General features: G+C 42.8%; 7 protein-coding genes and 3 long non-coding RNA genes across 17 annotated transcripts; 4 read left to right on the top strand and 6 right to left on the bottom strand.

The window, feature by feature from the left end:
- The first annotated feature begins 18,009 nt into the window (after positions 1-18,009).
- LOC106482731 (carbohydrate sulfotransferase 9-like) lies at positions 18,010-20,178 on the top strand. Its single transcript, XM_067294525.1, has 2 exons — positions 18,010-18,097; positions 19,367-20,178. The coding sequence occupies exons 1-2, from the start codon at positions 18,010-18,012 to the stop codon at positions 20,176-20,178; spliced, it is 900 nt and encodes a 299-aa protein (XP_067150626.1).
- Positions 20,179-21,732: 1,554 nt separating this feature from the next.
- XDH (xanthine dehydrogenase) lies at positions 21,733-77,054 on the bottom strand. The gene is made up of 37 exons (XM_067292956.1): positions 77,001-77,054; positions 69,834-69,891; positions 67,412-67,508; positions 66,081-66,189; positions 64,850-64,976; positions 63,980-64,041; positions 61,649-61,717; positions 60,749-60,817; positions 60,236-60,322; positions 58,746-58,887; positions 57,856-57,948; positions 56,856-57,007; positions 55,234-55,327; positions 54,259-54,368; positions 50,275-50,459; positions 49,575-49,749; positions 48,846-48,935; positions 48,007-48,176; positions 45,376-45,499; positions 44,729-44,848; positions 43,111-43,207; positions 41,234-41,358; positions 40,253-40,386; positions 38,652-38,739; positions 37,928-38,014; positions 36,271-36,462; positions 35,626-35,771; positions 34,938-35,019; positions 34,165-34,260; positions 33,266-33,394; positions 32,418-32,492; positions 31,509-31,561; positions 30,193-30,307; positions 29,459-29,524; positions 27,459-27,647; positions 26,108-26,275; positions 21,733-25,107 (listed from the first exon to the last, which is right to left on the bottom strand). The coding sequence occupies exons 1-37, from the start codon at positions 77,052-77,054 to the stop codon at positions 25,057-25,059; spliced, it is 4,080 nt and encodes a 1,359-aa protein (XP_067149057.1). The 3' UTR covers positions 21,733-25,056.
- A 51,472-nt stretch (positions 77,055-128,526) lies between these two features.
- Positions 128,527-141,148, bottom strand: LOC106482736 (uncharacterized). The gene is made up of 3 exons (XR_001292221.2): positions 141,068-141,148; positions 133,038-133,151; positions 128,527-128,598 (listed from the first exon to the last, which is right to left on the bottom strand). It is a non-coding gene; the product is annotated as an uncharacterized lncRNA (long non-coding RNA).
- Positions 141,149-142,865: 1,717 nt separating this feature from the next.
- On the top strand, positions 142,866-335,697 carry CDC42BPA (CDC42 binding protein kinase alpha). 2 transcript variants are annotated; one of them, XM_067292955.1, is made up of 38 exons: positions 142,866-144,176; positions 205,094-205,185; positions 211,229-211,312; positions 216,360-216,455; positions 218,720-218,868; positions 249,907-250,000; positions 250,780-250,980; positions 251,577-251,825; positions 256,787-256,866; positions 258,045-258,211; positions 259,017-259,139; positions 263,186-263,319; positions 265,002-265,244; positions 265,510-265,620; positions 271,567-271,814; positions 276,772-276,877; positions 278,613-278,737; positions 285,662-285,767; positions 286,361-286,509; positions 288,483-288,574; positions 291,181-291,257; positions 292,494-292,541; positions 299,388-299,507; positions 300,217-300,297; positions 302,176-302,281; positions 303,053-303,189; positions 303,835-303,974; positions 304,828-304,909; positions 306,107-306,323; positions 307,117-307,179; positions 308,090-308,683; positions 310,416-310,513; positions 312,260-312,344; positions 315,340-315,463; positions 316,766-316,883; positions 328,295-328,412; positions 329,369-329,526; positions 330,789-335,697. In XM_067292955.1, exons 1-38 carry the CDS (start codon positions 143,981-143,983, stop codon positions 330,918-330,920), a joined length of 5,343 nt encoding a protein of 1,780 aa, XP_067149056.1. In that variant the 5' UTR covers positions 142,866-143,980; the 3' UTR covers positions 330,921-335,697. The 2 variants fall into 2 exon arrangements, with proteins under 2 accessions (XP_067149056.1, XP_013795800.1); XM_013940346.2 differs by lacking the exon at positions 292,494-292,541.
- Positions 335,698-339,021: 3,324 nt separating this feature from the next.
- On the bottom strand, positions 339,022-387,871 carry COQ8A (coenzyme Q8A). Of its 3 annotated transcripts, XM_067292953.1 has the most exons (15): positions 387,799-387,871; positions 373,700-373,894; positions 370,915-371,325; positions 369,551-369,617; positions 360,144-360,218; positions 354,211-354,333; positions 349,869-349,954; positions 348,613-348,753; positions 347,299-347,380; positions 345,651-345,744; positions 344,633-344,774; positions 342,548-342,655; positions 341,871-341,936; positions 340,979-341,065; positions 339,022-340,479 (listed from the first exon to the last, which is right to left on the bottom strand). In XM_067292953.1, the coding sequence occupies exons 2-15, from the start codon at positions 373,874-373,876 to the stop codon at positions 340,186-340,188; spliced, it is 1,953 nt and encodes a 650-aa protein (XP_067149054.1). In that variant the 5' UTR covers positions 373,877-373,894; positions 387,799-387,871; the 3' UTR covers positions 339,022-340,185. The 3 variants fall into 3 exon arrangements, with proteins under 3 accessions (XP_067149054.1, XP_067149055.1, XP_013795798.1); XM_067292954.1 differs by lacking the exon at positions 341,871-341,936; XM_013940344.2 differs by lacking the exons at positions 373,700-373,894; positions 387,799-387,871 and adding an exon at positions 372,538-373,494.
- A 128-nt stretch (positions 387,872-387,999) lies between these two features.
- Positions 388,000-398,036, top strand: LOC136991658 (uncharacterized). 2 transcript variants are annotated; one of them, XR_010883863.1, is made up of 3 exons: positions 388,000-388,062; positions 388,427-388,509; positions 397,882-398,036. It is a non-coding gene; the product is annotated as an uncharacterized lncRNA (long non-coding RNA). The 2 variants fall into 2 exon arrangements; XR_010883864.1 differs by lacking the exon at positions 397,882-398,036 and adding an exon at positions 391,159-391,393.
- Positions 398,037-401,498: 3,462 nt separating this feature from the next.
- On the bottom strand, positions 401,499-420,139 carry PSEN2 (presenilin 2). 2 transcript variants are annotated; one of them, XM_067292951.1, is made up of 12 exons: positions 420,090-420,139; positions 419,357-419,479; positions 413,954-414,150; positions 412,986-413,215; positions 411,850-411,991; positions 410,906-410,973; positions 409,828-410,048; positions 408,851-408,949; positions 406,953-407,030; positions 405,074-405,193; positions 404,396-404,514; positions 401,499-402,581 (listed from the first exon to the last, which is right to left on the bottom strand). In XM_067292951.1, exons 3-12 carry the CDS (start codon positions 414,098-414,100, stop codon positions 402,426-402,428), a joined length of 1,380 nt encoding a protein of 459 aa, XP_067149052.1. In that variant the 5' UTR covers positions 414,101-414,150; positions 419,357-419,479; positions 420,090-420,139; the 3' UTR covers positions 401,499-402,425. The 2 variants fall into 2 exon arrangements, with proteins under 2 accessions (XP_067149052.1, XP_067149053.1); XM_067292952.1 differs by lacking the exon at positions 419,357-419,479 and having other exon boundaries at positions 420,090-420,131.
- A 24,676-nt stretch (positions 420,140-444,815) lies between these two features.
- Positions 444,816-535,492, top strand: ITPKB (inositol-trisphosphate 3-kinase B). 2 transcript variants are annotated; one of them, XM_067292947.1, is made up of 8 exons: positions 444,816-445,036; positions 446,516-447,617; positions 496,082-496,181; positions 497,002-497,215; positions 500,159-500,363; positions 505,093-505,194; positions 506,358-506,429; positions 534,580-535,492. In XM_067292947.1, the coding sequence occupies exons 2-8, from the start codon at positions 446,682-446,684 to the stop codon at positions 534,610-534,612; spliced, it is 1,662 nt and encodes a 553-aa protein (XP_067149048.1). In that variant the 5' UTR covers positions 444,816-445,036; positions 446,516-446,681; the 3' UTR covers positions 534,613-535,492. The 2 variants fall into 2 exon arrangements, with proteins under 2 accessions (XP_067149048.1, XP_067149047.1); XM_067292946.1 differs by lacking the exon at positions 534,580-535,492 and adding an exon at positions 508,765-511,022 and having other exon boundaries at positions 444,825-445,036.
- Positions 522,049-529,398, bottom strand: LOC106482718 (uncharacterized). Its single transcript, XR_001292219.2, has 2 exons — positions 528,528-529,398; positions 522,049-524,093 (listed from the first exon to the last, which is right to left on the bottom strand). It is a non-coding gene; the product is annotated as an uncharacterized lncRNA (long non-coding RNA).
- On the bottom strand, positions 529,418-572,095 carry STUM (stum, mechanosensory transduction mediator homolog). 2 transcript variants are annotated; one of them, XM_067292948.1, is made up of 3 exons: positions 571,856-572,095; positions 538,098-538,277; positions 529,418-529,548 (listed from the first exon to the last, which is right to left on the bottom strand). In XM_067292948.1, exons 1-3 carry the CDS (start codon positions 572,046-572,048, stop codon positions 529,514-529,516), a joined length of 408 nt encoding a protein of 135 aa, XP_067149049.1. In that variant the 5' UTR covers positions 572,049-572,095; the 3' UTR covers positions 529,418-529,513. The 2 variants fall into 2 exon arrangements, with proteins under 2 accessions (XP_067149049.1, XP_067149050.1); XM_067292949.1 differs by lacking the exon at positions 529,418-529,548 and adding an exon at positions 532,471-532,700.
- Between the last annotated feature and the right edge of the window lie 4,621 nt (positions 572,096-576,716).

Here is a 576,716-nt window from a genome sequence, read left to right as displayed (position 1 = left end):
GCTGCTAGCAATGATAGATTAGCTTCTGCACACACCTTTTGAACCTACCCTGTTCTCTGTCATCCCACTTTTTTTTTTTTTTACACTGTCTCTAGCAACACTCATTAACTGATTCTAGTGTACGTAAAGAGTTGAAAGCTCTAGAGACACCAATCTCCATTCATCCGTATTTATAGGGGGCAGCATGATCCCTGCTACATCTGGGAACATGCATAGGCTTGAGGAGAGCCACCTGGCCTACATTCAGACGAGTGACCTCAGACATGGGTTTCTGTCTGAAACTCCAGAGCGACCAGGGACTTCTGCTGCACAGATCGTCTTGGGTTTCTCCACAGCCCGGGGATCTCAGCAGTCTGTATTGGGAGCCCTTTCCTTTACAATACCACATGAACCATCTGGACCAGCCAGTCTTAATGACCAGGGACAGACAGCAGATCCTGTACCAAGCCCAAGGCAATTGGACTGCATCTGAGAGATGATTATGCCTCAATTTCCACCGCCCCTGTGAGTGCCTTCATCTCAGCAGCCTTCTCCTCTCCCAGCCAGTGCTGCTGCTACAGCTAGTCTCAACTGCTCTACGCAAACATCTCACAGTCCTCACAGGTGGCCTGGGACAGAAGTACAGCTAGGTGCATGGGGACAGAGGGACAGCAGCAGTTTGGACAACCTTGGAAGCACTTTCAAACAGACAAAACGAGGGAATATAGAGAAAACAAGAGCTGTCAGTACATTCCACTCTTATGCACGAACAGAATAATTTCAAAGTACAAAGTGGATTGCACCCCAAGGAGGGGGGACATTCTTGCAATAACACTTTTTCAAAATCCACGTGGACAATGTTTTGCACCACTTCCCCTTTAAACAGAGTTTCACCCCTTCATCTTACAGCAAGTAACAAAGGCAAGAAGTATTTACATCATGTAGCAGGGAACTCAGACTTTCATTTTGTGGCCTTTCAAAGGTTCGTTTTTCCACTACATATGAGTCACAAGCAGTTACTCATATATGGGCTTGCCCCAAACAGTTTAATTTCTTGCCCATATTAGCAAAAAAGGCTGACAGCGAGTTCTTCAACTGCACGCCTACTTCAGCGTGCATGAAGACAGGTGAAGTGAACAGTACTACAACATTAAATTGCAGAACATGCAGCTGAAAGGGCCAGGCACAAATAGGAACAACTACAGAGAGTACAACCATGCCATCTTCCAATAAAGAAGCACCACCTAAAAATGACCACATGACGAACATACCTGCTACAGCCAAGGACCAAACCAACAACTCAGGCTGCCTCCTTCAGCCCAATGCTTTCAAGTGTATCCAAAAGCAACGCTGAATGCTTTCTCATCATTCAGTACCAGCCCCACCTCCCCCTTGCCAGCCTCCCTACTTGTTCCTCCAAAAGCCTCACTGCTACTGCAACTTGTGTCCCCTAGGTGCTCCCAGGTCCTGACAGCAGCCCCTCTACAGCAAAGGAAAAAAAACCCCACATTACTGCTTTTCTCCCCAGCTTTTCAAACCCGTTTATAATTGCATTAACAAAGGGGAGACTAGCTCAAGTAAAAGAGGTGCTGCTCTCCAACAATGATTCACCTTGCAGTGACGAATGCTGAACACCTGCAGAGTGTTAACTGCATGTTAACAATGGCAGATGCTGAACACCTGCAGAGGCTTGGCCAACTCACACCACCCCGCTCCCTTTTCCCCTTGATTTGCGCTTCCCCTTCCCGGTTTGGGCTGCAGATGCTCACAGGTGATCCTCCCAAGGGAGCAGGCTTTCAGGGCGCATTTCACAGCCAAAGCTTTAAAAACAAAGTTTTGATGAGGTAAAACAGAAAGCCTCAGCACACTCAACCCAGCTTTTTTATTCTCCCTCTTAAAATTAGCAAATAAAGGAGCTATTTTGTTAAGTGTTTGTAAGGTCAGCTGGGGCAGAGCTGGCGACAGCACTCCGGGGCCCTCCCAGGCCAGGGAAGGCTGAGCCCTCCCTGGGCTCGGCACGTTCACTCCGTCACTCCTGCCAAGCTTCAAAACGCTTGGGCGCTCGCAGTTTATCTTCTCTGAATTCCTTGCAAATTCCTCTCTCCGCCTGTCGGAGACTCGGGACTCTTCTGGACTGTGTCTAAGTAACACGCTGCGTTCCTGCGCTGCTCGTACCCCAAGCCCGAAAACGCGCGTCCCTGGTTGCGTCCGGGTAAAGCGAGCAGCGTGCGTTAGCGCCTTCATGACATGGCCCTTTCCCCCCCACCACACCGTGCCCCAGCAGCTGGGAACACCCAGCCGTGGGATTAACGCATCCCTGACACAGCTGAAAAGCCTCTCTTATTACAACTCCAAAAAGCCAGCCTGCTTTCCGCATTCATTGGAAAGGGACTTTTCCTGGGAGGGAGGTAGAGTATAAATATGAATGTAGACACGTACACCCACAAAAAAATAGCTATGTAGTCATTCAGTAGATGTGTACCTTGCACATTAGCTCTACTGGGTGACTCTGCTGGGCATGTTTTAATTGCTTTTTGCTTGCCCAAGTCTTGTGGGGCCCGTAAAGATAGTCCTGAAACGAGCTGTCTTCCGTCTTCCTGTCTGGTCGGCAGGCTCGCTGACGGCGTGCCATCGGTGCCCCCTCCGCAGGCAGCGGTGGCTGTGGGACTCGCCCAAGCGTTGCCGCCGCGCCGGCAGAGCTGGCGAGCCGGGTCAGCCAAGCCGCGGGGGCGAGCCCAGGGCCCGGCTCCAGGCGCAGAGCCGCTAGCCGCTAAGGAGCAAGAGCGCGGCCATCAAGGGGTTGCGTCTGGCGCACGCGTCACGGCGGCGACAAACGCACGCAGCCGCAATGCTGCCTTGGCAGCCGCTTTTCAGTGCGGGACTGCGGAAAAGGAGCAGACTGAGGGGTTGTGGCCCTCGAACTAGAGCCAGCCAGGAGGTTCCCCTGCAGCTCCTGCCCGTTCTGACCCCGAGCAGAAATCTGGATTATTACCAGCGTCTGATACTAAGGTTGATGGCCACTTGGGCGAGACAGACCCTAAGGAGATGTCATTTCTGACTGAACATCCTTGACAAGGAAATGTCAGACTGCCTGAACACTGGCCCACTTGGGTGCTTGGTCACAGGCAGGCTTGGGCTGGGGACAGGACAGGGCTGCCCAGGGCACACTCAGAAACTGCCTCACTCATGAAGCACCCTGTGAGAAGATACCAAGGAGAAAAGCGCTGGAGCAGGGCAAAACCCACCAAGAGCAGCTGGTGACAGCAGGATCCCTCTTGGAGCGCATCACAGCTTTCTCAACCAGGAGGGCACCAGGAGCCAACCATCGGGGGAGAAGCTAAAGGTTTAATTTTAGCCCAGAACTCCTGCGCGTATCTTTCCCTTTTATTTTTAATCTGAACTTCATGTAAAAATAGAATTTCCTGTCACCCGATAAGGGATTCCTGTTTTTGCCACAGGTCTGCCTCCTTGGGAAGCTGATGGCTACAGGGTTGTTGATGGGCTCTTCAAAGAACGGCAGCACAGAGGAGGGGATGGGATGAGTAGTGCTCTGTGTTTACATTGTTCCTGCTTGCCTTAGGGGAAAAAAATAAAGCAGTTGTGCTCCCCCAAATAAACCACTACCAAATTTAGAATTTCCGGAATTCTGTTTTGGAAAATCTCTCTGTTTGGCTGAATATTTTTAGTAGTGGAGTTTGGGTTTGCATCCTTCCCAGGTAGGTGTTTGTGTAAAACGGAGACCTTCTCGGGCTCCAAGGAGGTGTATCCTGCCTTTTGAGTTCAGTCATTAATAAGGAGACAAACATAAGCGCACAAGAACAGTCGTTCTCCCCACCCTTTCCGCTCCCCCGCGGCACTGCTCCCTCACTCCTTAAAGAACTCGTACGTCATTAGCACAGTTGCAGCGTGAGGGCTGCTCCCTCGCTGCCCGCCAGCACTTGCCCTGCCTCTGCTTGACCCAGGCCGCCTTCAGCACCCCGATTTCGGGGCAGGAACGGTCCCCACCAGACAACTCCCAAGGTGGCTGTTGGAGCTGGAGGCCAGGTTTGCAGCCTTTAACTTGCGTGCAAATCCTGAGTTTGGATTATTAACATTATTAACGTGTCCCATAAAAGCACTGGAGCTGCTGACAAAACGCAAGTCCCCCCACGAACTGCAGTCCCTCCAGCCAAAGCGTTTGCAAGACCAGCGTTCTCCGCGTCAGGGGCCTGAGCTTGCATTTGGAGCCAACACTGCAACTTGGACCCAAGGATGAACCCCACAAACAGGCATTTGACTTCTAAGCCATATTTGAAATGTGATCTAATGTTCAGCCCCTGAGAGGGGCTGATGAAATTGAACCCCACCACACTTACAGTCTGCCCAGACTTTTGGCTGGAGGGAACTTCCCGTCCACTGTATTTTAAAATCCCTTCAGTAATTCTGTTCTGTTTAGCATCTAGTGATTTATACAGCTGATCTCATAACTATTGCCTGCCTTTAGTATTGAGCATGGGGCTTTATCTCCCATTTTCTGCATTCTCTCCTTGAGCAAGTTATTGGCATGTAGCCTCCCCCCACACTTGCATCCATCTCCTGTACGGCCCTGCTAGTTGTGAGCCCCATCCAGCACGGTTTGTACATCTGTTTATTTTAGCTTGCTGTTAGTGCTGGTGAGTCTTAGAGCCCTACACAAATCCGAGGGACCTATAAGCCAGTGTGAATTATAAACTGGAGAAGTGAGTGCCTTCCCCCGCCAGGGCTGCGGCAGCCTTCACAGCTCAGCTGGCCTGAGAAACATTTGCATTTTAAGCTCTGCCAGAGTTATACATTCTCAGATACGGCCAGGGATATTTGCCTTTGTTCCCTGCAATGCCAATAAAGAACAACTGGTGGTAGATGGCTAATTACCCAAACAAAACCCAGAGAAGGCTGCTGCAGGACAGATCACTTACTACTGCTCTGAGAGACACCCTGGAAAAAATCCAAGCCTTGGCTAAGTATGCAGAAAACCTCAGCTTGCAGTCTGACACAATGTCATATTTTAAGATGTTCCTAGAGGTACCTGGAAGCACAGTAAAAATGGGACTGTCCTGGGGTTTTGGTACCCCCCCACAAATTAACACAAAAACAGATCACACCCTGCTAACCCACACCCTGCTACCACTATTTCCAGAAGAAACCATGAAAAAAAATTAGTTTTGTTTTCATATTTTCCTTTACCTTAAAGAGCACCTTCTGGAGGGAAAATATTTGGCTTCCCTTCGTAAGAAGATGCATACAAGAAATCCTGGGGCCAAAGACAAGAACAAAATTTGAGCATGGCTATGGTCCCTGCAAGTAAGGTTTTAACACAATATGCAGGAAACAGAAGAATTGCAATTGCAAGATGAGCTGCACAATGCCTGTTTCAAGTCTGAAAGCCGATACTTTTTTCAGAGCCTCCCAGAGAATGAAAGGGCTGCTCTTTTCTTAGCTGTATGCACACTGGACAAGTGCTCACATACCTGAACCTAGCTCAAGATCATTTATAAAAGAAAAATGTTGGTAAAAGCTCTGTCACTCAGCAGCTTCTACTCTCTCCTGACCAATTCTTCTTGCCTATATTTTTCTGCAATCGGGGAATAAATCTCAAGGAGAATCAAAGTGCTAAAAGGAGATATGCCAAAACGACCATAAAGAGAAATTCACACATTTCCCAGTCTTGAACAGAAACTTCTCTCAAGCCTTAGAAAGCCATTCCTTGTGATAAGCATGTAAAATGGACTGATAGTTTTCCCCGAGAAAAGGAAAAGTACATATTTTTTTCTTTTAAAAATAGAACTTGATTCTCTCATGTGAAACCACTAGAACTGTGAATATAAAAGACATTCAGCATTTGCGACTGAGAGCAGCTCCTGCTGTAGTCAATGCCTGCTACATCCTGTAATACTGCACAGAGCTGCCGCAGATGCACGCCGAGGTAGGGTTTCCTCCGCTCCTCCTTGCGCTGGGTTAAATCAGAGCGGCGCATTCGCGGTGACTCAGCCTCTCCCAGTGAAAAGGCTCAGAAAGGAAATATGTGTTGGAAGGAACACAGTGTCCCTTCTGTATAAATACATTGTAAAAAAAAAATGTCACTTTATGTCAACCTAGGAAAGACTGTTGCTGCTATTCCAAAAGTTAGGGAGAACGTAGAGGGGACGCAGACATGAGAGCTGTCTTTAGTCTGCTATCGCTGGGAAAATACGAGGCTTCAAAATAGCCTGTGGCAAAACAGGAAGTATCCTGCAATCTTGTGAAGTTTCATGATGATGGAAACTAGCCACTTCTCTAGGAAATGGCCAAACAAGAATGAACTCCTAAGACCTGAAGGTTTGACTACTATATATCGACGTCTCACTCCAGCTCCCAGGCTCACTGCCACTGAATCTGCAGTACTTTTAAGTGCATGCATGAGCACCCCTGCCTTCTAAAAACCATTTGTTCTGATACAAAACCTAAAATGTTTGACTTAAGTCAAAGCCCAAGTGAACAGAAATGCTGAAGTACCAAAGAGCTGCTATTGCATTATTTTTATTAATCAATTGGAAATTGAAATGCAAGTCTTATAAAAACATGTTAATAACTTTCTCTTAGGGTAGTAACTGCATCCAGCTCAGTGTCTATGAGTTTATAGCCAGGCACCCTGCTGTTCCTCCAGCACAGCGACACAAGGCAGAGCTACGCCTGCCAGTGAGTAAGTTCGTTCTTCAAATTTATAGCATGAGTATTTATAGATGCAGCTGGCATTGACAAATCCCCTGGGACGCCAAAATGGTCTTCCGCAAAGGGAAGGAGTAAAGGGAGTGGAAATGTGCTGGAGCAACACAAGACAAACAGCCGAGGGGCTAGAAAAGCCTGAGTGGGACCTGGAAGCCTGCAGACAGGTCTGCAGGGGCATTTCAGGGCTTGACTCCCAGTTAAACGCAAAGGCCCAGCAGGCTCGCGGCAGCAGGGACTTTTCCTCCTGACCTTTCTTTCAGGCGTGTTAATCCAGAATTTCTCTGCCCTCCATTTTTATGCCTTTCTTGCCCTGTTAGGTAAGAATTTAATTGCCTGCTTTCAAATTCACTACACAGTGTAGGTGGATCATCAGACCATTACTTTTAACAGCCACAGTATTTTATGCCCTGCACTAGAATGCATGGCTGTAATCCTTTGGTTTTTTTCAGACTGAAATTGCCTTGAAAAATCTGCTACTTCTTTAATCATGAACACTTATGAAAGAATGATGATTTGCTTGTTCCCATCATTTTTCTTCTCAAGTGATTTCAGGGTTTCCAGGCTCTTCCACTCATAACATTGCATTTTTGTTTGACGGACATATAATTCTACAGGTGATAAGAAGCAGCTATCCTTGCCTGCAGCTTGTTTGCAGAGATTTAATACCAAGTGCACCTCCAAACCTGCAGGAAAGCAAATATGCTCTCAGCAAATAACACTCTCACAGCTATTTGAGAACTAAAGACTGTTTCTGTTTACACCAGAAAAAAAAAAATCATTTTTAAATCAATATAATATAACACAAACCAGCCATCCCAGACCAGGTGAAAGGCCCCAGGTGCCATCTTTGACAGTCATCAAAGCAGAAACCCAGGAAAGAGCCCTGGACTAGAACAAGCACACCCTGACACCTCCCAGGGATGGGGAGCCCCTAGGAAGCTGTGGCCTGAGGACTACCTCAGGCAGAGGTGGCATCTTGGCATTTAAAAGTCCTCGCTGGTTTTTCTTCCACAAATTTATCTGGTCACTTTCTGAATCAATGTAAACCTTTTCCTTTGAACAGGCCCAGGTCTGGGAGCAACCGCTTGCTGCTTCACTCCGGTGCTACATGCCAGCCTCTGCCACTTCCCTGGCATCCGAGGGCTGCCGTGCCTTGAGGGGCCGCTAACAGTACCGTGTCCCTGGAGCGAGTGTGGTCTGGGCACCAGACAGCCCTTATGTCCCAAATAGTGGGGCACCTGGAAGGCAGCAGCCACAATATACTGCACTAGCACGCAGTGGGAAGGGAAAAGTGAGGTGCCACCGAACACCTCCTGGGTGGCTCGGTCTTCAGCGTACCCAGAAGAGGGCACAAAAGATGAGTGCTCTTGCTTTGTTTCAAGCAGTCCGTATCTACACACATCCTGAAGGGCCTGTGGAGACAAGGGCTCTGCCTTTAAGAGTTATCTTGTCTCAGGCAAGCAGAGCGCAGGGGCCTGCAGTGACACCCCGGGAAATACGAGCGCCTGCCGAACAGGAAGCCTTGCACAAGAGGGCAAAGTGGGGCATCCAAAAGGGGGGACGAAAGCAAAAGTAGATGGATACGTGGAAATGATTGGTCAATGGAAGAGGAACAGAAAAGGGCCTGTCAAGAATGAGAGGACGAAGGGAGGAGGTTATGTGCCATTTTCAGCAGCAAGGCTGATTACCAAAAGCGATGTCCTTCGCAGAGCAACGGAGGTGGCTAGGAGCGCAGTAGATGATAGCATAGCGGTGAAAGATTTTGCAGTGAGGCAACCCTGCCTGTGAACGAAGATATATAGATGAGACATGTAGATAAACAGCAGTGGCTGACATCAGCGTAGCCCTCTTGGGTTCCCACCTCCCCAGATACTCCCAGACGGATTAATCGAAGTACAGAGCAAGGGGAGAGAGATTCCCTTGACCCATAACTGACGTGGAGACTCTCACTGTGGAGAAGCAGAGGAGGATTTTTTTCGCTGAGTGAAACTATCCACAGACATACCCAATTTACAGGCAATTGGGCAGGTTTTACTATAAAACTAAAAAAAATGGAGGAGGCAGCAATTTTCTGCTGCATTTACCAGCTTTAAATGAGAGAGGAAAGTCATTTCCCCTCTTCCTCCTTCCCCAATCCAAAAATGCTGAAAAAGAACAATAGGAAGAGAAGTTTCTCTTTTCTTCACTTTTTGATTAAAAATATCCCTGAAGAAATTAAAAAATAAATAAAAATAAATAATATTTCTGACCTATGCTAGGCGTCAAGAGAAAGGATGTTGAATCCAGCTGAAACTATAGACTGCTGCGGACCCACCAGTTCCTGGCGCGTTATCAAAGTGTTTGCCCCACGGTGACCCCTGGCAGACCTGCCCCTGGGAGCTGGTGAGGTTCCTCAGGCTCCCGCAGATAAAACAGGCATTCGGCTCCTCCTTGCCAAGCAAATTCCTTTCCCCTGCTGCGCCTCAGCTCTGGTGGTGCTCAAAGGCCTTCGGGTCGCACATTTTTCCCCTGCCTAACCTTTCCCTGTCAGGCAAACATCTAATGTTCTCCACAAACAAATAATTTAAAATTAAAAAAAAAAAAGCATGGTTTGGGATTGTTTTAACCTTGCTGTTTGTCCCTAGCAACGACGGGCTGCCCAGCTACCGGGAAAACATTTCAGGTATGCGCTTTGTTCGCATGAGCGTGCCAGCGTGTAGGGCAGAGGGAGAGCAGAGTTTGGTTGTTTCGGCTTGCGGCCCGCCAGCACCGAAAGCCGTTTATCGGTGCCTGCGTGGAAGGGAGGGCGCAGGCGGCGCTGGCACTGCGGGGACCGGTGGCGGCACCTCTGCTTCGTCCCGCGGCGCCTCCTGCCCGGGGCCTCCCGGTTTCCTCTGCCCCAGCAGGCCGGTCCACGTCCGCGCGCAGGAAAGAGGCAGCGGCGGCATGGGGCTGCCACTGGGGACGGGTCCGGTCGGAGGCCGAACTCTGCCCTTCCTGTGCATCTGCCCCCGCGACCCGGGTGCTGCCAAAGGGAAAAAACAAGCGCGAGCGCCGCTTCGCCTGCCGTGCCCTCTCGGCCGGACGGGGAGCCCAGCGGCCAGGCCCAAAGCGCACATTCGCCTTACCCACCCCATATATTGCTCTGCTGAGATCAATAACTTATCACGGCCAAGCTTCCCTTCGGTCAGGTCTATTTGTCTTGCACCATCCCATCCAAGAAGTAGATGTGTCATTTTCCTTTCACAGGACGCCGTGCATCCTCATCCAAATATAAACAACCTGGGAGTATTCAGCAGGTTATTGTCTGGCAAAAAAGTAAAACAAACAGACCTCAAGCCCTTTTTCCCCTGCTGTTTCTGGTACAGTAAAATGGTTGGGCTCAGGGTCTCCAGGATTCCCGCAAGCGTTACGCACCCCGCAGGGCTCGGCGCAGCCGTAGCCCAAGCGTAGCCTGCTGCCCCCCTTCTCTAACAAATCACTCAGAAGTCAAAAGAGCTCTGAACATTTCAACAGTCACACAGCAAGTCATGAAAAAAGACAACAAACAGGAAAATTCCCTGGCCGGCCGCGGAGCTGGACACCGCTCCCTCGGGACGAGCCCGGCGCACAGCGCGCCTCTGGGCAAACTCGGCTCGCATCGGTCCCACGGCCAAGCGCTGCCTGCGGAGAAGCCGCCGCCGTGCCCAGCAAGGCACGCTGGCGAGGCGGCCCGGCAAGGCAGCGATAGCGAAAATCAGGCCGAGAAGGGCAAAATGCTGCTGTCACTGCCACAATTCCCACCCAGCGTGTGGGGGGACACAGCTCGGGGAGAGGCCACTGCGCAGCCGCATGCCGAGGCTGCACTGAGCTTTCCGGGCCCCCATCCCGGGCCCCAGCACCCAAAGTGGCACCCCCCCTTGGCACCCACCGCCGCCAGTTCCCAGCTGTCCGACAGAAAAACAGCAAATTTACTAGGGCAAACCCACAAGCACATTTCCTCAAAAAAATGCACCAACCACTCCCAATAGAACTAATATCCCCCGAAAAACGGGCCGATGCAGAATAATCCCTGTGGATAAACTGCCCATGAGCTGTATGCAAGGCTGGCGGTGGGAACGGCGCGGCGACACATGGGCCAAGGCGGTGCGGGGCGGCCACTCTCCGCCGGCACCGGCAGCCCTCGCCTTTCCCGCCCAACACTGGGGCAGGGCCTTTCCTCGGGCTACCGCAACCGCAGCCCGGCTGGAGCTGAGAAAGGGGAATTCGGTGGATGCCGGGGCTGAGTCAGCCCCTGCTGGCTTCGCCCTGCCAGGAAAGGGCCGGACGCTGATGCCGGAGTCCCCGGCACTGCGAACACTGCTCTGCCATGGATTTAAACCCCAGCATTAACCCTACCGCAAGGGCAAGGGGCATTGGCAAGAGGGGAGAAGCACTGGTGGGGAAGGGCTGCCAGGGCTGGCAGATCCGGCACTGGGAAAGCGCAAACAGAGATGCCACAAAGGGAAAAAAAAAAAAGTCCCTGGTGCAGAGCAGGGTGCCCTCAGTGGGGGCAGCGGCATGGCCAGACCTGCATTGCTGCCTGCCAAAGCTCGCTGGCCCACCAGAGGCTTGTCCTCCCCACTGCACTGGGGGTCCCCAATCTGCAGAGAGGGAGCCGAAGCTCAGAAAGAAAAGATAATTCATCGGAAACGTGACCCCACACATCCCCTGTCCTGCAGGAGTCTCCACCTTGCTTTGCCCATCTTCCCACAGCATCTCTCCTTCCCTTTGGGTATCACAGGAGGAAGACCAAAGTCTGGCTCCAGTGATGGATGTTTTACCTTTGAGGGTTTTTTCCCCTATCATCTCACCACCACCAGCCCTTTTCCAGGAAGTTCGGAAACATTTTGGACTCAAATTCGCTCGGCGAGGCCCTGGGCAGCACCAGTACTGCCACTGAAGAAAAGTGACACTCTTGTTGCTGAAGTGTCCTTGAAGCTGGGGCCGAGCGCAGGCTGGGCGGCTGGTCTCGTCCCAGCATCGGTGGAGGTGGCAGAGCGGCTCCTGAGGGCAATCTGCCCCAGGCTGAGGGACAGACCTGGCGGAGCAGTGGCGCCCGGGAAGGTGCCCCTCTCCGGGACCGAGGCCGCACTGGAGTTACGCGGTCCAGACTGGCCATCAGAGCCCCCTCATCCAGCCCCCAGTGGCACTGCATCTTGTTACTCAAGTCCCAAAACGAGCAGCAGTCCAGTGAGTGTCTGGATAAAATAAATAAGTAGACACCCACACTAATTACTTAGAGTCAGGGCCCTAAAACGGGAAGGGCAGCTGTCAGTTATACCCTAAAGCACACATGTTATTAAGGAACATAGTAGCCAGGACAGGAAGAGAACTTGCTTCATATTAGAAACAAATGAGGAAGAAAACCTGAAGATCTGGATTTCCCCGATTACCACACACACGTAAGCACTGCCTGATTTGCTTGTCTGCAACTGCGTTTGATTTCTTCCAGGCCCACACAGTGCTACTACATTTTAAAAGTCACCCAGGGTGAAGCAATGCAAGGACAAAATTAATAGCCATGAGTACCCCACGAGCTCGGTTACCGCGTTGCCTCAGAAAAGCAGGTGAGCTCTCCCCTGGGTGGGAGATGGCAGCGTTATAACACGGCACAGCTGCGCTCTGCCAGAGGGCAGACCGAGGAACGCCGGGAGAAGCTGGAAGGCACTCAGGACATAAAGCAAGACTGGAATTTGTTTAGATAAATGCTTGGCAGTAAAAAAATCCTGCACTATTCGCGCTGTAGAGCGCAGCTCGGTGAGGAACTGCCAGGACGGAGGTCATCTCTGCGCGTCCCGATGTGCACCCTTCCCGGCACGCACGGACTGTGATGCAACCTTCAGTTACATGCCCATACACTGCTTGCTTTCTCTGCTGCTGCGGAGAGAGGACAGCTCTCTGTAATTGCCTCCGTTTTTAAAAAGGCGAAGTGGAAAGGAGCACATGCCATTGCGGGTACGACAGGGGTCATCGGCAGGAGCAGAGCTTTACACCCAGGACGCAGTCCTCTGCTGCGCTTGAGCTGGGGGAGGAACTGGTGGCAACATGACACTTTTATCCTATAAACAGACCAGCAAAATACCCGCCAAAGGGGATCGGTGCAGAGCAGGAAGGAAGGGCGAAACGTGGGTATGCAGGGCCACCTCCCCGGGTGTCACGGGAGCTGCCTCCTGCCGCAGGCGCTGCTGAACGTGCCAGCTCTCTCACCCATTTCCCTGGTTTTAAAACACACTCTGCCCCGGCGAGAACCAGTCTCCGCTGCCACTGAGCCCCCGCAGCCCACGCTGGTCCCTAACGCGGGGTGCGGGGGAGCCTCCGCACGGACCTGCACAGGTAGCTACCAACATTAATGCAGGCCCGTCGGGTGGCTGCTTTAACAGCTCACAGAGTAATTAGGCAAAGCCTCTCAATCTAGCATCACTAATTATACGAATCCTCCCTCAATTACCCATAGTTTGTGGCACCTTGTAAAACCCCAGTACAGCAGCCTTAGACACGCGCCGCGCCACGCCACCCTGGCAGGAAGCCATGCGGTGCGCGTGGCGATGGCGAAGCGCTGGGGACGTTTACAGCCCTTCTTTGAAAACCTAAAATGTACATTTCCCCCAATGACTCTGCTCCGGGGAGTATTAAAAGCAGTACCTTAACTCAGCCTACCACATAAACATCCTGCTGCCCCAGCACAGCCCGATACTGTCTTCCTCCCAGGATGAGGAGCTGAATAATAAGTGACAATCACGGCTCCTGCCGGGAGGAAAACAGGAAGCGCCTGAGCCGTGCAACCACTCCAAACATCGCCCTACCTGCTCTGCTCCGTGGATGCAACGTGAACTTTCTTTCCTTTCCTCCTTACATAACTTTAGCTGATGCCAAACGCACCATGGTGAGTTGCGGTTGCAGGGGTTCCCAATGCCGTGGGGGCTCTCCGGGCCATGGGGCGCCGGGAAGGCGCGCCAAAATGGGGCGCAGCTCGGAAACAGGCACCGCGTTCGCTCCAGGGTCTCTGGGCCCCGGCAATCAGCGCGCCACCAGCCGGGCGTTCTCTGTCCAAAGCAGAAGTGGGCAAAATCTCTTCATTTCCAACCCGCCGCTGACACTGGCAGGTGGGTAGCACCCCGGATGGGGATGCTGGAGGAGCAGGGTGAGCGGCCCCGCGCATCCCGGGCTCCCAGCAGGCACACGCCTCTTCCAGCCACCTGCAGCTGGCAGGAGCGAGGCACAAGAAAGTCCCAAATCCTCCCCAGGGGAAACTCCGATGCCCAAAGTAGCCAAGAACGGACGTTTTTGGCCAAAGTTCTTGACCACAAAAGCTGATATTTACAGAAGCACCCCAGTTCACACAGCCCGGGAGAGCTAAATCTCTGTCGAGTCCCCACACTGTGATATCTCCTGTTGGGGAAGCTCCCGGTGGTCCCTGCTGTGGAGCAGGGAGCCTCGTCCCCAGCAGCCCTGTGCGATGAGGGTGACCCTGTAAGCACACCACCAGGCCTGGAGCAAGTCTGTGTCAAAGAAAACTGCGTGACCAGGCTCCTCACACTGCCTCGAGAGCTGCTGATGAGCGCAGAGAAACAAGCTCCAAGAACTGGCAGCTGAGGCCGAGAAAAGACCCTTTTCTCAGCTTGCAACATACCCGGTTTATTCACAAATACCCACACTCCCCTAAACTTTTTTGTTTTATTTTGAGGAATCCACCTCCATGTGATGCAATTTGCTGCCAGTCAGCCAACAGCCCCATCGCTCTGGTTTCTGGCCCAGCCTCTCTAGGTGTAAGAGATGCTTTGCACTTTAGATGAGGATCTTGGAGTAGGAGAACATGCTAAACCTCTGCCTACTCCCACATTGCTGCAGAATGACTGCTCAACCTTCTCAGTGTTTACTACTTTAAAGCATTCAAAATTTAGATTTCATATCTGAGTTTCCAAATGCTAGCCTTCCAAACAAGAAATGGGAGAAAAAGTAGGCTTCCTATCTGCTCTTCCTTTATGAAGAATGTAAAAATATCCCTCGCTGAATTAGGCAGTATTTGCCATCACTTAACAAAGTTCACATTCCCACAAGGAGACAACATGCTCGGCCTTCCTCCACACACACGTGCATTCGGCAGCGGCCAGCGCAAGGAGGAACAATGGATGGGGATCGGCATACCATTTTCTTCAGGTCATGGTCACACAAAACAATACTTTGCAAAATTTTGAAGTGTGGGAGGAACTCTAGAAGCCTCAAGATGAGGATGTTTATCAACATGTAAGAATATCTCCAAAGGGTTTGTGTCCTATGAGAAAAAGCTGAGTCCAAGGCAATCCAGCTCAAGCCATTGCTGGGGCTAAATCTGGAAATCCTCCTTCAGGTGATCATATTACTAATTTAAAGAAAAAGGGAATAGCTTTTTCACAGTCATGGTGGTAAGAGTTTTCATGAGTAAGGATGAAAGTCCCCGATGAAGCTTCCAGTGAAATTTCAAATCCAGCACCCACAGTGCTACCCTTACACAACTGCATTAAATAGCAGGATATAAGTGCATTTATATGCCTGGTTCAGCCTGGGTGCCTGCAAAGAGCGCTACCGCTGCGGACATGGAGCAGGAAGCCTTTCATTGCAACAGTTGCAATCACAGGCTTGTTGCTCACTTCTCAGAGGTCCAAGAAAGACGACCACAGAAAATTTATCAGCAAGTTTAAATTGTCTACAAACACTTGGGAAAGCTTTTCAGGGGAGAAAGGCAGAAGCTGCCACACAGATTTCACACAGGCCTCCAAGTGGGATTTGGACACCAGCACCCAGAGACGGGCATTTCTCCACCCCTGGCAAGCAGGAGGACCTTGGGGACAGACTGCTTGTGCCCAGCAGCTCCACGGCGGCTTGTCCTTCCTGCTCCAGCACCCCCAGGGCCTGCCATCCCTGTCCCTCCAGCACCGTGCTGTGGCCAGGGCTCAGCCCGCTCTCCTGGCTCACAGACATTTCTCCCTTTTGCAGCACATCTGGTCACGAAGGCCCAGCAGACACTGGTTGTCTCTCCTGTTCCCCTGAACAGATCCATCCTGATAAAGCCTCACAGACACTCTTTGCTTGCAATGCATTCAGAAAGGTAGGACTTTTTTTTTTTCAGCCAGAGAACATCTCTTTTCTTTTGCCTTATGACTGTATCCTTGACAAGCCTGCTTAAAAATAAATTGCCCTTCTCCCTCGCAGGTTCAGCTGTGCTTCACTCGGCAGGGCTGCAGCTGGGACAGTCCCCACCGTAGGGCTGTATTTCAATACAGGAAGGCAAGTGCTGCTGCTACTTGGCTAACAACGAGGACTTCTGTCGTTCCTTCTGCCCCTCTGCTCGTTAAACTCACGGGAGATTAATAAAAAGGACGTCCTTGGGCTGGAGCCGGCCCTGCTGGCCCTGGTTTGGCATCCAGAGCGACTCCTGTTCACAGCCTTTCCCGCGGGGCAACCCCGGGGCAGCTCCACAGGGCTCTGCGTCACAGGTGCCCTGTGCACATGACGGGCGATGCTGGCCCAACAGCAGCTTTGGGAGCAGCAAGTGGAAAGCGCTAGACGGAGAGAGTTTGGCTACTTGGAGCAGCGACGGCGCACAGCGCTGCTCTGCACACCAGCTACCTGCACTGACCAAAACCCCAGGGCACGTTGGCTTGGATGGAGGTTGCAACTGTTGCATCCTGCGGTTATGCAGGACTTAGCCTTGCGGGGCTGTCAGCACTACTGTAACTTTACTGTAATACTGTAAAACAAGTCACAATTATTATATTCAGTTAATATTTATCCTTCATTCAGGCACCCTCCTGCCATAAGACCCAGCACACTGTAAGGAATAACCGTGGCACTGCAGCACAAAGTAAAATTCATGTCTTCCATGTCTTTCCACCCTGTAAGATTTAAACCCCGGAGCGAGAAATGTGGAAATCTCACTGACCAAAACAAATACGTTGTACCAACAGAGAGATGAGAAATGTTTCACAGCCCGTCTCGGGTCATGTCAGCCCTCCAAGGCTCGAGGGAGACCCAGCAAACTTTAAAACGCACATCCGCGGCTACAAAAGCCTTGAAGTTAGTTCTTTAAATCGCAGCTGGGAGGTGTTATGCACAACCAGGCTCCATCCACCGCTCCCCAGAGCCCCGCGGGGCGACGAGCTGGCGATTCCTCATGTGTGGAGCACCCTCTGGTGGAAAAATCACAGCTTCGCCGGCAAACGAGAGCAAGCCCACGCGGGTGAGGGGGCGCCCAAGGCGGCCCCTGCCCTCCGGAGACCTCCCGGAGGTGGGTTGCGGACACCCATGGCCGCCTCGCTACCAGGCTCAACCGTGTCAGCGTGCTTGCACCCTCGCCTGCTGCACGCTGCCGATGCGTGTATCCTGCCCGTGTTCGTGTACCGACTGTGCACGCTCGCACGCTGGTGCTCTTCTGGCTCTTCAGTAGCAATCCCTTTTCCTTCCGCTACCCCAGACCCTTGCGGCTGCCGGGTCTTCCAGCCAGACTGCATCCCTCCCGCTGGAGGCAAAGCCTGGTTTTGCCTCACCACGCTTGTGGCGTTGCCCGGCCGTGTGCAGTCCCCGATGGGGCTCCCTGGGGAACGGCAGAAACTGCGTGGGCGCCCGTGCATGGCACCCGCACCCCTTTTGCAGCATGATGGGGGCGGATGTCTGCTCGGTCTGGGGCCTCTGGGTGCTTTCACCATGCAAGTGACAGTCTGCCTCTGCCACGATTTTTAAGCAGCCCTATTGGGAAGGGCAGTAGCTCAGTGCCTTCGGTCCCTGCTGTCAGGGACCAGCCATGTCCCTCAGGATGTGCTGCCTCACTGCACCTCTCCTGCCCCCACTTGTGCCCCAAAACGCCCTCCGGCATTGCAGAGGCCAGGCCCCAAACCCACTGCAGTAGCCCCCCAAGCAGGCTGCCCCACAGCTGGCCCCAGCCACCCCCCTTGCTCCGTGGGACGCTGCACGTGGGGCCGTGGGCGCATGGCTTGTTTCTGGTGGGGACTAAAATAAGCTGCAGGGCCCCAGCATGGGCAGGGTGACAGAGCGCCAGGGACTGCACAAACATTGGAAAGGAGGCAAAAAGCCTCCAAAAGCTGGCGCTGCAGCTGTAGGGTGGCAGGCAGTCCTTCATTAGCTACATGCACCTTTTGCACCTCGGGCCCCTGAGCCAAGCTGTTGCCCAAACAGTACTTTAACCCAGGTCCTGGGTGTGTTTTCCCTTAAACAAACACAGGAGGTTCCCTAATCCTTCCCTTGGGCCTGCCCCCGCTCACCAGCACGGTGCTCCGCGTCCCAGTGCCGCGGGACCAGGCCACCAGGCACAACATGCGCTTCCTCCCCCGCCTGCTCCTGGCGGCTGCGCTGGCCACCACCACCCTGCTGGGCTGCTGGCTGCTCCTCGGGGGCCACAGAGGTAACGCCGAGCCCGCGCGACAGCGAAGCGGCAGCAGAAATGCCTGTTTGCACAGCACGGGGCAGAGCAGCCCACAGGGGCAGCTCCCATCGTCGGGGTGGCCCGTTATCACAGCTGGGGTGCGGAAAGCATGCCTCAAAAGCTAGGAGGTGGCTCTCGAGACCGTCACTGCAGCACTGCAAGGAGCAAAACGCTGCTGGAGGGCTGGGGGGGATCGGCCCTGCAGCATGGGGAGGAGTCGGGGGCCAGGCAAGCAAAACGGGCATTTAATACACCTCTTACCCCAAAAATGCATTTGCCTCAGTCCCGTCAATCCAGGGCCAAGCCAGCGTGGGAATTAGCTAATATTATCAGTCAGAGCTTGGGGTGCCTGAAGCTTCAAATAGCTTCAGGCACCACAGTTTTTCCTGCATCCCCTGGTTTTGTTTGTTTGCTTGTTTTTTTCCTAATTATAAAACGTGTTTCTCTTCCCTGTGTGAAAGCCTGCCCAAATCAGTGAAAAATATTTAACTTCCCAAGAACCTGGGAGAACCCATGAAACTAACTATGCCCCCCAGGGCTGCCAAATGCTTGCATTAAGCAGATGTGGCAAACAAGTGGTACTAGTAAAAAAATACAGCAAGGAAAACATTCGTCCTCTGCATTCATGGGAGCTTTAATCTCACTATGGCCTCTTCACATCAAAAATAAGAAGATTAAAAAGTAAGGCACAAAGCTGAAATTTGACAGATTAAAAGCAACTGTCATAGATTCTTTTTATTTGCTTTAGCCTTTTATATTTGCTTTTTTGTCTTCTAGCTTTTATTTGTTTTTTTTCTTTTTATTTGCTTTTTATCTTCATAAGAAAAAATTTACATATGTAAGTGATGCAAGAACTTATGTCATTTGGGTTCCTCAAACACCAGTAGCCTTTAATAATAATCTCCTGGTTTAGCATAGCTTTGATAGCGGCTGATCATATGACGTGTTCTGATGTTAAACAAACAATTACCATTTCCAAAAGTGTTCAGAGGGATCGTATATTTGCATCTACAAAGCAATTTACCCCTCATACGCCTCTCAGAATATTTGCTGCTTGGCAAACTCGCCTCAGTTAAGCTCAGCTGAAAGAGTCACAGGGAGGGGAAAGAGAGGAGTTAAGAACAAAAATTATAGTTTAGTGGAGAACTGGATCCATAGTACAAGGCATCCTGGGCGGCACTGCAGGCTCAAGGGCAGAGGTCTGTTCTGGGCTTTCCTCAACTCCCATGTTCAAATGGTGTTTTCCAGATGACCCGACTTCCAGGGCAGAGGAGGCTGCCCCTCTGACACTGGACACCTTCCTTCATGTCCAGCAGCTCCGGAAGAAGAGGCTGAGAGCTTTCTGCAGCCACTCAGCAAAAGTGGCCACACTGCCGGAGAGCCATGAGGAGCAAGCCCACATGCTCTCCAGTGTGAGGGTCAGCACCAAGCTGGACTTCCTCTATTGCCAAGTGCCAGCGACAGGTATGGAGGGATGGCAGAGGCTTTTGGAGAAGCTAGAAGAGAAAGAAAATGTGACAGTCCCGATGCCACTTCCCTACCCTCGGCAGCACGCTCTGCAGACGCAACTGAGCAAGTTCAACCAGACCATGATAGAGGCCATGATGGGCTCCTACACCAAAGTACTGTTTGTCAGGGACCCTTTCCAGAGGCTGATCTCGGCTTACATGCAAGGCATGGGCAGCAGGCCTTCCTTCAGCAGTTTTGTTCAGGATATTTTAGACAGGGGACAGCACAATGCCAGCCTGGAATCAAAGCCGCTAGTCAGCCTGTGCCGACCTTGTCTCATCCAGTATGACTACGTGATGATGTTTGGCTTCCTCAGGCAGGAGCTGAGTCACCTGCTGCATCGAGCCGGGTTGCCGAAGGACATCCACCTTCCTGAATTCACAGACACCCAGGTGCAGTGGACCTATAAGTGGTTATCAGAGCAGCTATTCAGTGAATTGTCCCTCAAACAGAAGAAACAACTGTCTCGTTTCTATCGCTGGGACCTTTCTGCTTTCCAGTTTTCTAACAGTTTGCTATCAGACCTCCTCAGCACACCAGAGACCTGGTAGAAATACGCTGGCTGGCAGGATAGTTTCAGAGAGCATCAGTTCAAATGCAAATGCTTCAGAAGATCAGCCAGGTTGGGGACAGTCCCTGACTCTGTGACCAGGTGCTGGGAAATTCCCCCTGTCACAGCTCCTAAAGACAAGGCAGGGAACTGAGATAGACCACTGACAGAGAGAGGGTATCAAGGCTCTTTACATTGCTGATTTATGTTTAAATACTGCAGGAACAGGTGCTAGAGAAACACATGGCATGGCGGTGGCACTGGGGCCTAGAAAACCACATGAGAGGAACTGTGATGGGCTGAACAGCTTTCAGAATGCTTTTTGCACCATTTGGGGGTAGGTTGGCCTGGACTCGCAGCAGATCACAGCATCATCCTCACATGCTCTGAAGGCAGTCCCATTTCATTTTCTGGACCTCCTCTTCCTTTTAGCCCAAGAGGTTTGGCAGTAGCTTCAGTTGCATGACAAACCTGCAAGAACACATAGAAGTGCTCCCAAAGGAGCCTATCACCTATTGTCTGTCTACTCTGTGCAAGTAGATGAGAAATGACACAGGATGGGAGACCCTCGTGGGGAAATGCTGGTGCTGTTCCCAGTCCGTTCATGCTCCATGAAGACCAGGCCTGGCCCATTATCTGGTTATACAAGTTCTGTGCAGACCGTTTCCTATTTTAGGACGCCACATCTCCTGCACCCTCAAGAGAGCAGAGTTCCCCCCACTCCAGGGAGGTGCAACAATGCTTGCTCTATTCACAGGTTTTGAGTAACGCCAGGTTCCCCTATACAGGTCTGTCTTAAATTGGCCAAGCCTAGCTTTCACCAGTACTCACTACCAGCGGGTTAGCAATGTGCATGAGCAACTGCCATTTTGGTTCACTTGCTAAAGGTGATGGAGTAGTACTACACCTGTGCTGTGAGCAATGCTGCCATGTGGGCACATTGGCCTGAAGTAGCTGGCTCAAGGTCTAATAGCAGGGAAGGCCTCCAAACCACAGCACCTCATAGTCCCACCCCCTGGGGAAATCCTTGGGAATGCCAAGAGGCTGGGAAAGCCCTCATGGAAACCTCTGGGGCTGCTGCTGGGCTGCTGCTAATACCTGAGCTCAGCACCACCTACCTAGGTCAGATATGCCCACCCACACCACAGAGACAGCCTGCCTAGGGGCTGATGATCTCCCCTTTGCCAATGTCCTGCTGTACCTTCCACCTTGTCTCAGCAGCTGACCAGCTCAGTGGAGGTGGCCAAGTAAGTATTACTGTGTTGCTGTGGAAAACATGGGATGGCTACTGTGAGCTTCTCTTGAAAGAGAAGTCCCAAGGACTCTGCTTTCTTTTGGACTTGATTGCCTACATGACCCAGACAGATGCCTGTACTCTCTGGAAGACTCGCCTGCTGCGTCCTGCTGGGTAGCCTGGAGAAACTACTCCCCCCATCTCCCAGCCTCGGCCATGGAGATGACCTGTGTGCGCCTGGTCTGTCCTTGCCAAGTGCCAAGGATGAGCTGAAGTTCTACAGCTTTTAAATTGTAACAGATTTTAACAGTAGCATACTAGTTTCCAGAATATTTTTTAGCTTTATTTTGCAATGATGTGACATTGACAGATAATTCCATACACATTTGTCTGACAAAGACAGTGATTTGACAACAATGCTCATTAAAGAATGATAGTGAAAACTGTCAAATAAAACTGACCTAAACAATTACTAAAAATTGGCCTCCCTCTCTCACAGAGGGGCCTGCAATTAACAGTGTTAAGACATCAGATCAGATGACCTCCTTTCACCTTCCCACAAACTATCAAGCTACAGCAATTATTGCTTAAGTGCCATTATTGTGCGTAATACTTCACAGTCTAGTAAGACAGCATAGTTCCCCTTCCGAGAACACAGTTTTGGAAGGAGAGAAGCGGGGCAAATTTCCAGATTATACATAACAGTCAAGTCATGCATTCATATTATATTTCACTGAAAAGTACTAGGAAAAGAACAGCTTATCTTCATATGTAGCTTTTCCTTCAGCAATGGCAAGCTGAAATCTGGTGCAGCAGCACATGCAAGAACAGATCTGACACAACATCTAGCAGAAGACAGTACTGTGCATTCACAACAGCAGAGATGTTCTCAGACAGTTCTGTAGTGCAGACCACATTTTAAACAGATATCCCATGGCAGTGCCACTTCTTTCTCCCAGTCCTTTACAACTGGTTCCTTCCTTCTCTAGAGTATCTGGCACTTAGTTTCACTGGAAAGCAATGTATGAAATGTTAAGACAGTGTTAGAGAAGCAAAATAAAATCTCAGCTTCATGTTCCTTAGGGTCTCATACCACCTACACCCTGGCTGGGCATTACATTGCATGTCTCTATATGTCCCCAAACTTCCCTTTTCCTATACCCCCAAAAGCAGTTTCTCCAGATTACTTTGCAATCTTGAATTTATACCCTCCCCCCACCTCACCTCATGTGTTTGCTATCATCTATATTCAAATCCAATACCCCCAAAAGGATGTTTTGTCTTTCTGACAGCCAGTGGTTGTGGAAGGGTAATAAGAGAGCCCTGAACCAGGGTGGACTTTAGAGCAAGGGCTGATAGCTGTGAAACGGTGGATCACAAATACTACAGCAGGAGTGGCTTCACAAGCTAAGATCTGCAAACCATCAAACAAGCCAGCTCTGACCATTGCAAATACACATCAAATTGACCCCCAAAGTGAATAACAAAAAAGAGCCTTGATGAATCTAGTTTAAAAAAATTCAACTGCCAGGCAGTAGCCATGGCTACATGAGATACCAAACCCATTTTGAAACGATGAAAGAAGGTGCTTCCAGAACCACAGGAGATAAACAGCAATTATCCATCCTGCTAGTGATATCCTGTAACATCCCAAGACCTTCTCTGGGAGCAGGACTCTTGCGAGCGCTGCAGCTTTTCTGTAAGAAGATGTTGGAACCTCATCGATATCACACACATTGCCTGTAACTCACCAGGTTCTGCATTATCACATATTACATTTCCTTTGTATTTCTTTTCTGCCTGGTTTGAATGAGATTGTCCAGAAATCACATGAGGTGGAGTGCCATAGAGACAATACAGTTACCAAGCTATGTTACAGACCTTGTATTTTGCATCCCTTCTTGGACATCAAAGAACATGAATACACAGACTCCAGTGGCTGCGCTTGCACACAAATGTTTGCATTTTCTTCTCTGAGAGGTTCTTTACATATTGCCAGCTTTCAGGAAAAGAAAGAAAATGTTCTTGCCCAGTACCTCAGAGTTTAAAAAACACCAATATCATATTTCAATTAATAAAATAATTACATAGCAAGCACAGCAGGCACAAAATACTTTCTGCAACTCATATATACAAATGCCCTTTTTCCAGATGGTAAAACTATAATATTATAAGCTGAGACATAAATCTACACTTTTCATAATTTTATGCCTTGGAGTGCTTCAAAAATGTTTCAGACTGTGCATGCATTGTTAAGTCCTAAAATGGAGACCAATTTCAAGCAGGATGTAAGTGAGCAAAATTTTATTTAAGGCAATGGAGTCACATCCTCTTGCACCATATTTTTGATGGCCCTAGGAGTGCAAAAATAGAAAAAGGACATTTTCATAAAGCTGTGGGCCAGAGAAATGGATAAAAGTTTGCACATGAGCAGGTACAGTACATGGCTGACATCATCTAGAGATAACATGATGCTGCAGTGTTAAATTTGACAGTGACAAGAACTGTGAAAAGGAATGCCCAGCATTAAATCCAGCATGAGAAATGCATTCAACCCAAAAGGAATGAGGTCATCACACAATAAGCACATTTTTCAGACAAGCTATCCCTTTAGCAAAATGTATCCATTCCCTTATATTCAACAAAACTAAGACTCGTCTTGAAAGGAAAGCCAAACCCTGACATAGCAGGCAAGTGACTGACCCTAGAGGGCACTCAGACCCAGCTAATCCCCACCTGTCCCCAGGGCCGGTCTAAATTGCCTTGGGGGCAGTGATCAGTAACTTTCTCTGCTACTCCAAGGTCCTTTCTTTGATATCCTCTCCTATTTAAGAGATGAGTAAAAGATGTGGCAGAGGGAAGGGGAAGGTTGAATGTGTCAAACGAATCAGCATCTTGCTGGAAATCCTCTTGGTATCTCTAGTTGCTGTCTTTAATCAGAGACAGCAAGGTAGCATGTGAACTGAAAATTCATTAAAGCCCTGGTGTAGATGAAGCAGTCCTCATTTAACTTAGGATAAATCAGCTGTTGATCACATTTTAGGGTTTCCGTCTGAACAACTGTCCTTACTTACATACAGATAAGACTTTCACCATAGTTAGCTAACATCAAAACTCCTCCTCATCTTCCTCTAGTGTATATCTGGCTTTGTGTACAGAGGGGACACAATGGGGTCCAGCCCTCAGTACATCTCATGCCCTCCCCCATCTCCATTAGAGGACTGTTTATCTGGGTTCAATGCATTTAAGTCCTTCTTGGCATAACATCAGAAGGTGACTTTTCCCCACAGTAAACAAAAGAAAACCAAACAAAAAACACCTTTTCAAGCTGGTTGATAATAAGCTTGTCTCCTATCCTCGCAGCAATTTTAAATGAAATCTGTAAGATTTTCAATTACACCTGGATAACATCATCATCCACTTACTCTTCATTTAAATTTACATCACAGCTATAATCTGGCAGCAATCCCCCCTCCTAGAGGAAACAATGATTGGACAATGAAATGAGAAAGCTCTATGAATCAGTGGATGAGCCTCATGAAGACTTTTTTTTTTTTTTTTTTTTCCATTATCGTCCTACTGCCTTGTGGTCCCTCTGGTGTAAGCCCAGTTTCATGAGGAAAGTTTGCTCCTCAGACTTTGCTTTTACACATGCACAGACCATGGCTTAAAGGTTCCTGGCTCAGCAGAAGGGCACTGTAAAGAAGAGGAGAAAAAAAATTATAGTGAGCAACAGCAGCAACACATGGAGGTCCCAGCCTGTGTTCAGTGAGCCCTACTGTGCTCCCATTAAGGTAGGTGACTTTGTACCATTGAAGCTCTGAGCGCACATCCCAGCCTTTCTAAATACAAAGGTGTTTGTCTCATGGCACTTCTGCAAGCAGCCTGTGCCTGGCTCTAGTTCAAGGCCAGATGATCAACAGTTCAGGGAAATTCTCAAATCCTTTTATGAGTCCTTCTCACCAGACAGTGATCCAGGTGTTAGGTGAGAAAGACTAAGATATCCAGGTTTTGCAGTTAACTACAGGGGGGTTTAAGCTGACCAAAGCCTGACAGATGCACATGTGGACAGACAGCTATGTCTTCTGAGTCACACTGTAATCAACAGGACTCTGTGCAGGGACCCACACCTGCACAGCCCTGTCACAGCACCCCAACAGAGGAGGAAGTCACAAAGAGACAGTGGCAGGGTTAAATCCAACACTCCTTCATATCAAGGCCGTAGTCTGTAAGGTGACTCCCAGGGTCATAACATTCAGCAGAAGTGAGCACTGTCATTAACACTTTCCTCTCTCTCCCTCCATGAGGAGACCAATAAATCACGCGGTGGACCTGCAAGATGTGATATGAGTTGTGATCTCCTAAGAGATGACAGTCAGGAGCATCAGGGCAACAAGTCAATGCTTTTGCTCTACAGACAGCACTTGGGGGATGAAGGGATGAACTGTGACTTCAGTGATACTGTACGGCAGCCCTTTTTGGAATGTGAGCTCTAACAATGTTGGTCTGTGGATTTGTCTCTCATGTGCTGGCATGTTAAGTAAAGGACAATACACATGAACTAAAACCCAACCGCTTAAGGTCAGAGCCTCCCCATCCTGCCCTAATCCCAGAGCTGAGCAACAGTGACCATCACAACACACTCAGTGTGCAGTGGGCTGGCCAGGGAGCAGACTATGAAACTGGAAGCAACTACCATTTTGGTGAAGATGTCCACACAAGCATTGCGGATCCTCTCTGGGGTGGCAGGGCTGTCCAGCCTGAATGGTTCAGTCACACCAGAGTCCTTCCTCGCTGAGTAGATGGCATCTTTAATGGCATAAAACACTGAGGCAGACAGGAACAGAGGAGGCTCTCCTACAGCCTAGACAGAGCACAGGCAAGAGTAAGGTTACAGCTCAAAACGGTCCTGGCTGAGGAAAGGCTAAGGGGACTAACAGAAAGAAGAGTAAGTCTGAAGTGACAATTGGCCATTACTCTCATTCCTCATTCCTTCTTTGTGACCTCTCAGTCTCCCAGATGTGATCAGCAAGGAAAGACTAAGCTAAAAGAGGCCCCAGTCCATTTAAAGAAGGGAAGACAGTAGGAAAAAATAGCTTTCTAACATATTAAGGCTGTTATAAAGAAAAAAGGGACTAACCCTTTCCCACAGCCCTTTGGATGGGGCTGAAACTGCAGCAAAGGGAATTCATATTAGGCACTTGGGGGGGTTGTCTGGCCAGAGCCCTGTGCTCCATCAGTGGAGGCTGTTGAAAACCAGCAGGAATGCCTCTCACAGGGGTTACACAAGTATTGTGTAGTACAGGACACTGAGGTCCCTGCCAGGCCTTCTTTACTTAATTCTGTGATCAGCATTAATCAACCAAACGGTTCTCCTCATTGATGAAGATGTTTCTGTGGATGGAGGGAAAAGGGAACAGGTGTGGAAGCAGGCAGGCATATACAGATAATGATGTAGGAGGGCCTCTCTAAATGCTCCTTTGAACCATGAATAAAGCAAACTCCTTGATGCTATATATCCAGCTCCATTCTGTGTGGCCCTGACTAGCTGCAGGGAACAGCACTGATTGCAGGGAAAACAGCTGAAGGACACGTGGATTAATAATGAAACTGTAAGTGTGAAGTGAGCACTGGCAAACAGCTAGGGAAGCAAAACAAGGAAACTCAGAAACAACACTGCTGGAAATGTTGAGCCGCATGATGGCTCTGATGCCAGGGAATGGCAACCAGAGCTTTTGGGGAAGACAGCAAGGGAACTGAGGTGCAGAGGGAGGCTGGCAGCCTCTGTTAGAGCAGAGCCTCTGGCACAGCAAAGCCATTTCAGTTCTCTCTTATGGACAGTCAGGGTACTGTGCAGGCTACTTTGGTGCCTCCTTACTATAAGGGATAGTATTCATGTTTCTGGTAAGGAATGCAAAAGCATCCTGACCCCAAAATAAAGCCAGCATAAAAAGGTTAATTATTCAGACACATGCATCATTACTTTATCACACGCAGCTTCACAGAAGTATGTATCAGTAAGAGGCCTGCAGATCTTGCAGATATACCTTGGATGAATAAATCGCCTTGCTATTTGGACAGTCACGGAGAAGAGACACATAGAATTCTGCTGGAATGTCTCCAAACGCTGGGATTTTGTACATCCCAGGCCCTCGAGTATACAAGTTCCCTTCTGGAGAATAGCGCAACTCCTCCATGGTGAAGAGCCCAAGGCCTTGGACAAACGCTCCTTCTATCTACAAACACATCCAAACAAGGTTACATTCTCTCTTTTTTTTTTTTTTTTTCTTTCTTGTTCATTCCTGCTCAAGAACAAACAGTGATGATTTAAAGTGGAGCTTTCAACCCTCCCTTCCTGGCTAAATTCCCACTTTTCATTTCTAAACCTTGCCCCTTCTGCTGAGTACAGCTTGCCACCTTTACGCAATTCCCGTGTCCCCACATAGATGTGGTTGCATTTCCCTGGTAGATGGAGCAATTCACACACATATACAAACAGATATTCTGTAAATGCAAGACAGGAATTTTGTTGATGAAGCAACAAAAAAAAAAAAATCAATGCCAAAATATTGATTTCTCTGTGGGCAAAATAACACTGAATGAGTTGTACTTGCTGATATTTCAAAGGACAAGAAGACAGAGAGAACTGAAGAAGACATATCTGAAAACAAATTATTTTACTTTTTCTATTTCAATATAAAACCACCTCATACTGTCCTGAACACTACATATTCTCAGGTCACCAACACAGACGCCTGCAAAAACACTCCTGTATCTATTCAAATACCAAAGGCTTTCTTGTGTAACTTATTCTACTGAAAGTTTTAGGAGAAAAAAAAAGAAAGGGAGCAGATGTGAGAGGGGGATGGAGGGGGATGTGCTCAAACTATCCTACAAGAGGGAGTTCTGCTGTCTGTGCCCACAGAGAGATCTAACAGACCAGAGCAGCCTAAAGATTCAACACAAACATTCACAAATGTTCATTATCCCGGCAATATGTACTTGCGATCCTGCAGTCATATAACGTCCTTTCCTTCTTTTGCCCCCAGATCCTCTGTAGCAATACATGGAGGGACACAGGAAATCAAGATCTGTTGCATGGGCTCCATATAGCTCATGTCTTTTCTCCCAGCCCAAATCTGACAAACTGGGAAGGCAAAAAGACCCTCTCTTCCCTTGAACACTTCAAAAATGTACTTTTCAGAAAAAAACATTTTGCTTTCAGAGGACTTTCATTTTAACTGTAACAGAGATCTGCACCTCGTGTCCTCCTGTAAAGCCCAAATCCTACACCAGTGTCAGTGGAGTTAAACTATGTCAACATCCAGAATTAGCAGGGAAAATTACATCGTATTGAGCAGGGGAGCATGTGCAAATGTCTAATGATTCAGCCCTCAGTATATCAAGCAACCTTGTGTCTATTACCTTGATTTGCTGAGAGGTGTCATTGTGATTATGACTGAACAGAATATGGAAGAAAGTTTGTCTCTGTCCAGGGAATTTGCAAGCTAAGCGACTGGTTCCAACTTCTGATCAAGTTCCCAGCACAGCAGTACCTGCAGGACTGAATTTACCGCCCTAACTCTTTATTCACACAAGAATTTTCACTGAATTATATGCAACTTGATATGGATGGATAGCAGTATAAAAATCAGGTGTGAGATCTAGTCTACACGTGCCACATTGTAGAAACAGGCCCTGAGGTGAGGTTATTCCATTATATTAGTGTTCTCTGGATGCATTTCTTAGTGGAGGTAGACTGAAAAGCATCAGTGTGGTGGTAACTGAAGAATACCTTGGAGTCTTTCTCAGTACTCAAGCCAAAAAAACCAGGATACTTCCTCACCTAATTCTGTGTCTATTGCATGGTTAACTGGGGGTCAAACTGGTTTTACTAGCAAGCCTAAAATGTCTCACTGGATGATCCATTTAAGTGTAAAATGCTGTTTGCAAAGGCACATGCTGGAGATGAAGAATGGTTCATTTAGAAAACCTGAAATTAGTATAATCACTTTAACATGGTGAAATTAGTGACACATTTCTTTACCTGTCCTATATCTATGGCTGGGTTCAAACTGGTACCAACATCCATAACAATGTCTGTACGAATGTTCTAAAAGGCAGAAAAAGAGAATAAATCAGCACAAAGCATTGAAACTGGGACATTGTGATCTTATACAAGGAAGAGTAATGTATCCAGCGCTACCCACATTTGGCCTTTATTCCTGCAATCTATCTCAACTCAGTTCTTCATCCTGACTTTTAAACTGAGTTCATCCATAAAGTAAAACAAAGGAAGTCAGTTCAGTTTTCCCCAGAGACCCATTGGACCTGTTTTGTGTTAATATTAGTTCCAAACTATCCCTGTCAGTGCTCTGTACCATACATATCCAACTAGGTCAGATTCTAATTAATTGTCTTTTTTTTTTCTTTTTCCTTTCTAAAAGTCTCCCAGTGCTATTTTTAATGATTAACTCAATTCTGAAATGTTGCTGTTCCTTTGTGCTAACACAGTGCTGTTATCTTTTACTTAAGCAAATCCAATAACTTTTGCAAGCATTCATTAAGCCTCATAATATCCCTGCAGGACAGATAATTATCATTTTATTATACTTTACAGATTGCTGCACTGTCGAACAGAGGAGTTAAGAAATTTACTGAAGGTCACACGGAACCAATGACAGAGCTAGGAACAAGCTGACGCCCAGTATTTGTTCTAACTCCCTGTGAATGTTTCCTTCACCTAAACACAGAGGGCTATTTCACTGCTGACCCCCTCACCTTGTGGTCACCTGTCAGGCAATCTATCTCAACCTCAGAGCAAGCAACACCATAACTAAAGTAGCAGAATGGTCTCCCTTCGTTCTTTTCGAAGCTGTAGCCAAGATCAGGAATTCTTGATACAAGGAGAAAAAAAAACACATTTAATGTCATGTCATCAGCAGTCAAAATGAATACAACCACATGGCCACTTATCAAAGTCCTTATGTACTTGTGTTTTATCCCTCCCATCAAGCTCATGCAGAAATGAAAAGTATAAACAACTGTAAATAGGAATCTACTAAAACTTCCCTGTACTCCATAACCCTACTGAAATGAACTATTTTAGCCATCTTTATTTTCCCATGAATCTCAGGGTTTGTGACAACTGCTATGGATTCATTCCCATGAATGCAATAGCAAAGCCTTTGCTTTTAGAGTGCGGGTCAACATGTCTTAGAGATAGTTAAATTCTGGAGAATAATCAAGTTAAATTGACTAAGTCGAGGACTGTTTTTAAGCACAGTTCATGGCAAACTTTGTGTCTGGTTACTTATATTTTATTTGAAAGCTGTTTTATTAAAATACTGGCAGACACTTGGTTAAGAAAGTGACACATTTCAGAGATGCAACAGAAATGAGCTCATAGTGCATTTTAGTCCTACAGAGTCTCTTCTCAATACTGTGTTTAGTTTTTTATGTCAGCCCTTTGCCTCAGAGATGATGGATCTCTGTTTGCCCCCAGGAGTAAAGCTGACTAAGAAGAGAAGTATCTCATTTCAGAACTGCACAGGAACCAGCAAGAGTTTAAAGTGGGAGAGTGAAACTGGAAACACTGGGATCTGTTCATGCCACAACAGATAGGGTGCAGCTTCAGTCAGTTGCTGTAGGTAGCTCTGTCCTCAAGGACACCTCCTGCCCCCTTTTTCCCTGGAGCCCTCAATAGGCAGTAAGACCACCATGGTCATGAGTCTGACACAGGGCAGACCCCCAGGCAAAGCTCCGATTTCACTTATGCCTCCTCAAGTCTAGGTTGGCTGCAGGGAAGTTAGATACACTTCTGATTTACACAAGATCTGAATCTGGCCCCAAGAGATATGCTCCATCAGGAACCTATCCTCCACTGCCAGGAGACTGTTTGGAGTAGATGCACAGTGTTAACCTCAGTTTAACATTTCTAGGCAGGAAAGGGCATGCAGCTGGTGAGAAAAGTGCTGCAGGCCTTAGGTTACAGCAGTGACAGGGGGTGGGGGCCATAAATTCTCCCAGAAACTCCCTGGATGCATACCATGCAACTGAATAAGAACTGTGCCTCTGCAGCATGAATATTCACTCACCTATAAAATCCTGTGGCTGACAGGCTCACACAGTTCATGTAGGCTGCTTTAATCTGGCAAAAAAACCAGAGTTTTAAAACAGTTATTGTCCAACCAGTCCCTGCAAAATAGCTGCCCCAAACACATTTCCAGGAGAGCGTGTACAGAAGGTGCACAGTGACAGACAGACAGCACAGTACTGGGCACCAGCAGCGCCAAGGAAAACATCATCATGCAGCTGCTTCCCCATACAGCCTCAGCAGCAGCTACCAAGGGCAGAGCTCACCCACAGGCAGAGCGATGAGACTTACACCTTGTTGATTTTCAGAGACAGGGTGGAATTTCCCCCTCAGAGGAACAGGTTAAAATGCCAGCCACCTTGACTTCAGTGTGGCCAGGGGAAATCCTGTCCTGACTTTCAGATCACAAAGGCAAAGCTCCTCCCAGGAAGAGAAGAGCTTGGATCTGAAAACTGCCTGGGAGGCTGACAGTGCACCAATCTCTTAATATTCAGGGTGGAGAGATACTGCTGCCATGAAGCGCCACAGGAAAAGGTGGATGACAGCTCAGCAAAGGGTCATCTTTGTCACAGAATCCTTCATTACAAATCAGGTTTCTTCCTGTCCGGGACTATAGTCTGACTACAGGGATATATATAACCACTCAAGTTTTTTATTTGGTTTAGTTTGTCATAGGCAGGCCCCAGAATTTGGAGGAATCTCAGTATTAAATTCATAACTGATATTTCAGGGATCAGCCCTTTCAAGCTTTGGTTTCTTCCCTTGCCAGGTTTCTGCTTCACTGCCTTTCCTCAGGCCTTTCCTGGAGGAGGTGGAGGAGGCCTGGAGGATATGCCTGCACACTGGGTTGGCCAATGAAAACAATCTCTGACAAAGCCCATTTGTCCTGTGACAGATAAAGACAGCTTACCCAGTCTTCCCAGGACCCCTTGGGATTAGACTGTTTGATTGGCTCAAGCCTTTTTAGGATAGTCTGACATGCATTCTAAAAAAAAAAAAAGGAGAGAGAGGAGCAACATTTTAAGATCTGAAAAGTCAGCCTATAGTATTAGGAGCAGTATAAGTCTCCAAGAATCTTCTGTTTAAATCAACACTGCCTTTAGGACTTTGACATATCATAAAATGGAACAAAGTTCAGTAACTTGCTGCATAGATAGAAATGCTGACTGAAAAGGTTGTTAAAACACATTGGCTATGCTGATAGCAGAAGGGAATCCCAAATACAGCACAGAGCCTTCCAGACCATGATGCAACGTATTAGAAGTCCACTCATTTATACACTAGCTTTGTCTACACCAAGTCATAGGAGCACACCTTAGCATATCCAGCAAGATGAACTCATAATACTGATATGAAATTTTATTCTTGCCAAAATTCAGCCCACTCAATCAAACTGCACAGAGAGTAAAAACAGCCTCAAGTACTTTGGGAGCTGTAACTTTACAGGTTACCCATCCTCCTTTCTTCAAACCTGAGAATGACCAGTACTAAATTCTTCTGTTCAACAGAAGTCATATGCTATGCAAATAGATGCATTCATACCTCCACTTTCCAAAATATTGGAAAAAAATATGGTCATTCATTATCTATCATCTCCTGATAGTTACAGCAGGTACAGGAAGTTATAAGGTGTCCTTAGCCTGGAATTCCCTTTTGAAGGCTCTACCTTTCTTAAGCAACAGATAAATATACATCAATTTTTCATGTTCTGGAGTCCCAACTTGTGACCCAATAGTTCAAATTACTCAGTTTCCATACGTGGACAGCCATTCCGTTGATGTCTGCACTGACAGAGGCAGCTGTTGGGGAGGTGTTTGGAACTGTGTTTGTGCTTGTCTCACTGATGTAAATTTTGGAGGTGGGGATTCCCAGTGTCCTGCTAGCAACCTGGAGAGCAAAGGTAAAAAACTGATAAGTGGTTGTTCTTATACATGAGCATGATCATTCATTGCCTATGCTGCTAGGGTCTGGAGTGCAAAATGCCCTCTCCACTCCTAAACTTCATCTTTCTTGGGGAGTCAGCTAGTTTGGTGATTGAGAGCTAGCCGGAAAATTATGTTTGCCCTTGACAAACTGAGAATGCATACGCACGCATGTATGTACGCTTTTGCCACAATGACAGACATTCACTGAGACTAAATTCTTATCTCAACAATTAAAGGAATCAGAAGATAAAGATCCCTATTAGATTTTCCTTTCATTTCTCTGCCAGAACAACATTGTTCCCCTATGCCCTTTTAAAGAAAAAAACAAATGCAATTAATAAATTCTTAACAAATGCAGTTAAATATGTTTGCAGTGTGACAAATATTACTATAAAATATATGTATACTCTACTTTCAGGGGATGAAAAGAAATTGCCATAAGAAGCTAGATTTTAAGCATAACCTGCACTATCTACATTTTCAGTTTCATGTCACAGATTTAAACTACACATTAAAACCAAAGAACTAAGATGCAGATGATTCTAATTCTTGCACTCAATTGTAATATTAGGCTGTAAATCTGGCACTGCCGCTGAAACAGTAAGCAGAATTAGTCAGGATTTGTTACCCTGCACATAGAGGAGATTTCAAGCTATCTGAGGCAATTTTATACAGTGAGTGTAATTTCCCTGAAAAGATGTCTCCTACAGATGAGTCCAAACATGTTATTACCTGGATCATTTTGGTGTGAAGTCCTTGACCCATCTCAGTCCCACCATGTGTAAGTAACACAGAGCCATCTGTATACACATGGACCAGAGCTCCAGCCTATAAAAGAGAATATTAATCCAAGAGTCATCATAAGTGAGCTAGTGAAATACTTGGCAGACTTGAGTTACAAACTACAGAGAGAAAGAGAGAGAGAGAAAGAATTTGGAACTAGACCAAAGCAAAACTGGATTACAAAATGGAGGAACACGTTGCTCCTTGGTGTAACTAAAGCCACTAGCGTACACTTGGGGTGGATTTGCTCTAGTGTCGCTGACTCAATAGAGGTTCCAGTGACATGGCAAACCTCAGCCAGCATTTTCAGCTCAGAAAGCAGACGGACCAACCAGAACCTGCCCCTGTGCAACAGAGAGGTATCCTTCATCTGAACTTGCCAACACTGCTGACAGCCCATCAAGTCCAAGAACGCAGGCCATGCATACGGACAAAAATGACCGTATTGCAGAGTCACAGTGCTGCTAATATTGAGGAAGAGGGAACAGGCAGGGAAGTAACATAACAAAGTACCATGAAAACAAAGCAGTATTGTGGTACCTTCTGGACCATATAAACCGATAACTGTTGTTTTTCCCATTTTGTTTTTGAAAATTTGTGCTCTTTCCTAATTAATTTACTCCTTCCCTGAAAAGCTCTAGTTTGGTACAGAGGGAGGAAGACCTGGGGGAAGCAGCACAAATTTAGCTCATCTACTGAAAAGACAAATGACACTTACGGACCTGGTTCAGAAACGGGACAGTGAAGCTGATGCCAAATTTGGTAGGAATAATGCACATCCCTCTTTTCTTCCAGCGATTCTGCCTGTAATGACAGAACTTTATTTTTTACTCACCAGGCTTTCATTGCAACTCCATGTCATGCTTCTCTCTGACTGCTTGGGTATCAAAGCTGAAATGAATTACTTGACTGCAATACAGATTGAGTTGACCAGTAACTTTTTATGAAACATTGGCTTTGTTTACAGGTCCCAACAAGAAGAAATCTGAATTGAAGATACTTCCCCGGATATTAGAAAAGTAATTGTCTGGACTATTAGCTATCCAATTACAAATACAAGTCAACTAAAAAAAAGAGGAAAAGGCAGTGGAAAGCCTATACATATTGCCTTGATAGCCATCTGAAAAGTCAGGCAAAGACTAGACTCAACAGACCCTTCTCCTCTGCTTCATCTCCATTAAAAAAAAGAACATGTCATGCCAAGCCTGATTTGAGCCTTATCTAAGCTGCCAGGTCACAGACAGAGGTTTACTCCCACAGTGAGTCTGAAGGAATTTCAAAAAGAAAAATTTTTTAAAGTCACTCTCTAAATATATGGTCTGATTTCCCACCATTTCAGTGGCTAAGATAAGTTCAGAAGTTAGTGGGCAACAGGTACACCCAATGTCACTGTGGCTGCAGAACACCTACCTGTTGAATTCTTCAATTTGCTTCTTCCTGGCATGATAGCTGGAGCTTGACAAACATTCATCCCAGCATCTTCGCAGAGTAAATCCCTCCAGCTTTTGGTTAAAATGGGTTAGGTCTCCTTCACTGTAAAGATTGAGCTTCCGGACCTTCCCAAAGAAAGCAACATGTAAAGGACATGCCAAGTTTAATGCTTCAAACTAAGTCTTTTTAATGAGTAACATCAAAAGGAAGTTGCTCCCTAGTTTTTACTCCTTTGGTCACTCTACAGAACAATAGAATTAACAGATAAATCTCCGTTCATGGGAAAATAAGGAAACAAAACATTAAAGCTGGGAGTTTTCAAGAAGGATTAGGATTTAAGCACATGGTAGTAAGATTAGGGTACCTGTTCTCCTTGGACTTTTCTGAATCTATCTATCATTAAAACTGGTGTTACACAACTGAGGCTATGAGGGGAATTTAATGAAGCAGAAGATAACCCATGCTATAATGTGGCTGTCCCGAGGAAATTTTGAGATCCTGCTAAATACTTAGCAAAAATGAAGCAAAAGTTCTTAAGCTTCATAATTTGCTGTAGTTGTGTGTCCAGTTGCCAGAGCTTGTTCAAAGGCAGCGCTGCCCTGAAATGCATCAGTGGATTTGTACCTCCTCAGGTGGCAGGTCACACTTCCGAGCAAGGTCACTCATCCAACACTCAGCAATCATCATTCCTTGAGGCCCTCCAAAGCCACGGAAGGCTGTGTTGGAAGCCAGGTTGGTCTTGCAAATGATGCCCAAGCTGCTGACGTTGGGGATGTTGTAGGAGTTATCCAAGTGTAACAGGGCTCTGTCCATAACCTGATGTAGAAAAGATATGGGGGTGGGGGTGAAACAGGCGACATTTGATATGAATCACATCAGGCTTCCCACTGCCTGCTAGAGACAGACAAGAAAGGTCTGAAGCTAATTTATAACAACAATCACTTTCTCTTGCATCTTGTAGGCCTGTAGTCAGCACAGTTGGATGAGCAATGACGTGCAGTCTTCACTCCCTTCCATTTGCAACTGAGCATCAAGTGAGCTGTTTGCTACATCCTCCTGAAGGACAGGACAATAAGCACACTTCTCCATGATGCTTAGGACCCTGGGACAAAATGAGCTTCAAATTCTTCCTTGGCCCTGGGCTCATGCTGGGCCCAAACCGCCACTAAATGCTATTACTCATCTGGAAGCACAAGAATCTTCCTTTAATTATGCTGAGTAACCTGTTCCTAGAAAAGAAGTCTTGCTGATGTCAAGTGGCTCAGCACCCGGCCTATGGGAGTAATAGCAACTATGTGAAGTAAAGGTTTTCAATAGCTACATCTAAACTGCAGAATTTGGGACTTTCGTCCACTAATTATCCAGACTGGGAGTAAGCCAGTGCTTCTTTCAGGCTTGAGCACCCAGCTTTCCCTCCCAGCAGCAGCACAGAGAGGAGATTATGCACGTCCCAGACCCCAATTTCAGTCACACTCAGAAAGACAATTCACACTGATGCACTCCCAACCAGGCCCTTAGTTTACACAAAGACATTGTCCTGCCTTTCTGCTCTGTACAGCACCAAACACACTGCTTGCACCAAATGTGTCTCTGCTACTTGCATTCTTCTTCCACTGCAATGTGTTCATTTTGCAAAAAATCATCCAAGACGCAGTAGACCAGGGAAGGGGAGCTAGATTAAAACTGAATGACAGTAGGCTACTCTGTAGGTCACTCATGCGACAGAAGAGGAGAGTTTTCTACTCAACAGTGTAAAATTCTTGGAGACTGGAACACAGAATTACAGCCCATCTTTGTCCTTAGTGCTTCTAAACTCCAGTATTAAGCTTGTGTTAGGTTTAGGCATGGCTTAACCTGCTTGTTGATTTAGGCACTCTGCTCTGCTCAGTATGCTGACTTGGATATTTCCTATTCCAAGGAACTAACTTTCCCCATACCTGCCCCACTGTACTGACTATCAGCCATCTTGGATTGTGCAACAAGTCTCCCGTTACAGCCCTCTGCATGCATTTGTAATGCAAAATAAACTTTCCTGACCCTTTTGCCTAATCCATGTTATTACAGCATCAATAAGAATTATGTGGCACATGCCAAGGCAGGCCAGTTGGCTCAGAGAGCAGAGGCAGAAGTCCCCAAAATCACCAAGGTCTGTTTTCGGTCATGTCAAAGAGCAGAATGTGCAAGCATTGCTGTAGACAGCAGTTCTCCAAAGAGCAAAAGGTTGCCCAGGAAAACACGCATCTTCCACCTAGTTATCTGTCAGAATATTTCTTCTACTTACGCCATGAGAGAGGTCTACAGAGTTGCCCCCATTGCAGTAGTATGACACCTCCAAACTCTTGACCTTCCCATTCTTCATGAAGCCAACCTGTCAAGAGAGCCTCTTCAGTAATGTTTCTTCTACAAAATTTTCTGTTTCCTGCTTCCCACCCAAAACTCCGTGGACCTCACACAAACAAAAAGTGTGAGGTTGTCTGTCCTCTGCTGTAGCATGGACACCACAAGCCGTGGCAGTTAAAACTGCTTGGCAGAAGTTTCCCTGTAAGAGCCTAGGTAAGCACCTCAATCTTGCCTCAGAGAACACTTCTGAAATTAGCGCTGGCCACTTGCAGCAGCCACACCCTCCTTAATGGGATTTTGTTTTTCAAGCAGTTGGATGAGGATGAGAGAGGAAAGCAAGTTAACAGAACAATTAGTAATGCAATACTGTAAACAAATTGGGGGCCATCTAAAAGCAATGTGATTGTCGACAGGGGCACAATCTTGGCTTCAAGGAAGAGGGAAGTGTTCACTCTAAGGTTAGAAGGAAGGATCACTGTAGCCCACAGAACTTCTACAGGACTCTAACAGGCAAAACTCTATAACCCAGCTGACCAGACCCATCTGCAGCAGGAGAGATCAGCAGTGAAACCAGAGCAACAAGTTTATCACAGTATCTTACTGCTCTCTGATGCTTCAGATAGCAACACCAAGAGGACATGCATTCATTTTATATGCATGCATACCTTGTACCTTCCCAGGAAAGGATGCCTTCCACCACTTATCAGCATGTCCTCATCTCTATCCAACATGCACCGTACTGGGCAGCCAGTTCTGTTAAAGGAAAAGATACATTTATCAGGCAAAGCCTGAAATGCGCTATAAAGTTCCTACAGAGGAAGGCTCTTCTCTTTTCTGTGGGCATTGTCTTTCCAGAGTGGCAACGGCTACATGAGTTAGGAGTAAATTGCCTGGATTATATATCTTCCTCTTAAGAAAATGGCAAGATTGAGTAAAAAAGAAAAATATCTTAGAGATTGGGACCTGTTCTTGAAAACTCTTGTGGAGATTCCTATTTCAAAAAAGGATAGTTTCTTATAGGCACAGATAATAATAACTGAGCAATCACTTTTCTGGACTATTTGTCAAGGCGCTCTTTTGGCTCTGCTAGAGAAAATACCATACGAATTATGAAATAATGCTAAGTAAGGTACTAACTAGACTTTAATGTGACCTTGTCTTTAGCTGCTTATTTATTACCCATGGAGGATAACATGGAGGAGAAAAGGAGCTCCTCTTCATTTTCTAACAAGCCTGACTTCCCAGTGCCTCTCTTTAGGTTGCAAAAATATCTAGGGAAGGTCATAGACATAATTTCATTACCTCTGGAATATGAAATCAGCAGTTTGGCTGACAGAGATAAAAAGAATAAAAAATGAATATGTATTACTGATTAAGTAGAGAAAGCAGAAGGTTTGCTCAGAATGGAGAAAATAAAGCCGGTTTAAGTACAGGAGCTTCATTTTGGCTATTCTCCTCCAAAGATACTCTATCAAATTACTGCTATGTCCCAACATACAGCTAACATTAATAGCAGGGAGCATCCTAGCACACTAGAGCAACATTGGGAAGGGAAGTGTTACATGCAGTGCACAAGTGCCATCTTAGAGGCCATGTTCACTCACAACCATAAAAATTTGCACAGTTAAAGATGAACCCACATCAAACCTCCAGAAACCAAAAGCACATTTACAATCTACACTTCACAAATGGTTACAATGTGGACTGATTCCATGAGCTTTTAGGGGTTTGAAAAGTGGGGTTCTCTATACTTTGGCCTGCTCCCCTTCCTAGGGAAAATCCAAAGACAGCAGGGTTTGCAGAAGAGCAGAGAAATGGTAGTGCAAGGCCCATGTCTGTAGCAGATTTTTGGGTACAGAAGAGGCTGCCATATCTCTACTTTACAAAACGCAATCCAAGCAAGGCCAGTGCTGGATTTTGCAAGGTTTTGGGGTGAAGTGAACTGGAGGAGCAGAGAGTTTGACACACAAGAGTTTTAGGAGAACATCAATGGAAAAGCAGAGTAAGGTTTTTCCCTTTCTTATTTACATAGCAAAAGCTGACATTCCTACATAAGCACAGTCCCTTCCAGCAGCTTCAGTTCTCCTTCCAGCTAAGAGACCATTAGATACCTCCTGTAGGAACTCCCAAGCTTGCTACAAGCTGTACAGTAAGAAGACATAAAGAGTCTTTGAAGTGCCCCAGCACAAGTGGTGCTCCAAAATGGGCAGCCTGGGACAGGTGAAGTCTGAAAGGAAGAAGCACAATTCCCCGTACCCAAACTTACTTGAAAGCAGCCACAGCCACCACAGTTGACAAAATAGTATTTCTAGTCTCTTTTCCTCCAAATCCTCCTCCCATTCTTTTCACTCGAACAACAATACGATTTGAAGGGACTCCTAATGCATTAGCAACAAACTCCTGAAGAAAAACAGAAAAGCAGAGCACGCAAGGAGCTGAGCTGGTGGTAAGAAATAGATACCAAAATATGACCTGTCTTAGTTTTCTCCATTCTGCAAACTTTGCAAAGGTGCAAATATTCTGTTACTACTGCAGGTCCTATTGGTCCTGCAAGTGGATTTTTTTGCAGTTTGAACCAGCAAGCCCAGTATATCATCTCTGAAATGAGAGGGTGTACAGTGCTTTAGGAGACAGCATGAGATTCAGGAAGAGACTGACATGAGGTAAGCTTACCAAGGCATGGATCTCATTTAGCACAAAGTTTGAGATGCCTTCCACACTCTTCATTCTCCTCACTCAATTATGAGACTTCTGGATAGTCTTGGCGTCCACAACAACTGCACCACGTTTGAAAGTGAACGTAAATCACAAAGGAGGATTTATAGGGAATAATGCTTTTCTTGTTGGAAGTCAGTAAGTAAACAGGGCAAAGATATCTCATAGTGCCAGTGGCCTGTCCCACAAGGTGGCAGGGTTAGTCTATATTGTCAGTGTTTGCAGCACCTCCCTTTCTGACATGTCATTCAGTGGCCATGCCTATTCACCAGCTAGCCCCATCTCCAGAAAATGGTTAAAGATGTAATCCAGGCACAGAGAGAGGTGCTGCCAACAGAAACTTCTCCGTCACCTGGAAGTGAATTCAGAACACCACGGAGATGGATATGGACTTTAGATCCCACACCCAGTTCTGAGCCAGTGTGGCATTTTTATACAAGACAAGCTAGGACAAACTGCAAAACAACAGTTACCTAGTCTAAGCACTGAGAATCAAATTCCTTTTAGGCAGCAGGCTAATGAGAGACAGTACCTGTGTCTTCATTAGGTTTTGGGTTGATACAAAGAGTTCCATCTCACCATCTTCCCCCTTTGGCACAGCCACAGTACAGTGAGTTTCCAGATAAAAATGCTCCTGTCCACCAAGGTACATCTCTCCTAGAAAACAAAGAGAAAGAAATGCCTCATAGATAGGCTATCCCTGGAGTCATAAGAGATCTCCCACCACCTGTTGTCCGTAAACCCTTTTGACAGGCTTTAAAAGAAGCTCCTTTGCCCTGTCCAGCACTGGATATCCCTAACCTTCCAATTGACAATTTCAGTTTGTTGATTTAAAAAAAAAAGAAAAGAAAAGAAAAGAAAAAGCACCCCACTTTCTATAAATCTTCAGTCCAAATCACAAGTGGGTGGCACTTCAAAAGCAAGTCTACCCACCAGTCCATTGACCCAGTAACCCTTAAGAGGCAATGTTTGGTGCCTTTCAGACTGGCCTGATAACACCACTGAGATGAAGGATAAAAATAAATCAAACGTACTCTAGCTGAGCAGACAAAATGCAAGATTACAGACTTGGAAACAAGGCTGCAAAAATAGAAACCCAAAATGCATTAATAAGATCTAAATGGGAGTCAACTCTCAGCGACTGCACACGGCTCTTTCCCAGGGCATCTCACCTGGCAGTGCTGACAGTGCAATTTTCAGCTGTGCTACACATTGTTAAATCTCAGAAACAACCTCCTTTCCCAGTCATGGCCCTGGTCTATTTAGCTGCCATGAAAGTTAGTCTTCAGAGCAATTCCCAAAATGCTGTTCCTCTCTTCCTTCTATTCAACTCAGTGACAACAAAATAGCTGTCTTCATTAGACACATCAGGGAGAAATGCACACTTGGGTGAGACAATGCCTGCTGTGGTACCTAGCAGTGGCATTCACCCTGTGTCCCTAAGGGCCTTGGCCTGGCATTCACACAGTATTGCGGGCTTTTAAATAAGCTATTCTTATAGCTCAGAACAGCTTCTGCCTTGCCTGGCACAGTTCTTTTCAGTTTATATAGTGCTCCATAAAAAACAGTTAACAACAGCTTATGAACCCCTTGAAGTGCCAGCTCAAATGGTTGACTACAGAGAAAAAGTCTCAGCAATGTATAGCAAAATACAGCAGATGACAGAACTGGAAATGGTTGTTTCAATTAAATAATACCCTCCTTCCCCCATAGGAAGGGGAGCAGACATGTTACTCCATGGTCTCTGAGTATAAACCCTCCATACCAGGCCTTCTGTCTGTAACTAATTTAATTCTCTTCCTTCTCAGATCTTGCCAAGGGAGGCAACGTTCTGTCATTGATAAACACATAATTCCCTGAAGGTCTACAGTCTTTGACTCTTCCCTTCAGGAGCTACTGACCAATGATATATACTGAGCAAGCTACCCTTGTCTATTCCTGGTCAAATGAAGTGGTTCTGACAGAGTATTCTAGTTCACAGCTCTGGTACTGTCCCTAACTCTTAATGTTATTAATCAGTTGATGATAATTGCTATGTTTAGCCACCCTTCTAAACCCTGACTGGCAGATCCCAACTGAATTAAACCAAGAAACATACCAAAACACCCATCCCCAAAGACAGTCCAAAAACAACATTCAGAAAGTGTCATAGAACAGTTCCATGTTCTTCATGATACATACAGGCACAAATATTGGTAGATAGGCTTTCAGAAGCATGTATGTCCCATTTTCATAAATTAAAGCCACATAACAGGTTAAAGGAAATTGACTTTCTATAAGATTCAGACCACTCTGTGTCCGGATAGGGAAAAGCTCCTATATGGATACATTTTAGGAAAAAAATCACTATGTAGAACATTATCCTATCAACTATCCTGTTTGAAAACAGCTATTAATACTTATTCTCACCTTCCAAAATGTGATCAGATTCCTCAAATCCTTTCTTTACATCTCCCTTATTAAGCTTTCTTATAAGCTTAAAAAAGGATTGTTTCTCAATAGCTTCCTAGAAAACAAAATAACACGGTGCGGTTTTTATGGAAACAGAGTGACAACAACATTTTCTCTTACTGAAGAAAAAATATCCAAGATAAAAAGCACAAGAACTTATCGGTTACTAATTACGGTAATAGCCAAATGATTTGACTTAAAACAGTACAAAACAATTTTTCACAACACAGCAATTTTACAGAAGGCACCATAACTGGAGAATCCTAGATTGTTCCTTGTGATCCGTTTTACCTTATGGACCCAGAACCCCAAAGTTCGTAGCCACCAGAGCTACGACTTACAACTTACATGAACTCATGGCTTGGGGCAGGAGGGGCAGGGGAGAAACACAGAGAAGAGAGGCAAGGAACAAACTAAATCTCCCAGAAGGAATGAGGACTTCTGCAAAAATAGTTCCCTTTGGAGCCAAAATACTACAATCTTTCTTGCTGAAATTTTACAAACACATTTCACTTTTGCCAAAGCTGAAGCTTCCATAATAAAAAAGCAACTCAGGGCTCTCAGAAGATTAAAAAACCAGCATATTTTTGGCCTCACTATCATTTTGCTGGTTGAATAAGTAGCTAAAAGCCTCAGAAAGGGAAAAGTTCTCAAATGTTGTTTGCGAACTCCCAAATCATAAAAGCAAATCAAAACCTTTGTGCATAGATGACAGCATCAATATCTGTACTAGACAATGCACAGACTCTTTGTATTTGCATGAATACAATTCACATTACAAAACATATGGATATGAAATATTGACCATTATAAAAAATTAGAAATCCATGGTTCTAATTTCTCTCCAGTGAGAATGGCTTCATACATTTTTTTCTGCCTGTGAATGCTTTCTTAGATTTTGCCATTTGCTTTTACTCTCACATAAGGAAAGTCTTCTGATTAAAAAAAGGCATAAAATAATCACAAATTGGTGACATTCATTTCTTCAGCTTTGAGAAGATCTGCTAATGGACTGTATCCATACAGTCCAGAAATGTCCACTGGGGAGACATAACTCCTGAAAATTAATTTCATCAGCTTTAGAAACTGGACAAATATTCTGCAGAATCGCAAAGAAATAGTGCAGCTACAGAATGAGAAGGGACTTTTTCACACCCTCTTATTAAGTGTTGTAAATTAGTGAATGGAGAATGAACGAATACCAATGAAGCCAGCAGGGTTATACCAGAGAAGAATATTGAAAGTAAGCATCGTGGGTAAGAATGTAACTGAAAGTAATCTTGTTAATTTAAACAAATTTGTGTTGAGTGCAATGTATCGCCCAGAGTCTGTCTTATTTGTTTCAATGTCAAATAATGTAGAAAAAGTTAATGCACTCCCAATTAGTATACCACACCAAAGGTGTATCCTCTTTATACTTAAATATATAAACCATTCTTTTTATCTGTATCCTGTTGCATTCACATCACAAAGGCAACAAAACACATGGTTAAATAACCTCATGTGTGAGAACAGAGAGTAACTAGCCATCAAGGGGCCACAGATTAACTGTGGAAGTAGATCTGAGACATCTTACCTGAATCGTGACAATAGGTTTGAGCTCTTCATACCTAATCTTCACAGCTTTAGCCGCTCTTCTGGAATGCTCTTGTGTGTCTGCAAGAACTGCACCAATGATATGACCAACACAAGTGACCTAGAGGTAAGAATAGGACCCATCATCACTTGCTGTATGTATATGAAGGCACTGAAAGGCTCACGATGATTTCTCATCTCTTCCTTTCGTACAATTCTTTCTTTGTTTGTTTGAACCAGGCTTTTTAAAAATAGCTTTGAATAGGATGAAGAATAGTCTAATATTAGCTGAGTGGCTAGAGTTGTGGTATCTTGCTTCTCTCTGTATAAGAGCTATCTGAACGATACATAGCCAAATTACTCATACCTTGTCATGGAAAAACCTGATTGCAAATAACTTTGGAAAGTAACTGAATGAGTGAGCCTGTTCCAGTTGCCTGCAGCTTAGAGGAGAATGGTGCGGATAGATGGAGGTGAGGGGCACAGAGCAAGGAAATTCAGGCCCTATTGAATTTGGCAGCAAGATTTCTATCGACTCTAGTGCAGTCAGGATTTCACTTTGTGTATGGTGGAGGACTTCACTGGATAAGATAAGAAACCCCATCTCCTATGTAGTGTGATTGAAAGATGCTATTTTTAACCACCTACCATGTCATCAGCAAAAACAGTCTCATCGTTAGCAATGCCAGTGATGTTACTCCCAGGAACATCCTTCACAGAGACAAAACACACAAACCCAGGGACAGTCTGGGCTTCAGATGCATCTATAGAACTAAATAAAGAGAGCAGGAGAAGCAGAGTTATTATTTTTCATTGAACTAATTCTGTAAGTGCTTATAAACATGAAATACCAATGAGTCTACAGACCTGATTCCCTGTGGCCTGGCTATGCAAAACAGGAGTTTGTCATATGAATATCATGTGAGACCAAGGCAGAAAGGCAACATACTGGACTTTAATCATTGGGGATCTATATTTCAATTTGGATCTTGACAGTCAGTCTGATACTCAGTCTGCTTCTTTAAACTATATTGTTTCACACATCTTTTGGCTGAGACGCATCTGAAATTGACCTCCTGATCATGGCTACTAAAGATCTCTTGGCACTTTTATCCAAAGACAGATTGGTGTTAGTGATGGCCTGGCCTTCCTCCACTGTCCTTTTAGCTGTCATGATTCTGTAAAGGCAGGATTCCTCTCTGTGCATTGATAAACATGAGATTTTACTGCCTACACATAGCATCAACAGTGTGTTCACCTCTACAGAAAAATGCGGCTGTGAGTCTGGAAGAAGTTGGTAGAGTACCAATTACAAAGAAGCTGTAGAGTATTTAAACAGACATTAAAGAAATGAAGCTCTAAGAGACAAAAAGTGTCATGAGCGGTCTTCTTTGGTAGTCAGCAAAAGAGGTATCTAACTAAAACACTTGCCTGCTTAAGTCATATACAGATTTAAAACTAAGTGACAAGCAAAACAGAATGTAACTATAAATATATTACATAAGACTTTCAAGCTCCCTTTGCAAGATTTTGTATGCTGGCCTTGCAACTGGCTGGCTTGACAATGGAGCTGTTGCAAACAGAAGAGCTGTGGGTTTGTTTCTCCTAACTGAATGATTTATTGTCTTCTGTAAATTGCTGTAATTTTTCCAGCATGCTTGTATAGATTACTGAAACTCTGATTCAAAATGTGCCTGAAAATAGTTGTTTATGCATCCCAGTGAGTTATGAACTTAAAAAAAAAAGAAAGAAAGAAATTAAATGTATAAATGAACTTTCACACATGAACTCTTAGACAGCAGGAGCTGAAAACAATGTTATTTTTCTTTGAAAAGTTCACTTTCCTGCTCTTCTGCAATAAGGCCTCAGAAAGAATCCCCTGACTGATTTCCTTAGTCAATACAGAGGCAGATGATTTCTAACTTACACTTAGTGGTCAAAACCTGACTCAGATGAAGTGGAAGTTTTCTCCTTACTTTCAACAGAGCCAATATTTTGACCAGCAAAATCATAGGCGGAAATACTTCTGCCACCTGATGAAATATTCTGCTACATCCTCTGCAGAATGACACAGACGTATGGCTTGAAATGTGAATACACAGTGCAAGTACAAGAGTATGTGCACACCAACCTCTAGAAAATACTGCATATTGTGGTCACAAGCATAGATCTGATGCTTTCTCTATTGCCCCATGTGCACGGGTAATAGTAACAATGCTTATGTGTTTGTGGCACCATCAGTGATCAAATTGCAACACCTAAGATTTAACTATGATGACAGAGCAGTTTCTTTCATAACTGGGAGTCAACTACATCTGTGCATCCATGACCACCATGCTGCCTGTCCTGTATTAGAGCACTGTGGAAAAGCTCTGAGCAGAAAGCCTAAATAGGCAGGAAGTATTGCTTAAGGAACAAACAGCACATTGCAAGGCTACTGAAGATGACATGAGGCAATGTAATGTAGAGTGTCCCACACCAAAGTAGTTGAGAGCAGATGAGAGCCTGCAGAGCCACCACAATGTAAGCACAATTAGGGATTGTGTGGGGCAGTCAGTATTGCAATATAACAGCATTAAGACTCATATGAGAATGCATAAGACATTATCTGCCAGAGTAGGCTATTGAGAGGTGGTTAGCATGGTTATAAATCATTCATCAGCCATGCTCTGTATGGACAAGACATGTTTCAAGCCAGCTGCACTTCCAGCTACTGACCTATCCACCTTACTACAATCAAGCACAAACAGCTCTATATCTATTAGCTGAGGCTAATTCATATAGGTTGATATGCTGAAGGCCAGAGCAAGTAAGCACTCGGCAAGGTAAAACAGAAGATGTTGCACACACAGCTGACTACACACCAGTGGGAGTGCTGTAGTGGAACTGCATGTTGCAAGCTGAACTTTTAGGCAGGCAAAAATGGGCATGTTCAAGCTGCATGCTCAGGTCAGGGGATAAGATGACATCTCAGACATTGTGGTGCTCTCCTATCCTGCTCCTTTGCATTCCTGCACATTTGCATGTAAGAGATGGGGCATGCAAGAACACTGCCTAGGGGCTAGGACTTTGTGCTCCAACAAAGCTGGGAGTTCAGTGTTAATTCCCTCATACTCCCACTGAACATACACAGCTCACCTCTATGTAAAGATGTGCAATGAACTGGAATTCCCACTAACGCAAGAACCTTCCCCTCACCCCCTCCTTGACAGGTCAGTGTTTTCTAAGCCACCAGACACCGGATGCTTGCAACATCTGAAACTCAGGAGCAGCACTTACAGGATCTTAGCGTGGGCTTTGGTGCTGGTGACCAGTGTTAGATACAGTTCATTCTCATAGTGAGGGATGTCGTCGCAGTAGACAGCCTCTCCACATGCTTGTTTGGCTGCTGAAAGGTGCATCAAAGGCCGGCCCACCATATCTTCAACTGCCTGCCCTGTGGGCACTTCCTGGAGTAAAACACATGGCTAACTGCTGTTGCTCCTATTGCAGGGGACACAAGCATTGACCAGAGAGCAAAAGGCAGGAGATACATTCTAGTGAGACTGGGAGGGGGAGTGCTAAGTCCTGTGGGATAGGAAGATAAACACGATGGAGTGGCTACACAGAGGGGACTGTAGAGAATGAGGTGAAAGGGATTCAATTTTTTGAAACTGCTATAGAAGAGATGGATTTGATGTGACAGCTGGCATGAAAGATTCAAGTTCTACAGCCAGTTTCTCCTCTCAAAGCTAAAGAGAACAGGTCATGAGCAGAGAAACAAGGAAGGAGATATATCCTGAATCCAAGGCCTGAGAGATGCAAAGAGGCAGGCTATAACTGTGCAGAGTAGAACAGTTTCAGTTTGAATACGGAGTTCTGGCTGCAGAAGAAAAGTGCTATCCACAGCAATTTTTGTGAAGCTACACACTTCAGGAACAAAGTCTTGGGCAATGACATAAAAGAATATTGTATTCTAAAGCAAAGAAGAGACAGAGACCCAAATACAAGTTTCATGAATGGCACGACTGCAGTAAATTCATGTATGGTCCGTATTCAGGGAGGCAACAAGACAATAAGCAGCATAGTTTGGGCTACAGAAAAGCCTGAGCCTGGATCATGTAGATACTGCTACTTACTTGGAAGAGCTGGACATTTGCAATGGGATCTTTGTGAAACAGCTCTGTGGCACTGATGTAGTTTGAGGGGATGGGCTCACACAGCTTATTCTGCCAGAGACACATTAAAGAACAATCATCTCCCCTGCCAGTCCCTTTCTCACATTCCCCAGTAGCTCAGGATATTCTCCTCTTTCCCTCAGGCTGGAGTTTCCCTTCTAATGCACCAGAGTAACCTGCAGAGCCATGAGGGGCAGACGCACCAGTTGAAGGCTGGTCAACAGAGTAGAGTACAGCTGTTGATACTCTGTGGCAGAAGCCCATAGTCACCACATAGATGGGCCTAGCACTCATCTTGCTGTGAAGATAACCCATCTTTTACAGGGTAAAAGGCAAATGGGAAGAATAACCACAACCCCACAAGAGCAGGTGCAGCGCACTAAACAGGAGAACTCCAGGAATCCTCCCATGTGCCCTCAGAGCAGTGTCTTTCCACAGCAATGTGGGAATGCCAAGGGGAAGCAAGTGGGCAGAAACATTGATCACTGTCACACAGAGAAGGAGCAGGGCAGCTCTGGCAGCTAGTGCAACAGGGAGTTTTCTGTCAGAAAATATTGCCTTCATGGCACCTGCAGGCATGCTAAGTCTGCCGCTCCATCTGCTTGTATCTGAACCCTCCTCATGCCTTCCCCATACAGAGAGCACACACAGGCCCATCTTTCCCAGCCCTCCTTCCCCAGCACCACTCACAGGGCCATTGTGCTGCTTGCTCAGTTTCTGAAGAACCGTCAAGTAGAACTTGAAGAAGAAGCTGAGCGTGAGTGTGCGTCGGAAATTCACCATCCCACCAGGCGCAGAAGGAGACAGGTCCATCTCACCCGCCAGCAAGTGGCAGGCATCCTGCAGCAGCTTCTCATTCCAGTCTCTGCAAAGGAACACAGTGATATCCAGTCCTTGCTTAGCCCTAAATATCACCAGGGCAGATTAATTCATCTGACATGGCAACTCCACTGGCTCTCAAGTGACAGCCACCTGCTCTATCTCTATCTACAGTATGTGTGTCACCTTTGCTCTCATATTGAGCACGTCTTCTGTTCTAAAGATATGGCAATGTCATTAAATGATGAGTGCAGGTTTCTCAGTTCAGTTTGGATGAAATTCAGTTTTTCAGGCTATCCCTGTGTCTAGCTTCTGCCCACCTCTAGGGATGAGTGCACTTAGCAGGAAAATGGCTCTCTGAATGAGAGACTGACATGGATGTTTGAGGGAAAGGAGTACTGGAAGAAGCAAGGCTTCACACAGAACACAGACTGCTGCAGAACTGTAACTATGCTTCTTCCCCTTTCTCCTTCTGGGTGCTATCAGAGAGGATTCAGGATATTTAAATTGTTCATGTAAAAGTCAACATTGTTCCTACTAGGCAGCCTTTCTATCACAGAAAAATTCCTACCTCCCAATGAGCTTTTGGCAAGTTTTTATTGCTAGGACAGTTGTAGGAGCCATTCCTCCATAGCTCAATTTAATCTCTTCCACTTGGCTAGTGCCTTCGTGAAACTGGACTCTCATGCCACAAGTCACAATAGCAATGTCATCCTCCCGGCGTGAAGCCTGCTTGAAAGCTGAGAAGTACTCACCCTAGGAGAGAGGAAATGATTTCTTTATTCTCTACCTTGGCATGCTTTGGAATATAGACATAGTCAAACTGTTGGCCTGTCCCTACATGGATGAGCTATTCCACAGAACTGTATCTGGTTGATTTGCCTTGCAGTGCCAAGCAGGACATGTTTGTTCAGGCAGCACCATATATTTTCTTAAGATTCAAAGATTAAACTTATCCAAGCTAGGATTGTGTGTAAGATGAGCTTTGATAGAGATCTGCTGGTACCTGTCACATTTTTTCCATGTCTTGGGAAGAGGAACCAAGACAGAATTTTTGTACATAAACAAGTTTACTCTTCCTCAGTAACTTTTTATTTCTCCCAGTCTGCTAAGCTGTTGAGTTGGAGGCCTAACCAGTAACACTGAGATCCTCCTAAACCAGTAACACTGAGATCCTCCTAAACCACTTCTCTTCTTGCTCTTTGGAAAGTCATTGAACTCTGGAAGAACTGAAATCAGTAATCACAAATGGATCCCAGGTCTAGAATGGACCAGGCTAATGGATATAAAACTTAATTTCAGGCTGTTCCTACAAACACACTTCTCAGCAACTACCCTGACTCCACACAGCAAGGAACTTCTTTTCAAGGCACCAGCAACTACCACTCACAAAGCTCAGCAGCTTTTTCATAAAGAGTGATGTGCAACTTGAGATTAACACTCTGCCAGTTTACACCAAATGATGGTGTCACCCTGGAGCCATAGCAAACTCAGTTTTTCCCCTTCCCTGTCCTGCAGAGTATGACAAATTCCCACTCAGGCATCCTGCAGATTAAGAGAAGAATCAAATCTGATGACTTTACATGGCCCTTGCGGAGAGTTTGCTGCCAAGTTTTTTCTATAATGGCTTAGCCAAGTGACTCCGCACAGCACAACACCCTGTTCCATTAATTATCTCTAATCAGAAGTGAGCAACACTTCTTCCATTACCGTAAAGAACAATTCCTCTATTGTTGGCAATGGGTGTAGTTTCACAAGAGGCCCATTTTGTGCATCGAGATCTCATTACTAGAGGTATAACTGAAGTGCGTGTTTCATTTCCTGAATTCAACTAATTAGTGGGCAACCTGCAGATAACAGCCAAGGAGCAGGATATGCCACTCCGCTTGTTAAAGCAATTAGCCTTCAAAGAGGAGAAAAGCAATCTCTCCCCTTATTGCACACTTCAGAGAAGCTTTCCAATAATGGGATTACAATGAGAAGACAACACTTGCTCTCATTCCTCGCAAGAGACCACAGTTATCTTGGTGCAAAGTCCTGTGGGAGACAAGGCACCTGCTGTTCTTCCTCATTGCTAGCTAGGAAGCTAGGTAAGGTCAACCATTACAGCAGCTGCCCATGGTTGCCCTTGTCTGCCCTACCTCTCAGCAACACAACAGAGCATGTCCCCTTTGGACTTTTACAGTGAAAGCTTCTAGGTGTTAGTTATCTCACAGGAAAAACACACTTTCATAGCAGAGGGAAAAAAGGCAACCCACACTGCTAAGGGTTGCACATGAATCTAAATCAGTCTCCCACCTTTCCTCCTGGAGAGGAGGCAATACCAACTAGGAGCACACTAAGAACTCCACAGGCTTCAAAAGATTTGTAGGCAATATTCACAATTGCAGAAACATTGTTTCTATGTCAATTTATTCAGTCCACCACCATGGAAGAGAGAAGTCAATAATGACATGAAGGTTGGAGGATACTAATTTGAGGGATGAAGTAAGACTTGATCACCTTTTCCTGTCTCCCCAGCAGGACAAAAATCATGATACCGTGAACCTGTGACAACAACACTGAGCAGACAGTAGTTTAAGCTTAAGGTAGGACAGAAATATACAGCCATTGTGTTGACAGGCTTTTTCTTTTGAAAAACCAGTAAAGATTTACATGATAAAGAATAATGATATCATAAAAGATTAAATAACAATGACGAACATGAATAGGAAGATGTACACAATGAAAAGGATATGAAGGTCTGATGGTCATTAAGTGAGTAATAATGCAGGTGGTGGACAACATTTATTAACTTCATCTGGAACACAGGGAATGTTTTTATAGTCCAGAAGAGAAAGAGGGCTGTTAAGCAGAGGATATGTCCTTTTCTAGGAATGCCATTTTATACACTAAAAGATAAGCATTGTTTTCTCTTCTGGAATCTGCTTATATGTATCTTTAATCCAGCGAGCTGTTTCCTCTTCTAAACGCTGTCCTTGCTCAGCTGCAACCTCAAGAGCTGACACACAAACTAGCAGGGGAAAGAGGTTGTTACCTCCTCTCCCTTAACAATCTCTCTATGTGATAAAGCCTACCATGAATTAAATCCCCCTACAGTAACAATATATAGTGAAAACTGCTAAACTTCTTTGGTCTGAGTCTTTGTGTTGTTTGGCCAGTCTTGCACTTGCGTAACAAGTCATACCAATGCAGAAGGTAACATCAGTTTTAAACAAACATAAACCAAAAAATCAGATTCTGCTGTGCGATGACACAACCCTGCTTCCAGCTGTGAGGAAATCACAGTTCCAGAAGACTTTGCCTGCCTCATCCCAGTACCTCCAGACATCTCTTGAAGAACTTTAGTCATCCTGGCTTCATGTTTGTGAGCAAAGATCAGCCAAGAATCCATGAAGTAGAAAGTTCAAAAGTTATTTTAGTTTTTCAGATCAATGAGCTGCATATAACCTACAGATCATGCCATTGCCCTGGTGGTAAAAGTTTATTTGTTTTGTGAAATTTGCCTAAAGTATGAGATTTTTCTCACAGTCATATGGATGGAGGAACATGGTGTTGTCCATTGACTCCCTCAAGTATGTTTCTCATTTTGGCAACGACTGATGCTTCTTGCAATTACCACAAGTTCAAAGTAGAATCACCCAGAAACAGACAGAAAAATAATCTCTTAATACTTAGACACAGAAAACAGAGAGGACAGACATAGGATTTTTTGGTTCTATACCATAATATGATGGCATTTCTGGAAAATCAATGTTTTCCATTTATAAAGAAGATATGTCACTACACTGTGAATCCTTTCATACTATAACTAATGGCCTCAAGCTCTAAAAAGGTTCTTAATACCTTCATTGGCATAAAATTACAGTCTGATGTTCTCAGCCCTTAAGGGAAAAAGAGTGTTCTACCTCTTAGGCACCAAATCAGTTGTGGCTCAGGCTGCTACAGAAAATAATTGTTCATTGATCTATGGGAAGGACGTTTTGCAGGCTCAGTTGAAGCTGCAAGTCCACATTGCCAAAATGCCAAAATAATCAATCCTTGAGGTTTCAGTCTTACAAGACAAGGACATGAAAACTGAACTTCCCTCTTATCCAAACTAACTTTTTCCCAGTCATTTTCACATTTCTTTTCCCATTCCGGTTCATAGAAATTAAACAGGAACTTCAGCAACCTTACTTCACTTACTTCAGGAATTACTAGCATCTTTGCTGCACTATGTTGAAAACTGAGAACTTAGACCTTTGGGAACATTATATTGTCACCTTTCCTTATTACTGAATGTATTCAAAAAACTACAGAATGAGGTGAGGTTTCTATTTATTGCACTAAAAAACTTCTTGGGCTTGTAGCACTTTACTGTAGAGCCTATCTCCCCTTGCTTATCAAAAAGAGAGATTTTCACCAAATAATCTATGTGCTTGCTGATCCACTTAGGATTACATAAGCATTTGGAGGTCATTCTTCAAGGAAAAGTGCCTAACACATTTAAGCTAACACCCAGGTAACACCATTTTAGCTCCACTGACACTGAATTCTATTCCCACTAGCTTACCTTCCTGCTGTAGGGTATCTCAACAGAGAGAAGTATTTCTTCAGGTTTCAGTATTGTCTTTCTGTATCCAGTGAAGAACTTCTCATCCATTGTGATAGTCCTTTTGCCCTCTGTAGAGCAAGGAAAGACCAGTGGTGGATGAATAAATAACTCAGATGAAGAATGGCAAAAATGCATGTGAAAGAGCCTTCAACCTACAGAAATTATTCTTGATGTGGTATCAATTTTCATTTTTCAACCCTGTTTCACCAAATCAGGAAGGATTTTCTCAAGTTTAATTTGGTCTTTAGGGAATTATGATGGCTTCTGTCTACATATGATGTTTCATCTGCCCAGGAATTGATCATCAAAGAGACCTCTCAAAGTCCTTCCTCCTTCTTAAGCTAATTAAAGCTGAGCTTCCGGGTGAATCAGTTGCCAGCATCCCAAAGTAGTTCCCTCTTTCCTCTTCCCTTAGCCTACACACAAACTCATTACAAGAGAAAGTCACTGATCAGAGTTCCCTTAGTTCTCAAAAGGATCATATTTCAGAAAAAAATTCTTCTTAAGAGTAAATACAAATTGAGACATCTTTCTTTCTTCATAGGCAAAAGCAGGTATCAATCTTTATCTGAAAAATCCACAAGAATCCAAGTATGATAGTAACAGAAACAACCTCATGCCTATAATATGCTTGTTTTTCATGAACTGACATCTTCAACCAGCTCTTCACAAGGATGTGTCTGTGAGTGCATGCACAGTACCAGAGATTCACTTTATTAAAGAAGTTAAAAATTCTTTAGGGAACCAACCTTAGGTATAACCTTAAGTCTTCAGCCTTAGAAAGGGCAAACCCCAGAAGACTCAGATTAAGCCTATGTTCTTTAACGTTAGCATGCACTTTCCTCAAGTTCTGACCTGACCTAATAATCTACAGGAAAGGACTGACGACTATCCCACCTCCCTTAGTGCCACAAGGAAATGTAAGTAACTTACCATTTGATATCAGAGTCAGTTTGCTTCCACTTGCCATTAACACAGGATTTAAGTCAGAGATTGGGCTTGCTGTCATTATGTTCCCACCAAGAGCCTAGCATGATAATACATGCATTAGATAAATATTAAATAACAACATAAAGATACAGCAAGGGCACCTTGTAATCCTACATTACTTCATACACAGTGCACTGAAGTATAGCTACACTTGAGTTTATTTTGATAAACTCTTTTCTCACTGAGCAATTTTAGGCCTTTAATGCAGTAGGAAAAAAATACAAAACCCATTGAATCAATTGCAGTCCCAGCCAATAGCAACATTAGACTGAAACAGTTTTAGGAATAATCTTTGGGTAATGCATCAAAACAATGTTCAAAGTATGTTCAAAGTACGTATGCCCTATGATGCCAAAATTCAAATATGGTAGCTGCAATTAAGGGAAGATCCATTGAAGTATAGAGCACCTTTTCAATGACATTCAGGAACCCAAGCTTGTTGGTTGCAGTACAAATGTATAGCACAATAACTTGTAGAGCAAAATCTTGTGTTTGGCAGGTTGGCTCACCTGCCTGCTAGACATTTTTTTAATTTAACATATGGAGTTTGAACTGGCTGAACCCATCTCCTCTGACACCTAATTTTAGATAGCATGGAAAATACAAAGAAGAGGCCTCAGATCTTATATTCTTTGCACACCCTGCTGAAATTCTGGTTTTGCATCTTCCAGGAAAGGTGCAGCATCCCCATATTAAAAAGCTGTACAGATCAATTTTTACTGCCTCTGCAGTGATACTTCTCTCAGATGTTGCACTGAAGTACTACTGTTCTGACTGCTTCACACAGACCTTCAAATTTCAAGGCAATGTGACCTACATAGTCTAAGGACATAATAAAGACACCGTAACTCTGCTTTCAGCACCCAAAGCACACTTGAGTCCAAGCAGTGCCTGTGTATTTCAGGCAGCTCCTAACATCACTAAAGCCCCTTTCACAACTTTCTTCTCCCCAGCAGTAGAAAATAAAAACCTCTATCTACAGGAGAAACAGGAATAAAACCAGAACCAAAATGCTTTGAAGCAGTGTCATAAGTCCCATCTCCACCAGGAGCACTGGCAGGGATATCATCAATGGAATATGCATTCTGTGACATGCTCCTATAAAGAGACTGTTTTTTTCCAGGAGAGTTTCACTTTTAGACAATGAAATTTATCCCTTGCAGAAAACCAGCAAGCCTCTGAAAATTTGCTAGAACTGATGCATTAACCTTCTGACTACTATAGCTGTGCTGGCAAAAGCCTACATATCTCTGCTTCTTTGAAGTTTTGTCCATCACTCTAAATGCATTTTCCTTAAATTGTAGCCAAACCTCTCTACAGTTTGCCCCATTTATCCTGATAATAGCAATGGAAGACATGGACAATGGCTGGATTTGTGGTAACAATGTATCACAGACAGCAGCTGAGACTCATGTTGCTACTCAGTTCCAGAGGTTGTTTTATATGTACCAAATTCTTTGCCTAGGTTGCATGAGGAACACATGGCACACCAATATTGGATGAGGCAAGCCACCTCCTCAGACTGAACTTTCAATTCCAGTTCCTGCTGCTCCTGAGTCACTTACTGCAACATTTCTGATCTGTGGCCCTGCAAACCACCGCAGCTGTTCAAGGACGGCCTGAAACACCTCTGTTTTGTAAGGAGGAAGCTCTGCCACTGCTTTTCTCAGCACCTCCTCTATTGAGCTCAGGCTACAGGCAGCCCCGAAGCTGACTCCTAAAAACGAACAAACAAATGAAAAGAGTTGCTCTTCTTCTCCCAAAAGTCAAAGTACAGGAGGACATAGCTATAACTGTGTCTACAAACAAAGCTGAGATGCCACTGAGTTTAACTGGACAGTAGGGTTTGGAGAAAACATTCAGTCATACTGTTTTATTCTGCAGAAACAAAGTATGCGCTGCATGCAAACACCACATCCCCAGAACAAAATTCACTTTTAAATCACAGCTCATGGTGGTACTGTCTCTCACATGACAATGATCTGCCCACCCAACCTTGTACCTCAGTGTATATAAAGGATATTCCCTTCCTATAGGTGTTAGCTGGTCTTTTGAGAACTGAAATCCAAACCCCTCTCCACTTTCCACATCTTAAACCTGCCAGTAGGCTGTACATGAAGGTCCCAGCCAAGAACTGCATTGGGCCACATACTACATTGTTCCTGTTACTTCTAATTATTTCTAAGTTTGACCTGCTCCCATCATGAAGATAAATGCAATACTTCACTTAGACTGTTGAATACAGTGCCTTCTCCTAAAATTATACTAGTTTAAAAACTTTTCTAAATAAAAAGTTTGCCCATTTACACCCATTATTAACTCAGTTATTATACATAAAACACTACACAAAGTGAGATAAAATGTCTAACATATCTTCAAGTAAAAACCCTCTCTGATTCTCAAGTTATTTGTACATATCACTAGCTTGATTCCCTCCTTGATGGCAGTGTCACTAATGGATATAGAAAGTGGTTTCTATTCTTGGGCTTTTCCTGTATATCCTCTTTATTATTTTCTTGGAGTCCTCAACTTGTTTCACAGGCATTTAGTCTCCTTTTTGCTCACCTGTTTCAGTGTGCTGAACAGCATTCATTTCAGAGATCCATGCTGGTGCTATTATCACTGGATACAACATGTTCTTCAACCTCATCTCAATACCTTACGGAAAAGTAAGACTCCTTCAGTTACACACAGGTGACAGACAGCCTAAGTTAACTGTTTCTCAAAGAAATGGCAGCAGGTCTATTAAAGAGTCAGTGTATCAACTATATGTTACACAAAATGTATAAGGTAATAGAGACACCAAACTAACAGCTGTTTCTACCAATACTGTAATTCTCACAAGGAAGTTTTATGGACTTTTATCTAGACTTGTGCTCATGTAACACAGCTATAGCTGTACATAATGCTTCAGGAAAGAAGAATGAATACTATGAACCAAACAAAACTGGGGGTTGTGCCCTGAATTAATTGTTCAGGATAACAGAATTACTAAATATATATTAACTCTCTTCATCACTCCATTTGCTTGCAGAAATATATATTTTGGGAGAAATTCAGTAAGATTTTGAGTCCTGAGAATTTACTCAGCTCCCTGAAAATCTTTCAACATGCAAGTTTCACAGCTGAATTCACTTGAATACAAGGACGTTTTACAGTGTGCCACTCCCCTCCCTGACAAAGAAGTGTTTTTGCTGTGCCTCTTCTCAACAATCCACTAGCACAAAAGCTCAGAGGTCTGGATTAGTATAATTTTGTTTGACTTAGCAAAGAATGGAGAAAAATATTTGCTATGAGATTAATCCACCTGAGAAGAAAATTTATCCCTTCACATGCCAGGTAGACAGGCATTTAACACCAATGGCATGAAGGAAGTTTAAACTTGCATGGTTCCCATGAAATACTACATGGAAAGTTTCCAACTACTGAAAAAGAGCATTTGTCCTTCCTCTTACCCACTTCTGTGTTTCCTACAACAAGTTTGGCATTGGGGTGCTGGGATTTGAGGGCCACTAATTCCTTGAGAGTTGTAGGCTGGATCCACATCACACGCTCGCCTTTGAAACACAGCTGCTTCTGCTGCTTGTTACTCTGAGTCTGCAAAAGTGAGATCAGATGGAGTTCAGACCCTACAACAAGCCAAGAATCCCTGCATACATGCTGCCCGTGCCTGCTCCAGGCCAGGCTCCTACTCAGCTGAGTTACCAGCAGGCACCTGTGAGCACCCACACTGTTGCTGGCAGTCAGCCATTCTCCATTGTTCATCTGGCATTGACAAGACTCCCCCTCATGCTGATAAAAGGCTTTTCCCTCCTGACACTGTCAGGTGCAGCCTGCTACCACATCTCCTTAGCAAGATCTCCTTTAGCAAGGTCCATCTGCCATGAGTTTTGGCAGGTGCTGGTGGCTTCACCCATCTCAAAAGTAATGGGTTTTCCAATCTCATCTCACTGAAACAATGTACAGTAAGTCTTTAGCACTGCTGTATTTGAATTAACAGCTGTAAGGCCAGATTCTGGTTCCCCTTCTAATTCCCTTTGCCCAATTGAAGACAAAAGACTAACATGGCTGCCTCCCAGCAACAGCAGATCAACCCGTAGGCTGGAGGACTTCTTAGAAAAGAAGCAGAGTGGCCCTATATACATATTGTGTTATGTTCTCTAAGATCCCAATAGAGCTGTAGCTCGTGACAGGTTTGGGCTGGGCTAAACTGGGTGCAACAGCAGAACTAACAATTGGATTTTGATTGTTTGTTAAATGTGAAGGAAATTGTAAACATGCCATGTGCTCGACTAGACTCCTGGCTGGGATGCTTCCATTGCCATGCAGCTCTTCTGCTGAGAGGAAAGGAGGAAAACTAGCTCCAAAAAGACAGGAATGAAACAAGGAGAGAAACTAATCTCATATAACTTTTGATGTCACTGTGATCTGGTTACCTTCTACTCCTTTCACATTGAGTGGAGAGAAGTTGGTCCTTCTAGGGAGTGGTCTATTTCAAACTTATTCTCAACTACATCCCATAATTTCTACTTTTCTCCCTTGACTCTAAAGGGAGCGCAGGGTGAATAGCTCAGATATGGTTGTGTTTATTGTAGAGGTTCACATCTGACCTAGTAAATTGAAATCCAGGTGTCAGCAACTGTTCCATCCCCAGATAGGCAGTAACCAGAAAGGAAAGCAAACCTAGAGCAGGCATGTGTGGTGACAAATAGAGAGGGCAGCCAGCCAGGTGGGGAAGGCACTTATCCTGAACATCCTCTAAGTCACCCCAGCTGGCAAGGGCCTCTTATAAAACATGGAAGCATTCATGCTCATGTGTCTTGTTTTATCAGCATCCATCTTCTGCACTGCCATTTCCTCAGGGCAGAGGCAGTGGGGATACTCAAACTCTGTGTGGAATGATGAAGCCAATGAATCATATACTGTTTCCTTTAAATGAACTTACCATTAATTCTGGTGGGAAGATTGGCTCCTGTGTAGGATCCAAGGGCTGGAACTCCGAAGGATTGAACAAGCTGGAGGACATCATTGTCTATGAAAAAGAAAATGCATGGTTTTGGGAGGCAGAGAAGTAAGCTTCCCACATATACCCCTAACTCTTTCCTCTTTTCCAGTCGAATGTCTCTTACTATCTTGTGGAGCAAAGAATGGCAAATACAGTGAAAAGATGTCACCTGGCCAGCATTTCAAGTTCTCCAGTCAGATTTTTCTGAAAAAAAATGCAAGTCTACCCGAACACGCTCACAGGTTTTTGCCAATCAAAAGTGACATCACTTTCACATTGGTGTATTAAATGACACCAAAAATATCTTCTCTGAAGTAAGATCACCATAAAAGCTAGTCCAAACTGCTTTGCATATATACAACTAAATTAAGTGCACAATTAGGCTTTGGCACAGAGCAAACAGCTCCAAAACAGCTGAAATAGAGAAAAGGTAACAGTCCAGCGGAGCCTTACCACATTGTCTTCTCTTTCATTGATGCAGCAGCCTGGACCGTTGGCTTTTCCTCCACAGCAACCCCCATTCTGAAGAAGAAACAAATACACTTCAGCTATTCAGCACAAAGTCAGACAATTCCAACTTTTACACGATATATTCCTCTCCTTTTAGCAAACTCTGGATCACGGAAACTTTCAGTAACTGTTTCATTAATAAACTATTTTGATGAAAGAACTCTAAGCAACTGTAATTGCTGGAGTATTCCACACAACATTGGATGTTTCCTAACAAAGAATTCACAACAATTCACTGGAATTTCCTAAAAAGGAATTCCATTATATTCTCTCTTTCTTAATTTCATTTTACACTCATACTACCTTATGCCCTAATTCTCTCTTTTCATCTCTGTATTTTTTGTATGTCAACTGGTACATAAAACATAATTAACTTTTTTCCTCTGGATTCTCCCAGAGGTTCAGATTGTACAATTTATTGGAATTGTGATTAAATTACTTCATTCATCATTGGACTGCAAAGTTTTGGAAAGAGCATATTGGAGAATTGAATGGTTCTGAGATCTGTTATCCTTGTTTCACAGAAAAATGACTAGCTTCAATATCTCAGAAGCTGGTAACACATTGCTTACAGTTGTCCCCATGCAATTTCACAGAAGTGTTGCACCTCGCAGTTTCAGAAGGATTGTATTTAGTTCATTATTCTAAAAGCTGCATCACAATCGCTAGTCATGCTAATCAGGATATATCTAATGGCAGTGTATTCTAAGGCACAGACATTCAAACCAGCTCAGATGTCTCTGAATATCTGCACTACAGCAGAGACAGAGAGATGACTCACATGTCAAAACTTTATTAATATTATATTGAAAACTGTGATTATGGCTTTTTTATTCAGCTTACCATGCTATTTTCCTTCTCACTACGACAGCATCCAGTGCCATTGGCTACTGTCCCACAGCGACCCCAGTCCTATGGGGACAAACACAGTTCAGAGAAAAATGTGCACATTCCAAGGAAATGAAACGTATTTGATGTCCCTTGTCAGAGAAAGTGATCCCACATTTATTATTTCCAAAGCAGAAATGGGAGATGGAAGGTGCCAAGTAAGTAGGCATTTCCGTTTGCTAATGTAAGGCAGTCTCCTGCAGCCTGTTGGATAGGACATGTCCAGTTTACAGATGGACCTTTTGTTTTGGTTTAGAACTACCCAGACCTTTGAGTCAGTGCTGCTGCAGCTCTAAAGAGATACCCTGGGAACACTAAGAGGGGCAAGCATATATAATACAATACACAGTACTCTATCAGCTTCCAGCTGTGTTCAGATCAGAGGAATACCTTAGCCAAATGTGGTTTATGTCTGTCTAATAACCCTCAGTAGCTCTCCTTCCAAGTACTTGCACAGTTTCTCCTGGACCCTGTGTAAGTTTTTGGTGCCCAAAGCATCCTTTGGTGAGTTCTGCAGGTCAGCTACCTGATGCATGGAAGACCATTTCCCTTTGTTTGTTTTGCACCTGACTAGTTTAATTTCATGACACCTTGTTCTTGCATTGGATGAGGCAGAAAATAGCTGGTATCTGTTCACCTTTCCCCTGCCAATCATGATTTTGTAGGCTTCTGTCAGAGGTCTCTGTAAACTACTATATGGGCTATGTAGAACACCCTCCACCTCCCTCATCTCTTTTCCAGGCTGAAGAGTTCCAGCCTACTCAGTGTTTCTTGTATGGAAGCCAGCTTTCCATAGCTGTGATCCTTACTGCACTTCTCTGAACCTTTTTCATTTCCACTACACCCTGTTAGAGATAAGAGGACCAGAACTGCATGGAATACCCAAGGTGCAGGAGAGGCATGATTTAGACAGAAGCATAACAGTGTTTTCTGTTTTGTTCTCTACCCTTTGAAATGTTGTTTTGACTGCTAGTGAGAAGCTGATGCCTCCAAGGAACTGCCTACCACACCCCCAAGATCCTGTTCCTGCATACTAACAGTCTGCTCAAAGCCCATCATTTTACATGTGAAATGAGGATCACCTTTCCCTCTGGGGATCTCTTTGCACTTATTTGCCCTGAACTTTGTTTTTGATTCTATTCTCCAGTCTCTCAGGTCTCTCATGTCTCTCATAAAAAGAGTCTCTCAGGTCTCTCATAGTCCTTCTGAAATTTCCCTTAATCTGTTTGTGTCTTCACTACTCAGAATAACTTGGTATCATCAGTGAACTTACTTTCTCACCTCACTGCTCACTCTCTTTTCCAACTCATATAGGGAGATCTCAAATAGCTCTGCTCCCAGCACAGGTCTCAGCAGATCTCCACCAGTGACCTCCCTCCATTGCAAGAACACGCCATTTACTCCTACCTGCCATTTCCTGCCTTTCAACCAATCTTTCATCCATACAGAGGTCTTCCCTCTTACCCCATGGCTGCCTATTTTCTTTAAAAGCCTTTGGTGAGACACTGTGTTGAAAGCCTGTTGGAAATCCAAGTAGACTATATTGACTGGGTTTATCAACCAATTGTAATGGATCTCACTCCTTCTTGTATTCTCTCTTGTTCATAATTCAGGATAATGAAATAAAATTAATGGATAGCATTCTAAAATTCTCTCTTTATTTTTGAAGCTTAATGCTAACGTAGTCTGATGGGTGGCTAGTAATCACCGAAGTATCTGGCGATCTACTTTCCTTCACAGCCTCCAGCAGTCTTTCAGAAACAGAAGGGCTAGAGAAAACCTATACCAAAGCTCCACACTCTGCCCAAACTAGCAGCTGAGTGCTGAGCAAGAGCTATGCAGCAGTGACTTCAACTACATTCCAGTGCTATTTCAGCTCATCTTTCAAGAAAGCAACTGTCTGATCAGATTCCCCACAGTATGCCCCTATTCATGCACTGCACCTTTAACACTCTTTCCACATTAGAGGTCATCTCCAAGCTGTATCATGCAGAGATGCTGAGTTTTTCAGAGACTTACAGAAAAGAATTACAAAGAGTCTGGTTATTTGTGAGCCAAAAGGTGGATCTTATTAAAGCACTCCACTTCCAGCAATTACAGTGAGTAAATGAGTTGGTCTTCTTTCATTATCAATGCATGAAGCACATATGAATGGATCAAGAGTTGGAGCTGGGTAGTAGCATATATATTTCCTTCCTCCCCGCTGCAGTTCATGCTGTATTTAAGTAACAGAGAAAAAGCCATCCAGTCTTCCAGAGTTTTTAAACATTATCTGAGGCCACTTACTTTGGCAAATGTCCTGTATCCCTCCAGAATGGGTCTGTATCCTGTACACCGACACAAGTTCCCTACATTGCCAGAGCAAAAGAATAAATATTTAATGTCATTTGGCTGAGAATGTCTCCTCTTTTAGAACATTTTATCATTTCTCACAATAACTAGTCAAAACTGGATAAAACTAATGAAAAAAAAAGGAAGGAAAATTTCATGAATAATTTTGCAACAATCCTACCATGCTTTTTTGCAATTTATCTAAATTAATTTCAATTTAAAATTTCAACAATCTGCCCTATTCATTTACCTCAATTGTGTGAGTCTAATCAGCATACCAATTATCCAGTCTCCTGAATTACAAACAGATTGCTTTCTTCCTGCATCTGATTTCCTCTCAGGTCACTGCCAGAAGCCTAGTAACAGCTGTAACCTCAGTAGTAACAGCAGCCTCTCAGCCACTTTACACAGTCAGATTCTGCCCCACTTCATCATTTACTGCTGTCTCACTCCTCTGCCTGAGGTTGGCTGGCCCAGATGTTCTGTCACCTCTGCAAGTTCTTGTATCAGTGGTGAACTGCCCTCCACAAGGAGATGTGGAGTCTATAAGCCCCCCAGGGACAGGCGATCCTTTTGTTCTGTGTTAAGCCTAGTGGGTCTTAATCCAAAACTGAGGACACTTGACACTGCTACAGTGCAAACAAAGAGCAAACACTTCATACCAGCTGGGCAGTCTTCTAGTGGTAAAGCTAGTTCTTAAGCTCCTAACAATTGGCTGTCTTTAACAAAATACATTAAACACAAAGGTGCACCTCCATCCCATTTGGTGAAGCAGATGTAATGAAAGCAGCACAGGTTGCATCTCTGCAAGGCTGTGGGCATTACCTTGGAAAGCATCTTCTATCTCCTCCATTTTAGGCTCAGGTTTGTTCCGAAGCAATGTATACATGGACATGACAATACCTGGAGTGCAAAAGCCACATTGGGACCCATGACTTTTTGCTATTCTCTCCTGGGAAGAAAATTAACAACAACCATCAGCTCACAATATCAAGGTGAGTTCATGGTTCTACTTGTTTGTGTTCCTGCAGCATCTCCGTTAAAATGACAGTCTCACTGAAGGATGAGATTAGATATTCTTTGATGAGATGGTCACTTAGTCTTTGAAACATACTTCAAAGAAGAGAACACACTGAGAAATTTACATCTAGACTTCAAACTCCCAAAGTAACTGAAGACGCCTAGAAGCCTCCGGTGAGACCGAGATTTCTCCAAAGAAGGATTTGCCATGCTAGAAGTTTGGAGCTATCTGTATAGACCTGAGTTTCAATTTCAAAGCTTAGCTGTTAGAGTCTTCAGAGGAGGTAGAGAAAAGAAGACAAGCAAACAAAGGTCAAACTAGCTGCAATCCATTCATGCATATCTAACTTATTTTTTTCTTTGGTGTTTCCTTTCTCAGACAGAAATTGGCAGAACTCCTACCCACTATACAAGCTGGGATGAATCAGTTTCCCTTAAAGGAGCAGTATCTCTGAACAACACTGAAATAATTTGTCCTCCAGAAGAAGTGCACTCTAACACCTTGTTGGAAAAGCAAGTCTTCGCATTCCTGTCACTCCTTCCCACCAAGAATGTTTGGGGTCTCTGCAAACACAGCTGAACCAAACCTTATTGCACCACTGCAGGGAAGGACCCTAACTATGCAGGAGGAGAAACCAAGGTCATTCATGGTAGGCCATAGCAGAGTCAAAACCTAACTCAGATTTCCTGGCTCGCAGTCATTATGCAGGGTTTCACAACAACATCAGTCTTTCTAGTTCCTGATACAGGTCCTAGATCAAACACAGCTGTGGTGCCTGAGAACACAAGCATTAGGAGTTCAGCTGGGATAGCACCCATTAAATTGCTAGATCATAACAGAGATGCTGCACTGAAGTGGGAGTTTGATTTCATTGACGAGCCATTCCTACAAGTACAGTCTGCTCATGTGGAAAGTCAAATTCTCAGCTTTAACATTATGATGGAGGTCCCAATGCCTCAGAGCAGAGTTAATTAACATAAAAAGATAGAATGGATTTTTAAAATGTTTTTTAAATTACCAGTATTAATAGCTTACCTGGGCTGGGTGCAACCTGGACTTTGTATTTCCTATGCCTTCAACAGTAGTTACAGCTACATGATGCAGGGCACAGATGGGGAAGAGGCAAGCATTGGCAGTATAGTGGCTAGAATAATAAATTAAGGTCATTCTATTTGACAGTGCTGCTCAGCAAAGGAAAGAGGGATCCAGGAGAGCTGGAGGGTATTCAGAGACTCTAGCAGTGGGCACAATAGAAGAACTTAAGTAGATTTGATGCATGCATTGCTCACAAGCCAAATCCTACAGCATCTACTCAGCCAAAGCTCCCATCAACTTCACTTGAAGTTTAAACTGAGTATGCACCACAGGATTTGACCTAGAAATAGCTTTAAACATCCTCACTGCATGTTAAGCTACAGAACCCACGTAAGCAGTTTAAAAGAGTAGACAGCAAATACCAAGATGTTAGACAACTAGCCTGACCCCCTCACAAAGAATGCTTGTGTAAGAGCAAGAAACTCTTGGCCTTTTACCTAGGAAATCATTTCTGGATGGTACACATGGAGAAAAAGTCCAAGCTAATGGTGAAATGGAATAATGTTGCCAGTATTTTTACAGGAACTATTTATTTCTTTTCTATCAAGATAGAAAGAATTTCCTTAAAAATATCCTATTTGAGGCCACGTTGCTAAGTAGAACAAAGAAGTCAGACGATCCCAAGTTAAAGTATCTCCAAGTGTTATTCCAAGTATATCTCAAGATCTGACTGTTTTTCTATTCCCCAAAGAAAAAATAAACTCAGTCTTATAGCTCTGTCCCATCCTTCTCTCCATTCCCCTCTTTGATTCCATTGCTCCACTGCTCAATTAATTAAACAGAGAAGAGGAAAAACCTTATGCCTCAGGAAAGAAGAGTCATTTTGAAGGTTACAATGAAAGTAGAGAAATGGTGAATATCTGCTGGCATACAGAAGTCAGATTATTCTAGTGATGCAACAGCAATAAAGATTTTATCACACTAATCATTATTTGGGTCATCACAGCAAAAAGTTATATTACATTGAAAGAAAGGAAAATAAAGGTTTTCTGGACTGGGAAAAGGCAGACAGATTGTGTGCTGGGGTCACTGCAGATATTTCAGGGCAAGATGAAATAGTCCCTATCAGCATAGTGCAATGCTGTTGGAAAAAATACCTTCTTGTTTCAGCCTTCTGAGTTTATGTTCTGAAAATGATAAATGATGTTTTGGCATAAACATACATTATATAACTTTTTTTTTAAACAGCACTGTGCCTGGAATGCCAAGAACCTGGATCTGTCCCCATTTCATTTCACTCTCTGTAGAAGAATTTGAATTGCAAAGGATACAGGATTTTCTTTCGAAAGGGATCATACTTGGATATCATAACAGTGCAAGCACCACATCCACCTTCTCCACAGCCTAGTTTGGTTCCACATAGGCCCACTGAGCAAACACGAATTAAGGAAAACATGAAGAATGTGGCAGAAGCCTGCTCAGCAAACAGTTGTCAGTCAGGGTTTAGCAACAAGTCTGGAAAGCAGAGCAATCTGTTCCCCAAATGTTCTCATTGGAAACCAAGGACTTATATTCTTCTTGCTTAACAACTTAATTTGACATAAGCAAAGTCTCAAATGCTGGCATGTGAGCTATACGATCAACACCCCAAAGTCTAATAATGAGTAAGCCCAGGATCCAATAGACTCTTTAGAATAAGCTATATTTTTCTGAACTTTAACACTTCTCATTTTCTGGACTTGGACTCAGAAAATGAAACGACGCAAGGGAGACAAAGCCCCCAGTAACTTCTGAGCAGGGCTTGCTTGGCCATGCAGCTACATCCCTGAGACACGTGGTGATATCTGCTTCAGCTTCCTTCAACAGGTGGTTGACTTCTTCCTATAGCTGGTGATTCCTATCACCTGGAAGGCACCTAGGCAGGACAGTCGCACAGTGCTGCAGATCACACCATCCAGCACTGACATGGCAGCTGCACTTGAACTGCTCACAAACTACTTGCATCTCAGGAGTCACAGTCTGGCCACTCCAGCTTATCTCTTGGCCCTGTTATGCCCCAGGAGCAATGGCTCCTGGGGACAAAAATAGCCAAGAGGACTACCTAGTCGCCTGATTCCCATAAAACCATAGGAGGGAGACACTGAGACCCAGAAGTAGCAGAGGCACAGAACCACTGCACAGACCCCTGGGAATCCAGGAAGTGTACAGGCTGGCCCAAGCAGATTCCTCCATGGGTTATAGAGCACTTCTCTGTATTTCACAATCAGATAATACATGAAATGTTCTGCAAAGGGATTTCAGGAGACAATTCCTCAGGTCACTTCTGCTTTAGGTTCCTTCTCTCATTAGAGGGTAATTAGACCACTGTTATTTATCATGAAGTGGGTTGTCCAATGCAGTGAGATTTTTAGCAGGGAAAGAACAGCTGCTTTCAGTGGCAGTGGACACATGCCTGTGCTGAGATTATCAATTTAGGCCTGTGGAGAAGCAACAGGAGTCATGATACAGATGACTCAAATCATCTTTGCCTCCACTGCAATCATTCTGAAACGGATTGTTTCCATATGGCCATGTACCTACTACAGCTTGCTTGTGCCATCCAAGGTTTCTCTTGAAAATAGTGCTAATCTGTCTCAATAAAGCATGTTTCTCATAGTATTTGTCTGACGCTAGCCATCACAAATGTTCATGCAGAAGATCAGAAGGCTTTAAAGAGATTGTCTTCTTATGAAACCATTTTCCTTTGACATTAACAAGCTTAGATATATAAGGCCAACTGGTGGGAAGTGCATGAAGGCAGAAGAGACATACCACCATATTTTCCCTCTTGAACCTTGTGCACTCAAGTATAGTCAGACAACATATGGCTGCTGATAGTTCTTTTGGAAACCCCAAAGAGGAGCATGATTTATATCCTTCTACATCTTTCAGATCCCAGACAATAGCTGGAACACAGCAGCAAAGGTGAAATAAGTAGGCATGACTCTTTTTAAGGGATACACTAACACAGATGTGAACAGTCTGGACCATTCACAGCTGGTCAGACAAAAACTTGGAAAACAGGGAATGACACTGCCTACTGAACCAGATCTAGAACAGCCATCCTGGTCATCATGGTAATAATTACCCAGTTCCTGGAGCAAAGCTGGCTCATGTGTGACGACCTTCAAACAGGAGTGAAATGAACATGCAAGTGCTTGGACCCATTCATGTAAATATACCCATAGTATGTGGTGGGAACTCCTGCCTCACATTTTGCATTCCTGGATCATCCAACCTTGCCTGTGATAAGTAGGGCATAAGATAATCAAATTATTGGATATTATCCAGTAATAGCCAAATTACTGGATGACACAACAAGCTGCTCAAGTGGCTGTAATGTTTTGTTCAGAAAATTCTTTACAATCTGTGTGGAACAAACCTAAACTTCCTTCAATTTTTTGGTTGAGTCTATATAATTTTCTATTCATCATATGCTAATTTCTAGCAGCTCTGACAGATCTCTCTCTAAAGTAGAAGTAAATTATTTAAAGTTTTTTTAAAGCACATTATTTAAAATTTACTATTGTTTTAGCTTGGAATACCTCCTGTAATTTTTGCCAGCCAGAAATAATACCAGCCCATGTACAGCATTCCTTCCTATGCTCTGCGCATAAGTTATGCCTAGCACTCAAATGACAGGCAGAACAGTAAACAATTATGAAATGCTGCAGGCATTTAAAGCCTTCTGCAGTTTCTTCTGGCATTGGATACATTTTCTTCGTAGATAGGTCAGTAGAGTTGTTTCTGGGTCCACATTTTGTTCCACCACCTGCAAGAAGGTAAAGCAACTGTTATACATAGAAAGCTTTACAACATGCACTTCAGCTTGGAAGAGGAAGTTCAGTCCTTCTACAACTTCTTTTACAAAGCAGGGAGCAGAACCACTGATTATGTCCCCTTACCAGATTCAGTAATATTGGTCATATGCATCCAGACACAATTTTGCCTTGCATTTATTGTGACAGGGAAAAGGATGTACAGCATGTAGGTGAGAGTTTTTCAGCCATTGCAAACTGAGGCACATCCTTAAAAGACACTTCACCACAGACACTAAACAGAATTAGTAGTGACTAGAGAGAGAAGGAATCATGTTTTGGACTTGAGTTTTGAATTCTTGACATTACCACAACTTGCACTTCATCTTTATTGATTAGACATAACTGACCTCTGTCCCTTCTTACTATTATAAGAGACAGAGAAAGTAAAAGAAGAAAAGAAGATAAACAGAAAGATATAAACAGCATCAATTACACACTTTGCCAAATAAGTAGTGGAAACCCTAACATGACCAATATAGGTGCTGCAGGACAGAGAGCAAGTAGCAGCCTGACTTAAATTTCTCTTTCTTCCCTGGTAATGTTATACTGATCAATGTTACGTTAGTAGCTATTCTAAATCTGGGAATGTGAAATTCTGGCCAAGAAGAAATTTTCTTTGCATGTTTTGAGTCAGTCTCATCCCATTAATGAACAATGCTATTAACTATTAACAATTATCTATTACATATAAAATTAGATTTTATTTCAACCTCTGCCCCATGGTCAGAAATCGAAGTTCTGTCTTGTGCCTCTAAGTGGTTGCAGAGTTTGTTTTCCTCTTTTGCTGTTATTAATAGAGTGTCAAGAAACATTTCCAAATTTACTGTGTGCAGGAATGTAATCATGTGTTCTTGGCTTTTACAATATGCGTGTCCTAAGTACAATAGTTACAGTTTACTTAAATTAACCTCTTCCAGTTTTGAAGGGCAAATTGAAACAGAGGTCATTTGGGTAAGCCTTTTTTCTTGTTGATAAGACACCTTCACACCCTCTGTGCTTTCTGCTTCAGTTTTATGCCTTTGACATGTGACAAGGCTATTCTAAAGAGACAAGGTTCATGCTTCCTAGTTGAGTCCACATTTCTAAAACCACCTGATAAAGTTGCTGTGACAAAACACAACTGACTGGTTTTTGGACATTTCATTCCTGCATTGGGGGCAGTCTACAAGGCAACAGAATCCCTCCTAGCTTTGGTATGTCTTCCTGTAAACCATGCAGCTTTCATGTTGCAGCTTTCTCACTGCTGCTCCCCATTCCCTTGCCTCCCGGATGCACAGAAATTAGTAAGAGCCCTCTCCTGACCAGCCAGTTCTAAATAAGCACATAGATCCCTCTGCAGTAGTTTGGTAAATAAACACACTTGAACAGACAATTCCAAAAATGCCTGTGACTACTAGCATCCCATGGACAAAGGGAGGCATTTTCCTTTCACAGACATTTCTCAGGCAAAGAGCCTTCCCCAGCATCTCACCCTCTCTATAAAGCTGAGTTTCTTCCTCAGGACTGTGCCAGTGGCCATTGCAGACCATTTCACAGCGGTTTCCAAAATAGCCAGGCACAGAGAAAAAGTTTTCTGGATGGTTAAAGAATATTGAGATTATTCTATGCTTAGATCAATGAAAATGTCTAAGAAGGTTTCTTGAAAGTATCCAAGAGGCACTCCATTATGTACGCAAACATATGAAAAGTTTAATCACTGAATGGGTCTTTTCCAGGAAGTTATAAGTAAATAAGAAAACACAGGCCTAAGTCTTCATTCAGCAAAGCATTTAGACACTCAGCTCCACACACTTTTAGTGAAGTACTTAAGCATATGCTAAGTCCCATCAAAGTCAAACTTTTGCTTAACTTTATTGAGAAAGTGGCTTCCACTATGCAGCAGAATGTGTCATGAACAGCGCACACTACTGTCCCATGCAAACCAATGGCCTGGATTCCTACGTCAGCCACTCAAATTACTGCATTGTAGCTAAAGACATATAATGCTGGCAGACATCTGGAATCAGACAGAGATAAGGGTTAAGAGTTTGGAGGACATTCTGGATTAAATCAAATTTCACACAGGAGAGAGCAAGGAGTCATTTCTTTGCAGCCAGACTCCTGGTGGGGCAATGCTTGTTTATGAGTTGCTTTTGTTGACCCCAGACTAAGAGTTTTTTACTGCTCCTGCCTTTTGTTCCTTGCTGTTGATGCTGGTTTTGTCCTCCAATATATCATTCCCCCGTGGTTTGTTACACTCACCTACTGTGATTTGTTCTTAAAATATTTTAAAACCCTGTGGGTGGGGACAACATCTTCTCTTGTCTGATGCCCAGAACAATTTGATTCACAGCTCAGTATCTAACCCATCAAAACAATTCCTGCACACTTCCCCCAGTGTCCCTGTACAGATGGAAATTGAATTATACCCATTGGCTTCAGTGGGAGTAGAATCAGTGGACTTCGATATTACAATTAAAGAAACATTTCCTTTTTGCAAAATTACTTTTTTTTTTAACCAAATGTCATATTGGCAAGTATATCTTATTGACAGCTGCATTTCTTCAGCTTCAAAACTGTGGACTTTACTGCACCTGGTAGCTTAAATATTAATCAAATGCATAAAGAAACTGTTGGAAATGTTAAGAGGGCACTGATAGCCAAATGACTACAAAAAATGTGCTCTGTACTGCTGTGTTTGTACTATACATGTATTTGTCTCCTGTTTCTAGGAATCTTGAATACTCAGATCACCTCAGCAGGGAGTCCAGCCTAACCATACAGTTCTTCAAGCACTAAGCACTACATGGAAAAAGTTCCTAACTAGTGTTCTACACTTACAGCCTGTGGGCTGATCCAGAAAGGTGTTGAACTCACTTCCCCATGATTTCAGAATCAGATTTTATTGGTTTGAGTTGGCCTGACCACCTAAAGAAGCACAACATACAAAAATTGGATCTCTGTAAATATTTTTAGTTTGCTATCTTCTCTGCCCGCCTTTCATTAATTCAAATGACTTTGCATTTGCAACATAAAGTGTCATATCTAAATTAGAATTCCCAGAAAGTTAAATAAAGAAATTTCCAATGTAAAATAAAAGTAGTTGAGCAAGGTCTGTAAAGAAAGAAAGAAAAGAAAAAACTCAGAAGCTTTCCTAGTTTATTGAACAATTTGCTAAGCTTTCCATCAGCAGGGTCTTTAAATGAGAAACAGATGCTTTTCTGAATGACAAGCTCCCATTCAGTCACAAGTCACTAGTCACTGAATTAGATGCAAGATTAGAAGGTGGAAGGTTTTAACTGGATTGTTGTGCAGCAGCAAGTTGGACTAGACAACTGTAAAAGTCCCCTAGGATCTTAAAATCTGTGACCATGTATACCTGAAGTCAATGGGAGATTTAAAATTCATTTAAGAGGCAAAAAGTTTAGAACATAGATGAACAAACTAAATATAGCCATGCAATGTAAATCTACTATGAGTAATGAGAAGGTTTTGTTCTGCTATAAACCAACACACTGAAAAATTATAATTCACTGTCTACGTAGGACCCAGGGCATCCCAAAGCTCAAAAAAACCCCCTATATTTTGGCTGAGCCCATCTGTAATCAAACACCCACAGGCTTTGGAAGAAGTCTAATATGGCTTCCAGCAGAAATTCCCTCTAATATTCAGGATAGATATGGAAATATTGGCTCTAGATGTTTGAATTAAAATTATATGCTACATATGGATGAGATAGACTTGCCAGCTGAGGAAAACAAAAATTGCCACTATTAGCTGTAAATTGCGTGTGTTGCTTTCTATCGTAATCTAGGCAGGGCTATCAAGATAATTTTGTGCTACTTGTGTGCCAAGCTTCATGTCCAGTGAAGTAAACAGGTGCTTAAAATAAACAATTCTGAATGTGAAGTATGCCCAGCTGTTCTGAAGAGACTTTTTCTTGACAATATTACAGACTGGGCTAATGCAAGGGAGTAGGATTCATTGCCATGAAAGTCCCTATCTTATCAGCCACCTCTTATCATGCAGTTTTGTACCATGCAAGAGTATCAGCAGCCCATTGGCAATGTCAAGCTGTCACAGATTCATACAGCAGTAACCTTTCCCATTGACTGTGGTATCACAGTCCTTCCAGCAAATTTACTGGAATCTTAAGTTGGGACTCCAGATGGATGAAGCCGTAGCCTTTCTACCTGCTGTTTCAACAGCATTACCCAGGCACTTCCCACCACCCCTTCCATCATGGAATCTCTTATGTGCAGAAATGTCCCAGCAACTCCACATTTGTTGCCACAGATTGGATTGCCCCATGAGTCCAACCCTCTCTCTTGAACCTGCATTTGGTGGGGGTATAACACTTTAGCAACACACCCCAAAAGGGAATTAAAATTTTTCAAGGAAGCTCTAGTCAACACACAATCCAGGAACCCTCTAAAAATTGGGGTATACAGGGAGGGACCTGAAGTCACTGTCTGGTCAGATGGAGTCTGCTTCTTTGCTAGCACTGCTGGTTTCACAAACCAGCAGAGAAAGATGCTGATACAGCCTTGACATGTAGAATGGGCTGGTACTGCTGGTAGCATTAATGGTTCCCGGGCGGCTTTTTAAGCGGCTTTTAACTGCCAAGAGCATATTGTGATAAGCCCTTTTATGCATGCAAAAGGTCAGCTCCAAGGTGGGGCTGTTGTAAACAAGGAACTGTAGTTCCATAAAAAGTGCTGAAATGCAACAAGAGAGATGCCATTCCCAGCATGTGCTTTAACTCCAGGACACAGTAAGAACAGACGGCAGATGCTCCTGCTGAGTATGGTATGATAAAAGAAAGTAGTCACCTTCTGCTCCCAGCCTTCATGGGTCCACATGGTGCTTTCTCCCCTTCACTACCTCACCCCACCCCCCTAAAAAAAAGAACAGCCCCACAGAACAAGTTCTGTGCAACTCAGTCCCTCTTCTTTTGCTGTATTGACTAATATACATATTCATATGTTAGGCCAAGAGTTTCCTCCAGGAATAAGGGTTTTTCTACTGATTTACACAGAGCAACACTCCTGTAATACTTGACCACCAAGTGATGCCAAAGCACCAGCTGTAAATACATTTAGGATTTTTTTTATAAACTCTTCACACCTGCCATGAGCAGTATATTGGTTTTGAACCTAAGCTAGTCTGGCACCAGAATTACAACTCTCTTGCATTAGAGTATACCAGAAAGACAAAACAAGACAGAAGACTTGGCCTGTATGGAGACCTGGACTGCCCAACATGTTTGTGGCACCCCCCCACTGCAACCTCAAAAAGCTCCCAACTTATCCTCTAAAAATTGGGGTACACAGGGAGGGACCTGAAGTCACTAAAAATCCCACAGAAAGAGAGCAAGACAGGTTAAAGATATCACCTGTGCCCCTGTCATAGCAAGAAATTCATCAGATGAAATTCACAGATCACCCTGTGCCACTGCTTCATGATCTCAATGATCAAACTTGATTAGCTAGGCATGATTAACTTGGATCTTCAGGTTTTCACCTCTTTAGAAACAATGGACAGCTGATACATCAGTTAATGTTGACATGCAAACCATTAATCATATACGTAAGCAAAGCTTCAGGAGTTGTCCTTTATGAAACCTTAGAACCAGGGCTGGCTCCTACATGAGCATTACACTCGAGAGCCCTTCGGGGATAACTTATAAGCCATTCTAGGTAAACTGCATTCTCCAGCTATCTACTGATACTTAAATAAAACAAAGCTTTGATGTCAAATGCCCTAGTACCTTGAAAAGTTCAGATTCCAACCCTATTTGAGATCCAAATTCATAACTGAAATACCTTGTATTTAATGTAGAAACAATCTTATCCACATTTACACATGGTTAAATTTAGCACCAAAGACGCACAAAAGCAAAAACGATAAGAATCCTGTACCAGGCTGCAGAGCAGTGTACAGAGCTTTTGAGCCAAATAAGAATATTTTGTGATTCTTCAAGGGACTGAAGTACTAATTGTCTAGCCCAAACTTAATTCTGCACATGATTTGCCCCTGAGCAGTGCACAGGGAAGGTCCACAAACTCTTGGCTCCACAGTACACAGTGGATATGCAACCCTCCCCCCTCCCAAGTTTCCCAGCTGGCAGCTGCTATGGCCCAAATTTCCTTGCCCTGGTACCTAGAGAAGGGGAGAGAGGCAGGGCAAGATTTACATTGAGCTGAGCTCAGAAACAGAACTAGCTTGTAGTCATAGTTCGAAAAAGAAGCAACCTTGACTTATTTCAAGTTGTTGCAGAACAGAGGCTGAAAGGCTGCTCAGTTCAAAAAAGAGGCAACCTTGACTTGTTACAAATTGTTGCAGAATAGAGGCTGAAAGGCTAGTTAGGGAAAACCATAAGAGAGAAGGGGGGTTCTGGGAGAAACTGTGCAAAGATGTCCAGCATATGCAAGAATCACCCCCTTCTCTTCTGACACATAGTCACTTCTTACACAGAAGTGACTTCTTGTACACAGACTTGTGACTTCTTAGTCACAACTATCAGCAGTTGATCTATGTGATGCTTTTGTTTTTAATGTATGCAAAACTACCAGTTAACAGGTTTTTGATTTCATAGAGTTTTATAGCTTCTTAAATGGAAATGGAATGAATGTTTTACTTAAATTCCTTTTAAAAATCAAGTCAGAATTACTTACTGAATGTATGGGTTATATATATGGATACTTACATTTGAGTTACATTTTTTCAGATCTGCTCTAATTATTTAAATTACTTCTAGTAGAAATGTCTGTATTAAGTCAGTGCACCTTTATTTAAAATAAGTTACTTGAGAATTGCAGTGAATTATTACAAACAAATCTAAAATGTGAAAGTAAAGTTATATAGTTATGTTACTCTTTGAATATTTCACAAATGCTCAAAGAAGGAAAAAAAATCACTTAGCACAGCAATAAATAGTTTTCATAATCTAATATTTAAAAGTGGTCATGGCAATTGTGCTGATATTAGAAAACTTCAGAGGAAGAAAAATGACTAAACAAATAAATAACCAACCCACAATCCAGGAGCAAACATAACAGGATACTGGAATCTTCCTTACCTTTTTACCATTCACAAAGAAGACAAGTTCATCCCCTGTCCTTTCTGGAGCCATCCTGCACACTTTCCAAAATTCGCTCAAACAGGGTCACAGATCACCCCTCTGAGAGCAGCCTTATGCCCCACAGGAAGGTGAGCACTGGCGACGCAATGCCAAGTAATGTGAGCCTGTCTTAATGTTTGACTTTATTTCTACATCGGTGCCCTGTGAAACCCCATATTATATAAGAGCCAACACAGAGGCGTGCCAGCTGCCTTTGGTTGGTGCTTCTGCCTGCAGCAGTAATGACAGAAAAGGAGTTGGACCGACCAAAGTGACCCGCCTCCTGTTATATAGCAATAGATCAACTTGAATCACAATTCAGTTGCGTTCCCTTTAGATTATCCTGCCAAGCTTGGGGCACTCAGAATGTGCCACTGCAACAGCTGCCAGGAATTCACGATATTTTGCAACACAATGCAAACGCCAGGGGAGGGGGGTGATTCTCCTAGCTATCCATCCCTGAATATTAACAAGAAGTTCTCTTTCCCTTTTCTCTGTGCATAGCCATCCACCTGGCATTCGCTGCATAGAGGTCTTTCTCATGGGAGCACCTCCTTATTTAAAAGCTCTTTCATCTATGCGGATTAGCTACTAGAGTGCCTGCAAGTCTGTTTCACCATTTTTCCTTAGAGTTTTAAAGCTACAACGCTTTCCACCTGCAAGGAAATAATTTAAACATATATATATATTTTTCCAGATACAAGGAATTCTGCAGAACTGATACTCTGATCCAGCACCTCAGAAGAGGTGCTGGGCTTAGACCATGATGTTTTCGCTGGGCTTTTAAAGCCTTTGGGCTTACCTTTTTTGGCTGAATCCTCACATCCTGGATCTTAGGTTCATGTTGCTAGTGAAACACAGAGAAAAAAACAGTTCTTTGAAGAATTTTTGTCTTCTCTTTCTTTGTTGGTGGTTCCTTCTGGCTTCTCCATTACACAGCCATACATTTCACATTGTTTAAATCTTCCTGTTTTTTAGTCCAAAACTGCTGCAGAATTGTCCACAGACCCATAGTCCTGACTTGCATTATTTTCATGAATGAGACATCTGAGCTCCTAGTTCCAGGTTAAAATTCCTCCACAAAATTCCATGATTCCAAAATGTCACAGAAGTTTCCTAGGGCTGTAGTTAATCCTGTCAGCACCATTCTGATTTTTGTGACTTTGACTTCTTTCTTCAGCATACCAGGCTTACTAGTTTTAATTAGTTTTATGGTTTCCTTAAAATGCCTAGAAAGGCACTACATCTAAGTCTTTCTCCTACTACCATCTCTGAACAATTCACAAAGCAACAAAACCTAATTAAATTACCATTTCCAGGAACAGTCTTTCCTTCAGTAGTTTGTCAATCTGTCAGAGTGAATACAATAAATAAATTATTTTTACCAGCTTTTATCTTCAGTCTCTATGTACTCTACTGTCTGATCTGTATCTGGATAAACTATTTTATAAGAAACTGTCAGTCATTGTCTCAGCACTGATTTATGGGCACTCAGTTTGCTGGAAGTATAGCCCAAAGCAAACCTGTGCCTAACACCATTTCCAAGAACTGCAGTTAAAATCTGCTCCAGCAGGTTTTTTAAAATAACAATGAGCCCAGGCTGTCTTGGTCTACATTTGCAGTCAAGTTGTGCATAGCTGGACCAGTGCTGACACCTATTGTCTGGCACCTCCCACTTCGTAGCATAAGAGCACTAGAAAAATGGTATTTTTCTCCAAAAAATACTCAATTCAGTTGCTTTATATCTGTGTGCAAATTTACACGTCCACTACCCTCACATACCAAGCATCAATCTCAGAATCAGTGTACACAAGCTTAATACTTGTAAATAGTTTTGTAACATTTTAAATAACAATTATTAGTCATAACCACAGGTAACGTTACAGCAATCTTAAAGTAACTAGCCATTACGGTATTAACATCAAAATCAAACCTGCTTTGTTTCCTAATCCATATTTTCCAAAATACAAGATGTTCTTCACAGGTTTAAAGAACACTTGTAATCATATATGGTATCTTGTTTAAGTAATTCCTCTACTGCTAAACTAATGACCAACCTCTTATGATGTTCCACAGTAAGGTTTGCTTTCAATCCATCAATCTACTATATGTGTAATATAAATATGGAGAGAAATATATGTGCGATAGTGATCAATATATAGAGATCGTAGTATAATATAAAGCTTCAGACCTCATCTCAAGCGTCACTGATCACACAAGCACAAACTTATTCATTCTTCACCACCTTGGTGGGATAGTCTAGTGCTGTCATACCCATTTCACAGGCAGAGAAACAAGACACCCCAAAATACCCAAAACAACCCCAAACTTTCTAAATCCTCTAGATAATTCTGCAGTGCATGAAGCTTGTGCTGTTGAAGTCTCTTACCCATTTTTTTTGAAAATCCCACTCCAAATATCTCAGGTAGTTCCCAGAAATAACACTGCAAAAAGTGGGGAAAAAAACTGAATAAAATTCTACGTCACAAGAACATCTCCATTAGCACAGAAATCCTTGAAGTCATCTAAAAATAAAAAACCTTTGTTCCTCAAGCACAAATTGGTTACAAGCCAAGGTATTCTGGACTTAGCGGTTAGTGAAAGTCTAACAGGCTTCAGATTTTAGAAGTTATCCCTTTGACCATTCATAATGCAGAGATGGGTTTGTTTTAGAAGTTCAGATTTCCCTGCAGTCTCACTCACTTATTAAAGACCTCAGAAAGCAGTTAATGTATTAGTCAAGAATAAAAACGAAGTTGGCTTTTCTCATGCTGACTGGTTAATCCTGCAGATCAACCTGTTGCAGTCATAATGATAATCTGTTCTGCAGATGATTGCTCTGACTGATTATATGCGTAGCTCAATAAATACACTGAAATTTACGGAAACACTGTTCCTGCCCTAAGGAGTTCACCACCTGAATAAGGCAAACGCATTAAACGCATTAAAGTACAACAATGAACAGAGGCCGGAGGTAATGAAGGAAAAGGATTAAAATAAACAAAGGTGAGATGATTTCACATTCCTCTTGTGAAAAATAGGGAAAGGAAGGAAGTACAGGCAGCTCTGAAGAGGATTCTGAGGAGCGATTCACGAGAAGCAGTTTGGAGAAGATAATAAAGAAAAGAACAAAGTCCCAAGACAGTGCTTTAACAGAATACTCCAGGTATCCAGCTTCCAGTATTTTCACATTAACTCTCTGTGCCTCCTGCCCCTTTCTAGTAGCTGGTCTACTTCCAGAAGTTTATTAGTTATCCACTGCTGCTAAAACATGGGAACGGCATCTTTCAGCTGAAGTGGAAAAGGGTTGTTGCATTAGATCTGGAGATCTCTCTTCAGTTGGTGTAGATACCCTTTCTGGGAGTGGGATTCCATTGGCAGTCAGTTTTCAGGGATCTCAGGAGGTCTCAAGTCCAACTTCCTGCTCAACGCAGGGTCAGCTTTGAAAGCAGACCAGGCTACTCAGGGCTTTATGTACTGTATCTCTTTTACTTTATAAAGACTCCTTTTCAGAGCATAAACTATTAGCGGTTCTGTTGCTTTGTCATGAATGTTCTTTGTATGAGTAAAAAAATCACAATGTATTGTTTACGGACTGTGAATATGAAGGCAGAGAATGTTGTCTGAGGAAGTCTGTTCTTTTCCCTTGGCATCTCTGCTGTTGGAGACAGTTGGACAACTGTTGGAGACAGGCTCCTAAATTAAATGGACCTTTGATCTGACCCAACAGTGCTATTCTTACTTTATTAGTAAAGCCTCCCAAAATATCTCAAAGAAGTGTAACCTTTTCAGGACTCTAATACAGGCACTAGACTATTGTTCCTTTGGAATAACCAAAAAAAAAAAAATCCATAAAATTGCCATATTAGTATGAAAGTAATATATTGCTTATTTTTTAAAAGGCATTTCCCAGGGTAAAAAGTTAATATACTTCATGTGCTCTGCAATGGGGTGTCAAAATTCCTTTCTGGTTACAAATTCAGGTTTGAAAAAAGATCAGAGTCACAAAACAAACATAAACTGGAGCTCCTCATTGAGGATTGTGAGTGGACATTAGCTCATTATTAATGAATCAGTAATAGTTCTGTGCCCAGGTTGTAATTGTATGGATATTAACGTTTCATGAATTACGATCTCTTCACCTGCATTTGAAGATGGGTGGAGTTTAATTATAGTTCTTTTACTAGTCCCAGCACATTGCTTCCTCTGACAGGAATAAGAAGAGGAGAACAAAGTTAGTTAATTCTGCCTTTTGTTGAGAAGTATTGGTTGTCACTAGTCTTCAGAACAATTAGCAGCAAAGCAAACATTTTTGTTTCAATTGATTTCCAGTTTTTCTTTCATAACCTAGTTCCAGTGCATCAGACAAAGGATATTTCAGATACCTAGCCTGAAAAACAACTTTTTCTCATGCAGACTTTTTAATTTGTATTCCACGCCCTCATTAGCAGGCTCTTCACCAGCAACTAATTTGACACCTATCAGTTGTCTTGTACTTGCTTCCAGGGTATCACAAGGGAGAAATTTCAGACACCTGTCCTGAAAATCTAACTCAGTGAAGTCAGATATTTTAATCTTTCTTCTTTGCCTTTCTTTCTCTTCATCTGCAGATATCCTGGGAGTATCTGTTGTCTTTACTCATTATAATCCTGTCCCAAGGTGAACCAGAAGAGAGCAGAGCCACAATCTGGCAAAATAAATAAGTAAAAATGTAAAAGCTAGTTCCCATGGCTAGTTTCCATAATACATGGTTAATTTTCACTGGTTTTCTTCTTCACACGAAACAGTCCCCACACAGAGGTCTTTACTTAAAGTTTGTATGTTTTTAAAGCCTTTTCTGTCTGTCCACAGTGCACATCCAGGCAGAGATCTTCTCTCCTTCAGCTTTCCAAATGGTAAACTCCACTTCCCTGAAAGTCCTTACTGACTACACCTTCCCCTGGCCTCCCCTGCAGCAGCCCTTGTTGGGCCTGTGTAGACAAGTCCACAGATCACAGCTGCACACCTCATAAGGCCCCCCGCTGCACAGCACCCCACTCCAGTTCTGCCTCACTTGTTTACTCTGCCCTTGTGAAGGTGTGGATGAACTTTGCTCATGAGAACATTAAATCCAGCTTTCTCTCATCTAAACACTGAACCCACAGTTCAAAGTATGGCCCCTTATCAAGAAACTGATACTATCCATATGATGAAAATTTACATTTAATGTACTGCCCTAAACCTGCCTGGGTATCTCTATAAGTCCTCTGGCTGCTCTGGGTATCTCACTACAGATCACTTGAGCATTTATTTTAGAATGTAGTGTTCTGGTACACAGTTTGTTCAAAAGCCAGAAAAACCTCTACAGCTTCTTCTGCTGGCAAACAAGGCTTCTGGAATCAAACTAACATACCCTTTAGATTTGTTATAAATCAGTGGGGTATGATACATTTAACTGTTCTGCTGAGGAAGGACTGGCATGCCAAAAGCTTGCATGCATTCTCCACCTATATAAATCTGCCTAAAAAAAAGACTGCCTCAGACATCTTAGTACATGGTACTGTTGATTTCCTTCTAGCTCCCAACTACCCTCTACCATTAAGATGTCTGAAAGTTGCCAAAAGCAGATGTATCTAGAGTAGATAAGTCTGGCAAGTCAGCCCCCAATAGAATTTCAGAAGATCTTTGTTATCAGTATAATGCAGGACGGCAGATGTGCTCAGATCGCTAGAACAGGCTAGTTCTCTGAAATTGCAGTTACCATGGTCAGCTTGTATCCCCCAAGCTGTCTTGACTTCTTTTCAAAACAAACCTTTGCTAAATAATTTTCTACTAACTAATAATAACAGATAACAAACACCAGTCAGAAAAGAAAAACCCTACTGAAAAATCATGGATCATGTTGGTTCAAGAACAAATGCTATAAACCGAGCATGAATGAGGGTAGAAAGTAGAAAGACCATAAATATTATAGCAGTGAGGTTCAAAAATATCCTTCTAACCGAAGCAGTGAATGAAAGAAAGATTAACTGTATTCAAGATGAACTTTGACCAGTTTACAAACTGCATAATACAATGTCATACCTACATTACAAGAGTTGAAATTTAAATTACTTCAAGTCCTGTGTTTCCCCTCCAATCCTACCCCATGTCCAAAAGCCATATTTTCTTTAGTCATGTTCCTGGTATCCTGCAGTCTCATTTAGAAATAAGAAAACTCATTTGTATTCCCAAAATTACTTTATTAAGATTTTGAAAGGGAAGAGAGCTGACTGCACTTAAAAAATCTGGAATGATGTGTATCTTAAACATGCCTATGAATCCCCAAGTCCTCAGAAAAGAAATTCTTAATTTCCCGCATCATTTTCAACATAAGAACAAGTACCCCATTTTAAGACTTGCTGCTTTCAGTGATAAACTTTATGCCCAAGTACAGACATACAAAAGGCACTGAGCAGAAGTCTTATACCTTCATTCATACAACTGAAGCTTTCTTAATTCATGAAGGACACATTTTCTCCCATTTTTGAGAATTCATTTGGAAGCCAGTTAAAAACAGATTCACGTATATTTCCTCCATTACATTTCTTTCTATGTCCTGTCAGTGTTGAATGTACAGATCCCAAATATTTCTAATCATTTTCTGTGATTGCCCTTAGCACCACCTGATGATAAATCTGACAAACAAAGAGTTTTCATTTCTCTTTTGTACTGGAGTGGTTTCCATCTTTACAAAGAATTTAGTTCTCCTCACTGGTTTTTGGCATCTTCCTTTGTTTTATATCTGAATACAAAAGATATAGCTTTCATGGACTGGGGGGTGGTCACTCTGCAAGGAAACTTCAAGCAGAGAAAATGAGGTTCTAAGAGATTTACTAACATCAAACGAATACAAGGCTGTTGCAATAAAATGTCCAGTGTGACTATGCAGACACCTAACATAAGTACAGATGTGCCTGTACCTGATGTATCTTTTATGTAAACATGATTAACAATTTGGTTAATTGAGAAGATAAGATGGGCTTAACCAAACACAACTTAGAAAATACTTGAGAAAATGACAAAGTAAAGTAAGACATTGTATAAAGATGCATATAAGAATTCTCAAAGCTACTTCCCCCAGGATAAGGGGAACATGTGCCCTGATGGTTAACAAGGGATCATAGAAATTGATAACAGATTGTAGATGTTTTTTGCTGTCCGCCACCTGTTATTAGCAATACAGGAATGTCTAATTACGCCTCTGTCTGGTTTCTGCTGGGTAACTTGTGGTTTCTTTGCAATGATTTTTAATGATTCTTCCAGAAGATAAATCAGATCTGGACAAAGCATCTAAAGTGTAAGAAGTGGTCAGAGCAGCCAACGTTACTCACTTTGTCTTATTAAAGAAGACACAAAAAGCTTTTATTATAACGGGAAACACCACTGAGTTGGATTCAGAATTTCGAATCCATCTCCCTTGAAGATTATGATAGTTCCATTTCTAAGTTGGATTCCATACATAAAGGTTCTTACATTTCTGTCCCAGGAGAGTTGCAGCATTGACTCTGTATTGCTATTGGTTTTATTACTACAATAAAATACTCCCTGCTATAGAAGAGGAAGAGTTTTCAGTTTCTGTGCCACAAAGTCTGCAATTTAAAATAAAATCCTCCAAAGAGAAAATAGGCTAAAAAAGCCCAGAGGAAAGACCTAGCTTTTCTTCTCTTTAATTATTTTTATGATGATGTTTACCACAACGGCAATAGCTTTTAGGAGGGACTAGTGTGAAGAAAAGTTTTCTATAACATGCAAGCTGCTGCATATTCCACATCTTACAGAACATTAGGCACAAAAGTACAAACAGTAACCTGCACTGAGAGCTGAAATAACACAAGAAGAACTGGCAGGATTCTAGCATCATCAGCACCAAATCATTAGCATCAAATAAATTAACTTCTTGATCATCATCTCATTGTCCCATATCACATCTGTGTGATATGTTTATCAGTTCTCTTTATTCTGGTGAATTTATCTATTGCACTGATCAGCTAATATTTGCATGTGTTCATGGATTTCATTTTTTAACACTTAATCTACCTAGTCTTAAATCCACCTATTATCAGCCACTTTTACTATGACAGTGAAAGAGATCAACCATGAATGAGACCCGAACCTGTTAGTCTATTTGCCACTTCAGAGCACAGAGTCAGTCTCTGCTCCACCATTTCCACTTCAGACAAAGCAGCTACAGACAAGGGGAAGAACCACAGTTCAGCAGAACACCCAGAAGGTCAAGGAGTGGCAGCCACTTAGATACAGGATGATTATTTTAGAATCAGCAAAAAGGGAAGGTAGACAGGCTTTCACTAGAATCTGTCCTGGCAGTTACATTTTATTCTTCAAAGGCAGGATCCATTCCCCATATTTGTCCTCCTTTTAGGAAAAGCAGGCCTTAATCAAGCTGGCTTCAAACCCCCAGTTTGACCCACCTACTGTAGTCATGCATTGAACAGTCTCCACTTTTCCATGAGTGGATCCAATACTTGTACTAAAGGGGCATTTTCAATTATTTTAGTTGTTTATTTAAAACTACCATTTAGAATATTTAAAATTTATTAAAATGTCATTTCAAAGGAAAATTCTTGGAAAACCAGCCTTATTACACATAGCACTTTTCATTTCCATGCAGATAAAAAAATGCTAGGTTTTGAGTTTTTCTCAACTTAGAGAAGAAATGATCGCAGTATTGAAAAGTTAAATGACTTGGCCAAACAGCAGGACTAACGGTGATGACACTGAGGGTGAAATTTTAAAAATTATTCAGTATGTTGAGCTCTTTTCCCACTACACTTGGTGGGAGAGAAGTTAGATAAACACTGAATATGTCCAAAAGATTCCATCTAGTGGAAGACCACCCACTGGTTTCACTGAGGCCAGAATCTGAACCCCGAACTTATACGCCATTGACTGAAACATTACATGTATATATCTTTACTTTGTTTACAGTTCACAGCATTGATACCCTAGCAAAAGGATGCAAAGTCAAACTAAGATCAATTAAAACATAAGTAAACACAGTAGACTGTTTTCCCACGCTGACCTGAATGGCATGAAAGTAACAAACATGAAAGACAATATAAATACAAGGAGTTTTCCCAGAAAAGTTTTGGTTTTTTTTCTGGAATAGAAAACAGCTAGAGAGTAACTGAATTTCCAAGAGCAGGAGAGTTCAAATTATACCCTTAACAGAATTCCTAGATGTCCTATTACTATATCTTACTCGGATAAAAATTTGCAGAGAATACAGCCACTCAGATAAAGTAACGTTGCTATCTCCTCAGATATAAACAGAATGGTTTGAATTATAGTTCTTTATGTCTCTCTGTTGGATTCCATGAAAATGTATTTAGTGTAAAAGATGCTTTTTACATTAAAAGTACCAATAAAAAAAATTATACACACAAACAGAGCAAGAGCGAGAGAGAGGGGGAGAGAATTGAGTCCTCTCCAATTTTTGGTCATGAATGATAACACTACTAACATCCCCTTTGAATTTATCAGAGATTCCTTCAATTTCTCAGGTGCCCCAAACCTGACCAGTGTTCACATCAGCATTTCTGCAATATGAAAAATTGGACTGCTTTGTTAAGAAGCAGCAGAATCACAGAATTGTCCCTGATCCTTAGCCACGCTGACGTCAGAGGAAGTTTGCATGCAAAAAGACGACACAATGTTCAGAGTAAACTGAAGTGGGGGTGGGAGGAATAAAAAAAAAAAAGTGTTCAGGGCCTGGTGATCAGCGAGAGCCTGACTCAGCAGAGACTTAGCAAAAAGCCAGACTCTATTGGGTGAGGAGAGGGAGCGGACCCTGGAGCTGGTCAGCTGGAGAGGTCAGCAGCGGGACAGCGGGCACGGTCAAGGCCCGGGCAGACAGTGCCTGGGCCCAGGGCCCAAGGCCCAGCGCGCTGCAAGGGTGGGTAGAGCTGGCCAGCGGAGCACCCAGGAGGGTTCTCCTCTCACCCACCCTGCTCCAGCCACCCCACAGCCCTCAGCGGGACCCCAGCCATCGGAGGGGCGTTACCCCAATGACAGCAGCTCCTCCACGCCAAAGCTATGTGGAGACAAGCTTACATGCACTGAAATTTCTAATAAGCATACACAAAAAAAGAAAAAGGACCAGGAGAAATCAGATATCCCAGCGCTTATGTAAATGTTAATGGCCAGCAAGTGTATACACTACACTGAGCATAAATGTGATCTCCCTGCCCTGATCTCAGTCTGCGTCATGCCATCTAGTGGCTGTGCACGATAACTTACTGCGATGGTCTCTAGACTGGACAGACTGGGAGCACCAGCTTTTTAAAGGGCTGTGAGAAACGTGGAGGTACGATATTTGCCAAAAGCTAAGAATACCAATAGCTAGAGAAAGAAAGAATAGAGACACACTTTCAAAGAAAGATTAAAAAGCCTTGAGCATGGGAAAATTGTCTGAAGGGACAAATAGGAAAGTGATACACTTGTTTCTCTGGAAAAAAAAATACATTTCTAAATTATTCCATCTCTGTCAGTTGAAAAGCTTCCTTGGCCCTAGCATTCCTGGCAAGATACAGTAGGATGGCTGCCTGTCAGATCTGGCTTCTCCTGCATTGCATAGGACACTTCAACAGCTGCCCTGACAAGCTATAAATAATTAACTTAATCTACATTGCACAAACAACAGGGCAAAAGATTACAAAATCTGTTTATGCAATTGAGAAGTGTTACATTGGGACACTCAGAATATACCTTAGCAACCTCATAATCCTTTTTTTCAGTTTTTACACTTAAAGTGCACAACATGGAGAAATACAGATGTAGCTAGCATAAGCTAAATTTGTTTTAAAATATGGAACTCCTCAGATGGAATAAAGAAAAAAAAATTTTTTTAATACTCACTGACATTCTGTTATGCAGGATTACTAATGCTGAACTTCAACAAAAAAGAAAAAGGAGTTCTTTGTTCTAATTATTCCCCTGTAAAAGCTGAACAGGATCTGAAATCTGGCAAGTAGAGATAAACCATAATAAATATTTCATGTAAATTGTTTCCTTTTTCTTCTTTCAATTTATGATCTGACAAGATGACAATCTTCCTGTATGTTTTTTATTTTAAAAATCTTTGCAGATCATTTCTTGCAGATCCTTCTTGATGTATTGATAACTTATGCAAACCACTCCAAATGTTCTCCACAATGCAGAAAGTTTCCAAACAACTGTGACAGATGAATCACAACTATTTATACTATTCTATTATTTAAATATAAGTATGCAACCAATAGCATTCATTTCCTTGACTGGAGAAGTCAAACTTCTGTCACTGTTACTTGATGAGACTTCACAACCTTCTTCGCTGGCTCCCAACGAAAAATCAGAGAAAAACCAAATTCAGCATTCTTGTTCTAGTCTTTCCATACAAGAATCTCTCATGATCTTTGCACACTACCAAACTGCAGAACTGCTGATCTGTTTATCCCATACCTCAGCACACTATTTTAAATAAGCATCTTTGAGTTAGAAGAATAAAGGTCATCAGAAAAAGAGGTGACTCTTGGTTGCTGAGTTATAGTGATGCTTGGAACTCCCTTTCCTAAAGGGAAACAAGAAATGGCTGCAGATGTCACCATCTTTAACGTTTAATAGGGCAAAGGTCATGCTTGGAAAGGCACAATCAGGCAACATTCATCACAGAGCACTGATGTTTTCTGAGAAGAGGTATCAAGTCAGTGATGTTGTGAAAGAGGTCTAGAGCTTTCTTCCATTGAAACATCAGTGGAAACTTTTCCTTGATGTCATATTTTGTATTTCAAGAGTCTTCTGCTAATTCTCAGGCAGTATGCCATTCAGCCTGGGCTGATCACCTCCACAAGAGGAATAATGATCTTGCATGGCTCTTGGGCCCAGACAGCCTTGCACTCTGCTGTGTTGGATGCACCCAAGCACAACAGGGGACTGTCTGTACTTGGCCATGCAAGTATGTCTAGTGATTAAGTCCAGCAGGGGTCACAGCGTTCATGCAGTCAGACATCTCATCTAGAAAGACTGCAAATCCATGTGAGCCAAGCACATTGCTCCCATATCCACTGATCCTTAAAGACAGAATATTGCACCTTATTTCAGACTGAACTTGTCCAAATGCCAGCAGCGGGATCTTCTTAGACATTCACCGTGAGACTGATTTCTATTTTTCCAATAGAAATCTCTTTTCTTTGTGTAACTCTATAGATAAATGGAGATCAACTCACCTCCCATATATACCCTGATAAAAATCAAACTGTTCTTAAGGTTCACAACATAAGGCTTGCTTTCCAGCTGTTGAGGATCATTTTTATTACTCTCCTTTGAATTTTCTCCATCATTTCTATGCCGTTCTTGGAGTCTGGACATCAGAATCTGACACAGAATCTGACACAGAATCCTGTGGAGAAAGGAAATCCTTTCTCTAAGCCTTAGAGAAATCCAAACATAATAGTTGACTGGATCTCTAATTCTGTCTACATCAACAACAGAAAGTTTGCAAAAGTTCACAAAAGGGTGTTTACTGGCATAATTTATATTTCACTTTCCACATTCACACTGAAGTCCTGAATGACTATTCCATTCATTTGCTCAAGCTCAACAGCAGACTAACTGTCCTATGGTTTCCCAGGTTTTCCCTCTTGCCCTTTTTAAATATGATTTTCTGGCAGTCCTTCAATATTTTTAAAAAGTTTCAGGAAAAATCAAAGGTTATGCTAGGCATTTGGAGTTTTCCATCCAGTTCCTTAGAATCTCTGGGTGCAAGAAAGGAAAGTCCCAAACAGCTGGATCCTAATGCTTCCTCCTTGTCACTCCTCATTTCCTTTAGTTTTTGGTCTTACGCCTCCATAATTATTGTCCTAAAGCCATGAGTCTTACTACTCTCAGCTGAGAGTTTTACTCTGAGAATCCACTTTCTCCTATTCCTGATTCATTCAGAACAGTGACTTCAAAAGTTCCATCCATACAAAGTTTCCAGAAAGACATCACAGATAGTGATTTGCCTGAAGAAGTTTCTTGAATGGATCCCACTACAACATGCTATCCCTAAATCTTGTGGATCTCCATTGATTATCATGAATTTCTGAAAAATCAGGTTGATTCAGGACACATGCCATTTGGTTCTGCCTCTCCAAAGCATCTCTGCTACTCACCAGCCTGCAGAATCACACTTTCAGAGCTCAGCAGGTCACTGTTGCCTGAAATGCTGAGTGTGCTGTTGGAAGAAGGTTAATTACCTTTTCCATCCAGGTTGTTTGTCTGGAAAGGTGATGACATGTTTCCCTTCCTCACACCTGTGTCCCACTCAGTTGTCTACTTCTGTTCTGCATCTTCCTCACTAAAGGCTATCTTACTTCTCCTTTCAGATAGCCTTCCTGACATACTGTTGATTTTTTTCCCCTTTGCTTCATTCCCTTATCCTTGGCTGTGTTTCATAAAGACCATGCTAAAAATAGGAACGTCTTTCATCTGAATTTTTCAAAACTTGTGCTCATTAAGATATTTTTTGCCTATGCATCTCATTGTCCATGCTTCTTGATCAACGGAAAGCTCCTTTTCCTGAGGATGCTTAAGAAAATTTAAAGGAAGCTAAAGTCTGTCCAGAGAGGCTAAAAACACATCATGAACAAGCATACTTCAGTCCATTCAGGTCTGTTGTGGAGAGACAAGAAGTGTATATTGTTCAAAAAATGACTACAGAAGCAGCTATTCAATCAAGCACATTTGAAAACCAAGTCCTTAGAAACCTGAATACCAATACCTGAGTAATCAGATATATACATTTAATAAGTTATTCAGACATCTGATTCTGCTGTTTTCCCTCCCTCCTGTTCCTATAATACAAAACTCTGTTCACTGCATGTTTCATGATTACATTCACTAAAATTACCTTCCATTTTTTTATTGTCAGGTGGTTCCTCCTCCATGGACCTAATTAAATCTAAATAGATGCTCTAAAACAGCTTCACCTCCTTTTGAAACAAAAAAGTGATCCTAACGTACATCCAAGATTTTGACAGACTATATGCACTGCATGTTTTTTTTTCCAGCTGGTAAAGTCCCAATGACTTTGTCTGACTCTGATAGTGCCAAGAAAACATAACCAGCTTCTTTCACCTCGGGTAAAGTGGACCCATACAATGTTTTCACTTTACCACTTTCCCCATTTTCCATTTTCTAATTAATTCATTGTTTTTCCCTTGTGGTCCTTTGCCTTCAGCCTCCAGCGAAGCTGGTTTAAAGCCCTCCTAATTTGTGTCTATTTGCTTTTCTCCTCAAACAGTTCAAGTCTCTCCATTGCCACTTATTTCCATAATCTGACAAGTCAGAGCCCCCAGTAAGCTTCTCTAATATAGCTAAGCATTCTCCATGTAGGCCTCTATGCTCGTCTTGGAAGATTTACCTGATCATCTCTACTTGCATTTTCAGAGCCCTGTGGTATTTTCTAAGGTGCTTAGGCACATAGGAAGCAGGCTGATAACACAATGGTCAGGATAAAGAACCCATAGGTATGTCCATCTGGCAGAAGAACACCCTTGTTCCCGTTATGACAAAGTCTTGAATCATTACCATCCTTGGCTTCTTCAAGGGTGAAGGAAGTGGACCTCCATCCTTGGCCATGTAGGGCTCCTCTGCCCTAGCCTCTGCAGCTCCCTTCTTGTTTGTGACCTCAGCTGAGAAGAGATTTGGGTGCAGAAAGGATCATCATCTGCCAAGTGACATAGTCGGTGTCTGGTTCCTTTGTGTGGAGCAATGAGTTCTTCTCCTCATGGCAGTGCTGCTGCATTCCAGGATCAAGCCAGCTAGCTTCCTCCAGCCTGAGTGTCCTGGGCTGCATCCTGCAGATGAAAACCATATATTCCCACTTTTGCAATTGAGTCACCATCTACAGCAGCTGTTGTATCTCACCTGGCAACTGGCATGTGTCAGCTTGGGTGGTACCTCTTATCTGGCATCCTTTAACAAAGCTATTGAAATTACATTCCCAACAAGTCAGGACCAGGACCAGGACCTAGGTGGAGACCTCCAGGTACAAAGACAGAAATAGAGACAATAATAAGGTTGGCAGTGTGCCTTTTTGTCCTTGTGAAGTAGAAAATAGGCCCCTGCTATCCTCTCTCACCTTTCTGCAAACTCAGGTGGTTTCTGCCAAACAACAGATAGTTAACTTTGCTTTGCTCACCACCCTAGACCCTCTGAGAAGCCTAAAGAAAACAGAGAAAAAAAATGTCCACAGCATATTTTAATACTTCTCTATTTGTTGGAGATGAACAGCTTGAATACAGCAAGGTTTTCAGACATAAAACTACAGCAGAACCTAAATGTGCTTTTTTCTTTTTGCATAATTTGGCCTCAGGAACTGCATGTCTGAGGTCCCTGCTCTGCTAGACAAGAAACCCAAGATGAAGTATCCATACCTGCTTTCCCCAACTTCTGTAACTTTTCCAGTATGTCTGCAATTCTTGGAGCAGGAAAGGAGCAGTTTAGAACTCTGCCACCTCTAGCCTCAGCCAAATTCCTCCAGTAAAGAAATCCTTAGCCAGTTACAACTCCCCTTTCTTTTCCATGCCATGTATAATGTGATGTACTAGTTATACAAGTGGGGTGGGAGTCCAAAAGGCATAGCAATCTCTTCTTGCTAGAACTCTAAGGCCAAGATATCTCTCTTTTGTGTCTCTCTGCTTTGGCATCTTTAAGTCCATCTTATCTATTTCAGCTCCTTCAGACAAGGCCCCTGCATCACTGTGGAGGTAGGCAGCACCTGACAGGAAGGCATGGATCCCAGTTAAAATTCTATGTGATACCAGAAGAATAGGATCATGCAGGGGGCCATGATCTGCCCCATGGCTTGACTAATAATACTTCCATAAGGTTAGGTCATCCACTTTACAAAATGTTAATGCACAACTTAAAGAATACCCCGCTAACTATTTGCTAGTGTAGCAAATACTAGCATTAACTGAATCCTGAAGTGCAAGGTATGCTTGTCTCATGGCAAACTCTTCCCAACTAACTACACTTAGCTGTAATGAATATGCGTGTGAAGTACCAACATGGCTAGGATGGTCTGAGTCCAGTATTGATGGAGAGACAAAATCTAAATGAACCAAGCTAGCTACACTGGTGCTGAAGAGCAGAGTACCAAAGCATCACATCACCATCCACTGGAACAGAGTGAAAAATGCTTCAGAGCCCAACTGGAGATGTGAGGACAAATTAACATTTGAAAATATTACAATCCTCTTCCAAAGTATGTTACACAACCCCACAGTGAGGAAAGCCACCTAGGCAGCAGACATGGCAGTGGAACTGTGAAATCAGACATGGCATACTACACATGCAACAGACTGATCCTTCAAAGAATATCTCAGAAACAAAACAAATGTGATTTCTGCTCTGACTCATTCATATTAAAGGATGCCTCAAATGCCTCAATGATACATTGTCAATGACGTCATTCTGGAAGTTTATACAACTGTTTACAATTATCCTGGAACTGTTTATAAATTGGCAAACCAAAGGAGATGTCCCTTTCATAACATATAGTCTTATTGTATCCTCCTTGTGTGACTCTGAAATTAACAGGATAGGAAAAGTAAGCTTTTAAAACCATCTGATTGGAATCTGATCTGCTGATCAGGTGCTGACTAAAAAATTGCACCTTACAGATAAATTAAAGCACATCATACAAAACTATTGACATTTTGCCAAAGTAAGCATTGTGAGAAAAAATAATAGTGCACAGAGTTTGCCAGATACATAACAGAGAATTATTAAATACACAGAAACAAGAATAACCTAATCTTATTTTTACAGTGCTACTCTCTTGAGATGTCATGTTGCTGATGCATATAAGCCAGCTAAAGCAGTGACTCAAACTTCAACTTCAAAGTTCAACTTCTTCATCAATGACCTGGATGAAGGAACAGAGTGCACCCTCAGCAAGTTTGCTGATGATACAAAACTGGGAGGAGTGGCCGATACACCAGAAGGCTGTGCTGCCGTTCAGAGAGACCTGGACAGGCTGGAGAGGTGGGCAGAGAGGAACCTCATGAAGTTCAACAAAGGCAAGTGCAGGGTCCTGCACCTGGGGAGGAATAACCCCAGTCACCAGTACAGGTTGGGGGTTGACCTGCTGGAAAGCAGCTCTGTGGAGAAGGACCTGGGAGTGCTGGTGGACACCAAGTTAAGCATGAGGCAGCAATGTGCCCTTGTGGCCAAGAAGGCCAATGGTATCCTGGGGTGCATCAGGAAGAGTGTTGCCAGCAGGTCGAGGGAGGTGATCCTCCCCCTCTACTCAGCCCTGGTGAGGCCACATCTGGAGTACTGTGTCCAGTTCTGGGCTCCCCAGCACAAGAGGGATGTGGCACTACTGGAGCAAGTCCAGTGAAGGGCTACAAAGATGATTAGGGGACTGGAGCATCTCTCTTATGAGGAAAGGCTGAGAGAGCTGGGCCTGTTTAGCCTGGAGAAGAGATGGCTGAGAGGAGATCTTATGAACGTGTACAAGTATCTGAAGGGAGGGTGTCAAGAGGATGGAGCCAGACTCTTTTCAGTGGTGCCCAGTGACAGGAGGAGAGGCAACGGGCACAAACTGAAACACAGACAGTTCCGTCTCAATATGAGGAAAAACTTCTTCACTGTGAGGGTGACAGAGCACTGGAACAGGTTGCCCAGAGAGGTTGTGGAGTCTCTTTCTCTGGAGATATTCAAAACCCTCCTGGATGCGATCCTGTGCAACATGCTCTAGGTGACCCTGCTTGAGCAGGGGGGTTGGACTAGATGATCTCCAGAGGTCCCTTCCAACCTCAACCATTCTGTGATTCTGTGAAAAGACATTCACGTACAATGTTGTAGAATGGTATCATCACAGAAGAAGCAACTTACCAGAGTGCTCAAAAGAGCAGTTTGGGCCTACTGAACAAACAAACAAAAATCCTAAAACCCCATACACAGAAAATGTCTTTTTTTAAGCAGACCATCAACTGTTATTTCCATTTGTGTACTGCTTTTTAGGGTATACCGCCCCAGGAGAATTATAAACCTTGTATTATATATTGCATATCTTTCCAATTAAGCTCCCACCATAAGGCAAATACTATAGGCTTGGAATTAAAGTTATGATTCAAATCTGAAAGTTTCCATATTCAGTGAATATATTAAAAAGGCACACTGTAACTAGTGATTTGAGGAGAGCCTGTAGGAAATGCCAGAACTCCTTTAACTCTACTTTACCCAATGTTTTAATGTCGATTTGATTGAAACTATGTTTTAAGAACTTTAACAGATACATTCATTCATTTTCGCACATTGCTAGTACTGGGCCAAGTGCTGTTACTATTTTTCCATGTAACAGCTTTGCACTGTTATCCTACCAAGAGCTAAAAACACTTAATAAACATTAACTAACACTTGCATGACACCCCGTAAGGTGGTTTTCTGCAATTTTACAGATGGAAAAAGCTGAGACATTAAAAGAGACTCTTAGATTGTATAGTGAAGCAGTAGTAGCAATGAAATAGAGCCAAGAAATCCTCATTCCCATTACTGCAATATCTAGTCTAGGCCCTTTCTTGGTCTGTTTTTTAGTGGTTAAACCATCCACCAATTCCCCTATTTTGAAATACTGTTTCAAATTAGATTTGTCTGAATTGATATTGCAGCTATTCACCCAAAACTGATGGGTCTGAACTTCATTTATTCTAAGTTCTTATACGAAGAAAAATCAAGGTTCCTTCTTGAATTATTAGAAAGCAGCTACTGCAATACCACGGAGCTAAACACAGTTCTAAGAAGGTTCTCATAATTTCACTTGCAACTCCCAGCTGCTTTTGTGGCAGAGTGGGCAGGGAACAAGAGTTTTCCAGTGTTCAGGCATCCACAGCTCTATACACAGAAATTTCTACCAGAATCTCCCAGCTAATCCAGCAAGAGACCATAGGAAAGATCACTAATTATACCTAGAGCTCTTCACTTTTCTTTTGGCTGCGAAGTCCTCTCCTCCACTAACTACGTTGTCCAGATATTACTTGAGATCATCTAGTACTTTTGTTTGCAGCTCTACCTTCCCACATACCAGTAAGTCAGTTTGGTCTAGCCTTTTTAGAGGACAACATCAGATGTCAGCTTTGGAGCATCTAGCATGCACAGGCTCAGAGGAAAGTGAGTTCCTAGTCCCACTCTATCCCACTTCCTTTCTAGACATAGGGATCACTCCCCTGAGATAAATGTAGCAGTACAGGAGGAATTGTCTTGCAGAGCAAATCCAGTCTACACATCATCAGTTCAAAAACTCCCATCCTGAGTCAGAATCACTCCAGATGTGTTTACACCTGTTTTGGAGGCTTGATTTAGACTGTTAAAAGAACATCCAATCAAAGAAATTGCAAAAACTTGGTGTCCTTCACAAAGGGACATGAAACTGAGCAGTTATGCAGATTGCTCCAGAGACTGGCAATTGTGCAAGCTTTGCAGAACCTTATTTGTGATTTTTACCTTGCCAATTTGTTTGCATAATAGTTGGAAGGTGGTGCTGATGAAATTTCTCCTGCAGTTTTATGGGTAGGTGCTAACTTGCCCTGGTTCAAAGACAAAACATAGAATAAAATGAAAACTAAAGCCTTTGTAAAGTCAGTATTTTGCACTATTTTGTGCTGAACTAATCTGCAATGTTTCTCTTTAATTTAGTAACTATTACCAGCTGGTATTTGACAAATTCCTCTAAGATAACCAGAGCCTTTAGCAACAGTTACACTGGCTCTATTACAGTTAAATATTATCTTTTATTTCCCCAATCTTTAGCAATTCTGTCTCTTGAAGTTTGTTCCTTTTAAACAGAGAATACATCTAAACCAAGTGATCTCGATTGACTCTGAAGTCCTGTTTACATGAATGATTTATGCCAGTTAAGAATCTGGTAACATTTGCTGTTGCTTGAAAGATTGTGTGCGCTTATTCTTACCACTCTTTTTCTAGCTTAATATTCATAGTTACCAGTGATGGAGTTTTCATGTGTATTTAGTTCAGTGCTGATATAATCAGCAAGATTATGCAATCAGCGAGATACATTCCAACATATTTTGATTAAATTTTAAAATTCATAAATTCTACATAAAGCTTTATGCTGCTGTAGTTGGACAATTAATATAACTTTGGTCATAGCAGTCAAGCTCAAAATTCATTCTCTGTATGACTGCAGCAGGTTAGACTCCCTGCAGGTCTCTAATCCTGGTAAGGGTATAATCAACAAGGCACTCGTGTTTATTCTAGAAATAGCACCATGAGATTTTGTGCCTGGAAGTGCAGTCTACAGATGACACTTGTTTCCCTGGTTATAATGAGAACAATTACAAGTAGCATCAAGTCAGTAACAATGATCTTTACAGGTAGCCGTGTCCAGTCTTCTCTTCCATTTCCAGCTCGATACTGAAACAGCCTACAAAGGTGTGTTTACAAACACTTGGTGAGACCATAGTAAGCTGAAGCAATTCAAACTAGTTCTACTTTTTTCCCTTCCATTAATAAACAATGTCATGAGATGTCCATTTACAGTACTGTATTTATACATTACTATATTATGAGATCTTTTTAGATTACAAATTCATCATTTGCAATAATTACTGATGCTAACACTTTAATAAGTCGTATGAAAGCATTCATTACTACCTGACTAGCTTCCGCTTGTGCTTAACCACATTAGAAGGACATTACTCCCACGATCTCCATTTGACTGACACACCTCAGAAAGGCCAGCGTCACTGTTACAAGGTCATTTTTACAGATGTGTGTATGTTTTCCCATTGCAATCACAAAAGAGCAAACATTGACAGGTTCAAGTAACCTGTTGTTTTGAGATGAGTATGTGAAGAATAATCATGACCTTGATCCATCCTTGTGTAGCAGATGTCTGGGTGACCTATCAGTTGTAGCTTGCAACACCTTTTCCAGCCTCTTCCCTGCTTAGGGTGAATGGCACAACCCTGAGCAGAGCCAATGCACCTCAGTACAATCACCAAGTATTCTACTGTTCCCAGTTCCCACAGCACATGACCAGTTTAAGGATTATTCTGGACAGGACTATCCGTGTCATTAATCCTCTTGGCAAATGGTGGAAACAGAAAATGCCAAAACTCAAGCTTTTCAAGAGTGCTCCTAAAGGTCAAGATGTTGTCCGAAGACAGTGAGAGCCTACAGAGTACGTTCTGATGAAATACAGAAAACTTACCTACAGTTAAAGCAGAATCAACACAGCTGCCCTAGCTTATATCTTCAGAGAAGAGTTTTTGTTAGGAACAGTGCTATAGTTTAGTCCCTCCCTAGTGTAGTATTCCTCACAGAAGTATTAATTTAACCACATCAGAGGAAATATGCATATGCTCTCTTTTTCTGGAAAACATTATACATGTTGTTATGTTATGTCTGTGGTGAGCAGGGGCAGCAGGGAGGATGACAGATGGGGGAGAAAAAGCCATGCAATGCCTTTCTAAAGAACGCAAAGCTGGTATCATATACTTCCTTAGTCCAGGTTGCCTTTGATTCTTTCATGAAGGAAGTGTACTCACATATGCAGAAGCTTTTAAAATCTTCTAGGTCACACCTTCTTGCAAAGGAAGAGTTCCAGTGTGAGACCTAGAGTTTCCTGGGCACACTGTAATCTCTATTGTTAAAACACAGGCACTCCCTGAAAAATAATTCTACAGTATGACAGGCACTCCCTTCAGAAGGATATGACAAAGAAGTTGTGGGAAGCAGTATGCATGAGTATATACCCTGGCTGATACTGCATGCACTAACTCTCGAGCCATTTAATCTCTTGTCTCCAAAGGCAACTGTACTATATTTCAAAAGGCATTTATCCCTTATTTCTATCCCACTCTTCTGCTTTTATTATTTTTGCAACATCAAACATGTGCAGGCATATGTTTATCATTAACACACTCCAGAGTTTCTTCTCTAGACCCCTCAGCCTTCCTGGCCATAACATACCAGGAAAGCACTTCCTGCAGGCTGTAACCCACCCATCTTGACTATGCAGGTTGCCTTCTCTGCAAAAAAGACTACATGCAACTCCTTTCTGATTCCCTTTCAAGCCCAAGTTCTCCTGAATTCCAAGGTACTTTTTCCCTTAAGCTAAAGCTTCAGCTAAATCCAATGCAAGGACATCTCTCAATAGTATTTATCTATATGGTTCAAAAAGCTTTCCTGCCCTGTATTCATAGCAGTGGCAGTGCTACTGCTTTTCAGCTGGTGAGAATCTCAACAAAGTCTGAGGAAGACTTGTGTGTATGCATGCATTTAATGCAATGAAAGTTTAAGAGAACACTATAATAAAAAACAAGAACAGTATAGAGAACTCATTATCAAGCTAATAACAAGCGGAGAACATTTAGTTGCCGTAGGCTGAAAAACAGGAAAAAAAACATTATCTCAAAAAGTACCTTATAACTTTCACCCATGCACTCCTATCTGATTTTAGTCTGAGTTGCCTTATGAGCATCTCTGCAAGCTGGGGGGTAGCCAGCAAAATGCCCACTGAGGACAACTACAAAAGCACAGAAATATATGAGTATTCTGTAATACATTTAAGCCTAAATTAAAAAAAAAAAAAAAGAAAGAAAACTTGGTCTTGTTACCTGTTACCTCCACTGCATCATGCTGTCACTGTAGAACAAAGAAAGAAGTTCTGCTGTGGTAGACCCAACTATTCCCAAGGTAAGAGCTGCCTGCTTTCAGGCACAGCTTCTTATCTTCTGAAGAAGGAAGGGAGGAAGAAATAACTTCATCTAGGGATAAAAAAATCCTGGTTGGTTTCACCTGGCCTAGATCAAAAGTGAAGGGTGAAACACTCTGTGGGCTCTGCCTAACTTTGACCCATGCTGAGTCTCCTATTCCCAACAGCCAGTGGTGAAAGCCCTGTTCTTTCTACTGTGTCCTGTCTCAAAGTCTCTAGGACAGGCCAGGACTTGCCAGGTGTAGACGCTGTCCAAGCACAGACCAAAAACAGTGAAAATCAAATGATCCAACTCAAGTCAACATCTCAAATAGTCAGTAAGAGAAAGAAGAGCCATGCTGCTCCCAACTAAGGTATTGCTGAAAGGCCTGCTTGGAGGTGCAGTTACATTGATGACACTGGGGAATTACTGGCCACACTGGCTTCAGTTCAGGATTGTGGCTAGGACTAGTGAGTCTGGTTGAACTGCGGCTTTCCAAGAGGTGCCTCCTGCCTCAGCATCTCCATGGATTTTGTCTCTCATTTCCATTTAGCTCTGCCTCCAGTCCTTCTGGGATATCCACCGATCCCACAGGAAGAAAAAGAGAACTGGTAACACCTAGCATATTCAGCCACTGATGCAGCAAGTGGGAGTGGGAAATAAATTGGATTAGAAACAAAAACAGGTCTTGGTGTTGGGGGAAGGCCCTCCTCTGAGTGGCTTGACACTCTGGGAAACACTGCCCCACTGGTTGAAGGAAGATATCTCTTATCTAGCTTTCACCTGAGATATAAAAGCATGGTCTTATCCATCTGTCCCACAAAGAGAGCTTTATCCAGCAGGACTAACCAATGGGTTTAACATTATATTAGTTTGGTAGGACCTGATGTAGATCACATCAGAGGAACACTTCCTTGACAAAAACTGCTGTGTACAGCTAGCACAGGAGGCCTAGTTTTCCACCCCAGGGGTTGCTTCATCAGGAGTCAAGGGAAAGGGAGCCAATGAGCCCTATTTGGCCAGGGGGACTTGCTGTCTAAGAGCTCTCCTGCTGCTGGAAAGGAGATCCTCAAAAAAGACACAGGTCTACCTAGTTCTGCTTCATTCTGGCATCTCTGCAAAACTGAGATTAAAACAGTAGCCCATGCACCAAACCTATCCAGCACAACAGGCCTTTCATCATGCGAGCCTGTTCACCAAGGCTAGTGACAGATTCTGGTCTAAATTCAGAGCCCAGCACCGAGCATATACTCAAAAGATGGATTTCTGACTATATCCCCAAAACAACATCATACTTTGGATTTACACCAATTATACCTCTTTTGACTGCCCATGCTGGCTGCCCCAAAGACTGTATATGTAGAGCATACAGACCACACTCTCTATTCTCCCTAAAAAGACAATCTCTTGACTTGTTAAGGCAGCATTTTTGCATGATAAATCTATTTAAGATCAGAGATCCTGGCTCAAGGAATGTCTGAAGCTCCAGGATACTTTGCTGTTGCAGACACCTCCTCCACCTTCAGTTTAAGAGGCTCAGGTGAGTCAGACAACAGAATTCCTAATTGAATGTTGTGGGCTTGTTGTTGCTTTTTCTAAGTAAGCCAGTCAAGAAAGATTGTTTCTCATTATTTCCCAACACTAGTTCCCAACATTAGTTCAACTCCCTTGCTATTTCCCCAGGCAGGTCAGTCCAACTGCATCTCCAACAGCAAAATCTGCTCAGGTAATTTATAAAAAAATACCTGCAGTGAGGGTGTAAAACCAGCACTCATGATGTGCAACTCCTTGGACAAGCCAGTCCTTTTAGAAGACTCTTAATAGTAACAGTACCTGGATAGTTTGATATAAAAGGATATAGAAAAAGAATTAAACTGAGCAGACTGCCAAAATAGCTGCTAATTAATTTTAACTTCCTCCAATATCAGTCTATAAGTGGGATATACTTTGAAATAATTTGGCATGGCAGACATCTAAAACTCCATTAACTATTTCATTTTCTAACTGCTTTGCTCTAGCTGAACACTTTTTGAACCTTGGGGAATCTGTTTGTACTTTGTTACTAACACTAGCCTATCATAAGAAGATATTCTGTAGCTGCATTTCCGTCTGACATTAATATTAAGTCACTAGCTCTGATTTTGATAAGCTATACTAAGCCTTGCAAAGCACCCACAGAATTTATGTTTATTGGTTATACCAAGACATCACGAAGATTACTCAAAGATGCAGGCAGGTTTCCCTCAACCCAGGGAAAATAGGCTGAAATTTGCAAGCAAAGGTTAAAAAAGACTTTTCATCTAGAATTATAAAAGGAGCATAGCCAGCAAGGCTCCTTCTCCTCTTTACTCACTGAACAATCTGCCTCTTTACAGTTCTGCTAATTCCCCTAGACACTGTCTTCTATTCCTACAGAAACCAAGGAGAACTTTATGAATGATCTTTATAGTTTACATGCTAGGGTTTTATTTTTGCTGGGAATTTTGTGATTCAGAACAGCTGTATAAGACCATAAAACTGCAGTGGTTCCCTCTCTTTTAAAGAAACTAATAACCTATTTTATTCGCAGCTCCTGGAAAAGACACTTACCTTCTAGCTGTCCTTTGATAGCAGTGAAAAGCATATGCTGAATAAAAGAGGAAAAAATACAGTGCAGACAGATTAATTCAAGAAAAACAGAGATGTCTTGGCTAAGCGGACAGCAAAGTCTACTAGCATTAGCAGATCTGTGCTGATATGCTAGCCTAGTTCAGTCTCTCTCACTTCATGCTTCAGCATATCTATTCTTTTGAGCTTATTTCTATTCACTCATGATTTGCGTTTGTATTGCCTTCAGCAGCTCAGCAATTTCCTGCATGTTCTATGCACACTATAATTTTCTTCTGTAACTAAACTGCCAATTCTTTGAAAAAGACTGAAACTATCCAGCCTCCTTGTGCACTAAACACCTTATATGCCTTTTAACATTTGTATGGTCACTCTATTCAACATTTCAAAGAAACTTGGAATACTACTGTACAAGTCTAGAAATAACATATTGTTTTACTGTTTATTTTTCTGCTGTTATTTTTTTGCAATAATAGGCTTCTGAATCTATTAACCACTCACCATCAAAGAAAATCCATGTTTAAACAATCCCCAAATGCAGCAAAGCATCAGCATGTTTTTTCTAACTGACTCAGGATTACATTTGTGATTTTGAAGCAAACTCCCAAATATACTCATTGCACTAATTCTTTTACAGCATCCTGGTTCCAGAAGCAACCTTTGTGTGCCTCTTTCCCTGCTTCCAGATTCAAGTCCCCACCTTTTCTGCCAGATGAATATAATTTTGGTTAAACAGCCAAAAAAGCCTTCGTTTGATTTCTTCTTTAGGCAAAAACAGGAGAGTGATTTTCTGAACTTGAAGGATTTATTATATAAAGTAAATATTGCTAAAGAATTACATAAAAACACTTTTCAAAGTAATGAAAAGGTAGAGTTTATTTCATTTTCACTCAAAGCTGACAGTTCTGTTGCATTTCTTCTTGTTTAACTAAAAGTCCAGATTCTTTTTGAATGTTATTTAATTATATTAAAGTAATGTCATAAGTGATCTTATCTGATTATTACAATGCCCTCTCTTAAAATACACATTGTTTTTTTCCCAAGTTCAACATAAAGAGCACTTTTACCCAAACCTACCCAGAAGAGAGGAAAATTCACTCTGTGTCTAGACGTTACAGCTCAAGACCACAATTTCTATAATTCTTGTGCATTCTCCTGAATGTTTTGAAGTTCAAGTTTACAGTGGTCCACTAAGGTACTGGGGAACACTTCAGTTAAGCATGGCCCTCCCCAGCCCAGTTAGGCAAAAGAAGAGGGGATGGAGTAGTGAGCTAGGTCTGGATTCTCAGCACTTTCAAAATAATATTACCTCACATTAACTTTCCACACCAATCCCATTGCACTGCATAGGTAACCTCAACTTTGCCCTCTAAACAACACTACACCTAACAGTCTTTTATAGAAGAGTCCAAGTCTCATCATGTCACTAGTGTTCTTCATTCCACACTGCATCTCAGAGATAAAGCTTCACAAAATAAATCACTCTTCCTACAATACTACTCTACCATCAACAAATTCCTGCATAGAAACTTTCACATTATCGGAGATTTCACACAAAACTAGCTAGAAACAAAGACACTCTATCCCCACCACAGCCCAAACACTCCAATGGTTGAGACAAAGATAAAATTGAATGCACAGTGCAATTTTCTTGGCATGAGTTAAAGCAAAGTTGGGTTTGAAAGTTAAGCATATGCCTTACAATTTGACATAATATTTTATTGAGTAATCAGTATCCTCAGTGGGAGAAATGTAAGGACACACAGAAACTATCACTTAACACACTGAAGTTGAAGGTAATCTGTGGTATCTGTATTGGTGGGAAACATCTTCCGATCCACTTGCTTACTATCCATTCAGATACTGAAAGGGAAAAGTTTAGGACTGTGTTAACCACCTCAAAATCCCTGCCACCAAGTATGGTTATCCCAAACCTACAAACAGCCTGGAAATCTACTTAGATTTTGGCCAGCCTCTCACCATTTACTAAAATGTACCATTCTCCAAAGAATGTGCAATAATATAATCAAGCAGCAAATATTTTCTGAGGGGCAATTGAGAAGTGTTATCTTCCAGTTATTGTACTCATACTGTGTAAATAAGAATGTAAACAAATTATCTCAACATAAACACAAGGGTGAGGATTAAAACCTTGGAAGTGCAGTAACAAGAGAGAGATTCTACTGCTCAGTCTATTCCATCTTATCAGAATCTCAGGTCTTCCACAGCAAAACGGAAGGAAGGAAACTTGAGTCTTCACTGTAGGAAGCCATGGGGTGTGAAACAGGGAGAAAAAAGGTGAAACTGAACATAGTACAGGATACTGGAGATGCCTTCCCAAACCCACAAACCCTCCCTGGGGAAACTCTCCCTGGACTCACTGGCAGCTGCCACAGAGATGCCTGCCTCGGGGCACAAGGGAGCTTAATTATGTGAATATGAGAGATTTTTCCATCCTCAAGACTTCAGCTGAGTAATTGCTTGCTGGTAATAAGTCGCTGCAGCTGAATGAATTGAAATGAATGAATTCTGAGCCTTATAATATTATCACCATAACTACAATTGTACCAATGGTAGTCTTCAATAAAGGACCTTCAGTAAAGGACCTCAGGCCCCAGCAACTATTCCCAACGAGTCATGACTTAAATTAGAAGTGTTTGGTGTAACAGAGCCTGCTGGAAGGCAGTGAAGAAGTGGTTTTAGCCTTCAGTCCTTTGACTCTCTACAGGCACAACCACCCTTTGCCTGGCACTGTAAATTCTCTGGTGGGTTTTAAAGGCCTGATCCAAAGCATGCCGAAGGGAATAGCAGCCTTTTCATTCTGCCTGTTCTCTTGTATCAGAGTGGCACTCCCTGACTCCAGCAGAAGAAGGTTTTTCTTGCTGTTTTCAAGGTCCTAAGCAAACAGGGGCTGAGACAGTCATGTTAACATGGGCTCCACATTATGCATGGCAGGCTCAGATTTGTAAGGCTCCGACTTCCCTTGTCCTCCTGGGTCACAGAGCAGCACTGTGTCAAAGTTACTTAGCAAACGGCAGGCTCTCATCCATTCTTACCTTCTCTTTGGATTGAAAGAAATAAATGCTTATAGTAAGAACTTTGAAAAAAATCATCATGAATGCTGGATTGGGAGGCAGAAAGATTTCTCTCTTCAGGAAAAATCTGAATTTTTAAAAATGCATGGTGCCTAAATGATGTTCCAGAAATGAAGGGCAGAAGGAGGAAAACTGGAAAATAGAAGAGAAAAAAATAAGGGAGGGTTTCCATATTCTAACTTTTTCACTCCTTCTCACTTGGTATATCCTGCAATACATAGAAAGGAGTGTGATTCATATATAGGCAGTGTGCTGCTGGGAAAGGACAGACATTAAATCCTAGATTTTCAGATAAACTACCAAGACATATTGAATTCTGATATGAATCTTAGTAAAAGAAGAAACTTCGACTACAGCAGAAATTTATCAGTTCTCTACTTTTCTATATAAAGAATTACATTGCTATGCCTTGCATTTAAGCACACAAGCTTCTAATGAGTTATTTATGCCTCTTCATGCGACATCTTAGCTAATCTGCCCTGGGAGCCACTCATTTGACCCTGCAAGCTTCTGGCTATACCACAGTCCCCACATAAACTGAGTGAGCAGCTTTATGTGAAATAGCAATTGAAAAGTACCACCACTGCCACAGAGAATATTGACCCTTCCCTACAGAAAGAAGGGAACCTAAGTAAACTGTTATTAGGACAATGCATCATTGCAATGTATTATTTATATCACAGTAGCATCAATAAGTTCCAATAAAGTCATAGGCTTCTCTGTTCTATAAATACATAATCCCCACCCTAAATGCTCAAATTTTAAATAGGTGAGACAGACGAAGGGTGTGGAAATGAGGCACAAGAAATTATATTTTCCCAAGGTCACAAAAGAGGTCTGTAGCAGAGTGAAGGACAAAACCAAGCTCTTCTGAGTCTTTGTCTAGTCATTAACCACAGAGTCCTCTTTCCCTCTTCTCCTAGTCAGCGCATCTGAAATGCTTTTTGCTTCCTGCCTACCTCCTCCTTAATGTTTACAAGTTACTTCATTTCTGTGGTTTAGTTTCTGGCCATTGCCCATGCCACATTTGGCATACACTGCTTATATCTCACAGCCCTAGGAGCTGTTGTATTATTATAGTTCTTCATTTTAATAACACTGTGCTTTTCTGTGTTCCATATTCTGCCTTGTCATGCTCTCCACCTGGTGTTTCTGCCTTGTTTTTGCAGGTTGCAGCCCCTTTCAGACACAGAGCCTTATATACAGGTACTGGGAGCTGGATGAAGTCATGAACAGGTGCCCTCAACTGCCTCCACAAAAAAATGGTCTCCTTAAAGAGCCTGTAAAGACCAGAGTAATTAATGAGAGTTTCCCAAACCTACTGTTTTGAAACCAAAAAGGTTCACCGGACCAGAAGAGCCATATCAGAGTTATAAGACGGGAAATGACTGTGTCCTGTCCAGCCTTTAAACACTCTTTATGGATCACAGATACAGCCAGGGACAGTTTTTATTGGTGTACTATCCTCAAGTGCTAAAATACTACCAAGAAATTACTGTCCGGTTGTTCAGACTAGATAGTGCCCAATGAAACCTTTGTTACTTGGTTCAGTGTGGCCGCAATGAACAATGATGCTACCAAGATCACACATCAGAAATATTCTAACTTAACAAAATCATCATATCTATTTTTTTTCCCTAGCTAGCAAATAATGTCATTGCATGGGCCTTTCTGAATAATAGGCCAGTTTCTATACATCAGCCATGACAAACTTCCAGAGGAATGCTGGAAAAAATACTTACAAAAGATAGAGTTGAAGAAATGAAAGAAAAAGAATGTATAATGTATTTGCACCAAGACTAAATTCTCAAAACATCGTTCCCTCAACACATCTGAACTATTGTCAATATTTTCCTTACGTACACACAGAGTATTTGATTACTACGGGAGACCTCTAAGGGATCTTGACAGATTAAATATCCTTCCTTCACTTTCCTGCCTTTCTCACAAGATTACATATTTCATATTCATTTAGGAGATAGTCTTGATATTTTCTACCTAACCAAGGAAGTGATACAGCACTTATTTTAATCAAGAACAGTCAAAATCAGGAGGGGAAAAATTACTCTTTGCTCTTCCTTAGTGCATCCATCTTAGTTTGAAGCCTATCCATCACTGGACTATGTACGTGATATCAAATTGTCCATAAAAGCATATATGTTACAAGCATGCGAGCAAAATTAAGTCATTAAGCTCATAACTGGTTCTTGTTCAAGACCAGATACAAAAATAACTAACCATTTGGAGGTGACTTCCCCTTTAGTATCCATACTCTAAAGATACAATTCCATCAACATACTCACAGGTTTTCATTATTTTAGCCATGATTTCAGACTCAAATTTCTTCTGCTTGCATTTCTGCAAAGCTAAAAAACCTTAATATGACACACTGACAGCTTCTCTTTAAAGAGCAAAAAAGACAAGCCACTGCTTACCATCAGGTGACTGGGAAGAATTCTGCATATATCTAGCCCCATGGAATCCATTAATTATCTTGATCTGGTAATAATACTGTAATTTTTTTCCTGTAATGCATTTCAGTTTCTCAGCACAGAGCAAACTGAGAGATATAAGTCTTAATAGAATTCAGGGAATTCATGCATCTTTGGGATTCGATTCCCTTTTACTTTAATCCTGTTCTATGCTGCACTCAAAGACATCATCATCATAACTTTTAGGACTATTTTCAGTATTACTTATTACTTATGTCACCTTGGTCTCCACCAATATACATGAGACTCCCATGTGCAGAGGAGAGGTAGTCATTAGGGTAATGCATGCTACCAAAATCTTGATTCCAGAGAATCAGGCTTGTACTGTCCAAAGCTACAAAGCAATGGCAGAGTCAAGTAACGTACAATGTCAGAAAAGTGAGGGTTACGTTTACATTAGGTTCAGAGAGAGACAGCCTATGCACCACCCAAATCCATAAGTATTTCTAGTTTCTGTCAGCTTCTGTGAATGAAAACATGGCAACGTATGCCACAAGGCACTGCAGTGAAGGTTATTCCAATAAGGAATAGACATCTTTGGTTACTACAGCACAGTTCCTCGAAGTATTCTCACTAAACTTCTTAGTAGTATCTTAATCTAATACAGACTAATTGTAAATCAATTAGTCTGAACCCAGATCCTCATATCTGGCAAGTACTGGGTAATAGGTGACAATTTCATCTAGATGAAAAGGAGTTACAGCGTTATCTCATCAGGATAATAAATGTGTGCTCTGAGAGAGTTAGAAAAACTTTTGAATAGGCAGGGTTAGTAGAACTTGCTATTTTTAAAGATGCCTGATGCCTCCCCTTGCAGAGCTCAGATCTCAGTCACTCATGCATTTGTCAGATAGATCTACTGGGCTGCAATTTTCCACAGTAGGTGAGAAACTATTAGCCTTAATCTCCAATTCTTTGGAAAAGTTCAGTCAAAACCATCCAAACATTTCTAAGAACAAGGCTAAGGGAAAATGTTGTTTTTGTTGTTAAAAAATCACAGTGTTTATGGTTGTTTTCTTGGTATTTTATTAATTTTTATTTTCATTAAAGGAAAACTAGAGAAGCACTCTCTAAGAAAGAGAGAGTTGAAATTTGGCCTAGACCTGGTGTTCCCTAGAAAATCTGCCCATGTTTGCGCAAAATACAAAGTCTTTGAAAGACTACAGCCTGTTCATCTTCAGCAAAGATTTGTTTCATAGCTTCATGTAATGGCTCAAATTACACCCCACTGAGCATGAATTCATTCAACTCCTCTGCATGTCAAGGTTGTGCATGCATCACCCCTACAGAGCAACTGCTCATGCTTGAGTAGCACAAGATCTTCTGCATCACTGTACTGTATGTATATATGCCATCCTCATAAAAACACAACCAGGCCTATACGTGACAGAACTAGGCTTTCCCGGTGCTCACTACCTATCTGCAGCTTTTCTGGACCAGAGTGACGCAAGGGCAAGGGAAAGCGAGGCAGCAGTTTGTCCATCCTGCCTGCGCAGGTGCTGACACACAGGCAGTATGGAGAAGGAAAGTGTCTTACTCCGAGGAGGGACCCAGACCTGGAACACGGCAGAGAAAATCTGGGAAGTAAATTGGGATAAAGTGTCTGGGAAACAGAGCCTGGGATGGAGATGGCAAAGAAAAGATACTAGGAATCTTTGAAGTCAAACAAAGGACTATGGGGAGAGAGGAATGCAGATTAAGAACACAGAGTCAGATAGGAACTAAGTAAGGATATTAGGTCTGGCAACAACAGGCAGTGAAGGTAGTAGATGGGGGAATGAGTGGATAAATCTATAATGTCCACCAGAATATTTCCCTCTAGAGCCTGGAAGGGCATCCAAGACCTCAAGGCTTCCCTGCTGTCAGAGCACCAATGAAACCGACTTTAAGACCCTACTGCCTTCTAGTACTGATCTGCTAAAGCCATGAAAACCTCCACCTGCTGTCTGTTATTACACACTGCTGAAGAAAGCTCTCGCTTTTGAGGCTGACTGTATCCTTAAACAGAGGAAAAAAAAAGAAAAAAAAAAGTTGAAAATATGAAAGGAGCATTTTTCACTTGCAAAATCAATCGCCCAGAAGTTTGGAAATGCATGAAAGCCTGATCTGTGGAAGAGCTCAACCCAAAGCAGTCTGAAGCAAACAATGGCTTACACTAATTTCAGCTGGCTATACCTAGCAAGACCAAAAAATAAGCCATCAAGCTGATGGTGTGCAGGGGTGCGAAAACATATTTGTCATATCCAAGATATTGTTGCCACTTACTCAGAAATCACACCAAACTGCAGTGACTTTTTCAGTTGCCCACTGTTAACAACAACTTGGGAGCATTCACCTGGGCCTCTGGTAGTCAAATCATGCCGTGCTTTAATTATTGCACAACCAGCAGCTCTGCAGGACAGGATGGTTAATGTACTGGCAGTTGCTCTTGATTTATCTACACAGAGCAAATCTGTTACTAGCTGCAGTGGGAAGTTTTAAGAGAGGACAAACACGGGATTATCACTGAGAGAGAGGCTTCTGTCTCTGTGCTCGGAGCCTTGTCCAAGGCCACCCACACAGCACAATGGGGTTAGCTGAGGTTGCTCGCAGGAGCCCTCGGTTTCCAACTCCATGCTCAATTGTTCAGCCTCTCTGGCAGCTCCCCTGGATACGGAAGCAATAGTTCTGCAGGCTGTGCCTCAGCTGGGGCCATGGGAATCCCCCAACATGACCGACAGCAAGAGAAGTCCCTGCATCTTTCAATGCCTTCCTCTAAAAACATACAGCTGGCCAACCTGCCCACAGATGCAGTGGCGCAGTGCCACTGAGGGTGGTGGGTTTTCCCAGTACATTCCTGCAAAAAGGGATGCACCTCTAGGCTCCGTGTTTCTTTCCCTGACTAGTCAGGTGGTGTCGGAAGGAAAGCTTTTACTTCTCAGATACTGATAAGCAAAGTGAAAGTTCTCCTCAATTCCACAAGATGGCAGGAGCTGCTCAAAAATATGCCCTTCGCCAGCTGGAAGGGTTTGCAGGCTTTTGTAGGTCTCCTCCGACAAGCCATTGCTCTCTGAGGAGTTAAATGAAACCATATTTTTTAATAAGACAGGAGAAGCCTGGTGAAGGCATATCAGCAAGCGCTCGTGGAGCTCTTAGGAACAGTGGGATGTTGTGTCAGTGACTCGTCAGCACCGACAGACTGATGTGGGGAAACGCTTCATGTGGGAACAATCTCCAGAATCTGCTTTCTGGCAAGGAGAAAAAAAAAAAAGGAATGAGCAAACTAAAAGCGGACAGACGAAGCCGCAACTGGCTTGCATAAAGATTTTCTTTTAAATATCAGAGCTTGCGGACACACTGCCTGCAGCATTCCTTACATTACTTGCAGCATGAAGACATGAGAAAGCCATGAAAATTCAGACAGTTTGTCAAGAAAGGTCAATTTTTATTCCCTTTAGTTTACAGCTGACATCTCCCCCTATTAAGCAACTTTTTTCCAAGGACCTAATTAAAAGTAAGCTTCTCCACCAGATCATATTCCACCCTTAGGACAATAATAATCCAAAATGAATGAAATACAAATTAATAACCTTATGAATGGGCCTGATACTTTGTGAAACACATACAAAGAAAAGATCAGAGAGAAGTGAATGAAATGCCTATACCAATATTTCTGATGCAGGAAGCACTGAAGACAGTCTTCGTGTGATCAGCTTCAGAAGGAAAAGACAAGAAACACCTAAATGACTTTAATCACACTGAAGAGTGTCCACTCAGTTGCCTCGTAGGTGAGTTTCCCTGTCACTGTACAGAGCAACCATTCGCAGGTCAAAACTTCCCCCTCTTTGACTGCCAAAGGAGATTCAGCCCTGACCTGACATGACCACTTGCATTTCAGGCTGGACGCAGCTCTTTGCCGGCAGCTGACAGAGCCAGCAGCAGTGCCAGCCAGTCAGCGTGACAGGGACGTCAGTCACGGGCACCGTGACGGAGGCCCACGGTTTCTCGCTCTGCAGTGCTGCAAGCAACATATCTACAAAAAATGATATTAAAAAGGAAAATGTTTACACACATAGGGCCTGACTGCTATTGGGTCTGCAGGGATCTGAATCTATGAACATGAAATGAGAGGTCCTAAAGCACATTATTTATCCCTGATGTATCAAGTCTTCCCTTAGTGCCTTTTTCTCCAAGTATTTTTATGGGGCTGAAGCCCCTGATGGGAACCATATATCGCTTCATATTGTGCTTAAGTCTCCTGAAACTTGAAGTACATTTTTCAATTATAAACACTTTAACATTTATGGCACTTTTCCTAGGTTGCATCTGGTGTATATATATGCTTTATTTTCACTGATCTCCTCCGTGCTACTTCAGCTGATATATTTTCCTATTTGATTTGTACTGACTAGCATACATTTTTTTCTTAGACCTTCCAGAGCTAATTAATATTGTGGCACTGACTGTCTTCAATTAACTTATTTCACATAGGATACACTGTCTTCCTATCCGACTGTTACCGTGCGTTCCCTCGTGGCCAGAAACAAAACTGAATTCAGCCTACAAATTCGAAACAAATCATTCACCTTAAGGAAGAAGGAATTGCTTATTTTGCTGGAGAAGGAAGCTCTTGGATAGCATACTAGAGTCTAGAAAGCTCAGATCTAACTATTATGGAAACAATTTTCATCCCCAAAATTCAGATTGCCTTTTGAAGATTCTGAAATCTGGTCACATTTGAATCTGAACTTTTGGTTCTATTATCTGTTTGTAAGCAAAATCTGGATCCAGGCGTGAATTTCAAATACTTTTGGTGGTCAGTTCACTATAAAGGCACAAGCAAATTTGGAAATAAAGGCTCTATTTCACAGATTCTAACTCACAGAGAAACACACACAACATCTGGGGCTGCACGTGTACAGTGCTTTGAACAAACAACAGCAATTACCCTTCATGCAGAGAACACAAAATAACCTTAGGTTCTGTCCCAAAGACTTTAAGCCCCAAGCCAAAATGCATACCTGTTTTATTCAGACAAGTACGATTAAGCATTTTCTTCAAATAGTTAATGCTGTAAATCCAATTAACGTTTTCTAAATTTTAAGCTGAGCAGCAACAATAACAACAACAGGATAAGCATGAAGGTCTGGGGAGAATGAGGACCTCCTCAAAGAAGTGCAAAGCACAGAAGGATGTATGGGTGGGAAGTATCATGGACTGTAAAGAAGGAGCTGTGGGAGGAGACTTATACTGCTCTAGCAGAAAAGAAGTTAGGAAACTGCTCACAGCTGAGGAGTCAAAGTGAAAGCAGTTGCACATTAGAGCGCCAGGAACAGAAATAAAGGGTCCTGGATGCAAGATTATGGAGAGGGCACAGATTTACGGAGCTTTGATTTATAAGCTGGGGTCACTTGGCAAGCCTTTCTCTCTTTCTGTTTTACACCTTCTGTGCTTTTAATTACCTATGATTAAAAAGACAGTTTTCAGGAGTAAGCCCATCTCACGCTCTGGATGTTCCATACATACAAAGGCTTTCTCCCTCCTCATGCATTTCCCGAAAGCTGCTCCTGGCAGCCCTGACACTAATCCATTTCAGTGATAGGGTTTCATCAAGCACCAAGCATACTCTTGGCAGGCAAGCTGTTTGTGCATCTGGATGTAATAAGGAGCTAGACTCTAGCCGATGTGGTGGCTCAGCACACTAAACCACCAGGCACAGGATGGTCAGTGTTTTCCTGCTGCTCGAGCTCAAATCGCAGCTTGGAAGCTGGGTATGGAGGGAGTCTCTCAGTAAAAATGGCCAGGCCACAGAAAGGGGAGGGAAGGTTGTTGAAAGTTGATCGGACGGCTGGTTTCTCTGCAGAAAGCTCTGAAGGACATGAGAGATTTCCCACAAGTGGGAGTAACCAAGACTCCCCTCTTCAAGCTGGGAGGCACCCCAATCCCAAGGGGTGAGGAGGAAGAAAGGAACAACCCTCCCGGGGGGAGTGCGAGAAGAAATGTGGGCCCCGCTGGGATCGTTAACGAAACAAAGCTTGGAGCCGAGCCCGGGTGGCGTGCCAGCACGGCACTGTGCACTGCTCCCCCCACCAGCAGCAGCGCTTGGGGGACAGGCCAACTTCGGGTATAGCTGCTCTCCAGCAACTCTGAGCAGCAGCAGATGGCAGGTTTTTAGCCAGGAAGGAAGCACCTTTGGACTACTCCCCAACAAACCGGGCTCCAAACAGCCCACGCCAGCCTCCAGGATCCTAGGCGCAACTTTTGCCTTCCTCTCCAGTCCTGCACCTATGCAAGGCACATCCCGCTGACTCCACATCTTCACTGCACACACATGGAAATAGAGAGCAAAAACCATCCTTCAGTTAACAGACAAAAGAACAAGCTCCCTTTCCTACAGTTGAATTGGCTCCACAGGGCTCACAGAAGTTTTTTTCAAAAAACAATAAAACCTTCATTTAAATGTTATTTAAGCAGATCTGACTCTCAGGATTCATGCAAGAAACAGATGTACAGAATGGGGAAGTGCCATTTTTACAGAGTGGTTCTTCAGCATTTGAACCACACTAGTTTACATTTGGAGTGTAGGCTCCTTAGCTACACCATGTAATATTTATAATAGTTTACAAGGTACAGCCAAACCTTTCTGCCAGTGAAGACATGTGCTTCTTTATCAACCTCAGCACAAGATGGCAATAAACCAAAATAAATGGGATATTAATACCACATTGCCCTACACTTTCCAGCTATCCCACACTTCACTCTATATTAGATTTACTGTTACCTCTCTATTGCTCCTTAAGCAAGGGGTTACTTCTCCCTTAGTTCTATATCCTGGGATGTGAGTTCAGGGAGCAAAAGTCAGTGCAAGTTGTTTATTAGGCAGATGCAGAGCCCATACCATTGTCAAGTCCCTGAATCCCTCATGTTAGTGCTTTTCTCTGACACGCTGTCCCATATTTGGGCTTTGGGTAAGCTGACAAGAATGTAATTTCTATTTAAAGATACACAGTCAGTTACTTTTATACTTACTAATAAACGTGGGATTTCAAGAACAAGCACCAGGAAAAAAAGTTGGACAATTTATACATTGAGTCACCTCTAATAAAAAAATTACCATTTTACAAAAAGATGTTCTTAATGTATTTCCTCATAATTTTCCCCCAAAAATTCCTTTGGCCCAAAATTTCCCATGTTTGGTCTCTGCCCAAATGTGAGTATTTAGATTCCTGCCAATTGTTTTCAGTCAATTTTCAATTACTTGAGAATGAAAAATAGACATTCCTTCCTAATCCTAGGACTAGAGTTGTATTCTCCCATAGCTACGTTAAAACAATCCAAATACTGGAATTCTAGGTTCACTTACAAATAGCTATGAACAGAGTACAATGCCTTCCGTGATTCTGGGGAATCCTTTTTAATTTTTACAAATGCATTTTTGCCAAGGAAAAGACTGGTACACTAGCACCTTCTTCCACATGTGTGCTGCATGTGTATATTCAGTCATAACTAATTACTTATTGTTGAAAGTAAATGTATTCCTTCTTAACCCCATTACCTTTCTTGAACAAGCTCTTTGATAAAAGAGAAAACTGGATTGTTGTCTCATTTTCTGCAGATGGCTTTCAAAAGTACTTATGAGTAGATAATCATTTGATTCACAGTGATTTTCAACCATCACTCATTTATCTCTTTAATGTCCTCACCCTCACTCTAAATTCCAGTTGAAATTGATATTAATGTTGAGGAATAAGTCAGAACAGATCCAGTAGGATGTTTAGGTTGCAGACAGTGCTGAGGCAGTGAACTAAACTCAGCAGATTTGATCTAGAAAATTCTGCAAAATTATTTTGGAAGCCGAACATATCACTCCGACAATATCTTTCCAGAGAGAAAACCCCACCTGTGGCTGAACCACAGCAGCATCTCTACTAAATTGACAAGAAACTTGTCTGAATTAAGGCTAATGTTTTTTCTCTTTAAGCATCCATTTAAGACACAGATGCAAAAGACGGGGACCTCTCTTCATATTGACAAACTAACACAATCTTCTCTCCACTTTCCAGTTTCCCAGCTGGTGAAGCACAACTCTGCTCCTCAGAATTTATTAAATACTTAGCTCACCGAACAGGAATATTTGTGCAGCAAAATACTACTCAGTGCATCTAAGCATGACAGAATCAACCTCCTGTGTGTAAACAAGTTTCATCAAAATCTAAAGCCAAATGAAATATCTCTACGAACACATGAAAAAAATCCAGTGAAAAAAATTTTGCTTATAATCAATGAGCATTCCTTCACTGTGTTTACATTCCTGACACTGTAGTTGTGGGTGATGACATGAAGTGGATATCAGTTACTGGCAAAAGAGATTCACCTCTTCTTGTCATTCCAGAAAGGTAAATAAACTTAGGCAACCTTCAGAACTTTCAGATCTTTAGTCATGGCTTAAGGTCATTATTTAGGAACTAAGTAACACACTCTCTCATTCTGAATAACTCCTTTTTCTCCAAGTAGTCCCACTAATTTGATTAATACTACTCCTGCAGCAAAAGACACAGTCAGGTTAAAATTTCATTTATTTTCAGATAAGTTTCTCCTAACCATGTATAGAGCTTCAGGATCCAACCTAAGAAATAAGGAAGTGAGTTTTAGCAAGAATAGACTCCCGGAGAGAAAAGAAAAATTAGAGGGAGAGCGCAAGAGAAACGAACAAAAGAGATAAAGCCAGAAAAGGAGAATTTATCTGACACAAGCAGAATTTGTGTTGGCCCATCCGTCCATGACACAAGCACTAATGAGGCTGCGGATTCATGGAGCCCTCCGATAATCATGCAGATGGCCATTTAAACCATCACAATGGAGTATGTGTATTACGTGAGCCAGTGTTTTCACTTGGAGAGGGTAAAGAGGAAAAGACACAGGCCTGGAGATGATGAAGATAACAGGCCAGGATTATTAGTCTTTTCCTATGCCTCAGCCTTCATAAGTTCTTCTATGAAAATGCTCGTAAAGAGCTTGACTATAAAAATTCCAGACTTTACTGTTGGCATAATTGATTTCAGATATGTCACCACAGAAGGAGACAGAGGAGTATTCATGTAAGACATACAAATCTTGGAGAGGAACCAAGCGTAATATATAATCTTTCCTTCCCAGAAAACCTTTATAGTCTTTCTGGAATAGGCTTAGGCTTTTAAAACCTGTTCTCCAACCTGCAGCACGTTTCAGGCAAAAAGCTCTCAAGATCATAATAAAGAACACTTGAATGTGATAGTGTATTATTCATCTAGTTCCGAAATAATAATTTCTTGATGATACTTTCTCATTTCACAGCAAGCAGACTGAGGAACCTCCTCTTAAAAAGATTCTTCAAAAAATCTGAACAGATTACAAAAAACAAAGACCAAATTCACAGTTGACACAAGTGGGCACTGCCCCATTTAAGTATGTGATGTGGGGCTTATAGAAATATTTTTGCTCTACTTAGAGGTGTCTAACAACACGTTATATTATTACAGTTCAACTGCAAGTATTTTTAGAAGCCTCTCTTATTTATGCATTATGCTTTATGCCCTTTTATTATTATTATCATTATTATAGGCATTTTACACCTGGAGGGTGTATGGGAAAATCCGGTTTCAGTTTCCAGCCAATTTTCTCCTTTATGGCTTCCTCACATTCCTCTTTACTCCCCTTTGCAAACACCAACTTTCAGTCGTCCTGTCCCTTCTTCTTCAATGCCCTGTTGTTTCTCCATCTTCCCTCCCTACTGCCTTCTTCCCTTCTTCCCTTCAAAGCTGTTACCCCTTCAGCAGTGACTATATGATACACTGAGAGGCCACAGCTGAAATCAGAAGCCATCGTACTGCATCCCACACAGACTGTCAGACCCACTTTATGCCTGCTCTTCTACTGTTTTACACCATCAGCATCTACCTTGTAAGCCGTCAACGCATGGGGTCCAAACTGAGTGCCACAGGCCTGATCTGTAGTATATTGACTGAAGACCAAAGAAAGACCCAGTGGGTTCAGTGGTCTGCAAATTAGACCCTAACACACCAGGGGAAATCAGTGCATTAGAGGACCAGCTGAAGGAAAGCAAAACAAATCTTTTCTGAGGAAATTAAACTCTGTGCCTGTGCCCAAGCTGCTTACGAGCAAGCAGAGGATGGAACTGCTTGTCTAAATTCTCTGTGTGTGTGTGTGTGTGTGTGTGTGTGCGCGCGCGTGTGTGTGTGTGAATGAGCAACAGACATCTTGTGGGCCTTTTGGAGCTGGTTACATTTAGCTGCTTTGTGGCTGGTGCCAAATGTTTAGTAGCTGTGACTCATTGACCAACTAGCTGTCTTAACATCTTGCCTCATTGTCCTTTTTCTCTGTAAAGATTTCCCCCCACCACCATCTGAGATTTCAAGAACAGTGATTCCAGATGTAAGCAAAAAGTTTTCCATTGCAGAGCATTACAGGACCTCCAGGCATGTCTTGAGTGAAGATCCCAAGATGAAATGGATGCTGCTAGATTGCTGGACACCTTGAGAGCAAAGCTGATGGATGAAAGTGAATGCTCAAGGCAGTCTCTCTTGTTATATGGCCTTCAGGCAAATGAAAGATTAGTTGATGAGATTTTTGGAGATATGCCTGTGCATAGCTCAAGAAGAAAATCTGAGTTCCTTGTAAAGCAGGCAGAGGCATGTGGGATTTTGAGGATACAGTTAATAAAGCAGAAGAGGAAGGAAACAGGGATATTCTGAAGAAATTTTATCAAAACACGTACCAGTCCCTGTAAAGTTTTGAAGGAACAAAATCAAGTAGCTATTGGAGAAGAACAACAAAACATTAATGATTGTGTTCCGAAAAAGAGCTCCACAGGAGGCAACAGCCACACTCCACATTAGAAGCAGCATATGCTACAGGGGAATGACATGTACGTGTATACCAGGACACAAGAACTAGGGCTCCAGCTCTACAGTGCTTCCAAAAGGGGTAATATTCTCATTATCTTTCTTGGTGAGCTGAGACTCTACAGCTCTTTCGCTGAGATGTTCAACACTTCCTGGGACTAAGTTTCCAGTTTGGGAATATTAGGCGGCTGACTAGAGAACCAGTCTCTAGAAATGCTCAGTGCCAGAGAGGCAGTGACAAACGGATCTTGGACAGGGAATAAAACAGCAGTATTTCATGCTCTGGATATTTAAGGCTTTTGAGCTCATCATTCTTTCTTTGACTCTCCCTAGGCAGGAAATTACTAATTACCTTTACATGTCAGGAGCAGTGCAGCTCCTCCAGGGCAGAGGAGTGGGACTTGGCCGTGATTACAGCAGGAGCGTACAGAACACGCTCTCCCTCCCCACAGAGGTACTGAGCTGCAGCCAGCATTTTAAGGCTGATTAATATAACTGCTTGCAGTCAGTATTTACAGCCACTTCTCAATTGCTCTTATCCTGGGAAAAACGAGATGCTGTCAGCATAACACTTAAGAAAAAGAACAATAGAAATCAAATGATTTGTTTTCTTTTGATATTAAATCAATCATAATTTAAACAATTACATTAACAATAAGATTTTTTCTAGCCCTCCAGTGCTCCCTTTGAATTTTTTCCACAACCCGCGGTTTGGAAAATTTAGTTTCAGAAAGAGTGAAAGAAATACATGCATTTAATAACTATTTGAATGGGGGTGAGGGGTATTGTTCCTAAAAAGAGCTGTGTGAATATTTTAAGTTATTGAGTAGGAGGGGTGGTAACAAGAACAATAGGAGAACTAAATTATTGTTATTTTGTCTTTTCTAGACCTCTCTGCTGTCATACATTGCCCTTTCCCCCGAAGCAGGGTTTGTTTCCCTGATGGGATCTTCTAGGGAGCTGTCTGAGCTAACATAATTATTGTGTCAAACTCTTATCTCAGGGACTGAATAATGACTTTGAATGATTGTCTACTCCAGTTGTTAATGAACTGTTTATTGCAATCAGAACCCGTGTTCTTTTAGCTAGGTCTGTTGGAGAAGTGTGTTTAGAAAGCTCTCAGAGGAAAAATGAGAAAGAGATTAGTAAGATAAGCAGATGGATGAAAAAAAGAAAATAAACAGTAAACAAAGAATATAGTGGGGGGAGTGGGAAAAAGAGAGTGAGAAAGAGAGAGAAAGACTATTGATAGAGACAAAAATAAAAAACAGAAAAATAAAATATCAAGGAATAGAAACTTGCAAGGATAAGACGGCTACCACCAGGAAATTTCTATGGTGTACTGTTTATGCAGACATGAAAAGACTGACAAAAGTATGGGAAAACATGGACCCTTTCCTCTGGCTAGGGTTTAGGCATGAGATGTTCACAAACATGGTTACAAGTCAAACCTAAGTGACTAGTTTTGACTTGGTCCTGCAGTCTTTGCTTAGAAGCAGATCATTCAGGTCAAGAGTGAACAGAAGAGGGCAGCATAGCTTTAAACTTATGACAAGAGCTAATAATGAGTTGAAGAGTTTGGGAAATTATAAATGGACAAAAGAATCACTATGGGTCACCAGGCAATATATTGATGAAGGGAGTTTGGTAGCACGTACCTTACTGGAAGAAATGTCTGCATGGGAAGAGGAAAGAAGGAAAAGGTTTTAAAAAGTGAAGAATAGAAAGCAAGGTGAATAAGGTTTATCAGGTTTTTCAGCAGTGCTTTTCAGTTGGCTCAGCTAAGCAGCAGAGCAAGGGATCCAAAGCCCAGCGTTAGGCAGCACAAGTATACCTAATGACAGAGACTCATAGCAGTTTCCTTAGTTACAGTGTATCTCATTCAAAGGTCATTATACCCAGATAAGAAAACTTATTTCAGAGATGTGCAAGTGATACACAAAGGGTGGTAAGTATCCTGCCCACAGGCCCACATGGCATCAGGGACAGACCCTGGACTACCAGACTCCTGCACTCACCATTCAAGTGTGACAAGCATGTCCACTATTTTAATCACACGCGGGTTTCCATGGTGTAAGCATCAGACCACAACTGCTGAAGGATCAATGCTCTTCCATAGCGTATTACTTCCAATCAATTCTATCTGGTTGTATAAACATATGAGAACATCTTAAACCTGGCAAAGATACAATACCCTTGGTTACATTAGTGTAACCCCTAATGTAATGACTTCATGCAATGGAGGACAAAATTTGGTCCGTTATTTTCCTTTTCTGACAGCAGTTATTAGAGGCAGTTGTGGATTAAGGAGCTGCTCTAGGCAGGGATGCTCTCTGACATATGACTATTTTAAAGTTATGCAGTGTGTAAAGTCACATAGCAGAGAAATTGTCACACACATAAAAATAGCCATACCTATCAGTTGCAATCTTGGCTCTGCATCCTTTCTGCCACTGTTATGCCTACTTCAGTGAAGAGAGAGTAATTCTCTCCACAACTGATGGTTCTGTTAGCACATTACTAAATCTGCAGAGCCAGACTGAATTTTGCTGCACTGCACCCTTTTAAAATCAAGCTAATAATCCAGAAAGGAAAATGAGTGGCATTTTAAAAGAGGGTAACGGTACATTGATTCCAAAGTGAGTTATTTTGTTCAATCATTTTGCCCTATAGTTGAATCACAGAAATCATTTTTACATCATAGAAAATGTGTTAACAACTGTTCTTTTTCCAAACTAAAAGACGAGAAAACTAGAGTTTTACTTGATAAATTTTGATGATTAGTATTTCACTGTCTATGTAAATCAACCATTTGATCTCTCTATGGAAATTATCAACAAAATACCAATAATGAAAGAAGTTTTTGGAGATGAGCTGTCTCTGCAGGAGGAATGGGATTGAAAACACTAAACACATGTAAACCACCAAACATCTGCCACAATATTTGGGTACAGACAGAATTTTAGAAATTCAGAGGAAAAATACTGTATTTGTAAAACTTTTTTGATCCATTGTTAAATGCGAAGTCCTGTTGATTGCACTTAGTTCCAGGGAAATGTTGAAATGGAAGTGGTTTTTGTTTTAGCAGTTTTTAAAATTTGATCCTAAAATTAATTTTTTTCTTTACATTATTTAATTTTGATAGTAGTACTAGAGTAGATGAACCATTATTACTGACAAGTTATATGGCTGAAGGATTGCATATGATTGAGGATAATGGAAATTTACTGTTTTAATGAATTTTTAAAATAATACTGTCAGATGCTGTTTAGTACTGAATAAAACACCTTATCTTTTCTAGTCCAATAAGTAGGAGTCGCATTTGATGATTTAAAAGCAAGTTTTCCTCAGTAGTGTCATCATATAATGAAAACTAAAATAATTCTGAAAGGAACAGTAAGCCTTGGAATTTTCAAACAAAAAAGTCTGAAACAATCCTATCTTGGAATTTCTGCTTTATGGGAATATTTTTGTCTTAAATATTCTGAATCAGAATGAAAAGTAATGTTTCAGTGTCAAATTTCCCAGAAAAGAGAAATTCCAGGTCTTGACCAACTATAATTACCAAATGAATGAGTAATCCATTTTCTCCCAGGCCCTCAGTTTTGTCAGCACTAAATTTACACACAATCATTTTTTAAGGAGATATGGGAGGAAATGCATAAATGCCAAAAATGTTTGCTCAGGGAAAAGACACACCATCCTTTTCCAAACATCTGGTTATTCATGAAGGGCTGACAAATCTTCCTTTAGACTTATTAAGCATCTAGATATCTATTCTGAGAGGCTCAGTGATAAAAGTGATTTTCTACTGCAGGGAAGATTGGGCTGAAGGCTGGTACAGACAGAGAAAGACACTGGAAGAAGGATAGCTGCTGTTGTTGGTCTGTGGCTCAGAAGCATTAGCTGAGTTCCTCTCCAGACTTCTATTTTTAGATGACCTCCAGTGCATTAGATCAAATGTATAAATTGGAAGAAGTCAAATTGTCTCTCTGTCTGTGAATATGCTGCTCCCAGAGGTGTGGAGACGTCTATGGAATTCAGCTATCTGATGTTAACCTGAACCTAGTCAAAATCAGAGCCCAATGTCAATCTTTCTGTTAAACATGAGCCTAGTAATCTTTTGGCAATTTGAATTTAAATTTGCATTTAATTTACACCGATGTAGATGTATAGATATCAGTAGAATTACTTGCTTATACATCATCTTTCTTGCTGCATTAGCAACTCATTGCCGTCACCACAGGTGTCTGCAGAAAAAATATTATCCCTGAGAATTACACTATTTCTACTTTTACAGCAGTTTGATTTCATTCTATCCTGTGTCATCAGAGCAGATTTTAAATAATGGTGCATACCTCTGTGTTTGGGGGTATGTACAAACACAAATACACATACACATACACAATAGATAATATAACATTTACAATATTGATTCATTAGCCAGGAAAAAGAATAAGCAACTACAGTTTAACAGATCACCCACAGTAAATTTCATTTTACAAAGCATAAGTCTTACATACTTTGTAAAGCTTTAAAGTGACTTGCAGGTTGTGTCATTTATTTAGCCCTTGCAATCAGAAGTGAATTTCACCTCAAAACTTTGCAGAGTGAACTGGCAGCCCAGAGGTTTGCAAGATTTATGTGGGGCTGGTGGGTAATGTGGGACTGTGTCTGCAGAGGGAATACCATGCAGTGCGGAGGCGAGCTAGTGAATTAAATGTGATGGGATTTGCATTAGAGCTTCACCAGAGTTAATCAGCTTTGTCCCTGGTATCTGGCTGCAACTTGCTATATGGCTTCCTGCTCTGGTCAACAGAAACTCTAAGGCTCCAACACATAAAAATGCCCTAAAGAAATCCAAGAAGAAAGGAAGCAATTATTCCAGTTCAGCTAGATAAATGCCTAAGCGATCAACCCCTGTTTGAAAAGTGTATCAGCATTCTCAGCCTCATGACACGGATTTTGAAATGAAGCAAACCTACATATAGAATGAGGTAAAAAAAAAAGTTGCAAGAGTATTGTCTAGGCTTTAAATTTAACTTTGCCTTATGTCTAAACACAGACGACTGGAGCATTCTAGTAAGTCTTTGTTGTTTGTGATTACATATAGTTTAAAATATGTGGAAAAGCTCTGTGGCTCCCCCTCTTACAGTGGAACTCAGGATTCAGTTCAGCGAGTATACCGGCCTGACAGATACAAAGGTCACCGGTTCCTTTTTGTGGCAAATTAATTTTACTGAATATACCTCATTTTTTATCCTATTTGTATCAAAAAGAACACCCAGCTTAGACTGAAATGTATCTGGGCTCACATTCATAGAGAGGTGAGAACTGCCAGACTGGACTAGACCAGTGTCAGTCCACACAATCCAGTAATCTGCCTTTGATAATAACTAATACCAGACACTGAAAAGGAAAAAAGTCTCTATCAAGAAATAACTCCAGTCATTAAAGCATTTTACCCCAATCAGAGAGAAGTTGGTGCCCAAAGCGTGAGGTCTTTTCCAAACATTTGCTAATCTGGCTGGAACATTATCAATGTAAATGTCTGATTCATTCCAGATCTTGCTAGCCTCTTAAGAGAAACTGTGCGGAATAAAAGCACAGTTAGATGAAGGAGAAGAAAGAAATTTCCAAAATGTGGGATATAAACAAAGGAGGTTTTGGGCAGAATGAAAAATAAACAGAGAGAGTGTCTGGAGGAGAGGAGGGAATGAAAGAAAAATTCTGTCCTTTAAAAATAACCAGGCTTCCTTTATAGCTTGCAAAACAGCAAGGCTTACCTTACAGGGAATAGTTTATGACTCATACCACTGTTTTGGAAATCCAAAAGCATGCAGAGATCAGGAAGATGTCAGACTGAAATTTGGCTATCTTTGCAAACGTGCTAATCAAAGCTCGGCCCAAGATAAGAGGTCAGGGCTGGTAAGATTGGACCCCTAACGATCTGTGCTTCCAAAAAAAAAAAAAAAAGTCTTGACCTCTTGCCAATGAAAACTGATAGATAGAGCATTATGAAAATATTTTATAAATATTGTACCCAGATCAGTCCAATGCGAATGTCATGCTTTGGGAGATGTGAATAACAACTACACTCTCAGGGATTCAGTACACAAGGCAAGAAGGAAAATGACATGTAAAAATCAAAAGAGTTTGCAGAATAAGGGAAGATAGAACACCGTGAGAGCCACAGTCTCAAGTACAACAGAGAAACTCAGTTTCAAGAATTCTAATATCTAACATTTTTCTGCAAATGTGGACTCCGTACATGATCAGGAACTCTGTTTCCAGATCTCCTGAAAAAGTTTAAGGGCATAGCTAATGACATTTTTAAAGAAGATTTCTGTTCTGATAGATGGTAGCACTGACATTTTGCATTTATTATTTCAGATTGTTTTGCACTTGTAGAAACGATAAGCGAGTGCATTTTGAAACTCTGATGGTAATTTGACATTCACGAATTTCTTATCACCTGGAAAAGTCTTTTAAAATGTTACAAGCAATTATTTTAATCTTGTTGAAAATTAATCACACTTTATAACATTGGTTCTGGTAATAAATTCTAAATGTTAATACTGATAAATTACTGTTGCAAATGGATCATTATGTAGAGGAAACATTTAGTTTAATTGGAGTTGTTCCTGAGCCACTCTACAATCATTATATGCTGCAAGAAGCTGAAAGGAAGTTCTGTACTTTTGAAGAAAAAACAAGGGGAAGAGAACTACAGTTCTATACTGGTTTTAACCTACATTGGCAAGGGAGTAAGGGAAATCAGATCAGACTAGGTGGCTTGCTTGGATATCATTTTACAATCTATCAGACAACTCCAAACTTGATAGAGGGTTCACAGAGTTGAAGTTTTGGCAAAACAGGCCAAAATGCAAACTTTACCAGGGCTTTCCCATCATGAAAAGAGTCATACCAAGAGTTTACGCTTCATCAGATACCCCAGAATCTGATGGGGAGACTGAGATTCAATGTGTAAGAGACCAACCCTCCTTGTTCAGGGGACAGAACATTTAGGAATGTCTTTACGTAGCTGCTCTCTTAAAGGAGAAGCAGATCATCCAAGACTGCTAAAATGCACTGGTTGTAATGGTGTTTAAAAACCGTTTTAACCTTTCCTCCCCTTGCACTGCCTTTGTCTTGGTTCTGCCCAAAGGTACTGTAGACACAACGGGACAAAAACACTAGCATGCACTTTTTCTCCAAAAAACTCTACGGGGAAATCCTGTGCTACGTTGGCAACAAAGCTGGATGTGCAATAGGAAAACCTTGTGAAGCTGATATACCTGGAACATTCTCCCTTAGCCTAGGAAGATCTATTATTGACAGATAGTTCTTGCTGGAAACACAGTATAAAGTGAACCTAACACTCTGAAAGCCAGGCCTAAGAGCTGTTTAACATTGCTTTGGAGCCTGGTTTTGTGCGGTCTTGAGCATCCTCAGCACCTGTGTCATTTGGGCTGGAGGGTTCCTAGAACGCTTTGACAAGCCCAAAGCACTGTGCAGAGCTGGTTTTGCTCCTCTGCCCTGAGCTGTGACCCATCTGTGCCCAGGCATACGCCTGAATCTCTACATTTCTGCAAGCTAGACACAGAGACATTCTACAGAACTTTGCCCACAAGGTTACACATCTCCTGCACAGCATACACTAGTCTTATAAGAAGACAACAGCCTGTCAGGTTACAACTCTAACACAGTCCATGAAAGCCAGCTTCTTTAGAGTACTTGTATGTGAGAATTTTTCCATTCTTGCCCACCTCTCAGCTTAAATTAACGCTAGGATCCCTTCATTCTCTTTGGGCCCAATCTTTCCCTCAAAGGATTTCCAGAAAAGAAGATTCAGAGAGTTTCTTTGAAATTGTTTAAACAGAAGGGTTTTGTTTTTTTCTAGATATATTTTACATCAATGAAGAACAAATCCAGACCAGACCAAATCCAGATCCAGTTTTAAAGAGATCCCTCTTGCATATTCCACACAAAAGCAGCAAGGGAACTAGTTTTCAAATGCCAGTATCTCCTGGAGGTGGTGTTCATTTCTACAGAGCTCCTTATTCCTTCACTAACTCTAGAGTGCTGCAATGTTCCCATGTGTTCTGCACAGCATAGCTCGTGTGCCGGTAAAAAGATGGAACTGTCTCCTAACTCAGTCCATGGACTCTTCAGCATTCCCTACCACCAGGAAGGCCATCGTGATGGGGCAGAGCTCCTTGACCTGACTGTTTCTTTGACAGGGAATTTTGTTTGCTAGAATGTTGACTAACAGCATGGACTATTTCTACACAGACAACCACATCCCCCTAGAAAGTAAGAACTGTGTTGGATGATACTCAAGTCTATGCATGGAGTCCAAGGTTTTATGTTCCATTACCTGATAAAATGGACTAAGAACTTGAACTACTTCAGGCTACCAAATAACCCTCACATGCTAACAACTTGGGCTATTACTGAGCTGGATTAGATTCAAATCCATGCATGAAGGTAAAGGTTTTGTGTTCCATTACTGGAGCCAACATTCTGTTTTCTTACTTAGCTCCTTTCACTACCATGTTTTTCAAAGCTGTTAGAAAGCACCCATTAGCACGTCGTTCTGTATAGCTAATCTAATAAAGGGACAAGTGAGGTGGGAGGAGGGAAAAGGTGGGCAGGAGTTATTATCCAAATGAGGTGTTAAGCTTTGGCTTCTGCCCCCACCTTGGGTGAGTGTTACAAGGATTAGAGAGGAGAGAGGGAAAGGAACTTCTGTTTCTAAAGCATGACTATGAAAATAGACACACTGGTAACTATGAACAAAATGGAAAAAGTAAATATAGTCCATGAAGTAACATCATCAAGAAAACAAATGTTCTCAAAGAAAAATTTCAGAAACTGCATAATTCTCTGCAGCTTTAAGCACTGAGAGCCAAGTCTTGCTTTTTTGGAAAAGTTCCTTTACATCTGGATCCCCACCAGGCTTGGAAGAAGGAGAAGTCTAGGAGAGCTGTGGTTTGGAGTGTTCAGGTGCTCCCATCGCATATTGTTGCATTTTCTTTGTAATAATAGTGTAAGTCTCTTGTCTGACATATGCCTGATATAGCAAGTCTCTGCTAGTCTGTCTTACCTGAGATGTTTATCATCTCAGTCCAGAGACTGAGAAAATGTAATAAAGCAAAAGCAGAAGCTGCATATTGATCCCAAAGTGAGATTCAGATCACCCACCGCATACAGACACCATTTTTGAGGTACCTCAAGATTTGCCATAGCATCAGGCATAGCTTGCCTGAAGTCCTGCTTCTGCACTTTGCATGGGAGAAAGAGCTCAACACAGATAGGAGCAGAAACTGGAAAAAAGAATCAGTATATATAGTATCTCAGTTCACCCCTGATCAGACTATATTTGGTTTATTGTGATGACTTCAGCATGCTCCAAAGGTGGACACAACAGCTGTTAGTTATTTCAGACCATCGCACCATGTAGCATCCACCTGAGAATGGCAAATGCAGTGCAGTATATTTATATATAAACATTGAAGAGCATCCCTCCTTTTGTGAATTATCTTAAGTATTACAGGTGTCAGTAATGCTGCCTTAGAGCTAGGAACACCTGCAGATTTTCATTAGTTAAAAAGTCATTGATAAACTGCATTTATCTTACTTGACTAAAGGATTTAAGTATGTTTCTCTTGTCTCCTTTCCCTCCTTCTCTTCTGAGGAGTTTGCATGAACAGAAGTCACGAGGCCTTTCTTGACAATGTCAGGAACAATCCCTGTACATAGTAAAAGGGTATTACAAAGTAGAACAAATTGTTTTTCAGTTATAAATTCCTGAGAACACCACCATCCCACAGACTCCTGAACAATTTTTGGGTTTAGGGAGTGATACGTAATTTAAAAGTAATGCTCTTTGGAAATTGCAGGGAAAAAAAATCTGTAGAGTTTTTTGCCTTCCAGATTCTTAATTTTTTCTCAGTCTGGTGGTAAAACAAATATTTTCATGCATTTGTTGATGTGCCCAGAGCATTTGGCAACATACAAAATCCCTGCTATTTGGATCAGTCAAGTGTCTTCAGATATAAGGTAACCCAATAGACCCTCCAAGCTGGGTTGTGCCAGACACCATTTGCCCTGCTTCAGCAGAAGGGGCTGTTGGAGACAACCTCCCACAAGCCCTGCTCTGCACTGGCTCTGCTGCCTCTGTGGGGAGCAGAGGTGCCCATGCCCAGCGACTCACCCTCCTCATCCTCTGCCCGACTGCTCAAGGTCAGACCCAGGCACGAGCTCCCCTCTGCACAGGGCATGAGGAGAGGGCAGCAATCCTCACCAGCTCCCTATCGCTTCCTCTTGGCCTCAGCCCCAGAGCCAGCTGACACTCTTTTGGCAACACACTCTGATTTCATGCCTCACTTTTAGAAGACACAGTAGGGAGACAAAGGAACAAATGGGCTACATAAAAGCAAAGCCTGACTCTTCCCAGAACGTAACCCTGTACATAAGGAGAGCCTCTGGTATATTTGTAGAAGCTTACTGCATGAACTGATGGAATTAATAGCTCTTACCTCCTGCACACAAGCGATGCAGCTTCTACATACACCTCCTCTCACCTTTACATGCAGATTATCATACACAGAAAGCAGGATTTAGATCACTGGTCCCACCCCACCAAGCCCTACCCTCCTTCCCTGCTCCAATGACCCCCCTCCTTGGTTGTTTTGCTGTATCACTGGTAGCTGGATCATCATCAGTCTTGCGAACCAGACCTGGGAGGACAAGGCATATCAAACCCATACTACAGCTATACTCCACAGAGATGACAAGAGGACTTCAAGTTCCAGTGTTATTAATATGATTTTTTCCATTATTTCTACACAAATATCTATGTGAAAAAATAATGACATGTTGTTCCAGAACCTCATTCTGCTGAACCTGAAATTAGAAGTAAGCCATTGTCTCATTTGGCTGGCAATCATAACTCCTTTAAAGAGGAATAAAATATTACAAATATTCAAGAACTGAAAAAAAAGCTTATCCTGGTTAGCAAGTTTGTTACCTTCAACATTCTGACTCAAGCCAGTTGAAAGTGAACATGATGCACGTGTATGATGGAAACTCATACAGCAGAGAAGCTTGAAGGCTGCATTTATAAAGCACATCCCAGCTGCTACATGAATATACCCTCCCTTTAAAATATAGTGCATGGGATCCAAAGAGCAGATCCTTCTACACAGAGAAAAGAGATCAACTTTTGTTAGCATCTCAGAAGTGGAGGGATAATTCCCACAAACCGTTATTTGAATCAATTGTTTTGTCTATTCAGCATAATCTGACATCACGCATTCTCTTCACTCCCTTATACGAAAGCATTTCTATTGAGTGACATCCTTATGTATTCACTGAATAGCCATGAGATCCGTATTTTCCCTGCTTAAGCACACACATAACTACACTAGTCTGCCTGGATGAGCAATTTGCCTCATTTTGGGAGCGTACATCATAAGATCCAAAGTGTACTTTTGAAGCTATACTTAAAAAAAGTAACAGCATACTAATGAGATACGAGGTGCAACTTGGGAAAAAGCAGCTGTCAAACATCGTATCAGAAACAAACAAGCTTAGCCCATCTCTCTTGGTGTGCTGGAGATAGAGAGATACATGTTGAAATATATTCATATTTGCATCAAATATTTATCAAACACTAGAATACCTCAGTATGCAGAATACATAAACAGCACTCAGCACACACGATTTCTCTCACTACCACTTTCCTACTGGCAGCCAGGCAAACCCAGACATACAAACACTGTATTTCTTTCCCTTTCCAACACTCCACACCTGGCACATTTTTGCAATTTCCTAAAGGGTGTTTCTCATCCTATGGCACGTGCCCCTGATCCCTCTCCCCAGCATCCAGGAATAGCCATATCACCCCCTCAGAGATGCATACAATTTGGGGAACCCGAGGAGTTTGTGAAGCAACAGGAGAGCACAGTGGAAGCCTGGGAGCTTGGAGCACCATCCCCTGCTTTGCTCACTGCAGCACCTGGGGCACTTTCACCAAAGCCTGGCTCCAGGCAGCCCAGTTTCGCCTGCAAAGCACAGGAAGAAATGTTTTTTGTTATGGTGCAAATGCGGTCCACATGCCCAAGAGGAAGCACTGTGGGGAAGGGCTGATCATTCCATGCTGTATTGCTGAAAGGGACACACTGAAGCTAAAAAAGTGGATGGGATGAAATCTTGTCCTAAATATTTTAATGGGAGTATTGTCATTGTCTTCAGTGGAGCTAGGCTTTCTCCACAGGGAATCTGCCAGAAAATCCCAAGAGCCATTTGCATTTTCCTATTTCAGGACAAAAAATAGGTACAGCATGTATCTTACCCACTAGTGTACAGCTGTCACCATGGAAATGCTGTTCAACAGAGTGTGAAAACTTTTACAGTACTGGCTGGATTGGTAGCGTTGAGCACCTTATTTCCCATTAAGTTTATTAAGGGTCTTATCATTTAAAAATTAGACTACCCAAGCATGTACAAATAGCTGTAAGTATACGCGTAGCTACTACCTGTGTATGTCTTTATATTTATCTACAACAAATCCCTTACTGTATTCCTAAATTGAATTCCACTCTTCAAACATACCATGATGATATAACAAGAACTTCTATATTTTACAAGCACATACTAATTATATTTTCCATTGCAACATCCTGTGAGTAGATACTGCCCCATTTTGCAAATGGGGAAACCAAGGTACACAGAAGTTGCAGACCTTGTCAAAACCACGCAGCCAAGCCCTGGAAGATTTGGGAATGGAATCCATGAGTCCTGACTCTTTAGTTTCCCCGCTCTGATCACCAGACAACACTCCCTTCCTCTGAAATAGGCTATTTTGATTGAAAACAGATGGTGTACATTTTTGGCACAGTGCTTTAACTATATTAAAATGCTCTGAATGAATATGTGCTTATATCATACCTATATAAGTATACATGTATATGCATACATACATCTACGCATACAGAACTAGGTATGAGTTAAGGATGTATTAATTTACATATATCATATGCAAATGTAATGGATATGCTGAAAGATACTTAAGTACAGCTGCACAACTGACATACCTAAATACATAGGCAGTATTCTTCAGTGGTAATGTAATTCAACACTACGTACTCTTCCCTCTCTCTAAGCAACAGACTTTACGTTGTTGATGGAGCATATACTCTGATGTAACTCATGTGTTAATGTTCTTTATCTTTTCATGAGAATTTCTGGTGTAGTTTCAGTAAGAGATGAATCACACCCTTTTGCATTAGCTCCAGGACCTATCTCCATCCTAGCCTGAACAGTGCACTTAACAGACACCTCCTGCATTTGTAGCTTATTTTTTTCTGCAACTGAATTATGTCTTAAATATCATGCTTATCTTTTGAATTTGTTCTTTCTGTGATAAGATTTTTTCCTGCATTAAGACTTTTCTAAACAGTTTATCTCCAGCTAAGGACTGGTAAACTCTGGGTTGGACTTGCTGTCTGTCAGGATTAACATCTTCCCACGCATCATACCCTGGAGGAGATGACAAGGGCCAATTTATAATTCCCTGATTCTTTGCCTGGTTGCCTGCAGCCTTGGGTCAGGTAAAGACGATCTGTCATATCAGCTGGTAAACAGCTCTGAAGATCTTTCCTGTGGTTGGAAACTACCAGAATGGGCATATATCTCTTGCTATCTCCAACGCACCATGGCAAAGATGGGAGGATGGGCCTTGGAAGTTACTTACTCGGGGAGAGTAGTGTACTAGTAACATAAAGCCTAGTTACAATCCCTTTCGATGAAGGGGCAACACAGAGGAGCCAGAATAAACAACCATTGACTGTATTTCCATTTCTTTTATTGGTCGACTGGATTTTCCCCTTCACTTACCACAAAAGAGGTAAGGAAATAAGCCTTCAAATCCACAGTTATGCAGGGGGAGCTGAAAACAGCTCATTCCCCACGGGTGCTAATCCTTTGTCTGCACACTGGCCCCAGCTACCTCATGCTTTATATGCACATGAAGTGGGCTAGAGTCAGGGATGAGATTAGAATTCGGGAATTCTACTCCTCACAGAAAGGGGAGTCTGAGCAAAAACAGTTATTTTGGTCTGTGCTAATTCCTGCTGGATTGACCCATGAGTGCTCAACAGAAAAAGGAAATATTGCTGATACTCACTGCTCTTCAGGCTCTTTTGGTTTTAAATCTGCAGAACACAGAAATCAGGAAATGCCTGCGCAAAGGTTTTGGAGAGGTCACAAAAACCAGAAGTATGCTACAGTGCTGGTTTATCTATGGATAAACAAAATACGGCCACTTATTACAAAGAAGAAATAGGTTATTCTCTTACAAAACTGTAGCTCAAAATATACAAAAAGTAACATTTGTTTTTCTAGTTTTATAAACAATGCTGTAATGTAAAAAGAATATGAGGATCTCCACAACAATTGTACTTACAACATCAGCTATCAACTGTTAATTAGGAGAGTACCTTACCTCAGCTTCTATCTTACATAGGATGGATTATCACGTTTATATTTTCCTGACTCTTTCTTAAGCTACCCAACTAATATTCTAGGACAACCCCTTCTTATTAAAGATTTGTTATGCTAATTTCCTCTGTATAGAAAGACAGAGTAAACATATGTACTCCAGATAGTTCTTTTGCAATTTAGTACACAAAGTTATTTTGTTCTAACTTTGCAAAATATAATATAAATTTCAAAGCAGAAAATTTGTTAAAAGAAAGGCCTGTTCTTGCAGGCTTTTTCTATATTCCTATATGGAATCCAGGCCTCTCTCATATCAATAGAAAGGTCTCCAGGATGGCACTCTTGCCCTTTCTCTAGCCACTTTCTGCCAGGTAAGAGTCAGAGAAACGTAAAAGAGTCTTAAAAGCTCCATATCTGATCAGAGGAAATTTTCCCAGTGCAGGCTAGGCAGAGACTGCCAAAGGCTTTGTTCCAGTTCCCTTTTAACAAGCCATTGGAAAGGAGTCTGAGTTAATTTTTCAGACTGCTCTACAGCACGAAGGCAATAGCCTGGACAAAATCTGTTAGATTCATCTCCTACAGCAGCCTGATACTGGGAGGATGACAAGGTTGTTCAAAGGCAACACAGTCTGAGCCATTATGGGCTGCTGGTTTTGTGCCGCACAGGATCTTTGACCCGTTGCTTCCTGTAGGATTCAGACTACACTCTTACCACTCAAAATGCAAGCAAACTCTGCTAATAATCTACCTGATATTTTTCCATTACTACTTATTAGAGTTTAGAGACGAAAGAAAAATCATAAGGTGAACCTAACACACAATATGTATTGAATAAAAAAGCCTGGTTTTTTCTATTGCACTTTTCCCTTGAATGATGTCTTGAAGTGTTTTTTCATGTTCTCTCACTGTCTCTGTTATCTTTACCAGACAGCACATATATCCTATGATATACGTATGGGGGAAACTGAGCCACAGAAGAACTACATGATTAGCCTGAGACTACTTGGTGAACTGGCTGGAGATGGGAAGACTGCCCAGTTCTCTTAGTAATCTACCCTTGGCCCCAATTCAGCACAGCACTTAGGTACTTGTTTAACTTAAACAAAATACTTAGTGCTTTACTGTGAATCATAGACCTTTTTTTTATTATCACTTTTACTGTAGAGTAAGGGAATTAAATCTTAGGAAAGCCTTGAAGCAAACAGGCACAGTAAATTAAACATCCTGAGGCTCTGTGCTCTGGGTCTGTCAGAGTCCCTGACCAAAGGGAGGAGGAAGAGAAGGAGCTTCAGAGACTGTGGCCCAGCTCATTTCCTCCTCCTGCAGGAGACTGCAGTGAGATTAAGGTCTGTAGGGTTGTTACGGTGTGTAACTAGCCACAGGAACAATGGCTCATGGGTACATCCTGTGGAAGCTAATTTTATACCCACTAGCTACTTTCCTCATTATTCAGTTGAATAAGTAAATCTCGACTTTGTTGAAAAAGCAGAGAGCGCATCTAGTAACTGCTGCCGATGTCTTTTTTTTTTTTTGAGAATGCACAACTATGACTATCATTCTTCATTGTAAAAATACAAATCTTTTCCTTGCAACATCTTCAAAAAACTTTTCATTAACTTCACAGAAAGCAAATCTTTATAGCATATGAAATGAAACCCTCATCTTCAGAAATGACCAAGAACTCATCCATAGTGAACACTGGACTCCAGCTGGCGAATCTAGCTGGACCTTGCTTCCTCCTGATTCACCACATATGCAATTTGTGAAGTCTTTGGGCAAACTGTGAAACTGTGGTTGGTCTCCATGTTTGGAGAAGAAAGATTTGAGGTGTAGATATACTATGATTAATGTTTCTATGGCAGGTAAATGTAATACTCTACTAAGTTTTGCAAACCACCCACCTGATGTGATGATCCACTGTATGCTTTGGCATAGCGAGGGAACGTCAAGGGGAGGCAGTAACATCCCAGTGGTTAAGGCTGAATCTAGCACCCTATTTCCCACTTTTCATCATAACTTCAGTTTGGAAAGCTGGTTAAGTCTGAAGCTTGCCAAATGTACCTTAGTCACTTTTGCAAAAACTGAAGAAAATCAGCCAAATGACTTCCGAGTTGCAGGTTATTGAAATTTACTCTGATTGGAAATACTTACTTTTAATTAGTTTTTCTTAGTCTTTTTCTTCGTTTTGACTGATTTAGTTAAATTAATGCAGTCCAGAGTAACACTTATTTTTGGCTCAAGAAAATGTCGCTGCAGCTTAAACTTCTTCCCAGCTGAATTACTGTGACTATGGAGAATTGTCCTCTTCCTGACCTATGTGTGACCCCTTAGGAGAGGCTATTGCCCCCAGCCTGCTCTCTGATGATTCTCTCTGCCCATCTTCAGGAGACTGTCTCTCATTTTGATGCTTGGGGAGGACTAAGTGTGCCCCGACCTACTTCAGCCAAGATGAACTGGTATACTTTAAACCATTACATAGTGATTCATCGCTTAAACTCTTTCTTTTGAACTGAAGCAGGTAGGGAGCACTTGCGCTGGGGGATTTGCTCTCACATTTGTACGAACAGTTACCTTCACCAAGGCAGCAGTGTTAACAAAATGAAGCTGTACCACTGACTGGCAGCTCCTCCCGCAAGTTCAGTTATTTCCAGAGCACAGGCCTTTCTGTCCACACAGAAGGATCTGAGCCAGTGCTATGTTCACACTTTTGATTAAACCAGTGCAAATATTTGTCTTTCTCTACCTCAAAAATACTTTGAATTATGCTTATAACCTTTCCATATAATTAATTCTTCTTAATTTTTGCATTGACGGTATACAAAGAAAAATGGTTGACATCGTGCAAAGTTACAAACCATTCTTATTCTAAAGAAATCTGAGTCCAAACATTTCCTGTTTGCTTCAGAAGAAATTATGAGCTCAGTTATGTTCTTGCTGAGATTGAGGAGGCTGTTTTGCCATTGAGCAATGTGGGAACTTGACTAAACATTACATAACATTTTGAAATTGCCTTCTGTTGCCCATTTCTTTTCAAGATTTCCTTCTTTCTCTGGGAGGTAACCTAAAGTCACCTGCTGAGTGGCAAGAGGTCTTTATTTATAGAAAATTCTTTCCATGAATGTCTCAAGCTTTACAGAACACTTCATTTTTCTATTAGTTTTCACTGCAGAAAGAATCAATCCACAAAACGTATCAGTGGCAAATAAGAAAGGAGTTGGGTTTTAGTCACTGTTAGCTGCAGCACTGCCATAACCTGCTTAAAATGTGATGACTGATAGCAAATCTAATCCATGAAGAGAGAGGTGGCATTTGCTGCCTGTAATATTTAGTAAACAAACTAAAAATGCCAATTGTTGATAAACCACAGCATTTTGATTTCAATCTACAGACCATGATGAAGGTGTCTCTTTATATTAAGTGTCCTGTCACTGGCTAATACACTGACTTCTGCCTGAATTGTAACTGTCATCATTGTCTACCTCTATTTTCCCAATGAAATACATGTTTTAGAACCTTGTTGCTGTTTTGCATTTTTTCAGTTAAAAATAAATGATATTTTCAATATATCAATGTTCTTTGAAATAAAATTTAATTTAACCAAAATACTACTTTAAAACAAGAAAAAGAAAACTGAATTAGTCAGGGTTATAATCTGAAAACTCCAAAACCTTGGGGAAATTAAGATCTGTATGTGATCTCTAGCACTCGTGTTTACAATGAGCTGAGAACTCTGAGCCCTTCTCTGATGTAAGGCTCATCTACCTCAACCCATTCTGGGCTGTCATTCCCAATTATGCTTCTTGGTGGACTTGTTTTCATCTAAGTGCAGAATTTTCTACTGTTTACAAATTAGTTTTTTTCCCCTCTCCCTCTTCACAAGCTTTCCTCCCACTCTCTTGCCAAATTCCCTGCTCTTGGTTTCCCCTTTCTAAATCACTCTTCCTTCCCATCTCCAAATTAATCATCACTCTCCCTCCCTCTCTCATGTGTATCCATTTTCCCTCACTTCATCTTGTTTCCTTCCGTCTTAAAGATCTCTTAGTCACAAGTTTCCTCATTCCTTGTCTCTTTCATCATTGTTACTTATATGACAGTAGTAGCTAGCTGCATTTTTTTTTAAAGCGCCTTCAGAGTTAGGTCCTCATTGCATTCATCTCTAAATATACCCTGTTTTCTTTTAAATCTGTAGCATCACGTGTACACCAGAAGAAGTTTCAGAGAAACAGGTATTAAAAGCCTTGGTTGAGATTAGTAGCAACTACCAAACATTGCAAAGAAAATATGTTTACAAGCAGCTCTCGTACAGAGTTATTGTAATTGTAAGCTGAGCAACACTAGTTTTGCCCAGGCACCAGCTTGTGCAATGTAAATGTGTAATGTAAATTTATCCACTTTTCTTTTGAATCAATGGATTTTCTTGCAGTGTCTTGTGTTGCAGTGGCAGAAATTTGCATCCATCCAGTTTCACATATAAATACATGGTCTTCCTGAGAACTCTTCAGTCTGAAAAGCCACTTGACCTGAGGAAGAGTTCTACCTCATTAAATAGCCTCATTTAAGAGACTGAAGTATCTTGAAGAGTTCAACTTTCTAAGGTGGCATAACAGATTCAGAAGTTGGTGGAAGAAAAATTCTGCATAGACAGAGGAATCTGCAGGAGAGAATGGGACTATGAAAGGACAAAAGGCTTGAAAAACTACCAACATTAAAGGCTACAAAAAAACAGAAAGAAAAGAACATTCTTAGATTTATGTTACTGAAGAAAGGAGAGTAAGAACAACCTCAGACTGCTACACAGATGCTAATTAAGCTTCACAGCATCCCTGCGAGGTTTGTCAGATTCAGTTCCACTTTTACAGGAAAAATACACATTGAGAGATGAAACAGGATTGTCAGAGTGCAAACAGAATCCCATTTGGAGTCCAGCATGAAACATGATTTTGGTCAGTTTATAGTTTGTATCTTAAAAACACGATTCAAAATAATAGCAATTTCATGCAGTTACAAATGAAAGCGCTTCCTCTCATCTTCCGTAATCACAGAGACTCTTTAGTTCATATTCAGAACACAGCACCCCTGGACACTTCAACAGGTCCAAAAGCACTTCACGTCTTCACAGCAAATTGTACCCTGGTGGTGGTCATGTTTTCATTGTTTTAAATGAGGACTAAAACCAGAGGAGTGAGGCTGATATAAACTAGTGAAGTGAGATCAGTATGATGCAATTAGTCTCTGAGGCAAAATTAGTCAGCTCAGCCATTCACAGAAAATCGTTAAGATTATAAATAAGACTCCAAAAAGCAATAAAAGAAGCCTAAGGGAAGAAAAAGACAATTCCATATTTACAATGTGCACATATGGATACACATTTATGATCATTATTTTGGGATTATGGAAATAATAAGTAACAATTTTGCCATTTATTGTTTAGCCCTTGTACTTTGACTTGACTGTAGACATCATAGCAGAAACAGGTCTTGGTAAGGAATTTAGAGAGGAAAAGAATAATGGATTTACAGGTCTTTAAAAACATTAAGGCATGTTATTGAATGCATTATCACAGTACTGAGCCTAATTCAGTTCTGTGATAGAATCATTAGTTTCAGTGAAGAAAGCTCCTTGTCCACTGGGATTGAGTTTACCCCATTTATAAGATTTATATGAAACTACAATACTACATATATTGAAGCAAATTTTACCCACTTTACACATGCAAGTTTTCAATGTATTCCTAGTCTGCAACCAATATGTATTATGAGGTTACCTGTAAACTCTTGTAACCCAAGTTATTACTACAGTTCAGAAGACTGCAGTAGGACCCACCTTTTGAAATGGCACCGTCCTAATTTGTGTGCCTGTACTGTTTTTGCATAGAGTACAGCTCAGATTTTCATCTGGAGATGAACTGCTGTTTCAGTACAAACAAAGTGTGTCTACAAAGTCAAGTTTCGGAGAACACAAAAGCCTGGATGCAAAATTTAGCCAATATATAAGGGCCCCTTCTGAGTCGTTCTACCTGAGCATATAGCAGACCTACCAGTTACAAGCATTTTTTTGTCTGCAGAGGAAGTGTATGGGATCCCTCTTGGCTTTAGAATGGGTCTGCATGCCAAAAGCAGATATCTGCAGTATTTCCCCCCAAAACAGCATATTTCATGTCCTTGGATAGAAAAGGCAGTTTATTCTATCATACTAACATTAAGAATTGCAACACTCAAGATGCATGTTGTTAATACATAAAATATGTTGTTTCAACCATATCCTCCTCACACACCACTATTCCCTTTGCTGCTGTCAGCTTTCTTAATTTATTGTAAGATGTACATTCCTTATCATCTTTATTTTTTTTTAGGTATCATAAACATGTGCAAAGCTAAGTAATAAGAAGCAAATATTATTGTAATATTAATAAAATAGGAACGAAGTAAACACATGATAATTATTAAAGATAATGCAATACGTTAGCACTGTTCATGTGACGTGTATTTTTAGGACCCTGTATATTTCAGTGACAGAACACACAAGAGATAAAGAATCTCTGAGCCTTATGCTAAGTTCTTCTGTTGATTTTTCTAAATATTGACTGAAGTGTTTCTTGCATTCTTTCTTGTAAATCAGAGATACAATATTTTTCTATCCCATGGGGGTATTCTGGGAATAAATCATCTAGTACATAGAAAATTTTCAGCAAATAAAAATGTGCTAGTCATTGTTTTTATTAGTTATGTTCCTCGCAGCTTTTGTGACAGAACTGGTCACTAGAGCTTAATGGGTGTATCATGAGTTGTTGTGGAAAGCAGCCTATATATTTTTGGACAAAGTACAGGCTATCAAATGAATAGAGAACCAATAATTTCTGGGGTTTGTGTCCAACTGAGGCTTAAAGAGAATGGTTTTAATAGAAATGCATCCTGTGCCTCTTTAGTCTCACTTGAGCTGAAAGTATTTTGAAAAGAACTGACTTGATGTGTAACTTCTTTCAATGAGTGTTGACAGAAACAAGAGCTAGGCTTTAAAACTAGAAATATAGGAAAACTAAGTGCCTTTGCTAGGTATCCTTATGAGGCAATGCTTCCATGTTTGCAAACGCTTGGACTGTGATTAAAACAAGGAAAGACTTTATTATTGGCTGAGGAAAACATAGTAACATAAGTAAATAAGTGAAATATCCACACCCATCATATCTCTGGCAGTAGTTCTCCAGTTCACTTCCCTACCAATAGGTGCCAAAGTCCATAAAGCTAACATCCCCTTAACTCTTTGTTTTCTCCCTTTTCCCCCTACTACGCCATTAATGGTTAATGTATGTTCAGGATGAACTTGGCTGACACGTTTCCAGTCTCTATGGGATGTGCATTTTGATCTCACCCTCCTACCCTGGCAGTAGCAATTTATTTTTATTGTTGTCATCCATCTTCCCCCACCCCCAGCTTCAATACTGATTTCCCCAAGTTCAGTGAAGAGTCACCAGAAAATATTTTACTCTCACTGTACAACTGCCTGAGTGCCACAGCTTCAGGGTGGTCCCATACCATGGAGGCACTGTGGTGACTTGTTTAATGAAGATTACAGTAAACGAGGATCAGTAGCACAAAGATCGTTACAGCAGGCTCCTGACATATGAAGGCAGTACCCCAGCACAAGAAGGGAACCCTTTTCATATCCCAGTCTTCTCAATTTTACCCTAATACTTATACCAATCATAAATTTACTCACATTTTTAGTTGTTTTTAAAGATGTTTCTTGGAGAGTTTCTGAGTAAAAAGCTTCCAGAAGTAAATCCTCTGTACGCTTCTCCATTCACCAAGAGCTGGCAGGAAAAAGTTTCTTGCTTTCAAAGACTTTCGTCTATGCTCTTGGATCCCCTTCCCATGCTCACCAACAGAAAGTAGGCTCTTCTCACTTGCAGAGTCCATCTGTCCTTCCTTTCAACAGCGTAAGGTGGAAGGAGAGCCACTGTCCTCTCTAGCTTCAGGCCACTGAGCTTACACATAGCTGAGTGATTCTGAACAATACATATTTTTCTATAAATCTAAGAAAAACATATGGGATTTTCCTTTTTTTAACCTTGATGCTGTATTTCATCTTCATCTATATGGATATATAAGACTGCCAACATAAGCTGGCAAAAAGGCCAGTCTAAAAAATTTATTATATAGATGCTTCTTGTGGCAAGAATCAGCTGAGGGTCTTTTGCTGATTATCAAAATGAGGGCATATGTGCCTGAATTATTTCCTTCCTATGAGCTCCAAGAGATGCTGGCTTTAGTTGGCTTTCAGTGAATGCCGAACTTCACCAATTTCCACTGACCCTTGGTCAAATGGGTCAGAACCAGGCTATCTTTTTCCCAGTTCATCCCACCTCTGATGCAGGACAAGTTAACCTAAATTATGAGTTGAAGACGGTATTTGTTTAAGCCCCACTGGTACCACACCCTTTACATATCTTGAGGTGAAAAATGCTGCCACATGCTACTAAATGGCTGCCATTTTCCATGCCAGAGATGGCCTAATTTCAGCACCGAGCCAGCTCTGTATTTGCTTGCACTGCACCTAGATTCCTATGGCATGAAAGGCATTTCAGAAGGGGATATACTACCGTGATGAATCAGGATATTTTTAATCATCTAAATTCGAAGCTAATGGGGCCCATATTATCACCTAGAGCTTTTTTCAAAAGCTCGGCATGGATGACGTTAAAGGAAAAAAATAAACGGGCCGGAGCGTTCCTCCCACCGCCCTTCGGCCGGCCGGGTTGAACAGGGCAGTGTTTTTTCGATGAAAGGTGTAATTACCGGGGAGGCGACGCGCTGCCCCGCGCGGCCGCCAGCGGCTGAGGGGAACCGGCCGGCGCGCGGCGCCGCAACCGCCACAGGGGCGCGCGGGGGGAGGGGCGGCCGGGCGCGGCCGGCGGCAGAGGGGCGAGGCAGGGCGGCGGCTCCCCTCGGCGGGCGGGCGGCGGCCCCCGAGGGACCCCGGCGCCTGCCACCGCCGCCGCGGAGGGGGGACGAGCCCGGGGGGGCAGCCCAGGGGGGCGTCCCGCTCCTCCGCGGCGGCGTTGCGCGCCGGCCTCCCCTCCCCTCCCTCTGCTGCTGTCCTGGCCTCCCTTCCCCTCGGTCCGCCCGTATCCCTGCATTCCCTGCTGCTGCTGCTGCAGCATCTCTCTCTCTCTCTCTCCCTCCCTCCCCCCCCCCAATCCCATCAGTAGCGGCGGCTCCCGGGCTCGGCTCCCCGCGCTGCGGTGGTGCGCGGCGGCGGCTCCCCCCGCCGCGGCCGCCATGTTGGGCTGCTGCGAGCTCGGTGGCGGCTCCTGCGCGTGAGGGAGTGAGGGAGGGAGGGAGGGAGCGGCGGGGAAGAGGAGGGCACGGAAGCGGGGGAAACGGGGGAGGGAGAGCGCCGGCTGCTGCCGCTCCCTGCCCTCCCCCCGCCTCCCCACACACACACACACGCACGGAGGAAGATGCCCTTTGCCCGGTGGGGCGAAGCCGGGAGAGCATCTCGCCGCCGCCGGCAGTGAAGCCGCCGCCGCCGGGGCCTCCTCGCCCGGGCCGCCGCCCGCCCCGTCCGGCCGGAGCGGGGACCCCGGCGCTTTGCCCGGCCGCCCGCCGAGGACGCGCACCCGGCGGAGGAGGAGGAGGAGGAGGGCAGGACGCCGCCGCAGCCATGGGAAGAATTTGACAGGGTTATGAGCGCTTTCCACCCGCGCCGCGGCGGTGCCGCCGCGTAGGGGGGTGCTTAATCCCGCCGGCTGCCTCCCCCCGCGCCGCCGCCGCCCCTCGGCACAGCAGAGGAGAAGGGGGTGAAAAAATGAAGACTTTAGTTTTTTTGAATCCCTGAAAAGCCTTAAAAGGAGACTCGGTGAGGAGGAGGAGGACGGGAACGGCTCCCCGGGGCAGGACTTGGCTGCGCCCTGAGGAGGGGCTGCGCCTCGGGGACCTGCTCCCCGCCCCCACCCGCGGGCCGCGGCCGCGGATGCGCCCTCGGAGCGGCGCGGGCGCGGGCGGAGGCGGGGGGCGCTCGGCAGCCTCCCCTCCGGTGCGCGTTGTGTTTTCGCCTTCCTTTTTGTACGGCGTGGTTTTTTTTCCTCCTCCTGATCCTTTCTGGGAAGCGAAATGCTGATGCAAACTGAATGGGGCTTTTACACTTTAATGATGCAGTGGGATTCTTTTCAGGATTATGTTGCATGATTTGAATTTTGGATGAAGGAGAAGACGTTTTTGAATAGATAAATATATATGCGCACACACACACGATAAAACTGGTGTCGGTCAGTCTTGGTTGAATTTCATTTTAATTATTATTATTTATATGTCAGAAGTGACTATATATTTTTTCTTTCCTATTAAACACATTAAAAGATTTTTTTTTTAGGATAACTATTTTCTTTCCTTAAAGATTCTATGTACATATACAATATATACACACACTTACACACTATATACGTGTGTCTGAAACTTGCTAGGATTTATTTTCATGCTAGGAACACTGAGGTGGGTTGTAAGTTAAGCACCACCCCAGTTTGACACTCGTTTAAGAAATACTGTTGATTTTTCTTTTTAAACAACAATACCTTCAAAAGTTGGCTTTTTTTTTTTCAAAACAAAAATAATTATTAAAAAAGAAACCCCAATGCAAACTGAAACAACCATGTCTGGAGAAGTACGTTTGAAGCAGCTGGAGCAGTTTATTTTGGATGGGCCAACTCAGACTAACGGGCAATGCTTCAGTGTGGAAACCTTGCTGGATATACTCATCTGCCTTTATGATGAATGTAATAATTCCCCTCTGAGAAGAGAGAAGAATATCCTTGAGTATCTAGAATGGGGTAAGTTTGAGTATGTTTATTTTGTGTACATCCGCCCATGTTCTTGTCTGCTTTGTATAATGCCTCTGTTATTTATATGTAAGAGGGGATTGTTTATAACTCAGTGTTTTACTAGGAAATATTATCAGTTTTACTGTCTTTAAACATGCGGGTGGTGATAAAAAGAATTCCGTGTTGGTTATTTGTTGTTGAGATATGCATATAAAACAGAAAATCTTTTTTGACATGGATCAGATTCTGGTACGTGAGGTATATTTGCTTGCCTTTAGGCCCAGCTGTTGAGTTTTGTATCCTGAAGTTACTGGGAATTTAGAAGAATGAGGGACAAATGATACCTGGAAAATAGATGAGTATGCAATCCTGTGATTTGCACCTGCAGTCAAATCTATAGCACTTCAAAATAAAATATTTGACCAACAAGAAAATCTTTTGACTATCTTAAATGATATGTATTTGAAATGTCTGTGAAAATGGAAAAAATACATTCCCTTCGTAAGCATAAAGTCATTGTTGCCTTAATTAGATTGATTTTCCTGATAAGGAAAATAAAGTTGAAAAGTGGAATAAAATTGTCTTTCCCTCCATTTCCATCTTCTTAGTTTTAGCATGATTTTATAGTATTTATAGGTTTTTAAACAAGAACAGGTGAATGATAACGATCCAGCTCTCCTTAAGTTGCCACAGGACTGGTTGTCCTATTTTTTCTTTTAATTTATTTTCTTCCTCCTTTTAAATATAGATGCAAAACAGAAGATACAGTTTGACATTAGAACCTTGATGAGAACATTTACTGTATGTGACCTTCAAACTTCAAAGTCATGTTGTAATTCTACATTTACATTTAGAATCATTTATCACCTACAGTTTGTAATAAATACATCAGCAGGCTGCCTTTATTAAAAAGGCACATTTTCAAAATACAGAACAAGCATTTGATTAACTGGTAGAGTTCTTCATAATGAAGTCACTGAGGAAAGACATTGTTTTGATAACTGATCTAACAACTTGGGACTGATGTGTGCGTGTTTTTATTTTTCTGCTCCTCACTGTGGTCATACTGACATCTAAAGGACGTCTGACTCAGTAATTAAGTTTCTTATACTGTTCATATTGCACTGGTATTTTTCTTACTATCTGAAAGAACTATAATTAATGTATCTTAGCTAAGGGGGAAATAGTAATTAAAAATTACTTCTGAAGAACTTCCACTCTAAAACTGAGTTATGGCATACAGAAGCTGTGAAAGATTTGAAAAATCCAGTGGCTCAAAGGAAATTTTTGTGTGAGAATTTACTGTATGTAGCAATGCCTTTGGCAATATGGTATCCTGTAAATGAAAAGTTAAAGGTATCGATATGATCAGAATAATGAAGTCTTCAGAATCCATCATGATGAGTGCTGATATGTTTAATGATAGTTGTTGGACAAATGAATGCATCATTCTAGGGTTCCAACAGTACCTGAAGATTTCTGTATTGAATTTGACAGGTTGCTAACGGAAATAATACTCTATTTTGCAATGGCTAGAGTATGATTTCTTGCTGGCCTGTTTTCCTACTACTTCTTTGCTCTCCCACTCCAGCCATGCCCTAGCAGGATTCTTAACCTTTGCATCAGAGCAGCTCCTCCCCTTTTCAAGCCTGAGTTGCAAGAGTGCTCTGTCTGCTACCAGCACTGCTATCCAGATTTTTAACAGGAGATTTTCAAGAGGGCTTGTGAGGTGAAATGTAGGAGCAATGGCTCCTAATACCTACTGTGTTGGAAGTGTCCGTATGAATGATGTCTTTATCCTGCAAACGCTTATGTGTGAGTTGTCTCTTCTGAAGCTAGCGCTCCTAGCAAAACCAGCCGTCTTTGACGTTTCTGCTGTGATTAGGGAGTTGGCAGAATGAGATTCTTACACATACATTACGCACTCCAGCTCTTGGGTGCAATGCAGCTACAAAGCGCGCCCTATTCTTTGGTATAATCATAACCTCACATATTATCTTTTCCAAAAAAAGGGGGAAACAACGTAAGTGGTTGATTAGTAAGAGATTTTATGTGGTTCGAAGTCAGAGACATACTGAATAGTGGTAAAAGTGGAAGGCCATCAGCCAGGAATTGTGGGTTCAGTCCCTGCCTCTGTCAGTGACTCGGTGTTTAAGTGCCTTCAGCTCTTTTTTCAGCTTTCCTATTTGAACAGTAAGGAAAATAATACCAACTTGAGATCAGGGAGTTCTGAAAAGTGCTGTTTGTGAAGCTCGCTTAGTTTTGAATGCACAGTATAAAATAAAGTGTGTGTTAATTTGTGTTTTGCATCAGTGGAATAAATCTTGATGCCTGGTGTATCTACTACTGGAGTTGGTTGGTTGCTGTTTTGGAAAGACATTCTGTGGGATTATGCCAGAGGCCTCAAGCATTCACAAATTTACTTTGTTATTATGAGTAGTTCAATTTGAAATCACTGGGACTAGTCTTAGAATGAATGTGAACAGATGCATAAATACGAGAACTGGGATGTTTGTGCATTTACAAATTACAAAATACAAATTTACTCCTGAGAACTGTTCATCTTAAGGTTAAACTGCTTGTTTAAATTACTCTTTTTAGGAGTAAATAAGATTAAATTTTTTTAATTAAAAAAACCCTAATAAATAGATGGTAGACTCCTGTTGAAAAGGACAACAAATAATTTATTCTAGCTTTTCACTAGTGCAGTTTCAGGGTGGGGCTGTTTGGTTTTATGTGGCTTTATTTATTTTATATATTGGCATGTGGATTTGTATTTTTGTTTAAACTGTTCTAGGTCTGAGGTGTTACATGCCACATTTCATGTAAGGCTGAATATTAATAGCACAATTCAAAAATTTTTGGAAAAGGGTTAGGAGGTGTTCTAGCATGGAAAAGCTAATATGGTTTTAGCGATAGCCATGTGCCTACTGCTGTATTTAAAGGAACTAAGAAGCTTCCTGTTCTAGTGCTTGGATCTTTTAGGAGTATTTTATGTACCTGTTACCTAGTTCTGTACTTAATTAAAAAGTGAAGCAGGGTAAAACAGATGAGCATCTTAGCTTTTTTTATATCTTTTGTTTTTTATTGTTACCAGTTTAACTCAGCAAGTGGAGAAAGTAAGATCTCTGCAATGTGGCTAAATTGATTTTTAATTTTTTTTGTAGCTTTTCAGTCATCTTGAGATATTTGAAATGACATTAGTTTGAAGTGTCTGGTTGATTATTTTGTGATTTAGAATCTGAATACTTTTAAAATCCTTTTTTGATTTAAGGTAAAAACATTTCTTTGCCTATTTTTTTATGTTACCGCTTTTGCAACATGTGAATAAGACGATTTGGTTTTGTTGTTTGTTTTATATAGGGACTTTATACGCAAAGGCAACCATAAAAACAACCAATGTACTTGAGTTCTGACAGTTAATCAGGGCATGTTTTGAGATGACAAGAAAGAAATGAAACATTTAGACTTGGCTTCCACTACGTATTTGATGCTAGTTTTAATTTTAATCTATATTGATGGTTAGTTGTGTTTGTGGTTTAGAAAAAGGATTGTCTAATTTTAGCAACTGGAGCTTACCAGGAACAGCCATTGAGAATTCCAGGCACGTTGCTTTTTCTTTTCTACAAGTGCATGAGTTGCCACTGTTACTCAAGGCTGAGGGAGGTAATGCAGGCTGATATGCTGAACCTAGAAGATAGTGGTAGGAAAAAAAATCTTTTAAAAATGTTTTTGTTCCAGAAAAGCTTCTTTTATAATGGCACTGAGTTGAAATAGCTTTAAAGAGAAACTAGAGCCCTATTATTTAGGCTGCATTATAGGATAACTAGAGAAAACACTACAAAGCATGTGGAAATCTAAGGGAAGGAAGATGGGGGGGCACTACCAACAGCTGAAGATGAAGTCTTGATTGAATTTTTTTTCTCTTGTATGAAAATGTAAGCTCTCTTTTTTTTGGCTGATGAAGTTAATTGTTCTCATTTTATCTCTAATAAAACTGGAATGTGGTGTTTTTGCAGCGCTATTATGGTCATAGACTAGACTGTTGTCATTGGTCTCATACTGTTGTCATTCAGATGTGCAGCATCTCTTACGGCCCTTGAGAGAGGTTTCTATCATGGTGAAACTATTTTTGTCAAGATGAAGTTGTGGAGAGATTGTCCGTGTTTTTTTTTTGAAGAGGTTGTTCTTTTTCTCTCAGAAAAAATGGTACTTCTGTTTTCTAGTTAGGTTTGTTTTTAAATATTATTAACAAAAGAAAATAAAATCTTGCTGATGAACTTTTGCCCCTCTTCTGTGTTATTCATCTGTTTGTCAGCAATGGAAGAAATCACAAGAGTTATCAGATACAGTCTGTTTATGTCTGTTTTCAAAACAATCCTTCGTTTAGGCCCTATTTTGCTGCTATCTCTGCAGAGAACACATATCATTGGACCTTCTCTAAGATTTCCTTATTTTTTAAATAGCCTTTGATGCTTAGTACTATCTAACCTGTTAGAAATAGATTTTTCTCAAAAAATTACCTTTTAGGAATTATCACTGTTTTTTCTTATTATAGTCATAAAACTGGGAACACATCTTGGTCTGATTGACATATATGAAAACAATTATTCATTTCTTTCTTAGAAAAGAATGGGCATCCTGCTTGTAAAAGGCCACTTAACAAGTACTTAAGCATATGCCTACTTTTAATCGTGAGTGGGTTTTCTGCCTGCAGTTGGAGTATATGGAGATAGGGGAATCCATCTACATGGAAGTCACTGTAGTTTTAGAGGCTCACAAATAAATTTCTAGGTCCTTGTTTACAATATGACTTTAACTGCTTATTTACATAAACTTGTTTCTGTTATATAGTTGAAGTTAAGAAATGTATTTTAATGATTAGAGGAAGAAAGAGGTTCTTTAATGCTGTCAAATAGACACTGCCTTCAAATCTGTATGTTTCAGAATAGTGTGCAAGCAGCATTTATAGAGAAGCAGTTTTATACTGAATTACTAAAAAAAATAAAATTTAGGTACAGGAAGATAAGTCAAAAAACGTTTGCTTATGCACACCTTACTGTTAGGTAGCTCTGTGTGTGACCTTTGTGCCTTTTAATTGTGATCTCTTGTATATTCAGTTTTAATTTTTGTCTTGTGCAGAGGAAATGAATTACTGTAAGTTAATCAACAGTTATGACATGACCAAATGAACTGTGAGACCATTCAGTTTTGTTTTAGATTAGGGTTAAAGCCAGTTTCCAGACGAGCAAGGCATTTAACCCTTTGTAATACCTGTTCATTTCCTAAACATGTTTACAGTACCCCAAGTCTTCTTAATTTATTCTCACTTAAAATGAAATTTTTGAAGGCTGTTCTTCTGGGATGGGGAAGTTTGCAGGTAGTCAGAGGCTGTCTGATGGACTTCTGGAATACTTGTACTTGGATTGACTGACTTATGGCAGTGGTGTCCTTTTTATTGCTTAGATATAAAACTGGACACTAGCAACTAATACTTCATCTTTAGGAATTTTAGGAATGCCTTTATTCCATATGGAAATTCCTAGCATGCTTTGGTCCAACAGGGACAAATGCAGAAATATAATTATCTGAGTTAGTCTGCTAACTGTGCATTATATTCCTCATGGCACAAATAATTAATTCCCTGTTAATAAGACATTTCCCAATAAAGTGTTAATCCAATAGTTTGTTAGTAGGATAATCATAATTGTGAAATGCACTGCTGAAGTTGATCAAAGGTGTGTTTGAGTTCTTAATCTCTGCATAGCATATGATGCTGCACGTGTGTGTACCTGATAAAACTCTTTCCTCGTCTCTTGTTCCTCCCTTCTCTACTGAGTTTTACTGAAGTACTCTTTTATAAACTGATGTATATTATTAGTTCACAACTGACTGAAGAAAGGATGTTGCACACTAAGTTTAATTAGCTTATTTGGTACAGTATGGTTAAAACACTCTGGGATATATTTTTATAACGATTGAAAGAGACTACCTTTGTTTTTTAAGATCTATTTTACACACATAGATTAGTGCTTGAATTTTGAATTGCAGCAGCAAACAGTAATTTCACTTCTGAGTCATACCTGCAGCTGGATAGTCAAAAAGGCCAGTGCTTTGAATTTCTGTTGCAATTAAATTGCAAATACAAAATCTCCAGATACAAAATGGATGCAGGCTGCTATCCCAGAAAATGCTTTTTCCTTGTTATTTTCTGAAAATTGACACTGTAAATGATATCGGAGCTCTCTTTGCAAAGTATTAACCCATTCATAGCATCCCTAATTACTTTGACACAGTAAAAATCTATCACCTCCATCTGCATAGAAAACTTCCAGAAGCAATTAGAACCTGTTGCCAACCTGTAAAACCCCACTAAAAAGGTACCGTAGTGTGGACAGTTGGGACAGATTTAAAGGAAAAGACCAACTCCTTAGAATCTAAGCTTTATCTTTTGGCAAGGCAGGTTACTCTTGCATGAGTGTTTGTATTTGTTTAATTTGATTTTCTTTTTCTGCCTGAACAACTAGAATATTTTGTTCTGCTCTAGTCTAACTTACCTTAACGCGTTATTTTTCTGAAATCCTCATTAAGCTTGGGAATGCTACTAATGTGGACTAAAATCTTTAAAAAATGCAAGTGAATTAGGTCAGTCGTGCAATCTTTTGTTAACTACAAGATTTTTATTTCAAATAGTTTAAACATGACATTAGGCTTTATAATAACTGCAAAAGCTTTCTTTTCAGACAGGTCAGTTTGCTTTATTTCTAGTAATACAGCCTAATTAGGTTTGCTAGCGGTCACCATGGATAAAATCCACATGAGGTATATCCAGACTCCTAAGACTTTGTGTTTCATAATTCTTTCTTATCCGTATCCAGACTTCCAGTTTAATTTAAATTAGTTTTGTTACACAATGTTGCAGGGTTTTTTTATTCTTAGGAATCATCTTATTGGTGATACCTTATTGGAGGAGTACCATTTCTTAGCTCAGGAGCTTGGGAGTACTAATTCACTCACGGAGTGGAAGATACATGAGCATTTTTTCCATGTAAAGTGAATTTTTTTTTTAAGTATTCTCACTCACTGTTGCCCTTTTTTTCATCCTTTCCATCTTAAAATCCTGCTTATTTCAGGCTTTGGTGAATGACAGGTTGCACAGGGAGTGAAGGGCCCACAGGTCTCCATTTTTGAGTACTCCCTCCTTTCCTTTTTATTATTATTATTATTTTTTATGGGTAACTTTCTCCCTTAAAAAGCTTTCAGGTATTTGCTTTAAGCTGAGGGCTCTTCTTTCTCTTCTCCCCCACTTCCATTTTGTTGCTTTTTCTCCAAGCCAGATCTCAGTTTGTCTTTCTAATACCATGTGAACCATCCGTGTGTCAATGTGGTATTTCCGTGATCAAAATGATGTTTTTCTGATTTTGATTTTTGTTTAACCCGCTCCCCCCCCGCATTCCCCGTCATCTCCAAGCTTTCATCATTTTGTTGCTCAGGTTCGTAATACAGACATTGTGTGCAGAGTAACAAAAAAAATCCTGTCTATTTATTAAGAAATACAAATATGCACACACAGAGAATGTCTTCTGTAAACACCTTGTATATATCTTATTAGATCTAATAAGATATATCAATTGATCAAAATGATATATTGATATATCAATAAATCAATATCAATTGATTTACTGATATGAATCATTTGTACTTGTAAGCTCTTGTAGAGCTGGGGCCTTGCGCTCTTTGTTCTGGTTGTGATCTGTTTTACTCCTGTGGTCTAAATATTAAGCGACTAAAGTGAGAGAGCGAGAGTGTAGCTTTATAGTTTTAATACCTAAAACTAAAATAAAAAAGTAATAGGAAAAGTGGCAAAGACTTCTGTTACATGAGTACAAAGTGGTTTAAGAAAATGACATTCATACTGTTGGTTCACCATAGTCCCAGGATACTTCCTACCCTTTGCTCATTAACGCCTTTCACCTTTACCATGCTCCCTTTTGTAAATAAAGCATTCTGTTATTTGAATGTTTTGCAAGATACATAGTAACAAGAAGAGGAGGAAATAAAAGTTGGTATTTTAATTGTAGCTTCCTGGTGTTGTCTTGGGTGGGGGCTGGCTTCGTGGTGGCTTAAGGCTGGCTAAATTCTGTCTTTCACTGATGTCTGTTTTGCAGGTGCTTAGGTGGACAGAGGACTTAATCCGGTCAAAAACTAACCCCACAAAAAAGCTTTTAAGTCTGTTGATCCAGTTTTGTGAAGAGATCATACTAGTGCATGTACAAAAGAGGGGAGGGGTGGTAGGACTGTGACTGCGCAGACTTTTAGTGGCTTAACCTACTACAGACCTGCGCTGTAAGTTTAGAGGCTGCCTCTAACAGTGTAAGAATGTCATGTTTGCATGTCATGTTTGAAACAAAATTTTGGCATTAGCTGTTTATTCTGATATATACTTGGTGTAGAAGTTTAGTGATTTTTTTTGTTTCTGTAACAGGTTTTTCTTTTGTGAATGGGAAAATCTCTAATAGTGATTAGGAATCTTCAAAATGGTTATCTGATTTTGATGCTGGGGACTTCCTGGAAAAAATCTGTATGTCTGTTTGTGTGTTTTGTGGTATTTGGCATAATGTTAAATTTTTTTAAATGCTTTCCTTTTATATTCTTTAATTGAAATACAAGGGTTCTTATTTTAACAGACTTGGAACAGTTGTGTTATATTTCCCCCAACTCTGGAAGGCACTTGATGAGCACTGTGTTATTGTGTTTTGTTATAATTTAAAAAGGATCCTTTTATAGTTTTGGTAGAAGCTGATACAAAAGAGACTTGTTGTTTTTGCCATGATTTGATGTGTTAGAGTGAAATTATAGAAACGGCTTCCTACACAAATAGAAATTTGTGGAGAAAGTCATTACCATTTAGCTGTGCTCTTTCTGCCCTAAAAGGCCTGTTTTTTTAATAGTGCTATTTTTTCCTTCATACCTAGGAACTGCCTTTGGTTAATGAAAGATGCAATTCTAAACCTCTGTACCTTTGTAAAAGTCATTATTTAACCCTTGAAATAAATGTAGGCAAGTATGTTTTTTGTTTTTAAATATTTGGTAGGGTGGGGTTTTTTTGTTTTCTTAATACTCTAGTATCTCACCTTTTTCTCTGAGAAAAAAAGGAATGACTAAATATCTCTATTGATGATAATCCAGACTCTCAAAATTTTGTTAACCTAGTGGTTTCTTAGTTAACTTGATCCTCTAGTAACATTTTAACTTGAGGAAAAAGTGAAATGGGAACGAGTTGCTGCCAGTGGCATTGTTTCTTAACTCTTTCAGTGGATGTCTATACGAATATGCCACTGAGTACCTGCTGCCTGAGCTAATGCTAGCACCTGCAAAGTCTCTTTGTGGGTGCTTTGTCAGAGCTGTCAGCTGAGCTCATCAGTGGGAGCCTGGTGCTTTACTGTTCGGGAAAAGAGAGGGTGCAACAGAGGTAAGGAGGTACTGATTTGCTGTCTAGCTGCATACTTCTTCCATTTTTACATTCCTCTTCTCCAAAACTTAAGATTATTGAATGGAATTACTCAGTAATTTTTACTGACCATATTGCACTAACATTGATCCTTGAAATTATCAGTGGATGTGAGTCTCTCCCAAGAAATTCTTGTCATTAGTACTTTAAATTTTGCCTTAATTTCCTCATCAAGTTTGCTTTGTAAGGGAGCAATCCAGTCTCAATGTTTTTTTGCTTCATCTTGTCATGTAGGTTACACTGTCAAAAAAAACAAAAACAAAAACAAAATGTATGTGATCATAGTAATACTTACAAAAGCCTCTTAAACACCTAAAAAACTGCATGATATGTTGCTGAGCATTGACTGTTCTTAAAACTTCAATATATTGAGATACTCTGTTTATAAATGAACAGTAGTTTCTTGCCATATGTCTCTTACTTTAGAGATAGGTTACAATTTTTAGTGATATCTTTTGTGTGGGGTGTTTTTTTCCCCCCCACCCCCCCCTGTTTAAGAAAATCATTTTCTCTAATGGGTCACTTAAAGATCTGGTAAGAACAGATTAATTCACTTGTTTGGGGCAAGTATTTTCTTTGATAAAATGCAGTAGGTTTGATGTTATCTCAGTGTTTCTAAGGCAATGAAGAAGACTTTGATAAATCTTTGTAACACTTTTGCAGTGTTAGACTACCATTTGTCTTTGTTTTTAATTTAGATTTTCAGTCTCTTTCAAGCATGCCTTTTCCAGTTCTTTCTGTCTTTACCTCCTGTCAGCATATGAAATCATATTTTCTTAGAGTTACAGGGTGCGAAGGTCATTTTTTACCACTCTTCCAGTGTCAAGGGTACAAAATCATTTCCTGTGGGAAGGGGCAGAGGAAACGTGCAGCAGATGGAAGATGGTAAATGAAGTAATTTTGGCAAGGCTTCAAGGATTTCTTCTTGGTATGCGGATCATTGTTTTTGATAATCCTTCCTCCCCACCACTGAAGCTTGTGGCAGAATTTCCATTAGCTTCAATAGGAGCCAGGTCAAGCACATCAAACTGCATGCTTTGAGTTAGGCTTAAACACTCATTAGAGAGGTTTTGGGGTCCTCTCTCTGTGTGTGTGTGTGTGTGTGTGTGTGTGTGTGTGCGCGTGCTTATATAACAATGTAGGGTTGTGGGGTTTTTGTTTTTTGGGGTTTTTTTTGCATTGTGTAATACCAAATGTTCTTTCTCACTTTGAGTTTTAAAGTAAAAATGAAGTATCTAAAGTGTGTAAGTGTGCAATTTGCAGATATTTTGAACCTCTCCGTTTCAACCAAGGACTTGCTGAATAGGCCCTCAGTTTCTCCTTGACGCTCTCTGCCTTAGTGTCTGCATCTCATACCTTATTCTTCTATACCTGGCACGTGAGGACTTCAGTGCTATTTTTTTCTGCTGCTTTTTTCTCCTTTAGAGAGACTAAGTGCTGACAGGATCTGCACTGAAAGGCACATGCCCCAGTCATCACTGGTGTATCAGGACTTCAGAAAGTTAAGACATCTGAATGGAGATGGAGCTCTAGTGGATTTTTAAAAAGGAAGGCTATCTGTCCTACAACATGAGTGTATGTGAAACTATGAAATAGCAATTTGGGTGGTGTACGTAGAAGAATCAGTGTGTATACATATATAGATAGGTGTATATGAAAATAAAATTTTTTCACAATAAAATTATTTAGACTTTAAGTGATAGAAGTTAACTTACATCTGTGAGCCAAAACTGTGAAGTCTGTCTGGTAGGAAGAAGGAAGCATCTGTAAGCCAAATTCTGCTCTCATTTAGTGGATAGAAACATGAAGTTAATTCACTGATTCCCATACAGTATTAAAGCAGTTTGTTTGCTGCTGAGCTCTTAAAGAAAGGCAAGCCACTTGAGGGCATTAACTGGTTAGGCATTTAAAACTAGGGCTCAAGTACTATAGCTTTTTCTTCTTCATGTCCAGAGAGAATATTTCCTTTATTTTGCTTTCCCTTTTTTTAGAAGTTTACTTTTAAAGTGTATACTTCATTCTGAGTGGATTGTGATTGTTTTTTGTTCTTTAGATAGTCATTTACGGTAATACTGGGCACTTGAGTGTTTTGCCTTGAAAATCTGTTTGAGAAAAGTGGGTGGTTATTAGCATCTTAAACATCTCTGCAAAGAAATGGAGGCAGAGCTGTGACTTGCTAAAAGTCATTCAGAAATTCAGTGGAAAAGCAGTTTCTAGGATCCAGCTTTATATGTCTGTTCCTTCCAATTTTTTTCCCAAGTTTTTTGAAATGTTGTTTACTGTGGAAATTCCTGAAAGTGTAGGTGGTTTGTGTCTTTCGTGTGTTTTAAGTGCTTTATTTATTTGCTTAAATCTTCAGTGTGCTGTTTGTGTGCTCTTTTTTGTGGTGTAGTTATTTGAGAAAGCTGCTTCACGGACTTGGAAACTTAGTTTTGAGATCTTGTTGCTGTTAGGACCGCTTCCCTCCCTCTCCTGAAACTTTAGTACAGTGCAGTTCAGAACAGTGGCGATTGTTTTATTTCTCATAAGGGAAGTTCTCTTTTCTTCAGTGGTCAGGTGGATGTTTGCCAGAATTGTGTTTTGAGCAACTATTTGTGTACGTTGAACTTGGACCTCCACAAAAATTAAGCTTCTTTTAACTCATTCTCATATCTCACTTTTTTCAAAATCTGTTCCACAGCCCCAGTGCTTGCACTGCCACTGGTATTTCAGGAAAGTTGTTCCAGAATATCTAAACATCTTTATATAAAAATTAGTATGTATATTTAAACCTAATATCACACTTACTATGTGGCTATAGGACTTTTGTTGGCTTGAGTGGGTTTTAGGCAAGACTCTTGACAGTGCTGGAGCAAGTAACTGGTAGGTAGGCTACAAAATTAAGTTCAGAAAGAAGAACGTGAATTTGTATATAACATTGATACAGTAGAAACTTTTCCCTTAAAACTTTGTATGCTTTCAGGAAGTCAAGTCTGATGGCAAAAGTGGCAACCAGAAACTCTCGATTATAGTCTTCACCTAACACTGGGGATTACCTGCTGGAAAGCTGTATGTGCATAGGTATTTCTCAAAAGAGTTGCAACTGAAGGATGACGTGACTCCTCTGATAACCTTGTTGCTAGCTGTCAGTTGAGGTAGTAGGACAGCATAGGTAGGTAATTTTGCTGTATGATTACCTCTGTGGATCAGGAAACTCCCCCTCTCCCTCCCTGCCTTTTTTTTCTCCTGCCTGTTTCTCGTGAGTATCTGCTTCCTGCCTATTCCCACTTCCCTTTCAATCTTCCTGTGAGGAATTGGTTTTAAAGCAACTGTGCTAAGTAAAACTGTTTCCTGGTTCCAGTGGACTTTCCATTAAGGATAGATGCTCTACGTTTTTATTTAATTTTGATCTTGTATTTTGTCCTTACGGTCTTTTAAACATGTTCTGTATGGTGCTCTGAAGTTGGTTTGTTGGTTTGTTTTTACAACAATTAGTCAGAACATGCCAGTATAGAAATGCTAAATTTTTGTTCATGACATAGTACTTACATATAGCAACTACCCCCCAGGCACAGTGTAATTTATGTAACATATTATTTTTTGCATAGTAAATTATCATGATTTACTTATGGGGGTGTTTAATAAGGATATTTTTGAGTGAGGTTCTTTTGCCGTTTTATTATAAGTTGTATTTACCTAGTGGGGTGTTTTTTTTCTGCTGGAAAGTGTTTAGTACAAATCACTGTAATTTCTCTCTTTGTTCTGTCTCAAATGGCAAAAGTTGTTGAGCTGTCCCAAGGTAGTTATTTATGAAATACCGGACTAGAGGAATTGGAGACCGGGCATTGAGTGTCTCTGAGTTCTTCTTTGAAAGCATGGCAAGGGTTGGAATTTGCCTTTCATGGTCTACTGTCATAGCCAGCCCTTGTACACATTTCCTGAAGATGGAGAGGGACTAGCTATTCCTGTGCTCTACTGTTTCTCATTTAGTTCTTGTAAAATGATGGTGATTTAGGGTTCTCATCCTTGATTTGGTGTAGTAGGACCTTAAAAACTTTCCTTTTACTCCATCTTTTCTAGTCAGGTGTGGAAGGTGATGAATGAATCTGTGATTTGAAATGGTGAGCTTGACTGAAATGTGTTTGTTTTCTTGCTTGACCATGGAGTGGCATTTGGGGTTTTAGTCCAATCTTGGCTTCATTAGCAGATGGATAGAGAAAAGAATAACTTTTAATGAATGCTTTGACTTTTTTGTTGTTGTTGTTTTTAAGTGAGCTTTCTTGAAAATAGCATTAATAAAGTATTAGACTTCTGCCTGACCATGCAACATCTAAAGCAATGGATGGTCATTCACACCTGTGTAAAATTATAAGCTGTCATAACAGTAGTGTTTTGGGGGGAGGGGGTGTTCTTTTTTTTTTTTCTTTTATGGATCAGTAAAGTCCAAAGGATGCACAGGCTAGCACAAAAACAAATCCTACATTAGTAGTTGTTTTGGAGAGCTTCAATAGCTCATTTGTGGTTTGCTGCTTGTAAATAATACAGTTATACCATCTCCTGCTGAATGTTCTTATTCTTTTTGTTTTCTGCCGATGAATGTATCTGTGTCTGAACAGTATTAAGGAAGGGTGCAGATCCAGTTACTCATTGATTCCTGGAGCTAAATCATAACTTGCAGAGAAGAACTTATTGTTTTCCTGAACTTTCCTAGATCCTTTTACCCTTCTCACTCTTACGTAACAGAGGAAGCTTTCTCATATATAATATTAGTATAATATTCTTCTACTGCCCTCCATTTTGTGAGGTCAGCACTACAGTAGGTCCAGCTGTAAATTAAATGGAGAATAATTCCTTTACTCATCCCTTTGAATGCTTTTTCCCTCTTGCTTCTTGTGTCTGCTGTCAGTTAATACACTCTGAACTGCAGTACTCAAGAATCTCCTAGGCTTTATTAGTACAATCAAAATAAGCTTTGTTTTAAAGTGCTTTCCTACACCAAGTACTATAATACCTTTTTTCCCCCTCTGTGGGTTGATGAAGTTTCTCAAAATGCTACTGCAGACAGTAACATTGCATGAGAAGACACACGTTTCTTCCCTGTAATTTCGTTAACTGCACACTGTGTGTCATTTTTGGGGCTCATTATCTGAGAAGAGTAGTTAGGATTGAAAACTTAATATTTAAAGTAATCCATTAATAATTCTTTTTTCATATTGTTCACGATGTTAAGAGAAGTGACAAGGACGAGAAGTAAATTTGTTAATTTTTTCTTTTATTTTCCTTCCAAAGGAAGGAAGCCTTACCGTGGAAGAGAATTTTATCTGTTGCTGTTTCAGTAGTATTGCAGAGCATTGACCTTCTAGTCACCTTCAGGGCACTGCCCTCTGCTTAGATTCTACATAAGTGCAGAGCAAATAGATGGCGATTCAGAACTGTCTTTCTGTATTTGCTCTGACTCCTTCCGAATCCCTAGTGTTTTGATGTGAACTAAATACGAAGCCCAAAGCCTCTCTTCCCCCCCAAATATATATCTTGCTTTTTTATGGTTTCAAATAGAAAAAGTTGATGACAGAATGTGTAGGACCAAGTCTTTCTTTCTTAATTCTCAGAATTATTCCAAGTGTAGGAGTAAAGTGTTTTGTTTATCAAGCATGATTTGAATGTTATGCAAGGGTTGGCTTTGAGCCATTGGCCTGGGATGCTATTTCTCCTGAATTTGAGATGTTTGTATTATGTGTGAAAGAGTTTGAGATATTTCTCAGGCCGTAGGCAATCTCAAGCAGTCTGTAATCAGAGCAGAAACCAGTCCTGCTTCTCATTTGGAAAGCAAAGCCTAGTTCATGACTATGTTACTGCTTTTTTGCTTGGAATGTCATAGCTGATATCAGCTAATATTTTGAAGATGCTTGTAAAAGTAGAATCCTTCCACACTCACTGGATGTTGAGGAGATGAATCATTTTCTAGCTAGCCTCTTGGTTGCTGTTTCCATAATACAGAGTTACAGCTCGACTGCACAACAGTTTACCATTTGCGCACCTGAGGAAGGTAAACTGATCATGGGGTGAAATGTTGGGATGACAGCAGCACAGCTAGGTAGGAGGTTGAAAAAAATGTATTGTGTAACTGTATCTTGTTGAGTGGTCAGGAGGTTTTTAGTTATATATCCTTTTTTCCCCCCAAATAAGATGCCAAATCTTAAGGGAGGGAGAAGGGAGTAAGGAATGGCAATGTTGGTGTTATGAAGAAATTTCCATGATCTTCTTCGCGTATCTGTGAACTATTTTGGCTGCATAAAAGCTTGAGCTAATTCTGTTTTTACATTAAGGTTCAGAGAATTCCTTCCAGCCTTAAAAAAAGGAAATGTGAGCAATGATTTATAGCTTTAGCCGAAATCACCCATGTTGTACTTTATTTCCCAAATGGAAAGGTAAGTTAAATCCAAGGTTGCCATGAGGAGTCTTTCTGGGAATTGCTTTGCAGATTAGTGGTGTTCCTTTCTATGTTTGTCTCTACTTGTAGGGATTTGAGCATAGAATTTGAAGTATCAGAAGTCAGGAACAAGGAGCCGTAGGCAGACTGTCATCTTGGGGCCTCTTAACATGTGGGTGAATTATAAATGCTTATGAGAATTCATTTTGTTGTTTGATTTTTCTGTTGACTACTGTATTCTTTAGTATTTGGAGTATTTTCCTGGTGTGTATCTATGATGGAAATAATAAAATCATTAAAATTATATAATCACAAACTCGAAAGTCAGGAAATGACAGAATTAGCAATGCATTTATGTGTGTACTGTATTGGTCAGCGACTGCATTGCTTACCCTGCCCCCCAGCACCTGTTTTACTTATTGCGTAGGACAGGAGGGCTCTGGAAATCCGTTAAGAGTATGTTGTGGAGTAAGCCATCAGAAGTTGTGTAGTTTGCAGAAAAGGAAAAGGTGGTTTTGGGGGTGAAATTGAATGAAGCTGTGGAGAATTTGACTCTTTTGCTTACTGCTGCAGAGCTTTTATATGATGCCTGGTAGATTACTTAACCACATATTTTGTACGTAGCCACTAATTGTAAGTTTATCACCATATGGATCAGTTACTTGATTTCCTGTGGTTTGATATGAAGAGATACGAAAACTCTGAGCTGTCGCTGAAGTCATTTGGAACTTTGCTTTAAACTGTGAAGTGCTGTGTAATGCTAGGTAGTGTAAAAAGTTCATATCTAGGATTCTAAAACTATAGATTAACATTGGATGACCACTTTTAACTTTAACGTTAGTATGTCCCAATTCCCTATGTCATAAACATCATGATATCACCTGCTCTTAGAAGGGTGTTTTGAAATGTAATGTATTTAGGATACTGCCATAAAGACTGCTTTTAACAAAGTTTGTGAGAACTAAAATCTTGCTTCAGAGAAGAGTCTGCAGAATAAATAACATGTACAGTATTCAGAACTACTTGAATAGATCTAATATGAGCACTGAAAAGGTCATAGACTGTCATAACTCTTATGCCCAAGTCCTCTAACTTGTCACCATCCCAAATTTTTATCTTCCTCTGTATTGACTTCTTAGCCTAGTCTCATTTTTCTTGGCCCAGTCCTTGTCCAATCATATTTTTATTCCTATGAGTATTTTTTTTAACAGAGTATGTATTTTTTAATTTGCATGTTATAATGCATGCATGGGAATCATATATATTTAGTCTGCATACTTTATTGTCTTTGCTGCTGTTGATCAGAACAGCCAGTTTCTCTGAACATAGTTCACGCCTTTTTTGAAACTAACTTTTGTTTTGGAAGAGATGAGTAGAACTTTTCTGAATGAAAATGAGATGTGATGGAGCTTCTGATAGATGAGGAAAGGAAAAATCTTTTGAAAAGCAGCGACAAGTTTGGTTTGGCTTAATTTTGATGTCATTCTATTTTGTAGATAGCTAAGGAGAGGTGTTGTGTGTTTAAAATGTGAGAGTCTGTGTTTTAGAGAAATGAGCCCATTTTAGAGAGCACAAATTTCCTGTAGATCCAGTGAGAAAAGGTACATTTATTTAAAGGCATCCAGAGAGGGATCCTGTCTGCCTGAATTAGAGGTATTTTGTTATGTTCTTATTCCAACTTTTAGGAGAGCGTAGTCCAACTTTTACATAGCACAACTATCAGTTTACTTTACTGACACTTCATCATTGGTGCTGTACCTTTGAACAACTGTACGTAACTCTAAAGCCATAATATAAAATGTTTTTTTCTTGTTCATTTTGAGGGAGGGGTGATTCTTGGAAAGCTATAGCTGCAAGATGTTTTACTATTTAAAGTATCACACCTCAGCCAGTAGGGAAGGAAGCCAGTATTTTAATTCCAGCTCTAGTCACTGGTGGCTAGAAGATAGCATCCAGGTCCAGAGATAGAGGTCATTCTGTATCTCTTCTGCTTAACCATTTTTGTGAAAAGATCACCATGTTTTCCTTCTCAAGTGATAGGCTATGTAGTAGGAACATACTTTTCCAAGCCTTAAATTAAGAGGCGTAACACTGATTGTGTTACCAAAATCCAGAGTATTGCTTTTTGTACTTTTCTCTTTTCAAATCTCCCTGTTACAGAACAGAAATAAAACCCAAGAAATCTGCTTCTCAGTTCATCACAAGAATATTTAAAGCTGCAGTGCTGCCACTGTGCTGCTTATCTGGTAAAGGAAAAATCTCATTTTGGCAGAGATGTGGGCACCTTGAACCCCTCTTCTCTGGCTTAATATGTGCTGCAGTACTCTTGCTCGGATTCATGGAGTGCGGAAAGGAGAAAGAATGCTGAAAGAATACCTCCAATAATACCTAAATCCTTAATACTTACGTATGTACAGCTACTTCCATGGCGTTTGGAAAAAAGAACCTGGAACAGTATATGAGCAGTGCCTTAAACTGTGCTTCCGTATTACTATTCTTTGTCAGCCTCTCTTATTTAAAGTGTACCTTGCCTCCAGGGATTCACAGCTGTCATCTTTTTCAGATCCGACGTTTAGATGCTTGCCCTGCATGTACCTTGCACCAGATTTGAGATTTCTTTGGATAAAATGTTTGTTTCCTAGGCATCTCTAGACCTATGTCAAAAACATGGTGCATTAATACAGGTATTGGATACTCAATCCACAGAGTTCCTGGCAGCCTGTCTGTATTTAAAGTAGAGGCACTGATGTCCCTGAAGAAAAAATAACAGTGGGATTATATTGGGGGCGAAAAGATCCTGAACCTGGCTGGTTGGTAGAGAAGGATGCAAACCACTTAGCAGGTCTAGCTGGGAAAAGTCGAGGCAAATTTTATTGAAGAATGAATACAGTGGAGCCATAGAAGTAGCCTGGAACATGGAAAAGCTACTTTTCTGCAGTCTGCTAGTAGACTTGTAGGGTATAGGGGAAATTGTCTCCAGGCCCCTCTTAATGGGTTCTGAGAGAGTGAATTTTCATGGCATAGATTTGTCATAGCAGGCTTATTTAAAAGAGGAAAGAAGTGGCCCAGTTGTATGTTTTATTTTCTGCAGGGTTTGATGGCAGTACCTGTTCTCAAGTTTGAGTCTAATCCTATGCCTGATGCATACGTTCTCTTTTCTTCTTTGCAATATATAGACAGTGGTTGGTAAGTGCTTCTCAAGAGATTTAGGAGTTATAGTAGGTGATGTGCTTTGGAAAATTTATGTGAAATATAATGTTTTAGTACTGAAAGCCATAAATTAATAGTTTAATCTGGGACAGCATCATATCTTTCTCAGTTGACAGTCTCGGGAAGAGGAGGGCAACAGAGGGTGCACAGAACGAATTGATGTCAGTCTCTTAGAGCTTCCAGTGAATGCTATTCAGAGAGAACATCTGGGGAGGCACGGTCGTGGCCTGGGTACGCTGGGTTCCCGGGGGAAGCAAACACTAAGCACGTGGAAGGGCTAATCTGCTGTATTGCGCTACCAAGCTGTCCGGAGCCGTTTCCTTTATTTTTACCTACGCAATGCTCACCTTTTAATCAGAGGTTGATAACAAGTGTTGCACAGTTGCCGTCTGCTTAGTTCAGTGAGAAGGATGTAATCTACAAATACACCCATGTTTCCCACCTCCAGTGAAGGTACTTTGACTCTGTATTTTTTGGTTGTGGGTTTTGTTTCTTTCTGGCTGTGAGCCAGTTTCATGTGAGAAGTGGCACAGTTGCAGAATCTAGAAGTATGAAATGGTTCAAATGTCTTGGCATCTTTTCTGGAAAAAAGAGCATGTTTTAGAGGGTGGTCTGTATGATCATGTTTATGAAGATGTATTTGAATCTGTTTAATGTTTCTAACTATTGTCAACTTCCTACATGTTTTTTTTGGAGGGGGGGAGGGCGGGGAGAGAGGGGGAACACTAAAGCCTGTACTGAAAATAGTCCTTTAACTTGATAATTGCTGTTCTAAAAAACAAAAGCAAAAACCTTATTATCATATTTTGCCTGCACCGAAGTGTTACCTGAGTTATTCACCCATATTTTGACTGCTTCTGAAATAAGCACCAAAGAAGAAATGCTCTGCCTTGGTACCCGGTGTGCCGTATCTTCACTGATAATCTCATGCAATTGTAATCAAGTGATATAGTAATCTTTCTGGTGTTGATATTTTGTAAGCAAAATGTTGTTTTAAGGAGCGCTTAGGAAATCTGGTTGTTTCCAAGCCTTAAGGAATTAAGTTTTTATAAAATAATGGAAACTTACTTCAACTGGCCTACAATACAGTAGAGAAGGTGTGTGGTTTCTTAATGCCACTTACTCCACTTCCCTTCTCTCCATTCAAAAGATAGTTATTTTAATAGACTTGGACAAAACTTTTGAGTTTAGACAAACACTATGTCATTGCCTGATTCATAATATTTACAAAAAAGTCACTCTGTGTGCTCAGATATGACTGCGGTATCCTGCAAAAGCCTTTTAATTAAATAGTGTTTTAAAATTGTTTTCTGAGATAAATTTCTCTTTTCTAGTTGCTGTAACGAAAGACTAATGGCTGTTCTGCTATGTTTAGTCACTTTCTAATGAAAGTTTTGCTTACTCATTTCTTTACGCTTTTTGGAAATCTTTTGGGGATGGATAGTTGTGACAACGAAGCACAAATCAATATAAAAATAAAAGAATGTTAAAACATTGTCAGACTTTACTCTGTGAAAAATAAATGGGAATTTATTTAATAACTATTGCTAACTTAACATTCTTCTGCCTATTCAGATAAAATAGTAATTGCGCTTTTTTTTTTCTTTTTTTCTCTCTCTCCCTCTCTGTCTATGAGTATTCAGGAATTTTAATAGAAGTGTGTGAATGTTTTATAGCTATTTTGGGGTGTGACTTTTCTTTAGGACAAGCCATCAGTTGGGTTTTCTTGTGTGTTTGTTCTTTTCTTTTTTAGTATATCTGAAGTCCGATGACCAAAAATTTTGTAATGAAGACTGTGACTTAAAATCTGGATCATTTATAAATGTATTTTAGTTTTGGAAATTGTGCGTGAAGAGCCGAAGATGTGTACGTGCAATTATTAAAAATGTATTTTATTTTTAATTCAGAAACCATTCGGTAGTGATGAAACACAACTCCAAATGCTCCATGTTTCCTTTGAATGGTTTCCTTTTTTGGAAGGCATAGAGTAATATATTCAGTTAGACCACCATGCTTGTTTCTGAAATGATTCTTGCGTTGTGAATGGGATGCCATATGCATAGCTTTCCATAAATGGATTGCAGTTATGTTAAATGTGATTGCTGAGGTCAGGATAGGAAGTTAAGTATTAAATATTTGCGGTTTGGTTTACTTGGGTTCATTTCAAGTACCTTGATGGATGTCTTTGGTTTTGGAAACCTGGCCCAGGGCGTCGGTAGATGATATTAAATGAATTCCTGTTATCAAAGAGCAAAAACAGTCTTTTGGTGTGATTGGTATATTTGAAGAGCGTAATGTAAGGGAAACTGAAGTGCTTTCTTGCCGTCATTATTCTCTAAATCAAAGCTAATACTGATGTGTGACCCAGAAAAATGTCCGATAGCTGAGCTTTCTTTTAGACTTTGGAAATAGTGTTTGCATATAGTGATAGATGCATATTTTACATTGTAGGATGGTAGAGCCTTTTTTTACAGCTGTCCTGTATCTGTTGTATAGATCAGAAATGGCTCCTGTTTGTAATGCCAATGGTCTTTTTCCTTCCATATGATGTCAAACTTGCACAACTTTTACATTGATTTCTCTTTGCCTTAACAAGTGAAAATGGTAAGAGGTAGTCTGGAATCAGTGTTAAGGTTAGTTTTGTTATGTTGAGTTAATGATCCCTTCATAGGTTTGTAATTGGGGAAGTAGAACAGTGTAGGTCATGAAGACTGGAATTATTGTTGATAGATGATAAATTATAAACAGCCATATATTCTGTTCCATAATCTAATAGAATTATAGAAGCCTGTTTGTAACAAGGTGTACAAAAAGAGTTTTCTTATTAATTGAAATGAATGAAAGATGGGTTACTTTTTTTTTTTAATGATACTTTCCTATTCTAGTTAAAAATTATTTGTCTATTGTGGAATCAACTTTGAACCATCAGAATTTAAGTAATTGTAGGTATAGGTTAAGATTAAAATCTGTTAATATTCATCTGTTGCTTTCAACTTTGAAAAGTGAGAGTTTGAAAATTAACTTTATTATGGTAAAGAGGGTTCAGTTGCCCACACTGAACTTGAATGAATACTGTACAAATGTTAGTTTTTATGCTGGATCCAGACCATTGTGTAACTCCATCTACTCTACCATCCTTTTCTCGGAGGAGATTAAATTCCACCCGAAGAACTGTTATTAATCAGCAGTACTAGTCACCAGATGCTGCCCACTGTCCATCTGGATGTCCAAACACAGAGCAACCTGGAGCTGCCGTTGTTACCATCTCCATTTCTGCATCCACACGGCAGTCCCAGAAATGAGGTCTTCCAGCCCCTGTAGTTTAAATCAGCTCCTTATATCCCGTTATGCTCTCCAGTGCACCTGTGTAGTTTCTGTTGGTGACAGAACTGGTGTTTGCAGGACTAGTTTACTATATGCTAGTCCTGTATCAAACAATATAACCAGTAGTCTTAAGAGACTACTTTTTCTCTAGCCCAAGCAGCACCTGATTACTGTGAATCTTAGCAGTTATCAGAGAATGAAAATGACTCTATTTAATATGTCCCGTCTGCATTATGTGATAATCTGCTGGTAAACAGGATACAGCTGATGAAATGTTAAGCTACTGTACTAATTTTAAGACCATTTTCATGTTTCTCAGCTGCTTTTTCTGGCTCTATTACTAGATTTAAAAAATTTACATGTGGATATTAATGTGCATAAGTAACTTTTATAATTTAGAATAGTGCATGTGGATTTTTCATTAGCTTATCTTTCAGGTTTATGTCGGGGGGGGGGCTCTCATTTGACCAATTTGAGATGGAAGAATATCTCCTATAGGTGTTAAGTAACTACTAGATAATTTCCTGGTTTTCTGTGGAAGTGTGTGCTCTGTATTTAAATCCCTTTAGGGACGGTTCTTGGCATGTAAACTCTGTTACTGGTTTGCCTACAACTTAGGCAAAATTAGCTTGCAGTGGCTGTGGTAGAAGTCAGTCTCTTTTTGAGAGGGAGCAAAGTACATATAATATTAAAAAAAAATCTATTTCTACTCAATAATTAAATATTTACCTATCCTAAATAAGGAACTGTTGAAAATAAATGTGAAATGCTTGTGGTCTTGTATGCTAGTTAGTGATCAATCTTCACTTTACTGTGGATTTGAAACTTATATGCTAAGAAAGCTGGAATTACCTTTGCAGTGTTGGTCTTAGTAGATAAATACAGAATTCGAAAGTTGTGAATTAAAAAAAAAAAAAATTACTGTGTTTACTGGAATCGTTGTTTTGAAATACAAATTAGCACTTGCTCTGACAAGCTGTGTTCATGAACACCCTGCTGAGGAATAGCCTGCAGAACAACTTCTTCTCCTACAGTTGTTTTTAAGTAATCCCTGTCAACACAAGGCACTGAAAATGTGCTAGCTATTCCGTGGTCTACAACAGCTGTCAAATGTAGTTTCTGGCACGTAGCCATCTTTAAATATTGTTGTATGCTGTTAATATAGAAAATGAAAAGATCGTTCTCTTCCTGATTGCGGTCGGTCAGAAGAGGAAGAAAAGGTCCTGAGTTACATACAAAAATCAGTTATTTTCAAGAAGAGTGTAAATGAGACTTAATCAATGGCTGCCGTTATTCACAGCATTAAGTGCTTCCCTGAATAAGGATGTACTTAACCACGTGCTTTCCTGAATCTGGGTCAAAGCTCATAGTGCTGTGTGACTCTGGGCTAAGATAAACTATGCAATTCTAATTATAGCTGTTATTAGATATTATTCACAAAGTATAATGAAAAGATAAGTAATTTCCAGAGGCGTTCTGTTTATGTTGAACAAAAAAGACAATGCAAACAACAATAAATTTGAGGTTTGAGATAAATAAGAAAATAACTGCAGGAGAGAATTCAGCAAGAGCTCATGTAGGAGGGGGCCATAAAGAGAAATCATTTCAAAGCACTGCGATGTCTTTCTGCTACATACGGATTTCACTGCGGATAGGAGTGTACGTATTCCAGTTGGGAGAATTCAGTTTACAAAACTGTGAGTTTTTGCTAGTAGCTAGATGACATCCTACCAAATCCTGTGTTGATCAGAGAATTTAATAATTTGAGGAAGCATATGGGTTCTTCCCAGTTTAATATATTTCAACAGATGATAAAAGATCTTGCCTGTATTCTTTACATAAACTATGTAAAAGAATATATGCCAGCAGATAGTTTGTATTTGATTCTTCCTTCTTCTTGGTCACTATGGTGATTTTGCTCATTCCTGGCAAAGCCTTTTCATTTTCCTTGAATTGTGGAAATTAGAAATGGAAAAACCTTATTAGGATTATATCATCCGGCACATTGCCTTGCCATTGAGGGATTTTCACCAATTTCTTTCTAGCCTTTCTTTTATGAAGTTGCTCATTGTATCCGTCAAGCTTTTTGCCAGAGAAAAACTAGGCAAGGGCTTCTTTTGGAGCCCAATGGTGAATTTTGGTGTAGCAGAGTACTGGACACCTCATACTACATCAATGACACTTATTCTCAGTTTAGACAAAATATCTTGCATTGAAAGTTTCATGTTCTTTCAAAAGAAAGTTAAGGGTGATTCTGCAGGTTGTGTTTAAGTGTTGTCATTGCATAGTTAACATAATATAAATGCCTGTTCAGAAATCATGAGTACATGTCACCTTCACTTAGCCATTTTCCTTTAGTCTGTGAGTATCATCTGAAAATGACAGGCATCTGTGCTATCAAAGGGTAGTCTCCGTACTTAAAACAACAACAACAAAACCCCACTACCACCAAAAAGTGTACATAGATGCCATGTCTGTCATGCTGAAATTGAGTGGGGGGGTTTAAATACAGTTTGGTGAAGGGTTGTCTTGTAGAAAATCCATCTGGTACAGGCTTTAACTATCTATTCTGGGTAATGAGCTGTGAAATTGAGTGGAACTGTACCGGCTGACGATACTTCATGGCTTGTAGATGCATAACTCTTTCCAACTCTTCGTTTATGGCAGGCAAAATAGCTTGACATTTGTATGGCTTGTTTGCTGTTTATTTCAAGGTGCAAGACTCTAAATACTGCATGTCTAGTAGTAGTAATCACTGTTAGGATAATTGAGGTGCTGATATTTATTTGGGTGACTGGTACGGTGTGTTCTGTAGTAGCCTGTCCGAGGACATTTCTAATAGATGCTTATTTACTGTTTTTTTGTTAAATTTGTGTTTGAGTAATGCAACAGTTGTTGCATCCCAGTATGAAAATGCCACTCCTAAGCCATGTTTGAGATATTTACAGTGTTTTTTTGTTTTGTTTTAACTTTTGCCTTTTTGATACCTGTTTGCATCCCTGTGCAGGTTGTATACTAACATGTCATGTCAGGCTAACTGGAAAGCACTTCCATACCCCTTTGTTTCCTCCCCTTTTACCTCCTCTGTACTGCCTTACACCTTATAGTAATTGAGAAAGGGTAAAGATACCCATGATTTATGTGTCTTGATTTTTCATTAGTTCGGGATCTTAGATTTCATGATTATTTGTGAAACCCACAAAATGCATATTTTCATGGCTAATTTATATAACCTGCTAATCTGATACTGGCTAGTATTATGTTACTAATATTTGTATAGATTGAATCAGATTCTTCAGGTTACAAGTATACCGATTATGTAATTTCTGTTTATTGTAAGTATATTCACTGAAGCACTTAAACTGAAAGATGCCTTACATTACACCTCAGGGCTTGCAAATGTTATTCATGGTTTAAAAAAAAATAAAAATTCACGACTGTTCTGTTAATGTGCAGTCATTGTTCATCAGTAATTGTTCTGCTAATATATTTTGGTTCTCTGTTTTCATCAAATTGAAGCATTCGTTGCAAAAACTTGTGGATCATTTATGGTCTATGATGTCACTGGAACTTGTTGTACTCTCTTTATGTAATGCTGGTTGATGGATGAGAAAGTTCCTCCTTGTTTCCTCCTGGTTTGTCATAGGAAGTCACATTTAATTGATTACGTGACTGAAGAGTAATGTCACAACCACAGGAAATCCTGTGGCTGAAACTAGTTTTAATCTCTACTTACTTCTGTAAGTTCTGTATTTGCAAAATATTGTATTTGATTTAGGACTGCATTGTACTTTGACTTTAAATAGTTCTTTTTAAAATTACAAACAGAATGGAGAGCAGTTTCTGAAATGAGGAATCTTTTTTATTTTGTATTTATTTATTTTAAACCAAAGATCTAAAAGTAAATGGAAATACTGCTGGTGAGAATTTGTTGATGAAAACTTGGCAATATGGGGGTCTCTTCCATCAAAAGGAAAGCTAATACTACCAAATGCAAATACATCCAAAGAAGAAAGGCATGTACCATGCGCATGCTATATTTGAGAGCTTTTGAATGGGTAAGAGGTACATAGAGGCATGTATGACTTTTTGCTCATTATTAGAGGTGGAGCACGAAGCTCATTCAGCTACAAATACTAATGCTGGTAGAAAGAAGGGAATGTAGCATGTGAGCAGAGTGAGACCATTCATTTGACAACACATTTAAAATTACTTAAGTCATAAAACTGCACCTCTATCCTTGATCAAGAATAGTTTGTGTCTTGCCCTGAACCCTTACTTTCAGGATATAAGAACACGCAAGATTTTAGTCATTTTAATTTTTGGTTGGGGACCTGATTTTCTGTGACTTTGAGGCACAGTACTAGTATTGTTGGATGTCTGTTTCTTTTCAAATAAATCTTGTAAAGGAACTGGAAGGCGAGCTTTAGATACAGCTACAGATATTTCTTCTTTCCCTTTTAACTACCTGAGGACAAGTACTTTAAAGGAATTTATTATCAAGTTAAGTAAAACTAGGAAAAGACATAGAATTATTGGAATGCATCTCTCTCCCTCCATGTATGTGCTGTTACAACACATTAGGCGTTTTTATTTATAAATTAGTGAAATAAATATAACCCTAGGATAAGAGGGCGAAGGAAGGATGAAACTGTTTTAAGAACATAACTCTTGTTATTGTAATATGTGTGTGTGTGTTTTGTTAGCCTGAATTGATGGCTGTTATGAAAGGAGATTACTGTGGTGATGGGAAGCGGCTGAAGAAGGCAAGCCGCTTGTGCTTGCAAGCTGAGGCGTGCGTTCCTGGCCAGCAGGTGAGGTGGCGTGAAAACCAGTGGGGACAAGGAAGAAGGGACAGGAAAGGCTGAGATGCGTAGTCCCCCCAGGCGATTGGTGTCCTTGAAGTGCATAGTCCCTAACACATGGACTCATGGACATGGGCAAAACCATCTGATCTGGTTTGTGAGTGCGTGCTTACTGGCTGTTTACAAAGCTGTATGGTGCCAGCATTGCTAAACTTGACCAGGGACCCAAGCTTTTCGCTTGCTCCCGTATATCATGGACTAGTGCAGGGGTGTATATAGATCCCTAGCTGTTCAGGGAGATGTGAATAGCTGTGGCAGTGTTCGTCTGCTTGGGTTGTTGGAATATATCACTGAAGCTCCCTAAGGATGCGTTCCCTCTGGGAAGTTATATGGAGTCTGTGGAGGAGAGAGGAAGGAGGCAGTAGCCATGCAGATCAATTGGGATAGCAATATTAAGCACAGTAATTTGGGGAAAGTTGATTTAACGTGAATTTAAGGCTTCTCTTTTCTTTTAAATTCTGTTCCCATAATTCTCTCTCTCTTTCTGCTAGAGACCAGCAATATAAAGTTTTCAATAGATCCAACACAAGTATTATGAATGAAAGAGGGTTGACCCTCAAAACTTGGGTGATGGAAGTGCCGTACCAGCATGTACAACAAATTACCTGTTTATCCAAACTGTGATACTACCAATATTAGTGTGCACTTCCTCTGTTTAGCTAAATAGATGCATCTTAAATGCATTGCTTTTCAGATCCTGAAATGAAACTGAAAAGCTAAGAAATAATGGAAATAGAGGTTGATAAAATCTCAGTATTGTCTGGGATAACTTCTGGGAAGTGTCAGTGTTTTGGAAGTAGAAGCAGTAGGAATTAACTAAGTCGTAAGAAAATGAATGGAAGTGACTTTGAGAATGACTTGAGAATTCCGTTGATTTTTTCCTCCTCCCTTAAGCATCAGCAAAACTCTGGGAATTAATGATTATTTGTTGTCATCAGTACTAAGTTTGGGGAAGAAGTCTGCTGTTTGCTAGCAGATTTATGACGACTGATTAGTTCGGTTGTCTGGGCCAGAGTTGCTAGGTGGGAATGTGGGTGGCTATGCTAGTTATTAGAGAGTGTCCATGAGATTTATCTAGATGAGTAGTCTAGATTGTTTTTGGAAAAATCCTGGTTTGGGCTTGCTTCACAACAAAGATTAAGGATGTTTTTAACACTGTCTCATTAGAGCTAAGTTTTTATTCTGCGCAAAACCTGAAGACTGCAGGGAAAAAAACAGTGCAGAAATTAACACTCAGTTATGCAGCTCTAAGTGACAAAATAGCCAAAATAGCCTGGCATCCAGCATAGCTTAAAGCTTTGCAGAATCAGCCCTTCTTTTTGTGACTACTTCAGAGATAATTTAATCACAAAACATATTGTGTGGTCCTATGAAGACTTAAAAATAACCCAACAACAAGAAACCCGGCAACTTGACTATAGTGGCTTTTAAAGGCGATCACTGAGCATGAGCTGTGACTTGGAAATTGATGAAACTTTTGCTGGTTTATGTCAGCTGGATATCAGTCCCAATATTTAAACAGAAGCCACTTACTATTTGTTTTTTTCCCTCCTCTAATGAGTTATTAATGCACAGTACATAGACATTGATGTAATAATACTATATAAATACGGAGGGGAGGGGAATCCAAACCCATAAACATATTCCCTCGCCTCCCAATCTCTTCCCTCCCCATCTCTCTCAAGATCTGTTAAGTAGTTATAGAAGAAAAAGTTCTATGAAAAGACTTTCTTCCAATCCATACCATCCTCTTAAATGGAACTTTGGGCAGCTATAACTATTACCTTTGCTGTATTTCCTGTGCCGTTTAATTGTTCTGACTCAAACAAGTTATTACGACTTCAAAAACCCATGGCAGGGAATATAGATGAGAAATTTTGCTGTTTTTTTCCCCTCACTTTTATATTCAAAACAAAGAAATCTTCTAAAACTGGACTATGTTGAAACAACGTGTAGTCAAAAGGTGGAAACGCCTTTTTTCTCATGGCAGTGACAGGTTGAATGAAAGTCGATGAAAGGAGTACAGCTCTGGAAGAGGAAAGAGAGCTCGTTCCTTGGAAAGACTGAATTCCTATTCATAACAACATTGCAAAAAATGTGTATAAACTATAAACGTGGATGTGGAGAGGTTGAATATCTCCCTCCTTGGAGATATTCAAAAGCCGTCTGGACACAATCCTGGGCAAGGTGCTCTAGGTGACCCTGCTTGAGCAGGGGGGTTGGACTAGATGATCTCTAGAGGTCCCTTCCAGCCTCAACCCTTCTGTGATTCTGTGTGAGCAGACAGAGCAAATGGTGAAGAGTTCTTGACTATACATGGGATGAGACTTGTGATAAATTGCTGAAAACGGATTTACTGATCTGTTCCAATATAGTAAACTAGTGAGTGTTTTGAAGATTATATCCAAACAATCTGAAAATAAATGTTTATGCCCATCTATGTTCAAGAAACATAACTGAATTGAGAGGGGAAAAAACATAAACAAGAGAAACTTTTTACAGCACTTCTTAGGATAAAATGACTCAAAAATACTGAGTGCAGCAAAATATTTCTAATCAGGAGACTGAAGGCATGATGACTTTGCATGTTAACGTGCACCTCTGAAATATATTTTCAGTTCATAGTGTGACCTTATGCTGATATGAATGAGATGAAGATTTATAGTCTCTCTTCTTCCCAACTTTAGAGCAAATGTTTCATTTTTGATTTTATGCTAAATTATAAGCTCCATTTAATTGCTTGGCCCTTTAGTGAATGTTGCACTTGTGCAGTAGTGAAAGATTAAGAAAATTCTTTTTTGAAGTGAGGTTTGAGAAATAGACTTTGACTTCATTTATTCTTGCACGCGTTAAAGAACCTTAACTCTCCTGATCACGTTCAAGCAGTACGAGCACCTGACTGTAAAAATCATACTAGTTTAAAAATACCTCCATATAGCGTATACCCATGGAAGATGTGAAATTATAGCAGTGTAAGCACTTTCCCCCACATCAACATGTGCACTATAGCAATTTATAGAAGTGTATAAATAAAATAATAAAAGTAAGTAAATTCCTAACTGCCGTAAATGTTGTGTGTAGTCCAACATTATATTCAAAGAAGCTTATTTTTCTCTTGTGATTAGCTTAAAAAGTAGGTGGCCAAATAATGTTAAATAACTTTTTGAGTTAGTTTGTCTTAAAGAATTCAACATGAGATAGGTGTGGGGGTTTGGGGGTGGGTTTTTTTTGTTTTTTTTTTTTGTTTGTTTGTTTGTTTTTTCCAGAATGCAGCAGCATGACTACTGGAATTTAGGAAATTTAGTATATTTTTAAATGTTTAATGAGAAAGCCATTTGCTTTTCTTCAAGTAAATGGACATCACTCTATTGAAAGTATAGCTTCAGCTGATTTACCAGCTTTATCTCAGTCTTCAGGATCTTAATTTCGAAAAGAAAATATTTACTATGTATATTATGTGAAGAGCAGAGTATGTGAGATTACCTTGAATCAAGCATGTGTCCAATATTATACACTATTTAGTGGTGGTAATGTTTTAATATGTATTTTTTCTTTTTTCCTTTTAAATACCTGGGAAACTGGATATGAAAATTCAGATTCACAAATTAAGTGAAGGATGTGGTTGTATTGCAAACATTCTTTCTAATCGGTGAAGATCCGTAAGAAGTAAGTGCAGGAACTTTGTGCAGTAAAGCTGTACCTGATTGTGCAGTGCTTAACTGTTGATGAAATCATACAACTACTGCAGAATTTGTAGGCTGTATTTAATTTTAATTTATGTTGTTCAATAATTCATATAATTCTATAGATAGATATACGCACATGAGACTATATGTGCAAATATATATCTGCATGTTTTGGTACTTGGTCATGGCCAGAATTTTAAGCCACAGTTTTATAAATTTCTGATAGTCTCTAGAAATGTTGAAAACATGTTATTCTACAGGATATAAAGAATTTTGTTCTGTGCTTAGTAGCTGGCTGAATCAAATGATTATCTCCTCGTGATTTAATACTGGATTAGCCATCTGAGTATGTTATATATATTAGTATTTTTTAATACCTGATGTAAAGGCCACTGAAAAATGTGGAAACACTGACATTTTAGGAAGCTTTCAAAATCAGGCTCTTACTAAACTCAGAGTCAAAATTTGTGAACAAATGACATTATCAGATTGAGCTGTGATGTTCCAGGGGGTTGTTGGGTGTTTTGTCTTCTACCTTTCGACATATGTACACAAATAATAGAATATTTTAATTGTGAAGTCAGTTCCTTTTTGGCATAGACTATAGATATTGTGATGCACAGTAGCATCTGTCTTCCACACTTATTTTAATGCTTGAATTCTAAAAATGAATAAACAGTATTTCCATAGCATTTAGAAGGAAAATAGTTAAATACAAAAGCAGCTCTTATGCAGATGCACATGTTTGAGAGGGACTGTATCAAATTATTTCAAAGCCAGGATAAAATGGAACTTATATTCAAATAAAATGGGAAAAATATCAGTGAAGGGGGGGGCATTAGAGGGGAAGCATAATATAATACACAATTTTTTTTTGTTATTGAGAACTACTGAGAATTTTTTTGTAAAAAAGTGTCACAGCTTGAAATAAAATGTTATATTGATATAAATATCTGTACCAATCAGAATAGATTATAATCTCTTACTTTAAAATATTTTCAACTGAAGTTTTGACTATTTTTAAGTTAGTTATTTTGGGATTTTGTATAGCAGTTTTTTCTACTAGATTTAATGGATTCTAACTACTTCAAAGGTAAAGGGAGATAACAGCATTTTAAGGCTTCATATTTCACACACACACATGCATGCACACACACACATATTTGAACAGTTTTTATTACAAAAATAATTTATTTCCAAGTCCTTGTGTAGGGAGATATTCAAGAAGTCTTCTGTTTGCTCTTCATTTCCCTGAAAGGATTCAGTTCCCCCCCCCCCACTAGCTATTTGTGGGCAAAGGCAATGAAACCTCTTTCCTCCAGGAATAGTCTTTTATTTGTTTTTGTTTGCTTGTTTCAGTCTAGTCTGCAAATAAATGTTGCCACACAGACTTGATGCTTCATTTTACTGTAGTAAAACGTATCAGTTCTCCTTATCATAAATGTTCAGCTCCCAGTTGAGTTATGCTTGAGAGGGTTTTTTTGCTGTGGCAGGGGGTGCAGGGGGTAGAAAGAGAAGATTGTATTTTAAATTGTTTGTTGTCATCGGTTTAATACATTGATGTTTAAAATACAAGGTGGAAGTAGTTGGAAGTTGTGCAACTTTTTATCTCCTAGAAGAAGCTCTAAGCTGTTTCACAGAATAGTACTGTGAGGTATACACCAAAATACTGTAAATTTGGTGCAGAAATGTAATTCCTCCAAGTGCAACTACCTGCAAGTCTGTGGATTCCTATTAAATTGTTATGATCCAGTATTTAATGCCTACAGGAGGGCAAAGAATGGTGTAAGCCTTACTGCTGGCTCTTGTGAGAGGTAGGTTTTTGTCCCAGTGTCGTGGCCGAGACGCTGGTTGCGGATCCTGGGAAAAGTAGCACGGGACGGGCAGAAGACGCTCTCCAGACCGCTCCTACTGAGTGCTGCAGCTCAGGCACTTTCTGAGCCCTAGGGCTGGTTCCTTTGTGTTTAATAGCCTTGTGCCATTTTTTGATTAGTTTTTTTCTCATTCCTGTGCTTTGTGGGAAAGGTGCTGAATCAAGCTGAATTTTGGGAAGGAAATGGGGACTTAAACTGCTAACTCCTCATTCTTCAACCTTGGCTGGGTATTTGGCATTGGGACTGGTCTGTGTTGTATTAGTGTTAGGTTGAATCATCTTCTTTATGCCTGGTCTAACTTAGGAGAAATTCAGCTGTCTCCAGATATTGGAACAACTTAGTTGCCTAAAATACAGTAATTCCAAGAGGGCAAGCTTTCCAGTTAGAACATGGCTTTTTGGTACTAGCCAAAATTTTCTTTAAAGTTGTGAGGCCTTTCCTTCTGTAGAACTGCAACGATGAAGATTTTTAAGCACGTGAAATCTCACGACTTCCACTATTGCTATAAAATCCTGAGGGCCAAATTCTAGGTGATGTTCTGTAGTGCATTGAGTCATAGCTGGATTTCGTCATCGGGTACATGATTGGGACACAGACACCACTGACTATCTTAAAAACAGATGCACTGCTGAGGAAGTATAATCTAGTCAATAAACTTCAGCTTTTTCATTTTTTAAGATCTAAAATACGAAATACTAATGTTAGTTGAATTTCTAACGTGAACAATCTTTCAGGGTTTGTGGTGCCCTTACAGGAGGACTGAGGATCCAGTTGCGGACCTGTTCAATATGTTAACGTAACAGTAACTGAAATATGTGGATTACAAATTAATTTACAGGTCAAGGTCCTCACTGACATTAGAAGAAAGTCATGCCAGTCACAAAAACATTTGTTAAAAGCTCATTACAACATTTTAAAGATGCAGCAACCCAGCTGGAGTAATTTAACACGTGTTACAGGAAATTATATTGTTAAATATACAGCTGCGCTGTAACACTTCTGCCGTTACAGTAAACAAGTTGTCATCATGACGCTTTTTAAGTTTACAGATAAAAATGAAAGCTGGGAGACGATTAAAGAGAGCTGCTCAGCAGTGAACAGGAACAGCGTGTCGAGACCTGGAGGAGCTGCCACGGAAACCAGAGCTGGTTTGCTCCCCGCAGCCGCTGGCTGCAGCCTTTGGCGGGCAGTGCCCGTTCCGGGCTGTAGGAGCAGCGTCTGCCTCGGGTTTTTGCACCTGCTGACCATTGCTATAAGGCTGCAGCTGTTATTTACCCAGAGCAGCGCAACTAACTTGATTTCTGTCTGCTGCAGAACTAAGGAATCCTTTTTGCTTTTTACTGGGTACTATACACACATAAATTATTATTTCAAATGTTACATGATTCTGAGACTTTTTAAAGGCGTATGATATTGAAGTACTAAATGCGATGTGCTTCATAAGTTCTGATTATTTTTCTTAGTTTTTTTTAAAGTATTTTATGATTTGCAAGGCAGCCAAGTAGCATGGCAGCTATGCACAACTCGTGTCCCTGGGAGCTTATTTAGGCATCATGGTAACAGGAACTTTGGAGAGCTGTGTAATAGAGTAGATCCCAGGTGGGATGATGTGCAAATCGTGAGTTACGGGTGAAAGTGAGTTTCTGAGAAAGTGTGGAATAACTCTGCAGCAGAGGCAACTACTCTTTACGAGTCCTGGCAAATACTGGCAGAGCCATAAAAAGCTGAATTTTCTAAACTTAGTTCCATGTGTTGTGCAGCTTATGCGTTCACATCCCTTCCTTAGCATAAAAAGTAATGAAGGTAATCAGTGTTCAAAAAGGATATTATAAAGAAAGTAAAATTAATACTATACACAGGGAAAGCATGGAACATTTTATTACAGCTGATTTTTTAAAAACTTTAATGTCTGTGCACATGTGGAATGGACGTATTTCTGAACATAGTTATTTCAAGAGTTCTTGGTTTGTCTCTTTTTTTTTTTTTTTTTTTTTTTTTGACAAAGTATTGGATGTAGTAGTGTGTTACAGCATGATTATAGGATTTGTGTGGTATCAGTTATTACAAGTGGGCTGTAGGCAGTTTGAGGAAAACTGGCTGGAGGCTTTTTCCTGCTGTCATTATTTGAATTTCCTGGCCTGTTCTTTATGGTTTTGAGCACCAACAACTATCTTTCTGAAGTGAATTTCTGTTATGAACTTCCCTAGGAAAACCAGTTCTGACCCCATAAGACTGTGTACCAGAGATTTGCTATGCCATTCCTGGAAGTGGCTTTGTTTTTTGGCTATGCTGCAGTTATCACAAGTGTGCGTTAAGAAAATGTTATGAGGTTAAAGTGCCGAATATGTAAAAGGGAAAGCTGTAGTATTTTATGAAGATGCATCTTTTAACAAAGGCACAGTATTATGGTTATTAAGGTAGTGACATTAAATTTAATGTGCCTCATTAGAGCTTTTGAAAAAGTTATCAGTTACAAAGATAATACAAACAGTATTTGGAATCCCTTAACAAAGACTTTCTAGCTTTTTGACTTAAAGAAAATATCCATTGGAAATGTGGACTTCTGTACAGAAGAGCATTTAAGGCTGCTGGTATCTGTATGTTTCTCTCATTTCCTTCTTGCAATCCAGAGGTCAAAGGCTAATGAGCTGGAAGACTTCTCTGACCTGCTGATAGAAGGAAGAGGGGAAAGAGATATTGCATACCTGTCTGTTCTCTCACTCAGGAATTTTTGTTCATGGCCAATATAAAACTAAATTGAAGAATGTTTGTAGGAGGCATCTTAAACTCTGCCTACAGTCACTCAGAGCTGTCTGTAGATAGGGATAAAGTGATTGAATTTGTATTTGCCCTGTGTTTAGTCTCAAACCAACTAGAGTCATTCTGTAGTAGGGAAATTTTTTTTTCAAATATTGCTTGGGTTGTGGTTTTGGATTATATTCTCTTGTATGTTCACAGACAAACAGAGATGGCCTTCTGATGCCCTTTACTCTGGAGCATGTGTAGCTCTGGACCATTGTCAATATTCCTTTATCTTGAGAGAAAAGGCTAGCAAACATAAAACTGGTAATGTTTTTGAAGTTCAAACAGTTACTTCCCACTGACACCCCCAAATTTAACACAGTTGCTTTGTATATATTCTCTAATAACTGTTCATCTTGCACCTACAATCCCAAGCTTAGCATAATCTAGTTGAATGACAATGTGTTACGAATATCTTGCTTATAAATCTGACTTTCAGGCCTTAAACTGAGTGGCAGAAAGATCTTTCTATCCAAATTGCTGGACAGAATGACTACATCTTTATGATTACTTTGCTGTTAGTATTCCTTGTGTTAATTCATTTGCTGGTGCTTAATTACAGTTGCATTCTTCTGAGTTGTAACTACTTAAACACCTTCTTCAGAATACAGCCAGTGTGTGTAACAAACCTAATACTCTGCTGCGCCTGAATATACCTGATCAATCTGTATGTTTTGTTCACATGAACAAGCACCACAGAGGAAAGTTTTGCCAGGAAATAGTCATCCTTCCAGCTGTAATTCAATGGGCTCGAACAACAAGCCGAAACAGCTGGGTCCTGTTTTGGTCTTGATTTGTAGGGACCCAAGGGACTGGGAGAGTGGGAAAGGGATCCTGTGCCAGTTGAGTGAGTTCAAATGAGGAAGGGAGAGCCTTGCTTCCTCCACTGCTCTGCATTTCGACTGTTAATGCAGCAGTAAAGCCTATTCAGTGTACTGTGTTCTTTGTGGGTTTGAAGGAGGGCTTGTGTGCTTAGCTGTTGTGTCCTTTTGGAAATGTAGCGTCTTATCACATGAGGCAGAATTTTCCGGGTCGGCCACCCAACTTTAATCATGAGACCTTGTAGGGTACAGGAAGGAAGCTGGAAGTCCTCACAATGACCGAGGAATAACATCCTACTAGAAGAGTTCTTCTTTCATGGGGTCATTTACATTAGAATTAAAAAACCCAAGAAAGAAGTAGGTAAAAGCATTTGCACTGACATCCTGAGCAACTTTTTGAGTAGTTTAAATCCTTGCTGTATCCATATTTAAAATGAGAACTTTTTTCCTGTGGTCTTTAGGCATAACAGAAACTTTTTTCCAACCCTTTTAAATGAGGCTCCATTTTCAGTATATACTTTGGATCACTATAGGATGGTCAAATTACCAATTTCAAAGGGGAGCATATAGGAATTTTTGCAGGTTACATTGCAAACTAACTGTATAGTTTAACTCTCTGTTTGTCTCAGGCTGACTTTTTGTTGACAAAAGTAAATAGCTGTTTCTCCTAATTCAATCAGATTGTTTTAACAGAGTTGTTTATTCTGTTGTCCAAATTCAGCTAACATTTATTACCAAATGAAAATAATAAATGAAAATCATATGGTTACCAAATGAAATAATCAAAAATATGGTAGAAGTGAGGTGAAAGGAAGCTATGTTTATGCAGTGATCAATTGCTTATATTAAGTAAGAGTAAAAAAAATAAGCAAAGATTTGTGGAGGGGCTGCCTGGTTTGAAAAATCAGGGAAAAAGCTACGAAGGCAGATGAGATAACGTAAGAAGGAAATAGTATGTCTATGCTACAGTATAATATAATATAGAGAATCCTGTGCTACTAGATTAGTCATAGCAATACATCCTTACTAATGCTAGGGTTACAAAGTTGTTATTCTTATTTGCCTGAAATTAGCCTGAGTAAACTTTTTCTCTCCAAGGGGGACAGCTCTATGCTACAGTGGCTAGATAACTCTGTGGTACTCCATTTTCCTTGCGTATTACTACATCACTGTCTGCAGTATAGACAAACCCTTAATTCAGACGCATAGGCACAGAAAGCTAAATTCGTATTTATTTATATGCCAGCTTTTGAAAGAGAGCTGAATGCAGATTATCAAGTTGAGTTTCTAGTGACTCCTGGGTTTTCTTGTTCATGATGGTGTATCTCCATGACTAGGGCTTGTCTGATGCTGTAGTGCAGTGACGGGAAATAAATCCAAATATAGAAGACTCTAGTTTATACACAGATAAAAGGTTTTTGTGGCAGGTATCCTCTAATTTTACATGGAGCAGAAGTACTTCTATGCATTTGTTCTGGTTCATCAAAACAAATAACAGCCAGCTGATCTTGATACTTTTTATTACATATAGTTAGTAGTTTTGTTCATTTATCAAACCTTCTAAGGGTGTCTCCAGGTCTGTCAGTCAATTGGTTCTTTGGATGTGTAGAGTTCTGTATAATTTTCCTGTAAGTAGTTGTGTTCTTGCAGGCATGAGTTATAAGCTATATTAGACCAATAAGAAATTCTTGGTTTAAGAGTGGTTTTTAATTTTTGTCTCTTACATGATATTTCATGTATTCACAAATGAATACTTTGCATGAATATTGGAGCGATTATGCAATGTGGGTTTGTTGTTTGTATCTCATCAATTTCCTATGGGGCAAAAAAAAGATTATTCTAGAGAACTGCACAGTATCAACTTTTCTTCCAAGTAAAATTTCTTTTGATGGCAACTCATCTATTTAAAAAAAAAAAAGGTGTATCATGCACTTTAGTATGATCAAGCTGTGGATGAAACAGTGAATGAATTTAAAAATGAACCTGGATGTATAGTGATGGGCATGCAGTACTTCTGAAGCTGTGTTAAAGTACTGCCATCCTGAGTTAGAAGTGACACTGGACAGAAAAACCTGTTGTCTTTTTGCTCCAGATCAAGGAACAGAATAGCAGAATTTAAATATACAAGGCAAAGCCATTCTTCCACAGTTCTTCATTCACATAGAATATTTTACCTCCTCTTTGGAGACCTTCGTTTCTGGTCTGAAGGTACTACACGATATTGCTTACAAGTAGGACTGGGAAAGCTGGTTTAATTTCTGGCCAAGTGGTTTTTCTAGGGGTAATCTGTCTGTCATCAAAGTTGATTGGAAAAGTTGAGAGGGAAAAAATGTTAGTTCATTGTGCCAGGACTATGAAGGCTATTTTTTGCAAAATATTTCAACTTGGTGATGACACTAGCTTTATTTCAACCATGTAGGAGAGGGACTTCTTAGTTTCAAGGTCTTAGCCATATAGAGCACTATGGGAGAAAATTTTACTTATTTTTCTGGGGTAGAAGATCTATTGAATATGAATTTGGGTAATTTATGTGTAATCTTCTTCAAGGTTAGAGGAGGTAAAACAAAATAAAATTTATTTAAAAAAAGAAAATTTGAGAATGTAGTGTTTCACCTTTTTGTAACTTTTGCTTACAGCAAATACTAAGAGTATTTGTGGGTTTCTCTAGTTTACTAACAGGTGCACTAGCACTTACTAATAGGTGCTAGCACTTTGTTTTATATTTGTACCTAACTTTGCATATTATATCTCTTAGTGTCAACATATAATAAAAATAAATGATATCTATATCTCTTATTTAATGATTTTTTTCTCTCATTGCTCTTGTATGAACCCTGCAATGAATTACAGATTAGAACAATTTATGAAAGAGAAGATCAAATCAGGAAACTACTTAAATAGGCTTAATCTGTCAGATGAAAATTTTATCCAGAATGTTTGATAACATAGTTAAAGAGCTGCTAGAAGTCATTCTTACTAGTATAGGTTTCGTTTAGGCTAGTAGTTTTCTAAATACATTTCATCAGAACAAATGTTCATGTGACAAGTAGCAATCCCTTTTGTTATTACTTGTAGTAATAAGAAGATACTGCTGTTTAAGAAGTTGAGCTAAAGCAAGTGAGGAGAGGTGCTTTCACCTTTTACATAGCAGAATCTAAAAGCTGTGTTTTACCCTGCAGTTGGGCACACAATCACAAAAATAGCAGCAGCAGCAGCAGCGGCAGCCCTGCGCTTATATTGAGGGCAGCAGAATAGTGCAGTCACCTGACTTGCCACCTCAGCTGCTATTTAACCTAGTTATGCTAGCTCTCAGACACATTTTCATTTCTAAGTGAGAAGAGGTGACTTTGAAAAAGAGACTAGCAGCTGCCACTGACAGGAAGAAAAGAAGAAAAGAAGGAATGAAGAAATTGAATCTGCTTTTAGATGGCTTTCTTACTTCCTCTGGGAGGATATGAGGCCAATCATGTCAATAAATAATCCTCTAATATTATCGATTAAATAACAGTCGTCTTGTTTCTATGGAGTCTTAAACTATATAGTTTTCGAAAACAGAGAGGAATGTTTTTGTCTTATTAAGGACGAGAGACTTACGCTGTTTGTTCTTCCTGTTTGTGTAATCTTTGATATTTAGATCAATTGCATTTTCAAGAAGAGTCCTGAATCTTTCAGGAAAACTGCTGACTTATGGACACTCAGTATTTTGAACCTGTAGAAGGTGATGATAATAGTAGATACCAAAATTATTTCTTTCAGATATTGTAAGATATTGATTGCAGTTGTACAGTTATTCACACATAGGAATGTCTGTCATTAAAGCGAAAAGGGTTGAGTCTGAATTCATGTAATCTCTTCCTTATAATTATCTATTTTCATTTAAAAGTTAGATACAGCACAAGGGCCTAAACTGTTCTTTTGAGTTTTTTCTCTCTTTTGAACATTGTTACACATCTAATATATTGCAGAATTTTGTTTGACCCTTTTAAGAATAACAGCATTACAGTATTACTTTGTGTCCACCTCCCTCAAGTCTTCTGAAGTCACTGACACCTTATTTTCTGTCTCTTCATAGATTTTTTTTTTTTTTTTTTTTTTGTACACGACTTTGCAGCCTTTCAAGTGTACTGGTTCCTCTAATAACAGATGTAAGTCACTAGTGTTGGCATTGAAAAGTACTTCTGTCCATAAAAATTGCGGCTTGTTTAGTTAGAGGAAAAAACACTTTGTTGTGCTTCTATTTGCTGCTTCCTTCAGAATTAAGATGCAAACTTGGGAACTCAGTTGTAAGCTTGTGGGGTTGTTGTTTGTTTGTTTGTTTGTTTGTTTGTTTTTAAACATCCTGTCAACTTTGTTGATGAAATTTAATTTCATCCCTGCTATAGTTCTGCAGTGGGTGTGCTTCCTATCTTGTGTGCAAATATCCGCTGAAGAGGGCAAGTATCACTGCACACAAAAGGTTTTTTTGCTTGTTTTACCAGTACATCAGAGTTGTTGCTGTCTGCTGAGTTTGGGGCCAGAAGGAGTTGAAACGTTTGGTTTGGTTTCATTTGTTCTAATCATGTTTCCTGTGATCTCTGCACAGGGTCTGGGCCATAAGAGTTTGGCAGGTGCCTGGGATAAAAACCTTCTTCACTTTCCGCGCTGTGGTACGGGCTGAGGGAGGGATGGCTGCTTAAAGTACTTTAGAATTGCCTCTCTTATGCCTGGTTTCAAAAAAACAGCTGGAGCCTTAAAAAGCCATGAACTCTAGCTGTAGACCAGAACATCTCCTGGAAGGCTGTCCTCATCCTTACATCTGCTCAGACATCACTTTATTCTTTCAGAGGACTCTGAATATAAATATCTTCATCTACATGTTTGTACTAGGATGTGTTTGCATGGTAGGAAGGAGCCTTGAGAAGAGGTTATTAGTTTGTTTTGTGGAGAAGTTTAGAAATTGAAAGCCTTTTGTTGTCTTTTTGGTTGAGATTTGTTTGGAGGTGATGAGTTGATTTAAGCTTGGCATTATCTACAGACATGCCCTTCCTGTGGAAAGCTCCATTTAGTGGGTTTTATATATATATATATATATATATATATATATATATATAAAAACCTTTTTCAATAGCTTGGTTTACACAGGCTACTCCCTCTTATCCCATGACAACCTTGGAAAAGTGATACGTGAGCAGTAAGTTTGGTTGTTGTAACTCCTTCACTGATTTATATCAGGATTTCATTATCCCTGGTAGTTCCTTTTGAGTGCTGCAGTCTGTTTGCTTACTGGGACTGAGCCAACTATGAGCAAATTTATGCCCACCCACTATTCTTTACAGTTCATGATTGGAAATTAATAGATTGGCATTCAGCTGGAGAGCGTATGCTTTTAGTCCCCTAGTGATTCAGACTGCTAAATTCAGTAACTTGTTGATCTCCTGTGGTGCCACTCATATGTCAAGCTTGAATTCTGCCATTGTGCTTTCAGGCTGCACACGAACAGATTTTTCAGATGGTTGATGTGGATGTGGAATTTGATTCACCTTTTGAAAGGGATTTTACACATATAAAAGGCTTGCAGAATAAGCCATTTTCTTTACACTCGTACCAACTAACTTTCATGCCATCTTACACTGTGCTTCCCCTTTTGATCAGATGCTGTCAAACTAACACTAGTAATCGGTACTAATGAGACTATTTTATTTAATTTTTAATAACCTGGTGAGATGTTGTTTATGTGGTACGCTGGATGGTAACAGCAATGTTGGTCACAACATATTATCATAGAATTCTTAGGAATGTGAGTCTGTAAGAGAATGCAAGAGAGCTCTTCTGTTCTCTGTCTCTCAGGAGAGATGAAATGGGCTTAGGCCATGTCTTGTAGGTGTTTGTTTAAACAATTTTTAAAATCCTTAAAAGATCCGAATTGCACAATGTTTCGTACGTATCTGGCTCCATTTAATTATGCGTAAAGCTGGAAGGTTTTTTCCCATAATACATTTTTCTGAATCTTCCTGGCTCTAAGTTCACCCCATGAATGTAAACTTGTTCTTGTTCTGCATTTTGTGACTTCAGAAAAGAATTGCTTCCATCTTCATTTTTTGGCAATCTATTCCGTTTATGAAGACTGCTATCAAATCTCATGCTGATTCTTTTGTTTTCTGTTATGTAATCTAATGCTTCTGTCAGTGTTGTTGCTCTCTTCTTGACCCGCTAGGTTTCCTGTCTTTCTTGGGGCATGATGCTGAAGTTAGAGCCATTACTACAGCTAAGACCCCATCATAGTTGAGTAGTTATCTCCAGCACAGCAATTCTGAAACTACAGTCCAGAACGTTTACCGTTTTTGAAATAGCATCACATGGTTTACTCAGAGTTTGTGGTCCAGTATAATTATCTCTTTCTACAGTAATCTTGCCTAGTCAGTTCTCACATTTCTTTTTGCGTTTTATAGTTGTGCCTTTCATTTCTTCTTAAATTGTTTGTATGTTATTTTATAACATTGAATTTCATCATGCTGATTTTGGGCGACAATTTTCTTCTAATTTGTCTGATAATTCTGAATTCCTACAGTGTTCTCCAAAGTGTTTGCAATACCAGTATATCCCCTTAAAGCACGTTAAGTGTGTTCTCTATTCTGCTCTCCTCACTGTTAGTGAAAACATTAAATGATAGGATCTCCAAAACAGTCCTCCAAAAAAATCTTTGCTGTGTTGTCTGGACTATTAACAATGAGTCCTGTTAATCTTTTATGATGTAGATTTATTTTTTCTAGTTAGTTTAGTAAGCTGTCATGTGGGATTGTGTCAAGAGCATGACTGAAATCAAGAAAAACTATATCTGTTGCTTTCCCCTTTAATCCAGTAGGCTCTCAGATCCAGTTAGTGTTTATCAGCTTGAAATGTTTAAAAACTGATTGCTTATTAATTCATTACAGTACATTTTGGGAGTTTGAAGATGGATAGCTATAAAACAGATTTCAGATTTAAAAAAAAATCCAAAAATTACATTTTAGATTTAAAATTTTGATTAAAAAAAAATCAGAATTCCTTGTTTGTCCTTCTGGGGTCTTCTGGAACTGTGCTCCTTCTCTGTGTGTTCTCAAAGAGAATCTCTAACTTCCTTCTCTACTTCCTTCTGGGCTAAATTTCATTAGGCCCTGCTGATTGAAGTGTATCTAATGCATTTTCTTGTTTATTTAATCTCAGTAGTTGTATTAATATCAACGGAGAGATACATGTCTTGAATGAAATGTCTTCATCTGTAGAAAACTTACTCAGATAATGCACGTTTGTTGGTATACTGAAGGGAAACTTGACCTTCCCTTGCTTCAGACAGCCAGTACTGTTCACTAACTTTTACAAATACTAAATTCACACTTATTCTAAAATGTACTAAAAAGTGTAAGTGTAGATGGGGGAAATATTACAGCATAACTGATCCTCAGCTTCACAGATGGAGCCTAGGCAACTTACACTGCCAACTGGTAACAGTGAGGAAAAGCTAAAGTAAATGTCTATTTTAATGACTTTCAACTCAAGTTACTAACAGTCACTGCTTCTTGAGTTCAAGTTGAATTCTTTTTTTGCAATGTTCAGAAGGATTTTAAGATGAAGGCATGGTATTTATCCTTAGGTTTGTAAGGAAGTACTTTAACACAGTATAGGTGAAAAGTTCATCTGTGCAGCTTGTATACTATAGCCTGCTATAATTAATAGTGGTGCTACTATCTTTGAGCATGAATTAAAGTAAATAAAATACTACCTTTGGGCTGAAACAAATATGTATTCTTTCTAACAGCCGGTAGTGGCTGACTTAAATGAACAGTTGTGCTGAACTAGAGATTCTTTTGACACCTGAAATACTACTGAAAGGTTCATTATTAGAAAGTTGGAAGGAGCAAGCATTAAGATTCATCTCTGCAGTGAATATTGGTCCTTTGTAGGTTGGTACATTGGGGTGAGCCAGTGCGCTTTGGCTTAATGCAGGGACCACAGCCGAAAAAATAAAGAATTTCTAATTAGGGAAAACTATCTTAATAATGCAGTGGCTAGGAAAACATGCACTAACTGACTGCAGTAGAAACAATCATTTGCAAGGGTTGTGCAAGCCATCTGAGAAACCTTTATATTGCATCAATTTTGGAATTCAGCTTCTAAGCCCGTAATCTTTTGCCCAAAAAACTTCATTCTAAAAGTTAGGTGGATAAGCTGATGTTTGATGGAAAGATTATGTGAGAAGTACTTAGAAATACTTGAGGGGAAAATAAACTTATTTTAAGCTTCCCTCAGAGTAACTGTCTGGGAGTGAGCTATGAAAAAGTAGTAGTTGTTAACATAGGCCACTAATCAATTCATCAATCAGTGTGTATCTCTCTCTCTCTCTCTCTCTCTCTCTCTCTCTCTCATATGATTTTCATGTATTAAGTTAAAACTTCGTTATCCTTTGAAGGTGAGAATGCATATCTATCTTAAATCAGGGAAACAATCACAGTTAGATGCAATAAAACAATAAACGTTTGGAATATTTTTCATGGTAAAATCATATCAAGGTTCTCCCTATCATTTTAATTTGGTTTAGCCCTCTGCGTAAATAGATAAAAATTGCAATGAAATATAAACAAAATGGTGTGTGGGAGGGGGAGTGTGTTATGAATATTAATTTCTTCCTTTTTATGGACTTGGACATCTTCCTAATGCACAAGTGAATTCTTAGTTCTCACTTTCTAAAACATCTTTGGCTTTTTGGTTCTGCATGCTAATGTTAGCCTGGTAAGGTCTTCAGAGTTACCTACCTAATTCGTGAGTATCTTGCTTCTGCTTGAATAACTTAAAAAAAAAAAAAAAGGGAAAAAAAAAGTTATTTTTATGAAGCTTATGCTTTATCTTGGCTTCCTTTTTCATTTCATTTATAATGAAGCCTTGTGTATGCAAATAATTTTCACTTTTCTATAATTTTGTCTTCCCTGATGTTGGAAGCTTGTGTCAGGGTCGATAGAGTTATTTAGTGGCATGTGTCCTACTTATTACAATAGAAGTTAAATGTTTGCATTCTGCTGAGGATTTGGGCCCAAGAGATCTTGAAAGCCCACTGCAGTAGTTGCCCAAATTAATTAATGTGTATTAAATTACTTTCCTGGGAAAAATGTTTTGTGGTTGTCAGGCCTCTAGCAAAAGAATTCTTATCTTCAGTCAAGTGAAATCTCGCTTTGCTGCTCATCATCTTTTCCATGTTTGTGTCTTAAATGAAGCTGTAAGTAAGAGAAGCTGTTATTTCTTGGAGTTGCCCAAACTTTATACAAAATATTTATTTTTACTTTCTTTTAATCAGTTTGCTGAGAGAGCTGGAGGGAGCAATCAGTTCTGTAACAGTTGTAGCTGCTAGTTATTACACTGGAAATCTGGAGACAGGCACAATAAAAAAAAAAAAAATTCATGAGCAGAAGTGACCAATAAAGCTTGGCTTCATCTTGTTTGTGCCCTGTGCCTGGCTGGAGTCTGTGAGCTAAAGCTTTTGTAGGCGAGGGGTTCGCTGGCTCTCTGCGTCCCCGAGCGCGGCTCCTGCGGGGCCACCCGGGGCCTTCGGCACTGCGGCCTCCCCGGGAGGGCAGCCGGCTCAGGCTGCGCAGGCTTGCGCCTCTCCCCCGGCTGGCGGCGGCATCCTTTTGCACGACATGCAGACAGTGAATTCCTTAAAACGTCATCTGCTTGGTCGTGTTAGGTGATGGACTACAGCTTCTTAGGAGACCTGGATTCGGACACGCGCGGTGACTGCAGGAGCTGTGTTTCTTGTGTCTTTGTGTCACCCTCCGGACAGCGATTCCAGCGTTTGTGTGTGTAAAGGAGTTTGTTGTTGATGGGGATGCTTGGTCAGAATCATTAACTTAAAAATAAATCCCGGTCGGTCTGAGAGCAAGTGTAAATGTAGAGGATGGAAAACAAATGTCTCTGAATACCAACTCTGTTGCGTTTCTTTGTAGGGCTGACTTCTGCGCCCTCTACTTGCTTGTTTTGTGTGGACTAGCTGGAACAAAAGTGTACAAAACGGCTATTCCAAATAGTAACTTTTCTTTTTGCTTCTGTTTGTAATAATTTTGTGTGTGCCATGATTATCTGAAAAAACAACAAGATTAAGTAAGCACAAAATGTCGTATTGTGTAAGAGAGGCCTTTCCATTACAGCAGTTAGATAAGCAGCCCATTTCCTCTGAATGAATATTACTGAAATGGCTTACAGTGGTTACTATATCTGGACTGAATTATTTCTGTTTTCCAGGTGTATGCTTCTGATTGTAAAGATGTTTTTTAATGCACTTTGAGATAAATGAATTATATTTTGACAAGCAGTTGAATACTATCTGTTTATGACAAACAGAGAAAGATTAGGGTAGAAAGAAACATTAATATAGATGGCAGGAAAGCTGGTAAGGTGTGAATTGCATACTGATTGCATATTGATGAATTGAATCTGAGTCAAAAGTATTATATTGTTGCGGGAAATTTTTTTTTATGTTTTTTCATATGTGTAGCATATAAACATTAAATTTTCCCTTATGTTTGACATAATACAGGCCTCAGAATATTATATTTAGTTTCAATAATCAATTTTATTTTCTAAGATATAGCTAGAGAATTTGAAAAAGAGCAACAAATTAAGGTTTTTTTGAAAATCAATGCTGTGAAGCAAAGATAAAACTAATGGGAATATTGTCACAGGTTCTGAGGTAATACAGGGGAACAATCTAAAAATATGTGTTAGTAAGGGCCAGGAGTTGCTATACTTTCATAATGATTTGAGATTAGGAGAAAAAAAATTAAACTGTGCAAGGGAAAATGCCACAGTTCTAATGCTTTTCTTAATAGTTAGGCAGTGCGGTATGTTATTATAGAAGAACATTTTTCAAGAATGGTTTAAAATAACAAGCTCTATTTGGCAATTATATGGAGGGATAGATTCATGACCCATTCCTCAGATATAACTGATTTTCAAATATACACTTGATCAGTCTTTATGAAAAATCTTCATTTTTATTAATAGTGTGTTTGTACTGTTTTCATATTGATTTGTAGGATTCCAATTTCAGAAAGTTTTGATTGTCTTCCACATTGTTATTACGCTTGCGCTCATTTAATATCGCTGCTCAAGAACACGGTCAGGAGGAAGTCTGGAGGAAGAAGAGGTGTCATAACCAGATACTTGAACGGGGACCTCTTGCTGAACAGAGAAAGATGATGAAATAATTAGTAAACATGTATTTCATCATATATTGTGAGATGTCATGTATCCCTACTAAAAACACATTCATGTTTGTATTTTACTGTGAACTGCTTAACTTGCTCTGTTGTGGTCTGTGGAACGCGAAGACGTTTGGCAAAGTGAGCTATGAGTTCACCTCCCTCCAAGTACTTTTTCACTAGAACAAACCTTCTATAAGCTGCTTCCAGAGTAAAAAGCCTTAAATTCCTAGGATTCATTTTGCTTTAAAAATGACTTGATCATATTTTCAAATGTTTAATACCAGTAACTGGAATCCATTTTTAGTGGAGTGCAGTTTCCATTTAAATATTTGTATGAAATAACCAGATTGATGATATTTAAAAATAAGCACTAACTAAAATTTGTGTGGATTGCTAACTTAGGAAATGTGATTGCTTTACTAAAGTAACTAAATGGGTGCTCTCTCTTCTGACAACTGACTGCATCTATATTTAAAGCATTTATGTTCTATGCTCTTCTGAAAATCTGCCCTAACTTCCTTATTGTCCCTTTACTTATCTCCAACTTGTTTGTGTATGCTGTGTCTTGTCATGTTTTTTAAAACACATTTCCTTTCAAGTTTCTAATAAACAGTGTTTTTGAGATAAAACTTGGCTAAAAAGCATTCAAAGAATTTTCAGAGCTTGGGTGAATGTTTTATGCACTTAGAAACTTGCAGAACACTTTTCCAGTGCATCAAATGCATACAAGCTCACCTTTCCTGTCCATATTTGGCAGGAAAGCAGAGAAGATTTGGAAAAATAGCTAGGGTTTGAAAATGGAGAAGAGTGTGTGCTGATAATGAGAATGTCTTGTCTTTGATAAGTGAAAGTTTGAACAACTGAAGAGCGGACACACCTAATCTTTGGTTTAGAGGAAAAATGTTAGTGTCACTTGCCTCCTCCCCTTCTTATCTTAAGCCAATAAATAAAACTAATTAATTAATGTATCTCATCTTGTTATAAAATAATTATTATATTGTCATAAAAAATTACTGTTAGTTAATGTATTAATAAGCAAATCCTTTAATCTGAATGTAGTTTATTATAACAGGCACATAGCAATATAATCCTGCTTTATTGCAGGGAATAAGAATCAAAAAAGGCTCTTAATTTAAGCTCGACCCTGCAAATACACGCATGCAAAAGTTGGCAGGTTTGAGATCTCTCTTATTTCTGATTCTGCGATAGCTGGTGTGTTCAGTAGCATGGAAGACTGCTCAGATGCACAGCTTTGAGGGAGTCCCCTCCACTTGATGCAGTAGGAACTCTGAAGGTTTAATTTGAAATAATCTGTGCTTCAGGAATGGCTTGAAAACCTTTCTATATTTAGATAATACAAGCACTGTGAAGGTCTTCCTTAAAAACTGAAAGAGAAACTGAATAAAAAGTAAGTTAAAAATTCTCTTTGGTTTTATCAAGAATTTGATGCATCAGTATTCTCGATTCCAGAATAGTTCTTTGCTACATCCTTGGTGATACAAAGGAGGTGTGGGTTAAAGCAAAAAGTGGTGCAAGAATCTCTGCTCTGCTGCCCTTGCCCACCAGGTTTATGAGGGAACTTCTTACTTGCAGAAACTGAATGCTGTGAGATAGGCACAGGCATTTAGGTAATGTGTTTGTCTTATCTCCAAAATGAAGGTTCTCTTGAAAATCTGGTTTTATTAATGAGGATTTTTATTTTATTTTTATTTTTTTTAGTAGTAGTAGTTTAAGTGATTTAGCTGCACTGAAGATTGAGTGATTTAAAGTGCTATGAGATGAAATTTATTAGAAATGCAAATATCTTAATCAGTATTATTTTACAGTGTTCACTTATCTGATCAAACATGACTGTAGTCGAGAAATAGCATTGAATCTGGTGAGTGGTTGGGTACTTAAGGGTTATGATATGGTCTTTATTCTGAAGTGGAGCGAATCAAGATTATTATAGGCAATTTACATTCTGATGGCACTGAACTTTCAAATGCTTAATTATTTTTTAAATTTAGTAATGTTAGTTTTAAGGTAACTTAAACTGAAAGACTGCTGAAGTTCTAAGATTTTTAAAGATCTGTTAGGGATGCTGTTAATTTATTAAAGTATTACTGTTAAAGCCATAACTTCCTAGAATGTAGTGATGCTGAAAAGAGTTTGTAAAACATGACTTAGTATTGAGGTTTTTTTTTTTAATTATTGTCCTATTATTGTTGAGCCAGTGTATGAGAACCAGGTAATAACAGACACATTTGGTTTCATTGTCCAGCTTGAATACAAGGAGCAAGCAAAAGAAATAGTTGGCAGTTCTTACAGCTGAAATAGTAGGGGGTGATGGCAATAAGATGGGGGGGGTGTGTGGAGGAGGAGTTTGAGCTGGCAGCTTGAAAAATGTCTGTTCTTTCGTTAGGTAGGTAGGGTGTTTTCTTTAGTGACTGGGAACTTGAAATTAGAGTAGAATTTGAAAACAGCGCTGCAGGTTCCAGTAGCGTGCCCTTTTTCTTTTCATTGCACTGATAGCGGCTTAACAGTCAGAAGGAGGATTTTATTGTGATGTATTAATGAAGTGCAGTATGAACTGTTTTCTTATTTTTACTAATTTCAGAGTAGCTCATAGAACTCAAATGAGCCAATGTTAAACTAATGCAGACTAAACTAATCAATTTTTATTTATCTGGATCACAAATGCTGTATATTTTTTTTAATAGCTCTAATGACAGTGAAAGGTTACTTCTAAAGAAAATTAAAAATATAACTGGAAAATGTGAATTGTTTTAACCTAGACAAAGTTACTTCTCACAGTATTAACTTTCTACTCCTGTACAATGCAAGATCAGTGTGTATTTTAATGCTCCCTCATGACATATGTAGTATCAAATCCTCCTTTTTTTGAATTTTGAACATTTGAAATGTTTGAACTCCGAAGTCTAGTCAGGTATAGAACACGAATGCTTGACTTTATATCCCAATTTTCATTTCAAATGTGTTGTCAATAAGGGTGGAATTAGGATTATTTTTGTATGCATTTGTACAATATTTGCCAGCAAGAGAGCTCCAGTTCTGATTTGGGCTGCTGAGATCTGTTGCAAAGCAAATATAAATAATAGTGTCAGTGAGGCATGCTGAAGAGATTCCTTTAGAAAGGAATCAAGGTATCCTGTTATATGATATGTCAGTTCATATGACGGGTGCTCATCTGTGATGTCCTGCAGAAGAATTTGCCTACAGTTGTAGCTCAGCTGTATTACTAGCCTTCTGCTCCAAGCCCCTTGGAGCTTGTGGGAAAGAGTCTGCCCTGCTGTGCAGTGAGCATCTGGGGGTAAAAGCACCATGATGAAGGAGTGCAAGACTTGGTGAGTCTGCATTTTGACATGTTCTGTTTTTAAGTGCAAGTATATGCTGAGAATATATAGCTACCATACAAAACTCTTTCTGGAGGAGGAAAAACGATGTTTGAGGGGTTTCTCTTCCCTCCACTATGGTTTAGAGCATATCATTTAACTAATTAAAAGAAGAGAAAAGTGCTTACGCAGTTTTACAGAGCTTTTACAGATTTATTTTTTTCTTCTAAAAGAAAATGAGAAAGGTTGACTGCTCACCTAAGGTATAATGAAGCCCTCAGTATCAGCAGAAAATCAACTGGCTGACCTCAGGATATTTGCTTTATATGGATGACTGAAAAACGGTCTTAATTTAAAATTTTAATAATGAAAAGGCTGGCTGATGTTGTATAGCTCAAGTACTTGTTGTTAGTCACACGTAATTTAATGAAAAATAAACTGGAGCAAGATGCTCAAGGCTAGATGTTGTGATGAAAGGCAAAAGGGAATTTGGGCAAGGAGGCTGGCAGGGCTTCCTCACTGTCCCAGGGGCTTCAGGAGAGAGGGAGGAGAGGGACCCTAGCCGGACAGACAAGAATTTAAAAGGTAAAAAAGGAAATTGGAGAACCAGTGGTTAGGGCTGGAAAGAGAAAGAACTAGGTTCACATGGTGGCTTCTGTGGCAGCTGGACAAGGAGGTGGAAGCCTCGAGTTAAAAAGGGAGACTTGAGTAGCCACAGATCTAAGAAGTAGGCAAGGTATGAATGTGGAGAAAACTGAGGCTTGAGAAGAGACTGTGGGCAGAAACCATCAGGTAGGGTGGCAAAACTGTGACTGGGGACAAGGCAGGTGATAAATGCTGGACAGGGAGCCTTGTGAGAGAGATTAGGGTTGAATAGTTGGGATAAAAAACCAAAAATATTGGGATGAGAAGTCACAGCAGGGAAGAGCTGAAACTGGGTCGGGTATTTGTAAGAGGTGAGAAGGGAGTGTAACTCAGACTTGAGTATGTCTTAAAATCCTTCTTCCTCTAGCTTCTGAAATGGAACTGGAGTTTCCAAATTGCTCCATCGTGCTGTGAAATACCTGTGAAACTGAGCGGGAGGTGGGGGGGCTTCATTATCACCGAGGCACGCTGAGAGAGACAACCGACAGCACCCATCCTTTAGTCAGTGAGATCAAGGATTAAATGCCTGTTCTGTGGACCTAAGTTGTTAGCTTTGTGCTGGCAGAACACTTCTATGTTACTACAGTATGCAGCAGAATTTCTAGAGAGGGTTAATTTTCTTTTTTAATTTAGAGGATTACTTAAATTATAAATAAAATTTATACTGAGTATTTTATTAAGGATGCAAAACCATGCATGCAGAACAAAGGAAATTTCAGAATTGATGGTGCCTCTGCAGATCCCTTGAGTGTGTGTATTATGGGCTTCCTTTGTGGTCACAAAATATCTGTTCTTTAGAATGGTTGGCAGTTTTTTGACAGGCAATCATTCTATTTTTTTTTCTCCTTGAAATTTACTGTGTGGTTTCATGCTTTGTTCATTGAATAAGATTAAAAATTTTCTCTGATACTCATGTAATGAATATGTAATCTTTTACAAAAAGTAAGATTTTACTTTTCAAGAACCTAGTTAGGTTAGATGGTGATACCTTCATTTTACAGATAAAAAGTAATGCCTTGAGGGAGTAAGAATTCTACTTAAAATACTCATTTTGATGCCTGGTATTTTTTTGAGAATGTTTAGCAATTATAAGCCCAGATCCAGTTGATTTTAATCGCAGCTCAAATGTCCAAGATTTTTGGCAGTCAAGTACCAGCATATTGAGTTATATGTCAGATATTGAGGAATGCAAAGTTTTAAGCTCAACTGTCAGCGGTGCGATTTTCATTGACTTGTCTCCAGCTCCATGACAGCATGAGGGACAGAGTCTAAGGATTGTTCAGCCTTTTAAGGTTGAATATCAACTATCTCTAAATACCAGCTTTCTCCTTTTACTTCATTAGCCTTACAGGACTTCTAAATACCACAGAATTTTTCTGTATGTACTCTTGATTTGCTTCCAGAGCATTTCCACCCTCTACTAGCTGAAACAGAAGTCTTATAGTAAAAATTATCCTGACAGTGCTAACAGAATTGCATCAAAATTCCTGTGCACAGCAGGATGAATTAAAGTTTAATACTTCACTTTGCTGCTAATATAATAGTATTTAAACATAAGGTGGTTTATTGGAATTTTTGTGAAGAGAAAGAATGGTAATACAAAAATAATGGCTATATTTTAATGTGGAATAGAAATATTGCCCAGATCTGCAGTGGGTGTTTCGTGGATGTTGGGATTACTTTTTCATCTGAGTCTGGGGGGGGAAAAACAGAACTACTCTCATATATATGGGAAAGATATTTTATTTCTGATTTTAAAATTCTCGTTGAAGAATTTTTTGTGGTAGTTGTAGCCAAAGATGGCTGGATGGTCTCCAGCTGACTTAGATGAGAACAGATTACTTTTTCAAGATGAATAGGACCCAGAATATTGTGTCTGTCTATACCGTAGTAAAGGCATTTGTGGGCATATTTCTCATTCTTGGAAAACACCAGATTCTTAACTTGTACTTACAGATGTTGGCACTTACTGTTCGCTACAAAAAACATGTTAAAAAAAGTTCTGAGAGGGTGAAAACAATCTTAACTATTAAAACTGAAAAAGGTATTTGTGGCTTTTATTTTTACATTGCCTTAAATAATGTTCTGTGGTTCAGCTGCTATCACTGTTGACTAGAGGGTTTTGCCCCTCATTTGCTCTGCGGAGAGTTGGCAGAAGCTGCAACCAAGCTTCTTGCGCTGTTTTGGCAATCTTAGCAGGGGGAGAAGAGAGGAGATTTCCTTTCCTTCTCCCTTCAATTAAATTAGGCTTTAAGCAGCTCTGCCTTGCTGATTCAGTTATTTCTCCTTTGGTTTTAGTAGTAGTGTTTATTTTGGGAGGAGGATTCTCACACACCTCTTCTGCGGAGTTCTCTGAAACCTCCAGTTGCTTTCTGTCTTAACTCAGAAATACTGTTTACATATTTCATAATCACAGCTGATAGAAGCCAGTGGGGGGTGGGGGGGACCAACAACTTTGGGCCTGTAAAATAAGAACACTTATTAAATTCCTTCCAGGGTTTAAAGAATAATAATAATAAAAAAACCCTCTTGCAGAAATTTCAAAACTACAGAATGTTTCTTAAAACAAAGCTATCAATGTATTATTCGCCTGTTTTGATGAGAAAGCATAATGCCTTTCAGTAGTCTCTTACGTGATAGTCATATGACCTTTCTGCTTTGCACTAGAAAACTACATATATATTTTTATAATTATTTTTAAATAGTGGAAGAAAGGTGCTTATCCTGGGAAGTGGCAAGCAACTGGATTGCGCACGCACTCTCTCACTTACTTTTTTTTTTTTTTTTTTTGATTTAGTGAACTTTTACTGTTGCTGTTGATAATTCTAGTGGATGCAGTTTTTATCTTCTGAATCTTTGACGTGACATGGTATTTTACATTGAACAATGCAGTGGGCAGAAGGCTGGTTTTGCTATGTGGTAACTGGATCACTGTGGAAGCACATTTTGTAATTCCTTTGGGAAGTGACACTGGATATCTTCCTGAGACCTGCCAGCCTTAAGAGCATCTCCTACCCAAGCGGAGTTAGTTGGCCTGTTTATCCAAAAAGCGGCTATGGCATTAGTGAGGAACTGAGAAGAATCAGAATTCCTCAGCGTTGCTCTGTGTTGTTTTCTTTCTGAAGCAGCTGTGGGTGTGCATTTTCAATTGCTGCTCCAAGCCTGCAGATGATTAACATTTTCTTCAAACAGTCAACATGATCTTCATCTCACTTGGATTTAATTTCAACCTCTGTGCGCAACAGTTCTGGTTCATGGCAGTGCTTTGGTGGGGAGGCGGAAGGGAGCACAGCCTCTCGCTCCATCCCCCCAGCAAGCGCGGGGGCTTCAGAGCTAGCACAAGCCAGCTAGGGTCAGGGGCACAAGGCTACTTTTGCAAATGAGACACTAATACTCCTGTTCTATTATTTTGATGTTGCTTGGTGTCATGCATATTTAGAATCGCAATACTAAGCTGGGTATTTCTGAGAGTTGAGAAGGGAGTGTAACTCATACTGCAATATTGATGTTGGAATATCAATAGATGGTACTGGAATATCATCTGTCGCTGTCCTCCCTGTATCAGATCTTCAGGAAGTGATGGAATTTTATCTCCAACAGTTTAAAAAAATATCCCTGGGGTTAAATATGCTGTAAGTAATGCTAATAACGGCTTCTTTTCCTCTTTGCAAATATGCTAAGCAGAGTGTTGAAGCTCAGTGTCAGTGCTCCAGAATCCATTGCTTTGCCTCTCTTCTGCTGGACCATTTTTGTAACTGTAACATGTTACTGCCAATGAAGCTTCATTTAAGTTCCAACTGGAAAACTCTCAGACGCTTGTACAGTTCTCCTTTTACTGATGTTTATTGTTTGAATGCATTATAAACATAAGTGGAATGAATGGCTAGAGCATAAAACATGGGGAAAGACACACACAGACATAGAGAACTTGAAGATTACTGCTACTAGCAGCTTACTCCTAGTAGCTTGCTTACTTGGATAGATTGTTTTCTCCCTAGAGTGAGTTCTGAGATTGATTGTAGTTGATTGAATAAGTACGAGGAAGCTCTCCACGAGGGTGGTGGTGCAGTTCTCCCAGGCAGGCTGAGACCAGAAGGTGTTGGCCAGGTTGGGTGGCCAGTGTTTTTGTAGATGAGTTCTTATAGATAAAGGCATATCTAGTCTGCCTCCTCCACAGGTATTGACAGTGGCGTAGAGTAATTTCAGAGTAACCTCCTGTATAGGCTCTGCATTGCAGCTTGCCAGCTTGGGGCCGAAGAGCGTGCTGGTGAATTTGAAAGTTTTATATAGTGAACTCGCAGCTCCTGCTGAGCTCAGAATTTGAGGGGAGGCAGGGGATGTGCTGCCCACACTTACCCTCTGGTTGGGAAGAGGAGAATATGATTTGGCACAACAAGTTTTTGTTCTCTAGTCTGTATGACACTTGGTTAGCAACTTTGAAAAGGAGTATGTGTGTGTGAAAATCAGCTATCCCTCTGTGTTCCTCTGTAGACTGAATGAAGTACTGAGGAAAACTGCCTACTTCTCCCCTATCACCATTTGCTCTCAAAAAGCTGCAAAAACATTGTGTCATTCTGTAGTATTATTGATCAAGGAAACTGCAGCTCTTTATGAAAAAGGTGTTATTTTCTAGCTGTTAACTTCATTATTATTATTTTGTTTTTATGGAAGGCAGGGGAAGGAGAGTTGTGTACCTGTGTATTTTAAGAGCTCCGTTCCAGGCACCCCTGGGAGCACATTGCACGTAGAAACCCATTCCCTGACCTTGCAAATTGCTGTCTTTAAAGCAGCTCATATGACATTGCCAAGCCAGTTGCAAAAAAATCTGCCTATTAAACTCAGTCTGGAAAGCTGTAAGTATGAAACTGCTGTCTGCTGATATGCCTTCCAAGACCCTTGACCTGGCCAAATTTTCTGTGCTTAAGATGGCTGTTGCCACAAGAACAGCAGATGTTTGCACAGCAGACAAACAACATTGATAAAGTAAAGCAAATTGACCTTTTTTTTTTTTTTTTTTTTGAACAAGCCATTTAGATCACATTCCTAAGGCAATATTTTTTCTTTTTCTTTTTTTTTTCTTGGACTCTATCTTTCTTTATAAAACTGTTTGATTATCCATTGACATGTCTGTTGCTTGAGACGATAAAGAAATTACAGAGAAGGGTTTACAGATTTTTCCACTAACACTGATACTACAAATCATTAGCACTAATCCAAACCTATTTTTGTCTGCTATATTTTACTGAAGTAGTTTTAATGATGTTTATTTTTCCAATATCCCTATGGGAACCCTGGAAAATTCCAAAATATAATAATTAAAGAATGACAGGCCTTTCCTTACAATATAAAATGAGCAAGAGTTTTGTGGTTTAAACAGCCATGCTGTTGCTTGTTAACAAAATATTTTGCCTTGTACTCTAGCCAGGCCTATAATAGTCAAAAAATGTTGTAGTTGAGAACTACGCTTTTGTTTTCAATCAGTTGTTTTATAAGTTAAAAGACATTAATGGCTTGTTTTAATTTGTTCAAACTGTATTCATCAGTGATATTAATAGTTGTATTAAATCACTTGGTACCGGTACAGCTTATGCTCTCCCAGTAAGGCAGTACATTTCATTGTCACTTTGTCTATTGAAAGATTTTTAAGGTATAAAAGAGTAATTGAAAGCTTAGGGAGCTCTGTGAACCTGATAAAAGTAATTCTGTCAAATCACATTTTAAAAAAATCTATCTGTATTTTAATTGTGTAAATAAATACTTTGAATACATTGATTATAAATTTAAAGTAGAAGTATTGCTAAAATAAAGTCTCACCATCTTATGGCTGCATCTTTACTATTTGGACCTAAAAACTAAAATTTTTCAAGCACAAGCTGATCTTTCTAGAGTTAGAACAAATGTAAGTCCTGGTAGAGAATTGATTCCTCCCATCTTAGGAGCTTTAGGAAATTTGGCTTAGTTCAGCCTTTGCAATCTGTGTGTCACGAAAAGCTTGCAGAGTCTGTGCCTTTGGCGCCACAGTGCCAGGGATGTAATAGGAAGGAAAACTAGGACTGATATGAAAGTTTTTAAAAAAAACTGCTATCACTTTCCAATAGTTTGTACAGTCAAATTATCTGAGAATCAAGAAGCAGCATATTTCCAAATTACTTACCAGCTACGCAGAGGGTTTATTTCCAGGTAGTTGAGCCTACCGCTCCTCCCATAACCAGCCAGGTGAAACCTACCGCTTCTGTGCTGGGGGCTTCATCTTCCAGTTACCTTGCCAGAGTGCGTGCAGCTATTGCACTTCTTTTCTCCAAGTTTGGATTTCAGCTTGTATGTGGATACAAGCAGTGCTAACTGGAGGTTGGTTGGTTTGTTTGTTTGTTTGTTTGTTTTGGGTTTTTTGCTTGTAACATGGTCTCAATCTCTTATGTGCAAGAATACAAAGTTAATAAGTCAACTTCAGAAATACCCCTTTATTGCAGTGAAACTGTGAGAATAAGGAGGGAAGCACTAAGCCCTGAGCATTAGCAGCGGGCGAACAGAGTGCTGAGGAAGAGGGTGTTGTTGTTTATGCACAGAATAACTTTAAAGAACTTGGGGGGGGGGGATCTGAAATACAATAAATATTTAATATTTTTGGCTTGGGAGTGTATCAGTCCAGTCTGATAAGAAAATTCAACTTGCCATGTTACATACACAGTTGCATATGTTCTCCATATTATTTCTTAAAATCAGAACCAAATTTAATTCTTTCTCCCCAAATCCTGGAAATTTGAACTTGAAGTGAAATGGTTTGGATTTCTTAAAAGCTGCTGACGTTGTTCTTATAATGGGGCAGAAAAAATTTAATTTTGAAGCCTGTTCCCCACTTTATTTGTTATTTATGAATGCTTCTGTTAGTACTGTTGGATGTCACTGTAACTGATTAATGCAACAAAACCAGTTTCTTAGGAAATCTAAATCCTACTTATAGGACAATGTCTGGAGTAATTATGAAAGTAGTTGGTTTATTGTTTAACAGTACCATGAATTTGGTTACATTTGGGTCTGCCTTTCCTCCGAAGAGCTTCTAGCTAGCTAGTCTACCTAGGTATTCAAGTATGTTTAGTTTATTTTCTTTTTGCACAATTGTACTACTTTTTGAGGAAGGTTAATACTGTTTAATTTTGAGGAAGCTTAGTCTTCATTTTACAGCTGTTTCATTTAGCGGATACTTAGCTACCACATTTCTTTGGTTAATTCAGGAGTGTAGAAATGCATACCTTCCCAGAATTTGATCCATTATACCTTTGGCATGAATGGGAGTTGTGCTGTATTGCTTAACAGGAGAAAGATAAGACCTTATGTTTTTGCTTTGTTAATTTTTAGATGTGACTGATGTTAATTTATGGATTAAATAATCTGTAAAATATTTGGGGCAAAGAAGCTTTGTAGTTTTGTTAGGTTTTAAAAATTTACTGATTTTTTGGTAGTTTGTATATTGACTCAGTTTATAAAGTTGCTTTTCTGAATAGTAGGCAGCAGATTTGTGGAGAAGGATTTTATAGTGCTTTGAAGGGGTGTGCCTGTTAATATCAAAATTCTGAATTGAATGATGAGTTATATACACAAGTATTAGGTTTTTAGATAGATTAATTCATAACATTGATGTAATTGAAGTGCATTTCTTTTTTTTTTCCTTCTTCTTTTTCTTCCTCCTTTAAAAAGCCGAAACACTGAATTCTAGGAGAATCCAAGTTGGATTTCTTGCACATGTCTAGGTGCACTTTAGTTGTTGTGCAGTGTCATTTGCTTTTGGAGCTGTTGAAAACCAATTCCTGTTTCTGTTCAGAAGCACAATTCTTGACAACTAGCACTGCAAAATGGTGTCTGTTCCAGCTCTTCAATACACTTAGAGCTGTATGAATTCCTTCAGGCTCTGTGCAGATACAAGTGGATACAGATGAATCCCTATTTCATGAAAGCATAAGCTTAGAAGATTTTTGTGGGCCACATAAAACAGCTACCTTGCATTTTCTCATTTTGTTTTTATCTTGGTCTAAGTGTGCAGTGGTGCATGTCCTGTCTGTTAGAAGAATACTATCCCCCTTTGGTTGATATGAAGCTGTGGAGGAAGTAACTGGTGTGACTTGTTTAGGATCATTCAGAAAGATTGCCCCTGAGCCAGAAATTGAACCTGCGTCTTCTGAGGCCTGTTCCAGTGCTGCTGGCTTACCCTGGGTTATACAGTCGTCTCCTATGTGCAATTTTTATGAACCATTTTTGCTGAAGCTTCTATTTTAATAATAGATTTCATTTTGTGTAAAGTATTAGACAGGAATTAAAACAATTATTTGCAAAAAGAACTCCTCTTCCTACTTAGTTATTTAAGGGGCTTTTTTTTGTTATTCCCAAAGGTTGTGGTGTGGTGTTGGAGGTTTGGGGTCGGGGGGGGGGGGATTAGTTCATCATCTGCTTAAATGTTTTGTATGTATGCACTGAGTGTGTGATAATGACAGTGGATTGACTGGTTGTAGTGCTAGATGGGGCTGAAAGAGGGAAAGAGCAGTTCTCCTGGTACCAATTCACTGCGAAGAGTGCTGGGGTTACCTCGTTGGAGTGTGATACCTTCTCTTGCTTACTGCTTCAAAGATAATATAAAAGAGGAAAAAAAGGGAAGGGAAATGACAGTTAACTTTATATCTGTTTGGTTTTTGTCACTCAATATGTTAATAATGTCTGAAGTACAGCTGTTGTCACTTCTGCAAGCCAAGGGTTAACTACTAAGTGTCCTCTATCTTGGAGAAGTGGTCTGCAGAAATATTGCATGATACATAGCCTAGGGCAGTATTACTGTTCCAGTAATCTTTCATCAGCATTTTAATTTTCCATAGAATACAATATTGATTTGCTGTTTGACAGAGAAATTAATACAGTACCGTTTTTTTTTTTCCAGAATGAACCCTTCATTATGTTATACTTTGCTTTTGCCATCAGAGATGATAACATATAACACAGATTTAAAGGTCTATAGAAAATATAGACAGCTTGACTTTCTTTTTTTTTTTCTTACAAATAGCTTCATAAACTTTCTTTCACAGCATACTGCAAGTTTTGGCTTAGTTCTTATTATTCATTATTTCCTGCTTTAAACTTCAGCGTATTACATTGGGGAATATAGGTATAAAAGCAAAATAGTCTTGTTTTCAGGGCTATTGTCACCTAGTATTTTTTATTTTTAGTGACTGATATTTTCCTTTGTTTCAGCCAAACCTTTTACATCTAAAGTGAAACAGATGCGACTACATAAAGAAGATTTTGAAATCCTGAAGGTGATCGGCCGAGGAGCCTTTGGGGAGGTATGTACAGGAAGGAGAGGTTGGAGCGGGCCCTTGGAATCCTACCTCATTGAGGAGAGAGAGCTAAGAGCAATATTCCAGTCTATAACTTCTACATCATTTAGGCATAAAGGATATTGTAGGCCAGCCTAACATTTGATCTAAGTACATTTTGATTTATACATTCATGATCAGTTCTTTTTAAGTCTTAGGTTTTCAGAGAAGGCAAGTTTACACAGATTAAAAGACAATGTTTCTTTCATTTGTCTGATGATAAAACTTTTGCTTGACTGTATTTTTTTACAGTCAGCAGCTGGAGACCACTGAGTACTGATGATAGAAAGATCTAGTCATTTCTAATCATCCTAATAATTGATTAGTCTGAGAGCAGTTTTCAAGAACTTCAATGGCCAAATGTTGATATTGACATTCCAGGAACACATAGAAATCTCCCTATTCATGTCACTTTTTTTCCAGTTCTCAGTGAACACTTGAATATCTGTTCTTTACTACTTTTAAAAGTATTTACCAAATGTTAGTTTTTGCTTCAGTTGCCACCTGGTGCTGTTGAACTATAGTGATAAAATTTTCTGCTGCTTCTGATTAAACTATCTCTTACTTTAAGTCATCAAACAAGGCAGTTGATCACTGGGTTTTACAGATACCAGGGATATCAGATTATACAGGTGGAGGAAACTAGAATGAATAAACCTTAGCTTTCTGCCTTTTCTTCTTAAGATCTATTAGATGCATGTGCATCTTTCTCCAGGACAATATGTATATAGGAAGAGCAACCTAATACATAATTGCCTTGAATTTTTGATGACCAAATATACTAGAAATGAAGACAGTATATTAGGCATCTTCAGAAAGTATTCCTTACTACTTGGAAAAACAACAGCAACTGTGAGCTGAAATCTGGAGTATGAGAAAGACTCTGAGTAATGTTTTTGTTGCTCCTGGAACTGGAAACATTTTTCAGATTGTAATGTTCTCCTTGGTACGATAGTGTTTCTGGAGGCTACATGCCACATGACAGAGAAGAGTTGGTTTCAGGTTCACTTACATATTTACTTCATGTGGTAAAGTTAGACTTTACTAGTCTATGGTTACAGAAGAACAAATTTCTATAGATAGTACTGAAGGAACTGGACTTTTTACTGTAATGTATGTTACTACATATTCTGATGATGCCCCTATGTAGATGATTAAGCAGATGGAAACACGACTTTAAAAGAGTGGTATTTATTTAGCTAATTTATTATTTTCACTTGTTTTACTCTATCTGGAGTAATACTTCTTTACGAGACTGTTCTGAGAACTCATAAGTAATTAATTCTTAATCTTGATCTCTGCCACAAGGAGAATGTCGCATTCACCTTTGTGAGGAAAATAGTTCTGCATAAAACAGTGCCTTTTTCAGTGCTGCAATACTAATTGCAGCTCAGTTCATGTAGAAATTGTGTAAGATGTAAGAAAAATCACAGCTGCAGGTACTGTTTTGTCAGAAAATCATATTCAAGACCTGCATTGTACTGTGTTTTTAAGAGAAGTCATTTTTGTCTGCTGAATCGATGATAAACTCTACAGCAGCTAAACCACAAAAACTGTACTACTTTCTCTACTTTTTCTGGTACTTTTTACCAGAAACTACATTAACAATAAATTGCAAAATACGTGAATGATTCAATAGACTATAGTAGTTTACTGAGGCAGACCAAGAAATCTGGAAGAATGTATTTTCTTTCCAGCAAAGTAGAAATGAGACCAAGGTTGCTCTAGGTTTCTGGGAGGAGTAATTTTGTCTCTTGGATCAACTTAATTCTGAAATTCTATAGACTACAAAGTTCGTGCAAGTTTTCACTGGCACAGTGTCAGAATGGTTCTTGTATTCATTCTGTGCTATTCGATTTCTTTAATTTACACAGTCAAGAAATACTTCTCTTTTTGTTTTGACAAGGTTGATGGAGACAAAAAGCAGTTTAAACCAACTATTGCTTATAAACCATTGCTTATAACCAATTATTGCTTATGATAATGTGTGAACTGTAATAGTTCAGAGTTCTTGGTTTTATTTTTTCCCTTAGAATCCTTACCCTGCTTGATGTAGGTCTGAGAATGCTTTTGCTTTTTGTCAAATTAGTGATGTGCTCCTCCCCTCTCCATGAGTACATTTACTTACTTATTTAAGAGTTTGCGTATAAGAATGCTGCCTTCAGAAAACACAGGCATTTTCCTGGGAGGAGGAGGATTATTCAGGTAAAATTCGTGATGTGGGCATCAAGTGTTTCATTGCGCTGGCTTCAGGCAGCATGGTATGAAAAACTTAACACAAACCTCCAAAAACAAAAAGACTTTTAGCTTTGGGAGTTGAAGGGTGCTATTAAGAAAAGCGAAGGAGCGCTGTTGAATCCAATAGGTGCCAGCTCTTGTTGGTGTCTCTGAGCAGTGTGAAAGTGCAGCAGATTTAAGGTTCTAAATAATACTGAAGTTCTCTCTTTCAGTTCACTCTGTTGCTGCTTAAAAACATATATGAAGTTCAGTGCTTGAATTGTCTCCCTTATGCAAGCAAATATTACATCATTATGTCGTTGATATTTCTAAGATGATGAGGTTTTTTTAGCCCTGAGAAGTAGTTAGTCATTCCTAATTTTGGCATCCAATTATGAACAGACACATTTCCTCTTTTTCCTCTCCCCACCTCAATCCAGGCGGGGTTGGTCACATCGACTAGGACTCTGTAAGAAAAGTCAGACAAGTGTCGTGCTCAGATTCCATTATTTTTTCAATAGAAATTAGACGGCTAATTCCCTGTATGTGCCTTTGAGACATAGTCCTTGTTTCTAGAGGGCTGGCTAATCTTGGTGACTGAGGGAACCCTGGCTCTCCCGCATCCTTTTTTCCTCAGCTTCTGTTTTAGCTTTTTGAGTTTAAAGGGTGTTCCTTTTTAAGCAAAGGCAATGTGCAGACATACACCATAGATACAAGAAGCCAAGTTTGGCGCAGAAGGCGTTTGACAGTGTGCCAGGCTGTGCTGCTGTTTGTGGGAAATGTGGAAAACTGCTGGAAGAAGGAAAAAGAATGAAGTCCAACTAAAACCAAGATGTTTACATCAGCACATACCAGTCATTTTTGCAGGGCTGCTCACAGGGAAATATAAATTAAAAAAAACTTTAAACATCCAATTTTAATAAATTCCAGTAACAAGACATTTTAGGATAACTAGACAGGATTGATTACCCTTTCTTCCATCTTAACTTCCTTCAGAAGGGGAGAACATCAAAACAGCACGTAGAGTTATTTGTTCCTTTGTATACATAGTATGTATGTATGTGTATATATAAACACCGCCTGGTCTATAATCAAGTTTCAGAATTTTTGTTATAATTGGGCACTACTTGAGACCGTTCATTGCTGAAGCATCAGCTTTTTGTTTCATAGTCAAATTCAAGGGTAAGTGTTTTAGAATTTGCTTTCATAAGGCACTGTGAGACACCCACAAAAAGATGCTGTGATTGCAGAAAAATGATGATGATGCTTTTTGGATCTGTTTTTTTTTCTTCGTGATGGTTATTGATTTGGAATACCATTAATGGCTTTCACAGACAGAAAGACTGCTTCTGACTGATTGTAAACACAGCTGGTAAACACGATTCTATTTTTGTTCTTTACTCAGTCTGCAATACTGCTGTAGATTCACATTCAGTCTTGTTATGAAACCCTATGCTCCAGCTGTTAACCAAAGGCAATCCTGTAGCTCCTTCAGTTGTGTCCGAGTGAATGCCATATAGGAGACTGCGAATTTAGGCAGCTGTGCAATTAGCATGTCTTTCAGCCACAGAAGATAATCCTTGCAAAATAATATGGCCTTTCATTTGTTCGCTGTAGCATGCTTAATGAAGTCCTCAAGGTGGAAGTGAAGTGCATATCTTCTGCCCATGTCTTTGGCTGCCCACTCTACAACCATTTCTGGTGGGGGTGGGGGACGACTCCTCCTGCCCGACAGCAGTTGTGTAGTCGAGTCTAGGACCAACCTTTTAATTGTTTCCCCATAATAATGGCACAACCCTTAAAGGTGTTCAAGGTAGAATTACATAGTGGTTTCATATCAAGACTATACCATGCAGGTGGGTCCCTGTCATCTAAGATACGATACAATTTCAATGTTGTTGACTAGTTGCAATATTAAGGCTTTTTCCTCCTGTTTTTTATTAGGAGTGGATACAGATATGGGCTTATCAGAGTTTCAAGCTGGTTTTAGCTAGTAAAGTGACAGGAGACCAATGTTTCAAATCCACATTGTGGGTTATGTATTGCCACGAAGAACTGATCTTTTCTTCCTAAGGAAAATTGTGATGCTGAGTCCTAGAGCACCATGGTGAACACACACAGAAGAGCAGATATTCTTTATGAATTAAAATTAGATTATAGTCAGAAGTAACTAAGTGTTTTGTGTGTGTGTCAAATCTGAATGTACCTGGAGGAATCCCAAGGCTGGACTTGAACCTAGATTTTTATTCATGAAATCACCTTTTAAAAATTTCAGTTCATTAACTAGTTTGAACAGGTAGATCTAGTGCCTTTGTGTCTTCCCTCCTTTTTTGTTTTTCCCCCCACAAAGGGAGCAGTGTAAAGAGCAGGGCTGGTAAATATATTATTACACACAAGAGAAGCAACAGCTGCTCCATCAGATCTGTAGCTAAGCAAGAGATACGCTTTTAAATATAGTTTAGTTTAGATATCCGAGTATTGTAAGAGTTCAGCATGCACTTTTGCCATGTTCATGAAGCTGCTGCAGCTGATGACACACTTGAAGATGATTTAAAGAGGCTTACATGACATTTTCTTCAAACTGTCTAATGTTTTATTTTCTTTTTTGTTATCTCTGTCTTCACATGTAGCTAGTTTACTGATTCTGAAGGAGGTGGAAGGAATGTAGGATCCAACCTTAGTATTTTTTTTTGTCATATGTTGGTTTGTAAACAGATGCAGACGGAAATAAACTTTTATCTCCTGAAGTCCTTGCAAGGGAGCAGGTGGAATGGGATAGTTGGAGAATAGTTGTTAAAATGTATGAATTGATGAACTTTTCTATAACTGGGATGGCAATATTGTGATCCAGTCTAATTCTGATCAGCCGCTATGACTAATAGTCTGTGGCAGATTCACTGCTATTTTGGTAAGACATTTCACAGTTTCCTGGGTATGGAAAGCTAACTGCACCTCTGGTAAATATTTTGGGAAAACAAGTTTGTGTAAACTTCTTTCAGCTTTTCCTCCCTCTTTCCTAAAAATACTCCATCTTAGCTTTTATTATAGCTAATCTAAACTGCAGTATTTTCAGAAAAAGGCTCTGTATGTTTGCTTTATTAATACATTATTTCATAGGCCTGTGCTATCTAATGCTTAAAAAATGGTGATGGTGGGGTGGGTTTCTAAGTTTTGCTTTTCTAGGAAACTTGAATTTAATTATTTTCCTGCCACTGACAACAGTCATTGTAAAGAGCTCATTGAACTTAAAGTGGAAAATGTGAAACAACACTTCACTATGTGTTTGAAGAAAGTCTGGTGCATTATTTGAAATGAATGGAGGTTGTTTTGTGGCAAACCTACTGTCATAATTTGTATCTAAAAGCTAAAATTTTAATGCTTCTTAGTTTCAGAAACTGACTACTACATTGCTGTTTTTTCTTTGATGGTTCACTAATTTAAGTTATTGTCTAGGATTGAGGGTGAGTGCAAGAAGATGAAGCATAAAGCCAGTGGCAGTTTCATGACAGTATGATAGAGCAAGAAGTGTGATAACGAGAAATACCACTGTTCATATACTGTCACCTAGAAAGGGTGATACACAATAAAACCTTAAAATAGACTTGGAACTTTCACAGAATAAATGTTCTGTACTGCTGTGATGTTGTTCTTTCTGGATAGTGATGGTATGATATCATGTGTGGACAGTAAAGTACAGAATGATGAAAAAAATTAAAACATACAGATTTTCATAAATAGAAAAACAATGTGTTTTCACATTTTGGCTTATTTGACTTTCATTTATCTTTTCCAGGTTGCAGTAGTAAAATTGAAAAATGCAGATAAGGTTTTTGCAATGAAGATACTTAATAAATGGGAGATGCTGAAGAGAGCTGAAGTAAGATTACAGAAATGTTTCTTTATAATCATGCAGCCTCTTATTATGCTGTGTCGTTACTTCTTTTTCCAAGAGAAGATTCTGTGCATATGTAGGGATTGAGGAGGTACTTCACTACTTACTGACAGTATGAAGTTTAATTTTAAAATAAGCTTAAAGCAGGTTTTGGGAAGGGTTAAAATGGCATGGAATCTCTATTTAGTTGGGTGGAGGGTTGTAGAAATTATGATACTTCTATAATTGCCCAAGAATTTCCCACTATACAAGTGATCTTTTAATGTATTTGTTCCATTTAGGAATGTAGTCTTTATCATCTAATCTTTGGTATTTGGAAATTAATGAGGTCTAACTAATCAAGCCTATTAGTTTATCAGTAATTAGAAATTAGTCAGGGTCTGATTTTAGATTGAAAAATTAGAAAGATAAAAATAGATTATAGGATAAATGGGTTTACTATTAATAGTTAACTGTGTTGTATAGATTTCAAATTACCTTGATGCAGTGTGTCAAAAAAAAGTCCATTTGCAAAACTTTGTGATGAAAAGTTCCTCATTAAAGCCTGAGCATGCTCTGCCTTTGGAAAAGGTGGAACAGTTCTGTCACCAGCACCACCTTGACTTGGGTTCCTACTTTCATTATACAACTCAGCCCTTCCTAGGATCCTCTGTACATTTCCCTGGATACCTTTGGAAAGAAACTTCCTCTAAACTGCACTCTCCACCTGAAGACTTGTGCATAAGTTTTAAATGGAACATGTATCTGACTCTTTAAATTGCTTCAAAATTTTTCTTTTATGCGTACTAAAAATAAACTGCCTAAAAAATAGACTTATAAAAATAAAACTTAGTACTTTACACATGAAGTTGCTCTGACCATTGGGCTTTCTTTAGTTTAGACAGTGCAAACACTACCTAGGTGTCTCTTCTGACTTGTCAAATTATCCCTATCTTCAACTTTTATTTGAGGCCCCTACTTTGCTACTCTCAGGCTGCCTTTCTGTTCAATTGCTTTCAAGTTTATTTTGATTTCCGCATTTATGTTTTAATTGTATCTTGTTAGGAAATGAGATCAATGGGTAACCATCACACTGGAGAAAAAAAAAAAAAAATTACCCAGACAAATTAAAGCCAATTTCTGATGTAAGCACATCATGTCTCCTTAATGAAAGTTTTATCATATTAAAAAGTATAAAGGGCATGCAGATTGTGTATACAATGTGTTTCTTCTTTATCCAGAAATTATTCAGGTACTGAAAAATCTGGTGTTAATCTCAGTACAAAGAGGTATTTCTCTCCAAGAAAGATGTCATTTCTGTAAGTTATATTATTTCAGTTGAAAAGAAAAGACCAGAAATAAAGTTCCACTCTATTTTTAAATGCTCCCTTTTAAAATCAGTTTAAAAGCTATTTTTTTCTATTAAAATAAGGTTATAAATAGGTTTGAAAGATTTTCACTATGCAAGGTATTAAAAATACCCCTCCCCTGGGACTAGGTGAATTTCTGAAAGTCTGAACAGCCTAAAAGGAACTGCAGCTATGTTTTTCCATGTATTTGGTGACCCATGGGTATACAATGGAAAGAGAACCATCTGGAGTGAAAAATGCATTACAAAGCATGACCTTCAATAACTATAACCTATCTTTCTTAAATGTTGATAAATGCACCTGATTTATTACTACTACTACAATGACATATTTTGGCACTGTTCACAATTTGCTGCGCAAACACTGAAACACATAAATAAAATTATACACTCCAAAAATACAAGACAAGTGTATCGGTAAATGTATGGTAAATTCGGTTGTTAGTATATCCTTGTATCAACTGTGCAGGAAGTGGGAATCATTTGGAAAAGCAGAAAGGGATTATATACTCAGAGCTTGTAAATACTGGATTAGGGTTGATGATTGTAAATTTGGGTTTTTCTAACTTTTGAGTGGTTGTAGGCAAAAACTACATCACAAGGAGATTATATGGGCTGCAATGTCAATGTTCTAATTTTTATTACAAAGAGCAGAAGTTTCCTAAATACTTGCAACTGTTGAAAATTCTGAGATGTGATGTGGAACTGGGGACATTACTGATTCAAGGAGTTGCTGAAAGTGTGCTACTGCTGCCCATCCACTCCCAGATATGTTACCCTGAGTGTTGACAATCACTTACAGTCATATTTCTGCCACCAGAGTGCCAGCTGAGGCTCAGAAGAGACCAGGACAAGTATTATGCATCATGGAAGCAATCTGCACTCCCAGAAGGTGCTAACTCTGAGCTGCGAGGACGTGAGCCAGTACTCACCAAATAGCCTAGGGGCCTGAATCCGCTTGCTGATAACAGGCCACTCTAACAGCAGAGATATACCAATGCACTAAGCTGATCTAAGTGGGCCTTGCTGTGAGCAGGGAGTTGGGCCAGATGACCTCTGGAGATCTCTGCCAACAATTCAAGGAGACCCAACACTCACCAAGTCTCTCCTGCTATTCACTGTCCCCAAGAGAGATGAAATGTAATGCTGAGATAATGCATGAGCAACAAAAAAGGCTTTTGGTTCATCTTTCTTCCCACCCCCAATTTAAAATGGTTTTAGCCAGGCCAAATTTGATGTATTCCCAGGAAAATAAGACTATGGAGATATATATTCAGTAAAAGGGGTTTGCTGCGTGTCTCTCTTCCCTGCCTCTGAGCCTGGCATTTGGGGAGGTGTTTCCTTGGGCAATGCCCTTGGAGTTGGGATGGAGAGCCTCAGCCTTGGGGCTCTGAAGGGAAAGAAGAGGGAACTCTGGAGGCAGAGCACAAATGTAATGTGTCCTTTTAGGAACAGGTCCATTTACTAGTTCCATTAAACTACAATCTCACTGCAAGCAGTTGCATTGATATAAACATGCAAGCCATGTTTATGCTCATCTACTTTGCATCTACTCTGGAGGTTTGTTCTATATGGAATCAGATATAATATAGCACAAAAACATGGATATAAAACACTTGCAAGTGAGCTGTGTTACAGTAATCACAAGAACCACTGCTACTGTCATTTTTTTTTCCCCATGAATTAATGCAAAGCCCATGAACCACTTGGTTAAACTGCTTGGCTCTCATTGTTTTGACTGTGATCTACTGTGATAAAAGCTTTTGTTGTTGGCTCCAGGCTTATTGCCCAAAGGTGGATGTTTAGGGTGCTCAAGGAATGCTGTCTTTTGTGAAATCATGACAAAAATCAATGGAATTATGAAAGACTCTCTGTAGTCCATAGTGCTATGAGCTGCCTAATAACAAGTAGAGAAACTACATAATTTATCCTTGTGGAAACAAGAGTTCATAGTTTCTCTCCCCCAGATATCTGTCAAGAGTTTACAAACAAGAAAGGGGAAAAAAAAGTCAAACTGAAATATAGAGCAATTTTTCTTTCATCTGAAAATCTTACTTTCCCCATAGTCCATTTTTCATTTGGCTCTCTTCGAAAGTCTTTGTTCATAGTATGCTTTATTCACTTAGAAGTTTCACTTATTCCTGATTTATCTCATGCATTGTCTATAATTAAAATATACCGTGTTGCTTCTTCCTGATCTGTGTCATACTTGCTCACTTTATTCATCAAAACAAGACAGCATGGTTTATTTGTTTGGACAAGGGAGTTATTTTCTGCTTATTTTACTGCATTTATTCTTGTGCATAGCTTAGTCTAAAATGAAGTTTTGCTTTTCATTCTTCATTCTGCAAATCTCACAGCCAACAATAACCATGTCAGAATTCTGGTATTGGTTATTGTATTTGGAAACGAAATTGGAAAAGTAATAAGAAACTGCTTGATTTTTTTCCTTTAAAATTTAGCTGTCTCCTAGGATAGAAGAGACAGAGTATGGTTCAAATTGATGAAACGTTTGCGAAGTAGCAGAGTGTGTTGGAAGAGATTATGGTCTGTGTTTAACTCTCCATCTGCCTTCTAGATAGAGCCCATGCAGTTACTATTTTTTTACACAATCTTTTAGATATTTTTTCCTGTAATCTTGGAATTCCCATTTTCCAAACAAAATTGCATGTCAGCTGTGCTAGCAGGCACCTGGTGTTTTCTTACCGTATTCACTTCAGAACTCAGTCCCTTCAAGAAGGGATCTGTTGGTCATCTTCCTCTGTCATTCACCAAAGCTGCTTCTCCTGACAAAGCCTATTGACCCTGCAGGGCACATCTCCACCAAATTAACTGCCTCACTGCTTTTGAGATTAGCTCTCTTCTTCACTTTGTTGTTCCTTTGTTTTATATAAACCTGTGTTCTCCTAACTCTCTTAGATGTTCCTTAGCGCTTCATGGTAGTTTTTGGTTTTCGTCTTGGTAGTTTGGGGGTTTCCTCTGCTCCCCATGCTGTGAGGGCACCTTTTGCCTCTGTGTTGCTCTCTTTCCACTGTGTTGGGGCGAGGTCCTCCTGGATGTCTTACCAGCAGCTTTTATCAAATAAATGAAAATTCAGTCTGTCCTCATTTTCCTCAGCAAAAGCATGGGGAAAACCCCAACTGGTTTATGATTGCCAGTTTACAGTTAGATGGAAGTTATTAGCAGCTACTTTCAAATGAAAAGAAAAACTCTGCTTATGTGAAGACAGCAGTGTAAAACTACATTAACAGCATGAAAGAAACCAATAATACAAGAGTCCAGATTCTAGTCAACTCCTACTGCAGTTATAATTATATAATTGTTTTCTTCAATGTTATAATGCTGTTCTGTCATCACTGACACTTGCTTTCGGTATGTGTATGTATAAGAAGGATCAGATTTTTACTAGGGATTTTCAGACAATGAGAAGAAGCTGTATTTCCTCCCTTGCTTCACTTCAACAACATAGAGAACTACAACTCTTTACTTTTAAGGAAGGTGGAGTTTTCTGGTATACAGATTTTCTCACGTTTTGGCGTGTTTGGAGGGTGTGGTAAGTGACTTTTTAACTGAGAGACAGTTTTCTTTCAAATATCATCTTAAAAAATAGATACCCAGCTTGCAAAATGTGTTTCTTTGTATATCTTAGTTAAAGCCTGTAATAATTATTTTTCTCTCCTTCAGACAGCCTGTTTTCGAGAAGAGAGAGATGTGTTAGTGAATGGAGATAACCAGTGGATCACAACATTGCATTATGCATTCCAGGATGAAAACTATTTAGTGAGTGTTGCTTTTATGTATATATTAACGGATATTCAGATTGTTAGTTGTGGTTTGAGGTGCAAATGAAGTCTATTTATTCATTTGTGAGTTTTATGTTCTGGACCATAGAGACCCAAATGAGTCTGTACGTAAGATTCTGAAGGATGGAGGGTGGTCAGACAATTTAAAATTTTGCTATAAATATCTCAAGAATGCACCTTTGTTTTCTGAATCACTTTGCATTTATTGATTAAAAACCTTTTCAGTATTGGCCCATCTGTGTCCTTTTTCTTATAATTTGGATGTAAATTTGCCCCTTCAATGTAATCAGATTCATAAAAATAAAAGCGCACTCATTTTCAGACATAAGCTTTCTGTTTGACCTGAATTTCTGTGGTTAATATTGCTGATTATTGTTTCACATTTTGAAATAGAGAGTAACCCTATTTTTGAAACAACAGGGAGGAAAGGGGTCATGAGTTTTCTGATGGATCTTTGCCTGCTTTTTTTGAGGACTTAAAACCACTAAGATGCTGGAGAGCAATAAAAGGTCCATGCAGCACAGAAAAATGCTACTAAATCTTTGTAAATAGAGTTGGAGGTTGTAACTGTAGATTAAAGTATCTGTTTAATATTTTATATCCTTTAGTTTTCAAATATTTTGCAAGACTTGCAAAAAGAAGCTAATACAAGAAGTAGTGCCAATTTTCTATGAAATCTTTCCCACTTAAAATATTTTTTGATTGTGATATTACAGCTGTGGTAATATTTAGGCCTGAAAAGCTAAACAACTACGAGTTGATAGATTTGCTTATTTGGGTTTTATTACTCTGTGCTTTTGATGCTATGTCATTACTAAGTTTTAATGTTTCCTTAGAAATCTAATATGCAGTGAAAAGCATTATGTTTTTTTATTCTGTCCAATAAAAGCAATGCTATACACAGTGCCCTTGCAGATCTGCGATGCTTTTTACTGTTGTAATGCTTTTAGTTCTACCAGTATAGATACTTGGAGAGATCCATGGATCTCAGTTGAGTTTATATAGACACAGGGCTCTGCATTTGTGAATCTAACTGTCTTAAAACAATCTCTCCAGTTTCATGCTTAATTAATCTGGACAATAAATAACATTCTTTTTATGTAATTTTGCTCTTACTGTTAATGGTAGTACAAGGAAAATGTTATATGTTTAGCTGCAGCCTGCTAGAATTTGTTTTGATCTAGCTAGTTTCCTTATATTTATTAACCACAAAACAGCTTCTGTTCTTTAGCTTTGATAGTCTGCTAATATGAGCTAGTTTTGCAGATTGCTGGGAAAAAAATCATTAAAGTTGTTTTTCATCATTTTAGTATGTTTCAGTGTATTACTACTTCTATATGTTTTATTAAAATTAAATATAATGAAAGTGGCCTTTATAGAATTCATGTAGATTCATGATTAAATGCCTGTGCATTTGAGTTATATTAACTACTAGAATTTAATATCCTTAACTCTGTGCTTTTTCTTCCTTTTGGAAGTATAATGTTTTTGTGCAGTAGTGGGTTCTGACCTCTTCAAAATCTTAGCATCCCAAATCAGAAATCAGAAGGTATTTGTCTCCATGATTTTGATTACAGCAGGTAACAGCTTCTACTGTATGTTGGCAGATCCTATATTATGTACAACGTCAGCAATATCTGAACTTATTCTATGAGCCAATGGAAGTCTGTCAATCTTTCCCATAACCTATGAGTAGTCTAAAAAGTTTATTCTCCAAAATAATTTGTTTAACAGGAAGACAGTAGCAAAAAGGGAAGGGGAAGACTGTCATATATGATACTGGAAAATTAGGGTCCTTGGCTAACATCTCAATTTAACACCGTTGTTTTCTTTACGATTATGTGCTTTAATTCTTTACTCCTTTGCATTCAGTTGAGGAATTTGTTTTTTTTAATAAGAGAATGCAGAGTATCTATATATCATAAATAAGTTTCATTATGAGGGCAGTCGATGGAGCTGATACTATTTTATCATGAGGCTTAATATATTTGGCTGTATGTAAATATAAAAAATATAAAGTAGGTTAAATATTAGAATAAGGTTAAAACAGTTACTGTTTTCAGGACAGCAAAGCATCTCAGTTTATGGAGAACTGCAGTCTAAGAAATGTTAAGTTAGCTTTTGTAATGCCCATAATAATTTTTGCAGTAAATTATTTTGGTGCTGAATTGCTTTTTAGTCTCTGATTCACTCAATAAATTGTTTTCTTTCTTTGCTGTCTTATCATTCCCTCCTCCATAGTACCTGGTTATGGATTACTACGTTGGAGGAGACCTGCTTACCTTGCTCAGCAAGTTTGAGGACAGACTGCCTGAAGATATGGCTCGTTTTTATTTGGCTGAAATGGTGATAGCTATCGATTCTGTTCATCAGTTGCATTATGTCCACAGGTAAGTAATTTGAGCACTGAAGTAAAGGTGATTTTACATGGTATGTGTTCTTGCGGTCTTCGTGAAATAAAATGCCTGTTGGAGTTATGGGGAATTACCTAATAGAATGAAAATAATTCCCATTAAAGAGTTGAAGCTATTAGCAAGTATTTGCCATAATAGTAAGCATGACAGAACATACCTGCCTACATTTTGTGGTTGTTGGGAACTGTTGCTAACCTTGTACCATAGGATCAAAGACATTAATGAGGTGATTTCATGAATATCCAAAAGCATGCAATGAAACCTGGACCCTGGCACATTTTAATTAAAACTAACGTTAATGATCCATAGTTAATAGAAGCAAAATTAGAAACCTGTTTGTGGAATATGACCATCTTTGAGCAGGTTTACTGAAAGATCAGGTTCTGTTTCTTAATTAATTCTTTCAATATATACAAATTTGAAAGCACACCTTTGCATGGTCTACTCTGGATTTCTTTTTTCCCCCATTTTCTTTTGTATTTAGTCAAATTGTCTTTAAAAATGAAGTGATGGTGTTTTTCTGAATCAGTGGAAGTATTTAAATTATGGTACTTATCTTTACCTTGGCGTATAAGAAAATAATATATTCTATTCAAGTCTTTTGTGTCTAGCTTTTTTGGAGGCCATGATTTCCATACAAATAGCATCGTCTTGTCTTTAATGCATCATTCTCTGCTGGTTGCCTTGGTAGTTCTTGCATGAAGAGTCATTCCACCTTACAAGAGGTGGAATTTTCAAATGCCCTCTGAGTGGAGTTACTTTGCTTTGACAGAAATCAGCAGGAAGGCTCCCAATTGCTGAGCTGAAGCATTAGGCTAGCAAAATTAGCTCTTTTGAGAAGTCCATTTATACTAGACCTTAATCCTATTCTGTACTAGCAGTTCCTTCTTTTACTGTTCATGCTTGCCTGATTCGCTCCAGAAGTTTTTTGTCCAGAGAGTCAGTTGCAGTCAGCTTGGGTTTGTTACTGGCTGTTGCTTGCTTTCCTTTGAGATTGTGGCTTTTCAGGAAAGAACTGTTTAAGGTGTGGTGATGTTAAGCTCCACACTGATCCTTTGGAATATTTTAGAGTCTCTTGGTGTTGTTGAGGAACTATGTCTACCTGATAAAGAAATCTTTGATACCACCATCTGGAAAAGCTCCGTTAGAGTATTTTCCTTACAGTTCTCCTGAATTTTGAGCATTTCAGCTATATTTCTCTGAGAAACTATTTGTTCTTCATTTAAGACCTGATGTAAAAGGCTTCTGTATTCAGTTTAATTTGGGTATAGCTTTTAAAATTTGTTTGTGGGTGAACTGTTGAGATGCCATCTTTTTCTGATACCAGTAGAAGAATACTTCATATATTACATAGGCTGCTGTATTTTACCCTATAAATCTGCATATGTAGCAGTAACTCTTCTCAGAGAAACAAAAGCCCATCCTCTCCACCTTTTCCTTCAAACAGATCAAAACCTTTGTAATTCAGCACTGCTAGTGTGTAATGTGCAGCAGATGTGATATTTCTATTCTCAAATGGTTAATGCTCCCAAACTGAAATGGATGTCAGTGTGAAATTTTGTTCCGAATTAAGTGGCATTTTATTGCAGTTCCAAACAACATACTGATTATTACGCCTGCTTATCTACTACTGTGAACATTTAACCAAAAAAGCCCCTATGCATTCCTAGTGCTTTCGTTGTTTAATTTGCAGCTTTGCCAGTGAGGTTCCCATGTTTATAAATCAAATTTTTAATGCCACTTGGCACTGGCATTTGGCACTTTTTTCATTAATACTGCTGTAATACAATACCTGTTTATAAGGGAATGTTTTGCAAAGATTAAAAATGTAAAGGGAACTTGAGTCAGTGTTAAATGATCAGCCTTTGTAATGTGACCCATTCCACCGTTACTTTTATTGGGATGTTTGCAACTGTAAAAGCAGAAGAAAAGAAAACACATCGGAGCGCCACTAACGTTCTTTTCCTGAAAGTTAAACTCTGGTGGCCACATCCTTTTGGGGAGCATGTTGCACACAGTGAAGGATATAGGAGAAGTAGAAAGAAAATACTGTTAAAAGACTGGACAATATAACAGCTGTAGCATTGTTACTTCAGATGAATAGCCAATATGCATCAGCATTTGAACTGAATTGTAGCTAGTGAACTAGAAATCATGCTTTAGGCATCTTTCTTTCAAGGTATTTTTTGAATACCATAAGATAGCAGATTGTTTTGTTTCCTTTTAGTGTCCCAGTTTTTTTAGGAGATATTTTCACATTAACCACATATTGTGTTATACTTTGAGAATAATTTTCTTTTTCCCTAAATATTTTTGTACCTTTTTAAATTGTACTTCTAATTTTTTTTCCTAAGCCTGCCACTCCTCTTGCTCTTTTCTATTGTTGATCACTTTTTTGTGGTTTGTTTGGGAATGGTAGTGACTGCAGTGGTAGCTGGCATGTGGACTGTTTCTGCATCACATAAAAGTCCCTCTTCTTCCTAAAATACACTGCCCAAAATTCACAAACATCAACCAAGCAATCTCAGCGTTATTGGAGACCTTAAATGAAATTGCCACAAGTGCGTTTTGGGATTTGACATTCCAGATTGAATGCCATTTATGCACTAGCGTTGTGGGATTATTGGATGAATTGATAGTGGGAAGGACATCAAAATTTAACTAGTAGTGGAATTGTGCAGAGAATTTGCAGGATGTCTTTGAAGTTCTGTCTCTTGATACATACTAAACCAATTAGGAGAAAATTTGGTAGTTGAAAATAACATCAGTACTACTGTTTTTAGGATGTTTGTAATATTTTTTTCTGTTTTTATCTGTTTTTTAGTTTAAATGAATATGCAATATAATATTTTGAGGTAGCATCAATCAGAACATAAAACTTAACAAATAATTTTTGATTTCTGATCAATTAATTTCTGGCAACCAATCATATTTGTTACCTGATGACTCGCAAAGTTAATAAAACAGCTTTTTTTTTTAATGTATATCTTAGTTTTTGTTATTGTGATAAATGCAGCAGAGTTGGTATTACCAAATAACATTGACAGCTCTAAGGCCAGCTTTAGAAAGAAAACTTCATCTAAGTTAAGTATAGGTGTAGGATTTCACAAAGAGGAAGTACATATGTATAATTCTCACAAATGCAAGGCATTCTTGGGAGTTCATGTAAAGCTTATACCTACCATTGATATGTTAAATTATTAATTTGGAATAATTAAGTGACTCTTGCCAAGGTTAAATATTGCATTCTGCCAGTTTTCTGCAGATTGGAGTATTGTACAGTGTATGATTTTTTGTCTGCTGGGAATCAACATTGATTTGTAGCACCTTTCTTACTTTCCTGCTGAAAAAAGCCTCTACATATATTAATGCTAACTTCAGTTTCATTGTTACTGAAAGTATCTAATTCTTCTTGGCACATGTTAAAGTTTATATTTGTAAGCATTATCAAATATCCTGGTGAAGGCTAGAGTTAAACTGTCTCAACTTGTACTAGGTAGCCACACTTTATTTGCGCAAGTTGTATTATCTCAAACATGTAAAGTCTGTGTTTTTCATACAACTAATATTTTTTTTCAACTCCCTTTTTAATTATTTTAGTGGCAAGCCAGGTTTGCTCTCCATTTCATATAAGGTGGAAACTGAGGTGGTAGGTGCTTATTCTTGTCTGCTTCCTTTAAGTAAAAAAAGACTATAGAAGGCCTGGTTGCCACTGGAAGAAATTTCCCCCAGGCACTGCAGAAGATATCTGCTCACCCATACCAGCCCTAGGCACAGTAAGTGTACCGTGGCGGCTTGCCATGCCCCTTCAACATGACCATGCTGCTGCCTGTTATGCTGTCTTCTGAGGCAGCCCTTACTTTAGTAAGGATAGATCTAAATCAATCGTAAATTACATCTGAGACCTTCCAGCTTCTTGAATAGCACAGAATTACAAGTGTTAATGTGTTTAAATCATTTTCATCCTGACTTTCCTGCATCTGTAAGTTCTGTGCAAGGTTGCACAGTAATTTGTTGTAGAGCAAATTTGCAGCTGGGGAATGTTAGCATTTGGTCTCAGGATCCTCCAGACCACTGCAAAAACATTCGTTTAGAATAGTTTTCATACATTGGCGTATGCCCACATTAAACAGAGTCTTACCTGCTTACTAAGAAAATATTTTGGAAGGATTATGAAACACCTATGTTAATTATTATTTTTGTTGGTTAAGTTTATAGGAGGATAGTTAAGATTACAAAGCAAGCTCTCAAGTTACATCCCTTTCAGATGTCTTCTTTTATATGTGAAAAGATAGGCATGCAAAGCATAAACACAAGGAAGTTCCTCAAGCTGTGTGAGATTACAGTTAGCTTGATCAATGTGTTTCTAGATTTCTAGTTGCTGCTGTCTTTTAGTCTGAACGCTTTTAGCATTCTAAACCACCGGATATTTTTTTCTTTTCTTTCCGTATTTTTTTTATATCGGCTTCTGAAATTTCAGTTGGTTTTCACTTGGAACATTTGAGTTCTTAAAATGTGGAGCAGCTGAATTCTCTGTGGGAGTGACATCCTTTCTGAAAAATATTGAACATAAGGGAATAAATCTGTTAAAGGTATAAAAAGACTGTCTATTCCCTATCAAGCCAGCCTTTGCTTTGCGGTAGGGGAACATACAGTTTGTCCTCAGTGAAAATCATCTTGGGGACACCCCTGAAATATTTACTGTAGCTAGCAGGCAGTTGAAATTTAGGATTCCTTGTAGGATCCATTTCACTTTCAACTATAAGTTTTAGTGCCAGCATATCCATTTTTGACTTGCTGAATAAGTGGTTTTCTCTCTTCTGGGTGTATCCCATCTTCTCTGATCATTAATTTGCTTAAGTGGAAAATTTGGGGGTGGAAGGCCCATCTAGGGAGTTAGCTGCATTGCGCGGTATGTCTGAGTTGAGTTGGCACAAGGATGAGCCAAGTGCTCTGGCTTTTTGGTAAAGTGAACCATAATTGTGGGTTTGAAAGAAAACAACAACATATTTTAAGTATGTTTACCAAACACTGCAACAGGCATCATGTCCAATGCACATGAAGATGTCCTTACCAAAGTGCTGAGAATGAAGGAAACAGGGCTAGAAAAGTAAGGAAAAAATAACATAAGATTATTTTGATAGTCTACTGAAACTGTATTGCTTTGAACTGTTGCATGGTTTAGTTTTACATGGAAAACTGCAGGACTGATATTTTTTTTTAGTGACTGTGTGGTAAGCTAGTTCTCCCTAACAAGGTATTCCTTTACAGAGGTAGGAAGGCTCCATGAGTCTGGGCTCTGCGTTTACCCTTCATTTTTCCACTGTAGAGGGCAGGAAGCAAAGGTCATCTTTCCAGACTGCAGGCTTTCATATTTCCCTGTGACCCCTCATATGCCATAAATGCCACAGCTACTCTCACAGTCCCCCTTCAGGGTGGCATCTTATCTGCAGTAAGGACTATGTGAGGCTCATCCTAGTTGACTAGAATCTGTTGGTAGGATTTCCTAAGGAGCCTGTTATGAACTGAAGTATTTTGAAATAAAAGACCCATATATACTTAAAATGCCAAGAGCTCGTGGATCAGGCTAGGTGTGGTGTCATGTAGAACTCAAAGGGTTTCTCACAGTATTGTGTCTCATGGCAGCATTAAATTAAGTGAAAGCTGTGTAATGAGTGCCTGAGGAAGCATAGACACACATTCTGTATTATTCAGGCAGAAAAAGTTTAGAAGCCCTGGCTATGTGGCCTTAAGCGAGAGCAGCCTTGGGTAGACCGTTCAGCAGAGGTGCTTTTACAAACCCATCCTTCAGCTCCCCCCGCCCTTGTTCTTCTCCCCCAACATCCCTTCTGCTCTGCCGAAACACAGGTTTGTGGGGCTTTGCAGTCAATTGAATGAGGTCGCTGGTCTAAATTAAAAGTAACTTTAAACTTTACCTTGGGTCAATCCTCCAATCTCTTTGATGGAGAAGGAGGATAGAAGAAAATCATTTTAAGCTGAAAGTTCCAACAAAACATGTGTTCATCACACTGTGCCTTTTTTTCCCCCACATCCACTGAGTGGTACTTGAGATATTTGCAGATTAGTTTAATTCAGTGATTAAAAAAAAAAAAAAAACAAGGGACAGAAGAAGCTGTTGGAACTGGTGCACCTCAAATGTAGTTAGCCATAAAACCATCAGAAAAAATCCTCCTCTTCTGTGCCTGATGCCTGCCCGCTAAGGAAGCTAAGTTGTTGATGATTGCAAGGTGAGGAAGGCCAGCAAGACAAGGAGTGCACCCCTGTGCTCTTTCTGGGGAGTGCCCATCAGCATCATCCTGGCAGTTCCTGAGCTAGACAAGCGTGCCTTTCTTAGAAGGAAGACTCATGTGAAAAGAAGAAATGTTCAGATGAAGACTTTTTTTCTTTTTTAGGTAGATTTGTGCATCTTCTGGGTGCAGTTGCTTGAAAGGCAGATAAATGTGAGCATTCTCTGAGATGCTATGTATTCCTATTTAGGTAGGAATTGCATGCAGTTTTCATAAAACAGGAGTATGTAAAACCCTGCTAAAAATGAGAGCCACAGCCAGGAAACAACATTTGATTGAAAAGGGTCCTTTTTAACCTTACGCTTTAATGGGAAAATTCCTAATGCCAAATGTCTTCCACTGAATTATACCATATTAAAAAAAACCCTGGTCTTGCCTTCCAAGTAATAATGTTTATAGCAAGGCTCAGTTGACGCTAAATGGGATGGAACTTTCCAAGAGATACTGCTGCCTCTAGCATAAAAATTTGTTTGACTTCTATAGTTTTTTGTAGAAAAAACTATCCACATTGGAACTGTCATAGCTGTGGTGTGAGGCCTGTTTCAATGCCTTATTAAGTTGGAGGTGTTTTCAGAATTTGATGACTTCTTTTCTTCCAGATGAAAACAAAGCACTCCCATTTGCAAGCTGTTATTATGTGAGCTAAGCTACACTTTTACACTCATTCTTTTCTGATTATTTCAGATCTGGAAATATTTTCTCCTTCTACTTGTTTTGATATCCAAAATCAACAGCAAGAAAGTAGGACAAAAACATTTTTCTTATTTCTGGATTTTTAGTCCTGGTGACTGTGGTTCTGTGGTCTAATTAGTTCGTTGTTTGGTGACTGAGGATAGAGCTGATGATTAACACTTTCAGTGATTTTGTTCTCAGTTCAGGATGATGAAGGCAGAAATGAGGGTGGCAGTTGTATGTATGGGGTCTCCTTAATCTCAAGTCTTTTGTTGTATTAGAAAGAGATCAACTGCCTGACGCTTTTGTGTTCTGTAGATTTCTTCCCAATTTATCTTAAGTTTTTCTTGTCTTTTTCGGAACAGAGTATGTATTTCATGCTATCTCCCTCAATGCTGTCTCAAAATTTTCATTTATCTAATGGCCCCTGTGTTCCTCAACTTCCTCCTTAGAATGCCTTTATTTTACTTATGATTGTGGGCCCTTTACTCCTTTCTTTTTACTTGAAATACACTTATGTTATTTGATTAGATTAGAGTGGATCAGAAGCTACACAGGACAAGTCCATTGTAGTCTTCTGAATTTGTGAACGTCATGTAGATTTACATCGTTGCATATATAAGTAGTAACTTGGCCTTGCTGTTTGATGCGCTCACAGTGTTAGCATAAAACAATAACATCAAGATGCTTGAATACCTTATAAATAACCCTTTAAACCTTTGCCTTTTACCTTGTTTCTTGCTAGGGCATTCTTCCCAATGATTGTGTGATGGATTTGGGGTGAGAGTGTCTTCACTATCCAAACTGCCGGTAGAAATTTGGGGGTTGAATTTCTGAATTAAATTGCTGTTGCCCCAGCTACTACATGTAAGAATTTCTCTCTCCTTCATAGTAAGTTAGGCTATGCTTGGGTCCCTTCACATGTAGAGCAGGAAGCACAAGAATCTAGTTCCTGCAAGGGCAGTTAAGCGTCTGTCCATCTGTCCCTCCATTCCTTTTCAATAATGATAAAATATTACTAGTTTTTAATTTCTTACATGAGAAAAATAGGTCACGTAAAATCGTGCACATTAGAATACTGCTCACAAAGCAAATGCTTCAGTAAGGTCGTGCTTGGTTCAGTTGTGGAGGGCTTCGTGGTTGGGGTCAAGGAAGCAAGACCTTATAGAGCTTTATCTGAAAAGTGGTATTAAAATCTTTATTGACTCAGGTGCTGTGATGTTTATGCTGTACAGTTTTTCTTTATTAGCTATTAGGGGGCAGGCGTTTAGCATTTCTTCATGCAGCAGGAAACAGTGGTATTACTGCCACTGTAACTCAGTCTTTTTCAATCAGATATAGTGCGTAAAATCCAGGAAAAGGGCATTAGAAAAGAACAAAAGAGAAAATACTGGCTAGAAGAGGGAAGAAAGGTGTGGGGGGGGACTAACTTCAGATCTGGCATAATGGTAGCAAAGTTGTGGCTTCCTGGTATAGGAAGTTGGAATTTTAGCACAGAAAAGAAATTGTTTTTGCACAGGCACAGCTCCTTTTGGATTCTGCTTAAGTAAGCACTAAAAGTTCAGGCCTTATGTTCCTATCTGAGCTTAAAAAAAAAGTTTGTGATATTATTGTGATATAAGAATATGGTTTATGCATGCATTGTTTTCATACTCTTCCCCTCAAATAATTTTTTCCTGTGATTTAAACATGATAGGGGCCTCTCCATTCAACAGAGCTACAGTTCTATCTGAAAAGTTACTTTTAAGAAATGTAAAACGTAGTGATAACATTTCTGTGTTAAAAGTATGGAATTCCAGTTTTGATCTCTGGTACAGTGGTATTTTAGAAAAAGCTTATTCTTACAGTCCTCCTCAGATGCCAGAGATATAACTTAATGCTCTTATTTTACATATTAATGTATTGATATATTATGTTTGTACAAGCACACTTCATATTAAATATGCTAACTGGTGTGTTATATAGAGTTGCGGTATCTTTGTTGAGCAAAAACTAAATTGTTACTAGAACATCTATCACATTAATTGACCTGGTACAGCAAAATGTTCCTACCATTTGTAGCTGAACACTAACCATGTAAAGAGCTGTCTTAGTGACTGAAAAGGGATAATTTTAAAGTAGAATGTCACACAAATGAGACAGTGATAAGCAGAAGCCATGAGAGTTTTACAAAAGCCATAGAAGCAGGAGCTTGAAATCATCTTATATTTGTCTTATGATTCTTGACAATTAAAGCATGAATAGAGTTAACTGGGCATCAGATGGCATCCAATTGAGGTGTATTGGAGTTTCCGTGCTCTGTGTAGAAATTTGAAGATAGCTAACATTTTCATATCATCATTAATATATGAAGAAAGTGAAGTACAGGGATAGTGAAAATTAAACACAGCGTGTAGTTTCTTATCATGGATATATTATTATTTTCATCATTTTTATAACAGTGCTATAGAGCTGTAGAGTTTTAGTCCAAGTTAATTTTAGCTCTGATTTGGTAGATGTAGTAACAGCCAAGTTGCAGCCAAGAGACAGTGGACCATTCAGGTTATGAATACTTCCAAAAGGGCAAATAGATCTTGGGACTGCAATAAATAAGGAAAGGTAAGAAATCCGCATTTGCAGTATTTCGAAGTTGCAAAGTTTTGATCATGGGAAAGTCTGTTGCGAAAAAGTAGAAAGAAGAATTGTGAAAGACAACATTTCTTTATTCAAATATGTCTGAAGAGTTTAATAGTGGTTAAAAAGATCTAAATTTCCATACTTCAAAGACTTCTTGGTTTTGGTTCGTTTTATGCTGTTGGAGCTATAGTTAAGTTTTGGCTCATGTTTAGAAGCCTGACTAAAGATACTTGTATGCAGGTTAAAAATTTTATGACTTCTGTAGAGACAGCAATTTTTTCAGTCTTATTTCTTACTGATTTTGAGTATGGTGATTCTTAAAGTTGTCTGACAAATTTAATCTTTCAGAAACATTAATGATAAGAATTGTAAATAGTATTCCAGGTGGAATTTTAGGAAGAATTTGTATTCTAGCTGCACCATTTTTCCCTCTGTGCTAGAATATTTCTCCCACTGTCCTAGGAGCCGTGATTCTATCGTATTGAAAGGATATAGTCTTCATAAAATTATTTGGTGCATCCATTGCCCTCTCCTCTATCACTTTCAATTGATAAGCTCTTAGTGTATAGATGTTTTCACTGTTACTCTCAATATGCAGGTGTGTAGATTTTATATTGTTGAATTTATCCCATTTCTGTTATTATAGTCCTCAGGTTTATCCAGTTCTTTCCACCTGATGTTCCAATCTGCCCTGCTATTACTGCTTTCCAACTTTGTGTTATCTGCAGAGTTCATTAGCATGCATTTATTTTTGTGCCAAGGTTATTAAAGAAAATGTTAAATTAAATCAGTTTCCAAACAGACCTTGGAGGATTTCTACTAATAATCTTCCCCCAGCTTGATTATATTTCCTCTTTCAACACTACCTATTTACTCTCTGTTAGCCAAGTTCATACCAATACCTTTACTAGTCCTTCTACATGCTAATGTAGAGACTACCTTTGGCATTAATTCTTTCAGTAGTACTACTCATGTGAGAAATCGATTAAAACACTTTCGTATGTGATTTCATGTCAGTTCTTAATACTGTGACAAAAATTATTTGATCCTGAAGATTTGGGTGTGTAAGTAATTAAGATTTTGCTTCCCATGTTTGTGTGGTCTAACATGACATAAATCATAATCATTCTAAAAATTACTTGTTATGTTTGAGGAAGTGAAAGTCATGTAACTTTAAAATGGTCTACATATTTTCTGTCCCATTAATTGTAATAGCTCCAAACAAGATTGTCTTTTGCTACCCACTTGCATCACAAAGCTGATTTTCCTTTTTAATAATATAAGAAGCAAAAAAGTATAGGAAATTAAATAACAAAAGCCTAATTTACGGTGATGCCTATTGCCCAATGCATGCACAAAATAATTATTATAAAGTTGCAAGTCTTGCCTAAACCTTCAGTCTTTGCTTACCTTTTTTAAAACTATAGTTCTTGGAACATATTGATCTGAGACTCTGTATTACTTTTGACAGTCAGTTGCTCAGCAGCGTTGTGAATGCTGAAAAGTAAAACGGCATGGCTCCCATTTCATATCATAAGTGGGGTTAACTTGTCTCTTACCATCAAACAATCTGAGGGGTTCTGGAGATGTCAAGGGCAAGAAACGCAGCGTTTGTATATTCAGGTATCTACCTTCAGAATACACCTCTGCCACCCTCCTCACAGATTTAATTCCACTTAAGAAAAAATTAGTTTCTAATAAATGATGACGTCTGACCTTAACATGCATTTTAGAGGGGGGAAAAAAAAACTCAAAAAACACTGTGTGTCCTCAGCAGTTATGCCAGTTCCATTATGCCAAGCAAACTCTTAGGAGCTGCTCACTGCAGTTTTCCTGGAGGGATAACAGAATTCTGTTACCCTAGTTTTGCCTGTTCTGCTGTCATTTTCCTGCTTTTTCCATTAACGTACCAACGCGCACAATTTTAATCCCATGATTTTTGAATGTGCTAGCAATTTCTATACTATACTAGCATCTACATGAATGCAGAACAGCTTGCCAATTTACCTACTTATCTTTTAAATATGGTGCCATAATCCTTGGATGTTAGTATCTGCCAAAACTATGCATGTCTCAATGTATGCCTGTCTCCTCCTTACAGTTTCCACTGACTGAATGTGTTTATCTTACAGCATCATGACGGAACTAACATAAAACCTCTAATACGTTGGAACATTTTGGAGAAGATGATGTAAAAAAAAAACCAAACAGTTTCACTTCAATTTTGAATGTCTTCCTTCCTGTTGCAGATACTGATTTCTGTTCATTAGAAAACATTGTGTAAGGTTTTGCCTGTGCTAGTGCTAATCAGAGCAATAAGCGTTTCACAGACATGTTTTGACTGTATTACCTCCCAATTCCCTGGTACTAGATCTGTGCAATTTAACACATATATACAATGTTATTAGCAGCATCAAAAATCCTATAATCATCTCTCTTCTAGAGAGACTGATGAAAATAATAGTCTAGCTGTCAAAAATCAAGGAATTCCTGTTACTATGTGAAGCCAAAGAGTACCATAAAGCAAGATGAAGATGTTTCTTGGGATCCCATAAGAAATTTTGACATAGTCCTGATTTAGTTGTATGGTTCTTTTATGACTGAAATTCTCTATGAGCTGGTCTGCTTGAACACAGCACTGCCAAACATCCAGCCTTGTATTTTACTTTGCAGATTTTTGCTGTGTGCATAGTAGAGTTGCCAAAAGAACAGCTTGACTCAGCGTATCTAGTGAACTTAGTAACTGTATGCTTTTTCATGCTTGTTTTTCAGAAAAATCTGGGGCGGGGAGGAGGTTTATTTTGGGGGGTTTTTTTTGCTTGTTTTAAGACTTAAGACCAAATGTACATTTAAGGTAAAAATGCAATTAGTGCATGAAACACTTGATGTTTGTATATTTGCATGGGAACCATATTCATTTTGCAGGTTTCTGCTTCATTTGTGTTTTATGGTAATGAGAATTCTCAGCTGAAAGTGCCTGATGGTGTGATACTAGTTTGTATGCTATTCAAATAGCATCCATAATAATCTTATTGAGATTTGTAATTACATTTGCGTAATAGATTAAATAGAAGAACTCTGAATACTTCATCTTCTGTGTGCTATTTCACAGAAGGTCAGAGCTGGTCCCTTCAATTAGCTTTATTAGAGAGCTTGAAAGCTGACAGTGGGCAGATAACAGGAAACTGGAAAATTGGGTCTAGCTCAGAGGAAAAACATAATTAGCTCACACAGAATTCAACTAGTAAATCCTTGTTATTGTTCTTAAATACCGATCTTTTTGCTGTATTGTAGGCTTTAAAAAAGTGCTAATAATAGTTGTCATTTATGATTTTATTGGGTCTTTCATAAAGTCTTTAAAATATTATTACAACAGAAATGCAGGAAGAAGAAGTCACAATGATTCTCAGAATTTAGCTAACCAGATGCATGTTACTTATTTTATAAAATGTATATCTTTAAGTTGATAGTTAAATTACTTGCAAAGTGTGATCTTGCAGGCCAGCTGATTCACCTGGTGTCCAAGTGGAGGGTTGCATGTTAATACGATATCTGAATTGAATTCAGCTCTAGTAGTTGCAATTTTCAGAGGAATGGCACCATTTATTTTGTGAATTTCTGGTCTGGTTGATCCTTTTGTACCATGATTTTATATCCCTGAGTACATATTTGTCGTTCAAATCGTGAGGTGGGCTTTTTTCTTTTTTTTTCTTCATTATGTTAAAGAAACTAAAGAACTGTCAGATAGCACTTTCCCACTACTATATAGTCTGTATTCTCTTTATCTTCAGATCCACAAGAAGAAAGGAGATAATTTATATAGACCTTTAGGGAATGTTTTTATTTATTAAACTAAATTTCCAACTGTTTATCTATTTGTAACAGGTTGTCTGAAGTTCAATACTATAATTTCACTGTTTAAACAGCAATCCTTTGCTTTCAAGTGTTTCAGAACAGACTAAGCATCTTTTTTTAAATCTTTGAAAACAAAAATATCATTAGGCATGTAAGTAACTTTTCTTACTTATGCAGAACTATTGTTTCCTCAGAATATTTTGGTAATGGTATTGATAATACCAAGAACTGTGGAAAAAACTTTCTTTATTTTTAAAAATAAATAACCTGCTGGAAGCCTTTTGGCTGGTAGTGAATTCAGAAAAGTCTCGCCTGGTTAGTGCCGAGACGGGGGTACCAGTTAAGGGTGATCTTTGACACCATACTTCTGAAAATGACAGAAGTCTTACAGCACCTTTAATTTGCAGTCATTAAAATATGCACTCTTTGTTTTTACTGAAACTTTTCCTCAAGCAGATCAGATGCTTTGGATGAGACATGTCCGAGGGAGTTTTTTGATTAGCTCTTCTTATGTATTTCTTTAATTACTCATTTGTATGTGTAACTGGTTTATTTGCTGGTTGAAGTTCTAAACTATTGTCCCCTGCTCTGAAGCAGTTGCTTTTCAGTTTGGTTTCCAGAGACGACAGAGCAATACTTGAGTCTCACCAGTGAATAACGATTAGCACACACAGTAATCAGGTGACATAAGAAAGTCTGAATATCAATCAGCTCTATAAAATCAAGTGTCAAAACTAGCTAAAACTACTTGATATTCGAGTACCAAAATACACCTTCTGTAAGATTACATAAAACGAAGGACTTGCTGTCAGTCTCCTTGTTAGCTGTTAGATGCATAGTAGACAACTAATTCTACTTAAACAAGCCAACAATAATGAGATTAACAGTAGGTTAAATGAACTGAAAATAGCAACTTTGATCCCCCAAGTGACCAGCTATTTTAATGGAGGAGGATGGGAGAAGGAAAACAAGTATGGGGGTGAGGGAAACAAGAAGGGGGAATGAAGACAGCAGTGACTTCTGAGGTTTTTTGTTTTGGAGTTTTGAATATTCCAAAGGTGTTTGTTCAAAAATAATTTTCTCTGACTTTCTTTTAAATACAAAATAAGAACTGAAACCCAGCTTTCACTCAATAGTTGCAATTTTTTATTGGAAAAAAATGTCTCCTGTCTCCTTCCTTCCTCTCTCCCAACACTCATAATTTATGTATATCCAATCTACTATATCTTAATCTCCCATAAAAAATTTTAGTAGTGCTATGAAGGGCGTGTTTTCCTAATGTGTTTTCTCACTGTAATTTCTCAATATTTATCCTCTTGTATACTATCATAGGGTCTAAAAATAACAAAGCGTGGATCACTTTCCATGATTTTCAGTGAGGTTCCAGAGCGCTCGGGTGCTTTGGAAAACTTGATAAAACATGTGTTCTATCACTATCAATTGCCATTGAGCTGTAGTCACAGGTAGCTGCTTTTTGGCATTTTAAAGACTCCAAAGTTTTTTCTCTGACAAACCAGCTTCTCCTTCTGCAGTTGGCATCTTTTGTGTGAACTTTGAATATGAAAGCTCGCCATAGAAAAAATGTGATTAAAATTGGCATGTTATTGAAATAATTTCTCCAGCAACCAGGATAGGAATTTGGAACACATTTCTTGCCATGGGTCACATTCCCTGCCCTCTCCATTCTGCAACCGCAGGTGTTGGTGCTGTACAGCGAGGAAGGGTCAGGAAACTGGTCTTTCTTGGGGGGGAACCTTCAACAAACCAATGAATCTTGGGGTGCAGAAACACAACACGCAGCAACAGCGTAATGGGAGGAGCCCTGTGGGAGCAGACACTCGTGACTCCCTGGGGAGAGTTGCATAAGATAGCAGAAAGACTGTATCCTTTCTTGTTTGGTATCCCCTGGACAGGTGAAGAATTGTATCCTCAATCTTATATAAAATCTCACCCAAGTCCTCTGCAGAAAGAAAAGAAGACAGGGTAGATGAAATCATGAACATGAGGGGTTAAAATGAGGATTACATGCCTCAATCCATGAGAAGCATCCAGAAGGAGTAAAGGGAAGCATCTCCCTGCTTCATTGTGATATAAAGACATCCTTCATGTACATACATACGTACTTAGAGTGGAGGTTGAATCATCAAAGTTAAAATAATAGATTGAAATGCTTAGAATATATGTGATTTTTATGCTTTCCAGTCCCTATTCTTGAAAGCTCTTAGTACTGGCATTTACGACTCTAGTTTCAGTCTTGGGCCTTAGGTTATTACTGTTGTTTCTACAAATTAACACAAAATATTTTTTCAATTTACCAGTCAAAATCATATGTAAGGCAATAATGTCCCTTGACATAAATTATCGAGTTAGCATATCAGAAAAGAAAGGAAAGCGATATCTGGATATAAAAAGTGGTAAATCAATCAGCCACTTACCACAGCCCTATCCATTTGCATGTCAGCTCTGGATTAATAATCCAAGCCTAATTATATAGGCCACAAATCTGTTACTTGGGATGTGATGTGTGTGTCATAAAGGAAATCACCCATACTGTCTCAAAATACCAAAATAAGGGGGGGAAAAAATTTCTAGTAGTAGTAAAGCGGTTTTCCGCAGAGTCTTCCGGGAGAGTCTTCTGTTTCTTCCTCATGATTCCCCTGGACATAGTTAAATACTAAAAAAAGTCAACACTTTTCCCATTGGGTTAGTTTGGCACAACTGAAAAGCTTATGCAGAATAACAGCGGAAAGACTCTCTTGTTTTAGCTGTCGAGATAGTACTTCTGACTCAAAAGATTTGTTACCAGCTTCTCTTTTGTTCAGGTTTGGGGAAGGCTGGTGCTGCTGTCTGTGACGTACCAGGGATTCCTGCTGCTGCACTGCAGCACATCGGGCCTTTCGGCAGAGGAGCGCCGCGTGCCCCGTCTGGGCTCCAAAACAGGCTGCGCTATTACCAAAAGCGGGTTTGAATGTAAGGGACGCTGCTCCTTCATTTGTGTGTGCGTTCCTCTTGGATTTCTAGCCATCTATTTCTCACTTTAGCTACTTCCCCTCGTGGGTTTTTCCACCCCGTGTGCTTTTCTCTCTTGGGAGGACTTGATTGAAAATTTCATTAGCAAGTGATGATATGATTCATCATCTGGGTGTGCAATAGCAATCACAAAAAGATACAGTCCTCTTCCACTGTTTTTTTTCAGTGTGAAGCCCTGCAAGTGTAAGGCACTCATTCTTTTGCTGTCTCCAGCAAGGCTTTGGTTCAGCCTATATCAACATTGGTGGATTGAACTAGAAGCTATTCATGTGGTTCACTTGGAATGAATAATAGCATGAAATAATCTAAATTTTCAATAAAACGCTTTTTTTTTCTTTCCTTCCCTTGCACACACATGTAGGCATTGCATTCACATGCACTCTTCCATTTTCTCTGTACCTAAGTTAGTCACTTTGGATTTCATGTGGTCTACAGTGGTGTCTTTTGTTGTTTTTTGATGACTTGTAGATATAATTCCCTCAACATAGTTATCGTTAATGCATTTCATTTTTGCAAATAACCAACAAGCTGTTAAATATAATGCCATATTTGCAACACAGTAAAGAACATGATCAAGTTGGGGGGAGGATATGGGGAAGCAAGAGAGATTATCCTAAATTTAGTTTTATTATTTCAGGAGTAGTAGCTTCTTTGCTCTCTAGTGTTCTACTTTCTAGTTGCTGACTAGGAAGAAGTCTTCTTCCCTATTAGCATTTAACCTACATACTGTTAATTTAGGGCAGGGTTGTGTAGAAGATATCTTTGAAAAAGCTATGCTTTTGTCTGTGATGTTCAGGAGCCCTTTTTCTTTTCCATGTTTGTTTGTCACTAGATATTCTTAACAAAATGGACTTCCATTAAAAGAATAGGAATCACAAGTATTTGTGTAACTACTGAATAAACCCTTACTGCATGAAAGAAGGAGAAAAAAAAGATCTGCACAGCACATTAAAATGGCTGTACAGAAGCTTTGTTTCTGAAACATTCTTCCTGCTAGGTAGTCTATCAGAAAATATGTGAAATCTAAAGCCATACTGGCCTGGGGGAAGAACAGTAAAATATATAGGTTATAACAGTGTTTTTTTTCAGATACTTGCAGCAGCTATGGCAAGTATTTGATGTATATATTTGTTTTTGCAGGATGGCATGGGTTTTCTTGTCATTGTAAACCAGTTTTTTTAGCCTCTGGGGTTTACTTTGCAGCCTTTGCAGCTTATCTCTGTTCTGTTTCCCACATGACTCAAGAACAAGAAACAATTAATTTAAATTTTTTGTAGTGTGCTCTGTGTTCTTTGTTTTACATGTCCTGAAAGTGCATTTTTCAGTTTGTTTTTTCTGCCTTTGATATATTTTTATGACTTCAGAAATGGTGTTTTTTATTGATGATGGAGTAAATGGAAGGGAGATGGATAAGACCAACCTTATATTAAGACTGTATATCTTCCTTTGGCAAAATTAAAGGCATCCAGTGATCCCAAAACTCATCTGTGTACAGACTTCCCATTCTCTCTTCTCCCATGAATCTCTGTGTGTTTATATCTCTGTATTCATTCCCAGAGGAAGATAGAACAGGAGGAGAGAATTGCTGTGGGAGGCAATATGGACCCAGCAGATTAGTTTGTTTTTTGATGAGTTCCAGAAATTTTGCAGTGGTCTGCAACTAACAGCTTGCTTCAGCTCAGGAGATTTACAGATATTCCAGATGATTAAAAAAATACATATATATACATATATGTACACACATGTAATAATATGTATATACATAATGTTTACATATATATATAAATGTGTTACATTATCCAGACAGCTTCTGAGTGAACATTCTTCTGTGAATTGCTTTGTTATTATCATCAGTGTCTTTAAAAAACGCATATGACAAATGGGTTTTGACTGTCATCTTCAAAAACAATCAAGTCCTAAGTTTGTTGTCTAACTTACTCTCATAATCACTCAGTGCAATCAGATGTTTCAGAGACTACACACAGTTGTACCGAAATGCAGGGAACAAAGATTGCACATCCCAAATGAGAATCAAAAGGAGAGAAAGCCTGTATTTGCCTAGAAATATGTGTTAATGTTGTCTAGCATAGGTAGCAATTTATAGTATAACAGCTGGGCATTTTCTGGATTCCTCTTTAGCCTCTTCTTTCAGCCTTTTTTTGACAGATGGTGCTCACAGATGGACATAACATTCTTAAGGAGCTTACTCTTTCTACTTCTTTACCCGCCTGTAACTCATGGTACTATTAGAAATCTAAAAGCTTTGACATGAATTAACCTTACTTAGCAGACTTTAATTTTTTAATCTTTAGAATATGCTACAGGGTAGTGGTTGTGGAGTTCTTAATCTCTTTACTTAAGTTCTTAGAAACCAGAATGGAAGTCTGAGAAGGTTGATATGGCAAAACATGGCAGAAATGCACTTTTTTTTTTTAATTATCATATTGTTATTCTTGTATTTTTGCCGGAAAGTGTAGAATGAAACAAAAGATTATAGTTCAGCAATGCAAAAATAGCTCTGTCAATTGAAGTTTACGCAATTAAAACAAGCTGCTTGTTTTTCCATTGTAATTGTATTGAAATCTTAAACAAATGCACCTAATATAAAGTTGCATGGTCAATGAAACTTGTTTCTACCATCAGTTTAAATTAGTTTGGTTTTTAATATATATATATTTTTATGTATCACTTAGGCTACTGACCGTCACAAAAAGAGCAAATTGTGCTTAAGATATTTGAATACAATTGTATGGTAGATATTTGTCTATTGTGTACTTAGTGTTGTTGTTTCTCAGTATTCATGCAACTTTGGACTTTAACTGGAAGGCCGTTATTGTCTCAAGTGTTGACTCAAGTGGCCATTTTCTCTAATGCATGTCGTTGGTGTGGAGTTTCTATCGAGGAATGTGAAACTTGGCCTAAATTATGAGCATAATGTTTGGATCCAAAAAAAGCATTGTGACAGCTGGGCAGGTTAGAGATGCAAAAATATTGAGTGCCCTCAGCTAGGTCCTCTACTGCACGTATTAGTAGCTTATAAGAAAACAGGAAGAACAGCAGACTAAGGGTAGAGGACTGACATTGTTTTGGTTTTGTTTTCTTTTCTAAACACTGCGTACATTAAAGATTCCCAACCTTCTTTCAGAAATAGCGTGTAGCCCACCGTGGCAAAACTTCTGGTCCACTGCCCGTTTTCAGCTGCTCTTTTCTTCAGAGTCCTACCGGAGTGGGTTGCTTGCTAGATGGTTTTTCCCAGAGGCCCCTTATTTCAAGTAACTGTTGTAGTTTTCACTGTAGGCAGAGTTCATTAGTCACATAAAGGCATAATTTAAATACTCATCTTGGAACCTCCTGCCTGCATGTAGTTGGGTTCTCCAGAACCAAAAATAAGCAAACAGTCCTGACTGTTTAATCCCTTTACTTTGGGAGTATATTTATGTACTGTGTTCTATTGCCTGTGTATTCCTAAGAATATTCTTTAGTAAGGATAAAAAATCATGCATAATGTTATTGAACAAATTTACTGTTATTGGATAAGTTTACAGATATTTTAACTGAGGAGTGCATTATGAGAAAACAGTGAGAAAAGTAGTCCATGCACTAGAATATGAGGTTCAGATAAGTAGTTCAAGGCAGGATAGTGCCTAGTTTGCATCTTTAGCAAATTCATGTATGTTATATCATCTAATAGTCTTCCTATAAACCTTGCCTTGCTGATGTTGGTTTTAAGGAGAGAGAGATTTTCTTGTCTTCCTTTGCTGGTTAAGTTCAAAATCATTGTACAGGGAGTTTCAATACAGTTAATTAGGGAGACAGTATGTGGAGAGAGCCTTCATTTATATGCCTTGATACCACTTGCACCAAAAAAGAAAAGCAAGAGATACTTGGGGAAGCTGTGAGTGTAGCTAGGGCTCGTGACACGAGAGACGAACCTGAACAATGATGTTATGCTTGGTTAGAATAAAACAGCTAGTTAATCCTTTAACATTGTCTGGCACTAAGTGCAAACTCTTCCTGAAATTGGTATGTGAAAGGCTGACCCTGTTCTGGGCAACAGCTGTATGGTAACAGCGGTTGCCATACTTCTTGGATGCAGGAATGAGGCTTGCATGCAGCGCCCTGCTGCCAGCTCTTTTGAGGAGATGAGTCCTTTGACAGGCAACAGTCAGAACCCCTTATGCAAAGAGAAACCCTGTGCGAAGGAGCAGTGGTGTGGATGGCTTTATCATACACAATCATACTACTCATTTATTGTTATTCACGGGTTTGAAGCCAATCTTGACAGCATTTATTATCTGCATAGTATCAACAATGTTAAAGATTTGAGCATTTTGGGATAAAGAGAGGCTTTCAATTTTGCAGGCTTTAGAGCAGGAAAAGGAAAATTTTCATTTTTATGAATTTTGTAAGCCCGTCTGCTATTAAATGTCAGAACATGATCAATGACTATTTCATCTTTTTAACAGCCATACTCTTGTAGAGTTTACAGAGAGACTTTTCCAATTCTTGTTTGGTATAATCTGAATAACTGCAATTTCCAATATAAAAATAGTCACATCATCAGTAATGAGGCTAAAAACACATTCTCTCTTGAGCTTGTAGAACTCAAAACTATCCACGCTGCTACAACTGAATATATAGTTTCTTGCTGTTGCTGCATTTGAGATTTGGATTTGGAGAGTTTCAATACAATATAATCAGAATCTTATGGAAAGAAAATGGACAAGTCAGCTTTGGAAATAGTGACCGAATCACAGGGCGGTTGAGGTTGGAAGGTGCCTCTGGAGATTGTCTAGTCCAGACCCCCTGCTCAAAGCAGGGTCAGCTAGAGCAGGTTGTCCAGGGCCTTGTCCACTTGGGTTTTGAATATTCCTTTTGACTTAAACATTGTAATTCTGGATTAACTTTGATTAATGAATGGCATAGTACCTCCAGAGCTTTGGAACATTGTTCTGTAATTGTTACAACTTGTTGTGTTTCATTTAAGATTATTTATCTCATTTCCTCAGCATGGTCTCTTTCTTGAGTTTTACAAATTGCATCCAGTTAGGAGCTAATTTCCTATGCTGATGTTTGGCCTTCTCAAACCAATGGATTGTTTTTAAAATTGGCTTTTGTTTCTAATAAAACAGACTATTTTCCTGTTTTGTTTCTTCCATCTTTTGTTTGCACATCTTTCAAACCTTTTACAGCTGTCCCTCAAGTTTTCTGCATCCTGGGAAACCATCAATAATAGCTATTTAAAACTATTAAAATTAACTGGAAAGAACTACAGCATGAAGCGCTCATGTTTTTATGTGTGAGTTATTACTTAACAATACTATTGTGTCCACCATAAGTGCATTATTAAGCATCAAATGTTTAATCCTTTATGTATGCTCAGTTTTATATTTGAGTCCCTACCAGTTGTTGGAATAACTCAAGTAGGAGACAATCCTGAGGAAAGTTAATAGTTTCTACACTCTTGCTCTGCTGTAAGATCCCAGTTATTTTTTACAGTTCCAGTTTTTGGTAGTCAGACTATTTCATTTAACTGCCATATTTTCTTATTTGAAGTTTTACCTGATTCAGAATGCATTACATTGATATCAGGCTTTCCATTATATCCAGAATTGTTTGTCATAAATCAAGGAATTATCTTTCTGGTCATGTCTCCACTTTTTTTATTTTTACATCATAGATGTTTAAAATGGCATCTGTAAATCAGCATTGTAAACTACTAAATTTAAAACATTTATAAAATGTCTCAGCATCTTCCTGATTTTGGTCTGTAAAGCTGGCAAGACAGTAGGAATAATCCTTAGACTTCATGAGTGACTTTGTCATGGTGTCTCTTCAAAATACTGTGTGAGGATGCCTAGCCTGGATGTGAGAGTTTTCTGCCCAGATACCTGGTTCTGTCAGTCGATTATCACCTTGGATGAAAAACAGTACCTACAGGGAGTATGTAGCTGCTTTGTACTTATCAAAAAGCATTTTAAAAATTACCCCTTGTACTTAATTTTGAAAAGAAGAAGAAAGAAAATAGGATACAGGCAGCTTTTAAAAATAACTATCCTTATTATAGAACTGTTATCAATTTTTGAGAGATCTATTATTTTAAAGCAGATAAATACACACAGAGGCCACAGGGAGACATTTTTTCTAAGGTAAGTTCTCGGATATTGTAATGTTATATGATGGGGCATAGAAGTGTCCTCAGTTTAAGTGTTCAGAAATGGGTATCAGTGCCTGAACAAACTCAAGGTGTCTATGTGTTGACTGATGTACTCTTTCCCTGTTGTTTGTTATTACCTCCTTTATTAGCATTTGAGATTCATAAAGAACATTGGATACCATAAGGTAAATACTGTGTTGTGTCCAGAATACTTATCTGAGTGGCAGAAATTACAGAACAAAATAAAACGGTGGAGAAAAGGACTGGGAGAGTCCTTGAGACGTCAACTAATACTTCTGCTGCAAGGCATGATCAAACTATATCCAAACCACTCTTGACATCCGTTTGTCTAACTAGTTCTTAAAAACATACCATGATGGAGATAGCAAAATATCCCGAAGCAATTTTTTCCAGTGTCCTACTGTCCTTTCTATGAAAGGGTTTTCTAATGTCTAATCTAAGTATCTTCTGTTGGAATTTAAATCCATTACTGCTTGTCTTGTCCACACTCAATGTGGATGACAACTCAGCGTAGTCTTTTGGCATGTACGCTTTAAGTCTACGGTGCTAGCTCTGTGTAGTAAAAGAAAAATGTAACTTCTGTGTCCACTAAAAATAAGGTATTACATCATTTCTCTCAAACTAGATTAAAAATTAAAAAAAAAAAAGTATGTTTTGGCAGAAAGTGTAGTCTGAAGCTAAGTATCAGTATCTGATTCTGTTTGTGATGTCCAGGGAAACTGTGAACACTTAACTGGTGAAGTGAGCCTACTAATACAGTTTTTTTTCTGTCATGCATTGTGAATCTAGATTGGAAAGATTTTTTGCCAGCGCATGTACTGCATCTAGTACATGAAACCTTGATTTCTATTTAGTTTTTAATTTAGTTTTGTAATACTACTAAGAGTAAATCTCGGTTAGGGTGTGTAACTGTTTAAATATAAAATTGCACACCCTGGTCGGTAAATAGGGCCATATCACAGAGCTAGAACCTTTCTCTTACTGGTTTGCTTGACCTCTCCTTGTGATTGATGGGAGTCTGGCCGCTCGCTTTAATGAGATTTAGATGAATCTCCTGCTGCCGAGGGGAGCAAGAGTCTTTAAATAGAGGTGAATTGTTGGGTATTTCTGAAACAACAGATATATAATGATTTATTATGAAGAGCCAATGTGAAAACAAAGTAGCTTTACAATATTAAGATGCTGTTAAAAAAAATCAGCAAGACCCTAAACCACCTCATTGTCATTTTGAAACAAGATTATTTATATTATTTCTTCCTTTTCTGTCGATGCTTTGCTTATTAAGGCTTAAATCTTAAAGTGTTTATTTACTCGTTTGACTGCTCCTGTTGACTTCAAGGCAATATGTACGCCTGCCTTTTTCAGTTTCAAACTTTTGTTTGTCAGCTTTACATGAAGCAGATTCTGTTTTATACATGAACCTGATGCAACTGTTTGGGTGCTATGTAAATAACGAGGTTGTGATCAAAGTTATTGAAATGACTTTGAATGAAATTGAAATACGCACTTTTTGGATTCCACCCAAAGGTGCAGGAGTGTCTGTTTAGGAGAAGGCGCGGTAGAGCCTCGATAAGAGGCGCAGTTAATGAGGTACAGCGTATTCGTTTTCTCCTGCTGGTATCTCGTGCAGCCTATCTTATTGGGATTACTAAAGAATAGCTGCCAACTGTCCAAATCTTATTTGGCTCAGCGCACACTGCTCTTTCTGCCAGATGGAGCATATTTCTAGTTTTGCTCCCTGGAATTCAGATAAGCTTAAGTTGGCAGAATATGGCAACTCTGACTGTGATATAACCCAGGATGGTGTAATGGAAAATAGAAATACGCTCCTGGACTTGAATGCCCGTAGGTTTGACTGTGAAAAAATGAATTGATCATCTAGCATTCCCGATGGAAGCGCGCCAGCTGTTTCACTGTGTCTCTCTTAAGGGTGCTGCCAGTATGGCATTGCTGAATACCTTAATAAAAATTTCATAGTCACCAGATTGTCTTGTTTCATTGAAATGCTGCCAAAAACAGATGCCTTCATTTTTTTTCATGGATGTATCTTTACTGTGTGAGAAGAGGAGGAGTGTGGAAGAAAAGTATGTCTGAAAGAGCGGAAGGGAGTGAAATAAATAGTTTGCCAAACTTCTGTCCTGACTAAGGATAATCCTGTGTTTTGAAGGAATTTTGGATAAAATGTCCAGGCATTCTGGCAGTCAGATCTTGGTTGTGTTTTTTAGAGTAGGTAACTTGGCAAAAGATAACGTTGTTCTTGTAAGAGTAGATAATTATAACCATTGATGTCTGCTTTTAACCTTTTGATTTATACTTTGGGGGAATGCTCTTGTATGTCTCATGATTAAATAATGTGCTGTGATATCCTCAATTAGCGATAAGTTGTCTGGATCAGTTTCTCTGTGCCAACAGTTACACCTGAAACTAATTTGTTTTTCTCTTCTGCCTCTATTTTAATTTGCATTGATAGTATTAACAAAATACTGCTCATGTGAAGATTTCACAGAAAAATAATTTAACATAACTTATTCCCTTTGTTCTTCACTGGTCTCAAGGGCAGCATGTCTGGGGTGGGGGGCTGGTTCTGTTCAAGTGAATTAATGGATATGAATTCATTCTGTGTTTTTCCAGTATTAACATTAGAGAGAAATAAAAAGATGTTCTACAAATTATTCCTTGCTTATCCGGTGGACTAAAATGAACTGATAGCTTTGTTTCAAATTTTACTTTGATTTCAGACAAGTCCATTTCTTTCTTCAGGCTTAGCTCGCGTTGCAGCTGTTGAATTTAGAACCCCATAAGCCCCTTTCTTGTTGGGTCGGTTCAGTTCTGCTCCTTTTTTTTTTTTTTTTTAAGAGGTTAGTTGGGTATGTCAGGACAGCCCCTTCACATCCTGAATGTTTAGTCCAGCGAGGCTGTAGCCTGCCCCCTTGCACAATCTGGCCCACCCTTTGTTTATATTAGTTACAGAAAAGGACTCGGCTCTTGCTCCATTTCTACCTGATCATTTTTGTTTGGAAAAAAAGAAAATGAATACGTTACAAATGAGTCACCAAAAAGAGCACATTCTGCATCATTACTGTACACTTACCAAGAAGAAATATTCCTGTTGATTGCAAATTCTTTAATGCCAGAAGGATTTTTATCACGTAAACATAAATGTATGGACCTGTGAGTTGGTCCATTAGCGTAATCTTTGGTAGTGGCTGGCACTATTGCTGCTTAATTATTCTGTCACAGTTCTTCCATTAAATGTCACTATATTTATTTTTGATGCATATTCCTTTCTACTTATTTATTCCCCCACCTGCATGATGCTGCTCATGAAACAAAGTTAACTAAGATTCTTCTGGTTTTCATCTTCTGCTTCCTCTGCTGCAGCCCTGGGGCCTGTCTGCATATATATATAACTGAAAACTGCAGGCCAACCATTTCCGAAATAAATAACTTGTCTTGTAAATAACTGAATAACACCGATTCAGTGATTCAAAGAATGACATAGGTAAACCTCAGGACTCAGTAGACTTTGAAACCATATGATCGTAGCAGAATTCACGTTGGAAGGAATTTCAGGAGGTCATGTAGGCCAAATTTTAATTTGCAAGACTTCAGGATTCCTCAGGTTTCTTTGAGTATCAGAAATGAATGCAGGAAAAAATATCTAATGTGTATTAATCCTTATTAGTTTGTTTTGCAACTGGAATGGCTGTGGAGTTAGTATGTCTCAGAGGGAATACTTTTTCTTGAGTCTTACTGCGCAAATGGAATTTTACTCTGGCTCATTAACAGAGAAATCAAAATGAATGGCAATGATCCAAATGTCTGCTGCAGTCCTGTATCAGAGCATTGTTTATATTAACACAGTTTGTATGTAAAATGTTTGAGTTTTAATTATGGCTTAAGAAAGTAAACTTGTTTTAAGAGAGATGAGTGAAGTCATCCAGATTAACCAATCTGAAGTTTGAACAGCCCCTCAAATTAAACAAGTTTGAAAAATGATTCATAAAAGATTTTTTCAGTCTTTTTCATAAGCTTCCACACTTTTATCTTCTGTGCAAGTGAAGCTGCAAGGATCTCTCAAACTATTCCTACAGCATTCTCTGGCTGAACAGAAGCAATGAAAGGTCTACAAAATACAAAAGTCTACAAAATACCAATAGCATTACTTTGTCCTGGCAGCTGTGCAGCGTTGGTTATCTCCTATGCGAGATAATCAAAGCCAATGCAGTTCAAAAGAGGAGAAGGCATTTCTGTGATTGTTCCTTGGGTTGGAGTCTCAGTTTAAATAGATGTACATGTTTTTTAAGAAATTTCTTTACTTCCAACTTCTGGATCCTTTCCGTTTGACATGTCATTCATTCAAAAAAAAAAAGCAGAACAGGTCTTTGCTCAGATCACATCCTAAGGTGACAATGCTACAAAAAAGTTGATAGAAGAAAGGTTTGTATTTCTCTGGATACGTTGGCTACACATGCCCCCTTACCTTACTTTGGTGAACTTGTACCAACTGGATTTGTGCGAGCTTTAACTCTAGCAGCTTGTACCCTTTGCACAGTGGGTGGAAGCTGCTCAAGAACAGCACTGAGCAGTGCGTGGCTTCCTGGAGGTCAGTTAGGGTCTCCGTAGAGCATGGTGCTCCTGGACCCATTCCCTGAATTCTGTACTTGTCCACAGTATCGGTCTGGTTCACAGAATGGCTCCCAAATGCTTACGCTTCTTGAAACTGAAGTGTTATTTCATTTTAAGTTAGCAGAACTTTTTTTTCTTCTTCTTAAACTATAGTGAACTAATTACAAAGTTATTACAGTGTTAGTAGTCTGCATTCTCCTAGCTAGATGATATTAGTGCTTGACCAAGCATCAGTGTTATCTCTGAGAGATGCCGAAACCGAGGCACAGAGCGGAAATGGTTGGCCTGCAGTCACCAGGGAAGTCTTTTCACAAGTCTACTGACATTCAACCCAGTGTTTTTTTCACTAAACCATATAACTTGTTATTACTTGCTGACTACTTTTGTCAGATTTTAGCCACTTGCTGTGAAATTTTCCATCCTGAGTATCTGCCTGAAGCAGAAGATATTTACTGTTTCTGAGAACAAGATCAAACAGATACATACTGCTTTTCCTAGGTGGATTTTAAAATAATTAATTGTTTAAAAACAATTCTTAGCATTTTAGGAAATTCTGCTCTGGGCTGGGGAGGAACCCTTAAAATCCCAGAAAGAATCTTTCCTGAGTCATGGTTGCATTTTTCTTCTACTGCTCCCCACCCAGAGATACCCACGTTGTAATTTTTCCCCCCACATACCCGATATAAGTTTCAAACAAGTACATGCAAAGTTTGGCAGCTAAATTCTCTTCAGTTTTCTTCTGCTGTAGGTTTGCTCTCTTTCCGAGCTGTAAGAATGAGGAAGGGACATTCCCTGCGACTTCAGGAGATGGTGGTAATAGGCACCAGAGAAAGCGTGGAGACTCTCTGTTGTTAATAGTGCTCTTCCATTTGGTGCCAAAGACGACTCCTGTGCAGCAGAACAAGAACCTGATGTGAGGAAAGAAGATAGAGCAAGTAGGCTGGAAGGAGAAGCTGGGAAGGGAATCTGGGAAGCAGCCTTGGGAAATAACTGGCCAGTGAGAAGGGAGAAAAAAGGTCGGTTAAATGAGTATACAAGCGGGCAGACTAGGACTGAAGAGTGAAGAAGCTGGGAGTGAAAGCCTGAAATCAGAAGGGAGGTGATTTGGGTTTGGTGGGCTGTGGAGGACTGGCCACCTCAGCTTTCGAGGCGAGTCTAGGAGCCGGGGAGTGACAGCAGTATTGCAGCTGACATGCAAAAATGGGAAGAGGGGTCCAGTGCATATGGTGAAAGTGGGATAAACCAGGGAATACGGAGTGGGCATGAAGAGAGAAGACCATGCTCTGTTTAAAACAGGAGGAAGAATCAGTTCTGATGCCTAATGGCTACCAAGTGTCTTAAAAACATAAACCTGGAATAAAACTCGTAATTCTAATGGAATCTAAAAACTGCAGACTCAGTAGAGATATAGGATTTATGACACATTATTTTTCCCCCATAACCATCTCCTCCTAACTCTTTAGTTACACTGGCAGCAATTACTCCCCTTCCTCGTTCCCCTCTGGTTTTCATAATTTTCTTAACTTTCCACTTGCTAATAGGCTGCTCTGCTCTGCAGGTGCCAGCAGTACTTGTCTTTCAGACTGTCTTTTATTCATGTAGTTCAGCTGAATTCAGAACAGTTGTCCGTAACCTGTACCTTCTGAAAAGCATTTATATGCCTTAAGTTGGTCTGTTTTCCTTTTTTTCCCCTTACCTGTGTAAGTTGCTTATGTAAAGTTGTCGCTGAGCCTTAGAAGCCTGGCTTCGCAGGAAAAACTTGTTTTTTGGAGTGCTTGCAGTGTTGTGTGCAGTTTGTTTTTGCATAATGCTGACAGTGTGCGATTTTTCTTCTTTTCTGCTGTTTTGTGAGATGGAGCGGGGGGGTGGTTTGATTCCCCCCCCTCCCCGGGAATGTATTAAGAGATAGAACTTGGATAAAGGGAGCCTCAAAAGTGACTCATGTTTTTGTTTACCTTGAACTAGGTCCAGCTTCTAAAAGGAACTTGATTTTAGATGCATGTTTTTGCAAAGTGTTTTATACCAAAGTTATATTTCCAGAGGTCTCAATAGCATGTGTTTATTTTTATTTAGGAACATGCTTAAGGAATGTTTTGGTGGGTCAATGTAAAGTAAATAAAACTAGCTCAATATGGAGATCATAATTCTTTGGCATATTCAGTGTCAGCAAAAATTGAACTGAAGAATGTTATTTAGGGAATGCGCTCAGTTAATTTTTATATTTTACTTTGTGAAGAATCCTCTTTGTTATGCCTTCTTATGTAAAAAATGTGGTTTCTTAAGTAGTGTTTGTTTTTTACTTTGTGAATGTTTCTGCATTTTTCTAAGGTGTCTGCTAAAATTTGTTTACAGTGTGGGCCACTCTATACCACCTGCTTTTCTTAGGCTCTTGAAATTGAGCTTTTGCTTTGTGTATTTACCCTGTCACACCTCTTTACATTTGAGTGCTAATATACGCAAGTCCTAAAATAGGGTAGATTGGAAACTGACTTCTGAATTTGATTTGAATTAGCGGTGCATTTGATTTTATTTTTGTTTTTTAGCTTTGCCTGCATAAGGATTTCTAGTTATCAGCTTGGTTGTGCAGCAGAACCTGAGACACCAGGAACAATATCTATGCTTAAAATAAGGAGATCAGGTGTATATATGGCCATGTCAGCTCTGTTCTTCATGCTCTGTAGTATCTGTTTTTCATGTCACAGGGCACAGTTTGTGAGGCGTTGACTCACTGGCTGTGGCCCAAAAGCCCTTCATGTCACTCATGACCTGGGATCTGCTGGGACGCTTTAGCTCTGCTTGCCACTTTGCCTCCGCGGCTCTGCAGCTCGCACATGCCTTTGCTCCTGGTGCCTTGGGCAGCACGGGACATCACGAATGGGAGGACTGCAATTTCAGTAATAATTAGGACTATAACTTCTCTTCCACATGCATTTGAACTGTGGGTGGTTAAGTGCCTGAATCAGTTTTAGTGGGGGAAAGAAATGTTGCCTTGAACAGGCAGGAAAAAAGGAGAAATTGTAGTAACAGTTCCACTTCTGTAAATGAGCTTTCTAGGGTCATGGGTGAATCAGGATTTAATTTTGTAAAAGTAAATGGAAGCTTATAACATGAACTTTTTTAAAGTTCAGTAGATAAATATATGTGCATGTAGATAAATATATGTGAAAATATTTATTGCAATTGAAGCCTGATACAAGACTGATGGCTTTGTTGGTCATTTCAGCAGAAGTTTGACAGCAGTATATCTCAACTCGCTATGTATATGAGAAAAAAAAGGTAGATGAAAGACACTAAATTTAAAAATGCATTAATTATTTCAAGGTTTCATTGACCTTTGTTCTACAGTAAATCTTGGAGATTATTTTACATCTCCAGCATAAGTATCCATCTTTCGCTTGAGACTGCTCCTCTAGAATTCTTTAGATGATTTGAAAGTTTCATGTACTTCTAGTTCGGAGCTGATAGTATTCTCTTATCTACCTGCCACAGGTGAGAGGAATTTGCCCACACTGCTCTTACTGAAATTAACCGGCCTTATAGAACCTGTCATGTTTTATAGCCCCAGTCACGAAAACGTTTCTGGTGCAAATTTCATCATATGAGTGAGCCTTCCGTCTACTGATCTTTTACTATTGTCGAATCATAAGGCTGTTGCAGAGTTGATGCATGGACTATATTTTATGCATTATGTTTTTGTACTGATTCTGAAATTTGTTTTATTTGCAGGGATATTAAACCAGACAACATCTTGATGGATATGAACGGGCATATTCGATTAGCAGATTTTGGTTCTTGTCTGAAACTGATGGAAGATGGAACGGTAAATTAGAAAGAATGATATATTCCCCAACACCTTTCTTTTGTCCTTTGCTTGCAAATAAAATATGTGCTAATTAAAGAGAAAAGGTGTTTAAAGTGAAATGAAATGGAATGGTAATGGTATTGGTATGCAACTAACCTCAGTTCAATATAAAATAAAACTGCATACTGCTTGGACTTACTGTTTGTTAAAGCTTTTTAAATGCATATATCAACTCAGAAATAAATAAAGGGAAGATGCATTATCAGTACAGAATGGGTGTCTTTTGGTGAACTATGAATCTCTCGATTTTGAGCCTGGAGCTCAAATCTTTACTGGAAATGTAAGCTTTAGTGTAAGCAGGATGAGATACAGTTGCTAGCACATCGTTGTATTTCAGTAGTACATTTAAACTTGCAGAGCTTATAGGTGTGACAAGAATGCCATTCCAGTGTGTTAATCATGGCCCAGAGTGTTACAAAGTATTTGAGTTAACATATGTGATTATCTAATGTGCAATTACTTAATAACAACCTCAAGGATAAGAATTGACAGTTTCATTCTTTCTCCAATATTAAATATTCATAAAGGTTTATCCAAGTAAATTATTGGAATGCCTATTAACGAAGTGGCTTGGATGCCTAAGCATTTCTTTATGAATTTAGAGGCCTTTTTTGTGTTTAGATGTCATTGTTATAACTGGAACATTAGACCAAATTTATGTATATGCAGAGTGCCACACAGAGCAGCATCAGTAATGATGGAAATTGGTTTTAGTCAAGGAATTGTAACTTCTACAGGTGCAATCTTCAGTGGCAGTTGGAACTCCAGACTACATCTCTCCAGAAATTTTGCAGGCCATGGAAGATGGAAAAGGGAAGTATGGGCCTGAGTGTGACTGGTGGTCCCTAGGCGTTTGCATGTATGAAATGCTTTATGGAGAAACGCCCTTTTATGCAGAGTCCTTGGTGGAGACCTATGGGAAAATAATGAACCACAAAGTTAGTGCACTTTCTCTTTCTGTCTCTCTCTAAGCTAATTTTTAATAAGGGGTAACTTAGAGGCTTATTTAAAAATGAGTTCTTATGTAATAATTATGTTCGTGTTCATAAATGTAGAACATAAAATGTGTTTCCATGTAGTAAGTTTATGGTTATGGATTGCAGATGGCTTTGCTTTAGGATAAAGCAGTTCAAAACTAAAAATCTGTATTTGGAAAAGTGTCTGTTAGCTTACTCTAAGGAGTAAGTCTTGGCTACATTACATCACTCCTTTTGCCTGACTTTCTTCTGGCAAATCCATTTGTTGGCTTATACAGTAGATTCTTAAATGTTCTTCCACCTGGAGGCAGTTGTAGAGTCCGAAAGGGTGCGAGAGAAATCTAAATAAACAAGAGAAAACTAGAAGACATAACATTTTCAATAGTTTCTATCTTTTGGGGAAGTCTTTTTCCTAGAAACCTTACTGCATTTGTTTAACTCTAAGAGTCTGAGTATTAGCATATTTCTTTTTCTGCACAATAATATTCATTAAGAAGGGTGATTTTTTTCTGCCTTTTCTTGGTAATAAACTATTTTCTCTTATTTTGATCTTTAAGGAGAGATTTCAGTTTCCCACTCAAGTGACAGATGTCTCTGAAAGTGCAAAGGATCTCATTCGAAGGCTCATTTGTAGCAGAGAGCATCGACTTGGACAAAACGGGATAGAAGACTTTAAGAACCATCCTTTTTTTGCTGGGATTGACTGGGATAATATTAGAAACTGTGAGGCACCTTACATCCCAGAAGTCAGCAGCCCCACTGATACATCGAACTTCGATGTGGATGACGATTGCTTAAAAAATTCTGTGAGTATAGAACTAATATTTTGACAAATCCACTTTTGTAATATACCTTACAACAAAATATATTTAAATGCCAGTCTATTTCAGCATGTTTTTTGTGTTCTGCATAACAAATAAATGCTCTTTTAAAAAATGGTGGGGGGAATATATTCATAGTTTGGAGGCTGATCCTCCAAACCCTGTATGTGTAAGGATAACTTCAGTTCAATTTTGTAGAAGTCACTGTAGCTTTACACATGCTTTAACTAACACATACGTCTATTATTTGCAGTAACAAGTTCTTAGCGTCCTGGTCTTATGAAGAATAATATATGCATATATAAATAGCTTGCTAGACAGTATTTTCAACACAGCATTGTTGACACTTACTGAGCTTCCTGGGCCTGCAGATAGGCTATAGGCAGCATGAATTGTCATAGGCGCAGTGATGCTTGTTTGCATACCCTTTTCCCCAGCTGCACAGTAAAACATGGAAAACACCTTTACCAACTGAAATTCAGTGACAGAGATGTGTGATGTGAACTTTTGGGTTTCAGAGTCCTTTCATGTAGACAACTTAGGCAAATCACTCTGGCTGCATGGGACAACTTGCAGTTTTTTCCTTTTTTCCTCAGTTTATATACTGAGTACCAAAATTTCTGGGAGAGATAGAAAAGCTCTCAAGTTCCAGCATCTGAAAGGTAATGAATTCTACATTTTACAAAGTAGTCTTAATCCTCAGTAATTCTCCACTTCCATCTGGTATTGCCCATCTCCCTGCACAACTAAAGTATTTTATGACTTTTTTTATAGAGTCTTTTATACAATCTTCAGATAACTATTTGCACATTATTTTTCCCAGGGCAGTTATCAGAATTTGGTGATAGGAATGGATGCTGTATATAGCAACTCTGCCATATTTGTGAAGCTGAACTATTTTTTGGAGGTTATTCACACTGTCTAACGTTGTCCAGTTTAAGGGTCTTCCTTTTTAGAGCCTAAGTGCCCAGTTGAGACTCTCAAAAGATGCCTAGAGCTAGACAGTGTGAATGCTTCTCCACTGTGAAGAAACAGGGAGCTGCAGGTAAAGAAAGAATGCTCTTGTGATGAACTGACTCTTATCCATTAAAAAAAAAAAAGAGAGAGAGAGAGCCCGATACTTAATTTGCTTTAAACTTTTAAGGTGGTGAAAGCAATGTCATTGAATTGTTAGAGGTGAACGCTTTTTTCCTGGAGCTTCATTTTCGAGCTTTGAATTTGAAACATCTGAAGGTTGTTTTTGTGAGTTTTCTTTTTTAGTTTAAGAAGGTTAAGCTTTCACCATTTATTTTGACATCTAGCATCTGAAAACCTCTGAAAAAATCCAGCCTTAGGTGTTGAATGTTTGAGAGTATTTTACATTTTTGTTTCAACTCATGGACACTGTATTAAATATTTCTTCACCTCAAATTCCTGATGTGCAACCTGGAGATGTTTTCCCCTTCATATTTCATAGACATCTTGTTAGGAGGGCTCACATATTTGCATTACTATTATGGAAGTACCATAGAAGAGCTGATGAGACTTTTCTCTTTTCTTTTCTTTTTTTCTTTTTTTTCTTTTTCTTTTTATTCATTGCAAGATTTGAATGATGTATAGCAAATGAGGGATGCCCAGTGCTGAGGATAAAAGGCAATATTGAAAAGGCATAACTTTTGCTGTCTACCTGGACTTGGAATGAGACTGGTCCCATGGAAAAATTATATCCACAGTAGTGAAATTAAAACTGTATGTTAAAAGCGTACATAAATGCAAAAGGACCAAATGATGCAGGCAGCCTTTTGATCTGTCATTTCTTAGCTTTTGACTGTTTGACTTAGTAACCTTCCTGACAATGGCGTAATATACTTAGATTCAGTTTATGATTTTGTCAGTCTCATAATTCAGTTGAATTCACAGAAGTAGCAGGAAATATGTATTTTGATCTCTGCCCAAGAATCAGAAAAGAATCAAGTTTCTTTGACAGAAGCTTCCCATCAAGATTTTCTGACACTTTGTATCTACCTGTTTATGAATAACCATCTTACCTACTTTTTTCCCTTTTAAAGTCCTTGCAGTAATTCAGTTTAACTTCTGCTCCCCTCTGTTTCTGTGTCGTTTGATTTTATTTCAGAAAATAGAAAAAAATAAAAGTTCTAGTCAGGCAATGTGATCTTCTACTGTGAATTATTACATTCCTGAGAAGATTGGTTTAGCTCAATGGGTCTCTGTAAGAGTCCATGCTACCGTTTGCCATAGTAAGACCCAGGGCAAAGCTTTCAGGTTTTCCGTGCTTGATCGTTTTAACAGTAAAGTCATGTATACGGGGAAAAAAATATATACAGATTTAAAAATAACTTGAGACTGCTGTACTGACTACAGAATAATACTGAAAAATTGCTTAATCATAGTTTTAATCAGCTGATGAAAATGAGAAAAATCTTAAACTCCTGTGGTTTCTGTTGTTTTGCAGGGCTAGTATTTTGTATCCTGACTTGTCAGATGCAGTTACAGGATGCCAGTCTCCTTTGATACTTGGACAGTTCTGTTTTCTTTGTTCCTAAATTCTTGTGAAAACATCTAAGTATTTATTCTTTCCAAAATTCATTCCCATTTTCCCTCGCTCTAATCAAAATAAAAACCTTTACCATGAATATTCTCTACATAGTCCTACATATACTTAAATAACAGCTCTCTTTTATCTCACTGAAGCTAGTTAACTACTGTCAAACTTAAAGCCAAGTACGTCCATACGTTTTTGCTCAACTGATCCTAAAGCGATACTTACTGAATTGAAATAGCTGTGTTAAATTTATGAATACAGTTGTTATGGTCTCTCGTGGCACTAAGACTAAAACTAGGTGTTTCTTTTATTTCTGGTGTTCACTATGTTGGCAGGTTGGTTCTCTTTAATAATTTGCCTCTGTTGCGCTAGATAGAAACTTTAGTGTTTGAAATTTGCATTTGTTGATAATTTTATATCAGCAATGAGCTATTTTAATAGTATTTCTCAAAATATGGTGTTCTAGTTTATATATAACAGCGCGTTGATGAATGAAAGCTGTGCAAGTTGTGTAAGGGGAAGAAATAGGTTTTTGCCTAAATTTTAAAACATTGAAATTAAAAAATATGTCATGACATTGGAGTCCCCTGTTTTTTAAGTTTTGATGTATTCACAGGTCACATGTCAAGGCTTCAATGGTTGCATAATGAAAAACAATATAATGTCAGTTTCACTAGTCTTTACCACCCATATATATGTACATATAGCATGAGAATGAAGAAGGATAGATTGAGATGCAGAGTTTTCGGGAAATGACAGTTTGAGCACAATCTGATTCTATTTGGTATTGGGGAGGGGGAAATATTACTGTGTTTTGTATTGTTATGTTCCTGACTGAAAACAGGAGTGTTTGATTTGCTTCTACAAGCAATGGAGATGCTTCCTAACACCTTTTTCCAATTAATAAAGATGGGTTTGGTCACATCTACTCAAAAGACAGGATATTTTAGAACAAATACAATCCACAGTTGCCTATATGGTAACTGAAGACCATCTGTCATATGAATTGTTACAATACCAAATTTGTATTTGGCATCTTTAAAAGTTATTCATAAAGAAGCTTCTGAAACTGGAATCTGTGAAATATGAGAACAAGATGTAACAGGGAAGTAAAGAATTTTTGCATATGAACTATTTTTTATCCATTAGGTATTGTTGTGATTATAGTACAGATACAGATATTCTTTCATTTAATATCTTAATGTATATAATGCTTGCATTTTATTTAAATACAGGTTTTGTCCTTACCACAGTGAACCATACTTGATATTTTTATTAAAAATTAGTGGAAAGTTATGGCTTTATAATTTGGTCTTGTCCTTAATTTCCAAAATACCCAACGGTGTAGACTTGAAGTTCTTGCACAGTCTAGCCATGTCATCAGTGCTGATTTTTATTTATGCTGGAACTCTTTTTTTTGATGTGAAGATCTTTTTGTCTGCTAAAAGGTCAAGGTTCTGATGTAATATGACCAAAGCCACCAATGAAAATGTAGTTTTGGATTTCTTTTGAATACAGTCTTATTTCCAGTTCTCTCTTGCTTTTACATGAAAACATATACAGCTGGTTCCTTTCTTCTTTTTTGTTTGGGTTCTGAAAAAAAATGATTATGTTAACTTTTCTTAAAATTTCAAACCTTTTAGCACTTTCAATGTGATAATCTTCTTAGGGAGTTTCTTTTGATGACCATTATATAAGAAGGCAATTATATGACACAGACTGAGAGGGCATCTGGAGTATAAAAACATAAACCTTGCATCTTTGGGTTTAAAAGGATACTATTAACAGGATACTTAAGAATATTGGAATTTATAATGGTTCCAATAATCTAGCAACAGGGAGACTTTAGCCTGAGGAGAAGCTCAAAGGTTTGTCTTGGGTTTGTGGTTCTTTGTCTGGCAGGAGCAAGGAGAACTGAAGGAAGAAATGGCCAAAGCATTAATGCGGTTAGAAAACCCTGTTGTATTTTTTTTTTTTCCTAATAAATATCTGAATTTTGTTCTCTCCAATAGAGAAAGCCCATTCAGAAATGGGGCTGGTAAATCACAGGCAGGAAGCCCTGCTGAAGAGCAGGGAGGAGTAAAGGAGAGAATAAAAGATGATACTCTTTGTGCTAAGAGAAAGGAAGGAGTGAATTGGCTTGTAATATCTGTAATATCCTGCTTTTCTCCAATGATAGCACATTTAATTAGAAAATCATCTTTATACCAGCATGCTGTATTTTTATGTATTACATGCTATTAAAATAGATTTAGCGATGCAGTTTCATATTTGGGTTGTAGATAGGGGTGACTGTCAATCTAGTTAATATGGTATTGTCACTAACACTTCACATATGATTAAAACTTGAAAATCTTTTTTTGGTCTGGTGGGATCTTACTCAATTGTCCCATTATTTTTCTAGGAAACAATGCCTCCACCATCACACACTGCATTTTCTGGCCATCATTTACCATTTGTGGGTTTCACATATACAAGTAGCTGGTAAGTAAGAGCTCCAAAATTATCAAGAGGGTAGTTATGTAATATCCTGAATTTCTGCCTCTGAAACCAACTCCAAACAGATACTGAGGAATGTGGTTTACTGAAGAGATTATTGGGCCATAATCTAAAATGCTGTCTGCCCAAAAGCTTTCTGCAGGGAAGATGTACTTCAGTGTAGAGGTGTTGACACCTGTGTTCAGAGGAGTTTTACTGAGAACAGTGGTTCTCAACCAGTGCATGAAGTTAACTGCATATGACAAAGATAAGACCAGATGTGTGGACTCAGAGAAAACTTAGCTTAGAAGACTTTAAAAACTGTGTTCCTTCCAGTCCTTTGGTGCTCTTGTAAGGCTGGATGGAAATCTGAAAAAATGACTTTTACTGATACTGTTATTAATGTGGTATTTGTCATGTGCTGTTGTACTGCTAAATTGAAAGAAAGCCATTTATCAAGAAAATAAAATTCCAACTGTTGAAAAGCCACATTGAAAGGTCTTGTTTCTGCAAACACATGGACTTAATGCTGGTCATGTGAGATGTCCTGCAGACTTCAGAAGGATTATTTGCATACCTAACTGTATGTATACATGAGTATCCACAGAACCAGGGCCTCAGTCTTTCCAATATGTAGTTGCACACCATTGCAGTGTCTTCATAAAATCTCTGTTTAAAATGTGAAATTAAAGAGGATTTTTGTAGAACAAGCATAACACAAGGAAATGAATATTCCGGTCAGGTTTTCACAGAGTCCTTAGGGGCTGAGTCAAATAGACTAGTTTTCATGTAATAATTTTACACCATTTGTTGTGGTTGTTATCTTTGAAGTATTTGGCAAAGTTGAGGAATTATTTTAAAATAAGTTGTTATTGTAATTTTATTAACCAGTCAGAAGGTTGGATTTTTTTTGTTATCTGGCTGACTTAGACTATCCTGAATGCTTGTTTTTGATTAGGGGGCCTTTCACTTTTATGCAATATTAAAGAAGACATTGAGAAGATAATCATGCTAAGTAAAAATTGATTCAATTTCTAAGCTGAGTGCATACTAACAAAGTATTGATTTACTGCATAATGATTTACATAGTAAAACACAATTTAAACAACCATTTAATTTTTTTTTTAACTTTCAAATACAGCCTTTTTGTGAAATATAGTACTGTTTAATTTTTTTTTTTCCAGTGTCCTTTCAGACCGCAGCTGTCTAAGACTGACAGCTGGACCACCCTCCATGGACATTGATGCCAGCATTCAAAGAACTTTGGAGGACAGTTTAGCAACAGAAGCTTATGAAAGGAGAATAAGACGTCTAGAACAGGAAAAGCTTGAACTTAGTAGAAAACTGCAAGGTAAAGGCATTAACAAGATCATTCAATCACCACCTTGAGTTAGATTAGACTGCAGTTTTGTGGAGGTATGGTTTATACTATTGAAAAGAATAAATATACTTTTTAATGGGAGAGAATTCTCTTTGTTATTTCTGTTGACAAATTAAATTCTAGATACTTTTTACCTAAGATATCTTGTGTATACTTCTCCGTATTACATGTTAGCTTTGTCTACACCATGGCTTGGTTACTGTGCTGTCAAAGACTTCATTCTTAAAATCTACGAGAAGTTAATTTGTTCAGCTAACAATCACTAAAAAAAAATTCACTAGTGTTTAGCAATTAAAAATTATAGATTGTAGAATCTTAATTTCACAATAGGCCTTGGTGAATAATCCCATTAATGTCAGTGGTATTGCTGACATGTATAGGTGTTTGTTGTTGGTGTTGAACAGGAGTGAGACTTGGTCTTTCTGGGGACAGGGAAAGGTCTTAATATAAAAATGACCATGTAACCAACCATAATGCTCAGTTTCTCAAAGGTGCATGTTGCTCTCCATGATTTGGAAAAAATACCTTTTTTTTTCTTTAGATCCTTAATGATATTGGTGATATTCTTCATACCTTAATTTTCTGCCTCAGTGCTTTTATGCTTTAAGGTTTTGTGTCTGAGGTTCAGGCATTAACATTTGGAATATGTACTTCTAGTACTTACTTTTAATATGCTTCAGTGGAGAGGCTGTTTGGCATTTCTTGATTTATCAGTCATATCTTTTTGACCTCCTGAGATGTCAGACATGTAATTTGTCCCTCTGTCTTTTTCTAGAGTCCACCCAGACAGTTCAGGCTCTGCAGTATTCAACGGTGGATGGCCCAATAACAGCAAGCAAAGATTTAGAAATTAAAAGCTTAAAGGAAGAAATTGAAAAGTTGAAGAAACAGGTAACAGGTAAGTTATAAATATTAATGTAAAAGCTGTAAGAGGAAATGGTTTGATGAGACCTTTTCCCTTATGTAATGCTAGTTTTGTTTTGCTTTTCTAAAGAGTTTTTCAGTCTAGCTTTACTTATCATTTTACCCTTTGCTCTTCAGTGATAGCTCTTAAGAAAAATATTTCCTTTCTCAGCATTTCCTACAAATTCAACTTAATACTCAGTAATCTTAGCAATTAATACAGAGTTGTAAGGGAGAAAGAGGATTTCAATGACCTCTGCTATTCTTATTAGTGGTAAAGTTCCACTCATTTTAAATCATGCTGTTTCTAATTTCATTGATTGTGAATCAGGCTCTACATGAGGATCTGTGAAACCATGACCCAGTTTTCTTTGTAAGATGTTTATTTTTCTCCTACAATATACTGCAAAAGCAGATGAAACACTTGTTTGGCTATTTTGGACAGCATCAAAGGTCATTTCAGTTCCTCAGAGGTTACAGTCACTCGTGTCCATACCACAGCATTCCTTGCTTTGTATGTCTTTCCACTCTGGGATTCAGGTATGTAGGTAGGTAGTAAACTGGAGGAAAAGAAGGTATTGTTTTGGCATGTGTGCATGTAAATATGATGAGTGCTTTAGCCTACCAGTTTTAACAGTCTTAAATCATCCTCACTTTTTTTTTTTATGTTTGACTTAAGCACCAATTAGGTTTTTTTCATCATCATCTTTTCTGCTGAGTTTTTCTTGGAAGGGCCAAATTTGTGAGATGTGATCGCGTTTTCAATTGTGTTTGTATTTTCTTTCAAATTAGGCATTTTAGCTAATATGTAATTTTATCATTGTCTTTAGAGTTTTAAAATGTATCCAGCAGTTTGACTGCTTTAGAGGAAAGGAATTAAAAGATGAGATTTTTTTTTCCTCACCCCCTCCAAAAACTGAAATGGCTTTTTCTAACATGCATATACTTTTCTCTGAGATAAGCTTTCCAAAAATAGTTTTTTTCTGCACAAAAAATTGGAGACAAGTGAAGCAAATAACTGACGGTTGGGCCATGTTAGGGAAGGACAGAGTTCTTAAAATGCTGTGTGATTATTTACATAAAACCCGTATCAAGGTTTTAGGAACTAAGCTTAATTTACAAAAGATTCTGTAGTAAATGGAAAGTGAAAACACCGCTTGTTCAAAGAAATGAACCTGAAGTAAACATTAGCACCCAGACTAGATGATCAATACAGACTGTGAGATTTAGAACTGTCAGTATCAGAATTACAAAGGGATTTGCCATTAGGTCTGAGGATTAAGGGCAAAATGGCTTTTTATATTTCCAGTTATTAAGAAATAATGAGAAAGCCCCTCGAATATGCTAAAATAAACTAGCTCAGGGAGGATCACTGCAGGCTGAGTGATGCCCCACTGGCTCTGCGTCAGGACAGAGGTTTCTGTGAAGCTTCACTCCAGCCAGATGTCCCTCCAGTTGCTGCTGTAATGGGGAGAAATAGGACATGATCAGAAATCTCTGTTCTGTACCAATCCTCATCTCTGTTTTTGGCTTCTTGGGGCCACTGGAAAGCAGCATGTATTAGAACAGCTTTTGGATGGGACCAGCCCTTCATAGAAAAGCAGCAGGACCAGCTTTAAACGATATTTGTTTGATTGACTTATTCAGCAGCAGCTCAAATTTTAGCTCATTTTTGCAGATATTACTCTCTTTGGTAATAACAAATAAAAAATGGTGTGGGAAAATTCTCCAGCACAGCTGATACCCCTTTTCAGATTTAACAGAAGGCGATGTCTGGTAAAGGCAGTTAATATTGAGAAGGTTTTCCTTTAAGAAGCCATTAAGAATGTTCTGTTTCACTGTTTACGCACACCATATACCCTATTTGTATATTTATTCCTCACAAAGTACATGCTCTTATTGTTGGGCTGGAAGTGAAAAATGTGATCAAATAAGAAGGAGGTGAAGTCATCTAACCTGTCCGCCATCATTACATAACTTTCTCAGTATATACTCAAATGTGTTATCTGGTCCAGCAACACAACCATTAAATGAAAGGCATTCATTTGTGCCCTGAACTGTAACAGATCGGGTCTAATTTGTAAAACTGGGGAAAAGAGAATGTTGTATTTTACATGATTTTATGGTTTTTTGTGAGATAGATTTTAAAACTAAATGGTGGACAGGGGACAAGCACACACCAGATGCTCATGTCTGAATGCTTCCAGATTTAGGGGAGCTAGTTCCAAGCTTCCTGGATGGCCTTTATATCTAAATTCCAGATCCAGGTTTGATGAACTTTAAGGAGGTTCAGTTGAGATACAGAGCTGGATTTATGCTTTGGGCTCATCTCTCAGGTAATTAATTTAATGTAATGTAATAACATCCTACAATGAGAGTTTGCATATATTAGTTAAAATGTTAGCAACCACTAGGATGATTAGATCGGGAATTATCATTTACTACTCATATGTCACAACCCGCTTTTTGGTCTTTCACCTGTTTTACTGCCTCTTCTGGAGCTGTAAGTGTAAACACCTGTTTAAAAAGGTAATAAAAATGAACAAGAAATTGTGTCAAATTCAAGAGCGTCGCCAGTGGGACCTTAGAAAAATATAACATTTTTTGTCTATCTAGTTTTGCAGGAAATTACAAGCTAGCATATGCTTTCAATTTTGGGGGTCAAAGTTATAATTTTTGTTCTCTAAGTTACACAGGAGAAAACTTTGAGGAATCTTTAATATTGCCAAATATGTAAAGGACAGCAATAGAGGAAGAAAATAAAGCTATGGAACAAAGTAGTTCATGCATGGAAGAGATTTATCTTGGCTCAGCAGAGCAACATATAAACTTACTTATTTGCTGGTGACTTCAGGGTAGACTACATGAGACAGGCAGTGAATAATTTCTGGCATTGAGCTATGTCTGTAACTGAAATGCATTCTTTTAAAGTTTTAAGCAAGGGTCAATGAATTAAAACAGCAGTGAATATTTATATGGTACAAGTAAATGGTTATTCATTTGCTTATAAAATTCTTGTGTTCCAGAAATTACAGCTCTTAAGAATGTGTATATTTTTGTATTTGGTTTCTTTAAGAGCCAGTCTTAGGGTTACATTTATGACAATGTAGCAAAAGGCTCCTAGTAAGAGTATGGATGGGTTCCTGTATAGATAAATGCATATGGTCTGAAGTCCTGCTCCAGCTGAAATCAAAGGCAAAACATCTAGTGATTTCACAGAACTGGGAATTAACCTACCATCCTATATATCCTACCTTTAATATGTATTTTTAAGTAAAGGACTGGAAAGAAAAAGCTCACTTTTTTTTTTTCTTTCATGAAATTTTCAGTTGTCTGTTATACTTTAGGGATTTCAGCTTTTGATGTTGTAGCATTTGGGCATATTTTTGTGACATTATTTAGTTGTGTCTTAGAAATGTACTTTAATTTTGTAGATGATTGACAGTTTGTAAGAAACTGCCTGTAGTAGTTTTTCTGTATTTACATTAGTAACAAAGCAGGCCATATAAATACAAATTGTTTTAACACTAGAAATAAGTAAAATAATCTGAAATTAATTTTAACTGTATAAACAGGAGAAGGCTTGCCAGCTTTTGAGTGACCTATTACTTTTACTGTTTTTTTCTGGGGGGGTGAAGCAGGGAGGGGGGGCTGTTTTTAATTATGATACATTGTAATAAAAGATGTATTATATATTACATCACAGTTTAAAAAAGTCAAATGCATATGTCATGCTAAAGTACAGTACAGAATGATGTATAGTGTGTGATTATTATAATGGGAAATGACAAGGTATATTATCATTTTCCGTGTTGTGTTGCAGCAAGCTGTGACCTTCTGTTCCATTATGTTAAAAGTAGATATGGCAGTTGAAACAGTCTGCTGCCTACCCCAAAACCAGACAGCAGTAGCATTAGTTTGAGATTAAATAGAAACCAGCATTAATTATGAGAGTTTCAAACCAGTTAGACTCTGCTGGAAGGCTGTTTTGAAAGAATGACCTTTTGCGTAAGGTAGTGAGAAGTCTGCTGCTTTCTCTAGATTCTGGTCAGCTGGAACAGCAGCTGGAGGAGGCCAGCAGTGCGAGGCGCGAGCTGGACGATGCTTCCAGGCAGCTAAAGGCTTTTGAGAAACAGGTCAGAACGCTGAAGCAAGAGAGGGAGGATCTTAACAAGGTAAAAAGCATTTTGTCAGCAACTTTTCTAAACCCTAACGACTAGTTCACCTTTGTTTGTTTAGCTTGAAATAACTATTTCAATTGTAGAATTAATGAGTAGATAACAAATGTGTAATGTAATCTATTTTGCTTTCTAACTTTTTTTTTAAAGGCACAGACATTATTTTTAAAGTGTCGTATGTACAATCGTTAGATGGCCGTAGGTGACTAATTCCAGATATTAAACAGCTTCATGATGCAAATTGCATGTTGGTTGCAAAGGCAGTTTTATGGCCTCAGATAAGGGTGATAATTGTAATGGTTAGAAGATGGAGGAAAGAAGAACTATTCTTCTTATATACAGCTAATATTATCTGAAGCGTGGGTGAGAGCAGCAGGGAAAAGATGTTCAGAATATGGTATTAAGGAGACACTCTGTGGCATGGAAGTGTTTCCAGAAGAGAGATGTGAAAAATTCCCCAAATGTGAAGATTGAAAAGTATTTTGAAATAACTACAGTAAAAAAAATGTTGTTTTTATTTTTTTCTTTCTTCTTCTCTATCCCCCAGATTCCTTGTTTTCTTGCTTATAACATACTATCTTTTGTGGGCTACCTTGTATTCATGGTTAAATCAACTTGAAAATATAATCAGGGGCAAAATGCATCAGCCTGTTTCTCATCATGATAAAAATTAGCCTAGTTTTTTAGAGTCTACATTAAATGTTGACTTGCCAGCTGTATATAACATTGTTTCTTTTAACCCATAAGGCTCTTAAAACCTTGAGAGCTTCCAGTTTGCCCAAGAAAGACCATCCCTTTTCTAAAACAACTTGTAGTGATTAGGACCTCTTTTAACAAACTCAGAAAATGCTTCTAAATTTGTATAGATGTCAACAGTGCCAAATGTTAATTCTTCCTGCCACTCTTCTTTTCATCCTCAGGCCCTCTTTTCCTTGCTCCTTTGTTCAGCTCCACTTTGGCTGAACATCACTAATCTATTTAAACTGTTGTGGTCCCTCAGTCTTTGTGTAGTGGCAAAGATGGAGAACACAGGAAGCTTTGTCAAGGTATTGCATTATAGAGTTATCGCAGTACTAGCTGTATTATTTCATGTGGGCTCTTTTAAAGGAATAATTCTCATATGCTACTGGTAATCACTACAGTATTTTGCAACCTGAAACTTTCTGTAATATTGATGTTACGGTATGGTGTGTGGAAATCATAACAGGCATGTGCAGGTCAGTTTTCAAAAGCTTCTAAGGTCGAAGTTTTCATAGAGCAGCTTTCCATTCAGTTAATGCACAAACTTCTGTTGTTGTTTAACAGTTGAGGTAGATACTATTCTTTTTACTCATTTAAGTTGTTCTTGAAAAACTAAGACAATGACATTTTTAATTAAGACAGCAAGGTGTTTTTATATTTTAATGTGAGTGTTTGAAAGCCTTTGTATTGAACCTATAATAATGGACCAAATTCAGACTTGGTCTAAGTTAAAGCAGTTTTACTGACTTTAGTAGTTTAAAACTTGGCCTCTTTCTTTATGTGTAGAAGCATACAATCTGTATCATAGATGCATTCATCAAAAGAAATGAGTATGTGTTTTCTATTCACTCTGGAGAAGGTCTTAGATGCGCATCCAAAGACAAAATTGGCCTTTCAGCTTTCTAGGTTTATTACTTAATTCTTTTTTTAAACTGTAGGAACTGGCAGAGTCTAGTGACAGATTAAAATCCCAAGCCAAAGAGCTGAAAGATGCACACAGCCAGCGGAAATTGGCAATGCAGGAGTTCTCAGAGATGAATGAGCGGCTGACAGACTTGCACTCTCAAAAACAAAAGCTTGCCCGCCAGCTCCGAGATAAGGAGGAAGAAATGGAAGTGGTGATGCAAAAAGTAGAAAGTTTAAGGCAAGAGTTACGCAGAACAGAGAGAATAAAAAAAGAAGTAAGTAGTAAGAAGAATGTTTAGAATCTATGAAATAGTAGTTGTATGTAAGGTTTTCCAACAAAGTAATTTTTTTTAAAGTTATCTGTAAATTTTTAACTCTTTGATTGTCATTTCAAACAATACCCATTTTGTTTTCTGTTTTAAGGATTTGAAATGTCCAGTTTAGTGTTGAAGATTTGTCTCATATATCAAAAACCATAAATAGGTTTTGAAAAATATAAAATAAGAATCCTGCCTATTAAAAATGTATGTACTTTTGTAGCTGGAAGTCCAAGCTGAAGCTGCAGCTGCTGAGGCGTCTAAAGACAGGAAATTGCGAGAGAGAAGTGAGCAGTACTCTAAACAGTTGGAAAGCGAAGTAGAAGGGCTAAAGGTTAGTCTGTTTTGATATTAACACCTGCAAACTTACTAGCCAACTAGGACTGGATCTGTTTGATTGTTTTCAGATGTAGTACAAAAAGGTATTGTCAGTTTGTTACTTCACTTGATGCTGAATACTACTACAAACATGAATCATATTATTGTCCAGCAAAACGAACATTTACCTAACGTACTTTTCAGACCAGTGTGTTCACTGTTCACCAAAGCATTTCTCAATAGAAACATCTTGCCTTTCTTGATTTCTTACCAATTTGCTTCCATAATTAATTTGTTTCACTTTACCTGTGAAAAGCAGATTTTTAGTTTAGGATGGTTGAGTATTTGAAGATAAACTTGCAGCCAACACATATTTCTATAGAGGTGTTTTGTGTGCTGTTTTTCCTTAGCATGTAAGCCAAAATAAAGGTGGGTTTCTCAATAATAGGTGTCAACTGATGTAACTGTAAAGGAAAAGCTTTAGTGTATTCTATTATCTCAATCAGAAGTTGAGACATTTATGCCCAAGAGTAGCTTTGAGCATGAAGAGTCTTGTTTATTTTCATAAGCTTGCTCACATGTATATGTGTTCTTTAGGAGCAGAAATTTAAGTAAGCCAAGAATGTTAATTGTTATTTTATTCTATGATTTAGCATTGTATACAGTATTCTGAAAAAATTAAACTTTCTCAAAAACTGTGCAGCTGATGAATAAGAAGGTTTTATAGTTTCCACATGAGGATTGCTGTTCAACAGCAAGATCCTGTTCCTGATGTTTCACCCAGTAGGATGATTCTAAATGTTTTGTGTAAAATGTCAAACTAGATCTATTCTGGCCTTAATTTAACATGAATAACAGTTTTATTATTAGAATTCTGTGGGACAGTCATGTGGGACAGTCAATTAGTCAACATTAAGTCACTGCTCAGAAGATGGGTTTTTTTGCACACATTCTTTTATTTTGTCTTCCTCTGTTAAGTGAAAAATAAGGAAATACATTTGTCATGAAATTTGGGTTTATAAAGCTTCTATAGCTGTGAATTCAGATTGCTATCTGAAAATTAACATGTGCTTCTTCTGTTCTCATGTATCTTCGCTGTCAGCAAAGAGTTTGTATGACAGTTTAGGAGGTGAGGGGAATTTTATTGGAGGTGTTAAGGATAAATGGCATCCTGGTTTATGACAGCAGGACAAGTTTATCAGAAGAGCAAAGGGGACTTGTAGCTTTCTTAATAATATTTCACAGTACAGTAAGCACACTTTGGGTCATGTGAGGTTGCAATACTGCATTATCCATTCAGTAAAAGCTCTGCATGGCTCTTTAGTTAAGTTCAGGAGGCTATCAGAGGGAAAAGGTCAGCATTTAAGAAATGGAAAGTTTGCCCAAATGCAGAGATCAGGGAAACCCATAAATCATGGCAGATTAAATGTAAACAGGATGTTGCGGACTAAAAAAAGAATTTAGAGAGCACTTTGCAAAGGATGCTCAAACTGATTGTGTGAAGTCCTTTAAATCAAAAGCAGGAAGCCACCTTAGGAAGCTGGTGAAACTACTTGTTGGTAGGGTAGCCAGGGGTACTCTTGGTTGGTAGGGCCATGGCAGAGAAGCTTGATGTGGGTTTTTTTTTTGTTTGGGTTTTTTTTTTGTTTGTTTTTTTTGGTTTTTTGCATGTCAGGCTTTACTGCTGAAGATGTAGGGGAGATTGCCACACACATGCCACACACAATGCATTCTTTGTAGCGGGTAGGTCAGATGATCTGGATCACTCTAGGGTAGATGTGCAGAAAGTATTGGAGCAGGCAGATGAGTTAGATGTGAAGTCATCAGGACTGATCGTCTTCACTCAGGAGATGTGAAGTAACTCAGATGTGAAATGGAAGAACTGCTGGCCAAGGTGTGCACCATCTCATTACACATAGCCCACTGTAGTAAAGATTAAGATCAGTGAGCTGGGGGATCAAACAGAGCCTTCTGGGAAGGAGTCAGTCTGGCTTCTGTCCACACTGACCTGCTGGTGTTCTGTGAGGGGATCAGTAGGCACGTGGACAGAGGTGATCCAGTGGCTGCCATCTATTTGGATTTTTGAAAGCCTTTGACAGAGTTTGACACCAAAAATCATTAAAGAAGCTAAATTGCTGTGGGACTGAAGGAATCTTTTCATGGATTTGAAGTTTGTAAGGGACAGGGAGCAAAGGAAAGGACTTAACAGTTGCTTGTCAGGATGGAGAAGAGTGAGCAGTGGGGTTGCCACGGTCAATGCAAGAGCCAGTTTTATTCAGCATCTTCATTAATAACCCGGAGAGGTCGTGGATGGTACAGGGCTCTTTCAGATAGGCAAACGCACAGACAGCAAGGGAATCTCAGAAGGATCTCAGAGAACTGAGTGGGCAAAAAGGTGGCAGAGGAGCTGCAGTGTAGCTAAAATGTAGGGTTATGCACTGAGTGGAAAAACAATCTAAACGAGGCCTACACAGTACTAAACTTGGGACTGGCAGTTAAACTCAGGAAAGAGCTCTTGTAGTCATTGCTGGCAGTTCTCCGGAATCATTGGCTCAGTGTGCAGCAGCAGCTGAAAAAGCCAAAAAACTGGAGGACATCATCAGGAAAGCTTCTGAGAACAAAACAGAGAATCATTTTGCTGCTGTGTAAAACTTAACTGCACCCACATGTTCTGTACTATGTGTAGTTTTGTCTCCTCATTTCGGGAAGAATGTAGTGAAGTTAGAGAAGTCACAAAGAAGGACCGCTAAAATGATCAAGAGGATGGAGCATTGGCCTTTCAAGGAATGTCTAAAAATGGTGTGGCTTTTCAATTTGGAGAGGAGGAAGCTGAAAGGAAATTGTAGCTGAGGTTTACAAAATCATGAAGGTGGTGGATAAGGTGAATGCAGAACTGTTGTTCACCAAATCCTCCAGTACTAGGACTTCAGGGCACTTGGTGGAACAAGTAGGACACGGATTTGAAACAGTGCTTCTCTACACAGTGGTGAGTGATCTCCTGGGTCTTGTTGCACCAGAAGGTTGTGGTTGTGACAGTATCAGCAGGTTCATAACCTGTTTACTTTACTAAACTTAGTTATAAACCTTTGGATTTATATTCAGACAGCCAAAATTCTGCCTAAATCCCAGTACTTTGTGTTTCTTAACTGCTGGATTTAGGCTTTCAGAGGCATGAAGTCAGTGACAAACACTGGCTCAGGGATGCAGGTGGAATTTAGATTGCATAGACATGGACCTTAGTTCTTTAATGCAAGAAACATCACCAACATTTTATCTTCTTTCTGTTCTTAGATATTTTCAGTATGTTCATATACCAGCATTTCAAAATAAGCATATTCTTCTGGGCTGTTTTGGACCGTAGAGGAATAATTAGGTGTACAGGAAAGGTGTTGGGAGAGTCTGTTTTGGGGGAACTAGGCAATTTTGGGTGCTAATTTGTATGGTAGTGTTAATTTTTTCATTAAATCTTTTGTAAGCTCATTTCAAGCAAATGTAGAATAAATTCTGTATGTCAATATTTAGATAGCATATTAAAATGAATTTCTGAACTCTTTCCTTCCTACCTGAGCAACAACAGATTATTCAGTTGTAAGAAGAGTAATTGTAAAAGTAAGAATATAGTAATCCAAATATTAATAAGGAAGATTCTGTCTGTCTTAACATGCTGCACTTGGCAAATATTTATACCATAAAATCTTCATGCTAGTAGAGTCACCGTCCTAAGAAAGATACTTTCTATTTTTGCCAAGATATATTAATATTACTATCTGTAAAGTGCAGCATACAAGTCTTGAAGCAAACCAAAATACCACTTGTTACCAGAGACTTAAAGCTGAGTCAGAAGTCCTCCAAAACCTTTAATGGTATGTTCACTTAGGATTAGATTACTTAAATAGTAAGTTTTCCCATGCTATCTGCTCTATGATTGCAGTATTTAGTGGAGGTTCTTTATTTTTCAAGTGCAAAATTTGATGTCCTTTAGTGCAGCAATTACAATATCCATAATACATGATATACATTTCAACACACGTAGTAATATTTACAACATCGCTGTCATTCTGGACTATTCAGCTTCACAACTGCCTAATGAAAGAGCTGCTGTGGGGGGGTTTTTTTGCACACGCAAGAGAGATTGGGGAAGGCGGGGGGGGAAGAATTCCCCTGCGGAGTTATGGCATCTGCATAGCTGCGTGCCAAGAGATGCATTATGTCTCAGAGGCACCATTTGTCCGCTCAGAGTAGGCATGTATGAAAACATCTATTTGGAGTTCATGCTTGTACCAACTCAAAACATACTTTCTGTTTACTATATTACTGATGTTCTGTAAGCCACCGTACAGTACCATCCCCCCACTCCAGCATCTGTTTATGATGTTAATGATGTCTTGCTATAATGGTGAAATACCATTAAACACTTACATACCTGACAGATGATGCTGCAAAACTCGAAATTTTTACATGCTCTGAAGTCATACATGTGTAGGCAAGTCAGCATTTTGGGCAGTAACAGATAAGCTCAGTGGTTAACCACCTCTGAATGAAAGAAAATTGCTATACTTTTTTTTTAATCTCTCTTCTTCAAACCATCTCTTAGGATGGCATCTCCTTTCTGATTTACTGTTCTGGGTCCTAAGGGCAGGATTTTGCCCTTAAATAAGGGGTCAAAACAGAAGTTCATTTTGATGAGACTGAGTTAGCAAAAGCAGTGAGGGAGCAGTAAATACCTAGCTCATACGTTAGGGGGTGGTTGCGGTCTCCTGCTGGCCCTAGCAGCAAGGCCAGGGTTTCTCACAGAAGTCAGCGTGGCAGAAATTCAGAGCGTCTGAACGTTCTGCAGCGACATTCAGCTCTTAAAGTTTGTTCCTACATCAGCAAAAGAAAGCTACCCAAACCCACATTTAATTAAGGGTGGCTGGGAGGATTGTAATACCTCATGATAAGAATGTAGGTATAATTAACTGAATATCTTAGATCCTTGCAAAGGTGTGAGACAGTCAGCATAAAGAAGTAGGTTTTTCAGTTACCTGCTCTTTTTAAAAACACAGTATTTTTTATTAAGTAATTTTCTTTATTTCTTTAGACTACCTTTAATTATTAAAAACACACACCCACACCCACACACACATGCACACACGGAGAAAAGAATCCAAACCAAGTTACACACGTGTTTAAGTTAAAAAGTATTTCCATACTTGGATTTCAGTGCATGTCATGCCAGTATCTCGTTTTAAACCTGATCTTGCTCCTCCTCTATGTCATGGCAGGACATTGAGTTTAGTGAGTGCAGCATTTGGTGCAAATGTATGTATCCTGAAGCAATATGTAAAGACTATTGAAATACCAGAAGACCTCACTAAGAGAGCTATGCAGCTGCGAAAAGTGAAGTAATTACTCTTATTGTTTAAAGCTTGTTCTTCCTATTAACCCACTATGATGTAAATGGCCAGTTTAAATAAAAGAGGTCAGGCTTCCATCCTGACTGATGCAATCCATATAGTGTTTGCAGACCTGGATTTTGACCATCAGTTAAGTCTCTGCTTGCCTTTAATAAATTTTTTGTGCTTTGAAATATATTCACTGTATATCCCAGTCCTTATTCTCCATTCCTGAAAGTTGTTGATCCTTTTGCCATCAACAAATGAGTGGGAAACTAAAAATCTTTTAATTCTTCGGTCGCTTTCTGACTGCTTCTAAGGGAAGTCAGAACGTGGCCTGAGATGTTCAAAGTGATGATCAAATTTACAGTGGCTTGAAAATTATTATTACATTTAAATCACAGAATGATAGAGAGTACAGTTCAGTTTTATGCTCTAACACACTTTCAAAAAACTGAGATAAATATTTGTGTTTACCTGAAGTATGTAATGGGATATTTTCTAAACATAGACTTATGAGTAATAAGTTTTTATTAAGCATCTGTTTCAGAATTCTTGAGCGCTAACTTGGAGCTCTTTGTTTTTAGCAAAAGCAGATTGGTCGCTCACCTGGGGTAAGCAGTATAGAACACCAGCAAGAAATCACTAAATTAAAGGCAGACCTGGAAAAGAAGAGTGTTTTCTATGAAGAGGAACTATCTAAACGAGAAATAATGCATGCTAATGAAATAAAAAATCTGAAGAAAGAACTGCGGGATGCAGAGAGCCAGCAGCTTGCTCTCAAGAAAGAGATCATGATTTTGAAAGACAAGCTAGAAAAAACCAGAAGAGAAAAGTGAGTGTTTTATGGTATTTACCTTTAAGTTTGAAATACCTTTTTTAAGTTTCCTAGTATGTTTCCAAACACACTGTCACTTCCAGAATTACAGTGCAGACAGGTGCATTTTGGGTGATTTAATGCCATGGTTGAATATAAAGTAGCTGAAGTCTGTACACTTGTCACCTTTAAAAACAAAACAAAAAAAACCACCAAACCCTGAACTGAAAGTTAATTTTGCACCAGAATTCTTGCACTGGCTGACTACTCCTAGGTATGTAACATGAGCTGCAGACTTGCAATTCAGGGTAAGTTGACACCTGAAGCTTATGCTGAAGTTTTAAATAGTTTTTTGGCATTTTTTCTCTTTGGTATTTTCATCTTTTGATGCAAAACTAATGTGTTAGAGATCAACTATTGCTTACATTTCTGCCAGCACAGGAACAGTCACTTAATGCAGACTAACGCTAATCCATGCTGGGTTCCATCCAATGTTAACATCAGTCATCAGACTAGTAGGCATAAGCTTCTTTATCTCTTCTGACATGGTCATTTGTCAGAGACCTGATTTTTTTTCTCTCCCACGTGCTGGAGTTTATAACTGGCCTTGAGAATATTCCTTGAGGCATTCATCAATAAAAACAATTTTTCCTATTGGATAATGTAGCACTGGAAATAGTAGCAATCATGGTTTGAATGTATTCATCACTTCCATTCATAAAAAAAATTCAAAGTGCTTTATAAACACTAGCATAGATGCTTCTTTTTCCTGCTGTAGTAAGATGGGATATGAGAAAATCCCTAAAGGAGAAGCTCTTATTCAAAGCTTAGCCAAGCTGTAGTGAGTCCTTGACTGTAAGTCGTAAATAAAATAAAAGCATTTTTCAAAAAAAACCTATGCAAATAGCTTACCAGCTTCTCTGGTAAAGTGTTTCCTGTGGAAAAAGTAGATCACATAGCTTAGAATGCAATGGATGAACCATTTCTTCTTAGAATGTAGTTGTTCATACCTTGAACATATTTTCACAGTAGTTTGCTGCTTTGTTCTAGAATGAGAAGTAAAATTTTTACCAGCAGTGTGTTTTCATTGTACCACAACTTGATGCTTTTCCTGGTCTGTGAGTTATAAATGCAAAAAAGACTATACTGTCCTGTAATATATAAAGAGGATAGCACAGTGCTTCTATTGCCATGTCAGTTAAGTAGTGTCTCAGGAGGAAGAATGCTGTATAAAGAACCATTAATACTTCTTTCTGCAGGCTAAACTCTTCTTAAAGGTCATGCCTCCATATTCTGATCAGCCCAAAATCTCCTTTGAGTTTTATCCAAACCGTTCCACAGTTGTAGAGCTGCAAAAGTTATAACTAGATGTCCATCTCCAGTGAAATAACACATATCTTTGGAACAGAGTTGATTGGCTGCATGCTAGCTATTCATAAACCTAGTTTCACTCTGTAAATAAAAGATGAACTGGATCCAAATCGAAAATGAATGGTGATTTAAGCATATATTTCCATATGTATTTCAAGTGTGTTGGTGTAAGAGAAAATTTTAAAGCATGAACAGAAGTGTAACGCACAACCAGAATCCAACATTTGGCCCTTAATGGGAAGGGCTTCAGCAACATACAAGGTTGGATGTCCGAGCATCGAGAGTGATTAACAAAAGCCTGACCTTCAACTGGGTTTTGTTAAATACTGATGCAGAATTTCATTGCATTTATGTGGAGTCCTGATACTTGCTAAGTCCACTGTTGAAGGTACGAGTATTCATGATTTGCTACAGATTGACATCTATAGTAGTTCAGAGATTAGAAGGGAAGCTTAAATATTAGGAATGGAAGAATTGCTATTGTTGCTTGATATGTAGTATTTGGTAGTTTTCCTTAAAAGAACATTGATTTTGTTGTTGTTTCTCCTTTCATGCATTGTTTTTAGCTTTTGTAACCAGACATACAAAGCTTTTTGTGAGTCTGCCAATAGAGTTGTTCAATGTTCAGTGTTGAAAAGGAAGCACCTGGAGGCTTTAGGCTGAATCGAGTGAAATTACTGCAACAATAGCCATGGGGTGGGGTTGAATCGTATACAGCTTGGGGAAAAAAACCTTAAATCTAAAAAGGATCTTTAGTGCATATTTTTTAAAAAATGGCTTTGACATGATGCTGTAGCTGCACTGCTTTATAAGGGCTATAACCAGGGGGAATCACGTAGGTTATTCAAGCAAGGGCTGATAAGAGCTTTGTCAAAAAACTGTTCTCTGTGTACACCTTTTTTTTTTTTTTTAACGTGCATTGTGGTGGCTTCTGCTTCATTTTTGAAAATAGGTATTTTTTCCCTATTTCCTTCAGATGTAAGCTTTCTTGCTTTTGTTAATTCAATAACCTAAGTCATCAAGGGAGAGAAACTATCTTTCTGTATAAAATGATAGCCTTTTGCTAAAGTCTGATAAGCTGCATGCTCTTAAAATTGGGAATACAGGAACACAGTATTAGGCCAGTGATCCGGTTAGTATGATATTCCATTTCTTAGAATTTTCGTTATCTAGTATTTTAGGGAAAAGGTGCAAGAAACTCTGTAAAATAAATTATGTTTGTAAAAGTTTCTGCTAAGCCTGTCGTTTAATGATAGAGATATAAGGTACAGAGCTTTATAAAACAGGTTTTGGTTTTTTGCTTCAGGTTTGGTTTCAAAGTAGTAAGATAAAATATTTTTCCATTTTTTACAGCTGCAGTAAAGAGCTGGGTGACAAAGTGGTATCACAAAGCTGTATTTCACATTGCTTACATGTGGTTTGCTACAGTTGTTTTAGTGATAAAAAGAAATCTAGATCATGTATGATTTCTTAAACTTCAAGAGCAGATAAATAGCTAAATTTTAGATGAGAGAGAAAGCTTGGTGGGAGAGGAGGAGGAGGAGGATGCCCGGCTTCAAAGCAGATGTGTTATTTTGATCTTCCTGGCTGTCCAAGGTACACCTATGGAACCTGTCACAGTTCTGTGGCTTGCTGAGTTGGTACGTGGGTATGATAGATGATATCCACAGTCTCCTCTGTTTAAAATTTATCTCCTTTGTGTATTATATTATAATAATCTGACTGGGAATAGTGACAATCACCACTTGAATTAAGACCTTAAAAATATGTTGGGGTCCTTTACTGGTCCAAAGCTCCCTTAATCCACCAGCACTATTTCTGGTGCTCTTAAGGCTGCGTTGAGCCTTAGAGCCTTAAAAGAAGATGTTTTAGACAAATATAGAACAACCAAACCCTCTAAACAAAACCATAAGTACATAAAAGCTAAACAAAAGAAGTTAACCAAGTGAATTAAAAATACTTTGCTCTACTGTCTAAGAAATTAACTTTGAATCCATGCCTTGCAAACAGAAGCAAGACCTGTTATTAATTCTGCTGGCAGCCAGTGCTTTAATCTTTTTCTGCCTTTTCCCTGGCTGGCTCATCGTATGCATGGAATCTGTTGGCGTAGGGAAGGAGTGGTGGTGGTGGGTTTCAAGCTTGGAGCTTAAACACTAACTATAGTATATTACTCTGCAAGCCCGTAGCGTTATGTTTCAAAGGAAGCCTGGCAACATAGGATTTCACCACGAGTCTAACACGCTGTACTGGATTTCAAAGAGCAGTTGAAGCCCTAAATGAATTTCAAATTAGGAAGAGGAAATTCAAACCAGCATTGCTCTTAGCTGGGTTCAGTGTAGCCACTGACACTTTGCAGCTTTTAAGGGTGTTCCTGCAATCTGGCAGTTGCGGTAGTTCTGCCTTTCAGAAACAGAGGTCAGGAGGTAATTTCTCTATCGTACAACATGAAATTCTGCAAAAACAGTTGCAATGTTCAAGGTGCAATGTTCAATGGATTTTATTTTTATTGAGTTCACCCTTTTACTGGCCACTTTTCAAACCTTTTAGTGACTGGACGGTGCTATTTGCCGTATTCATATTTTTGTACCTGTGGTAGTTATAGTACAGTTTCATGGAGCTGTGGGGAGCTGTGTACCAGTTATCTGTCACAGTGAACAGAGGATGCCACAAAACCATCTTCCTGAAGCTGTAGATAGAGTGAATCTAGACAGAGTGGATTTGAGGTGGGAATTACGGGTCTACAACATTGGAATCAAAGGAAATAACAGTGTTTTTGGCAAACAGAGGACCTGTTTCATTGATTTTCAGATTCCCATGTTCACTGGGCAAGATTAAAGTTGATGTTAAACAGAATCAGTCAAGGGGTATTGTGTGCTGAATGAAACCCACAAAAGAAGGGAAGGTTTGGGGGAAACGGCCGGTTTGCAACTCCTTTTCAGAAAGAGTGATCCAAACACGCTTACGAATCTGGTGATACTATGAGGGTGTAGGTTATCCATCCACTTCTTACTGATAGTAGGCGAATGGTAACTGAATTAACTGTTCAGATTTGTCCTCTGGCTGTGCTGAATTGCCCACAGATAACTGCACATTTAAGCTTTTCTCATCAGTGACTCAGTCCCCAGTGTTTTAATTTAACTTCTTTATGTTCAGGTTTCATATGGGGTTATGTTTGCAGGTCATTTGATGTGAAACCTGGAACTGTAGAAACGTATAAAATAACATTTTAATGAACTTTCAGAGAATTTACCCTGAATATCTTGGAATATGCCATGCTGTCTTTGCCCTTCAAATTTACAACTACTCAATGTAAAGAATAAAATATGTATAAGTGTATTGATAAACATTAGCTCAGTGGAGCTCTATTAATTCAGTAGTGAAGGAAAGATAATTGTCTAATGATAAAATTCATCAGACTGTCTTATCATCCTAAAATGGGAGTATGGCACAATCTTTACTTATTTTTAGTAGGCTGAGGGATTACCAATATAGTACTTTTCTTTCAGCTACTGTGTGCATCAATCTTTATGTATTTAAGTAAATAGTATGGTGGGTTGTTTTCAGAATAGGAAACCTTTTAATTGTGCTTCATTTTATTTCTTAGCCAAAGTGAAAGAGAGGAATTTGAAACAGAATTCAAACAGAAATATGAACGAGAAAAGATTCTGCTAACAGAGGAAAACAAAAAACTTTCAAATGAGCTTGATAAGGTGAGTGTGGATTAGCTGAGTCCTGAGTGTACAAGAATGCTATGTAGAGCTATAGTGGTTGTTAATAACTCTTAATTGGCAGCAGAATTTAATAATATGGAGGAAGTTGTGATTAATGCTTGATTTAAGCAGAGAATTGTATTAATTGATCTTTTGCACCTATGTACATGTATCTGAATTTGAGGATGTGTGCACATATTTATGTATGTGCATGTATGTGTGTGTGTATATATATATGTGAGAATTCAGTTACATGGTCTTACAGTTTGATAAGATGAACTCTTGACAGTATCTTAAGCCAAAAAAAAGAGGGCTTGCTTGTATGACCCAAATATAAAAATACATGGTTAATGACGTGATTATATAGAATGTATTTGCATGTCAATTACTGTGAAATAACAGGGCCCCTTGTGAGATAAAGTGTTGCTTTGAGATACTAAAAAAATACAAATGATAAGGCAATTAAATTGAGGATTGGGTTGAGCAAGGAATAAGTATGTTTCATGTTTTTAGGTTATCTTTTTATTGTTTATTTTGACTGGTTATTCAGGTTCATTATGGGTTGGCCATATCTTGCTATACTTGTCTGTCCTTTCTTTAATGCATTAATTTTTTTTTAAATATGATGAAAGCATGGTGTTCTTTAAAGTAAGCGTGTTTGCATGTCAGTGTTCAAAATAAGGTATATTTTCATAACCAGTATAAGCATTTATAAGCATAGTTCAAGAACAGTAAGAGACTAGTCACCTTTGATAGCTTTTCTGCTTTGTCTTTTTCTTCTTCTTTTTTTTAATTTGCTTAGCTTTGTATTTGTCTTGTCAAATGACATTTAATAAATAGGCCTATTTACATGATAAACCCATTTAAATGATAAATATATAGTGGAGGAGTCATATTAGGACTAAAAGGGGCAGACTGGATTAAAAAATGGCATTTTTGCATCATTTTGATTTGTTAATTTATTTCAGTGCTAAAAGAAGCTTTTCATATGAGATTCATTCCCTTAAGCAGACCTTCCTGAAAGGTCTGTCTGATCTCTGGTTCCCATTATGACTTTGTGAATAATTATTTAGCATAATGGAGGTTTAGTCCCCAATACTGACTCAGGTTAGCTCTTGCTTTTGTCTTGCAGAATGTGCGTGTATGAATGACAGCTTTGTGAATGCAAGTGAGGTTAATTGCTAGGTATGCTATATTGTACTTACAGATGTGCATTTAATTTCCATTTCCCTGTCTGCAAGTGAGTAAAATGAAAAATAGGGGAATGTGAGACACCTGCAGGATCTCAGCACTGCCTCAGAGCTGTATCTGTTAAGCCCCTCATCCTCCATAGTTACTAAACAAGGGAGAGATTCAGCTGTTTCATCTGAGCTATAAAAAATTTTTGTGCTCCTGCTTTGCACTTTTAATGTAATTTTTTCAATATGCAGCATTCCACCTCTATGCTGTGCAACACAGGAATCTTCTAAGAATTGTAGAGATATTTAGAGACTAATTCTCAAGAAACTAATTTGTTTGAGTAAAAATATATTCCAGTCCTTAAGAAAAGGCCTTTCAGTACAACTAAGGCCCTACATGAGAAGAAGAAATTCTGGCTTTTATTGTTACATGGCATTTATTGTGATGGGTGTACCAGTTTTAATGCAGATGCTCCAAGTGCGCCTGTGACTTTGAGTCAGTGAGGTGAAGTCACAGGAGATTATATATTTAACCAGTTGCTTAAATTCTCTTTCAGCTCACCACCATGTTTGAGAGGCTAAGTATGAACAACCGGCAGCTGGAAGAAGAGATGAGAGACCTGGCCGATAAAAAGGAGTCTGTGGCCCACTGGGAGGCCCAGATCACTGAGATCATCCAGTGGTGAGTCCGCAGCTCTAATGTCATTGCAGAAGCCCTTGGTAAAGGACACTGGTAGGGCTGTTCTCGATTTTGCATCTACATGTGGCACTTGCAAGTGTTTACACCCATCCAGGATTCTGCTGTGTTTTTGCCTGAGGTTTTAATGATGTCCAAAGGTAGAAAACTGCGTTCCTCCTTAAGAGCAAAAGTGTATTTGCAAATACAACTGTTTTAAGGGCGAAAGACTCATAGGCTTTGGGTGTGGCCTGTGGCTTTGGAAGAAGGCTGCAGTGCAGGGAGTCACGCGCTGCCCTCACCCTCCAAGCCCAGCCTGGAAAAAGCAGCGGCGGGCAGTATTTGTCCCTCAGCGTTCGCTTCGCTTCCTTCGTCTGCTCTGCATGCGGCAGAGTGACACCCGGATAGCGCAACTTTTATGTGACTTCTACAAGGAGAGCATTGGAGACTAACAAAATGCCAGTGAAATGACATCGGCAATAATATTTTCATTAAATAGTGACATGACGTTTGTAAGGGTTTCTGTCTAGTTTTAATAAATAAATTGGGAAAAGAATAATAAGCTGAAAATATTAAGAGAAGATTGCTTTTTCCAGGTGGCCTTTATTTTTCCTCTCCATTCCTGTTTCTCTCCCTTCCCTTTTTATGGCCCAGTGTAGCATTTAGCTTCTGTGGAAACAGTCTGTATTCAGATTTTTTTTTTTACAGATCATTCACTTCTGTGAAGATTTCATAATCATATACTAATCTTTGTTTTTTTTTTGGTTTACTACTTGTTTTTTTCCCCCATTTTTCCTGTCTCGTATTAGCTAAATAATCTAACTTGTTGCATCCAAGCAAAAATGGGAAACGTGTTTTTTAAAGAATCCTAGTTTGACATTGTTCTAATGTCAGTATAATTTTGTTGTCCAAATATGGAGAAAGTTTTGGCTTTTGATGCATATCAAGAAAGAAGGGCTGTGCTCTGAGTTTCTGGAAGTGTTTTAAACAGTGTTTGTTACATAAAATGATGTAGCTCCAATATGTGTTAACAAGTCCATAGTGTTTCAACGCATTCTATTCATAGTAGAGGTTAAAAATTTAAAGGGGCTAATTTGTGCATATTCCTTTTAAATCTTTTCTTTCATACAACTGTAAGTGTAGTAGACTGCCTGCATCTCTGAAATAAAAAAATACCCTGAAGTTGTTCAAAAAAAGAGAGATTTTGTAGTTGATCAGAACTTTTTATTTATTCAGAAGAAAAAACTCAAGATAACAAGAAAGACAAGTCTGTTATCTCACATTCCATGTTGCTGGAGATTTTTTTGATTGCTTGAAGGAAATACTTATCTATCTTAATGCACCAAGGTAACTAAACCCCATTTTTCAGATTTACATGTGAAAGCACTCATAAAACTTGAAAGTTCTGGAAAAAGCTAAGTCAGCCTTAGTTGTGGACTGTTTTACTTGACACTATGTAAAAATATACCAACAGCTATTAAGACAGTCCCTTCTCCCATTTATATGAGCGCTTAATATTTTAAGAATGTACTACTGATGTGGTTCAGATATATGATAAAATATCTTGCGTATAATCAGACATGTCAGAGGGGGGGAAAAGAAGGTTTGGGATTGGGGATTTTGTTATCTCTAAAGATACTTAATGAAAAAAGGTCTGGAACATGAAGTCTGTAACTTTCAGAACTAAAGATACCACTTTTGCTGATCTTTTTTATTATGATAGAGGACTAAAAACTCAAGAATTATGTTTAAAAAATGTTCTCAGCAAACATTAAGGAGACAAAAACTGTAACTAAGGCAGATTTTTTTTCTAGTTGGCTGTACACATCTCATTTTTCTCCATACTTCTCTCTGCCTATGTTAAATTTTGTTCAGCATGGTGAAGCCATATCTTGGCTCAATTTTTTTTTTTCAGTTTGTGTTTAAAAATTTTCTTTTCGATGCCCAGATAATGTGGTAGTTACATCTGCTATCCACTGAGTTCAGCACTGCATACTAAAACTAGGTCCTTATTTGGGGATTTCTTGCTATTGAACAAGGGGCACTATATTAAGTATTTTAAACATCTGTAACAGCAGTGATAAACATTGTAAAAGAAAAAAATCTTAATTTAAAGGAAACTAATCTCATTTAAGCAGTTACAAGCCTGTGTTTTCTTAAGAAAAACATGCAATTTAAATCCACACCTGGTCACATCTTCTTTATGACACCATAATGCCTCAGTTCTGACACTTTAGGGTAGAGCTTGTAGGCTCCCTCTCCAAAACTAACAGATTTTCCAATAAATTATTGTTTTAACAGTATTATATTTTGGGAGCATACTTTCTACTTCTTAAAAATGCTTTTAGGCTACCGTCTTTTTTTTAGTGCTGTGACTCTTGAAGGATAGGAAATTGTAGATGAAATTAACTGCCTGGTTTAGTAAGTGGTTTGCTCAGCTCCCTATGATAGTTCAGGGGTTTATTTTAACCCTGTTTTAAGTATCAGAAGCCTAAGGAGCTCATTATTTCCTTTGAGTGGTTTGTCACAGTCTATTAGATCTCTCTCTTAGGGAATCTTCCCCATTGTTTGAGTCCACGTTTCAGGTTAAGATCATTGCTTCGTTCACAGCTGATACTTCTTGAGCCCTTCTCAACTATTCTTTCTTTTAGTTTTTATAAAAAGCAAGTAATTTTAATGGCTTCTCATGTTCCCCTTAGCCTCTCCCTGCCTTCTTATTGTGCTGTCTTGCATCTTGTTTATGGCAAACATCCAAAAGCTTTTTTATTTTTGATATTATTATCCCAAGAGATCATAAATATAGCCAACTTTTTAATACATACCTGAATCAAAATTTCATTGCAAATTGTAATGTGGTAGCAATAGACTCTCACGGATCATTCAGCCTTAATGGAGCTATTAGATTGACAAGCTTATATTATCCAAACGACTCATCACACCTTAACAAGAATAAGAAATATCGAGGCTTATATAGTCAGTTATAAATTTTCGTATGGCAGATGGGGAAGAGATTCATTGCATATTAGGTTAATGCAGTCACTGAAAAAATGAGTCTTTCAGCCACGGTACTGTATTTCAGATCTGCTGCAGAAAGGAGGTCAATGGAAATCTTTAGTAGTGATTCCCAGAGTACTTGGCAAGAATCTTAACTTATTAGCCTCTCTGAGTGGGATTCATTTAACCTAATTTTAGAACGCTCTTATGGTAGACAGCTAAGATAAATCAGATGACTAGTACTGTAGAAGTCTCTGTTTCCGTCGATTGTAAAGGAAGTTTAGACACCTAGTTTGAATAAAGAATTCTGTATCGCTGGGTACGTACAAATGGATGAGGTAAATCCTACCTCATTTATCCACCCATAGAGTGGACATCATGTTTCTGTTCTGCTGAGACCAGAAGCTGTGACTGTTGGTATTCAGAAGTTTCAGCTAATATTCTCCTTGTAGTCTAGATGTCTTTCCAGCCGACTGTAGTATGGTTGATTTTTATTTTAATTATTGATTTTCTGTAAAAAGAAAAAGAACTTCTGTCCTAAATCAAACCTTAAAAAGTCCCAAAGTAATTATTTGAATTTTGAAACCTGGTTGCTCTCAGAAGAAAGCACACACAAATTGTGGGAAAGACTTTAAAGTATAATGGTATGTCAAATAACTAGCAAAACTTCTGGGGAAATTCAAGTGTAAGAAACTCAGAACTTGAAAATTTCTGAGATGCATTGTGTTTGAGGTAAGAATAATCAGAAGTTAATTATCTGTAAAATAGAAATTCTGGAGGTATGGGGGAAATTTCAGGATTTGGGAGCAGAAGGAAATGTTGAGAATTTTGGAATTTTATAGATTTTGTTTGGAAGGGAGGGAGGAAAAATGAAGTTGGAGGTTTTGAGCATAGTTACATGAAGACAGAACTTTGAAAGTTTTGAGAACCTTACAACAGAACTGGGAGTCATGGGCCTCAGACTTTTCTGAGTTTTTTTAAATCAAGTGAGATATAGCTTGGCATAGGGTCCAAGGGCTTCAAGACCCCTCCTTGTTAGCAAAAGGTCTCTAGTCCTCTGGGTTCATTTTGTGTTGTAGAAATATCCCAGATGCTGAGACTCAGGAAATCTGATTTTCATAGCATCCTGACAAAGAAAATGCCAAATATTTGTTAGTGATTATTTGAAGTTTATCAGGATGTTGGTCATTTTTCATGCTGATTTATTGGGGGGAGATGATAGATGGATTTCTCAACAGCTCCAACTAAGAGGTCCGTTTAATCATACAGGAATTTGTACTATATCACTGTTTTAGGCACTCTATAGTTAATAGCCTAACCTTCTAAGAGACTTCAGTTATACATGAAAACGGAAGGGTTAACCTAATCTAAATTTTGAGGAAAGAAGTAAATGTCTAAAGAACAGAACTTTCTTAGGTATTTTGCTATGTTTAATAGGGCTCTGCAAAGAGAAGCAAGGAAGGAAACATTAATAAGAGTAACTTTACCATTCTTACTTTATCTTTTAAAAGAAACCCAACCAAACACAAAACACCCAGCAAAACAATAACAAAACAGAAAGCTCCAAGAACTCCAGGGTTCATATAATGTTTAATCCATATATGTATGATTATCAAGAGAATGTTGCCATCTAGTGGGTAACAAACCTATACCAAAGTTGTACTAACTTTATATTTGCCATCTTTAATAGTCTGAGGGGTTTGCTAGAAGTAAGTATAGATTTTTGTGAAAAAAATTTGCCTTTTATGTATGTTTTTATTTTCTATATTGTACATGTTCTGTGAAACATCTCTGTGAGGTTTTGCCTTTGCAGCTTTTCAGCACTTAGAGCTTGAATGTTCTGGGCTTTATAAAACAAATACCTGAAGTGATTTTTCATCTTCCATGAGGAAAGATAAATATGCCATGAAATTGGACACAGTGTTTTTTCAGCTTTAATTAGAAGAGTGTTTAAAAAGGTGCTGACTTATTTTTAATTTGACATGATTCCTTTCTTCTGCAAAGATTGTATGTCATTAAAAATAGAGAAGATCAGAAGAACACTGATTTCTAAAATCTTTTCCGTTTTTGTACATCAAGAAAACTTACTTTCTCACCTTGAAAGCCTCACACTCTTTCTGTTCCTATTTATACCCTGTTTTCTTTTTATTATGCATTCCATTACACTCCTCCTAAAGCATTTTGTGCTAATTCTCACATCTTTCCCCTCTTCTGATTTTCATTTGAGCATATGACAAAATCTTTGTCTGCTAGTCAAAATGTGTTTCATCCAGAATGTTATGGGAAAAAAAAGTTTATACAATGCTTTCATTTTGTTCTGGTATACCTTGGGGAAAAATACTGACTCATTCATATTAATCATTGATCATCATTGTCTTTAATAGAAACAGGACATGGTTCTCTTCTAGGTTTCTCCCCACCCCTTGTAAGCAGGAGGGAAAGAAGGTAAAGCCCAAAATATAAAAAAAGGGCTTAGTTTTTTTATTTCAGGTGGGTGTTCTGTGGCAAATGGTCACTATATTTGCATTAGCCTCCTCTATATTAAAGCAATTTTCCTTCTATAAGTCTTAAAATTTGTATAAGTCTTAAAACTCCCCATCCAGAAGTCACTGCAACTTGTAAATATTTAAGCCGTGGCTTTTGCATCGTGATTTTGCCGAAGGGCAGTATGATGGAGTTCTGTTCCTCCTGTGCATATGGCAGTTCAGAGTTTGTGCTCTCTGTCTTTGCTGCCTCCTGTTGACTACCTATAAATCTTTGTTGAAACGTTAAATTGTGCTTATTAATGAACAGTAAACTTTCAAGTTACAGATAGCGAATATAGAAAAGGTGTATGAACCCCATAGCATCACCCAGAGAAACTTAAATCGCTTCATATGCACTGAGGGAAAATCCCTTTCTGCAGAGGTCACTATGAGACAAATTCATCATTCTGGAGAACTCGCTCAACACAGTCCAGTGTCCTCAGGATTAATAGTAAGGAAGGATCAGGAGACAGGGAGAAGGTAATTTGCATAAAGCAGAAAAACTGTATTCCCGCTTTCTTGGGAGTTACTTAAAACTATTCAGGGATCATTACTTAGAGCACACCTAAAACATTTCTGTGGTTAGAGTTGGTAGAGGTAACTACGACTTAAGCTGTGATATGTTAGACTACTGTTCTCTGAGACCTGCTTACCTACAACTTGGGTGTACCTTCGTGTTGCAAAACTGAATTTGCTCTGCTGTGGATAAGCTGAGTATATGCAGAGCCAGGCATGTAAGTGATAGGAAATGTGCTTTTCCCCCCCCCCCTTTTTTTTTCTTTTAGAGGTTTTTCATAAGCTACTCAGTTTCCTTGAGGTTTTAGCAACTTTCTTTTCTATGTTAATGCCTGAGACAAAGTGAAGAAAGAATCTACTGCTGTGGTTAATCAAAGAGAGGATTTTCTTTTTAACTGATGATCAAAGAATCTGAAAAACAGACTTGCCTTTTCTTTGATGTGTTTACCTTCAGAGAGCATGTATTGATAGAAAGTAGGTTTAGGGGATGAGAGAGCCTCACCTGGCTTATGCTATTTAATAACATTAGCATTGGATTCTCCTTGATTTAATCACTATTTCTTGAAATAATAGCAACACTGCTTAATGACTAGTTCTCATGGCCAATTGCTGCAGATAGTACTTACTTAGATATTATTTATTACTTAGATATGTAGTTTCTCTGTCTTTATTCCTGGTCTTAGTCATGCATATTGTTTAATGGAACTTGGTAAAGCAGCAGAGGGTTAGTTTTATATGGTTTTGTGTTTAATTTCTTCTGTTCTCTTAGCTTTTTTGATTTTGGTTTTGTATTCTGCTTTTTTCTGTTTCTGATTACTACTTTGTTAAAGGGGATTCTGCTGCTTCTTTAAATTGTTTGGTTAAAATGCTTGCTTTCTTCTACCATATTGTTTAGGGTGAGTGATGAAAAAGACGCTCGAGGTTATCTTCAAGCCCTGGCCTCCAAAATGACAGAAGAACTAGAGGCCCTGAGGAACTCCAGTTTGGGTGCAAGAGCAACTGTAAGACTCCAACTCCATCTATCAGAAATTTTTTGGTTTGAAAAAACAGTAATTTGATAGTTTCAGTTCCAGTAATAACCTGTCTGTAGAGTCTGTGTTACTCAAAAGTTAAATTTCCTTCCCTTCTGAATAACTGAATACCAAATTTATTATCAACTAATTAAACAAGTCAAGTGATTTTTATCTGTGATTTTGTTTAGGTAGCTACTTTAAAATCTTATATAAATTTGTTGAAAGGATAGCTGTGCTTTGCGTCATGGAAACCTTGAAATCTTTTACTTTGACAAAATGTGAACACTCTTGCATGAGTCTACATAACTGTCATTTGAATGAACGAACATCAAAACTAGAATTTAAAGTCTCTTTGCTTTGGAGACTGACAGCATAAGACATCTTGCTTTTTATTACTTGAGTTTAAAAATTATAACAGTAATAATACTCTCTGGGATTTTTCAGAGTGTTTTGGAATTGATGAACTCTTATGTTGAGAACAAAATAGACTGAAGAACATAATTGCTGAAGTGGATTATACTCTTCATTTGCTGCCTTCTTTCCCTTTGCTCTTTTTTCTTCCTCTTTTTATTCTTTATTAGGACATGCCCTGGAAGATGCGTCGCTTTGCAAAACTAGATATGTCAGCAAGGTTGGAACTACAGTCAGCTCTCGATGCTGAAATCCGAGCCAAACAGGCTATTCAAGATGAGTTGAATAAAGTCAAAGCTTCCTGTATCTCTACAGAGTGGTAAGACTAAATTGTTCTAAATGGTTATTGACTGTGATACTTTCCAGGGAGAGTCATCAAACTACAATTCTAACTATCTTGTCTGTCAAAAATAGATAATGAATGATATGTCAGTTTCTTATATCCAAATGTGAAAAAAAGACCATATCTCTTTTTATTGTATGATCAGCTGAACACTTGCTGTGAAAATTTGGAATCTGGAAGATCTGGAAGACTTTCAGGGGACACTTATCTTTAATAATATAATCCCTCCTAGTTGTTGTAACAAGTTCAAATACAAGCAGAGTTTGTTTTTATATCTTACAACATATTCTTTTCTAGTCTATTGATAGCTGCACTGGGTTAGCTGATAGAAATCAATTATTGCATACTGATTTGCACATGTGCCTGTGGAAGATTATGAATTCTTTTATTCCTGAGTAGAGTAAATGGCTGAAGCAGGGGATTAGAAACAAGAAATTTCATTTTTATGTCTCTAGCTTCAATCCAGCTCAGGTCAGCAGTGCCCCAGAGTTATTACTAAGATTTCCTTAGTTTGGCACCCTATGAAAACAGATTAAGTGGCATGAATCCTCTTTGTAGCACCCACCATTGAAACTAGCTCCTGTTGTTTCCTTTGCTAGTTTTGACAGAAAAATCAAAGACAGGACATGTGCTTTTCTATGCCTACAAGAGAATCCTTCAAATTAGGGTTCAAGGCATGTTTATGAATAAGCTTGCACTGCTGCTAACCAGTACATGTTCTGCTGAAAAAGAAAGGCATGAATTTCTTTGGCTGGTATTCTATTTCCTTTTACATGCTCTTAACTCTATTTATGAGGCAAAGAGGTTTTAATAGCTAAAATGCAAAAAGATCATCAAATACAAAATACATACTGGTTGCATACTTCCCATGATATGTGAAAATTTGAATTAAAATTAAGCATGGCAAAATTGCCATGAGAAGAAAATTGGTCCTTCAGTATACTGTAATAATAGTTACATTTCCAAATTGTGAATCCCATTGAGTTGGAGATGCAGTGTTAGTCCTTTGAGTTGGTGCAGATCGAAGTAGGCACTCAGGTTGAAGTAGGACTTCTGAACCTCCTCTTAGATTCACACCCCTTCTGTTCTCTTACAGCTTTCTCTAAAAAATGATTTTTACAGTAACATGCCTGTCATATTGCACAGTATCTAAGCACATAGATGGACAATACAAGGGGAGGAAAGGGCCCCTAGCAGAGAAGGAATAGGATGTGAGATAGGAATTTCAAATACAAGCAAAATGATGAATTTCTCCTCTTAGTTGTATTTGAGGAGCACTGACTTGTTTTGCAGCTTTGGGAAATCAGTTGGACAGAGCTGAGGTTCAAGGATGTTACCTGTAAAATGGGAATACCTTGTCCGCCTTATGTTGCTGTTTTTCAGGCCAGAAGACATGGTGTTGGGCAACAGTGTAGATCCTCTAAGAATAGAATAAGTAGTGTTTGCTTTGATAGGCAAAGAGGACTAGTACTGTGGAAATGCATAGTAGTCGTACTTGTCTGCTGTGAATCAGGAAGCACAGAAACGACTAACTGGAATAACTGAGAAGAAAAATAGTTCAACATAATCTATTAGTCTCACAGACACTGTGAATTAACAAATTAAAACATCTGGTTTTAAGTTTAAAAATACATGTGGTCTTTTTTTCTCATTCCCAGGATACAGGTTCACACAGTTACCTATAAATTAGAGTCATGAGCCTACCTAAAGGGTAAACAGAGGCAGTTAATTACTCATTCTATTTTTTAAGATACCATACTAAACAGCTCCTAACAGATTTCTAAATTCATTCTTGCATTTGATGATGTCTTGCTTCATTTGACTTGCAACTTGCTGGGCATTGATTTTAACTGAGCAGTAGTCCAAGTAACAAGCAGAGATGGACAAAAAAGACTTGTATCACAGGTTCTCAGTATTTACATAGGGTTTTTGTTTGTATTCTTTTGAAGTAAATTGCAAGAATCTGAGAAGAAGAACATGGAACTGTTGACAGATATTGAAAGACTGAAAAAGGAGACAGAAGAGCTTAGATCAGAAAAGGGTATGGCAACTGATATCCAAGTAAATAAGAACATATTTCACATTGGTGGGTACATCTTATCAATTATCAATTAAGTGTGCCATCTTGCAAGTGAAGTACAGGATATATGATACCAAGAGAATTTGGCATTCAAAGTGTGAGCACAAGTATTGCATGGTAAGATGTACCCACAGCAGTTGTTTTTGCACTTCTAATAAGTACTTATAATATTCTTCAGTTTTGTTGATATACTTGAACCAGTAAGATATTATCTGGGTTGAAATTGCATTGTTGCCTTATTTTTATTTGGCCTATGTATAGTGATTGACTGGAAAAATGTTAGAAATATAGGAGAATTTATATATATTTTTTCTCTCTGTGATGGGAATACTAATCAATGTGTTCTTCATTTATCAACGTTTGGGCCTGTCTATGCTGGGAGAAAACAGCTATGGAGGCACTCATAGCATTCACAGGTTTCTGGAACGGCTTTACTGATTGGCTTTGTGACCACTTAGTGAACAGTGTGGTCGTGTTTGCTTTGTTGTAGATGTCTAAGAATATATCCTAGAGTTTCTAGTGCATCTGTCCAACAGTATTTAGCATTGTTGCTGAGAGGAGACTTTTTGGTAATTTTGAAATTAAAAAATCTTTGAGAGATGATTAATGATTTGGCTGATTCTTTTCAGTTCCCATGATAGCTGTAATATTTGTATCCTACAATTCACAAGGGAAGAAGTCATTTTTCAGGCCAAACTGAATTACCTAACTTTGTGTAGGGAAACTGAACTCCGAAGTTGCAAAACTCTGGCAACAATTGCTGCATAGGGATGTAAAATATTGTTCAGCCTTTACAACCTCATGCAATGTCAATCAATAAGGTATTGCAATTAAGATTCATATGCTGTATATAGGTCTCTGATTGCTGGTTGACTGGTAAAAGAATATAAGCCTTTACAGAATATTCAGAAATGACTGGTGCTGATTAGCTAATAAAATTTAGGGAATTGCTGTTAGTTTGTCTTGATGCTTAGCACTGGTATCAGCATTATACTTATTTGAGTTCTTGGAGAGGAACTCTTGGTAGCATTTCCCTGATAATGATACTTTGTCATGTTTAGCTTTCATTTATAGATTCTTGAACTGTCTTAAATGTTATGCATGGTTACAATCTGTTAAGTATTTGTAATTAATGTTTTACCATGTGTTTTTTTCAGTGTTAAAACCTTATTGTTTTTGTGGAAATAGAGATAAAGATTTAATCATTTCTTAACAAAAAAAAGATTCAAGGAAAGGTTAATTATTATGCTTTTGTCAAAAGTAAATGAATACAGTTCTACTGGAATTTTCTAAATATTTTGATAGAAACATACCTTAATCCAAAATCCTTATTGTTTTTGGACTAGATTGTTTCTTGTAAGTAGAAATATATTAATGTTTGAACGATGAACCATATACAGGATTCAAATGCAGTCAATGTATGGTGGCAGAGTAACTTCTTATATATGGAAATTAATTTCTAGGAAGGGACTATTTAGATTAGTACATGCATCCTTTGCTCCTGATAAATATGCACCAGAAAACTAGCAGGATGGTGAAAAAACACAAAAAACGATTCTGTAAAATAGAGAGTAATTTGAGAATGAGTTTTTGTCTTCTAGTAGGTTTTCAATGTATTTATATTTTTAAAAGGAAAGGGTTCTTTATAATTTTTCATTTCATTGACTGTGGGTTTTATTTAGAGCAAGCGGGTGACTTTGCCAGTTAGAGCAAGATACTGAAATTTTTTTAAAGAACAGATGAGCTGTGACTGTATCAGTCTTTTGAGCTGCAAACATTCCTACAGGCTCTGGTCATCATAGGTATATGTAATACATCCATATTGTTCAGGAAGCTAGGCTTTATATGCATGTGTGATTAAATACACCCACACTGGGACTTGAATTATGCCAAAAAAGAGAGATCAGACAAAACACGTTCAAATAATGCTCGAGTTACGCCAGCCCCTGTGGCCTTGGAGGATGCAGGGTTCCCGTTCTGCTCGCTGGCTGCAAACCAGTCTTTGGTGTAGCACGGCAGAGGCGTTTGAAGCTTTAACCAGGACTCTATTATTCTTACACATTTGAAAGTGAGTGGTAGCAAATCTCCTGCTATTAGCTTTTCATAAATGTTGTAAAAGACTGAATGATTGCTGTTCTAAATTTGGTTAAAATTAAACAATATTGCATTTAAGCAATCCACTGTCAGGATAAGCCAGGACCAGTTTATAACAGGCAGTGAGGGACCTTCTGAAAACAATTAACTGCCAGAAAGTATCTCCTTGATGACTGAAGTTTACTACTGTTTCATAAGAGGTTTGTAAAGTGGAACATAGAGAAAATAAAAGCATCACATTTGCATTACACGCATCCTAGTTTGGAAGAGGTTAATTGGACACACGCTACTTGCTTAGTGGGTATATATATTAAAAAAAAAAAAAAACTTTTATTCTGGAAAACAGACCAAATGTGACAGCTCATTAAAAAATAATGGCTCAGGTGAATACCCAAAGCCTGATTCAGCACGGCAAAGGTCCTCCATGAAAAGGTCATTTTTCTGTAGCTTAAAAACTTGCTGCTGTTTTCTAGGTGTAAAGCACCAAGACTCACAGAATTCTTTCTTGGCATTTTTGAATGCGCCTACCTCTGCTCTGGATCAATTTGAAGTAAGTGTACAGCTGTTTGAATTTCTCTGCTAGTGAACGGAACTTTGACTCTTGCTGTTACATGCAGATTATGTGCATAATTGCTTAGAGTTTGCTACTATATTTTAATCACACTTTCCATCTATATTTGTGTATAATGATACGTGAGAATTGTTATTTACAGCGTTGGGTCTCTTCTCTTGAATACTAGTAATCACAGTGAATTCTCTTTAAAATCTTGTATACAGAATTTCTCCCAATTTCATAACAAATATATGAAGCAGAGGTATTCAAATGGCCTTACTCTTTGTTCACAAAAATGCTAGGTAACGCAGATACTTGTTTAGTAAAAATGAGAGAAGAAGTGTAAATAATCCTTGAATGTATTCCGTAAGTCATTGGTACTGTGTATTTATTAAGTTTTTTCATCATTTATTCATTTTGCACAAAGATTTATTAAGTCCAGGTAATTACTGTTCGTTTCCTCTCCACAGATCCTATACAATTAAAAAAATAGAACTGTTTAATTCTTCTGTCACTTTTAGACAAAATACCAATTTAGGTAGAAAAGCAGGAAGATAAAAATTAAAATTAAGCTACACATTTTTCATATCTTCTCCTTTTAATAAAAAGTAAGCAATGCATAATTTTTCTCTTACAAAAGCAACTGGGATGAAATACTGGTTGTATTCAAATTGTTTACAAAAGTCAGACTGAATTCAGTGGGGATAAGACATCACCTTTACAGTTATACATTAGCCTAAAATTTGGCCCTGTTTGTTTGTTTGTTTGTTTTTGGGGGGTGGTTATACAAGTTCATCATATGGAATTATGAAAAAACATAATCCCTCGTGTTATTAATCTTCCAAAATTTACTTTCTTTTCATTGCATATTCACTAAATTAATTATTCTCTGATGAAATCTTCAAAACTAATACCATTTTTTCATTTGCTTTTTAATGATTTCTGTTACAAGTTATTTTTAAAATCCTGTTGGAATGTAGGAATAATATTTTATTGAGTGAAGGCTGAAAAAACATTTGGTTTTATGTGTATTTGGTTTTATGTGTAACACTTAATTGTCCCTGGTAGAGGCAATTAACAAAATTTTCTCAGAGGTAACTGTTACTGGTACTACTTATTTACAGTTCTTTATTTTTGCACTTTTGTTTTTACTGAACAGTTTTTTTCATCCATCTCTTTCTCTCCTCTTTTTTTCTTCTTTTTTTTTTTTTACTGTTGTTTTCATTAAAATAGGATTCCTTTTCTTCCTCTTCATCCTCATTGATTGATTTTATGGATGACGTAAGTCTTCGGCTTTCAAACCAGTAAATCCCTCAATAAAAGAGATCAGTTGATTGATCTGGGCTATTCAAACAGTAATGCAGTCAACTTAAAATTTCTGTAATGGCAGTGAAGAACAGAGAATATTTCTGTAATAGCATATTTACATATATCTGTATAGATAGATGTGCAGTTTTAAAATAAATGTTTTTCTTTTGGTGCAGATGAAGAATTCTTAATTGCAAAAGGTTTTCTCTAATGTGGAGAAGCTGCTTTGGGCCTTATCTACTGATGTGGCCTCTAGAAAATCACTGGCATGTTTATTTTATTTATTCTGTTACTTCATGTTATTACTTTAGTTGCTACTTCATTAGTTGTTTCCAGAAGTTTTCTGGTCACTTCAGTGACCATGTTTTCTTTGCATACAGTTGATTTCTGTGTGCTCAAATAAAATATTGTTTCTTTTTTTATATATATCACATGTATCGTTGTAATCTCAATTATAACTGAAGTGACCTTCCTGATCTCTTTTTATTGCCATTTGAAACACTAATTTTTAATCAGGATGATGCTGAAATATTTACCTGGCTAATTGCATACTAAGGGAATTATGTTAAAAGCTGTAAATTGACTGCATTATATTTCTTCCAGACCCAAGTAGTAGGCACATAAATAATTACAAACACTTTAAAATCCAAATATATACTATGCATCCTTTGTAGAGAACTGTCCATTACAACTCCCTATGTATATTGTGTGTATATGTTTGTGTTTGTATATATGTGTATACACATACACACATATCTATACATATGTATTTAGTAGTGTAGTATGGTCCCAGTTGCATTAAAATGCAGAATAATTAATTTTACTGTAGAAATGTCTGTTGTGAATGATGTGATAAAGCAGGTATAGTGTATGGGCTGTACAGTAAAGTTTTCTGTGTTGTTAACTTGTTAATAAATAAATAATATTTATATCCCTTACTTGTATTAAAAAAGGGTCTACGTTGCCAGAATATTGTGAATAGTTATTGTGAATAGTTGGATCAGCAAGTTCTTTCCTATAAAGTTGCTTTTAGAAATATGTGTTACTGTCTTCTGAGACCTGTTAAATAGTAATAAACTGCATATGTGGGAGAGTAAGTGCTCATTTTCTATTTGGCAAGGGTAATCTTAGGATGAGAAAGTTTTCTTGTTTGCTATCTAATTAGTTTTGAAAGACAGCAATAAATACAGAATAAAGCACTGCTTTTTTTTTTTTTTCTTTAAGAAGGCAGCATGTTTTTTCACAAACATTTTGACAGCATCCCATTCTTTACCTAGGCAAGTGAAAAATTCTCCATGGCTGGGGTGCAACCTTTAAGACATTCTTCTAGATTTGTCCACCCAGATCAAATCTTTTCAAATGCCTGTCTTTCAAACTTTGATAAAATTCCAGGTATTAACATGTATGTTGTTGCATGTGGATAGCTTATACACACAGAATCAAACCTCGATTATTGGATCTTCAGATTGAGGCCAGCAGGAGGGCTTTTTTTCTTCCTCAGTTTCACTGGACAAGAGCGTGTTTCTGGACCGGACTGGTAGAGGCTAACCTCTCTCGCACAGAGACAAACTGCATAAAGAGAGTTGCAAGATAGGAAGAGCACCTTACAGACAAATAACAGACTTGTTTAGTTACCTATGTTTATTAGAAAGAAAATTAAAGCTGATGTCCCCATTTATAGGTGGAAGGAGGTATATGATTATATTTTTTGCTCAGTCAATTCTGCTTCTTTCATTTATTAGACCATTATTGATTCATTCATAGTTTCATAATACACAGCCTCTGAATTGCCAGAATTAATGGTTATTTATGTTTTAGCTCATTAAGTAGGTTCAATGTCAGTATGTTAGGGAGAACTTAAAAGAAACTAAGGGTCTTTAAAAAAGCAAACAACCCTTCCTACTGAGTGTGACCTCCGTTCTCCGTTCAGTGTCTCTTTTTGACAGTAGTTACCTTGAAGGGCAGTGTTTCTTGTAACATCTCGATGAGAGCTGGATCTGTGCTCAGTCAAGCCTGAGAAGTATGTGGATCCTGCACATTACGGCCAAGGAAGAATTAGGAGTCCTCAGGCTTGTGCAGCGCTGTAATACCGCAGGGGGTTCAGGAAGGCCCCTCCAGGAATCACGAACCCGCAGGAAATATTCCTAACGGCCTATGTGGTTTCTCCAGCCTCTCTGCTCGATTCTGAAGTGGCAGAGGGAGGCTAAAATAAGATGCAGTGCCCTTAGGTAGCACGCTTTGCAAGGTCTCTGCAGTCTACATAATACAGATGTGTAAGCAGCACTGAGGTTGGCCCAGTAATTACATTTGAAGTTTCTTAGGGTGGGTAATGCCTTCTGTGTCTGCCATCCAAATAATGTGGTTGTCTATAGCACACTGTGAATTATTGTAGTTAACTCTAATTGTATCAGTGAGAAAATGGTAATTTCACAACTTCTTCTGAAGAGAAATAAAAATAGACATCCAGCTGCCTCTGACGGTAGCCTGCAAATGCTGAGCAAGAGTAGTAGTAGCTCACTGTGCGGATGGCTAACGGTCACTTCTGGTTCCTGCTGTCCCTCATATCCTCAACACAGAGGATATCCTTGGTCAGGTTAGCAGAACCGATGCCTACATTCTCCTAGCTGGGAAAGGCCATGTGTCCAGAAATGATCCTTGTGTCTCCTGCGCACGCAGGAAGGCGCAAAAAGGAGCAGGAGTCAGTTTTGCTGCCCCTTGTTTCTGATTTTGGTGGGGAGGGAGGATACCCCCAATGACTAACATATTCAAGTCTAGATCTTCACAGCTGTTTCTCCTGTGTTTTCCAGGCTGTCTCTCGGTAACATCATTTAGGTGTTAAGTTTCTTATGTCCATGAGGAAATGCCTTATAATGGAAGTGTTGGGTTTTTGGCAAGGCTTAGCCTTGTGTATCTCTCTAGCTATTAGAAACAATCAACTTGTTTTATTTAAAATTGAATTTATGATTATTTGATAACAATAAAATGGAATCCAGTATTCCTCTGACAAAATCATTTTCCCTACTTGTTAGGAAAGATTGTTTTCCCGCTGTTATCAACGCATTATGAATTAAAAATAGCTTTCTTAAATCCTCCAGCACATCTGCCCTAACACACGTTCCCCAGGGGCTTTTGGTAGACTAAACAAATCTGAACTTTGTAAATAACCACAGAATAAATCATGTTCTGAATTCTCGCTATTAAATACTAAACGGAATACTTACTCTCAGTGGTCTGTGGTGAGCGCCCTGACTGTAGTTGTGCATTCATAATTCTCTAAGCTTAGAATAATTCTAGTTGTTAATGATATTTTAAATTGAGTATATTGAGAGATATATGTTTAGATTGCCCTCTCCTTCTTGTTCAGAATACAGAGGCTGACTGAAAATTATGCTTAGTTCGTCTAACACAGTCTGCAGTTCACTGTTACTGTCCAGTGTAAAACTACAGACTTTAAAATAACCGTTTCTTTTTCCGATGTTTCTTTCCTCTTGTTGCCCCAGAATATGTTGTTTTCAAGATGCATTTAAAAATGAACGTATACGTGTGTGTCTACAGTGCTACATCTGAAAATATAGCGTGACGAATTCGGAGCAGATGTATGTGTCGGTCTGTTTGGTTTTGTAACATATTCTCCTCCTTTCTCTGTTAAAGCGCTCTCCTTCCCGTATTCCAGCTAACAAAGGCAGACGTGTAAGAGGCTGTCTTACTCTCTGTGGCCCTTTCTTTTTGCCTGTCGTGTACATGCCTTTGTTTAATGTATGGATTGTGTACTTACCTCACTGCATGTCTTGTGCTGCTGCTGCTGCTGTTTGCTGCTGCTGCTGCTGCTGCTGTGCTTCTTGTTGTTTTCCAGCTGTGGGCTGAAAGCTTGAGGAACTTTTGATTTGGTAGTAGTGCTGCGAGCAGAACATCCCAGTAACTAGCGCTGGTGCTTTGGGTACTCCTTCAGGTCCGTATGAGTGCTCCTCGAGTACACGGCTCAGGTGGAAATGGGTGGGGAAGAGGAGCAGGCTTTGGAGGAGGGCCAGTTTGCTCCCCTGCCCTTTGGGAAGGGCACGTGCCAGGGCCACAGGGGTTGCCAGTGCAAGGTGGACGTCTGCCGTTCAGCAGGCGTAACGCGGCAAGGGAGGGAAAGTATCACAGCCCAAGGATAGGTAAATGGGAAGTGGAAAATCGTAGTAAACTGGAGCACCCAAGTGGGTGGGAATATTCATGCGAGGAAAACAGACTTTGACATGTTACAGCATATTAATCCTGTTTTTTTAAAAATCAAGGTGGATTTCTAAACACAGTGTTATGAAAGCTTTATCAGACCAGATATGTTGTGTCCATCTTGAACTCATACTACTACTTTTACTTCTTGTGTGTACATACGGTAATAGGAATAGGAAGGCATAAAAATATATTGAATATGCAATAAATGAACAATAATATCAACTGCTGTAATAACAACATTATCTATGCAGTTAAAAGCACAAATGACTGTCTTCTCAGGCAAGCTTACCGTGACTCCTTAGTTTTGACCACTGTGGTTCCACACAGAAGTTCACCTTTCCTCAAGATGTGTTTAAGCACCGGCCAGCTTGGGCTCAGTCCTACACTGGTGACCTTGTGTAGACCACTAAACACATAGTCCTGTGTAGACCACCACCCAGGTAGTCCTGTGAAAGGCAGCAAAGCTATTACAATTCGATACCAAACATGCTTTTTATAATCCAGTGGATTAGTTTAAAACTAATTTTCATGGTGTTAATATGGTCCACTTAAGCTTTTGGCCATAGTTGAGTTAGGTTGCTTTTGTACTTAATTCTTCTCATTAAAGTAAGGAACCTGAAGACTTACTTCAGTAATACAGCTTAAGGCCCTGCTTCTGCACTAAAGTTGGTTAAATTCCCCTCAAATTCAGTAACGGCGGATCAGATTCTATGTGTTTTGAGGGCTTTTTATGTTCATAAGCAAAATAAAAATACATTTTTTACTAGTTCAGCAGTTGTCTTCTAACCACAAAAGCTTTGTAGCACATTCCAGGAAAGTTCTGTCGTTTATATTATCCTTGTACTAAATTTTTAAAGAGACACCATGAAAGCGTTCTTTGGTATGCAGATGCCACTTTGGAAGGGAAAGCATTCTGAATATCTATCTGGAAACATTTATGAAATGATAGATTAGATTTCTGAATTGAACTTGCAGAAGAAAAGGAAAGTCTGTTTCTTGCTATGAAAAATTCTCCTGCCGTTACTCATTGGGCTTATTTTTCTTAATAACAGTGTTAAGAAGATGTTAGAATTTTTCAAGGTTAAACAATCTTGGAGTGGGCTCCAAGCTACCACATATTTAGATTTGGTTTTTAAAAAAGTTTAAAATAATTGAAACTGTCATATAACTGAGGATTTGTTACTTAAAGGCATCAATGTTTCTAATACTGGATAAAGCTTCCAATTATAATTTGCTTCTGATAAGTCTGAGCACAAAATGTTTGCTCTACTGCTAATTTTTGCCACAATGCTTGAAATACATGATCTACATGTAGAAAACAGGTGTATCCCTTTGGGGGAATTTCTGTTTTCATTACAGAGGATGAAGGCATATTAATATGCCTGAGCTGATTAAGCTGATGAGCTTAATCTCCACCAGCTGATTTTTTTGAAGGCTATGGTAAAACTAGAAGCCATCAAACTTAACTCACTGCTAGTTTAAAAAAAAATCTGCAACTGCACCTGTTCACTACCATGACTGACTTTTTAGAGAACAGGACTGTATATGCATGAATAAGATTGTCTTGGAAATACATTTTTATTCTCCAAAAGCAGTAATGTTTGTGGAATTCTTAGTGTGGTGTCAATGGCAAATGAGGAAGAAATCATTGTAATGTTCAAATGTTTTCTATAAAGGTTGCTGCATATTTTGTTTTGTGGAACACCAAGGTAGCCGAATCCTTAGCAATGGGGCAAACATTGATAACATTTCAGCAGAAAAGACAGGCATGCAACGGAGCCTCCTGTAGGCCCCCAGCTTTTAGTTTTGTTATTAGCGGAGAAAAACAACCTTGGCTCGCTTTAAAAAGATTTTTTAAAAATCCAAACTAACATGGAAAATGTAGACTTGTAGATGACTTGTAGAAGACTCCTGCTTTTTCTGATTTTCAGATGCATTGACGAAGATTCATCCAAGATGACTTGTTATCCAAAATATACGATTGTACCAATATGCCCTGTTGTTCATTATCGCACGATGTTTGACTTAGTTTTGTTGTATAAAAAGAACCGAGAAAATAGCCCCCTGAATAAACTGTATTCCTAATAAAGTTGGTTTCCCTTTTTATAGTTCAAATGGTGTACAAAACATCAATTCTCTGGGAATATTGTTAACACTAACCTAAGAATATTTGCTTTGCTTTTTCTCCTTATTTTATTATAAATATGATTGTAATGATTTAGCTATATGGGAATTCAATCCTAATAAGTCTCTACTACAGGTGGACAAAATAGTAGTATTTAGAACATATTCAGCCTTTAAAAATGCTGAATTACAAGTCTCTTCATTCAAGCGTTCATCAGGCCCCTGAACTAGCAGCTCTTATGCATGTGCTCACCTCTCAGCAGAAGTCTTGGCGTGTTCATATTTAAGAATTTTCCTTTAGTTTTTGTAGCTTAATTAGGGAATCACTTAGAACAGAATTTTTTTCTCTCAGTTCTCTCTTTAGGAATTCTACAACCTCCATATTTCATTTTGATAAGAGTCAGGAATTCTTTTTTTTAAACGATGTCATTGATTTATTTTTTTGGTTGTTTTTTTTTTCCTCTTGAATTGTTTCCATAGATCGATTCAGTTGAGAACTTTACGTTGTCTAATACTCCATCACGGGATGAAGATATCAAGTCTCACCTCCATTCAAGATCAAGGTCTCCTTCTACAGCTAGTGAGATTGAACCGATTGAGGTACTTGGCGTTGCAAAATTTTTACTTTTTTTTTTTTTTTTTTAAAGGAGTAGCAGTTTGAATCTCATAAAAATTACCTTTGCAAATCCTTTTGTTTAGAGTGAAGCTCATTCCCCTGCGGAGACTATTTAGGACATTGTAAATAGCCTACTGCACTACTGGTGAACTGTATTTTGAGGAATATTAAATTTCCTTTCACATATGTTTAGTTGATTAGGAGCGGGGAATATATGTGGAATCAATTATTAGATACAGTCTCTCTTCATAACTTATCCTTAGTCATGATTATTTAAGAAATATTTGCAAAAAGTTAATGTTATACTGTAGTTTGGTGTAACAGCACATTTCAGAGTGCTATTGAAGAGCAAGTCAATGCAAAATATTAACAAGACTCTGCAACTGTAATAATATATCCCCTTCCAATTAAAATAATATAACTTTCTGATTATTTTATATGGGAGAAGATTCAGTCAAGTGTTGCAGATAATACAAAACTATTTTTGTCGTGTAAGAAATGAATCTCATACACCATTTTGATGAGAAGTAAGATCTGTTTTCTTGAGTCGTTTCCTACGTTAATCAGTGTGGTTTCATTCCTAGTCTGCCTGGGGGTGTGTGGGGTGGGGGCAGGTTGTAGTCTTTTCGTTTTACTCAAGCTGTCTTTAATGTGTATTTGATGTCTTATTGATCCTTTGGGGGTTTTGTTCAGGTTACAGATCATCCTCCCCGTTCAATTCACACACCAACCATGAGGACAGCCTATATTGGATCGGGACTCTCTGCACCAAAGGTACTCGGTCAAGCGTTCCCACATTCTGTATAGAAAGGGGAAAAATACCACGCCAGGGCAACAGCTTCGGGAGAACTGTTTCTCAGAATAATCTTACCAGAGCTGCCTGGAAGAGTAATTTTATATGAAGGCTGGTTGCTCTTCTAAAGTATAACAGCCTCATTCTTACGCTGTGCGGTGTGACAAGTTGGACTAGGCATGCCAGTGCAGTAGCATGCAGGCATTTGATCTTAGGGAAAACACGAGCTTGGACATTAGAAGGAAATAGTTGAGCTAGAACGTGCCAAAAGGAAAAGAGACTTTCTATAAAGAGGCCGTTTTCCAGCATCTGACTGACCAAGCTGCCTCTGTGCTCTGTATACAATAAAACTGATGGCTCAGATTAGCACAGATGATTATTTTGAGAAAAGGCAAAGAGTAGACCTGAAGTGAAACCATAGATTTGCTGCTTTTTTTTTTTTTTTTCTTCTGTAAGCAGTGCAGAGTGAGCACTACAGCCAACACTACAGCTCTGGGTTGGAAGAAGGAAATCCAGTTTTTCAATCTTCTTGCTTTTTGCTTACATAAATGCTTATTTTTCATCAGTTGTTGAAATTAAGTTGCTGCTGGCTGAATGAGGCAGTGTATGCTAATTCATAGAGGAATTGCATGTATTCAAACAAATGAGGAATAGGATACAAGCTATTAAAGGAAAATTTTTCTCATAAAAGTTTCAGAAGTGTCTCGATGGCTTAGGAATCTGCTGTATATAAAAATTTGATAGTGTTTTGGCAATTAATCAGTAAAGTAAGTCTTTGAAATAGATCTGTTTCACTGCTTTGATAAATGACAGAAGTAGCAGAAGACTTTTTGTGTAAAGAAAAGCTAAGAAAGTTGTTTCTGCAGGCAATATATTTCTGAGTTGGCAATATTTTTAATAGATCGATTAAAAAATTATCATATGTATTTGCACTTGAAATCATGTGGAATAGTTTGTACTGTGCACATCATTCCATTTCTGCAAGCATTTTGTCATAACACTGCATAATGATTTGTCTTCTAATTCTTTATGTTTCCTAAGGAACCTTCTTTTAGCTTAGCATTAGTTTTTAAAGCTACGTTTTATTTCCCTGCAGCTTGAAAATAAGACATCCATCTGTAGACGGAAAGCTCCCAGTGTAACAGTAAAACTGTCATTAAATATGGATGAAGTTTGAGCCCTTAAGTGTGGTATCTTATGCTCTGAAAAACTGGAAAGTGAATAAAATTTTAATATTCCTAGCCATCAAAGTGGCCTGCAAAAGTTGTCTTATTTCAGATCGCATACATTTTCCCCGTAGATTATAGTCTGTGTTCCCAGGAACTAAGGAGAAGTTCCTTCAAAAGGCGTCTCATCTGTACTCTTGCTTTTAGATTGGGTATTTTGAAATTGCCTGTGCCTGACACCATAAAACTGGACTCTGTCATTCCTTCTGGCATAAAAATTAGAATTTTGAAAAAGTTTGGTATTTTGCTTCCAACTAAATCAGCCCTCCTTGCAGTTAAGTGTTTGACTGTGCCTCTTGGAAAGTACATACACCCACATATTCAGCTTCTAGACTGTAATGGGATAATTTGTAGACAGACCTTGGCAACTTTCCTATCTGCAATGGAAGTGACCTCATGTACTGAGACAAGGTCCAGTTTCCCTGGTTTAGTTTACAGAGGTTGGTGTAAGTTATCAATAAGCACTGATAAAGAGTATTTTCAGGCCGTGTGTTAGGAACTCAGGTCTCATTTCAGCAAACATAAGTAAGTTACATTTTTTAAATGCATCTATATACTCTTATGTCTGTGAAAAAATAGCTGTTCTTCTCCAAAAGTGTTATAAGTGTTAACGTCCTTGTCTGTCTTTCACAGCCTAAAGCCCACCAGTTTGTAGTGAAATCATTTAATACCCCAACAAAATGCAATCAATGCACATCTCTGATGGTTGGTTTAATAAGACAGGGCTGCACTTGTGAAGGTAAGTGAGAAAAGAAGAAATGGGAATTAAAGTTTTTCTAGATGCAAGTTGCACAGTAAATGTTGTGATGCAGTCGTGCCAGAGTCTTATGTTTAGAGTTTGCATAACAGAATGTATTCTCATGCTGCGGCTTTTTAACAGTGGAAGCCAAGCATTTTGAGTATCTTACATAACAGATTACCCAGTTCATTGGGGACACACTTATTTCAGTTGGTGGCAATAAGCTTAGTTTAGTTTGTTTTAAATTTAAAATAGCAATAAGGGGCAACAGTCAGTGGGTCAAGTGTGCTGACAGCTGTTTTGCTTTATGACTAAGGGCAAAATGCAAGACAGCTTTGTTATTCGGTACCAAACTTTCTGTCCTCCAGGACTGATTTATTCTAGGTTTGTATATGCACAGAATAACACAAATCATTTAGAGGAGCTTCCAGTGGCCTAGAAAAAATGATATGCAAATTATTCCAATGTGAGCTTTTCATCAGGCTCTTTCTTACCTGAATGAAACCAAACTATGTATCCATACAGCTCTGGAAATGGGAAAATCTGAAGTTAGATCAGTTCAAATCATGTGTTGCTGCTGTATGCAACCTTACCTTTCTGCCTTGGTGTAGCAAAGTTCAGTGGAACTATTCAGTTATTGGTCAACTGTGTGCACTTGAAAAAAAATAATAAAGAGCAGGCCATTTCCTATATGCCATCATCATTATCATAGCTTTTGCACTGCAGAAGAAATAATCATCAAGTTCTTTTGTTCCTACTCCTCCTTTCAAGTTTGTGGATTCTGCTGCCACGTGACCTGTGCAGACAAGGCCCCTGCGGTATGTCCAATCCCTCCCGAGCAGACTAAGGGCCCTTTGGGGATAGATCCACAGAAAGGCATAGGAACAGCATATGAAGGGCATGTCCGTGTAAGTATCAGGTAGCACTTCTGTTAAATTTGTTGTTTTCTGGACTTGGAATTTAACTCTGAATGTGGGAGGGCGGGGGGGAAAGGTGTCAATTATACCTTAAAGTAACAGTTTGGAACCTAAGACCTAAATTTTCACGAAGCAGCTCCAGCATTTTCAAAAGTAATTCTCTCTCCCTCTCTGTCAGCCACTGTGTTTTGAGTTGGTCTTGAATAGACCTTCTCAAGATCAGATCATCTTCCAGGGCCAGTCAGTTTTTCTAGTAACACTAGTGCTGACAATGCTAGTGCTGCCGTTGTTTCTAATGCTGATGTTTGTTAAGAAATACTGAAAAGCTGTTATATGTAGTTTGGGCCAGGTGCCCACTGACAAGCTAGAGTTGGATTTCTTTCTTTTTATCAATATATCTTTGAATGAGTTTGTGAATTAAGAAGAGAGAATCTGTGGTGCTGTGAATTTTTTAAATAATACGTCATGGTATGTGTATTTTATGTTTTTACTGCACATGTGCTATTGCTTATGTTGCTTGATGTTGTCACTGAACACAAACTTGTCAGTGTAGATGAGAGAATTGATATTTGCACTGTTTCATTTTTGATTGGACACAAGTTTAAAGAGAGTTGATCAGAATTTATTTTGCTAAAGGTACCAAAACCGGCTGGAGTAAAGAAGGGTTGGCAGAGAGCACTGGCAGTGATCTGTGATTTCAAACTCTTCCTGTATGATCTAGCAGAAGGAAAAGCATCCCAGCCCAGTGTGATAGTGAGTCAGGTTATTGACATGAGGTAAGCTGTTTGGCACTGAGTGGAAGCTTTCCAGAGGCATTAGGAGGTTTTTTTCTCCCTTCCCTTTTTGTACAATCGGTAAGCAAGCTTCAGGGCATGTATGAAACATTGTAATCTTTGTTCAGGACCTCTAACTTCTGCTAGAAAAAGCAGTATTCGAAGTTAGCCCGAACTTCACTTTTGTGTTCACATGCGGCAATTTTAACTTCATTATTACTTTTTGTGCCTAAGTGCATCTATCCAGCTGTGTAGAAGATATGGAATGAATAAAGAAGAAAAATACTTTATTTTGGGGTCAAATACAATTTTGAAAGACAGACAAAACTTTGTTACAGATAAAATATATACAATTTTTGATTCAGAAGGGCTGAATAGTTTGTTTCCAATGTCTTCTGTATTATTGAAAATCTGCTGAATTCCCTGGAGGTTTAGGATATTCAACATACCCAACTAAGACTAAAGCTCATCTCCAAACTTCTAGATTCATTTATCCAGGAAATTTCAACTGCTAGTTTATAGCTTCTAGTGAATGCTGATTTTTATGACTGAGTTGGGAGGGGTGACCTTGGTCTAGTCTGTTTTTTAAGTTTGCTTTCTAAGTTTTTAATTTAAACAGAAAAAAACAGGTTTTGAATAGATTTATCTTAGTGAACTTCCATCACGTTATATTACACTTGTAAGTTGTATCTGCAAACAAAGAGGAAAGTCAGGATTATTTTACAAATTAGATCTCAGTGCTTCTTATGTCCTTAGCAAAACAAGGCTGTTGTTACTATGAAAAGTCTGTATGTTTGTTTTTAACTTACATTTCACTCTCTAACTCTATTTAAATGATGTTTGTGGTCTCCATAAGGGATGAAGAATTCTCAGTGAGTTCCGTCTTGGCCTCAGATGTCATCCATGCAAATCGAAAAGATATTCCCTGTATTTTTAGAGTAAGTATGCATATCTTGAACCTGGTAACAGGTTCAACATTTCCCAGTGCGATTGACAGTGTGCATTCATTGACTGTCTGCTAGTATTTTCTCTCCTTTGCAAGCTCTGGTCATGTGGTATCCATGGCTGCAGCAGTGCATAAAGTTCTGTACATACCTCATTTTCATGGTAAAAATAGTAGTGGTACCTTTAGACAACCTCCAACCTCCCCTTTACGTGGATTTTATTTTCTAACCTTCACAATAGGATATATTTTTCTCAACTTCATGTTAGTCATCTGTGTTCTTCTGTTCATGACCTTATACACTTTCATTTTCTAAAGTTCAGTCTTCTGCTTATCAGCTTAATTTGTTGTATTATTCCTCAAGCCTTTATTGTGTGTATTTTATTTGTATATGAGCATTGGATCTTTTAAAAACTCCCATTCATCAGGTAGTTAGTATAGGAATCTAGTACAAAAATATTCAATAAAAATTTATGTCAAAGACCTGCTATCAGAATTTTGTTGTCTTTTGTTGTCTTGGCTTTTTCTAATATTTTCTAATATTATTCTAATTTTTCTAATATTATTCTTCTTTTTACTAGATATTTCATTGAAGCCTTGACCTCACTGAAATATCCTTGGTGTTGATCTTACTAATTTCACCATCATTTCTTTATTATACCATTGTGTTTCACTCCTTGTTTCTCACTACTTTTCCACCATTCATCATTCTGCATGTTAAAAGGAGGCAAACTTGGAAAGGGGCTTTCACGATAATCTGTAGCAGCTGCACTAAATGCATGAAAAGGGTCATAGATCATTCTTCCATAAATACTGTTCCCATTTCATTAAATTATTAACAAGAATTATTGGTCTTTAAAAATGCAGAATATTTTGTAAGAAAAGCTTTTCATTAAAAAATTGCTGTGAAGAACAGATGCCTAGTAAATTCAGGGTGGAGATTATAGCGTAAATACAAATGAAATTGAAGTTTTCTCAGTATTTTGCTGAGTTAGCACAGTCTATAGTATTTTCTGCTGTGGATTCTTGATTATGTTAGAGTTTTTCTATTAATTAAGGATAAATTTTTGCATTCTTAGTACTGACAGCTAATTAAAACAGCATTTATGGGCATCTGATATCCTCATACCAGTGATCATGATGAAATTTTTTATCACTTATGACTTAAAGTATGTATTTAAAAATTTTCCAGGTCACAGCTTCCCAGCTCTCTGCATCCAGTAATAAGTGTTCAATCCTGATTCTAGCAGACGGTGAGAATGAAAAAAGCAAGTGGGTAGGAGTGCTGAATGAATTGCATAGGATCTTGAAGAAGAACAAACTCAAAGACCGCTCAGTCTATGTTCCAAAAGAGGCTTATGATAGCACCTTACCCCTCATCAAAACAACTCAGTCAGCCACAATCATAGGTATGAAATGAGTAAGAAGAATTCTCTTGGAAGAACTTCTTATCTGAGATTCTAATTTTGCCTGAACAAAGCAGACTAACCTAGTTGATTCATGATGGCCTCTTCAACGGGTATGCTGAAAGCATGCTTTTTTAGCAAAAAACAAATGACATTAAATGACATTGAACAAATAATGTGTAGTGGTTTTTATCCCATATTTATGGGCTTATGACAGAAATGTTGTTCTCTACACTGTGCCTCTGCCAGATCTGTAAGAATATTCTCCCTACACACATGCCTATAATTATCAATCATTTTTGACTGACAACTGGATATGACTCTTCTGGTATTCTGTAAACATAATTTAACTGGGCAAAATTAGCACTATAGACTAGATTTAAATCACTGGCTTTACAAAAACCTACTTCTGGGTCCAGAGATAAAATTTGAGAGCAGAGAACCAATTCAGTCATTTTAAATGCTACTGTACACATTTTGTTATACTCAGATTATTTAAATGTGATGTTATAGCTCTTTACTGCAAAGCCAGTGGTATACTTGAGTGCTCTGAATGGTTTGTTAAAATAAAGTTTCTTGGTGTTATTTCTACAAATGTGAGAAATGGAAAAAGACTTTTCTTTAAGATATTTGGGAGGTTATCAATGTTATTTCTGTTACATGAATGTATTTGGTTTGACTTTATATTTGTTTAGTTCAAGATATTAAAAACCTGTCTCTATTCATCAGAATTGTCGCTTGTGTTGAAGTACTTCTAAAGAAAGATAACCTTTTTTTTTTTCCTTTAATATCATAGACCATGAAAGAATAGCTCTGGGCAATGAAGAAGGGTTATTTGTTGTGCACGTCACCAAAGACGGTAAGAAATTAAGAACTGGTAATAATTATCCTAATATTAAATAATCAGAAAGTGATTTTGTAAGCTTTGTTCTCATTCCGTATCCTCTGTAAACTGAGAAAAATGAAACCAGTATAAAAGGTTATCAGCTGGAAAGCCCCATGAAGAGCTGAAAACCAAGCTGTTCTGCGTGCTTTCTGTTTTGTGTATCATTTCCAGTAACAGCGATCCAGCATCTGGAATGTAGCTGAAGATTTTGTTTGCTTTTTTGAAGCAGGGTCAATCCGGAATTCAGACCAGGCTGCTAAGGGCTTTGTCCATTCAAGTCTTGAAAACCTCCAAAGATAGAGATGCCAGAACCTCTCTGGGCAGCCTGTTCTAATATTTAATTAGTCTCGCAGTGAAACATTTTCTTCTTTATATCTAGGTGGAACCTCTCCTTTTTCAATTCACGATTGTTGTCTCTTATTCTCCTGCTGTGCACCTCGGTAGGGAGTGCAGCTCCATCTTCTCCGTAACCTCATCCTTGGTATTGAAATGAAAGCTTACTCTCAGTAAAGTTAAGAGACATAACAACAGATGCCAAAGCTATTTCAAAAAGCAATGTGTTTAATTGTAGGGTTTTTTTCATTATTCAGTAATTTTTTGTCTTTGAAATGAATACTGAAATAATATTGCAGTTTTATTGCATAGAATCTGCTCCTCCCTTTTTCTGATGGGGAAACGCCAAAGGTCTGTCCAGCATCACCCCATCTAATACTATTAACAAACAAATTTTGACTCTGCATTCTTTAATACCACAAGGAAGCAATAAAGGGAATTTGGGGGGTTTGCGTGATAGCTTAGTCCTTTGCAAATACATATTTTTAAATCAATTTACACTTTAACATTATTTACTTGGATTTGGGGTTTTGTTTTGTTTTGTTTTTAGAGATTATTCGTGTTGGTGACAATAAGAAGGTTCATCAAATTGAGCTTATCCCAAATGAACAGCTCGTTGCAGTGATCTCAGGACGAAACCGTCACGTGCGACTTTTCCCTATGGCTGCCCTGGATGGAAGGGAGACTGAGTTTTATAAGTTGGCAGAAACAAAAGGCTGCCAGTCTATAGTTTCTGGACATGTGCGCCATGGAGCCCTTACTTGCCTATGTGTAGCTATGAAAAGGCAGGTCCTCTGTTACGAACTGAATCAGAGTAAGACACGTCACAAAAAGATCAAGGAGATCCAAGTCCAGGGGAATGTCCAGTGGATGTCAGTCTTCAGTGAACGTCTCTGTGTGGGCTACCAGTCAGGTTTCTTAAAATATCCCCTTCATGGAGAAGGTAGCCCATATAGTCTGCTCCATCCGGATGACCACACACTATCATTTATCTCACAGCAGCCAACTGATGCCATCTGTGCAGTCGAAATCTCAAGTAAAGAATACCTGCTGTGTTTTAGCAGCGTAGGGGTTTACGTTGACTGCCAGGGCCGAAGATCTAGACAACAAGAATTGATGTGGCCCGCAACTCCATCTTCTTGCTGTAAGTTGTTCTCTGTGTGTACTTGCTATCATACATTGAAATGACCACCGCTTGTGTTAGTCTCCCCATTTGATGTGACATTCCATGTGATGTGAAGTTCAAGCAAAATTACCTGACAGATAAATGAATTCTCTCAACTTCTGTCAGCATCTTAAAATCTAGTCAGAGGGTTTAGCCCTGGTCTCACTGATGCTAGTTTTGACAGCTCTGTAACTGACCTATACTACTTTAACTTAAAGAAGAGTCAAGGGTCAGGATTTCAGACTTGGTTACTTGATATCAAATGCTTAAACACATGACCTGATGTCTAAATCGGCTAGAGGTCCTCAGGTCCTACAGAGGCTAAAGGGATCTTTATGCATTCAATACCACTAAAACTAGACTGGTGCCATTCAAAGCCTTAAAATCTGACTGTACTTTAGGTTGGCATTGTGATTCAAACTTTCCTGATGTTCAGAGTCATCAGGATCTGGAATATGACTTGTCTTTCCCTAATGATATTTATTCTTGTTCACTGTTCTTTTTTCGCCCCCTTTTTTCCTTACTTATACATTCTCTCTTCCTCAACTTTTTTTGTGTCTACTCTTTTCTCATTTATCTCCTCTCTTTTTTTGTTCTTTTTTTAAGTCAGTTTTAAGTTTTCCCTCTCTTACCTCTCTTTTCCATCCTGCCTCTCCCCTCTCCAAATAAAAGATGATGAAGAGTGGCAGGGAGTATCAAAAATATATTGATTTTCAAAATAGTCTACCTTCTTACTTCACTGTGACAGCAATACAGTCAAACTGTGGAAGAGAGGACTTGTGTGAGTGAAGCCCCTTCTGAATGTGGAAGGAGCAACTTTTACAGGCTCTCTCTTCTGTTTTTTCAACCAAGAGTGTGATTATTACAGTGTCAGGACTTGGAGAATGAATGGATCAAAATAAAAGATTGTGTGCTAGATAGATTGAAGACCAGGTATTTTCACACGTAGGCCATCTATACTGATCATTGCCATCTGTGAAAGGTTTTTGATTGCCTTAGTGAAGTGGCTTGATGTTATCATTCCACTTCTGAATAGATACATACTTTATAGCAGAGCTGTCACAAATTTGATGCTTTTGTTAGTCTTGATAGGCAGCCTTGTTGCAGATATGGAAATACAAAATTCTCCTTCAGAAGTGTCCCAGTGGAACAAACTCCATGCTGGGGAGATGTGTTAGATGAGTAGCACAGGATTCCCTTTACAGTCTGGAAAATAAGGGAAGAAAATATGAAGTCTGTCTTGACTGTGTCATGGCACTTGGTTCCAACTGAGGTTTTTTTAGTACACAGTCCAAAACTAGGAGCTGAGTTTGTTCAAATGACAGTTATTAAATAACGATATATTTTTCTATCACATCATTTGCAAAATATAAACTCTTGGAAATAGGGCTTTTAGAGAAAAAGAATTTTTGAACAGCATCAGTGTTTGGTAGAATAAATTCTAATCCCTTATGGTTCAAAAAGTAGTTAGTTTTTTTGGGTTCTACAGATTTAAAAGGAAAATCATATGGAGGTTTTAGGTTTTTTGTTGGTGGTGCTTTGCCTTCAGAATAAATTTTATTGTAATATTTTGAGTTAAAACACATTTTGCAAACAAAAGTTGTTGCTGGGTTGTGTTTTTTAATCAATACAGTTAAATGCACATAAGAAATTGTATATTATGAGCCTTGTCTAAAAGCACATAACAATATACCTAATCCTTCCTTGTCAGGTTACAATGCACCATACCTCTCTGTGTACAGTGAAAATGCAGTTGATATCTTTGACGTCAACTCCATGGAGTGGATTCAGACTATTCCACTAAAAAAGGTAACTTGCTGTTGATATCAAGCAGTTAAAGAATACGACTTTACGTCAGTATGGCTTTGCTACAGTCAGACAGGGTTTTTTAAGCACATTTGAAGTCATCAATAAAGCTGCTTGTTTAAACATACTTGAACTAAAAGAAGAGCTACTGCAAGGAAAACCAATGCTTTTTTTTTTTTTTTTTGGAATATAAGATACGAAGTGTGTGTTTTGAGCATAATTTCAATATTGTAGATGAAAGGTAAATCTGGAACATGTGAGTATTTTAGACTCACTGATATTATTGTAGAGAGTAGTTTCTCAGTATTCATTGCATATGGTTTCATTGAGACTGATTGTATCTCTGTTGTTGCCAAAAGATGATGGATGCTAAGATATTAAAAAATGCCTTCAAAAATCTGTCTTCTGCTGCTTGAGAACATTGTAAACAGGTAGGATTAAAATATTTTTGGTTCAACCAGCACAAATATTAAAGCCAAAGTGATGTCAGGTTTGTGTCACTGAAAAGGAAGTTCTTGAAAACCACCGCTTCCATGGTATTTAGGAAGTATTTGCTCAGCTGTATTCAAAAAAAAATTTTTTTCATAATTTAGGCCTATTTCAGCTTTGTATTTGTGTTAACATAATTCTTTTCATTGGCATTCTAATGACACAGAAGTACAAGAAGTCTTCTCTGTCGTCTTGTGTTAGTTGGTCAGTCTCTGTGCCTATCAGTTTCCTGCGTGTCAGATGCAGAAAGGATATTGTGCCACCATCTGGCAATGCTGTAAGGATAAATCATGCAAAGACTGAGGTGCTCAGCTATTAAACCACCTTAAGGAGACAAAAAGTATCTGGCCTTAGTTCTAAGAACACCAGTACACAGTTAAGTAATAAACTGTGTCTTAACAATGAAGCTTTAAAAGCTAGTAAAGAATTTAATCTTTCTGATGTCAAAATTTTGAGTTATTAAGCAGTTGGAGCATTTTTTCCTACATATCAGATTGTGATTTAGTACTTTGCTTAATGTTTGACTCAAGACACTACCCATGTAATGAATGGGTAGTCATTCATTACATTTATTACCACATTCAACAAGCAAGAACTGCTAATTGTAAGAGACTCAAAGATGGCAATTTATTATGAAGGGTTTGTTTCTAGCACAATTTGCAGACTGGCTGGAGTGTGAAATGGTTGTTTCCTGCAGAAATTTGAAATCACAAAAATTAGTATGTTGTAACAATCTGTATATACGTTATCAAGGTGCAAAGCATAACTGTAAGATGATACTAACACCAAATGAAAGCACAGCTTAGTGCTCTGTGCATCTAACAGACAAAATTGAATTGTTACATGAAGTAGACTTCTTATGGAATTTATTTATTTAAATGCTGGGAGGAGTAAGTATTAATCCTCTCTCCTTAAATAACTGGAATTTTAGGCAGTTCTGTGTGTACAGATGATTAAATCAGAAGTTTAAATTTAAAATTTGAAATTGTCTTTGCCTCTGCATTCTGGCTTTAATGACTCACCATTACTCTTCTTGAGAGCAGTCGTGGGTCGCATTGCTTCCTCCAGCCTCCAATTCTGTTCTGGAGTAGGCTTCGCACTGCCGAGTTTCCCTGGCTGCTTCCTGGTCGGCTCTGTCTCAGTGCTCCTTTCATGAAGTCTATAATGCTCCTGCTATCTTTCAGAATGAGCTGCACTATCTATATCGAGAGACAGATGTAGCATGAATTATTTTTAAAAGAATGATTTATGTTGTTTCAGGTACGACCCTTGAATACAGAAGGATCACTAAACCTTTTAGGACTGGAGACGATTAGATTAATATATTTCAAAAACAAAATGGCAGGTAAGTAAAAAAGGAGCTGATTTTCATTATGCAAACTTTTGTTTAGAAAGAGCATTTCCATTTGGGCCAGATCTGTGCATTGCAGAATGAGGTCTCTCAAACATGCATGTGCTTGTTAATGGGGGTAAAGCCAAGCTTATAGATTCCACCGTGACTGCAATGATACGGATGTCACTAAGCAGCAAGTCTGAACTTTTTTTCCTTTTGAACATTTAATGAAGATTTTAAAAAGACGGGAAAAGAAAAAGCAAATGACTAGTAACTCCCTCCCCCCCCCCCCCCCCCCATTTTGGGATCAGCTGTCAGAATGCCATCTAAAAATGCTGGTAAAATTTAAGGCTTTATAGTGATCTTGGCAGTGCTGGATTAAAATTAGTGTTATACTTGACCTAAACAAACCTTTCCCAAGGGTCAGAAAGCAATACAATGGTATATTTTCATAAGTTGGTATCGGGGCCATGTGTGATTGTGAGCCCAAGTGTTAGCTACAGAATTCTAACTATTTGTTGTGAGTTTCTCTCTCTCTCTTTTTTTTTTTTTTTTGAGCACATTTTGCAAGCATGCTCCTGAGTATAATTTAAAAAAAAAAAGAACCCAAATAGAATTTTTAGGTGGAGAGGGGGTGTGTTTTGTTTTCATTATTATTTTAAAAAAACCTCTCTTGATGCCTTTTAAAGAATGTTTTGTTTTAACAATGAAAAGCTATAATTTTTTTAATAACTATGCTGAAGTCACTGCTCTGCTGTGGAAACTAATGCTCCAGAAAGATATACGGCTGTTGATAGTGTTTCAGTGCCTAATTAAGTTGTCTGCTCACAAATTAGTACAAAATGGATGACAGTGGTGGAGAGGAGCAATAGGGTGGAAGTATGTATAAAGAGTTTTCAAGTCTAAATAAAGACTGAACATTAAAAGTAGAGCAGAAGAGAAAAGAAGTTGGAGAGCATAGGATCAGAAGTGAGTAAGGCTGATGTTGTGCTGTGGATACACCTCACTGACTTTCAGAGAAGTCTGCCAAGCAATAATGTATTCTGTAGGTGTATTTCTTTAAAATTTTGCAAGTTTTTTTGCTTAAACTGCTTAACTAGTAGATCCCATGCTTCATGAACTCTCCAGTTTATCTTAAGCAAAGAAGGAGATTTCAGCTGTGTACAAAATCTGTGTTGGCAGCTAGCAGTATGTGCTGGATGAGTTCAAACTTATTAAGTGTAACTTTAGTCTCCATATGTACAAAACAAGAGAAAGCAGTTACGGTATTCATTGAAAGTAAGATTCATATTTTATGATTGTCACTGCTATAGATTTCATCTCTTTATTAAAAATGCCCTGGCAAGACCTGCTTATGTGGAAAAAATCTTCCCTTTTCCCACAGTTGCAGCAAAATATAGGAGTTTGAATACTTCAAAAGGAATAGTCTTTGGAGCAGGAATGAATGAAAAAGAACCTTGCATTGAGTTTCGAGACAGTTGGCAGAACAAGGCTGTCCTCATGGGTTTCAGCAAGAACTGCCAGAGAAAGTTTGAGAGAGGACTAAGGTCCTCTGTTGCCCACCTAAATGTTTCCAGGCTCTTGGTTCTTCACTGTGAGATTGTGCAATGACACCTTGTAGGTTTGTTCATGTATGAACCTAGATTTTATGCCATCAAAAAATTTCAAGGACTTTTTCCTTGGAAAAAGAGGATAAAGGTCTTGTTTGAAAGAATCAATCCATGGTATTTTGAGAATATAGTTTTGGCATCTTGTGTGTGAAGAGGAGTAAAGTCTATTGCTGTACTATAGAGTACATAATGATTAAAAAAAGCCCATAACTCAAGAAGTGTTTATTTATCTTTGGTGACAAACAGATGGTGTCTACAACTGGCAAGAGCAGAGAGAGAAAGTGTCTTTGAATTCAAATTCCATGATAACCTCTGCTATCTCTTTAAAATTCTTGATAAAAATGGGTTTGACTTGAGTATTTTAGGCCATTTGAATGAGACATCTTAATTGATATTTTAAATATTTATTTACATTGTTTCCTCATCCAAGTGACTTTATCTGGTGTCAAGGACTGGTGTGTGTGCTCTCCCTCTATACACATACACATATGAACACACTCAGGGGAGCTTCTTTCCCTACATTTAAGAGAGGGTATCACCTTCCGAATACTGGAAACACAGAGGAAAACAGAAGGGGAACAAGGAAACTGACCTGATAATGCAAACTCTGATAAAAACAAACAAACAAAAAATCCTACTTTCATATAAATTGAGATTGGTGTAAGGTGACCAGCCCCCAAAGTAAAAACTTAAATGTCAGGCTGTGAAGTATTTCTGTTTTGTACCTCAGCATCCCTGCAATGTGTCCAAGCAATAAGAGCAGACACCGCAGCTTTCCTGGGGATTTCCTTTGGCCACCAGCTGCAAAAGAGGCACACTACTTGCACATCAGTTTCCCATATACCGAACACAAAATTTCCCTGCAGCCTAAGCAATGTTACTAAATATGCAGTGATCATACCTCCATACTGAATAAGCACGATGTGTTTTGTGTTAAAATGAGAACTGGTTAATGCTGACACTGCAGGGAGACTCATCCTCATTGTGGTGGGTCCTTACAGATTAAGCTGCTTTTTTCTAATGGGATCTATCATGTGCTCCTGATAGAAAAATTTCTGATTATGTAGATGAAAAATTCTTGTGTCTGTACCCTCCCCATGGTAGATATGACTACTGGATGAATCCTGATGTGAGCTTGAAAATGAATGTATATGTGGCGCTTGCAGAGACTTAGTGCACTGCTGCTCTTTTACTGAGGATTTCTTACACTTGTAGTCTGGCTTAAGTGCCTGCATCCTGAGGCTTTGTGCCATTATGCAGGGCCCTCTCCAATGATTTAGATCCAGAAATGTTGCATAAACCTGCATACTACTTGTTTCTTTGTATTTTGAAAATCAAATCATTTTATTAAATAACTAATGAAGTATCCCACTGGATCATTTTCATGTTGATTCCAGAGGGCGATGAACTGGTAGTTCCTGAGACATCAGATAACAGCCGGAAGCAAATGGTTCGAAACATCAACAACAAGCGGCGCTATTCTTTCAGAGTACCAGAGGAGGAGAGGATGCAGCAGAGGAGGTCGGTATTCAACATGTACTTGTCCTCTGTACATGCCTGTAGGCCTTGAAGGACAGTGACTGATGCCCATGTAGTGCTTCACTTGCTGCTTTCTGGAATTCCCTTTTCAGATGTTTTCGTGTCTTCACTGCTGTGTTAATCCTTGATGTATAATTTGTGTTGATACCAGTCTGGATATGGATATGCACTGGATACACAAGTAATCTCATTAATTGAAATAAATTATGTGAAACAGCTGTAATTTGGAATGCATGTCTTCACATACTGTATATAGGTACATATGCGTGCACCTATACTGTATATAAAGATCCATAATAAACATTTTACAAAAGGAGATTACATTGCTAATTATGCATATGGATTAATTACTTTCAGACTCTGGTTCTACTTTTCTTTCTTTAGGGCAATTCTACTCTCAGCAGTATTCCAAGGCATCTGCTTTTTTGATTTATAATATTTCTTAACTACATAAACACTCTCTAAATCTCAGAAAACTCACCTGCAGGGGGCATTGAGCTGCAGGACAGATTTCTAATAAAAGTCTTTAACAGGTTGCAAGTATTTTCCTAAATGGCAATAAAAATAGGTCAGCACTCCTTACAGGTTCACAAAGGACGTTTATTGACCACTTCCTGTCACTCACTAAAGATTACCTGCTACTGCGCTAAAATACACCTTGAAGAACTGAATACTTCAGTTTTCCAGCTCCTACTGCTGATGGATGGCTCTCTGCTTTCCTTTCTTTTTGGCTCTAAGTAACGTAACAGCTGTGTGCAGTGAAGTTAAAGGTCCAGAGTTCTTGTCCTTGCATTTTCTGAGCTGCTTGTGGTGCTGTCTTTTAAATTTTTGTTTACTCCGAGTTCTGAAACGCATCCTTGCCATTTTGGCAAGCTTTTATTGTAATTCTGACACAGACTGAGAGAAAGGTAGTGCAGTATTAATTCTGTTTTCACATTTTGTCCTTCATTTTCATCTCCACTTTGCAATATAACATCACAAATGAGTTCCGCTTTTGCTCATCTTACTGAGCTTTTTATCAGCTCACAGTGGTTGTGTATTCCCTGAATATTAGTAATTATTGGGTGTTAGCCTGCAATACAGCATTTTTCTGTTCTGGCCCCCTACCTTCTCTTCAGGCTGTAGGTTTGTCCAGGCCAGTGCTGATAGCAAGGGTTTTCACTGTTAACATGGCAGATTATTAATTTCCATTTAGAAGTAACTGATAATCAAAACTGTACTTGTTTTTTAAATGCCCATTCTCAGCTTGAACAAAACACCTAAATGAAATATTTTCTTTTGCAGGGAGATGCTACGAGATCCAGAAATGAGAAATAAATTAATTTCTAACCCAACTAATTTTAACCACATAGCACATATGGGTCCAGGAGATGGTATACAGATTCTCAAAGACCTTCCAATGGTAAGTGAGAAAGTACATGGGAGAGTGACTGCAACAGAGGCTGCAAATAAGAGAAAGACAGACAAGTATTATTTTAAATGTTTATTCAGAGTGTTTGATGTATTTCATATCAGAAGCAGCGTAACCAGGAAAATGGAGCTAAACATGCTCCACTTTATGTGATAAAATTTAAAAGGACAGTTTGACACTTAAGAATTGCAGGGAGAAATGCCTCCTGGTTTTTAAGGCAGTTTGGCTTCTCAGGGTTGATTATGGTTTATATAGCGCATACGAAGGGACAAATTTAAGAGGATTTAGGCCTAGGTTCTTTGCAGGAATGGAAGGAGAAATTCCTCCCTCCATAAACTGTATTACTGTAAGTTCAATTCCTTTCCTCCCTTCCTATCTTTAGCTCCAACTTGGCCTCTCTACAGCGTCTTTTCCTCAGACAGTGGAACTGTGGCAGTTTTACAATGTGCAGGGCCCAAATTTAATCCCTGCCACAGGCGTCATTTTTCATTTTCTCTCCAGGTTAACTACTCTCAATGAAGCAGAAGCTCTTACATAAAAATTAACCATTTAAAGTGAAAAAAGAAAAAAAAATGCAAAATATAATAGTGCACACACATGTTCCTTTCCACAAAGCCTGACTTAGGAAATAGTCTCTTTTGAGGGTAGTGAAACTTTTGCTGAGGTATAGACCAGATAATATTTTGCTCGTAGGAGAGTGTTCATAGTGTTTACCTCAAGCTACGTTGAACATCTTGTTTGTGTGTTCTGCATTGTGCTTTAAATTCATCCAAGCTGACTTAGATGTGATTCAGAAGGTGATAAATAAGACTGTAAGGAGGATCCCTAAAGAAAACCAAAGAGATGATATGAATACCACTCTAAGACATAGGTATATGTCATCCATTCAGTAGTGCTGTGGTCTAAAATGGTCGTTACTATTACCTGTAGTCTGTGCAGAAAGCAGTAGGTAGGAGGGCCTGTGAAAAATTCTCTCAGCATCTGAAAAATTAAAAGGAGACCACAGTAAGACTGGAAGAGAAAGCATGCCATGCAGCTGCACTAGTTCAGGAGCTCAGGAGCATAACTTCTGCCCTCCAGATAATCCTGTCAGCAATGGTAGTTTTATGTTGCACTTTACCATAAAGTCTGCACGTTGTACATGAGCGCTTTGGGCACTTTCTGTTCCTTACAGAGGAGGGATATGCATGGGAAGGATTTCCTTTAAAAGTACTAGAGTAGTCTGAGAGTCCTATCTATAACAAATATATTCAGTGAAATTGAGCAACAAAAATGTGTGTGTGTGTGTGTTTAGAAACGAATGAAAAAATAACCAAGAGAAAGAGCAGGAAGGTTGTGGAAAACCCAAGACAAAACCTAAGGGAAGTTGGCAGATGATGTTTATCTTACCTGCATGTCTGTATTTGCATGGCTAATGTTTAATGAGGAGTGATCATTTACTTCAGGACAGGATGCAGATCAGAACTTTTTTCACTTTACTGTTTCTGGTGGCTTTTTTAAAATATTTCTGGCTCTTCTAGAGCAGTGAAAATAATCCACTGCTGCTAAAGGTAGGGCAAAACATCACATTTCACACCATCAGTTGCTGAAAGTTCATGGGAACCGAAAGCTGCAAGGATTCTTAATCAACCCTGAATCTGGCAAGTGTGAAATGAAGAATGATTTTATCTATAGAAGGGGATTTTCTAAGATTTAATCTGGATTAATATTTCTTAAGTTACATCATCTCTAAATGGCTTTTAGCTTTAAATTTGTTTCGATTAAACAAACTTTGTATTAGCTCGAAGGTCGTATTTGGAGGTAGAACTGGTATTTTGCTTCTTACCAATCAATGTGATGTTTTGAAAAAAATTCATGAGTCACTTGTTTCTTGTAAAATGGATGAGAAGCCACTAGAAAATATAATACAGAATTGATTTCTGCACTTGTTTCCCTACTGCAGTTTGTTTTTAAAGTTACTATTGAAAACTCATTTTTGCAAGTAGTTATCAATCTTGATCCTGGGAGATATCACTGCAGAAAGAGTGATTTTGATGTTTAGTATTGCGGTAGGTTCTGCAGTATCATATTGTATTTGTAGTTCTAACTGAACAGATATGGGAGAGTTACATCAATCGTGGGACTAGAAAGTGTGTGAACTTGAAGTGTAACCTGACATTAGGAAATAAATTTTCTGTTAAGAGTGCTCCTTCTGTCCAGGCAGGTTTTTCTTTTCCAACAGCTTCCTGTAAGGCTTTTGGCTGGACTAGGTCTCCATTTCGTCTGCTCCCAACAGACTACTTCCTTACTCAGGCACAAAAGTAGAGGAAAAGGAGTTCTGCGTGATGATTCAAACGCGTACGATGTTATGCACTGAGTATGAGGTTTTATTTGAAAGATAAATCTAGAATAACAGATAGAATGGGAGCAGAGAGCACACTGTGCCCAGGAGAATCAGTACACAAGGTAACGAATGCTCATCCAGTCCCCCATACAGTTCATCCATAGGACAGTTTCTCTTCAAAGACACATCTTTGAATTATTTCACTGGATTCTTACCTTATTCCAAAAGGTGAACAGGGTTTTGTGCTTCTTAGCATAGCGTGGTGATTCTGCAGCTGGGACATCGGCTTCGTGTTTTTACATCGATCAGTGTGCTTCAATAAAAAAAGTAACAAATTTATTTTTAAAGAAATACGGGAAAGTTTGCAGCATTTTACTTCATGAATGCCTATATGTTTTTGTATTTAACGGGTGCTACCACTAGGGGGAACAAGTAGTGCAAGGCTAAATGTTTTCTCAGTTGTTTTCATCCGACTTTTTTAGGAGCTGTGTATTCTCTTTTTATGAGATACTGGAATGCAGAAAGTGGATGAAAATAGTGGACTGGACCTTCTTATTTGCAGTTTCCTCTTACTCTCTTATTTGAGCAAGTTCAGCCATGACTGGATCTGCTAATATGGATTTGTTCATCCAGCACAAACTTTACCTGAAGTCAGTATAATGCTCTGTAGGCAGAAGGGTCCTTATTAATAGGTTTTAATAGAGAATTGATAGTTTAATCTCAGCATTGGATGAGATTGTCATAAACTAATAGCCAGCTCAGGTTACCTTGGTCTAACTTCTGTCTCCATGGATGAACTTTGTAAAGCAAATGACAAATTTTTTTCTCATATATAAAAGTGAGGAAAGCAAAACAAATCAAAACTTACCTCTGCAGTCCCCCTAACCTGCCCCTGCTGCCTTTTTCAGGGGAAATGCCAAAGACTGAACAAAGCGCAGAATTAAACCTGCTAGCGAAGGCCCTTGCGTAGCCAGGCTGCGATATGCTGGGAGGGCAGGTGGGGACAAAAGTTTGCACTGCCTCAGCCCGGGGCATTACCTGGCTGGCAGGTACAGAGCCAGCAGGAACTTGCTTGCTGTTAGCCCACTACTGTTCTTAATGACGTCTTTTAAAAGATCAACTTTAGAGAGTTTTGTTTTTGTTGTAAAAATACAAGATGAAAATCAGGTAAATGGAGAGTTTTAAGTCTATTTGATACTGTAGATCCAAACCAGATGCCTACATATGTGCAGTTTGTATATCTGCACGTGAATGCACTTGCTGATGCAGCTACGTAAGGGGGAAAGGTGCTTTTGCTGTGCATGCATTTCTAAGGTCTTGGTACATACAGGCACATAACACAGACATCTGCTTTTAAAGAGTTGCTTCTGTTTAGGAAGTCATAATGTGTGATATGTTTATGGTAATTTGCAGTCTACTAAGAGTGCCGTGTTGTTCCCTCTGCGAATGGACGCCACTCACTTCAGTGGAGCCCTGTGTTGGCACTGAGATGAACATGCCCAAGACGCAGTGTGAGATTAGATTTAAGAGAGACAATTTTAAAGGTTATCCTGCAACTGCTGTAGGTTTGCAACCTTCCTTTCTTCATGTCTAGCTGTTATATATAGGGGTTGGGTTTTGACAAGCAGGTGTGTGGACTGCAACAAAACAAAAGTCAGAAGTTCTTATCTGCTATTACCAGAGCTTGTGTATTAATCAGTACCTGTTTGTATTTTATTGATGTGGATACTAGATCTGGGTCTCTGTCTTGTTTTGTACAATTTAGAATCATTCCTGTTAGTATATCCCCAAACTTATCTATTGACATGTTTTTCTTCCCTAGCAGCCTGTCACCAATTAACTGGCCGTACAGTCTGGCCTCCCTTCTGCCCTCTTGTCCCTTGAAGCCACTTTATCGTGGACGCTCCTTTGTAGTGAAGATCTGAATTCTGGAACTGCACTTACTGCAGCACAGACCACCTCTCTGTGTACACCAGATGTACAGGATTGATTTTGCTTTCATATTCTGCATGCTTAAGTATTTTACATACAAAAGCTAGTCTTGACTGCCATTATATTTGAACATTATGCTTCAGTTTGACTTCATTATACATGAACCATTATATTTTCATAATAGATTATCTGTGAAGCTTTGCTTGTTTCGAATGAGAAACTTTCAGAGTAAATGAATACTTATACATGTTTGGTATTATTTAAAGAAAGTGGGAACCCCACGCATGCATCTAATAGCAGAGTATGATCCACGGAGGACTGCTTTAAAAACGTTGCTATATCGTGGCTTTTTCACACTCATGAATGCTGGCTACGTATTTTTGTGGACTGCAGTTAGCCTACCCTCTGCTTTTTAGCTTGTGGTTTTAGACGTTCCCTTTTCTCCCTTATTGGCTTTCAGGAGTGTAGCTGGTTTTGCTGCAACTTCTCCGTTGTGAGCAGACAGCCCATCAAAGTCTGCTTTTCTGTTCTGGGCCATTATTGGAAAGGTGGCTTCCTGTACTGATATTTAGATGCTGCTAAACTCACTAGTAACAATTTAACATATATCATGTCTTATATGCCATAATGTGGTAATTGATGTTCCGGTTAACATGCAAAGCCTCATAATACCAGTGTGTTTAAAAAAAGAAAAAGTTGGATTTTAGCAGCTGAGGGAAATGAAGAGAACAGTGAGAATAATGTTTGATAACATGTATTGGGGTGTGACTTAATGTTCTTCCAAACTGCCAAACGTTCCACATACAAAACGTAGTGCCTTAGGTTTAGCAGAGGGGTAAGCTGAATTTTTACCATAAGTCATAATGTTTCTAATGTTACTCAGCTCGAGGGGAAGAGAAGAGGGTTAGAAATTAAAAAAAGGCGTTCTGATTTGCTGGTGGCCACTGGGCAAACCATCCCCATGTAGGCTCACCGGCTGAAAATGTACATGGCACAGGGAGGGCGAGCGAGCCTTGGAGAGCTCTTCAGTTGAATCTCCAGGACTTAGATGGCTTTGAATTACAAGAGCACTTGTGTCAGCCCATTCCGCAGAGGTCAATTAGAAATTGTTTCTCTTTAATTTGCAGGATTATTTTTCCCCTCTCTTTCTTCAGGTCGCACTTTGGGCATGCATTGCTCAGGTGACTATTGAAAACATTCCGATTTCCCAGTACTTTTTGCACCTTATTCGCTAAGGGCCTAGTTTTCTGCAGTGCAGAAAAGGCAGTGCAAAGCCTGTTCATCAGCAAAGCGCTGTAAGGCGTAAGCAAGCGTACAGAAGGACGTAGGCTTTGTGTTGTCCGTCTGCAGTGGAGTAAATTTTGTCCCAGTTGTCTGACACTAACCAGTTCACCTTCCCGCCTGACCTGTGTGCCTGTCCTGCTGAAACGCTATTCCCTCCCATTAGAAATACTCCGTGTTTGTTGTACGGGTGATACTTGATTTCAATGGGATCACTAAAATGCATGAATAACAGAAGGAAATCTCCTATGATCTTTAACTGTTGTGTATTCTCATCTTCTCTTCTCCCCACGCCATCTCGCCTGTGTTCACCCTCCTCTGTTTGTGCTATGTCTGTTGTAGATTGTAAGCTCCTCAAGGCAGGGAACTGATGCTTCTCAACTGTCTGTAAAGCACCTTTTACAACTGTGGTGCTCTTTGGAATACCAAATAATAATAAATATTAGAATCAATTCCCAATGAGTTAAAAGTTTTATTTGTTTTCAATGTTTTAGCAGCAGCGAGGGTGGCAGGCGCATGGGCCACCACGTGAGGAAGCTGATGAGAGGCCGGGGGTGACAGTGCGAGGACGCGCGCAGCCAGGGTGCCGCCTGGCTCGCCGGCAGCGGTGGGCTGCCCTCGCAGGCTGTGTGTCCGCGTGACCATCCTTCATCGCTTTCTCCGTTGTTTTTGATAGCGGCACTCCCCTTCCCAGCTCCCTCAGCATCACGCCAGTCTGATCTCCTCTCCGAGCAACTTTGAACACATCTACCACATGACTGTAAATTCGGCCGAAATTTTCCTCTCTTGCGATTCCATAAGCCCTGCACACCCCCCACTTCCGCGCCGCCTCCCCGGGCCTCCCAGCCCTCTGGCTCTGAGGGTACGAGCGGCCGAGTCAGGTGCTCACGCTACTAACCCGGTGTGGTTTTCCTTTTGCCTGGCTAACAACAGGGGAGAAAACCCCTCGTAAGCGGTTTCCCTCTCCCTTGCGCTTTCTTTCCCAGCTGACTTGTTTTCTGCCATCAGCCATGGTGTTTCCACAGCTGTGATGTATCAAGAAACAGATGTTTCAGGGCTTAAAAAACAAAAAGCGTAAAATAATTGGGCTGAACCTTTTGCTATGAAAACAGCATTTTTAATCATCAGGAAGGGTGTGGATATTTTAAATGATAAGTTTTCTGTTCTTCAGTGCTCATCCTCCAGCAGCCAGTGGCAGGGGCAGGATGCTGCGTACCAGATTGTATTAGGAAAAAGGTTCTGGATACATCTGCCTTGGGCCAGCTTTCAGTCTGTTCATTTGTGAAATCGTGCAGGGTGCAAGACTTTTACACAGTACCTTACACAGGTTGAGAGAGACACGAGGACACAAGTTGTGCCCAGACAGTTTCTAGGTTAGAATAAATGAAGACAGAACATAAACGAGTGAGAAGAACAAAAGTTAAAGATAATGGGAAGTGGATGATGCAGATCCTCTTAATCCTGGTATTTTTAAACAGAGACTGAGGTAAGATACTGTGCTGTAAATATCCTTCCAGTTGGAATGCAAAATTTGGGGGATGGAGGTGGTCTTTTCTTTTCCCGTGTATTTGTGTAGCTCTGACTACACTGTGCATCCTGGTCTGAATACATAGGGGTTGCTAGGTCTTACGGCAATACAAGTCATACTGAAACAGGCACACAAATGCCTGCTAGTGCATTATAATTGTGTACCACGCTGTGGCCTGCAGTTCTGCTTTGGACAGATCTGCAGAAAAATCAGGGATAATCTGTAGGTAGACATATGTAATGGTGGTTGGTTCCTCAGGGTTTGCGTGGGTTGAGCTGTGCCTGTTGCCGTAATGGAAAGACTGCTGTTGGCTTCAGTGGCGTTTGGATACCCTTCGAACATACGGCAAACCTTCACTGCTAGATTGCTTTGAGTGCCTTTTTGTTGAGCTCCTAGATCCCTACCACTGGAAAGGTTTTTGGATACATACCTGCATGCAACATTAGAGAGAATTTAAACATGCGGGAGGAAAAATTACTGCCTTGTCCGTAAGGCTCCAGAACAAATTTGTGTAGCTAAGCTTTGGTGAATGAATGCCCCGTGCATGGTCATGTGTCACTGTCATGAAATTCCAAGTGTCACAAGCATTAATATCCAAAAATGAAGTTGCAGCATTTTGGAAAACATGCCCTATGATGACATGTCTGCATCCAACCTGGATTTTCTGTTGGGAAAAGAGACGCAAATATACAGAAGTAATGCTCTATTAAAATGCAGAAGTCTTGTTAAGTAAAGCTAGAACTTGTTTCTGTGTAGAGGGCCATGGTAGGGGCACTGAAGCTGTATTTCAGGTCCGGTTTTTAAATCCAACTTTACTACAGAATTTTCTGTGTTTAATATCCAGTGATTTATTGCAGAAATGTGGCAGGCTGCATACCCACCCCCTACCTTTCCTCGCTCGTGTGAGCAGTTTCCCTGGAACCCCTAAGGATCGTCCCCGGGTTGTTTTGAGCAGCAGTGGTACCAGGTTTTCATTTAGGAGCATCCTTCCTCCTAGTGTTGCAGCGGCACGGAAACGCTGTTTCCAGTAGCACAAACACGAGGGAACTGGGCAGCTTCAGAGGCGAGATGTTGTGTCTGTGAGCTCCTTGCAGCACAAGAGGTTTAGGCTTGTATGAAAGCAAGCATTTGTCTCCTTCCTGGCTCGAGGCAAGAGAGGCTGTAAGCTGTCTGTGGATTGGAAAGCAAGGCTGTGGGTCTGGGGTTTGTGTCTGTCCGTCCATCCGTCCCCCCACCTTGTGTTTGGTTAGTGCAAGAAAGCTAGCGCTCCTCCCGGAAGAGGCCGGGCCCCGGTACCCCAGGTGCAGACGGGGTATTGGAACCGAAAGAGCCTGGAATCAGTAGGGGAGTTGAAAAATATACCTTTACAGTAGGCTTTTATATCTTGTCATATTACTGCATGGCAGAATTAAATGCTCGGGTTTGTATTTAGTGAATAGAGCACTACTGGGGGAGGAAAAGCACGATGGACAGAGAAGCATGAGCAAACCATTTCCTATGGGGGAGGCAGCTGTTCAGCGAGGCCCTCGGCGCTCTCCCCCGCGGGTCCAAGCCGGGCCGGGCCTGAGCGCTGGGCAAGGTAACGCTGCGGCGGAGCAGCGGGGACCCCGCGCGCGGCTGCGATCGCACAAACGTAACCTACAGCTCCCCAGCGGCTCGGCGCTCCCGCTGGCAGTGGGGATGCGCTGAACTGATTTGGGTCTTTGACCCTATTTCACAGTGATTAACTTTGTTCAGCAGCAGCAGCTTCTCTGCTGCTGGTATTTTCTCTTCAAAGATATTTTTCTCTCGCCTTTCTCTGTTTGGTTCAGCAGTCGGAATGGATTTTACCTGCTAGGATTTGAATTGTTGCTCTAAATGATGGGATTTTGTCTCTCATAATAAGCAAATAAAGGCCAGGATTCATACTTTTTTCTTTTGTTTTTAACTTGCTGCATTTTGCTGCTTTATAACTACTGCTGTAACCACCACTTAATTTTCTCTGGATTCCCTTTCTGCATCATGTGCATATCACTTCCAGGGGTTTTGCTCCAGAATGCCAGGGTCTCTGGCATGTGCTTATTTTATTTTTAGAACAAAGAGCAATGAAAGATTTGTGTCTTGGGAGAATTGTATGCAGGGAATTACATGGACTTCGCAAACTGAGATCACGAAAAATAATCGTCATTAGACTACACTGTTAAAATAAATGAGTCTTTTATGCGCCACGTCCCTCCTTCACCTGATGCCTGCACATTCTCTGCTCAGTCACTGTTAAGGCGGTTAGTCACCTTATCATTAAACATAATTGTTCTCTTTGCTTAAAAGAAACCTTGTAGGTTTATACAACATTCGTTGCAGTTCTGATGTACTAACCGCAGTGCACACATTTGCATGGGGCTGCACTTAGCTTTCCTTTGTGTTTCTCAAAACACAATAGCCTATTCCCTAGGCCATTATTTCCTTCATGTATTGTCTGTGGAGCCTCTATTGTTTATGTACAGTATGTAAGGATGCTTGTGGTATCTGTATCTCAAATTGCTTATTGCGTGGTGAAGGACACAAGAGCAGAATTTAGTATTTTGTACTACAAAGTAAATTATTCACGTTAAAAAAAGCAAAAAAGACAGAGCAGTATAATCTCAGAAGTGTTTTAAAATAGACTTTTTAAAGCCTTCAGGTATAAATCCTAGTTGAGAACAGTGCAGCAATGGGTCAGAGGAGAATTAAATAGGGCTTTTTCATTGATAAGGTCTCTGATTCTCTTATGTTGGTATTTGAGAGAGATCTGAGAACAGGAGGAGGAATTACAATTCTTATTTATTGGATGCAAATTAAATAATTTGCCATCTCTAGCCCACTGGGAGAATAAGAAGCTCTGTAATAGCAAAGAGTTTCTAAGGGTCATTGAAATACTGGGCTGACAGCAGGTTGGTTACAGCTGGGAGCAGGCGTTGTGCAGCCCTCCGCTTTCTCTGGAAACGGTCCTAACACGCTGGAACAAAGGGGCTGGAGGATTTCTCCAGATCGAAGAATGTAGTTAAATGATTTAGTTGAACAAAATTTGGGCCATATTGAACTGCTTGTTTTTCAGGCTTAGGGTACTGGGATATTGCAGAGACTGGTGCATCTGAGGGTTTCTTTGAGAATACCTGAAAACTTTCTTTGATGTTTGGCTACTTTATCTGAGAGTGACAATGGGAAAATAAAGAAATATAAATAGGAAGAAATTAACAGTTATTGCAGGTGTTTTGTAAAGAGGAAATCAAGTAATGCTCAGAGCTACCTGCAGTTCTTTTCATCTTCTGCATTTGTAAAGGTTCTCGAAACCTAATTCTAGTTAGTGATAATGACTTAATATTGCAAATCATGTTAGGAGCAGGATAAATGCATCTGCATGTTTAGCCAGAGATCAAACAATAGGCAGGGGCATTAGAAAGTCCTTTTAAGTGTTGCTGAGAAGCCAGTTTGTATACAGGGAGATGGGCTAAATAAGCTGAGACCCCTTTTCCCATAGAGATATCTGTAAGCTTGCAGAAGCAGAAATAAAATCTCCCAGAACTTATTTCAAAGTATTGTTTTCCTGTCTTTTAAACACATAACTCATTTGTCAGAAACTGCCATACCCAAGTAGAGGAATTTGGTTTTATCTCTTCCCTCAGTAAAGGCCCACTACAGTCCCGTAAATTACCAATTTAGAAAATCACCCTGAAGCTATCAGGATGCCAAATGAGCAATACAGAATTGCAATACCTAGAGAAACCAATGGTATGTGTTCTGCTCCTCCTGGCTGAGCAGGCTGAGAACAGAGGCTGACTCTCACTTTGGCTCCACTGATGCAGCTCGGGGGGTAATGCTTTTTAATACCTTTGGAATTACGTAAGTAATTGAAATACAGATCAGTCCGGTATGTGCACATAAGTCTGCAGGCATTAGGGATTGACATGATTATTGTATAAAGTTATACCTGGATCAAAGAGAGAAGTTTTAATGAAATACTTGCTTGGAAGCATGTGCCCAGAAAGAATGCATTACACAATATATCTTGAATGTATCTATAACAACCTAATTAGGTTTGCAAACCATCCTTTCAAGGAATCTTTTCAATTATTAGAGATATTCTTTCAGTTGTCTGCATATGTCCATGTAATTCAGCACTTCACTATCACGTTGCGTGTGCTTCTAGTCTCTGCACTAAACTGCAGAATATTATTTTGCAAATTCTGCTGACTTGCTGCTCAGATAATTCAGCTGTGGTCAGGCTGGGGTTTTAGTGTAATTTGGAGCCTTCCTTCATAACATCCAAGGCTGAACCAGTAGTCAGTAAGTAAGCGTATTTTGTATGTGTCTGCCTTGCAGAATCTCCGGCCTCAGGAAAGTCGGACCGTGTTCAGTGGCTCTGTGAGTATCCCATCAATCACGAAATCCCGCACGGAACCAGGACGATCGATGAGCGCAAGCAGCGGCTTGGCAGCAAGTAAGTGAACAGATCTGCGTTGCTTTGGGCTCTGCACACAAGTGTTTTAGGCAAGGGCTCCCTGCATTTGCCTCTATCCATACTGTCACTTGGCAGGATTTTCAGAAGTGATCAGGACTGGCTGACTATTCCCCTTGAGGGCAAGGACAGTTTTCTAATCTTGCTTTCAAAGGAACACATAAATTAACAGCTAGCCTCTTTGAAAAGGGAGATTAGAAACAATATTCTTGCCACTGGGACTACGTAGTTGCTGCTTGCGTATTTTAAGTCCGTGGCAAGTTGTTCACAAGCTCCGTTGTTATTAACTTTGTTACTGAACTACGTGGAGCTTGATGTGGATGCCTCTCTTGCTGCTAGTGCAAAGAGAAAGCAATAGCAATCTGGCTGCTGGTATGAAAGAGCTGCCTTGGAAACACCTTTCCTAGCGCTGCCATCCTGCCTCTATTCAAGAGTCAGCACATGAAGCAGGCAAGCGACCCCATAACGTGAAAATAGAGGCAAGACTGGTGTCCAACTTTTCTAGGCCTTTCCCCTTCCCTGGGCACATGCTGCGCTAGCTACACACAGCCAGCAGTTTGTGGAAAGCCTGTGGATCTGTTGTAGTCTGTATGTGCTGGTGTGACCTGCCCACACCATGGGAAAGAGGCCACTGGAAGCAGGCTGCCAGTACAGCAGTTTCTACAACCAACTGTTGTCTGTTGTCAGGGACTTAGTGATTTGTCTGTGCTGTGTAAAGTGTGTTAATCCCGACATGCCGGGGAGGGGCCAGAGAATCCCTAGGAAAAGCAGCACCTGGGAGCAGACAAGATAAAAGCCCACATAGCCTGCAAGCCATGAATGGAGCATCTTGGGACACGCTGGAGGAAAGCAGAACTAACCAGAGAAACAGCTAACAAACTTCTAGTACCTTGCATGTGTGTGCCTGAGACACAGTTTAATTCCTCTGCGCATTTTAGGATCGTCTGCACAAAACGGCAGTGCTTTGCGGAGGGAATTTTCAGGAGGTAGCTATGGAGCAAAGCGCCAGCCTATGGCATCGCCATCGGATGGTTCCTTATCCTCTGGTGGTCTGGACCAAGGCAGTGATGCACCAACAAGGGACTACGAACGAGAGGTGAGTGACAGGAAAAAGGAGAAAACCTAAGTATGTTGATAAAGATGAGGAAGTTAAATTCTGTGGTGGACTTTGCTGGTATAACTCCCTGACTGGCTAAGAGTTTGGGAATCACTATTGAAAATGAAAATTTGTATTTCCAGTATTTCAAGCTTTCTTGACAAGACTTTGGTCAAACTGCCAACTCTGGCCGTGGTATTTATCATGCAGAAAGTGTATTCTGTGCTCCTTACCTAGAGACCCATGGGTGATGAGGCTCCCAAAAATATGGCCCAGTAGAGTGACACCTTGGTAGTGACCTATCACAGCTCAAAGTGACAGTATTCCTTCTCCCCTTTATTTGCAAAGACTCTTAAGCTATGTTAGCAACCATTTCACAGTAGAGACATACTGTTATAGCACTCTGAGTGCCTGAAGTTAACAAGATAATTTAAGAATTATCATATAATAATTTCACTTAGAACAGGAACTGTTCGTAAGTTGATCATTTATATTCTTTGCAAAACAATTGTACCACTGTGACAGGAATACAGTCCCACCACATGCACTCAGCCTGCTGCTGAGCTCAGTCCTTCCAACCAAGAATGTTTTACATAGGAGGGTTCAAACTGATGTTGGCTAGCAAAACTGCCCCAGCCCATTTTCATACCAAGGAATGAGAGGATTTAGAAATCATGAAGGCTTTTTATGGTACAGAATATATTCTTCTGGTTGAAGCTGGAAGGCAAGTGTCAGCCCAGCCTCAGGCTCAGGCATAGCTACATTCTACTCTATGCTGGAAGATCTAACTAGAGTAACTTAATTAGGATGTTTTGAATTAATATCCTCAAAGTGACATACAAGAGGTAGCTGTGATGAAGCCCATACCATAAAGATTCCTCAGTTTAGTGGAAGAGCATCTCTGATTGTAGTCTGGGAAAATGCAGAAGCCGTTGTTGCTTCACAAGCAACGTGAAGTTGCACACTCTGTTGACCAAGAAGCACTCAGGAACATGCAGATTGCAAGAACCCCACAGGTGCTGTATCCATATATCAGCATCAGTTCTACCAGCTGTAAATGGAGCGACTTGACAGCTTACTCTAATTCTCCCCCCACCAAGACATTCTGAGCAAAGAAAATTCCTCAATATTTTTGGACAGTAGCAAAGTGCAGGCTTTTCAGTCCAGTCAGCTGTTGTTCAGACACCCTCAGTCACTCTCAAACTAACTTGCGTACGCTATCCAGTTACTTACTGGTGTTGCTCTGTGTCTTTGGGCTGCAGGACTCTGACTCTCCGAGACACTCTACTGCATCGAACAGTTCCAACCTCAGCAGCCCTCCCAGCCCAGTGTCGCCTCACAAGACCAAGAGCCTCTCCTTGGAGAGCTCTGACCACGTGAGTTGGGACTCATGAACTGCTTCAGCATTCAGATTTGACATCACAGCAGCTTAATGTCCCCATGACTGTCCCTTTCACTTGTTCCAGTTCTCACCTTCATCATCCTAACCCTCCCCATTCCCTTGTCTGAAAGTGATGTGGGAGTGGGGTAGAGAGGAAGGTAAAAGCTGGTCGTCTTCAGCACCATTCAGCACCGCCTCACCCTCCCTTCCCCAGATTAACAGCAGCAAATGAGCAAAGCTAGGGTGCCAGTAAATATCAGATGCTGTAGATTTGTATTAGTATTGGTTTCATTTTTGTGATTACAGCTGCTTTCATTTTTAAAGATATATTTATCCCACCCCCCACTCCCAAAAAAGTAGCTTAAATAGACCAGACCAGTGTCAACAAGAGAAAATTCAGAGGGATTTTGTTTTCATACAATAGCTCATTGTACTGTACAAAAGTAGCACAGAGACCCCTTCCCCTGCGTGGGGAACAATCAGTATGTCAGAGGCACATAAAAGCTTTCAGCCATCACGTTTGAATGTCAATCTGATTGTCGCCAGCAAATCCTTATTGATTAAAATGATGCATATTTTACTACAGTACAGAGTTTAAATAAATACACAGATGTTAGAGTTAAATACGTATGTATATATTCAAAGAAAAAGCATTGTGTATGCAGCAGAAGATGGATGCTTATTTAAGAGAGCCTTTAATTTAAGATTTGTGTTGTCCCTGTTTTCATGCTCAGTAATATACAGACTTGGAGGCCTGGCCTAAAACCTTTCGTGGGACAGATGTTCCTTTTGCGTAGCACTCGCTGCACTGCCAGGAGGAGTTCTCCCAGTGCAGTAACAACATTTCTTTACTTCTGGTAGTAGCATAATTGAAGCTATAATCCCTACTTTCCTGAGAAGCCCCATCCTTTGCAAAAATGACAGTGATTGGAAGGCAACCCCCTGCCCTGACAGTCAAGGGCACACTTCAGCCAGGTGGTTGCCCTTGTGTGCTAGCTTTGCAGCTGAGGAACCTTAGGGCATGCTACAGTAGAGGTCCTTAAGGCAGCAAGGGAGTTTAATGCAGCAGGATTCAGCAGGAATACTGTTTCCCCGGGTCAGCATTTGACCAGGTTTTACTAGAAGGGAGCAGTCTTCCACATCTCCTTGACCATTCCTAACCAGGACACTACTGTTGCTACCAAATGCTAGTTTATAATACACATCAGCCAAATGAGTGCCCTTAGCCTGAAGCTAGCCGTTGTTGGCTTTGCTGTCACTGTAGCAATGACGAACCTTGAAGACTGACCTCATACTGTTCACACTGTGGTAGTCAAAGATGCCTAGTCACCCACAACTGCCATGCTGGCAAGGTTGGTTCTTCCCTTCTCCCTCCCCACCCATGCTGTGGGTTTGCGCGATTTACAGTTGTTTCTATATGTTCTCCTGCTATTTGGTTCCAATAGCAGGGCAGGTTCAACAGCAGAAAGTATTGTGGTGGAAGACAGGGCCCACTGAAGTTGCAAAAAATAAATAAATAAAAAGCTGAAGCTGGTCATGCAATCAACCAAATAAGGTGGGAGACTGATGTACAAATGGATGGTAAGAGAAAGATGTCTCTTCTCTTTGGTTAGTAAGAAAGACAGATGTTTTTCATTTGGGGAGTATGTTCAAATGAGCCTCTCTTCTTAGTAGTATTGTTACTGGCTTTATACCATGACCACACTCAAACACATAAGGGCTCTTTGTATTTAGAATACTGGTTTCATGGGGTTCGGAAACTTGTTACGGCTCTTAAACCATTCCCTATTTTTGCAGTCAGCAGTTTATAGTGTGTTTCACCCACATAGAGATGCTTGGAGTTTTCCAGTTTCTGTCTTCCCTAGTGGAAGTTATAGGTTAAGTTCAAACCATGTACAATAATTTCCAGGTATGGTCTAAATGGGAACTAGGGAATGAGACACACAGATCATTGCCATTACCATTTAATCATGCTGGGTCTCCTAGATAAGATGTCTAGTTCACTCTGCATCAAGAAAGAGGCTTGTCCAAGGCTAAGCTCATTCAGTGTTATTTTGAGACAGGACCTCAAGAACTTTTTACAAACTGTCATATCAAAAGCCTGTCTCTCTCCAGTTTGGATTTTTCAGAGTAGTAAATTCACAGTGTTTTTTTGTTGTTAGTTCAAAGCTACTACTTTTGCAAGCTTGGCATTTAATATTAAAAGCTATAGCAAACAGCCAAGCATTTGAAATTAATTCCTATCATCAGAATAGTTTTTCATCTTTCCGAGGGACAGAGAGGCAGGGCATTATTGGCATTATTAAAATTCCACATCAGCTTCTTCTTAAAAGCTGCATTTTGCTTCAAGTATAGCCACTTCTTTTTCCCCACAATTCTCTCCTTTTGGTGAAGCATGTCCACACACTTTTCAAAACCTTTGCAGACTAGTTTTGTATTTAGTGTATGTTGTATTTAAACATTAATCTTACTTTGCTGTTGAGAGAAGGCATTTAGACTGCAGTCATGGAAGATAGAGCAGCCTGCGTGATAGTCCCCTTAGAGAGGATCACAGCATATGGAACCTTTGGGGGGATTTTTGCAGTTGAGCTAGTGCTCTATCTGAAAATGGAACCCAAAGACCCATGACAGAGCAAACTTACTTTAAATGAATAAACCAGTGTGTTTACTCCATTACGGTGCCTGCAATCTGTTGAGAGCAAACTGAAGTTTTCAGGCAGAGCATGGATCAGCTGCGTTACAAAGCTAATCTCCACCACATGAGAGCTCCACAGGCCTATGCTGTTTGTACACTACAATTTCTAAGCCTCAGCAGTCCCCTTTAGGATTACTATATTTAATCATTAGTTTGGTACTGTGCATTTTTATACATATCTGTTAAAAAGAGAAACAGCAACTGTTCTCTCAGTTGAAAAGCAAATGACCACATCACTTATTTGAAAGGGAGAAAGTTATCCTAGGGCTTGAATAGTTTTATATATTTGGGGACCATTTGATTATACACTCAATTTTAAACCACACCCATCTCTTTGTTGGTATGAACACTGAAAACAATATGCATACTGTAACTGAGCTTTTTTAAGTACGCATTGGGCTAGGAAAAGTAACTTGGTCATTTGAACTGTAAGACTCTTGACTGGTATCTCAAAGACAGTTGTCTCTTAAGGTTTGATGTTTGCTACTTTGTACTGTAGCATTGCTTCAACTTCACAGTTAGAGGGCTGCAATTTGTCCAGGGAGCTAAAATCTCCCATTGAATTTCAACTGTAGCATATGTTCTCTGTACACAGTATATATCTAGTTATGATTTTTTCCTTTTGGCTGAGACTGAAGGTGTTTTGCATTTACAACACTGCTTTAATGTATGGATTGTTGGGGTTTTGCTTTTTTTTTTTTTTTTTTTTTTTTTTTCCTTCTTTTGATGGCAACAAAGGATCCAAACAAATTCAGGCAGCTACTAAGGACTCCAGGTTATAGAATGAAAAAGGTTCAATAAATAGTTTCCCCTCCACACACACGCACAGACATGGCTTCTTTCCACACTTCATAAGCCCAAAAGCAGGGTTAGAGTATTCTTTTCTGTGTTGCATTTGACCTGTAGAAGACAGCTGTTGGTTTCAAAAAGCATTCCTGTTGCAGTTGAGGTAGCTTCCTCTTTCCTCTCACTTGCTCTGGCTCATTATGAACATGCATTTTGCTGATTTCAACACATCTCAAAACCAAGTCAGGAATGTTACCTCTTTGATTAGATTCTGATAAAATCACAACCCAAGTGTGTTGAACTCTCAGGTATACAGTAGATGGAAGTTGAGGGTCTTGCCATACCAAGAAAGCCCAAAAAGCATAAGGTTGGTGTAGGAATACAGTTTAACCACAACTAACTGGTTCGGTGTCAGCCCTTCAACACGGAACACCAGAGTATTAGTAAAAAAAAGATTCCGACACTGCCTTGTCTTGTCATTCACTGTTTGGCTGTATAAGACAAACCCATACATGGGTGGAGGAAGTTTTTTCAATTTTGTGCATGCTGTTTAATTTTAAATTAATCCATTAGGGGTGAAATCCATCACAGTGCAAGTACCCACACTTCAAGTAAGTCCGGCATGCGTATCTTCTGTTAGCTTTTTACATAGGAGTCTGTTCCATGGAGGAAACAGGACAATTTTCTGCACTAATGTGAATCATACCCTTTAGAGTGCTTTTGGCGTTCACATTACATTTGATAAAGATCCCCAGAAACAGCTCTACTGCAGACTTTCCAAACTCAATTTAAACTTGAGCTTGTCCTTCTTTCCAGCCACAGCTTAATACAACCTTTTTTCATTTTGCATAAGAAACAGTCTCATCCACAGGGAAGAAATCCACAAACAAACCAGTGTTGGTATTTCAGAGCAATTATACCTGCCTTTTTATGTATGACAGTTTCATATCATTTATTTTTAAAATATGGTTTTTTAGGTTTTTCATTGTAATATTATTGTACAGTTTTGCATGGCATAGATGTAATCACTTTTTTGTTTAGAGTATAAAAGCTGACAAGTGTGCGTGTGGGGGAAAGATTCTGCTTTTTGCCTCTTCTCACTATTTTGTTTAATGCCCTCAATGTTGTAGGGGACATTGTAAGAGATTCTCTGCTACAGAACAATGATGTAGATTCTTTTGCACAGAAATATTTAAGGTGGAGAAGTCAACAATGTAATAAATGACTTGCCACCAATATTTTATGTTGGTAACACACTTAATATTAACCTACTTTGATGTACTGCAATAAAACAGGGAACTGTTAGAAATGCAGATGTTTTGTCTTTTTTTCCCCTGCCTCCCCATGTTAAGATTTGAGGAGGAAAGGGGAATAACTGTGTTCCTGAGGAAGATAGATAAAACCAGCATATTATAACACATCTGCAGAAGTACACAATGGGAAGAAAAGGGTGTTTAGCACCAACACCCTTCAGAAAAATTTACCCAGCACCTTTTTGAAAATTCAGTAGAAGTCAAGCCACCATTTACTTCTGTATATTGAATTGCATCAACTACAATTCTGATCTTTTTCTTAGGTCGTCTGCTCTACTTTCTGGGTCACTCCTCATCATTCCTTTTGCAACCTCCTCTTCCCACATGTCCATGTTTATTAGCACCATCTTTCTTCAGCTCACACACAAACAAGATGTACTATGGATTTTGAGCAGTCTCTCATGTCAATACGCGTAGTCATCTATCCTGAGGTTCTTCTTTCATTTATTGTCTCAGCTGTCCCAGTGTTTGTTAGACACTGGATTCTTTCTTATTTCTAAACTACAAGCATCATGCATTATTAAATGCACCTCAAAAATACCTGCATAGTTTTCTGTGTGCCCTGACTGACCCTTTCACATCTTCCACTGGTTATAGGGAAGAACTTCTCACTATCCTCGCAAGCTAGCTTGGCATTTTGTTCACACCAGCTACTGTCTCTTAGGACATCTCCCTCTCCATCCATTGTCCTGTTACCAAAGCTACAGTTTTTACTAGTGTGCTCCAATCACTCCACCTGCAGCAGGAATACAGGATTACTGTTGTTGCACCTGTGTTGCCAATAGCCTCAGTGCCAGGCTGGGCATGCTCCTGCTACCAGACAAAGCCAGCCAGCAGTCCTTTCCAGGAACAGCAGCGCCTCAACATGCTTCCCACAGTTCACACAACCAAAGCCTAACTTTCTCAGAAACTCTTGATCCTCTCTCCTTCAGTCAAAATGGTTATCTCCTTAGCACCGCTGTAGCTTATGCAGATTTAGGCCCCTGGGCTCATTCCATCTTGGTCTTGCATGTCTTTCCTAGCTGCTGTACCTCTGAAACACCATCTGTTGCCTGTGCTCTGACTTGTTCAATCAGTGCCATATTTTTCATTTCCCTCAGTTCCAGCTGCACCATCACAGCTGTGAAGGTCTTGGAAAATGGGCCTTCTACTATCAAGGCAGTTGTAGATCAGAAAAGCAGAAAGTGAACTGCATGTCAGACTTCCTGCGCAGCTCTTCAGTATTCATTTTGTTCTGATGCAACAGCCAGGTTGACTGAAACAAAGAAGGGATGGACAGCAACTGCTGTCATATGTAGCCTGAATTGCTGTTCTTTAACCTGGAAAATCCTTGGCCTTGGAGAAGCAAACTTAGCTTCCAGTTTGCACTGTGGAACAAAGAAGAACTGACATCTACAAGAGGGTTTTCCCAAACTTACTTAAACTTGCAGAGAAACTTTCCTATCCTCAATCTACTTGTGTAGTCTGAGCAACTTCACTAGCTGGCCCAGAGCAAGCAGCACTGATGATACATGTTCTTGTTTATTGTAATATGTCACGACTCCTTTGACTTGAAGCCAGAGCAGAGTATTTCTGGCTCACCTTTTCTCCATGGCTGTTACCAATTCCTCATGCCACAAACCTTCCCTGGACAATTCTGTAGAAGTTATTATTAGAGCTTTTGGAATATACCAAAGAGGCCAGCAGAATTAGGGACTGAGCTCTAATTAGCTCGCCTAATAAGGCAGCAGCTCACCTTCTGCTAGTTGTTATCCTTTAGGCAAATGCAAAACAACTCCATTGCTCAGCTGATGTTATCCTTAAACCATCTCTCTCTCAACAGGGGAGGGGAATGTTTGCCAAGAGTTAAACACTCATGCCCCAGCACAGTATACAAGAGACCTCTGGTCACATTAACAAGTACATGGCCAATCTCACTGAGCTATACTTACTGAAAAAATAAATTAACCATAATGCTGGTAAGGTTCTTTCTTTGCCTTCTCTTCCCAAGTTTTCTGAACACACCATCTCTGAAACTCTGAAATTTTAGACACTTTGCTCTGAAGTTAGGCTGATTCCCTTGTCAGCTTTTTATACTTTGCTTTTTAACCTTTAACATAAGCATTTAACATCTCAAACAATTCTACAGGTTTACAGCTGCCAGGTCTAGCTCCAAAGGAGAAACCAACTAAACAATGTATATCAGCTCAAAACAAAACGGAAAGTTAATCTATCAGTGCATAAACTTAAACAGCTTTATGCAAAATTTACTTCACTGAACAGCAGAGTTCACTCTTCTCAAAGCATTGGGAACAGTCTGATGAGATGAGTACTTTTAGTTAAATTAGTTAAAGTATGGATCATCCTAAAACAAGTCTAAAATGAAGCAGTTTATATGTTCATAATCTTGGAAAAAAGGTAACAACCTATTTTCCTATTTCTCGAAAGTATCTCCTAAGAGAGACCATTTATTCACTTACTTACTTGTTCTTTACCTCTGGAAGTGTCAGCAGCCAGATTTCAGATTCCTTATGTACTGCAGTTTAAGATCACACCAAACTTCTCTATTCTTGGATTGTGTCAACTGAGTGAGGCCAGGGCTGTTCCTTTTCAGCCTGCTGCTAAGTATCTGGCACTTGCCAGATGAAGCAGATCTACCTTATCAGGTGAGCAGCAATTCCAACAGCCACTCCTCCTTCGCAAATAGAAGGCAAAAGGCCTGTGTTCAGGAGACTGGTAACAGAGTGATTAAAACGAGAAGAAAAGAGAAGAAAAGAGAAGAAAAGAGAAGAAAAGAGAAGAAAAGAGAAGAAAAGAGAAGAAAAGAGAAGAAAAGAGAAGAAAAGAGAAGAAAAGAGAAGAAAAGAGAAGAAAAGAGAAGAAAAGAGAAGAAAAGAGAAGAAAAGAGAAGAAAAGAGAAGAAAAGAGAAGAAAAGAGAAGAAAAGAGAAGAAAAGAGAAGAAAAGAGAAGAAAAGAGAAGAAAAGAGAAGAAAAGAGAAGAAAAGAGAAGAAAAGAGAAGAAAAGAGAAAGTCAATTACCAGAATTTTTTGTGGCCAGACAGAAGTTCAGACCAACATCCCTCTGGCTCCTGGTAAACTTGTCTCCATCACCATAAACACTAGTGACACAGCTGCAATGGAAAGATGAAGGAATAAATGGGTCACAGATAGCTGGCTTTGCTCAAAGAATCACTGCTGCCCTCAAAAACAACAGACCTGCAACAGGAAGAGATTTGGAAGCTTCCCCTTCACCTCAGCTGCTGTTTATCCCCCAGAACAAGACAGGGCTCACTTTGATGTTCTTTACACCACTGGAGGATGGAATAACTGCAGGCAGAAGGCCCACCGCACAAGCACTTTTTTATTGAAATCAGTAAGTCATACAGGTACAGGATTTGTACAAAAAAAAAAATCCAAGAAAATAATTTGCTAGCTTGACTCCAATAGCTTAAAACTTTGTGTCTGGTTTTAAATGTGTATGACATTTCAGCAAAAGCTTGAAATGCTCACGAGACATGAAGGGTTTGTCTGCCTTACCATAAATTCTGCATTACAGGAAAACAGACAAAAAGAAAAAGACAGGCTAGCTTCTTGGTTAGGAGTCCAGCAAGCAATGGGTGTCAGAGTTGTAAGCTCATCTAACTTGCCATCAGGAAAGCTGATACTTACCAGATAGTGAAAGATCCCACTATTTGTGCTCAGATACAGCTCTGTTGATTATATATTTGACTCCCAGAACTGAGATGGGTTGTGTGAGTTGTGTGTGTGCACGTGTGTGTGTGTGCATACATGTTTTTAAAAAAATTTGGTAATCCTCATATTTTTAAAGTCTACTTCCTATGTTTAGCTTGCAAGCCAAAGAGAGGCAAAAAGCATAAAACTTCATCCTATGTACACATACACACACACCCCCTTGCATTAAATCAACATCAGTAAAATCCAGGAGGGTTCTTGGACTGCTACCACTTGACTTACAAAAATAGGGGACTGAGGGTATCTGTGGTAGGGTACATCTTAATATTTCATTCTAATTCACAGTATGAAAACTACTTGAATTCCACCTTTGCTTGAAAAAGGGAAGGTTTTTAAAAAACAATTTTCAGAGAATTACAAACAGGTTTCAATACTAACAAATTCTGCTCGTCCTCCTTCCCCTACTTGTTATAAAACCCAGTCAATATGCAGCCACCATCACAATGTTAAAAATGCATTCAAGGTAGTTGGCTGGTGCCTTGCAACAGTACAGAAGCACACAGCAGCTTTGCCCCACCACCGCCAGAGGATAGTTTCCTGCAAGCTGTGTGCTGTACTGGAAGTCTTAGCGTAGAAGAGACACAGCATGAAAGAATAACTTTGTCCTTGTGAAACGCACACTTGGCTTCCAGGGCACAGGCTGCTGCATCTCAAGAGGATGGAGAGCTGGGGTGCAACACGAGAGGCTACAATGCTCTTTGTAAGGCTCAGATGAACTGTGCCCTCAGAACAAGACGTGTTAGTTCTCTTACTACTCCTCTGGCTTCTTGCCCCTACTGCTCCAATATTTGCTATATGCCTCTTGGAACATGTTTTTACAGGGGATTTTGGCCTTCAGTTTGGTGCAGATAAGGAAAGAACCCCCCATCTTCCGATGAAGAGAATAGGTCTCCTCTGGCGGAGGGACAAGTCGATGCTTCAGCATGACTGGGATTAAGCCATGGATCTTTTCCGTGGTGCTTTGGTTGCCAAAATCAAAAGGTTCCTCAGATGCAAAAGCCTCTCCCAGGATGAGGACAGCATTTAAGTGGGCATCTTCCATTTCCTGCCCAAAGGAAAGAGGCATAAGTAACATCACTAGCCATTTTAAACATCAGGGGAAAAAAAAGTGCTAGTGCTAACAGCAGTTCAGGAGAGACAGTCAGCAGTACCCACAACAAAGGAAACATCCAGCCCCCGACAGAGATTGATGAACACTTGATTAATCGAGTTTCAAGCAACTAGTCTCCCAAGAGACCATCTGCCCAGTCATGAGATTTCAGACATCATCACCTGCAGGATCTTGTTAGAGAAGCAGGGGGGGACAACACATACCACACACACTTTGTGGTCAGCAGTATCATCATTACTGCTTCTGTTCCCCAAGGGAGGTGACAGAGCAAAAGCTGAGCCATTTTCTGCCCTTCTCCCTCACCCAAAAAGCAATGCTTTCATGGACTGTAATTGGCTTTTCCCTATCAAGAGAGCTGTAAAAGTCCCCAGACCCACACTCTAACAAATTTCTCACCTGGCCAGCACTAAAAACAGACCATTCTACTCCATACCTTGACTTCATAGCCGGTGAGGAATTTCATCTCAATTGACTTCTTCAGTACTCTTTCTCTGTCCATGTCAGCAGCCGCCTTGATTACCTGAATAGGAAGAACACTTTCAGGAGAGCTAGCAGATGACAGAAAAATGCTTTGAGTACAAGACTAACGTGCAGGTGACTTGCTCAGGCTACCCACTCACTTCCTTACCCCTGCTCCCTTTTTTGCCAGATGTGGAGCAGCTGCAGTCTGCAAGTTGGCCAGTGTAAGAGCTATTGGCAAGGAAAGAAAGAAAAAAAAAAGAAAAAAAAAGCTCTTCCCAGTAAGGCTGGGCATAGCAGACCAGAGAACAGACAGACACCAAAAAAGCTTCATGAACCAATCACCCCCTTCCCCTCAAAAAAACAGTGAGGGGCGTTGGATGAAATCTGCTGGCCACTGCAGCTCAACTTATCAAGTGCGGAACACTGTGATCAAGAAAGAGGCACGTATGACACTGCGCGAATTAATCAGTTTGTAAGCAGGCTAAAAGAGTCACAGGACAGGAAAGACAGCAAACAGTACAAGCAATTCCTGCATACTCTCATGTAAAATAACATATCGCTGCCTTCACAGTGGGTGGGAAGAGATGATACCCATTCAGATATGCTGTACTGCCCAAGTACCTCAGTAAACAGCATTACAATTTTCCATGTTTGGTTTGTAATTTAAACATAACTGGGATAGCAAAAGGTTTGCAACAGACATACAGAAGACTACAGTAAGGTATAAAACCAGAATAGAGATCATTCATCCAAAAGTGGATTAAAGTGCAGACACAAAGTGAAATAGCTAAGAGTTGAGCAGAATCTTGCAAATACTAAGTTTCCCCCAGTGCAGCACTCCAGTACATGCTTTAAGTCCTCACCTCAATGTATACATCTGTGAACTTCTCATCAAACCCTCGCGTTGCTCCGAAGTCCAACAGGGCCACCTGGACAGGGACAAACCCTTCTGTATTAAGTATCAAGCACTCAAAGAGGCCTGACCTGAGAAGACTCCTGATGTAATTTTATTAAGCTCAACTGCCTGGAGGTTTTGCACAGCAGTTCAGATTCCCCCAAACTCCTTTCTTCCCTGATAGCAGCAGAAAGAAGCATTTACTCCAGTACATGGCAGAGGAGATATGGCCTATGCTTGCACCATCATAAGCAAACAGCCAAACCGACAAGCAGGACATCTGGAATCACTTCCCCAAGCACAGCACAAGACAAGAGCCTTAGTCTAGTGTCCTTGGCTCAGCCATGCCCTTGTAGATAGTATCACAAACCGCATCTTTCTACCGATCAGCTTCAGAACAGACCCTGAGGCTAAGAAAACAACTGGGACTGGACCAAAGACAGGGAGCCAGCCAGGGTAACACCCAGACTAAGCAAGAACTGGTGGCAAAAAGGACAGGTTTCACTGTCCTACCTGCCTAAGGCTCAAGGGCAGAAACCCAGGAGATGCCCTCAGTAAGGGCTGATTAAACTTTAGAAGTGGGGAAATAATCACAAACTGATTAAAAGCTGCTCTTGTACAGAAACAGCTGCTGTTTGGGCTTACCTTGTGCAACTGTGGGTCATAGAAGAAGTTAGACCAGTTTGGGTCAGTCTGCATATACCTGAACTCAAACAGCTCCCGCAGACACAGGACCAGGATGTGGTGACAGATCTTGAAAAGCAGAGGGAGAAAGTAGTAAGTCAGGAGGGCAAGTGAGCCCCAGTCATGCACATAATTTGCAGCAGACTTCAGCACACAGGGGATACACCACCATGCTGGCAGGAACAGTCTGCTCTTCTGGATGCTGGAAAACACTTGAATAGATCAGAGTCTCGCAACAACTCCCAGCCCACATCCTGGAGTGGGACATCCTGAACAGACAGCACAGATCTCACACAAGTTTTACACCAGCCTCTACTGCAGTTCATGTCAACCCCTGGATACACATCCACAGCAGGTTCTAGGGGTCATCCAGCTGCATGTGTTTGACTTGTATCCTGGTCCTGCCTTTTGCCTACCCAGCTTTGACTCCCCACTTTGTTTTCCCTTTGAGAGCAAAGGTACATCTTCACAGTGGGAGGAGGGATCCAGTAGCAGAGACTGAGGAGACCAGTAAAGCATTATGGCTCACCCTGGTGGAAAGTCCTCCAGAGCTTGGCCAGAACAAAGTCAGTGCAGCTCATGGGAAAACAAGATGGAGTTCTAGCATATTTTAAAGGTCTGAAGAAGCTGGAGAAGAAGAGTCTCTTTCTGAAAGGCTTTTGAGCAATGTACAGAGCTAGGTCCAAATCACTACTGAAAGGGTCTTTGCTAGACACATACACACCATGTACTGTTCAGCTAAATGCCCAGCTGGGCTCAGCACTAGCCGAGCTGGGGAGAAGAGCAGAAGTAGGCAGATGCCTTGGGACTGATGGGCCTGGAGGGAGCAACAGCAACAGTCCCAGGAGAGCCCACAGTTTATTACATACTACAGCAGAACTTTTCTAGGAGGATATTTAAGCTGGAGCCTGTTCAGCAGAACTGCCGGCCTCATTCAACCTCTCTTTGGCTTCCACAAAGCTCCTGTCCCAAGTGAAACACCGTATCCAATGGGAAGGCAGGACAGCACCAAATGTAAGCCAGGCCCTGCTACAGGACACTGCCATCTGGGTCAGAAGGCTGTGGGCCAGCCATGCTGTTTGCTTCTCCTCTTTGCTTAGAGGCAAAAAAAGGGCTGTTCCCGCAGCAACATCCCACTTCAGGGTCTGCTAAAAGCAGTCCCTGATGATACAGCAGCCTATTAGAGAGGACAAGCCCTGAGAAAAAACAGACAGCTCAGGGGTCACAGGCAGCCAGCTCTGGCATAGCTCCAAGTCCAGTGTGTTACTGGGATCCATTTTATCTAGAGGAACATACTCTGCACTCTTCCCCAGTGACCTGCTAACAGCTGATAGATCACACCAAGACACACACATGCACAGGGGGAACCCCCCCCACCCCCACCCAAATCCAAATACCAGGACAGTTATTTCTGCTAACAGAGCAGCTGCTTGTCCCATCACAGACTCCAATCCCTTGTTATATTCAGCACCAACGCCTACCCATCCCCACATTCTCCCCTGCTCTTGTTTACTGAGAGGTACTTTTCCAGAAGGCCTGGGCAGCGCAGGTCATTCTCACAGGGGGAAGTGACACCTAACCACTTGCACAATGGGAGAAGATGCTTGCTACACTTCTGTCCAAAAGACCAGCTGCAAAACAAGACCCCCTCTCCTCCAGCTGGCAATCCCAACCAAGCTTAGGGTCACCTGAGAGAAACCGGGCATTTAGGAGTTACACAGCCCTCTGCCAGCAACCTGGATAAACGGCCAGCAAAGCCTACAGAGCTAGGTTAGCTCCTCTTGAGCCACTCTCACCATTCTCCAATCCCTCCTTGTGCATCAGTGCAGGACTGCAAGGCCTAAACCAGCCCGGGGACACACTGGCATTGCTGCCAGATTACCTACACAGAAATCTTAAGAGGCTCCAAACAGTTGCCAGCTCCAGCCCTGCTTTTCACTGCTCAAGGTTAGCCTTTCCATGAAGAGCTCTTTAGCCCACCAGCCATCAAGCAGGTGGAGTGTGCTGCTCTGAGCTAAGGAAGAAGCAAGATAGGCCTGACAATACCTCATTTCGGATCTCCTGGCTCAGCCCTACAGCTTGATCCAACGGGAAGCCAGACACCAACTCTGTGGTCAGGACATGTTGGCTGCACAGCTCATCCACTACTCTTGGGACATAAAAGAATGGGTGGTCTTTCAGCAGCTCCCTAGGGGGTGAAGAAAGGAAGGGAAAAGGTTAAGAGTCCCAAAAGCAGCTTATTTCAGTGCTGCCACCCTCTCCCCACAGCCTGGCTGTCACCACCAGAAGGTGTTTTCCCTCAGTTACAACAGGGATCAAGTCACCAGAAACAACGCCAGCAGGTTACAGCTGCTGCTGGCTCCAGAGGTCACATCTCCTGCCGGAGCACTGGCATTAGGAGGGCTCCGGGCTGGCACATTAAGGGGCAGTGGGCAGGACCCTCTCCAGCTCCTTTGCCCACCCTGCTTCGTTTCAGGACCAGACTACACAGAGAGGAAATATGCCTTTTCCAAGGGGAGCAATGCTACAGGGGCAGTTCTGCAGAGAAGCAGGAGGGTCACCAAGCCTCCAACCAGCTCTCCCTGATCCAGCCCTCATGTAAAAACAAACTGGACCCCAGCACTACAGGGAGACAAGGGAGCAGCCAGCACTGGTAGTGCCAATTGCTGCAAGAGAGTTGAGCTGAAAAACCTCAAAGGTGCTAGGAGAGCACAGTACATGGACCAGTGCTGCAAACCTGGTCTCATGAGTTACTATAGTGCTTTCGCATGTAAAGCGGAGGCTCATGTTGAAGGAGAGGGGATAGAAGCTGCCCACCTCATCCCCATGCTTCAACAACTGCAAGTTTGATTGACTGAAAACATGCCTGGCTCTGAGAAGAGGTAGCAATGCTTGGGGACAGCTCACAGAGCATAAACACAAACAGCTCGCCTTGTGCTATAACCCAGGGGCATGGCATTCACCTCCACAGTGTCCCTGGAAATTAAATAACCTCTCCTGCATTTCACATACATACACACACACACACAGATGGGAGAGGCTGAATACAATGATATGAACATACTGGAATTTCTTTGCACAGGCAGCTTCTCTCTGGTAATCACACTCCAGGGCCAGCTCTCTGCTCAGAACTTCAATCAAATGCTCAGGGAACAAACCTGAAAGCAGAAGGGCAGAGACAAGAAAGTAAGCTTAGAAAAAAAACAATCCCTCAGGCTAAACGCTTTCCAGCCCATTAAGGAGGACAGAGCAGCACCTAAGGAGGAACCTGCCAGCCAGACAACTCCAAGCAAGCCCAGAAAGTGTGCAAAGGCCTCAGAGAGCCGACCTGTATTTCCAACTAGATACAGGTTCTGCAGGTAATTCCAGGCCATGGTTACATAGCTGCTCCTAAAGCAAGGTAAGTCCTGTTCTCCCCTCTCTCCCACAGCCCAAACTGTCCATTCCTGCTCTCTTGTGGTTAGGGCAGCTCTGGTGTTGGTATGGCTATGCAGAGAAACACAGCTAGGGGCAGAAGCACTTAAAAAATAACCCAGGCAAAAGGAAGAAAAAAAAAAAAAAAAAAAGGAAAAAAAGCTGCAAAATTGTGTCTCCCTGCAACCGGGAGCAGACATAGCAGGGCAGAGCAGTCAGCATGACTGAGAAAGTGAATTGAAGCAGGATGTAGCCAGGGCCTGAGTTGCCAAGTCTGTTTTTTTCAAGTCTTGGAGCTGAAAAACTATGCTGTTCCTTGGGCCAGCCATGGCTGGGACTGTAGCAGCATGAGGGCCCTGCCCAGCCAGCACAGAGGGACAGTCCCAGTTTTCGTCAGCACCCAGCCTGATTTAAGAGCAACATTTGTACATTCCCACTAAGATTCACAACTGCTGCCAGGCAGGTGTTTGGAAGGAGGAACAGTAAGTGCTGGCATCACTGGAGAAAGAAGATACGTATCTGTGTGCTGGGACACTGGGCAAGCTCCGAGTGTGGCAGTTCTCCACCTCTCTACCATTCTTGACTAGGAAGAGGAGGGAATGACAGGTACAGAGGGATACAGGAAATACAGGGAAGAATGAATTCTGCCAAATGCAGGAATTCATGTCAGAAAAGGATGGGGACAAAGCCAGACTATATAGCGTGATCGTTGCTCATGCTTCACGCCTAGAAAGCCATTAGAATCGAGTATGCATAGGGCACTTCACACCTTGTAAAGAGTCCCCATGGGTCTGTCACTGTACAGAGCACACCGAGACAAGTACATGTTCCTCCACCTCACACCATGCACACACACACATACAGAGCGCCAAGCAGAACAAGACAGGGTGCCCTGCCCACTCCACTGAGTGGGCAGCAGGGCAGGCGCATGCCCAGCAACGTCAGCAGCAGTTCTGTACCTGGGGGAGGGAAGCAGAGCAGAGCTCCCCCCAGGCTGGCCCTGCACCCCCTGCCCACAGCTACTGCCTCTCCTGCTTTCTGCAGGAGGTCAGCTCATGGGCAGACTCTTCCCAAGTCACATCTACTGTTTCCTTGATGTCATTTCCTCTCTAGTCTATGGACACAGGTGTGTGACATGCTGCTTGGAAGGGGTTGGCAACACTCAACACGTGCCAGTGGCAACAAGAAGCTGCCAAGCCTTGCACAGGTACTGGCAGAAAACTGAATGACCCCATTCTTGTGGGACCCCTACACTAGCTTCCTCCTCCTCCCTCTGCCAAGGGTCTCAGTTGTTTTACCTTCAGGAAGAATATTGCTCATGCTCAGGACAGTCATCAGGTTGTTAACATCACTGTTGATGCTCTGGGCAACTCCAGGGTACTGCAGGACAGAAAGGGAAAGGATAGCGTTGACACTAGATGAACCCAGGATATCCAGCTCTTCAGGGTAAGATAGAAACCCCTTCCAGTTTAACATGCACTGACCCCCAAACACAACCACCTACAGCCTGGCAGTGAACCAGGACATACCGAGGCACACACCACTCTTCTGAAAGCCTGCTCAATGCCCAGCATCTAAAGTGGCAGGACAGAGATGAGCTAAGATTCAGTCCCTTGCAAACAGAACAGCCCGTTAAGTTCCTCTGACATGGGTTCTTCCAGTACGTTAAAGAAATCCTCAGACATGCAAATCCCAGCAACACTGAGATGCCAATCGGTCACTTCCCAGCACAGCTCAAAGCACACGGCACTGACAGTCCCAGAGGGACTGCGATAGGGCAGGTGGTGTGGCCCCAGTCCAGGCAAAGGTGCCCTCTTCTGTTCTTCTTCACCCAAGCCGTCAAGGGAGCCAGCCAAAACCACTCTGTGGATCTGACTGTGCTGATGCCACAGCATTAGCCTTCCATTGCCTTTAACTTGGCCTAACTTCAGAAGAGTGCCTTGGAGACAACAGGCCTGAGAAGAAGCCACCAGTACCCATCCATACTGCTTCTAAAATAACCCTGCCTTACAAAACAAGCCACTAACCAGATGTCTAGCTTTGCCTGGGACTCTGCTCAGTTGGCAAGGGATATTGCTCCTTTGAATTATAAAACATGCAGCTCCAGAACATTTCAGCTCCAGAACGCATTTCCATTAGTAATATCTGGCCCAAGTTGCTGACAGCTTTATGGGGAGTTGGTGAACAACACCTTGCATCAAACTGCCACTGCTCAACACACAGATGATCAGCGTATGCTTATCATTTCAAACGTCCTTAACCTTCAGGCTGTGACCAGAAAGGGGAGCTGTGCACATCTAAAAGGGCACATGACCTATGGAACATGTAGGTTCCTTGCACACAGCAGCAGAGCCAAGGAGGTACAAGCAGTCCCTCACCACTGCAGTGGTGCAGTGATATACCTATGAGAAAGAGCTCCCATTCATCTGGAGTCAAACTGGCTCAAGCAGCAAAACAGTTTGTTCTTCCCTTCTGCTTGCATTAGCTAAGACGTTGCTGGAGCCAATTTTTACTTGCATTAAATGTTTCCTGTCTAGCAGTAAACATATTTATGCAGCTCCATTGCCCTTCTACAGAGCATAGACAAGAGAAGACTAGTCTGTAAAGCTCACCTGGATTTTCATGGCAACTTCCTTCCCATTTTTCAAGCGTGCCAGATGAACCTGACCAATCGAAGCAGCAGCAAAGGGACGCTCTTCAAAGGACTCCAGCATATCCCTCCAGTTGGGGCCAAGGTCATTGTTCAGAGTTTTCTACAAATAAAAAGAAAGGATCAGAATATGGAAAGCAAAGATTTAAGATTTTCCTTGTCAGAAATCACGTTCCTCTAAGGAGCCTTGCATGGCCTAGAGTAGTTTCTAGTACCTGCCCCTGCTTTCTAGATTGTCCTCCCTTCTTTGTCCTTATACATGATTGCAAAGAACAGCCCGGCCAGCAGTGCAAACCCAGCACTAAACAGATTCTGCTCACTCAGGCTACCACAGTAGAGTCTCACACAGATCCAAAGGGCAAAGATCTCTGGCAATACACCACTGCTGTAAGTATACAAAGGCCCCCCTTTTGGTGCCACTTGCTATCTTGTGGAAAATGGAGGAATATCTAACTCCTTGTTCATTTTCATCATACTGCCAAGCTGAACAGTGGCACTCCAGGTATGCAAGAGAGACTCTCTTTAAGGCAATATTAATAATTAAAAATCACAGCCTGCTTTAACAGCTTTTTTGCTACGTTGCCAAACTGTCACCCTGAAGTTCTGGCTCTGCTCAGTGTCTTTTAAAGAATAAGTAGTACTGGCAACTCCTTTTGCATCACCCTTCTGGTCCTCCTTTACAAATGGACGGAGAAAGAGAACATGTACGTAGCGGAAGGCAAGCCTAGTTCACTTCATTCCAACCTTTCTTGAAGGTGGGTTAAATTTTATCAACAACAGCAAGAACAAAGTTTCTGTTAATCTTCCATCAGACTAAGGCTTGTAAGTCAGCTTTTCAAGTGAGATTTAAGCATTTTTAGACGCTGGCTTAACATTCAGAAGCAAGACTACAGAAAGGGAACAAACAGAAGAGGAGGAGACTACATTAAATAAAACCTACATAATGGTATTTGTAGGCAACATCCTGTTCCATCACCATAGCCTCAGGATGTAAAAAATACATTTTTCCTCTGTCCAGAGCTGAGCTTCCATGTGTGGGAGAGAACAGCACCCCAGAATTAAGATCAGTTCTCACCCACTATCAAAAAAGATGCAATACTTTTTGAGAGAATAATCTTAAAAATAACCAAACAGGTAACGTGGACTGGTAAGTCACAGGTAACATTTATTTTATTACTGTCCCCTCTTCCCTGATAAGCAGGAAGGAATATTCCTTACCATCATCTGCTTTATTGGCATGAAGTCAGCACTCTGACGTACACGCTCAAAAATCCTCTGGAGATGGGGGTTGATGAAGGCATCATCTGCCAAGGGGAAAAGCACAAGTCAGTCAAAGCAGGTGCTGCATTCTCCTATTCTTGTTCAGCACACAAATAATTGCTTATCTGCATTCAGACAAGCCAGCTTCTCCTTCCCACAAGCATGCCCTGATGAAGGTTTTTAAAATTATTTCTATTTTAGAAGTTCTCCTTACCCAGAAATAGCATCTGAGGCTCATCTCCTGAAGTATCACACGTCTGATAAGTGAGTCAAACAGAAGTCCCACGCACAAAGTAAAGAGCCATTCCTCCCTCTTTACTCTTGCACAAAACCTGCATCCTACCCAAGCCTCTCCTAAGCTCATCTCCTGCTGCAGCACGAGAAAGTTTCTGTGCACCTTCTCTCACTTATCAGGGGAAAACCAAAGCATGAATACTCTAGAAAGTGTGCTGAGAAAGTTTTTATACTTTGGAGTCAAGCATCAGCTGCCATTTTATTTTACTGAACGAAGCCAGTGAATACCGAGTCTCCACCAGCCACTAAGAGCAGTGCTCTGCACCGCAACAGGCAGCGCTGCACAGCGCTGAGGCTTTTGGTGCAACTGCGGCTTTGACAAACCCAATGAGCAGATCACACTCTGCACAAACCTCTAACATTCACCAACCCTTCTTGCTGAAGATAGTGTGGCATTCAGGTCCAGGAGAGGCCACTTTGTGTCACGGAAACATGAGGTTGGAAGGAACCTTTTGGAAAGTCATCCAAACTCTCTCAAGGTTCACAGTATACTTAATGCAATTCACTTGAAGGGGTAACAGCTTCTCTTGAAAGGTACACTACAGTAAGACAGCACTTACACAAATACCAGACTCTTAGAGGAATCAATATTCAGCATCTGGTACTGTAAACAACTACCAAAATGCAAAGCAACTAGGATTGTGCAGAAGAAAACACAGCTGAGCCAAAAATAACTTATTTCAAGAGTCAGAAGAATTTAGCAATCAAATATTTATGCTCATAAGAAAGGATGGGGGAGGAGGGGTGCCTTGAAAGAGCAGTCTTCTCCTTCAAGCACAGGCTTCAACAACAGGTTGGAGAAAAGCCACCTGTTCTGCAAAACATTTCATTTCTTAAAGGCTCATGGAGAAATTAGCCAGTTTTATCTGCAGCTCTCCCAACACTGGAAAAAAATCCAAGCTACCAGCCTTAACATTGAGGATTTTACCTGCACAAATGCTAGTGACATTAAAATAGAAATGTATATTTGTATCTGTGTGAATGCAGATAAATGATAAGTCTATCCAGAGACAAAAAGAAGCAAAATAGCTAGCTTAAGAGTAGAGTCCTGGGAAGGGGAGTGGGGAGGAATGGGAAGAGAAGATACATAATGCAAAGACATGGCAGCTAACATACTTTGCGTTGCTTAGAAATTCTCATCGAAGCCATGAGCAGCATTTAAAAGTATTAACAAAACCCCACTTTGGAAGCATCAGGAATTTTTAAGAGGAGATGCCATTCTATCACTGCAAGTCAGATTAACAGGCTTTGCAGGGACTGCAAGTAAAACTCCCATCATGACATTATGACCCTGCAAGAAGACTAAGCATTACGTTTGCATGTGCATTCTGAACCCTGAAAGCAGCTTCTACTCTGGGCTCAATTAAGTAAGTATGAAAAACCTCTTAAGATTATAGGTGTGCGCTCTGGGGTAGGTAAACTTAATAGCCATGATGCTGTAACATTTTAACCTGCACCTCCTAGAATGCCCATGCAGAAGGAGAGGGGGGCCTCACTGAAACCAACTCCTGCTCCCACAAGCTGCTTGTCTCATGGTAGCAGGGTCTGCCACAGGCATTTAAGATCAGCTTGTGTTATTCTGTTCATTGCCGACATCCCAGCAATTCACAAAATTCAATCTTTAGTTTGAGCACGCACTCTTCACTGGGGCAGCTTGAGAGTCACTACCTCATTCATTAGTGCAACGCCAATTAACCAAGAAAGCTCCAAGTCCAGATTGCCTGTACGAAAACACATCAGCAACAATAAAATCGGCCACACTGCAGAGGCAATTCTGTGACAAAACAAAGCTTACAACATGCTGATGAACAAGGTTATACTGCTTTGTGGTAAACTGATGAGGCCTTACAGGAATGAAACATGAAGAGTCAGGGCAGGATATTCACAACCAGCAAAGGCATCCGCCTTTCAGACATCTTCCAGAGCACACCCACCGGGACAAGGTATTAACTTGGGCCCTTGGCATCCTTTCTGCACCTGACCTTCAGGGATTTGGGTCCCTAACAGATCTACTGACTCTCAGAAGCAGGCAGCAAGGTTTTTAAGGACACTGCTTTGTTACTCCTGGGTGGTTTAACTCGCAGGTGCTCATCTGCACCTGGACAAGGCAACACAGAGCCCATGTGCTCAACAATTAGCACATCTCCCTGCTACCTGAAGAACCCACCAGACTCACTCAGGCCACAGAGAAGCCCATGAAGTGGCAGGAACCATGCTAAAACCTCCCATCCAAATAGCCAGCCCAAGAACTGGATACACTGCAACACAGGAAACATAACTTTCACCATGACCATCCCACAGCACAGTTACCCAGGGCCCATCTTCTCTCCAGGCATGGCAGCACTCCTCACACTTTTCACAAGAGGGCTGGGCAGCACCACTGAGCTTGCTAAAGGCCTGTATGTCCTTGACATCCAAGTGAAGTCAATCAGCAAGTGTTTTACACTCCTGCCAAAGCTCAATCACATTAGGAGACAGCAGACAATGAGAAAAATCCAGAGCGTTTCTGCTCCTCAGAGCTGGCCTTTCACAGCTGTTCCCTCTTCACTCACATCCAGGCTCAGGACAGCTGTGACCAGGCTCTCAACACACATCAGGTGCAACTCATAACAGTGTCTAAATATTTTAAGTAAATCCCCACCTAGGGCAGACAAATTAACTTCACAGCTGATTTCTAGACATGGCTCACTCAACCCAGATGTCAGAGGCACTGGCCACACAAAGCAAGGAGCAGAAGAGCTCCTCCTAGATCTGCACCATGACCAAGGTGGAAGACAATCTACCTGCAAGTGCCAGCACCTGGCAGTTTCCAGAGGGTGAGAAAACAGCATACTGGTGGCAGCCTTTGACACATCAGCTGCTGCCTTTCCCCTAGCTTTGTTAGTGTTGCCATCAGCCTGGCAGGTGGAACAGCACACACCTGAGACAGGTAACTAGCAAATAAAGAACAGAGAAATGCCACAGGCAGGGCTCTCTGGGACAGTGAACTGGCCATGCTCTTTCAGCTTGCCCAAGTTATCCAATATCCCACTGGATCCAGCCTCAGCAGTCAGCACCTAAAAAAATTCAAGCAGAAGCACGAGCCAAGCAAGCCGAGTACTTCAGACACTCGGACACTGATTCAGTTTCAGTGACATCTTGAAAGCTATTTCTAAACAAGCGTAGCAGCTATTTTTGGCTAGTTCTTCCCTTCCCTGATGAGTTGGGCAGGAAGGAGAGGTGGACAGTTCCAGATAAGGTTTGAATTCAAAACACCTGTTATCTCCCAGGAGTGACCTAACAGCTCAGTGCAAAGCTACATATGTCACTCACACCTTCACTTCTAATCACTGACTTTAGAGTCTCATGGATTAAGAATCAGTTTGAAATCCCTTCAAGATAAAAACTCAACTAAGTTTATACCTGAAAAGCTTATGAGCTGTACTGGCCCTTCTAGCAAAGCTCCTGTGCCAGTCAAACATGTAAACCACTAACAGGTTGCTGCAATGGGAAAGGGCTGTGGATATATTTTTGACCATACCTGGAGATCATAGAACAGCATCATGTTCTTTTCTTCCTCCTCTTTTCTAGCAGGACACTTGTGTACTCAGTGTGACATAGCTCTGCTTTTAACAATTGCTTTTTAATACAGACATTAAAATTCACAGAACAGAGTCATCTTATTTTCACCCAATTTCAGGAGCATTACCTAGGCATCAAGTGAGCTGACTCTGATCAGAGCAGTTGTATGCCCAACTGAGCTCAGATTTACAACAGAGGCACTAGAGGAAGCAGGTGATGGTATATTGCACACAAAGTCATTACAGATTGAAAGTAGGCTGAACTTCATCAGATACATCACCATCACTGTTCTCACATGAGAAAGCCACATGTCTTTGCCCTCCACATTCATTTGACTTTGACTGACTGATTCAAAGCATCTGACTCTCCCCGCATGTGACAAGAAATTCTTCACCCCACCTGGAAACAGTAAGGAGAGTAGCTGAGGTCCTATGCTACCACTTACCTTGAATGCTTAACATCTGTCCCAGCTTCAGTGCCGCTCCTCGGACCTTGCACAAAGTTCTCACGATTCTTTCTGCATTGGCCTCCGACAGGAATGGGCTGGAATCCATCACCGCTTTCTTTCCTGAGGGCAAGAAGACAGCATATGGATGAAGAGTGCCCTTACCTCTGTGAGCTTACTCCATTGTATTACTCCACATTCAACAGAAGACTCACTCTTCCCCAGAAAACCAAAATAGGACTACACTTAGTATCTTTACTGCAACCTAAGGGCAGACTGCAGGCACGTACACATGTCTTGTGCCAACTTTGACCTTGCTGGCTTGAGGGCCAACAGCAGCTAGCCACAGCGGATGTTTGTGGAGGCTATGTGGACTGTCCAGGATCCTGGGCAGAAACAGGTGCTGAACTTGCTGTACCAGCTAGGTCAGCCTAGCACATTACATGGTCTCCTAAGGCCCATGTCATAGGCTGAAGCATAGCTATAGGCTCAGAAGAGCAGTAAAGGTGAGCCACAGCAAGGAGTGGGGAGGATCATCAAAAGCCTTAATAACACAGTGGGATAGACTGAAGATGTGCTGGAACTTCATAGGGTGGGAGCAGGGATTCACACCAGCCCCAACCCTCCTTTCCCAAACCCAGTAATTCTTGCTTATTCACACAAACACATATTGCAACCACACATTTACAACATGCACTAGGCATCTGTACAGGGCAGACAGTTTTCACATCATCCTCTAAGCCTGTATTAACATTCTTCCCTAATCGGACTGAAATTTACCATCTTCTTGATACACAGGCAAAACAGACATCCTGTCCCAGCACCATAACCCCAAAACACCCCACCTGCATACAGCATTTTGAAAAGCAGCAGATTGTATATCTGTGATGAGGTTATCAAGCCAGCCAACGCCCAGACAGGCTGGAGAATGTCCTCAAAGCAGAAGCCTAAACACCCTCATCTGTGCTACTGTATTCTTCTTGGAGAACTTTGCCACTGGGGAAATTAATCTCAGTTGTCAGGATTACCAAGCTTCCCCTCTCACATCTTCACACATGCATGTTGTTCCTTGCTATGTTCCTGTGAGAAATTTGCCACTGAGAGAGATGCTGCACAATTCAGTCTAGCTAAAGCCCCTTGCTCTGACTGTACTTAGAGGCCATGCAGGGAGAAGGCCGAACCCTTCTGTCCTTACTCCCATCAGCAGTCACCCAAACATCAACTTCCACAGAACAAGGCCCAAAACATACAGACTCAAAAAAACAAACACACACACAACCACACAATCCCTTCCTCCAAAAATAGCAAACCCTGATGGGTGACAGGCTCAGTAAGTGGTCATGACTGCCATCTGTACACCTGTGACATGGTCCTAGGTATGCAACATGGTTTCTGCATGGCATAAGAAGCCTTTTCCCTCAGCTTTCCCCCTTCCCTTTCTTTCAAGGAAGGAAGGAAGAGGGAGAGAGACACTGACATGTGTCTGACATTACACAGTCCCTTTGAGAGGGACAGAAGGAGCAAGCAGGCACCCACCAACTGCTTCTCTTGGGGCTTCAGCTCAGCTCCTGCTCATGGGGAGCCAAGCAGGAGAGACGTCAGGTCTTGCAGCCAGGCTGCAGGGCCCAAGGCTCATGCCTAGATCTTAGAGACACAAAGCCTTTTCACACTTCAGAGGAGAAGGGTACAGAGGACAAAACAGCTGAAGCATACAACATTTGCGGGAAGTCCACATATACCACAAGCAGGGCACAAAAAGGCATGGCAGCACTAACTGCCTGAAGAACTCAGACAGATGAAAATTACTGGTGCGCCATGTAGTGACTGCAGCAGCAAGAGCTCCTCTCCATCTCCAGCTGACTCCCTCCCAGGAAGGTACACAGAGGGAGCTCAGGCTGGCACAGGGACAGGGAAAAGAGCTGGGATCTAAACTGAAGCAGCTGCTGTCTGAACTGTGGTGGCTCACATGGTTTGGTGCAAACATCAGAGTGCTACTGAACTACCGGGCACCCTTATACCCCAGCTAACAGCTGGCTGGCTCAAAGCTCTCCCTAGAGGAGTGATGCCATTGAATTCTCCACCAGCAGTTCACAGCGTTGCCAAGCACTGCCTTCCCCTTGCTTCAGTCCCCATTTTCTTTACCTGTTTTGTGAGAGAACAGCAAGATGACACTCTGTGGGGGATATTTTCTATCTGTCCAAACACTGTTCCAGAGCAAAGGAAGAATGTACATGAAATGGAGCAAGGTGGGAGGAGGGGGAAAAAAAAACAAAAACCAAAACCAAAAACACACTTAACCAAGAGCGAAGCACACAAGATGGCTATTCTGGAATCCAGACTGAACAAGAAAGGAGAGCAAGATGCAGAAAGCCAGGAGTCACCATCTGCACTATATACAGCTATGCTCAGAGCAAATGTTGCCCTGGATCCTGGGCAGATAGAGCTGCCTAGGGCAGAAGGATCTGACTTTACCCCTTGGAAAGCTGGCTCTGGAGAGTGCGGTGCTTGGAGCCATCCAACAGAGCTCTGGCTGTCAAGTATATCAACAGGAAAACTCTGGATCCTTAGCAATGATGTTCTTGCACAAGCTCCATGAGACACATAGAAGCCAGGAAAACTACCAAATCAAAGCCTTACCCTCCCTTCATGCCACCTGCATGCACACACACACACACACACACACACCCTCCTCAGTCTACAATAGGATAAAGGAGTTTGTTAATCATTAAAGTCATCTCCAGAACCCAGTGAACCCTGACAATTTGAAAACAGTCTTATCAGAGAAAGAGCCAAACACAGGCGCTCCCCATCCTCCTCCTCTTCTGGCATGCTTCTCAATGAAGTCAAGCCCACAGGGCCACTACCTGATCACTAGTCAGCCCAGCCACATGTGATTAGTTGTTTGTTTTTGCACATTGCTAAAAGGGGACACGAATTGGAAGGCAACTTGAAAGCGAGAGTCAAAAGCAGGCTTATGTAAATGGCACATGAAGAGGAAGAGGAAATGAAGAGGAAGAAAACAAACAGAAAATAGAGATAGGCTTCCAATGCGGGGGGGAGAGGAAATGGAGACAAAACCCAGCACAGTTCAAAATATGTTCTATGCCAATTCTCAGTAGGTTAAAGTGAAAGTTCTTCCTATAAACAGCAGCCACCTTCTGCTGCTACAAACTATCCCTCCCATCTCAAGATCACAAGAATGATTACCTATCCATTAAAAAGGGAAGGAAAGAAAAACAAAACAAAAAAACAGCTAGTCACATCTAAACAGCTGTGGCAGTGAGGAGGACTCTGAAAGGGAAGCTCCCGCTGCCACAATGCCTGGAATCTGTCAGCTCTTCCACAGTGCAGGCAGCAGACAGATGCCCTCAGGAATGCTAGACCCACATTTTCCTTTCAGAGTCCAGGATCAGCTCGAAGCCTTCCAAATCTGTGTGCATCTTGCAGCTGCTCTTCCCCCACCTTCACTGTTATTACCTGGAGAACCCACTACTGAGCTTTGTGCATATTTGTTTTTAGGACCACCCACTACACAAGCTTTAGGGCAAGAGAACAGCCAAGAACATTAAAAAAAAAAAAAAAAAGCACTTGGGAGTGATAACTCAAGGAGATTGCATTTTTTCCTTTCTGTAAGGAAACAACCCTATGTTCAAATCTAGGCCAGCTGCCAGCCCTTCAGGACTCTGCCCAGCCCAGCATTTGCACAGTGCCTACCAGAACAGCCCAGTACAGGTCATTAATAAGTTATAAAATTGACCTTGAATCCGAGTCTCTTTTGCTAGTAATGGCAACTATTTATCTGGGCACCCTGTCTGATTTTTATTCCTGGAAACTTTGTTCTACCCTCCCACCCCATGTCAGCCTTGCACTTTAGATACACACTCTAAATATTGAGACTGCTGTCAAGGTCACCAGTGACCCAGGAGGTTATTTTCAATTTGCTTGATCAGCACAGTAAGAAAATTCATGCTGGAAATGGAGTATGGCCATCCTCTTTTTAAATGAATAATGTGAATGAAACCACTTAGTAAAGCACTTGGAGGGCAGCATTAACCCCTCAAGTCCATAAAGAAAACCCCTGCAACTACATGCAGGAGAAATACATGTCCAGGACATCAGGCTTGTGGGTGGTGGGAGGGGGATATTCACAAACTCTTGCACCTCATTTTTTGTTTGAGGGCAGAACTCCTGTAGCTTAGGAAAATTCCTTCTTTCTCACAATGTAAGGAAGAGAAACAGCTCATGTACTCCCACAAATTTCATAGCTCTGCAAGCTCCTGTTTTCACTTTGGGGTGTGCCCATTAGAAAATAATCTGGCAAGCAGAGAAATACCAACAGTTGTGCAATATCTCCTCAGTTAAAAGCAAAGCAAACCATCAGTTTACAACAGGTACAAACAACCTGCCAAACACATCGCAAGTGCTGAAAGCAAAAGCCTTCAAGGATTCTCTACAGGCTGGGCCATGTTTGCCAACATGCATGCTTTTAAATCAAAGCAAAGAAACCCACCCAGCCTCAAACACCTCAGGTCAGGGAGCGAAACAACGCTTTGCCAAGGATCCTTTCTCTCTGCTGGGCTGCTGTGCATTGCCTAGTTGCAAGGGGAATACAAAGATGTAAGTGTTAATGGGCAGTATCCTAGATGACACACAGACTGCTCCCCCTTCCACAGGGGGTGTGTATTCTGTCCGCCGTCTTTTTAATTTCTTCCATTTTGAGCCACTCAAGTACTTCCTGGAATAGAAGTTTATGCTTCCTCAAGGAAGAGGAGAGAAAGACACAAACTGGCCTAGTAGTACAATACTATTGTCCACAGTAAAATTACAAAGATTCTCACCATCTCAAAGCAATGCTTCTGAACCAGGAATGATTTGACCTCATTTTTACCTCTAACTACAAGAGCTTAACCCTTTCTGCCAGTTTCCTCCAGTCACTGGAAAAATCCAAATGTACTGGCCAGACCAGATAGAGCAGCTGAAGACTAGACAGCCTGCAATGACTTTACCAAGAACCTTACATTTTGCAGTGTCCCACCCAAGCTTTTATGGATAAGAAACAAGTGAATCCAGCCAGAAGCTTTATGAGTAATTTGCTGTTTTCCAAGAAAGATCACTATGTACGTTCTATACCCTAAACCACTCATCTGCACACAACCATTCTCTACAACCACATTTTACCATTATATAACCTTAGAGAAAAAACATCACAGCATAACCAGGTATAACTCAGGAATATTATGCCCCCAGCTTTAATCAAGCTGGCAAGGAAACCTGAACAGATATAGCACGGCCTTTTGAGCTTATTATGAGAATCTTTCAGAGGAAGGCAAAAGATACTGAAAGTAGAAATCTGCCATTTAAAATGCATCTAAGTTGTTTTCTCTCCCTTAAAAGAGAAAAGGGCAGCCATCCTCTGAGTTCCTACAAGGCACAAAAGCCTTACATTTTAAACAGACTGCAACCACTAGCAGCATAAAGTTTTCAGACATACAGGCTCATCTACAGTTTCTGTACTGGTAGAACTATATGGTTTCACTGTACAATTTAAACAAAACAAAAAAAAAAAATCCAAGAACAGGCTCAAGTATAGTATTCATGCTCAGGTGTGGCTATGGGGAAGCAAGATGTAGGAATTATGTGGGCATAAATTTATTCTCCCACGTATACCTCTGTCTGTATAGTGAGGCTGTGGTACACTTAGGGAAAAAAGTCTGGAGGTGGGGAATCCGTATTGTAACAATAAAAGAATTAGCTGCATCCTTTTACTCTAACCATACCACCTTCCCAACTTTCAAAAGAATAAAGTCTTGCAAATGACTATTCAGGTAGACTGTGCATGAAAAAAAATAAATAAATAAAACAGAAGTAATGACTTTTTTTTTTTTTTTTTTTTTAATTAAGACAAAAGGAATGAGGATGCAAAAATGGCTTACCATTGCGTTCATCAGGTCTAAGGCTCTTCTTTGCAACTTCTGCCAGTGCCCCAATGCCAAGACCAACAGCTAGTCCTTTAAAATAAGAAAAAGACCCTGATCAGTGTGAAAAAAAGTGTCTTTCCAAGCCATGCACAGGTGTTTTTTGTAATTAATCCTAAGACACATGATCATATGCACGGCTGCAAAAACAGTTTGATTAGAACATCCTGGCTTTTACAATGGAGTCATCTTAGAGATTAACACTAAACTGTTTTCTCCTGTACCTCTTTCTTCAGCCCAGCATGTCAGGCAAGCACTAGAGGCTAGGCCAGTCTGGGATGCCCAACTCCTGTAAAGGGCACCAGTGAGTGCCGCTCAAAAGCTCTCTGTGCTCTGGCTGAGGTCCTGCTGCAGACTCGAACTGTGGGATTTAGAAGGGGGGAGAAAACTATTCACAGTGTGGTTCGGGAAGTAAAGACTCCCCCATGATACCACAGTAGGGGGAAGCAAAAATATATTCCAATAAAGCCATTCCCAGTAGATCTTCAAGAGGCCTAATTTTTCTGTGCCCCTATTAGCACAAATAAACTTGAATGTTGGGACATTAGCTGTTTTTGGCTTCCAACTGCTCCTTGATTATGGGAATTAGAAACATATTTTCCTTCTAAAGGCCCACCTTATCCAAACAGTATTGTAAGCTACAATTCCAAGGAGGTGGGCCATGGAGTAACCCCTAACACACAGCAACAGCAAGACCATGAGATGAAACACCAGCACTCATATGCTATCCCACTTGCAAGCAGCGAGGTCTGGGCTGCTCCCTCACAGCCACAGATTAAGCTATGACTACCAGAGTGTTACAAGGAGGTGTTATCTCCCACCACAAACCTGACCAGAACCACCAAAGATTATACATCTCACAGATTAATCATGCAATAACCAATACGATCGAAGGTATGACTGCCTTCCCAATTTCAAATGTTTTATTTTACTGGATAATAAAAGATTTGGGTAGCCAGAGCAGCTGGTGCTCCCTCACAGCTCCTCAGCAATGGTGGATCCCATCACGCCTTACTCCCATAGTGCTGGCAGGACTTGGTGCACACGTCTTCCAAGCACCCCAGGCCCTCCTTGAGTCACTGTGGGACAGCTTCCAAGCTAAAACAACTGGGTGACACAGAGTACAGTGAAGCATGCATAGCTGACACGCACGCAGCTCTTTGCGCATGCGTGCGTGGGAGGAAACACAGTGTGTGCATCCACGCACGTTTTGTAGTGTTAGCTGAGGAAGCCTGGGCACAAACAAGTTGAACCTCATTTTGCATGGTGAGTTCTTCCTCTTTCCCATCAATTAATTACAACTCCACCTGTACCAATAAAATTTTAAACATACACAGTATGTCTCCTTCAGAAACAGCTCTACCTTGCAATCCTGCAGACTAAGGGCACTGGGCCAAAGAACCCAGCATAAGGCAAAGCACAGGTCATAGCAGGCATCAGCGACATTACAAGGCCTTTGCACTAACTGCTTCCAAGGCTGCTTCCATACAGTTTTCTTCAGATGAGGCAGTTTACCTTCAGACTAAGTTTTCATTCTCCATTGCACATAGATATTTAAGAGCATATGGTATAATACAGAAATCTACACTCAGCAATAAAACACTTCCGGCTTTCACAGGATACCATGATTTTAACATTTCAATACTTAGATTGAAAAACCCTAAAAAAAAAATCCTAAATTAAACTGTGGGGTTTTTTTGTTTTTGTTGCATATTCTCCTATTTTCTGCAAGTCTTCCTATAAAGGTGTGGCACCTACACACTAAATTTATGCCTGAGGAAGCCTACTATCACTAGCTAATTTCTGCAGACCCTTCAATAGGGCAGAGGTATGCATGACCACTAAATGAAGGAAAGACATCTTAGTCTTTTGCACTCAAAACCTGAAGATTTTATTATCTGAGGGAAAACAGGGAAAGATACCCCTAGACTCCTCAGGAAAAAGCAGAGACTTTTCAAACACAGCATAAATAGTACCTACTAAAGCACTGATACACAGTCACCTCCAATCACATCTCATACCCAAGACAGTAGCACAAGACAGTAAATCTGAGCAGAAAGTACGAAGAGTCAGACAAGAAAGGAAAGACAACAGATCTCATAAACAAAAGTGATTTGCTAGGCTGCAAATGAGTGGCAAGTCACACAGCACTTGTTCTGTTGGCTTTTATCCTGTTTCCATTACTTCTGAAGCAGAACGTGGCTCTGTCATTATCAGAACTTGGTTGAACAGGGTTGGCAGTAATTGGTCCCAATTAAATAAGCCACATCTCCTGCTAAATGTTCTGACTCTTTCATGTTCATTACTAAAATTTTTGCCTCCCATACCTAAAATAAAATGTATTTTAAGTTATTAATATCTCTTTGCATTAAGACACAAACCACTTTAAAGGCAAATCAAGACTAGATTCTACTCTATCTTCCAGAATAAAACCAGAGTTCTGGTATGCTCCAAATTAGTTCTTGCTTTTCACCAGTGTAAGCAAGATCGGACTCCAAATAAATGTACATCACACTTTCTCTGCTTGTGGTTGTAGAGAGTCTAATATCCAAACTGAAACTATAGACTCCCCTAGAAAGAGTGCTTCTATTACAATAGCTCTTCTTAAATAGGACAGAGTGGAGAGAGAAGAAAATTCTGCTAGAAACTGAACTCCCAAGTATTAGCCAACAACTGTTTCAAATAAATTTAAAAAGCCAGGCATAAACAAGTTTAAGCCTTATCAGCTGCTTACTAGTAAAGGTCTGAAGTTGAAATGAAGGCTTCAAGAATCTTCACAATATAATCATAGTATCCAGCAGTGTATTTAACTCTGCGCATTATATGAAAATGCAACACTCCAAATCTTCAGCAACTAACTGGAAACCTCTCAGGGCGTATAAAGCCTGAGCCTAAATGTGGTAGCAGATGGGCAGAAAATACTCTTGGAACCATGCGGGATCATGTTTATCTTTGATGTTTGCTCCTTAGCAGTCATGCCTGCAAGGTTGTCACCAGCTGTATGTAACCTATCACTAAGAAACAGGTGATAATTCAAAAGTCTCATTTCTCACAGACAATACCAAAATTTGGCCTCTTCTCCAAACCTCTGATGGTTAGGAAGGGCTGCCACTTTTCAGAAATTTCCATTACTCACTTTTTTCCTCCAGTTTTATCAAGTTATTTATCAGAAGAATTATAAAAGTTAAGAAATTAATATCAAGGGCTAAAATTCCTCATGGCTATAACTCCATCCACTAACATCAACACTGGATATTAGTCTGACCCTGAACTTTGGGAATATGTTACTTTCTCCTTCACTAATTTGAATTTCATTATCTGGGGCATCTGGAGCACAAACAGCTCATGCAACAAAAACCAGTGTGGGAAGCTTCACCTTTCCTTATCTTACAAATTAGGCTAACGTGCTAGGGTTCAGAAAACAAATACTAGACAGGAGGGTTCAGAGCCGCAACACTCATTCCCTGAAATGCTGTTCATATTTGTTTTCCAAGCCTCTTCTACGCACCAACCCATCTGAAAATCTGTGGTCTAGGCACATACTGTTTGAACACAGCTAATGCTGCCAGTTGTTCACTTGTTAGTAAGACTAAGTCATCCCTCCAGAGAAGCTGCCTGGCTGTAAAGGAAAAAGCATTCTCCTTATCTGTACCACTAGCCTACTGACCTTGGACAAGTCACTCCTGAAGCCCCTTGCTTTCCTTATCTGCAAGATGAGTACTTCCAACAAGATTTATTATTCTGCAACAATTTTCAGCATCACTGAACAGCCACACTTCAGCACCTTGGAAAATAACATCCCCCAGCACCAGCAGAAAGTCACACTCCAGCATTTAGTACTTTCTGTAGACAGACAGATCGTTTCAGGCCTGGAAAATGCCAATTGGTTTTATAACAGTAGAGTGTTTCTTCAGACATTTTCCAGGCATCTCCGGCATGCACTACACTTCAAACCAAGTCCATCGAGATCTGAATCAGGTTAAAAACATGCACACGTGCGCGCGTGCGCACACACACACACACTCACTCTTCTTGCTCAGCAACTGGCACAACAAAACAAATGGATGCTGAACAGCCTGTTATCACTCTGCTCAGCCTGCCAAGCTCTGGAGGTGGGCAAGATCTTCCCTGGGAGCAGCCCGTGTTCTGGATTCAGTCACGTCAAACACTGCAGGCACCACACACAACATGCCGCAAGCTGCAGGCACAGTTGTGCATTGATTCCAGTTAGCTTTCTGAGCACTAAAATGCTCACTAGAAGAAAACCACGCATAGCTGTCACTCATGTATGTGTTTGAATACTGCAGTTGTCAGTCCTGCATAGACTTGAAGGAGATTAAGAAGTTCATAACCTATTTTAAAAGGGACTTTTTTTCCAAAACTGCTTAGAAATTCATTAAGTCTAAACATCATTGCAATCTCCTTGCATTTTCTTTATTGCAAAGGGATCTTATTACATAATTAAGTGAATAAACTTACAAACCAGGAATGTGACAAATGGAGAAGGAAACTGGTGTGGGGGACAGGCAGGGAGGAAATCATATGAGGAAGGAGAAATGGAAATAAAGGAAAGACCAAGAACTGGGTGGAACTGGTGACCCATCAGGCCATAAAACAAGCAAGGAACAAAGAATAAATAAATAAATAAATATTGATTTCACCCCTGAAAAATCAGGGATGATATTTAGCACTATAAAAGCAGCTGTCAGCAATCACTTCAATTGCAGCAAGAAAAGCAGCATACAAAAATGCATATGAAGAGCAGAAAGAAGTTCAGTAGTTTGGCTCTAGTCTATGACTAGAGTCTAGACAACGCTCTAGCCAGCATGAAACGCTCTTTAGATCAGTGTTACACACGAGTATTAGAGAAGATCTTCAAGCCTTCCAGCAACAGCCTCTGTACATCTTTGCTCCCAGAATAAGTGAGAAGCCGGGCAAACTCTCAGCTGCAGTCCAAGTACTTGTGCCTCCTGTTACTAATGTGTCCATCGCCCACAAGTGTATCCTAACACCATGGCTGAGAAATCAACATTCCCTGGAACATCTGATTCATTCAGCTCGAAGGAAGGGAGAGAAGCAAAGAAAACATGCAAGGAAATGAACAAGGCAAAGTGGCTCAACTGTGAAAGGGATCATGCCAACTGCATGGGAATTCAGCTGTCTGAACCCCAGAGAGAATTAAATGAAATCCATTTTTGACCTACTCAGCATCTTTCCATCTTCTGCAAGTCCTAAATGTTGTTCTTCCACTAATGAAATAAAGAAAGAGAGATTTCTGTCCTGACAAGAAAAGGCATAGGCAAACGCCGCCCAGCAGACCTCTTGCCTTGTTTCAAACCACCTCAACCATTCCATTTCCCACATAATTTCCTGGGGTCTTCAAACAAACGTGGCACCACAAAGCACACAGAAAAGATACCATCCTCTGAAAGCTTACTTGCCGTTAGGCTACACTCCCCAGTGGATATGAAACAACCTCATGCCCCTAATTATTTCCAAGGCAATGTGTACAGGGAGCTGGTGAAGCAGGAAATAGTGACACCCCCCACCCCAGCCCACACTTAAACCTGACTGTTTAAATGATCTAAGAAACAGGAACAGAGTTGATTCACTGCCATTCCACAGGTTAATAGTGACATCTCCCCAAAAGGGCTCCTTCCAACTGCTAACCATCATTCTTCAGCACAGCACTACGTCTCTTTTTGCAGCAGCTCCCAAAAACCAGTGATGTAATTGGAGACTCATTAAATCATCCCAAACCTTCTTGTTTCTGACTTCTGTTGAAAAGGCAAGACGAAAGAGAATGTACATGAGAGAGAGAACACACTGCAGGCACAGGGAGCTTCCAACACATCTACCATTGAGGTCTGAAGCACTTAGTTTACTTCAAGTTTATTTTATTTTTTCCTCTTAGGAAAGGCAAGATAAGATGGGCTGGGCTTCGGGAAAACAAATTCAATTCCCATCTCAGTTGGGAACTGCCTCCTACACATTCATAAAACTCCCTTAAATCAGCCTCATTCCTCAGCTTCCAAATATTTTCTAAAAATTGTATACACATTACCTCCTGCATCACTTCTTTGAAGAATGCCCAGAAAGGACTGGCTCAAATCCAGTGAGGGCAAGAAGTAGCTAAGAGAGGCACACAAGCACTGCCCTTCCCTGCTCATAATCTAAGAGGAAAACAGTTAACTCTAAGCCAAAGCTCACCAAGAGCTTCAGAGCAATCAAAAAAGGGAAAGAAGCAAATGATGCATCACAGTTCTTGCCATCAGCTTATGTTTTCCTGGTGAAAGACAGTCATTAGAGCCTTTAAGGGGGGGAGGAGGTGAGAAGACAGTAGTCCATCTGTAACTGGACAGTTTTTCCCCCCCCCAAAAAAATCCTCTCCATCCTGGATCAGCAAAACATTTAGCTGTTCTGTTGGCAGACACTTCTCATTCAGCCTTTAAGCTGCTGTTCCAACTATCGAACGGGAATGCACAAAGATCCAGGAGGCCTACCTGACAGTAGCCAACTAATGAGCTCTGTGACATTTAGTCATACCCCAGCCTTTCACAGAAAGCCACAGATCATACCCACTTCCCTACATACTCAGGGCCAAGTTCAGAAAGTGTCTCAGAAAGTTCAGAATTCAAGTACTCCTAATAATCTCTCCCTTGAGCACTGAAGACAGACTCCTCCAGCAGAGCAGCTCCTGGTATCTCTCATAGTATCTGGAATATTAAAATACTTTGCAGAAACATAATTTGAAAAAGGACATTTCTCATCAGATAAGAGCCAGCCAAGAAAAGTCACACTAAAATTAACTGATGTGGTTTCACAATTACACTGTCTCTCTCAGGCCCACATGCAGGTCAGAAAAAGCACTCTAAACTTGGAGCAAATAACATGCAGGAGTTGTTCCTAGCTATAAAATGGATCCTTCTTTCCCTATAGTTTTAAAGGCTAAAAGCTCATATCAATTGTCAGATCTTGATCCAGATTAAGAAGTGTTCCTTATCGACAGTCCTCCCATATGGGGTTGCCCACACTACTTTAGAACTTCCCATCCCAAAACCTTCAGGCATGACAAGCCTACTGGAATATTGCCAAAGTGGTTTTTTTGTTTGTTTGTTTGTTTTTTAATTAAAAACCCTACTTATAGCCCACATCTGCTGTTTGTTAACCAGCACACTGACAGTACTACTTCTCCTTGCTGTTGCAACAAGAACTCAGGGGGAAGAAAACAAATGAGTGTCAAGAAGAGACTGAAGAGACCAGAGAATCTGTACACCCCCCCTCTCCATTTTTGCAACAAGACCTTCCCCTAAAAGCAGGCTGAATACAACAGCCTTGTCTTGTCATAATTTCAATCATATGAAACAGAAAATTGGAGAAGAGAAGGGACAAGACCAAAAACTGAATAAAAACAGGTATGACTAAGGCTGCTGCTCATCAACAATCTCTCTTTCTCACTGTTCCTTTTTGTTAAGTTACTTTTTTTTCCCTGAGGCAGGAAAAGATAGCTAGTTATATTCCCTCTGGAAGCATGAGTCAGCCTTTCCTCACGTGACAGTCTTGGGCACCAAGAGCTGGAGTGTACAGACACAGAATTGGAATTCAAAGTTCCCAGAAAATATGGTCATCTCCACTTCACATCCACCAGCTGTCAGCAAGCTGCAGATAAATCCAACAATTTGGAAAGTGAAAGCTAAAAATGCTGCAACATATTTTCCATAAAAATCAAGGGTGGATTAGGAGGGAGACTTGTATGTTAACGGAGCTAAGAACAATAATCAGATCAGTTTGAAAATAATGCCCTTCTTACTCCAAAAAGCAGATCATGACTCCTGGTTCTCTTTAAGGAATACTAAAGCATGCAAAGAAGACAGAGTGCCTGCAATGAAGCACACAGTTAAAGAGATTTGACAGGCATTAAAAGATTCTTCCTTATCACAAAGCTCACTTGCTACTTATCACTGTGCTGCAAAGAATCAGTCCCTGTCCCCAACTCCTCCTAGTGTGCATAACACTGACACACACACACACACACACAAAGAATAATTATTTTCATATAATGGTTGATCTGAATTGCATTTGACAGGCTATATATTTTTCTTTCCTCAGAGACCCATAGGACAGTGTCTAGTTTGCACATGTGTTTTTCTGTCAAGTGTTGTAGAAGAGAATCAGAGCCACAAGACTCTAACATGCTACTTGTGAGAGACTGCTCACAGCCTAGTTAGGCTGCAGTTATCTCAAAACACTGTGGTCACAAAAAACAATTTAGAGACTTCCCCATCTAATGATCAGCTAAGTAAGACTAGCTCCACTGTGATTATTTTTTTTCCACCTGCAATGCCGTGATAGTTCCCTTTCTCTCAGGGACACGTAAACACATCTTGGGATATAAGACATCAGATAAGCATCAATTGTTAACATTATTGAAGATGTTTAGCTGCTTTATAATACAAGTCCCATTCTGCAAATGGGACTCTGCAGTCTAGGTTTCAACTAGAGTTTGCTGCAAAGAGCTTACAATCTCAGACTTCACATTTTTCCTGTGAGAAAATAATTTATAAGCAATAGCTAAGTATATCAAACCTTGTCTATTATCATCTCTGCACCCTCAAATCAATACCAGAAGAATACATTCTAGATTCAATCACTATTCAGAGAACTAACCTGGAGATGTTTGAGAAAAATCATTAAAAAAGACTCAGGTTGCTCCAGCTGTCTGTGCTGACAACAACAGCATGTTGTGAGGACTAGAAGGAGAATTTCCTCAATAAAATGGAATCACATATACAGGACTAGGACATTTCTACAGACTGGAGAACAACCTGCACTCCTCTCTCCCCCACCCATTAAAACTGCAGGGTCCAGTATGTGTTACCAAGATGACATGCAGTATCTGTGCTATACTATTAAGAGCAACTCTTCTTTTCATTTCAGAGCAGGAGTAGGAAAGCTAAGCTCCAGGAATCCGATCAGCCTGTGGTCCCAAGAGAAAGACAAAAGAAAACACATGCCAGCTCCATGGTGGTTGTTAAAAACAAGTAGATTGCTGAATGCATCTGAAAGATCAGTTTGTCTATTTGGGTGGGAAAGGTTTTTCTTTGCCATACTACTGCAGTAGCTGTTAGATAGGATTAAAAAAAAAAAAAAAGTCAAAGTATAATGTCACACTGAGTAAAAGCCAAGATCCATAAACAAATGAAGCTGTGAACAAAGTCAGCTGTTTATGGGAAAGCACCTTCTTATTAGTAAGCTTAGAGAGAAAACAGAACCAGTTAATGCTTCAGAAGAAGCACCGTCATAGCCAACCATTAATCAGTATGTGCAAGTCCGGTGACTTCGCAAGTGCAGGTGTGCTACCTCACCTCCAAAGTTGGCGAGCCTTCCAATCCGTGTGACAGGAACTTTGCGCTCTCGGGCCCGTTCACTGAGCTGCAGCAACAGGGGAGAAGGGAGAAAGGAAAAGGAAAAAGCCACAAATGAACTGGGCATAAGGTCAGATACCTACAAATTAAGAGTGAAGCTTCTAAAACACTTAAAGAGCAATTCTGTACTACACAAAGTTTTTCTCGGACATCAAGCCCCATACATATTGAGAGATTCTGAAGCAAACACACTGCAGAACAGACATACCATAAACTGAAGCTAAGTAGACAAACGAGATTGTCAGCATTTCTATCTTTCTCAACCAGGTTTAGAAACTCCATTTTTTACTTTTACCTCAGCAGTCCTTATATTTTTAAAATGCACAATGCCAACCCAAACTCCCTTCCACACATGAAATCACAACTCACAGAAGGTTATCAGATTCACAGTCCTGCAGATACTTCCTCCCCACACACAACAGCTGAAGCCACAGAAGCATACAGTTTCATTGAAGGAATAGCCCAAACAGGTGAACCCACAGTAGCATCTGATACTGGGTTTGGGGAAGAAGGCAGAAAGTCAGAGCAGATGGCAAATCTCTCCACTGTGAAGAGAGATTCCACTCTCCACTGTGTCTGTCCACTATGACAGCGAGGGGGGGGGGGGGGGGAAGAGAGAGAGAAGGCCACTCTGCTGTGGCCTTTCTGCCCCGTCTCACACAAGGGCATGATGCCCAGAAGCAACATTTGTGAGCTGTGCTACTCTTTGATCTACTAATGATCAGGACAACATGTCTTTCATCTCTAGAAAGACTGCAAGACAGACCTTAGAAAGCCATGACCTTCACTGACAGAAGTTTAGGCCCAGTCCATTCTTCATAGTCATGGCAAGACTACTAGCTAAAGGGGACAGGCTTTCTAGGTCAAAAGAGACCTTTTAGGGCAGTCCTCAAACCTTTGTAGCCTACATCTGTCCACATCTGCCCAAAATCTCACCCTGAAAACTGGCACAAAATATTGACCTGTCATTATTGTAATAGCACATCAAGTCCTCACAGCTCAAGGAATGAAAGGAGAGCTCCTGTTTGTATAAAGCTGAAGCCTAACCCTATGCATGCATTTTAAACATCCTCTCACACCAAAATATCTGATATACAGGGTGCAGGTGTGAGAGAAGAGCCTGAAAAACTGTTGACAGAATAATCAGAGATCCAAGTTAAGGAGCACTGACACTTCCCTCTTTTGCCCCCACAAGAAAAGAATAGTGAAAGTGTAAGAGGTGAGAGAAACACAGGAAGAGGTAAGGACAATCCAGTACAGAAAGCATAGTACTAAGAATCCTTACTAAAAACAAACACACATACCATCTGTTTGTAAGGTTTCTGCTCCGAACCTGTTTTGGCCTGTCTGGCTTTATCAATATCTTCAGCTGTCAGTCCACCAACTGAAGAATGGTCTTGGTGAAAAGCCCTGTTTTGTCCAAAGGCAGCAGCAAAAGGATTTCCAGGGTCCCTAAAGCCTCCAAATAACCTTGCATCCATTTTGGCAGGGAAAGGCTTCTGTCCCAGGCCTGAATCTCCAGTCTCGCCAACATTTCTAAAAGGTCCATTGGTAGTATAAGAATAAGCAGGGCCCTCAACGCTGTGTTCATTGGGCTTGCCAGGTGGAGTAGAGAAGTCCATTGAAGCATTTGACGGCTCTTGTGCTGAGAAGTCATAGTCTTTACCAAAATCGTCAGTGAGATCAGTTAAGTTCTCCTGCTGTTTGCCTAGTTCCTGCAAAAAATAATAGAAATACTTTAAAAACAAAACTTAAAACCCAGTACATACCCACCCTTGATCCTCAAAGGTGGGCATGCAGCTCAGCTGTCCTGCCTCTACAATGAGCAATTTATACAGAATCTGGCACCAGAGACATTCACAGTAGGGACAGAGGAAAAAGGGAGATGCTAAGGACATCTGGGACCATAGGCAGTCTTTCAACCACATTGATGGGACAAATTCATTAACAGCTTCTCAAACACGAGAAGCTGGAGATGCCTTGTTCCATACATACTGCCAGGAAGGGCCGCTAATTCTAGAGATCACTACAAGCAATATACTGCCCAGAAATAACAGGTGATGGGAGCTACAGAACAGCATGAGATAGCTTTTGCTGTCCCTCCTCATTACAGAGCTGCTCTCATTCTCAATGTTCAGTTCTTACCCCTAGTGTGCTCCCTCCTCCTACACTACCCCCAATCATGCCATGTCAGCACTTTTAAGCCCAAAACTACCTGAAGCAAAAACCAGACACCTACCTATACACCAGTAAGCTCAGCCCTCCATGGCCAATGACATTACCAATTTCAAAACGCATCTCATCAATCAAGCAATAAACTATGGCAAGGCTTGCTGTCAAACAAACAAGGTGCTAGAAGCAAGGAGAACAGTGCCAAACACAGCAACACTCAAGATAAGCTTCTCCTGACTGTCTTCTGTTCTGTCCTGACCTGCAACAGCTGCCCCATGAGCCCAGATATTTCCCATCACTTTTTGGCACAGGCAATACCAGAGCCAGCAGCAGAGCATTAACTCAGATTTGTTACTCTATATATTCCAATTACCTGTCTCAGTAACAACAAAACCCTGGAAGTACTGATGACCATTAAGGCCAATCAAAAGCATTTTAAGTCCTGCTGTGGTCAGGCAAGCAGGCAGCATATTTTAGGCTCTTTCCTAAGTACTAATTATTTTTCCCTTCCTTGCGGAAAAAAGGAGAACGTAGCCTTTCCTGTTATGCAGCAGGTCTCATGCTATTCTGAACATCAAAATTACTTGCAGGATGGGGCGGGGAGAAATCTCTCTGTATGTGGGGACCATGGCCACAACACTGACTGACAATTGAAAGCAAGACAACCTCCCTACTTCCATACTTCAATCTTTAAAAGCATGTCAGACAGCCAGAAACTTGCCATAGATCAAGAGACAAGAAATATATTCACTTACTATAAAAGCTTTCCTCTCTTCAAAACAGAGAAGTCTTGTAGCCCAGACTGCAGATTTCTTAAGAGGCCCTGCTTTGGCAGCAGCTTCTCCTACATCTCATTTACAGAACGCAATGCGAGTATTCTGCAGATGTATTCGCATGGATTTTCTCTTTTGCAGTGAAACACACATAGAAGCAGGAAAACATTATCTCTTTCCATGGATGCAAAAGGAAGACAAAGGCAGGTCAAAGCACTAACAAACACACTAAGAGTGTTTCTCAGGTCAAAGCAATGGCAAGCTTAAATAGAACCAGGGTAACATACAATCAGATTTTAGGGCTGAAGCCAAAGGATACTGCCATGATAGTCTAAACTTACCGCACAAAATAAACCTCAAAACCTCGCCCATTAATTTCTGCTTCAAGGCCATAATTTATTTGTGCTACAGTATCTTTCTAAAGGATGACTGTTCTTCATTTAGACAAGTTCCTTCTCTCAGACAAGCCCCAGATTTTCAGGAGATGGAAAGACAGCAAATGGGATGCTCTTATCCATACTCATGTCCATTACTCATACTGATTACAGCAGCTGCCATTTAAAAAAAAAAAATGTAAACAAAAAAAGAGACTTTTCTTTAGGTTCCTCATTCAAAAACCAGACTCCGCTATAAGTGGTGAATATGCAAACACCTGAACCTGCACCTTCCTGAAAAGTGTCACATGCACCAACTCTATAAAGAAAGGAAGAAGCACTAAGCTATATCCAATTCACTCTGGAAAAGTTCATTCTCTCAGTCAAAGGAGGGGTAATCAATGCCTGATGTTTGAAGGAGACCACAAGTAACAAAGCCACTGGCCAGTCTTAATAAGACCTTGATCTCTGACGAGATGAGGAGAGCAAAGGACACTTAATTTTCAGCATGCCTTAAACAGTCAGAAATGGAAACCGATACACTCCGCAAAATGTTCCCCTCCTACTCGTGTCTGAGCACCAAACACCTACCGCACCCTACAGAACTCCTGGAGAATTTGCAGCTTGTTCTGACATCTGTATTATTTACCTAGCACTTCATACAGCTAGATTCTAGTTCACGATGGGAGTTCCTGGCCGCCCTCACGATACAAGTTTCCTGAAAAAAAGGCAAAAAAAGATCTACTATACTGTACGCATGGTTTCCTTACCTGCATTTTCCCCAAGGCAGAACTAAACTGTTCTTCAGCAGCGGCCTGCAGACTCTTTGCAACGGTAAATGCATCGCCCCCAAGGAGCACCTGCCGAAGCTGTCCTGCTTGGGTTTCTAGGACTGCTTTACTGAGCTTTGTCAAGCCTCTCATGAGCATGATGGCATCACCTGCCATGACTGAACTCTTTCTGTGCTGAAAGATGAGAAGAGAGGAAAAAAAAGAAAGAAAGAAAAAAAAAAAAAGAGGTCATGGAATACAGCAATAACAAAAGTTTGCAACTAGTTTCAAGTCACCTGAAAGCCAATGGCATATCCCAGATAATCTCATTCCACTTTGGCAACCAGCCACGGTGAGAAATTCTGTTTGCAGTTCCGATAACACACCGGCCAGCTCGAACGACAGCTAGCTAGCTGACCTTACCAGGCAAAATGAGAACTCCTCTTATGACCATGCATTAGTTTGGATAGCATTCCAGGACTTTACAGAAATATTCAACTTATTATTGACCAGAGGGAGGCAAAGACAGGTAGATCTCAACAACCCTGCAAAAATGGTCCTAATTTCTTCCCAATCTTCAAAAAGATTAAATGCATTAGCATTTGACCTTTGAAACATATTTTCAGTGCCTGATAGCATGGATGAAGTGTACTGACAACTGCCACATCCCATTCCTGCCTTGGAACCATGCCTGTGCATTTTACATAGCACAATTTCTTCACTCCCACATCAGTATGTGAGCTTTGTCTATCCGCCAAAGGTAGTCTACTCAGCCCCCAATTTGTAGCTCACTCTGCCACTTGTAACTGGAAACTTGGTATGCTCTAAACACCTCTCTACCATGACCTTGCAAACCATTTGGAAAGTGCTGCACTACCATGTAGTGCAGAGTCAAAACTCAGTATCACTTCCTACTTGAGAGGCACCCTGACTCAGACTCATAACAGTTTCTGCAATTTCAGTGTCCTCAAGTACAAACTGGGCATTATAGGATGCAGAACAGAATGTTTTTGAGATGAACAAGTTCAGCTGACCCCTTTTAGCACAGCCTAGAACTAAGTTCAGGCTCAGGACACCAGCTCTCCTATATCGCTATGGTTCAAGTAAAAGAAAACCAGAAGTGGCTTGTTCCAAGCAGAACTGTCTCTCAGAAGAGAAGGCCCATGGATATGAAGTAAATAGAGCAGATGCACACAGACTGTGCTGGGGTGCCAAAATTGTCTTGCCAGGGAGATGGTTTTATCTGTTTATTTTGTCTCTCACACTTTTTAAAGCACTCCCACATCTTTAAAGCACAGTGATGATAACTCAGTGTAGATTTTTCAGCAGTCTGAGGGGTCGCAATTCCAGGGCTGGCTCAGTCACATGCATGCCCACCTTTTCTGACACAGAAAATGGAGCCACATAGCTGGCACAAGATGCTGCCTAAGGCTCAACTTCACCTGTGGAATATTCTCCCTGTGCTGATCTGGAGGAAAAAGAAAAAAGAAAAAAAGGAAAAAACTGACTGCAGTAGCTTCAGAGCACTACCAGGGCCACGTATTTGAACTATTATCAAAATAGGTGCACAGGCACCATTTCATTTTTAGAAGATATTCTGTCAACACCCACATACGCACAACAACTGTAACTGTTAATACATTGAAGTGACTCAAGTGATACAGAGTCAACAGCACACATGGTATTATACCCTACTGCAAACAACAAGTAATTGGATCCAGTTACCATTGCAGGAAATGCAAAGCCTGTCTCGCAAACAAGATCGCTGTATCAGTCACGCAGGAGAAGTATGGATTGCTATAGCTAAAGTTCAGGATACGTATATAATTTTACTGCAGTCACACAGGAGAAGTGTGGATTCCTATAGCTGAATTTCAGAAATACACTACTATGTAAATGATGGTTAAATCTTGGTTACTGGAGTCTTTGTTCAACACCTGTTAATCAGTGATCAAAATCAGGAACAATTGCTGTAGCCGGGAAGTGAGTATAATACATTACATGCTCTAAGTATGGTCTTCAGAAGGACAGCCAAGTGTTAGCCACATTATCTGGGTTTAATGGGTTAGCTGTAAGAAAACAAAATCACATCCGCCCAGGTCATCGTTCTGTGTTTACTGTTACAAAACCTGCCTACATGCTCCCGACCTGTAAGAAGTGTTACTTCTGAATCTCTTCATAGTTTAGTCACTAGTGCTGGTTTTAATGTTGCATAATGCACTTTTAAAACTTAAATACTGTTTGTCAGGTACGGAGATTTACTCTGCCAACAAGAGTGTTCCCCTCCCCCCCCCATCCTTACACTGAAGATATCCACATAGTTCTCAATCAAAGCATTTGCAGGTGATGCCTGCAATTCAGTGCTAGAAAAAGTAGTTAACCAACAGCACATTACTGTCCTCTCTGAAACAAAACCTCTTAAAGGTTGCTTCTACTGAAAAGCTCATTGTTTAAACAGTCTCATGTATTAGGAGCATAGAAGAGATTGAACATGAACCCCCCCCCCCAAGAAGGGCAACAAAAGGTAATGCAATACAGATCAATGTACACTAAGACAATGCACAAAAAAAATCCACTTTTACATGGATTCTTTCTAACCAGCAATGCTAAAACCATATCCTTCCTTTCACCCAAATAGCTGAAGGGCTCATTTTGAATTGACAGTTATGATACAGTAAACATACATTTTTAATACATCTTCTGAAATAAAATTCAACAGAGAAGCTAATGCAATCACAAATGGAAAACATGCATTGCTCAATGTGCGTTCAACCCCACATTGCTAAATATATCACTGAGGAAACAGGACCAATTCCCCTTTATAGGTTTTAGCTATAAAAGACAACTCTGGGCCCAAATCATTGCTACTGATGTTCTACTGACTTGCATGCTGTCATCACCACTTTGTCCAGCACCGGGGTTATAACCACCTACGTATCATGCAAGTGCTTTGTTAGTTCAGAAGCATCAGAAACATGTTCCTATGCTGCACGGGAAAAAGGACCAGCTATTATAACAGGCCATTCCAGTCAGCACCTCTTTACTCACTGAAGAGACAAGCGAGCTCCTCTCCATAATGTAGTGGGGAAGGTATGTCCCACAGGCTTTATAATAATTAATCACTCCCCCCCGTACTCCCCATGCCATCTTTTTGAGGTACTACATCAGAAATAATCACCAAATGAAGTTCCGGGCTCCATCATGAAGTAAAGTCCCTCACAAGACAGAGGGATTTCCCTCTACAATAAGGCCCCTGCACACATCAGTACGTCAAGGGTACAAAGGGATTTACCCACACACAGGTAAATCGGATATAAGCTGCTCTTGCTTGACTGAATGGGGCGAATCTCACACCCGAGTGTTCTGGCACTCTACAAAAGCCACAAAGCAAGACCCAAATCCCACTCTAGCGAGCTAACGCTCTCACTCGGAAGTTTTTCAAATGTGTTTTTATTTGTGGATTCTTAAAATCGCGTTCCAGCAGAAACACAGGCCTGTGTAGCAAATACAAGCCTACAGGCTATTGACTTGCTGTTTTCAGTGATCCTTCGCAGACTGTATACAAAGTAGCTCACAGAGGACAAATTGAAACCACTGCTTGAACATAATTAAACACAAGGCATAGTTCAATAAAAACTTCATAGGTCACACCCAGAGAGAGGAACCAACAAATAAAGGCTGAGGAGGAGCATATTTTCCAAAGTGAGACAATACTCCAGCTTTAATAAACAATTGCATCTGTAAGCCACCTCCTTCCAATTCCTCATCCTTTGTATACTAAGTGCTCGCCATTAATAAAGCCAAGTCAGGAAAAAGCAGAGGAAAGAAAAATAACTATGCTGCAATGATTAATCCTTTGGCCATAGACATCAGGAGCAAGAAAATACTCAGCTAACATCTGTACCCATCATCATACACTATGAAAATAAGAGTTAGGAAGCGCAATCAGAACTGAACTCTACTATACCGTAGGCCTTTTCCTCACTGGAAAAAAATCCCAGGATATCCGATTTTGTAGATCTCACAATTAGCAGGACACATTGCTTTCTGTGTCCTTTCCAGGAAAATTAATCAGAGATTAATGAGGTTATCACACACAAAAGGTGAAGAAAAACCATGCTAGATAAGCAAGAAGGGAAAAAGAGTATAAAAACAAAACAAAAAAGAATCAGTAGAACTATCTTTTTCTTCAGTGAAAAAAAATGATGAGCACAAGCAAGGACAAGAGACAAGAAAACCGAAAGATGGAAAAGCATGCACTTCCAAGGTAGAAGACTGGCACCATAACCCCAGCAATACATGCATGTTAACATCCAATGCAGACAACAGGCAAGGGAATTGTTTCTACTGCAAGTTCCATTTATGCTACTACTGATTCAATATATAGCGTAAACAAGCTCTACCAAAAACTGATTTAAGGAGTGGTTTCCGCCAGCACTAGTCCAAGTCCAGAAAAGTGTATTATAGTTAACTTGTCTCCTGAGGAATCACTATCTAGCATTGGCAGAGATTAACACACTTTCTATACAGAGTACTGACAAGCTGGTCATGTCCATACAAGCTGTCAGAATGTCTGGCAATGCAGCTTGAAGAGGGTTGACAAGCATCAACCACGAGTATTTCCCAAGTATAGGCAGGGTCACAGTGTTTGTTTAGTGAACTTTTCACAGCTGAATGAACCTACAGAAAGCATCCCACACCTTTTAGCATGGGGAAGGCAGTATCTCACTGAGGAAGTTAGAACCAAGTCATCCATGGACACAGAATGAGATTCACATGGCAGATGGAGGGGCTGATGTGGGGCACGTGCCACACCGGTAGGTAACCTGTCTCCTGACATCAAACCGGACTTTGAACCCTGTTGTAATGACACAAAACACAAAACGTGGTAGTGACACAAAACTAAAATCAAATATTGCAAGCTGCCTGGATTGCTTCTATGTGCAGCAACTGTCTGCCTCAAAAGCCACTGTCTCCTCATGAGTAACAGCAGCATATTTCCTTCTTTCTTCAACATGCCACACTATTAGACTGAAGGTTTAAGCAAGTACAGCAAGACAGTCAGTAAACATATCAAAGGTCAAGCACTGAAATAAAAAAAACCTCACAAACAGGTAACAGATAAAACTTAGAATTCTTACATTTACAGTGATGTCAAAAATACATTCCTCCTTTCATTCCCCTTCTTTCCCACATGCTAGCATGTACACACATTCTACAGAAATGTGGTTTGGGGGGAAGTTTTCTGCGCATCACAAAACAGCCTCTCTCAAGGTGATCACTTCCCCTAGCATCAACAGTTTGCTATCCACACCAGAAAGAAGCCCTTCTACTGCCGAAGAGGCAAAAGAAAACAAACAAACAAACAAACAAACAAACAACCCTCCACTCACTTCACACCCACCCACCTCACAAGCAGCACAGTATTGCACTAGCCCACATTCTCCCCTCAGGGCTCTGGATAGTTTTAGCTGCCTTCTTTACCTCAAGTTTTTCTTTTAAAGAAATGATCCAAAATGAAAAAATAGACTGGACAGGTAGTAAGACAGATAATTGAAGCAATCTCTATGCTTTTTTTCCCCCCCCCCTTCTGCCTGTTGTCCATTATCACAATCACTGTTATCTTAAGTGAATCTGAACAAGGACTAGAATCCTGGAATCGGTGTTGTAACCACCCATCCCATCAGCATTGGGGTGACTGTGACAACAGTATGAATATGAAATTAAAAAGAATAAACACCACAAACAAGGTCACAGGTGACCATATATTCAACATTTGTTCCATGACCACAAATCCAGAAGTAGCAGACTATAGCTTCAAAATAAGTATTATTCATCAAGCTGTTCTACAGCTCTTCTTTTTCAGATTTTCCCTCTTTCTTATTACATGTGTTGCCATGTTGATCCTTTCATGTGATCCTTTCATGACCTTTTTCAGTTCCATCACATACATCCACACCAGCCCCCTTAATAACAGATTACCAGGCCCCAGCCTAGTCATATTTTCATTAGTTGGATTCCTTGGGCTGCAGCTGACCCAAATTTCAACTTATCAGGGCACAGAACAAAAAACATTTTAAAAGGAAAAAGTTACCATCATCCTTTAGATCAAACTGAAGATCTCCTACTTCACTTATCCTTCATTCTTCTCTTCCACCCCTTCACACACACACAAAAGAAATCTGTTTAAAGATCTGACCAACAACAGAATTAAGTACTCCTGTATTTGAATCCAAACCACGGTGCAGGACTCAAGTTCCCTTAAATTCAGTTAGTCTCTGAAGGCAGTTTTAGAAATACCCTTGCACAAATAAAAGTTTGCCAACAGCATTTAAAACTGAAACAGCTTCCAAAGGCATGCAGCACTTGTTTACACTCTATTCATTGTAACAGCAGCACATGCACTGATAGAAGTGGGCTGCTTGGCAGACAAATGCATCTTCCCCCAAAAATTCAGAAGGCCTAGCAGCCATTTTTGGCAAATGACAGCTAGCTCAGAACCCAGCATGAGCAGTTTTCCCCATAAATGGCTTGACACACACCATAAGTCAAAAAAAATGCTTGGACATTTTAAAAGTAAGCATAGAGTCTGCTTTATTTTAGGCAGATACATCAATGCAAACTGACTGTTCTGGACTGACGGCTCTATATACTTCTTTCTGGTTAGGTCAGACATTGTCTGGGGACATGCACAAGCAGAGTCACAGCCCACGTGCCTGGAATTAATAGAACCTCTTTCTATCCTGGTCATGGATCTAGAAATAATTCACTCACAGTTAAGATCCTAGTGAGAGCCTGCATTCCCTTCACTACAGGCCACTTCCTCTACTGATAAATCTTGACACAAAATCCTAATTTCTGTCACAAGCATCATTTTGAGGTAGATCCGATGCAACCATTTTGATTTTAAGGCTGCAGCTCACTCACTTTTCCCAAGAACGAGTTCTGTTCCAGGGAAACAAGTACTTGACACTGAGAGGGCAAAAAGTTCCATTTCCCTTATTTGCAGGCCTTTAAAATGTACTATTTATGCAAAGAAAGATTTAGGCCATTTTCACACTTTTTCCTGGCTCTGTTACACTGAGGCTGTGGTGACACTGGCTTAGCTTTAACTGGATAGCGCCCCAACGTGGGAGATACCAAACCACTACCTGCAGTCCATTTCTTTATCTTTCCTTTCAGAAAGGTGAGCTTCTGCACGTAGAGAGGTTTTTTTTATTTCACTAGCTTTTGATACCAGAATTATGAGACTATTTCTTCCACTTCCCATTTCAACCAGTGTCAAGTTTTCAGAAGTATTTACAGTCCCTGTTTATCCCGGAACTAAAGTAGTACAGACAAAAGCAGATCTTTCACTAGCAGTTCCACTAGTGGACAAGTCAAGGGCTTTGTTGTGCTACCAGCTAGCTGAACCAGTAATTTAATTTCACAAATAACTAAGTTCATCCTTACTGATCGTACTGAGGGCTACTGTGGGTCATCTGTCTGTTCCTCTCATCCACAGCTAACTTTGTTCCAGTTACACGGAACTGGAAACAGCATTAGCTAGAATGCTTACTTTAATGGACGCTGCTAATTAGAGAAGATACTTCCATTGAAATTGCACTTATATGCAGCACCTAACACCCTATCTTTGTATTATCTCATGTTACAAATACAAAAGGGAAGAGGAATAAAAGGGAACAAGGAAAAAAATAAGTTATTTTTTCAGTTTATTCATGCAACAACACTTAGAACAAGCCATTTCACTGTATCACCCATATGGCTCCATACCAGCAGGCACAAGCGTAACTTTAATCACATGAATAATCTTGATAAGTTTTGTGACTAAAGTTACTTCCCATGTGTCAATCTTTCATCTACAACAGGGAAAACAGTATATTAAAAACAAGATGGAGCATGACCACAAAAGCACAGATTAACATGAGATTCAGGCAGGCCTTGCATTTGAAATGTATACTAAAACAGACCTACTAAAAGCTGAACCTATACTTTTGTTTGGTTTTATGGTAAGCTTACACAAAAGCACCATTCACACAGTTGACAAGGTCCAAGGCATTCCTCTACGAGTGTTAACATACAACTAAAAAAATCACTTTAAAAGACGAGTTTTCCACAATACCACATGGAACAAACCTAACCATCAGGATTTATAAAAAGGTTACACTAAAGCTCTCCTGATCAAATCTAAAAGTTGTGTTCAAACAAAGCTAATATTATAAACATCTCCCTTGACATTTCCAGATTAGCACTACACTCTCACAGTATCGCAGAAGAGACCACAAAAGCTTAGTTGCCCATCTGATGCAAGCAGGGAGCTGCACTTCTCCACAGTATTAAGCTCTGCGCAGGTAACCAACAGAACTTCCTAATGGTCTCATGCTCCGAACTGGAATGCAAAGTATAAATGAGGGAGGTTATCAGTTGGCAGTTTTTTGGGTTTTTTTTGGCATATGCTCTTATGCTGTAATTGTTATTGGGAGTTTTATCTTTCTGAAAGCACGCAGAGTCCAATTTGGAAATTACAGACTGATAAAAAGCTGCATCTCAAACAAATGAAGATTGTTTTAGACTCAAATACACCATGATTTAAGAAGAGATTCTTGAGAAAACAGGAGCTTTTCCTCTTGCATTTAAACATGCACCGCTTTTCACTAGTAGATCTCAAAGAACTAAAGAAAGGAGACTGATATCCATTTTTTCTATTTTAGAGGGAAGAAAGCAATTAATTTGCCCAAGATTATACAGCATGTTAGTGGCAGAATGGAATGGAATCACAGCTCTCTCCTGAGTACATTAATCCTTATAGCATACAGCCTGTATCTCAGTGCCCTTTAAATCTCCATCTCTATAGAGCAAAAACAAACCAAGGAGTTGGCCAGTTTGATGACCACCTTAACAGTATATTGTGAATAGAAGTATCTAAATGATTAAATGCTGCATCAGTGGAGGTTTTGGGTCAGAACTCCTCTAATTATAAACTTCTGTAAAACTAAACACATCCTGGACCTGTAACCATTCCATTCACCTGTCTTTCCTTAGGTGTAAGAAGGTATTTTCCTTATTATCCTTTTCATACACAGAGGCAGAGCCACACGTTTTGTCCTGAGTCACTACTCAAAGTGAGTGACCGGTACTCCATGCATGTCTCTCTCTGTGGAGTACACACATTCCCTGCTCACACGGTGGGCATAACCCTTCCATTATCACTGTGAACAGCAGGTCATACACACAGTCTCCCACTATTGATCCTGGAGGCGTGCATGTCTATATAGATGCCATGCCTTTCAACCTTGTCCTCGAACCTAGGGTTAAGTTCAAATTTAGTAACTTACAACACACACAAGCCTATTCATAGCCTTCCTAACATACCAGTGTCCTAGCTACAGGAGCTTTCCCACTCTGGCTGTGCCAAAACCTCTCCTGTAAGGACAGGAAAAACAGGATGTAAGAAGAGGACATACCAGTAGGCAAAAAAGACTACTTCAAGAAACCACAGACTGAGGTGGGTTGTAGAACTACAGCTGCAGTGCTTAGGAGAACATGGTCTGAGTCTACAGTTCCTATATTCCAGCTCTACCACAAATCTCGGACAAGTTCTTTGCTTCAGTTCCTGCTTATCATACACAGGGGTATCTTCAACACCAGGGTATATAAAGCTCACTCCTCTTTTTCCCATAACCTACAACTAGGTCTAATCTGCAAGCTGTCATACCTAATACAGAATCTAAAAGTCTACAGTTATGTTCTCTCTGAATATGTTCTGTAAAATCATATTCTATATAACGCAGAATCTAAAGCACCAAAGCTTTACACAACATAAATAGGTGCCTTCGGAAATCCCAGACTTCCCATTGTGACTTCTGAATGGCCATATTCCAAAAAGCTTTGCTGTTACATACAATTGTATGCTTAATTCTATGTTTACTGTTTTTAGAGGAGTTCTCTAAAAGAGGCACTCATTTCACTCACAGCTTACTATCCAACCATTCTTCCTTCCACCTCTTTCCCAGTCCTGATAAACTTCTTTGTTCAATACTGTCAAAGTATTCAAGACAAGGATTTAATACTCCCAGATGGCACAGTTCAACAGACAGCAGAAGAGCTGTGACGTTTCAGAATACTAAGTCAGGCCCTTTTATAGTATATTTCCTCAGCACGGGCAGAAAAAACAAGGTGTGTGATTTGTTTTTTTTAAAAAAAAAAAACTAAACAAAACTGAATAGTGGTAAATAAAGATTTAGGCTAAACACATACAGGCTAAATAAAGATCTAATTTACGCACAAAACCAGGAGAAACTGAGGGGCAAATTCTCACAATACACTGTAACTGGAAGACATTACACTTACAACACAAAACAGTTCTAGGACTAACTACTCCATAAGCAGATCATCCTATTTGACATCTCTATATAAAAATCTGTAAGGAAAACACATAGCCTTTAAGCAGCTTCCAGAACAAAGTAGTTTTTACTCTGTATATGTTTCCAACCTTGTATAGGCAGACATACAAAGTTGTAACATTTCTAGAAGCCAACTCCATAAAATTGTCAACCATGTTTTTCAGAGCAGCTGGTGTTATTTCCTATGTTCTGAGAGGTGCACAGAACACTTCAGACACCAAATAACTGGGAATTTAAGATTCTTCATTTAGCTCTACACATCTCTACTTACTGACAAAACATAAAAAACATAAAAAAGTGCATACAACTGTGGTAAGAAAGGGCAAGACCTGCATACCCTATTATTTCTTGGTCTTGCTCAGCAGCTTAGATTGGTTTAACTTTGCCATCTGCTGTAACTTCAGGAAAAAACAGTGGCATCTACTTAAACATGGAGGACATCTTTGAATCTAAAGATAGGCTCACGTCAATAACATGAGCTTTCACTGCTGGGTGGGAGAGCAAACACTGAACGAATTCCCCTGTACACCCTCAAACTACTGTGCTCTATTGTTGACTTGCATTTTGGCCCCATAAGAAAATAACAAATTATTTTCTTCTTCAGGAAAAGCTCACAGAACATGCAGAACTTTAAGTACTTTATTAAACAAGTTAAGAGGGAAGCTACCTTTCTCCTTAAGATGCTCTACCTCAGAATTAACAGTGCAATAAGCCAAAAAGCCTCTTCCAGACCCCTTTCTTAAACAGTTTTAGACTGAGAAGGCCAGGAAGCCTACATAGGTGCAGGTCATGAGATACCTAAATACTGCTTCAGACTTGCTACTCCTAATCAAAGCAGTACTGTTCATCCATCACTACAGAATGATTTTAGGAATATACAAGAAACAATTTTATCCATGCATCAAGCTGAGTCCTGAGATATGTATTTAGCAAGCCAGCTGAACCAAGCAAGCTATATCAAGCACTCTGACACACTAAATGAAAAAAAGACATTCAGGAAAAACAAATCAACCTACACCTACCAAAAAAAAAAAAAAAAAAAAAAAATCTCATGTCACCAGTCAAACAGTTGAGCTCAATTCCTGCTTTCTAATTTCCCTAATGTTACCATCCCCCTTCTCTCTCACTTTCTAGAGAAATAACATAACCCAGAAAAACAAAAACAAAAAAAAAAAAGAGAGGGGTGTGAAATGACAGACCACCACCTTCCTATAAAAGGACTAGTGGAAGACTGGAAGCCAAAAAAAAAGAATTATGTTCTTGCTGCATAGATTCAACATGAGCTATTATTAACCTGCTCTAAATATCACAAGTGAAACAACCAGAGCTGCATTGCATAGTATGAAATTCTCCTTGACAGCAAGGAAACAAGGTGACCAACACTCAAATGGTAAACACATAGAGGAATTCTCCACATCTCCTGACCTTTTCTTCCACTTATCACACCACTTTATTTTTTAAAAGTGAGACACCATTAAAGCACTGCAGGTCACCTATTTTTTTTCTGTCAGATTAAGCCTGGACAACATACAACAGTTTATTATAAGCAGATCTTGTTCAAGGTTATGAAGGTTATTGCTAACTAACATTAAAGTACAAAATACAAAAATAAATCTGTCTGGTCTAAGAGCAGGCAGATTGGTAAGCAAATGAATCACAGTTAAACTGTTCTTTCTACTGACGTAAGAAATAGGGATAAAGAACTTATTACATGGTAGAGAAATTCAGGACCACCAATTTTTTGTTTAAGTGACAGACACCCATCTGCTTCAGCTTTTACAACTCAGAGCAGTTTCTAAACCCCTTCAGAGGTCCCTCACTGAGCTACTATTGGCTTTGAGGAGTATCCTTCTGCACACAGCACTAAGTATTTTACACATGGTCTAAGACTACACCCCACTTAGAAGACACTTCTCAACTGCCAATTTAAAGACAAGCAACTCAGGGCATAAAGTTTAGAAGTTGTTACATTCAAATATTTAAGCAAATTCTTAGTTCTGGGGGGGTTGCTTGGTATTTTGGTTATTTTTTTGTGGGGGTGGAGTTTTTTAAAAACTAACACTTTATGTTACCAAAAGCAGAAGAATCTTTTGCATCCTTCCACATTTTTCTTTGCTTGAACACTAAATAAACCAGTTTGCCTCATTTCTGTTACCAGTACTTTCCCAGCTTTTTTGTTCATTTTTCATAAAGCTGGCTGCAATGTTTGGATTTTCATTACACAGAGGGAGAAAGTTTTGCCGTAGTTGGGAGCACTCAGATTGTGTTTGGATCAGAAGTAGTCTTATTAAGTAACATACAGTTTTGCAGAAGTTATGATTCAGTAACTATGAATGGAACATTTTATAAGCCAAGAGTCTGTATTTGTAGTTATTTGGAATCAGTTTGCTCAGGGCATGTTTAAAAGTACCCACCCAATTAATTTTGGTCACTTTGTTACAAAGAATGTACAAATCTGTTAAGTTTGTCTGTGAAAAATAGACAATTTCCTTGGTCACATTATCAAAGCTGGCGGTCTTATGTTTTCTTCCCCATTTCAGCCACAAACAAATGCAAAATGTCCAAGAGATATGGTTTACATCCATCTTTAACCACAATTATAGAGCCTTTCCAGAGACAAAGAGAAGTGAGATTCTTAGCCAAAGCGGACTTGAAAGTCAGCACACATTTATGCAGCACGAGGCAAGGTTTTGCAGTTTCTTCAGCAATGTCAGCAGTGACATGGCAAGACACATACCTTACAAAGGGGAAAAGTAGATTCCCCCCTTTATCCTAAGCACTTTTAGGTTGAATATAAAATACAAGAAAAAGTTATCTTTCCAGAATAGCCTAAGCAGCTGTTGGGCAAGTTGAGAGATACCATTCCCTTCTCTGAAGGGGATCAATTTGCAAAACACGCAGCTCACCCAGCAATACAGAGACGAGACACCCAGAAGAGGCCAGGAGAAGGTTAGCCTCTCATAAAGCCGTTACCAACGCGAAGTCTGTAAGGGGCAGGAAAACGCGGGACAGGGAGCTCCAAGGGTTGCACAAGGCCGGGGTTGCACACATCAGACGTTGGGCAACCGCGCACAGTTATACGGCCCGGGGCCCAAGCGCGCTCCTCTTTATGGCCGTCATCGGTCGCGGCGACAGCCCTAAACCCACTGATGTTCCCGACCCGCTCCCGAGCGCGACGGTTTAACCGACAACCGGGGCGCGGTGGGGCGGGGCGGGGCTGCACCGCCCCTGCGCTGCGCACCTGCCCAGGCGGCGGCTCTGAAGCGGCGCCGCTCCATGTCCCCGCAAGGCCGCGGGCGAGGCCGCCGCTGAGGCGCCCCGCGGGGCCGGGACCCGCCGCCCCGCGTTACCGCGCACGGCAAGGCCGGGTCCCCCCGCCCGCCCCGCCGCCATTGCCCCGCGGACCCCTCACACGTCTCCCCGCGGAGCTGAGGGACCCCGGGCGGCGGCGGCGGCCACGCCCCCTCCTCACGCCGCGCACGCGGCGCGCAACGGCCGCCGGCAGCGGCACCGCCACGGCGGGGCGACCGCCGGCCCCGGCCGGGCCCCGCACAGCCCCTTCTTCCCCCCGCCAGCACCGCCGGGGCGGCCCCCGTTACTGCGGCCTGCGCGCCGAGCCCGCCCCGGCTGCAGCCTGGCTGCAGCCTCGCCTGCCCCGCACCTCGGCTCGGCTCGGCTCGGCTCGGCTCGCCTCACCTCGCGCCGCGTCACCTCAGCCCGCCGTGCCGTGCCGTGCCGGGCCCGCGCGCTTGTTTACCGCCCCGGCCGCCCCCGGCCGAGGCCCGGCCTCGGGCCCCGCCCCCGCGCCGCTCCCATTGGCTCCGCCTAGGGCCCCGCCCCCTCCGCGGCGGAGCGCGGAGCGTGCCGAGCCCGTGCGCCGCGCGCCTCCGCCAATGGCAGGAGGGGACGGGCGGGCCGGCGGCGCGCGGGGCGGCTGCAGGGGGACGTGAGGCCCGTGAGGTCCGTGCGGCGGCGGCGGCGGCGGCCGTTGGGCGCGAGGGGCGGGGGGGAGGGGTGGGGGAGCGTCGCGCCGCCGCGGCGGGAGGCGGCTCTGGGGCCGGTGGGGGGGGCGTCGCGGCAGGTCAGGCGCCGAGGGGCTTGGGGGCGCCCCCGGGCCGGGGGTCTGTCCCCAGACAGGCTGAACGGAAGGGGCAGCTCCATTTTGTGGTGCTGCGCGGCCCCGAAACGTTGGCGTTTGGGTGCGCCTGTGTTTCTCTAAGCACTGGCTTAAAATCACACACGATGCGGTTCATATGCACGTTGGAAATTACGGCCAATGTTCGTATGTGCGTTGGAAAGAAAAACCTCGCGTCGTTTCTTGCAGGTTGATTCCAGCAACGCGGTGTCTCAAAGATGCTACAAGGAGCTAGTAGTAACAAGCAACTCTGTACCTTTCTGGACGGTGTGGTAAGCACACAGCTCTATCAGCAGCTCTCCTCTCTAAAAAAATAACAAATAAGACATTCTTTGCAGTTTGTTTGCTGCAAGGCTGCATTAGTGTATTTGGACAAGTTTTAGGGATTAAATAGTTGTGTTTTTTTTTTTTTTAACAGAGTTTATAACTCCTTCTTGTCCTAGAATAACTGGTAGGACTGACCAGCAAACAGCCCTGAGTTTTAATTTCAGCTGTGTCAATTGCTTACTTTGGCCAACCTTTTCAGCTAACTGGTAGTTTGAATTGGAGTGCTTAAATCTACCCTGAAGGACTTATATCAAAGTTACAGGGAGTTGCGGGTGCCATGCACTTGTGAAGAAGGAAGCTGGATAAATGGTCTGCTGCAAATGTGTATAGGGGTTTAACACTATACAGCGTGTTGGTGAATATGACTGCCGATCTTGTAGTGCCACGTTTCCCTCGTCTGTAAAGTGGGATAATTACATCCATATCTCCAGGTGTCAATACGAGAGGTTATTTGGCTAGTATTAATGAACACACAAAATATTGTGTAAAGGTTACATTTATTCCTTCATATTTTTCTAAAAATAAAAAGATTTACTTCCCACTCAAGCTATGCTCATCTTCCCAGTTAGACCATGGGACGTTTTCTGCTAGGAAATGAACAGACACCTACAAGTATATTTAGCAAAACCTATCGCTCAGCCATTATCTGGATTGGAAACAAGTCTCAGTCAGTACTAGAACGGCTGGATTTGACCTTAAAAGGTTAAAAAAAATCCCTGAGAAAGGTACATTCTTTACTTTTTACTCCTCTAAGTACAGGCTGTGCATAGACACAATATATCTGAAGGGGAAAGGCCAAACATGACACTTTCATGTCTTAGAACTAGATGCAGACTGGATGTGTTAGATGATTCAAAAACAGAGCTGTAATAAGATATCAGCCTTGAAAAGTTTTGTCTAAAAATGCCTAGTCGTCTTAATTTCAACAAGGATATCTTCAGAAATTTCTGTATACAAATTAAATGTTCTATTTCTGGTTAATTCCATACCATTTTCTCTAAAAGAGAGGTGATCTTTACTCACACCTGTAAAGAAATATATTTTCTTTAAGGATAATTTTCTTTAACCTATTGCTGTACTGAATTGGAATGTCGGTTCCAAGTTTCTGTGTAACGTCACTTAGCTTATGTCAGCTCAGTACTAATTGTGAAATATGTCTTAGTCACTGTTCTGAGCACAGGGAATTCCATGGGTTTCTGCATGTACACACTGTCATAGTTTGGGATTTAGGCAGAACAGGCACAGGATGTAAAGCTCTCCCCATCTTTTAAAGACGGCCTGATTGGTTCACTTTATTTCCACACAGTAAATCATTGGATATTCTTGCCCATGCTGTTAAATTTGCATTACACCTTATATTCCCGAGCTTTCTGGATCCTTAAAAGACCCCCTGTATTTGATGATACGGCTGGGTCTCTCTACACTTAAACTAAAGAGGAAAAAGGACCTGTTTTCCTTCCACCCAATTTGGTATGCAAACAGTTGGGATTGAGAAGCTTGACTGAAGCTGCTGGAAACAGCTCTTTTACACTCTTTTTTGTTATTGTTTATTTATTTGGGGGGAATAGGAATAGGACACCCATGACTCAAAATCAGGAGCCAGAAGCAAACTTTTATGGGGGTTGGTTGCCTAACAGTGTCCAATGCTGAGGTTGAAAGGCAGGCATGCTGCATGTAATGCACTGGGAGAACTGTTCCAGGGCAGAAGCCATGCAAGATCTCCCTGTACACTGGAAAGAAAAGGGTAACAAAGAAAATCCCATCAGCCTTTGGGATTGGTTTAGTGCTACCAACCATGAGATTCATACCCCTGAAACCTGGAGAAAGAAGAGACAAGAGTGCTCTACTACAAAAATAGGTGAGGGAGTCATTCTTTCCTTTGGAAAGAATAAGGTAGTTTATGTAATAAATTAGTAGCTGACAATTCACGTGGGCTTCGGGAGATCTAAATTCAGGTTCCCTGTCTGCTAGTGAAGACTTACGGCATTCCACCCTCGCATTGGGACCCTAATTGTTACTCATGCTCTTGCCTTCTCCTCTCTCCAGTCCTATTATTATTATTATATTCTACGCAATGGGAAAGCTCAGCAAGAGGAAATGAGGATGGGGTACTCCTCCATCCTTTCCAAATCCCAGACAAATTTACAGTATGGCTTTGTGCAAACTGTACCTTCTTCAGAGGCAGGAGGTATGAATGTGAATCCGGTGGGGATCAGCCCAGCCTGCCCCATTCTGGTTTTGTGCCCTCCACCAAAAGACAGATAAAACAGCAGTGACACTTGCTTCATCCCTGCTTTGAATCAGCTGTCAGAGTTGTGTAGGAGTTGATCTGCTAAATGTGCTATCTGCAAAATATGCGAGCACTTGCCCGATTAAGTCTCTTCAAGAGGTGCAGATAGAATAAACCAGTGTTTGTGGATCTTTAATCACCTAGGAAACTTCCATGTAAAAAAAAAAGCTTTGGCATCTGTGGATACCTTAGTGCTTCCACCAGTGTGATGTAACAGCAGAATGAGACTGTTGCAGATTAAAAGTTTTACTCAGTGTCTAAATCCCATGTAATTTCTATGTTAGATGCTTGCATTCTTTTGCAGAGGTGTGCAATGCAGATCTGAATTTACAGAGCAAGCCTGAGAAATCCGGTGAAAAAGCAAGTTCCCAGATTTTCGGGAATCTCTTGATTACTTATAAGAACAAGAAATGAACAGCATCAAGAAATCAGCCACAGTACATCTTTGGTGCTACAGCTGTAATTCGCTTCTTGCCTCTTGTTCAGTATTGTTATATTGAAATTGCAACATATTGGTGCCTTATCCAGAAATGTGAGCATTTACGGCAAGAACCTTGCATCTATGACGTTCTGTTCAGATTATAAGTAATACTATAAGTCACTCTTCCCCAGAGCCTTCTCTCTACTGATGTTAAAATGGTTTGTTGAAGATTATTTAGTTCTCCAAATATTCTGATTTTGCAAGTCAGAGAGAGGTCAGTACCTTACCCAAGGTCAGAGAGAAAGCTTGATATAGCAGCCAGAAGTCCTGACTGTCTAGCAGATACTTTAACTGTGTCATCATATCTTCACCTCATATTGCCTGTTGATACATTATATAATGAAGGACACAATGATGCAATTTCATGAGGTGCATAAATAGCTCTGCTGCAGGTCTGGGGTAAAAGCAACAAGAAGATTCTCAGGCTTCTTGAATGTGACTTCCAGAAGGGTCACTTTTGGTCGCTTTTGGGTGAGATTGCTTGCTGTTTTCTGAGAGAAGTCTGTTTGTTCACCACCTAACAGCTAGCTGCTTACTGGATGCCAGGGAACACCCAGGAAATGCTGTGCCAATTCTAGTGCCGACTGCTTTGAAGAACTCGGAGAAAGCCGGCCTCTTTTGAAGCCTTGTACAAAGAAGACTGAGTTTCCAGGCGTATATGAGGAAGAATAGTCCAGAGTGGCTAAACTTTTACAAACTAAACAAGTTAGAGAACCGGAGCCTGGAAAGACCTTTAGGCTCTACAGTAAGAAGGGCTCCATTGCAACAGGAAATTAGTAGTCAGCTAACTAACATACAAAAAAAAAGAATTAATGGGTTCTCAATTAAACAACCATTGGTTGTGCCATTAGGCTAACAAGCATCCAGGCTGTTCAGAGAACACTCAGAAGCCCTTTTACACAGGACAGGCCTGAGCTGTTTCTCTGACCACAGTAAAATATACATCACCATACTTCTCCCATGTTCACACAGTTAACCACAAAGAAAAACTGCTCTGAAAATGTTTCCCCCAGTTCTCCCTCTCCAAGCAACCACCGAGGGTCACGTAAGCTACCTAATAGGGTTTTTTTGTGTTCACTCATCTTTTTTAGAGGGTAAGTTCTTCAGGTAGGAAGAATGTCTTATCTGACCACATTGATTTATTGTGTGCCATCAACATATTATAATAATATAAGGATGATGAACTGGAACAGCTCAAGAAATCATCACTGGACAGGTGGCTTGGTTTCAGTAGTTAACTTGTAGGTATTACAAAACTTTGGCAGGTTCCAGTGACGCTGTTTGTACCATATGTTATTTACGTGGCCTTATGGCCAAGAATGAGAGTAATAACCTTGTAAAGAAATGAGATCTCTCAGACTCAGTCAGTGGTAGATGCACATCCAATATCATCATAGGATCCAAATGATGAGCTATTTTTACAACGGCTCTGCTCTGATTCCTGAACTGTGTATTTTCATCCCAAAGCACTCAGGCGTTCTTTGCACTTCTCCTTCTTTTCCCTCTCCTCTCACTGCGAAAAAGGAAGGAGACAAGGCTCAATTTTATTTAGTCAGTGAGCGCTTTATTTCTAAGATGATTTAGTGCTGATGGAAGGAGTCAGTGTGGCAGTTCTAGAGACTAATGTTTTTTTCCTCTTAAGAGGAAGGCACAGTGCAGGGAACAGGACACGTATTCATGAACCCCCATCCCCATTTTCTTTCCAGGGCTCTTAGCAAGCAGCCTTGGTCCGCACAGCAGGAGAAATCAGGGAAAGCAAGTAGTGCTCCTCAGCTCCTGACTGCTGAAGGGCTTCTGTGTTCCCTAGCCAAAAGAAAGGAGTATCAAGAAGACAGAGAAACCTTCCCCTTATGCCTTAGGTTTTGCCTTGCTGAGAAAGCTGTTTTCACAGATACCTCTCAATGCCCCTGCTCGCACTGCTCGTCCATTCTCTGTGCCCCTGCGAGTAACCAGTGTTAGGAAAGCAAGGCAAAAAGGGTGTTGGACCACAGAGGCAATTTATTATGTCCTTGGGCCTGGGGGGGGGGGGGGGGGAAGAGATCAACACAGGCCTGGGAGGCTGATGGTGAGAGAAAGCTTAAGGCTCCAGGATTTTGTACTTCCTGCTATTACGTATCCAGAATGCACTGCAGTGGCTTTTGACAGGGTCTTTGTGGCTAGTGCTGCGTAGCTCCGGGGAGCTGACCATACAGTACTGAACTCTAATGGGAGGTGGGGGCGGAGCCAGCAATGCTGAGATCATCTCTAACGATTATTTGGGAAGAAGCAGCATTCTTCCAGCACTTTAGAGTATCCTTCTGGATTTCTCTACTCAGGGATGCAAGGGAGATCACAGCCTCATTATCTTTCACCAGGGTTCAGCCCTGCCTTCCAACCCACGCACCACATTCCCAGCGGGCCAGATAACATTGTGTTCTCTCCCCCTCGGAGACAAGAAGTGTTGAAAATATGTTCTCTCAAACTAGAAGTTTACATACGTAGGTGAACGTTGTTTTTTCTTTTCTTTAGATTATGAAAGAAAACAGAACTAGGTGTTATACTCTAGATTGGGTTGTAACAAGCCACAACAAGCTCAGGCTACAAGCATGTTCATCACTGACAGCGGCTCACCAGAAAAAATTCTGCAGCGTAACACACCACCACACCAGGCTCTTCTGTGGTTCATACTGTCCACAGTTCCCCCCGCAAACTTGGCCAGAAGGGTGCAGAGTGGGAACTGGGTGCTTTGGAAAGTTGGAGACAAGCCCATGGGGGTGGAGTTTGCTGAGAGAAGGACAGTGTCAGGTGGAGAGGCTGCAGAGAGAAGTGCTAAATGGAAGAAAGCGATATCAGTCCTTGTCTTTGGATAGCTTGTGGGATGGTATAGGGCAAGGACAGGCACCTTGCCCCTCCATCTTAGCAATTAATGCAGCAAAACGTTTGGAATATAGCTTGTACGCTCAAACTGTGTTGCACAACTAGTGCTTGTTACGAATATCAAGCAAAGCCTTTTTGGATGGGATCAAGTTAAAAAGAGGGTAGCAGTCTGATTAGCAGCTGTGTGCCTCAAGAACGTGGTATTCCTGTTTCTCCCAGGACCCGTGGGACTCAGTTAAACATTACTTAGTTTGTAATTCTTCTTTATCTCTGGGCTAGACCGATCGGTTGTTTCTGCTCATTGTAAATTGCATTTGCTTGCACAGTTTGGTGAGTGCTTTGCCCTGTTCTCTCATCAGCTGATTGACTACACGTAGTTCAATCGATCCTGCAGAGGCCTAGTGCAAAGACACAGTTATTTGCAGTTTCCAGCCAGGATTCATTTTACAGATGATAACTAATGAAGGCATGCATCCCCTAGGTAAATATGGTAAACTCTTGAAACTAGGCAAACAGAAGGAAGTCGTTTGCCTACAGTTAGACACTACAAAGAGCCTTTTACAAAGGACAGAAGGGTTATCTAGAACAGTTTGCACAGGGTTGGTTCTAAACAGAAAGGCAGGCTGGAGCCACAGAATATGGGAGAAACAGAGCGATTTCTGAGGATTTTGCAAGGCTTTGGAGAACTTAGCCTGCACATTAGCATTAGTCATTGTAGTTTGCTTTGCTGGCTAATGGTGAAGCACGCTACTGAACTCAGCTCTTACCACCAGCTTTTGGTGCAGTATTGCCTTGTGTCACACAGCTAGAGAGCAGTGAGCTATGTTGCCCCAGCCTGGAATCATTCACAAGAAAATGTATTTTCTTCCGCAGGCTTGAGAGCTGGCTTCCCCATGTCTTGCCTTGCTGTTCAAACACAGTGCAAGGTGTGGAAGGGAGACAGGGCAAGTTACCGGGTTCTTCTGAGTGCCTGTGTGGCAAATGGATGCACTCAAGGCTCTGGCCACTTGCCTGAGGGTAATTCATAGATGGTCCCAACAATATACTTTTAGCAGTCAGTCTATAGGGAAAGCAGAATTATTGCTACCTTTGGACCTTGATTGACCCTTTTTCTGCTATGCTGTGGCTATTGATCCAATTCTTGAGGTCATTTGAGAAGGACTACATAATCTGGCCTCTAGTATCTACATTTGTGTCTACATAGCTGGAGGCAAAGATCGATTGGCAGCAGAACATCCTAGCTGAACTCCGATGTGTCAGCCAAGAGAGAGACTCCAGCAGTAAATAGAAATCTCTGAAAGGAATGGCTGATCAAGATATGGTCCAGGCATCCAGGTTAAGCCCTTCATTTGACCTCGTGCGAATTATTCAACTCTATCTGTAAAATAAGGTTAATGGCATTCTTCTGCTATGTCGTGCTCTTAGAAAGCCAGACTCCTAAAGGAGTGCTTGGAAAGCCTCAGTGGGAGCACAGCAGAATCATTTCAACACACCCTGTAGCTATGCACAGGGAGAAGAGCTTGCCTTCAGGCACAGCTGCGCAAAGAACCAGCAGCGCAGGTTCATTCTCCCATCGGCTCCCCGATGCTTCCAAGATTTCTAGCCTGCAGGGCCCCAGGATGGGAGCACAAAGATGTCCCTTTACTTCAGTGATCCTACTAGATACAATATCTAACGATGCAGCCTAGACAGTGACTATATAATTAATGTACCATCCACTCCATACAGTTTAGCAGCTGTCACGTCAGTTTAATTGGCAGCCTGCTTTCAAAGCAGAGTAAACACAGCCCCTTTCTTAGAAGATGGATGTTCCCCTGTTCTTCCTCTGCAGCAGCACTCCTATTTTATGACGGCACTGAAAAGCACACGCACACAATGGCAGCAAGGAAGGTGACCAAACTCTTTACAGGATAGGTGCCTCTAGTATTGCTTTATGTCCCCAACTAACCCTCATTTTCCTATCCTGTTTAAGTCTTGAAAGCTGTAACTGCACTGCCATAACAACACCGGATAGAGAAGCCAGCACCCCACTCCTCTTTTGTAAATCTAACCCACACCTCCAATGCACTTCTAACCTTGTATTCTTTCCTAGGCTAAAAGTCCACAGATCACAGCCTCTATAGCCAAATGCGTTTGCTGGATTCCTGTTTCTCATTAGTTTTCTGCATGACCCAGAGTTTGATTTGGCAGCATGATGAGTTCTCTGAAATCACCAAGTGTATTTGCCATTTCAATTCTCAGTTTGCCCATTCAAATAACGTAAGGACAGAAATCACATTTTTTCCCCCATTAAAGAAGAAAATCAAACAGCGTTCATGCCTCTTGAAACCCTTGCAGAGCACTGCTGGAAGACTATTAACACATTATTTGGAGAATAAAAATAGCTCATATTTGAACTTCCAAGAATATCACAAAAGCCATATTTAGCAGGGGCTTGCAGAGAGGACATGTGTTTCCCAAAACCATGAAGAGGTAAAGAGTTCCTGTTGGAGTAGTTATGTTGACACTACTGGCATTTTATTACTACTATTTGTTGGTACATCAAAGCTGTGGATAGGTAGCTTTAAAAATAATCCTGAATACCTTCATTCAGCCCCAGTGATCTTGCCTGCTTTACACCCATTTCAAAGGAAGATGTAGATTCTTTCATAAACAGATGCAGTTCTACAAAGTCAGGGAGAATTGCATGTGCTTATATTTAGCTTTATAATGGCTGAGAGAATGATACTGCGTAAGTTAAAAGCTGGATCAAGTTTCCACTCTCTCTCTGGCTGGTTTTACATTGTTCTTACTTCACTTAAATGCAAGTTAGATGTGGAGTTACTCCCATTAATACTGGGGTGAGCAAGGTCTCCCTAAAAATGATAGAAAGCAGTGATGTAGGAGAAAACATGCCTAATGCTTTTCCTGCTCTGCCCCCTTCTGATTCTTCAGGCCTTGCAAGACAGTTAGGGAGTGCCAGGCTAGGGGACTTCACAACATCTATTTCTGCACAGGCCTAATCATGAGTTGGCCTTGGGAGCTGCCACTTAGTTCAGGTTGCATTTGATAGGACTCAAACAGTTCCCAGTGTTGGAAAACTTCCACTCCAACTACTTGGCCCCATACCTGTCTCAGGTTTCTATATCAAGGAGTTTAGCTAGTTCCACTTCAAAGCCTCTATTTATTTATAACTTTTTAATACTGAGCCATAAATAGTGCTGAGCAGTGATGCCTCCCCAAAATGTGCTCTTGGGCACCTGTCAAACAAATGTGTGGCATGAAGGGGACATGTTCACATTCAGTTAACTCTTTGAGTGCCCAGGGCAAATATCTTGTATTTAGAAAGCGGGAAAAGATGGAGGCAAGCAAACCTGCAGCAAAATGAAGATGTAAAAGGAAGCAGAGTGACTTGTGTGTTCATGTTCAATGCTTTGATCTGAGCAGATCTTTCCTGTGTAAGCAAGCCCAGCATTTACACCCGTACTCTCTTTCTCTGTTTTCTAATTGTAAGATGAGAACAGCTCACATTGCCTTACCTTATGGGGGGCAGGGGAAGCAAGGATAAATTCAACTAGGGAAGGTGCATTAGGGGCCATATGAATACCTTAGTAGAGGAGAATCTGGCAAAGGTATCACATCTGTCCATGATACCTTCTTATAAAGCATATGCAGTTTGAATAAACTGGAATAACCCCTCTTCTTCCATAGGACACAAGAAACATGATCTAGATAGATCCCCCAGTGCAAAGAGCTGGAATGAGAGCAGTGTACCCTTTACTCAGATGACCAGGACCTGCTGGGAAGGAAGAGGAGACTGCAAGTGACAGGCATGACAAAGCAATGAGTATAGTTATTCTTTTGCTTCTTGAGGATACTTAGAAGAAAATCTAATTTAGAGATGCCTGGAGGGGCCTCTGACTTACTCTTGGGTGTACTCAAACTAGGGCTGGGTGCTTAAAAAAAAAAAAAAAAAAAAAAAAAAAAAAAAAAAGACCCAAACAAAATTTAGAGCATGCAGTGTAATAACAGTATCTCATCCGGAGCTGCTGGGCTGATCATGGCGTCACACCGAAACCAGCTGGTTTTAAATGGATTCTAGTGCCATATGAGCTTACACTCACTCAAGGCTTCTCCCTTGCTGTGCCAAATCTGCAGCTGTTTTGGGGTGTGGGGTGCCTGTTCTTTCCCTGCCATGGGGTAGACTCCAGGGCCTTCAGCCTCACTGAACAACAGGGAGTCCACAGCAGAGTGCTTTAAAATGGCTGGTACTTCTCCATACAGACTTACTGCCCTCCCATGGGTGCCATGGAGCATCTCTAATGCAGAAACAGGGAGACCAGGTACTAAAGGAAAGAGAAAAGCAACTGTATCTTTGATTAAAAAAAAAAAAGTTTAAGTTAGAAGGAAGAAGAAGTCAAAAAAACTGTGTAATTAACTGGAAGTACCTAGAAAGGCAAGAACAAAGCAGAGAAATTTACTGCTTTGGGGGTGGGTAGGCAGACCTCCAATGCTTTGTTTTACAAGGGCAGATGCCCTTGAGCTAGTCATCACTAGGGTCCTGTCAGTGAGCGCCAGAAACTCGGAGAGATGATCCATCTGACTTCATCTCATGGCCCCATGGAGGAGGTGTCATTAGCTACTGGTGCAAAGAGGGAGTGGGAGACCAAATCACTGCTCCTTCTCTGACTTTGATAGGAATGTGCTGTGACTTTGCTGTATCCACTTCTCTCATTGGCCCAGTTTCAACAGTAGGTGTTTGTAAAGCTGTTGGTGAGACATATCACATTGCAAATGCATTCTTTTCTCTCTGTGAATCAGAGGGAGATGGCAATTCTAATACAGACTGCCTCCTCACTGAGGTATTTCCTGAAGTTAGGCATTATGAATGAGACCTTAGGCATCCGATGAAAGCTGCTATAGAAGCACTGTATGATCCTACAAATAGACTTATTTCTTACACTTTCTTTATGACTTTGCTATTTCTTGTGCCATATCTGTGGGCAGAATGCATCTCCAGTCTTTGATGCACAGCAGACACGTCAAACAAAACCTCAAACAAACAACAGAAAGCAACAATGCAGTGGCAAGAAGAAAAACAGTAATAGGCATAAGCAGCAACTGTGGGGTCAGAAGGGGACAACGCCAAAATGATTGAATTGCATGTGCTTCTGACAGAGGAACTAAATACTGCAAGAAGGCTGCATATCTCCCAGCAGTGAAAAGCTTGGATTTGCACTGGGCAGGCTTACCACTATACTTTTTGTTCCTGAACATAGCCTCAATCTTACATGTTAGGGATTGATGTATGCCCAAGCCACATTTGAGACCAGATACAAAGGGACACTCATTTTAGATTGGAGAGGAGGAGTTGGCATGATATGGGTCATCTACAGAAACGCCAATACATGGCACCTTCTATAGGACTTCAAGCTGTTGAGTGACATCTTCATCAAGATGGGTGTCATTCCAGCCTACCTGACAGCTGTACTTTTTTGGGGATGCATATCAGTGGGAGTATTCAGAGCTTCTCCAGGGTCAAAGAGACTCCAGTTTAGCAGAGCATGTAACAAAGTGAAATCAATGAACGAACAGCGTGGACAGACAAATGCTTTGCTACACACACAGACGCTCACTCAATTTGCAGGTCACTGGGCCAGTTTCTCACATGGCTACTGTCTTCACCCTTTTCTCTCTCTTGCTCCTTTTTAAGGGAGTAGGGTAAATCCCACCCTCTCCATTTTCACATTTTGGGCCATGCTGCTGCATGATATTAAGATCACAAACAAAACTTCACTTTCATGCACAAGTGAAAATGTCCAATGAGATAAGAAATCACTCAATATCATTTCAAAACTCATGTGTTTGTGTGTATGTGTGTATATACACACATATATACACATATATATTTGTAGTAAATACATATAAACTTTTACACAATTAAAACCACTCCAGTATATACACGATATACTTCTATCCCTCACCAAGACAATACATTGTTGCACTGACAGAATCCATTGCTCAGTTATCTTTTAAATTACGTTTTTCAAAAGTTATGCAGAATTGCTCAGTGAGAGGCCAATCTTTGGCAAGCATGAATCTGCAGAAAAACACCAGCTCCAGCAGTGATCCTTCAAGATTTGAAGGATCCCCCCAGTTTCCTTTGCATATCAACTCCACTTTCATAGAAATAAATTGTTTCTAACAATACGCTACAACCCTGTTAAGCAGGATTTTTTCTAGTACATATAAATATTTCATATCCTCTTGATACCATGCAATCCAAGAAAATAAATCATGATTGCAAGTGACTGTATTTTGATTTGGCCCTAGAACTTTTTTGTTAAAAAATGAAAACTACTCTCACATAAACCTTTAAAAACAGCAGACACTTCTACTGATTTACATTTCCAAAGGAAATACCTTTTAGTAATAATTAACTCTTCAGCTCTAGCTTTTAAATCCAAATATTGCAAGTGTGAGAAATGAGGACAGAAAACTAAACAAAGAGCAGAAATTACTTACTTGTTCAGAGACACACAAAGCTCATACAAACCCTTACGTATTTTTTTAAAAATTTGTTTAAATCACCTGCATGATGTCCTTGTTAAATATCAAAGTAGATTAGTTTTAACAAGTCTATTGGAAAAAGCACTATCTTAAAAATACGTAATTCAAAGCCTTATCTAAAAAGTATTTCAGACATGAAGTTCTGCATCTCTCAGTGACACTGCATTGTTCACAAAACCTTGCGTAACGTTGCCTTTTGAAACACTGACATCGATCAGCTGTCAAAGAAAATAGAGCTTATTTGAGTAATAGACACTCAAGTACAAGAAAAAAAAAAAATCACAGAAGCTACCTATTTCTAAGAAACTGACTCTTGGAATAGTAAGAAATTGCTTTTAAAATGTGGAGAAAAAGTCAGAGTGATTAAATAAATCTAACTGTAAGACTGAGTCAGACCTGTATCTTTTACTGGCAACAAGCACTGTGATTTTTTTTTTTTTTTAAATGAACTCACTTGAGGCTGTGTAAATATTCCCAGCAGTAATGATGCCTTATTTAGAGTAAGGTAACAGCAGATTAAAATTTGTACCCCCATATTTTGATACAAACTATGACAGGGTATTTTCAAATGAGTCCCTTTTACATTAAATAGCTGGTTTTAAATTTGTAATAAAAAGTCTTTAAACATCAAAAAGTAGTTAGTATCAAAAAACAGGTAAGCCAAACCTCAGTCAGTGTTAGAGGACCTCCTCATAAAGGGAAAGTAATTTATCTTTGGAGTGATTACAGTACACACAGAAATGAGACCACACAAGAAGTCACAGGTCAACTGATTTACTGGAGTTGTGCAGTAATTCCACCTTATAGCAATTTGAGGATTGCAATATGGACCCAGAGAGAGGTTTCCTAGAAAATAAAATGCTGGGAAGAGACAGGAAAAATAAAAAAAATCTGCCTTCCCGCACTGAGGATCTGAACCCCTGGAACGGCCAGCCCTGCCTTCAGCTGTCAGCTGCAGTGGCGGATGCACTCAGCCACGAGCCTGGTGTTTAAACTTCCTATTGCTGATGTCCTGTCTGGATCCATCACTGCTCACCATGTCTCACTAGGGTCAGAATAAATAGGCATTGGGGGCAATTTCAACGGAAGCTATGCGCATAGACACCAGCTTATGAAGTTGGGCCCCACACTTCTGTCTAATGCTCACAACCAGGTGTGACACTGCTCTGTGCATGTTGACTGCCATGGTTTTTTTTAATTACAGGTATGACTTTTGCTACATGTTCGTACAACACTTCAATACATGAAAGTGTTAACAATTACAGAGCACAATTGAACTTCACTGCAATTCCAGGACTAAAACACCTTAGCTCCTGGAAGCACAGATCAGACCCTTCATATGTCCACCAGTCCATGCTACATGCAGGTTTCTGTGCTCAAAACAGCCAGTGTTCACATCAAATACATTTAAGTAATGCTCTGACGTCAGCAATGAGCCAGGCTTTTCACTGGAGTCCATAAGACTTAGGGCTCCTGTGAAAATTCTCAGCCTAAGATGTAACGACTAGATTTTTAGTACATATCATGTCACAGAGTTAGTGTTTTCCTTAAAAATATATGGCACTAAGTGTAAAACTTAATGACTTATTCCAAACAGCATACCATACTTCACAGCAAAGCTTTCAAAAAAAAAAAAAAAAAAAAAAAAAAAGACACCACTCCTCTAACTTCCACTTCTTCTCCTTCTAAATATACAGCTGGTGGGAAGCCAGGGTATCCATGAATGGTCGCACAAGGTTGTCTGTCGAGAAGTAAAAGACCAAGCCAAAGGTAATGGAGATGGGAAGAGCAGGCAATGCTTTCTTAAAAACAGCCAGTAGTAAAAGAGTTAAACATAAACCCTGCCAGAGAGAAGGGAATAAAAAACACAAAAAGATACAGTAAGAAGCCCATAAACATATCTATCATCAATAATCCAATATACAAATAATAATCTATATACTGTACAGAAATTGAAGCCTGCCTGAGCTACCGCTGGGATGAGGTGCCTTTTCCCACATCTTCACATTTCACACAAGTTGGTCAGGTATTTTTCTCAACAGTCTTGATGAGCTTAGTTCTCTGCTGAGAGTGTGGTGTAAATGGCTAGTGCTCACACACAACTGAACCCAAGAGGTTAATTTACAGATTATTTTAGCCTTGGTTCTACACCATTATGTATAAATTACTGATCCAGCAGATAAAGCCATTTAAATTCTGGTAAGCTGCAAAGATAAGGAGCTTCACTAGAGGGCTCTAACACACAGCAGCATGTACTTCTAAAACCTTCCTAGTTTTCAAGGTCTCTTGGGGAAAGAGAGAGAACAAAAAACAAACAAAAAGAAATTCCACTCTGTTGACTGGATTGCTCATTATTACAAGCAAATTCTGCTTTTAGCTGTATAGCAAGCCAAGATTGTTTTATCGGTGTAAGTACGAAAGCTTTTGTAGATTTTGGGTGGACAGTATAACTAAGTGCACTTAGTACTGATTCCTTCTCTCATCTGAATAATTTTTGCCCCCTCCACAGCATTGGAGCTTCAGAGACAATGTTCATACTAGGCTCCAAAAAACAGCCAGTAGCTGAGGTTCAGTAGATGGGATGCTTTTCCTAACTGCTTATAGACTGCAAGTTTGATTAATATCTAACCGAGTCTGTGAAATTGCAAAAGGAGCTAGAACAAATTTTAACAGTACCATGAAAGAAACAAAATGGGACATAAAGTCTCAGGGACAGATAACAGAGTGTTCCCTACAGCAAAGGGACCCAGCGCTGGACCCCAAGATGTGGAAGGAGGTGATTCTATATGTTTCTCTGATCTGTGAGGTAGGAAAGCTACAGTGAATGCACTCCATTTAAATTAGCTAATTTCTAGTTCTCATGAAACAGTTTCTTGATCCAGTCTTCACAAGTGCAAGTCACTGTCATTCTCTGCCTTTGGAATCTAAGTGGAGAAACACAGGTTCAAGAAGGACGCAATAACTCATTTTCTTTTACCTTTTAAAACCACTGCTGTTGCCCTTCCAGTTAGTTTTTATGAGGCTGCTGGTGTAAACAGCAAGTTCCTAGTAATGATTTTCTACCTATGCTGAAGCTCAACAGCATGCAGTTGTTAGACCTTGCAGGGCTGAGTTCTTGAGCAGTTACAGCAAGATAGTCATCTCCCTTTACTGATAATATCTATGAATTTTTGAGTCTCCTACCTTCCTATTTTTTCCTGCTCCAGCAGAAGAACAAGATAGGTCTACATCCTCTTGTCTAGCAGCTCTCCTTAGCAAAAGGGAGTTAGCCATTTGACTATGCTTGCTAATCAAGACAGAGTTCTCAGCATTAACTCTTGTGGCTGACAGAAGTCCCCAATCTACAGCACTGAAGCAAACACACTGACAGCTCAGCTCTAACTGTCTTCCCTGTGGCTGTTTCACTACCACCATCTCCATGCGTGGCCCTGCTCTGAGGAACTCTCCCTCCCAGCCCACATGGTTTGGCTTCTTCTGGCAGTTGTTTATAGCCTGTCTCTACAGACAGGGCACTGGGCTAGGAAATATACTGGCTATTTCTTCTAAATACCCAGCATGTTACCTGTAGTGATTTCACAGTGCTCAGCTGTTGGTTCTTCTGGCAACACTGCAGTGCTAAACAGACTATAACAGAATGTTTAGATTGCTCACTTACTATGAGGATGGCTACAAAACAGGCCAGCGTAGTATTCCAGTCTCCACTAGCTGTGGCAGCTGCTTTCCCAACAAGCACACTGTAAAATATGAAGTCTCCAAGGCCCAGCTTCACACCCCCTGAGAGAAGTAGAAGAAAGAAAAGAAAACAAGTTACTACTTCTTCTGTTTTGCTTCCTCAACTCACTCTTGTCCTCTGGGGATCAGGTAAACGTTCCTAGTCCTGGCTACCAACTTGAATCCTTAGCATCCCACAATGAGGTAAGGGGGCGGCAGGTTACTAAAGAGACTAAGACTTACAGTCCCCTCTTTTGCCTTTTTTAAAGAAAACAAAAAACTACACACTCTGCACCTTTCCCTGAAGTGCTTTCTTGTGTTGCCCTACAGCTGTACTAGCTGAGGAAGTGTGTGGATGGAAAGGGGTAGGAGGCAGGGGGGAAGAAGGAACTGCTTAAACTGTCCAGGTAGACAAGAGATGTCAGTGGAACCAAAATCCAGAACTGCAGCAGCAAGAAGTCATTTATAGCCAGATTCAAAACTGCAGTTGCTCGAAAAGTCACAGCTCTTCAAATTTATTGCAAATAGATCAAACTGGGGAGCAAAGTGTAAATGACTGCAAGTAAAAATATCATGCTCTGACCCTGACAGCACTGAAAACATGATATAAAGTTTCCCTTACTTTCCTCCTCCTCCAGCTCCTCTAAAGTAGCGATGGGGTGGGTTGGAACAGGACTCCTTGTCTCCGAAATTTCAGAGTCTGAGTGTGAAGGGCTTCTGTGGTTCTCTCTCCCATCCTCAGCTTGGTTCCAGACAAATAAACCAAGAAGAAAGGACAAAAAAGAAACACAAGAGGTAGCTACATTCGTAACTTGTTTTAATGCATGAAATCCACACTTTTTTGAAGCTTCTCTGGAATGGGTAGGCCCTTTGTCTCTCCGAGATGTGTTTACCAAGACCAATTCCAGCAGAGGGATTTATCAGGTTTGAGGAAAATGTGTGTATTTTAAACAGTCCAGAAGGCTACGTGTTCACAGCTTCTTTGGAAGGTACACAGGGGTTCAATGACTGCAACAAGTGAGTAAATACACAGAAGTAAGCATTGCTCTACCAGTCACTAAAGACAAAGGTAGTCTTCCCATCAGTTCCCAAGCACGGGCTCAAACTCTCAGACGTGCTGGTATCTGTAGCCTGCATAGGCTAGCAGGACAAGTAAAGTGAAGCAAGCTTACTATGCAACCGAGCACACCGCACGTTCTTACATCTTTGGGGTGGAGGTGCTCAGGTATTCCCTAGCTAGTAGCATTACAAAAACGGATGACTAAGAGGACTGCTGTTTATAAGAAAAGTTCTGCTCTGAATCACATTGACGCTAGAGCTGGGTGTTCACACTTGGGTAAGTGGACACGTTTCATTCTTCACAGTTTTTTTTTTTTTTTTTAAATGTTCAACGTATCTAACAAAGCCCTTTCATCTTTCCTGTTCTCACGCTATGCCACTTCTAGAAGTAGCTGGTCTGTGATACATTATTTTATGTGAAAGTTTCTGTTTTTTCAGAAAGCATGACACAAAGTTTCCAGTCCATGTTAGTCTGACGGGATGCTACTGCTGCAGATGCAAGCAGACACACAGAACTTCCACAGAGGCATTTGTAGTTTGCTTCTACTCTGTGCCCATTTCAAAGCAGGACATACTATCTGCAGGGACACAATCAACTGCTCCATCCTGAAAATAAGCAGTATGTTCAGTTATCAAGCCTTAGCATACATGTCTTTCTTGAAATGGCTACTTAGCATAAAGAGGTACAGTCAGCTCTGAAGTGCAAGAGGACCAAATGGGAAATCCTCCAAACACCACAAGTCAGATTTTATTCAGTCACCTTCACAACTGCAGTTTTATTTTAACTTGCACTTCAAGAAGATAAAGGCGAAGGCACACAAATTACCACAGGATTAGCTAGAACACAAGCTTGGAGTACATCAGCTACTGTTGGGTATTCCTCAAGCATACACTTTTACCCAAGGGTAAATGTAAAGACATTCATTTTCCTTGGTAGGGTAAGCTAAATTGCACTTACAGCTAGGTAGAAGCATGTCCGCTCCATGGCAGTTGCCTGAATGCAACACTAAGTTCACTAGCTCATTTATCTCTTAGTATTATGTTTACGAGCCTATGTTGTAATTAACCATCCCCAGCCAGTAAAAATATAAAAACCCACCAACGTGCTCCCACCTGTGACTTCAGTACATCTGATGTGCTGGACAGCACTTTTTTGTTTGGTTGTGGGTTTTGAGGTTTTTTGTTTGTTTGTTATCCGTTTGTTTTTAAAATAAAGACAGTCTGAATGCTGCAGCTCACTACATCATCCAGTCATCTTTGCTGCCAGGCTAGACAGCAGGTTTGATAAGATCACTGAGGTCTGCAGCTAACTTAACAATACTGCAAAAAAAAGAAAATGCAGCCATCAAAATTAAGGGGCCCACATTCCTTATGGATTCTTAAACATACACATTATTTCCATGGGGCATTGCTTTGAATAGAAAAGTGATGTGCAAACAAACCTGTATCCCATGTCTGCTGACTTGGTCCTCTTGCTGCTGTGTCTGGCTTTGCCATTCCAACTGTCCACATCATAGCAGCTAGAAGAAAGTAGTTAACTGTGTAAAACATAGGTCACATTTCATTCTCGATTTTATAAAAATGCAGGATAAGAATGTAGCTATCCCTACAAATATAAACCCATATCTCTGTAAGTGCTTTTAAAACACTCTTAGTTGGGTTCCCTAGTCACTTAGAAGGCAGAGAGAGAAGGTGAGAGAGAACTAGGGCAGTGTATCCATTTAGTTTTTGAGAGAGTCTCAGAGCACAAGTAGTTAGTCTGTACAGTCTACTCTGTAGGCTGAAGAAAGCAAAAAATCCAAAAATAGGGTCTTCATCTCCTTTGTTTTCTTCCTTGTTTCTGGCTCTTCTATGAAAAGAAAACATTTTCCAAGAAACAATGATATTACAAAAATCAACCAGAGATTAAGTTATACAGCATACTTTTCATGTTCTGCTAAAAGTAAAGCAGATACAAGTAGGGGATATGCAAGAGTTGTTGGAGAGCCACTTGTCTCTCAGCCTGTCTTGGTTTTTTCCCCCCCTTCCTCCTGTCAATCTATGGGTTATTTCCATTTTGGGTTGAAGAACAACTGAAGGATGACTTGAGCTTTATTCTTGAGGTGGATCCCTAATTTAAAAAAAACAAATAACAAAACAAAAAAAGCACAGACCATTCTAAGATCAATGGAAGGGAACTAAAGGCAGCTGTTTAAGTGTATATATCTTTCTCCTGTTTTCATTAAAAAAAACAAACTAACTAACTAAACAAGAAAGCCAAAGCAAATGCAGTGCCTGCTATTCCATTATAGGCACAGCCAAGGCAATGTTTTTTATCTAGAGATAGCCACAGAATGCGGTCTTGCAATGGAGACACTGGCTTCTGCACAAGAACTTTCTGTTCGGTATTATTTTCCAATTTTTCTCTTCTCCTTTAGAGAAACACTTGTTTATTAACTAAATCATGTAAGATATTTCATCTAGATTGTCTACTGCCAGGCCTAACAGAATCCCCAGTAAAAGGGAAGGCAGCTGAAGCCATCAGGAGCTCCGTTTGGAACGCATAAGAGCATTTATATAACATTAAATACTTAAACCAGGTTGTAGGCATCTTTGACTGAGCACCCAAGATCTGGAAATACCCATTCATCCTGCAAACGATGTAATGAAAAAGTCACTGATGTCCATGAAACACCTGCACCCAGATCACATAAGCATTAAGTCACCTGTTTTCCAACTATCAGTCTTAAACATATGACTGGAACACCCAAGAACACTGTCCCAGTGAACAGCATAGGGAAGAAAGAAGAAAGCCAGGAAAGAAATGACCTATTTTGTTTGCAGAGCGGTGCTTGAAAAGAGTCTCTTTATAAAGCAAGCAGCCACAACAAAGCAAGTATATTCTAAACGACACCATCCATACAGTGCACAGAACAAGAAGGTTGAAGGAAGGATGGAGTCTTATCACACACTTAAAGTGTGTCTATAAAACATGCACACACAAGGGAAATGTAAATTGGGGGGCATCCTCTAACTACTTGGCTTTGCAAACCCTACTGTCCATCTAACACAGGTTTTTAAATGCAGAACAAATAGGCATGTTCTGCACTGCATTCACAAAACGATAAATCTCCTTTTGAACATTTCAGCTTCACTGGTCAAGTCTGGAAAGTGGTGCCCCCCTTCAGCTAGAGTTAACATCATTCTAAGCGAAAACCAAGGCCTACAAATTGTCTGTTGCAGGACATAAAACGTGCATCAGTTTGAGAGCAAGTAAATAAAATAGCGCTCATTGGTTTGACACAGAAACAGGTTGCAAGTTTAATCTGGTTGAAAGCATTAACCTTCTAATTTTACTCACAGGAATATATCAGCGCAGGAAAAATGGGTTCATTTCTCTCCTGTGCAGTTTCTACCAGCATTCTTAGTGGCCCCTTGGGACAGAGAACAGCCATCAGATCTGCAAAGAAAAAAGGGCCAGGCAATCGTATCTCAAACTACTATTCATATATGTTCTGGGTCTTTTAAAAAAAACTACTCCTCCCTCAAAATGACATCTATCAATATCAACTGGATAATTTCCCGAATGGCAGGTTTAGTCACTTTGCATAACTAGCTGTTAGTCTCTGAAGATGTTGTTCACTTAAATGTCATCCCCAAGGTTTAATGTGCTAGTAAGAATTTTCATTGCACTAATCCTATAAAAAGCCTCTTGAGAGCACCACATTATTTCTTTGAAAGTAAGTGGCCGCATTACACAGAGGCATAAAATTTAATTAGAAGAGGACTGAAGGTACTTTGTTCATATTCCACAAACTCTTGCTACATACACTGACTCCATTTTCCACACAGACCAAGTCTTTGGTACAGCTCCTCTTTGCCTACCCTCTCTCCCCACCAGAGCTCCTCACCAATCTGAAATGTCACCTCCCAGCCACCTCTTGTTCTGCAGGTTCTCTTGAAACTTTTAACTCAGACCAAAGCCCACGATCTCCTGATAACCAGTAATTGAATCCTGCAGGACTACCAGGTTACTACTGCTAATATCCAACCACCCCTACCATGCAGTTAGATGTGGTTCAGTACTTCCTTGACTCGGTGTTCCACTTTGAGGAAGAAAAGACATGGTATGAGGAAGAAAAGACGTGGTACAAGTACAATAGTTACATGAACAAGTTACCAGAAGACAAGCCAGCAAGTCAACTTATTTGCCATCTGCCCTCTTTCCAAAGCTGTTAGCCCCATGAAGTCATTTTTTGAGTGACATGCATAGGCATGAGCTTGTCTCAGAGTAACCTGCCCATAAGCCACACCCTAAGCATCACAACCCAGACTTACCATAGATAGAGATGGCACCTAGAATGACCCAGGCTGACCACTCGGGGAGATATTTAATGAAAACCAGCGCCATTAGAGCACTGATCATAATGAGATATGCTTGCTGGAGCTGCAAGGGACCTTTCCAGTGGATGCAAATCATTCCAACAGCCCCAAAATTCCAGATGACTAAAATGAGAGTGGGGTAATCCATGGCCACGTTATACGTCTTCAGTACTTCCCTGGAATACAACAGGGAAATTCAGCTGACCAATAAAAGCAAGAGACAAGCAAAACATCTTACTAGCTCTCCTTAAACAGACAATTCTCCTGCTACACCAGGAGGATGCAGGACAGAAGTGACTCTTATCATGACCAAAAAGCACCTTCATTACATTCTGTCTGTACCATCCTTAACTGCTCACCTGCCTTGCACCCAATTGCTGCTCTTACATCTCCTGCAGAGGGGAACAGAGAGCTATGTACTGCGTGCCTAGACAAAGACCACATTGCCTTTTGAAGTAGGCAGTGATTCCAAGGATTCGAGTGGGATGAATTTCAAGACTTAGCTGAACATAGGACTGTGGCTACAAGACAATCTTTAGTAAAGAAGTCATATAAGAGTCATCCCACCAGTGGCAATATTAAAAGTGAAGAGAACAATTTTAACAAATATCACCAAGTTAAAGGCTTGGTTTCATCTGAGTTTACAGTTAAGGGAATGAGCTTGAAGAGATGCAGTCTGAGAGTAAGGCAGAACAAATCAGAGAACCAGCTCCACGTAAAGTGCCTTTGCACCTGATTCTCAGAGGCTGGAGACACCAACAGCACGTTTTGGGAACCTCCATCTAGCCAAGCAGCTTCAGCAGTTTCACATGACACCCTTTCTAGAGGCCACTGAGGACAGATACCTCAGGATGCTGGCAATTTATACCAGTGACTCCAGAGACTCACTGTCAATGTGTGTGTGTAACTCAGGGCCTCTGTACCAAAAGGTTCAGGTAGTTCACTTAATGCTCAAGGTATCATCTCCCAGTGAGGGAGTTAAAGAAGTGAGGAAGTTCTGAACTGTCATGATACCTGCAACATTTCCACTTACCCAAGATATATGTAGGTGAAAAGGAAGAGCAGCATCAAAGAGGACAGGATCAGCCAGCCATGGATGAACTATCAAGGGCAAGAAGAAACAGTGACCAAAGGGTCTGCCTGTTCTCCCCCATGCATGGTGCAGTGCTGCATGCACTATGAAAGAGCTTTCTATTATCCAACAGTCTTTCCCTCTTCACTTCTCCAGTTTCCAAACACCCTGCCTTCTCCACTGCAGGTAAGGGGCAGCAGGGAGGTAGCCAGCTGCTCACAGTTCTCCCATCATGCCATTTTATAGTCTAGCTGTTGGTGGGTTTTGGTTTTTTTTTTTTGGATCTCTTCCCTATCCCACTTCCATGGGTATCTTTACTGGCTCCCAGTTCAGACAGGTAAGCACATCCTCTCTGCTTGGCAGGGAAGGGAAGAGGTTTGCCCAAGGCTGCGCAAAACATCCATCTCAGGGTCAAGTTTAGAAGTCAGCAACGCCTGGCACTCAAATGCCGAGCTGGTACCTCACATAACTCCCTGGGCAGCCTGCCACAGAGCTGAATATGCTTTTTCCTCCAAGCCTTCTCCCCTTCCACCAGAGCCTCCACAGGTAGGAATAATACCAGTTCCCACAAAGCCTGTCTGAAACTTAAGAGGAGGCTTTTGCACTAGATGGTACAACTCAGTCCTTAAGTACAAACCCCAAAACTCTTTGGTCGGATGGAGAAGAGTCAAACCTGACTAGCACAAAGTAACAGGCCTCATTTTGAAGAGCCTACCATTAGTTACAACACAACAGCTCTACCACCACTGGGAAAGACTTCTCTACAATGAGATTCTTGCTATGATTAAAACATGGACTAGCCAATGCAGTGCCTGTACCTCTCACTGATGCGCAAGTGCCACTTGAAAGTTCACAGCACAGCACGTGGAAAAGGCCACGTGCTGGCTCTGGCATGAATGCTTTACCTTATAGCAGCGATATTTATAGAGCAGAACTAGGAATACGGTCATTACGACAATGACGCTGATCATTATGATGGTGTTCAACACTGAGTTCAAGAGACGCTGGCCCACAGATGGGGTATCCTCACTGAAAGGCGTGTAGATCCTGCAGTATAAAGCAAAAGCCATGTAAAGTACACATCTATCCTCTTCTAACAGACTACCCCAAGGTAAAATGGATCTCTCTGTGTGTAGGAAAGAAAGGGAGGTGTGACTGTGAAGGACAGTAAACATGATATATAGTCTTCAAAGGGGCCTGGCTCCAGTTAATTATCAACTAACCATTAGTGGTCTTTATCCACAGCACATTCCTACAGAGCAGTTGTGACTGACCAAACTCTAAAATAAAAAAAATAAATAAATAAGAAAAAAAACACTAGACCATAAATGGCTTTAAGTCTTGTAACTCCTATTGCACGTCTCTGGACCTCTTCACAATAATGCCAAGGATACATCACAGGTGCCGTCCTCCTCCCTTTCCCTGCTTGGTAAGGGTCTTAAACGTTTTTATCCCTTCTCGCTCACCCCACAAATTTGGTTTCCTTTGGTTCAGTTCAGGGACCACAGTCCCTGTTTCTCCGCCCTCAATGTGAAGTGCCCCTCTTACAGCCCTGAGAATGCTCTCAGGCACCGTCAGCAAGAGCCGGATGGAATTATGTATCCACACCATGAGCGTTTAGGAAACAGAAATGTCATCAGGTAATGAGACAGTTTTCTCACTCATCCAAATGAGCATGCTATTCCCTGATTGCTGCCAGCTAGCAGGTGAACAGACTGGGAATTCAGCCTGGGCCTTTTATGCTGCAATATGGAGCAACTTCATTATAACTCTACTCACAGGCTTTGCTTAAGGCACCCAAATGACAGTGCTAACGAATCAGTATAGCACAGGTACGGAAAAACTCACACAGATGAACTTATGGCATTAGATGCACTTTGGCAAGATCTTTTGTGTGTTTGCACAGATACCTTTAGTTGTGTAAAGATTCTCCTGACCTGTCAAGGAAGCATTCTGCGTACACAGACACACGTGCTTGGAATGTATGTGTAAGTGCTAGGGATCCCGTGTACTCGGAGGCTGTTTTGAAGACCCCACTTACAGCTGCCCGTTTTTCTCCGTATAGAAGCGCACTGACTTTATGGTGGCGACGACAACAATCATACAAAGGGTGACAGGCACAAAGAGCATGATTACATGCTTTGCTCCATATTTCAGAGTCAGTTCCTCCTCTTCATTTTCCAAGGCACTCTCTCTCACTGGAACACTCGAGCCAGACATATTCCCGTCAGCAGCATTGTTAGGGCTATGGCTGCTACCCGTTCGCCTCTTCTGAAAAGAAAAGTTTGCAAAGGTATAAGACAATCCTCTTTTCTTTCTATTCAGAGCTCCATTCAGTCATATTTCAAGGGGCTGTTGTGGGTTTCTGCAGCATACCAACTTCTTCCTATAGGAAGTTATCCAACTGAACAATATGATTAAGAATTACATTACAAACAGGCTGCAATAGAGTTTTTAAGTCAAAAGCATGAGTATTTGAGGGCCTCTCCAGTGCATACATACAGATGGATCCATGCACATAAAGGGTGAGGTGAGCAGAACTGGGAGAGAAGAAATCTGAGGTGGCACAAGACTGACCAGTTTGGTAAAGCAAGCACAGCATAGCTGTAGGAGCAGATCCAAGCTGCTTCACTGGAGGTAGGACAAGATTCTGTTCTAAGGTTTGTTGCATTTGACCAGAGTGGACAAAGGGTTTCTGGCAAAACAAGAAGACTGAAAAGGATATCTTCCAAGAGTCATATGTGCATTGGGGTCTGGTTAAAAGCTTGCATCTTCACCAAAAAAAGGGGAAAGGGGAGGAGCATATACGGACATAAAAAGGGGAAAAAAGTCACAGTGGAGGAAACAGGAACAGGCAATACTGCTGCTGGCTAAGACAGTGAAACCACAGGAACAACACTGGCCAAAGCCAGTCCTAGCAGCCAGTCTGCTGGAGGGACTGAGGGGTGACAGGACAGCATCTATCATTACACCATATTTCTTCAGGCCCTGAAAAGGAAGCAGACCTACCCTATGTGTCTGTGCTTCCCCTGCTTCCGAGGCTTGCAGGCCATCCTGGTAGGAGGGTACTGGAGGGCTCTCTGCAGACATCAGAGATGTTCTCTCATTGCAGGGCTCCTCCTCGCTGTCTGAGTTGTTCATGAACGTGATCATCATCGCTTTTCCAAGGAGCACTCAGGAGGGGCACGGCCAAGCACTGCTCAAGCCTGAGGGGACAAGTAGAAGGGAAGGAAAGAAAAACAGTGAACACCGCAGTGCAAACATAACTGGAAGTCTGAAGAGGAGGCGCAATTCCAGCTGGAAACCTGTAGCAGACTGCGTAACTCCATCTCCTTCTAACAAAAGATTTAGCCTGCTGTCACTCCAGGCATGACAACCCATTCAGTTAAAGTCACCAGTCTGGGAGAACAGCAAAATGCAGCGCTGAACCAATTGGACCTGATCAATCTAACAGTTTTTCTTTGTCACAGCTTCCACAGTTGCTGCCTCTGGGCTTTCCCTCCCACATTAGCACACCTCGACTTTCACACAGGAGGTTTCTGAGAGCTCAGAGAGCAGTTTGATTTGCGTGGGCCAAGCAATGCTTCACTTCAAATGCTAGCTGTTTGCTAGAAGGCTAACAGAGCTCAGCTCTTACACAGCACAGCAGCAGGCATCAGCAGGTAGCAGAAGTTTATTGCTAACCTGAAGCTTCAGCTTTGCACAAGTCAATAAGCAGGAGTTCCATGCTGTCATCCTCTGCTTATGAACCAGACGAATTTCATAAGTAGTTCCTCTCTTTGCCCACAGAGCATGGCAAGAGGTTTGCGTACAAAGGGAAAAGACCTATCCCCTTAGATTAGCCACCTTTCTCTCCCCCCTTCCTTTTTTTTTTCCCCTCCCTATGTTGCCTTGTGAGGAAGAACAAAACAACTTGGAGGCTAGAATTTTTTTGGCCTCTTTCCACATATTGCTGTGTCCAAAAGCAAACAAAGCAGTGGCACAGTGGAGAATGGAGAGGAACAGCTCTTTTTAGTCACTGGAGACAGGAGGTGCACTGCCTTGGCTAATTCAGAATAGCCTTAAAGCCAGGATTACAGGAATCTGTAAAGACGGGCAATATGTGAATTCATTTTAGCATTTATTAAGTCCACTTAACAAAGCAACTGAGTCAATAAAGATAATTTAGACACCTCCTGATTCTCAGCCACCTACCTATAAGCAAAAGCAGACCTTTAATGCATGGAAAAGCTGTAATATCTACAACATCATCTCCTCCTCTCTGCAGTATTTTACACTATTTTTTCCCCTCAGGATCCTTGAGTATCTCAGGAAACACATCTGACTCAGAAAAGGAAGCTGAAGAAACCATGTGACTTGGACACAGTCACTTAAATCTGAATTGTGCATTCATGGTCCAACCAGTAGTCTATGCTGTCTGCCAGCCAACTTGAGTGTTCAGAGCAGATACTTCGAAGCTCTGCAGGAGATTCGTACTTCTCACTGAGAAAACTGAAATTCACTTCAGTTTCAGAACAAGTAAGAGGAGGGAACGGGAGATTTCCCTGTCTTCCACAACCTCCTGAACACACCTGGCACCTTCAAAAAATTTTAGAAAGTAAACTCAGCTTGCCCAAATGAGACATTTTTCAGACATCTGCTCCTCTCCTGCCTTCTCCTCAAGCCTTTTCTTACCATTTTGTTCCTCTTTCCATGATTAAAAACAATATAGTTATTGGGGACAAATGCAGTGGCAGCCCTCAAGCCAGGGCTACTAGGTCCACAGTAATATTGTATTCTCAATGAGTGAGCCTCCTGGCACCTGCATTTTTGTGCTTACTTCTTAGAGAGCCTGAAATCTCCACTTTCTGGATGCTTAACATTCTTCTGACTGAGCACATAGGGTCTCATAATTCACAGTTGAGAGCCCAGATTCTGGCTCAATTATAGGATTTAGTCCTTCTTTAAAGAAGTGGGTACATGTTTAATACGAAGTCATTCAAGCATGACATACTTCTGGATCAGCAGAGTCTGAACAGGTTAAGTTACACATGCCATTGGATTGTAAGTACCTAGATCTGTGACCCATGGAATTTAAATAACTCTCAAAACCTTCTGCACATGCTGGAGCCCAGGGAAGAAGTAAAGATTTATTCTCCGATAGTCTGAAGCCAAAATTTAGGCTTTAAGAACTTACCCAAAGTATTAAAGAATATTTTCTCCCAAAATTAGAGAAACCGTCAGACAATTTCACCTATGTGAACAGAGCAATACTGCAGAAGACCTCAGAAGGGACCAATTAGCCTACTTTCAACACCCTAGTTGTGCCCACTGGAGGAGTTAAACTGACAGCAAGAACAAGTTACTAATTACTAACACCTACAATTACACGGAAAGAAATCTCATGTTGTAAAACAGCCTTTTTAAGCTGGGCATTTTCTATTACTCTCCCTCGAAAGGATTATGAACAAAGGCAAACATGCAAAAACACTTCTGAGCAACAGGCAGACTCGGACCTGAGCCAGGCTTTACCAGTCTTCCCATCCCTTGTTTATAATGCTTTGGGTTCAGTGAGTATTGACACAAACAGTCTCCAGCACACCAGGGATTTTACAGGAGTTCCTGTGGCAACCACCCCTCAGCAAATCCTCAGGGGTTGTATTCACAGCTGCCTTAAACTCACCTAAACACACGCTCCTGTCAAAGGTGCAGTCCCACCACCCTTTCCCCCAGTCTCTCTTACACCAACACCAGGTACTCATCAGCAGGGTAGTGCTTTTGAAAAGACAAAGGGGACTTGTTTTCCTTTGTTTCCACAGAGGCAGGTTTCCGCACGACTGGCTCCCAGGCTGGCTACTGGACCAGCCATAGTGCCAGCGCCCACATGAGGAAAAAGGAGGGCTGGGCCTTCCCCTTTCTATAGGGTTGAAGCCTTATGGTGGTGCAAAGCATTCATGAAATCACACGCTTGGGCAAGATGATTTAGCCCACCTAGCTGTTTATCCTGTTTATAATCTTCAATATGTGACATGAGCCTTTAATTTGGGGAAGGGAGAAAGGTGGATTAACAGCCTCCTAATGCAGACAGATAAGGACATCTGTTCCCCTCTCCGCAGATGAGGGTGACTGAGAATGGCACGCTTCCTGGCATGGATGCTGCCACACCAGCAGCAAAGCTGTGCTGGCGCAGAGACTGCCAGGCAACCTCAGCCCGACTGCGGAGCAAGCAAGTCAGCAGAGGCTGCCGAGGCCAGCGGGACTCACCACTGGGGCAGTCAGCCCAACCTTCCCTCAGGTCTGCAACACCTACAGCAGCGCTGCCCTTACCGAAGCGGGAGTCTTTGATATGTGGCTTGTGGAGGAAGAGTGATCCTCCCCTCTGCCACACCACTGGCTCCAGCGGAGAGTTTTGCTAATGCCACTATTTAGTCATCAGAGCCGCCCTTCGAACTGACACTACTCTGCGTTGGATGCCAGACAGAGCAATCTCCTTCAGGAGACGAAGGACTCAGCCCAATCACCATCACAACTACTCACCCAGCATTTGCAGCACCCCTTGGGTTGAGCAAAGCAAAGAGAAGGCCTTTGCCCCAAGGGCTCACTTGCCAGACAGAAAGAAAACAGGGGACCCACAAAGCACCAGGCAACCAAGAAAGAGGTGTTACAAGTCTGCACTGTTTTTTGGTATCACTTTGCTAGTTAAACTATGGTAAGGGATCTTGTGGAGAGGATTTCTGTCTCCCAAGGACCCTGGGTACCCCCTAACAGAAAGCAAAGGAATCTTTCCTAGATGCAATTATTTTTGTGCATGACACCAGATATGTCAATGCACATAGACAATGTGTTTTTCTAGGCTGAGCTTGGAAAAAGGAAGGACGCTTCAGGAAGGGCAGGAAGGGCTGGGACAAAAACACTTCCTTTACAGCTCTAGTGATAGGAGGAGCTTGCCAGGGGGGCAGGGGGGACGCATGCTGTACCTGTATTCACAGATGATTACAGAGCATGGTCTACTGAACACAGTAAATGAAGAAAGTGAACAACATACGCCACACAGTCTTCAAACCGATCACAGTAAGTCACGGGAGATCAGGCACAATTTTCCTCTTTTCCTCTGTGGATGGATTCAAACTGTTAGGACCCATTCAAAATCGTTAGATTTTTAAGTGCCAAAAGACTAAACTCAAAACCGTATGGCAAAAACGAAAGGGCCCAAAAGCCAGGAAAGTATTGTGCATTTCTTATAACTGAACAGTAGAGGTGCGAATACAATGACTCCCACTTTCCAGCAGCTCTCTGAAGTCTGCAGGAAAGCAGAGGTACCAATTTCTCTCTTCCCAGATGTCTTTCATGCAAGGGATCTCCTTCTTCAGCTGGGGTAAGTCAGCTTCATGGATTTCCTCAAAGCTAGGCCAATTCACCTAACATTAGGATCCAGCCTTAGTTTGCCTTTCAATATCAGGCTACAACATCCTCATGCTGCAAACAGACCCAAATCCCTTGCTTTGTCCTTCATCCATAATAAATACCACCAGTATAATGTACAGCGCAGAACAGCTGCTATAGGTTAGCAGAATATTTAATAATCCATTTGAGAGTTTAAACTCCTGCTTACACATATTGTTATCTTTGATGGTAGTTAGATGAAGTGAAACAGTTTTCATTTGCTATATTTAGATCAAGAGAGCTTGACACTGACAGCCTCATGTTTTCCTAAGTTTAGGCTGTAACTGTGCTGCTGTTAGTAAATATAAAGAGAAAGAAAAAGAGTTTCAGAAGTTCTAAGTAGAAGGAAACGAAAGGCAATTTAGCCTTTCAGATTCTTCCCAGTAAGCAAGGCCAAAACATGCATGCTGGTAAAAAGACAAGCTGCTCAGAACACACCATCTAAACAGTCGAAAGAAAACTTGCAAGTGCCATTTCAGTTTCAGCTCGAGTGCAAAAATAACAAAACATGAGATGCTAAAAGGAAGTTGTCAAGATTTGGAGGCCTCTTTCTCCTTTTTAGGAAATACCAGCACAATTATACTAACATTACTTTCTTTTGTCCCACAAGAAAGGCACAGCACATAGCCACAAATTGTTGTTATTTTGCTGCTAGAGTTTAAACTAGACCCTCCTGAAGAGCGTCAAACCATGCTAGCAGAAGGATTATCTTGCCAAGTTTGACTGCCACCAGCAGTCAGCTTCAGGCTGAAGCACAAAAGCACCACATCCCCGCTGACGTACTTACGCCAGGAAGACTTTGAAGTGCGGCTCGGGCCTCATGCGCAGAAATAGCTAATAGCGTTGGTACTTCTAATATTGCCCCGGGGCACCTGAGCCAGCAGACCCCGACGATGATGGGGCAGCTCGCATCGCGGGTGCCCGGGGACACCCGTACTTGCATTGCGCCCCCGTCCCCTCCCGGGGCGCGGGGGACACGCGCATACGCACCGGAGCCTCGCTCGCCTCCCGGAGCGGGTCAGCTTCCTCCTGCGTCCGCACGCATGACCTGCCCCACGCACGCACCCCGCAGCCGGCGGCCGGGAAAGGGGAGCGAGGCAGGGAGGAAAGAGACTTTTTTTTTTTTGGGGGGGGGGGAGAAAAAACAACAAAAAACAACAGTCAGTGACTTCACAGGAGAGCGCTGGAAAAAAGCCTTGGGCCCATGCATGCATTTTTCCCAAGGGTTGTTTTTAACACTTAAAAAATCTGTTCGCCACTCAGAATTTGCTGGCAGCGGTTTCAAATGAAATAATGTCTTCCAGCCCGAGGCAGAAATACACTCCCACCCCTCCTCGGGGAATAAATAAATACATACATACATAATGTAGATATATAATATATATATGAATTAATAAATAATATGCATACATGCATGCACACATATAAAAACACTATATATATATATATATATATATATATATATATATATATATTTGCTGTCAGCAGAAGGAGCCAGCAAGGCTCATGTTCCCCCGCTCGGCCCCGAGGGCGAGTTTGCCCCATCTTCCCGTGCCGGGCCGAGCTCCCCGGGGAGGAGGCGGAGGCGCCGCGCACGGCTCCAGCGGCGCGGCGCCCCCGCGCAAACGCCCGGCCCGGCCCGGCCGGAGCGGAGCGGGGCGCGGAGCAGCGCGGCCCCCCCGAGCCGGCCCCGCCGGGGCGCCCCGAGCCGCCCCTGCCTCACCTGGCCCCGGCGCGGCGTGGCGCAGCCCGGCGCGACACGGCACGGACCCGACAGCGCTCCCATTGGCTCCGGCGCATTCGATCCCCCCTTCACGCAGCCCGCGGAGGGGGACAGGCGCGCGCGCTGATTCGCCACAGCGGATGTCGCTCCTCCGAGAGCCTCCGCCCACTCTGCGGGATTCTCCAATGGAAGCGAAGGGTGGGATGAGGGCCGGCCAATAGGAAGGCGGTTGAGGGAGGCCTCACCATGCCCTTCTCCGTCCGCCAGGTGGTATCTGTGAGGGGCCGCCATGATGGGGGCGCGTGGCGGGGCCCGGCCCGGCCCGGCCCGGCCCGGCCCGGCCCGGCCCGGCTCCCCGCAGCTCCCCCTTGCCCCGGGGCCCCGCAGCCCCAAGAGACATAGGAAATTCGGCGAGGCCGGGGACCTCGCCTGGCCCCGTCCAGCCGCACGGCGGGCACGGCGAGGCGGGGACGCTCGTGGGCGGCCTGGGGAAGCCGGGCAGGTGCGCAGATCTCCACTGAAATCGGAAAGCGAGAGGGAAGCGTGGAGGAGCGAAATGAGAAGCAGCGCGAGGAACAGTTCTTTCAGGGTCGCTTTGCTGAGTTTATAGATTAGAGGGGTGGGGGAAAGAAAAACAAAATTACAAACATTTTACATTATTTGCTATTGGATGCGAGAAGTTTGTATTTTCAGAATGTAAGTTTTGTTGTTAAAAGTTAAAAAAGATCCAGCACGGCAGTCAGAAGGAGATAGTCCTGCAGACAGATGAAACTTTCTCAGTCAGCCTGCAGACAGTTCCTGGGCCCCCGTTGCTGTCCATAGCTTTATCAAGCAATAGTGCAGTGAGATTAAGGCTTCGTAGCAGTTCCTCATCATTTGTGGGGGCAGAGGCACGAACCAGAGTCGTGCTAATCCCCCTCTGCTGCTGCTGTTGCCTAAGAAGAGCCTCCAGCACAGGCACATGGAAGTATTCGTGGCAGAGCTTCACCTTGCTCTTCGCTTGGTGCCGTCCCTGATGGTTTTACGTGCAAAAGACCCGAAAGATAGGATAGCAATAAAGGAGGCACAAGGTATAGTAAGAAAAGTGAACTACTCCATTATTTGTCAATAGAGTAATAGAAATTTCCTGCAGATTCCAACTCTAACTTGACCGTCGCTTTCCCTGACTTTCCTTCAGAATAAAGGTGACAAGAGTACACCTTCCTAATACCCGTGGTCCTTATTCAGAGCTGCTTTGCACGCAGAAATAAGTAACACATAAAATTCTTCAGAGCCCCAGAGAACTGCCTATCAAAGTATTGTCGGCTGCCCTTTGCCGAGACAGTCGGTCTAGGAAAACCAATAAACTGTGTGCTTGGCTGTATTTGTCAGAAGAGTGTCACAGCTCTTTGAAATAGGTTTGTCTCAAAGGCTGTGTCTATCCTTTTCCTTGTGCTGAGTTGTTAAGTTCCTTTCCACTGGTCACTTGATCCAGCTGGATTTTTTTAAATGGGAATTTCTCTGATGAATTGAATCCTTCACGCATGGTATGCTCCATTGCTTGTCAAGTTTGTTAGGGCAAGGAACAATTTTGGTTGTGCTCTGTTTTTCCACAACCAACAGGAATTTTAGAGCCCTTTAGTTTTATGTGGGTCTTATATATCTGGCATAAATTTGGGCTAATAGTAAAAATATTTATTCGTTTTAGAAGATTTTACATCTTCAAAGCGAAAGCATTGGCAGGCTGAACTGCACTGCTCTGCCTCACTGACAGCTGCCTTTCCGAGAACGCGTGTTCTGCCTGCCTCCTTTGTGGTTTTCAGAGCTTAAAATCTGGCTTAACTCAGTGCTCCTCTTCTGTACAAGTGGGTGGTATGAACACAAAGACATGTGTCAGCCCCTCCTTCCTTGAGAGTTAATGCCATACAGCTTTCAGTCAGAATGTCCCTTTATTTTTTTTTATATATTTTTTTCTAGCTGCATCACATGAGAAACATCTGACCTGAGAGCAAATTAAAGGACTCCTTTATCAACCCCCCACACTGTATCATACAGGCATCAGAAATATTTCTCGGTTTCTTTTTCTCTTCTTCTTTAAACAGATCTATGAAGTCCTTTCCTTAAATGATCTCTCACAGATAATGTAAAGTATGGCAGTTCCTAAAAAGATTATGTGGCAAACTGCATCTCAGCTTCTCAACTCAGGAGGTCACAGTCTCTCCCCAGAAGCAATTGTCACCAGCCTGATTGTTGTTCTGATGTATGTGGGGACATTCTGTGGGATTGCCCTCATGTGCTTCGTTTTAGTGCTTAGAAGTTTACAGTAGGAGATCTCAGGGAGTTTTTAGTCATAAACTGTTACAATCCTCCAAATATATCCAAGGAATTGTGGCTGTTTAATTTCAGGAGGTATAAATAATACCCGGAAATAGGACTACTGACACAAATTCAAACACTGAGATGCTCCCTTGGCTTTCAAATGGAAACAGACACAACACCATCCATCAAAACAGTATTAAAAGCCTCTTATGTTTACATTGAAGATATGAGTGGGGTCAAGTCCAAAATATTTGAAGTTTCACACTAGAGTGTAGACAGTACTTCCTAAGAGTTTTGCTAGGTTTATTCCACTCTGTAAATCTGCAGTCCCTCAAGGAAAGGTCATTACTGAATACCAAAGTAAGCATCTTTCTCATAACTGAAGGATATCTGCTCAGTCATATGATTTTTTAGCATGCAGAGAGCACTCATGACTGAGTGCCAGCCATGAACAGATATCACATATTGGTGTCACACTTCTGTTGATTTTTAAAGAGTAATCCCACGTTAGCTGTACCATAAAGCCTCAGATCCAACTGAACAGTTTAGGCTTAAGCTCCAGTATTGAAGAGCATGGTGTATCCTTCTTCCTAAAGCAGATAGAGAGAAAGTATGGATTCAGACTCTCCCAGACTGTAGACTATTGGTCTGATTGCTGGAAGGACATCTCCACTGGGAGGGGATACTAACTAGTAGACAGCCGGCCCTGTGCTATGCTGTGAATGTTCATGCCATACATGTCTCCCATGGTGTTATATAGACCTGAGATCATCTCGTGCTTCATTGATTCCAGTATCTTGGTAGTCTTCCAGTGCATGATAGAAACAATGTGGATGGCTGCTTTTTAGGGTATGTAGAAATGAGCTAAACATGAGGCCTGAATCAAACAGACAAGGCCAAGGTATTGGGAGGGGAATGGGAATTAAATTTGATTAAGTCTGCAGTCAGAAAGTAATCACAGTGATGCATCCAGACCAATGCAATGCCAGCAAAATCTTACCTGGCTTATGAGTCTTACAGACTGTGCAGGACCATCAAGGTCAGCCAGTACGGTCTAGCAGGAGTAGGACTACTCCAACAGGAGCACCCTGTGCCTGCCTGGGCACAGCAGCAGAGGGAGTGTCCAGCTGCCATGGTATCCTCTAGACCACTGTCACATTCAGACAGCTTCTCCTCTCTCCTTGTTGCGTACATGCTTGTACATACTCTGAAATGTCCAGTGCACAGCAGTGGCTCTACGCTAGCCAAGCTACAGGATACTTTTTGAGGCCCTAGCATTCTTTGTCCTGTTACCTACCCCTGGTTTCGTATGACAGTTGGAGTACTTTGCCCATCACAAGGATTACCATTTTAGGTAGGAATAATCCAAGACCTGAGCCTGTCTTCACCTTGTTTTCCCGCACTGAACTCATCTAGACTGAAAACACCTCTTCCCTTATGCATTGGCCTGCTAGTTAAGGTACCGTGGCATCGGTTACAAAACTAAGGGTAGTAATTTTTCTTAGTTAGCTTTAATGCTCCACCTCTGCCATTACAAAAAAGTTTCTCTTGTCCATAGCATGCAAAATGCAGCCTTATGGCTACCCTGCTCTTCCCAGAATTGTGCTCATTTCATTTAGGACAATGTGGGGAACATGCATCCATACTGAGTCTAAAAACAGTACTGGCCTAGAAAGAGAAGTTTTATTTTTTCCAGGTAGAGCCAATAGTAAGCTCTTCTGAAAATACTAATTCCTGATTCAGAAATTATTTAGCTGCATGGAGCTGAGCATTGACAAAAATCAAATATCTCTTTAGGAGATAAATGCACTAGCCCAAAAAGCAGTGTTATGCCTTTAAAGCTGTTGGTTTCTGTTTGGCTTTCCAGATTGTGGGATAAATCCTTTAGATGACCCCAGGCTCAGAGATGTAAGCAGACCTGTTCACATGGGTAAGAAAACTATGAATTAAGACTGCTCTCTTCTGACTGAAGTCAATGGTAACTCCATAACAATTTTAACTGAAGTGAAATCAGTCTTGGAAAAGAGGAAAATACATGTTTAACAAGCATCTTTTAAAAAAGCACATAGCAGACAAAACAAGACATTCCCCATAACAGTACAGATGGATCTATGTCATTTACTTGGGCCCTCTACTAGGAGACATCGTGGGAAGGATGTGGCCAAGGAATAAAAATTTTACATTTGCATTCAAACATGCTTTTCTATTGTATTTCGAGGAGATTTGCTTCTCCATATCTTATAAAAGACAGTCTTAATATATACACTAGGGGGCACAGGCCTTCTATGCATGGATGTCTCCTTTGTAGCTGGATTGGCTGTTTGACATGCACACATGTCCACCCTGAACTCTGTTACACCGCGTGATCATCCTTTGAGAGGGTTTTGTTGTAATCAGAGTCCTGCAAAATACATTAGTTGCTCCTATAGTCCTCTATAGAGAATTTTTCTGTGAAATGTCTCTTGTTGCAAAATTCCTGACCCTACCAGAGCAATTGTTTTGAAACCGTGTTGTTTGCCAGATTCTACCACGCTGTTCAGACGCTCAGATTCAGCCCTGCTAGCATGGCTCTATCATGACCACTGTTCCCATTGGGGGAGCTGCACTTGTGGCAGCAAGGGTAGGAAATTTGAGTGAATGTAGGCAAAAATATATTTCTCACTTTCCAATGGGGCGAGAGGAAAAGCGTGCTATTTTGGTTTTTGTTAAAAAAAAATCAAGGCTTTATTGCCTGCTGTTTCTGAACTTCACTCACTTCCTCAGGCTAAGGCAGCAACTTTCCAATGGATTCATTGTCATACGCCTGAAAGCTCCTCTACACAGAGGCACTTAGAATAGTTTATCTAATTAACTTTTAAAGTAAATTAATTAAACTTGGTTTAAACCCCTTCCCCTTCAGCAGCAGTGGCCATTCCTAAAAGAGCCTTCATTGGCATTTAGTTTATTGAACTTTGCATTAGCACCATTGAATCAAGCCTTTAATTAGGTTTTGAACCAACTTAGTTAAACTGGTTCAAGCCAGTTTGACTTTCAATTATGTGGTAGCCAAAGAGTTTATTTCATTTTGAGATAAACCAAATAAGAGAGTTCACACAGGGATTTTCTACTGATCAAACAAAGCAGTTTTAAATCAAATCTACAGTTAAACCGCTGCGGCTTTTCAAAACCTTAGGACTTCTTTTTTCCTCTTGTACAATGAAACTGTAAGTAAGTAAGTTGCAGAAAAAAACCCAAGAGATTTCTTTTATAAATCAGGAAGGTTTAAGCATGGGTCTCAAATTAAGGAAATAACAGTAACTAGTACCTTGCATTCTCCATCTTCTTTATAACTTCCCTCCTCTTTCCCCCGTGTGAAAAACATCAATTGCTTCAAGAAGAACTTCAGAACTTAATTATTTTTAAGTCTTGCAAGGTGTTACACTTTGCTAATGAATCATACTCCTCATCTGTAATTTTTCATAAGCACAATTAAGGTGGCCTTTTTCCATTCCACTGCCCTATTTCACCCAAATCACCTTGGTGTTCACATGCTGCCCCAGTGATATCACTACACATCTCGCTGCTGTTTTCATGTGTAATAGTAATTTGTGCTTCCAGTGCAGCAAAACTTTGCAGGCATTACGGCTGACACTCTCCTTGGGCAAAAGGTCATCATGAGACACAGTCATACTGCAACTCTCGCAGACAGGCCGGAGTTGACTGTAGATGGTGCATAAGCTGTCTGAATTTCAGCCTGACCGTATTTGTCTCCCAGAGGCCTGACAGAACCTGGAGATACCTCAGTCAGGGTTGGGGTAAAGCACAGCTACTATCTCACAGCTCACACAACAATGTACACCAATCAAGGAGAGAGAAATAAAGAGAAAAGCACACAGACCTGGCATTGTCATAGTGAAGTTAGTCTGGCAGAAAGTCATTAGGGAATAGAGAATTAGAGAGGAGAGGACATCACAAATAAATAAAAATGACAATCTTTCATTTGAATACAAGGTGCAGAGTCTCCACAAATGTCTGTGGTATCTGTGGATATGTATTTGCTTTTTCTTAATACCCATCTGAGGAAATTAGGTTTTTGTGCAAATAGAAATGGTAAGATCCTAAGATCTTAGGAGGGAAAAATAGCAGAAAAAAACAATGCACTGTGATAGAGTAGGTGTGAGTATCTGAGCAAAGCGAGACACTGCATCAGAATCCGTGCTCAGTGATGCAGTCTGAATTCATTGACATTGGTCTTCTGCACATCAGCCTTGTGCAAATACAGACCTCAGGCAGGCAGCCTGCTTAGTCTCTGCTTGGTTCAGTCAGGAACTTTTCTGTGCCTGAAACCCTTGGTGAAAGAATAACACCACTCTGGACACATTGCCCAACAGACACCAAGCAATTCAATTCCGGCATCTGTGCTGCCATGGAAGGCAACAGAAAAATCAGCAAGACAGAGAGTGGGTGTCATGCTGTCAGAAGAGCTGCAATACCCATGTCCAAAATGAAAATTTACAGCTCTGCATGACAGAAAAAGGTGTAGTATCCTCATCTTCCCTATCATGCAAGATGAATTTACTCATATGAACATCAGGAAAAAGCAAGTGCACCTCCACAAATACTTCAGTGGTATTTGTGGATGCCTTACAGGTTTGAATGTGAATATAAAAGCTCTGATAAACAATGTCAAGATCAGAGATGTTATTTAAAAAGAAGAAAGATACCTTTACTGTAATTTAGAAAAAGAAACAGTATGCTGGTGGCTTTCTGTATGAGCAAGAGTAGCATTTAAGAGACCAATGTTTTCCTGTGCGCTCATTTCAAATGCTGAGTTTGAGACACTTTGGGCCTCATTTTTGTACATGCTGAGCAAACAGTACTCCACACTTCATGAAAATCATGAGGTTCAAGAAACACATGGGTCAGTCCAGACAGGTTTCCTTTTGGGCACACAGAAATAGAGGCATCAAAAATCACCAAGCTGTTTGGAAAATGTTGGTCTTTACCTCTCCCTACCTTAGTTTTCCCATCTGCATGATGGGCAGGATGATATTTACCCTGAGTGAGAAGTGCTTTGATATCTAAGGATGGGGTAGTGAAGTGCTGTATCTCATTAATGAAGGTAAGCAATGTCCACTGTACTGCACACAATGCCAACAGTTAGATCATTTCACACCCACCTCTGTTTTCCTCCCTAAACTGCATTTCTGCCTCCTATGTCTTTCTGCAGAGCTATTCACATTCATATTTATTCCAGTCTCTATACAGTCGGTTCTATAGCCTCATCAGATTCATTTCATTCTTCAACCCGGTGCAAATATCTTAAATGCCAGTTAAATCATTTCACCTGTTAAAATAATTTCATGGCTCAGAAGGCCAGCGTGACACTTTTTCTAAACTCAAACCCTACTTTCCTTGTTTAGGTAAACTCCTTGTGAATTTGGGATTGAGTCTAGCCTACAGATCCCAATCTGTAGTCCAAACAGCCAGCACCACAGCAGATGCATTTGGCAGCTGATGGCCAGCGAGAAGTTTTCCTAGACCTTGAAAAGAGGAACTTTTTTCTGCTGTAGATGTTATATCTGAATAAAGAACCTCTGATTCTAATCTCAATGCCAAGTTAATGCAAGGGTCTGATGGTATCTGAATAGGTACCTTGTACACACTAAGGGAGTAAGCAAGTTAGCTTTTCTGATAGTGAGGAGAGCCTTTAACCGCTAGAACCAGAGTAGTTTTGCTGCAGAAAGGAAGTGGGAGGCTTGAGCAGCAAAGAGAGAAGGGCTTGCAGCTTGGGCACTGATTTAGGATGCTGGTGGTCCAGGCTGGCTTCCCAGGTCCTGCACAGACTTCCTAAATACAACACGGAGATAGGAACCTTTCTGAGGCCTGACTTGCTTCTTAGACAGTAAGCGCTTTGACAGAGAGGCTCCTGCTTATTGTATATATGTGTGTGTTTCACTTATGTTATGAAGTTCTGGTCTTCTGGTTCTTTGGTCATTTGAATAAATTTTCAGTTCAGTGGCCAAGCCAAATAAATCAGAGCTGGACTGAAATCTGTTTGAACTGATCCACCGCAGAAATATCTGGGGTTTATTTGTGTTCACAAGAAAGACTATAAAATGTTGCTCTGAGTTGCGGAAAATATTTTATTCAACCCAAAATGGAATCTTTCCTTCTTAACACACTTACAGTAAAAAAAAAAAGTTAAATAACAGACGAGCATTACAAGATTGCTGATGGTAGTGGCCACCCTCTTCTGCTAAAGCAAGCACGTATCTAGGCTGTGTGAAACCCGGATCTTAGTGTCTTCTCCATCTGAGAGGATCTGAACCCACCTTTCTCATTTCTCACAGAGGTGTCTTGTCAAAGCTGTTCTACAACCACCAAATTTACTCCAAGGGAGGAATCTTGCCTAGTGCTATGATCAGTCTTGTCTTATAATTTGATCTTGTTACAAAGCCAGTGCATTTCCAACGTGCTGAAATAGTTCCTTTTGATGTTGACAACATCAGCGTAGTTTTTAGTGCAATCAAAACTATACTGAAAATTTGATTGAGGGGAAGTCATTCTATGCATGTGCTGAAGAGACCAGTTCTCAGCAGCTCTTATTCCTTTTTGAACTATCCAATAGACTCTTACAAATAGGATATAATTTTCTATTAAAATCTATTAGAGGGGAGAAAAAAGCATACAAATGATACCGGTGTTTTTAGGACTTTTCTAAAAAAGCTTCTCTTTTCTTTGCCATAAAGAAATATGAAACATAATATTTAAAGGGATACACTGAATACTTTATCTAAATTTTAGCTCATAGTGTTGGGAGGCTTTTTACTGTAAAATATTTCTTGCAAAATCTGATATGAGCGTAAGCTGACTCATGGAAGAAAAATCGAGTCATAAAGAATAGCTACTTGAACATTCACAGCAGTGAACCCTAACACGCCCGTGAGTGTGGGAAAATTGTAAAACTGATTCTAAAGGCTGACCAACCTGCTCGAAAGGAGAAAGAAAAGCTAAAGAGGAAGAAAAAACAGCAGACAGGATGAAAATGGAGAATTCAAAAATCTTAAACTCCACTTCTTTCAAAAGCAAGGCTTTTTTGGAGGCCTGCAATCCAGTTTGTGCCTGAAGTCCTGATAAAAACAAAAGAACTGTGAATAGGGATCATATTGCAAGATGGAGCTCTAAATAAACACCTACATGCTTGCATTACCCATCTCATCCCAGAAAGTAATGCACCTTCTGCCTTTATCTTCTGACCTTCTTTTGTGCTTCTGTGAAGCCACTGGAAGCATGATGCGTCTTGCTTATGGGCTTGTTGACTAAGTTTGGTCACAGTGTCTGTGTTTCCCTTGGTTTCCAAAGGTTTCCTGGCAGTCTGCAGGGTTATATGGCAATAAACAGTTATAGGAGATATTCTTCAAAAAGAGAGAGAGAGAAAGGATGGAAAAGTAAGGAAAGAAGGAAGGAAGAAGGGAGGGAGGAAGGACAGAAGGAAGGAAGAGAAAGGAAGCAAGCAAGCAAGGGAATAAGTGCTTGTTGACGGTGTCCTTCCCTGGGAATCCCAGGAGGACTGATTGATGCCAGTGCCACATATTCATTGCTCACTATGTGCTGGGCTATGATGTATCCTTTCCAGTGTGCCATAAAAGCATATTAATTCATGATGGAGACATCAAAGTGAAATGTGTGACTTAGAACAGATGTATAACTTTGCTAGCCGAAGTCCTGTAGTTATCCCCACATTCGATGTACCATGGGGCAGCAGAACAAGAAGTTTTTTTCCTTGCGGCCCCCAGGGGGAAGCGGAGAATTGATTCACCAAGGCCTCTGAATCATTGCTCTTGTCTGAGTAGCCCTTGCTGCTGTGGTTAGGGGATGAGCCACGTGCTGCTCTTCTGCTGGGCTTTACTGAGCACACCCCTAGAGCCTGGGGCCCTTGGCTTTCCTGGGCTAGAGCGAAGCGTTCGTCTCCCTCGGAGCAACCCCTCTGGGTGCCAAATAGGACTACTGCAGCAAGTCCTAAGCGGTGTCCCTTTGGGAGCCTCTGACAACTTCCCAGGTAACTCAGAAACAAAGTTTCCAACGCAGAGATTGCGCTTCTGAAGCGCAAGCAAGCAGAACGGTGCTGCAAAACAAGAAAAGCCAGGGAGCTCCTGCCTGACTCTGCCCTCTCCCTCTGCAGGGCAGCGTGGCGCCCTCGCTGAGTCGGGAGCACGCAGTTTTGTTGCTCTTCTCGCCTTCTCTCTCCTTGCGAAACTTCCCCAGGGCTTTCTATCCTCTCGCACCCTGGGCAGCCTTTCCAGCTCACGCCGGGCCTCTTCCCTTAGTGTCTGACCCATCTGGTTGGGGGCTTTTGAGCTTCTGCTTCGCAGCCTTGGCAAAGCATTTCTGTCAGCGGGGCTGGGGCTACAGCCATCAGTCTGGCTGTTGCGTTTGTGAGGATGCTCCTCATCTAGCCCTCGTTTGACCTTTCCTGCGTGGTCTCCTGAATAGCCTCTTTCTGGCTGCTTTGGATTTAATTCTAGGTTCTCCAGCTGTGTGGGGAGATCAGTGTCACAAGCAATGTTCATAATGAAAACAGAAATCTTTTCCCAGTTCCTCCCCATTTCTTCTATAAAGTAATAAATGCTCTGTGATTTCAATGACACTGCTTCTGTAATGGAATATCCGTGTACCTAAGTGATTCTCTCAGATTTCAAGTCTCTCAGTGGCTTCTCTAAAGGAAAAACTGCATGTAAAATGCTAACTAAGTACATTTTGCAAATTAAGTAAACCGGAGATATATGCAAACCCCACTTTCTTTGATTTGGTTCCCATGCCTTTATTTGACATTTAAAATTTAGAAACCAAACCAACAAAATCAATAATGTCCTACAAACCATTTAAATTAAACCCTCTCTGCAGGATCGAGTCTTTCAGTAAAAGAAAGGTTTGATTTAGAGCCCGTAGGAATCAGTGTTTCTCTCCCCTCGAGCCTTTGGATCAGGCCCTGGGAGTTTTATGAAACACTGGCAGAAGCATTGGAACAATAAACATTAGCACAATAAGCACGAGCACAATAAGCATTAGAACAACAAGCATTAGAGCACTATGGGCAGAGCTAATTGATGGGAGTCTGGAAAGAGCAAGGAAGGTCTCCTGGAGCTGCCTGAGGATCGCTGAAGGCCTGGCCCACACAGATGCAGGGAGCAGATCAGCTGGACTTTGCTATTAACCTGCAGGGAGAGAACACTGGGGGAAAAAAGGGGCTCTATATGGCAGCTGAGAAACTCTCGATGGCCAAGGCAAGAAGAGACAGCTAATGATAATCTTGCAATAACTACTACAACAAAAAAAGCTAGTGCAATAACAGTATAAAAATAATAGCTGTTACCAAGAACTGGTACAAGTAACTTGCCTGGTGTGTTGGTTTTACCAAAGTTCATCACATAAACATGACGATATAAAGCGATACTGAGGGAAAAGGCTTTAGCTGTGGTCTGTGGTCCATAAGACCGTGAGCTGTGGATCGTGGGGGGCTCAGGAGAGGCTCCTGAGCAGAAACATGAAGGATGTTTTCAATCCAAAGTGTGAAAACAGAGTCATTGGTAAGAAACATAGCAAAAGAAATGCTGAGGGATGGGAGAGGTCCCCAGTCTGGCAAGCTTAGGAGTCATTTGTCAGAGAGCGAATACTTGGTGAGCACCCCCGGGGTGCTGTGTACTAGTGAGAGTCTCCCTGGCCCTTAGCACAGCCCCTGCCCTGCGGGGGAACAAGTCTGGCCAGGGCACACAGTTAGCAGGGAACACAGCCACAGTGGGGGGCTGGGTCCGAATGTCTCTGACAGCTCCCCTTCGATACTGGTGCCCGCACGAGGGCTCAGTCAGGGCACTGGGATGGGTAAATCCCCATCCTCCAGTTCCCTGTCACGGGCCAGTCTCTTCCTATTCAGTGTCATTGCCCCAGGGCTGGGGATCCCCTGGGAAAATATTTTCATAATTGCTATTGCCCTTCCTCACACTGACATGGGCTTTCCTGGGGGAAGGACTTGGTTTATGACTGGGTATCTCAATACAGAGCAGAGGCCGTCAATGCGCTCCCAGCACCCAAGGGTGGTTACGGCATGGGGCTGATGGGCAAGATAGCCCTTACTCCTCTCTCTGCTAATGACTCACGGCATGGCCTTGGGCATAACACTGCAGCTCCTGTTACCCTCAGTTCTCGTACTTGTACAGCAGGGAGTACCGGATTCACCACTGCAAAATGCTCTGAGGTCTTTCAGTTGTAGCTGCGGAGAGTTCCTTATAAACCATTCATCTTTTTAAGTCAGCAGCTTGTTAAAAGGAAAGGCTGTCTGATATTCTTACCTTAAATGCGGATGGAAAAAATACGTCTAACCAGTGGAAACTAATTTGAATTCAGTAGATTATTCAGTAGCTTGTATGTAAATCCTTGCTCTCAATTTTTGAATAGTACAAGTGAAAAAAGGAAATGTGGAAAAAAGTACTTCCTTGGAGACTGTGTTTGACTGGATTTTGAACTGAATTCTGAAAAAGAGAATTTCATCAGTTGCTAACCCAGAGACAGCTGTGTTTCTGGAGTAGTTTTGCAGTATGATACCTGATCCACAGCCCATTCTAATCAGTAAGTGTTTTTCTTTGGACATAAGTGGGTCACATATGAGGACTATCATTTGTATTTCCTTTAACATTCATCAGCCATTTGGGGATTTTTCAGGGATAACCTAAATGCTAGAGAAAAGGCCAAAACTTATTTCAGGTATGATGTAATCCATTTTAATGGAGTAATCCCAGGGACTGATCTGGTTTATTATTCTCAAATTATTATAATTATTTCAAATGTAATCAAAATTAATTAAAGGCTTTCAAACCCCACTGATACTCTAAATTGCTGCAATAATTTAATTGCATTTACTCATGAAAAAGCTTCCATAATTGTTAATGCTTAAGCTTATTAGTGGAAAATATTTGACTGTAATCTCATTCCATAATGGTTTGGAAAAGTGAGTGCTGTAACAGCTACTCTAATTCAGTTTGCCCACAATGCAACTAATGTTTCAATGAAGCAAAATCAACCAAAACTCTTCTACGTTTATATTCTCAGTGTGTTACATGCAGTCTAAAATGTTTGAAAATTAAAATGAAAAATAGACCATCAGAGTTTTTCCAAAACTAACCCGTCAAGACTACCTTGTCAAAGACAGCATGTTTCACGGAGAACAGGTTAGACCAGATGTGGGTATTCTAAACTGATCCATTGTTGGAGATAGGACTTGATGAAAAACACAGTTTTTCAGAGAATGCTGAGCCCTGCCTCCCACTTTTACAAGTCGCTTTATCTGGCAAGTGCCTCTGATTCACCACAGCCTTTAGAAAAAGTCACTGAGATTCATTCAGGCGTTAAGAATGGAAGAATGTAGTTTTGATAGAGAAAAAGGTGAGAGTTACAAATCACTTTTTTAGTGGAAAATGAAGTGCAATACCGACTCCAGACAAACTCCCATTTCTGGTAAACTTGAGAGACATCATCTGTTAGCAACAGCCAGGCAAATCTCGTCAGCAGTTAAGTGTCCTGCACCCTGCCTGGGAAAACCATCATCCCTCTTTTTCCAAAGCAGCCAAAAGTTGAGGCACATGTTGTTTTCATGTAAATATCAATGAAATGCTTGTTCTTAATGACAGCTTGTATTTGAGGGACACTGTCCTGCTTCCAGCCATTTTTTGGCCGAAACTTAAGTCTTTGTGCCTGACCACCTTGGTTGCTGAAATTGCTCCGACACGACTTTTTCTGCGAGGGAAAGGGGAAGGATTGCTGGGTTGCCAGGGGTGTGAGGACTCCCCTGTTACCGGCAATATGTTTTTCTTTGAGACACTGCAACTGCAAATGCTGCTCGGATTCTTGCCATGGAAGTTTATTTTTCCATCAGACGGCAAGCAAGCTAGGAGAGTGTGAGAAAACAGAGGCAACGAGTGTTATATCCCCGTGCAGAGACTCGGGCTGGCCACCAGCCAGCAAGGCCGGCACTGCAGTTGTTTAGTTAAAAGAAAATATGAGAAAAGTAATGTTTGATGACAATCTAATGTCGGGGCCCGTGACATCACCTGTTCCCAGCTGCTGATTAATCATGTGAAAGAAATTAATTTCAACATGGAAGAGCGTGAATCTAACTACTGGGACAAATAACTGCATTCATAAAGGACATAGGAGGGAAGAATTTGTCAAGTGTTTGGTCAAATTAGATCATTTCTTTTAGAACAGCCCCAACCCCCAATTCTCTGTGTCGATGTCAAATTCATTACTGAATCCTTGGGGCCTGATTCCACTCTTACATGATTCAGTCTTCTGGCTTCAGCAGAATTACTGCAGATTGATTTACCCATGAGTAGAACTGAGCATCAACTTGAGGAAGAGGAGATGGGAAAATGGCATGGCATGAAAGTAAAACCGCAGACAATGTAGGAGTTTCACTGAGGCTGAGCAGTGAAAGAGCCTCTGGCACGGGCCTCAAGGGTTTGGGGGAGCTTTCCTAGGGTGCTCAGCACTCCCAGTATCACGGGGAGTTTGGGCTCTGTCTGTCTCCCGATTTCAGCTTTCAGAAATATTCCTAAGAGTTCATAGACCCTGTGTATACTTGTCACTTCCCATCCAGGCAGACTTCCCAGGAGAAGGAAGGAGGGTGGGAATGCACCAGTACAAGTACCGCGGGGCTTTCACGTCAGGGCTTGGGAAAAGTAAGATACCACTTAAAAACTCTGCAGGTGAGATCACTGTTCAGACAGCAAATTTGATGGCTGAGATTTTGTTAGATGTTAGGGTTCGTCTCCTAGTTTCCAGTGGTCTCAAGAGGGCAAAGGAAACCCTGCTGAAGTCAATGGCAAAATGGACATTGATTCGAAGAAGACCAGAATTTCACCTGTTATTTTGATGTCCCTTCCAGTGTCTCTCCGGCAACTTTAATGTGGTGACATCCAAAGGAGGACTGAGCCCAGATTTCTGAGTAGGACAGCTCTGATTAACTCTGTTTTATGGTTCATCACTGACACACGACTTTCTTGATTACTAAGTCAGCCTCCAGCAGTCTCTCTTGGAGGTTTCAAGTCTGAGTATGCTCGTAAAACCTTCCTGCCAAAAGCAAGGCCCTCATATAAGGTTTGTACCTGCACAGATTCCAAATTTCCATTTGTCTAACTTTAAATACTGTTCCATCAACTATAATAAATCACAGTCTGCTCCCCTCTTCCTCCACATCTCTTTCTGAAACAATAAAAATGGCAGATGATTCCCCGATGACCACTGTTGCTGATGACGCAAATAGCACCTCACTTACTGGATCCTGTAATTCTTGTCCAGCACCATCCATCACCTTCACAGAGGAGAAGAGAGGTTAAGTAAACTGTCTTTTAATGACAGATGGGTCTGTAAAAAAGAAAAAGAAGATGTTTCATTGTTCTAACATTTTGTTCCTTTTTGGAAATGTCAAAAATGTAAAACAGAAGGAAACAAAGGTTTTTTCTTGTAAAATACACTTGCAATTCAGTCCAAAAACGACCCTGAGGAGAGTTAAAGAAATTTGGTCATGCAGTGAGTGAAGTGAATATCCTTGCCAACAAAAGATGGATGTTTCCGGGATACTCTCTGCCTCTCCTATCAGAAAAGGTCATTGCAAAGCATTTCTCTGGTACTTGTTATCAATATTTCTCCCTCTCCCTGAGTCTGGAGATGGGATGGTGGTGTCAGCTGGCTGGAGCTCTTGCACTCTTCCAGTTCACCTATTCAGGATGAGGGTGTCCTCAGCTGGAAAAAGACAACGTAAGAGAACTGGCAAACCTGAAGCAGTTTATCATATGGAGACACACTTGAAAAGTAAATCCTTGGAGCTTTATCCAGGTGTGTCCTTCCGGCTCCTCATAAAATGCACCTGAAGAAAAAGCTTCACTCTGTTCTCAGTGGAGAGAAGACCCCAGAGGCTTTCAGCTTTTGCAGTGCCTTTAGCTGGGGTTGCAGGCCACGTTCACAAGGTGAACCCTCTCCCTGTAGGCTGGGCTGCGCACCATCTCGGCGAAGGGGCAACATCTCCACCAGCAGTTGCTGTGCCTCGAGAAGGTCCAGCTGAGGGAGGCCTGGGAGTCCCCCTCCAGGCAGCAGATAAGCCTCCTTGCCATGCTCCTCTGCTGCACCACCCTCCTGGGGCTCTGCCTGCCTCAAGCCAGCCTGAGGTCCCAGATAACCCAGTCCTTAATGCTGCTAATGGGAATCATGCTAATGTGATATGGGGCCCAGGCAACGAGGACTACTCTCTATGGATCTGTCCAGAAATGAGGAGCGCAAAGGATGAAAAAGGATCAAAGAAGCAGTGGGAAGAAAACAGTGGCTCTGCTGAGAACTGCAGGCACCACACCTCTCCTCTTCCACCCTCACTTTTGTATCTCATTAAGGTACTTAGGTGAATTCCCCTGGGAAAAACAAGCCCTGAGAGGGGCCACCTGGAATTCTGTGGCATTGATCCCCATCCAGCAGGAAGCAGGGAGCAGATACATATTAGGAACCCATTAGAGCTGCAGCCTCACTCATCAGCTCACATTCAGCAGGCTTGCAAATGGATGAGTAATGTTTCCTCCAGTTCTAATGGATTTTTAGATAGCTAATTTTAAGCAGCTCAACACTGTTAGTACCTGCCAAACCACAAAAGCTCTTTCACCTCTCCCACTGGAAAAAAGAAATGGGCAGCCCATTCCTCAGAGCACAGAAGAGCAGCGCAGAGAAGGCCATGGTTGTGAAGAATCGCAAACTTCATGGAGAAGTGAGGGACCATTCCCACTCTTGAAATCCGTCCTCTTACTCAGGCACCTAAATATGCATTTAAATGCCTCAATTTAGTTACACAGAGATGAGTCCCAGACAGCTGGGACAGTTTAGCCTGGAGAAGAGAAGACTGAGGGGGGATCTTATCAATGTGTATAAGTATCTGAAGGGACGGTGCAGAGAGGAGGGATCCAGCCTCTTTTCAGTGGTGCCCAGCAACAGGAGGAGAGGCAACGGGCACAAACTGAAACACAGGCAGGTCCCTCTGAACATGAGGAAAAACTTCTTTACTGTGAGGGTGACTGAACACTGAAACAGGTTGCTCAGAGAGGTTGTGGAGTCTCCTTCCTTGGAGATATTCAAAAGCCATCTGGACACAATCCTGGGCAACGTGCTCTAGGTGACCCTGCTTGAGCAGGGGGGTTGGACTAGATGAACTCCAGAGGTCCCTTCCAACCTCAACCGTTCTGTGATTCTGTGAAAACTCCAGCCATAGAAACTTGCCCAAGTTTAGAGAGCACACGGTAGTAAAGTGGGAAATGTCAAAGATCTGAAACCTCTGTAATCTGCAGCAGTGGGTTAAAAATCTTCTTAGATGTGTGCCCTTCCAGAGATAATTAACTCCTCCAATTCAAGAGCAACTTGGAAACACACGGAGGTGGAGGAAGGGCAGCTCAAGAGGAAGTTTGTCCTGGGCAAACCAGACAGAGGAGGCAGGAGCACAGCAAGGAAAACTACACTGTGCTGCTGAATTTGCTGCTGAAATCCAGAACTGAGGAGGCAGCTCAGAGGGCCCAGCTCTAAGCGTGGATGTCTGCGGGGCAGGGGCTGGGGGCAGCAGGGAGGCAGGGCTACGGCTGGTACAGGCTGGGGATGGAAAAGCTGTCCTGGGTGCCGCTCAGCAGGCCACGTTGCGGGTGTATGAGCACATAGAGGTGCGTTCACCTGCGAGCGCGCCAAGAAGAGCACGTGACGGAGTGGTCTGTGTTGTGTGCGTGCTCACGTGCGATCATCCTAGCAGTACCTCTGCTCACACATGGTGTGCGTTTGCACCCGTGTTATGACTGGGCACACACATACGTGTGCGCACAAACTTGTGGTAGGAATGAAAATGTGCCTAGGTGGGCATGTATGCTATTATTTCCATAATGGCTTTACCTATCGCTAGTGGTTCAGAGGAAAGTGGAAGCTTTCCTAGCATGATCCAGTATGTGGATTTCAATGTGTCTGGGAAAGGTATTCTTGCCCAAGACAATTTTACATGTAAGGACTGGTGTTTTCCAGTGACTGCTATAATACAGCTGCTTTTTCAGGATCAGGGGTCCACTGATCTTTGCAATTTGTTGCATGGCAATGAACAGTACTACATACGGAAAATAATACGGATAATACACTGTTGTCTGGCAACATCATTTAAGAATATTTTCATAGCTCTGTTGCTTTAGCTATTCAAAATTATGGAGAATCAACTTAGATCTGCAAGTTTATTAAAATCTGCTGTACTCATTCAAAGTTGGGCATTTTTCCTTTCACAGACTTAAGGACAGAGAAAGGTAAACATCTGTGCTTTTTCCTGGGTACTTTATTAGAAATATTTTGGTAAATCCTTAAAATATATTATTATGCCACAGGCTTTCAGATGAATGCAAAAATAGATACTTGGAGAGAGCCAATATGCCTTATTTTAAGTTAGATGTCCACATCCCAATATGGGCTTTAAAATTATTAATCTTGTCTTCTGCAGTGCTCTCTCTATCCCAGTTTTTCAAAACACAGAGATCACTTGTTACAGAGTGGAATCTTTGACATCATTTCTTGTGATTTCGTGTTCATCTCATCCCTAAAAGGTGCGGTGGAGTCTCGCAGCTCTGGAGCACTGAATATGCCCATCCTATTCTGCAAAACCCAAAAGAGTGTATGTGACATACTGCACACTTAAAAAAAAATAGCTTGTCTTCTTCCTGCCGTGGTCATAGCTATCTCAAACAAATGCAAAGCTGCCCAATTATGGTTATGTGGTCACAGTCTAGTGGAATAACTGCGACCCATGAATAGGAAAAACCTCTTCAGACAATGAAGCAGTATTTGAACCCACATTCTTTTATGCCCACAGACTTAGGTACAACTTTTAATAGGCCTTAGGGTCCAACAGTGAGGGATTTCCCATTTGAATTTAATTTTTACTGAACCTCAGTAAAATGTAACAATACACATTTCATGTGTTCCTAGTGCTTCTTCTTAGGTCTGTGCAAAAAAAGGAAATATTAATGCTGAATCATGGGTTACTCCCCAAACAGGCAGATGTGTCTGTGTTCTTATTACTAGCAAATGGGAACCGTGGGCCCGCTTGCTGCTGCAAGGCCCTGCTGCAGAGCAGCGGAGCACAGCTGCAGCACACCCCGACTGCAGAGCTGGGCTCTTCTCCGGCACCAGGAAAAAAACAGGAATAGCAGCACGGAAACTAATGAGCATTCCCAGACATAAAACCAGTGCGCATTCACATCAGACCTTCGTATCTTCATCCTGAGTAGTTTACTAGCTGAGGGAAAAATCAAGGTAGCGCTGGCATATATGCATTGCATCAAGGCGAATGGTAACGTTGTGCTTGTGATAGGGTTCCTAAACTGCCTCGTGTATCGCGTGTCTGTATAATTCCTTGCTGAAGTGCTTAGCTATGCATAATATTTTCCATACGTACATTTTTAAAGCTCTTGAGCTCTGTAACAGTTCTCCAAAGTCCTGCTGCAAAATCTAGAGCCTGTGATCCAACCCGATTTACTTAGCACAGCACTAAGGCTTTGCATGTGTGTGCTGTGCATGGATGTATAGCATGTATGCATCCTTTCCTCCAGGCACTTTGAGTCTGAAACTTCAAGCAAATCACAGCCACACACAAGACATCTTAGTACGTATTGCCTCTTCCACAGGCAAGCAAACCAAGGCAGAGCAAGCCACATTGCTAACACCCCGCAACGAGGCAGGGAGAGAGGCAGGAGCAGACTGCCAAGATCCTTGGCTGGGTTTCTCTGCAGCACTGAGCCATATCACTTGGTGCAGCATGGGGCGAGGTGCAGGGAGAAATGTGCGGAGGAGGCTCCTGGGGGACAAAACTGGTTCCTCTGTAGTCTGGGTGGATGCGTGCTCGTCCGAGCTCAGGCAGACGTGGGTGGCAGTACACAGCATGCCCTAAATTACACTGGCTTGCGACAGGTGCCTCTGCAGAGCCCCGGGTGCTTGCTCCCTGCACAGAGGCCGGTGCAAAAAATATTAACCAGTCACTCCTGAATCCTGCCATCATACATGTCTCTGTGGGATAGGAAGGAGGGGAGCAAATAACCAGTTAACCCAGCTCTGACCTAGCTGAGAGCTAGGCAAACCAGCTGCTTTCTGACCTGTTTCACCACCGAAGCAATGCAAAAGTGCCAGTGCAGAATGAGCCCCTGAGCCCTACTCTGAGTCCTCTGCTTCGCCTGCCCACCCAGCCTGGGCAGAGCAGAAATGTGCCATTCCTGGACAGTCACCCTCCTGAATAGCAGCCTATTCTCAGCACATACTTCAGTCTTGTATTTCCTCCCAAGTCTTCTGTGGTTCTTTCACTTGTAAAATATTAGTCAAACTCATTCTCTGTCACACTGACATAAACATAAATTAAGTTTGCTGACTGTGTTTATCCATTTACTTCTACATTTTACACAGCTGTAAGATTCAACTAACTGGTGACGAAATGCCATAAAATACTAACTTCTACTGCAAGGATGCTGACAGTCCTTCTGATGCTGAAAGGGATGAACGGTGACAGTTTGGAGAATCCATCTTTAAAATACAGTGAAGGCTGTCTTATCCAACCAGTCCGAGAACTGACAGAGAATAATACTTTAAAAAATGAATCTTGTAGTAAAGGAGGGACAGAAGAAGGAGGATACTTGAGGACTGTAGTTGTTTTTATGATTAGATTTTAATGATTTTTTTTCCATTTTGCTTTTCCAATTCAATTAATACTAAGCAGGTTGTGGTCTGTTCTGTGCTATTCTATCCTTATAATGCAGCCCACACCATATTAATTGAGTGCCTCCAAGCATTTAAGAGAATAGTGTGTCTAACATCTGTCATGCAACTGTTCTCCCCTCTCCATGAAAGGAGGGATTTATGCAGTACAGCGTCTTGTTTCGGCGGGGTTTTGTTTGCTTGTTATTTTGGTTTGGGTTGGGGAAGGGGTTCTTTAAGTCAGTATACATGTCTCTCTGTGTTCCTCCCAAGGAAAATAGGTCAGAGAAATATGCCACGCACCTGGAGTAGTGGAGACTGCTGAGACTTGCAGCACCCCCCTGTCCTGGGGCGACTATTCCCAAGCCTCGGCCCCTCACAGCGATGAAGTGAGCATCCCTGGGCCAGAGGAGAGAGAGGGTCACAGTCATCTTCTTCATGCTTTAGGGCAACCTTTTAGGTACTACCGCAGGGCTCAGCGTGGCAAGCCTTGGCCTAAGGACCAGGACGGTGTCTGACTCCAGAGGAAGGCGGTGCGTGAAGCAAAGGCCAGGCCTGCTGTGCTCCCGGCAGCTCGCGCTGGCCGAGTCACAAGGCACCTTGTCTGCAAGGGATCCCCCAGTTCTGGACGGCTGCACCCAGGAGTCAAAGCAAAAAGCTATCTAGGTCCACAGCAGAGGCTGAAAGCTGTAAAAACCGAAAGGTTTTTACACACCTAGGACAGCTCCATGCCCTTCTGTAAGTGTTTATCTCAGGAATACGTCCTGCAGCATATACGTACCCTCCCTAAGTGGAAGATCCTGCTCGTTTTGATGGACTCTCTTGAATAAGGACAAGTTGCCCATGCAAAAGTTTGCTGGATCCAGTGTTTGCGTATTAGAGTCTTATCCCAGCCTGCTTCAGTATCCTCAAGCACCGCAATAATTTTCTTTGGAAACAGGAAGTATAAATTCATATGAAGAACATGATCTTTATCAGTGATTTAAGCAGAAGTAAGATTGTTTGGGACTGAGACTGACCCTTTTACTTGAAGAACCTGTGCTGAGATTGCAAGCGGGTTGGAGCAGGACCATCTTTTGGTTCGTTTTGTGCAGCACCTAGCGCAATGGTGCCGAAGCCACGGCGAGGGCTCCTTGGCTGCACGCAGCAGCCACTGCACTGCTAATGCCTGAAGATGTCCATCTGCGTCCATGAAAGAAACCTGCCCACTTTCTTTCCTCCATCCCTGCTCCTTGGCTGGACTAGCAACCTGTTTCAGTGTGTGCTTTTCATTTAGTCTATCCTCAGACGCGCAGTTTCCACTTGATTGGAAACAAGTGTGCTGCACGTTGTCTGCTCTTTCTTCACTATATAACGTGGACTGCTGCCGGGGTCCAATCTGGAGACAATTATTTCTCTCCTGTACCTACTCGTTCTAAAAAGCAATTTATCCCTGCATTTTATTTTTCTCCTTCCACTTTTATTAGCCACTTCATGAAGAGGAGCCTGATGTTTTATATGACACCCACAGAACAGATCTAGCTCTAGACATCACATATTTCAGTAACGTGATGAAATTCTGCCGTATTTTAAGACCTTGTCTCCGTTAGTGAGTCTTGTATCAGTATACACACTGCAGTGAATTCACTCCTCCTTTCTCCTATTCTGTACAGATAGGAATATCAGATGAATATCAGACGGTGCTTGAATTTGTGTGACTTTAAGAAAGGGCTTTAAGCACCCATTGTGGTTATGCTGTTGTAAATACCCTTTATCTAAACAGCCTTCCAAGATGGTCAAAACATACACGTGCAGATATGTAGTAGTACTTGGAAGTATCATAGTGCAGCTCTTTCAGCAAGGAAGATATGTGTTAATCTGCATGTATTCCTGAATTTATTATTTCTATCAAACATTCCTATTTTTAGATGTCTGTATGCAGACATGAGGGAATAGGAGCTACAAACAACCAAAATCTGCAGATATTGGCACACATGAGTAAGCTTCTCCCATGAATAGCGCCATTATACTCCGTGGGGTCACTTCTGCGAGGAGAACTGATCCCATAACTTTATTTCATGAAAGACCAGTTCTTAACTGAGCACAGACACTGAGGGAACAGATTTGAGTGGAAAGAGTCTAAAAATCTCTTTTCCTGCGGTGAATTCAAAATAACATTTCTCTTAGTGGAAAAACAAACATAAGCTCATTTTGGGTGTCTCTCTCTGTCTGCCTGCGGGATTGGCAATCCACACCTTCTTCTGCACATTCAGAGACCTTCCTGCCCCTGTTTACACTCTGGAGGTTGTGTCTTAATTACAGAAAGCTGATCCGCTGTAACACCAATTTCCCCCTCGAGGGGAAATTCCTAGCTGTGAAATCCCAGCAGAGACAAATTGCAGGTCTTTTTTTTTTTTTCCCCCTTGGCCAGTCCAAATCGACCCCAAAACTGCCACCTGGGTTTGACCTTGACTACTACTTTGAGAACAAATTGCAGTGCCTGCTCTCCTGAAGTGCTGACATAGAGACAACTATTTCCAATGAGTTATCTTGATACGAAAATCATGCTGTATCACAGCCAGGAGCCTGCTCCTGCTGCCAAGTGGGACCCGTGCCTGGGGGCTGCAGGAGCAGGGAAAGTGCTGGCTGTGGCCTTTCCTGCATCAGGAAGGACGGCCCTGGTCCTGAACGCGTTTCGGTGCAGTCCTGCCGAAACCTGGGGCAGAGCCGTGGCTGCTGGATGTGACCGTGAGAGCTTACCCCACTTGGCCATCCCCGGGAGCCCCAGCCTGCCGCGTTGCCCGTCTGCAGGTCGCCGACACCGATGCGACGTGCCCACCAAAAGCTACGCAAGCCTGGCGGGGAGGGCTTTGCGCTCCCCTGGGGCTAATGGGAATGACCAGCATGATGGAAAGCAGGGCAGGATCAGGACCAAGTTGTGTGGGGGAGAAAGGGGATGCTGGGCAAAACGGCTATGCCTTCGGGAGGGTGCACGGGGACATCGGCAACCTTTCGGCCTTCGGACCTGTGGACATAGGGACCATCCTTCCTCTTGCCCGTGGTACGCAGGGGAGGAGCACGAAAGCCGGTTCATCCAGGGAAGCTGGAAAGCGAAACGCAGGTTGCAAGAGGACGGTGGGAGGGTTTCTCTGCCATTTGCCCCTCTGAGAAGGCAGGCTTTGCAGGCGAGCCGCAGGGCCGGGGAGCCCCGGCACCCCCCGCTGCGCGGGCAGGCCCCACGCGGGCTTTGTGCAGAGCTCGGCTCAGGCGTGCAAAGGGTTGCAGCGAGACACGGTGCACGCTAAGGCGAGGAGTGGAAAATGGATCGTGTATCTTTAACCCACAGAGGCCGAAACGTGTTTTTTTTCATAGTTAACAATGGAAACTTTTTTTTTCAGTGTTTCCCTCCAGCGGTCCTGCCAAGCAGCACAGCGAGAGCGAGAGAGAGAGAGAGAGAGAGAAAAAAAAAAGAAACTTGTTCCGCTGAGTTCAACCCCAGACAGGCTCACAACTTCCTTCCTGCTTTCCTACCCCCTCCCTCCGCTCTCCTCCTTCTCTCTTCGCTTCTCCCTCCGCTCCTCGCCCCGCGCTTCCAGCCGCACCGGGAGCGGGCGCCGGCGGCCGCGGCGCGGACCTGGCCGCAGCGCGGAGCCGCCCGCGCCCGCGCAGCCTCCGCCGCGGAAGCGGGCGGCGGGGGGGGGGCAGAGCCCGGCGCCCCCCGGCCCCCCCCGAGGGGAGAGGAAAGCTGCCTAAATACGGGCGCGGAGCGGCACTGCCGGCCGGGCGCCGGGGCTGCGCGGCCGCGCCCGCGCCCGCGGAGATGGTTGCTGGAGCGCGCAGCGGCCGCCGGCGCCGGCGGGCGCTCCCGGGCGGCGCGCACTGAGCGCGGAGCCTGCTCGCAGGTAAGCGCCGGCACCGGCAGCGGCACCGGCCGGGAAGTGCCCCGGGGCGGCTCCCGGCGGCGGCCCCGGCCCGCTCCGCGCCCGCGGGGAGCCGGGGAAGGGGAAGCGGGGGGCGAGCGGCGCCGCCGGGGTCGCCCCGGGGGCTGCCGCCCTGTGCCCGGGGCAGCCTGGCCCCCGCGGCTCTCCTGCACCCGGACCCCCTCCCCGAGCGGGCCGCCCCCCACCCGCACCCCGTGGGCCCTCCCGCACCCGAGACCCGGCCGCGCTCCCCGTGCCGGCGCTGAGCCGCGCTGCTGGGTGCCGGGGGTCCCGGCGATCGGGGGGCGCCCCGCCAAGCCCCGCCGCTGCATCCGGGCGATGCCTGGAGCGATGGGGAACTCTTAGTTCATGCAGTCGCTGGGGGCCGAACTTAGAGCCTACAGGACGGAGGCATTTCGCTGCCTCTCGCCTCGCAGGGACATGCAGGGATACCACTGACAGCATCATTCGCGTGTGCTCCCGAAGACGTGTGCGCCCGTAAGCAGAGCCTGCACACAAAGCTGCGTGCTCAGGCAGGCAGCCGGCGTGGGGAGATCTCGCAGGGTCCCCGTGCCCCAGCACGGGATGAGGATTGCAGCGCCAGCGGTGCACAGAGCAAGCAGGCACAAAGGCAGACGTACGAGAGCACAGAGACTTGCAAAGAGCCACCTACAAAAGCAGAGTGCCACACACACGCACGTGCACGCACACACACACACACACGCTCACCCGTGACAGAGCAAACGGCAAAACACGCCTGTACGTGGGATCCAGGCTGGGACGGGGGGACGGGTGCAGCAGCCGGCGGCCAGGCGCGCGTGGGGCAGGCGTGCCGAGACAGGGCATGCGTGCAGCTGGACAAGCCCGTGTTGCTGCGGACGAGTAGGGGGGAAAACAGGGGAAATGGTGCAACCAGGTAGCCTTCCTGTATCAGCGAAAAGAAATCCCCGCTTGAGGCGAGATCTTGGCAGGTCGTAGGTGACAAACCGGAAGCTGGCAAATTTGAGCTGTTTGGAGTTTTTTCCTTCCTTCAGAAAAAGTCAGCACTGGGGCCAAAACCTGAAAGCTTCCAACTTTCAGCCAGCACCAGCTGGCCAAAGCTCCCAAACTGTGCTGGGGGAGCAGCCGCTGGGGGCTCGGTGCCCTCCTGGACCCTGCGGCTGCATGGAAAGACAACCCGGGGGCAGGGAGGGCGGCAAAGTGGGGGCACCGCAGCCCCAAATCCTTGCACCCCTAGGCCGAGACCCTGCAGGTGGCCAAGCTGGGTCGTGTCGCCAGAGGCGGAGCATCCAGGCCGCGTGCAGGCGTGTGCAGGGGCCGTGGCGGGGGGCCGCGCACAGACACCCCTGTGCCGCTGGGAGGAGGGAAGGGCCGGGCCAGCTGTGCGCACAGCTGGGGGGCAGGCCCAGGGAGGGGGCGCAGAGCCGCTCTCACCACTTCTCTCTCTCTCTCTCTCCCCAGACGACCCGTTTTATGGAGCTGCAGGCCGGGGCTGGCCCAGCTCCCCTGCCGCCCCCCGGTGATGCCCCTGGTCCCGGCACGGAGAGACCCCCGGCAGCCCCGCGGAGCCTGAGCGCGGAGGCGGCGGCGGCGGCGGCGGCCCCCCTGTGCGCCCCGGCTGACTACTATGGCCGTGTACTGCTATGCGCTCAATAGCTTGGTGATGATGAATAGCAACAGCGAGGTGACAAGCGGCGGGAGCAAGACGCCGCCTCCCCCCGGACAAGTGCTCTCCGGGGGCCCGGAGACGCCCGGCAGCTGCCTCCCGCTCCCCGTCTTCAGCCCGGCCCCCGCGCGGCCCCGGTCGCCGTGCCGCGGCCCCGCTTTCCTCTTCCCGCCGCCCGAGGAGCCCCCGCGGGCGCCGGGCAGCCCCGGGGGGCGGCGGGGCAGCCAGGGCGGCGAGGGGCCGCCGGGCCCCGCCACAGCGCGCCACCTGCAGCGGGAGCTGCACAACGTCCAGGTGAACCAGAAAGTGGGGCTCTTCGAGGCGCACATCCAGGCGCACAGCTCCGCCGCCCACCCCCCGCACAGCCCGCGCAGCCCCCGGCCGCCCTCGCCCCGGCCCCGGCCCGCCAGCCCCACGGCGCCCGCGGCGGGACTCGGCCCCGGCCCCCGGCCGCGGGCCTACGGGCAGAGCGAGGCCCCCGATGGCGGCGGGGCGCGGGGCCAGCCGAGCGCCACGGGCCCCCCCGGGGGCTCGGCGGCGACGGAGACGCAGAGTGGGGGGCAGGCGCCGGGCGGCAGCCCCCTGCAGCCGTCGGGGCCCGGGCCGCAGCGGGGCGAGGTGGTGGTGGCCCCCGCGGGACTGGAGGGCCGGTGCCCGGCGGGCGGCGGGAGCATCCCCGCCGTCATCGTTACGGACCTGGGGGGCCCGGAGGAGGAGGCGGGCGCCGTGCCCCCCGGCAGCCTGCCCGTCCGGAAGCTGTCGTCGTCCTCGGCCTCTTCCACCGGCTTCTCCTCGTCCTGGGAGGAGTCTGAGGAGGACATCTCCAGCGACCCCGAGCGCATGCTGGACCAGGCACCCGCCTTCCTGCAGACCCTAGACCAGCAGAAGCCCCGAGTGGTGAGTCCCATGCCGGCCCCGGGCAGGTGGGGCAGGGGCTAGCGGCACACGCCGCTGCGGGAGGGCAAAGCCGGGACCCAGCCGTCCGGCGTGCCTGAGGTCCGTGCTGCGCGGGGAAACTTGCCGTTTGCTCAGAGCTGCTTGCTTTCCCTCACATGGGAAGCTCATCCCTGTTGCTAGTGTGCAGAAGGCCTGCTCGCGGGAGAGAGCCGGCTGCACCGTCCGTGCAAAGCTTTCCGGGCACGGCAAGGTGGCTGCGAGAGCGCTTCACCAGGACCTGCTTGCTGCAGCCTTCTGCTGACATGGGGTTGCTAGCCGCAGCTTTACATCAGCATAGCTTCCCTGGCTCCAGGAGCTTTCCCAGGATTTACATGAGCCTCAGGGAGAATATATTTCCCCTTCAGAGTCGAAACTGTGTGGGCTATCTATTAAGAAGTATACTGATGCCCATCACCATAGTATCTGTGTGGCTTTCACAGGGAATCAGGAGTCTCTAGAATTTCTGGTACCTCTTGGAAAAAACTTTTTGCTTGTGAGGTATCTTATATTTTAAGTAAGCATATTTTGTATTAGATATTTATGTTAAGTTCATTTGTTTCTGGATCTTTGTTTTGGGGCTGCTTGGGAGACTTCAGGCAAGAGAAAGCATCAGTGTTGTATTGCTCTTAGAGCAGAAAGGTCTCTTCAGAAAGGAGGGCTTTGAGGCATTCTCCAAAGATACGCACGCACTGGACTTGTTGCGTCACTTTGGGGATTCATTCCATATCTGAGTGCTCTCCACAGAGTGTGCTTTGTTCGGAGCCGTCACACCGTTTATCTGGAGCGCTTTGACTGCCTTAGCCCAGTGCAGTGCAGTGATCACGAGCTCCTCAGATCGGCACGCAGGCTTCCCATCCTCAGGAGGCGATGTATTAAATCAATGTGAAATCAGCACTGAAGCCTCACACTGACAAAGCCTGAAAACTGTAGGAGCAGCCCAGCGTCTCCTTAATTTTAAAGGGTGACAATGGCCCGTCAGTTTTCGGTAATGTGGTTCATTATATTTAACTTTCTGTAGACACAAGATAGTGAAACTCTCGTTAAGTTCAATGACATGAGGAAGACCAGCGTGGGGGAATATCTAAGTAGAGTGAAAGAATCAAAGTCATGATGAAAAACTGACACAGTGTGGTTTATAAAACACTCAGTAGTCTGAAATAAACATCCTTGCTTTTCTATCCATTTCTTCCTATTCCAAGAACTCAGACTCGGTTCTGCTCAGGACGGAGAAGCAGCTGAGTAAAAGCACAGTTCATGAAGTTACGAGTCTGGGGCTCATAGTGTTTGCAGACAGTTTTGCATCTTAGGGCTTGTGAATGATGAATCAAATTGCTGCCTTTGGTACTTGCCATAATCTTTCCGCTGATTAAGTTCTGCTGGTTTTGTGTGCATGAGTCTTAGTAATCTCTGATCATCTCCATGCTAGCAACTGCTGCTATTGATGGATCCCACTGATTTTCTGCTGAAAGCAATTCACTGATGGGCAAACTCATCCCTGAGGCTATTGTGGAAAGTTTCCTGGGGTCTTGGACCGACTCTCAGCAGCCTCCCGTGGCCTTCAGTGCACGGGGCCCGTCCCCTGGCTTGGCCGTGAGCCGACAAGCCTTGTTCTACCAGAGTGAGATCAGAGCAGGTCTAAGATCAGAGTAACTGCTGGGTTCAGTGGGACTGCTCCAGGCTAAATGACATCAAGATCTGGTCCAAAATGTGTCTGTGAAGCCCAAGGAGGTTCACTTGATTTTCTTTTTCAGCATTGGAATAGTCTCGGCAGGAGCGGCTGGACTAATTTATGATGATACTTTCTGCTGTGCTCCAAAGGTCCCGTGCAGGGCTGATCACTGGCTTTGGCAGGGTATAGTCAACTTCTCAGCAGGATTGTGCACAAATGCCCAGTAATTCAAAGCTGATTCATATAAATAACACCCAACTTCGTATACTGTTTGGCAACTTCTTTTAAATCCCTAACAACAACAGAAGGCAGCTACTTAAGCAGTCTCAGGTTGCCCGCTCATTAGTTTTCATGAACTCACTATTTCATTTTAGCAGCACATACTGTCTGGAAATTAGTGGTGCAATAGAAGAATGTGTGAGAAGTTCCTCTGCAACTCGTACTTCTGTGTCAGAAGAAGTCTTTCTGGGAGACCTTGGCTGACAGAAACCACCGTCGTTGTCCTGAGTTCAGCAGCCACGCGCTGGGCATGGGCTGAGTGCTGGGGGCGCAGGGAAGGGTTGTAGCACCTGAAAGAGAGGTGATGGTGAGCAACAGGAAAGCCGTTCTTGCTGCAGATGGGTTGTGCGTTGCACGCCCTGCACAGCGTGTTTACAGATGCGATAAACAGCAGGCTGGCTTCTGCCCTTCCTTTCTGGAGGCTGTCTGGCGTGGCGAGTCCGTTAGGGACGTCCGGCTGTCTCTTGCAGTTCCTCTTGATGTTCCCGGGAAAGCAGGCAGATCCCTCCGCCTGGGCGCAGGCGTTTGCCCCGCTGCATTTGCAGGTTAGGTAGGGAACTTGTTTTGCGCTTGGGCCCACAAATCGGACAGTAATCTCGAGAAGATGATGCTGCCTAGCGAGAGGAAGGGAGGTGGCTTGGCCCCCTCCTTTGACGCTGCGACTTGGAGCAGCTCCGGGGCTGCGCGGCTGGTACGGACTCGAACTCTGTTTACTGAAAGCATTTGGGGAGCGCGCTGCCTGTCCCCGGAGCGCGCTGGCGCCCAGGGGCCTGCGCGGGGCTGGGAAACGGGGACTCTGCCGCGATTGTAGGCGGCTTGTGAAACGCAGCGATGACAGGAACAGTTTGACAGTCTGCTGCTGCTTAGTTGCAAGTCCACTTAAGGCCCGCGTAAACCTCCGCCTAAGGGCTTTTGTGCAGCTGTGGCTTTCCCTGGGCTGCTGCTGGCAAAACCTCACGCTTGTTTATTGATGCTCGCAAGGTTTCGGAGGCACTTGAGCGATGACACTTCTCGGGCTGCGTGGGAGGGACGGCCCGTCCAGGCGGCGCGTTCGGACGGGGCCGCGGCAGCCTGACGCGCCGCGGGGCAGCGCTCGCCGCGCGCCCTCCGCCGCAGCAGCGGGGGCAGGCGGGGGGAGGCGGGGGTGTCGCGGGGGACACGGCGGCCGTGGCGAAGGGCGGCTGTCCCCCTCGCAGCGCGCCTCACGCTGGCAGAGGGTTTCTCCCCTCCTCGTTGACCGTGCAGGTTTAATGTCTAGGGGACATTAGGTGCTCCCTGTCCCAGCCTCCGGGCCCCCAGGCTTGGCAGCTGACTGCACCCCTTAAGCAAAAGATATTCAAGTGCTGCTCGTTGCAGCAGGTTGTTACTAAACCAAATCCCCAAATTTCTCAGTTCCTCAGCAGCTAGTGGCAAGGCGAGAGAGAAGTGGAGGGGAATGCAGAAACTGTGCAAGTACTTACCGTAGGAAAATGAAGTGTTAAGGGGAAAAAAAAAGAACATCCTGGAAAAACAGCACAAGATGCTACAGCATGTTCCTCGTCACTGCTTTCCCCCAGCCACTGTGGAAACACGAGGATCCGCAGCAGCGCAGCCACTGAGAAGCTCTCAGTACTCTGCAAAACCTCTGCTCCTCTCAACAGGCGGAGCGGCTTGCCCGGAATAAGAGACTGCCATTAACATGTGCAAAATGGCAAGAGCTTTTGTAAGACGCTAATGGGATTGCTGCTGACGGGTGAAATTTTTTATTGATTTTTTTTGTTGTTGTTTGACTCGCAATGGCTGTAACGTTTTTCTGAGACAAGTCAAGTTTAGATAGGGTTGGTGTCGACCAAGGGCCTGTGGGAGCCCCGCTTATTTCTCTTTGAGACGTTCCAAGGCATAAGCTGAAAACAGCACTCCTGATTTGTTCCTATAAAATCAATCAAATTAAATATGCTTTCATTCCTTTTCCTCGCTGTCACTGCGATCAGGAAGCCTCTCTGTAACAGAAACCATGACCACATGGCTATAGTGATGCGTGCAAGCTCGTGAATGTGTGTCTGTGTGTTATTCACTGTTTGTGTATTTTACTCCTTCCTCCCACTGTGTTTGTCTTATAAGCTCATAGCTCATGAGTGGTATCACCAATTTTGTATCAATATAATGTCTATGATAGTAGGGCCCTGCGTGGTTGCACAGAGGTACGACTGTTACTCTAATAACGTGTATTACTGTGCTATAGGCAAGGTACTGCAGCTGCATGAGGAAGGTGCTTAGTGCACTGGGCAAGCTGCTGACGGATGGAGCCTCTTCCAGCCCTGCTGTAGGAAGACTTGGAGGAAGAGCAGGGTGAGGCGGATGTCTCTGTTTCGATTCACAGGGTGCCACGTTCAGCAGACCCAGCAGCGAGGCTTATTCGTCTGCTGGGAAGAGATCAGGGATGCCCGGTGCGCAGCTGGCTGGACAGATGCTCGAGGTGCTCTTGGGTCAGGTCTGTGCACCCTGGGGCGCTCACAAAAGTTGTCCTCTACCCACTCATGTGGCCTCCTCAGGGGATAAGCCACAGTCTGATGGGCCCCTGCCCACAGAGGCTAAATGAAGGTGCTGCTGTAACCCAAGGGGAGGTGAACGGTGCTATCTCAAGTCCCTTTTCATCAGCACTTTTAAGCTCATTGAGATGGGTTTCTGCTCTGCTCACATCCTCCGTGACTGACAGCACAGGAATTATATGGCACATAGCAGATTTGCTTCATAGAGGGACTTAATTGCTAGCGCATCTGTTGTCTTTTGCATATTTTGTTTTTAGAACGATTTCACGCTCTGAACACATTCATAAAAAAGAGAAAAAAAGCCTAAAGCATTTCTGAGGTGCCAGAAGAGAATCAAGAGGAAACTTCCAGCTCATTATTCCTAGGGTCACCAGCCCTGGGAACAGCAAGGATTCCTCCCCTTGTGCCTGGAATCACAGGTTTTCGGGAGCTTTGCTAGTCGGACCCTCAGGGTGATTAGCTGGACATCCACAGAATTAAGTTCCCAGATCAATGGAAACTTTGCAGTTTCATCTACACCTTTTTAGAGCCTTGAAATGAAAAAAAAAAAAAAAATCATAGTCAGCACCTGTCTCATGTTTTCCATTTTATTTCTGTAATGTGTTAGGACAGATTTGCATGTGAAGAAAATATTAGCGCAGCACTGAGCTCTTGGGTGCAATGCAGTGACCAAAAGCCAATGCTGGGGTAATGTTTTCTTTACATGTAAATCTGTTGTAACTCACTAGGGAAATAATGGCACCCATGTGTGATATTAAAGCTCACTCCAGCTCAGATTAGTCTCGTGGAATTGTTAGGGATTGTTTTTGTTTATACCAGTCAGTAAATTTATGCAGTAAATTTCACCTGCTTTCATGCAATGAAGCCCGGCCAAACTTTCTAGGAAAGGTATGTTAATATTTAACAAATAGTGTAAACCTAATGTTAACATTTTCAAAAGCTCCAAGTAACTTAGCAGCCTAATCCCTGTTTTCAAAAGTGACTTTTAGGGGAATGTGGACTTCTATGCTGGCTGGGTCACCTTTGAAATGGCCCTTTTAAGGCATTAATCTTGCTCAGCCTAGCTGGATGTCTCCTTAGGATAAGTTCCCTCCTATGGTATCTCCTTGTCTCTGTCGATCGTCTGGGGTCTTGAGGACTAGTCTCGGGTATGCTTAAGATAGAGGAATCTCTTCCTAAATTACCCACCAATGTTTTCTATAAAATTTATCAAAATTTCATTCTTACTCATGCACATAAAAAGCCAGGTCATGCGTAGCCCAATGGCTGCAAGTAGTTCAGGAAGCTGCTTCAGTCTGAGGTGTACCATTTTCAAAAGAAAGTCCCTGTAATTCAGCTCTTAAATCAGCGTTTAGGCAGCAAAATGTGCAATTTGCTCTGTGAGGGGGGTGATGACCCAGCAGTGCCTTTCAATGTGAGTCGTCATGGGTATGTTTAGAAACTCAGGGTCATCTCCAGCTGCAAGTTTCTGTCCGTGTGTGCATGCAACGCATGCCCTCAGTGCCGGTGGGTGCTTTTGGAAAAGGTAGCTTGCAGTGTTGCTCTTTCCCAGCGACGGTGGCAGCTCAACGCCGCGGAGCCGCGTGTGGAGCGGCTGCCGGGGCTGCGCGCCGCTGGAGACCCCTGCCGCTGCGAGCTGTCGCTTGTGCCCACCGCTGAGTGCTGGCGCTTTCTGGCCTGCCGTTTCTCATGGATAGACAGTATCAAAGCCTGGAGCAGCTGCATGCTGCTAAGACCCGCGTTATCCTTTTCCCTCACGATGTTATTTTCCATGTTATCATACATTTCAGCTATGAAAGGAAAGAAGTGGGTTTTTTATAGTAAAGAACATTCTTTTCATTAATGACATGGAAAAGGAGACAGTCTGGTAAAAGGAATTCAATTCTTCCTTTCAGATCTAAGATTTATTGCTAGCCAAAAAACAAGGATTGCTTTCGGAAGGAGAACTAGAGGGTAAAACAACAAGTGCTTCTTACCACTTAACACTTCTTCATGTAAGTAGTACAGTGTATTATCTCATCAGCACTACACAACAGGAACTGCATTAACATTCACCACCGTTGCGGTTCTTAAGTAATAGTAAAGCATCCTTCGTCCCCCAGAAAGACATATATGGGCTCGGGAGTGACACACTGACATTTGAATGAGTTTGGTTCAAAATACAGAATCGGATTGTCTCTTTGCTGTTTGCTTCACACACTTGATTTGCAGAGAGGTCAGCCCCTGCAGTTCCTGTGTTGTGGAGCTCACTGAACTTATCCGGGTTTTGCCTAGGGTTTCATCCTTGGCTGCTGAAGTTTCGTGCTTGGCTTTAAGTCTTGTACCTGGTGCTTTGGCAAGTCGGGCTCTTACACTGTGTGAAGCACAGGGGGTCTCCTTCTGCAGGCTTTGCTCTTACAAAACTCCCCTCAACCTGACTGGCTTTGGCTTTGCCTGAATAAAGACCAAAATATTACTGCCAGGAATGAGAAGTACAATGTCTTAGTAGGATTGCTACCCAGAGAGCAGGCCTGGCCCTTTGCCCCTTGATCGGGGTTTGCAGAAGGCCAGGGCATGTTAGTAATGTGGTGCCGAGTGGGAGTTAGCGGAGGACTCAACAACAGCAGCGCCTACCTTCAGCATCACCTCCTCCTCCTCCTCCCCCTTCGCTTCCTGTCCCTTTGCCCTTGCTTGGGCAATTCATCTACAGCAAGATACAATCAAAGAACCCTCTTCCTCTGCTGAACAATTCGCTCCTTTTGTTAGGGTCAGATAAAACGCTGATAAAAGCTGTTGGAGCTCCACCGAATCCAGCAGGTATGCTGCAGATTAGGTCCTTCATCATTTTTTGCCTTGCTCTCCCCTGCATGTATCCAGTTACGTCTTGCAGTAGGTCCAACAAGAAACTGAATTAATGAAACAGAGAACCGGTCCCCCACGGTTTTTGTCCGTTGATAAACACGGCGCTTCAGCGCCTTTGCGGACAGGACTTTTACAAGTGGAAAGGTCTGCAGGGTGACTTTTGGGAAACTGCCTTTTAAGGTCGAGTGGGTTTTTTTGTTGTTGTTCCTCACTAACCAGCCTTCATTGCCCTCTGCTCGCTGAAGGGACAGGAGCAGAGCCTTGCCTCCAGCTCCCCGGGAAAGGCTGCTCACTGCAGCGGTGCTTTCTCTGGCAGCCTGGTCTCCGGAGGGGTGAGAATAGCTTTTATCCCATTGAGCTAAAGGCATTCAAAACAGTGCCACTAAATGTGGTCGAGGGAGCCTGCGTACACCCGAAAAGAGAGGAGCCCAGGGTGCTCTCTGAGGAGGGACGGGGCAGGGGGAGCTGAGCAGGCTCCTCACCATGTGGGCCCGAGGAATTGCTCTGCCAGCAGCCCTGAGCCCTGCTGGGTCTCCAGGGCTGTCCTCCCGCTGCGAGCACGGTACAGAGCAGCCAGGGAGAATTAGCAACATGTCCAAATATAATATGGTTGCTATTACGGGTAATATATATTTAACACTCTGCAGGGACCATTCAAGCCTGCATCTGTAGGAAATTAAAAAAAAAAAAAAAAAAAAAGGTCAGGTTTGCTTTTTTGGCAGTCTGCTGATCAGAGCGTCCAATCTGCAATCTCTCTTGGTATGTTTTATGTGGGTGGGTTTTGTTAAGTTAAGGCAAAGTTATTGCACCCCTAGGCTACTCACATTAAATGTTTCTCCAATTTTAGCAACATTCTTTCCAGGCTCAGCTACATTTGTTTTTATCTTCTCTATGGCAATTGATGATCCAAGTCTAAAATGTATAACTCTGCAGGATCTCCTGTTATATATTTCTTCCACAGCTGTAGCTGAATCAGGACTGTATAATCCAACGACATGTTGTAATGCCTAATGCTTTCTTTAATACATTCCAGATTTAAAGAGTCAGCAGAGTTTACATATCCAAAGTAATAAATTTAAACAATAATAAGGACAATTCCTGAATCATGATTGTATCTTGAAATTGTGTGTGTGGGGGGGGGGGGGGTTCCCTTCTATCTTTGCTGGTCTGGCTAAAGTCTGTTTGTAGGAAACTCAACAGGACAGATGATAAAAGATGATGAGACAAACAGCTTAATCCTCTAATAATGTCAAGTGGAAAATCCAACAGCAGATTGGCAAGGAGCTCGCATAAGAACTACGAAGTAGCCCTTACTGAGGACTACAGAACTAGTTTAAAACAGTGAGATCAGGATATAATTAGAGATGAGCCTGAATAAGTCCCCACAGGTTCAAACATTTCTTTGAACCCTGAAATTGAGCACAGTTCTTTTTTTTTTTTTTTTTTGCCCATACCCACCTAACATCTGCTTAGCTCCACTGGGGCCAGTTTGCTGTCACCTTGTACCTTCTGCCGTCCTCAGTGCTAACACAAAGTGGCTGTAAAAGACCCCAGGTTGGTATTTTGGGCTTTTTCGAGTGCCGTTGCAACAGCGTGGTAGCTGCGAGCGCCCGCTGCCTGCGGACCTGTGCTGATGCCCGTCCCGGCGGCGCGAGGCAGAGGAGCGCCGCTCGTGGCCACGTGCTGGGCACTGAGTCCCACCACCTCGTCCTCCCCTTGCCGAGGAGCAGGCAGGGATGCACGCTGCTGCTTAGGACAGGCTCGGGCTGCCGCGAATAGATATGCCTTGAAAGCAAGGCATGTGGTCACAGAAGTAGGAGGTCCTAAGAAATGCAACTGCCAAGCAGCTACAGAAAAAGCTTGTTAATTATTATCTCTTCAGGGCTGTATCTACCGGGAGCTGAGAGCCCTTCGCCCTGGGCTGTTGTGGCAGGAGTGTGTTGGTGTAAGGGGAGAGGGTGGCGACGAGGCCGTCCCGAAAGGAAACAGATTTAGATTTTAGACCTGTGTGCACCTGAATTACTGTTGTATTTTAAAAGGCCGCGGAAGAAACGTGAAGCCCGTTGTTTGAAAAGCACTGCCAGGCGTGCTCGCCCGGCTCCACTGTTTGCAGCCGTCTCCTAGGAATTTGTATATAAATTGTCCCCGGTCCGTTTTTAATCTCTCTGCTTGACAAATCCTGCGTTTCTCTTCTGTACTGTTAGCAGAGCGCGGACTAACCTTGATCTTTTTGCCGAGCCGACAGAATTGCCTTGTCGGGTGTCACGTTGCCACCTTCGAGAGCGCACGATTCAGGCTGCGAGCAAGATGTGCCGCCACTGAAAGATCTGCTTAAAGCTCATACGTTCAAGATAAACTGGTGAAAACCAGCTCTAAACTGAGCCAGACTGTCTCTCGGAGGAGGGAGCAGCCAATGTAGCCTGGCTTTCATGGCATCCTTCCTGCACAGGCGGTCACAACGCGCAGCGCGAGCCCGGGGCTCACAGCTCTGCTCCTGCACCGTTAGCAGCCTCCCAGAGACGTCTCGCCGCGAGGAGAGGAGGCTCGGCCTCTCCCCTCAGGTCTCTCTTTTCTCCTGCGGGGTCTCTGAGCTTTCGGCTCAGCTTACGTGCGGGTCCAGATCCCGAGTTCGTTTCCGGGGTGGGAACCCTTCCCGGCAGGGTAGGAAGCTCCAAGGCACCTGGGGGACAGAGGCTCTCCTCGTGCTTGAGCACAACTCAACGCAGAGGGTGACCTTTCAGCACTGAAAGAAGAAGGGATGGGAACAGAATAAATCACAGCCTTGAGAGCACAGGTAAGTGGTTTAGACTTGGTGCCCCTGAGGAGGAGGAGTGACGGCCGAGAGGCCTAGAGAGCTGCCGTCGGGGCCAAGTGGCAGATCTGGGAAGTGATTTTTCAGCAAGGGGTTTGGCGGATCTTTGCGGAGCGAGTCTGCAGAGGAAAGGATATCGAGATATGAAACTGAGATAGGAGGCGATGAGCCCTGGAGGTGAATTTCAGTTGGGTGGGTAGGTTGGAAAGACTCTGTTAGGGATTTATCCTGAAGAAATGTGCAAGACTGACAGATAGGTTGGCTGCAAGGACTGAGAGAGAGAGGTCCAAGTTTTCCACTTGCTAAAAGTTTCAGGGTTGGAGCAAAACACTCACAAATGAGAGCAGTAACGTTTACGCTCGCCTTGCGAAGGCACAGATTGTTCTGCGAATTGCCGGGCTGTGAAGAACCGAGCCTCTGCATTGCCTTGCAAACCTCAGGGCAGTCATGTTTCCATCGAAGCCAAAGCCAAATTCTCCATCGACTTGTGTGAAAGCAGCTCCAAGCCCCCACAGTACGCTGGCTTACCTTCAGGGGCCCGGTGTTGAATTTAAGATTTTTCCGAGAGCACCAAAGCTCAGAGCGCTCCCCTGGTATCAGGAAACCAAGCGCAGCCTCAGGAGGAATCCCCTCCACGCGGCTGCTGCTCTCGGAGGCTGACTTTCCACCCAGGCTCCAGAGAAATGTGGCCGAGGGCTTTTCCAGGGCAGCAATGCCAAAGGCTCTGGGCCGCAGAGCCCCTCGATGCCCAGAAGGATGCTGGTGTTTGTGCGCCTGTCCCTCTCACTCGTGCCCTGTAGCGTCTGCACTGCGTCCCTTCGGCTGTCTGACCGCCCCCATCCCGGCAAACCCTCGGCAGGACATAAGATTGTGAGAGCTGGCTGGGGTTGGAAGAATAGGGTTTTTTTGACAAATAGTAATTTTTCCAGCAAATGTCAAGGGGGAGGGGAGGGGGGAGTCAAAATGATTCACAAATTCAAACACATTTTCTGAATAGTTCTGGCCTAGAAAAAAATACAGAGGTGGGGGAAGAGAGAGGGATGTTAAAAATAGTGAAATGTGTGTCATTCTGACACTTTCAAAATGAACCGTTTCATTTTGGGAATGGTTTGTTTATGTTTTGCAAGCACTTGAAATGTAGATTTGAGTGGCAAATGAGATCAGAGTGGCATTTTTCACTTAAATGTTGACCTCAGTACTAAAACACATTGAAGGAAGAAAAGAGAAAAGGTTTTTCAAAAGTTACATAACCAAAATGAAACATGGCCTTTTGCTTTGGCACCCAACGAGACATTTCAGAATTTTCCTTCAAAAGCCCCACGATTTCGGCTGTGTTCAGCCTGACCCGAGCGTTTCCTCTCCCCCCGATTTTTGCTTAAATTTCTGATGTAAAAATATCCATTCTCCCTCCAGCTCCCATGCTGGCCAACCTTTAAGTCTAATGCCATGGAGCAAGTAGTTTAATCTGAGGTCAACCACACTTTGCTGTGATTCAAACTGAAACCTGTGGTATCGAGTGAATAAGAGCCATAGGTTTTGTAGATAACTGGCAGCTTCTCCGGAAGATGCAGTGTCGAACCTCATTTAAAAAAATAACCCAGACTCCTGGGGCCCTGAAATCTGATCTAGAAATCTCGAGCGAAGCCGGCGCTTGCACCCAGCTGAATGGCAGACTTTCACTCCTCCGGCACTTGCGCTGGGCTCATTCAGCTGATTCTCTAGAGGGAAGCGAGCAAACCCCCAGCGATTACTCTGCCGTAGCCAAAGCGCGCGGCCTCATTTCCCCGCGCAGAGGGGAAGGCACATGCGTATTCGCTCTGCGGGGAGCCATCGCTGAGCGTGCCAGCCGCCGCCGTGTTTCCTGCGCTGTCGGTCCTTGCACCGTTTGCTCAGCTGGAGTAAAGCGCTCGGCACCTGGAGCGGAGCTGCCTTGGCTGAGATTTGCCTTGCCGCACTCTGCGGCGCCTTGGGAGGGTCCGCGGGTGGGACAACAAATTTTAGCAGCAGCTCTTTTGGGTCAGGGGCTGTAGGAAAGCACTTGTCCATCCTATGGGAAGAATCTGGGTTTTACCTGCATCAGGAAGGTTTACAAGCTATTTTCTGGCCCGCCATAATTTTAACGTTGTTGAAGGGTGGCTGTCACGGTGCGGGCAGGACACGGACGTTTTTGTCACTGCGGTATCTAATGAGATAGCCGCCCGGCGAGACGGCGCAGGACGCGGCCGCAAGCGGTGCCCGCCGGCGCGGGAGCTGGTGCGGTGGCGGGGAGGAGCGGGCCGTGCTCCCTGCCAGCCCCGGGGCAGCAACGAGCCTGCTGGTTCTCTGCGGTTCTGAGCAGCCCCCTGGGATGCCGGGGTCCCCCTGCGTTGGTGGGTGATGAGGGCCTGCAGCGGGATGGAGAATGAAGGCCAGTGCGCGTGTAACAGCTCTGCAGCTCTCTTGATCGTGCATTTGCTGTTAAAACAACCCAGCATCGCCCCCAAATCATGAGGATTGCCTTAAAAACTGCTGCTTTTTAATTCCCTTTTTGAAGTCCTGAGTTTGATTGATTGATTTCCTAGTTTCTGTGCCTTTACCATGAACTTGGTGCCCCAAGTCTCTCAGTCTTTTCTATGCAAGCTAGAAGGCTAGAAACATACTTTCTTTCTAAAAATGAAAGCTCAGAGTCTCAACCGCCTGCGTCGGAGAGCTGGGAGCTGTGAGAGCAGCAAGGCAGGGCTGGCCGTAAAACTGCGAGGGCTGGCAAAAGCGCCATCGAAAGAGCCGCTTCTCTCGGTCGAGAAATGTGCTGAATGGAAAGAAAGGCCAGAAAGGGCACGTAAGCCGACCCTGCTTTCCTGTAACAAACTGAGAACGGCAGCTCTCCCCCTCCGCCCCAGCTGAAACAAAAAGCCCATACAGGCCGAGAGCAAAATCTGCCTTCCTGTTTGTAGCGGGAGCGCGAGGCCTGGGATAGCAGGTGGCATCGCACTTGGGCTTCTCCCTGGGAACTGGGAATCATCTCCTAGGCAAAACCTGGAGGTAGGAGCACAGGTGGGGGCAAAGGAGGAAACCGGAGAACCAGGACCGCGCAAACCGCACGCGGAGGCCCCCAGCGCTTTCCTCTTGAATCTCCTCTAAAACACAGTTTGAGAACTGATTGCTTCTTCTGCAAATAAAGGTGATTCAGAGATCTTTGACACCAGCAGCTGCCAGCAAATGGGAAAACAGCTGCGACTATATTAATCGGTAAATGGGAAAGCAGAGCCTGCTGGCCAGTATTTCGTCAGTGCAGATTATAAGATTTTAGCAAAACTCTCGACTTTCCAAATGAACAATTGCATTCGGACAATGATCTATGGAAGATTGTACATGTCTTTTTTACAAGGATATTAGGCTCTGACAGTGCTTGGAAAATACCCAGCAGGGTTGTTTAACCTCCCCAAACTACATTGTAATTGAATGTTGCAGAGGTACCGAGGTGTTTCCAAATCCTGTGCTCCTGGCTGCCCTAAAGGTGTTTGGATGTAAAGCTGCCCTGATCGGATACCAAGTTTGCCTCTTGAATTAAAATGCTGCAGTGTTCACTTTTTTCCTTACCAACTGATAGGTATGCATCTTTTGCTTCCTTTTGACTTGTCCTTAGAGCTATTACGTGTTTAAAGGGAATAATCCCCAAAGCAAAGGCATCGATGTTGCGCATCCCCCTTCTTTTCTCAGGTGCACCATCTGCAGAGCTAACTCCCGGGAAATCGCACCGCCACGGCGGTTTTAAAGATTGTCCACAACATGCAGATGTTCTTCTGCAGAGCAGCTGCCCTTGGAAAATTAGCTCTACCTACTCGTGGCCTAATAAACAGAATTAGAACATTTCCAGGATATAAAATTGAGTAAGGAAAGCAGCTTTACTGGCTATTACCAGGAAACATAGGCTTGCATAACAGCAACATTTTCCATACGCTATGCAATTAAGTAACTTGCTTGGGAATTAAATTGCAAGTCGGTTTAAGCAGCACAGCCAGCTGTAATGTCACACACATTACAACACACATACTGAATGTTGTTACTTGGTGTCAGTGTTTATTGAACAGAATGGGGATTTGAGAAACAAGCTTTGGCCCAGGAAATACTGACAATGTGATGGCACTTAACATCTCTAAAGCAGTGCAGCTAATGTTACAATTTTTTGGAATAATTTGGAATAATAACATAAAATACTTCTGAAAATACCTGCTAATCCCTTTAAACCCCTAAAATACATTAATTTTCCTGTTGGATAATGAAAAGCCACAGGTTTCACCACTAATCTTGAAAATATCCTGCGGTTTTTGGAATAGTGAGGGAGATGCCGGGTGTAGGTTTGGTGGCTGATTCTGCAGCCACAGTCCCACCTGATCTCACTGGAAAAAGCTTATTTGTCACTGCGTTGCCTTGCTGTCTTCTTTTGCTACTGCAGGAACCGGGGCCAGAAGAGTGCAGAGCTCACTGACTCCTCAAACTATGTTTCTCTCTCATTTTTATTGAGAATAATTGATGCTGTAGAACATTGGTTCATTTAAATTTGAAGACTGGAATGAGATTGGGCCAAATTAACCCTGCTGTAGCTCTGTGGGCTTGCACCAGGGATAAATTTGATCCAGAATAAGACTAACATGAAACACAGAGGGGCTGGGTTAGTGCAGTGTGTATATTAATTGCTAGGTCACGGAGAACTGCCCACATTGCAAAATCCCCCTCGCAGCTGGTACGGTTAGGGTCCCTTTGGGAAGCGCAGCACAGGCAGATCAAGGACAAAACGTGGGCTGAAGACTAAACTTTCGGTCTCTTCCTAAAGCCAGGCTTTTCTGCTCCGAGTTGAGGATCCTGTTGGCAGTGCTGTGCGAGGTCCACTCGCACAGCTGTTCCCGACTGGCATCTCCGGGGACAGGGCAGGTCAGATCGCCGTACCCTTCAGCGGGAGTAAAGTTATAAATACATTTTGGAACAAAAATAGGAACCATCCACCAGAGCTATTTCTGATGACCTCAAAATAAAGCTAGAATTCATTTTTTTTCTCTGTTTCTTGACACGGCTGCTGAGCTCTCCAGCAGAACAGGAAGTTGTCTGAGGAGCTGTTTGAGTAACCAGAGTCGTCAGATCAATGGAAAAAAATGGTTTGAGTACATTTTGTGAAAGTGCAGCCAACAATTTTGAAATTGCTGCAGTTTCTCTTCCTAGATCAGGGCTGCTTTTAATGCCAAGGGGACTTATGGTTACCACTACTACATCTGTAATCAAAAAGAGCGTTTCTTTGTGATGATTTACACAGTGTGCACCCAGGGGTGCAGCAGAAATCTTGCCCTTGGAGACTCACTCCTTGGATCAAATTCCAGATGAGTTAATCTCTCAACGTATTCAAGAGCCTATATAATTTTGCAGCACCTACGATGCCATTTAGAAGAAAAGTAAACTTGGGTTTATTGGTAGTTGGGCATGGGGGGGGTCAGGATTAGTGAGGGGGCAGGAAGAGGAAGGCGGCACCATTTTGCTGTCAAGGAGGAGGACGCACAGTTCTTCATCTCAGAATTGAGGCTGGTCCTACCTTTTAGTGACACTTGTAGCTTCTTTCATGTTTTGCAAGCTCATCTGAGAATTGAATGAATGCCAAATTAATCTTTGAAGGGAAGCAGAGCTGGGTTGAAAAAATCTCCAGCACAGATCATTCAAAGGAAGTGCAACTTTTAGAAAAGCAGGTGAAGTGCATCTAAGAATCTACCTGGTCTTTCTTGTTTTCTTTTTTCCTTTTTCTCTTTCCTCCCCTTAGTTCCACTTACGTTTTGCCTCTTTGCTGTCTCATCGTGTCACCATTTCCTTGGTTTTCTTTTCCATTAGTCTTTCTCACGGAGGCAGAGAAAAGGTTTTAGATCCCATCACACGCTCCAGCTGGAACCAGAGCCCGACTCTTTTCTTACCCTGTTTTCTCCAGGTTTTTGTCACGGGTCGTCGGGAACGCTCCCCTGCCTTTCGCTGATTGTCTTTTCAGCTGTCCTCTGCTTTCGGCATTCCCATGGCACTTGGGCAAAGGCCGGCTGGAGCGGCGAGCGGGGGCACGGCGGGCAGTGCCGCCAGCGAGGGGAGGAGGAAGGGCCGGCGCGGAGCGAGACGGGGCGGCCGTGGGGAGCGAGGGCCGCGGAGCGAGACGGGGCGGCCGTGGGGAGCGAGGGCCGTGGAGCGAGACGGGGCGGCCGTGGGGAGCGAGGGCCGTGGAGCGAGATGGGGCGGCCGTGGGGAGCGAGGGCCACGGAGCGAGACGGGGCGGCCGTGGGGAGCGAGGGCCGCGGAGCGAGATGGGGCGGCCGTGGGGAGCGAGGGCCGCGGCGCGGGAGAGCCGCGAGCCGGGGCCCGCGCGGGGAGATAAGGCGGGCAGGAAGGGAGCAAAGGGGAAAGGCAGGTGGAAAGGGGAAGTGACCGGGGAGTCCAGGAAGACCGGGGAGAATACAAGGGAAGCTGCTCAGCCATCTGGGAATCTGCTTTGGCCATGTGCGAATCGCTCCCGGCCTGGCCGCTCCCCGCCTCCGCGCAGAGCAGAGCGGCGCTGCCGGCAGGCCCGGCAGAGGCGCCGGCGCTCTGCCCCCGGGAGCCGGCATGGCAGCCCGCAGCCTGCTGGGGTGAGCACCACGGTGGCGGCGGGGTGCGCGAGTGGGGGGCGAGGGCCAGCGAGCGGGCGCCCTGAATTGGCTCGCCGCGAGCCGGCGGGCGGCGGTGGAGGGAGCCGGCGCGTCGGCTGGGGGCGACGGCGTGGGCGCGCGGCCGGCGGGGCAGGGCTGGAGGCGTGCAACCTGGCTGCGGGGAGCGAGGAACGACGTGGGATGGGGGCAGGAGGAGAAGTCACGGGGAGCTGAGGGCAAAAGCTCGTCGCGGGGTGACGGAGGGGGAAAGCAAAGGAAGGAAGTCAGCTGGAAAGTTGCAGGTAGGTGGCGGAAAACAGTGTCGGGGAAGGCTGGAAAGGAAAGGCAGGGGAAGGACAGCGAGGAGAGCTAGGACACTAAGATTTTCCAAGCACCCAGTGATACCTGGGGTAGGATTTGTGACAAACAGCTACACTGCGCCCGCCTGCCTGTGCCATCAGCGGGGTGAACGGGCCCCTCCGGAGCGCAGCAGACGTGACCTGCCTGCGCCAGTCCGAGACGCGCCGTGACGGTAAAAGGAGTGACTAACACAGATTAAGTCGTCTGCGCTGAACACGTCTAAAAATAGGTGAGACGAATTGCAGTCCTGAGGACAAAACATGACAATTTGTGAACACAAACAGTCGCGTGTTGTCTGGCTGGGTGCGCTCGTGCCTCCTCCACGCAGGCACCTGACGGGGAGGTGCGCCCAGCGCCGGGGCTCGCGCCATGCGGCGCACGTGCGACTCCCAGCATGCGGCCAGGTTGTAGCTCAGCTCTGCTCACTGCGTGCACGGGCACGGGGCTCCTGGTTTGGGGGGCCGGCTGCCTTGGCCAGAGGTACGGAGGTCACTTGGCTTTAACTCGCACCGGGAGGCGCCAGGGGCGATACGTGCTCAGCCGCCTGCGCTCTGGCCTTCGCCCTCCCAGCGCTGCCCCGCTGCTTGTCCCGAAGGAGAGGCATTTTCTGTGCCGCGGTGATGGGACAGCTAGGAAAGGATAGCACTGTACCTCCGTGCTTGCAGCCAGGCGGCTCCCTGCTCTCGTCCCTGTTCCCAGCCCCACGCATCTCCTGATCTCCACCACTAGGTCTCCAGTCCCTCGCCTCGTCTTCAAAACTCGCTGTGCACTTACGCGCGCAGGCGTCCCCCCAGGCGAAATGCTGCCAAACGATGCGTGACGAGAGGCAAACGGCTGGATTCTGGCTGTAGCTAAGGCTCGCGGTTATTCTGAGGAAAAACCGTGAGTGTCTCCCCCTGCCCCGAGGAGTGGCAGCTGGTTCATGTTGGTCACGAACCCGAGAGTTTCTGGTGCTACCTCAGCTTGTCTAACAGTGGGCCACTTGCCGCCCAAGTGGAAGGGAACAGATTTTAAACCTAGTGACCGTGACATTGGCAAAGACGTTTAAAATGCTTGGGTCTGGCGGGTTGTAGACGCGCTCCTCGTTCACCTCGTCCTTTCCACCCTTTGCAAGCTGCCTCGTTCTCACGCTGTGCGTTTCCTCCGCCTGCAAAAGCACTTAGAAAAGCTTGGATCCCAAAGTCGCATATTCTCGATATTTATGCGCCCCTGATGATTTTCCATGGAAGATCTTAATCTTGCGCGTCAGGCAAAGATTTGCATTTGTCAGAACGAATACCAGCAAGGTGCAGAGCTCGCATCCAGGCAGCAGGCAGGCTAGAAAAATATTTTTTGTGTGTAATTAACTTTCTAAGAGCTCCCTCCTCCTTCTCTAGGCTTTCATTTGCCTCTGCGCTCCGGGTCTGTGAAGGCAAGGATACCCTAAGGGCCGAGGGCCATCGCTGAGATCGCTTTGCTGGCAGTGCGCGCAGCAGGAGCACAGAGGCTGCCTTCCCTGTATTTCCACATTCATATTAGCTGTTGAAACATGTTGTCTCACAAGAGCTAGGGTATCATCCCACTAAACTGATTTACACACGTTTAGAGGGGATTAGCAAAAACCCAATAAGCCGGTTTCTGATCGCTGCAATAGTTTCCAGATTTGTTTGTTTAGAAGCCTGTGTGAAGCATTACTTCTGCCAGCCCCCAGGCTGCAACTGGAAAGGTCCTCGTAATGAGGACGGTCAGGAGCTGTGTGAAATTTATGTGTGGGATTACTTAGCCTGCAAACTAATCGGCTTGGAGTGAAGTATTTAAGATTATTGCGAAAACTCTTCCATTCCATCATTTCTACTTGCCCTGTCCAGTACTATAAGACAAACAGTTTGCATGATGAAATTGGAAGGAAGTGCACACGGACTTGGAGAAGAAGTGAATCTCTCGTTCTGCGCAGAGCCGTCCCGTGGAGCGCACCGCTGGGGGACCGCGCGGCTTCGAGGCCTGCCCGGCCCCACGGAGGGGAGCGGGGCTGGATGCACACCTCGGCCACCCACAGGCAGTTGCGCGGGCTGAGACGCGGAGTCACATGCTGGCTTTCGGTAGAGGCCATAAGCTGGTCATGTGAAAGGAACCAGAAGGGATTTCTGGGCTGCGTGGGCGGCGTTGTGCCACAGCCTCCATGGCTGATGGGCCGGGGCCGCCCTCGCCTCTGGCTCCTCTCCACGCTCCGGCGGCGGCAGGGCGCTGCAGAGGTGCCGCGGCGAGGGCCCTCGGCACCCACGTGAAGGGTCTGGTCCAAATGCGAAGGCGGCTCTTTGGGCTTCCCACCTTCCCGTGAAGCAGAGGCACACCTGAGGGCCTGGCGCGCGTGAGCGTGCAGCGGCATCCGCTCTGTCGCGTCTGGGCCGCGTAGGCTGTACCACCTCTCACTGGCATGGCTGAAACTCCAGATATAAGAGCGTTTGCCCAGTTTTCTGTTAAATACTCCACCTGAGAAAATGACAGGCATAGGTTTTTCGGCTCGCTAGACCCAGCCTTGCAGACGATGAACCCAAGGTGCATCACTGAGACCGATGATAGCCACAAGCCAGCAGTGGGGCATGGGGCGCCGGATCGGAGGGGAAGGTTGGTTGCAAAAGGTGGCGTGAGCCCCTGGACATGCTGTGCAGAGCTCGCAGCGGCGCTGGCCGCTGCTTTCCTGCAAACACCATCAACAGGGCATCTCCGGGCGTCCTGCGCCGCCAGGCCCGGGGGCAAGCTCTTCCCAGTACGAATTCCCTCGGTGTTCTCTGCGGCAGCAGCGCTCTCACGTTTACGCTGGTGAGGATCCGGCCGCTGTCTCCAATGGTTACATAAATAGCGAGCAGCTCGCGCCGAGTTAGCAAACCCCTCCCTTTTCCTGCAGCTTCAGCTCGAGCGGCCGTGCCGCTTGTGATGCTCTGTCACAGCAGAAAATGAGAGAAACATGGAAAAACAAGGTGATACGACATTTGTTTCAAAGTATGCAGCTGGGCTCTGTGCCTGCAGGGAGGGGAGTAGGTATTTTTAAACTACATTTTTTAAGCAAGGAGTGAAGTAGATCCAAAAATTATTTATGCAGCCTTAATAGTGATTATATCTCTGGAGGGGCTTCAGTGGAAAGGATTATATGTACTGTCCAAATAGCGTCTCACTCCCGTATGGCATATTGAGATCAAAATAGTTTTGTATGCACATGTCAGTTGACACTGAGCAGCCTGACGTTTCAGCAGATGGGATTTTCATGCACGCTTGTGGTCCAGGTGCTTTCTGTAAAGTCCAGAGGCTGTGAGTGAGTAGCTGAGCTTCCTGAGGGTGCACTCGGCGCCGCCGGGGAGGACGCAAGCGAGGGCAGCTGGCGGGGTCGTAAGCCCCAGCGAGATGAGCCTTCAGGGCCCACGTGCACCCACGTGGGTCACCCTGCAGTGACCGTGCTCAGCACCTTGGCAGGCCAAGAGAGCTCAAGGCAGGTGGCTGCTCAGGGCACCGTCCCCCTCTGGAAGTTCAGGTTGGCTGTCGGTCCGTTCCTCTTAGATGAGTTTGGATTTTTTAATCCAGGGATAGGGTTGAGGAACATCAACAGGGCTTTTCAGACATTAGTTAGTCCATTGTATGCTTTCATGAGTGAACTGTGCCAATGACGTGGTGGAGCAGTAAACACCAGTTTCTGATCCACCTACCCCTGGGTGGTCTACATGGCTGGTCTGAAAAAAACAGGACTTTCAGGTCAGAGCCTAATGCTAAAGGTGCATGTCTTTGCATGAGACATTTTGAAGGGTGAACTTGATGCATCGTCACCAGACTAGGGAGCTGATGGGCTGGAGATACCGAGTGGCGTAGTCACCTGGCAGCTTCTGCTATAGCATCAAGGAGTCCCAGGGACCAACATGCATCATTATTTATCCTAGACAAGAGAAGGCTTTACTGGGACCACATCATGTATATTTTGAGGCCCATATGTTCACTGTTGTTCCTTACCACTTTTCTCTTGATTTGGGTGGTCAACAAGCCCCCTTAGATGATTCCAATGGTTGGGCACTGCCAGGCTGCACAGTCCTGGGAAGGGGCTTGCTCCTCACGCTCCTGCTCTCCTCTGCCAGGATTCAGACAACCAGTTGGCTTTTGCTTACTAGGTCCAGCTTTTCCTTCCTTGGTCCAGCAAAACTCACTCCTCCCAGGTGGGCTCTCTGCCTCTGCTAGCTGACAACACCAGAGTTTCGCTTTGTGCCCAGGATTTCTGCAGAAATTCCCCTCACCTCCTGCATTAAGATTTTCTCCTCCAACCTGTGGGACTGGCCCTTTTGGGCATCCCATCACACTGGGAGCTCTGCTGGGTCACAGCCAGGCTCTGCTACCCCCTCAAAGCCAGCTCAGTGTAATAGAGGTAGTCTCCAATGGCTGACTATTTTCCACTGTGAGAGGCAGTCCCAGGCTTTGCTCTGGGGAAAAGCAGGCATTTCTAATACTGCAGGAGTTTCACCTTTTTCCGTGCTTAGCTTGAACCAAGGATCCATATAGCTCCTTGCAATGATTAGCTCTGTAGTCCGTAATTTGGCTAGCAGTGGGTCCTTGTCTCCCCTCCTTTTTCAAGCATCACATCCCAAAATAAATATCGAAGGAGCCAATGAGTGAAGTTGGACATAAGGGCGGATGTTACAGGGTTGTGTGACAGCAGAGATATACATTGCCTCGCATTGAGGGGAGTCCTTGTCTTCTCATGCAAGAGGTTCAGCAATATGTTTCCTTCTTCTGATGGCGGCTTGCCAAGTCGAGCAGGTTAGCGCTGATAAAAACATCTCTCTGCAACCCTCAAACTGGGGCATACGGGTTTCCTCTTCAGATTTGCATTTCTCTTGCAGCCCCTTTCGACTGACCTGAGGTTCAGTCATGTGCAGGCGGAAGAAGCCTTGCATTTATGCAAGGTTAACTGTAAGAGACTTGAGGAGGAGCAGAAGAGCATGAGCACATGCACAAACACACACACGCACACACACAAACAACCCAGAAACCAAACCTCACCTACTGTTACAGGAGATGAACGTTGTTTCTCAGCATGGTGTTGCTCTCACCACACAGCTGGTTAGCACGCGGCAGCAGCAGGAGATCAGAGGAAGAGCTCATGTGCAATCGTGGCACACGCGTGGTGGAGCACACACGTGCACATGCAGACAGTGCATTTGCACACACGACGGCCACCGTCTTTGCTGGTACTTGGACCTCCAGAGCTGCCAGCAACCTTCAGAACCAAAAATGTGAGCTTTGCAGCTCGGGATAAAGAGCATGCTTTGAGAAGAAGGGAACTGCAGGCGGCCCATCGCCTTCGTGCCTTGGTGAGGGGTGTGGATGGGCGCAGGAGCTGGTGCGTCGGAGGGACCAGGAGTGACAGTCTCCCCGGCGGCTCCTGCTCGGCCGTGTGGAGCGCTCCCACCCGTTTATTAACAGTGCCTGTGTTGTATTTGCACCATGGGGGCCCAATTCCCAAACTGTCAGTTTTCCCTCCGTCCTTACTGGAAAGCAAAGCTCTCGCTGGAGCTTAGCTGAAGTTAGTTTTTTTTTTAAATAAGGACAGTAAAAAAATGAAAAGAGACTTCAAGATTTGATCAAGTATGAAGGTTGCTTTTGCTTTTAGTTTCACAAACATGACAAACATCCCAAGTTTCCCTAATGACTGAGGTCAAAATGGAAACAAGCTGTTTATGGGGGGAGTGAGAAAAAGCTGGTGAATCTTTAAACCCATGGCACCTCTGTGGCTCTCGTCAACAAAACGGAGCACAAAAAGCCTCCTCATTAAGATGGCTAGTCATGGACTGGCCTGGCAGGAGCGTGTGCGTGGCTTTCATTACAAACCCCGGAGTGAGGCAGCATGTCCTGGGTCGGTGCTTCACTGCAGACTGATGCCCAGGTCTGCCTGAGGTTGTATCATAACCTGGCAGGTGCCGGGCGCACGGGAACCATCTGCCACAGAGACCTGTCCGGGAAGCCCAGGTTGTTGGTCTAGGATCTGCGATAGCTCCTTTAGCAGGGGGAGCCTCTGTCCTTGGGTTTCTCTGTTGTCAGTAAGAAATCCCCAGCTCGGCCTTCTGGACACTTTGCTCCTACGCTGGGATTGCAACGTGGTGAGCTCATGTCCCCGTGGCAGGGCCTGTGGGAATAGACTGGTGTTTATGAGGTGCTGCAGAGCTGGAGGCAGCCAGGATCTCAGCGGCTTCATCCTCTGGAGGAAGCTCGGTGCCAAGCCCGCAGCCTGCGGCGGGCGTGCATCTCTGCAGCAGGCCGAGGCAGACCCTCGGCTCCGGGCACCCTCTCCTTTCACCCTCTCCCTATCCCCGCGGCACCTGGGGAGAGCAGCCAGCAGCTCCCTTCCAGCTCCACCTGCTGCACAGGGCAGCAGAAGGGACGGACACGGTGCCCACCCCACGCTCCTGCCCCTCCGCGAGTGACGATGCAGGGGACAAACTGCCCCAGGAGCTGATGCGTCAGGCCTTGGCGAGCCCCAACTCTGTTAAGCATCGTTGCTGCTAGGGACTTAGCATTGCTTCCCCGGATTTGGGCTTTTTCCTCAGCATTGTGCTAGTCTTGACTGTCCTCTTCCCTTCTCTAACTTTCCATAATTACTCTCATCGCCCTCTCTCCCCAGCAAGTCAATGCCATTAAATCCATGCATCAAATCCGTAGCGACATTGACAGCATGCTCATTTCCTGGGCTGGCTCCCGAGGGCTCTCTGCGACCTCCTTATTAAACTCCTGACCTTCAGCTGAAGTGATTTGTCAGCTTCTGTCAATCACTGCTGCCTGGAGCCATCAGAGGTGACTTGCATCTCTCAGGACGCAGAAGGTTTCTCTGCCTCTGAAATACATAAGGTTTCATTAGATGTTTTGCATTTATACTATAAGCTCTCTGTGGCAATGGATCATCTCTTCGTCTTTTTTATTGTACAGGATGTAGCACAAGCAGGCCCTGATTCCTGTTTACTTTAAACACTATCACAACATTACTATGCATGCTTTCCTGATTATTTCTTCCCTCTGCCGCAGGCCTTCCAGGGTTTAAAATGCTTCATATTTGTAGATCACACAAATCAAACATTTTATTATTCAATCAATATGTCCATGAGAAGCGAAGTAGAAACCTTTCCAATAGAAAATGGATGGATGTAATTTGTTTGCCCGTATGTCATGTGCAGGATGGGGTGGATATGGCACCACCCGACTGCAAGTGCTGGGGAAGCCACCCTGCTTTTTGGAGAGCCACTAGTGCGGGAGCAGGAAAAGCGAGGTGACGGCAGAGCTACAAGCCTGCCACGCATCCCGGCCCCTCTCCCCCGAGCTGCTGTGGGCCTGTCTATAGTTTTGTTTAAAGGAGACCCCTGCAGGCGCCCGGCCCTCTTGTTTGTGAGCGGGTTCGCCGCCGTGGGGAGCGACTGGGGCCGGCGTGGGAGCCTTGCCGTGGGATCTGTGGGGTGCTGCCCCACAGAGCTGGGCATCGCCAGCACCCTCGCACTTGCCGTGCTCAGAGCCCTCCGCATGGCTGTGTCTCGGGCATCCTTGGCAGCACCCCTGTTGGGCAACGGCATTGAGTGAGGAAGCCTTGGCAGAGAGGTCAGCATTTTCTTAAGCACCCGCTGACTTTAGACACCTCTGTTTTGGGGCCCGTTTTGAGGCAGGCAGGGGTGAAGAGCAGTTATTGATCTGGCCTGTACTCCGTGCCCGCCCACGCTGCCCTCGGGGTCTCAGACCTCCAGGCCTGATGGTGCTCCAGATTAGTGACCCTGTGGGAAAAACACGAGCTTCAGTGAGCGTATCCAGTGCCTGTGATAGCCTTAGGAGCACAGGTTAGACCTCCTCTTTCCATGTTCCTCAGCTCTTAGACTCGCACCTCAGTCTCCTAGACATATATGGCTCTCAGTCGGACACCTTCCACCAGCCTTTACCATGACTTCTTAACTCCTTTTTTTTTCTTATTACTGTAAAGCATGTTTCTCCTAGTCCAACAGAAAACAAGGCAATGTAGAAAACAATATGCAATTCAGTTTGCAGTGGTGCATCTAATTTACAGGAACTGGCTACTTCGTACAGTACATGCTGTGAAATAACAGATCTGACTTGGCACAGGCTGGACAAACAGAGGTGACTAAGCAATCCAGTTGATTTATGGCACTAGCCTTGCACAGCAGATCCGGGAAGCCTCTGGGAAAACTGCCTATAGCTTAAGGAATTGCCACCTGAGAATTATAAAGCCTGCTGGGCACAGCAGAGACCTGCTTTCAGAGCCTGATGCATGAAACATGAGGGAGGAGAGAACCTAGCTGTGGTCACCACCTCTCTTGGAGCTCCCCACGGCTGGGGCTGCCGACGGGTGAGGGAAGTGCTGCTCCGAGCTGGATTGCCATGCAAGGGGCCCTGAGGAGATCCGGCGACCATGGACTGCCGCAGCGGCTGTGGGAACTCCTGTCTCAGGTAGGCAACTGCTGGGACAGGCAGGGACGAGTAAGAGGAGCTTGGAGATGTGGAGATATTGCTGCTCCACTGTGGCAGGGAGACGGGAGAAGGGGGATGTTGGGGTGAATGAAACATCCGAGCGCTGCAGAGCAGCATGATAGGGGCGGACGGCGGTCTGGGTTCAGCAGTGCACAGTACATGCACTCCCAGGAAACCGGTGGGACCTGAGGATGGTCATTCCTCACGGCATTGCGGCATACGCCTGCTCTGTGCACATCGCGGGCTGCAGGCTGTAGGTAGACGCAGAGAACCCTCTCATGGACAAGGAGACAAAGCCGTTTGCCTGATTTAATTTATTCTCATGATAAAAACACCATCCATCATAAATGGGAATATTTGTGCGCTGTCTGAACATGAGCTGTGGTGACTTTGTGGGCTGCTGTTAGACATTATTGGTTTAATTTTTGCCTAGCCCACTTGTGTCCTCATAAAGGTGTGCCCACAGCCCCACCATCCCTCAGTTTAGGTTTTACTGGCCTGCACTGCAGAGAGATTTTCATTCTCAGCGGCAGCTGATACTGAGCGCACTGTGCTGGGGAAGCTGTGTTGCCAGTGCAGGGCTTTTGGGGGTTAAGTGGGTAGGGAAGAAGCTCAGTAAAAAAGAAGTGGCCATATGACTGCAGTCACTTAGCAGGGGGTGAGTTCAGCTATGCAACCCAGTGCCAATGGGCAAGGCGTGCTCTGCCTTCCCTCCTCCTCCTCACTGCCCTGCAAGTACTAGCCCTTTTTCCTCGTCTCTAGCCCCGCTGGGTTCGAGCAAGCTAGCCCTTCGTTACCCCACTCTCCTCCGCTACCTCGCGCTGCCTGCTTGGCACAGCACCACCACCGCCAGAAGTGCTGGCACTGGGCAGCGGCGAGAGAGATTTGCCTCCTTATCTCAGTCACTGCCCTTAGCTCCTGAGCGGCCAGTGACAGCGGCTGCGGGAGAGCCCGGTGAAACGCCCTGCTGTGTCTCCCAAGCTGGTGCCGCTGCTCCCTGAGGATAGCATTCGCCCTGCCCACCCCTCCGCTCTGGTGGTGGCAGTGCCCAGGGACTGGTAGCCCTTGATGGTGGCGTGTGACAGTCCCAGAGGCCGGGGCAGGGGTGGAGAAAGGGAAATCCCACATCTAGCGGAGATCTGGGGCTGGCAACAGTGGGTGCAGCCCTTGCTTCAGAAGGGAGGGAAAAACAAAGGGATGAAAGCTTGCCACACTTCCTGGGAAGACGGGAGCAACTTGATGGGAGGGAGGCAACAGCTCCCTGAGGCCAGAGCGTGTGAAATGTGAGCACTCCTCTTGGAGATGTAGCGCTGTGTCCTGCTGGACAAGAGGCCTCAGGCTTGATGGGCATGTTTGGGGATAAATGATACAGAAAGGATGAATACAGCTAAAAATGAAGGGAATTTGGCTGCCAGGACCTATGTGTCTTAGTGTGTAGGGCATGAAATACAGGATTTGCCAGCGGAGGAGCGTGGAGAGCAGGCGGTAGTTGCTCTGCCTGTTGATCCTGGCACAGATGTTGTGGTATGTAAGCACCTCTCGATCACCTGTGGAGCGGAGGAAGGAGGGGTATGCCCGGCATGCATAGAAATGACGGCCTCTGTCTGAGAGCGATGGGTTACCACGGCCAGGTGCTGCAAGGCTTGCTAGACTTTACAACTCCTTCCCAGTTCCTTGTGGGACCCCACCCAGAAACATGGATCTAAAATCCGCCTTGGGGTTGTTCTAGATGTGTGGCCCTGTTATACATTTCCATCTCTTAGATCCAGGGAGGGTTTCTTTGCTGGTTGTAGCACATATCTCGGCGCATTAAGGATTCCTGCACGTATACAGCCCCGTCAGAGCTAGATGGGGGCAGAGGCAGAAGATAGTGATCAGCAGCTGACTTGCAAATCAGGACTGTCTCCTTTCACGTGGGCTGCAACGCTCGCAGCTGGCTCGCAGTCAGATCCACATGCCTTACCGTCCATGCAGGGGCTGGGGTGTAAGTCTGGGATTCGTTAAGTACCTGGTTGTTCTTGTCACGCAGCCCAGAGAGGGAAATCAGTGGACACTTGGTGGCCAGAAGTAGCAGCTTGAAGGCACTGCCTATATAGCAGTTCACACAAGTTTTGAAGCTACTGATGGTGCATACAAACTGTAGATAGAAGCGTTTGTGTGTCTCTGAAAAAAATCCGATAGAAAGGTTTTCATGCTTGCGTAGTCACTGTTCTTGCAGACAACAATTCCTCCGTACATGAACTCCCACTACGTTATCAAAAATGTGATGCAAACCTCAGGGAAGCCAAGCAATATGGGAAACTTGTCAGGTGAGAACGGCGTTCAAGAGCTGCTTCTCTGAGAAGCTGTAACTTTCTTTTCATGAATTTATCTGCTGATAGCTCTGCTGTCAGCTGAATTCCTTTGCTTGAAAGCGTCCTTCGTCAGCAGATCCCGGTGCTGCAAATCTGCTCCCTCGCCGTGGCGGGGGGCACCGAGGGATGGGGCAGGCGGAGGGCAGCTTTCCACACAAGCCACTGACTCTCTTCTAGATTTGAGGGTGGGCATGTTTGCATTACTTAACAGAAGCAAATACAGTCTAAGTCTGAAAGTACTTAACTGAACTTTGATTGAGGTGATTGAGGTGATTTTTGGGGCCAGATTTTTACCGACTGCTTATTTTTTGAAAAAATGTCACTCACATAAGACACTAATATTAAGCTCAAGTTCTTCAGGAGTTGGGGGCCTCTGCCTTTCCCAGTCTTCTTGTGTGTATGTGTGTTGAAAAAAGCTTAATTTAATATGGCTGCCCCATAGTTTGGAAATGTGGCTGTGCTAAATGGTTCTTTGCTATGTTGCTCCTGCAAAGATTCCCCTGGATCCCATAGAAATAGCAGATGTTAGCTCTCAGTAGTGAAAAGAAAAGCCTAAAGTTCAAAGGAAGCTTTGCATCAGACTGGAAGAATGAACCCAAATCTTGACATTTCCTTGTCCGGGCTTTGTGCCTGCTAGTACATCTCGCAGATGCATGTGGTGGGGATGTGCAGTGCACCACCACCTGACTTTTCATGCAGAGGCAGTGACAAATGTACATCCTTGTGTGTCCCCGTTTGTGGTCTGCAAGAGAGTCCCAGAAAAAGAGCTCGTGCCTTCAGGCTCAAGCACTTAAAACATGTGCTTTTGGTGGTGACAGCCGCAGGATGTTACAGACAGGGGCTCGCTTTCTTTTGCTGCAGCCTTCTGGTTCCTGGGAAGCTCTTTGTGAATGAATCAGCGGCAACGACCTTATTTTCAGTAAATGGGGAGAGGAGGTACTCGCTGATATTCTGCAGAGATGCCTGATTAAGCCGCAGAGTAAATAATAGGAACAAATATTTCAGAAGGACCTTTCCCTGAGGGTTTGTTCCCACTGAGTCAGTCCCTGTTACATCAACAAACAAGAACTACGGGAGTCGCCAGGGCTGAGCGGAAACCAAGACAAGAAGGGCTGATTTCTCCTTTCCCCTCAGCTGTGCTGTCGCTATGGATCTCAGTTTGCAACGTACAAGCACAAATGTCAGTACGCAGTCCTGGGGTTGCCTTGAATTCCGAAAGCAGCGGTGAACTGTGGTAGTCTGACCCCGTCCCCTCTCAATAAACTCTTCCTGGACATGTCTTGCAAAAGCTGTTGCTACACTTCGTGCTCTTCAAGATGGGCCTCCCGCCCTGGGCTGAGCCGCGCGCTCCTCCGAGGCTGCCCATCCCACGGCCAGCCCATGACTCGGGTGGCAGTGCCAGCGCTGCTGAGCTGCTGCCCTGCTCCCGGCCGTGAATCTCACTTCTGCAGTTGAATTTCCACCCAGCCCCAAGAAGGGAATTCGTGCCCAGCCTTAGGAGTGCTCGTCTATGACGTGCTCCTTACGCTAGGTTTGGTACATATTTCTAGAGGGCTGTTTTTCAGGTATCCTTTCGTACAGGATCACCACTGTGCATGCTGCTTAATGGTTATTCAAGGCAAGTCCTGGTGCAAGAAGTCATGACGGCAGCATGCACAGTCCCTGAAGGACTGGGGTTGTGCCAGTGTGTAGGGGGCGCGCAGCTGTTTGGCTGCTGCATTGGGGACCAGATTTGCACGCTTTAGGAGAGCTCGGTGCTGACCACAGATCCTCGAAAGCTGCACAGACCATTGCACTAGTGTGACATGAGCGCTCTGCTAGTCTGGCAGGGATTAAACCTGGGATCTCGGTGTCCCCGAGCACAAGCTGGGAATGCTTGTCATGAAAGAGCCAATTTTCTAGCCCTGAGCTATGCGGCCGTATAGTCCCTAGTTACAGAGAGCAAGCACTGACCTAGGGAGTTAGCTGCTCTGTTAGCAGCTGCCAAAATGGGGTGGTGGGATCGGGTCATGCAGAATAAAAACACATGTCTGTTCAATGTGGGGAAAGTAACTGTCCGTCTCAGGATCCTGCCTGTCCACCAGGAGCAGGCTGCGTGCCTGCAGATCGCAGCACAACTGGTAGCTATCAGCTCGGACTGTGCAGACCTGACAGCTTGTTTCCATAAGAAACTATCAGTGAAGTGCGAATTCCTGACTTGCCTGCCGCTGACTCCAGCCAAGCAGCGAGGGCTTGTTGCAACACAAGGGCATGTTAGAGGACTCCGGCGCGGGGGAATCCAGCTGTGGCAACAGCTCCCAGTTCCATGGGAAATGTTATTATTCATGGTGCTCCAGCCAAAGGCTTCACTATCCGCAAAGCCAAAAGAAAAAGGCGCTCTTCCCGGCAATAAGATGGGGGCAAATTATGTGCATTTACATGGACAGCCCCCTTACGGGGGCTGAGAATTTCCTGCGTGCTCAGCAGGATGATTGCAAAGTGTTGGATCATCTCAGCTGTCAGCAACCTCTGCAGAAGGCACTTTTGCAGTCAACGGCTGGGATCCTGGTTTAGGATAAGCAGAGCCACCGCAGACCTGCTCGCCCGGCCAGTGTGTGTTGCATTTTCCCACATGTAGGTGTGAGGTTACTGGGATGATGTCCTCCATTGGAAAATGTCCCAAAAAGCCCACCAAAAAGGCAAGAGAAGGAGAGGGAGTGCAAGTGGGGATGCAGTACTAAGGGGATTAATTAAAATAATTTTCCAGGATTTCTTAAAGCAAGCAAAATACAGATGGCAAGGCAGAGCCAGCTGGGCATAAGCGAGCCGACGGCTGAGTCAGCTGCTTGCGCTGCTGTCCTGCCTCCTCTGAACTTCCTCCCCTTTTGGCCTCTGCCTTCCCTCGCTGGAAAGGGGAAAGGGTATGCACTGCATTCGCCGCCTTCTTGAAGTGCTTAGGATAAACTTCCCGGTGTTTTGAAATGTGAAAAGCTCTGTGCAGGGCAAGGAAGCCCAGGGAAAGCACAGTAACCTCAGGGGCAGCCTGGCCGGAGTTCAAAGGTGACAGGGTTTTTGACTGATTGCTGCTGTGCTCAGAAGTGCCTCTAAACAGTGCTGGAAAATACTTCAGTCCAATAGCGCCTTTCTTTTTTTTCCTTTTTCCCTCAGCTCACATTCTTTTCCCTGGCATTTTGGCTGACTGTCAAGTGGATTTATTGCTCTAATGGCAGAAAATGACCGTCAGTAAATCCCAGTGTTTTCGCAGCCTCGGAGGCAAGCTGCTCATTGCCCGCGCGCCGAAGCCCGGCTATGTGACGGGGTGTTTTTCTAGCCTTCTTCCGCCGGCCGGGGTGGGGGATGGCCTGGCGCGGAAGAAGAGATCCCGCAGCCGTGGTTCAGCGTCCTGGTGGCGGGGACAGTGGTGCAGCGGGTTAACGCACGGCTGCAAACCCAAGAGGCGTTTGAGGTTATCGGAAGCGGACTGGAGAGCCGGGGCGTGCGGCAGGCGTGGAAGGTCTTACTAACAGCGTGTCCGCCGTGATGAGTGTTGCGTGCCATGGGACATGCTTCGACGAGGAGTCAAATTTGGCCTGTGTACGGAAGGACGGGATCTTTTCGGTGCGGCTCCATCCGCTGATGGGGCTGCGTTTCCAGGGCAGAGCTGTGTCCAGAGTCAGGCTTCGAATATCCATATGCCGCCAGGAGCTCGAGCCATTCTGGATATACGTGCTGGACGCAGCTGCGTTCATGTGACTTCCTGGGCTAAACTTTGTTACGGGGGAAAAAGCAAAGTCTTTGTTTACCCGTCTCAATGGAAAAGTTTAGTTCTGGCCTGTCTTGCCAAGGCAGGAGCGAGTGTGCCAAAGCGATAGTGCAGCAAATGCTGGCCGCTGGCGAAGCGGGGCCGGAGCTGGCCGCGGGCGCAGGCAGCGTGGCGCGGGCCGCGCGCGGGGAGGCCGTCGGGCCCCGGCCCTGCGGGGAGCGCCAGCCGGGCTGGGTCTCGGCCCTCGCGGTTGCTGCAGACGGCCGGCGTGGTGCCGGGCACGTCCCCCGCCGCCTCGTCCTCCCCGCGGAAAATGAGCGGGGTGGGAGAGGCGAGTGCCGCCTCTGGGGAGAGCGGCGGCTCGGAGAGGGGAAATCCCTCTGGCCGCCTGTGCCCAGGGGACCTGGCACAACGCACCACGGGCCCCTTCGTGGCTTCAAAATGCTCTTTTAATTCAAGTAATCGCAGCTCTGGTACCGACTAGCGCAAGCCCCAGCTGCGGCCGAGAGAGCGCCTGAGCAGCCCCAGGCCTGGCTTTGGCCAGGGGATCGCTGCCTCAGCCCCACCACCGCGGTGGGCCGCTGCCAGGAGGGGGAGGTGGTCTCTCAGACCCAGGGCTTTCGTTTCGGGGAACGAGCCTGGGAAACAGCGGGTGTCCAAGGAGAGTCACCTCAGGGGCGTGCGGGGCTTTTACTGCCCTCTCTGTCTTTCCTCCCTCCTCTCAGCCAAGCGCCAGCGGCTCCCGAGCATGGGGCACCAGGCTGGCGTGGCAGCTCTCTCCCGGCGCCGAGGCGCGAGTCGCGTGTACGGCTTTCATTTAGATGGGCTGAAACCGCTAAGAGGGTTAAATTATAGCCAGTCAATGCACCTCCATCCTCCAGGAGTCCCACGCATGGAGCAGCTCCTAAAAGTGCTGCCAACAGGCCTCTGCAATGGGAAACTCGTCTGGGGCAGGTTGGTCACGTGCTTTCCGACGCATGGGCTGCTCTCCTGTGCCCCACTGCCACGGTGCGGCCTTCCCCAGCGCGCGGCCTTTCCGTCTGCGGCCCAAAGCATGCCGCAGAAGCTGCTGAGGGCCCTGGTAGCAGAGCGCAGCACCAGAATCGCCCTGGACCTCAAAGCTGAACCTGCGCACAAAGGGCAGGCCTGCCTGAGCAGACTTTTTTCATATTTTCCGGTGGGAATGGGAGACTCGACTAGACCTAGTACTGACTCACTAAACCCAGCCCTCAAGATGAGTCCCTCAGAACAGATAACTTCTTGTGTTGTCCTCTTCCCGATCTAAGGAAGCGACAGTGTTGTGGAGCAAAAGAGTGTGCTCCATGTACGCGTTACCTGGACGCCTGTTTCTAAAACTTTCCGCTCGAAAATGAGAGCACACTCAGTGAACTCTGCTGCTAATCCCAAATCCCAGCTCTTATTACTCTGTAGCTAAAATGCGGTTGAAGCTTCCCCAGTGATTTCGTCCTGATCCTCAGTTCTCCTCGTACTTCTCTTCCTTTCCTTCGGACTCAAATGAACCCTCCTGCCCCGTTAATGGGACCTGCATCTTTCAAATGAGACTCTGTTAACTAATTGCCGTAGCCATCATTTTCCTGATGCTTTAGGTGACCCTTTGTGTAATTAGGTCTCTCTGCAGCTAACCAAAATTTCCCTCCCCGCAAAATCTAGCTGTTCTCCAGGATGTGCTAGTCACTGACTTGTGATCACTTCTTGGTTGTCTGGCACATCAGTCTCCATCACTAATAATCACCTCACAGGTAGGAATCAACACATTTTTTGTTAGTACCTCTAACACCCTGGCTATTTAAAATATCTTAGTTCATTAGCAAAACACCATTTCTGGCATATGCACTTCTCCGTTCCAGAATGACTGATTGCAACTATCGAAAACGCTTGCAGTTTTGTTCAGCAAGCTGAACAAAATAGGACACTTGCATCTGCTTGTGCCCATACCCCGACACAATCACACGGGAGAGGGACAAACCTGTGCTGCTGTTTGCCTAGCCAAGTAATGGGCCCAGGTGAAACCCTTAGGGTAATCTGGGGGGGGAGGAGGGTTGGTTCTGCTGTCCTATCAGTGCCTGGGCAACAAGGCTCACATTTTAAAATCCAGCTTCAGCTCTTGCAGGATTTTTAAATCTGCCCTCCTGATTTGCAGCTTTAGCTAACCCAGTTGGTACTAAGGCTCACTGAGGATCCCGGCCTTTCTGTCAGCCAGAGGTGAGCGAGCTGCAGCAGCAGCCAGCCAGATAGTCATTAGCAAGGTGTTTGGGAACAGCACCAACTTTGCATAGTCAATTAGATTTGTGATTAAGAACAGAGAGGATTTAGCCATAATATTTGCATAGCTGTTGTGCAGAGCTCTGCAAGTGCCGCTGTGCTGTTGGTAGCTAACCCTGGGACGGCAATAGCAGTTTTGGCCTGGCACTTGGTGAGCAGTGAGAGCACTTGCAGGCAGAGAGGTGTAGTTTTGCTCTGCTGTTTCAGAGAATCTGGTTCAGGAGAGCTGAATCCTCCTGTGCTCAGTTTCTTCCTGAGCTGTCGCCTGGGAACAAGTCCCTGATCAGCCCTGCATGCTAGCGGCAACGTAGTATTGGCAACGTATGAGCCTCCTCCGTCAATGGTGCTGCCGCTGGGACTCAGCTGCCTTGTGGCTGCAGCTGTCTGAAGATCCTTGTCTCCTCTAAGAGGTGGCAAATGGAAGTCTTTCAAGTAATTCTTGTAGCTGTAAGACTGGGAATGCTACTTGCTCATCAATAGCTTCCTGACTTGCTTTAAATGCAAAGAGCCCTGATGTTGTGCAGGTGAAGGAACAGCGAATCTGAAATGGTGCTATGCAAAAAATGCAAATATTGCTTTTATTAGTAGCTTTCCATGCGAGAGGAACAGTACATTTGCAAAGCAGGCCAGCTTATTTTCTGCAAATCTCTCTTTGTCATTCCTTGTGAGGCCGAGGAGTCTCTAACATTGCACTCCCGGAGAGCCCTGGCCCTGGCAGCCCGTGTGATGTTGCACGTATTTGTCACTTTGCTTGCACCCAGACTGTAGGGTCGCATCCTTCACAGGCCAAACAGTGAGTCCTGAGAGTGCCACCCAGCCAGGCAGTGGAGCTAGGCAAAGTCGCCAAAAGATAACCAGCTCTGAGCCAAAGTATTAAAAGGCAACTCGTGATTTCTAGTTGCTTCAGTCTTGCCGTTATTCTGCCTGACCTTGTGAAGGTCTCAGCACTTTTCTGCAGAGAAATGGCCTTGCCTTTCAGACAGGAAATCTGCAAGGCATGTATAGGCAACTTTTAGAGATCCCCCACAGGTAAAATTGCCTTTCTGTGGCTTCCTTCCTAACCATCAACAGGGGCAACTCTTGACCTTCAAAATGTCCATTTTTTCCTTTTCTTTCTTAAGGAAGGGGAGGTTTCTGAGACCATGATTCAATACCACTGGACTAAAACTTTAATTCTACGTCCAGCTGCCTGTCGGTGACTCTGAGGACCAGCCTGGCAGGCTGCATGTCAGCATGCTGCTAAGCACGGTGGCATTTCGACGGCAGCTGCCACCTCTCTGTAGTTCCTCCGTACCTAGAATTGATGAGTGGAAACAACCCTGCAGGGCAGAAAATCCTCACAGGGAAACGAAATGCCAAGATTTCTAGCTCCGCGCGTGCCAGGGAGGCACCAAGAGGATCGCTGACGCAGCGCACGAACCGGACTGGAGAGGACAGAATAGCCCCAGCACATTAATCCTGAATTGTCACAGTGAAATCGCACTGTGGGGAGAGGTGTAGAGCAGCCGTACGTACCCAGTTAGTCGGACTGCTCGGGAGCATTTTCTGTCCTCTGAAATGCTTGAGTTGTGCTTGGTACAGCAGGCGCCTCCGAAAACTGGCTCGATGGCCAACAGCTGTCAGGCTGTGAGACTCTGGGGAGGTTAACAGCGACATAAGCCGCTGGGGCTGGTGGCTTTCCGTAACTCATGCTTCGGGCCCTTCAGCTCGGAGCTGCCTCAGGTGACAGACAAGCCATGATTTGAGCTGCCGTCCGGCGCCCGCGTCTCCTGGCAGCTGCAGGGCAGCTGGGGTTGTCCCGCGGGCACACGTAAGCCCCAGCAAAGCCCTTCGCACCCAGGGAGAGTTTAAAACCAGTGGATTAAGGTTCCTGGGAAGAAGCTCTGCCCACATGAGCTTTGATGAAGCTGTAGCTAGCAGGGCCCTTTCCACATGTGCTGCAAGCCGAAAGTGCGTGCAAGCATGGCCAAGACCCTGAGACACAGCCTTCCCTCCAATACCTTGACTTTTTTATACTAGCCCTCAGAGAAGCGTAGTAGCACGGGTGTCATTTTATAAGCCGGGTCCGAAATAGGCACCTGCTTTCATTCTGAACTAGACACATTTCTGGCTCCGTAGTACATGGCTGATTTTAACCGGAGTGTAAGTAGCGCCCGGCGTGCCCTGCAGGATCCTACGGCGTCTTGCTGATCTCTCGATAGCGCTCTCAAGAAAGCTGCCTCCTGTTCTGCAAGCTTCAACACCGTGTAATGGAAAAATATAGAAGTGGGGCCCGGCTGTGCGTCACATGGTGTCTTAGCAACCTCCGCCCGCGCTCGGCTCCGCGATAGGCAAGCGGGACTGTCCGTTTCGGTGCAGTGATGAAATGCAACATTAAGCATCCCCCCACCCGCCCCTTACCAGCGTGGTGAGCGAGAATAAGGAAATACCAGGGCTTGCTGGTGTCACTGGCGCTCGCCGGGTGCTAACAAAGCCGTAATTTATGAGCTCTGCAAAGAATTTCATCAGCCTTCAAAGCAAGACAGAGGCATCTGGCGCTCGGCCATTGTGCTTCTATCGGTACAGGAAAAACACTGAATTTCTTCAAAGCTGCCACAGCGTTTCCTATTTTTAGGTTAACAATGCATGTTTTGCTGTACGGCACCAAGCGTCAACAAAGAATGAAGACCTATTTATGTCGCTTTGTAGTAGCGCTGAAGCAACAGGAAGCTGTGGGCCATCTGGGTGCCTGCTGAGACCTCCAAAAAACGCTCCCCATGTCAGTTGTAAAATGTATCGGGCCACCACCGCACCGACGGGTTTGCTCTCCGAGGGGGAAAAGGCAGCGATAAGGTAGTGGCTTCCCATTCTCCAACCCTCCAAGACCCCGTGCAGTGGAGAGAGCCCAGGAGTCTGGTTACGGGTCACGCTGGCATTCAGGGGCTTTTTGCTCGCGCTCTCCCGGTGCAGGCAGTGCCTCAGCATCAGCACCGAGGTGCAGGTAACTGCGCTAGTGCCGTGCAGTGCAAGGGGCTCTCCTGGCTCCGGAGGCTGCAGCGTCACCCCCTGTCCCAAGTTTTCCTACAGTAACGTTAGAGCAACCCGGTTTTGGCAAAAGTTTCTCACCATAAGGACTCCTTGAACCCAAGAGTGGCTTGTTAGCTTACTAATATCAGCCCAAAAGTAGTTACTGCTTTGACTCTGGTCTTTCTGTGTTGGGGAATGGAGGACGTCCAAGCTGGACTTGTGGTTTAGACGGCAAGGTTTCCCGTGCCCTTCTGCAAGAAAACACTTGAAGCGCGAGCTGTGCGTTATAATACAGCAGATGATTTTACTGTGAGGGCAGGTACGAGCTGCCTGAAGGGGGAAACGAAATACATCTCCGCTCTGGAGGTGGCGCAGGATGCTCTGCGACGTCGCCTGCTGAGGCTGCTCCTCTTGCCGCCGTCAAGAGCGAGAGCAAGAGTGAGAGGAAGTGATGCTGCGGTGCCGTGGCTGTCTTCCCCCAGCGGGGAGTGGGGACGGCCTCCTCCTGCTCCCTCCAAACAGTGCTCCCGGTTTTCGGCAGCAGTCAGCCGAGGCTGGGGCCTCTCCGTGCATGGGGTCCAGGCCGCTAACCGCTGGCTCCCCCTGTCCAACCCCGCTCACTGCAGATCGGCCGCTTCATGGGAGGAACCTCCTTTCCCCTTTTTTCCTTTTGGACAAACAAACAAAACAGGGGCCAGAGACCTAGTGACTGAGTCCTTCACGTGCTGCTGAGGCAGATGAACAATAAAACGTCTGAGGGGAGAAGATGACTAAATTTTTCTACCTCCTCTTCTGCTTCCATCACCCTTTCAAGCAGAGCTAAACATAGCCTTCTGCCGCAGGAGGACTGCAGAAACTGCCTGCTGCCCACAGAGAGTGTCTCAGAGATCGTGGGCTCGGGTGTTGCTGAAAACCCCTGCCGTTCCCAAGAACCTGGCGTGTTCCCCGTGCTCGTTTCTCCTCTCCCTTGCTCTTCCCCCAGCACAAAGTATATTTAGAAAGGCGAAGGCACAATGAGCTAAACCCTGTCTTCGTTACACCCATGTTTATAATGGGTTCATTGTATCGCTTCCGCCAGCGCCGTAGCAATTATACGGCTAGATATAACAGCCTCCTACCCTTCATCTCGTCCTCCTTTTTGGACCAGAAAATGGCTTGAGTGTCCTCTTAAAACTGAACAGCATTGTTTCGGGGAAGAATATCTGGATTTTAGTATGCAACCTGTAACTTCTGCTTCTTTAAAACGAGTTGCGCTCTCTTGGAGCTCCTCAGAGAGAGGCTGCTGCTTGCTAAAGCAGTACTTGGAGACTGGCGCTGGAGTGAGGTCCCTAAACTCCACGCCATGCCGCATGTCTGGATTATGCTGCTCATCTTAAAAATAGCCTCTTTAAAAAAATATTTAGTTCAGAAACGATTTCACTTTAAAAAAAATTTTAAAAAAGCAATTTGCTTTTTCATCTCTCTCTTCTCAAACGACGAGCCTGCATGGTCTTGCCTGCCCCTGCGTGGCCTTGACTGTCGGCTCCCTGCCGTGCACCCAGGGAATGTACAAGGAGCGGCTGCCGGCATGATTTTCCATTATTAACGCTCAAAAGAAAGTTCCATTTTCCTGTTTCAGATGAGCGTTTCCCCTTCGGGTCAGAGAAACCACTTCCTCCCCCTGGCACCCCGTGGAAGGCCATAAACATGCGCCGAGGCAGCAAATTCCTCCGCCTGCCCTCGGGTTCCTCTTCGGATCCAGCGGAGGCCGAACGCCCGGGATCCCCGCAGCTGGCACTGCCAAGGCGTTGCGCTCGCGCGCCCGGGGCAGGTGCCCGCCGGACGAGGGATGTTTACACCGCAGCAGCAGCGCGCAGCCCGGTTCTTCCTCAATTTCGTGGGCGTTCACAGCCAAAATCCTCTTTTTCACCCCGCTCACCCCGCCAGCGCGCAGTTGGGCTGGAGCCCGGCTCTCCAGCCGCCCCCCGTGGGCGGCGGGGCGCCTGCGTGCCCGGCAGGACGCCGCGGCGTTGGCGGTGCGAGCCCAGCCCTGCCGCGGGCTAGGTGTGTTGCTAAAGCCGGCGTCTGGGATGAGTCATAACTAAAACGGCGTGCGCGGTGCTTCGGCTCTGAGAATCAAGGGAAGCAGAGAAAAAATTTCTGCTGATGCTCCATGCAGTCCTCAAAGGCTGCTAATATCCGTGCAACATATTGACGGGGCAGACCAAGCGCTCTCGCTCGGCCGCGCTGGCGCGTCGGCTCTCCGTCCCCGGCGGGAAGCTGGCCAGCGGCCGCCGAGGGGGCCGGGGCGCCCGGCTGCCCCCCTGCAAGGGGAGACTCCGCAAGCCGCTCGGCAAAGGCTGCGCAGCTCCCGCGCCGAAGCGGGAGAGGCGATCAAACTCTGAATAGCGCTTTGAACCTTCAAGGTGCTGTGCAAACGTGAGGGACTCCAAATCCAAGAGAAAAGGGCTAAACTGATTCGAAGGGGAATTAAAAGGTCACGCCTGTTGAACATTCAGCTTTAGGGTTTAGTCATGTTTATGAAACTTATAACTGCTCTTTTTAATCAGCTTTTTACACTTCATATACTCAGTAAATGCAGGTAAGTTCAGGGCTTATGACTAATTTTTTTAAAAAAAATTCTAAACAAATTTTCACAGCCTTTGCCCTGCCCTTTTTTCTTCCCTTCCATCTCTGCCTACCCCCCCGCCAGCCTAAAGCATTTAAACCACTAACACTTCACTTCTTTATGGAAGAGAGAAGCATTTCTCAGTCATATATACCATAAAGTGAAATTTCGTTATGGTCGAATAGTGTAACAGCAGTGAGCTAGCTCCGTGAGATACCAGAGCAAGGGAACAGCAAAGGAAATGTTTTCTACATCCAAAAGCATTGGGAGCTGCTGATGCCACAGACAGGCTCAAGTCTAAAAGTCAGGCCTTTTGCATCCAGCTTCTCCTTTAGATTGCTTCATAGCATTGTTTTTGCATAACTGTGCTTGTGAATTGTCAGTGCTTACCAACTTTTTGCTTCTACAGTATCATATTTACAGTGTCCATATCAATGTGCCTCAGTGCTGATAGCGAAGTAAATACTTCAGATGGCTACAGCAGCACTAGAAGTCAGTTGCTGCCTTGTCTGGCCCCTGTCCACCCTGCCCGTTAATATATCAGGCTAAACAGATGAATGGTATATCATCCCACTTCAGCACACATCTGATGTGGGCCTTGAACTGGGAGGAAATGCACTTAAAATGCCCTTGCTTTTGGGCATTACTTCCGGACATTACAGTTCACTTCACCACACATGTAAGAGAATAGACCAGTCAACTCCCGAGCCATTTTGTATTGCATCCAGAAGTATATAGGGAGAAATCAGACTTAGAAAATAATTATTAGAAGCTCCCTTATTCCACCCATTGAGGTTACTTCTGTGTTTGGTGTCCCTGGCCCAAAATGCCTCTAAGCAGACTGTTAATGTAGTGTCTTCGCTGGAATCCCTAAAAATGTGCCTTCAAAATGTAGGGAAGGTGTTCAAGTAGACTGTGTCATATGGATAACTGTATCTATCAGTGTAATTAACCTGGACTGGAAATAACTGGGACTTTACTGTCTCCTCCTGGTCAGAGCACCTGTGTTGCCCACCTGGCTCCTTCCCCATACAAAGCTCAGCTGCTTATGCTGAGGTTGCCTCCTGTAGAAAAGCAGCACCCCACCAAACTACGGCCCACCTAGACTCTCTGCTCTCATTTTTAGGAACCGAATCTCTTCCAGACTCTTTCTGTGATGGAAACGGAGCAGTTTCCATCAAAGCTGATGACAGAGTTGCCTGATACGGGGTCAGATCTTTGGACAATATGCTGCATTTCTCAGCTGGCCATTGAGTCAGTGTCTGCTTGATCTCGCTGCTCACGGCCTTGTTCACAAGCGTGTTGCACAGATGGGCTGCAGTCCTCTGGACTCCTGTCAGGAATAAATGCACTCAGACCCAGTTTTGCCAACCAGCAAGTATTTTTCTAAACTGCTGGATTTTAAAAGCTGTCTGCTTGCAGAGGAAGAAGCACTGTATGACTTAAATAGCAGTCCACCAGAAGTGAATAGCCATTTCTGAACTGTTCACTTACATTCTCTAAGCTGAAAATTGCTTAACAAAACTAATTTGTATGTACTTAATGAGCAACAAATACATTTCCAGAGATCTGGATCAGTTCCCACTCAGGAAAGCAGGCTGAACTTGTCTAATGCTTGCAATTAATAATTCAGCCAGCTTTACTGGAAAGTCAGTTATGACTGATCTGTATTAGGAAGTTTTCAGCTACTGAAATAAAGACTCTTCATCAGGAAGAAATGCGTTGTGGAGACAGAATCTTAGGGTTGAGGTTTGGTTTCTTCTGAGCTCAAAATACTGGGTTTGCCTTTGTTCTCACTTAGGCATTTTTGGCTTCTTTCCTTCTTTGCCAAATTGGACAGAGAGATTTTAGTGCTGCCTCTCTTTTCGGTCATAATTAACCCTGAGAATGGCCTTAATGTCTATCCCGTAACGTCTATCCCCAGCGTAGCACTCCTACGGCGTGCGTGTGCTTTGTGTGAGGGGGGAAAAATGCAGGGTGACGTTGCAAATGTACTTATACTCTATGGGTGACTTATGCTCTGCTGGCTCCCACAACCACTACGTTTCCTTCTATTGTGATAGGGGAGGTCAAACTGAAGAACGGCTTCTTACATATCTGCGTTTTCTGCTTCTAATTCTTCTCGCCTGCATCAGAAGCAGGAAGAGGGAGCCTGCGACAAGCTCCTGTTTTTTCCAATACACTGGAATATTTTTTCGATGAGCCAAGCAGATGTTCCTGCTTCCACGCATTTTCATCAGGGCTCCTGTATCACTCTTGTAGACCGCAGAGCAGGCAGGAACTTTGTCGCTATGACCCTCTACCCCAGATCTTTGCTCTTGGCGGGACACAACGGTGCGCACACCGAAGCAATCGCTTGGGCTCTTGCTGCTGCTGCCCTAAAGCCGACAGAGAGGGACGGGAGGGCTGGCGGCCCTCGAGGGGCCGTAACGTCCCCTCTAAAGCAGCGAGGAGGGAGCAGAGCGGAGCAGAGCCTCGGCTCCGCGACCCGACCCCGTAGCGGCCGCCCTGCAGAGCACCCCTGGGGGACGCTTCCTGCTGGGATCCTGCGGGCCGACGCTGGCGAGGGCGCTTGCCGGAGGGAGCCGTGCAGCCGCAGCTGCCCGCAGCTACCTGCGAGGGCTGCATGGGCGCCCCGCGCGCGCGGCGGCGGCAGCGGCGGCGGTGGTGGCGGTGGTGGTGGCGGTGGTGGTGGCGGCAGCCAGCACAGCGAACAAAGCTGCCCTTCTTGTCTCCGCTGGCCCTGCGAGGTTTTTCCCAGTGAAGGGAAACAATCATCACTAGGGAAACCTTAACTGCTTTTTAAAGACCAGAAGAAAACACAGTCATTCTTTTAAACATGGAAAACTAAATGGCCTCTTTTTCCTTGGCTGCGAGCGCATGGCCTCCAAACAGGCTGACACAAAATGAACTCTGGGGGCAAACACGCCTGTCGCTTATTTATTTATTAAAAAAAGAGGACTCTCCTGTGCAAAGTCTGCCTTTCTCAGCTGTGGGTTTTTTGGTTTTTTTTTAAACCAGTGAGACTCTGGGAATGAGCAGCTACTTGCTAAAACCCCAGACTTGTGAACGAAGCACCCCAGAGCACTTCCGAGGGGCCGGGGTGCCAGGCTGGCACGGCGCTCCGCTCCTCTGGACGAGACCGCGGGCAGCGGCAGGTTTGTTGCTCCGGTTGCGTGGGTTTTTTGGAAGGCCGGAGCTGCCTGGCCACCCACCGGGGTGTTTCGGTTGTGCAAGAGGTGCTGGGGGCTGGTGAACGTCGGTGTGCGCCGCGAGCGGGGCTCGGCCCCACGGCAGGCTGCCCGCGAGCTGCCTTCCCTCCTGCCTCAGCTTCTTGGGGAAAGGGCTTGATTCCCAAAGCCCAAATGGGGATGCTCGGAAAAGCGGAGCTGGGAGTGACCCCAGGTTTGCCCTCACCATGGATGTGATTTCATCTCTGTGCTCTTCATTCCCTTTTTCTGAAGGAAATATATTTAGGGTCTACCTCTCAAAAGCCCTGAGCTGCAGCAACTCCCCCGAAGCCGGTGAAAGCGATGAGGAGATGGTGACTCTACGGGATGGCTCTCACCGCTGTCTCCTCTCCGTTTTCCTCCATCCCTTCTGATCCTAGGCTATTTCAAGATCTTCTGAGGTTCTTTAAAGTTGCTCTCGCTCTTCCCTGCCCCAGCTGCATAATCTTGACTCTAATGGAGTATGCTCTAGTTAATAAAAAATACTGAAGTACAAGTCCAGCTCTAGCTATTTCCAGGAACATTTGGTCCCGTAAAACCATAGGAAACTGTAATTTCAGCAAATTAAATCAGTTACCGCATATCTCTCTGGCTCAGTGTGTGGAAAGGGAAAAGCACCCCCCAGCTCCGTGCACAGGGAATAATACCAATAAAATTCCATCAAAGTCCACACTGGGAAAGGGAGGGGACAGGTAGTCTCAGAAAGGCCCGTCTCCTTAAAGCAGACATTAAAGGAAAGCCATCTGCTATAGGGAAAATGTACAGCGAACACTGAGCTCATCAGCCACTTTTTGTTTAATCTAATTAAACATAGTATATCCTCTGACCTTCTGGGTTGGCACCGAGTTCCCGTATGTTGTTCTTTCCATATGAAGCTCTATTGACAGATGGGGAAAGCCTAGAGTTTGCTTTCAGCTTCAGATAAGTAAAGTTAAACATGCAGCAGATAAAATTGTTTTCCCAGCCCTCCTCTCCCACTGACCGATTACGGGTGCTCGCTGTGAGGGCTTAACTCCTCTGGCCCCCATCCCACCCCCTGCTCTAGGCACTGCGCGCCGAGATGAGCAAAAGAAAGCTAGTAAGTAGCTTTAAAAAGGCACAGGCAGAAGCAGAGTGCTGCTAAAAACTGCTTCAAAATTAATATTTACAGTTGGTTTTGACAGTTGCTCACCTTCATTTCCACGTGGCGGACTACTAGCGCAAACAGCACTGCTCCTCACTAAATGTCGCTAAATAATTTGCTACATAACAGCTAATCAGTCAGCATTGCTGGTGCTGAAATAGCTTATAAATAAAAGGTGTCAAATTGCATCAGACACCTGCATATTCCCGGGTTATATAGGTTACATGCTCTTGCAGTGTGTGTAAGAGTTCAGTCAGTCAATATGGCTTCATGATTTTTGCAGCACAGGAGATAAGCCAGAGAACGGCAGTTTGGAGCACCCGAGTGTCTGGGTGCAGTAGGCAGGCATAGACGGTGTACATCGCAGGCCTTGATCATGCAGAACATTTGAAAATGTGCTCAGCTTTCAGCAGGGCTACCTGCTTGCTTACTTCATTGCATGCAAATGAGAAGTGCAGGTAGCCCTTCACCAAAAACATCACTTGGTAATATCAACTGCAAAGCTTTTTTTCCAGTATGCTGAAAAATTGTTTGGTTTGAGTTGGTGCAGTTATTGCAGGTAACTCTTCCATGTATGTACAGCTGTGCCTGTGTTTCTGAACCTACACTTAAATAACTCCTTGAAATATAAACCAAGAGCTACAAAAGAGCCCGGAGGCGATGCCCTTACAGTCCTCTACAGGCTGGGTTAAAGAATATTTCTTTACTGTAAATAACAGTAATGCTCCTGTTGTATGTTAATAGTGCAGGGCATAGTTGGGGGCATCGGTCAACTGCTTGCAGAGCTGCTGTTTGCTACACATGGCTTGTAGAGTAAAGCTGGAGTAGCGTGAGCCTCGTGATGTGATTTTCCATAGGGACGTGCACTAGCCCAACACAGGAGTTTGCATGAATGGGATGACAAGCCATCAACTTTGAGGTGGTTCCCCTTCGTGTGGTCCTGGGCTGACACCTGAATAAATGCAGGCTTCGCTGGTCGATGCTTGCTGTAAACTTTTAGCTATCCCCAGTGGATGAGGACCCAGCTGCTGATCCATGGCTGTGAGGTTGCTGAGCTGCTGCTCGCAGTACGTGGCAGGACCGACAGCAGCTCGGGTCATAAAATCAGACGGCCGCAGAAGAGCTCAGCAAGCTCGTGAAGAGGATTATATGATGCGGCTGCAGGGTGTAGCCATGTCGCTCCTCTGTAACTGTAGATGACCAAGAAAGGAAAACAAGAGGTTGGAAAGACAGATACTCAATGGACTCATTTTGGGGGACACACACCCATATAGAAAATCTCACTTGAAGCTGTAGAGATGAGAAGAGAAGCTGCTGTATGAAGGGTCAACTGTTAAAGTAACTCCTTACTTGGGCAGAATGTTATTATCTCCAAATAAACGGGATTACAGGATCACTAGAAGCATCAGCCAGTGTTTTTCCTCCAAGATCCGGTCTCCTTATCTCTACTGAAGCAGGTCCACAGCCCCGTGGAGCAGACAGATGAAGTCGTGCAGCTGCTAGTTTATTAGGGGTGTTGCCCCTAGCAAAACTCACCACGTATTGAGCACTCCCACCACAGAGCAACCAAACACTGTGTATGGACACATACACCCCCCCACCCCCAAATCAGTCCCAGCAGGCTGGTCTGCAAAACAAGCTGTCCTTGTCTGACAGTAACACGCGATGGGCCTCGGGCTGAGGGCACAGGACAACTTTCTTTTAATGAAGCGAACTTTCCCTCATAAAACTGGGACGGGACTCAAGCGTAAAATAAAAATAAGGCAGCTCCTGAAGGAATTGCAGAATGCGCTTAACGAGCTCCGCAGTATGCCTGCCAGGGTTACATCCTGCGCAAGGGCAGAGACGAGGCAAAGTCCATCTTCTCTCTCCGGGAAGTGCTCACGTGAAGATGCCCCCATGAAGCCAGGTGGCAACGGGCCATGCAGAGCAGCATTGCCAGTGACCCCCGGGGTGTCACTGGCTTGCCTCGTAGCCCATTTCCAGCAAGTCAGAAGCGGCTGGAGATGGACAAAACTGTCTCAGGCATCTCCGTAAAAAACTCTGTGCATGTGTGAAAGCGTACACAAGTATAGAAGTGCCTTGCTTGCTTGCTGAGCGATCTCAGTTCATACCTGAACTGTCCTCTGCAGCTGTGTTTTTTTCAGAATTACCCCCCCAGCCCTGCTAAGACGAACTCGCCACCCCGTGCAGGGCTGAACCGTGAGGCTGCAGTGTCTCTGCCTCTTCCCTGTTGTGTCGGCCTGGCTATCTGGCAAGCCGACATCCCAAGTGTGTGCACGAGGTTGCTGAAAATGTAGCCACTCTTCTGGGAAAATTGGCCACGTCCTTAAAACTTGAGCTGGAAATGTCTGGCCAAAGGTGTGCAAGAAACTGGGCAGCATCTGGATGAAAATGTTTCCATCCAGTGTAAAAGAATGGGAACGTAATATCTGTTCCTCTTGCAGATATGCTCAACGGCTGGCTTTCTGTCTTGTTCAGTTCAGTAGGAAGGTGTGTTTTGTCTTGTTTTGTTTTTCCTGGGGATTCAGGGGCCATTAACCTGCATTTTGAGAAAAGCAGTAGAGTTGCTGGGCACAGGGAGCTGGCCCCCTCCAGAGCTGTGGCACCACCAGGGCCGTGCCCAGAGCAGAGCTCGTCTCTTTCCCAAAAACCCCGACCGGCAGAGGGACCGGGGGGCTTGCACTGCTTTGGGGGCTACTTGGCTTCGTTTTGCTTGCACTTTGACGTACATCAAGGTTTTAGCTATAAACTCTAAGCACCGAAAACCAAGATCTTGGCTTGGGAACAGGCACTGCCTTGGCTTGCTTCCTGGGCCTGAGTGACTTACGATGCTGTGCTCGGGGGGAGGACTCCTTCTCCTTATTTTAGAAATGGTGGGTCACATTCATCTGGAGGCCAAACTGCCTCGGAGACTTTTTCTTCCCCCCTTTTTAGTGAGATCAGTCAGAACTTGATGTTACTATTTTAAAAACAAAAGGAGGGGACCCCCCTCCCCTTCTCTCCTGCTCTCTGCCAAAAGGAGAACAAAGAACAGCTAAAGTGCACAAGTTCTGGCACTCTGTTTGGAAATAAAAACATTCATCCTCATGTCAGGTAGGGAGCTGCCTTCTACATCCCCAGCCCCTGCTGCCAAAGCAAGCAGGCTGGGCTACAGAGCGAACCCGCGTGGAGGAGCCTGGGCAACGGGGATGCCCTGTGTCCTCTCCTGCTCAGGCACCTCATTGCCCAGCTCCTGCCACTCTGCAAAGGTGCTGGGGAGCACTGGGACACTCTCAACCTCGGGCAGTCGTCTGGAGGACGGGCCGCCCTGGCATCTTTGTCTGTCTTCTTTCCAGCCATTTGAACGTGTCAGCGGTTCCCATCAGAGATTCATGCATGGGGAGTTCCCCTGGACCAACATCCAAAATGCAGGTCAGGGCTGCCGGCCCTTCCCCGTCTGTGCGCAAAGTATTTGGGAGAAGGGGCCGGCTCTGCAAACACGAGGAAGACATTACTTGGGCTTTGTGGAGGGCTTGCTCGCATGCCTTAGAAGTGGAGCAAAGGAGGATAATTTATATGTGTGCTTCCGGCTGAACTCAGTAGCTTCTGGTGGCCAGGACAAAAGTGACTGTTTGTCTCCTCTTCTGCAAGTAGGCATTTTCCCACTGTCACTGTTGTGTATTGTTCTCCCGGGTTGTTTGCACGCTCGCCTGCTGGTGCCGAGATAAGAAGTGCCTCTGCCTTTTATTAGCGGCATGTTCCCCAGAACAATCTAGGGAAAAACCTCTTTCAGGAAAGCGTGCGCGTTTCTGTGAGGCGTTCGCATGTCTGCTGCAGCCCTTGTTAAAAGTAATGTAAATACTTTTGTGCAATCTATCTGGCAAGAGATACAACATGTCAGAAGTGAATTGTTCTCTAGAATATAGTTACTGATCAGCCAAAGCAAGCAAATCAGACACACATGGATTGAAAATTTAATGAACAAAACAGCTGTTTTTCAGTGGGGAACAAAAATAAGTTGGTGAACATATTCGTGCTTATGTGAGTGTCTCTTTTGACCTGCTGGATCTGGAATGGAGTTTTGTGGCCTGGTAGAAATCCTAGGTTTCTTTCCCTGCTGAGTGTGCATTATAATCTAATGCAGCAGTGCGTACCCAAAAATGGGTTAATGTCCCGACTGCTCCTGCAGAAGAACATGGGGGAGTGAAGGCAAGGTAATGCAGATGGCTTGGCCCTCTTCGTCAGAAGCAGCCAACTGGAACAAAGCTGTAACACCATCCACTTCAGTGAAATTACTTGTGATTTTTGAATTTGGAATCAAGGCCCAATGACTCCAGCTTGGCACAGGGCAATGGGAAAAGAGCAGATTCTGTTTGTCTTCCATCCTGCGCTGGCTCTGGTGTCTCCTCCCCTGTCCAGAACATCCATGTGCTCCCTCAAGTGACTTTATGGACAGCAAAAGCTTAATACATCACAATCACCCTCATGATTTTTTTTTTTTCCTTAGAGTAAATCATGGCGGAAGATCAAGAATATGGTGCACTGGTCCCCATTTGTGATGTCCTTCAAGAAGAAGTACCCTTGGATCCAGCTAGCAGGACATGCAGGTATGGAGCACCAAGAGTTCAAGGGGGCACCCTGACCCCCTTGCAGCTCACCCATGGGCACGAGAGCCACCACGGGGCAGAGCAGTGGAAAGTCTCTTCGTTACATTAGGCTAATGAGCTGTATTGGCCTGAGTTGCTTCTGAACTCTGAATGAGTTTCACAGATTTGAGCTTTCACATCTCCAGGGGAACACAAGGCCAGGAGAGTGACTTACCTATATGCTGGGTGGTGTAAAGTGGAGGTGCAGTGCCATGTGCTTTGAGTCCCCAGAGCTGTGGGTATTGCTGCTACTGCTGTTGGCATCTCGCTCTTCTCTCTAGCAGCAGAAAGCAGTGGTGCTCAGGGGAAATGCAAGCCCTCTTGCTGATCCACAGGGAAGTGCGCAGCACCGCTCAGCTCTGAGAAACCCCCCTCACAGGGCATGAGCATAGAGACGAGACCATGGGGTGCAGACCTGCCGTGAAGTACGTGGTGGGCATGAAGCTGATGTGTTGGGTGCTCTATAGGAGCTGCCCGTCACAGCCCCAGATGGGCATGTGTGATTTGCCAGGACTAGGCCCTGGTGGGGATTGCTAAGGTAGTTACAACCTGTGTCCTTGTTTAAGGTGTGACACTGCTGGCCATAAACCTCTGATACTGCATGTGAATCCAGCAGCAGAAGCCTGTTACACCACCCAAGTCCCAGTCAACAGGGACTGCTTTGGACACAGGTGTAATCAGCAGGTGCTTTCGTGGTGGTGGTCTGCTCTTCTTCATTTGGGAAGGCATGATATCACTCCGCATCCAAAGTGAGTGCCCGGTTGTCCCTTGTCGCCTTCAGGTAGTTTCAAGGCAGCAGCTAACGGCCGGATCCTGAAGAAGCACTGCGAGTCAGAGCAGCGCTGCCTGGACCGCCTGATGAATGATGTCCTGAAGCCCTACGTCCCTGCCTACCATGGGGACGTCGTGAAGGATGGGGAGCGATACAACCAGATGGAAGATTTGCTGGCTGAATTTGACTCCCCCTGCGTTATGGACTGCAAAATGGGGGTCAGGTTAGTGTCTTTTGGGGCAGTGTTTGATTTTAAGATCTGATACTCAAAGCAGACGTATTTCCCAGGTAAGACTCTCTGAAGCGTACTAGTGCCAGGCTCTCCTGAGCATTGCAGATGCCTTCAAGAAAAATCTAACCTGAAGGTGTGAGAAGAGGGACATGAGGAAGCCTGGGCTTGGGAAGGACATGCCAGCATCTTTCCTTCTCCGCTTGCTGACTTTCCATGTGCTGGGAAAGTGATGTGCTGTCAGCGGAGGGGACCGCTCCATGTTCCGGTTCGGGTCCTCCAGCATGGCACAGCAGCTTTTAAGAAGGCAGAAACCTGCCTGCTTCTCCCAAGCTCAGGAGGACACTAGTCAAAACACAGGAAGCTGTGGGGTCCCAAGCAGCCCAGGCGAGGGAACCCCCTGCCGGGCCAGCTCTGAGCTCAGAGGTGGTGGAGACACTTGTGCATCTGGAAAAGCTGGTGGTTTCTGTGGGAGAGCAGCAGTGGCCCTCCCAGCGCATGCGCACAGGGCCCAAGGGTGATGGAGGCCCTCGGGTGCCACTGGCATGCAGGGACAGGGACAGGGACAGCCCCTCACACAGCGACTGCTCCAGATGCCACCACAGGGGACGCAGGTCCCTTCCTGCACAGGTAGCGTGGAGCCATGCCTGCAGGAACTGGGGATGGCAGGCAGCGCCCGCCCAAACCAGAGTCCTGGGCAGAGTGTCTTCGTTTCTCAGGGCTTGGGCAGGTAGGACCACAGGGCTTTAGCTGTGGTAGTTCAAGTTGTTACCAGTGTGGTTGCTGCCACTGGGCGGAAGTTACCGTGTGGCAGTGAATGAACCATCGCAGCTCACAGCCCAGTGCACCAGCGATGGTGAAGCAAAGCAGCACAGGCAGGTCCAGCAGAGCCCTCAGAGAGGGCGTCAGGTCTGAACCTGTCTCCTCACTGATACCATCTGACAAAACATCAAACCCATCCTCTTAGCCAGCTGCCCCCTGCCAGGAGGATGCAGGTTTGTTTCTTCCCTCCTGACCTGGCTTTGGGATGGGGCAGCCTCACCCAGTCACCCCCAAATGAAGCTTTGCCGGACTTGGGTCCTGGTGATGGTTAAAACCTGGAGCAAGGGAGAGGGAAGGAAACAAGCCACAGGCAAAGGCTGTCTCTTCTTGTCAGGAGGAAATCGAGCTTTCTGAGTGACGTGGACAGCACTTCTGAGCACGCTCTTGTTTTATTCTGTCTGCCCCAAAATCACAGATTCGATTAGCTCAGCTCCAGCCCTTCATCACTTTTATCTGCATTGTTTCTAAAAGGGGATGGTGCCCTGGGGCTGTCTGCTCTGTGATCATATGCCTTCTCCTAGAAAAGACACCTGTTTGCCTTGTGAGTCTGTGGGAAATACATAAACCCCATCCCGCGTAGTCTGCCTTCCCTTGCATGTTACGTGATTTGTGGAGGTAAACTGCACGTTCAGAGCTGGGACCTGGGCACAGGCAGCCTGGGAGGAGGGCACAGCTCCCCTGCAGAGCTGGGCATGGCTAACGGGAAGCGAAGAGCGGTTTGGATTTTGGGGGAAGGAGGTGGCAGATAGGGTCGTTTGTACCTCATTCTGCTGGGACATCGCTCCTGCCTCGCCAGGTTGTTTGGAGAGGACCTGGGCACCTGCAGGGCTGAGCTGGGGCAGGTTTGGAAGCTGCAAAAATTCTTACTTAGTGGATGATGATTGCTGCAGGAGGTGTCATTTAGTGGATGATGATTTTCTGCACTCCAGAGTGAAGCACTTCGCTGTGTCCTGGCACACAGTGGTGCTCTGAAGGAAGCACAGAACTGAGGTTCGAGGTCTCTGTAACTGTAAAAGCGCCGTGGTCCCTGCGCGACTACGCTCTGCGCTGGCCACCCATCCCCTCCCAGTCCCCTCTGTGGGTCTACCAGAGGCGGCTGCGCACCGCTCCGAGCTTTTGGGGCCGACCCACAGAGCCACTCCACGGGGAGGGGGCACGATCCCTTCAGGTTTTGGGTTTGCAGGCTGCTCCAAGTTCCAGAAATATTTCTCTAGAGAAGCTCATTTCTGGGTCAGGAAACTGAGTAAGTAGCTCCTGTCGCTTGCATGGGAAGAGGAAAGCTGTCACTGTGACCAAGCTCTCCGGCGGGAGGATCAGCAAGCGGGGCAGGACGGGACGCCCCGTGGGGGCAGGCAGTTCTCTGCAGGGGGGTGGCCGGCAGCGGCTCTCCGGGAAGGTCCTTGGAGGAGGCTCTTCCTTGGCTGATTTTGTTCAGCTCAGCGGGCAGGCGCTGCATCCCTGTGTCTGATCCGTCCGTTTCAGGCAGCTTCTCCCTTCCAGGTAGTCCAGTTAAACCAGACCCGTAATGGGCAAAATAAGCAGCAGCAAAGCAGCTCTCTGTGCAAAGAGGCTGCTTAGCAGCCCGTGCACGGCGGTGCTGGCGGCCAAGCGTGGCAGGGAGCAGGAAAGCGCCCCTAAGTCACAGGAGCGGCTTTAGCCAGTCTGCGGAGGGAACGATGGACGCTGCTGGTGGCCGAGGGTTGGCGACTTCTCTCTCGCCTTGAATCCAGCTGGTTTCCATAGCACACGGTCAGCCATCTGGGTGGGCGCGTTTTGAAAGCTTCGTTTAGTTTGTGAGAATAAGTCGTTGTTCAGGTCTGCTGAGCGTCGAAAGACGTCAAAGAGCAGCCTGGAGTGGCCTGCCTCCACCTCGCTGTGGGGAAGCTGAGCCGGTCGCTGGCCCATGTGGACATAAGCCGTCCCGGCGCGACGCTGCTCCAGCCTGTTTTACTTTAAAGGCCACGGCAGAGGTGGGCTGGGCGGGCAGCTGCCCTTGCCCCGGCCCCGGGGTTTCCTCCCCTCCCAGGCAGGCGGTGGGGACCACGGGGCACCCTCTGCTCTCTCTGGCCCAGGCAGGCCAGGCCACCCTGCAGACCTTTTCCTTGCCCTTTGCAGGACCTACTTGGAGGAGGAGCTGATAAAGGCCAGGAAGAAGCCGAGCCTGCGGAAGGACATGTACCAGAAGATGATCGAGGTGGACCCCGAGGCCCCGACCGAGGAGGAGAACGTGCTGCGGGCGGTGACCAAGCCCCGATACATGCAGTGGAGGGAGACCATTAGCTCCACGGCCACGCTGGGGTTCAGGATCGAGGGGATAAAGGTGAGGCCACTCGGCGCCTGTGGCGGGGAACGCTTTGCAACCAGCTCGGTAACACACTCACACACGCACGGAGCAGGCTCGTAGCGAAACCGGTGACACATCGGGACGTCCCTCTGGCTTCTGGGAAGGAGCCCAGCAAAACTGCTGCTTCTGCCCAAAATGAGTCAAGCGTGCTGGCTGGTTTTTCAGCCTGGAGTTTTGTGTCTCGGCAGGCTGGAAGGTGGCAAACGGGAACTGAGCCCTTGTCACACCGCTGCAGGGAGACCAAAGAGTCTCAGTTCAGCTCCTGCGACATGACCGTCTCTTTGTAAAATCTAGCCATAACTTGTTTCTGCAAACGCTCCCTTTCCCCTTTCTCCATCCAGTCTCCAGACAGATACAGCTACGCCTGCACCACGTCACAGCATTTATGTGCGCGGTGCAAGCTGGCCCGCGAAACGGCTCGTTCAAGCTCCCCTCACCTCCCGCCTGCATTTCGCTGCCTGCCCGACTCCCGGCAGCGTTGCAGCCCCGCCAGCCCTCGCTCCGGGGAGCCAGGGCGGCAGGGTGGCTGCCAGTCCCTGCCGTCGGACCCAGGCGCCCAGCCTGGGTGTGGGCATCAGCCGGCTGAGCTGAGGGCATCAGCGAAACTGCAGCCCCACTGGGCACGGGAGGACGGTCTTAGCCATAATCTTGTTAGATCAGCCCCTCGGTTGAGTCCCCTGACTGCGAAATGCAAAGTGCCCTGCTCCAACTCGAGGGCTCAAACGAGTTGTTTGCTTTCAATGCTGTTGTGCCAATGGGCTGAGCCATTAATTCAAATCCCAGCTTGAATGTGTGTTAACCTGTGCCAGCCCCTGACTGGAGCTGTGAGTTTAGCCATAGAAGGTGGCTAGGCTGTATTTAGATCCCTGTTGAGAAAAATTCAGCAACTTAGTCCTACGAAGTGGAGCTCATAAACTCCCTATGAAGTTTAAGCTCTCGCTTAAGCACAAGCAGCTGCATTTTCTGCAAGTACCTAGCTGTGTTTTTAACCTGCAGACTTAGCTTGCATTATCTGCCCTTGAGCTATTTCTCTCAATTTTGTCTGAGCGCTCCCACTCTACAAGTAGCGCTGCAGCAGCTGTGCCCAAGCTGGCCATGCTTTTGCTCAAAGCTGCAGTTATCTCCCAGATTTCTGGAGATAACTGCAGGATCCTTTGGATGTCAGTTAGATGAGGAAGCCCATGGAATTTTTCTCCTGGCGAGCTGGCGGAGAACGGGCTGCAAATTTTGTGGTGAGAGGTATCTGGGCTGATGCTCAAATGGAGATGGCTTTTGTAAGCGGAGAGCACGTGTTAGCTACTGAAGGCTTGCACGACCTTAAGCAATGGCATATGCCCATTGATGGCTTGCGCTAAGGGCTGCAGCGTGCGGGCATGGAGCTCGCGTAGCAGCCGAAGGAGCTTGTTCAAGCTGTGGCTGCATTCCTGGAGGTGACTCAGGCTCCGGCCGCTGCCGTGGGAGTGGAGCCGGGCAGCCCTGGGCAACCCCAGGCAGTGCCTCGGGGCCGCTGCCGGCCACCGAGCAGCTCCAACCTGCGAGGAAATTGCCAGGGAACAGGGAAGAAGTTGCTCTTAGTGGAAATGAAGGCTTGGTTTCCAAATTTATGTTGGTTTGAGGAGTCCTTCTCTTGGTCACAGATCTTTTTTCTCCTCTGTGAGTCAGCCGGGATTTTCCCAGAATACCCATTTGTGTGTCTGCGGCCTTAAAGTCCTGCAGCACTCCTGACTTTGTTTTTCACCTGAGATCTTGGTGTCAAAATGATAGACATGAACCAAATGAAGCCACCCCCCAAACAAGCCTGTACAGCAGATTTTGCAGATTTTCTGGTAGCATTCCCTGTGACATGACCAGGCAAATAGCTCGCAAATGCAGGTGTTAGTCCACGGGTCTGAAATGCAGCCAGCAGGAGCAGGTCGCTCAGAGCTGCACGTGAAGGCGCTGGTGGGAAGGGGCACCTCTCTCCTGCAGCGGGAAACCCAGCGGAGCCGGTTGCATGTGGGGAAGAGGGCGCCTTCCTCTCTGGGCTGCCTCGCGGCCAGTGGCTCGTATTGCATTTACATCCACCCGAGCCGCTCGCAGAAAGCCACCAAACCCGAGGAGAAGCCCTCGCTGGGGTTTTCGGACACGCAGCAATGCAACGCACCCCTGCACGCCCCTCATGGCTGTCGTTTACGGCTCCCTAGAAGCAGTTTTCAGTGGTGGCTGTGGTGCTCGCCTGCTCCAGTGGCTTGTCCCCGTCCCCCCGCCAGCCCCGAGCATCGCCCGCTCCCACCGGCAGCACCCCCTGTGCGGTGGCCCACCGTGAGCGTGCCACGAGCCCTTCCCGCTCAGGACAACCCTTTGCCTAGTTCCCAGCACTGTTGTTTTGCTCGTGCTTATTAAAAAACTCAGGCTATATAAAAAACGAGTGGGCCAGCTGGGACCGAAACTCACGTACACTGTTTCTGCTCCCTGCTTGCTTGCTATAATCAAGAGTATCTGTCTATTTATAGTCCAACATGATATATCCTCCAGCAGTGTTTCTCAGCCTATGGTCTGGGGACGTTTAGTGGGCCTTACGGCAAAAGCAGGTCACAAGTGAAACACTGAAAATGAAAAATGTAAAGAAACAACGTCATATTCCCACACAGGCCAGCAAACACTGTGGAGGGAAGTAAAAGCAATAGCCAAGCATTCAGCGTTGCACCTCATTTTTAGCCGATCATAGGTGAAAGCCACTGTGAACCACCGTGTGATGTGGGTCGTGGATGTTTTCAAAGAGGTGAGGCAGCCCTTTAATTGGTGTTGAGAAGTGCTGGCCTCCAGGATTAATCCTCCTGCTGCTGCTAGGAGCTAACTAATTTGATCAAGGCTCTAATTGCTGCGATTCTCCTTAAATCCCTTGGCTTCTGGATTATTTTCCCCTAATCTAAAGCATTAACAGTTTGCACTGGTTCCTGGCTGGTTTTCTTCCTGCTTAGAAGAAGGGCTGTCGAGCAGGTCGTGCTGAGCTGTGTCACTGCATTTGACCTGTTCCTGGGGTCACGTCCCTGCATTAGGGAAAGAGGTTTTCAGTATCTTGAGCCTGCTGTGGAGCTCTCAGAAGAAATATCAGGAAAATTTTATTTAATTACAAGTGCCCCTGTGTTTTCTTCCCTACTGAGGATACTTCCCTGTGAGAAACGGGAGGGAACCCACCTTGCCTGTCAGTGGTGGCCTGAGGCCGTTGCTCTGCAGGCTACCAGCCGGGCTGATGCAGAAGCACTTATGCATGTTCCCACGCAAGCAGTGGGGAGCTGCGCGCATGCCCGAAGGGCAGGATTCGGCCCTGGGTGTGTGAGCTGGAAAGGGGGCGCAAGACGAGGGAGAGGCAGCAGCCCTGGGGACAGCGTGGGCCCGTAAGCTGAGTTGGCAGCTGCAGGACTGGGAACGAGGATGTAGACCCTTTCCCTTGCCCTACTCAGCTCCTAGTTCGTTTGGCGACCTTGACTATCTGGTTTTACCTCTTTAAAATAGAAATCTTCCTCTGCAAAAAGGAGATCGTGACACTTACCTAACTTTTTGGAGCACCCTGAAAATGTTAGAAACAGTAGCTATTAACAAAATCACCGTGGTCAAAGTCCCGTCGGGACGTGGCTACCTGGCCGGCAGCGCCGCGGCTCTGGAAACGAAACCGGTCGACCTGAGCTCTGCTCGGGCGACGCCGGGGCAAAGCGGGATTGCCAGTGCTGCGGTGGGGCGGAGGCCGGCAAAGGCCGCTTGCGATAGCCCTTATCAGCCCCCCTCACATTTCGGCTTTGTCGAGCGCAGCCCCCTTGGGGCCGGAGCACCTGTAAATGTCGTGGCTATTGACCCAGAGCAGCGGCATCCGGCAGGCCAGGGCACCGCGAGCAGGGAGTCGTTACGGGAGCAGCGTTACGGAGAGTCGCTTTGGCTTTCCTGAAGCCGGGGATTGCCTTATCTGAAAAGCCATCTGTGGTTTTCATTTATTTTTAGGAGCACTTAGAAGTCCATCTCCCTTCTCGGATGCTTTGTGGGAAGCGGTGCTCCGTACATGCGAAATTAGTGCTGTGGCACCTCTCCAAACTGATATCTATCGTCCCCCCGGGAGAGGGTGGGCCGGTTTCCGCACCGCGGCATCAGGCCTCGCGCGTCAGACGCGCAGCAGCGCGGCGCGCTTCCCCTGCGCGCCGCGTGCACACCGCCGCGCTGTGGCAAGCTGCTCTCGAAGCCTCTCCGCGCGACCACTGCAGCCACGCGGCCGGCGCAGAGGGAAGCAAACCCATGAGCACGTACACGGGTGTTTTATAATAGCCGCTGTGTGCGGGAAGCGAGCGCTGCCTGCCCGACCTGCAAAGGGAGTCGGGACGGTGAAACGCGTTGCTCCGAATCTCAGAGCCCCGGCGGTGCTGCGGCGATGGAGAGCGACCTGGGGACCTGCTCCGAGAGCCAGGTGGGCTGGGAGGAGGCGCTAGTCCCCCCGGAGCCTGGGCCGCCCGCTGTCCCCACCACCACGCCGAGCCTGGGAAGAGGCGGGGGGGAATGCGAGGCCGCACGCGGCACGGAGGGTTTATTATCCGTGGGCTATAAAATGACTTTTTATCGCCCACCATGACGACCCTTTGGCTGCCAACAAGGCTGGTTTGCATCCTGCTCCGGGACACCCCAAACCGGGGGCCGTTTCCTCTGGCTCAGCCCCCGCTCACGCCGCTTCCCTCTTTTCCAGAAAGAGGACGGCACCGTGAACCGGGATTTCAAGAAGACGCGGACAAAGGAACAAGTCACCGAGGCCTTCAGAGAGTTCACTAAGGGGAACCGTAACATTCTGGTGAGCCGGGGCGGTGGCGGGAGGAGGCTGCGGGCGCTGCCGGGCGCGAGGGGAGGTTCCTCCCCGCGGGGCTGCCTTGCCTCTCGCCAGCCCTCGGCCCCGCGGGGCCCCCGCCCCAGGAGACTCTCTTCTGCAATAGCGCGAAAAGTGGCGAAGAGAAACCACATCCTGGTGCGGGGGCGGGCTGAGGGTTTCCTCCCGGGCTCGCCCGCGGGGTCGGCAGCGGCCCCCTCCCCGGGGGCCCCGCGCGCGGCCGCCCGCCCTGCAGAAGGGAGGCAGGAGCGCTTCCTCGCTGCGCCGCAGGCTCCCGCCATCTGCATCTCCCCAGTTGCGCCGCTCTCCATTGCCAGGGGAATAAGAGATTTAGCGGTAAAAAATTTACACCGACTGTGTCAAATATCCTATTTGACAAACCAGTCCCATTTTAAGTCTCAATGTATAAAGGCCTCAAATGAAAGGTGGCAGCTGGAATGGCCCTGGCACTGCCGCCTCCAAAGGTTTGCTGTGACAAGAGCTGCCCAGGGACAACCCTGGGGGCTGTGGATGATGCTGCTGGGCTGCGTTTTATCCACCAAGAGCTTAGCACGCTCTCACGCCATCATGGCCTTGGTCTAGCTAGGGTCCTTCCATCAAATTATTGCATACAGTGACCCCCAAGTAGCCCCACACAGTCCAGGTGGAAACAATTTAATCACGCTGCCCAGACAGCTGCCGTGCCTGTCCCTGTGTTTCGCCCTTCTGCCCAGACCTGAGAATTGAATGACCAAAGGGGCCAGGAAGACCCTGGTGGTGCCTCCTGGCTGTTCCCAGCGATGCCCTCACAGGCGCCTTTGCCTTGGCCTGCATATGGGCAAGTCTGGATAGACTTAAAGCCCCAGGAGCTCGCGGGATGCCGTGGAGGCCAGAAGGAGGAGTGGGTCCCTGAAGAGACAGGACACGCTCCTGGAGGGAGGCCCGTCGGAGGCCACTGGGGCTGGGAGGCCGCCTGTGGCGCAGGGCCTGCCGGGGTGGCCAGGGAATGCTCGCCCTCAGCGTCTCTCCATGCGAATGCACTATCGGAGACAGTATACGGGAATAGAGGGGTTTTTTGTTTGCTCTGTACAGCGTTTTTTTTGTGTAGGCTTCCCACAGCACTGACAGCTTGTTTTTCTTTGCAATTCCAGAACAGTTACCTTAACCGGTTGAAGGGTATCCGTGCTACCCTGGAGACATCCCCATTCTTTAAGTGCCATGAGGTAATACTTACATTTCCTTCCTGCGGTGGAGTTTAGATAGATCTGTCTGTAAATGCAAATGGCTTAATCTCAGTTTATCCAAAGACAGAAGAGGAGTTGAAGTCAGCGGTCATAAATTTCTACAACTTGAATTTATTCTTATATATGTAGTTTCATAACCCTGTTTATCTAATATTTGCATGGAAGTATGGCTGATGACTGATGTAATGTTTGTGCATCTGACACAGGCTCAAATCTAATGAAAACCAGTGTTCATATGGATGGAAAGCGATATAGGAGTTATGCAGGCTGTTTATGGTTGTAGATGATTGGTAAAAATGCTCATTGTAAAAGTGTAAGGCTCTTCTTGAGAGAAATTCCTCTCTGAATGCAAATGTCAGGTATCATATGGCTGCCAGTTGCTCAGTGCATTCAGACAAGGCTTCAGTTTAGCTATAAACTGCCGATCATCCTCAAACTGCCCTCACAGAGCTTGCTGGGGCAAAACAGGCAAGACTCTTCCTTTGGAACAACTTTCCTTCAGAAATTCGTGTCCATGAAATCAACATTTTCTACAGTGAAATTTCAGTTCTAATTGGAAAATTAAGAGGAAGTACACCCTTTCTGGCCATTTCAACAGGAATTGGGATACTCCATTATTTAATTAATAACTTTGTTGATTTAGCATTGACTCAGAGTATTTGATATTGCATCTACTTAACCAAATATGAGACTGCATTTCCTTGGCACATGTTGTCCTATGGGAAGAAGAGCCTCGTAGGAACCCCTGACTCAAAGGGAGAGGGAGGCACAGCTTTACCTCCCCAGAGGCATCACTCTCCCTCTGACGGAGCCGTGGGAGCCGCCTTGGGACCTGCATGACCGTAAACCAACTGGGACCTGCATGACCGTAAACCAACTGGAAGATGCACGTAAATGTTGAAACCAAGTGTTTCAGGTCAGTTCAACAATGGAAACAAAATGCCCTGAAATGAAGTGGCAGTGTTTCATTTGAAAACACAGAAACAAAACACCTTTTCAAATTGTATTTGAAAGGAATTTCCACTTCTTAAAAAAATAAAAAGAAGAAACTTCAACTTTTTGTCCCACTTCAAGATGAAACGTAGCAGAAGTTGTGTCAAGTGCTGCGTGTCCCTCGTTGCCTCGGAGCAGTGCCCGCACTCGTCCGGGGCTCCTCCAAGGCACTGCAGGAAAATTCACCTACCAAAGACAGAAGAGTGAAGAACAACAGCAGAAGTCTCTTCCTTAAAGTTAAAATGGTCTATCCTGGCCAAGAGGGAACTATTATAGCTTATATGGAGAAGAACTGAAAATAAACATTTCTGGGGAGTAATATAAATCTCTGGACTTTGGACATTCTCCCAATGCATTAGAGGAGAAAGTCCTCAAAAATGTAAATTCATAAGAACATATCCACTTCTGGTGAAGTCAGAGACAATGATGTGCTTCACCTTTCCACAGTAGTAGTAGCGCTAGACACCGAGGTAAGAAGAAATGAAGAGTGGAAACAGCTCCCAAGCTTTTCTGAGCTTTCCTTGGCCAGTTTGGTGAGGACTCTCCACAAAGAGAGCCAGGCAGGACACAGTGATACAGTGCAAGGAAGGAAAGCTCAGCCCCGTTTTGCCTTTCAGACCCAAACACAAGCACCCGTTGGCTTCCCAGAGGCTTGCACAGGCCAATATCTGCTGCAGGATTTTCCCAGAAGCCAAACAGAGTATGAAAGAGCTCTTCAAAGCAGATGCAGCAGAGTAATTCACAGAAAAGAAAACTCATGTGTATGTGCCTCTGTAGCACGTGTCCCCAGTGCTCAGTAAAAGCCAGGGGGTATATTCCAGGTGGCATGGGAGTGCAAATGAATGGCGTTTCAGGCAGGAGACTAAACTTCGCATGTAACTTGCTTACTGCATAACCACTTCCTGAGGTGATGCCTGCAAGATTGCTGAGCACAGATAGCACTAATCATTCATAAAGAATCGAGCTGTGGAATAATCTTAATCTGAAGGTGAAGACAATTCATCTCTTTCCCTCCCCAAGGACCTCAACTTAGTCTCTGAAATTACATCTCAATCTTTCATGCTCATATTTTTGTGATCCTTTTCTTATGCCAAAAGCTGGGATTTGTACGAGTAAATGAGGTGGTTTAAATGCCTGATTTACATGTGCAAACACAGCTGGCAAGCACAAATCTTAGTTTTGCTCATGCAAAATCTTGGCATCGCCTATTGCAAATGCAGCCTTAGATAAGGTGTTTGAAAAACCCGAGGCTGGCTGAGAAGGGCATAGATGCATTTAATGAAAAGCAGAAGCACGACTAACTGGTCCCCTCTCTCTGCAGGTAATTGGGAGCTCCCTCCTTTTCATTCATGACAAAAAGGAACAGGCCAAAGTCTGGATGATTGATTTTGGGAAAACCACGCCACTGCCAGAGGGACAAGTTCTCCAGCACAATGTGCCCTGGGTAGAGGGGAACAGAGAGGACGGCTACCTCTGGGGGCTCGACAACCTCATTCAGATCCTAACGGAGTTGTCCCAGAGCGAAGACTTGCATTAAAACCGGGCGTCCAACTCTGCCACTACCCCGAATCCTGCCCCCCAACTGACTCTTCTGAACTGCACTACAAGACACTTTCCAAACCTTGCCCTTCCGATTTTAAAGCTATACTCTCCCTATTTAAGGTGTTTTTGTTGTGTTTTTTTTAGGGTTTTTCTTTTTTTTCTTTTTTGTAAATACATAGCTAACCTGCCAGAACAAAAGCTGAACTTGAAACCTCGGCGTCACAGATTTGGTGAAAGCGTGCAGCGGTGCCAGCCGCGAGCGGCGTGGGAGGGTTTGGTTAGGCAAGCGCGTGCTTTTCCTATCACGTTGCTGTCTCTCGTGCGGCCAGACTTTAGGAGGGCCGCCCTGCCGCCGCGGCCTCGGCGGCTGCCCCGGGGCGCTCCTGCAATGGTTCGTCTGGAGAGCCCCTGGGTGGCCAGGGCCAGCGGCAGCCAAGGCAGGGGATAGCGGGGCGGGAGCCCTTCGGTTGTCTTCGCTGACACCTTTCGCCCTGGGAAACCAGCCGCGCTGAGTCCTTAAGAGTCGCTGGAAAGGCGGATGCAGGGTTTTCCTCCCTCTGCCCGAGGCATCCCGTTAATCCCGTGGAGGTTGCTCGCCCACCTTTGCGCGGCCGTTTGCTTTCCCCAGCTGCAGGCGGGCGCCCGGCGGGTGGTGACGCGCGGGGACCTCCGACCTGCAGCCCTCGGGCAGCGCTGGGGGAGAGGAAAATGGTTTCTAAGGGGCCACTGCGAGGCCTAAGCAGCCGTCCCGGCGGGTGGAGGCGCCCGCGGCTGCGGCGGCAGGAGACGGGCTGCCGCCGCCGCGCGGCAGCTCTCGAGGTGGCCGCGGGACCGTGCCTGGCAAAAGGGAGGCGGCGCGAGGCCAGCCCACGCCGTCCCGCTTCCCGCAGGGCTCGCCCCGCCGGCTCTGCGCAGAGCGGGCCGCGCGCGCGGCCGCTGCCGCGTCCCGTGGAAACAGCCAGTTCCCGCCGAGGGTGGAGGCTATTTTTTAACTTCCTGGAACATTTGAACTAAGCAGCTTGCTCACATCAGAGCTGGCTCGCTAAAGGTCAGCCATCGGCAGGGCGGCGGGGAGGGGAGGCCGTGGCCGCGTTTGATCTTCGGGGCGAGCCCGGACGTCCCTCGGACGGAGGACGCGGGGCGCGCGGGGAGCTGAGGTCGCGCGCTGTTGTGCAGGCCGCTCTCCACGAGCCTGGCCGGGGTCAACCCCTCGCTCGCTCGATCCCCAAAACCACTGTCTCGTCTCAGTCCCCGGGAGCGGAGCTGGAGGGCCCCTCGGCTGCCGTCGGGTGGCCACAGCTTCCTCCGCGAGGGAGGTCTTCTCCTGGCAGCGATAAGGAGGAGAAGGATTTGGCCATCGGTTGTTCTGCAGCCATGCCCCAGCCTCTTTCCCGAAGATTAAAATCTCCTAAATTTTTTTTTCAGTCCGTATCTCACCAGGCATATGTCTCTCGCTCCCATAATGCCATTGTAAATGGTTGCACTGTTTTAGCTCCTTGCCAGGCTTCCTAGAATAGCCCAGGTGGAAGTGCCTTATAGACATGCCTCTGTTACATTAGTGTCATGGAAAAGGTTGGGGTTTTTTAAGTTATATTTATTTTCATCCCATTTTAATTGCACAAAACACTAAAACTTAATGCATGGAATCCCTCCTTTTTTTTAAAACTGTGTTTTTAGTTTTTAAATCATCCCTTTTCCAGCTTTGGAAAAAGGATTTGAACAGATATGCATAGATATGAACCAGTTATCGCTGTACTTTAGCTTTGAGTTGCTCTTACATATGTATATTATTTTTTAAGCCTGTTTATAAACCAGATTCCTTGCTTTGTGGCTTCGAAAGAAGCAGATTGTTTCTCTCAGATGTCTTATGCCTTTCTGGAGGCTGGAACGGTTGCTGTGAGGTGTTTTCCCCACTCCCACCTCCCCTTTCGGTCATTGGGTAACACAGAGAAAAATCCGAACTGTTCAGCAACACCAACGCACAGTGCCTGTAAAAAAGTCCTGTAACTTTCCAAATAAAGGCATATGGGAACCATTCTTCTGGGTGAACTGTCCGTGTCCGCGGCGCGACCCGCTGGGCAGGAGCTGGTTGTCGCGTCCGTACTGATCTGGGGTCCGGGCCCGGGTCTGGTTACCCGGCACACGCTGGGAGCAGCGCTGCGTAAAAGCAAGAGTAGAAGAGGACCCTCAGCCCTGGGAGGGCTCTTGGGTGAAAGGGAACTGGGTTTGTGCGGGGGAGAGAGCAAAGCCAGGGCCGCCTGGCTGCCTGCCGTTTCTGCAGAGGGATCACCCGGTGCCCCGACCGCCCGCGCCAGCCCGGGCCACCGCGCTGCAGCGCCTCCGCAAAGGGCCTTCGCTCTGCTCCTTCCCTGCCTTTATCGCTGCTGCAGTACGAAGGTTTCCTATGAGAAGGTGCCGTTGCTCCTCGCTGAGTGGTAAACGGGATCAAGGGCCACGAGGAAAAATTCCTGATTGGTTTTCCACTGAGGGAGAAATCAGGCCGTAGAGCCTGCAGACGTCTTCAGTCCCACTCGGTTGCTCTTACAAGCACAAGACAGCACGCGCCTGTCCGGGGGCTGCCCTTAAAGAAATTCAGGTTTAATACTCAGTGCCTGGACCTCCGAAAGCAACCTGGTCTGGAGAAGGGTCCCTGAAGCATCTCTGCTGCTTGCCACAGCTCCACTAAAAGAAACTACGGGAGAAACCCAACATAGACTTCACTTAAGGACTAGAAACTTCTTGCCGTGAAAAAGAGCTTGTAGTATTACAAACGCATCTGACGCTGCTCTAACCGTACTTAGCCGCCTCTCGTGGGCCACGCGGGAGACATGCAACGCTCGTTTGACCACCCCGCTGGCCGCCCGCCGGGCTGGCAGCACCCTGGAGCGAGGGTGCCCTTCCCGGGCGCTTCCCCGGCAGCCCGCGAGCCGCGGCGCCGCTTGCGGGGCTGGACCGGCGGGAGGAGGCCCGCGGATCAGCGGGGCGCCCTGCGCTTGCACAGGAGCGGCGGGAGACCTTCAGGCGGCGCCGAGGCCGCTGCTGTCGAAGCATTCGAGTGGGCTCCCAAAGCAGCGCTGCGAGGGGCGAAGGCACCCTGCCCAGGTGGTACGTGGAGCCAGGACAGCTAATTATCTTCTTAACTATCTAATTAGCCGGTTCCTTTAAAAATGTACCTCCTATTAATGAGCTTTTGAGCAGGGTGCTGGGGGCCAGCTGGGAGCCCTCTTAGAGCTGCAGGGCTTTGCTGCCCTGACTGGGGATACCTGAGCCTTGACTCCTGCGCTGCACTGCCTAAGTGCCTGGCCCCTGTTTTGCAGGAATTTCGGCAGCCACGCGAGGTGGGGGAAAGCAGGGTGCTGCGGCTGTTGGTCTGTGCTGCTGCTGGGGCAGGTTGCAGCAGGGGGGTGCTGGGCAGGCCAAATAGCACCTGGGGGGCCCTTGCGCTGAGCCCCCCCTTGCTTGCAGGTGTGTTTGGCAGCTCCTGGTTCCTGCCCCTTTGGAAATGACACATGCTGGTGTCTGGCTCATGTTGGGGGCCTGTATGCCCCCCCACCCCCACCCCGTGAGAGCTGCTGCTAGTGCAAATCTTGGTGTTTGACCTCCAAAAAGAGTTCTGCTTGAGGTGTTTCTTTCTGTGCTAGCTTAAAAATGAGCCCAACTTCCACCTCCAATTCCCCTCCCTGTTCCCTTTAACACCACCCTGCATGCTGAGTGGGGGTTAAAATTGCTGCTTCCTAATGCAGCAAGGGGTGAGGAAGTATTTTTACCTCCTCTGCAGCGCAGCTGGGCTCCCCCCCCTTGCTTGGCCTGGGGTGTCCCTGGGATCAGCAGCCCTGGTGGAGGCAGATGGCTTCCCCGGCTGCTGGGTGTTCCTCCTGCAGACCGGGAGGTGGCAATGCTCCCCTAGCAGTATGCCTCCAGCCGGACCTCTGGATGGGAGAGCAAAAGCATAAAGCACAAATCCTGGTGCGATGGATCTGTGCGTGTGAGACCAGTTGCATTTCTGCCAGAGGCAGGAGGACTCGCACCCCATGCAAGGTCCCTGGCACCAGGAAGGTGCCAGCATTGGCACACAAGGGGCACGCACCCATGTGCGTGGCATGGGAAGGGGTCTCACGCTTGTCACTGAAGCGTGGCAAGGAAGGATTTATTTGGGGGTTTAATCTTCTGAGAGATGCCCCAGCGGCTCATGTCTCTTACACTGGTAGGCTTTTTCCTTTTGACTCCTACCTTTCCCTCCACCCTTAGACCACTTTCACATTGCAGGGTTATGTGAGTATAGCTCATTGCTTATAAATAGGTGATTTTCTTCCCTTCCCCCTGAAGTGAAGGCAAAGCTCGGCAGGAGGGTGCCCTGCGCCAGGCTGGCTAAGGGGAGAGGCAGTGTCCCGGGAGCCCCGCTGCTGCTGCATTTCATGCAAGGATGGGTTGTGATTTCTTCTTCTTCCCCCAGCCACCCAAGGCTGTTCAGTGTCTCCACGGGAAGGCTGTGCTTCCACCCAGGAGCAGCCAGGGAGCAGAGGAGAGCTGCAGATCTGCTCCTTCCCCAAACTCAGATTAAGGCACAGACTAAGCAGGGTAGTAAAGCCGGAGCTGTCTCCAGCAGTGCTGGTGGGTCCGGGGTCCTTGGCTGTCCCGTATGGCCTGAGAAGTGATGGGCACGGTACTGCGTCCCTGCATCGAGCAGGAGAACTGGGTCGTTTCTGGGCAGGTGGTGGGGGAGAGCCCGGCTCGCCACCCCTCGCCTCCGGTGGCCTCCAGGTTCGGGACACGCAAGGAGGCCCAAGGCCCAGCAAGGCTGCCGGGGCCGCCTCTGAGCAGCGAATGCACCTCCCTCCTCTAGAGACCAGATCTGATCAAAACCTCCGCCAGAAGCTTTCAGACCGGCCAGGACCGGTGGCAGTGAGGGGACCCTTTCCTGGGCGCCTTTCAGACGGGGAGTTTGGGCTGTCCTTGCTGGGACTGTGCTAGAAAATCCCAGCAAGGGCACCCTGCCGCGCATCCTGGCAGGACGGGGACAGAGAAGCAGCTGGAGGGCGGCTGGGAGCCTTTTGGGATCCAAAGGTCCAGGGAAGGCTGGTGGGGGGAGAAGGGAATAGAGGGTGAGTGGCCAAGAGGGCAGAGCTTGCACTGCAGCTGGCACCGCTCAGGACAGGACACCTCATGGAGGGGGCTCCAAAGCAAATCCCAGCCAGGAAACAGCTGGAGGAAGCTTTGCAGGAGGTGTGCTGCTTGGGCCCTGTCAGCTGGTCCTGCTGCCGGCGCCTGCTCGGGGCTGGTGCCCTTCGCTTGCCAGGGCTCTGTGCCCGCTGCAGTCCTGTGGTGTTAACAATTTCAGACCTGCAAAATCCGATCAGCTCTCTCCCCTTGCTATTTTCCATTACTAGGGTTCAAACACTTTCCCTGATGTAAAAAAAAATAAAATCCCGTACTCCAAATGGCCCAGACAAAGGAGCACAAAGGGAAACAGAGGCACAAAGTGATTTGTTCAAAGTCAAACAGCTGAGCAGGGGCAGAGCCAGAAAACCAAGTTCAAGTACTTTAATTTCTAGTGACTGTCTTATCTGTTAGAATATGCTATGCTTTCCCTCTGAAATACTTCATATGCTGATTTTGCTGATAAGAATTCAGGGATTTTTTTTCTTGCAAGGATGCACACAAACCAGCTCCTCCTATTCCAAAAATGGGTTTTGAATCAGATATAGGAACATGAGAGGGAAAAAAAAATCTCTAGAAGTGAGCTAGAGGGAGGTGCTACAAATGGGTGGCTTTCCCTGTTTGTAATGAATCTGTAGCAAACTGTGGCTTAAAAAGAAATATTTTTCACTACAGCATTGCCAGTGCAGTATCTTTTGCTAGTGCTATACTTGGATTTTGTTTATACTGAAGAAAAAAGTGGGGGGGGGGGAGGATGAGGAGGGAAAGCAGCTTCAGGATCGACTCTGCAGGTTACGTCCCCCTCCTTGCAGCTCAAAACCAGGAGCTCCAGTATGCGAGAGCTGGTGGCACACTCCGCTGAGGTCCTGCCTAAAAGAAAACCTCCTGCATCTGCCCTCAACCATGTGAGAGCGCCGAGGGCAGCGAGATATGAGCTCTTTTTCCCTTTGGTGTGGAGCCTCGGTGGGCCGGGGCCGCCCGCGCGGGTCCCCTCTGTGCCCGCCTGGGAGCGGGGCCAGGGCCGCAGCGGTTCGAAGGGGGCGCAAGGGAAAGCAGCCAAGACCGGCAGCGCCTCTTGCAGAAGTCACGTGTGCGCCTTTCCCAGGGGATGGGGAGAAATCCGCGGCTGTGCTCTCGCCTGCCTTCGACCCACGAACATCTGGGTGCCGCCCGGCTCCTTTTCCCCGCGAGCCGCCTCGTCCCGGTGGCGTGCGCTTCGTGGTGGAGCCGGGAGCCCCCGTTTTGGGCCCTGCCGCCTGCGGGGCCAGGCCCCCGGGACGCGCGCTGGAGGCTGCGTGGGAATCCAAGGCCCCTCCGTTCCCACGCTTTTTTTTTTTTTTTTTTTCCTAAAAAGTATAAATAAATCTGCCCGTGACATTCGCGAGGGTTAGGCCAGCATCAGCCGAAACAAAAACAGCGCCGAGTGCACCGCCGCAGGGGGAAGCAAAGCCACCGCCGCAGGGCCCCAGTAAGCCATGGAGAGCCCGAGGGCCGGCTTGGGCGCGCAGCGGTGACGGGTGGCGCAGGGCATGCCTGCATAACCCGGGCACGCTCGGGAGGCGTCAAAACTACTGCTGAGACTTTTTTGCATAATATTTGCTGCTCTTATTCCTACCTGAACTTCATGTTGGTGAAACAGTGGCAGTTGTGAAAAATGAAGTGCTTTCTTCTGCCAAGCAGATGCTGCCTGGACGGAGTCCAAGCACGTGTGCTGGCCTTGCTTTGGCTGTACGAGCCTCACGGGAAAGGGAGGCCTTGCCTGCACCAGGCGCAATTTTGCTCTTTCCCCGCGTGGCACAGTCACAGCCAAAACCAGGGCTCACTTGGCCGCGGTCTGCACCTGCCCTGGTGTTTGCCGAGGCCCCTGCGACCCCCAAAAAGAGGAGCCTCCGCATCTCTCGTGCTCTTTGACGGCACCAGTAGCTGCTCTTGCCTTTCTCCCTAGCCGAGGGGAGGAGGGAGAGGGAAACCTGTTCGCTGGATCCTCGGCTGTGGCCAGTTCGGCCGCTTGCGGTGCCGAGCGCAAGGCCTGCTGCTGGCGCGGCGCCGGGGCTCTTGGCGGGGTCCCTCCCGAGGCCCGACCAGCGAGCAGGAAACCTCTGCAGGTCCTGTGTCTCCCTGGAGACCTCCCTGGCTCATCCGTGCCCTCCCCGCGCGCGGCTCCCCCGTGTGCGCGGGCGTCCCCGTGCACCGCTGCTTTCGCCTGGCGGCACGCTTTCCGCACTAACAGCGATGCCCCCGCGCCGGCTTGACTTCGTTTCGTTGCTAATGCGATCGCACGCAAACGAGCGCTCGGCTGCCCCCAGGAACGTGTCTTCCTGGTCGTACGCGGGGGTGTCCAGCGTGCTGCTGCCGCAAAACCCGGGGCCCCAAAGGCGGCTAGAGCACGAGGCAAAGCCGCCGCCTGCCCGGGTGGCGAAACGCCTCCTGCCGTGGCCACCAACCTTCTTCCTCCCCTCCAGGGCCACGCGCCCGGCCCTGCTGTGTGCACGTGTGAGGCTGTGCACGAGGATTTTGCAACACCCTGGGGTACTGGAGCCATGCTGGCAGGCAGCGGTTAGCAGTGATTTAAGGTGTCCCCAGGTGTTTTTGGGTGCTGCCCTCCAACCCCTGGAGGAAGCTTTATGGACCATGGTGCTCCAGGCCTCGGTCTCCCACCAGCAGGCAGGGGGGATCTGGTGAAGGCTACATGAGGCATCGCTATTTATTTATTTTTAACAGCCTCTGCATCTGAGCAAATGAAAAATATGCTATTTAAAGGAAAGGATAGAAAATTTTGCCTGTTTTCCTCTTTGTTTTGCCATGTTCAGACCGAATCTTTGCATAACCCTGTGCAACGGCACGTCCTGGAGGTCTTTGGTTACAGCGACAGTTATATTGTAGACGGTCCAATTCTGGCACCTCCAACCAGCGAGGTAGTCCCAAGGTGAGCGGAGGTGACCAGCCATGGGATGAGCATCCACAAAAAAAAAAAGCGCAGTCCAAGGTTAAAGTGCACGATTTACGGAGGGATTGCTAACAGGCTGGAAAAGGGGTCTCACGGGAGCCGATGTGCCTGCGTGGGCCAGTGTCGTGAGCTGATGCCGGAGAGGTCTCGAGGGCGGGCTGTGTCTCCTCTTTCTTTCTCATCCGAGAAACCTTGGTTTCAGGAGGTTGCAGTGACCTGGTGAGCCTCCAGGGTGGGATGGCGAGGGGTCTCACCAACCCTCCTGTGGCCCTGCGGGATTTGCCCGTCCCCTGTGGAGAAGGGTGCGAACTCGGCTTGGAGCAGCTCACGCCACCAACCGCACCTGCCCTCAGCGCGGCCAAAACCACTGGGCAGCAGCTTGAGCTCATGCGATGACAAATGCGAGCATAATTTATAGATGGAATTTAATTTTGATTTAGTTGGCCTAGAACCAAGACCCTTTCTTTAGAAACATGCAACCCTCTCTAATTTTGCTGGTAGCGCGATGCCCGTTTGCAGGAACACCCCCCAGGTGCTCCTCTGGTGACCTCCCGTGCCAGGTTTCAGAGGAGATGGGGAGAACGAAGCCAACGCGCTGGGGGCGTTCACAGGGTCTGGCCCTGGGTAACGAACCGGCCGTGAAGCAGCTGGGAGCCAGGCAAAACATAGCCTTTTTCTAAAATTAGACCTTGGGGAGGTCCTTTTCCTAGAACAAACCTTTTCCATTCGGGGAAGAAACAGAACTTTTAATTCCACTTTCTCTTTTGGTTGAGGTGGTTGGCTCGCCTTAAAGGCAGTCAAAGGAACACCAGCACGTCGCAGTGTGATCGAGGACGGCTCCCAAGCCAGTCGCGTGGTACCTGGTAAAGGGTGCCCGTACCACCCCTTCGGGGGCCCCCACCCAGTTTTGGCCCAAGACTCCTGCTTTTGGTCCCCACTGTTTGCACAGTGCTGGGGCAAGAGCCAAACATCCCTTGGGGCACGTTGGCTCTCCCAGCCCTCCTGGCCCCCAGGCAGTGGGTGCCCCTGCAGCCAGGTGCCAGACGGCAGAGCAAGGGGGGGGCTCTGCTCCAGTGAAAACCCTTGGTGTAGAGTGATCGGACAGAGAGGATGGTGCTAACACTATATATAGAGAACGGAAATTTAGAAACGGGGCATCACTGGAGATGCAGCTACTGTCAGCCTGGCCATGAGCAAGCCGATGTTGACTAATGCCGCAAGAGGCTTAGACATTGCAATGCAGACCACTGCTGTACCCAAATTTTAGGCTGCTTAGACCCTGGTGGGAGGCACACCTCCAAAGTCAGATGTCTCCTATAAGGCTTGGAGAGGCTTGGGCACCTTGGGAGGGCAGCCACAAGAGCCAGCAGGGAAGCGTCTGACTACATCTGGTAGTTTAAAATATTCATGTCTGGAATAATGTTTGGTAATGAAAAAGAGCCAGATCACATTATTTTGTGTATGTGTTCATATGCAACTGCAGTGAAGGGGAATTCATGACACAATAAAGCCAGGCAGTGCTCAATAAATGTCATTCAAACTGACAGCTGCTCAACTCCGAAGAACAAGTGCCACCTCCTGGGCTAATGGTGAGAGCTAAAATTCCCTGTGGCAAGGGCTGGCTGCATGCGGCGGTTCTCCTGCCAGCGCTGTGTCTATAAATTCAGATCATAACTTTTGCACAGCCCCCTATTTAGCATGTATGTACACCTTGCTCTCATGGGCCCAGGCCTGCTGCCAGCTGCTGCGACTTCTGCACACCATAACTCACCACTGCGGAGGCTGAGTTTAATCCTGCTCACGTTGGGTGCTCATGTCCCATTGCCTCCACAGGCAATGGTCCTTGTTTTTGTGCAAGTCCCTGTTGATGATGGGGACATCCCCTGCTGCCGATGTCCTGCTGGATTCCCTCTTGGAGAGCATGACCATGAGGAAGAAGAAACTGCAAGGTCCTAGCTCAACAACAGCAGCAGCATGAAGCCTGAGCTGGGTGGGTTTTGTAAAGAGGAGCATCAAACATGCTTGGACAACCTGAGTGAGGCATTTCTTCCAGCAGCTGGCCTACAAATAGTAAATTAGTGCTGTCAGGCAGTAGATTTCTCTCCCAAGGAAGAAGCCTCTGCTGGCACTAATGCTGGCCAGGGGGTAGCATTTTTGTTTTCCTTGGAGATTTCAGTTCAGGAGTGTTTTTGTCCTCCCAGGTTCCTAACCTCAGCATGCAGAACTAAAATGTAAATGACAATAGGCTTAAGTATACTGATCCACGTCTCAGTCCAAAGTTACTTAAGACCTTGGTATGTGATATCAGTCTTTAGCGTATGCATGTACAGCGCTCTGGCTACTTCATTTTAATTTCCTCCATGGACACACTTAATGTGCACTAAATGCAAGAAGTATGCTGTTGGGCACAAGGACATTCCTACTGGGCTTTAAATTCACGTCTTCTTCTACAGTGCTGTAATTTTCCTTGGCAAATAAGCTCCAAAGTAGCCTGTAATTGTAATACTAGTTTCTAGAATCAGCTGCTCGCCTCTCATAGCTTCATTCAAAACTGAATGCTTATTTGGACTGCACAATTTCAAGATTTTGACCTACTACATACATGGTTTCTGCCTGCTGATGCACTGCTTGAGGAGAGCTGTGGGGGGGGGTACACAGGGAATCTCCACCTCCTCAACGGCTGGAGGTTTGCTGCATGTGGTCTCCTGGAGACACCCAGCACACCAGGAGCAAACATCAGGGGCACTCATCGGTCATCTAATTTCCTGAATTTCTGGATGATGGCTCTCTCTGGGTTCAAGGTGCTTTCAGGAAGGGGGGGTTTTGGTCCCAACACCAGCAGCTCTGATGTTTCTGTCCCTTGGAGAAGATGCAGCAGCTGCAGGCTGTGTTCATCACCTCTTGCCTCTCTGACTCTCTTTTTCCCCACTGAAAACCTCACGGGTTTCTGCCTCTTGATGCCAGCATGCTCCCTGAGAGTGAGGCACTGATAGTCTGCAAGGCTCAAAAACTGTCATACAGCTGCAAGCACTTGTCCCTCTGGGTGAGTGAAGTACCTGGATGAAAATAAGGTGTAGGGTTTTTTCTAGTGGCTTATCCACTTTCAATAAGTTCTAGTTCTTGACCTCCCACTTGTGCATGATGGCAGTTGAATTTTTTTCCTCTCCTTCTGAAATTACTGCATTAGGAGGTCTCTAAAAAATTCTTTTTCAAGATAATTATTCCAGGTCTCTCTAGTGAATTCTACCATGTGATGGGGTGTCTGCATGGGTGTATTAATAGTATCACAATATTATACATCCATTTTCATCCCAAAGCACTTTACATGCTGAGGGACAAAGCCTAAATAGAAATGTGGCGAGTGAATCGGAGCTTTCTGCATCACTCCCGGGCTCTCCCAAAGCCATAGGGCACCCAAAGGGCCTCTTCACTCTTCCTGCATCTGTTTACACCTAATCTAAACTTGGCCCTCCGAGTCTCATTGAAGTGCGGTTGGCACCCTCAGGCTTGGATCTAACGTGAGATTTGCCTTGCTTTGCAGCTCTGCGGGGCTGTTTTATGTTTCTCTATTAATGAGTTTGATCCCAGGTGAGCTATGCAACTCTGATTTTCTCGCTGCTATGGATTGCCTTGCCAGGAACTGCAAATAGCCCTGAAGTCTGCCTCCTTCCCTCTTCTCCATTCTTTTTATTAAAGAAGAATTGTTTCAGACTAGCTGCTCGTGCAGCCCAGTATGTGGTATTTCAGTTTCTGGCTGTCCCTTACTGAAGGGCTGTCCCTTACTGTTGCTAACGCTGCTCCTCGTGGGAAGCGGGTCCCACCGAGCCCCGTGCCTGGCCACCGAGCTGCCCTCCTGCTTCCCAGCAGGGAAGGGAGATGGGCAGCACACCGCTGCCGGGAGGAGACCCCAGGGAAAAGCAGTCCGGAGCGATGTCTGTGGGCGGCAGGGCATGCAAAGGGCTTCACAGCGTCAGCACCCGCAATATAGTACAGAGGAAGATACTTAGGTTTTTGCCCTTGCAGGCAGGAATTGCTCATGGCAATATCCCACCTCTCCGAATATTTGGATTTTTAATTGCACAAGAGGCTCATGGCTTCTCAGCAGACCGCAGGCACCTGCAAGGGGTAGCCAAAACCAGTCTTCTGTAAACATCACGTGGGTAGAAACGGGGTGACCGCTACGATCCCTGCTCTTATGGAGGGATGCTGGACTGGGAGAGAGGGATTTCTTTGCTCTGAGCGTTACACAAGCTGCTTGTGCAAACCCACGTTTGCAAGGAGCCTTCCACAAAGAGGAGACATCCAAACCGAGTCGGGGAGGCTTGGCAGCCGAGAAACCACCTGTGCCTGGATGTTTGGGATCCCCTGAGCACGGCCCGCTGCTCCAGCAGAGCCTGCGGACAGCCTTTTGCTGGGGCCGGCCACCTTTACCATTAAACCGCGGCACCTTCTCCCCCTGCCCAAGTCGCCGCTGTCTGGTGGTGTTTGCTAAGCAACTGCCTGGCTGACAGACAGGCTCCTGCAGCCGAGATTAATGCGTTAGCGCGCGGGCTGCTCTCCCAAAGAGAGCAGGAGGGACATGCCTGGAGTAGCTTTAAAGTGTTAAAATCTCAAAGAATAGCCATGAGGAAAACCTCGGCTGGTCCACGTGCAGGGGAACGGCAAGGGCGGCTTTTCACCCGCCCCCATCGCTGTTTCGTAGGTGCGGATGAGGTTGCACCAAAGCAAAACTCCTCATCTGCTCCTCCGCTCCCCCATAGGGCTGAAGCTCTTTAATTCCTTCAGAAACCGGTGCCCTGTCCCCTGCCTCCTTTCCGCAGATGATGCGAGTGTGGGATGGTGTCTCCTGGTTGCTCCCATCACCCAGCTGGTGGGCAGGAAGAGGAACGCTCGTTGCAACCCGGTGCCGAGAGGGTTTCTCGAGGCTATGGAAAGAGACTCTTCATTTCATTCCAGAGGTACAGCAAGAGAATATATTTAACTTAAAAAAAAAAAAAAAGAAGAAAAATTCCACAGTATCAAAACACAGCAAGTCACAATCAAATGCTCTGCGATATAAATAGGCATACAAATATTCCTCTGTAACAGTGCGGCACTCCGTGCGCTCCGTTTGGACTCTGGCACAGAAATCAAATGGAGGCTAACCTTTGCAGCGCAAGCGGCCTTGTTTCCTTGCGGGGAGGGGGCAGCACACGCAGGCACGCGTGCACTGAGCCCCCCACTCGTTAGGGTGGAAGGCCCAATACAACCAAGTACGACCAAACCCAGTGAAAACTGGACTCCAGCTAGCGGCCAGGACTTTGACCCTCTCCCGGCTTGCAGGGCCGCACGCACGGGTAGCATGTGTGGAGGGAGGAGGAAAAGGAGGGATGGAAATGCTGAGTTCCAGTTCGGAAAATAATTTACAGGACTACCCGAAAGCGCATGGTGTGTGTGTGCGCATGGAGCAAACTCAGCTGGAGAAATACAAGGGAATATTATCATGCAGTGGTCAGTGAGCAAATGGGGGAAGCCACTGCTTTTGACTGGCAGGAACGTCAAATCTCGCTGAGTTTATAGCTCTTGGTGGGGGTCTCATAGAGGATACAATTTGGGTCAAATAATAAAAAACATGTACTTGTGGGACAAAATCCTGTGCCTTGTCCCTCTGCTGCTACTGTGGTGCTCTGCAGAGCTGCAGTGGCATGGTGTGAGTGTATGCTGATGGCTCGAATGTATGTGTATATATGAACCCATATGCATATATACATCACCCCAAAACATCTAGGAGGCAACAGCAGGATGGAATAAAACAGCCACTGACAAATAATTAGACCGTGATGCTTCAGCTTTGGTCCCTGCAGAGCTGCGTGATGCCTCGTGCATCGGGCAGGGACCATGACAAGGGGCAATTTCCAGTAGAAACGCAAGGTCTTCAATAAAACTTGCGACAGTTGATGCACACATCGACGAGGAATACGCAGCTTTGTTTCTGCGGAAGTACAGGCTGCAGCACAGATGGAGGTATCCTGCACGTCTACCACTCGCTCTTACGAGCCTGCGAGCCAGGACTGTTGCAGGCAAAGAGCTTTGCTGACCGGCCGGGCCGCTCCAGCGCCTCCGAAGCACGGCAGCATTTCTGGAGCCGCGGTTGGCAAGCCAGAAATCTCCACGCGTGCTCAACCACCACAGCAAACGCTGTCAGACGGGCAAAGGACTGGGAGGGCAGGGGCTGTTTTCCATAGCACCTTTTCCATGATAAGTACAGGTCTGGCAGAACAGATTCAGAAAAATTTTAACAAGCGCTACACTGAAATGGTTCGACTGACCGAGAATGAAACTATTTTTGATTTGCCACAGATTTCAAAAATGCATTTGGTTTTGTTCCTATCTGGAATTACTTTCCAACAAATTGTAAATCAGCCTTTCAGCCTGACTAGCTTCAAGTACCAAGGAACTATTTCTTTTAAGCCCTTTTTGAGAAACATGGTTTTCACAATGAGAAGAGAGCAACAGAAAATACTTTGTTGCTGGCTGATGGTGGTGAAGCAATTGCATTTATTCTTCATTGCCTACTATCACTCTTTAGCTGTAAAGATTGCATCTAAAACATCTATATTTATACAGCAAAAAATGATATTGAAATAGCTTGGTGCCATGCGCATTAGACCAGATCAAGAGCTGGATTTATGCAGGGATCAACGAAGAACACAGTTACAGTCTTTTGGTATTTGCTGTACTGAAAATGTGAACATAGGAAATATTTAGCGAGGGAGGGGATTTTTGGTGGAAGCACTGAAAGCATTAGCTAACTGCGATCTTAAGTGTAGCCGGTGAGGGACCGGACATTTTGCAGAGCCTGTGTATTGCAGCGTGGTAGGAGTTAACGGGACGAAGCAGATCTACTCCCACAAATAGCAGGCGAGTTATCAAGCCCGTGCTGGCTGCCGACATCCTGGAGGAGGTGGCCTCCCTCTGCTGCACTTCAGAAAGAGGCATAAAAGCGCTGGGTGATTAATTTGGCCCTAAAAAAAAAAAAAAAAAAAAAAAAAAGTATTGCTCACTGGAGAGAGCTCCAAATTAGCACTTCTGCATGTGTTTTTGCTGTGTGGGTCCTCTCCTCAGTGCACAAATCGCAGGCCCCACTGCACAGCTTTGACTGTGGCCTGGTGCTGGCTTCCCACCCGCAGCCACGTGGCCTTTCCCCGGGGAGGCCCCCGCGCCGCTCCAAGCACCCATAGCCCAGCGGAGCCTGGATGCCCTGCAAGAGGAGGAAAAACGTCCCCTCGATGGCACAGTGGCACCGTGGGAAGGTCTCCCACTGCTGCTCTGGAGCAGACGGCTGAATGCCTTGCAGGTATCGCACACCGAGCAGAGCACAGTGGAGGCATTTAAACCGGAGAACGGTTTCTACTTGCACCAGTGGCAGGAGTGTCCAAGCCCTTGCCCAGTGCAGGTGGGAATTTCACAATCCAGTACATGCCTCCCCTCTTTCTGGGGCTCGCTTGGCTCGGACACATCCATACCCAATGCTTATGGGAATCAGCTTGGCAGACAGTGATTTGGAGGGTGCATGGTAAAGCCAGGACCAAACAGATTCCAACTTCCGACCACCAATGCCTGAAATCCCGCTTTCCCCTTGGGCTCCGCAAAACAGCCTGGGGAGCGGCAAACCCGCGCGCCCCAGCCAGCGCCCAGCGTCCCTGGTTGATGCGAATAACATGCAATAACCGTGGTTGGGAGGCGTCTCCAGAGGTGGCCGAACCGCCTAACCGCGCAAAGTGGGGCTGCTGGCCGCGTGACGGCGGGTTGGCTCCGGCTGCATCCCTCGCCTGAGCCTGTGCTCCCGTTCGTGCCTGGGTGCGGAGGAGGAGAGCTTGGACGGGCACCGGGAGAGCAACGGGGGCACCCGCAGAAGTGAAAGGATTTGCCCCAGGACAGGTAATGAGCAGGTGCCAAGCTTGGGCTCTCCTGGTCCCGAGCCCTTGGCTCCTTCCGCCAGTGCATACCACCTCCCCAGGACCACACACCCACTGGCTTTAATCAGGGCTACTGCAAAAAGCAGGGTTTTATCATTATTATTACTGCAGCTTTGAGCAGGGGGCAGCTTTGAGCAAACTTCAATTCTTTGCTTGGTCTCTGCTAGCCAGAAGAACAGCCAATCTATAAAGTTGCTCCTGTCCTAAAGCACTGAGTGGGAATCTATCTGTTGCAAGTTAAAATCGATTAAGCAAATCCCAGTGGCAGGCAGAAATATGGCCTTTCCTTCCGGGTGCCCATTTGAAAGATTTCAGCACTACCAGAGTGGTAAGTTGGCTGCTTTTTCTGCCTCATCAGTTTGATAGAAGGGTCAAAAATGAAGCAAATGTTTACAGAACCAGACACGAAAGTACATTACACATCCTGCCCCTCTTCTGCACGGCGCGTATTGTTGCTTGTGCCAAACTCACTAACACGATAAATGCAGCCAACACAGTTGTAGTTAAAATTGGTCTCTAGACATCCAAGGCTGCCCTCAGGAGTTCAGCATTTCCGTAGGAACTCTCCCCTGACTAATCCAATTTTCCTGTCCTCACTAGAGCACACGGACAGGCAGCACCAAAACTCAGCCAAAAGGAAGCCAGCAAAACCTTAGTGATGCTGACAAGGTGCTAAATCCTCTGTCGCTTTTTGTTCCCAGGAGACTTTTCAAGGCCTTTGGGTCTCTGTCCAGTCAGAGCAGCTCCCCAGCTGGGCCGGGGCATCTGCTGGAGAGATCCAGCGCCTGACGCCACAGGAGACATGAATTGCAGCAAGTTAATGTCCTGTGGCAGCATCTGCCTATTCGGCCCTTCCAAACCTGAGCCTTCCTGCCCTGCCCATCAGCTAAATGTCTACGAGCAAATCCATCTTCACAGGCTCCAAAACAAGCAGCTGTTCTTAAGTTGCGCTTGCCTCGATGTTTGCAGCTCTCATTTCAGACCTTGAGACGGGCTATTGCATCCGAAGCCTTTGTCTGATTTCTATCAGCTGGCCTAGTAAAACCCGGCTGCAAAAACCTGCCCGCCCTGTCTGCAAAGGCCCCCTCACCTCCATCCTGAGCTGTGTCCTACGGCACAGCTAACGTGGTGCTGAGGCGCTGTTTGGGGTCTGCACCAGCCTTTGCCACCCTGATGGGCACGTGGGAGCGCTGACCCTTGCACTGGTCATCACCCTTGCCGCAGCTGGGTTAGAGAATTGCTTTAGTTGCTTAACAACTATTTATAAACCTCAGAAAAGAGAGCTCCCACTGACCACAGTAGCAGGCCCTGGGGATCTGTTCCAGCTCTGCTACTGATTCACCACGACCTGGTTAGGATCCTATTTATCCCTTATTTTCCCAGGTGGAAAATGAGAGAGCAGACTTTATCTAATTCACAGTAACCGCTGAAGCTTAATTCTGTAATATCTGTACAGCCCTGCGATGTTGCAGAGCTGGTTGCTGTGGGTATTACAACCCTGGTCACTGAGCAGCCACCCTGCTAACTGTTCTGCTTGGTGGAAATGATCAAAAAGATCTGAATTTGTTGAACAACATCTGGATCCAAATTCCTCTGGGTAATTACTGTGGCAACAGCTATCCTGATGAGCTCATCCCTTGGCTTTAATGCAGGTGTCAGATGGCTCTCGGGTATCATCATTTCTAGTGTAATTCACCACTGATTAATTGGGAGGTGATTTTTAAAGTGCTCCTGTGCTGCAAGCCTCTCTTTGGCAAAGCGAGGTAGCCATGTCTCTGTCCTGCTTCGCATCTTGCCATGATACTATGGCTGACTTCCCTTTTAAGCACTTCTGGCACCGGGTTAGCAAGAGGCACCAACCCTGTCTTTCAAAGAAACCCACTTTACTGCTGCCTGTGTTGTCTGGTTTATGTCTCTCAAAAAGTTGGTGTTTTTTCATCAATCTTCCTCTAAAATTAACAATGCAAAACTTTCCTGTCTGCACCATGTTATGGACCTTGCTCCATAGGCACCAGAGGACATGTGTTCAGAGGGGCTTATGCATTTCTGCAGGCATTTTGAGCATGCATGTTGAGCATGTTGGGTCAGACAAGCAATGCTGAAACATCAGGTAGAATCTGCAAGTGCATGGAGGGCATGTGTGCAAAATATACTGGCCTAGCAGAAGTCTGGGCTCAACAAAAGTATAAATGCATACAGTGAGTTGTCTGCGTTACAAATTTGCGTCCTTATATATGGTCCCTTTTGCTCTTCTTATTAAGGCTGCAGAGATGAGATGAAGCGCTTGAGCTAGCAGCCCCCAGGCTGACAGTGAAGGCTTTCAAGGCACTGCCCCCTCTTTCCTGTTCAGACAGCCCAAACCTTTTCATTGCACCCAGTCTCTGAAAGTTGGAGAAAAAAAAAAACATTTTTCATCAACTCTGATGTCCTTGTTGGGTAAACTCCCATGTTTTGACGGGTCCTGTCCCACTGCAAGTTATCAGGGGCAGAATTAGGACCATGAATTATGCTTTACCATTAGCCCTGAAGAAGTACTTTCTGAGCTGAGAGATGTACAGTGAGACCTTGGTGTCTATTTTCTGCTGCATGGGCAACTGGGCTGTTTTGGTTGATTTCTAAGTCCGGATGAATGAAAACTATGTGAATTAGTGAAACACTCCTAGGAGCTGTGAATTTATAGGTAAGTGGGGAGGTTGGGGAGGCAGAAAACTTTCCAGAAGGAAAGGTGCTGCATTAAAAGTGGTTGGTCTCCAGTTGTCAGGAGAGCACCTGGGGTTAAAGCAAGGCAAAGACATGTTTCCTAGTGATGTAACTGCTAAAGTCACCTTCCTACCTCACTTCTTCTCTGCGGCATTGGCTGCTCCGTGCCCTGCCTGGCGCCAGGCACTGCTCCGCCGGAGAGGGCAGCTGCTCTCTGCGCAAGCTGCCTGCAATGTTGCTGAGGGCTAAACATGCAGCGCAGAGGAAACAGAGTGCCTGGTCTTTCCAAACCCGGCCAACATTGCTGTACCTTGTGTGGTGCGCGTGCTCAGAGGAGGAGATGCATGGGCTCAGGGGCACCTGCTGCTGCCTTGCCTCTCGGCTCTCTTTCCGGCAGAAGTTACTTTACCTGACTGCATCTGCTCTGCACGGAAACCCCAAATACGTGTCACAAGCAAACAGCTGTGCTAGGGGAGACAGGGCGCTTATGTGGCAGCGGGATTTCGTCCCCTACCCTTGCCCACGGGTTGCCTCACTAAAGAAATGATGGGCTGTAAGAGCGTCTTGCGTCTGTCACGCTTTAAACAGCCAGCCGGGAGGCCGCGGGAGCAGCGTGCTGGCGTCGGGGCAGCCGCAGCGCCAGCTTCGGCCAGCCTCAGCGCCTCAAGCCGCGGAAAACCACGCTCCTGCGCCCCACTCAGCTGGCTGCCTCCCGGCTGCGAGCACTTCCAGGGCGACCGCTCCGCGCCAAGCCACGGCCCTGGCGTCGCGGGCACTTACCGCGGGGACGCTCGTGCAGATGCGGCCAGCAGACACCACCGCGACAGGCTCCGCTTCCAAAGCACGGCGACACTGCCAGCAAGTCTCTTGCAGGGGAAGGGGAAGAAGTCTTTTTTTTTTTTAATTCCCCCAGTATCTTTGTACACGAGAAGCTTTTGACAGCGCACAGTGTCACCTGCCACCCTAAACACAGAGTACGCAACACATGGTGGAGGACGAGGCTTTTGCTCGAAGGAGTTTCTTGGGGCTGGCAGTAGGTCCGGTCTTGTCGTGGCTCCAGCAGCTCGAAGCAGGGGGCAGCCCGAGTTGCGTTGGCAGTAAAATACGATTTACAGCAAGCAAATTTCTCAAGACATCTGCAATGACAGAGCTTCGCTGAGCATCATAAATACACGCAGGGCAGAAGAGGCTGAGCTGAGCCCCTCTGCTACTGCAAAGCAGTCAAGAACAGACTCTTGGGGGAAAAAAAAGTACCACTTGTTTGCTTTTACATACTGTACATATATCTATTAATAGCTCCTTGGCATTTGATGTTCCCAGCTGGTTTCCTTTAATGGTGAGCTTAAAAAGAGGCAAAATGTCTTCAGCTGCTTCCCGCCAGGAGGACGGAGAGAGCCACGTCTCCCACCAGCAGCTCTCGCAGGGCGGCTGCCTGCCCAGGCGCCCTTTTCGGCAGAGGCGTTTCCTTCGCCGGCGCCCATCTCCGCCTCGGCCACCCGCCGCCCGCTGCCCTCGGCCAGTCCCAACCCGCGGCGCGCGCGCCCCATCGCCGCCTCCAAATGGGGTCAGTGCAAGTCTCCGTCGGCTGCTCTGCACCTCCGCTCCGCTGGACGGGCAGATGAACCGGGTTTAAAAAAAACAAAAACAAAAAGACAACAACAAAAAAAAGGAAGAAAAAAGAAAAAATGGTAATGAAAAGGTCCGTGGCCCACCGCTGCCAAAGGAAACCTCTTGCCGCATGTCTCTGAACATACTTGTCCCAGCCACTACAGCTGCTGAGGGATCCCCTGCTCCTTGTAGCCTGTGAGGAGGAGGGCAAGGGAACATGGTTAGTGCCGATGCCCGATGCCGAGCCGCGGCCCAGCTCACACAAGCGGCGAGCCTGCTCTCCCGCGGAGGGGCGCGCGCGGCCCCAGGGACCCCCAGCGAGGGCCGCGAGCCAGGCGGCGCCTGCTCGGCAGTCGCGCCGAGTGCTTAGAGAGATGCTGGAGGCACCTGCAACCGCAAATTGCGGTGCACCCCGACACCCTGAAGCCTTCATGGAAATCTGACGTTTTCTGCCTGAATTATTCTGTACCAGAGCAAGTTTTTCCACCCAGAAGTCAGGGGGGGACGCATGCCTTCATACGCTGCTCTTCAGATGCCTCAGAGACTGCCGTTCCTAAAAGCAGATTAGACAGGCTCGGTGGCCGTGCCACCCCGGATGCTCACATTTGTACTTGCAGTTTTGCGTTTGGCTCTTGTGCCCCCGAAGCCTGCCAGCTAGAGGAGGCTGCCTTCCCCGACCTGCCCTCGGGCTCCCGCCTGCCTTCCTCTAACCAAACGCTCCGCTCCAGCAGTAACCAATTCGCATTGCCATTTGTGGGGGTCAACAAACATCTCTGGGAGAAGAGGGTGACACCTCTAATCACAGGCTAATGCATCAGTTTGGCCACGGACCTCAGGACGCCCCTTTCCAAACCGATATTCTCGTTGTCTCAGTTCACCTTTGCTTTGCTCCAGCGCTAAGGCAGAACGACGTGTGCTGTGGTCAGGGCAGAGCAGCTCCGGTGGGACGGGACAGCGCAGAGCTTTTTAGCAGGGGCATCAACCGCCCTGTGAAGCTGCCCGGTTTCACGCACCAGCAGCGCGAGGAATTGGGTTTCTTGCCACTTCTCACCCATTCCCTCTCCTCGTCCCCCGACCCACGGGGGAGCAGCCGGGGTTAGCGCACGTCACCATCGAGGCAGCAAAGCCCCTGGGGCTGTTTTTTGCATTTGCCCACGCGTGGCCCTGGGAAGGCTGGAGCCCAGCTGCGTGGGCAAGCCTCAGCCGTAGGGACACCGCGCGGGCTGAAGCCTTCCCGCTCCTCCTCGCAGCGCCTCGGAGGCACAGGCCCTGCTTGATGGGTTTTCCTGCACACAGTGGCCGAAGGGAGGTGCAAGCGCCGTGGGGCCGGACTCCTTCGCCCGGCTGCCTGCAGCGGGGCCGGGCAGGCAAGGGCAGCGGGAGAGCGGCGCTCCTGCGCAGGCAGCATGAGGAGAGAAATGCCACTTTTTAACGCTCTCCCCGGTGGTCCTACGGACCTCCGCGGAAGTTTTGTAAGAGAAGCTGGGATCGTTACTACAATAATACCAACACAAAGGATCTCTTTTTTAAAAAGAAAACACAAAACCTGTCCTTACCTGCGCTGCCTGTAATAGTGAAGCTCTTTCAACTAGAAATGTTTCAAAAATCCAGGCTTTTTTTTTTCTCCATTTGAATTACACATGCGGACTGTCAGTTTTATATTTTGAATTTCAAATACTACTGAAGTGTCCACACCTGAGAAGGATACTTAAATCTTCAAACACCTTTCCCCTGATGTGTTTAAATTTCTTTCCAACTCTTATGCAAGGCTTTTGTAAGTCTCTTAGGAAAGCTGAACACAAAATACCAGCAAGTGCCACAACCTCTCTCTTTGAGGGACTTTTTGCTGAACTAAGGATTGGCCCTGGCAAATGAACTTCCCTGTACTCTGGAAAAATCCACACATGCACCTAACCTTGGCAGTCTGGATCTGCTGCTGCTGTTAAATGAGCACAAGGAACAGACGCATTTATGCTCTAGCTGTGAGTCAGTTCTGAAGGCAAGACTAGCTAGTAGGAAAAGCCTAATGGTTACGGGCTGATCTATTGCATCCGTTTAACTTGCCCAGGGAAAGGGAATGGGGCAAAAATAAACCTGGACCAGAGAGTTGGGGGCATGCTATAAATTCTCAGCTAACGTCAGCAGGCTAGGTTACGCTTACAACAACTTGCTTGTGTAGCCAGCCATACCTTAATTAAAATATAATAGAGATTCTTTCACAGATATGCATCTTGGTGTTGAAACTGGATAGAAGCCAATTACGGTAGTTGAGCTTGTATCTCTCTGTGTGACCAAAGTAAGCCAAAAGATGACCTGCTCTACATTAAACTTATTAAAATACTTAAGACATTTATTTTATTAAATAGATTATATGTGAAAATAGTTACTGCATTTCTCATATAGGAATAGCTATTTTTGTATAGAGCACATTTCTATCAGTATGCCTGCACAGCAATAGAGTTAAGCAAAGTTTTGCAAAGCAGACAGCTCTAGAATCAAGACTACATCAGTCTGAGTATCTGCACAAAGTCAGCAATACAAGTAAGCTGGTTTAAAATTGCACTTGTTATGCAAACCATTACAGGTTTGCAGTTAGAGGAAGCCTTAGGCAAGAGGAAAGTGAACCCCGCCAAGGCTCTCCTGCTGCTGGATCCGGGAGACGCTGGCCTGCACGGGGACCACGCTCACAACACAGCAGCACCCTTCGCTCTCCCCCGGGCCCGCTGGGACGGCCACGGCACAGATGCGGACACACGCAGACACGCACACGTATATGTACACAGCCGGACTTGGACTGAGAGGGGTGACGCCTGCCAAACCGAACCTCAACTCCTCACCCCGGAGCAGCGCGCGGAGTTTCCGTGGGAGTTGGCCTGCGTACGCCTGCCAGGATCTAGCCACTGGATGTTAGGAGGAGGATTAGGAGAAACAGAAACAAACTTACCTTGTGAAACTTTGATGGTGAACAAAAGGAGGCAAAGCAACATGAAAGAAAGAGAGAGGGAGAAATGTAACTGTAGACGATATATCCGAAACACATAAAGAACCAGAAAAGAATGAATAAATTGAGGCTGCAGAGTAAACAGAGAACATCTGCTCTACAGTTAAACATTCACACCAGAGCTAAACATTGACAATGCTTTATTTATTTAAAATCCTTACATTTGAAGTGGATGGTTTCATTCAGGGCTCTTGTTTAGAGAGGATGGGGGAATCCTCATCCGCTTTTCAGGTGACTGGACCTGAGCCAAACAGCCTGGATTTAACACCTTGGAGCCCAAGAGATGCTCTGACAAACACTTCCCTCGGTGACATGGCTATTTCACAGGTTTGATTTAAGGGGAACTGCCAAAGGAAGGGAGCAAACAAGACATTATGGTGTACGAGATGATGGGTGGTACACCGTGACCAACCAAGAGCTAGGAAAAATAAAAATCCCTGACTACCTCTTGCCAGTTTTGCTGCCAAGTCTGCTTGCACCCCCAAGATAACGCACAACTGCTATGTGCCTCAGACTGGCTGCATGCTGCAAACCCTGGCTGTAATTAACCACTGGAAAATGTTTTAAGACCCTTGTCCCACTGCAGCATTTGGCAGGAGACCGCAGAAAAAGTTATTTCACTTACTTTCCTTCGGCATAGTTAGAGGACAGCTCTATTTGGATTAAAAAAAGAAGAATAGGTCTCTCCTGAATCTCTCAAGTCCACCCTGCAGAGACACGGCTGCAGTTTGTTGTGCGAGTCCCGGCCCTGGGAGAGTGCCAGCACTAGCGCCTTCGCTCGCCCACAGCCACAGCCACACGCACAGAGGCCAGAGCCTGAGCTGGGGCTGCCTTCCAAGACCGTACTTGATTTTTTGGCTATGTTCATCAGAGGCAAAACAACTCCTGAGCAAATAGTCCCTGACTTCTGTCCTCTATGCCACCTCCATGTGACGTTATTATGTTGATTACTGGGTTATTTCTGACAAGAAATAGCATAAAACCTTTTACAACAAGGCTCTGGACAGCTAGGGAGTTTCTGGAAAGGCCAGTTTCTCTGCATTCAGTCTGCACAAGGCTCATTTTAGCTAGCAAAGACATGTGCTGAGTGGGCTGGGGACAGGATATGCCTTTACCAGAGGGAAACTTGCCCGGAAAGCCTTAAGAGCCTCATTTTCCAGTTTGCCTTGGCTAGCTCTGCTTCACCCCAGCTCCGTAATCACTTCCTCACCAGCGTAATAAGTGATTCACAGGGACCGCAGTGCACTGACGCTGCACAGCAGCTAGCAAAGCAGCTGGGTATTTCAGAGCCAGCAGTGGGACTGAGGGACACAGGGCGGAGGAGAGAGTGCAGATTCCTTTTTGCAAAAGAATAAAGTGCTTCCTTTTAAACTACCTTTGCTTTTAGACTACAGGTAAAACAAAGGACTGTTTCAAAAGCCATATGGCTGGTTAAAGAAGATATCTGCTTGGTGTCTAATGGGGCCAGCTGGCAATTCATTTAAATTAGCAGAGACACTGTGAAAATGTCTCGTGCAATTGAACTGCCAAAGGTAATTAAGCGTGAGAGTAAAACTGCATTCAGCTAATCTGCCTTCTGGGATACCTCCTGCTAAAGGACACCTTACAGGAAAACGGGGCTGGCAGGGACCCCCCAGGTCAGTCAGTCCACCCCCTTGTCCCTCCTCCCTCCTGACAGACGTTGGTCCGCCTGTTCGTAAGGTCCTCCAGTGATGGAGAGGCCACATCTCGCCAAGCGAGCTCTTCAGCACTTTGACCTTACTGGCAGAAGACATGTCCTAATTTCTACACAGAGCTTTCTTGCTGCAATTTACGTCTTTCTTTCTGAGGCTGCACTGCTACCCTCTGCCATGTTCACTAGCCCGCTGAACCTTCCCGTCGCCTGCTGTCTCACGGTCTGCTGGACTCTCTCCAAGTTGTCCACATGAAATACAGGCTCCAAAACTGGACACAGAAATCTAGCTGCAGCTTTACAAGTGCTGACTAAGGTGAAAGGATTCATTTATATTTTACAGGCTCTGCTCCTGCTTATACCTCCCTGTATGGTGTTTTTCTTTCCACAACATGCTCTTGTACACTCATGTTCAGCTTGTGATTCACTATAGCCCCCAGATCCTTCTCTGAAAAACAAGTTGTTCCCTAGCCTCTATTTATGCAGGTGATTAATCCTTCCTTAATATCTCAGACCTGTCCCAACTGAACAGCATTTTATTTTTTTTTCAGACTATTTCTTCGATTTGTCAGGATCCTGTTTGAATTCCAGTCCTGTTCTCACTGTACCTGCATCCTTCTAGCTGCCTGGTGTCTGCAGATTTGCTAAGTTTGTCTCTTGTCCATCATCCAAGCCATGAATGAAGATACTGAATAGAATTGGATTCAGGAGGGACCTTTCGAAACACCTCTCTTTATATCTTCTACATTTGAGAATGAATTACGGAATGAGTTTTTCCCCAGACCATGTCTCCCTGGCTAGCTTACAGGAATGCTGTGTAAGACAATGTCGGAGTCTGAAAATTGAGATGTATGTCTAAGGAGTCTCCTCTATTTATAAAATTAATTTCTCTGTTATAGAAGGGAATTAGATCAGTTTGACAGAGCTTGTTTTTGACAAATTCAGGTTGAATGTTACTTTGTTTCCTTCTGTTTTCTAAATGCGTGCAAGCCATTTGTTTGATTACTTGTTCCAGGAATTGAAGTATAGCTCATTGGCCTATAATTCTTCTTATTTTTCCCCTCATTAAAGACAGGCAGCGTGACATTATCCTCCAAGCTCTCTTTGTGAAACAAGCTCCTGCAGAGCTCCCCTTTTAATGGCTGAGGATTAGGGAGCGCTAGGAAGTGAAAAATTGCACCAAGCCTCCCTAACTCCTACCCAGCTCTCTATGGACTAATTTACAGGCGCATGCTTCAGCAACCCGCTCTGCCCTGAGCCAGTGACACTGGCACTAGCCCCTCGCCCCAGCCACAAAAGTCCCACGGAGAAGCAGCCCAGCCTGGGCTGCTGGCGCTTGCCGGCTTCCCGGCCTTCTCCTCGTTGCTGGCCGCTGCTATCTTTAGTCATCGTGCCCCCTGTGCTGCCTTTCGCCCATCAACACCACGCCATCGGCACGCACAGCACGCCCACAGGGACGGATGGGCAGCGGTTCGGTATTTCTTACCTATCGCCTGCCCTCCCAAACGCGGGTCCAAGTTGGCTGAGGAGGTTGAGGGTTTCTGTCTGCTGCACCAACTTGTTTCTGTTTGTACGCAAACAAACCCAAACCGAAGCAAACAGCTCACGGCAGTGCTTTTGAATGAAATGTCTCATTTCTGGTATTTGAAACATTGTTTCATTTTTAAATGACTCAGTTATTCTTTTTAAACATGAGAACAAAACATGAAAACAAAACGTTTCATTTCCGGTCTGGCAATGTGTTTGATCCAGCTGGGAGCAACTGATCACTTCTGGGGTTTCTTTTGTTTGAAAAACAAGTTTTTCTTTTGTTCTCCATCAACCAAGAGCTGGCTTTTTTATTCATTATTTTTTCTGTACTGTAAGTAAACTCAAAAATCAGCCATTTGCATGGCTTCAATGAGGCAGCAAGAAACTACCAAAGGCTGCACCTTGTCACACTCCATGTAACTGGTTAACATAACGCATGTTTGCTGGCTCCCCTCTTCCCTAGTCCTAGCAGAGGCGCCTGGGTGAAATCCTGTCGCTGTAGCCTGGGACCTCACGGCCTGAGTGCCTCCCACCCAAACCAAACCCGGCAGTGGGATCGAGCCAGGCGATGGGAGCAGCTTCTGACAGATGCTGCCCAGCTGCACCTTGTTCCCTAGCAGCCAAAGTGGGAAATTAATAAGACTCTGCTGAGAACCAGCCCTTTTAGCCAGATGACGTATGTGTCCAGCAGAGGAGCAGCGTGCACCTGTGCAGGTACAAACACATAATTATGGGATTACAGACTAATTGGGTAGGCTCTCAAAGAACGTCACAAATATACACTGATTTACAATTTATGCTCAGAAATAACTCGGGCCACCTCTGAAGTGTGGGTACATCTGAGATGAAACGTGGCAGCTGGTTTTTAGGAAAAAATGAAGGTCGGCGCTGCCTGCATCCTGATGAGAGCCTTTTGCCTTGCTCATATGCAGGCTTTTGATCTCCCTCGTTGGCTGTGCCTGGGGATTGCCCTCAGCTCTGCCGGGGCACTGGGGCTGGCTCAGAACGGAGCAGGTGCTTCGGTGAGTGGCTTTAACCAGCGGGTTTGGCAGCTGAAAATGTGCACTGCTTTCCTGCTGGTTTTTCCAATTTCATCCATTTAATCTTTAGGCGGGTGTCTGGCAATTTCCTGAGCGCCTCTCTCCTGCTTTGTCATGCAGCCACAGATGTCACCAGCAGAGATGACTAAGTGGAGCCCCTTCAAACAAAAAGGCAGAAGCTACCAGTAAGACGTCACCCAGGAGAAGACCTCACTTTGGGACTTGCTTCCCCCGTTGGTCCAGAAGGTCTCAGACCTCCTCGCTCTGGGGCAAATCCCACCTGCCTCTCGCAGCTTTTGCTGGGGGTGGCCTCTGAAGTGCGCTCAGCACCTCGAGCGGCCACTTCTGGCCTGGGAGGTGAGAGGAGCCCATCGCTTTTATCCTCTGCTGCACGATGCAGGGGAAAGAAGCTGCTGGATCCATAGAAATTCAGGCAATTTGGAAGCTCATTGAAATCAAGGCTCAGATGGCAATAACTTTGTTTGTCATTGTAATTAACCGAACCAAAACATGAACATCACTTTGCTGCATCTCAGAGTAAACTATGAACTACAATATTTTTGTCTTTAGCTGAAACTTTAGGGGGAAACTTAGGGAAGCAGAATTAAGTTTTAACTAGTTGAAAAGATGCTTTTTCAAATTAACTGTCTTCAGGAGAGGTGTTTCAACTTTTCTCAAAGCTTCATTTTGCACTAGTAAAAGTCTTTAGCAGATAGAGTTACCAGCCTTGAATTTTAGATTGGCAATACAGAGACAATACAAAGTTAACTAACTGGGTGACCTAAATTGTGTATGTTTAAAGAAGGAGTCCTCTCTTCTTCTCCCAGACTAGTGCTTCAGTCTCCTCAAAGGGGGCAGGGGATCTCCCTCTAGGGAGCACTTTCAGACAAACCAAACTGTCCTGCTTAGTCTAAGAATTTGATGAAACATGAAGAAAAGCTTGTGGATGAATGGATCCTGGCCAGAAACAAGGATGCAGGAGAGTCCGGGGCTTCCCTGCAGGCGGCTAGCTGGGATGCACCTGGGCAGAGCAGCACCCTCGCAGGAAGGCCTGGCTGGAGCTCGCTGACTGGGAAGGGGAGCGGGAGTCACAAGGGAGACGGGGCGCTGCTCAGACCCACACTCACATGAGCAGGGAGGAAGGGGGCTGCGGACAACAGCGCTCACTGTCCGGGGCCGCCACCGCTGGGGGGCCTCACCCCTTCCTGATCTTCTCATTTACACAAGGGGAAACGAAGCTCCTAATCTGAGCAGTGGGATGGGAGATTCCCCCCGATGTGTCACAGGGCATACTGGTACATGCAGCCCTAACAACTCTGCTGCCAGCAACTCCCCTGCCTGCAACGCCTCTGCGTTTCTCAGGGACTTGCAGTGCCTACCCTGTGGCTTGTGTTGCCTCCAGGAGCAGTGCGACGGCTTGCAGGGGCATTACCTGAGTCCCAGCAGCATGGTCAAAGGGGGAGAAGTCAGGGGAGGGAGGGGGAGTGCACTGTACTTACTTGCAAGAATGACCATGTCCATCCCCCAAAATATACTCATAATCCAGCCAACCATCACGATTGCTGTGAGGATCTGAATGAGAGCAGCGGCGATGTTCAGCCAGAAGACACAACACATGTGCCTGTCGGGGAGGTCAGTCCGGGCGCCACACAGCACGGTGAAAGCTGATACAAATGTCCCTACGGAGAGAGCAGCAATAAAACACCCAGTGAAAGCCGTGGCTTTGTGCCAGATTCCTTCTTTTAGATCCACTTTTCATAGCAACTTCTCCAGCTCCCACTGCAATGCTGAAAGCCTGGAAGCACTTTACAAGAGGCATGCACAGAGTGCAGGACATGCCGAGGCCTCTGTGGACACCCAGCGCTGAATCTGGAGTCTCAAAACCGCAAGAGCAGCCCAGCTCCCACTGCTGAATGACATACTCGGCGAGGGCGCAGCTCCAGCACAAGGTCTCCTGCCTTGCTTACTCCTAGGAGCATGAAGAAATTATACCCTCTTGGATGAAAATGACTGTAATAACCCAGAATATATGGGAATGAAAGCCAAGTCCTGAATCAATAGGAATGAAGTTGTAGCCTGGAAAGGTCCAAGCACCTTTAGCAACTCTATATTACATTCCCACAAGAGATAAATACATTTGCTGTTACAGACTACTCTGATTGCCTTACAGAGAGAGACCTCCCTGGCCACGGGGTCAATCTCATCTTAGAAGGCAACTTAACCCTGGCGTTCCCCTTTTACAAGAGAGAGACAGGCAAATGGAGGCACAGTCACATCCAACTCGACCACACTCCTAACTACTGCAATTACACCGATACGTGTACTTGAAAACCAGCACAGAAAAAGCCTCTTCAGATTTCTGCCCCTTTCCCCCTCTCATGCAACAGCAACCATTTATGCACTGTAGACAGCTTACATGGGATCACTGTGTGTCTGTGGAACCACCAGACTACCTTTCTGCTGCCTCCTGGCTCTCTCTCCAAAATGGGGAGAATATTTACTCCACAGAAGAACTAAAAGAGAAAATTCTAGTGATAATTAGTAAGAGCATTAGTGCCCTGCAAAGCTGCATGTCTCTGACATGTCTGTATGAAAACAGTCTGTTACTATTCACAAATATCGCTCTAGAAAGAGCATACACAAAAAGAGGGGTGCTAATGAGGCACTGCAGCTTCACGTAACGCCTTCCCCACTTGCAGGCTGTTATCTGAGAGCATGTTTCAACCACGCAGAAAGGGCAAAGCCTGCTGTTGTCGATCTGCTGCTGCAGCCCTTGGCTCCAGTTGAGCCAACCTTAGGAAGCTTGCAAACACTCTTAAAATCTCCTGAAGCAATTCAGTTGAAGGATCTCATTGAGGAATGAAACTTAAAGCTGGGGGGGAAAAGCCCCACACAGATTCTTCCTGAATTTACCACGCTGAACAAGACTGATCATTTCTCACAGGTGACATCCCGTTTTCACAGACAGCTGAAAGCTGCAGCTCAGGGGAGCCTTGCCTTCCCCAAAGCCAGCCTGCTGAGATACACAGCACTGGTGAAGAGCAGAAGAAACTGTTTCTGTTCCCTATAACATGCGAGCTGTTGGTCAGGAGATTCAATTACCTTATCTAAGTATGCATTTCAACACCTTATCATTTTGAATTGTCTTTGGGTGGATTTTTTTAAATCTAAATACAATGCTGCCAAGGGAGGTGCAAAAGTGTAATAAGGGAGTCTGCTGGATAACCCAGTTCTGTGAAATGGGTGCCCTGAAGAACATTTGGAATTAAAAAATCTGTATAATGATGTCCAGCAATGACTACAAAAATGGGCCCCTTTTCCTAACAAAGGACTGGCGCACAAGAACAGCTTGTCATATGCAAAGGAATGAGCGTCCTTTTTGATAGACACAAAAGCCTTGTTGAACTCAGGGGTCAGAGTGAGTCCCTCAGTTTGGCTGAAGGTGGGGAGGGGACATTCGAATCACATGCTTCCAGATGGCTTCACCACAGAGATAGGGTGTGAGGAAGAGTGGAAAGGGGGAAATATCACCTTGTCCATGACTGCTAGGGACAGGCAACAGATAACCTTCTCCATTGCTGCCTCCTATTCAACAGGTCACACAGGAATAGGCAGTTAAAAAGCTGAAATGCTGGGAGGGCTGGCTACAGCCTATTTTTAATCTCACCATCTTCTTGCAGGCTTCAAATCCAGCATCTTTCTAACACTCCACAAGCTCCTGAAACACCACTTCTCCTCCTGCCACTGGCTGGGGCTGCTTCCAGCCTCCCACCAGCGCTTTGCGGCACGCGGCAGCGCAGTGCCGGCACGGCGCAGTGGTGTGGGCGAGCGCTGCCGGAGCAGCGGGAGGCAGCCCCGCGCCGCGGCAGCCTTGGCAGGGCGACACGCCGCGAAGGAGGCCATGAAGCCCACGTGCTACCTCCTATCCACCAGAATGAATGGTACGCGCAATGTCACCCCTTGGGTTAAGTGTGCAAGCTAAGGAAAAGCTGGGGTTTAGCCTAGAGCAGTCATCACCTGGTGTCAGCTTCCACGCAGACAACAACCTGCCTTGCACCACTCCTCACGGCAGCACGTCCTCCACAGGCTGGGTCCTGCCTCCCACGGAGCGGGACAGGGTGCAAGCAGCCGGGCTGCAAAGACCACGGCACAGCCATAGGGCTGATGCAAGGAGACCAAGGTGGTCCAAATGCGCAGAAGCAGGAGTTCAGCCCGCGTCACGCGCTTTGCCCTGGTGCCAGCCAGCTGCATCACCAGCTCAGGGAGCAGGTCCCGCCACCCAACGGGTGCAAGTTCATCACTCATTCCCAGGGCCTCAGGCTCATTAGCCGTAATGGCAGCCTTTCCACAAACTCAACATGCGTGCATAAAATGGGCACATGGCTCCCGAGTGTACTGCACAGACCCGGCCATCATATTACATCTCTGAAGACCATCTGTTACCTATAGCAAGCCAACGAGCACGGCTTCCCCACTGCTGCGGACACGGGGGCCCATGCGACAGCCCAAACAGCGCCGAGCAGCTGCAATAGCCACTCGTGCTCCCTCTTCACCCCACAGGTTGGGGCAGAGGCAGGCAGGCAGCGAGAGCAAGTACGAATGGCTTGGAGGAGAGGAGCCTGAAGGGACTCGCAGAGATAGAAGCGTGTTAATGATTTATTTGTAATCTCAGCGCTAGAGAGGCCTTTCAAGAAGCCACTGAGAGGCGCTCTCAGAAAACCTTTTCCTTTCTCGTTTACGGTGAGGAAGGACACTGGGGAAGAGAGAGGAGGTTCACCTCTGTGCCTCGACCCTGCTCGGTGCAAGCAGGGGCATGGCGTAGGGCACCTCGTTATGTGCTCCCAGGAGCTTCAGCGGCCGCCCCGCGAGGCGGGAAGAGGAAAACGGGTAATTACTTTAATCCTGAAGGACGTTACATCAGCCTGCCCGCTGCTCCTTCAGACGGGGCTGTCTTTGCTCTGCGGCTTTGCTGTCTTCCGTGCAGAATAACCTGGAATCTCTCCCCCCCTTTACCTACCTTTTTCTCCTTTACAGTTCCTTCAAAAACGAAGGAAGACCAGAATATTCCTCAATGCTTCCTGAAACTGTTCTCTACAAAACTGCACTGCAGCACTCTCTGAGATTAAATATGGATCAAGGAAAGATCAGAAACTGGGTGTTTATGTTTTTCTGTCAGGATGCTAAATCTTGCCAAATGGAAATCACTGTCTCTATTTAATATGAAAATGAAAATGAAAATCTTCCCCTCTTGCTTTACCTTTATTCCTCACTATACAAAAAGGTTGTAAAGAGCAATAATTGTTAAGATACAACTTCAAATCCTTCCAGTGAAGCTTTTAAGTGTTTTACATCATTAGAGTGAGGTGCAGAATTAGCTAATTAACCCTCTAAACACCACAGTGACTGAACTAATGTCTAGTCCCATTCAAAAGGTAATAAAGCAAGTAAAGAAGTTAAGTGTTCATGTCTGGCTAGAGAATTGATACTGAAACTAGGATTACAGTTTGGGATCCTTGACTTCCAATTCCACGTTCAGGCCACTTTCCTGCTCATGGAAGCCAATATGTTTTCTTTATTAGTTATGATTAGCTAATATTTGGGAGGTTGTTGGCATTTTTAAAAGCAAGAATTGAAACACATCAGAAGATATAAAATTGAAACATTTTTCCTGTAGTCAAGATAACTTTCTTTTAGACCAGAAGTATTTTGTCTACATCACACCAAAACTAGAGAAAATGCCCTTCTCCAACCCTAGCTGCACTTTAAAATGTTAAGTAGAAAAAAGAGTCATAAATATATTAGTCAAGTTAGAGGATTTCTCCTTAAGAAACTAGCTTAGGTACATGTTTCCAAATATGGAAGAGTTTGCATCTGGAAGCACATACTTGAAGAGAAGGAAGGAGGAAATCTGGATCTGTTGATACCTTGTGACTGCATCATAGTTAGGGCATCAAACCATTTAGCTTCGTGATCAGTATTTAGATACTTGAATACCTATAGCATATAAATTATAAACTTGGTAAGCAAATTGCAACTGGGATTATGTTGTTCAAGTATATCAGCTGTCCAAAAAGATCTCAGACAGTGAATGTAACCAGTAAACATAAACTGCTAACATTGGCAGCAAATGTAAACTGACAGTCCTTAGAACCCTGCTAACATGACATGAGATAAATACTCTCAAGTATACAAAGCATTTCTTCCATCTTCCCAATAAAAAATACCTAAAACCCAGTAGAATCTGGAATTATTCTAAACCATGAATACACAGTGCTTAATTCTAATTCTCTGTTCAGCTTTGAGTAGAAGCTTACTCCACTGGCAGTCATAGCTGACTTTATCCCACAGGTGGATAACTCCAGGATTACTCAGAAATTGAGGCGGTGGGTAAGGATTACAGAATAAAACACAGGGTTAAAAACAAGCAACTGACTAGTTAAGAGCTTCACTATATCAGGAGGAATTTCAACAACACGCACTGTGAATATCCACAACAGCAGAAGATGGAAAACCCATGGATTGCTGGGTTTCTGGGTCTTTTATGGAGTAGTGAATGAATGGTGACTTAATACAGCCTCTTTGGGGATAGAGGGGGAAGTGATGGAGAGAGGCTCCCACATGCCACATAATCAGCCCGTCAGTTCAGTCTGACGGGCCCCTGGGGCCATTGCAAACACCCGGCTGAGCCATACAAACCATCTGGCACCATGAGCTAGCAAGTCCTCCAGGCTGGGCTGCCTCTGAGAGACCAGCGGGGAGCTGAGATTTTGCCTCCCTGGAGCAGCCGTGGGACAGACTATGAAGGCACCATGCCCAGCAAGGCTGGGGGAAATGGGAAGCTGAGGCTGCTGCCTTGGCTCTTCTCACCTCGGGCAGCGTCAGCCAGCCAAAGGCACCACAAGCAGCAACAGGCCAGGAAAGAAAGCCCCTGGGAGGCTCTGTTTGCTCTTGCTGTCAAAAGAATTAGGGTATTTTTAGATTATACAAGTAAATATGGAAAGGCTTTGTTTTCAGCTGCTGAACATGAAGGGGCCATGTTATCCTGAGGACAACACAGTGAAGGGAGATACAAATTAGCTTTTTTGCCCTTCCTCTCCTCTCTGTTCTATTCTCTCACTTTTTACACAGGATAAAGTCCTCTCTCCAATATGGTCCATTTTCTGTATGCTGGTATCTGTGCAGTTATGATCTTCCCAGGAATATAACCCGCTGGCTCCTGGCTTTGCAGAGACTCTGAAATAGTATGAGAGAGGAATGGTGTTTTGTTTTTTTTTTTTTTGGGGGGGGGGTGTCCTCCTAGAGGAAAAACACACTTCAGAGGGAGCTCTCCTGGCTTGCTCTTATTGGAGTCGCTCATTGGGGATGGAGGAAGATGTGAGATCAAGTCCATGGCCTGTCCTGAGCACCATCTCCTCTGTGTTATTTGAGTGCTGCAGTCACCAACATTATGGGATATCTTAAGCTGTGTGTGAGAAGCATTTATCTCTTGTTTTTATAAGAAAGTCTATCCTGGACACTGCTGCAGGGACTGAAGTCGAGTGTGGAATAAGGCAAGTTTCAGGTGGAGGACCCGGCTGGCGAGCAAACTTCTGACTGCATCTTCCCAGAAAGAGCGTGTGAGAGCCCACTTAGAGTTAGGGTGCAAACTGGAGGATGCAATGCCAATGGCCAGAGGGTAAGTATAAGTAATTTGAGCACACCAGGCAACCTAGTGTGTTTCCCACTGACTACCAGATTTCCAAAGCTTCACAGCAGAAAGCTTCTATGCTGCAAGGAAATCATGTCTGACAAGCTGCCCTGTTGCAGGTGGAGGAATGGCAGAAACCAAAATTACCATAACGAGGGACAGCATGTACAGCTGCTACTGGTCATGCCTACACAAGCATGAAAAGGGAGCCAAGGAGAGGCTGGGAAATGCCCCTTCCCATAAGCCACAAAGTCATTTGAAGATGGTCTCCTATAGCTCCTGGGAGTAAATAAGAGAGCAGGATGGTGGTTCCCTTCCTGCTTTCAGAGGGAAAAGTAGAACCATCTCATGACCTAGGAGCTGGGGCAAAGCTGCAGAAGGCACAAAACTGCAGGTAAGCACAGGCAAAGATGGGAGGGAAAAGGGAAGGGAACTTGGGGTGTTTCTAGGGGCATGGAAGGCCATAGGATTGGTGCTGGGAGATGCAGTGAATACTATTTTGTGGGAATGAGAAGTACCTTTGTGGCTCTCTTGTGTCAGGGGAGTGCTCAGTGTGGGGATATCTCATGTGCCTTTGAGTTTTTAAAGTAAAAAGAATATTAGTTGTTAAACAGTGTTGGCAGGTATGTAAGGCAGATAATGTGGATATGTTGAAAATTCATGAGATGTACTGGTAGAACTGTGTGAACAACAAAAACTGTAGGAGAAAAGGGTAGTAAGAAATGCACTTGTTTCCTTGGTAGTGTAGTATATGTATTATCTACTGGTTCAGTTATCTGTGTGTCCTATGTGACTTGAATTCTTTATTAAACTCTAATTTGAGCTATAAAGAGCTGTGTTTTCAGTTGTGGAGGCCTCTTCTAGTCCTTGGTATCAATCAAAATGCTAAACTATAGTCCTTTGGGTTACAATGAGGGAAAAAGAGCTACTAAAATGTGCTCAAAAAAGGGCTACAGCAGTGTCTTTTAATGCCTAAACCATTCCCCTCCACTTATGCGGGTAGAACTGGGCTGCAGAGAAGGCGCTATTAACAACACAATAAAACGAAATTGCAAATCATTAAGGCTCAGGCAGACTATCTGCGGAAGCTTCCTAAAGCAGAGAATTGTCTGTTTCTTTGCTTGAGCAAACAGACACAAAGTAAAACCTGATGGCAGCCTTCTGGCCAATGCGAGTCCCCACCAGTGTCTCCAATTTCCACCCTGCTGGAACTCATTAGGAATGAGTCTGCATCAAAGAAAACTTGTCAGTGCAGGTGTATTACCTAAACCCTCTTAGATAAGAATGCTTTTATTCCAAGCTTATTGCAGCTCTCTGAACCAAAAAGGCTAGTCCAGAAAAGTATTTGATGTACCATTTGTGTGCAAACTACTGTGGCTTCTGCAGTTTGCAAGTGCAGAGCTCTTGCCAGGACTGCTAAACATCTCTACCATGCCTCAAACCACCCCCCCCCCCTTTTTTTTTCTTCCTGTGGCTTCCTCCAAGAGCTGTCATTGCAGGCAAAAGGTGCACGTAGTGAATCACACTCTAGTCAGCAGCAAAAGCACAGGTGTGGCAGGCTGGAGGGCCTCTTCCTGTGGAAGCTAATGCTTCTTGAGAGAGGTCATGTGTACATAAAATGGCACTGCCTCTGCATGGAAAATTAGGTTTTTCTCATATTTAATATTTTGGAAAAAGTTAAATATTCTGAAAATGTAACCTTTTACTACAAACTTCAAAATACAGACTGCAACAAACTTCCACAAACTTCAAGACTAAAAATATGCAACAAAAAAATTATATGAGGGGGACTGCACAAAGATGAAGTGACTTACTACAGCTTTAACAATACACAGAACCATCAGCATTATTTTTATGCTGCAGCTCTGCAATGTTTTCAATGCTTAAAAGCAACTGTCCCTAAAAAGTTAGATCATAGTACAATTTGTTCCGCTGCCAGACGTTCCATAATCATTTCTGTGAGGTTTTTCCAATACACTCCTGTATGATAGCCTATGGTTAAATTCTGTTGACTTGACACTTAAAATTAAGCATGTCCTTAAAGTACTTCAAGCTGGAGTGCTCTGGCTAAACTGTGATGCACAGCCCCAGCTGTGTGATAGTATCCATGATGGCAGAGCAGACCTGTCGACTTCTTCCAGAACTCTACTGCTGAGATTTTCTGCAGCTGTACCTGCCTGATACACAAACTGATTTTTTTCCCCCCTTTTTAAAAAAAAAAAAAAAGATGTGGTCCCAGAACTGCCACTGATACTTTGTATCACACTTTCTAATAGTTTGAACTACTGGGAAGAATGTATAATTTCCCAAAAGGAAAGAAAAATGTTTTATTATGCAGAAACTTAGAAATAGGAAATGGGAAAGGTATAGCAAACAATACCTACCACCTGCAGTCGCAAAAAATCTATTGCTTAAAATAAGCCCTTCTAAACCAGAAGCATCATCCTTTGCTATCTAAGATGCATGCCACAAGGAGAAATTTCTTTACCATTCCTGAGCTGATGCTCAGGTCAAGTCTCTGAACACAACAGCAAACTATCACTTATTCCCAGCTTCTCCCTGAGATAATGTACTACCTCACTCATGGTGATCTTCCTTTTCTAATGTGTATGGGCTCTGATCTGGATCACATGGGAATCCCCAGCAGTCCAAGTCTCACCGTAGCTATTCAGCAAGTCTCTGCTGCTGGTTGTGGTGGGACAGAGAGGTGCTCTGCTGAATGTAAGCAAGTCATAATTGAGGGACAGCAAGTGGTCTAGGAGCAGCAGCTTGAGCTTTGCATGGACTCATCTGGCTTGTTTCTTGTCCGCAACTGAACTGGCTTGGTTAAAACTAATACGGGTCCCCTGATAGAGCTCTGCAGTTTGTAAGGGAGACATTTGCCATGAAGCAGGCAACAGGCTGTCTGCGCATTACAGACAGGGAACGAAGAGGCAGGGAGGCAACACGATGTGGCCATTGTCCCGCGCTAGCAAGCAGTACAGCGAGGGAAAGAACCCAAGATAGTGCAGTCTTGCCTCTGGTTCAGGGTATAGTTTTTTGTTTGTTGTGTTTTTTGGGTTTTTTTCCTAATGGAATGACAATAAACTTGTATCCTTATTAAGTATGTCAGCACTGAGGAAAAATAATGTAATTGACCTCCAATTATAACAACAAACATACGGGAGAACAAAAGGCATGACCGTCGTCTACGGCTAGGGCACCCCACTATAAGCTCTTTTCTGTCCTAGGTGGGAACATTCCTGCTGCTCTGTATTTTCATCAGCAGTTTAACAGCTCTATTTCATGGCAACAACTCTACTTGCTGGTTTCTCTCTGCTAGCTTCTGCCATGCAGGCTTCCCCCCCCCCCCCCCCGCAGTCTATTATTAAACCTGAGCTTATCTCACCTTTTGCTCCAGCCTCTCCCTTGTCCCCTTCCAGCGATGCAGGAACATCAGCCTGTGTGCCTGCATTGCTGTCCTTGTCGGGGGGGGGGGGGGAGGCGACTTTCACCCTCCCCTCATAGGAAGTCAGGATCCAAGTGACAGAGAAACCAAGGGGAGGGAACAACCTTCCACTAAAACCTCTTATTTTCAGACTTAATTCACAAGCACCTCCAGCAATCAGTTTTTGCCTCCTGTTTTCTTCCTGTATATCCAGAAACAAGCTTGGAGACATTGCATTTTATGCTACTGATATTGAAATAATTTGGATGTGGCTTTTCATCCAAACTTTACAAATCTGGAAGCTTCAAGAGCAAAGTATCTAGAAAGAGCCCCTCCTTGCTTCAGAGTGGCCATGAAAGCTGGAGGCGAAGAAAAGTTTTTGAGTGTTCTGGTACCTCCAGCTCCTACAAAGCCCTGGAAATAAGAGCTGCATAACTGTGGAAAATAATAAGAAAAATGCAATGAATTCTCCAAAGCTTTCACAAAGCCTCTAGCCAATTACGCAGTGATGGACTTAATTCTGTATCATCTGTACTAGGGAAAGCTTTCTTGTTGGACACCGAGTGGAAAGCAGACTTGTGTGGCAGTCCAGTCTCAATTCTTTACCAGTGTAAGGGTTCAAAATGGAACTGTGTTTTACTGTGTGAAACCAGAGCAAATGCTCGCGTGTCCTCCTCCATCTCCCTTCGCACAGGTTAGGTAAGCACTGGTAATCCCCATTAAAGGCTGCTCTAATTCGGCAGAAGAAAAGCAGCAGGTTAAGGGTAGTGTAAAGGGCTGTCTAAGCTGCTCTCTCCCAGTTTGCATTCAGCCACATAGGCACACTTCAAGACAAGGTCTATAGCGATGTTTTCTCCTCTTATGTCTTTCTGATTGTAGTCTTGCAATTTAGCCCTTTGAAGCTACCCAACCACATTCACTCTGCTTGTGGAGGAATAGATTAACTACTTCCAAGATTCACTGAGCAGTGCATCTGAGCTTGCTGTGATACCCTGGAGTCCATAACTGTGAAGACAAATCATGTTAATTAGGGACTACCTAGACATAAGACAAAATTAATCTCATTAGGAAGTTAGATGGGGACATACAGCAATTAGACTTTTGCTACAGACCAAGATAGCTGAAATGGAACTGTAATAAAGTAAGTGCACCAGCCTCCAAAATTACTGCAAAATAAAAACCACCTTTTAAGTACTAGTGTAACACAAAACTGTGACAAAGATGTTCTGAGATCTGAAGTGATCAGGGTACAGGAGGCGAACAAAAAGACACTTTTATTCAGAATTCTAGACTGAAGTGTCTCAAACAGACTTAGCAGGAACGTGCTAGAATTGCAGCCCGTAGCGCAGAAGCGTGGTGTGGAATACCATCTGGGAGACCAGAACTTAGTCCTGGCTTTGCTGCAGGCTTGGTAAGTGATTCTGAATCTGTAGCTCTATTCTGGTAGTGCCAGAGTAACATAAGTAAGATGTTAACACCATTATGTCTTTTCTATTTAGATGGTCCCTATCCCAGGAAATTTACTCTTTCATGTACCTAACACAATGGGACCCTGATTTCTGTTGTTCTACTCAGTGCTACTCTAAGTCAGCTAAAGACCAGTTCTCCCTTTTACAGGACGCTTTTCACATGAGCATTACTATCTCTTAGATGGAAGGTAAAGTTATTGCAAAATTGCTGTTTTGATCATATATACCATCTCTGAAATATTTAGGAAACGATGCTTTACACTGTAAGTTTGGCTTTCATACCTTCAAGTGATTCAGACAGATAATACACAAATCTTATATCATGACTGTTTACCTGATGAAGAATATATACTTATCTTGCCTTATTCAAAAAAAAAAATGTAGGGAAAATTTTCTGATGCCTAACCAGTAACCACTTTAACCACAGATGTCTAGAACATTTCCCAAACTAACATCCTTGAACAATAGATTCAAACACTGCCAATTCTGTGAAAGAGCAGGGTGGGATGAGGAAGACAAGGATCCCTACAAACAACCAAGCCATACTCTCACTGGTGTGAAGGGCTAACCTGTAACTGTGAAGGTGAGGTACACAGCCCAAGTGAGCCTATATGCATGACCTACTGCCTAGTTTGGCTCCTTAGGGAAAGGCAGTGAGAGTATCTGGAGCGTGTTCCCTTTTGGCTCCCCGTGGTGAGGCCCCATAGGCAGCCCCAAGCAGACCAACAACAGTCAGTCTCTGTTGGCAGCCAGAGAAAACAACTGTAGTACCTTATACCTGATGCTACCCCAATGGAAACTGCTTGAACAGAGCAGGCTGGAGCGATCCATGACTTCACAGGCTCTGTGAATATCAGTAACAAGACAAGGGAGTTCAGCCCAGTGTAAACCCAGCTAGGGCAGTTTTCTAAAAGGAAGATTTGCTATTAGGTTTGAGAAAATGTGGAGACTATGTAGGCTAATGCACTATATCTGCATTAGCAGGTATTTTATCAGCACTCTGTGATATTCTGGTCCTGAGCAACCTGCTCTAGTTTAACCCACTTTGATGAAAGGTATTGAACTAGATGACCTCCAGAGGTCCCTTCCAGCGTCAGCTATTCTGTATTTCAGCAACTTCAACTAAGCTAGGTTTAGCTGATATAAATAGAGGTTGGATAATGGAACACCTAAGAGGAACTCTCAAATCTTTGGAGGCTTTGTTTTACATACTTAAAATTATATGCTTGATAAAGACATGTCTGTTTAATCTCTGCTTTCTCTGTCCTCCTCATCTCAGTTTCTTTATTTAGGCACCAAAAAGGAATTCCCTTTTCCTGACATAGCCATCTCAAACCATCTCAGTTTCTTTTCTCAAAGCCATGTCCTCTTGCCACTACACCACTGACAGCCCTTGAACATAGGGCACTTCATGCTTTTGAATTTATTTTTGAAGAGCTGTTCTGGCTCCTAAACATCAGGTGCAGTTACATTCATAGGAATCAGTGCACCTGAGGAAAAAGCATGCTTGTGAGTGCTGATCATGCCATGATATGCAAACTTTAGGTAAACGGACATCATCCTGCAATGCTGCCCCCTTCAGTGTATGCATGGTCACATCAAAATACTCAGTCAATTTCTTAGGGGAGTTGTTTTCAAAGCAAAAAAAACACAGACTTGACTTGGGCAAAGTTTTTATCCCTCCTTACATTTCTGCAATGGCTGGTTTGTCTCTTCTGTGTGAAAGCAAAGCTAAAGGAAACAACATACTGTACCTTAATTGAGCAGGTCAGAAAAATAGATGGAAACCCTGTTGTGTTCAGGAGCCAAATTATCCACAAATAGCGCCTCTCTCGGCCAGCCAAGATGCATCCAGAAAGGCCTGGGCCTTGGCAGAGCTATGTAAGCATGCTTGTGGGGGGTCCTACACATCATATTTTCTAAAGATGGCCATCAAACAGAATAATTCATCTGAATGCCCCCAGTACTGTCTCTAGGAATTCTTGCATTTCCAGTTTGCATGAAATTGTATCTGATTTACCCTTATTTCCATTATAGGAAAGATTTTCACTTTACAAAATATTTTTCAGTATCAACCATTCAGCTACAGGTAGGTATATACATTTGTTTGCAGATATGACAAAGAACTGAATTCCCAACATCGCAATCTAGCAAGTAATTATTCTGAGTGAAATATGAAAAGTAATACCTCTATTATACAGTAATTCAAGGACACCATTCTTCAGAGGTTAGAGAATATTTAAATGGGTGAGATGTACTGGGGAAAATTATTATATAACAATAACTTGGAAATTATCATAGTTTCAAGTCATCTGTGGTTCCTTTCTACACTTCTCACGTTGAATAGGTTATAGTAAGGTTAGGGACAATAGTGAAATGGTTCAGCTCTCCTGTGCAAGGCTGCTAGAAGCCCTTATCTAAATGTTAAAGGGTGAAGCTGAGATGAGGTTCAGATTTTTTTTTTTTTAATGTTCTTTCCTGTCTTATTGAGAACACACCAGACTGGGGCAGGGGACCAACCCTGAAACCCAGCACTGACACTGCAACACAAGAATCACAGTCTAAACAAAGACATTGTTTGTCTGCTTCTGAACTTCCTTCTGTTTGACAAAACAGAATTCACTACAGTCTTCTCTCACTCAGCTTCCCACCACAGCTTCTACAACAGGGCTGTTTTTCAGGGGGTACTTGCCCTGCCAAGGAAGGGTAATTAACAGTTGGTACTTGTGCGCCAGCCAGGACTGCCAGCGCTGGACCAGTGCCTCGTGTTAGGCAATATATGAACCCCAAAGATCCTCTCTGTCCCAAAGAGCTTGTGCTACAGTTCTTGAATATTCAGGAAAAACTGCTCTTGCTTTATCTTCTCAGGGACAGGTTCTGCACTGTGTCTCTCAAGTGCCTGTCAGGCTCTGAGCAGCTCAGAAAACTTGGTACCATCCAGGCTCCCCCCCCCCCGCCAAAGGACTGCCAGTTGCACCTTGCATGCTCCCCTCAGCTGAGGGCTCTGGAGGAAGCAGGGTGGAAGGTAGAGGAAGGCATCTTGTTGCAAAGGCAGGCTGGGCGTGCAGGGAATGCGCTTCTTAATGGGGAAGGCTCAGCTCAGGGACTATCCATCTAGCCTTTATTCATTCCTCTATTGTTGCTCTTTCCCTATTGCCAAAAAAATATATCTATATTGGTCCCAGATTCATATCTGACAAATTCATTGACTGCTACAGAGTTACACTGGGGATTAATTTGCCTCATCAGGTCAAACCTGATCTTGGCAGTGATTCAGAAGTGCAACCACCAGAAAGACAGTGCCTTTAAATAATGGTAACAGGCTATGGCAAACAGATTATATGCCTGCTGCTCTGTGAGAGGCTGAATCCAGTCAAGGCATGAACTTGAACAGGGGCATGCATCCATGTGATTTAAGCGGAATTAGAACTCCCAGAAAATTGTTCCTATAAGCATACATATAATACATGTACAAAGTGCCAAATCCACCCCTTTTCTAACTTTTTAACAAGTTTGTGGTGCTGTACCAGAGATAGACTCTGCTCAGTGTGGCAGCCAGTGTCACTCTCCTTGCCCTGTAGCTGAGCAGGACCACAGCACCTAATGAACCTGGCAGGTTCTCTAGGCTCACTTTGTGCCCAGAAGTTGTACAGTCGGGACACTAGTTATCTGGCTCCTGTAACCCTGCAGTTTCTAATAGCTGACTGTTGTTTGAGGCTCACTGTTGTTTGAGGCTCATTTCTGTCATGGATTCATTGTATTTGCATTCAGTCTGTGGTACTGCATAGCTGAAACTAAGGTGAGAACTACGCTTTACCCAGCTGCTGAGAAAGACTGTTGTAACTGTTACCTCAACAGTTATGTTGGAGTCCTGCAGCTCCACTTGTCTCTCCAGCTATCCCAACCACCTTCCTCCCTGCTCTCCTCCTGTAAATGGAGCAACATTGCCTCAATTTTCTCCTCTCTCCAAATGAGGCTTCTGTGCTCTCTATGAAACCAGGACTCCTGCATCACCTACGCTATTTTTGGCTCCTAGGTGCTCTGAAGTCTGTTAAGGGTTCTCTGCTCTTTGACATCTTGCCATTTGCCTTTCTTTTCTCTCCTACCTGCGTCACTGAAATCTCTCACGCTACATTATTATCTTTCTTTTCCTATTGCACATAGGCACAGACTGACCCTCTGCAATTCCCCTCCCTTCTTTCTGTTCCCTCTGTACTGTGTCTTCAGTAGACTTCATCCATTCACAAGCCTTTAAGTGCCATCTCCAACTCTCTGCCAGTGACTCCAGCTCCTGCATCTCTGCAGGACACTTCTGCCATGTCTTGCCCAGCCTTTCTGGTATCTCTGCTTGAACATCCTCTTGTCTCAAACTGAAGATGGCAAAGACAAATTTCATTTCCCTGCGTGGTGAATGTTTTTCACAGATGACACTATCACCAACCTTCTCACCAGCGAAGGGCAGAGGATGAGGAGAATTAAATATGTAAATTTCTCCCTCTGCTTTTCCCACACATTCAGGTCACCCCAAATACTGTTTCTTTTTCTCTCGCGCATCAACAAGCTCAATCTTTACCTTTCATTACATTCACCTCAATCACAGTAGCCTACTCCTCAGCCACAGTTCTCCTTCACACACTGCATCAAATGCCTGCCAGTTTTGGAGCTGATGAACATCTGTTGCTGTTATCACTAGAACATTATCACTGTTATCCTAGAACATAAAACCCCTATGCCTGAATTAGGGCTCTGTAGTTCCTGTGTGGCACGATGTAACCTGTTGCTACGATTGATTTCTGTAGTTAACCTATGCCTCTGTCCCCAGATCTCATTGAGGTTAGTGACAGCTGCTGTGTTAGGAACTTACAAAGGCTCAACCACTCCAATCATTGTCATGTGACTTTTGAGACTAATAAACAAGTCAGTTTTCTCTGTGCTGTGAGCTGTGTATCTGTGCTTTCTTCATGCTTAAAGCATCGGGTATTGTGTGCTGTCTGAAAGTGGACCACTGATATATTGCTATGTATCACGATATTCTCTTACTCAGGACTCCTCTTTTATACTAATTCCTACAAGTGTCTATATTTCTACCATCATTATAGCATACATTTAAGCATTAAATTACCTCACATTTCTAGCTAAAATAATTCCTTTTTCTTCTGTTTTGGTGATAAGAATGTATCATTTTTTGTTCCATCATATTTTACAAAAAATTTCTAGTACAGTATCATACAAAAGCAACAATCTGATGCATTAGAGCTATTCTGCCATCTTTTATTGTGCCTGCAATGAAGAAATAAGTATTTTTAGCTGACTGTGCTACACAGAAAAATCTGATAGCAGAAGCCTGTTACTGTCATTCAAAGGAACATTTGTTTAACCAGATGCAATCATGAAAAATTACCTGAAATTTCACAATTAGTATTTTCTAGAGCAAAATGCCTGTTCCATGCAAAAATCCAGATATGTCAGTGCAATTAGGACTACATTGCAAAGCAGCTGCATCTTACTGTACTTTCCTTGGAGACAGATTAGATTGGACAACACCCTGAGACATAAAGCCATTTATAATAACGACATGACTATCTCAGATATGAGGGTGATTAGGACAATGTAATAATCTAAGCAGAAGAGACTGCTGCAGGATTCCAAGTCCCTACATCATGTATTCCACAAATAAAGGTAGTAAAAAGTTGGCACAAAGGACAGTAGGGGCAAAGGGAAATTTAGGGTCAGGAATCATGGATCAAACCCCTTCTGTTAACAGCTTCTGAGGATCATGTAGATCACCTTAGTTCTCATCCAAAGAATACTTGCATTGAAAAGCAACTTCTGCACACAGTAAATGCACTGGGTGCTTTTGTCTGGGAGCTGAGCAAAATCAGAATAATGGGCTGGCCTGTGGTTGTTTTATACAGTGTAGTTGGAGTAAAGCAGCCTAAATGCATGATTCATGAAGCACATAAGCACAGAGTGAGCTTTAAGCTGCAGAGCTTCCATGGCAGTTCCTATTCTCTTCCCCTACAAGAAACTGGAGATAGCCCAAGACTCTCTAGAAATCTTTGCATTTCCCTCTGGAACTTGCTCTATATTCTTTTCAACTACTGCAAGAAGGCCCAAAGTGTTTTGGGTCCAACACTTGGAGTACTCTGCCCTCTCCAGAACATCCTCAAAACCAGTCTGTTCCTGCAGAGATGGAGCTGCTTAAGCTCCCCAGTGGATGTAGCTTTGTCTTTGCCCTTGGGGGCCTGTAGGCAAATGTGAGCTGCCATCAGGATTATATTTGGTCTTTTAGCTGAATGTGTGGAAACTGGAACAACACGGGGGCCATGGCAAAGTGCTTTGCACAAGGCCCACCAGACCTTGCATGCTTTACCCAAGAGGCAGTATGGATGGCAGCAGGATGTCCCAAGCTGGAATGTGTGCTAGTAGCTTTGGGTCACATGGAATCAACTCTTCCTTTTGCCCATCTGACAAAGAGAGACCAGATTTGGGGTGGGTTGAGAGTGGGAAGAGGATTGGACAAAGTAACAGTGTGATCAACTCTCTTCCCTACTAATTGAACTAACACTGATCAAAATACACGTGGGAGGAAAGTCAAAAAATGGCTATTCAAATACAGGGATGCAATTGCAACTTGTGGGTTAGGAAGTCCCTAAATCACAGGATATCATAAGGAAGAAAGGAATATCAGGAAAAGGTGCTGGCACATCTGTTGGCTGTACAAATCAGAGTCTGTCCAGTGCTGTAGGAAAGTTTGGTCTTTTTGCTATCTGAATGACAAATGATACAGCACAGACAGAGCCTGCACTGTGCACGTGATCCATGTGTAACATCACATCTCTAGACCTGGGATTAAGGCAATACAAGTCTATTGGAAAAGTGCCTTTTATTTTCCAGTTAGTGAAGATTAACAGCTGAGCCAAACTACTCAGCAGGGGAGAGAACAAGAACATAGTCCTTATCCTTCTCAAACGTCTGACTTCAAACTATTTATAATGCTTCAGTATTTTTTAACATATGCAAATTACTCTGCAGATATTCTTCCACTCATTTGGTTTTGAACATACTGTCACTTCTCTCCTAACTTACAGACTGACCAACAGCAGCACATCTTCTAGTTTTCTTCATCTTTAGGATTTCGTAAATACTAATGATACCTCACCGCATTTGTGTAAATATGTAGGCTAGTGTTCTCCTGTTGAACACAAGGGAGGCAGAGAAGTTAAAACACATACTTTTAAAGACATTTAAGCACCTAAATCCCACTGAAATCAAGGAATTCCAGCATAAATCATGCCTGAGGCCACAGTGAAACAGCTGTAAGGTAAAGAATAAAATTCTGGCTTTCCTAGTTTAGCCTCGCTACCCTCACAGGCTTTTTGCTATAAGGAAAGTGAAACATACAGGTTAGAATTAGGAGCTTTCTCCTTATGAAGGATGTACCAGAAGATGAGGATACCACACGGTATTAAAGAAAGCCGTGCTTGTCTGAAAAGTCTCTTTCCTGTGCTGTCATAGTATTTTTTCTTGTTTAAACAGCATTAATCGTGTGCTGGGCACTCTATGACTGAGGAGAACAGAACTGGTCCTATAGTATATCATCAAGTGCTTATGCTGTGCAACCATACAAGGACTTGTAGGCTGAAGAGGACCAGCTGCCAAGCAATGAGTCTCTTTTTAGTAGAGGTTACAAACCCTTAGCAGAGTCAATAGAAGGGAACATGCATCTGTGTCACAGCAGATTCAGTGCAAAGTTTTAGCAGCTTATGCTTAGCTTAGTTTAACCATGGGTTTGCAGTGAAGTACTAGCATATGTCTTCCCCCTGCCATCTCTGCTGTGAGGTGGTGTAACCCCCAGCTAGGGCATGGAACAGACACTAGAGGCAGTAACTTCTTAACCTGCAACAGTTATGTTTCTGCTGGAGTTGGTCAAGAAGTCAGAAGAAGAGTGAGGGGAGAAACCCTTCTAGGTTAGTCATCACAACCAGAGATTGCAGCCAGGCCTTTGCTCCTGGTTGGCTTCGGTGCAGCAAGCTTAGGCAAGATGAGTCGCAGTAACCAATTCCAGAGATTCATCTGAGCTCACCCGTCAGCCCCGTTAGTAAATATAGCAGCTCTCAATGATACTTAAAGGGAGTGTGCAAGCACCTCTCTCATACCTTCTATGCCAAACATAATGCATAAAGGAAAGAGCAATGTGAACAGGATGTACACAACAATGGCTTCCATTTAAGGAAGGGATCTAAATGTCAGTGTGAGCAGCGCAGCGAGAACACATGCTCAAGGTGTTCCCCAGCCAGCAATGCTAACAAGATTTTAGACTGTACTGGAGGAGAAAAGCTATGGAAGAGGTTATAATGGCATTACAGAAAACAATGACATGCTCTTTGGGGAAAGAGCTAGCAAAGAGGTACAGAGAAGGGCAATAACAGCAGTTACAGAAATGAAAGGTTTTTATGTGAGGACTGATGAGAAAGGAGGTCTAAGTTTCAAAAATATACAAATGACGTGAGACATAGTAGATGTATCTACATTAGGAAACAGCCTGGAAGTTTGAGTCCTCATAAAGACAAGAGGAGCTCCAGTAAGATGCATGAGCAATGCATGATGCATTTTGAACTGATTATGGCAAATACCTTCTTTTACAAAACACTTAATAGGTAGTATTCATCTGACCTAGCTATCTGTAAGGGAGGTGTCTCCATCTAAGCCAGTCACCCCTACCCCTCTTTGCAGTCAAAAGAGGGCCCCCAGAGGGTGTGATTCACTTAACCTGTTATAGAGAAAAGATGAGTCACATGCCAGTACTGTCTAATTCCTCCCCACAGACTATAACAGCAACTAACTCAGATGTACAGGTAGATGAACCCCATCTAATATGTTCAATAGAAAGAACATTTGCCATTAAGCTATTCTGAATAAATAATACTGATAAATATTATCTCCTGTTTTGGTGTATCAGGTAGCCTCTAATCGACTCCTAAAGGAGGAGCTTCTGCTACGGACAGGTTATTGCATTACATTCTGTTCATTAAAGCTTTGTCTGAAACATCTAGTACTGAAGCACATGAGATGCAACAGAGCAAGGATTCCTATGTCCTCAGTGTAAAATACTGTCACATTATCATGGATACAGAAGGAAGAGAAGACCTGAACTATGATTTCATGGTATTCCTGTAGTGTCAATGCATTTATTCTTCCCTGCTGAGAAAGATAAGCAAAGGCAAGTTCTTTGTTCTGATCACTACTGCTTATCAGAATCACCTTGGTCATTGCCTGAAGGCTTTGTAGAGCTTATGAAATGCTCCACCAATAGCAGGAAGACATCCCTTTAAATTTGCTGCTTTTAGCTCTTTCATATTGCTTTTCTTCTTGAGGGTATCTTTTTCCAACATGACAGTGTTTGCATGGCTTAGATGAGCACTGTTGCTAAGAAACAAGTCCCAACTGTGCCTTTAAAACTCTGCCTTTAAACATTCAACTCAAGGAAATATTTTTCTTTTCTTTTTGTTATACTGTATTGTGTGTTTTAAGTTTTCTGTTAACTCTGATCAGACTCTTGGGTACATTTCTATCACAGCCATCTGGGATAGGACCCATTCTTTCTCACTGTCTGTATAGTGCCACAGTCACCTACACAGTGGCATAGGTAATTTTAAAATAGTACATTTAAAGGTCACAGTAAGATCCCATTTTGCACACAATTGTGGTGTAAACAAGAAGGAAGCCTAATGGAGCCTACTCATTGCAAATGTCTGGTAGTACTAAACTGTAATGCACAGTACAAATCAATGTTCTTTTAAATGACAACTCCAGGGTGCACCTGTCCTACAAAATACTGTTCGGCTTTTTTTTTTTTTCTTATGTACTAACTAAAACATGCTAAAGTCCTCAAATGAACAAGATAGTATGTAGCTTTCACAGGCACAATGCAGATCACAGGATCATGTGAGAGAAGAGCACAGAAGAACTAACTGCCTTGTCCGTCCTATCTATTTATCACATTGTCACTAACACACAGCACAGAAAACACCTTGCTTCCTGGTGAATACAAACCTTAAGTGAGGGAGGTAATTAGATAAAGCAGTTTCCTAGGAAGAGACTACTGGAAACAGGATGGTTGGGTGACTTAAAGGCACTGAATTGCAAGAACCCAATCTGGATTCTCTTTACGGGTCTGCCACCAACTTTCTGGGTGATCTTTGGCAGGTTATTTATTTTCTGACTTCTCCACTCAGACTGCAAATAGTCTGGGTACATGACAAAACTCTTTCATATTTAAATGTCATAACAGGACTTGAGTGTATGTCATAAGTCATAACAGGACTTGTGTCGTCTGCACTCCACAGTACTACTGCAAAAAAAGTCATAACAATGCAGAGAAACATTGCTCAGCCGCCTACTCTGCACTTCATGCATCCATAAATAGTGGACTTCTCAGGAAAGACAATCAAAGTCACTGGAGTGATGTCTCACGTCACTGAGGAATTATTACTTTTACAAAATACACTGAAGAACATTTGCTAGTATGCGGTAAAATGCCATAAATATTAAAAACAAAACAACATTTGCCAAGGAGAAACCAGAATACGTTTTGTGATTTAAGCCTCAGATTTTTAGCTTTGCTGCTGGCTAATATGGGAAATAAAATTCTCAGTGGGTTTCCAACTTATTAGTGCAAATTAGCAAGAGTCCTCTCTGTTTAAGTGCAATTTAAGAGCCCAGTTCCGCAACTCTTCTTCACAGTGAGTAATATTTATTCATGAGGCAACCTCAAGGGGCCTACTTCTATTAGTCCTTACCTTTGAACATAGTCCTGTCCTTGCACTGTTAACATATCATGATACCATGGACCTTTGTCATAAATGTTAGAGTAAAAAGCAAAAACAGAGAGTAAAGTTGGACAGACAGGTTCTAGGGACTCAACACCACATTGTTCTGCACGTTACGGATTCTCAGTGCTGACAAGTGGGTTTAGTTTGGAATGGGAACACTTCGTAGCTCTTTTGCACTGGTTCAAAAGATTGTGTGTTGCTCCAAGCAATGTGACATGGAGTCCTTAGAGCAATTAGAAGAAGGACATTCTCTCTGCCCAGTTCTGCCTTGGCACACGCAGATTAAATGAGCAGTGAAAGAATGTTTAGTGGATTGAAAGCACTGGATGTGAGAGCAGAACATACCTGCACGTGGGCCAGATTTTCAGCTGAGCCATGTCTACCACATTTTAGCTACTACAAGGAAGAAAAAAACTTTTCTTCCTCGTGTCAACAATACCAAGGGTAGACTGATACCGTTTTATTCATCCCAGTTTCAATAAAATAAGGGTTCACTGTGTATCTGCGGAGCAAGGGCAGTCCTGGGAACTGATGCCCAGTCTAAAGTCCATTCCTGGCTCCACTGCAGATTTCCTCTAAGAGGTATCAGCTGCACACAACATAAGGAGACACATCCTACTTTTAACTACTTTGCCTTCAATCTATCAGCCAAAGTGAAAACACTGAGGCTTAACTGATGGAAAATGAGAATTTGTGTGTTGGCACCCTTGCGTGTAAGGAGTTACTTGTATAACTGACTGGTGATACAGAATCCCCCCTTTTTCTATCTATACTCATGGCTTTGTTCAAGCTTTGCCTTGCACTCATGCAGTTACATACGCCTCCGCAGAAGGAGTGTAAAAACGCTAGCCTTCTACAGCAGTATACCAAGTAAGGGGGTAGCTCTCAAGACACACAAACTAGATTGCAAAGTACAGCTGACCAACTTAATAAAATGCAAGTTAGATCACCCCAGGGAGTCAGCTTCAGGGGAGTGCCAAGAAAGTGCATTCTACTGCTGGTTTTGTGGGATGCGTGGGAGGAGCAGAGGACTGAATGAAATAAACATACAGGTGCAAGTCAATGTACAAAACAACCTTCTGGCTTTCAAACGAGAAAACAAGGGAGTATTTTTGTACTCACAGTTGCCAATGATTGTAGACCCTGTGCTCTGTTTTCTCTTTTACATGAGACAAGTAACCATCTCACCAGGACTCCATAGCCACAATGAAATTTCAGTAGGAGGAAAAAAGCTCCTGAGTCTGAAATATTGTTTTCTAAAAAAAACCCAGCATTTGTTTTTTTTAAAAACCCTACTAAGTCTTCTCTGACATTAATCAGTTTGTCATTCACAGAGCTCAAGAACACCTTCATTCTCTTTATTCTAGAGACATGCAGCAGAAAACATTATCATTTTTCCAATGCAGAGGGGAAGACTTGGCAATGCTTTCACAATTACATGGATCAGGAAATATAATTCAATGGCACAATCTGGAGAATCCTCACTAACTGAATTATCTAACTAAGTTAAAGACAACGTACCTACTCTTTCAAGGGATTACTTGAGAACCAGTCTGGTGCAAATGGGTTGGAAACAGGTCTGACTTGTGACAATAATTTCACAAAGAAAGACAGAGGAAGGTATGGTGAACCATGCCAATCCCATAGCTAGAAAGGGACTTTCTTTTGGCTGCACCTCACAAATGTCTGAATTTGTGACCGATCCTTTCTCACAGTCCTAAATCCTTTTTTAACTGCTCCCACCAGGACAGAAACTCCAGAGAGGGTTACAGGGCAGTGGGAGTTCATGGCCCTGGAGCTCAGTCCTTACAGCTACTTCGTGTATGTGGACCCAGAGTGGGGTCTAGCTGTTCTTTTAGCCAGAATTTAGGCTTTAGATTCTCAGAACCAATTTTCAGCTTTTGTTTGAAATGGGCATGTTTTTTTAAAAGGGAGTGTTCAGATAAAGGAATAACATGAATTTTTACAATGAGATTGCCAAGGGTAAATCAGTGTATGGAAAGTTAAGCTTCCTGACATCAGAACAAAGTGTTTGCAAGTAGAAGGGGGAAAAAAAAAGAAACTTTTATTTACTGATAATATGAATACATAAATCTAATAAATCCACTCCAGAGCTTCTTTCACCTTAATGTAAAGAATCTGCTTCTGACCACTGTCAACGACAGAGGCCTGACTATATGGGGCCTTTGGCACAGCAACTTCTATGGTATCAAGTTGACATCTCCTTTCCCCAACACTGCATATCAAATGTTGGATATTCACACACACAAAAAAATCATGTTTATGGAAATGACATTGTCATGGCAACAGAAAAGGTCTCACAAGTATTTCAAAAATAGCAAATTAACAAAACCCATTTATGAAATCTAAGATCCATTCTTTCATGAATGCACTTAAAATCCAGAAACAACAAATGGTTTTCTACCTACATAATGAAGAAATCATTTAAACCAGAGATTTCACCTCACCATACTGGGATATGTAAAAGATATACATACATACATACGCATATTTTAAACTTAAAAAAGCAAAACTCAGTTTCAGCTAGACAGTGCTATACTAATGTGATCATTGGGCTTATTTTATTTCAGGTAAAATATTTTCATATAAATATAATGATTCATACTTTATAAGGTGACTCAACTTTTTAACACAGTAAACTTGTAACAATCATTCATTATGACTTTATTTATCTCCATTTAAATATCAGTTTTTCAGGGTCTTATAACATGATTCTCAATGTACAGACTTCTTGTAAAAACATTCTCGTTTGGTTAGACTGAATTTTTTTCCAACACATTCTCAAGATGAATTTGACCACTTATGTTTTGCTTTCTTTAGAAATTTGCCCATGTTATAACTGAAATGATTTTCCACAAACTCAGGCTGATAAAGAGGCATTTCTAAGTTGCATGTGGATATTCATCACTGTTTGTGGTGTGCTGAGAGCTCAGCCTAGATAAACGACAAGGTGGTAAGATGCTGGATAATTATCTGTGACGTGTTTAAATTTATATTCCTAGATGGCAGCCTTCATCCTCTACATGGTTCCTTGTATTAGCACTATTAGTGAAGTCAGAAATGTAGTATTGGTCAAATTCCTTCAGTGCAAATTCCTGAATGCAATTAGGTTTCCAAGAGCCCCTCTACTGGTCCCATTCACTCTTTCTTCTGCAAGATTGACCATGATCCATTCTGGAGATGTATTTTGGGTATGCTTTTACTGAAACTTTAAGTTAGTGTATTACCAATTAACTTCCATCAGCTATCTCATTTATATTCACTGTCTGGGTACTTCATGACCATATGCTCAGACATGAGTGTCTATGGTTTTGTCCAGTCTGGCAGAGTTGTGAATTACTTGGCAATATATACGCCTTCTTTATTTTAAAAGCTCACTATAGTACTGCCATCTCCCAGCACTGAAAAATCATGAATCAGGTTCTCCAAAATTATGAGATTTTAAAAATTTAACTCTTTTCTTCTTTTCTTTCCTTTCCCTTTTTTTTTTTTTTTTTTGAGACTTACAGAGTCATATCTTCAAACCCATTCCAAAGCCATAAGAGCTAATTTTTTTTCTTTTCTTGAAAGCAGAGACTCTCATCTAATCAAGAGCCCTAGGGGACAGAGTTCTAAGGAAACGCCAAATATTATGAAAGTCATGACTGCATTGTTAGGCCATTTGAGGGGATGTCAAACAGTTTGAGAGAAACTGTTTGGTGTGTAAGTCTTTTTTTAAAGAAAAACACTGAGTCTTGAATTATCTTTATAATATTCAGAAACTCAAGTCTCATCCTACTTTGCTTTTCTTTGATTCTATACCCTATGAAACCTAGTAAGTTTATAACAACAGTAATCAAGAACTGAAATATAATCAGGTGGAAAGGCACGTGATTTTTTTCTTCAGATCTTACAATACTTTGGTTTTGTGGATTCTATTTAACAAAAATGCTCAAAAAATCCTGGGTAGAGTGGGAACTAGAGGAGGAAGAGGGGATATCTCTGTTGTAGATGACCTCCTTCAGTTAACAAAAAATCTCACAATCTTCAGCAAAACGAGGGAAACTAACTTTAGTGCTCCTGGAATCTCTAAAGCAAGCTCAGGCAACATACACCTTTTATTCTGATGTAAGGCTGGACCCATGCTGATACAACAATGTCATGGGACTCCTATTCAATGAGGTTTAAGATTTCTGCGTGACGCTGGCTTCAGCTCTCTACCAAGAAATACTGCTCCCACACCAGCCTTGTTAGATGTGCATTACATTTTAGCTGCAGGTAAATCAGCTTTCACTGCAGTGAAAAATAAAATGTTGGGTTGTGAACTGGAGTAGCTGCAACAGAGGTTGCCAATTCCCTTCTGCTTCCCTTGCTGCTGGAGCAGTAACTTCCAGCAGAGACGTGAGGCACAGATAATGGTTTTAATTGCCAGTAAGGTGTGCCAGGAGGTGTCCGTCAGCACCTTTACACTAGCAAAATCCCAAGTACTGGACATAGATACACTGCTATAAATGATCTTAAACTGGTTTACCTTTCAGGAATAGTCACACAAGTATCTTTGTAGACCAGTGTTTTTACAAACTGCTCTAACCAAGTGCATATACCTCAGCTACAGTGCTGCAAGTGTACCAGTATAACTTTAAAGTGGTAGAGCTCTTGAACACAGACAAGGCCAAAGACAGAAGAAAAAATGTTAAATGTCACATTGGCTTTATATCTCATAGAAGAAGGCTGTGCTCTCCCTTTTTCCTTTCCAGGCTACCTTTGAATGAAAGTTTTCATAAGCCTATTGCAAATTTCATTCCCTTCTATAAATCAGGGATATTTTTAGAATGCCTTTATTACCCAGTCACTGTTCTTTCCACAAAATTCAATCCCGTTGCCTTGCATATGGATTCTAATATTCATCTTTCTTTATGCCAGCTGCTGCCCCCTATGGGTGTATTTGTGTTTAGAGCAGGACATCTGATTTGATGGGGGAAAGAGGGTCTGAGGAACCTCAGGCTCTGCTTCCCGTTGCTCCCTTGACTGCCCTGAACAGCTCAAAAACCTCTCACTGCTCTTTTCACAGGGAAATGGAGATTATGGCCATGACCTGTTTCACGCAATGGCACTTTATCAATGTTTGTAGAGCTCTCTGAAAGCCACTGATTCAGAGCACTAGAACAGTTTATCTTCATCCTGCAATCCAGACTAGCCAAAATTCACCAGTTAAAAGCACTCTCCTCATCCAAGTTACTTCCATCTTCAAATCCGTTCATTGTTTTTCTCTCTCAGTGCATGAAGTTCCAGTTCTTTGGCCTTCTCGCCAGATCTCTGCCAATGTACTCTCCCAGACTGTCCTTTTCTCCTTCTGGGCTTGATTCTCTATTTCCCTCCACGTCACACTCTTCGTCTGGAACAGCATTCCAGACTCCTTAAAATTCAGTTGGTTCACTTAGCCATTTAATAGCTTTTCTCTGCTGTCTGCTCCCACCCTCACTCTTAATCTTCAAATGCATCTGCCCAAATTGCATTAAATGACAAACTAGACTGCAAGATACTCAGCAAAACCTGTCTCCTTACGTGTTTATTAAGTAATGAGCACATCCACAGAACTGCTTAAACATCAGCAGTGAACAAAAACATTTCTAGATGTTTCTTTTGTCCTCCATTTTGATGGGAAAAGAAGGTGTGAGGGAGGAGAAAGAAACTTGTTTGCATTTAAGTCAGTCTGGCACTGACCGCAACTCAAAAGCAGCACCATTAGGTTAGTGCACAAGTTGATAGTGAAACGAACCAAAAAGTCATTATAAACAGAAATAGAGTGAATTAACTGACTTTTACTAACCACACTGAATAAAAAAGAAAAAACTGACTGAAGAACATAATACTAAGTATTCAGATTTTGGCAGAGACTGTAGGCAGGAACAAGGTGTTGCTGTGCTTTTGCAGAGTATGCCCATAACTGCATTTGTAAAGCACAGGCCATGGGAAGACGATGAGTAAGAAGGCACCTACATATGTGATCATTAAAACTAAACAGATAAATTCAAGGAGGAGATCAAGCACAAAACAAGAAAAAGGGATGGAGAAAAGGAAGATATTAATATTCAGGTAATATGGTCTAGTAAAATACAACTGCAAAGAAGAAAGCATCTTTGCTTCATAAAACAGAACAGGGGTCTGCCTTTGGAGACTGGATCAAAAATAGAGTGGCCACACCAGAGTCCTCAGCAGAGATAAAGAGCCCATTGTTTTTTGCTGATCTAATACACAGGCTAGAGTTGTCTCACCCAGCAGTTGCAAACTTGAAATAATTGGCCTTTCTTCTGATCACAAATTATCTGTGCACCAGTTTTGAGTTTTGCAAGCTTGTTTGTCATTCTAGATGGTCCAGACACTTCATACCATAAAAATATTCCAGACTACTCTGTGCTGGCAAGATCTTTGAGTGACTGTTCAATATGATCAGCCAATAAGTTATATAAGACTCTCTCATTTCTCACTTAAACCTCTGTAAAAAGAAGTAGGAGATTAACGGCTTTCTCCACACCAACAAGAACAGGACCTGCAGGAGCAGGAACCTGTAGTTTCAATTGTTCTTATGCACACCTTTAACCAGGAGGCCTAACTACAGCACAACTAATACCACTGCTAGCAGCAATGGAGCAGTAACCTGGGTGCACACATTGTATCACAGGTCTCCTGTGTCATGCAGACAGAGAAATTACCAGAAAGGAGATCTTTTGGATCTTTTCAGTGTATAGACCACTTTCAGCGGAAATACAAAACCCAGTATAAATGAAGTCACAAACACACATTCATACAAATGCTTGCAAAAACTTTGCTATCCACAAAAGGGCTTGTAAACCACCCAGATTCATTCATTTGCATGTTCATAGGAAAAAATAAATAAAAATGATCATAAATGCCAAAGCAAGCTTGAGATTTTAATGCACAGATGTTTGAAAGCCCCAATTTCTTTTTTGTGGTATTTGTCCTATTCTAGATGAGAAAAGGTGTTTTTTCCTTGAAATTTTTTATTTCAATAATGAAGGCAATGGGATGTTCGCTTGAGGTATCCATTTACTATTACAACAGCAAAAATAAAATGGGAATTGTTATTTTTATGCAGATCCCATTCCCACAACTTCTGTGAGTTGTGTGTTCCCTACTTCTATTCAGCTCTTTGGAGAGCTCATTCTGCTCAGGAGAGCCCTGGCTTCAAATCAGAGCCTTTTGCAGATGCTTGGCTTGTATAAATCAAGCATTAAAGCCAAGGGTGCCACCCCAGTTTACATAGCTGAAGGTCTGGCCCTTGAACTCTAACAAGACTGAAGCAAAATAAGCAGATGGTGGAAGAGTTGTGATCTGGAGCTGGTACAGCCAGGAACACAAGAGCAGTACAGCACTGAAGAAAAAGGTTCAGCAGGCTGGGAATCATCCCATTTTTCTCTAGTTGTCTGTGAGATGCTGTCACTCATGATCTCCTCCACTGGGAATTTCAGGGCTCATGGGTGGCTGCTCTCCTATCTTGCACTAACATAATTTTGTGCTATGTATTTCAGTTACTCCCTGCATAAAAATAGTATGCATGTATAATTCAGGCTGTGATCCAAAAGTCCACCCCCTTCCTGACAGGAGGGATTCATCTTGGAGAATACCTCATACTTGCAGATAATTCTGCTCACTTCTCACATTTCCCTCAAGCTCTCCCCCCTTCGTTCCCCCCCTCCCACACACGTGATAGTGAGGGAAGGAAAAATGGGTAGGAAGGAGGGCAAGATTCCCATGTATCAGCTCAGGGAATGATAGGGAGCCAGATCTGTTCCCACGCTGACTGGCACATGGCAGCTCCAAGAGAACACCGTCTGCTAGCTAAAGGGCATGGCCAGCCCCTTCTCGCAGTTGCCATCTGCAGCACATACTGGCTGGAGGCGCACACGGCTCAGTCCAGCAGGAATTGAGGAGGAGAGGCTGGACCACCAAGCGTCTCTGCTGGTGCCTTTGTCCTCTGTTTTCTAGAGCTAGTCAGGGTGTGATTTGGCCCTGAGGCTTAAGAGCCAACTCCAGAAGCCCTCTGCCAAAATACAGGTGACAGTCACTGTTTGTGGCGCAGGGGAGTGCCTGTGGCAAAGCTGGAACGCCTGCAGCTGCCAGCACTGTGCTTTTGCTACAGCACTTAATGAGGACACCAGCTTCCTCTTTTCCTTTGTGTACTGTCTGCTCCTTTCATGACCCTGAATTAGGGACACCTTCATTACCGCTTAGTCTTGCAGAGCTGTGGCAGATGCAGATGAGGCAGACTGCAGCGGACCACGAAAAATTCTGATCTGAACATCTCCAAGCGGTTGTGTCTATCACAATGAATGCAAGCACTGTGCAATTTTAGGCCTGTTCTGCAAAACAAATTACAAGTAGATGGGCTAAACAAGCTTCTTTAAATCATATCTGGTCTGAATTTTGTGTTTGGCAAAGCCAAAGTTAATATATCCCCTGTGAAAGGAAAATTTCCCAAGCATCTTTTGTAACGTTTATACAAAGATTAATGAAAAACCAGTTTACGATGCATCCTAAAACCTGCAGTTCTGGGTTTTTCAGGGACATAGATCTCTGGAAAAACTAACCCCCTGAAAAAAAAAACTGACTTTAAGCTAAGAGCAAGTGTTACTTCTCTTGTCCAAATGGAGTACTGCAAAACATAAATAGCATAGGGAAAAATTAACTGGATGTTTAAAATTCTCAGATTTCAGCCTCACAGATGACACCCATAACACAGGAAAGATAATTTAACTAAAAAAGGCAAGGCTTTCAGATGTTGAGAGACTTGTCCTGTGTTTGATAGCCTGCATCACAGCACAAACTCTGTTTGGATGTTACTGGGCACTAACAAACGCATCAACGTCACTGGCTTCCAAGCAGTAGACTGCTTGGTTCCCATGCTAGTGTTCCCCCTTTTCTTATCTAACTCTGCTGGCTTCTGACCCCTTATTGCAATTGCACTGTGGAGTCTACACATGAATGAGAACTGCCTATGAAACAGAGGAGGAATGGAATTCAGGGATCAGAAAATAGAGAACTTCCACTATCACCTAAACAAACTCACACTCTCCACCTAACCAGGCAAAATACACAGCCATCCTGTGAAGCACTATTTTAAAGTGTTATAAATCTGTACTACAGAAATCGACGGGAGTTTTGCCATTTACTTCAGTAGGAACAGGCTCAGATGCTATACGTAATACTTTACACCACTGCAAATACTATTTATCTTACAAGTGTTGCTCAGTTCATAGAGACAGTTGAAGTGTGACACTGACATGAGATTGTAGGATCTCTCTTATCCTGATTATTCCTCCCAGTAGATTTGTGTTCCTTCTGCTTCTCCTTGTGTGTGGGCTATGTGATATACGACAGGATTTGGCTGAGACTGTAAATAGCTATATTCTACTTGGGTATATTATCTCAGGATAAATTTTCTACAAAAATGTACAGGATATTAGCAGCTTGATTAAAAGAATATTTCATTTATATACAAATTGAGCACTATGCTTTATAGTGTTTGTGATGCATCTTCAGAGGAGTATTTTTGGCCAGTCAGTGAGAATGCCACATGGATGGACTTCTTTTAATTTGTGATTTATTTGTTTTGTACTTTTGCAACAGAAAATCAGGATGAAAAGTGGTATGGCCAACCAGAAAGTACTGCTGAAATCAGCACATCAAAGGGAAAATGAGTTTAAAGAAAATCTCGGGTATTTAAAAAACAAAAAAAATTTAAAACCATTTTGGGCTGGTCCGGCCAGCTGGTGATAAACCAATCAGCATGGCTGCAAAATCCACCTCCAAGCGAGCAGGGCCTGGGATCCCTATAAACCCAACGTAGCACACCTTCAGAAAGGAAGCGGTACCTACTCTCATTCTTTACTGACCCCTTCTGTGTGAGGGAAGGCACAACACTGATTACCTCCAGCAAGTCTGCAGCAGCCACCAGGGAGAAGAGCTCTGAGCAGACAACCACACTGCATGCCAGCTCTGACATGAGGACAGCTTACGGGGATTTACCCTCCTAGATGAAGGAAGAGCACTGAGAGTTTTCTGGTGTGCTTTCGGAAAGCATGTATGAAATGTAAGATTATCCAAACAAGGTAGGAAAAGGGCATAATAAATCTTTTTTTTTTTCCTTTTATGTCTACAGTGAAGACATACTGTCTTCAATGCAGCTAGAAACTACATTCATCTGATTTTGAAAAACCCTCTTAGGTGATGGTGGGAAATTAAATGCTAAATTATAACAACTTAGAAACAAATGAAAGCACTCAACTGGAGAGCTTCTACTTGATTCATTAATCCATGTTCTTCAGGTGTCTGGATACAAGGGCTGTGAACACAACACACCTGAGGGTGCACCTGGAAGTATATATGCCAATGCCACCCTTTCCAAAGGAAAATTCTGAGGTATTTAAAAAGGCTAAAGTTTTCCTCTGGAATACATCTGTGGGTCACTTTTAAGAACACACACACACTGGAATAAAAATGGCTTGTACATGTTGCATACAGTATACCACTCGGGCAGTACTTTAATCAGAAGAACTAAGAGTTGTAGATACCTTACAGAATTAAGTCATCTGAAATAAATGAAGCAGGGAAGGACAGGGCTCTTTAAGTGCAGGGCAAGCTGGGAAATACTCCTATGCCTCAAAACAGCAGTTCCCTCAGGAAAGGGTTCAGTAGTGGCCACACTAGCAGATAGGGTAGCCTGGAACTTACTATGGGAGATAAGAGACATGGACTGTTTTTTTTTTTTAAACCTATTTTATTTGATACTAAAATACTTGTATTTAGCTTTGTGCTCCAGGTGTCTTTGTAATGCTCAAACTCTAGGCTCCAGTTGGCCTTGCACTGCAGTAAGCGACTATTTCCTAATTAAAAAGGGAGCAATGGAAATACAGAAGGGATTACAGCCACAACTGCAGGATGTGCTACTTGACTCACTTGGGGTGTCATATGGAGAAAGAGTGAATCCCCAGAGCTTTCCCAGACACTAGTTCCTTAGAAAAGCGGTATAGGAACAGAATCTCTCAGAGGCTGCACGAGAAACAACTTGTTTTAGGAATACCGGTTCTGGAAACCCGCTTTCATAGGCGGGGGATGCGATCACTCGGTGAGTGCCTCGGTTTAACGCCACAGATCGCCCAAGCCCTAATAGCTGCACCCTTTCCTCTGAACCGTGGGATTTCAGGGACTGGCGAGGGCACGACGAGCGCTTTCGGCTAGAAACACCCCCCCCACCCCCCCTGAGCAGCAGCGGGCGAGGCAGGCGGCAGGGGCAGCCCGCCTCCGCGCAGCGTCCCCGGCCGCTGTTTGAAGGGAATAACACCCCCCCCCCCCATGCCGGTGGCGTCTCCCTCGCTACTTTTACGGGGAAGCGAGGGAGAGCCGCGGCGGAGCCGGCGCCGGCAGCCGCGGGGGGACCCGCCGCCGCGGCCGCCGCCCCGCGAGGCGACCGTTGCTCCAACGGCTGCTCGCGCGGCCGCCCGGGCGCGGGACCCCTCGCGCGCGGCCAGGGGCATCGCCTGCCTCCCTGCCGTCCCGCGCCCGCCGCAAACTTTCCGCCGGGGCGGGCGGCGGCTCCGCGGGGCGGAGGGGCGCCGTCGCGGGAAGTTGGCGCCGAGGCCCCTCTCGGAGCTCTCGGCGGCGGCCGCTCGGCGCGCCGGCTGAAGCGGCAGCAGGCAATGCCAGCGCGCCCCGCTGCCCGCAGGCGCCCGCCCCGCGGCCCCGGTGCGGCCCCAGCCCCCGGGCGCGCCGCGCACCCCGGCCGGCACATGCAGGGAGGGCAGGCGGCGGAGCTCCTTACCCAGCCCGGGTACGAAGGTGTTGAGGAAGAGGCAGATGACAGCCACGGGGAACGGCATGTAGGGGATGGCGGCGCGCAGGGGGCCCTTCTTCTCCCGGACCTGCACCACCACCCCGCTGGAGGGGGCAGCGCCCCGGCTGGGCTCCCCCGCGGCCGCCGCCGCGCTCTCCCCGTCCTTGGGAAAAGGATCCATGGCCGGCGCGGCGAGGCGCGGCGCGGCTGCGCCCGCGGGCAGCGGTGGCGGTGCCCCGGCGGGCTCCGAGCTGCCGCTGCCACCGCGCGCGGGGCGGCTGGCGGGGCGGCGCGCGCTCCCTGCCGCCGCGCGCCCCCGCCTGCGCGCGCGCCGGGGGCCTCGTGCCGCGCCACCCCCCCCCTCCGCGCGCCGCCCTCGCGCGCGCCCCTAACGGCCGCTCCCCCCCCCCCCGGCGGTGGCGGTTGAGGCGGCGGCGTTGGCCCCTGCGTGCCGCCCCGGCGGGCTCGCCTTACCCCGGGGTAACCGCCGTCCTCCTTCCCTGCCCCGGCCGGAACCGCCTCGGTTACAAACACCACCTGGGCGCCGGGTGGAACTAGCGCGTTTGGGGGGTTGGTTACGTGTTTTGGGGGGATTTTTTCTCTTTTTTTTTTTTTGAAAAAAAAAAGCTTTGAAATCTCTTCGCATGGGGGGGGTGAACCATTTCAGCACGAGAGAGCGCGCAAACGGTGAAAATGATGCTCTTGGCACTTTAAAAATAGCTGCTCTTTGAAGGTGTAAAAAAAAGGTGTAAATTAAACCCACGCACTTGCTCCGTTATTGTTTGAAAAACATTACTGTCAAGGGGGAGGGGAGGAAAAGCGAGGGGGAGCCGGGAGTATGAGAAGAAAGAGAAAAGAAAAGAAAAATATACCCCTGAAAAGTTAATAGCAGTTTGGAGCAGTGTGAAAATACACCTTAATTCGTAGCGGTAGCACCAGATGTAATATCCCTCTGTATGGCTGGTAATTATTGTTCAGTATGCAGTTTAATGGATGAAATGGCACTAGAACTTGAATGTGTCTGTTCTTAGAAATGATGATGAGGCTAGTCGGTGCGGATGGGGTTCAGCGAAGAAATCAGGAGAAATATTAAAGGCATTAATCCTGATACAAAATGTGTGACATACATACTGGATTTTTGCATCAGTGATAGAGAAGAGCCTGTGTCTTGTTGTACATTTCAAAGTTGAGTTTGCATTAAGGAATTCCTGCTAGGACTTTAAATCCCAACAGCAAATCTTGAAGCACTTGGTGCCCTCTCCTAGGGTACCTAGGGTCCCTAGGGTATACGCCACTGGGACTGCACCTAGCACATGTATGATTCAACAGTTTGACCAATTTTGCTGAAGCTAGTACAATGGAAGTAGTTAGGTAAACTACCTTAATGACACAGGTACAGAATGTAGTTACAAGAGTATATATTTAATTTTTCCAATACCTGGGTTTTGAACCCTAAAAACGTAGACATCCTATGTAAAACCTCTTAACTGTGGAGTTTGTTTGTTTTCTGAGTGTCTTTCATCCTTTTTTTTTTTAAACTTCCTTTTGATTAAACGCACAGTCTAGACGTTACTGAAGAATTTTAGCCAGTTTGGCTTGGCTAGTTAAAATTCTTGTGGTGACATCACTTATTTCTATCAAAATAGTTCTTGACATGTTCCCTAGATCCAAAGTTACTGGAGGGCTGCACCCTTCCTTTAAAAAGATCTAGTGGCACTGTTACGAATTTTCCCTTTCTCTGCTGGTTGACAGAGTACAGTCAGATTACAAATCTTTATGGCAGGAATATTGACTAACTAGAGGCTGTATGAAGCTGAATCCACAGTTGGAACGCTATCAAAAGTTTGCAGTGATATAATTCTATACCCTTGACCAGATGATAAACTGATATAAGTTCTAGGAAGGTTGTGTGGGTGAGCCCACATTACCTACATTAAAAGTCGGCAAAAAGCCATTATGAGAATAGCACAAATACAAAATCAGAGACTGAGATTAATTAAAACAATATTTTGTCAGGAATGCTTAATAACAGGTTGTGCTTTTATGGAACGTTTTCTTGGAATATCTCAAAGTATTTGACAAATGTAAGTTAATTCACTTACCTCTTTAAGATAAGTCAGCAATATAGAAGGCTTACTCTACCCATTATTAAAATGCAGCCACTTCTAGACTGAACTATATTGTTAATTCTGCACTGCCAGCATTCATGGAAGTTTTCAGGCACCTAAGGCAAAAGTTATAACTATCTCACTGTGTGTTAAAGATACCATCATGTAACAAGTGGTGACATTTCCAAGCTTCTCTGAACAAGTAAATTGGTAGCAAAATTACTGTGTTGCAATTGTCCCATGCTCCTCAAGTAATGTATGACAGCTGTGCAAACCATTTCATATAGAGCACCCATGTGCTACATGCTTATCATTACTTAAGAGGCAAAGTCCTGTGTGCTGGAGAGCTTAAATGAGGAAAGACAGTCATCAGTGAAAAACTAGACTGGGATCTAGGTGAAAAAAATGTGACCCAGTGCTGTGTTGTCCTGAGAAAAATGAGGTTAACACTTATAAAAAGTAGTAAGATTTGGGAATACTAAGACTCCTGAGATTTCTTCAGATTCGATCTTTAAAATACTTGTTTCACTTCTCAGCATGAAAACATCACAACGAACTGATTTACTTACACATAACATTATTAGTCTTCAACTGAAACAGACGTGAAAACAAATCTGTATTCAAAGTGTGGTTCAGATTGCAGAATTTGCCTGGCACATCATTGAAGCACCAGTGTATCATCACAGAGGACTGGAGACACAGTCACTGAGCCTTCTCCAGACTTCTCTGCACAGTAGTGCTGCAGGAGGCAAACACTGTAAAAATAAAGATCAGCATTGTAGCCATGCCTAAGGACATGCATTTAGTAGTCTAGGAAGTTGAGATACCTTACCCCGGATGTCTGATGAAAGAGTTGGCACTGTAGTTAGACAAGAAGATTGCAGGTCTTCTGTAGATGGGTAGGCTTTCCACGCTCTTCTAGCTCTTAACACCAAAGAAGGCTGGTCTCTAACTCCTTTTAGTCTTAGAATACTTATAGTTGCCATGTCCTTGTTAAGCAAAGCAGATACCAAGAGCATGAACAGCGAAACTGTTTCTAAAATAGCCTTGTCTTAGTGCTATAAAGATTTAAGTTGGACCTTCTGGTAGATGGAAGCTGGTGGTCTTTTTTCAATATCCTTGTGGTTAGGTATACTGCTTGGGGAGATTGTTGTGGGAAGTATGTGGTGGAGCTTTGATCAGCATTGCAAGAATTTTGTGTGAGTCAGACTTGGAAGATGTGTGGCTCATGGACACCAAATTCCCACTCAGAGCGGGTAATCTCCTAGTGAGAACAGGAGAAGGCATTCATTGTTACAGCCACTAGTTGCCTTTCAAGGAGCAACAATGTGAGATTTTATAATGGGAGCTTTTCCTTCCTTTGGAGGTTTCCACAGTGGATAAACTGCATTTCAAACATTTTACAGGTATGGGCCTCTTTATTTAGACCCTAGACTAGGGGAGGGGAAGTGCTACCAGGCCAAAAGAACTTAAAGATCAGCTGGGTGCATAAGTTTGTCCTACTATCATAGAATAACTTTTTCTTCTTTTCCACCTTGTGCTAGTACGCTTCTGACACCAACATTTTAGTTGTTCTTATGCAGTCAATGGAGAATTTAAAATCCTGGAAAATGAAAGAATAGACAACAAATCTAACATAACAAATCTCTGTAATCAGGGGTCCTTCTCTCTGAAATACACCCCACTCCCAAGCTTGGGTTCTTTCCAAAGCTGTCATCTTACATATCGTACAAGGATGTTGAGAGATACAAAAATAGACCCAAATACAAATCAGATGAGGAGTACTATGAACAAAGGCAATAAGGAGCTAAGCACAGCTACTGCTTATAAACAGTCCCCTGAGGGCAGGATGAGCATTGCACTCTGCACTCTGTTACACTGCAGTAAATCCAACATTACTCCACTTGTTCTGACTGAAGGCAGAGTTTGGCTCAAGGAGTCCAGTTTTCTTCTAATAGAAGAGATCAATTAATTTCATTTATGTGGATGAAATTAAATTTTATTGGATCACAGACGTGACAGTGTCATCAACAAATCCATTCAACTAGCTGAAAATGGGGCTGGGGAGTCCCATTTCTTCATGGAGACAAATGCGCCTCTGTGAGGAAGAATGGCTTTATTCAGTACATACCGCTTGTGGCCCATGTAGATTCTGTTCCGACTGGACTGTCATGGCACTGAAGTCTCATATAAATTGTTTCCATCTGACAAATGTTGGACAGTCACAGGAAGCTGGGGTCATCTCAGTGGAGTCAGTGGGCTCTTCCTGTTGCAAATGAGAACTAGACTTAGTAGATAGGTATATCCTGGACATACAGGGCTCTAGACTAGTTTTGTTACAGACTTCAGAAGAACCTAAAGAAAAAAACCCAACCTGGATTCTTTGTGCCAAATCTGATAGGAAAATGCGTGCTGATTTCAGTGGGAGCAGTGGTGGCCTCATATTTACTAATTCATCTTCTGTCACATGGTTTGTCACTGTCAGAATGATGGGAAACATTATTCTCTCTGTAAGTTTCAATTAACCCAAGATTTTTAATGGCGGCATTTGCAGCAGTGTTGTGCTCTGTCCTGAGAGTAGGTGATACTACCAGGGCCACCAAGAGGTGTTTTGGGCTCTACTGCAAACTGTTTGCCTGGCTCCTGCCTTCACTTCCAGGCTTCAGTTAAACAAGTGATGGCAGCAACAATAAGCAGTCCAAGGAGGCTGGGGGAAGGAAAGGGCTGTTCTGAAATTCTCC

Source organism: Apteryx mantelli, chromosome 3 (assembly GCF_036417845.1).
Source record: "Apteryx mantelli isolate bAptMan1 chromosome 3, bAptMan1.hap1, whole genome shotgun sequence".
Taxonomy (NCBI): Eukaryota; Metazoa; Chordata; class Aves; order Apterygiformes; family Apterygidae; genus Apteryx; species Apteryx mantelli.
Note: the sequence above shows the minus strand (reverse complement) of the source record. Positions and strands in the feature narration are given on the sequence as shown.

Coding starts and splice junctions, on each gene's coding strand:
- LOC106482731 (XM_067294525.1), top strand. CDS start 18,010: ATGCGCTTCCTCCCCCGCCTGCTCCTGGCGGCTGCGCTGGCCACCACC. Junction 18,098..19,366: donor GCTCCTCGGGGGCCACAGAG/GTAACGCCGAGC, acceptor GGTGTTTTCCAG/ATGACCCGACTTCCAGGGCA.
- XDH (XM_067292956.1), bottom strand. CDS start 77,054: ATGGCTCCAGAAAGGACAGGGGATGAACTTGTCTTCTTTGTGAATGGT. Junction 45,500..48,006: donor AAAGCCCACGCTAAGATCCT/GTAAGTGCTGCT, acceptor CTCTTTATTTAG/TTCTATAGATGCATCTGAAG. Junction 43,208..44,728: donor AACCTATTGTCACGATTCAG/GTAAGATGTCTC, acceptor TTTGTTTTCTAG/GAAGCTATTGAGAAACAATC.
- CDC42BPA (XM_067292955.1), top strand. CDS start 143,981: ATGCAAACTGAAACAACCATGTCTGGAGAAGTACGTTTGAAGCAGCTG. Junction 216,456..218,719: donor TCCAGGATGAAAACTATTTA/GTGAGTGTTGCT, acceptor CCTCCTCCATAG/TACCTGGTTATGGATTACTA. Junction 310,514..312,259: donor AGACTATTCCACTAAAAAAG/GTAACTTGCTGT, acceptor ATGTTGTTTCAG/GTACGACCCTTGAATACAGA.
- COQ8A (XM_067292953.1), bottom strand. CDS start 373,876: ATGGCAGGTGATGCCATCATGCTCATGAGAGGCTTGACAAAGCTCAGT. Junction 369,618..370,914: donor AGAAACCTTACAAACAGATG/GTATGTGTGTTT, acceptor CTGTTGCTGCAG/CTCAGTGAACGGGCCCGAGA. Junction 349,955..354,210: donor ACAGATGTTAAGCATTCAAG/GTAAGTGGTAGC, acceptor TCCCCTTGGCAG/ATGATGCCTTCATCAACCCC.
- PSEN2 (XM_067292951.1), bottom strand. CDS start 414,100: ATGATGATCACGTTCATGAACAACTCAGACAGCGAGGAGGAGCCCTGC. Junction 411,992..412,985: donor ACGGAGAAAAACGGGCAGCT/GTAAGTGGGGTC, acceptor TTTATACTGCAG/GATCTACACGCCTTTCAGTG. Junction 410,049..410,905: donor TTCACCTACATATATCTTGG/GTAAGTGGAAAT, acceptor GTTGTATTCCAG/GGAAGTACTGAAGACGTATA.
- ITPKB (XM_067292946.1), top strand. CDS start 446,682: ATGGCCGTGTACTGCTATGCGCTCAATAGCTTGGTGATGATGAATAGC. Junction 500,364..505,092: donor TCAGGATCGAGGGGATAAAG/GTGAGGCCACTC, acceptor CCTCTTTTCCAG/AAAGAGGACGGCACCGTGAA. Junction 505,195..506,357: donor AGGGGAACCGTAACATTCTG/GTGAGCCGGGGC, acceptor TTGCAATTCCAG/AACAGTTACCTTAACCGGTT.
- STUM (XM_067292948.1), bottom strand. CDS start 572,048: ATGGATCCTTTTCCCAAGGACGGGGAGAGCGCGGCGGCGGCCGCGGGG. Junction 538,278..571,855: donor CACCTTCGTACCCGGGCTGG/GTAAGGAGCTCC, acceptor CTCTCTCCGTAG/GGACATTTGTATCAGCTTTC. Junction 529,549..538,097: donor GGACATGGTCATTCTTGCAA/GTAAGTACAGTG, acceptor TCCTCCTCACAG/GCTACAAGGAGCAGGGGATC.